General features: G+C 41.7%; 3 protein-coding genes, 1 long non-coding RNA gene and 1 other non-coding gene across 8 annotated transcripts; 1 reads left to right on the forward strand and 4 right to left on the reverse strand.

Moving 5' to 3' along the window:
• Positions 1-137609: 137609 nt before the first annotated feature.
• On the reverse strand, positions 137610-175873 carry LOC118891220. Its single transcript, XR_005018912.1, has 5 exons — positions 174667-175873; positions 174335-174483; positions 147690-148076; positions 140664-140746; positions 137610-138399 (listed from the first exon to the last, which is right to left on the reverse strand). It is a non-coding gene; the product is annotated as an uncharacterized LOC118891220 (long non-coding RNA).
• Positions 155036-156082, reverse strand: LOC118891218 (ornithine decarboxylase antizyme 2-like). Its single transcript, XM_036844922.1, is given in 2 exon segments — positions 155036-155917; positions 155919-156082. Coding segments are annotated over 2 exon segments (570 nt in total). The 5' UTR covers positions 156015-156082; the 3' UTR covers positions 155036-155443.
• Positions 175874-176216: 343 nt separating the features above from the next.
• On the forward strand, positions 176217-176323 carry LOC118891585. The gene has a single exon (XR_005019138.1). It is a non-coding gene; the product is annotated as a U6 spliceosomal RNA (small nuclear RNA).
• Positions 176324-181143: 4820 nt separating this feature from the next.
• On the reverse strand, positions 181144-192109 carry SKOR1 (SKI family transcriptional corepressor 1). Its single transcript, XM_036843576.1, has 9 exons — positions 192067-192109; positions 187537-189745; positions 186376-186466; positions 185377-185484; positions 184788-184859; positions 183318-183392; positions 183000-183074; positions 182422-182487; positions 181144-181912 (listed from the first exon to the last, which is right to left on the reverse strand). Exons 2-9 carry the CDS (start codon positions 189733-189735, stop codon positions 181818-181820), a joined length of 2781 nt encoding a protein of 926 aa, XP_036699471.1. The 5' UTR covers positions 189736-189745; positions 192067-192109; the 3' UTR covers positions 181144-181817.
• A 16547-nt stretch (positions 192110-208656) lies between these two features.
• Positions 208657-475403, reverse strand: MAP2K5 (mitogen-activated protein kinase kinase 5). Of its 4 annotated transcripts, none has more exons than XM_036843577.1 (22): positions 474663-475403; positions 468492-468540; positions 455273-455340; positions 439742-439811; positions 435184-435224; positions 434141-434208; positions 424780-424828; positions 417698-417762; positions 392354-392393; positions 380755-380823; positions 380581-380662; positions 367643-367704; positions 361802-361850; positions 320835-320908; positions 319822-319872; positions 309184-309255; positions 288511-288540; positions 269469-269495; positions 269125-269157; positions 247464-247525; positions 244429-244474; positions 208659-209114 (listed from the first exon to the last, which is right to left on the reverse strand). In XM_036843577.1, exons 1-22 carry the CDS (start codon positions 474795-474797, stop codon positions 209010-209012), a joined length of 1347 nt encoding a protein of 448 aa, XP_036699472.1. In that variant the 5' UTR covers positions 474798-475403; the 3' UTR covers positions 208659-209009. The 4 variants fall into 4 exon arrangements, with proteins under 4 accessions (XP_036699475.1, XP_036699473.1, XP_036699472.1 ...); XM_036843581.1 differs by lacking the exon at positions 208659-209114 and adding an exon at positions 236213-236438; XM_036843580.1 differs by lacking the exon at positions 288511-288540 and having other exon boundaries at positions 208657-209114.
• Between the last annotated feature and the right edge of the window lie 4791 nt (positions 475404-480194).

Here is a 480194-nt window from a genome sequence, read left to right on the forward strand (position 1 = left end):
GCTCAGATCCTCCTCGTGACGATGCGGTGAGGTAGGCAGGGAAGAGATTACAATTCCCGTGGCATATGTATTCAGTTACAAAAGCTCGGAGAGGAAAAGTGACTTGCCCAAGCTAGTACTTAAAAGAGGTTGCCTCTAAGACAAAATTCTGAAGACGTTTATTCATTAACTTATTTGTTTTAACAAATAATTATTTAGTGACTATGTACCGGCCCTGTTTCTAAGGGCTATATATACATTGGGAAATTAAATACAACAAAGTTCCTGCCTCCCTGTAGTTCTTTAAAGTGGGAAACAGACAATTGAACCAATAAAGATACAATTACAAATGGTGATGAGCACCAAAAACGAGCAAACGGTCCAGTGAGAGAAAAGGGGGTTGGGAGGAGATGTACTTAATCCTGGAAGGGCTTGCTCCACGAAATTGACATTTAAGTATTCGTGATGAAAGAATTATTTCACATCCTCCCCTCTCTACTAAAAACCTCCTCCCAAACCACTTTTTGCTGTTCAACTTTGTCTCACACCTGATGGAAAAGATATCAGATACGAACTCCTTGTCTTCTCACCACCAAAACTACTCTTATAGGCATAGTAACATTGGGGTTACTATGAATGAAGTTCCCCTGTGCCTATGAAGGCCTGTCCCTCCACCAGGGACCTGTTTTCTTTTTCCCTCCCACGTTCCTAAGGATTTTACTCTTACAATTACCCCTCCCTCCAACATCATTACATTCTCTCCCCGCCCCCATTAGATTATTTCTATCTGCATATAAACATACTGAAGTTCCTCCCATCTAAAACAAACCTTGACTCCAAATTCGCCTCCAGGACTGCCCAATTTCTCGGCTCTCTTCACTGCATAAATTCTCGGAAAGGTTTTTCAAGAGCTCTCTACAGTGCTTGTTCCCACTTCCTCACTTCACATTCACTCCTCAGCCTACTCTGATCCAGCTTTGACTTCCCTCATCAAGATCACTTATCAAGATTACTAATGATCCCCAGGTTTCCAAAGCCAACTGCCAATTCTCTATTCTTATCTAAATTGACCTCTCAGCAGAATTGCAAACAGTTGACAGCTTCCTTTCTTTTGAAACACTTTTTCCCCTGAACTTCTCTCCATATCTTATTCTCCTGATTTTCTTGTTCCCTCACTGAGCCTCATTTTCAGAATCCTTTGCTAATTTTTCCTCTTTGGCTCAATCTTTAAATGTTGCAGTGTTCCAGGGCTCAGTCCTTATACTCTTCTCTACTTTACTCTCCCCGGGTGATCTCCTTGACGCTAAGTCTACAAACTGATGACTCTCAGATTTCTGTCCAGCCCAGACCTTTCCACCAATACCCAGATTCACAAATCCAACTGGCTACTTAATATCTCTACTTCATGACTCATGGTCATCTCAGATCCATAGCAAAAGCCCTTGATTTTACCCGCAACCCTTCTTTCCCAGTATTCTCAGCGGATGGCACTATCATCCACCCAGTTGTTCAAGCCAAAAATGTAGAAATCATCCTTGGTTTCACTGTTTCATTAACCTCTCATATCCAATCCATTGGTCAATCCACCTGACTCTACCTCTAAAACATATCCCAAGCCTGCCCATTTCACTGTGTTTCTACTACCATCACCCTACTCCAGGCTGCCATCATTTCACAAATGGACAGCTGGGAAGGCTACTCAACTGACAGGACCACACTGACTTTTGTGGCCCCAGGCACTTTTGCATTCTAGGAACTGTGGTATATAACAGATATTATTTGACTTTGTCCCTGGTTCCTGGCACAGAGTTCCTAAAACCCTTATTTCCTGAGTGATAGGATTGTCTTTTGTTAATCATAACAAGCCCCTTTCCACCACACCTGAATTTATGTTAATGAGGTGACTCAGGGTGGGGCTCTTGCGTAGTTTAAGGATGGGAGCTGTTCAATAGAAAACCAAATGTGATTAAAGAGAGGTCAGTGAATAAACGGAAGTACTGGGAGGCATATCGGGAGGCAAGGTGGGGTGCCTGAAGAGGATGTGGAAGCTTCACATCCCCTCCCCCCCACACCCCGTACCTTACCCTATGCATCTCTTCCATTTGGCTGTTCCTGAGTTGTTTTATTTATAATAAACTGGTAAATGTAAGTAAAGTGTTTTCCTGAGTTCTGTGAGTCATTTCAGTGAATTATCAGAACTGAAGAGGGGACTGCAGGAATCCTCAAATGTGGTCAGTCAGAAACCGATGGAACTGGTGACTGGTAGCTGAAGTAGGTGCAGTCTTGTGGGACTGAGCACTAAACCTGTGGGGTCTGATCTTACTTCTGGAGTTAGTGTCAAAATTAAATTGTCAGATACCCAGTTGGTGTTGGAGAATTGATGTGGAAAGACTCCACATATTTGATGTCAGAAAGAACCTCAGAGGCTCTTTCTTCCATAAAAATTTTATATATTTTTTTTTCTTTTTTTTTTTCTGCACCACATGGGATCTTAGGATCTTAATTCCCTGACCAGGGATCAAACCTGTGCCCCCTGCAGTATAAGCATGTAGTCTTAACCACTGGCCCGCCAGGGAAGTCCTAAAAGTATATTTTACATCTGCATCAGTATAAAGACTAATGTAATCCAAACAGAGTGTACTTACTTTTTCTTCTGATTTTAAAGATTTAGAATATTTTTGTGAGACCCTAAAACTATTGTGGGTCTCACTCAACACTTAAAAATTAACCCCAAGAACCCTCTTGCATGGTTGGTGGGAATGTAAATTGATACAGCCACTATGGAGAACAGTATGGAGGTTCCTTAAAAAACTAAAAATAGAACTACCATATGACCCAGCAATCCCACCACTGGGCATATACCCTGAGAAAACCATAATTCAAAAAAGAGTCATGTACCACAATGTTCATTGCAGTACTATTTACAATATCCAGGACATGGAAGCAACCTAAGTGTCCACTGACAAATGAATGGATGAAGAAGATGCGGCACATACTACGGAGAACAGTATGGAGGTTACTTAGAAAACTAAAAATAGAACTACCATACAACCCAGCAATCCCACTCCTGGGCATATACCTTGAGAAAACCATAATTCAAAAAGAGTCATGTACCACAATGTTCATTGCAGCTCTATTTACAATAGTCAGGACATGGAAGCAACCTAAGTGTCCATCGACAGATGAATGGATAAAGAAGATGTGGCACATATATACAATGGAATATTACTCAGCCATAAAAAGAAACGAAATTGAGTTATTTGTAGTGAGGTGCATGGACCTAGAGACTGTAATACAGAGTGAAGCAAGTCAGAAAGAGAAAAACAAATACCGTATGCTAACACATGTATATGGAATCTAAAAAAAAAATGGTTCTGATGAACTTAGGGGCAGGACAGAAATAAAGACGCAGACTTAGAGAATGAACTTGAGGACATGGGGAGGGGGAAGGGTAAGCTGGGATGAAGTGAGAGAGTAGCACTGACATATATACACTACCAAATGTAAAATAGATAGCTAGTGGGAAGCAGCTGCATGGCACAGGGAGATCAGCTCGGTGCTTTGTGACCACTTAGAGGGGTGGGATAAGGAGGGTGGGAGGGAGATGCAAGAGGGAGGGGATATGGGGATATACGTATGCATAAAGCTGATTCACTTTGTTATACAGCAGAAGGTAACACAATGCTGTAAAGCAATTATACTCCAATAAAGATGTTAAAAAAAAAATTAACCCCAAATAAATCATAGACCTAAATATGAGTTAAAACTATAAAACTCTTAGATGAAAACTGTGGAGTAAATCTCAATGACCTTGGGTTAGGCATAGTTTCCTTAGATACGGATCACACATACATTGTTGATAGGAATAGTATAGCCACTTGGAATATAGTTTGGCAGTTCATTTGAAAACTAGAAATGTACTTACCATACAACTTAATTGTGTCCTTGGGCATTTTTCCCAGAGAAACGCAGGAAGTTGTACCAGAATTTTCATAGCAGCTTTATAAGAGCCCCAAACTGGAAACTATCCAAATATCCTTTAGTGAGTAAATGGCCAAATAAACTGATACATCCATACCATGGAATGCTGAAACTGCACACCTCAGGTGGGATTTGATCCCAGTCAAAACTCAGATTGGGACTTGAACCCATGGGCTGGGACTCGAACCCACTGTCTTTTAATTAAAATCATTCACCTGGTGTCAGGACCTATGGAAGCTCAGGTTCTTCATGTCTCAGCATAGAAGGAATTCAGTGAGAGGCAAAGTGATAGGCAAGAAGTAGATTTATTAATATAGGACACTTGTGAGGGATACAAGTGGGCAGGCAAGGGGGGGCTCTGCCCCAAGAACTAAGTGGGAATGCAGGTTTATTTAGGGACACACACATTCCATAGACAGACTGCAGTCAGTCTCAAAAGGCAAGAGCAGCCCCAAAATATGGCGGGTGGTTAGTTTTTATGGGCTGGGTAATTTCATAGGCTAAGGAGTGAGAGGATTATTCTAACTATTTTGGAGAAGGGGTGGAGATTTCTAGGAATTGGGCCACCGCCCACTTTTTGGTCTTTTATGGTTGGCCTCGGAACTGTCATGGCACTTGTGCATGTGTCATTTAGCATGCTAATGTATTACAATAAGCATATAATGAGGCTCAAGGGCTACTGGAAGTCGAATATTCCACCATCTTGGGCCTAGTAGGTTCTAACAAGTTTTTGTCATATTCACAACGCCTATGTCATTCTTTTAAAGGTTGTGCCCTGCCCCCTTCCTTCCTGTCTCAATACTACTCAGCAATTTAAAAAAAGATCAAACTATTGATACACACAGCAACTTGGATAAACTTCATGGAAATCATGCTGAGTGAGGAAAACAATTCCAAAAGAATTGCATGAATTATTGCATGATTCCATTTATGTAATATTAATGAAATAACATAATTACAGAGATGGAGAAGAGACTAGTGATTACCAGGGATTAGGGATAGAGGGAGAAAATGGTTCTTACCTGTGTCAACTTCCTGGTTTTGATATTGTACTGTACTTCCATAAGATGTTAACTTTGGGGGAGAATGGGAAAAGGATGCATGTAACTTTCCTGTACATTTTTTTTGCAATCTCCTGTTAATCTACAATTACTTGAAAATAAAAGTACATATATTTTTTCATATACGTTTGAAAAGTATATATATTTAAAAAGTATATATATATATATATATGTATTAATATATCAAAATTTGTGGAGAGAGGGACATCAACAAAATAGCAGAGTAAATAGCTCCAAATCCCATACCACAAAACACTGAAAAATTAACCAGAAGCTGTCAGACCAACTTTATCAGAACTCTGTCTGGAAAACAAAGGTTTACAGCAACCAAATGCTTAATTAAAAAAAAAAAAAAAAAAAAGGCAAGTTAAAAATGGTAAGAAAACTTTATGACATTTTTACTTGCCCCTGCCCTACTCCCTCCCTGATTCAGCAGCAGTCTTAAAGACAGAAGCCCACCTTCCCAGGATGGAACCCTGGTCCCTAGTAATCATTGTGTTTGTCTGTTCTAATCTGTCTGGGGGCTAGCTGAAGGACTAATTCAAGGCTCTTGTCTTCATTTTGCCAACTCTGGAACCCATAACAGAAAAGCAGTGGTCATTGCTTGAAAACACTGTAAGGTGAACAAATAACCTGCAACTGCCTGGGGCCAAAGATTACAGTTGGTACATACAACAGACCACCTAAAGCCTGGAAGTAAAAGCTGAGGAGATAAATTTGCTAGGAAATTAGGGCATTCAGATTCAAAAGTGCTTGTGCACACAGGGCATTTAGAAAGCTACACACATGCCTGAGACAGGATGCATGCTCAGGAAACACCTGAGAAGATCCTAAGACCTGAGAAGATCCTAAGACTCCACCACTGGCTGATTTATACGCTCAGTGCAACCAGGAAGTGAAGGCTGAGGAAGAATTTCAAATGGCCTGGCTAAGTGTTAAAGGAATACAATGCAAAGATTGGGAAAGGTATTTGTTTGTTTTAAGTTCTCATTGTTCAAGAATATACTGGCTGAACACAAGCTGAGGCTTCAACAATCAAGAACAGCAAAACCTGGGCAAGGGAGAGAGTTTGATTTCCATAGATAACCCATTATAATATTCAAATGTCCAGTTTTCAATGACAACAACAACAACAAAAATCACACAACGTACAAAGAAACAGGAAAAAATGGCCCATTCACTGAAAAAAGAAAACTGACAAAAACTATCCCTGAGGAAGCTCAGACACTGAACTTATGATATAAAGACTTTAAAACCACTGTCCTAAATGTTCTTCAAAAACTAAGGAAAACTGGACTTCCCTGGTGGCACAGTGGTTAAGAATCTGCCTGCCAATGCAGGGGACACGGGCTCGATCCCTGGTCCAGGAAGATCCCACGTGCCACTGAGCAACTAAGCCCATGTGCCACAACTAATGAGCCTGCACTCTAGAGCCTGCAAGCCACAACTACTGAACCCACACGCCACAAATACTGAAGCCCATGTGCCCTAGAGCCCATGAGATGCAACTACTGAGCCTGTGTGCTGCAACTACGGAAGCCCACGTGCCAAGATCCCATGCTCTGCAACAAGAGAAGCCACCTCAATGAGAAGCCTGCACACCACAACGAAGAGTAGCTCCCACTCACTGCAACTAGAGAAAGCCTGCGCGCAGCAACAAAGACCCAATGTCGCAAAAAAAAACACTAAGGGAAACCAGGAAAATGATGTATGAACAAAATGAGAATATCAATAAAAAGAAGGAAAATTTTTAAAGAAACCAGGTAGAAATTTTGGAGCTGAAAAATTTGATATCTAAAATGAAAAATTCACTAGAGGGGCTCAAGAGCAGATTTGAGCAGTCAGAAGAAAGAATCAATGATCTTGAAAATAAGACAATTGAAATTATCCAATCTGAGGAGCCAAAAGAAACAAAAGTAATAAAGAAAAGTGAACAGATTCTAAGGGACCTGTGGGATACCATCAACTGGACCAACACATATGTTATGGGACTTCCAGAAGGAAAAGAGAAAGAGAATATTTGAATAAATTATGATCAGAAATTTTCCAAATTTGATGAAATATATAAATCTACATATCCCAGGATTTCAATAAACTCCAAGCAGGATAAACTCAAAACAGAATACTACATAAAAATCAAGCCAAAAAAAATTTTTTAAGGCAGTAATGGAGGAATTGAGAAATAAAAAGTATATAAACCATACAGAAGATAGTTAAATGACAGAAGAAAGACTTTTCTTACCAATGATTACTTTAAATGTAAATGGTTAAGCTCTCCAATATGAATCCCTTGGTTAAACTTATTCCTAAGAATTTTATTCATTTTAGTATTATTATAAATGAAATAATTTTCTTAATTTCCTTTTAAAATTGTTTGTTGCTAGTGTATAGAAATACAACTAATTTTTGTGTGTTGATTTTGTATTTCACACTGTTGCTGAATTTGTTTAACTCTTAAGTGGTAGTTTGTGTCATATAATTTACCACAATAAAAAATTTAAAAAATAAATAAACTTAGAGGGAAATTTATAGCCATTTATGCGTATATTAGAAATTTTTAAGGTTGAAAATCAATTATATAAGTTTCCATCTCAGGCAGACATTAAGAGACGAGCAAATCAAACTCAAACTGGCAGTAAGCAAATAATGAAAATGAGAGCAGAAATAAAACTTAAAATAAATATAAAATAGAGAAGATCAACAAAGCCAAAAGTTGGCTATTTGAAAATTTTAATGAAATTGGTTACCCCCTAATAAAACTGATCAAGAAGAAAAAAAGAAAGAAATTATCATCTTCACGAATGAACAAAGGGTCACTACAGATCCTATAGACACTAGAAAAGATAATAAAAGAATACCATAAACAGCCTGATTCCAGTACAGCTGATGATTTAAATGAAATGAACAAATTCCATAAAACATACAACTTACCAAAACTGACTCATATCCAAGAACATGAGAACAGTCCTACATCTATTTAAAAAGTTGAATGGATTATTTATTCTTTTTTTTTTTTTTTTTTTAATTTATTTTTTTGGCTGTGTTGGTTGTGGCACACGAGCTTAGTTGCTCCGCGGCATGTGGGATCTTCCCGGACCAGGGCTCGAACCCGTGTCCCCTGCATTGGTAGGCGGATTCTCAACCACTGCGCCACCGGGGAAGCCCGAATGGATTATTTAAAACTCTGTTACAGAGAAAACTCCAGACACAGATGATTTCACCAGTGAATTTTCCAGACAATTAAGAAAGAAATAATAACCAATCTTAAAGTCTTCTCAAGAATAGAAAAAAGAGGGCTTCCCTGGCGGTGCAGTGGTTACGAATCCGCCTGTTAATGCAGGGGACATGGGTTCGAGCCCTGGTCCGGGAAGATCCCACATGCTACAGAGCAACTAAGCCCATGAGCCACAACTACTGAAGCCCACACGCCTAGAGCCCGTGCTCCACAACAAGAGATGCCACCACAATGAGAAGCCTGCTCACCCCAACAAAGAGTAGCCCCCGCTCGCCACAACTAGAGAAAGCCCACGCGCAGCAACAAAGACCCAATGCAACCAAAAAAAAAAAAAAAGAAGAATAGAAAAAGATATAACATACTCAACTCTTTATGAGGCCAGGACTGTAAGACGAAAACCTGACAAGGATATTACAAGAAAGGAAAAGTATAGACCACTCTCTTTCATTCCCATAGAGTGAAAATCTTAAGCAAAATATTAACAAATTGAATCCAGCAATATATATATATATATTATATATATATATATCCATTTTATATCTATATATAATGGAATATAACCAAGAGGAACTTATTCTAGGAACACAAAAAATTGTTTAACATTTGAAAACCAACCATTTTAATTTACCACATTAACAGAACCAAAAATAGAAAAATGATATGATCATATTGATAGATGCAGAAAAATCATTTAATAAAATTTAACACCTATTCATGATACTACTTCAATAAACCAGTAATAGGAGGAAACTCCTTTATATGATAAGTATCTACAAAAACCCACAGAAAACATAGTTAATGGTAAAACATTGGAAGTATTTCTTTTGATAATGGGAATGAGACAAAGATGATAAGGTAAGTAGAAGAAAAAATCAGGATTAGAAAGGAAGTAATAAAACTGTCATTCACAGAGAACATGATGGTGCATGGAGAAAATCTCAAAGAATTCTCAGAAAAACTATCAGATATTAGAATTTATTAATAAGTTAATTTCACTGGATGCAATGTGAGCTAACAAAAATCAATTACATTTCTATATATCAGCAATAAACAAATAGAAGATATAATTCAGAAAAAGATGACAATTACAGTTACATTTTAAAAATAGCAAAAAATATATTGGAACACATTTACAAAAAAGGCCTCTACATCGAAAACTATTAAATTTTTGCTGAAATTAAATAAAAAGAGGTATTATAGGGCTTCCCTGGTGGCGCAGTGGTTGAGAATCTGCCTGCCAATGCAGGGGACACGGGTTCGAGCCCTGGTCTGGGAAGATCCCACATGCCACGGAGCAACTAAGCCCGTGAGCCACAGCTACTGAGCCTGCGCGTCTGGAGCCCGTGCTCCGCAACAAGAGAGGCCGCGATAGTGAGAGGCCCGCGCACCGCGATGAGGAATGGCCCCCGCTCGCCGCAACTAGAGAAAGCCCTCGCACAGAAACGAAGACCCAACACAGCCAAAAATAGATAAATAAATAAATAAATAAAAAGAGAGATTATATTCTTCATAGATTTGAATACTCAATATTGTAAAGATGTCAGTTCTCCCCAAATTGATATGTATTTTATTGGAATATATTCAATGTAATTGTAATCAAAATCCTAGTAGATTTGTTACAGATACTAGTAAACTGATTCTAATATTGATAGAAATGCAATGATTTAGAAATAGCAAATATAGTCTCAAAGGGAAGAATCTAAGTGGAGGCCTCAGACTACCAGATATCAAGACATATTATAAACCTAGAGTGATTAAATCATTATAATATTGGCAGAAAGATAGACAGACCAAGGAACAGAAAAAAATAGTTCAGAGACACTTGGAAAAAGCATGTTCAATAAAGATACAGGTCAATCAGATATCATTTAGCAATAAATGATGCGTGACCCCTACCTCAAATCATACATTGAAAGCAATTACAGACAAATTATAAATCTATATATGAAATGTAAAGTAAAAAAATATTCTGTAAGTTAACGTAGAAGAATATCTTTACGGCCTTAAGACAGGCAGAGATTTCTTAAATGAGATGCAAAAAGTGCCAACCACAAAGTGGTAGAACCCACTCAGGGTTCTAGTTCACTTTCCAAGTCCACTTGTCCAGACTCCCTTTGATTCTAAGAGCTCCCAATTACCTTCTAACCTAAGTGGATCTGTTTGCTTACAATCAAGTATCCTGTCTGATGCATCTTTCTCTCGTTCATTTTCTTTCATTATAGTTATCACAGTGTACAATTACTTTATCTCTTTGTCTGCTTGGTGCTGACCCTTACCTAAGAGTAAGCTCCAGGAAGTCAGGGTTCATATCTGTCTTGTTTTCCACTGTACCCCCTATACTTAGAACAGGACCCGACATATAACAGGAACTCAATGAATGCTAGCTGAATGAATGAATGAATGGATGGATGAATGCCTCCTTTGCTTACTTCCCTGCTGTCTTGTCTGTTTCTTCACAGACAAGGGGTTTTCAGCAGCCATCCCCTCTGTAATGTTTAACTCAACATATTTTCTGTCAAGGCATTTTCATCCAATGATTAAGAAGCCTGCATTTAGGGAACCTAGCTTCAAGACAGACCTAGGATCTAATTTCAGGATGAAAGATTAGAAAGCTGCCTCATGTTGCTACTTCTCCAATATGCCCAGATATTTATATTAACCTTTTAGTTGCTAAACAACAGTTCACTTTTCTCTCTCACTAACATTCTTCCATTCCACAAAGTAGATCATCAAAACTTTATGAATATCCATCATCTTAGGGAAATAAACTAAGCCATTTTAAAACTTTGAACAGAAGCAAAACAAGACTTTTGTTTTGAATAAAAACAAATATTTTAAATTTCTCTGAATTGACCCTCTTGCAAAACACAGTAATAACCAGGGTTTTCAGTCTTTAATAGAATTGCAGAATGAAGTATCAGGTAAGGAAGAAGGATAGAATAAGGAGATATCCTAATTATAACTTATTCTGAGCAAGTGTGGTTTAGTGGAAGGAAGTCAGTCTTAAGGATTCAGTATTCTTATTCAGCTTTAAAGCAAAATTAAATTTTTTTGAAAGTGGGCTCAGAACATGGTGGCCCATCCTCAGAACCATAAAAATAGAGTAACAGAAGTCCTACTTGGAGTTAAAAAACTAGACCCAGTGACGTGGATAATGAGAGGTTGTTATTGTTACCTATAGTCTATTTCACTGCAATAAACCTGCAAAACAAAAATACCTGTGATAGCCGTTTGTGAGAGCCACTAATATCCAAGTGTTAGGAGAAGGAAGATGTGTCACTTCTAGGCAGAGCCATGCATCTGTGCCATATCCCCCCTCCCTGCTGTGATGATTGTAGAAGCATATGCTGAAGTGGACCTTCCATCAGCTAAGGCTCCTGGGTGACTTCAATGAACAGCTGGCCCTGCTGACCCACAATGGACATGTAGCATAGGCAAGAAATAAACTTTTATTGTTTTTAGTGATTGAGATTTGGGAGTTTGTTACTACAGCATAACCTACTTTATCCTGACCTGATCCCTAAATATGAGATGCTGCCAGAACAAAAACCTAAAATGTGTCATTGGCAGTGACAAGGATGATGAGTCATGTTACCCGATGGTGAAATATTTAGTAAAGCTGTTGCCTGAAGTTACTTGGAAGGTAGGTCACGTACCTAGTGAAGTTGTAGCTCTAGAAGAAGCAATTAAAAAACATAATGTTAACAGTATGATTTGGCTGTATTTGATAAGGTTTTACAGAGAGAGAGAGAGAGGTTGCATGGTTTGCAAGCAGCAATGAAAGGCAAAAGAAAGAATCCAGAAATTCAGAGATTTGCGGAGTTGGAAGACAGACTGCTTCTCATAACAAATAAAATAAGAGATCAAACAATGAAAACCCAGTCTTACAGCAAGAATCTAATTAAGGCTATTCCCTCATATCCACATTTAAAACCTCCGAATGGATTAATATGTGGGAATAACGGTCCAATCAGAATGGGACTTTAGGGTTGACTCCCTTCAAAAAGGGTGAGTGAGAATATTTGGATTGTGGGAAAGGCATTTGGTGGCTGAAATGTGGATTATAGTAGTCCTCATGGCTTTTCACAAACATTTTGGTTTCCTTCTCCTAAGCACATGGTAGGATTGTACTTCCCCTCTCCATCTGAAATTAATCCTGACCATGCGATTGAATTTGGTCAATAAAATGTGAAAGGAAATCATGGATGTTGTTTTGGGGCAGAAGCTTTTTTTGTTTTCTGGGGGTTTTTTTGGCTGCACCGCGCAGCATACAGGATCTTAGTCCCCCAACCAGAGATGGAACCCGTGCCCCCTGCAGTGGAAGAACGGACTCCCAACAACTGGACCGCCAGGGAATTCCCAGGGCAGAAGCTTTAAGAGCCAGTGCTGACTCATCACGTCCTCTTCCTCTTCTTCCCTCTGTGTTGGTGCCTGTAGAAGCACGTCTTGAGACACAACCTCCTTTAGCATGGGTTCCTGAGTGACCACAACTCATACAGCTTTCTGCCCACCCAACATGTAATGTAAGCAGAAATACTTTTATTGTTACTCCACTGAGATTTTAGAGCATTTTTTTCCTTCTTATCACAGCACCCCTAATCTATCCTGACCAATATAGTGACCAGTGTGTTTATCTCTGTAGGAGGAAAACATTAAGCAAAAAAGGAAATCCACAGCCATAAACTAAAAAAAAAAAAAAAAAAAAAAAGCTACATTGGACTATATACTAATTTTAACTTCTGTATGGTAAAAGACACTACAAAGAAATCATATGCTAGGAAAAACACTTGCAATACATATATAAAAGTTTAACATTAGCTATCTTCAAAGACCATCAATCAATTGATAATAAAACCACCCAACAGGAACAACAGGCAAACGATACAGGAAGTTGAGGTGGACATTTGTTGTTTCCTTCTCCAGCATTGTTTTTCCTTCTGCCAAAAGCACATAGATTTTCCTTTGGTGGAACTGCTCAACTTACATTCTCAGGCATGTGATTAGGTAGGTTTGACCACACCCTCAGTTCCAATGGGTCCCAGACTAGATTGAGTCACATGCCAAACTCTGAACCAATCATTGAGATCGGGAATGATTGGATAAATGTTGGCATTTCCATGAGATATTTCTGAACAGCTTTTTAAAAATGAGATTGCTCTAGTATGCTTACATGGAAACATGTGCATAATATATAGCTTAATGAAACAAGCAAGTTTCCAAGTAATGTGTATACTCTGACCACAATTTTTTCTAAATATAAAGGGGGGAAAGCCTATAGTACATGTGAATATATCTTTGTATGAGCACAGAGAAAAGCGTGTAACATACAGACAGTATCGTTAACACTGTGTGCTTGCTGTTAGACCATTGTTTCAGGCCCAGAAACCTTTCATTCTGCTTTGTGAAGCTAGGGCTGAGACTCCACAAACCACATTTCTGGTTTGCCAGCTGCTGTCTGTCACACTCTGTTAATACGGGGTGCTGGAGGGACTTCCTATTTGCCTCCTGAGGGCTTCCTGTTCCTGTCAGAGTAGCCCCAGTGATTTTTCACCCTGGCAGCAACGGGATTTTCCACATCCCCAGAATGAGCTTCTTGATGACCCTTTAGAGCACTGGCACTCCAGTGCCCGCTCCTCAGTGGTTTGGGTCCCATCTCCACAAGGCCCCTTCTCCAAGTTTCTGGGTTCAAACAACCTTGGCCAATTCCCTTTGTTCCCCAGCCCTAGGCGTGGGGAGCCACTTCCTGCAGCTTCTCTGTTATCTCAATGGCCCCCTTTTGCCTCCTTAGTCCTCTAGTACCTGTTAAGTCAATTGTACTAGTTTGCTATTGCTGCTCTAATAGGTTATCACAAACCTAGTGGCTTAAAACAACACACATGGGCTTCCCTGGTGGCGCAGTGGTTAAGAATCCACCTGCCAATGCAGGGGACACGGGTTCGAGCCCTGGTCCCAGAAGATCCCACATGCCGCAGAGCAACTAAGCCCGTGCACCACAGCTGCTGAACCTGAGCTCTAGAGCCTGCAGGCCACAACTACTGAGCCCACACGCCACAACTACTGAAGCCTGCGCGCCTAGAGCCTGTGCTCCGCAACAAGAGAAGGCACGACAATGAGAAGCCTGCGCACCACAACGAAGAGCAGCCCTCACTCACCGCAACTAGAGAAAGCCTGCGCACAGCAACGAAGACCCAACGCAGCCAAAAAATAAATAATTTATAAACAAACAACACACATTTATTATCTTACAGTTCTGGAGATCAGAAGTCCAAAATGCGTTTCATTGGGCTAAAATCAAGGTGTTAGCAAGCCTTCATTCCTTTCGGAGAGGCTAGAAAAGAATCTCTATCCTTGCATTTTCCAGCTTCTAGAAGCTGCCCGCATTTTTTGGTTCGTGGCCCCCCTCCTCCACCTTCAAAGACAGCAGCACAGGACCTTCAAATCTCTCTCTGACTCTCCTGCTTCCCTCTATTCCTTTAAAGGACCCTTGTGATTACACTGGACCCACATTAATAATCCATGATAATGAAATTTCCACATTTAATCATGCAGGAAAATATTAAAAATATATGAACATTTAATGGGACATTTGCCATATAATGGGACTATCCCATTATAAAACAATAGACACCCTACAATCCAATTTTCAAAAGGTGTATTTATACATGGAAAAACTATGGACAGGTATACTCTAACACATTAAACTGGTTATCTCAGAGTATGGGGTTTTGAGTAATTTTTTTTTTTTAATTAATTAATTTATTTATTTTTGGCTGTGTTGGGTCTTCGTTGCTGTGCGAGGGCTTTCTCTAGTTGTGGCAAGCAGGGGCCGCTCTTCATCGCGGTGTGCGGGCCTCTCACTATCGCGGCCTCTCTTGTTGCGGAGCACAGGCTCCAGACGCGCAGGCTCAGTCATTGTGGCTCACGGGCCTAGTTGCTCCGCGGCATGTGGGATCTTCCCAGACCAGGGCTCGAACCCGTGTCCCCCGCATTGGCAGGCGGATTCTCAACCACTGCACCACCAGGGAAGCCCCTTATTTAAAATTTTTATATCCTTGTATCTTTTAAGAGAAACGTTAGATGTGTCATATATACACACACACACACACACACACACACACACACACACATACATAGAGAGAGAGAGAGAGAGATTGAGAGAGAGAGAGAGAGAGAGAGAGAGATTGATTTATATATATCTTTGAGATACAACTTAGGGGCCCTACTGCTTTTTCACCTGTACCTCTTTAGCTACAGAGTAATATTACAATTCCTAAGTTACTGCTTTCCGGCATCCCATACAACAAAGTAAAACAAAGTAGCTCTAAGAACCAACAAGCAGTCCTGATCCCAGCAAGAACTGCCTAAGAACTAGCCAGCTATTCTTCAAAGCCTATGGCAAACAGCAATCTTTCCATCCATCCCCTCCTCCTTCCACTCCAGGTGAATGTCACTCCACCTCCTCTGCATGTCCTAGGTACTTCAGTGGCACCTCAGAGGCATTCATATAAAGAATCCTCCCACCTAGAATAGAAGCACCTTGCGGGCAGGACTCCCATTTTAGTTTGAGAATTAGTCTCAGTTCGTAATATGAGTGATAGCTTTGGGGTCATTAAGACCTACTTAATCTCCAGCAAGTGTCTTGAGTTCTTTGAGTCTCAGTGTTCTCATCTGCAATTTGGGATAATAAGGTCCACGTGACATGACCGTAGAGGTGTAACTGCTAAGAGTCAGGGCTTTGGAAAGGAACTGGGCTTCTTATCCAAGCTCTACCACTTGTGTGCTTTGTATCCTTAGGCAAGTCACTCTACCTCTGAGCCTGGATCTCCTCCTCTACATATGAAGAATCATTGTAATACCGATTTCAGAGGTTTGGTGGAGGGTAAATGAGAATGTAATCGTGATGACCTCACTGGTCCAAGGATCAGCATCACCTTTGCCCCAGCTGACGGCCTTGGCCTCCTCACGTCTCCATGCTTCTCCCTCCAGGCTCTGCTCAACACAACAGCCAGGGTGCTCCAGCTGAAGCTCCATTACATTCTGTCATTCCCTGCCAGTGGGCATCAGCAAACTATGACTTAACAGGCCAAATACAGCCCACAAGCTCAAAATGGTTTTCACATTTTCAAATGGTTGGGGAAAAAAAATCAAAAGAGGAATAATATTTTGTGACACATGAAAATTATACAAAATTCCAACCGTGTACATAAATCGAGTTTTCTTGGACCACAGCTACACTGGTTTGTTCACACAGCGTACCTCCATGGTAGATAGCAGCTTTTTGAGTAGTTGTGACAGAGACTATACCGCCAGCAAAAGCTAAAATATTTACTGTCGGGCCCTTTACGGAGAAAGTTACCAACCCCTGCTTTAAAACACAGATTAACAAAACAAAACAAACTAAAACACCCTGAGGGTTTCCATCACACTCAAACGGCACTTTCCCAGAGACACCACCTATTTAATATTCAATCCCCCTCTGTACCTCACTAATGTAGGCACTCTTGATCCACCCAACTCAGCTCTATTCTTTTCCACAGTAAACGTCATCTTCTAACACTCCACTTAATTTACTTATTTATTACCTCTGTGGGCCTGTCTCTCCCACCAGAATGAAATCTCTTCCAGGGCAGGGATTTTTGTCCACTGATGGCTCCCAGCACTTACACCTAAAACAAATGTGTTGAATAAATAAGTGAAGTAAAAGAAAACATAAAGCATTAAGCACTGTGCCTAGACCATAGCAAGTGCATCAAAGCACTTATTATTGTTTTTATTATTTTTGATTGATTAGTAGTATGTATACGAGTGCCTAACATAAAACAAACTCGTAGATTTTAATTTCCTTCCCTTCCTTTTATATCTTACAGCACTTGGAAAAGTATCTTATCCTTACTAAGCCCTCACTACTCTGATGACTTTTCACTCACCCCTGTGCCCGTCCCTATCAAGCCAAATACTGGGCCTCTAATCCTTGTCCTGTCCAGCTCCCAACATTCAGCTCTGTGGCTCTGTCACCAGGGGGAAAGTGTGCATGTGACTGAAGGGATGCTAGTGGCCCCATCTTACCAGATCTGCCTGAACTACTGTGGACGGTGCTGTAAAGAACTCTAGTTCTGGGCTTCCCTCGTGGCGCAGTGGTTGAGAATCTGCCTGCTAATGCAGGGGACACGGGTTCGAGCCCTGGTCTGGGAAGATCCCACATGCCGTAGAACAGCTAGGCCCGTGAGCCACAATTACTGAGCCTGCGCATCTGGAGCCTGTGCTCCGCAACAAGAGAGGCCGCAATAATGAGAGGCCCGCGCACCGCAATGAAGAGTGGCCCCCACTTGTCACAACTAGAGAAAGCCCTCGCACAGAAACGAAGACTCAACACAGCCATAAATAAATAAATAAATACAATTTAGAAAAAAAAAAAAAAGAACTCTAGTTCTGATACCAACCTCAGAAAGACCATTCAAAGGCAAAACACTTAGGAGGTATGGATGCTCGTACCTAAGATAAAACTGTTATAAAGTCTCCAGGGTTTGGAAAAAACCTGGCTGTGTAATCACCATGGCTTGGCTTTGTTTAAATAAGAGTGTTTGAGGAATGCGTTCAGGACTATTTAAACTCAGATCATTTAAATTCTAAAGAATTCAAAAAATAAGGGTAAACACTTAAATGATTTTAAAGATAAGCAAGATAGGAGACTATACAACTTATAGAGCTTCCACCCTGGGTTCTGAGGATCAAGTCATTTTATGTGGAATGTCTGGGGGAAATAAAGGTAGAGGGTGGGGGAGATGGAGTCCAGGTGTACAGTGAAGTCATACATCTTGGATTTTTCTGGGGGCACACTTAATATCAAATCTTGTGGCATTAGCAGACAGTGTATCTTGGACTTTTATTTCTGAGAATATGGCCATTTTAATCCATTTATATCATCTATTCCAACACCCTTATTTTACGAAGAAGAACATGAGGCCCAGAGAGGGATTCACAAATGCTAGGCATAGTTCCTGGCACATAGGTGCTAACTAAATATTTGCCAACTAACTAAAATTGGACCTATGACTTGCTCAAAATTAATAAGTTGAGGAGTTAGGACACTTCCTTAGGCCCTCTCAGCTAGAGACCATCAAGCCCGCCATGTGCAGCCTCAACTCCACACAGGTTCCAGGCCAGTATTGACCACCATAGAGAGAGCATTAGCCACCACAGGTCCTTCAGGCAGGTGGGTTTGGGATTAAGTGAGCTTCTGCACCCTTGTTGGGGCCTCTGGGCACCAGTTATATATTTCTCCAACGCCTATCTCACTGGTAGCACGTGATGCCATTTTTAAAAAATTAACAATGATTTCTTTTTTAATTTAATTAATTTATTTAATTTGTTATTTTTATTTTTTGGCTGCATTGGGTCTTCATTACTGCGTGCAGACTTTCTCTAGTTGCGGCGAGCGGGGGCTACTCTTCACTGAGGTACGTAGGCTTCTCATTATGGTGGCTTCTCTTGTTGCAGAGCACGGGCTCTAGGTGCACAGGCTTCAGTAGTTGTGGCTTGAAGGCTCTAGAGTGCAGGCCCAGTAGTTGCACATGGGCTTAGTTGCTCCGTGCCATGTAGGGTCTTCCCGGACCAGGGCTCAAACCCGTGTCACCTGCATTGGTAGGAGGATTCTTAACCACTGTGCCACCAGGGAAGCCCCAGTGACACCATTCTTACAGACCCTTTTGAGAAAGCTGTCTTGCTCTGAGTCAGGTAGCTCTGCAACCTATGCCCCCATCTGATTAGATAGAGGATAAGGCCCAGGTCAATGGTGGCCATCTTTATAGACTGGAAATACGGGAAGTCTGGAGGGTGTCAGGCATGAGACTCTGACAAACAGGCACCTTCTCCACAGCAGAGTGACTGGTGGACCCACCAGAACTACTCTTTAGGGCACAGTCAAACAGAAGATGTAGGGGATGTTGTGATGTGCCACTACATCCCCCCTTTAGGATTGAGGCACTCATTTTTCCCCACTGCAGGCATTACTGGCTATTCACAACCCACCCCTCTCCTAGACTTGCCCTCAGCCAAATTATACCCCTTCCCCAGGAGCAGCCAGCATCTAATGCCTTGTGAGAGTACAAAGGTCTGACCCCATTGTCTCAATCTGAAGCACCTTTGAAAGGCCATCCCAGCTCCAGAATTCCCCATGGCGTTGGCTGAGGCCTTTGTACTGACTGCATCAAAGTCCAACTTCTCCCTTGTCTCTTACTCCTCATAGGTATTGATCTTGAGAGTTCTTCGCAATAAACTTCCTGCAGACAAATAGCCACCTCAGAGTCTTTTCCTAGGGAATTCTAAGACAGAAGGGGAAGCAGACAGTGGAACAGAAGCCTAGACACATTCAGAGAAGACACTGAGCAAAAGGCATGAGGTAGCAGACACCATGTCCTCGCAGAAACCATTCAGAAGTCAGGAGCTACAGTTAAAAGGAGAGAAGAAAAGTTGAGAAAGCTCAAATCACTTTCCCAATGCATTGTTAAAATCAGTTGAAGTAACCTGAGTTGTCTCCTTTCCTTCTAACCAGAAAGAGCCTTAGGACCACACTCAGCTGGGCATCTGCCTCCTGTCCTTATTGTTTTTCCACTTCCTGCCTTGACTCTGGGACCACGTGACCAGGACACTCTGCCCACATTCGTCAGCCTCTCCCTTTGAGGAACTGGCCAGTATTCTCTAAACCCCCAACTTCTGGCTGCCGTCTTCTTCTGAATCAACTGATGACCCAGAACAAAAGTGCTTCCTCCTGTCTGACTGTGAGTACTGCATGTCCCTTTGGACACTGTCTTGGATTGCTGCCCCCCCTGGGGGCTAGTTTGATGGCAGGGTCATTTTCCCTAGCTCCACGCCCTCAGGCTCTGGCTCCCCTTCTCTCCCCATTATCCCATGATGTTGAGAGTACAGCCAAGTACACTCAGGTTCTATAATCTCCTTTTCATTTTTGGCTTTAGTTTCACCTCTAAGAAAATACAGACATGCCTTCTTACAATTTTAGTTTTGTTCCCCTCATTTCTTGCTCTCTTTGTCTGCATGTCTCATCTTTTAGCAAGAAACCTTCTTAAGTTTTAAAATTTCATTAGGTCAGAACTAAGGGTTATGGAGAACATCTAACTAGTAGAATAAAGTGTTCACAGTGAGTCTGAAATATTAGTTCAAATATTTTTTGTCATAATATAAAAGTTGATGGATCGTAAAAAGTTGCTTTAAAATGGATTTATTTACTTATTTTTTTAAATGTTAGTATGCAAAAGTTTAAACATACACAAAAGAAATCATATGATAATACTTCATGTACCCATCATCCAGCCTAATTTATCTAAAATGTACATATTTATTCTACTTTGTTCAGTTGAGTGAACGCAGTCAATAGATGATGAATCAACTAATTTACTTGCAGGTAACTCAAGGTCAACCTAAAATGACAACTAGTGATCACTTTGACTGACCTGCGCATTCCGTGACTCCCACATTGAATTGGTTGGCAAAAATGAATGATTCTTCTACACATCTCTTGACTTTATCCCCTTCTATCTCCACCCTACTTTTACAGTTTAGGGACCTCAGTCATCTCTTGACTGTATAACTAGATTTTATATCTTGAGATTTTAATATGTTGTCAGTTCCCATCCACCCCCATATTTGCTATTCTCTATTCCTCCCATTCAAGCAGAGGGTCAGCTCTGAACTCTGAAACCTTGAGAAAGATCTAATGCAGAGCAGAAGGCAGAAGCAGGCAAAGCTTTCTCACTTTTGTTTTCCCAAAACCCAAGGAGCTTGAGGGAAAATTAGAGGGTTTGCAAAGGAAGGAAAGGAAGAACGATATTTGCAGGTATAGATAGTGTCTAGGGGCAAAAACAGAGTTCCCTGGTGGGGGAGGTCCCTGCTCCACAGGGAGCCTGGTTCTGATTCCTGGGAGGCAGCAAGTCCCCAGGGCGGAATGGCTACTGGCTGCATCTAGGCTGGGTGACTATAAGCAGACTCACAATAGATGCCCAAATCCCCAGCGTGGCACAAAGATAATAGAGAATTGCTGGGCCTAAAGGGACCATGTGGGCAGGACTGATGGTTGTCTCAGTGGTACCACATGTCTGATGGGAGCACATTGCCACACACCCCCACCTCAGCACTGGGGGAGACTCTGGAGCTGTGTAGCACCGCCCCTGTCGGGGAAGCAGGGAAGAACTCAGTTCCAAGTCTCAGCGGGATGGCCAGTGGATCAGTTAAGTAACTTGCCCACGTTTATACAACTGCTAACGCATGGCAGAGCTGTTATTTAAGGCCAGGTCTCTCGGCTTTACCCCCCCAATTACCCTATAGAATTGCACAAATTCAGTGCCTTAACACCTCCATCAGCTTCCTGAGGAGTGACTGATACCCTTCTGTCCCAGAGGCATGAAGGTGTATCAGACACAATTTCAGGTGACCGCTCTCCTGAGGCAGCTGTGGGAGGTGAAGGAGCTCAGGCTGGCATAGCCTCAGACTCTCTAAGACTCACTGAGCCATGTGACGGTGCCTGGCCTCAGGCTCCTCATCTGTGAAATGGAGCTACAACACCTACATCATAGGGTTCCTGGTGAGCATGAGATAAGATAATGGAGATGAAATGTACTATAACAAATGCCTGGGTTTAGGAAAAATATCAGGAAGAACAATAACAACTAGCACTTTCATAGTAATAGTGACGCCCTGAGGCCTGCTGGACCTTCTAGGGCAGTTCAGTTCCTGGAGGCCGAGCTCTCTGGGATCTCAACCTCTGCATAGCCTGCTCCTTTTTCCTGGAACATCTTGCCCTGCCCTGCCCTGCCCTGCCCTCCCCTCCCTTTGCAAACTCCTATTAATCTGGTCTCACTGTAAAATGTCACTGCTTCTGAAGGCCCACCATGAACCATGTGTGACAAGCCCCTTCTCTGGGCAGCCCTACCTGCATGCATTGCCCCTTTAGCACTGAAATTTCCTCACTCACCAGCCCATCAGCACACTCCACTTCCCCTCAGCCTCCCCTCTCCAACTAAACTAGCAAGCTCCTGGAGAGTGGGGACTGTGTCTTGTTTATCGTTGTATTTCTAAGGTCTAGAAGAGGGCCTCACATATAATAGACACTCAGTATTGCAAAATCTGTTAAATGAAGGAAGGTACAAATATACCCTCTGAGTCATCAAACACAGATTCACTTATGGCCCCCAATAGTTTCAGTGCCAAGTATGTCTTACTATAATTGAATTTCCTAAAAATTGGTAATCCAAATACAGTTTAAATATAACATAGCTAGTCACCAACCACCCATAAGCAGAACATAAGTTGCTCCTTGAAGGGCTTGATAATTCTTTGGCTTACCTAAGAAAGTTCAAGAAACATTTGCTGAAAACATTCTCTGACATAAATCGTACCAATGTTTGTTAGGTCAGTCTCCCAAGGCAAGCTTACAAGCTTGCCTTGTGCACAGCAAAGGAAACCATAAACAAAACGAAAAGACAACCTAAGGAATGGGAGAAAATATCTGCAAACAATGCGACCAACAAGAGCTTAATTTCCAAAATATACAAATAGCTCATACAACTAAACAACAAAAAAAACCAAACGACCCAATTGAAAAATGGGCAGAAGACCTAAATACTGTAGACATTTCTCCAAAGAAGACATACAGATGGCCAATAGGCACATGAAAAGATGCTCAACATCACTAATAATTAGAGAAATGCAAATCAAAACTACAATGAGGTACCACCTCACACTGGTCAGAATGGCCATCATTAAAAAGCCTAAAAATAACAAATGCTGGAGAGGATGCGGAGGAAAGGGAACCCTCCTACACTGTTGGTAGGAATGTAAGTTGGTGCAGCCACTATGGAAAACAGTATAGAGGTTCTTCAAAAAACTGAAAATAGAATTACCATGTGATCTAGCAGTCCTATGCCTGGGCATATACCAAGACAAAACTATAATTCAAAAAGACTCATGTACCCCTATGTTCATAGCAACACTATTCACAATAGCCAAGACATGGAAACAACCTAAATGTCTATCAACAGATGAATGGATAAAGAAGATGTGGTACATATATACAATGGAATGCTATTCAGCCATAAAAAAGACCAAAATAATGCCATTTGCAGCAACTGAATGGAACTAGAGATTATCATACTAAGTGAAGTAAGTCAGAAAGAGAAAGACAAATACCATATGATATCACTTATATGTGGAATTGTTGAGCTGCACCCCACAGGCCTACAAGGCCTGTGCCTGCCCAGCCTCAAAACTGAAGAAAGAGTCCAGAGTCAGCAACAGAGACATCAGTGGTTTAATGGATGGGGGAGCTTACACAGCTGAAGCAAGGTCCTGGAGGGACACCCCACCGTGTGCCGCGGACCGTGGGCAGGACATCGTGGTGGTCTTTGCTCCTGAGGGGAAGGGGAGATTATCAGTTATAGGGGAACTGACGTCAGGTGGGCTCATTAGTTACCAGGGAAACCAGTAGAGGAGCAGGTCCCTCAGTGCCCCTTTGATAAGAACAATCACTAGCTCGGCCCTGGGGCAAGTATGTAGGAAGGTCAGTCATGTGTGTAAGATATAGGTGAAGCAGGCACTGGTCAGCCAGGGGACGTACAGAGAGCAAGAGAGCAGCCATCTTGAGTGGCCTGACCATACAGGAATCTAAAACATGACACAAATGAACCTATCTACAAAACAGAAACAGACTCACAGACATAGAGAACAGACTTGTGGTTGCCAAGGGCAGGCGGGATGGGGGTGGGGCAATGGACTGGGAGTTTGCGGTTAGCAGATGCAAACTATTATATATAGAATGGATAAACAGCAAGGTCCTACTGTATAACACGGGGAACTATATGCACTACCCTGAGATAAACCATAATGGAAAAGAATATTTTAAAAAATGTATGTATATGTATAACTGAATCACTTTGCTGTACAGCAGAAATGAACACAGCATTGTAAATCAACAATTAAAAAAGTTCTTGAACCTAAGGGAAAAAAAAGAAAGAAAAAAAGAAACATTTGCTGAGTAATTGTTCAACATAATATATCCTTCCTTGACCAGTGTGGGGACAGAATTCACTGCATAAATTCTTACTGCTCACCACAAGCTGAGATGTGTTCTGTGTTTCATAAATTATAGGAATTGGGAACAAGTCTTTTCCTCTTAAAAAAATATCAAAGTCTAGTATATTAAGGCCTGATGCCAGGAGCTATGAGATCGCTGGGGTAATCTAAAGTCTAGATTCTAGACAGTCCGGCCTTCAAGTTTTTACAGTCTAATACTGGAAGATAATAAAGAGTACACCATCCCCATCTTTTAAAGAGATTGGAGTTTATTTATTTATTTATTTATTTTCGGCTGTGTTGGGTCTTTGTTTCTGTGCGAGGGCTTTCTCTAGTTGTGGCAAGCGGGGGCCACTCTTCATCGCGGTGCGTGGGCCTCTCACTATCGCGGCCTCTCTTGTTGTGGAGCACAGGCTCCAGACGCGCAGGCTCAGTAGTTGTGGCACACGGGCTTAGTTGCTCCGCGGCACGTGGGATCTTCCCAGACCAGGGCTCGAACCCGTGTCCCCTGCATTGGCAGGCGGACTCTCAACCACTGTGCCACCAGGGAAGCCCCACCATTCCCATCTTAACCTTGGCTTCTGCTCAAGTCCACAGATGTGTGCTCCTGTCTTCTGTACCTGAACTGGTCAATGAGAAGTTAATGAACTAAGAAGTCAGCCAAGCCCTAAACCAACAACTGCCCTAAATATTGACTAGACTGAGCAGCCACAGACATTTCACAATGAATGATGGGGGAAAATTCAGTCTTACCGCAAACAGAACCAGATGAAAATGTCTCCCATAACACCACGGCAAGCAGCTAGGCCATTAAAGTCACAAACTGCCACTTAGTCTAACTTATTTTGTTTGCCTGATGCCCTCTGGAGCTGTTTATCTCTCTGCAGAGATGACACAGGTATGTGATATCCTGGTTTTATCTTAAGTTGGAGTGAGAACAATGAGGTCTTCTATAAAGTTTTGGATGGTTAGTCTCCGGAGAGCTGTCTTTTGCAACACCCAGTGAACTCAGAGTACAAATGATGCATTTACTCCTAAGGAAAAAAATGGACATAGAGTTACAGAGTTTTTTTCCCTGTCTGGCTTCCATATCTCCCTCAGCTTTGTCTTATAGAAGAAAAAACTTTTATGGGTCCAGGGCTGGGTATCTGGAGCAAGCTGAGCCAAGAATTGCCTTCCCTGGGAATCTAGAACCAAGACAAAGAGATTCCATTTTCAGTGGGACTGGTTTATAGACAGGACTTACAAACTCAGGATCTGGGAGTGGCGACTTCTGCCACATGGCCTGTAGAACAAAGAGAGCCAAAATGCAGTCAGAAAAAAGGAAAGAAGGAGAGGATGAAAAATGAGAGAGAAACTTCTGATAACATTCCATGTTCTTTTCTGAAACTTGGCTACTTATTGGGATTCCATGAGACTCTTCTGTATCCTCATAATAGATCCCTTTTTGCTTAAGTTGGCACAATTTGGTTTCTATTACTGATTTGTAATTACCAATTACATTTATTCCACTACCAATTTGGCTTAATCTATTGGTCAGAAGATTCAAAACTAATACACAGGCAATTTTGTGGTAAGTATAAACTGCAATAGGAATTTGAGCACATACAATACAATGGTGCTAGGTCGCTGTCAAGAAATTCTTGTGGAATGAATTGAGATTAGTGATTTGCTGGTAAATGCTTAACGGGCTTTGTTTGTGGGGAGGTGGGAGGGGTAAGCCCTAATTTGTAGCATTTGCCAATTTCCAAGGTGTAAATGTTCCATTCATGGCCAGTTTCAAGCTATCTATGTGAAGTCAGCACACACAGAGTTAGAGCAGCATACTATTATGTAGTATTTCTACAATACACATACAAAGGATGTAAATTACCTCAAGAGCATTGCTAATAGTAACATGTAGTAAAATAATTAGGAAGTGATGAGTATTGAATAAGTATTTATCACTTTTGTTTTAAACAGAATGTATTTAATGTATTCCAGTTTACGTGATTTAATTTTAATAATGGCTGTTTAATAACTGAAATTCCTGTAAATCTGACCATCTGCTTTTGCAAACTTGTACAAGCTGGCTCTAGCATACCACTGATTAAGATGAATGTTTGTTGGTCAAGTTCACATACAGGTTTAATACTGGGTTAATATAATAGCTAATACAGAGTAATCTCACCTAACTCTTTACTGCTAGTGCTTGACATGACACATACATTCTTTTGTTGTTGTTCTTTCTAAGTCAGAACTTTCTCATTCCCTTTGGAAGCTTCTAAATTTTTACCCATCCTTCTTTCAAAAGAAGTGATGCCCCACCCTTTCCAATCCCTCTTCCCCCAGCCCCAAGCTCAAGCTCCCAACCATCTCCTCTGGGACATCAGGTCATTAATTGCAGTTAGCACATCCAAAACCAAACTCATTATTTTCTGCCTGAACTTGCTCTTCCTCCCCCCTCTTCACCTATTTTACACCCTAACCACAAAGAACTATTTGTTTCCTGTCTCATTTAATACCATCCCAATTCACTCTGTTTACCAAGGTGGAACTCTGAGTGCAGTGGCTCCCAGCCTTGGCTACATTCAAAAATACCTGCACCTGAGTCCCACAGGCAGCAATTCAGACTTAATTGGTCTGAGGTGTGGCTTGGGCATTGGGGGCGGGGAGGCTTAAAAGATTGCCAAGTGATTCTGATGTTCAGCCAAGTTGCAAACCACTGCTTTAGTGTCAACCTTACTGACTCCCTCTTAGCATTTATTATTTTAAATTGGCTGCCAAAGACCAGTCAATTCTGCCTCCAAAACGTCTTTCAATTCCACTGCAAATCTCCATTTCTACTCTCCTTGCTCCGTCACTCCCTCACCTGGATTACCATAGTTGCTTCTTAACCGGTCCCCCCTAGTCAATCCGTCCTCCTCTAGAACCTCCTCTTGCACTTACCAGAGTGATCTTTCCCAAATACAGGTCTGGTCATGTCTTAACACACACTGAAAAGCCATTAGAGTGGCAAGCAGTTGCACCACAATATTTGGATGCAAGAAACATCGCATCTCGTTATCTTTCTCAATCAAACTAAATTGACTTTGAGCATCCATTTTCCAGAAGGGTGGCTTATTATTGACTATCTTCTTTCCTAGAATTATACAAGAATCCCAGGAGGCCCCAACAAGCCAGAAAGTGTGGTCCTCCTAGGTCCATCTTGGTCACTCACTGCTGACATGCTATTTACCCAGCTTATGAGCCAATTCCATCCCCTTTGAGTCAAGCAGGTCACAAAGATCTTTCACCCAGACTTCCAGGCCCCAGTGTCTAGGGTCTGGCTTTTCTGGGCCACCCTCAATCTGGGGTACTGTGTGCCAGTGGTTGCTCAGGAGTTCACCACCCATGAAACCCCTATTCCAGAACACTCTGTCCCTTGCCTGTCTTGGGGAAATTGATTGCCTCCTCAACCCTGGAAGACTTCCTTCTCCCAGAGAAACTAATTTCAGAGTTCAGCACAAAGTCCTGTTTGCTGAAGGGTACCTGGCCTGGCAGGATGAAGCAATCCACTTGGCATAGAGGAGAATCCTGGCCCTGGCCTGGTCTGAGCAGGTCACATACCTGGGCCCAGAAAGAATGTGGGGCTGGACTTTCCTGGTGGCGCAGTGGTTAAGAATCCGCCTGCCAATGCGGGGGACACGGGTTTGAGCCCTGGTCCGGGAAGATCCAACATGCTGCGGAGCAACTAAGCCTGTGTGCCACAACTACTGAGCCTGCACTCTAGAGCCCGTGAACCACAACTACTGAGCCCATGCGCCACAACTACTGAAGCCCATGCACCTAGAGACCGTGCTCCCCAACAAGAGAAGCCACCGCAATGAGAAGCCCGCGCACCACAACGCAGAGTAGCCCTCCCTCACTGCAACTAGAGAAAGTAACGAAGCAACGAAGCACACACAGCCAAAGCGCACAGCAGCGAAGACCCAACACAGCCAAAAATAAATAAATAAGTAAATTTATTAAAGAAAAAAAAAAAGAGTGTGGGACCAACACCACCAGGGCAGGAAGTTATGACTCTCCCTTTTCTAGGCTTTTGTTGTGCACTCACCCATTGTCTCATCAACACATATCTCTTTTACTTAACCCTGTGGAGTTGCAAAACAATAGAAGGAAGGAGTGGTTCATCAATGATTAACCAACCTATTGTTGGTCACATTCTTGCAGAATCTAGCATCAGCCCAAAAAGAGCTGGGAGTTTGGGAGGAGTGCCTCTACTCTATTCAACTGGTCCCTCAGCACCTTTTTGGCCACTTCCAGCCACTGTCCCTGGGTACAGCGGGAACGTAATGAGTTACCTGTAGTTCGCCAACCATGCACCCTCTTGTGGCCTCCATAACTTTGCTTATGCTGGTCTCTGCCTCTAATACCGCCCCTCCCCCTTTCTATACCTGATGAGCTCCTATTCTTAACTTAACACTCAGTTCTATGCCATCTTCTCTAAAAGTCTTCCAAAAGCATCTCACAAACACTTGATACATACCTCCATCTTAGGCCCCATCACGTTACTATCATTAACACTACACATGTTGCTTCACCTCCCAAGTACTCACAGTCAGGCCTTGTGCTAGTGAATATTTATGGACAGGTTTTCCTTCAGCGCCTTTCACAAGTCAGGCATATGTTAGATGGATTCTAAATTCCTAGAATTTTAGAGCTATAAGGAACCTTGGAGTGCATCTAACCAGTGGTTTTCGAACTCTATTTTAGTTCTGCAATCCCTCTTCAAACAAAATCTTACATGGAACTGATATTTAAATAGGTGAGAACAGAGAAGCTCTAGTTAAAGCAAAGGAGATGGTGGTGCCGAGAGAGAGAGAGAGAGAGAGAGAGAGAGAGAGAGAGAGAGAGAGAGAGAGAGAGGGAGAGAGAGAGAGACCCACGGACCCACCTCCTCAGGTCAAAATCAGAAACCCACAGGTCTTGCCCAATACCTTCATTTTGCTGATGAGACAACCACAGTCAGGGAACAATTCTATCTCATATAAACCTACTCCACCTTACATCTTTAGAAAGTTGTCACTTTACTCTCTCCAATCTTCTAGAATCATCACGGCCTCACAAGAAGAATCAATGGCCCATTTTTAAAGCCTCTGTGTGATAAACGATTTCCTTTGCCATGTATTATGCATCCTATTAACCAACTCTTCAAGGAAGGTGTTTATAGGCAAGTTATTACTGTGTCAGGATTGCAGAAACATGTACGGCAATTATTTGGGTTTTTTTTTTATTGCTTTAAAAAAAAATTTCCCCTATAATATTGTGTGGGTGTTTGTAAAATTAACAGGCTAGAGTCTGTGCCCCATAGCTCTGCCAGTGTGCCTCAGTGAGCAGTTCCAACCTGCAAAAAACACTTCCAGGCTGAAGATACTAAGGAAGTATCTTTAGTTTCTTTTGACAAGGTCCGGTTTGGGTTTTGTTGTTGTTGTTTAATTAATTAATTATATTTTATTTATTTATTTTTGGCTGTGTTGGGTCTTTGTTGCTGCATGTGGGCTTTCTCTAGTATTAGTGAGCAGGGGCTACTCTTCATTGCGGTGCGCAGGCTTCTCATTGCGGTGGCTCCTCTTGTTGAGGAGCACGGGCTCTAGGCGCGGGCCTCAGTAGTTGTGGCACGTGGGTTCAGTAGTTGTGGCTCACGGGCTCTAGAGCGCAGGCTGAGTAGTTGTGGTGCATGGGCTTAGTTGCTCCGCGGCATGTGGGATCTTCCCGGACCAGGGCTCAAACCCGTGTCCCCTGCATTGGCAGGCGGATTCTTAACCACTGCACCACCAGGGAAGCCCTTTGTTGTTTTTAAATAATCCAGGAAGTGGACCAAAGCACTCCCTTCCTTTATAAGCCACAATGCATTGAGATGTAACTTCGAGGGTGGAGGCATTTGCTTATTCTTAAGCAGGTCCTGGGTACTTTCAAATTATAAGGGAAGTCATTGGAAATTCTTAGGGTCAGATCACAATTGCCTCAGAAGTAAATGCATATTGTGAATTCCTGCAGAGAGGATATTGTCAATTCCATTACAGTCACAGCTCTTTAAATCGAACCTTTTCTCTCCTTTCCAACATCACCACCCTAAGTCAGGCCTCACCATCTCTTGTATGTACCATTGCTTTCGCCCTCTAACAAATTTCTCCGTCTTCAGTTTCAACCCCTCGGACCCAGCTTTTTGTTTTGTTTTGTTTTGTTGTTTGTTTGTTTTTTTTAACATCTTTATTGGAGTATAATTGCTTTACAATGGTGCGTTAGTTTCTGCTTTATAACAAAGTGAATCAGTTATACATATACATATGTCCCCATATCTCTTCCCTCTTGCGTCTCCCTCCCTATCCCACCCCTCTAGGTGGTCTCAAAGCACCGAGCTGATCTCCCTGTGCTATGTGGCTGTTTCTCACTAGCTATCTATTTTACATTTGGTAGTGTATATATGTCCATGCCACTCTCTCACTTTGTCCCAGCTTACCCTTCCCCCTCCCCATATCCTCAAGTCCCTTCTCTAGTAGGTCTGCGTCTTTATTCCCATCTTACCCCTAGGTTCTTCATGACCTTTTTTTTTTTTTTTTTTAGATTCCATATATATGTGTTAGCATACGGTATTTGTTTTTCTCTTTCTGACTTACTTCACTCTGTATGACAGACTCTAGGTCCAGCCACCTCACTACAAATAACTCAATTTCATTTCTTCTTATGGCTGAGTAATATTCCATTGTATATATGTGCCACATCTTCTTTATCCATTCATCTGTCGATGGACACTTAGGTTGCTTCCATGACGGACCCAGCTTTTGAGCTGCTGCTAGAGAGGACTTTTGCAAATGCACTTGAGTCCTTGCAAAGTGGTGGTGACCAAAAGGGTCTTCTGGGACGCTGATCTGGTTCTGTTTCTTGATTTGAGTTCTTGGTTACATGGATGTGTTTGCTCTGTGAAAAATTCATGAATCTGTACGTTAATGATTTGTATATGTTTCTGTCTTCGTCTGTCACTCTACTGTAGCTGGTTTATTTGTCCTGTTAGACTGTGATCCAGGGATGCTTCTTTCATCATCTTTGTATCCCAGTATCTAGCACACAGTGGTTATTCTACAAATTATTGTTGAATGTTATAGGCATAAATAATTAAATGAATAAATGGAATTGAAGACTCAGGTGGCAAGGGCTATAGGATTTTATCTAGGGCGAGATGATTAGATATACAAGAATGGAATTATGAAAAGTGGGGGAGTGGGTAGAGTAGAGGGCCGGTAGGAAGGTTATTTAGAAGTGTTGTGTTCAGACAGGAGGAAGACCAGAGTGAAGTGAGGCACTCATAGACCACCTGCCAGCACAAGCCACACTGGCATCCCCATACCCTGCCCCACTTCAGGCCAGCTCCCCTTCCTGACATCCCTATTCTGGGACTGGAATCCTCCCTGTCACAAAGGCACCAAAACTCCTCCTCTTTTCTCTCTCTTTTGTCCCCCTCCACCTTCCATTTGCTGCCAAACTAAATGTTTCTTTAATCAATCCTCCTTCCACTCCCATCACTGGCCCCCTTGTTAAGATTCTCCTGGATTCTTAGTCTAATTGTTCCAACCTGGTCTCCCTATTAGAACTTTTTGTGACATGGAAATGGACTGATTTTTTAGAAAAGAAAAGAAAAAAGACTGGAAGGGAAGATTCATTAAAAGATTACAGGGATGGGGCTTCCCTGGTGGCGCAGTGGTTAAGAATCCTGCCAATGCAGGGGACACAGGTTTGAGCCCTGGTCCGAGAAGATCCCACATGCCACGGAGCAACTAAGCCTGTGTGCCACAACTACTGAGCCTGCGTTCTAGAGCCCGCGAGCCACAACTACTGAACCCACGTGCCACAACTACTGAAGCCCGCGCCTAGAGCCCGTGCTCCACAACAAGAGAAGCCACCACAACGAGAAGCCCACTCACCGCAACGAAGAGTAGACCCCGCTTGCCACAACTAGAGAAAGCCCACGCACAGCAACGAAGACCCAACACAGCCAAAAATAAATAAATAAAATAAATAAATTTATATATATAAAAGAAAAGATTACAGGGATGACCTACGGAACCTCAAAAAAAAGAAAAAAAAAAAAAGAAAGCTAGAGTTAGGGACAAGAAAAGTCACCAAGGCTCGTTTGCTGCCACTTTCTGGGCACTTCTTGGTAATTTTAGTCTATGCATCTTTCTCCTGTTCCTCAGACCTCATGGTGGAAATCATGGCCATTGACCCACACACCGAAGTATTACATCAGCTTCCAAGAGACCACACCGGACAGGGATGAGAATCTTCCAGGCTCAATACCAAATTCCCATGCAAGGGACTCTGATTAGTCCCCTGGGTCAGACCTCTGCCCTGGAATCACTCAGTTGTGTTCTGGGGACAGCATCCAACTGCGACAAAGACTGTCCATGATCGAGTACCGTTGCCAAGAGGAAGAGGTGGGGCCATTACCAGAGAAGAGGAGCTGGACAAACAACCCAAGGATGAATTTACACCTTTGGCTTTGAATCTGCCTGGCAAGCCACCACAGTGCTATCCTTCCCAAAGGAGTGCTCTGATCAGGTCACTTTCACTCAGCAACTTGACCTCAGCTGCAGGGTCACCTCACCAGTGGTCATGCCCCAGGGCAGCCTATAGCTGCCCTACAGTGAGACCAAGTGAGGTGGTGGGTCCATAGTCCTGGCCATTAACCTGACCTGGGATAACGCTGCCAGGCACTGTTCCTGGCAGAATTCCCCACCCAGCTGGCTGAGGCTTTGCCAAGCTTGCATTGCAATTCCACTTCCTCCTCTGTCCTTCCTGCTTCCTCTCACTTCCTTCTATGGATGTTGACTCTAATGCACTCTGTCTCGGTGTCTGCTTCCAGAGGAGCCAAGCTTTGACAACTGCACGGATCCTTCTGCCCACCTAGGTTTCCCATTTCCTATCATCTCTTCCTGCCTCAATTCATCCTACCCTTCAGATGCCACCTCTTCTCAGAAGCTTTGCCTAGTTGCCCCAATCAGACGTATTCTCTCCATCCAGTAATCTCTGTCACCACCTCAGATGGTGTACCTTTTTTACTGAACTTGTCCGATTCTCCCCAGTATTGTAGCTATTTGTGAGCCTTTCCACCAACCCCCCAACCTCTCCATAATACACACTAATCAGTGAGCTCTTGGAGTGGAAGTCCAGTTTTGCTTTTTTTTTTTTTCCTCTTTCTCCAACGCTCTGCTAAGTATATGGTCAGTCCTCAGCGCGGGATTATTAATGTTCCCAAACACTTGGGAGAATCAGGCAGTAAACGAATATAAACCACCAAAGGTCTTTAAAAATTTTTTTTTTCCTTGAACAAGACAGGGCAGAAATAAATTTTAAAATACCGAATGTTTGCAAAAGTGTTTAATCTTCTCTACTAGTCTATAAGCTCCTAAACAACAGAGACTAAATCTTATCAATGTATTCATATCCCTCCTAAGCACAATTTTAGGTCAGTGTAAGACAGAGGCTAAACCCACCAGGTCTGCAGCTCACTAGGCCTGGGGTCACATCTTGACTCCGTCATTTACTTCCTGCACACACTTGATCAATTCACTTAATTCATTTAACCTTTAGTTTTTTACCTATAAAATGGGAAATACCTGTAAAATACCTGCCTCACAGGGTTGTTAAGGGACTAAATGAGATAACTGTATGAAGTATAGTGTCTGGGTCAAGTAAGAGTTTGATAACAATTAGTTAATTTTGTTTATTATTAAAGGGTGTTCTATAATGTTTACTAAATGAATGAGTGAATACAAAGAAAGGAGGAGGAAGAAAATAACTTGGAGAAAATCTACGTAGACATTTGCTGAAAGCAGAGACCAGGAGTTATAGGATGAGATGCCAAGTCCTGTGAATTTCATAACTCTGTCATCCTACTTATGAGTGTTTGCCCACAGTAGGCACTCAAAAAATGCAACTCTTCCAGAGACCAAAATGGGACAGGAGATAAAGGAAATAGATGTCTTAGACTAGGGCAACTGTTCTCAAATCATTTGGTCTTAGGATTGCTTTACCCTCTTAAAAATTATCAAGGATCCTAAGAACTTTTGTTTATGTGGGCTGTATCTGTCACTATCTACAGTATTAAAAATTAAAAATGAGGACATTTTAAAATATTGTTTTATTCTTTTGAAAATAACAATAACAAACTCATGTTACCTGTTGACATAAATAATATCGTTTATGAAAAATAGCTATATTTTCCACACAAAAAATGGTGAGAAGAGTGGCATTGCAAATTCCTTTGATGTTTGGCTAACAGAAGACAGCTGGATTCTCATATCTGCTTTTGCATTCAATCTGTGATATGTTGTTTTGGTTGAAGTACATGTAGAAAACCTAGCCTCACACAGATATGTAGATGGAGAAGGGAGGAGTACTTTAAAAGCCTTTTCAGATAATTGTGAATATTCCTTTTTGCTACCACTCTAAAACTCATTAAGTTTAACTTTATTAAATCAAATAAGTTTCTTAAAGGTCAGTTTCAATGTGGATTATGAAACCACATCATGAACATTTCCCACTCTGTTATATTAAAATCCATGCACTTTGAATGGATCATTTTACTTGTGTGTGATTTTGTAACATTATGTTTTGGTCATTTAGAAAGTATTGGCTCACTGAGTTATACAGAACTTCCAAATGTTGACATAGTTCATTGTATAATATAAAAAAAAAATCATGTTTGTTAATATTGCCACTAATCTCATCAGAAAAGTCTTTCAGTATTGGTAAGCTGTCAAGTTCTCAATGGCAAATACAGGTTTTCCAAACTTCTAGTTTTTGGTTAAAAACCTGAATTTTATCATTGGCAACAAGTGCTATCAGTTGCTTTCCTTAAGGTGACTGGCTTACTTTGTTTATATTTAAGAGAATGTCTACCAAATATTCAAGTTTCAATAACCACCCTTGTCAGTTTTTGTCAGTCTTCTTTAAGTAAAAACGGTGTTTCAGGAAAAAAACAGGGAATTCAGTTTGCATCTCAAAACAATTGCACTTCTCCTTGAGACAACCATTGTTCTTCAGTATCTAGTAGAAGTGCTTTACTTGTACTTTCCACTTCATCATACAGGATAGTATTAAAAAGACAGGTACTAAAGGGTCAAGATTTAATAAAAGTAATTCTTTTACTGCTTCATTAAGGACACTCTTGAGTGAATCCAGCTTTTCTTTTTTTTTTCAAACTGAGAGTGCAAAGTGGTGAAAAATGCAACGTCTACCAGTACACTTTGGTGCCACTGCCTTACTTCATGCTAGGGTGCCAGCAACTGTGCCCATCACTGCTTTTGTACCATCACATCATTGCTTTTGCACCATCAGTGCAAATGTTAACCTTGGGAAAAAAGCCAATTAACATCTTCATATTATTATGAAAATAGTTCTTGACAGACCCCCTGGAATGGTCTTGGGATCAACAAGGGTCCACGAACCACACTCTGTAACAGCTGGACTACAGAAAAGAAATTGAGAAAACAATAAGTCATAATTCAGGCTTCCCTAGTGGCGCAGCGGTTAAGAATCTGCCTGCCAATGCAGGGGACACCGGTTCGAGCCCTGGTCCGGGAAGATCCCACATGCTGCGGAGCAACTAAGCCCATGTGCCACAACTACTGAGCCTGCGTGCCACAACTACTGAAGCCCGCAGGCCTAGAGCCTGTGCTCTGCAACAAGAGAAGCCACCACAATGAGAAGCCCGCGCACCGCAACAAAGAGTAGCCCCCGCTCACCACAACTAGAAGAAAGCCCGCACGCAGCAACGAAGACCCAATGCAGCCAAACAAAAAAAAAAGTCATAACTCAAAGGATTACAGCCTAGAGGAGGGATTTGGGGAACTACAGGGAAATTTGAAGACAGAGTCCCTGGAAGGGACCATAGAAGACTCCTAGGGTTGGCAGATTTCATAACTGAAGTTTTGGTTATCTTTGTTTTTAAGTCCTCTAGGGAGACCCCACTCCTTTATTGCCTGTACCTGGGGAGAACTACTCCCAACACTAGTTCTTTTTTTTTTTAATTTAATTTAATTTATTTTTTATACAGCAGGTTCTTACTAGTTATCTATTTTATACATATTATTGTATATATGTCAATCCCAATCTCCCAATTCATCACACCTCCCCCCTTTCCCCCCCTTGGTGTCCATACATTTGTTCTCTGCATCTGTGTCTCTATTTCTGCCTTGCAAACCGGTTCATCTGTACCATTTTTCTAGATTCTACATATATGTGTTAATATACGATATTTCCAACACTAGTTCTTGTTACACCCCTGTTTTTTGTTTTCTGGCCGCACAGGGAGATCTTAGTTCCCCGCCCCTGCAGTGCAAATGCTGAGTCTTAACCACTGGACCACCGGGGAAGTCCCTACACCCGTTTTTACGAGACCCTGAAGGCCTGTGACCTGCCTGCAGTTCTCTACCCTCTACCTCATTTTTACTTTATTATTTTCTACTTTGGGGCACAAATGCATTTGGGGGGAGGTGACATTTGTTCTGTAATTCATCAATTCTGATATGTACATCATTTTCACATTATAACATCCCTGAAATTGAGACATCTATAGCAATCAATGGCATCTGGCTTTTGGCCAGTTAGGGGTCATGGCACAGTTGGCACCACCCATACATATGTGAACTTGGTTATTGTGACCTGAGTAGACTGCTTGTGACCTGAGTAGACTGCTGCAAACTGCCAATGTCTCTGTCAACAAACCATTTAGAAAACATGTGGGGAAGGACCATGAGTCCTGCTTGTTGTTTGAAAACCTCTGTTGACATCTTCTGGTAAGATCAACTAACAGAATGGAAGGCAGGGGTTTGTCAGAAACAATTACGGAGTACTCCTTGAGGATACGTTGCCTCACTAATGCTCTTGGTGGCAGAGAGGACAATATTGTGTCGAAACAGACTTCGAATACTCTCAGCTGAAAAGTGACCTAGGAGAGTTGGCCTTGGAATGTGAAGATATTTCAGGAATACCTTAGCCAATTTATTTGTCTATATTTCCCTTTTTGCACATGAATGCTATGTAATAAAAGCAAATGTCTAAATGAGTCTGAGAGAGTTCTTTCAATAAGTATAAAATGAGAAGTCTAATACAGATGGCCAATAGGCACATGAAAAGATGCTCAGCATCGTTAATTATTAGAGGAAGGCAAATCCAAACTGCAGTGAGGTACCATCTCACACCGGTCAGAATGGCCATCATCAAAAAGTCTACAAATAACAAATGCTGGAGAGAATGTGGAGAAAAGGGAACCCGCCTACACTGTTGGGGGGAATGTAAGTTGGTGCAGCCACTATGGAGAACAGTATGGAGGTTCCTCAAAAAACTAAAAATAGAGTTGCCATATGATCCAATAATTCCACCCCTGGGTGTATTTCCAGACAAAACTATAATTCAAAAAGACTCATGCACCCCTATGTTCATAGCAGCACTATTCACAGTAGTCAAGACACGGAAACAACCTAAATGTCCATCAGCAGATGAATGCATAAAGAAGATGTGGTACATATATACAATGGACTATTACTCAGCCATAAAAAGGAATGAAATTACGCCATTTGCAGCAACATGGATGGGCCTAAAGATTATCACACTAAGTGAAGTAAGTCAGACAGAGAAAGACAAATACCATATGATATCACTTATATGTGGAATCTAAAATATGACACATATGGAACCTCTCAGAACTCTGCTTTTTAAGGTAGGTCAGAGTTCTAAGGGTAAATTTCAACAGGCCAATTTATCATAATTTAAATTACTGAGTTAGAAAAAACAAAGGTTTAGTTTCTAGGCTAAAATAAAGAATTTCTCATTTTAGGATATCTAATTGAAAGCCACTGATAGAATTTAGCTATCAGAAATGTTAAAAGATTGGTTTATAATGGTCTATTTCTGATACATGAATACTTATAATAACCATGTACAAATGGAAGTCAAAAGTATACCATGCTTCTTAAATATTAGCAAACAGGGCCACGACTTGCAAATTTTAAAATGTGCAATTACTTCTAAACTACAAATATGTTCCCACCAAGTACCGATAAATACTTTTATAGTACCTGTTAAAGAAATGTTTCAATATGTATTAAACAAGCAGCCCTAAAAATATGCAACTGTTCGTACCTTATGGAAAAATTAAAGACAAACAACATATAAAATATGACACATATGAACTTATCTATGGAACGGAAACAGACTCACAGACATAGAAAACGGATTTGTGGTTGCCAAGGGACAGGGGGAGGGATGGATTGGGAGTTTGGGATTAGTAGATGCAAACTATTATATATAGAATGGATAAACAACAAGGTCCTGCTATATAGCACAGGGAACTATATTCAATATCCTGTGATAAACCCTAATGGAAAAGAATATGAAAAAGAATGTATATAACTGAATCATCTTGCTGTACAGTAGAAATTAACATTGTAAATCAACTATACTTCAGTAAAATAAAATAAAATGAAAAGTCTAAGTGATAAGAAAGTACTGTGTATTTATTTGGCAGCATTTTTTTGTTCATTCTTAGTGATACATAAAATGATGGTTGTATCTTATAACTGAGGTATTTTAGATTTGATGAATTATGGTGGTAATATTTGCATTTAGGTATATCTGAAGTTTTAAAACATGGCACTTGTGAGTGAAGAGACTCTAATATAGTTGTTCCTTGTTTGTTTCCTTATTGTTTTCTTCCCAATACAAACATTTGCATATACATCATGAAAGATAAAACCAATTTCGAAATGAAAGAGAAAGTCCCCCATCAACTTGGTCCCCAGACATACCACTGTAAACAGAACAGTGTATATTCTTTCAAAAATAAACTAAAATATACTTTTAAATAGATTAATTTATTTTTGAAGTATTTGATACTTATAAAAGAATATATGTAATGTATACGTTAAGTTATGAAGCATAAAAATAATAACCATGAACCCATCTCCCACTTTAAGAATTATAAATCCCGATAGCACTGAATCTTCTTGTATATGCCTTCCCAAGCCCATCCCCCAGTTTCCCCACCAGGGAAACTGATTTTGTTGTTGTTGTTGTTATTTCTCTTGTTTTCAGTATAATTTTACTATATATGTGTGAATTCTTATACAATGTATTCTGTTTGTTTTCTTTTTTTTTTTATAGAATTTTTTTTTTTAATTTTATTTATTTATGGCTGTGTTGGGTCCTCGTTTCCGCGCGAGGGCTTTCTCTAGTTGTGGCAAGCGGGGGCCACTCTTCATCGCAGCGCGCGGGCCTCTCACTATTGCGGCCTCTCTTGCCGCGGAGCACAGGCTCCAGACGCGCAGGCTCAGTAATTGTGGCTCACGGGCCCAGTTGCTCCGCGGCATGTGGGATCCTCCCAGACCAGGGCTCGAACCCGTGTGCCCTGCATTGGCAGGCAGACTCTCAACCACTGCACCACCAGGGAAGCCCCTTCTTTTTTTTTATACATTTATTTATTTATTTATTTTTGGCTGTGTTGGGTCTTCGTTTCTGTGTGAGGGCTTCCTCTAGTTGTGGCAAGCGGGGGCCACTGTTCATCGCGGTGCGCGGGCCTCTCACCATCGCGGCCTCTCTTGTGGCGGAGCACAGGCTCCAGACGCGCAGGCTCAGTAGTTGTGGCTCACGGGCCCAGCCGCTCCGCGGCATGTGGGATCTTCCCAGACCAGGGCTCGAACACGTGTCCCCTGCATTGGCAGGCAGATTCTCAACCACTGCGCCACCAGGGAAGCCCCTCTGTTTGTTTTCTTGCCTTTGAACTTTAAAAAAAATAGTATTATTCTGTATATATTCTTCTGCAACATGCTTTCTGCACTCAACATTGTATTTGTGAGATTCATCCATATTAATGCCTATAATTCAGGGTTTCTCAACCTTGACACTGTTGATATATTGGACTGGATAATTTTTTGTTGTGGGGGGCTGTCCAGTGCATGTTAGGGCCTGACACATAGTAGCTTCTCAATAAATGTTCTTTCTTTTTTAGCCAACTTGTACACCAAAGTGCTCAGTAATAATATTTGTTGAATGAATGAGTGAGTGAATGAATGAATGAATGAACTAAGCCTTTACTCTTCTGGGGCATCTTCTTAGGGCTTCTGCTGCCCTAGCTTATCACTCTTGGCTTGGTTCTTTCACTTAAGCTTTGAATTCTGACTGGATCTGAATTAAATGGTGTCCTTTCACCATAGCTCATCTCCCTGTGGGAAGCCAAAAGCAACCAGGAGAATACTTGACCCATTCAAAGAAGGTGGCTTCTGGTCAGTTCCATCTCAGTGTCAAAGGCCAGAATCTTCTGATTTTTCAAGAGAATCCCCAAATTCTGGATTTTATGGATATCTTCTGATATTTAAACATTTGCAAAGGATTCAATTTCTTTTTTTTTTTCACATCACATAGGACACATTAGAAATGCCTAAGCTTGGCTTTGGTCCTCAGGCAGCCAGTTGACAGCCTTTGTTTCAAGCCAGCCACCATGGTCCTCCTTTCATGTGACCATGGAGGTAATGGCTCTTGGCCTTGAGAATAGGACCTTCACATAGGGCCCTAGGACCCTTTCCACTGGAGCTTCTCCAGGCCAAAGACTAAGGGAAGGGGAAGAAAGCCAACATTTGTAGATGCACCCTGCACAAGATTCCCACTCTTTCCTTCAACTGCTGCAGCAGCCCTGTGAGATAGGTGTTATCATTATCCCCATTTTGACAGAAACAAAAGCTCAGAATTACAACATCACTTGCTAAAGTTACACTTTGCTACTAAATTACAGGCCTAGGATTTGAACCCAGGACTATCTGACCAGACTATAAACTCATTTAGAGAAGAGAGAAACCGTGCCCTATTCCCCTCTGTATTCTTCCAAACACAGGTCTGGGCACGTAGTCCATGCTCAGTAGGCATGGTTGATTGATGCTCAATTGATTGGCTGGAGAAAGACATGCTTACGGCTACATCTTCTCAACACTTAAACAAGAATTTGAGATTCAGTTTGTCCAGGCCCGATAGACAAACTCCTCTACCAAACAAGAAAAACAACACACATGTACAAATACATTGAATTATCTGAATTGAGTTCTTATCTGAATTGGCATCAAAGAGATACAGAAGAGATAGAAATATTTAAAAGAATAGAATTGTGATTACCTACCAGCTTTTCATAAGCTCTTTCCATTCTCCTTGCTTCGCATCCCCCTCAAAAGAACATTTTTGTCGGTAAAAAAAAAAGGCTCCAATTATTCTTTCATGAGCATATCCTGAAAAGGATTCCATACCCTAAATTAGTGTGAGTGGCTGGTGGTGATGACAATGATACCACAACTCTGAACAGTGATTAATATTTCTATGTCAGTATTTTACAATATGGAGCTCAAATTACAGACTTAATCCAATGAAAAAACACAAGAGGTATTCATAGTCAGAATACTTGTTGAAAGATTCCCCACCTATAGAAACATACAGGATAGCTCCAGGGACTATATCACCACTTTCCTAAAATTTTGGCAAGAAGCTGTTAGGAGTCCTGATACGGCTGGCAACATGGAAGAACATTTCCTCCTCTTGATGCCACCCAGCCAGCTTCTGACAGCCCTGTTGCAGCTTCCCAGAGCTACAAATGGCTTGGGGTGATTTTATCTTGACTTTATTTTCCTAACTCACAACCTATAGAAGTAATAAAAGAGGAAACACAACGGATGAAATATGAAGCAACAGCAATGAGCCGTGACCAATTTAAGATGAAGTTCAAAATGCATAACCAAGCAACAGACTTAATCCACATTCAAACAGTAGGTAGTAAGGTGGACAAGCCCCAAAGACGGGAGTGGCATTAGAAAACTATAAGGAAAAGAACTAAAATATTCCTTTGACTCCAAATGGGGCCAGAGAGGCAGAGATTCTTTTTCCTCCCCTCTTAGGAGGCTTGAAATGGAAGTCAGGGATGAGAAAAAATTATTTTCTATGTAGTATCATTTGTAGTATTATAAGAGACTGGCCCTAATTTATTTATGTGTTCATTTGAAAGATATGTTTCAAAAGATGCATGCACCCCAATGTTCAGAGCAGTATTATTTACAATAGCTGACATATGGAAGCAACCTAAGTGCCCATGAACAGATGAATGGATAAAAAAGCTGTGGTATATATATAATGGAATACTACTCAGCCAGAAAAATGAGTGAAATTATGCCATTTGCAACAACATGGATTAACTTGGAGGGTATTTTGCTTAGTGAAATAAGTCCAAGAAAGACAAATACTGTATGATATCACTTACATGTGGAATCTAAAAAATAAGACAAAGTACTGAATATAACAAAAAAGAAACAGACTCACAGATACAGAGAACAAACTAGTAGCTACCAGTGGGGAGAGAGAAGGGGGAGGGGCAAAAGAGGGGTAGGGGATTAAGAGGTACAAACTACTATGTATAAAATAAATAAGCTACAAGGATATATTGTATAGCACAGGGAATATAGCCAATATCTTATAATCACTATAAATGGAGTATAACCTTTAGAATTTGTGAATCACTATGTTGTACACCTGAAACATATACTGTTGTAAATCAACCATACCTCATTAAAAAAAAGAAAAACTCTGAAGGAAAAAAAAAAATGTTTTGACATCCACCCTATCGTATTTCTGCCTTCAAACAGTCCACAGAGGGGCTCAGTCATGAACAAATAGTTCCAAAATGAAATAAGTTACAGATCAAAAACAGTGGGAAGCACAGAGGAAGAAGCAGCGTGACTCCTCCCTTGAGGATGGAAATAGGGGTGAGGAACTGAGAATCTGGGGCCGGGGCAGGGAATTCCCCATCACAGATTGCTGAGCCCCCGAAACCAGAAGGTTGACCCAAGTCCAGGGTCCATGCAGAAAGCCGAAGTCCCAAGTTGGAATGAAAGTCCTGGCATGGACAAGGCAAAGGGCTCAGAGACAACTCAGTGTTGGAGCACAGAGCCCCAGATCTGGGAAAATAGGGGGGCCAGATTGACCACAATTGCCTGAGTACCCCCTGCTGCTCCTACATCCCTGTCCCTTCCCTGGGACCTCCCCATGATCCAGCAACCAACGGGTTCAGATGGCCCACCAGGGGCCCCCAGGACGGAGTTGTGTGATGGGCCTGCTTCTGTTTTGATGCCTTTTACATGCTTGCCAGGGGGGTGATATGCAGGTGGATCAGCCAAGTTTGATGGTTTAGGATGCGATGAAGGGAGTATCTTGCCCTTTTTGGGGGGGAAAGGGAGAAGTTTTCTCAGACACTTTGATAAAGAGGCAGGTATGGAGCTTCCCTGGTGGCGCAGTGGTTGAGAGTCTGCCTGCCAATGCAGGGGACACGGGCTCGAGCCCTGGTCTGGGAAGATCCCACATGCCGCGGAGCAGCTGGGCCCGTGAGCCACAACTACTGAGCCTGCGCGTCTGGAGCCTGTGCTCCGCAACAAGAGAGGCCGCGATAGTGAGAGGCCCGCGCACCGCGATGAAGAGTGGCCCCCGCTTGCCGCAACTAGAGAAAGCCCTCACACAGAAACGAAGACCCAACACGGCCAAAAATACATATAAATAAATTAAAAAAAAAAAAAAAAAAAGAGGCAGGTATGGAGCTGGTGGAAATGGGGCATGAGGGAGTGTGTGCGTAAAGGCAGAAAGCATGTAAAGGGCTGGGCTCTGAGCTCAAGGGGCCGTGGGTACCAATGAGCCTGAGCCACTGGGCTTGAGCCACGTTGGGGAGCCTTAGGTGAGGCTTCAGGCCTTAGACTTTATCCTCTAGCCAAAGAGGAAGACCTTCTTTCCAATTAAGAAGAGGTGGTTCTGAACCCAGGAGCTCTCATTGCCTTACTAGATGGGTCTGAATGCTGGTATGTTTTCTTCTGTGTCCCGGAGAACAAGCCACTAGGAAACAGACACAAGCTGTTTGCTGCTCTGTCACTGCCTATGTGCTGAGTAGGGCTGCAGATGTCCCAGTCACAGGAAAGCTTTGCTTGAGAGAATGCTCAGAGGTGTGCAGACATCAGCAGTACCCGGTGATCACACCCAGGGGGCCTCAGGTGGGTAAGCAGTCCCACTGCCCCAAGTCCTGAGACGCAGCCATTTCCCTGGGCCTTGACCTTTGGCCTCTCAGGCTCCCAAGGGCTGCAGAGTCTGTTTTCACAGGCCCAAGAGGTAGTTTTCACAGGCCCCTTGTGGCAAATCATACATCTTCTATAATGAAAGAATGCTATCTTACTAGAGACACAGCTCATTTGTCCCTGGTCTGTTCCTTGGGGAACTTTCTGTACAGAAAGTATAAACGTCATCTGAGCATCCAACAGACTTTCTTTCCTTCCCATCTGTGCGAAAATTTACCCGTAACACCACTTTATGCTGCTCAAATTTTCAGGGACTTGGAGGGACCATTTCAACCAGCATCGTGGCAGCTTGGTGAGGGAGGTGACATCACCCCCTCCTACAGGGGAGGAAACTGAGGCTCAGAGAGGGTAAGTTCCACCGTTTGTGAAGTTGAGATTCAAACCCAGACTTGTCAGAAGCCCCAGTCCATGCTCTTCCCACTGGCCCACATTCTCTCTCCTCCCAGGGAAGAGATGCTGATGCAAGGGCTGCTATTTCAAAGGGCCTGCAGTTCCTCTGAATGTTTGCTTATCAGTTTGGTTGAGTTTAATAAGACAAATCATTCTGACTGGGCCTTAAAGACAAACATCTCATGACGGTGAAAAGTGTGAGGAGGGACGGTTCATCATAATATTTTGCATTTATAGGACTCTATTTTCCCAAGCATTTTACAATTTCCGTTGCACTGAGTCACCCAACCCTCCTGTGAAGGAGCTGGAGCATTTATTACACTGGCTCCTTCTGAGGGTTAGGTCAGGCAGGCTACTCCAAATTTCAGCGGCTTCCCCTTTTGGGGATTACAGTTCTGCACGGTGTATTAGAAAAGAGGGGATTTGAATAGCAGGGACCCTCTATCACCATGTACTCCTCTCTCCTCACTGGGGCCTCCTGGGACCTTTTCATGGTCCCCTTTCCTTAAACCCCCCTTCCTCCTTTCAAGCTGCTTGCTCCAAATGGGAGGGGCAGGCCACTCTCACTCTCCTGCCCCCTCCCTTTATCCTTCACCGGCATCATCATATGAGGCTAAACTAGGAGGGTAGGGTAACTAGGGACAATCTCAATGTAGCAATGGAAAAAAATTTTAAGCATGCAAGCTAAATATGATTTCTTCCCCCATAGACTGAGAGAGAGTGCCAAGAAGTGAAACCAAGAAGTTTAGGGCCAAGAAGTCATCCCAGGTATGTCTGTGGGTACCACAGGCCTCCAGGGCTGCCACATTGCACAGCTCAGCCCCACCTGGGGCCTTGCCAGTCCCTAACCCTGTGCCCTAGCCTCACGTTTCTCTGAGAAAACTTCTTCTTTTTTACTTCTGCCTTGCAGATCTGACTTGCAAATCTCTCCACTCTGCCTCAAAAATCTGCTCCCACTTTTTAGGAAACCCCACCTTTAAATCCCAGGACTTGATCTCACTTTACAGCATTCCCTACCCCAGCAGTACAGTTCCTTAGGTATGAGTTATTCAGTCTGGAATGATAGCCAGAGTGCGGCAGGACAGACCACACAGGGTAGTGGCACTCTCTTCCACAAGATAGTCAGAGGTTGGGGAGGGTCTCACCAGTCTCCTCTAGAATCCACCCCCTGCCCCAGTCCCCACTACCACTACCCTGTGAGAATCAGGTAGGCTTCTTTATTTTTCTGATTAACCAGTTGGTAACTTTAGATCAGATATACACTCATCTCTAATGGACAGAGTTTTAGTCTAAAGCCCTAAAGCTAAATAAAGACTGCAAACATCTTCTATTTGGTGAGTGCTGTGTTTTCAAAAATGAGAATTTGAACTCCTTTAAGTAGGGCATGCCTTCTCAATTAGCCACAGTCCCCATTGTTCCCTAGTGTCCTACACCTAGGCTGATTCACTCATTTATATTATCTGTGTTGCCCCTATAGGCATCTGTGTTTGCCACTACTCTTCCAAACTCACAAGGAAGAAGAGAAACATTTTCCTAATTGTCCCCTAATTTGAAAACCTGCTTCTCTCTCAGTGGAGCTGGTACTGCACATTATTACTGCATCGTGCTTGATCTTTTCCTTAAACCCCCTTCCTCCTTTCAAACAAGCTTCCTTGGCTCCGTTGGCATTTTAAAATTTCATTACAGAATGGCCAAAAAGCACATGAAAAGTGCTCAACACCACTAATTATTAGAGAAATGCAAATCAAAACTACAATGAGGTACCACCTCACACCGGTCAGAATGCCCATCATCAAAAAATCTACAAACAATAAATGCTGGAGAGGGTGTGGAGAAGAGGGAACACTTCTACACTGTTGATGGGAATGTAAATTGGTACAGCCACTATGGAGAACAGTATGGAGATTCTTTAAAAAACTAAAAATAGAGCTACCATATGATCCAGCAATCCCACTCCTGGGCATATATCTAGAGAAAACCATAATTCAAAAATATATATGCACCCCAATGTTCATTGCAGCCCTGTTTACAATAGCCAGGACATGGAAGCAACCTAAGTGTCCATCAACAGAGGAATGGATAAAGAAGATGTGGTACATATATACAGTGGAATATTACTCAGCCATAAAAAGAGAATGAAATAATGCCATCTGCAGCAACATGGATGGACTTAGAGACTGTCATACTGAGTGAAGTAAGTCAGACAGAGAAAGACAAATGTCATATGATATCACTTATATGTGGAATCTGAAAAAAAAGGGTACAAATGAACTTATCTACAAAACAGAAATAGAGTTAGAGATGTAGAAAACAACTTATGGTTACCAGTGGGGGGGAAGGGAGGGAGGGATAAACTGGGAGATTGAGATTGACATATACACACTACTATATATAAAATAGGTAACTAATAAGGACCTACTGTACAGCACAGGGAACTCTACTCAGTACTCTGTAATGGCCCATATGGGAAAAGAACCTAAAAAAGAATGGATATATGTATATGTATAACTGATTCATTTTACGGTACACCTGAAACTAACACAACATTATAAATCAACTATACTCCAATAAAATTTTTTTTAAAAATTCCATTACTGAGCTGCTTGTCCCTTAAAGGTTGCTCCTGTAATTATACAAACACATGGCCAACGTTTTGAAATCATCTCTGGGGTTGGGGCAAGATGGTGGGGAAGCGTAGGCAACACCATATTCCTATCACAAACTGAGCGGGAGAGAGGTCCTGACCTGGCTCTGGGACTGCCCTTCAGGCTGTGGTGTTCTTTTCAGTGTGAGCAGGAAGAGCTTAGTGAATCAGTTCACTAAGACCTGGGAGAGCGAAGGGGCAGCCAAGAGCATCAATGGCAGTAGAAGATTCAGGTCAGGTTAACAGGAGGTCCCAAATGCTGCAATGTGAGCCACTCTCCATCCCACACACTCGTTCCCACAGCCTGGCAGACGCGATTAAACAATCGCAGCACTCTTTCCCACCAAGTGGACTACTCCCTCACAAGCCTTCTCTGTCCCTCACTCCAGGCAGCCACCACAGCCTGAGCAAAGCTGACAATTACGATGAAACCTATTTCCTATCCTTTGATTACACTGGATGGCTAATCTAAAGACCAGGACTCTGGTGTCAGCCCTGCCATTGACGCACTGGGCTATCTGGGGCTTGGGCAAGGCTGCTTACCTCTGCAGACCGGTTTCTTCATCTGTTAAATGAAGTGGCTGGGCAGTTGATTAATTGATTTCCAACCTGATGTCAAGGTTAAGTGAGTAGGATGATGATTTAGGTGAGGAGGGCTGGAAGAGTACAGAAAAGGAAGGGATCCCTGGGGGTCAGTTGTCCTGAGAGGGTCTCCGACTTAGTAGAATTTATGCAAAGCTGATGGCCACGTTTAGAGAAACAGGAGGGGGCTCCAAGCAGGCATCATGAGCAAAGGCATGGAGGTGACAATGTATTGAACAGGGAGGGGACCTGTAAATTGACAATAATCTCATAAATCCCTGTGTTAGGTGCATGCAATCACTCACTCAGTAAGCCTTTCCTCTGTCCTACCATGTGTTGGGCATTGTGCTAGGTGCTGAGGTCCTACTGTGAATAGAAGGCACATACAGAGCGACTGGTGCTGTATGCTGGCTCCTTACCCACACTGAAGCGTCAGTAGGACTGGATGCAGCTTGCCCTCTGGCCCTTCCAGACGGGCAAGGAGATACATTTTAATGGCTGAGTGAGTACAGCCAAGTCACCTAACTGCTCTCAGCACTTCTGCAGATAAGCGAGGCACTTCATGTAAAAGGCACTTCGTCAACTGCAAAATCCTCCAAGATGTTGTCTATAAATCTAAATTGTAATAATAACAACAGTTGAATGAGATGCGGATGGTAGAGTTTCAGGCAAGGGACCTCAAGTGGCAGAAAGCACTCAAAGCCCCTGGAAACCAACTCATCAGAGAAAAGCTGACTTTGACCCTTGCTCCCTGACCGTCCCAGCTTCAACGTTTTGACCCAGTTTAGGCTTCCTTTTAAAAGCTCATAGAAATATTTTCTCACTATAATTACAGGCAAGGCTCAGGATCTCTGTCGTAAGAAGAGCTGGTAGAAAAGTGACGATTAACCAAGGCACATAACTGAGGGGTAGATAAATATATCCGGTGGCAGATGAGGCCCCTTCCTATTGGATACTATTCCCAGTATCCAAGGGCAAAGATAGGAATGTGCTTCATTTAGACCAGAGGGTGCTGAGCACTTTATAATTAAAGGCTCCCGTCAAGAAGTGAGGTGCACGTGAATGTGGGTGATGGAGACTTCTGGGTGCCTCCTGCACGGACTGAGTCAACAAGCTCCCTTTCCTACCCAGGAGGCTTTCCGTGGCAGTGGCTCAATTTAAAAAGTCTGCTAATCATGAGAACGGAGGGCACGTTTGGAGTAGAGACAGTGTGACTCCTGTCACTGAGCAGAACAATGAAAAGTTCAAAAATAGTAGTATCTGCTGGTGGAAAACCAATAAGCATATAATTTCCAGGTAATTACTATCATATAATTAGCTCTCTGCTTTCATATGTCCCAGCAGAAATTGAGTTGGGGAGCAACTGTAACATAGCTTAATAATCGTGGTACATTCCACAGCAAAATGAAGACTTTTTTTTCTCCCAACAAAAACTAAGGGTCAAAGAGCACCAAGACTGGCTGAGCCTGGGCCCAATTCACATGGACTGGTGAGCCGGGTTCTTGGGTGACATAAAATGGGCTCTGAGCTCGGAATCTGAAGAGCTGGTTTTCATTCCAGCTCTACCTGATCCCCTCTTGTGACCGTTCCTCCAGCTCTTGGTGTCCTTCTAATCAGTAAAATGATGGTGTTGGACTAACTCACGCATTCTCATCACACTCAAGGGGGTGAACATTGGTTCTGGAGGCAAAACAGTCTTAGATATTACAATGGCTTGTGGCCCTCCAAAGCTCAACCCTATCTGGCAAAATCTTATTTCTTAGTGTTTAACTTATTTCTCTCATCAGGTTTTCTTTGTCATTATCATTAAGTTCGCGAAGGATACACAAAATGCATGCAAGATCAGTACTGCAAAACTACGGGGGATGGATTGGAGGACTTTCTCTTCATTCCTCGCTCCATCACAAAGTCCTATCACAAGAGGTGGCTCGTGTGTCCTATTGGCTGCCATTCACCGCCTCCTGGGTGTTGTTTATGTTTATTTCTCAGTGATTCTGTGTGTGACTTGGGCTTTGAGAATTAAATAAAAAGTTGTATTTTACTATTTCATTCCTCTAAGTTATTCAATCCATCAATAATTATGTCAAGTGCTGAAAAGAAAAAATGTCAACAATATCTGAAAGAATATCTAGACAAGTACACACACACACAGTGCATAAATGGATATACAATACATCTGTGATATTAAAATTTCATGGGAGCAGCGATTAGGGTAAAAAAAAAGGTCTGAAAACACTCTTGGGAAGGTAATAATAGGTTGAGAACACCGCACTAGATGATTCTAAGAGTCTTTCCAGCTATGAGATTCTGTCGGTCCGTGATTAAGAAGTGTCCTCTGAGTTGGTACCCACCCAGCACAGCAACGTCACTTACTGTCCTGTGAATTTGGGAAGGTTCCTTAACCCCTCTGAGCCTTGGATTTCTCATTGGGAAAGAGGACATGCATACATGCCTCAATACGTATCAGCATTTTTCTTCTAGGGGAAGAGGAATAGACCAGTTTGAGCAGGATCTTCATTTGTGTTCTCCTAAAATCAGAGCCTGAGACAAGGACTTGAGTGCAGGTAGGTTTGGGGAGATGATCCCAGGAAGCAGGATTGAGTGAATGGGGGGAGTGAGACAGGAAAGGGTAGAAAGTCAGTAAAGGGTGTGAGTTGGTTACTGCTGTGGGCAGGTGGGCCTCAATCCTGCTGGCAAATCTCTGAAGAATTATCTAGAAAGCATCTTAGAATTGTTCCTTTGAAGGATGGGAGGCTGGGGCATTCGAGCACTGATTTTCATCCTCCATGGCAGAGGGTTACCCCTGGGGATGTTGACTCCTCTGCACTTTGAGGCTGCCCTGCACTTAGGCTGAGTGAGTTTCTGCAGCTTTGAGAAAAGATTTGGGGCAGAACATGAAAAGATGCTCATCATCACTAATTATTAGAGAAATGCAAATCAAAACTACAATGAGGTACCACCTCACACCAGTCAGAATGGCCATCAATAAAAAGTCTACAAATAGCAACTGCTGGAAGAGGTGTGGAGAAAAGGGAACCCTCCTACACTGTTGGGGGGAATGTAAATTGGTGCAGCCACTATGGGGAACAGTGTGGAGGCGCCTCAAAAAAACTAAAAATAGAGTTGCCATATGATCCAGCAATCCCACTCCTGGGTGTATATCCAGACAAAACTATAATTCAAAAAAATACATGCACCCCTATGTTCACAGCAGCAATATTCACAATAGCCAGATGAATGGATAAAGAAGATGTGGTACATATATACAATGGAATACTACTCAACCATAAAAAAGAATGAAATAATGCCATCTGCAGCAACATGGATGGACCTAGAGATTATCACACTAAGTGAAATTAGCCAGAAAGAGAAAGACAAATACCATATGATATCACTTATATGTGGAATCTAAAATATGACACAAATAAACTTATCTACAAAACAGAAACAGACTCAGACATAGAGAACAGACTTGTGGGGAGGAGGGGTGGCGGAGGGATGGAGTGGGAGTTTGGGGTTAGCAGATGCAAACTATTACATATAGAATGGTTAAATAACAAGGTCCTACTGTATAGCACAGGGAACTATATTCAATATCCTGTGATAAACCATAATGGAAAAGAATATAAAAAAGAATGTATGTACATGTATAACTGAATCACTTTGCTGTACAGCAGTAATTAACACAACACTGTAAATAAACTATACTTCAATTTTTTAAAAAAAGAAGATTTGAGGCAGAAAAGGAGATAAAATGCCTGAGGTGGGACACTGTCAGTATGCTTGGAAATATCCATCATGGCCTCAGTGGTGGCCCAGAGCCTCTGCCCAACCACAAAAGAGTGTGTGTTAAGGGGTACTCCTGGCCATAGCACCATCCATCCGTCCATGCATCCCTCCAGACAGGATCCACGCACCATCCATTCATTCAAGCATCCAGGCATCCAACCATGCACGCATCTATCTATCCATTCATCATCCATTCATCATGCTCCTTCCTACTATGAAAAAGAATTTGAAGTGAGACACAAATATATGCTAATACCCTGGAAAAGTCATTCCCTGTTTTTGGGATTTCCTTCTTCTCTGAAAAAAAAAAAAAAGGTGGGGAGGGATTGGGATGCCTGGTCTTACAGCCCCCGGCCAGCTTTGGGGTTTAAAGTGTAGTAAGAACAAGAATTGAAAAGGCAAGTAGAGTGCGGATTGCCAGCAGCCCACCACAGCTGGAGAAACGAAGTACAGATGTGTTCTGGTGAGGCTGGCTCGTTGTCCAGAGAGGCGAAGCCCCGGTGCAGCCCCTCACTCCAGAATCTGGTCCTCCGCACCAGAGCTTTAGACACTTGGGTATAGAATCTGGATGTGACTGGGTTCTGGAAATGAAAGTAAAGGTGGTTGGGGATCTATAGAGTGGGTCCTGATTCAGAATTCCCAAGTTCATCAGATACACCAGAGGCCAATTTATTAACTTAGCATGAGCTATAACTGTCAAGAGAATCAGAACCCTTTGTGGGCTGATCAGCACATACAGAAGTCAAATGCTAAACACAGGCTGTTTGGGGAGTTTGATTCAGAACCTTGGGAGGGAGCAGGTGCTTTCATGGCAGGTGTCACGAAGCTATGACAGTCTGATGCATCCAACTCTCTTTGGAGGCAGGCTCACGGGGGCTGACAGTGAGCCCACCTTCTCCCCTGACAGTGTGGAGACACGTGGCCAAATTCTGTATTTTGAGTCCTCACCCAGCTGTCCATACTCCTATGGAGAGTTCTTACAACTCCCAGATTGGATACAATGCAATTGATTTTGATTCAAGTGCCTTAACTGAAATCACATTCCGGGTCTGCTTCCCAGGAATGAGTCTTGGGTGCACTCAAACCTTTCAGTCACCCACCGAGGGTTGCTTTAGAGTGGCTGATGGCATCCATGATGTGTAGATTTTTCTAGTTTGGCTCTCTGAGAGGGTACTGGGTAGCCTTCCCCTGCTCCCTGGCAACACACACACACCCTACCCAGAGCTATTCTCTGCTCTATTCCGTGCCCCAAAGTCTGCTTCTGTGGATGCACCCTTGGCCTCCTTTGCCAGTTCACTTGTGGTTGGCAGGAGACTGGGGACACAAAGAGATATGGGTCAGATCTTTTTCTTTCCCTCCGTCTCCCTGCTGTGATGGCCTGTTTTCGGCTGCCTCCCTCCAAGGCTATAGCTCCTGATGGGAAGTCCCTTATCTACTCTTCTTATCCCTTCAGACCTAAGGGTGGTAACAGCTTCCCTCCCTCTCTCAGATGCTGCTCTCTGAGTGCCCCAACATCCCTTGTTGGTTCCCTGAATTCTACTCATATTGCTGTATCTCCCTCTATCAAGTATCTTCATTTGAACCACCTTGGGGGGTGGGGGGTGAATCCTACTTCTTACTCTGACCCTGATCATTACAGAGGGTATCCTTATTCTCAAAGTCCTGGTAGGCTCCCATAATAGTTTCCCATATCATCACAAAAAGGGCTTCATGTTTTCATGTGACAACATGTGTTAGTGTAAGAGCGAAAGCAATTGACATTGACAGGTTTAGAAACCCTGGACAAGAATAAAGTGTTTCAAGAAATGTCTCAGCTGGACAATGGCACATTAAGGCGGAGATCATTATGACCCTCAGTGACCTTCTCAATGACACACCAAGGAGGGTGTGACTGTCCTGAAAGTAATCCCAGCACATTTCACTTTATGAGAAAATAGAGGTATCAGATTTAGAAATTAAATAGCTTATCAAATTTTAACTCTCAATCATAAGATATTAAGGTTATTAATTATTAAAGTTCTAATCATGCATTCAGATACTTTAAAAATACACTGAGCTTCTAACAAGTTAAATTTTACAAAAAGAACTTTGGTTGAAATGAACAGAAGTGAATTTCTCTGGGCCTCCCTTTCCTCTTTTGTTTGGCAGAACAATTTTTATTATCTTTCTTACTAGTTTAGGAAAGTCTAAGACTCCATGATCCGTGGAGATTCATTCTGCCCATCAATGTATTCATTCTACTCAGCCTTTCTTCAGCTTATTTGATCAACCTACACTGTTGCATAAAAAGTACTGTGGAGCCCACTAAGGGGAGGGCTTTAACCCACACCCACATCTACTTCAAGTCCCTAAATCTTCCTCTGACACTCCTGGCCATAAAATCTCACCCCCCTTTTCCACATCAACACTTGGAATTTGAACCACACAATTTGCCATCTGACTGCATATATTTTGTTCTCTGCTTGCTTCACATGTGTTGTTTCTTGTATTTTCAATGAAATTATAAATCATTCTGGACATAGAAAACAAACTTATGGTTACCTAAGAGGAAAGGGGGGGGATAAATTAGGAGTTTGGTATTAACATATACACACTCCTGTATATGAAACAGGTAACCGGTACTTCCCTGGCTATTCAGCGGTTAAGACTCCACACTTCCACCACAGGGGGCACAGGTTCAATCCCAGGTTGGGGAACTAAGATCCCTCGAGCCGCATGGTGTGACCAAAAAAAAAAAAAAAAAAGGTAACCAACAAGGACCTACCGTGTAGCATGAGGAACTAAACTCAATATTTTATAATACCTATAAGGGAAAAGAATTTGAAAAAGAATATATATATATATATTTTTATATATATATATACACAAACACACACATATAACTGAATCACTTTGCTGTACACCTGAAACTAACACAACATTGTAAATCAACTACACTTCAATTAAGAAAAAATCATTCTGGGATAGGCACACTGTCATACATCATTGTATGCCCCCTGCCACCCAGAACAAGGGCAGACTCATAGATATTACACATCCATTCAGCCAACATTTTTGAGCAGCTACTATGTGCCAGGCACAGTGTTAGGCTCTGGGCATAAAGATGATTAAGATAAAATCCAGATTCTCATGAAACGCAAAATCTGGAGAGGACAATAGACTTGTAAATATACAATTATAGTATGTCCTGGTAAGTGTTCAAATGAAGTCATGATCCCAAATACCAGGGAGAGCAAAGAAGGTGAGGTTTGATATAGATATTAAAGAATAAGAAGACTTTTCCAAGAAGTGCAATGATGGAAGAGATGCCAGTAATGGGGAATTAGGTGAAAAGAACTATGTCTGCAGAAGGGCAAGCAGTGGGATATTTGGGCACCCCTTGGAGGGGAGGGGACAACACGATGGTGGGAGATGAGGTGCTTCAGAGGCCCTTGGTGGCCTCCTGGAGCTGGAGTCCTAAGACATGGGTCTGAATTCTAGTTTTGCCTTTTTCTTCACATTAACCTTTGTGAGCCACCATTTCCCTATCTCTAAAACAGGAACAATAAGACCTTCTTCTTACTGCCTTTGCAAGGATTAAACAAGGTAATGAATGGAAGAGCACCAGTTTAATGCCCTGCCATACCACTTACTGGTTATGGGATATTAGGCAAGTTACTATATCATTCTGAGCCTCAGTTTCCTCATGGGACAATAATAACGATACTTAGATTAAATTATGTTTAGAATTTCATAGCAAGTCTTCTTCTTCTGCCTAAATGATATGCATCCTTCTTTTGAATAATTATGGAAGGAATTGTATTTTCCTTTTTTCTCCCTGGCTGCCAGGAAGCTCAGAAGCAAGTCTGATGCCCAATCCCAGAAAACATGTGACCCCTTTTGTGAATGTCTCTGCCATTTCCTCCTCCTGGACTGCATTCTCCATGATACTACTCTTACTTTAAGTCTATCCTTTGTTGTAAAGCTTTGACTGTTGGTTCTTTTTTTTCCCCCCACTTAGCCTGCTTCTTTTCCATGAAAGTATATACTCTTAGGAAACAGGAGTTTTAATGCTTGCAGAATATTCATATGAATTGAAGCAACTTTAACCAGTCCCTTGTTGCTAGAAGTTTAATGATTTCCCATCCTCATATTTAGACAGAAGATGGATAGGTAGACAGACACACAGATGGAGAAATAAAAATAAAGAGATATATAGGTGTCAAGACCCAAATTTATGGCAGTGCAGCACTAAATACCACCTGAACGTTTAATTTATTATTATTATTTAATATTTAACTATATAAATAATACATAGATACATTCTCCTTGTAAAAAATTGAACATTGCTGATAAGGCTAAAGTCTTTTTGGAGCCCCTGACTCCGGTACCCTTCCTGCCTCCCCAGAGGAAACCATTATTATCAGTTTGGTGTGTAAACTTCGCAGCCCTTTTCTATGGGAATATATACATTTCCATAGAAAATGGACTCATCTTTGTATTTTGACAGCTAATCTTCTGGGCTGTGCCTAGGCTTGCCCTTCATATTCATGATTACTTTTTAAGACAGGCCACATGTATATAAGTGTATGTAAGTGAAATAATTTATGAAACCTAAGAGAGAAAAGGTATCACATGGAAAATATCTCTAGAAACTCCACAGCCTTTAAGAAAATAGAGAGCTCATATTCTCCCAATAGCTTCCAGGTACTTTCTCTTTTCTGGGTTAGTTTCTGAGTACTGAGGGCTTTCAGGAGCTGCCAGGGCAATGGACACACTTTGTGCCCAAAGGGTAAATGTGTAAGAAGGAAAGATCCTTGGAGATCACTCCCAGCTCCCATTCTACAGATGGGGATATCAAGGTCCAGGAAGGAAGAAATGAACTTCCAAGGTCACACAATTGGGTAGCAGCAGGGCTGGGGTAGAAACCCAGGCTTCCCGATTCCCTGTCCAGTACCCTTTCCACACTCACATGTCCAGTTCCTGCTTTCCCTTTGGCAACTTGCCCACAGACCAACCTGTGTTCAGTCACTCAGAGGTGATAACACTCAGTCGATTCTTGTACACACATTGTGCACATTTTAGATGATGTGGGAAAACTGTGATATTGAAGGATATTGTATGGAGGTGCTCATTCATTCACTTATCCCGATGTTCACGGAGTGCCTTCTCTATGCCAGGACCTGTGATAGGTGACGTAGGGATTCAGGAATGCATCAGACCAGGTCCTGCCCTTTAGGAGCCTACAGCCTAACTGAGGATATATGACAAGTGCAATAATAGCCGCAGCGCCAAGTCTAAAGTGCCGAGTGCTATGCGAGAGGTAGAGAGTGCAGAGAGAGCCCAGACACCATTGCATCTAAGAGTGGGAAGTCAGAGAAGGCTTTTTGGAAGAGGTGGCATCTGAGTGAGCCTTTGAAGGATGATTAGGTTAGTTGAGGGGCAGTAAGTCAAGGGGACTCCAGGCATAGCAAAGTGCCAAGAAAGAAAAGCAAGAGGGTTTTAGAGAAAATGCAGAGCTCAGGTTGGTAGGCAATGAAGAGGCTTGTAAAGGATGTGGGGGCCAGGCTTAGCCCCCTTGACTTGGAATCTTGAGGCATGTATCTTGCTGCCTTCACTCGAGTGTATGCCCCCAGAGGAAAGACAGCTGGCCTCACCCCTCTGAATCCTCTTGATGCCTGGCAAAGTCATGCATACATTACATTATCATGGATTATATTATATTAATAACAATAATATGTAACATTATACTATAATGCATATATTATATGTGTGTGTATATCTATCTATCCATCCATATTATATATACACACTACAGATTATATATGCATATATTTAGAAGGGGGGGGAGATGTGAAGAGGGAAAGAAGGGAGTAAGTAAACAAACAGGCAAGGAGATTACTTCCTTCTGTCACCTACTCTTTACCCTTCCCTGGAGATATTGTGTTTCTTCATTCTAGGAGTCTAAATAGTCAGTTCAATCTTGTGTGGTAATGTGTTTGTGTCACAAATGATTTGACTGCATGCTCTAGTATGGTAATCACTATTTATTACTTCTTAGAAGTTATAAGCCGCTTTGCTATTCTCACCCCCAGGAAGAATGTATGACTGTCACAAATCCCCTCAGGAACAAACACAGAATCTATTCTTCTTAGGGAAAAAAAAATCCTCTCCAATGATTAAGGAAATGCCAAATTAAAACAATACAAAATATAATTCCCCTCTTTCCCCTCAAATTAGTAAAATTTTTAAATGAATGAGAACATGCATGAACAGGAGTGGGTTATTCCTATTCATATGAATCAAGTATGTATTAAGAATCTTAAAATGTTCATACTCCTGGACAGTAATGAACATTTCTATAGAGTTATCCGAAGGAAGGAATCTGAAATGTGGACAGAGTATTAAATATAATGATGTTCACATCAGTATTATTTATCATTGGGAAAAATGAGAAATAATAGGATGTCCAACATGAAGCTTATGATTAATAAATTACAGTGTACCCAGCCAGTGGAGTATTATGCAGGTCCTACAATGCATGTTTATGGAAGACTTTTTAATGGCATAAAAATATGTGCCTGTGTGTGCGCGCGTGTGTGTGTTGGTTTGTTTATCAATAAATACTCAGTGTGTTTTTTCTAAAAATAAAGACTCTTTTACATAACAAGAAGCAAAGAAAGTCAGGAAATTAATAATGATACGATCCCATCACTTAATCCACAGACAAACATTTCACCAGCGTCTCAGCAATGTTTTCTATAGCAAAAGGGGAAAAAAATGTTTCTTCTGGTTCAGGATACAAAATTGGATCACACGTTGCATTTAGTTGTCATGTGTCTTTAGTCTCCTTTAATCTGGAACAATGTCTCACTCCTTTTTGTCTTTCATGATTTTGGTAACTTTAAATAGCACAGGTCAGTAATTTTGTAGAATGTCCCTCAATTTGTGTTTATCTGATGTTTCCTCATGATTAGATTCTGGTTATGAATTTTTGTCAGAAACATGACAGAGGTGATGGTGTGTCCTTATCAAATCAAGAGGCATATGGTGTCATTTGGGAGATGGGGATTGACATATATACACGAATATGTATAAAACAGATAACTAAAAACAACCTGCTGTATAAAAAAAATAAAATAAAATTCAAAAAGAAAAAAGAATAAACTGGAAAAAAAAATTATTTGGCCAGCCAAAGAACCAAGAAATGTCTTCCTCCCCTACAATTTCATTTTACAGTTTTTCCATATTGTTGTTCATTTAATTTTTTCTGAGTATGTGAAAATTAACATGGTTCAAGACTTGTGGTTGCCAAAGGGGATGGGGGGGCGGTGGGAGAGGGAAGGATTGGGAGTTTGGGGTTAGCAGAAGCAAACTATTATATATAGGATGCATAAAAAACAAGGTCCTACTGTGTAGCACAGGGAACTATATTCAATATCTTGTGATAAACCACAATGGAAAAGAATTTGAAAAAGAATGTACATAGATGTATAACAGAATCACTTTGCTGTACAGTAGAAATGAACACAACATTGTAAATCAACTATATTTCAATAAAATAAATTTTAAAAAGAAAAAAAAATCAAGAAGCATATGGTGTCTCCTTGTCACATAACTGGTGATGTAATCACTCAATTAAGGTGGTGACTGTCAGGTTTCTCCACTGTAAATTTACTACTCTTCCCTTTATAAATAATAAGCATCTCATGGGGAGATACTCTGAGACTATGTAAATATCCTGTTTCCTGTTAAATTTTTACCCACTAGTTTTAGCATCTGTTGATGATACTTGTTCGAAACATTTCTTACTATGGTGGTTGCCAAGTGGCAATTTCCTGATTCCATCAGTCCTTTTTTACTAGTTGTAATTCTGCCCTAAGGAAGAACTTTCCCTTCTCCCCTATTTATATATTTATTCATTTTTTATCAGCATTGATTCTTATTTATTTTTATTTTATGGGTTATTATTTATTATATCATTATTTATTTTGATGCTTAAGTTGCCCCAGATTTGGCCAGTGGAAACCCCTTTGACTGACTCCTACATCCTTTTGATAGAACCCCATCATTTTTTCTGGCACTTCCATACTATCTGATGCAACTAGATAGTACTGGTAAGTTCCAGGCTTACCTTGTACTGTCCGTGCCTCAGTCCTAGAATCTGTCATTTCTCCAAAGAAGCCTTGGTTACTTTTAGCGCATAATAGTATTTAGAAACTAAGATTTGGACAATAAGTGTACTCTCTACTACTAAAGTATCACTGCCTCTGGGCCCTGTCAGCAGACACAGCTAGGAAATACACACACACACACACACAAGCATACGTTTATACTCACATATCTGAAAATATGTTTTTAACAAAATATTAAGTGGAAAAATACAGAATTACATATACATATATGGCAGACTGAGCCCACGCCCAGCCTTAGAAAAGATAGGGGGGACAAGATATAATTCAAAAACAAGTACAGGCTTTCTTTATGGTCCAACAGTGTGAAGGATCTCCATGAGACTGAAAGCAGGCAGGATTGGATTAAAGAGGAAATCAGCAGCAGCAATAGCTCAAGTGAGCCACCCCAAAGGAGGAAAGAACACCAAGGTGTTCCATGTCCAGAGGTGATGGGAGAAAAGTGAAAAAAAAAAAAAAATCGTGCCTATGGGGAAACTGATGGGGGGATTTTGGAGAACTGTAGCGGAGCAGCCAGGCCAATCGACCTCGTATTTCTCCACGTACCTTGCATGTAAGAGCTCTGGGGGTAAGTACTTGGATTAATGAGAAAGGGCCACGTACTGAGTGGCTGTCAAAGTCTGGAAGGAATGAAAAACATCCAAGCCCAGAAGACCAGCTGCCGAGCTTCCACCCAGCAGCAGGTCCTGCCCATCAAAGTGGTGTGGAGTACAAGTCCCAGCAGCTGTTTTGCCCTTCTCTATAAGCAAACTGCTCAACCAGAGACAGCTGTCAGCCTAACCAGACACTGCAACTGCAAAAATGCATACACAGTCAAGAATCGCCAATTGCTTGAGGTGTGCAATATTATAAAAAAGAGATCATAAATCTAACAGATAAATGCACATCTGAGAAAAGGGAGTTAATAGGGTAACCAGAACTAGACTTTAAAATAAATGTGGGCTTCCCTGGTGGCACAGTGGTTGAGAATCTGCCTGCTAATGCAGGGGGCACGGGTTCAAGCCCTGGTCTGGGAGGACCCCACATGCCGCGGAGCAACTAGGCCCGTGAGCCACAGCTACTGAGCCTGCGCGTCTGGAGCCTGTGCTCCGCAACAAGAGAGGCCGCGATAGTGAGAGGCCCGCGCACCGCGATGAAGAGTGGCCCCCGCTTGCCGCAACTAGAGAAAGCCCTTGCACAGAAACGAAGACCCAACACAGCCAAAAATAAAAAAAATAAATAAAATAAAATAAATGTAATGATAAATCCTAAGAGCGATAAGGAAGAGTACTTCATTTAAGAAAAAGAAAGAACTGGTTGTAAAAAAGAAACAATTAGAGATTTTTGTAATAAAAATATAATTATTGAAATTAAAAAATAGATGGGCTAATATCAGAATGAGCACATTTAAAGAGTGAACAAGGGAACTGGACGATGAGATCTAGGAATTCTTCTGGAATGCAGCACAAATAAAAGAGATGGGTGGTAAAAAGAAAACTTAAGGATACAGGGGATAGATTCAGAAGTGTTAATATTTATCTAATAAGAGTTTCAGAGACATAGGGCAAAGACAATAGAAAGGACGCACTATTTAAAGAAATAATAGCCAGAGATTACCAGAATTTTTTAAAAAGTAAGTCTTCCGATTGAAAGGGTCCACCATGTACCAATAAAAATTTTTAACCCACATTTGGATTCATCATAGTGAAATCTCAGAACATGAAGGCTAAAGTAGAAATTCTAAATTAAATGCTCATTTAAAAAGTCAGATTTACCAACTGCAAAAGAATGAAGTCAGGTTTCTTTTTGGCAACATCAGTTCAATATCTTCAAAATGCTAACCGTAGAGACATTTGAATTTATTATTTAATAGCCAAATTACTATTTAAATGTGAGGATAAAAGAGAGACATTTTCGGACATGAAGTACTCAGAAAGTTTACTCAGCTCTTCTCTCCACATCCCTTCTGAAAAGGAAATAAAATAAAACAAAAACCAATTAGAGGGACTTCGCCGGTGGTCCACTGGTAAAGAATCCGCCTTCCAAGGCAGGGGACGCGGGTTCGATCCCTGGTTGGGGAACTAAGATCCCACATGCTGCGGGGCAACTAAGCCTGAGTGCTGCAAACTACAGAGCCCATGCACTCTGGAGCCCGAGCACCATAACTAGAGAAAGAAAAACCCTCATGCCACAACTAGAGAGAAGCCTGCGCACCCCAGGCTTGAAAGATCCTGCATGCCTCAACAAAGATCCCATGTGCCACAATTAAGACCCAATGCAGGGCTTCCCTGGTGGCACAATGGTTAAGAATCCGCCTGCCAATGCAGAGGACATGGGTTCGAGCCCTGGTCGGGGAAGATCCCATATGCCGTGGAGCAATTAAGCCTGTGTGTCACAACTACTGAGCCTGTGCTCTAGAGCCCATGAGCCACAACTACCGAAGCCTGTATGCTCAGAGCCTGTGCCCCACAACAAGACAAGCCATTGCAATGAGAAGCCCACACACTGCAAGGAAGAATAGCCCCTGCTCGCCACTGCGAAGACTAACACAGCCAAAAATAAATAAATAAATAAACTTATTATAAAAGACCCAATGCAGCCAAAACAAAAACCAAAACGAACAAAAAGATCAATTAGATGTTGTGCTCCAGTTAAAGAAAAAAAATCCAAGAGGAAACTGTCATGCAAAGACCAGAGGAAAACAAGAATTTAAGAAATCATAATAACTTCCTGGAAAAGTTATAAAATAACCACCTGGAACTAAAATTTTAGGTATCAGCAAAGTCAACATATATAGAAATATCGCACAAAAAGTGAAGGAAAATAAAAAAGTTTCTTAATAGAATTTTGGCCTTGTCTGGGTGAGGACATAGATTCTAATGAATTCTTTAAAAAATATATTTGCATATGTGCATTAAAAATGAATGTTAATACAGAAGTTGGTTGCATTTCTTTATACTAACAAAGAAATATCAGAAAGGGAATGTAAACAATCACTTTTAAAATCACATCAAAAAATAAATACTTAGGAATAAACCTAACCAAGGGAGGTGGAAGAGTTATATGCTGAGAACTACAAAACATTAATAAAGGAAACTGAAGATGATTCAAAGAAATGGAAAGATATCCCATGCTCTTGGATTGGAAGAATTAATATTGTTAAAATGGCCATACTACCCAAAGCAACCTACAGATTTTTTTAAATAAATTTATTTGATTTATTTTATTTTTGGCTGTGTTGGGTCTTTGTTGCTGCGCTTGGGCTTTCTCTAGTTGCAGCGGGTGGGGCCTACTCTTCCTTGCGGTGCATGGGCTCTAGGCAAGTGGGCTTCAGTAGTTGTGGCACGCGGGCTTGGTAGTTGTGGTTTGCAGGCTCTAGAGCGCAGGCTCAGTAGTTGTGGTGCATGGACTTAGTTGTTCTGCGACATGTGGGATTTTCCTGGACCAGGGCTTGAACCCGTGTCCCCTGCGTTGGCAGGCGGATTCTTAACCACTGCACCACCAGGGAAGCCCCCAATCTACAGATTTAATGCAATCCCTATCAAATTACCAATGGTATTTTTCACAGAACTAGAACAAATAATCCTAAAATTTATATGGAACTATAAAAGACCCAGAATTGCCAAAGCAATCCTGAGAAAAAAGAACAAAGCAGGAGGCATAACCATCCCAGACTTCGGACAATACTGCAAAGCTAAATCAAAACAGCATGGTATTGACACAAAAAGACATATGGATCAATGCAACAGAATAGAGAGCCCAGAAGTAAACCCACACACCTATGGACAATTAATCTTCAACAAAGGAGGCAAGAATATACAAGTGGTATATTCAGCAAGTGGTATTGGGAAAGTTGGACAGCTGCATGTAAATCAATGAAGTTAGAACACACCCTCACACCATACACAAAAATAAACTCAAAATGGCTTAAAGACTTAAGTATAAGACAAGACACGATAAAACTAGAAGAGAACATAGGCAAAACACTCTCTGACATAAATCATACAAATGTTTTCTTAGGTCAGTCTCCCAAGGCACTAGAAATAAAAGCAAAAATAAACATATGAGACCTAATCAAACTTATAAGCCGTTGCACAGCAGAGGAAGCCATAAGCAAAACAAAAAGACAACCTACAGACCGGGAGAAAATATTTGCAGATGATGCAACCGACAAGGGTTTAATTTCCAAAATATACAAACAGCTCATACAACTCAATAACAAAGAAACAAGCAACCCAGTCAAAAAATGGGCAGAAGACCTAAACAGACATTTCTCCAAGGAAGACATACAGATGGCCAATAGGCACATGAAAAGATGCTCATTATGCTAATTATTAGAGAAATGCAAACCAAAACTACAATGAGGTACCACCTCATACTGGTCAGAATGGCCATCAATAAAAAGTCTACAAATAACAAATGCTGGAGAGGGTGTGGAAAAAAGGGAACCCTCTTACACTGTTGGTGGAAATGTAAATTAGTGCACCCACTGTGGAAAATAGTTTAAAGGTTCCTCAGAAAACTAAAAATAGAGTTGCCATATGATTCAGCAATCCCACTCCTGGGCATATATCCAGACAAAACTATAATTCAAAAAGATACACGCACCCTTATGTTCATAGCAGCACTATTCACAATAGCCAAGACATGGAAACAACCTAAATGTCCACAAACAGATGAATGGATAAAGAAGATGTGGTACATATATACAATGGAATACTACTCAGCCATAAAAAAGAACAAAATAATGCCATTTGCAGCAACTGAATGGAACTAGAGATTATCATACTAAGTGAAGTAAGTCAGAAAGAGATAAATACCATATGATATCACTTATAATATGGAATCTAAAATATGACACAAATGAACCTATCTATGAAACAGAAACCAAATCAAGGACATAGAGAATAAACTGGTGGTTGCGAAGGGGGAGGGAGGTGGGAGAGGGATGGATTGGGAGTTTGGGATTAGCAGATGCAAACTGGCATATACAGAATGGATAAGCAACAAGATCGTACTGTATAGCACAGGGAACTATATTCAATATCCTGTGATAAACCATAATGGAAAAGAATATGAAAAAGAATGTATATATATGTATAACTGAGTTGCTTTGCTGTACAGCAGTAATTAACACAACACTGTAAATCAACTATACTTCAATAAAAAAAAAGAATGAAATAATGCCATTTGCAGCAACATTGATGGACCTAAAGATTATCAAACTAAGCAAAGTAAGTCAGAAAGACAAACACCATGTGATATCACTTATATGTGGAATCTAAAATACAACACAAATGAACATATCTATGAAACAGAAACAGACTCACAGACATGGAGAACAGATCTGTGGTTGCCAAGGGGGAGGGGGTATGGGGGAGGGAAGGATTGGAAGTTTGGGATTAGCAGATGCAAACTGTTATCTATAGGATGAACAAACAACAAGGTACTACTGTACAGCACAGGGAACTGTATTCATTATCCTGTGATAAACCATAATGGAAAAGAATTTGAAAAAGAATATATATATGTATAGCTAAGTCACTTTGCTGTACAGCAGAAATTAATACAACATTGTAAATCAAATATACTTCAATAAAATTTTTAAAAAATGAGTATTAATAAGCACAGGAAAATGTACTCAACATCATTAGTCATTAGGGAAATGCAAATCAAAATTACGAGATACCACTTCACACCCAGTAGGATAACTATAATAAAAAAGATAGACAATAGTAAGTATTGGTGAGGATGTGGAGAAATTGGAACCCTCATACATTGCTGGTGGGATTCTAAAATGGTACAGCCACTTTGGAAAACAGTTTGGCAGTTCCTCAAAATGTTAAATATAGATGTACTATATAATCCACCAATTCTACTCCTGGTATATGCCCAGGGGAATTAAGAACATATGTCCACACAAAAACCTGTAAACAAATGTTCATAGAAGCAATATTCATAAGAGCAAAAGAGTGGAAACAGCTCAAATATTCATCAATTGATGAATGGATAAACAACATGTGGTATACTCACACAGTGGAATATCATTCAACCATAAAAAGAAATGAAATACTAACACATGATACAACACGAATAAACCTTGAAAACATTATGGTAAGTGAAAGAAATCACACACAAAAGGCCAAATATTGTATGATTCCATTTATATGAAGTGTCCAGAAGAGGCAAAACCATAGAGAGAGAAAGCAGATTCATGGTTGCTAGGGGCTAATGGTAGGGGAGAATGGGGAGTGACAGCTAATGGTTTTGGGTGTCTTTTTGGGGATGATGGAAATGTTCTGAAATCAGACAGTGATGATGGTTGGACAACTCTATAACTATACCCAAAACACTCAATTGTACACTTGACAAGGGTAACTTTTATGGTACGTGAATTATATCTCAATAAAGCTGTTATTAAAAAAATTAGCATCAGAATGTAATATTATTCAGACTAAAAGTAGGAAGGACATTCTGAAAAATGTTACAACATGGATGAACTTTGAAGACATTATGCTAAGTGAAATCAACCAGCCACAAAAGGATAAATAGTATATGATTCCATTTGTATGTGATACCTAGAGTAGTCAAATTCATAGAGACAGAAAGGAGAATGGTGGGTAGCAGGGGTTGGGGGAGGGGTGAATGGGGAGTTAGTGTCTAATGGGTACAGAGTTCCAGATGCGGAAGATGAAAAAGTTCTGGAGATGGATGGTGGTGATGGTTGTACAACAATGTGAATGTACTTAATGCCCCAGAACTGTACATTTTAAAATGGTTAAAATAGTAAACTTCATGTACATTTTACCACAGTAAAAAATGAATGTTAACCACTAGAAGTCTCAAATAGAATATGCAAGTTTCAAATCAGTAGACGAAAAAATTGAATTAATAAAATTTAATGATTCCAAAAAATCTAGGAGAATGGGGGGAGGGGGAGGAAGTTGGAGAAAGCATAGAAATGGTAATACAAATAAGATGGTCAAGAATAAGTGCAAGAAATGTGGTGTCCTGGATTCAGTCCTGGAACAGAAAATGGACATTTGTGGAAAAACTGGTAAAATTGAAAAAAGTCTGGGTTTTAGTTGACAGTAACCTACTAATATTGGGTTTTTTAGTTTTGACAAATATACCACAATAATGTAAGAAGATAACATCACAGGAAATGAAACTGGGTGTGCAGTATTTAGAAACTTCTGTACTATTGCAACTGCAACTTTTCTGTAAATATAAAAGTATTCCAAAATAAAAAGTTTATTAAAAAAAATAAGTGCAAGAATATCAATAATTACCAAAAATTGTGGTTAATTAAACTGACCCATTAATAGACAGTGTTTTCATTTTGGGGATTTTTCAAGAATATAGTTATATATTGTTTAGGTAGAAAATATACTTTTAAAAATTACAGAGGAAAGTTGAAAAAAAAAAACACCTGGAAAATAATTAGCAAAAATATTTTTCATAGTGACAAAAGGAATAATTTGCTAAGAACTTATAACACTTATGAGATTGTGTGTACCCAACAGCATACTATGAAATATACAGTAAGATTTTATAGAATTACTAAGAGAAATTTATAAATTGATATTTATATTGAGAGACTAACACACATCCCTCAGATTTGACTACTAGGTAAGACAAAAATTATAAAGGTATGTAGTATCTGAGAGCAAAAATGTTTATCAGTTTAGGTCACATTAGCATCTATAACAACAACAAAAAAAAACAAACCTTAAACATCAGGACCTTAAACCTTAAACAATAGAAGTTTATTTCTCTTTCATGTAAAATCCAATCTTAGGTCACGGGCTACTGAGGAAGGGTCTCTGCTCCAGAGAGTCAGTCAGGGATTCAAGCTGATAGATACTTTGCTAGCTTCAAAACGTGACTTCCACGGTCACCTAAGTGTTGTATCCTAGCAGACAGTCATGGTAAAAGAGAGAATGGAGACCCACACGTGAGCCAGTCCTGGAACTGACACATTATAAATTTTATTCACGTTCCATTGGCCAAAACTCAATCATATGGCCACATCTAATTGCTAGAGAGGCCATGAAATATAGCCTTGTTGTGTGCCCAGGAAGAAGGTGGAAACAGGTTTGTTTGTCAGTTAGCCAGTCTTTAACACAGTAATTAACAACCTATGAGGGACTCCCCCAGTGGTCCAGTGGTTAAGAATCCATCTTACAATGCAGGGGACGCCGGTTCGATCCCCGGTTGGGGGACTAAGATCCCACATGCCTTGGGGCAACTAAGCTGGTGCACCACAACTACAGAGCCCACGCACTCTGGAACCCAGGTGCCACCACTAGAGAGAAGGCTGCACGCCGCAATGAAAGATCCCGAGTGCAGCAACTAAGACCTGATGCAGCCAATAAATAAATAAATAAAACAAAAACTGATTTTAAAAAAAACAAAAAACAAAAAAGCCTGTGAACCTAATGGATACGTATAGAACTCTGAACCCAACAGAGAATGTATGTACATTCTTTTAAAAGACAAATGGAACATTTACAAAAATTGACTATTACGCTGCACAGTAAGTCTCCAAAATTTTTTTAATTGATGTAATATAAAACATTTATTGCCAACACAGAAATAAAATTAGATGTCAACAACAGTATAAAGATGACTAGAAACTTGTATACATCTGGAAACTTAAAAACACAGTTCTAAATAATTAATGGGATGAAGAAAAATCATAAGAGAATTAGAATTGAATGAAGTACTACTTTAGAATGCAAAGTAGTTTTCAGGGAAATATATAGACTTACAGGCACTTAAAAAACAAGAAAGATGAATGATGGATGAACTTAGCTTTTATATTAGAGATGCCATAACAAATTATCACAAACTAAGTGGCTTAAAACAACAGTTTATTGCTTCATAGTTCTAGAAGCTACATGACTGAAATAAACGTATTGGCAGGGCTATGTTCCCTCTGAAGGCTCAAGGGGAAGATACTTCCTTGTTTCTTGCTAGCTTTTGTTGATTGCATGCAATCCTTGGCACTCTTTGGCTTTAGACACATCTCTCCACTCTCTCCCTCTGTCATCACATGGTGTTCTCCCTGTGTCTGTCTTTGGTTCCAGAGAAAGATTTCTCTTTTCTTACAGGGACACCAGTCATATTGGATTTAGGGCTCATCCTAACCCAGTAAGACCTCATCTTAACTTGGGTACATGTGCTAAGACCCTATTTCCAAACAAGGTCACATTTATAGGTTATGGATGGACATCAGTTTTGGGAGACACCATTCAACCCAGTAGAGCTTCAAATAAAAAAATTAATTGAAAAAAAAAACCCTATGAAACATAAAGTATTTAGAATAAAGAAAAACAGCAAAGACTGCAGTAGAAAGCAATAAAATAGGAAAAAAAGTTAATAAATAACTAGTGATTCTTTGAAAAGTCTTAAAGAACTTGATCAATTGAAACAAAGGGAGGGCAAATTAACATTATATAGATTGACAAAATGGTCAAACTACCAACTACTGACTCAGAAGAGATTTTAAAATTATAAAAGACTACCAGACAACATTATGGGGATTTCCCTGGTGGCGCAGTGTTTAAGATTCTGCTTGCCAATGCAGGGGACACAGGTTCAAGCCCTGGTTCAGGAAGATCCCACATGCTGTGGAGCAACTAAGCCCATGAGCCACAACTACTGAGCCTGCGCTATAGAACCCACAAGCCACAACTACTGAGCCCGTGTGACACAACTACTGAAGCCCATACACCTAGAGCCTGTACTCCACAACAAGAGAAGCCACCACAATGAGAAGCCCATGCATCACAACGAAGAGTAGCCCCCACTCGCCACTACTAGAGAAAGCCCGCACACAGCAACAAAGACCCAACGCAGCCTAAATAAATAAACAAATAAACAAATAAACAAATAAATAAATAAATAAATAAATAAACCAACATTATGCAAAAAAATGAAACCCAGATGAAATGGAAACAGGAAAAATTAAATTATCAACCACAAAAGAAATTGAAATTATGGTCAAAGATCTATCCACTAAAAAGATACTGGTCCATGTGGTTCTATAGGAGAGTTTTACCAAACATTAAGGGGACCAATAATTCCTTTCTTATATTAACTCTTTCAGAGAAGAGAAAAAGAGGGAAAGCTACTCATCTTATTTTCTAGATGAATATTACATGTGAGCCTGAGAAAAATGTTTATTCTGCTGTTGTTGGATGAAGTAGTCTATAGATGTCAATTATACCCAGCTGATCGATGGTGCTGCTGAGTTCAGCTATGTCCTCACTGATTTTCTGCCTGATGAATCTGTCCATTTCTGACAGAGAAGTGTTGAAATCTCTAACTATGATAGTGGATTTATCGATTTCTCCTTGCAGTTCTGTCAGTTTTTGCCTCACGTAGTTTGACACTTTGTTGTTAGGCACATACATGTCAAGAATTGTTATGTCTTCGTGGAGAATTGACTCCTTTATTATTATGTATTGCCGTTCTTTATCTCTGATAATGCTCTTATTTTGAAGTTAGCTCTGTCTGAAATTAATATAGCTATTCCTGCTTTCTTTTGGTTAATGTCAGCATAGTATATTTTTCTCCATTTACTTTTAATCTATATGTGTCCTTTATATTTAAAGTGGGTTTCTTGTAAACAACACATAGTTGAATCATGTTTCTTCATCTACCTGGACAATATCTGTCTTTTAATTGGTACATTTAGACCAATGACATTCAAAGTGATTGTTGATAATAGTTGGATTAATATCTACCATATTTGTTACTGGTTTTCTACTTGTTGCCTTTGTTCTTTGTCCATCTTTTTGTCTTCCACTCTTTCTGCTGGTCGTGGTTTTAATTAAGCATTTTATATGATGTCATTTTCTCTCCTTTCTTAACAAACCAGTTATACTTCTTTTAGTGGTTTCCCTAAAGTTGCAATATACATTTGCAACTAATCTAAATCCACTTTCAAATAATCCTATACCACTTCACAGGTAGTGTGAGTACCTTATAGTAACAAAACATCCTAATTCCTTTATCCTGTCCCTTGTATCATTGCTGTTATCATTTCACTTATTATAAGCATATATATATATACACACACATAAGCAAAATAATTGAACACATTGTTGCTATTATTATTTTGAGCAAACTATTATCTAGTAAATCAATTAAGAATAAGAAAAATAAGTTTTATTTTACCTTCACTTATTCCTTCTTCAATGCTCTTTTTTTTTTTTAAATGTAGTTCTGAGTTTTTGACCTATACTTGCCCCTGCATATCCGTGAGTTCCACATCCGTGGAGTCAATTAACCTTGGATTGAATTTATTTGGAAAAAATCCAGAAAGTTTCAAAAAGCAATACTTGAATTTGCCATACCCTGGCAACTGTTTACATAGCATTTACATTGTATTTACAACTATCTACATAGCATTTACACTGTATTAGGTATTATAAGTAATCTAGAGATGATTTAAAGCAGTGGTCCCCAACCTTTTTGGCACCAGGGACCAGTTTCATGGAAGACAATTTTTCCTCGGAAGCGGGGAATGGTTCAGGCGGTAATGAGAGCGATGGGGGGCAGCAGATGAAGCTTTGCTCACTCACCTGCTGCTCACCTCCTGCTGTGCAGCCCAGGTCCTAACAGGCTGCGGAGGGGCTGGAGACCCCTGATTTAAAGTATATGGAAGGATATGCATAAGTTACATGCAAATACTGCGCCATTTTACATAAGGGACTTGAACGTCCATGGAGTTTGGTATCCATGGGAGGTCCTGGAACCAGTCCCCTGCAGATACCAAGGGACAACTGTATATTATTTTCCTTCTCTCTAAAGAACTTCTTTTAAAATTTCTTGCAAGGCAGGTCTACTGGCAACAAATTCCCTCAATTTTTGTTTATCTGAGAAAAAATTTTTAGTTCTCTTTCACTTTTGAAGGATAATTTTGCAGTGTACAGAATTCTACGTGGCTGGATATTTTCCTCTCAACACTTTAAATATTTTGCTTTACTCTCTTCTTTCTTGATTGGTTTCTGAGGAGAAGTTGGATGTAATTCTTATCATTTTTTTCCTCTATAGATAAGGTGTATTTTTCCTCTGGTTTCTTTCATTTTTTTTCTTTATCTTTACTTTTCCATAATTTAAAAATAATATGCTAAGACATTGTTTTTTAAATATTTATCTTGCTTGGTGTTCTCTGAGTTTCCTGAATCTGACATTAAATTGAGAAAATTCTGTCATTATTATTATAAATATTTCTTCTGCTCCTTCTCTCTTTCTTGAAGTATTCCCATTAAACATATGTCATACCTTATGTAGTTGCCCCACAGACCTCCGATATTCTGTTATATTTTTTTCAACCTTTGTTCTCTTTGCTTTTTGCATTTTGAGGATTCTATTGAGACATACTCAGGCTCAAAAATTCTTTCCGGGGCTTCCCTGGTGGCGCAGTGGTTAGGAATCTGCCTGCCAATGCAGGGGACATGGGTTCGAGCCCTGGTCTGGGAAGATCTCACATACCGCAGAGCAGCTGGGCCCGTGAGCCACAACTACTGAGCCTGCGCGTGTGGAGCCTGTGCTCCACAATAGGAAAGCCTGCGGCAGTGAGAGGCCCGCGCACCGCAATGAAGAGTGGCCCCCGCTCACCAGAACTGGAGAAAGCCCTAACACAGAAAGAAAGACCCAACACAATAAAAATAAATTAATTAATTAATTAAAAAAAAAAAAGAAAAACAGAAAAAAAATCCTAAAATTAAAAAAAAAAAAAAAAATTCTTTCCTCAGCTGTGTCCACTCTACTAATGAACCCATCAAAGGCATTCTTCTTTCTGTTACAGTGTGTTTTTTTAATCTCTTGCCTTTCTTTTTTGTTCTTTCTTAGGATTTCTATCTCTCTGCTTACATTGCCCATCTGTCCTTACATGCTGTCTACTTTTATCCATTAGAGCCCTTAGCATATTAACCAGACTTATTTTAAATTCCCAGTCTGATCATTCCAAAATCCCTGCCATGTCTGGTTCTGATGCTTGCTTTGTCTCTTCAATTTTTTTTTGTTGTTGTTTTCGTTTTTTGCCTTTTGGTATGACTTGTAATTTTTTCTTAACAGTCAGATATGATGTACCAGGTAAAAGGAATCGCTTTGTTAATCATTAAATAGAAGTTTTTAAATTACAATATAATATACTCTGTACAAGGAAAAAAGTATAGAAAAAAGACTGAAAGGAAATGTACAACAATGTTGAACAATGGCTGTACTGGGCAATGTGTTTATGGGTGATTTTGTTTTCTGCTTTTTTTTTTTTTTTTCCTGTACTTTACACATTTTCTGGAATACCATGTGTCACTTTATAATTAGCCATGAAAAATGTAAAATAAAAATAAAGAGCCTTTTAAAAACCCACTGTCAGATTCAATCTTTAAAGAGTAGTGTGTTTACTCCCCTTCCCCCTAAAGGAGGCCCTGACATTTAGAAACAATATAAAACACTCTGGAGCATCATTTAATCCTATTACTCTTCTGGACCTCTTATAAACCAGGGGATGATCCTTTTGGCTCTCTAAAATAAATCTCCCAAGGTCACCGGGCTTGTCTGTAACAGAGGGGGTTGAAATTCCCAGGCCAGTGCTCCTCCCCCTGCACCATCTGGCACCTCGGAATTTCATCAAAGACTGCTTGAGCGAGCCAGAGAGCCAAATGTTCAAATTTTTCTTCTTTCTAAGGGAATAGTACTCCCTCTTAGGATCATTCCACTAACAAGCCATTGCCCCCTTGCTGGGCCTCAGTTTCTTCGTCTGTAAAATGAGGGACTTGTGTTGTCCTGGCAGATCTGGAAATTCCAGGCTTCAAGACAACTTGTGCCCTTTTTTTTCTCCCTCTTACCTCAAGGATTCTGCTTTTTTCTGCTGGCTCTGTTAGGGTCCTGGGGAGGCCATGTCCCATCCTGGTTCTGCCACGAACTCATTTACTGGGTATCCTTGATCGAGTCAGTGACCATCTGGGGACCTCAGTTTTCCCATCTGTACTGTGAGGGTTTGGGCCCAGAACAGAGATTTTCACTTTCTGGGTGTTGCAACTCTAGAGTCCTGGCGACGGTGGATGGAGTGAGCAGCACCCTCTGTGTTTGGTTTGCACATTGGGGTTCTGGGTAAGATTTCCTTTGAAAAAAGGATCTGTTGCTACAAAACTGCTTGAAAACTATTGAGCCAGGAGACTCCGCAAACCTTTTTCCAGGGCTGACATTCTATTTCTCCACCAATCACAGAACACTGGGTACCAGGGTGAAAGAACAGGGTAGACTCCGCTTCCCTGTAGGGGCTAAGCTATTGGGAGAAGAAGTGGAGATGGGTGCTACTAGGTGGTGCTAAGATCTGAGATGCTCAGATCAACTCAGCCCACTCAGCCACTTCTCCTTCATTCCCCTACCCTTCCCTGTCACCTAGGCAACCAGGCAGGACACTGGGCCTGCGGTTCCTCCTTCCCCCTCCCTCCCCACCCACTCAAACTCCAGGCCGCTGCATTCCCACCCCTCTGTCTGTCCACAGCTTCTCTGCGTGGAAAGATGCAAATCCTACCTTTGGGGCTGTCTTTTTGTGAACATGAAACCCAGATTCCAAGCGGGGGGCCCCTAAGCCCTAAAATAATTTTGGCTTGCACGCGAATTTGCCTGTTTTCCTGGAAGGCATGCTGCAAGCAAAGGGTCTGACCTTGCCACTGCAGTGAGTGCAGAGCTCTGGGAGGCCTAAGGCCAGGGCTCTCTCACTGGAGACCAGGGTTGCCATCCAGCTGGGGGTAGGGGGGTCTGGGGGGCGGGGAGGGGGTGGACAGAAGCGGTGGATGCCACCAGCGGTTCTCTGTTACAGGTAGGAAGTTGTGGGTAAAGTGTCCTGGGGTTTCATGTTTTGAGAGTTATCTCTGCTACCAAGTGGCCAGAGCTGAGGGCCTGGGTCAGGGTAGGAATCCAGCTAGGCTCGTGATAATAGTTAAACGGAGGCAAACAGGAGGCAGAGACTGCGGAGTTGGAAGGGATGGACAGGGGGCTTTGTAGAGGGAACTCGCTGGAATTTGTGTCTGCATATTACACTGAAAAACTCCGGGTTCAATTCAGGGGGCGAGCTAGAGTGCTAAGCTGGGTGGTGGATGTCGGGCCATAAGAGGCAGTAGAACTGTGGGCGAGTCCCAGTTACTTGGTTTCTTCAACAATTAAATGGGGATGAAAGAAGGTGTGTGGACTAGAGCAAGGGTCACATATCAATAGCAACTAGAGCTAATAAACAAATTCAGCAAAGTTGCAGGGTACAAGACCAATATGGAAAAATCAGTTGTATTTCTATACACTAACAATTAACAACCAGAAAAGGAAAGGAAGAAAACAATTTCATTTATAATAGAATCAAAAAGAATAAAATATGAGGGTCTACCAGAACTCTCCTTACTTTTGGCTCATTTTTTCTGTAAAACTAAATGTCCCCCCAAAGTCCATTAATTTTTCAAAAATAATAAAATCCTTAGAATAAATTTAACCAAGAAGATGCAAGACTTACATTGAAAATATTGCTGAAAGAAAATAAGGAAGATCTAAATAAATGGAAAAACATTCTGGGTTCATGGATTCAAAGACTTAATATTGTTAAAATGGTAGTACTGTGCAAAGCGATCTACAGATTCAATGCCATCTCTATCAAAATCTGAAAGACTTTTTTGCAGAAATGGACAAGATGATCCTAAAATTCATATGGAATTACAAGGGACTTCAAATAGCCAAAACAATCTAGAAAAAGAATTAAGTTGGGGGACTCATTCTTCCTGATTTCAAAACTCACTTTGAAGCTACACTAATCAAAACAGTGTGGAACTGGTGTAAGAATAGAAATACAGATCAATGGAATAGAATTGAGAGTCTAGGAATAAACCTGTACATCTATAGTCAATTGATTTTTGAAGGGTGTGATGACCATTCAATGGGGAAAGAGTCTCTTCAACAAATTGTGGTGGGGAAACTGAATACTTCCATGGAAAAAATGAAGTCTGAATCCTACCTCACCCCATATTTAAAAATTAACTCAAAATGAATCAAAGACTTAAATGTAAGATCTAAAACCATAAAACTCTTAGGAGAACACATAGGGGGAGATCTCCATGACCTCAGATTTGGCAATTTTTGGCCCAAAACACAAGGAATAAAAGAAAAAAAATGGATGAATTGGACTTTATCAACATTAAAAACTATTGTGCATCAAAAGACACTATCAAAACAGTGCAATAACAACCCACAGAATGAGACAAAAAATTTGCAAATCATATATCTGACAAGAGACTTATTCCCTTATCAGAATATATTAAAAACTCCTACAACTCATCAACAAAAGACAACTGGATTGCAAAATGGGCAAAGGGCTTGAATAGATATTTCTCCAAAGAAAATATTCAATGGCCAATAAGAATATGAAAAGATGCTCAGTATCATTAGTCACTAGGGAAATGCAAATCAAAACCACAATAAGATACCATTTCACACCCACCAGAACAGCTATAACAAGTACTGGCAAGGATGTAAGAAAATCAAAACACTCACACATTGCTGGTACGAATGCAAAATGGTACAGGCACTATAGAAAACACTTTGGCAGTTCCTTAGTAACTTAAACATATGACCCAGATATTCCTTTCCTGGGTATATGCCCAAAAGAATTGAAAACAGGTGCTCAAACAAAGACTTGTACAAAACTGATCATAGCAGTATTATTCATAATAGACAAAAAGTGAAAACAATTCAAATGTCCCTCAACTGATAAATGGATAAACAAAATGTGGTATATACATACAATGGAATATTATTCAGTCATACAAAGGAATGAAGGGCTTCCCTGCTGGCACAGGGACACTGGGTTAAGTGTCCTGTGTTAAGGTTAAGAATCCGCCTGCCAATGCAGGGGACATGGGTTCGAGCTTTGGTCCAGGAAGATCCCACATGCCACGGAGCAATGATGCCTGTGTGCCAAAACTACTGAGCCTGCACTCTACAGCCCATGAGCCACAACTACTGAGCCCATGTGCCACAACTACTGAGCCCTCATGCCACAACTACTGAAGCCCGCGCACCTAGAGCCCGTGCTCCGCAACAAGAGAAGCCACCACAATGAGAAGCTCATGCACCGCAATGAAGAGTAGCCCCAGCTCTCTGCACTTAGAGAATGCTCGCGCACAGCAACGAAGACCTAATGCAGCCAAAAATAAATAAATAAATAGATAAATAAATAAATAAGTTAAAAAAAAAAAGGAATGAAGTACTGATACATGCTACATCATGGATGAACCTTGAAAACATTGTGGTATGTGAAAGAAGCCAGGCACAAAAGCCCATGCATTGTATGATTTCATTTATATGAAATATCCAGAATAGGCAAATCTATAGATGCAGAAAGTAGATTAGTGGTTGCCACGGGCTAGGGAGAGAGGTTAATGGAGAGTGATTACTTCATAGGTATGAGGTCTCCTGTTGGGGTGATGAAAATGTCCTGGGACGAGATAGTGGTGAATATTGTACAACATTGTGAAGGTTCTAACTGCTGCTAATGGTAAATTCTACATTATGTGTATTTTACCACAATAATAAAATGTTCAATGAATTTTTTTCCAAAAGAAAGAGAACCCCTTAAAATTTTTGCTCACCTCTCCATAAACAAACAAGCAAACTGGTTTCAACCGCAAAACTATTTTGTTCAAGTATGAGCTTATGCAGAAACTCCATATCTGAAACAGATAAAAGTGGAGGTCCTGGGACAGGGGGTGTCCATGACCATTTCGCCTCATATGAAAAGCCCTGAGCAACTGAATAGATTTTGAGATGCCTTCTAGCCCTGATCTCCTGAGTTTGAGATGCATAGTAAATCTGTGTTGAAGGACTGCTCGGCTGAGGCCACCAGAATTAAAGGGTCCTGGATTGGTGACCAGGCCGGAGCTCCAGCTCTAGTCCGTGTTCCCTGTGGAATTCTGGCCAGAGCCTGCCGAGCTCAGCACTGGGTGGCATTCTCTGAAAGATGACAAGATGAACTATAGCGAAGGGCCTGAGAATGTCTGGGGTAGGGAGGAGGTAGGTGTGGCGCTTAGGAGTTGGGAGCTCTGGACCCAGTCTGCCTGGCTTTGATTCCCGCATCCATACTTACTAGCTATTTCCTGGAGTTAAGTTCTCAAACCGTCTGTTCACCAGGGGTTAATAATACTGCATATGGCATGGTGGTGTCATGGGGATTCAATGCATTAATTGCAGTAAAGAGCTTAGAACAATACATGGCATATAGAAAGCCCTCAATAATTAATCTTATTTTTATTCTAGAATTACAGGGGTCCCTTTCATCGTATAACTCAATACAGTCAATCCTATGGTGACTGAGAATCTCTCTCTGAGGAGGGTCCAAGAGATGACCTTGGGCCCCAACTTGCCCTTCATCCTTGTTTCTCCTGTAGTACACATGGCTGTGGCAAACTGAGGTTTCCTCTCCAAAATGTCTGCATACTTTGGTTGTCTTGAGTGTATTTCAAACCACTGGTCTTAACCCATTGGTACTGAAATCAACTGAGTGGGTTGTGAGCAGTTACAAACATTTCAAAACATGAAAAACAAAAGAATAGAATGGAAAACAGAGTGCAGCGTAGGTAATTAGGGTAAATATTCAGTATTGTTTGTTGAAGCTTCTGTTTCAGTTTGTGTGTGTGTGTGTGCACACGCGCACATGCTAGCGAGCACATAGGTAATGGGTTGTGATATAACGTGTATTTCTTGCTGAGGGTTGCAGTAAAAGAAGTTTGAAGACCATGATCTGGTAACACCCAGGGGCTTCCCAAAGGTCCCTGAGCTGAGCTGAGGAGGGCTGTCTGCCCTAGGAAAGCAGATCTGATTTGGTGGGCAGGACTGACTGAATGAACTCAGGTAATTTGCCCATCCCCCAGCAAAGCTAGGACGGTGGCTTGCATTGGAGACTGGAGGCCAGGAGGAGGGAAGAATCCTCAGCTGGGAGGTGGGGAGATTCAAAGGGTGGGACAGGTGCCCTGATACTTGAATCAAGTCAATAGAACTTGGAAGACCCCCACTCCCTCCCCCCATACACATAAATACACACTAGGATCATTTAAGCAAAAACCAAGGACCTGTCTCAGGTGTTTGGCTGTCTCTTTCATAGTATTTTGTATTTTCCAGGCTACCTTATTCCCCAGGTTTGTGTTGTGGTTCCAGAAGTCCCCACCTTCCCCTGCCTTTTAGATGACCCATGCAGACTCATTTCAAAACTACTAGCTTTCCCACTCCCCTTAGCCCCTGCCTTCTCAGATGTCACTGGCTTCCCTGGGTTCAATTTCTCCTGGTAGCTTTGGCCCAACCCAGACTCCTCCTCCCTCCACCCCAGCAAGGAAGACTAGCACCCCCTCCCCTATATACAAACTTAGACTCACCGGAGGTCTGGAGTCATTGCCAAGGCCTGGGCAAGGGCTGCCAGCTTTGTGGAAGGGGGGCTTCTGGAGATTTCCCAGCTGGGGACTTATCCAGAAAAAGAAGAAGCAAGAGTCGGAAGTATTGGGCTTCCCTGGTGGCGCAGTGGTTGAGAATCTGCCTGCCAATGCAGGGGACACGGGTTCGAGCCCTGGTCTGGGAAGATCCCACATGCCGCAGAGCAACTAGGCCCGTGAGCCACAATTACTGAGCCTGCGCGTCTGGAGCCTGTGCTCCGCAACAAGAGAGGCCGCGATGGTGAGAGGCCCGTGCACCGCGATGAAGAGTGGCCCCCGCTTGCCGCAACTGGAGAAAGCCCTCACACAGAAACGAAGACCCAACACAGCCATAAATAAATAAATAAAATATTTAAAAAAAAAAAAAAAAGAGTCGGAAGTATTGTTGAAAATGTGTCCAGTGGACAAGCTGTTTGGTATTGCTTAATCCACGATCAAGTGGGTGGGAGGTAAAACTGCCTTCTAGTGTTTGGGGCTTCAAACCCCTACCCTCACTCACCCTCACTGGGTCTCCTGGGAGTATGGCAGTTCTCTGAAGTTGGGACATCAAAAGCCAAAAGGAGGGGGACTTCATCTCAGCTGGGGAAGTATACATTGAGACCCAGTTTTTAAGGACTATTCATGTCCTTTAAAGAGCGTTAATCACATTGAAGTCTTTAAATCTAGTCCTTATGACAACCTGGGTATCACCTATGTTGACCACACCTTTGCTTTGTAAGGATAAAAGAAACTAACATGTGAAAATATCCTAGTACAGTTCCTAAAGCAAGATAGACACGTCACAGATCAATCAGTTATCACAAGCATCCTTGCAATATCACATTTTACCATTGATATCACATTTTATAATTTGGTTGAAAATTAGTGAAAACACATAAAACAAAAACCACCCACAAGCCATCTTTTATGCTTAAAAAGAAAGAACTGTACAAAGACCTCACAAGACCCCACTTTCTACTTCCCAGATTAATAATTTGCTGTGTCTCTTTCTTTATTTTTTTCTTCAAGTTTAACTGGACCTACTTATTGGTCACTCCCTCTCTCTCCAGGCTTTTTTAAAAGATGGAAATTGAATCACGCAGTCTATCTAACTAACGTTTTAACTTGCTTTTTTCACTTAATGTATCATGAACAATGTATGAGTGCAGCCATTCCTTACTGGGTATTATCTGTCTTTTTAGTTTTTTTCCAATCTGATGGGCAAAAAATAGCATCTCATTGTTTCAGGTTGCAATTCTCTGATCAAGCATCATTTTATGTCTTCTGGAGGTTTGCATTTTCTCCTCTATGAATTGCCAGTTCAAACCCTAACCCACTTTTCTATTGGGCCTTTTCCATGTTTCTTATTAAACTGTACAGCACTCTTTGTATAGGAAAGACATTTACCTTTTGTCTTTTACATGTGTTGCAAATATTTTTCTTCCATTCTGTACTTTGCCTTCTGACTTTATTTATAGTATCTTTTGTTATTCAGAAATTTTTAGTATTTTATGTAGTCAAATGTGTTTATTTTTCCTTTATGGCATCTGGACCTCTTTTTGGGTTGTTTAGCAAGCCTTTCTTTTCTGGCTTTCCTGGACCTATTGCTATGTTCTCCATCCACTCCTGGGTGACAGCTGGCAACGAATGTCCTCACTGAGCCCTGCTCTGTCCCTCATGCCAGCACCTTGGGCTCCTTATCTATCAACACGGTGTAATCATTGTCTGGGGTTGGCAAGTATTACATTGTGTCAGAGAACACAGAGAGAGGCAAGGGTGGAGGAGCCAAGACAGTCAGAGAAGGCAGTGAAAGAAGTGGAGTGGCAGTTGGTAGAGCTGAAAGGTTGAGAAAGCAGAGAGGAGGAGGGAGAAGAATTTCATGACCTTGAATGGAGCGTCTAAAAGTCACGCTAGCTGATATTCTGAGTAGGAATTTTAAAGCCAACGGCATCTTGGAAAGGAATTTCGTTGAACTTTTTTCCAACTCATTTCATTCTTTACAAGCACTACATAGTGGCTGGTCCCCACACCTGGGAGGTAATATAAAAACCTCCTGCCAGACTCGAAGTGAAAGAAAAAGAAATTGGAAAATAGGACCTCAGCTCAAAAGTATGTCTCTTCTTGAGTAAATTATAATAGACATTCCAGGCTCCATAGATCAAATGCTTAAATTAAGAAAAAAAAAATCAAGAAAGTAATGGTACTTTGGTTAGAGTAAGTCTGAGTTCCTTACCTCTCCACAGTTCACCTTCCTAAATGAACAGACAAAAACAGCTCAGGTCACCACATACGCGGGAGCACCTACCCTGTACCAACTACCTCTCATGAAAACAGCCCTGGAGATAAACAGGACATGGTGTAGGGTCATCTGAGATCACTGCAGCGCTGATGGCTGGAGCATTGCCTAATGGTCCCTGGCATCCATTGCCCGTGACTCTGGCTCCAGAATTAGGCAACACAGTTACTCTCTGCCTCTGCAGTTATGGCCCCTACAGCCCTGGGGCTTCTGCTCACTGCCTTCTCTCTGCACCACTGACTTCTGCCTCCTTCCAGGCCTCCTTCGCATGGGATGCCCTCTTGAGACTCATACTCAAACTCTCCAAAAGACAGGGTCCGACTGGCTCTAGCTACTAGTGTCCTTTTGGGGTTGTCTCATTGGCAGCTGGTCAATCTACGGCCAACTCTTCTTGGGTTTGTTGCCCACCCCTGCTCCATGGTGGCAGGGTCACGTGGCCAGCTTTCCTCCAAAGGAGCTCCATATGGGCATTAAGGCCTCAAGAGTAAAATAAGCTGCTTTCCAATAATCACTCCTTCCAGCATCATGCCCACTGCAACAAGGTGTGACATCTGGCTACCCAGTTTATAGTAGATTAGAATGTTAAAGAAGGGAAACGGAAGATGAGAAAGCATTTACAATCATAGTCAAATATTATTCATTAACCACCATTTGTTAGCATTTCAACATTTATCACTTTCTAAGGAATAAGATATGGTTTCTTAAGGCCTACAGTGAGGAAATAGGCCATAAAGTATAATATAAAAAAGTATAATTGACATATAAGAACTCAAGAAGCTACCAAATGGGGCCATGCAGTGTCACAACAAGCCTTGCCTCCTTCTGTGATGCCAGTCTACCCCTATTTTACAGCACTGAAGAATACTTGAGATGCAGAATAATACTTGAACCGTGGAATTACTAAGCTGGGTTCTAAAGACTCTGTCTACTCAGTGGTTAAGAACAACTTAAGTTTGTGATTATTGATGTGTCATCACCCCTTCATTCCACTGACAACAGTCATCTGTAGGGCACCTTGCGGAATCTTAGTGCAGACACCAGGCAGAATACACACATTTGTCAGAGCACTCAACTTGGGATATTCTGAACAACCATTTCTTGAGATATTTCTAAACTCCCTCTTATATCGATTTGGACTCATGGCAATCTTTCAGATTATACCATTTTTTTAAAAAAATCCAGGATTATTATTAAAAACAGCCATAACTAACATTTCTACATCATTTCTAAGCTATATGTGTCACTCAGGATCCCTGCAGGGGATCTGTGTGATTTGAGGAGAGTTTATAAAGGGACTATTTACAAAAGTTTGAGGGCAGAGTTTAGGGAAACTACCACGGGACAGTGCAGCACCCTGGGGCTAGCACCCATGGGGAGCAGTTACCATCCCTAGGCTTAGAGGGGAGAGAGCATAGGAAGTGGTGACCAGGACCAGGACAGGGGATATGTATGGAGAGGGTCCCCTGACAGGAGCTGTAGCCCTAGCTAGAGGCACAAAGCCAAACCATGGTGACCTGGCAGAGAGGAAACCAAGGAAATATATCTCTCTCCTCACTTTCCTCTGGCCCTCCTATCTCCAGTATTTCCCATTTGCCAAACCCTACTGGAAGCCTGAGTGCAAGAGATATAGTCCACGGAGGTCAGTCTCCTAGGGCACAGAATAGAGTGGAAAAAGATGAGGGGTGGATATAGAGGGGCAAATAGAAGATGTCCAGTGCTTCTGCCATTAAGGACAACAATATTAATAACACCTTCCATATGAGCCCCTGCTTTATGCCCTTCACACCAGTTTGCTTTTTACAGGTAAGGGAAGGATGGTTCACAGGCTACTGTGTTCTTCAGTGCCACTGGTAGGACAGCAGTTGAGATTACCTTCTGAGAAGGAAATTCATAAGAATTAAAACAAAAAGCGATGATCGCAGTCATCTAGGGTATATTAGTTATCTGTCGCTGCTAACAAATTACCTCAAAACTTAGTAATAAAAAATAACAAACATTTATTATTTCACACAGTCTCTGTGGGTCAGGAGCAGCTTGGCTGGGTGGTTCTAGCTCAGGGTCTGTCATGAGGTTGTCAAGAGGTTGGCCAGGGCTGCCGTCCTCTGAAGGCTTGATTTGGGCTGAAGGATTCATTTCCTATGCAGCTCATTCACTGGCCTTGCAAGTAAGTGTTGGCTTTTGGCAGGAGGCCTCAGTTCTTCACCACATGGACCCCTCCACAGGACTGCTAGAGTGTCCTTGGGACATGGCAGTTGGCTTCTCCCAAAGTGAGTGATCCAAGAGAGCAAAGCAGGGAGGAACCACAGTGCCTTTTATGACCTAGTCTCACAAGATATACACTATCATCACTTCCACCATATGCTACTCATTAGAAGCAAGTCACAAAGCCCAACCCACTCTTGTGGGGGAGGGCAGGTACATGGCAGGGATTAAATGCCATCTCTTAATGAGATTAGGAAAGACTTTGTGAACATATTCTAAAACAACCACATATCACAATAACAATATCAAAGATAATGTGGTTATATGATTGAAGAACTTAGGGAAGACTTTAAACTACACTGAAACTTGACCATCACCAAGCATGGTGAAATCTCCCAAGCATACTGTGTTCTGTCTGAAGAAAGAGCAGGTTAACAGAAGAGGGCTAATTCCCGAGACATCTATGAAAAGATGGCCCAGAGGGGTAATACTGTGCAGAGAATTGTGAACCCAGTGGACACAAGTTATCTGATAAAAGGAGAGACATACTTGGTTTGGGGACAGGAATGGATCATGTCTGGATGAAATATCTGACAGGATTATCCATGTGCCCTGGGTGGGAGATGTCTTCTGGCAAGGTAGTGTCCTAGGCAGTAGGCATGAGGATTTCAGTAAATCTAAAGAATCACCTCCACTTAATATCATTTAATTGCTAATGTTGGATGCCCAGCAGTGTCTTATGAGTGTTGCTAATGTGACTTGGGCCTGAGCATTTCCAGACCTGCAAAGCTAAGGACTGGATAGACCCATGAACATAGAGGTTCCACCCTGCAGAGAAATCACCGCCTTGAGTGATGTCCTTATCTTGCCATGCCTTTTGTTATTGCAGAGCCCCTTCTATAAAAATTCATGTGCCTTTTGCCTCCTTGCACCCCTGAAAGTAAGCTGGGTCACTAGCAGTGTTACTAGAGCCACCTGGGAAAATTCAGCCAGGGTTCTCACTCTTGCTGTGTCTGCTCAAAACAACACGGTCTGATCTGGAAACATGGCCTCAATATGGGCCCCCAGTGTTTCTGTCAGTACACAGAGGATACAGTCTTCATCAAGTCAGGCTAAGTGATTTTCCTTGACTGGATCATCCAAGACACCTATCCAGTGAATAAACAACGCTCGTTCTTTGTACATAAAAATTTTTTAAAAACAACTTCAAAAAAAATTCATGTGATTTTATAACTAAATCACTTTGCTGTACATCTGAAACTAACACAACATTGTAAATCAACTATAATATAAAATAAAAATTTTTTAAAAACTAAAAAAAAATTCATGTGATAATAGGGCACTGTTTACAACACTAAAAATAGTGCAAAAAACCCAAATGTCCAGCAATATGGGACTGGTAGCATTAACTATGTTACAACCACACAGTTGAATACATTAGCTGTATTGATGAAAGTATTCTACTCTACCATGATGAAAGTGTTCTACTCTGTCCTGCTATGATGAAAGTATTCTACTCTGTCCAATACGGTAGCCTCTAGCCACATGTAGCTACTTAACACTTGAAATGGGGCTAGTTCAGCCAAGGTATTAAAATTTAATTTTATTAATTTTATTTTAAATAACCACATGTGGCCAGTAGGCTATCTTAATGGACCCTGCTCCTCAATACATTGGTATCATATGATCTCCAAGATAGATTGTGAAGTGAAAAACAAGATTCAGGAAGTGTAGACCAATGTATAGAGGATATTACTTTTTGTGAATAAAAGGGAGAGAAGTAAAAAGCATATTTGCATGAATTTGCACAAACCCAGTGAAAGGACAAATGAAAAAGTTTACCTCTTGGACAAGGGGAATAGGATGGATGGGGACGGAATGAAAGACTGCTTAGTGTGTATCTTTTTATATTAATTAGATTTTTTTAACCATACAGATGTATTGTCTACTTAATAAAATAGAATAAACGAAAATAAAAATGTAAAGATAATAAAGAAAAAAAATTCATGTGAGGATATACTCAGCATATGAATGTTAGGAATAGATCTTTCTCTCTTTGGGTTCTCACTGACTTCCTGCTATCAGATAAGGCAAGATATATAAATCACCATGTTTCTTTTTACCTTAGTTGCCTGTTAGGGCAGAGCAAAATGTAATGCTTAGTTACAGTATCTTCCATTTATCTAGATTTCTAGCGTATCACCTCCCTACAGTCCTACCCCTTACCTGGCTTTTTAAAATTTATCCTTCTTTTTTTCTTTTTTAAAGTTATTGTTTTTTTGTTTGTTTGTTTTTTGTTTTTTTAATTTATTTGGTTGCACTGGGTCTTAGTTGCGGCAGGCAGGCTCCTTAGTTGCAGCACATGGGCTCTTTACTTGTGGCTCCAGGGCTCCTTAGTTGCGGCTTGCCGGCTCCTTAGTTATGGCACGTGAACTCCTAGTTGTCGCATGCATGTGGGATCTAGTTCCCTGACCAGGGATCGAACCTGGGCCCCCTGCATTGGGAGCACAGAGTCTTATCCACTGCGCCACCAGGGAAGTCCCTTATCCTTCTTTCTGACTTTCATTGTAAGCCCTCTCTAATCCTTTCTGAGGCAAAATGGTCAAACAAGAAGGGAAAGAATAAACATAAAATACTTGATTTAAGAACATAAGAAAGTGGGTGCTCTTGCACATTTTGAAAGAAGTTTAAAATGATGCAATCTTTTAAGAATGTAATTTAGAAGTGTCTATTAATTTCCTAAATGTACATGGTATTTGATTCAACAGTCCTTCTAGGAGTTTGTCTTACTAAAATACTGGCAAAAGTGCATAAGATATAGTACAAAGGACATTCATTGTTCATTGTAAATAATAATGAAAATTATAACCAATCTAAATGTGCAACAGGGGCTTCCCTGGTGGTGCAGTGGTTGAGAATCTGCCTGCCAATACAGGGGACACGGGTTCGAGCCCTGGTCCGGGAAGATCCCACATGCCGCGGAGCAGCTAAGCCCGTGTGCCACAACTACTGAGCCTGTGCTCTAGAGCCTGAGAGCCACAACTACTGAGCCTGCGCGCCACAACTACTACTGAAGCCCGCATGCCTAGAGCCCGTGCTCTGCAACAAGAGAAGCCACCACAATGAAAAGCCCACGCACCGCAACGAAGAGTAGCCCCTGCTCGCTGCAACTAGAGAAAGCCCGCGAGCAGCAACGAAGACCCAACACAGCCATAAATAAATAAATAAATTTATAAAAAAGAAAACATGCAATAGTGAAAAAGGGTGCTCTAGACCTATGTTTACTGACATGTGATGATGATCAAGTATGAAACAATACATAGAGCAGCAGTTCTCAAATTATTTGGTCTCAGGACTCCTTTATACTCTTATCAATTAATTAGGATCCCAAAGAGCTTTTTTTATGTAGGTTATGTCTATTGGTATTTACCATATTAGAAAGTTAAACTAAGACATTTAAAAAATATACTTCTTAATTTATTTAAAGTAACAACAATGAACTCATTACAAGTTTACATAAGTTACATCCTTTTTATAAAAATGAACTATGTCAAAACACAATTTAATGAGAAGGCTGGCATTGCCTCACATTTCTGCAAGTGTATTTAATCTCTGGCTTAATAGAAGACAGCTGGATTCTCGTATCTGCTTCTGCATTCAATCTGTTGTGATATGGTGTTTTGGTTGAAGTACAGGAAGAAAATCCAGCCTCATACTCACATGTAGTCAGAAAAGGGAGGATAATTTAATAGCCTTTTCAGATCATTTTGGCTATTCTTCTTGGAGAGTTTACCAAAATTCAACAAGTGGTGGTTACTCAAAGGTTAGTTGCAATGTGGATTCTGAAACCATATCAATGAACATTTCTTACTCTGTTACTTTAAAATCCACCAGTCTGGGACTTCCCTGGCAGTCCAGTGGTAAGACTTTGCCTTCCACTGCAGGGGGTGTGGGTTCCATCCCTGGTTGGGGAGCTAAGATCCCACATGCCTCGCGGCCAAAAAAAAATCCAAAACATAAAACAGAAGCAGTATTGTAACAAATTCAATAAAGACTTTAAAAATGGTCCACATCAAAAAAAAAATCTTAAAAAAAAAATAAAATCCATTGGTCTATCTTCCACTTTGAATTTGAATGATTCTTTTACCCATGTATGACTCTGTAACATCATAATTGGTCATTTAAAAAAAATATTGGTTCACTGAGTTATATAGATGCTTTGTATATTGACACATTTTATTAACAATATCAAAAATCACATTCTTAAATATCACCACCAATCTCATCACTAAAGTCTTTAAGTGTTGGCAAGCTGTCAGCTCACAATGACAAATATAAGTCATAGAGCGCCCTTTGAGAACTGCTGTGTAGCTTATAATCCCCTTTCTGTTAAAAAAAAATCCTAATTTTTGCTTGAAAGTTTGAATTCCATCATTAGTAATAAACACTGCCGGTTTTCCTTGAAGTGACAGGCTTATTAATTTTTGAGAAAATGTCTGAAAAATGCCCAATTCTGACCCACCATAGTTTGCCTGTTAGTCATTATTTCAAGTAAAAATATTTCTCCATTAAAAAAAAAAACGAATTCAGTTTGCAAGTCAAACAATGGCACAAGTACTGCTCCATCACTGTACCTTGGAATGCATCTGAAGTGTTTGATGTGTTCTTTTCATCTCATTATACAGAATCTTAAAAAGACAAGTACTCCAGGGTTGAAATTTAATAAAATAAATCATCTTTACAGCTTCATCAAGGGCATTCTTAAGGAAACTGGCACTTCTGTTATTCTGAGAGTGTGCTGGTGAAGGATACAATGACCACTAGAACAGTTTGGTGCCACCACCTTGATCCAAGGCACCAGCAGTTTTACCCACTTTCGCTTTTTGTAACATCAGTGCAAATGTCAATACTGTGAAGAAAGCAAATAATGCCTCAGCATAATTATAAAAATAGCTTTGGCCTTGTGAACCCTCTGAAATGGTCTCAGGGACCTTCCAGAATTCATAAGACCACCCTTTGAGAACTGCTGATGTAGCCTATGATCCCTTTTTTGCTTAAAAATAAAGAGGCAAAAAACAAACAAACAAAAAAAGATACATACCGAAGTGCTAACAGTGGCTATCTCTAGCAGTAGAAAGTGATAAAGTGATGTTTACTTGGTACTTCACATACTTTACTCTTTTTTACATCCTTTACAATGAGTATGTATTTCTTAAGTAATTAAAAACACTAAAGAAAAGATTAAATTTAAATGATAAACACCAATTACAACACACTCAGAGAATGTAAAATGCCCCTTGGACCTAATTTCATACTGAAAATATGAAGAGATTAGATACATAAAGCAGGGAGCTTAAATTATTAAAAAACAAAACAAGACACAACAAAACCTCACCCTGAGAAATACCTCATTTCCCACAGGGCTGGAGGAAGGAAATGTCACGGTGCCTTACTGCTGAGGCATCCACCAGACCCAGGTAGCTTAAATGAATGACCCTGCTGATATCTTTACATGCAGTTTGAAAATAAATCTAAAACACATTCTCTCTAGAAGGCAACAGGATTAGACTCGAAGAGTGATTTGACACTTTAGAAAGCTCCCAGCTTCCTTCCCAGAGGAAAGAGAAAATCAGGCACAGGACCCAGGACTTACAAAGCAAGTATTAAGTTTCTCTTTGGTGCCTTAAGCCTCCTAGCTCTGTGCCTTCCTCCCTCTAGACTGAGCCTGTCACCTCTTGCCTTTGCAGGATCCGGTGCTCTTCTAAGCTTCTCTCCTCTGCCTCCCACCCCGCCCACCTAAACCTCTAGGTGTCAAAAACCATGATATCAGTCATCCATGCCTATCAGTCATCTACACCCTAGCATAAATGAGTTTCCATTACCACGCTCCCTCCCCCACTGCATTTGCCTGTTAGGCTGATCTCTGATGATGCACTAGAAGGCTGGGTGCTGAAAGAAGGCAGCTGAGGCATCAGCAGTAACTGCTGGCGAAGCCCCTGAAGTGGAAGTCTCTGAAATCATGGGGCTTCTGAAATCATGCTCTACGGGCGGCTACCTTCAGCAAAGCTTCTTTCTGCTGTGTGACATCAAAGAAGTTACTGCCCCTTTCTGGGCTCTGTAAACCAAGTGGGTTGGACTAGTGACCTCCTAGGTGGCCCCTGCTCTGGGTTTCTGTGACCGAGCTCCATCAATGTAAGGCAGTGCTAGCTCAGGAGGCCTTGGGAAACGGCATCTTGTTTTCAGTTCCTGAACTAAAAGAAGATTTGGAGGAAGCTCCCCACATGCTCCCTGCAGTTTGCCCCCTTCCCCCTTCTCTTCCTCATGACCTGTGTCTCCAGGGGGAAGATCAAACAAAGAGGTTGCAGAGGGTGGTGGAATGCTGTGTTTGCTTAAGTCCCAGGCTGGATGTGATTACAAAGTTCCTGTGACTGGGGAGACGCGGTGGGGAATGCGGTGGGAGGGGTTCTGAGCTCCGAGAATGCGCTCAGCCACACCCCACACACACCCTGCACACGCATGCGCACAGGACTCGCAACACAGTTGCGAGTTGCTGAAGTTTGTGCTCAAACCCCCCAGCCCCATCCCATGTGCGCCCACCGCCTCCTTAAGAGGTCTTGTTCCGGGTGTTTTCTTCCATAAGGGCGATCAGAAGACCAAACAACTTTCACAAATTAAAGCGACTTTTAAATAAATAAATAAGTGACTTTTCTAATATGGGTATGTCTCAATGTCTGTCTTCCTAAAAATGCATTGAATTCTCAAGGGCAAGGGTCACGGCCGACCACTCTCTTTATCCCCCCCACCCCGCCCCTTTCATCATGCCTAGCACATGTTCGATGCCTCCCCCAGTTTTGTCCCATGTACGAAGGAATGAATGAATGGAGAAATGACTGTTTCCACTAAGGTTCAAAAAAGTCTCTTTAAAGGTAATGGGTTATTCCCATCGAGTGTCACCATGTCACTCAACATGTCTTCTTGTCTCCATCTTCTTTACCATAATTCACAAAAGACTGGCCCTGGGAGAGAGCTCGTGGTAAATGAGGGAGAGCAAAATAAGGACGCTGTGCTGGCACTTCTAGCTTTGTGACCTTAAGAAAGTCACTCGCCTTCTCTAGACCTCAGTTTCAACTCAAAAATAGGGCTGAAAATACCTGCCTCTAACCTAGAAGGGCTATATGAGCCTATATGAGACTCCGGATGAGTGAACAAGATTTGTCAGGGCCACCCAGCGAGTTAGGGACAGTGCGACCCAGGCTAGCTGACAGTACACCCCCAGACTGTGCTCCCCACTTGGTGCCTGACTTCCTTACCCCCTTGAAGACTCACAGCAACATAAGAGAAGGGAGTGCTTTATCTTCATCTCCCACCAGCCCCTCAGAGCAGCTGGGACCATCAACTCAACGGGGTATTCTGGAACTGTTTGTAGGGAGACGGTTGTCTGGCTGGGAGGAGGCCAGAGTCACAGACTCAGGCTGTGCCCAACAGACGGTTTTGCTGCCTTCTGAGCCTGCTGCACCTGCAGACAGCCTGGGCTGGCAGTGAGGGAGTAGGGATGACAGCTTAGATGTCCCTCCAGCAGATGCTGTCAGTGCCCCACCTGGATCCCCAAGGCCCACGCTGGAGGTCACCTACAGATGTGGTGGACAGTCCCTGCATTCACAGGCTTTCCATGTCAAAGCCTGCTTCTCTCTGCTGAAGGGCTCTCTCTAGCAGCAGGAGCACAAGGAAGGACAAAGGTGTAGAAGATCAATGGCCCAAGATTTAAACCTCACCCAGTGAGGAACAGTTGTTGATAGATAACAGCTTCCTAGCCCCTTAGAGGACTGAGCCCCAGTTGCCCAGAGGAATAACCTGCTCATCAATACCTCTTAATAGGGCTTCCCTAGTGGCGCAGTGGTTAAGAATCCGCCTGCCAATGCAGGGGGCACGGGTTCGAGCCCTGGTCCAGGAAGATCCCACATGCCGCGGAGCAACTAAAGCCCGTGCACCACAACTACTGAGCCTACACTCTAGAGCCTGCGAGCCACAACTACTGAGCCCGTGTGCCTAGAGCCCGTGCTCTGCAACAAGAGAAGCCACCACAATGAGAAGCCCGCGGACCACAACAAAGAGAAAGCCCGCGCGCAGCAACGAAGACCCAATGCAGCCAAAAATAAATAAATGAAATAAATAAATTTTAAAAAAAAAACCTCTTAATAAAGCGGTGACTTTTCTACTTTCCCTGTCCCACATCCCCACTCCCTGACCTTGATTTGCTGGGATCATCTCCTAAATAAGTAATTGCCACCAAACTTGTCTCAGGGTCTGCTTTAGGGAGATCAACCTCCTCCAAGCTTTCCAACTAGCTGGGAGGGCAGAGCATCCTATCCACATACCCACCCGACAAATCCATTCACTGGGCAAACTTCCTTTGTGCAAGACCGCCTAACTGCAAAACAGGAGAACAACCTCCAGGTCCACTTGATCTTTGGTCTGTTTGTTCCTTCCTTCATCATACATTTTTTGAGAGCCAACTATGGGCAAGGCCTTGGGCTGGGGGCGCACATGCAGCGGTGAGAAACAGACGCAGTTCCTCCCCCTGCGGGGCATTTCATCAGCTCAGGCCTTTGAACAAGCTCTCTCCCCTTTCTGGGCTGAACTAGACCATCCCTAAGGCCTTTCCAGGCAGAGCATCCGTGCCTCTAGGACAGGCCCCTGCCCTCCAGCAGCAGAAACTCTAGTGGTTCCTCAAGGGCCTGAATTGTCCCCGTGGGACACTGGACGGCATAAAAGTGGTCAGTGTTACAATGCACAATGGAATTTTTTCCCTTAAAAGAAATATATAATGGAAAAGAAGTTTAAAGTTTTTTTTTAACTTGGCAATAAAGTAGCAGACTCTTGCTCTTCTGTGTAGAGGGTACCGTGATCATGGATCCCCAGCTGCCAGAGTCCCATGCTCGGGTCAGAGCGTTCAGGGCCTGGCTACAAGGGATGTCTGCCCCGGGGCCCTGAGCAGTGTTATCAGTCCCTGTTGCACAGGACGTCCCGGGGAAGCTGGGGGCAGGAGACAATAATCTTGCCACCAAAGGGACCTTGGCAAGGAGCAGTCACCACCTCAGACTCCAGCCCAGGAGTCAAGGCAGGGTGTCCTGAGGTCCCACCCTGTGCTGGTCCTGGATCCCTGGCCAGCAGTGTCAGGGGAAAGGCAGGAGCACCCGCAGGGTAGACAGTTCAGGTCAGGATGAGGTCATGAGGGTAGGTTTGGCCAGGGCCAGGCTGTGGAACCCAGGCACAGCCACTGTGCCATCAGCTTCTCTGTAACTGGTAACATTCTGTAGGACCCTTGATCAGATGTCGTGGGCAATGTAGCAGCCGCTGTTCCTCTTTGTAAAGACACTAGCAACAGAGTTGGTTTTGAACCCAGCCGTGGCCTGTGGGGTACTGGTGGTGGTGGGTTTCTCTGCTCCCTGCCCCATCCCTCTTGTCTATATGATGAGTAGGAGAGTGGAGGCTCAGATCCAGCTCTGTTTGTTCTCAAAGCCCACAGTCTCTCCCGCTACAGTACAGGGTTGGGGGCAAATTGTCTTCAAGACCCCTCCTCCTCTCTGGGCCTCTTTCCAGCAGCCCCAGCCCCAGGTGGCCAGGGTCCTCTGGGGAAGGAGAGGCTCCCCCTTAGGAGGAAGGCAGCAGACAATAAACTCATTTGGGCTGAAGTTTTGTGGATTTAATGAATACAATTTCAAAAGGGGAGATGAACAAGAACGATATTTAAGAAAAATGGCCTGATTAGCTATGTGGCCTTGGGTTATTTACCCAGCCTCACTGACCCAGTATCTTCATCTATACCATGGGAATAACACTGTTTTTGCCTTATGGATGTAATGATTAAATGTGGGAAATGCCCAGAACAGACTAGGAATCCATATATGTAGCATCTTAGACACAACAAGAGAGATATTTGGGGCTCCTTTACTGATTTCCTTCTCCATCATAAGACCCACCACACTGATTTTAAGCTTTCTGCATTTACCCATGGAAGAAGGGGCTCTCTTTCCTCTGAATACTTTTTAACAAGTTTGCCCATTTTTAACAAGGTAGCAATAATTAGGGCCTGGGAAAGATGTCAGGGACAGCAAGACTCTGCGAGCCTCCTACTTCTAGCTTAACCTGAAAAGGAATCTGAAGGTAGACAGAGGAGGGGACGTGGATTAGAACAGTCTGTGTAGTTTAATCAAAGCTCCCAACACCATTGGGCTGTGTTTCTCGAAATTTCCACCAAAGAACCATTTATAGCTGCAGAAAAGAATGTATACTGCCAAGAGGTTTAGATATGCATATGGAACTGGCTCTCTGCCCGTAGGAAATTTCTTAGAATACACTTGTGTTCGCACAAAAATTCCTGCAGATTCTTCTATTCTATGCCAAAATATACATGTACTTAATTTTAAAACAAAAAACCAAAAAAAACCCCAAACCAAAAAACGACAACCATGTCTCCCTACCCCCATAAAATCTTCAAACTGTCACTTCGAGGAGACACAGTGTGTTCAGCCTGTGGGTTCATGCTCCGCCTGTATCTGCCACAGGCCCCCTTCCGTGGCCGTGCAATCCCCATTTGACAGTGTGGCTCAGGACCCAAGATATGAATCCAGCTAACCCCACCATCTCCCTTAGCTCCTAACACTCGACCTGGCCTGCTCAGCCACTGCCCACATCCACAGCATAAATAAAACGCAGCAGGACCACACATATGCACACAGACTGAGAAGCCTGAACCATTGTCAGCGGAGGAAATGGGGCTTGAAAGACCTAGGTGGCATGGGTGCCGTATTACCTGGGGTCTTAGGCGGTAAGCAACAGAAATTGACTGGGGTTAACTTACCCAGAAAGAATTTTATTGGAAGATGTGAGGCAACAGAGAACTCAAGGAAAAGCTGAAGCCAGGAGGATAGGCAGGAGGGCAGTTCCAGGAATCTGGGAAGCAGACACCAGTGGGTAGTCGCCAGAACTAGCGTGAACTGGTCCCAAATATTTTCTGTTTTTGTATCATCTGCTCTCTTTTCCTAGGAGAGAGTATCTGATTGGCCTAACTTGGGTGGCATGGCCCGTCCCCTGGCCAGGGACGATGGGGTCCCTTGAGGGCCAGTCTCACCAAAACTGTATCAAATGAAAGACAGGTCAATTACTAAGGCAAAATTGTGGTGCTATCACCAGAAAGGTGGGCATTGAATGCTGGGCAGAAGCAGTTCACAGCTATCCACAACAATATTGCGCTTAGTGAAGTCAGACAGAGAAAGACAAATACTAAATGACATCACTCATATGTGCAATCTAAGAAAGAATACAAATGAATCTATGTACAAAACAGAAACAGATCCATATAGAAAACAAACTTGTGCTTACCAACAGGGAGAGGGAAGGGGGGAGGGACAAATTAGGGGTATGGGATTAACAAACTACTATATATGAAATAGCTAAGCAAAAAGGATTTACTGTATAGCACAGGGAATTATACCCATTCTCTTGTGATAACCTGTAATGGAATATAATCTGCAAAAATACTGAATTACTATGCTGTACACCTGAAACTAACACAATATTGTAAATCGACTACACTTCAAACGAACAAACAAACAAACAAATGAAAGTTATCCACAATGGATCCTACAACTTGTCTCCAAAGCCAGCCTGGCTCTCCCCAAGGGACTCACAGGTCCCCTCTAGGGAGAGCCTGCCATCACCAGATCACCAGTATCACCAGCTGCTGCTGAGTGTTCCTTTCTCAGGACACAGAGCCTTTCACCCCAAGCAAGAAGGTCCAGCATAAAGTGTAAAGCCCCCAGGGGAGAGGAAGCCCATCTGGAGACAACCTTGTCCTCAGTGGGATAACCCACAATCAGAATCATTTAAGGGAATGGGTGTCAGGGAGACAGGAAAGGGGACATGCCCACCAAGGGAGAACATAGACAGAGAGGCCTGGGCTCCTGTACGCAGCCCGACTACCTTCATAATTTGGCCAAAGGTAGGTGCTAGTCTAGAGGTCGTCACTCTGAGAAGTCTGGAGCCAGGCTTGGTTTGTCAGCCGGAGTCTTCTTCCTGCAATGCCCCAAAAAGAGATATAAGCAAGCAAAGAAACTCACAACAGCAACACTAGACATTGCAATACACACAGCACACATTATAAAACATTCAAGTAGCGCAGAGCTACGTAGAGGAAAAAATTAAAGTCTGTAGAATGACTCTTTCATTCCCCCAAACTCCCCAAACATGAGCCCCATTTTAAGGAATCTCCAAGTACCTGCTTCCCCCTTCTCAGTGGACCCCAAGAGGAGTCCCTAGAGTGAAGGGACAGAGGGGACAGAGTAGGGGAACTCCAAGTGCTGTTCCAGCTGAAACAGAGCAGAGGGGAAAGTAGGGCTGCCTCAGACACATGCTGCACCCGGGCACCCGGGCGATAGGGAGGCGGTGAAAAGAAGGGGAGGCGGGGGTCGGGGGAGAGAGGGAGAGAGAGAGAAAATTAAAGTCCCCGGTACTCCCCCATTCCACCCGTCTTACTTCCTCCCACAGGTAGCAACCATTACCACCTTTCCTTACTCACTCGAAGTGGCAGATAATCAGATGAGAAACTGGACGTTATTTTCCTGCAGGCATCTTATGAAAAAACAAGAGACCTATTTTGCTCCTCGTCCTCTCAAGTAGGCAAATCTGCTTGGAGCCCTGGAGGACCAGGGCTTACTTCCCCGTTGTCCTCCTCTGTAGAAAGGAAGCTCTACAGGGCAGGAGCTCTGTTTACTTTCTTTCTTTTTTTTTTAATAAGACATTTTTTTCCATGAGGAATTCTTTTTTTTTTTTTTTTAATAAATTTATTTATTTTTGGCTGCGTTGGGTCTTCGTTGCTGCACGCGGGCTTTCTCTAGTTGCTTGCAGCGGGGGCTACTCTTTGTTGCGGTGCGTGGGCTTCTTATTGCAGTGGCTTCTCTTGTTGCAGAGCATGGGCTCTAGGCGTGCGGGCTTCAGTAGTTGTGGCTCACGGGCTCTAGAGCGCAGGCTCAGTAGTCAAGGCGCACGGGCTTAGTTGCTCCGCGGCATATGGGATCTTCCCAGACCAGGGATCACGCCCTCTGCATTGGCAGGTTGATTCTTAACCATTGTGCCACCAGGGAAGCCCTCTGTTTACTTCCTTCTCATTTCTCCCACACTTAGAGCTTGGAATATAGTAAGCGCTCAGTAAATATTTTTGAGTGAATGAAATTTCTTGTCTCTCCTCAGATGGAGATTCCTTTCTTGCCACTCAACGATCCCCAGCTGGAGCCTGTGGTCTTGCTCATGCACGCTGAGATAGGGGAGCACGTGATGGAGCTGGAAAAACAAGGCTAACCTCGTTAGGTTTGGAGACAGAGAACCTATGTGTAAGTTCCTGCTCAGCCACTAGCTGTGGGCTGGAGAGAAGTGGTGGATATTGTGGTGAATCACCCAGAGCTCCTCTGCGGGGCTGAAACCGTGCTTCCCCCAGCAGCTGGTAGTGCTGAAAATCGATGGCTCTCAGCTGAGTCCCGTGGGGGAATTGCCCTTGGCTGAAAAGGACCACCTGTCTCAAGCCCAAGGACTGCCTCTATACAGGAGTACAAAGGCTCGGCCCCCTCTTGGCGGCAGGGACAACCCTGAAGAGCCACCCCAGCTCCAGAGCAACCTGTGGGACTGTCCAAGGCCTACGTGATGCATCACAGCCCAACCTCTCTCTCTGCCCAGTCCTGCCTTCTTCACTCCCTGTGGGGTGCCAATCCTGAGAGCACTTCCCAATCAGCTCCCTGCACGTCACTCCGCCACAGAGCCTGCTTCCCAGGGAACCCAAAATGCAGCAAGAGGCCACTTATTTTCTCTGTTCCCAGGCTCCTTAGCTATGCAACACAGGTATTAGAGAAGACAGGCTTTGAAGTCAGACAGATGTAGATTTTAATCCAAACCCACCAATTGCCAGCTCTGTGTTAACGGTCTGTTTATTTAACCTTTCTGATACTTAGTTGCCTCATCTGTAAAATGGGATAGAGCAGACACCTCTAGTGCCCTATGTCATATCCTCTCAACTTACCTGTGATACAGCTACGTAGAAGCTCAGACTCACCTGTGCAGGCAGTGTTCCACCATTTGTTGTTTTTTTTTTAATTTAATATTTATTTATTTAATTTATTTATTTTCCTTTTATTTTTTGGCTGCGTCGGGTCTTAGTTGCGGCACACTGGATCTTTGTTGAGGCACATGGGATCTTTTTCTTACGGTGCACGGTCTCTTCGTTGCGGCGCTCGGGCTTCTCTCTAGTTGTGGTGTGCGGGTTTTCTCTCTCTACTTGTGGCGCTCAGGCTCCAGAGTGCACGGGCTCTGTAGTTTGCAGCGCACAGGCTCTCTAGTTGAGGCACGCAAGCTCAATAGTTGTGGTGTGCAGGCTTAGTTGCCCCGCAGCATGTGGGATCTTAGCTCCCTGACCAGGGATCGAACCCGCATCCCCTGTATTGGAAGGCGGATTCTTTACCACTGGACCACCAGGGAAGTCCCCACCACTTGTTCTTTACATCCTCTACTTTGGAGGGGATGTCCCCAGGCCACTCGACCTCTATACGCTTCACTGATATGTCGGACCCTAAATCTCAGTAGGATTTATATCCTCCTCTCTAGATTAAATGCATCATACTTGTCAGTTCCTGCTTATTTGGTCTCATTAACGTGAGGTCATTGATACGGTGCATTAATGTGCTGCTCTATGGAGTGTCCAGATGGTCCAGGTCCCTTCAGACTCCATCATGATGGAAGGTGGGGGAGTTAACATAGCCCTGACGCAAGACACAAATGTATCCTGTCCTCTGCTCCATGTGTATTGCTTTGATTCTCCTTTCTGATAGGGATAGAAAAGAAAGCAATAAACAGGTCGATGGGCATGCACCATGTATTGGAGGCTGTGTTGATCTGCTCCAGCAAAGATACCCTACTTGGCAAAACAGCAACAACTGGGGCTCCTGCTTGGTTAGGTTTGTTGGTAGTTTAGTCTCATCAGCCATTTTATCCAGTTTTTGTAGGGGCCTGACGGGTGAGTTAAATGGGAATATGACAGAGACCACCATCCCTACATTCTTTCATCATTGAGGGTGGCATTAATTCCTGCCATTCCCCCTGGGATACAGTCTTGTATTTGATTTACCACCTTGGCCAGGGAGAGGGAGCATTTTAGAGACTTCAACTGGCCTTCCTTACTGTACCAGCTCTGATTCCATAGGCCAAGGAACCAATGTTGGGGTTCTACCAAGTATATGTATTCCAATACACACCCAGGAACAGATATATAACCACAGTGGACCTATGAACTCAATGTGAGCTGGAGCAAGGCCAGGACTCCATTATTCCCTGGCCCCCTCACTCTAATGGGGGGCATGATGGCACTTTGGGTCACCAGATACCAATGCCAATTCAGACCCTGTGGTCAAAAATTCTTCCACGTCTTTGCTATTCCTCCTCTCTCATGCTCAGTTACACAAGTAAATGGTCATGGATTCTTTTTGGAAAGGACTTGGTGGGAATACTACTGAGTACATTTGCCATGATGTTGCATGTCCTATAGTCAATGGCTCAGGTCCAGAAACGGGTTAAGGACTCATGACATTTTACTGGGAGTGGCTGCCTTCAGCCCCCTGATCATCCATCCTTGATTTCTTTTGATTGTCTAAATTAAGCAATATACCGTTGGCCACCCATCTATCTTGCCTTTAGGAACACTGTGTTCTGTTAACCATCTCCATAGCCCTCTGTGTGTCAGGCCCTCCTGACTGCCTCTCAGATTTTTTTTTTCTTTTTAACTTTTTAAAAAATATATTTTACTGGAGTATAATTGCTTTACACTGTTGTGTTAGTTTCTGCTGTATAACAAAGTGAATCAGCTATATGTATACATATATCCCCATATCCCCTCCCTCTTGCGTCTCCCTCCCACCCTCCCTATTCCACTCCTCTAGGTGGTCACAAAGCAGAGCTGGTCTCCCTGTGCTATGCAGCTGCTTCCCACTAGCTATCTATTTTACATTTGGTGGTGTATATATGTCCATGCCACTCTCTCACTTTGTCGCAGCTTACCCTTCCCCCTCCCCATATCCTCAAGTCCATTCTCTACATCTGCGTCTTTTTTCCTGTCCTGCCCCTAGGTTCCTCAGAACCTTCTTTTTTTTTTTTTTAGATTCCATGTATATGTGTTAGCATACTATATTTGTTTTTCTCTTTCTGATTTACTTCACTCTGTATGACAGTCTCTAGGTCCATCCACCTCACTACAAATAACTCAATTTCGTTTCTTTTTATGGCTGAGTAATATTCCATTGTATATAGGGGCCACATCTTCTTTATCCATTCATCTGTCGATGGACACTTAGGTTGCTTCCATGTCCTGACTATTGTAACTAGCGCTGCAATGAACATTGTGCTACATGACTCTTTTTGAATTGTGGTTTTCTCAGGGTATATGCCCAGTAGTAGGATTACTGGGTCATATGGTAGTTCTATTTTTAGTTTTCTAAGGAACCTCCATACTGTTCTCCATAGTGGCTGTCAATTTACATTCCCACCAACAGTGCAAGAGGGTTCCCTTTTCTCCACACCCTCTCCAGCATTTATTGTTTGTAGATTTTTTGACGATGGCCATTCTGACCAGTGTGAGGTGATACCACATTGTAGTTTTGATTTGCATTTCTCTACTGATTAGTGATGTTCAGCATCCTTTCATGTGTTTGTTGGCAATCTGTATATCTTCTTTGGAGAAATGTCTATTTAGGTCTTCTGCCCATTCTTGGATTGGGTTTTTTGTTTTTTTGATATTGAGCTGCATGAGCTGCTTGTATATTTTGGAGATTAATCCTTTGTCAGTTGCTTCTTTGGCAAATATCTTCTCCCATTCTGAGGGTTGTCTTTTTATCTTGTTTATGGTTTCCTTTGCTATGCAAAAGCTTTTAAGTTTCATTAGGTCCCATTTGTTTATTTTTGTTTTTATTTCCATTTCTCTAGGAGGTGGGTCAAAAAGGATCTTGCTGTGCTTTATGTCATAGAGTGTTCTGCCTACTTTTCTCTAAGAGTTTTATAGTGTCTGGCCTTACATTTAGGTCTTTAATCCATTCTGAGTTTATTTTTGTGTATGGTGTTAGGGAGTGTTCTAATTTCAGTCTTTTACATGTAGCTGTCCAGTTTTCCCAGCACCACTTATCGAAGAGGTTGTCTTTTCTCCATTGTATATTCTTGCCTCCTTTATGAAAGATAAGGTGACCATATGTGTGTGGGTTTATCTCTGGGCTTTCTATCCTGTTCCATGGATCTATATTTCTGTTTTTGTGCCAGTACCATACTGTCTTGATTACTGTAGCTTTGTAGTATAGTCTGAAGTCTGGGAGCCTGATTCCTCCAGCTCCGTTTTTCTTTTTCAAGATTGCTTTGGCTATTCGGGGTCTTTTGTGTTTCCATACAAACTGTGAAATTTTTTGTTCTAGTTCTGTGAAAAACGTCATTGGTAGTTTGATAGGGATTGCACTGAATCTGTAGATTGCTTTGGGTAGTAGAGTCATTTTCACAATGTTGATTCTTCCAATCCAAGAACATGGTACATCTCTCCATCTGTTTGTATCATCTTTAATTTCCTTCATCAGTGTCTTATAGTTTTCTGCATACAGGTCTTTTGTCTCCTTAGGTAGGTTTATTCCTAGGTATTTTGTTCTTTTTGTTGCAATGGTAAATGGGAGTGTTTCCTTAATTTTTCTTTCAGATTTTTCATCATTAGTGTATAGGAATGCAAGAGATTTCTGTGCATTAATTTTGTATCCTGCTACTTTACCAAATTCATTGATTAGCTCTAGTAGTTTTCTGGTAGCATCTTTAGGATCCTCTGTGTATAGTATCATGTCATCTGCAAACAGTGACAGTTTTACTTCTTCTTTTCTGATTTGGATTCCTTTTATTTCTTTTTCGTCTCTGATTGCTGTGGCTAAAACTTCCAAACCTATGTTGAATAATAGTGGTGAGAGTGGGCAACTTTGTCTTGTTCTTGATCTTAGTGGAAATGGTTTCAGTTTTTCACCATTGAGGACGATGTTGGCTGTGGGTTTGTCATATATGTCCTTTATTATGTTGAGGTAAGTTCCCTCTATGCCTACTTTCTGGAGAGATTTTATCACAAATGGTTGTTGAATTATGTCAAAAGCTTTTTCTGCATCTATTGAGATGATCATATGGTTTTTATCCTTCAGTTTGCTAATATGGTGTATCACATTGATTGATTTGCATATATTGAAGAATGCTTGCGTTCCTGGGATAAACCCCACTTGATCGTGGTGTATGATCCTTTTAATGTGCTGCTGGATTCTGTTTGCTAGTATTTTGTTGAGGATTTTTGCATCTATGTTCATCAGTGATGTTGGCCTGTAGTTTTCTTTTTTTGGCACATCTTTGTCTGGTTTTGGTATCAGGGTGATGGTGGCCTTGTAGAATTAGTTTGGGAGTGTTCCTCCCTCTGCTATATTTTGGAAGAGTTTGAGAAGGATGGGTGTTAGCTCTTCTCTAAATGTTTGATGGAATTCGCCTGTGAAGCCATCTGGTCCTGGGCTTTTGTTTGTTGGAAGGTTTTTAATCACAGTTTCAATTTCAGGGCTTGTGCCACTCAGATTTTGCTGCTCACTACAATCATTGCACCCACCTGGGTTCTAAAGGCTAAGCACTGCCACCTGACCTCTGTTATGTTGGCATCCTCTAATCCCCATGGGTATCAGAGAGCCCAGTTCTGTAATAGTGTCTCCTACTGTGCCCTCCCCCCCACCAGCTCCTTCCTTACTGCCTCCCACAGAACAGAGTTGGCTGGTGGGTTTTCTGGCCTCATGTACCACAAACACTCTGACATGCCCACTCCTCTGGGCCTTTTGTTCTGCTCCTCCACCATCTGCCACGGCAGCTCTGACATTTCTACTTCACTTGTGTGCACCATGGCTTTGCCTATGCTTCTAAAATCCATCTTTAAAGTGTATTAGCACCACCTCCTGGGTTCCCGGCCAGGCTGTTAAATCCTGTACCATGGTAGAGTACTTCCGTATCAACATCTGCTCTTATCCAACTTCACCTTCCTCCCCTCTTGATCCGGCCCCCTCAGGATTCAGTTCTGTGCACACTTCCTGCCTGAGTGTGTGAGCCGGATTCAGCATATAATCACTCTCCTCCCTAGCAGGCCCGGCCACAGCTGGGACCTGACTCTTGTCCATCAGATAGATAAAGAGGAGGAGGAGGTAGGCTACGAGAAAGACAAGCTTTATCTTGTAGGGCACCTGCCCCATTTGAAACGGAGTGCGATCTTCCTAGAAGGGGGACCACTATTTGCCAAGAAGAAGTGGGTCACTGGGACTTCCCTGGCAGTCTAGTGGTTAAGACTTCACCTTCCAAGGCAGGGGGTGTGGGTTCAATCCCTGGTCAGGGAGCTAAGATCCCACATGCCTCAGGGCCAAAAAACCAAAACATCAAACATCAAACAAAAACCATAAGTCTTTAGTGAAATAAATTCACTAAAGACTTTAAAAATGGTCCACATCAAAAAAAAAAAAAAAAAAAAAAAAAGAAGTGGGTTACCTCTCCAGGCCCAGTGGGTTCAGAAGAATCTGAGAGGTCAAGGTTCTCAACTGCATTTATTCATTTATGTCCAACCCCGGCCTCAGGTTCCCACCCCTTTCCTAACAGGGCTCTGACCTTGGCACACAAGGCCTGAGCACACAGGAAGATTCCATCTTCTCTGGAGCTCTGCTACTCTTCCCAGTAAGTCTTAAGCCTGGTCCTCCCTCTGCAGGCAGGATTTCCTCAAATGTTGCCCAGGAGGTCCTCTGGCTTTTGCCTTTTGCCTTTTGCCTAGGTGATTTTTCACTGAAAGTGTCATTAACCCTTGTGAGCAAATCAATGGGCTCAGCAAAGGCATTCATTTCTGTAGTCCTTACACTCACTACTTCCCTCGATCACTAAAGACATTGCACCAGTCAGTGTGACCCCTTCCACCCATATCCCAGCCCAGTTCACAACAGTGAGTGGGTTTTAACAATCACGAGGTTACGGCATGCCAGGGACTAAACTTACTTCTATACCAGTTATGGGGTCTTCACTGATACCTGGCTGGCAAATGGTCCCTCTCCAAATTCCCATTTCTGCTTCCCAGGACCACTTCTGGCCCAAACTGTCTTGGTTTGGGTTCCCTGAAAGCAGACTCTGAGATGGAGAATTGTCTGCAGAAGGTTTATCAGACAGTGCTCTTGGGAGATACACCTGTGAGAGAACAGGATTGGAAAGAGGGAGAAGCCGATCCCAATGTGGTTGCAACCGGGGCCTCAGCTGATCCTACAGGGAGCTCTGAGCTGGGATGGCCCTTCAGAGGGTCCCGGAATGAGGCAAGGAGGCCAGGGCATGACATTCCCACATCAACCAGTCACTGGCTGCGGACTGCCCCATACGGGGACTGGGCCTCACCTTGGTGGAGGCAACAACTTGTAGCCAGGACAAGTCCCAGGGAGGGAAGGAGCAGTGAGACACCAGTAGCCAGTATTCCCAGCAGCTGGGAATGGGTTTGTGGGCCCTGAAGGGGGGCCCAGGAGGAACACTGCTACAGCCTATCGTACCATCTCAGCAAGTTCTTGTGAGAACTGAATGAGAGAAAATGTGATAAGAGCTTAGCAATATGCCAGGCACATAATTTTTTTTGAAGGTACCTATTATTGTTTTTATGCATAATAATAATTATAGTTATAGTTTATACAATAATATTCAGCTGAACCATGTAAGTTGTCGACATTTAACCACATCTGACCTTTAAATATAGAGATTTCATATGGCTCATCCTGTTAATTAATAAGAACAATTAATCTAATATCTGTCCTACTTATCTTATAGGATTATTTGAAGATCACCTAGAGATGGGCATATGTAAAAATGCTTTGTAAAGTGAAAAACCCCGGGAATTCCCTGGTGGTCCAGTGGTTAGGACTCCACGCTTTCACTGATGTGGGCCTGGGTTCAATCCCTGGGTTCCTCAGGGAACTAAGATCCCGCAAGCTGTGCATGTGGAAAAAAAAAAAAAAGTTCTAATAAAATGTTGACACACTAGTTTATATTATCAACTTTTACTACTACAACATCTAAGAGAATGGCTCTGTTCAGGCTTCCCCAGCCAGTGATGATAAGCTGTCTTATCTCCTTTAAATACTCAAATTACAATTTACTTTGAACCCTACTGTCCCTCATGGGAACCCAGCCCCTGCAGAGTGTTCCAAGCTGTCTTGGAGAGCCCCTCAGTGCTGGGTTACACCAGCCCGAGCTCGCCCTTTCTGTTCCTCCCCTCCAGCTTCTTCAGTGGCCCCCACACCCTCTGTGAGCTCCCACCCAGCTGGGCATGGCCATCCTCTGTGGGTGGCTACCGCCACTGAGCCCGCCACTGGCCTCCTCGTAGCCACTTAGCCCCAAGCGTGGCCGGGGCTCTTTTCTCAACGCATCATACTTATCAGAAACCAGGCACAGCTTCTAGAAGGAGCTGACAAAATTTAGGGGGCCATGCAAGAAGAGTAAAACAAAGAGAAGTACTCACAACCTTGATCGATATGGTTTTTCTCAGAGCCCACAGATCCCAGGCTGGTACCCAGATAATGTCACAGGGCCACCTACCTGGCCAGCCCTGGCTTGCTCCGCATGGCAGGGCCCAGCCCAGCACCACCGCCAAGGTTTGCTTGGACCATGTCTTCCATCACAGGGCAGATGCAACTTTCTTAAAACAGGGAGAAGAGGAGGAGAGAGACAGAGACAGAAACAGAGACAGAGAGAGAGATAGAGAGAAAGAGAGAGAAACTTCTGCATCATTCCCAGGGCCCCGTCTTGAGTCCTCAATTTCTGCCCCAGGACAGTCTTCCTCCCAGGATGACTGGTAGTGGGTATTTTCCTTTAATGGCATTTACCCCCCTCCTAAGGCCGTGGCCTTGCTCTTTGCAAACAGCAGGACGGTTGCAGGAATACAGAAAGTCCAAGATCAGGACAATTCAGGATATTGTGTATATATCATGTGTGTCCAGCCCAGCCTGGTCCAGGCGCTTTTCACAGTTTCTGTTCCAGGGGACAATCAGGTTCAAATGTGCTTTCTGCGGTCCTCTGGATTGGAGTTCCCCCAATCTTCCAAAACATCCATTCAAAGCACCCACAGTTCCATAAAGAACAAGCAACAGTTGATGGCCCAGTGCCCTCTTGATCAAGACAGAACCAAGAAACTCTTCTCCACCCTCCACGCGCCCCAAAGAGCACAGTAACAGCCGAGTGCCAGGTACATGCCGCGCACACACAAGACCCCTGCTCACGGTAGCTTCCCCACCAGCAGAGGTAAAAGACATTAACCCGTCAGCCTATCCTCAGAGCCCCGGTTAAAGGGACAAGGGCCCATCCTTATGACGGAAGGCTGGGACAGACCGAGCATGCTTTTTATTATGTGCTGCGAGAGAAGCGTGGTTGGCAGCTTCTGAAATAGTTCCCAGTGATCCCAGCCTCCCGGGATTTACACCCTTGTGTGATCCCCTCCTTGCGTGTGTGGAGGGGTGTGGTGGTTGGAGGGCGGGTGGAGAACAGTCAGACCTAACGCCTTCTTCCAACAACTAGAATACAGCAAAGGCAAAGGAGGTCACTCGGAGATTGGGCTCTAAAAGCCTGGGACCTCTAGCTTGCTCACTCTCTTCCTTCTCAGGGCACTCCCCTTGATGATGTAAGCTGCCGCGTCGGAGAGGCCATGTGGCCAGGACCCGAGAGGGACTAAGCCAAGGGTCCAGCAGCTTCCGAGGAACTGAATCCTACCAACAACCCCATGAGTGAACTCGGCATCTGATTCCATTCAACACCTTGATGGCAGCCTGGGAGCGGCCTTGAGCAGAAGACCCAAGTGTGCAGTTGCGACCCACAGAAACTGAGATGTGAATGTTGTTGTCACAAGCCACTAAGTGTGGAAGTAGTTTGTTATGTAGCAAGATAATTAGGATGGGAATAATCTTCAAGATGTGTTCTTAAGTAGAAAAATCAAGGTGCTGAAAAGGTGCGTTACATGTTATTATTTGTATAAAAGGGAGAAATATTTCCATTATGTGTGTGTGTGATCCACATATATGTATATCCATATATATATTTGCTTCTATATGCATAAAATATCCCTGGAATGATATACATTAAATTCAGAATTTGGGTTGCTTCCAGGGAGAAGACCTAATGTTTGGGGGAGGGAGAATTTTCACTGCATACATTTTAGATCTTGATTTTGTATCATGTGAAACTGTTGACTCTTCAAAAAGTAAGCACGATATTTTTTTTAAAAGAATCAGTCAATAAACCACCCAGGAAAAACAAAATGAAGATAAAGTTTTTTAAAAAGCAATTAATCAAACTTCAAACTGAGGAGCTATTACTGATTTTGTACCTGCCTCTTATCCCCCATATCCAAGCACTGTCAACTCTCCTTTCAGAATATCTCAAATCTGTCCCACTTCTTTTTTTTTAATTTATTATTTTATTTTTAATACAATTTTTAAATGTCACACTCCATTTACAGTTATTACAAAATACTGGACATATTCCCCATGTTGTACAATACATCCTTGTAGCCTATCTTACACCCAATAGTTTGTACCTCCTAACCCCTCATCCCTATGTTGCCTCTCCCTCCCCTCTCGCCACTGGTAACCACTAGTTTGTTCTCTATATCTCTCAGTCTGTTTCTTTTTTCTTATATTCATTAGTTTGTTGTATTTTTTAGATTCCACATATAAGTGATATCATACAGTATTTGTCTCTTTCTGTCTGACTTGCTTCACTTAGCATAATGCCCTCCAAGTCCATCCACATTGCTGCAAATGGCAAAATTTCATTCTTTTTATGGCTGAGTAGTATTCCATTGTATATATATGTCACATCTTCTTTATCCATTCATCTGTTGATGGACACTTAGATTGCTTCCATATCTTGCCTATTGTAAACAATGCTGCTGTGAATATTGGGGTGCGTGTATCTTTTCAAATTAGCATTTTTTTTTCAGACACATACACAGGAGTGGGATTGCTGGATCATATGGTAGTTCTATTTTTAGCTTTTTGAGAAACCTCCGTACTGTTTTGCCACAGTGGCTGCACCAATTTACATTCCCACCAACAGTATATTAGGGTTCCCTTTTCTCCACATCCTCCCAACATTTGTTATTTGTGTTCTTTTTGATGACAGCCATTCTGACAGGTGCACCGTGATATCTCATTGTGTTTTTAATTCTGTCCCACTTCTCTCTTTCCATCTTCACTCCGACTACCCTGGACCAAGCCACAAGCATCTTTTCCCTGGCCTATTGCAATAGCTTCCTAACCATTCTCCCTGCTTCCTTCCCCACCTCCTTTCTTGATCACATTGCTCCCCTTCTTCATATTGGAGTTTTCAGGCCAAATTTTCACTTTCTCTTTTAAAGTGAATTTTGGTATAGGTGATAGCTACCAATTATAGAAATACTCCTGCAAAAACAAAGGGAGAAGGGAACTTATATGTACTAGGTGCTTATGTAAAGCAGACTCTACATATATTATGCTGTTTACTCTTCATAACAGCCCTATGGTGTGGGAATAATTACTGCCCCCATTTCACAGATGAAGAGAGTTGAGGCAAGGAGGCTGCAGTATGTGTCCACGGGGATTGTCTGCTCAGCATCCCCTTCTCCTGGGAATGATCTTTTCTTATCTCCATCCATCTGCTTATTGTAGGAGCTGCCATCATCTGCGATTATCCTGCCTCCAGGCCACAGCTGATTAGTTCAAGAGCAGGTATCTGACCCAGTCTGGGCAGCAGAGCACTCCTTGTCCTACAGGGATCCCTTCTCCAGCTGCTAACAGCTGCAGAAAGACCCAGTAATCCAGATCAGAGAGGAGCCTTTGATGCCCATCACCCTCAACTGAGAAGATGTTGAACTGTGGTGGTCAAAATTCCCTGGATTTGGACCAGGGAACCTGGCTACTACTCCACCTTCTGCCCTGATGTCGAGTTTGTCACTTTCTCTGCACTTTGGTACCGTGTTTGTAAAGTAACAGGGTGGGGACCAGCAGAGTGGTTCTGATTGGAGGGGATGATCTCCAAGGACCCTAACTCTTCTGTGTGACCTTAGGAACTGCGTTTCCCCACTCTGGGCCTCAGTTTCCTCAACTATAAAATGAGAGTTGGAGATGGCAGTGGGGGAGGAAGTGGGGAATGGATGAGACAATCTCTAGAAGGACTTTCCAGTTCAAAAAGTCACGGGGCCATCACATCAGAGGTAAGTGGCTGCCTTCTTCCTCAACAGGAGATGAGTCTTTCCCCCTAACTTTTGGCTGAGCCCCGCCAGGCCTCTTTAACAAGAGGATGGTGGACCCTCTAATCTGGGACTTCTGACTCGGAAGGGGCAGATCTCACCCAGAACAAATGAACCACAGAGACAAAATCCATCTGTGGTGTGGTGGAGACCCTGCCAGAGGCCCCTTAGCAGCCTGCCTCTCGCCAAGACCCCCAGCCCCAGCCCTCTTGGCAACCCCTGTCCCCCCAGATTTGATTAAATTTTACAGTTCCCGTCATGCACTTGGGCCTTCTGCTGGGAGGTTACTAGCTGCTCTTAAGAGTTCTTTATACAACTCCACTTGGGCTGCCAGCCACCAAATTCTTCCTGCTCATGCATTACTTAGATTAGCTAAGGATGTTGGCATTTAGAGCCAAACGCCGACATTTATCTCAAAGGCGGCCTCATGACAGCCACGGCTGTTCTTTCAGTACAGCACTCCTCTGCAGACTGTTCTTTGTAATGTAAGGTGTTACACAAGCTCTCACTATATCTATAATTCTGCATATTTTTACGATTAGCTGACTAGGAGTACATACATTCCACCGTTGGCCTCTGGCATATGAATTGGTCCAGGAGACAAGGTATCAGATTCCAACCACTTTTGTTCCCCAGCACCTTTTCAGATGACCCCACCTTGCCTCTCAGCTGAGATAGAGCAGGTCTAGTGCCCTCCACTGCCCAGGATGCTGAGAGGCCCTTACACTTGTATGACATTTGACAATGTATGAAACTTTCACTTACTCCTCATACTTCCGTGGTTGCTCTTTTACAGATGAGGAAGCGAGGTCTTGCAAAGGAAATCTTTGTCAATTATAATGCAAAGCACAAAATGTTAATTATTTTCATTAAGCAGCCAACTTTCTTAACTTTGAGTCTAGGGCTCTTCCCACTATACCACAAATGTCTATTGTTTATTGAAAGGAAGCCAACTTTGAGAAATGGATGCCCTACCCAAGATGGTCCATACCAGATGTTAGGGCAAGGCTCAGCGACTATCATAAAGAGATCTGATAAAACCACGGGTTAGGGGGCAAAAGAGTCTATTTTTCTCTCATGTAATAGTCTATGATGGCTGGCAGCTCAGCAGCACACAGTTTGTCAAGACCCAGCTTCCTTCCAAGTTCTTGCTCTGCCATCTCTGGAGCCCATTTATGAACTATTTGCATGACTGAAGCTGGTTTTGCAGCCACATCTGGGTTGCAGCTGGTGGGAAGGGAAAAGAGGAGGAAGCATGTCCATAATTTTAAGGCCTAAGCCCCCAAAAGCTACATAGCATTATCATTCACATTCCAGTGGAGAGAATTTGGTCACATGGCTACCCTTAACTAGAAGGGGGGAAGGAAAATATGATCTAGCTATGTGCCCAGGAAAGAAGGGAGATGGATTTGGTGGGGTGACTAGCAGAATCTCCCACACAAAGCATTGAAAGTCTCCAACTATTCTTCATACTTTCCTTGACCTCCTCCCAAGAAAATAACTCTCTCTCTCTCTCTCACTCACCTCCTTGTATCTAACAACCAACCATTTAAGGGCCACCTTTGCATTTTGAAGGCCCTTTGGTCTTCTAGCAATCATTTTTTTTCTTGGTGCCAATTTTAAGTACAGTTTTATTTAAGACATTGCATTTTCCACTTATAATACAGTGCTTATAAAGTGCAATGTTATTTCCTTTCCCTGTGCACATACCCATATTCAAGTATCAAGAATGCCCGGTTATTTACCATAGCAGCTCAACTTTAAAAGTGCCATGGAATTTGGGGTCCTTCAGTGTTTTGTGTGGAACAATGCTACATCTGTATGCTAGGTTGGCTTAATCAACCTCTTCAATGGTGGGCCCAGGAGAGGCACCACCGGATGGAGGAGCTCTGCCACCAGGGAAGCCCCCACACATGCCTCCTGCACTCTGGTACAGCTTGGTAATGATGGGGTTGCAGACTTTTTCCAGCTCCTTCTACTGTTCAAATTCTTCCTTCTCTGCATTCTGGTTCTTATCAAGCCAGTTAATTATTTCATTACAGTTATCAAAAATCTTCTGTTTGTCCTCATCATTGATCTTGCCTTGGAGTTTTTCATCTTCAACAGTAGCTTTCATGTTGAAAGCATAGGATTCAAGTGAATTCTGAGAAGACACCTTGTCCCGCTGAAGCTCATCTTCAGCTTTGTACTTCTCTGCTTCCTGGACCAGTAGCAATGATTATTTAAATATTTTTTCATTCTTTCAATTACCATCCATCCTCTATAATGAGCACCTAATAGTATCATCTTTAATCCTCAAAATACCCCATTAAGAGGGTGTCATTGTCCTCCTTTTTATATGGGAGCATCTTTTTTTCAGGCCTGTGCTGCAATTGCCATCCAGAAACTCCCCAGGGCTGTGACCCAGACTCTTCACATTAAAAATAGTTCTTTTTTAAAAAAAATATTTATTTATTTGGCTGCATCGGGTCTTAGTTGCGGCACATGGGATCTTCATTGCTGCGTCTGCGGGATCTTCAATGCCACGTGCAGGATCTTTTTTTTTTTTTCGTTGCGGCACGCAGGATCTTTTAGTTGCGGCATGAGAACTCTTGGTTGCGGCATGTGGGATCTAGTTCCCTGACCAGGGATTGAATCTGGGCTCCCTGCATTGGGAGCGTGGAGTCTTTGCCACTGGACCACCAGGGAAGTCCCTAAAAATAATTCTTAACAAACCCAAAGCACGTGTTTTGGTTCCAGATATTGTTTTACAGAAAAGACTAATCTAATAAGAAAAACTTTTTTCAAAATCTTGGAAAAGCCCACTTCTCTTATAACCCATGGACCAACATGACTTTCAGCCCATGTCCATTGTGGTTTTAGACAATCTTGTAATTAACTTCTAGGATGTTGATACTAGACCCAATGGCAAGGAGGAGGGACCGTGTGTTTAATGTCTTTGTGTGACAAACTTATTCTCTATCTGATCAGTCAGCATAGGCAAAGTCCCCAATTCCAAACTAGATGGAACATAAGGGTTATCTAGAATTAGGCCCATACAGGGCTGCCTTTTTTTCTTACTATATCCATCCCATCCTTGGACCCATTCACTCCCAAGTCACCACTGTACTTCTGGGCTGCTCCTGAAACCTCAACATTTTTCTTTCAACTCAACCGACATCTTTTTCTCGAAAACCTTCATCTGTTGGTCCTGGTGTTCCCTCTTGTATCATCTAAAGCAAATCTAATTCCCCTCCCATGTGACAACTCTTTACATATCTAAAGATATAGCCCTGTCTCCCAGAAGTTTCTCTTCCTTGAGTGAACATCCCAGCTCCTTTAACTTCTTCCTGGATAACAGCTCTTAGTTTCCTAATCCCACAAGCAGCCTGGTCCTCCCTCTGCAGAACGGATTTCCTTTTATGTTGCCTAGGAGGAAACCCATTTACCATTTTGTCCATCTCCCTTATATTGGTCAGGAATAGAAATCCAATTCAAATCAAAGTAAGACTAATAACAAATAAGGGAAAGGGGTTGAGAATTTATTGACTCACAAAGCTGACAATTCCAGGAACTAGATCTTTGCCTTCAGGCATGGCTGGATCCAGGGAATCAATGTTATCAGGACTCAGTGTCATTTTGCTCATCTCTTAATTCTGTTTTCTTCTGTGTTGCCTTCATTCTCAAACACAAACTTTCAATGCAGTAGGTCATAATAACTCAAGGCTAACATTCTCCCAGTTCTATAGCCTCAGTGGAGTGGCTGCATTTCTCCCCATGATTGCAACAAAAGTCCCAGCCCTGGGTCTTATTGGCAGGCCTGGGTTGCTTGTGTTTCCTAGAAGCCAGAGGATAAGATGGATCCCTCAGAACCACATAGACTGAGAGTGGGGAAGGGAGACTCCCCAAAGGAAAATCTCATTTCTATTATCAGAAAAAGCAGAATACAGAAGAGAGCATAGGCAAAACATTCTCTGACATAAATTGTACCAATGTTTTCTTAGGTCAGCCTCCCAAGGCAATAGAAATAAAAACAAAAATAAACAAATGGAACCTAATCAAACTTACAAGCTTTGCACAGCAAAGGAAATCATTTTTTAAAAAATGAAAAGACAACTACAGACTGGGAGAAAATATTTGCAAATGATGCACCCGAAAAGGGTTTAATCTCCAAAACAGACAAACAACTCATACAACTCAACAACAAGAACAAAAACAACCCAATCAAAAAATGTGCAGAAGACCTTAATAGACATTTCTCCAAAGAAGACATACAGATGGCCAGTAGGCACATGAAAAGATGCTCAACATTGCTAATTATTAGAGAAATGCAAATCAAAACTACAATGAGGTACCACTTCACACCAGTCAGAATGGCCATCATTAAAGAGTCTACAAATAACAAATGCTGGAGAGGGTGTGAAGAAAAGGGAACCCTCCTACCCAGTTGGTGGGAATGTAAGTTGGTGCAGCCACCATGGAAAACAGTATGGAAGTTCCTCAGAAAACTAAAAATAGAATTACCATGTGATCCAGCAATCCCACTCCTGGGCATATATCCAGACAAAACTGTAGTTCAAAAAGATACATGCACCCCTATGTTCATAGCAGCACTATTCACAATAGCCAAGACATGGAAACAACCTAAATGTCCATCAACAGAGGAATGGATAAAGAAGATGTGGTACATGTATACAATGGAATACTACTCAGCCATAGAAAAGAACTAAATAATGCCATTTGCAACAACATGGGTGGACCTAGAGATTATCATACTAAGTGAAGTAAGTCAGACAGAGAAAGACAAATACCATATGATATCACTTATATGTGGAATCTAAAATATGGCAAAATGAACCTATCTACAAAACAGAAACGGACTCACAGACACAGAGAATAGACTTGTGGTTGCCAAGGGGGGCAGGGGGAGGGAGAGGGATGGACTGGGAGTTTGGGGTTAGTAGATGTAAACTAATACATTTAGAATGGATAAACAACAAGGTTCTACTGTATAGCACAGGGAACTATATCCAATTTCCTGGGATAAACCAAACCATAATGGAAAAGAATATAAAAACAATGTATATATGTGTATAACTGAGTCTTTGCTGTACAGCAGAAATTAGCACAACATTGTAAATCAACTATACTTCAAAAAAAAAAAAAAAAGGAAAGAAAAAGGGGAGTAAATGATGGGTACAAAAACACCAGTGAAAACAGATATCCACTCCATCACTTTTACCCTCTCAGCTACATGGATTTCACTATCTTATCTTTCCATCCTCCAGAGTGTTCAGCACAGTGGGAGCTAAAAATTGCTTGCTGAATGTACAAATCATGCTCAGAGAAGAAGGCCAGCTCTTTGCAAAAAAAGGAAATTGCCCCAGCAGGAGGCAAGTTACTCAACAAATATTTATTGATACTTACTCTGTGCCCAGGCACTGCTCTAGATGAACAAGCAAAACAGACAGAGTTCTTGCCCCCAAGGACCTTACCTTCCAGTGGGGGGTGGGATGGGAGACAATAATGATCATAAGCAAATACACAAAAAAATAGACAAAATGCAGGTGATATGAAATTCTGACACATGCTACAACATATATGAACCTTGAAGAAATTACGCTAAGTGAAATAAGCCAGACACAAAAGAACAAACACTGTATGATTCTACTTATATGTGGTAACTAGAGCAGTCAAATTCACAGAAACAGAAAGGAGAATGGTGGGTAGCAGGGGTTGGGGGAGGGGTGAATGGGGAGTTAGTGTCTAATGGGTACAGAGTTTCAGATGGGGAAGATGAAAAAGTTCTGGAGATGGATGGTGGTGATGGTTTGACAGCAAAGTGAACGTACTTATTGCCACCGAACTGTACACTTTAAAATTGTTAAAATGGTAAATTTCCCATTAGGTACATTTTACCACACTTTTTTTAAAAAGGCGGGTGGTAATAAACAAAAGCAGGAAAAGGGAAATAGGAAATGCCCTGGAGAAGAAAATGTTATTTTAGATGAAGGGTCAGGAAAGCTCTTTCTGATGGGCTGGACATTGAAGTAGAGTCCTGAACGAGGCAGGGGGTGGCCCACTGACTATGGGGGGTGGGGGGTCAGGGGAGAATGTGCCAGGCAGAGCAACAGTAAATGCAATGGCCCTGAGGCAGAAGTTATGGGCTGCATAAGAACAGTGAGGAGGCGACTGCAGCTGCGACCCTGAGAACAGGGGAGAACAGCCAGAGCTGAGATCCAGGGGTATCTGGGGCCAGATCTCACAGGGCCTTAACAGCCACAATAAGAGCTTTGGGTTTTACTTTAAGGAGCTGGGAAGCCATAGAAAGAATAGCATAATATTACTCCCCTCTCCCCTTTTTAAAAAAATTTCAAACATATGTAAAAGTAGGGAAAGTAGGATAACACATACTAGTGAAATCGAGCAGGACCCTGTGGGGCTCCTGGGCACGGAAACCTTTCTGTCCCGTTTCTTATTTGTTGGGAACAGATTCCAGACTCCATGACCTTCACTGAGTCCCAAAGGGCAGATTCAAACAGTTGCTAATCAGGGGAGGGAGGGGATGCAGAGACAAGGAAGGAGCAGCCAAGAAATAATAGTGTAGCCTTGGGACAGGGTCCTGATTCACTTCAAGGGATACACATAACAATATCTTTTGAGCTCTTCATAGAACTAAAACCCTCAACAAATGGAAGGTGTTAGCACTCTTCATTCCAGAGAAGACCACCTGAGGCCAGATTAAAGGAGTGCAGGCCCTGCACACACCCTAATCTTATCAGCAACCCTGCCCTTGAACTAGAGCTATAAAACTCCTCACCAAAGCATCCCGGGTTTGGACACACAGATTTTCCAGGGCATGAGCCTGCTGTGTCCCCTTTTGCCTGGCAAAGAAATAAAGCTGTTCTTTTCTACTCCACTCAAAACTCTGTCTCCAAGATTTGATTCGGCACTGGTGAATCAAATCATAGAGGCAGAGGTTTTGGTATCACTACCACCTGGATTTAATAATTATTAACATTTTGCCATGTTTGCTTCATCCTTTTTTTCTTTTGCTGAGTTTTTAAAAGCAAATTTTCAGACGTTGTGACATTTCATCATAATTAAATACGCATCTCTAGAAAATGAAGACATTTCTTACATAACCATGATATAAGGCTATTCCTAACAAAATTAATGATTCTTTCATATCTGTATTCAAATCTCACCAATTTTCCCCAAATTGGCTTAACTCGGGATCAGACATTGCATTTGTTAGTGTGTTTCCTAAAATTTTAAAATCTAGGACAGTGTCTCACCCCATTCCCCACTCCCCTTTTTATCATGCTTTGACTATCAAGGAGGTTAGGGCAGTGCCCTATGGAATGTCCACATTCTGATATTGTGACTTACATGTTTAAAGGCCCCCTCTTGCTTCTGTGTCAATAACAGCCCATAAAGGGACAAAGGTGGAAGCCAAGAGACCAGTTGGGGGATGTCACTGCAGTAAGAACAAACTCTAGGCTCAGAAGGATAATAGTACAAGAATGGAAGCAATCGGGGGAAAGAGTTGTCAATATGTTAGGAGGGTGAAAAGCTGATAGAGGGATCCACTCTGTCTTATCAGGGTAGCAGAAGCCAACTCTTAAGAGATTGATGACACCATGAGAAGCAAGCCCATTCACCCTGTAGAAACCCAGAAAGGCTCCGTAACTGGGGGCACCAGGTAATACAGAAGGCTAAAAGCAAGAGGCTCAGTGGATAATGACACATAAGGGCTTCCTCCAAAAAATACTCTCCCTGCTCTCTTCCCTTCAGTGTGGCCCACCAGTTGATAACCCTCTCTATGAATACAGAACTTCCATAAAACTTTTCAGTGACCCACTCTTTAACAAAGATAGACAAAGTTTTCCAGTAAGTTGAAGAAAGCCTCCAACATTAAAGACAGAATAAAACAAACAGAATATAAGAACTTGGAGGAAACAAGGACAATGCAGAGAGCAGAATGAAATGAAAAGTCCCATCTGTACTTAATATCCTCAGAAGAGTAAGAGAAGATCCTGTGAATGTATAAAAAGAACATGATGCTATAAAGACAACAAAGAACAAGACAGAGCATTGAGAAATCAAAAGTATGGTAGCTAGAATAAAAACGATTTAAATAGAAGGACTGGAAGTTATAGTCTAGGAAATTCCTCCAAAAGTAAATTAAAAAGAAAAAGGCAGAAAATAGAAAAAAATGCGATTAAGGGATCAGCCCAAGAGGTCTAAAATCCAATGAACTGAAGCTTCAGAAAGAAAGAACAGAGAAAATGGAGAAAGGAAATTATGAAAGAAATATCACAAAGAAATTTCTCAAAACTAAAGGACATGAATGTTCAAATTGAAAGGGTCCACTGAGTGCCTGGCACAATGACTAGAAATTAGGCCTCACCAAGGTACATCATATGGAAATTGCAGAACATTAGGAATAAAGAGAAGAACATAAACACTTCTAGAGAAGAAAAAACAGACTGCATACAAAGAACTGAGTATCCAAAAGATATCAGACCTTTAACAATCTGTATGCTTTAAAATATTGAGGAAAAAATGATTTTCAGTCTAGAATTCTACACCTTGCAAAACTATCATTCAAGAGTGGTGATAGATTAAAGACATTTTCAGATATACCAAATTTCAAAATTTTACCTCCCATGTACCCTTTCTCAGGAAGCTACTAGAGGATGTGCTCCAGCAAAATGAGGAAGTAAGTCAGAGAAGTAGACATGGGATCTGGGAAAAAGAGATCCAACACAGAAAAGAAGTTAAGTGGATTTCTCCTTTTTCCTGGGAGAAAGGACATCCTAGGATAAGAGCTGAGCCCAAGCCCAGAGGGAGTACCCAGACCACATTGGAGCGGGAGGCTGAAGGGCTCTGGGATGGGCTCCAGTAAAACAATGGCACATGTGGGCGGGGGTGGGGGGTGGGGGGGAGAGACACTGATACACTCTCTGTTGAACCATGTAGAAAATTATCTGAGAGAGGCTGTTGAAGGTCAAAGAAATTATACAAATGAAAAAAAGAATGAAATAGTTATTAAGTCCAGGTAAAAACAAAAGCTGCCTGAGAAAGGAAATAGGAAATGTCACATAGTATACTACTTGACTCAGCAGAGAATAGTATTTACTCAGTCACAATAATGCAAACATTGAATATTGATTTAACTGATAATTATGCTATAACTCTATTAGGATGACTTGGGAGGATAAATAAATACAGAGAGGGTAAATAAGAAAGGTACAGTTTTATCTGCTCTAATAGAAAATTAATGGGCAATGCCTAAAATTACAAATTAAGAAAATTAAGAAATAGAAGTTTAAGCAATTAGAACAAGCTACAGCGCACAGACCAAATCTGTTTTTGTAAATAAATCTGTTTTTGGAAATATAGTTGTATTGGGACATATCTCTACCCACTCATTTACCTATATTTCCTAGCTGCTTTCTAGCTACAAGGAGAGTGGAGTAGCTGCAACAAAGACTGTATGGTCCACAAAGGTGAAAACATTTACTATGTAGCCCTTTACAGAAAAAGTTTGCCCTTTTACAGAAAAGTAAACTGCTGATTTCGAATAACGGAGATAAATACATAAAGAAGTAGCCAAAGGGGTTAAGGGGTTGTCCTGGGATGCGGTCTTCTTGCGATAAGTCTCCAAACACTAGTTGACTAGTTGACTTTTTAAATTATGTACATTACTGCTTTTGATAAAAATAAAAAATTGTTTTTAAAGAGTTGTCCTGATGCCCCTGGAGGGACAGAGAGGGAGACACTGACATCAGGGTTCACGCCTGAGCCTGAGCTTTGCCCTGCTGTCTGCTGCTCTTTGCCAGCTGTCCATCTAAATGGAGTTGAGTGAGTCAGAGCTGCCTGGCCAGAGTGTCACAGGAACTGGACACAGGACCATAGATATCAGACTTGGGAAGAACCACTTCAGCCTCCTGCCTCAAGCCATTATGAGCATTGTCAATATAATCAGTGAGTGGCAGTGTAGTGGCACAGTGGTCTAAGCAGCTATGAGCTCTACTGTTAGACTGCCTAGCTTCATAAAATGCAGGCTCTCCTCTAATTAGCTATGACAGGGGTAAGTCATTTAATTTCTCTATGCCTCAGTTTTGTCATTGATTAATGGGGCTAATAACGCCTCCTTATAGTGTTGTGGTGAACTTAATTCAACTAATACATGTTATGCTGAAAGCTCAGTATCTCTACACTAGTGCCAAATCAAATCTCAGAGATAGACTTTTGGGTAAAGTAGAAAAGAATAGGGACTTCCCTGGTGGTCCAGTGGTTAAGACTCCATGTTCCCAATGCAGGGGGCCCAGGTTCAATCCCTTGTCAGGGAACTAGCTCCCGCATGCCACAACTAAAAGATCCCGCATGCTGCAACTAATACCTGGTGTAGCCAAATAAATAAATAAATACTAAAAAAAAAAGAGAAAAGAATAGCTTTATTGCTTTGCCAGGCAAAGGGGGAAAGAGTTGGCTGGTGCCCCTTAAAAACTATGTTTCAACCCGGGAGGATTTGATGAGGAGTTTTATAGCAAACAATTCAAGGGTGGGGTTGCTGATAAGACTAGGGTATGGGCAGGGCCTGCACTCCTTTAATCTGGTCTCAGGTAATCTAATGAGTTTCTGTGGTTCCTTTAAGCTGGCCTCAGGTGGTCTTCTTGAAGAGCTTCTCTTGTTCCTTTAATCTGGAATGAAGAATGCTGACATCTTCCATTTGTTGGGGGTTTTAGTTCTATAAAGAGCTCAAAGATATTGTTATGTGTATCCCTTGAGCCCTGTCCCAAGGCTGCACTACTGTTTCTTGGCTCCTCCTCCCTTGTCTCTGCATCCCCTCCCTTCCCTGATTAGCAACTGTTTGAATCTGCCCTTTGGAACTCAGGGAAGGTCATGGAGGCTGGAGGCTGTTCCCTACAAACAAGAAATGGGGGACATGGAAAGGCTTCCATGCCCAGGAGCCCCACAGGGTCCTGCTCGGTTTCACATGTAATACATATAAGCCTAATGAATACCGGCCATTAGTATTCCCATTTTCCCAAGTGACATAAGCGAAGTCCAGAGAGGGAGAGTGGCATGCACAATGTCACACAGCAAATCAGAGGCAGAGCTAAGACTAGTGCCTGGGACTCTTGTCTCAGTGCAACACTCTCTCCTTGTACCACTCCAAGTTGCTTACAAAGACAGAAAGCATTTCTGGAAAGATACACAAGAAATGAACAGCCGTGGTTACCCATGGGCAGGTGGAGACTGGGAGGATGGAGGACAGAGTGGAAGGGAGACTTTATTTTCACTTGAAAATTTTCAAACCATGTGACTGTATTATTAACGCAAAACTAGGAAACAAATAGATGGATTAATTAAATAAATGAGCTTAATACCTTTCTCATGGTGGAGATCAAATAAGATAACAGAAGCAGAAGTCTTTTCTACACGAAAATGAGAGCCAGATGTACAGGGTTCTTACTAGTAATCACAGTGCTTTTTAGTAAAGGCAAACCTTGCTGTGGATTTGTAGAATGAACTGTAGGAAAGGGCATACATTTCAGGATGCCCATTAGCCAGGGTCTCCTCTTTGGACAGAACAGGTTTCCTTGGCCACAGGGGAAGCCATCTTGGAGTGCAATGGAAATTTCCACCTTGGCACCTTGCAAATGAAAGGCTTCTCCCACCCCCCCCCCACTGGCTCTCTGACACCCAGCACTTAGCATCTAGGCCCCCAGTTGGACAACTCTTCTGGAAAACGTGATTAAGGCTGCAGAAACTGGGGGTTTTATTGGGGATGACAGTGAGGGCCAGTTTGTTTTTCAAGGGAGGGAACCAAGTCCCAGAAATAGCTGAGCCCGAGCTGGCAGGCAGCTGGCAAAGAGGAGAAGGTTCCAGGGCAACGCTCCCAGGCCATGTTGACTTTGGACGGGCTGCCTGAGCATTGTAAACAAATGCAGAAATGATTTCCTACCCTGGCAAAAGTCTTGTTTGGACAAGGGGTCCCCCCCTTCCTTCTTTAAAAGGCAGTTTTATCATTTGTTTGCAAAAATGCTCAATCCCCTCTTTCTTTTCTTGTTCCCTCTGTGGCTCTGGTCTCCCCCAGAGCCAGATGAAAAATCTTTGTGTTTCTTTAATGTTAACCAAACCTCCACTCCTTTTTTAAACTGTTCCAGGTCTGTTGGACAAATACTCCCCAACAACAGGACTTACAAGGGTCTGTTAAAGATTTTGTTAGGCTGGAGTCTTTAGCCAGAGTGACTTAAAAAAATTTTTTTTTCTCCTTGTTTATTACATTTTAAACTCCTAGCACAATAAAATCTGAACACAAGGATTGGGAAAGCAATAAAAATGCAATTCATAATGTCTTGGCCTGAACCAGCAAATGCTCCATCTAGACACTGATGTAAGAGATTTGGTCTCACCCACCCTCCCGAGATGTCAGACTAGGAAATAAATGGGTTGCCTATAGGAAGAAAGCATAGGACAGAGTTGTGAGCTCTGTTGGGTTGCTGAGAGGCTGGGCAATGGGCTGCACACTCTGAAAACCAGCCAGAATACAGAGCAGTGCAGAAAGGAATACTGTATTCTTGACCACCCAGGGACGAGGGCAACCACAGACCAGATGAGCTTGATATGCTAACCTACATACTCGCCTGTCACCAGCTCCAAAAGGAGAAGAAGAAAGGAGGAAGAAGAAACAGAAGAGCGAGGGGCAGGAGTGAGGGATGGCAAAAGGGAAGGAGAGGGAGAGAAAGGGGACAGGAGGCTGGGCACATGAAAGGAAGAGGGGGCACTGGCTCTCAGGCATGGTGGTAAAAGAGCCCTCAAGCTGGATGAGGAAGGAGAGTTTAATGAAGGAATGATGGACGAAGTGTAGGCAAGAGTTGAGGGAAACCAAAGGGGAATGTGCTGCACCCCAGAGTCTGCAACATCAGGGAAGCTGTTCCCAGGCCCCGGCTGGAAGGGTTTCCTCCAAAGACATCGCAGTAACATTCTTATCATTCATTCTATCGTCAGGAAATCTCTCTCTCTATTTGAAGGCATGATAAAAACAACCAAAAGATGAATTCAAATTAAGATCTTACAAACTGGACTTCCCTGGTGGTGCAGTGGTTAAGAATCCACCTGCCAATGCAGGGGATGCGGGTTCGAGCCCTGGTCCGGGAAGATTCCACATGCTGCGGAGCACCTAAGCCCATGAGCCACAACTACTGAGCCCATGTGCCACAACTACTGAAGCCCGAGCACCTAGAGCCCGTGCTCCGCAACAAGAGAAGCCACCGCAATGAGAAACCCGCGCACCACAACGAAGCGTAGCCCCCGCTCGCTCCAACTGGAGAAAAGCCCACACGCAGCTACGACCCAACACAGCCCAAAATAAATAAATTAATTAATTAATTAAAAAAAAAAAAAAAGATCTTACAAACTGCATCACTTGGCTGTACATCTGAAACTAACACAACATTGTAAATCAACTGTACTTCAATAAAAATGTTTTTTAAAATGCAAAAAAGAAAAAGAACTTAACGTAGAAGGAAATGAGGTATAAAAAGATTGGTGGTGGCCATTAAATCTATTTAAAGATATAAGTAAGCTTTTATAGCTGTAATGATTGTGTTTACCAGGAAGATAATACTATGCGTATAGTTACTGCGAACAACAACACAAAAAGGCCTACAGAATGTTGTTGTTGTTGATGATAAGTTATGGGGGGAAAGAATCTCAAAATTGTCATTTAACAATGACAGATGGGAGAGAATAGAAGGAAAAGAGATTGGTGTTTGTTTGTATTTTGGTGAAATAGACATAAATAAAATTTACCATTTTAACCATTTTAAAATGTACCATTCTGGGGCATTAAGTACATTCACATTGTTGTGCAACCATCACCATCAACCCATCTCCAGAACTTTTTCATCTTCCCAACTGTAACTTTGTACCAAATAAACACTAACTCCCCATCCCTCTTCCTCCAGCCCTTGGCAATCACCCACCTACTTTCTGTCTCTATGTACTTGACTGCTTTAGGAATCTTGTATAGAGGAAACATACAGTATTTGTCCTTTTGTGACTGGCTTCTTTCATTTAGCAAAATGTCTTCCAGGTTTGTCCATGTTGTACCATGTGTCAGAATTTCCTTCATTTTTAAGGCTGAATAATATTTGAATCCCACATTTTTATGTCCATTCACCTGTTGATGGACCCACAGGCTGCTTCCACTTTTTGGCTATCATGAATAATGCTGCTATGAACATGGGTGTACAAATATATGTTAGAGTTTCTGCTTTCACTTCTATACTCAGAAGTGAGATTGCTGGGTCATATGGTAATTCTTTGTTTAATTTTTTGAAGAACTGCCATACAGCTTTCCAAAGCAGCTGCAAGGAATATTGTTTAAATCACCAATGTCCTTATTTTTCTTAGGAGAGAATAAACGATATGGTTTCTTCTCTGAAGACAATAAATTGAAAAATATTGGTTAAACATATTATTTAAAATTACAAAGGTAACCACCAGTAGAACTAAAAACAGTCTGAATACCTTCCAAATTGCCAGAAAGCAACAAACAAAAAACAGACCACATAGAAGCATAAAAGCAGAGAACACAAAATATGACAGAAGTAGACTAAGCCGATCTGTTGCAGGAATGAATAAAACTAATATAAGCTCACTGTTTAAAAAAAAATGAAAGACAGTTGTATGTTATCAATGAGAGATATACCTAAAACAAAAAAAACCCAGGAAGGTTGGTATTAATGGAGAAACAAACATATTGTATGTAAATACAAACAAAAAGTAGGCAAGAATTCTGTTAATAGTAACAGGCTGAATTCAAGCTAAGGAACGCTATAACAAATAACAGCATTGAAAAACGTAAAGTAAAAATATAACAATTATAAGGATTAATTTACAGAGTATAATACTGAAATAAGTACAGAAATAAAAGTGTAATAAGGTGCTTTAACTCACCTTTCTCAGATATTGACAAATCAGACAGACAGAAAATAAGTTGTGATTCAGAGATTTTGAATAATATCTTTAATAAGATTGACGAGAGATAGCTAACTAGCAGGTTAGACAGCTAAATGTATATACGTACGTATATATCCTGAATATAGAGACCATATCTTATTTTCAAGCCCTCATGAGACTTTTACAAAATCTCATAGTACAACAGGCCATAAAGAAAATGATTTACAAAAAAACCAAATAGAATCAGTCATATTTTCTGACTATAGTGCATCAAAACTAACCAATGAATAATAAAAATAGAATAAAAATTAGAAAACAGTCTTCTAAATGCCTTCTGAGTCAAAGAGGAAATCAAAAACAGTAACTGCAGAAAATTCTGAAAACAAAGAAAACACATGTAAAAAAATCCATGACCTTGAAAACATGCTAAGTGACAGAAGCCAGACACAAAAGGCCTCCACGTTGTATGATTCCATTTACATGAAGTGCCCAGAATAGACAAATCCATAGAGACAGAAAGCAGATGAGTGGTTGCCATGTGCTGGGTGGAGAGGGGATGGTGAGTACCTGGTAAGAGATGTGGGGTTTCCTTCTGAGGTGATGAAAATGTTCTGGAACGAGGCAGTGGTGATGATTGAACAACACTGAAAATGTACGAAATGCCACTGAACTATACACATTAAAAATGGTTTAAATGATACATTTTAAGTTAATATGTATTTAATCACAATGAAAAAAAAATCTATGAAAAGAGAGATTTATGTTTCCATTAATGAATAGACTGTATTCACAGACCAAACTGAGGACAATCAGAAAATCTGGGCAGAATATGAAAAACATCTGATTGGAGGATTGAAGATCTAACAAGGCGATGAAAACTTAGAGGGTCAAAATCCAGAAAAAGAAAACCTAGAGAGGTAAGCTCAGGGTTTAGTGTTGCCTTTCCCCAGTGGGCATCAGATGAGTCCGGAAAAGGCATTTGAGAGGTTGAGAAGCTGGGCAGAGTATTTGTCAGCCTTTGGGGCAAGGGATAAATATCAGAGTCTCTTCTGACACCGACTGGTGCCCCGAGATGCAACTCTGACAATGACCACCTGGAGTTAGCAGCGAACGCTACAGGTGTAAGGGAACGGCCAGTTCCCAAAAAGACTGTCTCTCACTTCAGACACAAGCCACACCTGTTGTGGGGTTGTCCCCAGGCCACCTGCACTTCTGACCAACTGGCTACAAACTTGAGGGTCCCCATGATTCCCTCAGGTCCAATATTTCACTAGAATGACTCACAGAACTCAGGAAGGCACAATACTTATGACTGCAGTTTCATTATAAAGGAGCAGCCAAATGAAGAGAGAGACATAGGGTGAGGTTTGGGAAGTCCCCGCACATAGTGCTCTATGCCCTCTGCCCCTAGAATCAGGGCATATCGCTCTCCAGGTGCGCGGATGTGCTCAACAACCAGGAAGCTCCATGGAGCTCAGTGTCTCAGTTTTTGTTGGGGTGTCATTACACAGGCAAGCTTGATTAAATCACTGGCCACGTGACTGAACTCAATCTCCAGGCCCCATCCCCTCCCTGGAGGTTGAGAGGTCAGGCTAATATCACAGTCTCAACCAGTCCCTGACACGAGGCTATCTACAGGCTCACCCTGAGTCATCTCATTAGCATAAACTCAGATGTGATCCAACAGCTCATGAATTACAAAGACATTCTGATCTCTTGGGAAATTCCACGGGTTTTAGAAGCTCTGTGCCAGGAACGCTGGACAAAGACCAGACAAATTCTTTCTTATAAACACAGGCCACCCCCCACCCCTTCACCCCACCCTGCCCCATCTTTGGTTATGGTTCCCATATAACAAAACAATCAACCCTACCTAAGCATCTACATTTGGTGTAACATTTATACAACATATACAGCAACATTCCAACATGAATATGCCTAACATAAGGAAAAGTCAGTGCGGGATAGGGATAGGAGGCTTTTAACTCAATTTCCCAACACACTTGGCCATCAATATCATTAATATTATTATACTCTTACAAACAATACCGATGTTACATTATTATCACACTATAGTAGATGTAACCTGAAAAATAAGAGTAAAAAGATACTGGCACATTACTAGAGTCCCCTTCAGTTACTAATAATTAGTCTAGTTCATTATCATATCATATGACCAAAATGTGTCCCAGGGCAAGGTCACTCGGGTTTGTAGGTTTCTGTATGATCATGTCAAAAGCAGGAGTGGCCCCAGAAATACATGGCGTCACACTTTCAGGTATCTGGTATAAGCTAAGAGACAATATCATCTCTTGTTATTGAAACCAAGCAGGACCCTGTGGGCCTCCCAGGTACAAATCCTTTCTGTGTCCCCCATTTCTTGTTTGTAGGAAATAGGCTTCATTCAGCCTCCATGACCTTCCCTGAGTTCCAAAGGGCAGGTTCAAACAGTTGCTCACCAGGAAGTGAGGGAATGCAGAAACAAGGGAGAAGCAGTCAAGAAATAATAGTGCAGCCTTGGGGCAGGGTCCTAGTTCCTCCTCAAGGAATATACATAAAAGTATCTTTGAGTTCTTCTGCAGCAACTAAGGCCCCCACCCAGGTGGAGGGTAATAACTTCAGGCTGGGCACAAGATTCCTGGAACACCGTCCTGTTACCTCACAACCAACCAATCAGAAGATAGTCACACACCCTGCAGCCCTCATCCCAAATTTTGCTTATAAAACTTCTCCCCCAAAACCTTCAGGAATTTCGGGGTTTTTGAGCCTGAGCCACCCATTGTCCTTGCTTGTCCCTGCAATAAACCTTTCTCTGCTCCAAACTCCAACATTTCAGTTCGTTTGGCCTCACTGTGCATCGGGCACATGAACTTGTGTTCAATAACATTGTCTTTGTTCCGGTTCTTTTACAGTACCCTGAACATCTGCATCTACAGCTGGGTATGCAAAGCCCAGACCAGAGTAAGTGTTTGTTCTTGTCAGGACCCATTTGTAGCCTCCCAGTGCTACCAGTATCAGTCCCATTTGCCTTCCCCCCAAGGAATCTTCTCCATGTGAAATCGAGAAGGACCCTGTGAGGCTCCTGGGCATGGAAGTCTTTCTGTCCCCCATTTCTTGTTTGTAGGGAACAGACTCCAGACTCCATGATCTTCCCTGGGTTCCAAAGGGCAGATTTGAACAGTTGCTAATCAGGGAAGGGAGGGGATGCAGAGACAAGGGAGGAGCAGCCAAGAAACGACCTGAGTTAAGATTAAAGGAACCAGAGAAGCTCATCAAGATTAGGACACCACCTGAGATGAGATTAAAGAAGTGCAGGCCCTGCACACACCCTAATCTTACCACAACCCCACCCTTGAACTACTGCTATAAAACTCCTCACCAAAACCTCCGGGGTTGGGACACACAGTTTTGAGAGGCAGGAGCTCGCTGTGGCCCCCTTTGCCTGGCAAAGCAATAAAGCTATCCTTTTCTACTTCACCTAAAACTCTGTCTCCAAGATTCGACTCGGCACCGGTGCACAGAGGCCAAGTTTTTGGCATCACATAGGTATCTGCAGTCTCTGCCTCTCTTTTTAGTAGATAAAACAGTTCTTACTGGCATTTCATGCCTCAGAGGATGCAAGAGAAATATACCTAAATTCAGCCCATATCTGCATTTTTGCAGCTCCCATATCCACTTATTTCATGGACCTAGGTGGCCACCTCAAGTGAGCACACCAGGATATCTACGTGCTAGCTCCAATGACCTTCTGATCATGAAACTGTGTGTTCTTAGATTCTATATTTGTCTGTTTGGCATCCATTAATCACAGGGCCAAACTAACAGCCAAAGTTGTTTAAATCTCACCTGTGATCCAGAGTCCATACCCTGAATCACCTCTTTATCTCACTCTCACACACGAAACCAATATTTCCCCTGCCCTAAACCATCCCAGGGTCAGATACCAGACTACTAGAGACAGCCCCCATGCTCCAAAGCTTATTGGAACTTTTCAAACTAGCCAGTCCTAAGCTATTTATGTTGTCCTGCCTTGCATTTCCCACAGAAACCCCAATAAAAGTTGTGACCTATGCCTTCCCTTTGCTCCCTTCTGTCTCCTGACCAACACTAGTGCTTCTCCTGGTGGCCCTGTATGGCATAACAAGCCCCCTCCTCTCAGGAAATGTAAGTGATAAAAATCTCCTTTCAATGGCATTGATCTCTAAGTGTCATCACTCGGTCACCTTTATAAATGACAATCCAGGTGCAAATAAGATGGGCATCAGTATGTCCTATTTTAATGCAAATTCCCAAGATGACTCCCATAGAGCTGTGCCCCATATGGGTATCTCTTTCACAGGCCTGTTTTCCTTTGTCCTTCTGCCTAACCATAAGGCTGGGCCATTGACCACTGCCCATAAGTCAGTAAAAGCCCAAACATGGAGGCAAACAACATGCAATTCAGACCACTGAGCCAATTTGTTTTTACCCTTTTCAATCAGAGTAGCAGGCTTCCAAACAAGATGCTGCCTACTCATCTTGAAACTTCCATTCATAAACCAAGAAGTTATTTGTTGGTCATTAGAGAGCTGTTCACAGGGCACTGTCCACGTTCCAACAGATCCTCAGATGATTCCAAAGCCAGTCTTGGGGCAAGAGTCTACCTGCTTGAGAATGTACTAAGTAACTCTTTGCATTCCCTCAAAACTTCATCAAAGAACTAAACCATAAAAAAGGACAAAATAAAAATTCTAGATATGAAAAATACCATAACTGGCAAATAAAAACTTAATGTGTGGAATTAATGGCAGATTAGACAAACCTGAGGAGAGAATTAATGTACTTAAAAAATAGAACTGAAGAAATATCCAGATTGCATGAAGAGTCAAAAATAAATAAAATATAGAAGTGAAAGCAAGCAATACATTAAGAAGGCCTAACATATGTATAATGGAGTCCCATATGTAAAAGAGAGAGAAATGATGCAGAAACAATACTGGAAGAGATAATGGCTGAGAATTTTCCAAAACTGATTAAAGATATCAAGTCACAGATGCAAGAATTACTACCAACTCCCAAAGAGGATTTAAAAAAGAAAACCACACCTAGAAAAATCATAAACTCTAGCACAAAGAAAACCTTAGAAGAGAGAACAGACAGCTTTCCTTCAAAGAAGGAAAAATTATGACATATAAGATCTTAACAAAACAATGAAGTCTAAAATACAATGTGATAATACCATCAGAGTACTAAAATACTACACCCAGCAGAAACACTTCTCAAGATTGAAGATGAAATAAAAACATTTTCAGCAAAATAAAAATCAAGAGAATTCATCACAGATTTGATTCAAAGTAAACATTAAAGTGTTTTCATCAGGCAGATGGAAGAGGTATCAGACGGAAGTACAGAGATGCAGGAAGAAATGAAGAACAACAAAACAAACAGATACATAGAAAAATCTAATTGACTACCGATTGCCAAAAGGAATAATAATGTCTTGTGAGGTTTGAAATACATATGGAACTAAAATCCATTTTTAAAAAATCACATATAAGTTGGGAAAGATGATAAATGGAGTTAAAGTGTTCTAAATTTCCTACATTATCTGGGAAGAAGGTAAAACTACCTAGTAATATTAGACTTTGATAAATCAGAGGTTTATTTATAATCACTGGGGTAACCACTAATAGAATAATTTTAAAATATATAATTTTCAAGTTAATGGAAGATGGAAATAGAATGATAAAAATATATCAATCCTAACATAGACAAATAAACCAATAAACAGAATCCAATTCATACTTATTCACTCACATAATTTATAGAAAAAGTAACACTGCAGTACATTGAGGAAAGGAAACTCTTTTACTATATGGTCTTGGGCTATTGGATGTCCATATGGAAGAAAGAATTTTGGTCCCTATCTTACATTACACATGAAAAATAATTCCAACAGACTGCAGATCCAAATATGAACTTTTAAAAACAAAAGAGCTTTTAGAAGAAGACATAAGAGAACATTTTCACAACCTTGAGTATGCAAAGATTTGTCAAATAGGACCAAAATACTAGGCTAACTATATAAGGAAAATGATAAATTGGACTGTATTAAGAGTAAAAGTATTTGCTAGTTGAAAGAGAATAAAACGGCAAACTACAGTATGCAAGAAGATATTTTCAATAACAGAGGATGTATTCATATGGCCAGAATATATTTAAAATCCCTACAAATCAATAAGAAAATGGCACTTCACAATAAATTACATTCCAACAGCCAATAAACACAGAAAAGGTATTCAACTTCATTAGTCATGACAGAAATATAAATTAAAATCATCAGATATTCCACACTACCTCCAATTGACTAAAAAAAAATGGAAAAAAAAAACTCCAGGTAATATCAAGTGTTGACAAAGATGTAGAACAAACAGAACTCTCAGTAACCACCGGTAAGAGTGTAAATTAATGTATGGGAAAAGTGTTGGCAGTATCTAGTAAAGCTGAAAATAAGAATACTTAATGAACCCAGCAATTCTTAGGTATGTATCCAACAGAGATTTTAATGTTCATCCAAAAGACAGAATGTTCATAGAAACTCTATTCATAATAACCTCAAATTAGAGACTAAAAAGCCCATTAACAGTAGTATAGATAAATAAAACATAGTATATTCACACAAAGAATTTCTATACAGCAATAAAAATTAACAAACATGTAATAATATTGTTATGGACTAAATTGTGTTTCTCCCAAATTCATATTTTGAAACCCTAACTTTCAAAGTAACTTATTTGGACACAGGGATTTTAAGGAGGTAATTAAGGTTAAATGAAGTCATAAAGGTGGTGCCTTAATCCAATAGGACTGGTGTCCTTATAAGAGACAGAAACTCCAAGGATGCACATGAACTGAGAAAAGGCCCTGTGAGGACACAGGGAGAAAGCATCCATCTATAAAACAGAGAGGGCTTCCCTGGTGGCGCAGTGGTTGAGAATCCGCCTGCCAATGCAGGGGACATGGGTTCGAGCCCTAGTCTGGGAAAATCCCACATGCCACAGAGCAACTAAGCCTGTGTGCCACAATTTTAAAAAAAAAGACAAAGAGAGAGGCATCAGGAGAAATCAAAACTGCCAAACCTTGATCTTAGACTTCCAGCTTCCAGAACTGTGAGACAATAAATTTCTGTTGTTTAAGCCATCCAGTCTGGCAGCCCTAGCAGACGAACACAGTATGGATATACCACATTTGTTTTGCCATTTATCAGTTGGTGGCATTTGGGTTGTTTCCATTTGGGGGCAATTATGACTAATGCTGCTATGAACATTCGTGTACAAGTTTTTGTGTGAACATATGTTTCCATTTCTCTTGGGTACATTTAGAAGTGGAGTGCTGGGTCATATGGTAACTCTAAGTTTCAACGAATTATATTTTTTAAAGTATAAAGGAATCCATAAAGAGCAGAAATTAATGCAACAAAAACAAACTTACAATAAAAGATTGATCAAAGTCAAAAGACCATTCTGTGAAAACATTAGTAAAATGTAAAAGCCGCTAGGAAAATTGATAAAGAAAAAAAAGAAGGCATGAATTACCAATATTAGCAATGAAAAAGGACATTGTTACAGATCCTATAGACATTATAAAGTTACAACTTGATGTCTTCAAATAAATTAAAATTTCAAGGGAGTTGAGAAAGTTCTTAGAAAACTACAACTTATAAGAACCAACAAAAGAAGGAATAGAAAATCTGAATAATACTATATATATAAAGAAATTTAATTTACAATTTAAATCTTCCAACAAAGAAAACTCCAGTCCCAGATGGCTTCACTGGCAAATTCTAATAAATATTTAAGAAAGAAAAATACCACAATTACACATACACTTCTGAGAACAGAAAAGAGGAAACATACCCAAACTCGAATTCTGAGGCCAGCATAACCTTGTTACTAAAATCTAACAAGGATAATAAATGAAAGGAAAGGTGTAAGTCAATCTCACTAATGAACACAGGTGCAAAAAAACCCTAAACAAAATAACAGCAAAATGAATTCAACAATATATATGAAAGATAATATATCCTGAAAGTTTGTGTTATTCCAAGAATGCAAGGTTGGTATAAATTTGAAAATTAATGATTAAAACTTACCATATGAACAGGATAAAGAAGAATCATATAACCCTATGATAGATTTTCAATAGAAAAAGCAATAAAATTCAAAATCTATTGATGGTCATCCATCATTGCTCAGACTCTGATGCACATCCCTTAGTCTAATCCAATTTCCCACCCTTCTTACTTCCCCTATTCTTCCACTCTGACCCTGGAACTCATGGTTCACCCTTAGCAAAATGCCCTAAATCCTGGACTTCTTCTCCAAACATTCATTTCCCCTTCCTGCTTGCACTAAAATCTGGTTCTGCCTGGGGACATTGCTTTTCTTGCAACCCTCTCATGTAGCAGCTGATTTTTCCCCTACACAGGCCCAGAGGTAGGGTGGGGGTTTTCCCTGCTCTTCTTTACCTTTTCTAGACTAATTATCCTTCCTTTTTTCTACAAACCCCTTTTCCCTTGAAGTTTGTGTCCTTAGACTATACCACCACTATTCCTATTGAAGTCTTTCCCAGCCTCCTGACTACTCTGCCTCACTCCTTGAAGATTTAGGGCCTGGCTCTCAGCCTCTCTCTCCATCATTAAAACCTAACCATTCTTCAACCAACATCCATCAAAGACCCATACAACATCTTAGCTTTTCGGGTTCCACATTACTTATCTATTGTTGTGTAACAAAATTACCACAAAACTTCAAACAATGAGCATTTATTATCTCAGACAGTTTCTCTGGGTCAAGAATTCAGAAGCACCTTAGACCAGTGATTCTGGCTCAGAGTCTCTGAGGATGTGCAGTCTGTCTGCAGGAGCTGCCACAGTCATCGGAAGGCTTAACTGGGGCAGGAAACCTGGCTCCCAAGGTGGCCCACAAACATGCCTGGCAAGTTAGCATTGGTTGGTCCACACCACACGGGTACCATGGGTGGCTGGCTTCTCCCAAGAGAGAGGGGAGCAGAAGCCACAAGTCTTTCACAACCTAACCTTGGAAGTCATACACAGTCATTAGTTACACAGGTCAGCTCTATTGAATGTGAGAGGGACTACACAAGGGGTGTGAATACCACCAGGTGAGAATCCCTAGGGGGCAGGTGAGAGTCTGGTAATCCAGCTTCCTGATTCCTTCATCTCCAACTATCTTGTCCTCCATGCAACCTCCTCCTCCCACTGCCATGGTCATGCCCTTGACTGTCATCAACAACACTCACTACATTTAAAATTAGTTTCCAGCATCCCACTCTTTGGCCATTCCTTCCAATCTTTCCAGCTCGCTTATTCTTGTATCCTGACTCAAATTCTTCAACCCCAGGGAGACTCCCCAACACTTTCACTGCCCATCACTTTGCTCATCTCATTTTCTTCATTATCCCTTTCGATTCCACAGCCCATCACTTTACTCCTTGCCCCTCTCTTCCTCATCTTATTGTCCTGAAAAATGGTAAAAGCTAATTCCCTGCACCTCACACTCACGCCTGAGCACCCAGATGTGGCTGGAGGAAAACACAGTTGCACCCACTAATCTCTCTTTAAATTCATGACCACAAACCTCAAGTGGGTCATCCGCACTAATCCTCATAAATTCACATCTCCGCTTTGAGAGATAACTACTTCATTTCTTCTCATCTTTTAATAAACCTCCCATACCTGTCCCCACTCTACTCTCAGCTTCTCAGCTGACAACCTCACTCATTTACTGGAGATAAAAGAAGCAATCTAGGGAAATATCTCATCTTCCTGCCACCAAACAGCCTACCTGCCTCTGTACCTATGTCCCCTCTCCATGTTATAAAGGATGGACCATCTCATCACTAGTGCACTGGATCCCATTCCCTCTTCCAGAAAATGGGATCTCTGGCAGAATGATGTCAGCTCATCCTCGTTAGCTACTTGACTTGGGGGCAGAGATACAACGTCAGGGAAGGAACTTATGGCAGGTGTGTGCTTTTTAGTCAACCAAAACGCTGCGAAGACCAGAGCAGGCAGGCAGAGAGAAGCAGAGGAAGAGAATAACCTGAGTTCCTGGCTTTCTGCACTCTTTCCAGGTCTCATGAAGCCTGACTGGCTGCAATTCTGGGAGATAACCCTGAGTCCTCACAGCAAAATACTTGTTACATAAGTTAGCTTGAGTGGATCCTTGTTTTTACAACTAAAAGAGCCCATTTATTTATCCTATTTGGTTATAGAAAGATGTTCCAGAAGGGTGTTCCAATAAAAGTTAACAGTAGTTCTCTCTGGGAAGTTGGATTTCAGAGAATTTTAAATTGTTTCTTCTTTATACTTTCTTGAATTATTTGAATCATTTCAAATGAGCATAGGACTTCCCTGGTGGCACAGTGGTTAAGAATCCGCCTGCCAATGCAGGGGATACGGGTTCGAGCCCTGGTCCGGGAAGATCCCACATGCCACGGAGCAACTAAGCCGGTATGCCACAACTACTGAAGCCCGCGCGCCTAGAGCCCGTGCTCCGCAACAAGAGAAGCCACCGCAATGAGAAGCCCGCGCACTGCAACGAAGAGTAGCCCCAGCTCGCCACAACTAGAGAAAGCCCACACACAGCAACGAAGACCCAACACAGCCATAAATAAATAAATCTAAATAAATAAATTATATAAGCACATACCAGCTTCCTTCCTCTCCTTACCAGTCCAACTCATCAACATCTCTTCTCAATCTCAAATGGCTCAAATTGATCCAGCTCGCTCTCCATCGTCCACTCTAGCCAAATCGCCATTCTCTCTCTCTCTCTCTCTCTCTCTCTCTCTCTCACCTGGCTGACTGCAGAGTCGCTTCACTCGTCCCTCTGTTCCTTGCAAACCTGCACGCCACGTCCCACAGAGCAGCCAGCTGGATCTTGTTGCCATATCAACTCAGCTATGCTACTTCCTTGCTTAAGACCCTTCAATGGCTTCCCGTTGCACCTGGAATAAAACTCAAGCCTAAGTCTCCTCACCTGTAGAGTAAGTTGTTGGAAAGGTCGAACACAGTACCGCCTGAACAGCCCGGTATGGAGCCTGGTCCATAGCAGGTACACACAGAGTAGGTGCTCTTGTCCCAGGCTGCCCAGCCACTCTCAGGAGTTCTTTTAAGTTGGAGAGTTCTTAGAAACCGGTCCATTTCTACTCTGCAACTTCATCTCTAGTCATTTCCCCCTTGCTCCCTGAGCTCCTCCCACGCTGGCTTCTGACAGAATCAGACCACGCCCAAAACCCCCTTCTACCTCCACACCTTTGCTCGTTCTTGCGGCTATAATATCCCACACAACTCCTCATGTGGCTGGTTCCTCACCCCACAGTTTTCAGTGTTTCAAAGTCACCTCCTTCCAGGTGCCTTCCCCGACCACCTTAAGGCGTAGCCTCCACTACGCCCTCCTGTGTCCAACATGGCAGCCTGTATTTCCTTTGCGGCTTGTATCACAACCTGTCATTTGATCTCTCCCACCAGAACTCCCCACTGGTTTTATTTGCCTGTTTTTTATTTTTTATTTGGCTGTGCCGGGTCTTAGCTGCAGCATGAGGGATCTTTAGTTGTAGCATGAGGGATCTAGTTCCCTGACCAGGGATCAAACCCGGGCCCCCTGCACTGGGAGCATGGAGTCTTAACCGCTGGACCACAAGGGAAGCCCCTTATTTGCCTCTTTATTCATCCTGTGCTTGGGGCTGTGCCTGGTACAGATAAGCTCTTCTGGTGTTAAGGGAATGGATTTTAACATAAAGCCTTCCCTGGTATGCCCAGGTGGAAGTCATCACTGGGTCCCTTGAATTCTCACACTTCTTCATCTCCACTTTCTTAGGACACATCTTGCTTCGTATTTTGTATTGGAACTACATGTACAGAGAGGCAGAGTAGTGTGGTAGTCAGACCAGACCTCTGTTCAAATGCCAGCCCTGCCTTCTCCCAGCCCCAGAACAGTACCTGGCACAGAGAAAACAACATAAGGAATCAGTATTGCTCTGCTTTGCATTATCCCCCATGAGGAGCTGATTCAAAGTTCCTTGAAGGTAAGACCACACATGACTTAGTCTCTGAAAACTTCCACAGTGGCTAGCTCAGGACACATGGTAGGTGCGCAACAGATGATAAATTATAAGAGCCGAATTTTATTACGAGTTTATATGTACCGGGTTCTAAACTATTCTAAATACTTTGCATGTATCAGCTCATTTAATCCTCACCGTAAGTACAACTACTATTTCCATTTCACAGATTTCACCAAGTCCTAGGGAATTAAAAACTTGGCCCAGGTTCACTCAGTAAGTGGGGCATCTAGGATTTGAACACAGGACTCAGTCAGCCAAGCCTTAACCACAAGATATGGTGTAGACCAACTAGTTAGAACAGATTTATGAGACTAGAGACAACAATCTAGATGTTTAACAAAGGAGCTGGTTAAATAAACTGTGCTAGAAGTGTATGTAGCCATTAAAATGATGACAGACATCTATATTTATAATACCAAAAGCCATTCATAACATAACTTAGAAAAGCAAGCTAGAAAACAGTACAATAAACCCGCACATGAATATTTACAGGAGCCTATTTATAACTGCCAAAAACTGGAGGCAACCAAGATGTCCTTCCAGAGGTGAATGGATAAACAAACAGTGGTACGGTCATACAATGGAGTATTATTCAGCGATAAAAAGAAATGAGCTATTAATCTACGAAAAGACATGGAGGAAGCGTAAAAGAATATTGTTGAGTGAAAGAAGGCAGCCTGGAAAGGCTACTTACTGTGTGACTCCAACCATAAGGCGTTCTGGAAAATTCAAAACTAGAGAAACCGTAAAAAGATCAGTGGCCGCAAGGGGTCTTAGGGGGAGGGATGAATTGGTAGAGCACAGGGGATTTTTAGGGTAGTAAAACTATTCTGTATGCTACTGTAGTGGTGGACACATGACGCGTTATGCATTTATCAAAACTTTGAACTTTACAGCACAAAGAGTGAACCTTAATTAAGCTACGGGGCTTTAGTTAATAATAGTGTATCAATGTTGGTCCATCAATTGTAACAAAAGTACCACCCCAACGCAAGATGTTACTAATAGTGGAAAACTGTGAGGGTGGGAACAAGGGGATAGAGGGACCCTGCACTCTGTCCTCAATTTGTTGTAAACCTAAAACTGCTCCCAAACCTAAAGTCTGTTACTTTAAAAACAAACTATAGCAGCATGAGCCCTTTCACGTCAATATACAACTTGTGTTTTTGTGCATAGAACTGTCTGCAAGGACACAACCAAATTTAATCGCAGTTGTCTCAGAGTGGTAGGATGAATGGAGAGCTTTCTCCTAGTTCTACTTGTCCTTTTTTTTCTTTTAACAAAAGCATGCGTTAATTTCTTATAAAGAAGTAAAGTGAGGCAGGGGGCCCAGTGCGCCCCGGAGCCAGCTCTGCCCAGCGCTGGCGCCGCCGAGAACTCGGCTCCCGCTCGGCGCCCGCGGGGACCAGCGCCCTGCTCGGCATCTGCTCCGCCCACCGCGTCCCACGCCTTTTCAGTTTTGTGTCCCGGCGGTGAGGGAAGAGAAGGCAGAATTCCTCCGGTGCAATTGCGTCTGCACACTCGGCTGGCGCAGAAGCCGGGAGGGCGCCGGGCAGGGGCACCGCGGGGCTGGGCCGGGGCCGCAGACGTCCAGCTCAGCTCCGGGAGCCCGGCCGCCGCCCCGCCTGGCCTTCTGGGGGCTGGAATGTTCCCGCGGCCGAGTGTACTTTGTTCTGGGGATGGGGGAGGGTGGAGCGAGGGCAGGGCTCCAGGACTCCGGGGCTCCTGGGACTTGGAGGGCAGCCAGCTTTCCGTTCCCAGGGTGCCTTCCGGGGTGGAGTGGGGAGGGCAGGGAGAGGAGTTGTCTAGTTCCCGGGCTGGGCAGCTGACGGGGCACCCGGCGGAACCCCTGGATTCCAGTGCCAGGCCTGCCACGACTAGCTGCATGCTCCTGGCGTCCTGTCGCTTCACCTCTCTGGGCCTCAATTTCCTCATCTACAAAATGGGGATAAGAATAATGATAATGGCACATAGTTATTGCCACTGTGGTAAAGCCCTCTGCAAGCGCTTTTTCCTCATAATAACCCTTTGAGGTAGGTGCTGTTACTATAATAACGTAATTATCCTATTAGTATTCTAAAGTATCAGTATTCATAAGTATTCTATTAGTAGAAGAATATTCCCTCACTGCCAGGCCCTTTGGACAGCACAGATGCTCTGGCTGTAGAAAGCCTGGCCCAGCCTCCTTCCAGGTAGTGAAATGTGCACAATTATTATTATTATTTTTTAATGTGCACAATTACTATTTTCACTTGAAAGATGAGGAAAGAGAAACTCAGGGAGGTTAAGTAACTTGTCCAAGGGCACACAGCGCCTAAGTGGCCATCCTGGATGCAAACCAGGCCAAGACCCTCCACTCAACCTCTACAGATACTGCAACCCTACTGCCAGTCTTCAGGGAGCCCTTAAAATCTGTTTATTTGGACATATTGCAATCCATGCAACAATTCTGAGGAAGTATTGCTACTAATAATAATTAACTCTAAGTAATGATAACTATCACCAATTGAGGGCTGTGATTCTCAGAACACCCTATGAGGTAAGTACTACTATTATTATTCCCATTTTAGGCATGAAAGAATTGAGGCACCGGGAGGTCTCTCTGGTGCTAGGAGATGGAACTCATTCATAGTGAAGCCAAGAGCCCAATGACCTCTTAGCTGTAGTCTCCTTTTGTAGTATTTTATAGGGAGGCAGACTCCTCCAGAGTCTGATTATAGAGGCTAGCCTGGAAGGACAGTCCTTCCTTCTCTAAACATTGCCAGAGGCAACTTTGCCTGGTAATCTAAGGCACTCTGGAGAGTGTAATGAGTCTCAAGCAGTATTGAACACCTTCTGGGGAGCTGCTCCTAGTGTACCCCTTCCAGGAGCCCAGCAGCTTAGTACCCGTGGAAGCATCTCCACCCAGAATCTTTGCAGAGGGCAGGTCAGCTGCCCTAAGTTGTGAACAAAGGAGTGCTTGGTAGCAAAATCTCCCTGTCCCGTTTTCATTATGTTCCCTTCCCTCTACAACTCCTCCATCACACTGACTGGAAAGTCATTACTAGGCTCCCATCCGCCCCATTTGGGTTAAGAGACTGCTTCTTTCAAAAATGCAAATGTTGCTTCTTTCAAAAATGCAAATGTTGCTGTTGCTTCTATGCAATCTTCCACCGTGTACCTTCAACCTACCATCTCCTGGGAAAGGAAGAAACACTCTCATTCTTTGTAGTAGGTGTTAAAGGTTTGTCGAAGATGGCTTCGCAAATAGCCACATATTGCTGTCTTGTCATGCGGGGCACACAGTAGGCACTGAATAACTGTTCCCTCAGCCTGGAAGGCTCTTCCTCCAGTTACCTGCATGGCTCCCTCCCTCACCTCCTTCAGTTTTTACTCAAGACACCTTCCCTGTGGGGCCTTCCCTGACCACCAAATTGCAGTTACACCCTGACAACCGTCCTGATTCCTTTTCCCTGTTTTATTCTTTCCATAGCACTTGTCACTGTCCTATACACTTGATTATTTTTATTTATTTTGTTTATTGTCTGTCTTCCTCCACTAGAATGCAAGTTCCTTGAGGGTAGAGGCCTCTCTCTGTTTTCTTCCTCCCTGTATCCACCAGTGCCTGCAACTGGGAGGAAGGAAAGGAAGAGGAGGGAAAAGTAGCTTCCCTGGCCCTTCCAACCCTTGGTGACTACCAGCCTTTGGAGGAACACACATTTCTTATTCCTGCTATTTACTTGACATTTGGCACATCATATCCCCTTGGTGACACTGCTTGTAGCATTGTCCCATTCTGCTATTTGACTTCACCGTCGTGTATCTCATGTACCTGAGCAGACAGTAAATTTCCTACCGAGGAACAGAGGAAAAAGGGATCTGAATCTTTGTATCCCCCCAATACCAAGAACAGGGTAGAATTTCTACAGGTTCCAGAGCTCTTTTGATTTCAGAAAGAAAAATGTCACCCCTCCCTCCCTTCCTTCCCCGACCTTGTTCTCCTCCCCACACCCCCAGTTCAGCTCCATTATTATCAGACTTAACTGCTGAAGTTTGATTTGTCTGAAGTTTGATATTTAATGTTTTTAACCAAATAAGTTTATAGCGTCTTTGACAAGTAACATTTAATATTTCTTAATAGGGGTCAATATGTGAACTATCTTATTTCTTAACAACAGCTCTGTTTTCTCAGACACTAAATGAAACAGAAAATTTCATACCTTGACTATGTTCTTGCCATAATCTGCATCCTTGGTTTCCTCTTTATTGTTAAAGGGAATTTTTAAAAATTTGTTTAAATGACCTAAGTGAGAAAGAGAGGGAGAGAATGAGTTGCATTCCCCGGAGGTGAATGAAGCCCGCTGTCTCCCTTGGCAGTCAGCCACCTCACCCTAGACCTCAAAAATAGGGAATGCACAGCTAGGGATAGCCCTTAGTTTTATAGCATCACAGATGATTACAGCAAACACCGAATTTGTCCTTCTTCTCTTCCTACATTGCCCCAGGCTTGGCTGTGATCTGAGGTGGTGTCACATCTGACTCAGGGGAAGTGAGAGGTCAGGGGAAGTGGGAGGGACTGCTTGAAAAAGACTATCTAGTGAATATATAATTTTTATTATCTACAAAAATCTAAAAATGTGCACAAATAAGCATTTATCATGTGATCTGAATATGAAGTTTCATCATCCTATTGTAAGTGTATGATGATCTCCATACTTGGCATCTGTTAAAACTGTGGTAAAAGGTGCCATTCGGATTGACTTGAATCTGAGAAAAATACATCAGAATGGGTTCTGCATAACTCTCTACAAAGAATACCTGCAGGGTCCTCGTGAGCTATGTGGAAGGGAGTGATGACTGAATGGAGGATGAATGGGTGGATGGTAAATGAATTGATCTATGGATAAGTAGGTAAATGAATAAATGGGTGAATGGCTAGGGAGCTGCACAAATGGATAGATAGGGGAAGATAGGTAACTGGATCTGCTGGGCTCCAAAGTCCTTGACCTACCCCAGCACTGACCAATGCCTTCAAAGATAGTGGTTTATCCATTGGTCTTCCCCCACAAAATTTTGAGGTCCTCGAAGGCATGAAGTTAATTTTATCATTTTTTGTATCGTGGGCCCTTAGCCTCGTTGGAGCTAATGTCTGTCTCGTTCACAGACGTATTAGTTAGGATGTAAATCTGGCTGCTGTTACACACAGAATCTCATCTGCATGATGGAACACCACAAAGGCCAAAATGTAGCCAGCAGGAAGGGAAACAGAGGAAGGGGTAGGCACACGTGTCCCCTTCAAAGGCAGGACCTAGAAATTGGATGCATCATTTGGGCTCTCATCCCATAGGCCAGGACTTTGTCACATGGCCACACCTCACTACAAGGATGCTGGGCAGTCTCGTGTCCATCTAAAAATTAGTGGTTCTAAAAACAGCAGAAATGGATATTGGAAGAAGTCTCTGCCACATAAGTGACCAACACACTCTCATTTGTTAAATGAATAACTAAATAAATGAATCTAACTGACATTGAACATCTGTATCCTGAGGAGGCAAAGCATACTGAATCACATAGTTAAGTGAAAAAAACAAAGTAGGATCCATGGACATGGGATGCAATTATTCCACTTCCCAGGCTCCCTCCAAGTGGCCATGTGACATCACTGTGGCCAATGGGATATAAATGGAAGGCAGCTGAAGACCTCTGAGAATGTTTCTGCTTTTAATACACTTTTCCCTCTTTCTTCCTACTTCTTGATTAGTGAAATAGAGATGTGAGAGTGAAAGTGGAACAATCAACTTGTTACCATGAGACAATGAACAAGAAAGGAAGAAACACACATTAAGGCTGACTGAGCAGAAAGATGGAAAATAGCAGGACATTGATGATATCATGAGGACGCTGCCCACGCTTGACTGCCTGCCTGCAGACTTCTCGTTAATGAGAAACAGAAGCTCCTCCTTGGTTAAGCTGGGATAGTGGCCTTTCTGTTTCATCCAGCCTAACCGATATATAGAGCTTGAAAATTCATTGAGTACATAGAATATTTCTGGAGTGATACACAAGAAACTGTAGCCATAGCTACCTCTCCTGGGAGAAGTCATGATGATTGGAGGACAGGGATGGACAAGAGACTTACTTTTCATTTAGTCTTATAGTTTTGAACGTTGAATTGTTGGCATTTAGATATTCGACGAAAAAGTGTTGCAGTAACATCTTACAGTGAAGAAAGTCAAAAGAAACGGTTTCATTCATGAATTTGATGGCTCAAGAAATTCAGTGTCCAGCAGTTGTATTATTGTAACACCATGTTATGATATCATCAGAGGCAAAGTTGTCTCAAGAAACTAATCACAAGGGGTGGTTCAAAAACTGAATTTTGAAAATTATTTATTCGTAAAAATAAATTAGTAGATGGATGTGATACTTCATAAAAGTGGAGGGGTTTGGTTTGGGTTTTTGTTTGGTTTTGTTTTAAATCAGAAGGAGCTTTCATTGTCTCTCTAATGTTTTATCTCTTAAGCTAGGTGGAGAGTATACTGTTCTGATTGCTTGGAATATTTCCTAATTTGAAACTAATTAATTAGTTAACTGAAAACTCAGAGTGCATTTAAGTGTAATGACTCACTCTGCTTCCCTTGAATTATGACGCACCTTCTCATGGCTGCTACAGTGAGTTCCCCAAATTGCACATGACCCACAACTTATCTTATCTTGGCCTCAGTTGGTGGCAGTTACCCCTGACAGTGGCACCACAAATAGTTGTGGGGATTATGAACGATCCTGGTGCCTGTGAGTCATGATTCTTATACTTACTTTGATTTTCTTCTTAACTTTACCCATAGATAAATTCTTAATAGGGAAGGAGGCAGGGAAGATGAATCAAACACAAAGGCTAGGGGCTTCCCTGGTGGTGCAGTGGTTGAGAATCTGCCTGCTAATGTAGGGGACACGGGTTCGAGCCCTGGTCTGGGAGGATCCCACATGCCGCGGAGCAACTGGGCCCGTGAACCACAACTGCTGAGCCTGCGCGTCTGGAGCCTGTGCTCCGCAACAAGAGAGGCCGCGATAGTGAGAGGTCCGCGCACCGCGATGAAGAGTGGCCCCCACTTGCCGCAGCTAGAGAAAGCCCTAGCACAGAAACGAAGACCCAACATAGCAATCAATCAATCAATAAATAAATCTTTAAAAAAAAAAACAAAACACAAAGGTTACATCCACATCTAGAAGGCACAGGAGAGAGCCTGACAGGAGGATCATTTCTATTAGGAACCACGTGGCAATGACCAAATCAAACACAAACTGATGGTGCGAGGGCAATTTGTCATAATCATAATCACATCGATATAGATTTGAATTCTGTTATAATTTTAAATAGTAAAATAAAATGAGCTCATGTTTATTCTGCAACAGCACATATTTTTTCCTTTCCTGATATTATCTATGGTGTGAAGATGTGGGGAAAATAAAATTTATTAAAAGGTGCATTTTAATTTAAATGAAGCTGCATATTAAAAAAATTAAGTTGGTTATATTTATGCACTTTTCCTTATAAAATGACTAAGTTTTTAAAAGTTCTTTAAAGGGCTGACTTTACTACTCATTTGTTTATAAAATGCTTTTATAAATAGCATGCCAAAAAAAAAATTGAAGGGCTGTTTATTTTACTTGTCTATGAAATATTTGATATTCCTCAAAAATAGGTTATGCTCATGAAAATGTGCCTTGTATGTGAATTCATTATGTATGTCACTGGGGGTAAAAAAGGCTGAGAAACAAAAGAAAAATCACTACATTGTCAGTAGATTCTAATAAAACTAATAATAAGATCAGCTATGATTCAAAGGGGTCACTGAAGAAGATCAAAGCTGGACTTCTGAGTATCAGTGTGTGTGATAAATTACATAATTATTTTGTACCAAGTCCAAGACTCTTACCATGCTACCCCCTAAACCAAAAAAGGAGGGGGGTGTATGTGGAATCTGTAACATCTCACTTGGATGTGACATGCTAAGATACAAAGAAATATATTTCTTAGAGGGACACTGATATTTTTGTTAGGTTATATATTGCTGAATAGGCTTGATAATAAAGATGTGTGGGTCTCTTTGAAATAAAAAACAATACATTTTTGAAAACTTAAACCCTAGTGGAATTTAAAAATAGTATATCTATCTTCCAAATCACAGCAAGATAAAAGCAAACAAAACACAGTCCGCATAACAAACGACAGGAAAAAAATAAAGAGAATGATAAACAAGCATGAATCATAAGCAAGATTACCAAAAACAAAATACATAATCAAAACAATACATGTAAATGAGGTAAAGCCCCCTATTAGAAGACAAAGACACACCGTTTAGATGAAAAAGAAATCAATCATATGCCTCGTATAAGAGACACACTCAAAACAAAATTATGCAAAAAGGTTCAAAAGAACACAAAATGCAAAAATTTAACCTTAACTTCATGTGGGTTATAAACGTACTGTGGTACTTATTTACAATTTTGGAGTGGCGGTGATAAATGACTTCTAGTAGAATGCTAGAGTATAATGATTAGGTATGGACCCACCTGTATTAGCAAAACGTTCATGCTTATCTTATTCCTTCAAGACTTCCCTGCTCTCCTTTATGTGCCCAGGAATCCAGTGTGTGCTGTGTGTATATATGGTGGGGGAGGGAGGGAGTGGGAGACTTCTGCTCACTTCCATCTTTTGCACCACAGCCAAATAGAAGGTAGAGTACAGAGCAAATATCTTTAAGAATATGAAACTGAAAGTTGCACAGTCACCTCTACTCACATCCCACTGGTGAGAGCTCATTCACATGGTCACCCCAAGTAGCAAGGTGGGGCTGGGAAATGTAAGTTTCTAGCTGGGTTGCCCAGTGCCCAGGAAGGAGAGAACCGTTTATGGCAATAATCAATCCACCAAAATGATCATCAATTATCTGTGCAAGTCCCCTCACTTGTTCCATCCATTCATTCACTCACTCTTTTTTATAGCCATACCACACACCCTCCCATATACCTGGGCAATCAATCTATTGTATTTAAAGTACATACTTCTGTTTATATTTTTGAAAAATATGTAATTTTGTTTTGTGTGCATGTAATTTTTCCCTTTTCTGAGTCAATTTTATTGAAGTATAATTTACATTCAAGAGTAGCCAACAGGGCTTCCCTGGTGGCGCAGTGGTTGAGAATCCGCCTGCCAATGCAGGGGACACGGGTTCGAGCCCTGGTCTGGGAGGATCCCACATGCCGCGGAGCAACTGGGCCCATGAGCCACAATTACTGAGCCTGCGCATCTGGAGCCTGTGCTTCGCAACAGGAGAGGCCGCGATAGTGAGAGGCCCGCGCACCGCGATGAGGAGTGGCCCCCGCTTGCCACAACTGGAGAAAGCCCTCGCACAGAAACGGAGACCCAACACAGCCATAAATAAATAAATAAATAAATAAATATATATTTAAAAAAAAAATATCCTTTAAAAAAAAAAAAAAGAGTAGCCAACAGATCTTTGACAAAGGAGCAAAGACAATTCAGTGGAAAAAAGAATAGTCTTTTCAACAAATGGTGCTACAAAACTGGATGTCCATAGGCAAAAAAAAAAAGTCTAGACACAGACTTTACACCTTTCACAAAAACTAACTCAAAATAGATCGTAGACTGAAATGTAAAATGCAAAACTGTAAAACGTCTAGAGGACGACGGGAGAAAATCTAGGTAACTTAGATTAGCAGTGAATTTTTAGATATAACACCAAAAGCATGATTCATAAAAGAAAAAAAATGGAAAAGTTAGACTTTATGAAATGAAAACCTTCTGCTCTGTAAAAGATGCTGTTAAGAGAATGAAAAGGTCACAGCCCGAGAGAAAATATTTACAAAACACATATCTGATAAAGGACTTGTATCCAAAATATATAGAGAACTCTTAAAACTCAGCAGTAAAAAACCAAACAACCCAACTTAAAAATAGGTAAAAATTCAAGAAGGGAAGCGGGGGTCGGACAAACTGAGAGACTGGGATTGACATACATACCCCACTATGTATAAAATAGATAGTTAATGAGAATCTGCTGTATAGCACAGGGAACTCTACTCAGTGATCTGAGGTGACCTAAATGGGAAGGAAATCTAAAAAAGAGGGGATATATGTATACGTATAACCGATTCACTTTGCTGTACAGCAGAAACTAACACAACATTGTAAAGCAACTATACTCCAATAAAAAAAAATAAAGAATGATAAAAAAGGTAAAACTTCTGAATAGATACCTCACCAAAGAAGATAAACAGATGGCAAATAAGCTTATAAAAGATCCTCAACATCGTTTTTCATTAAGGAATTGCAAATTGAATGAATGAGATATATACATGTGTATATTTAACCTTATAAGAAATAGTATTCCAAAGTGAGGCACCATTCTGCATTCCACCAGCAATGTATAAGAGTTCCAGTTGTTCTGCATCCTCAACAGTAGTTGGTATTGTGAGATTTTTTAATGTGAGCAATTTGGTGATTTAGTAGTATGTCACTGTGGTGTTAATTTGCAATTGCTTGATGACTAATCGTATTGAGGATCTTTTTATGTGCCTATATGCCATCCATACATCTTATTTGGTAAAGTGTCTGTTTAAATCTTTTCTTCATTTTTTTAAGGAAATTTATTTATTTATTCATAAAAATATTTATTTATTTGGCCGGGCCAGGTCTTTGTTGCGGCATGCAGGATCTTTAGTTGTGGCATGTGGGATCTTTTAGTTGCAGCATGCGGAATCTTTTAGTTGCGGCATGTGGAATCTAGTTCCCTGACCAGGGATCGAACCCAGGCCCCCTGCATTGGGAGTGTGGAGTTTTAACTGCTGGACCACCAGGGAAGTCCCTTTTCTTCATTTTTTAAGCAGTTTGTGTGTTTTACTTGTTATTGTGTTTTGAGTTTTCTTTATATATTCTGGATATAAGTCAATATCCGTCAGGGTGCATTCAGGAGAATTATTAACAGGAGATTGGAGTAATGGAGAATTGACTGGTAGAAGTTAGAGAACTCTGGTGAATACAGGGATAGGAGCTACTGGCAGGGCTGAGATGGAGTGTCCAAGGAGAAGCTCCAGACCTTGTTGGAAAGAGCACAGTGTGGTTCCGTGGATGGTGGGGATGACACCTAGATGGCTTACCGGAGGATACTAGAAAAGGGCCCTTTGGGAGAATGGGGGATGTTGTCCACAGGGAGGTACCATACCTTGGAAGTTGCTGCAAAGTCAACTGAGGGATGCTCAAAGAAGCCGTTCACAGTCAGGTGCCTTGCCAGTGGCACGTCACTTTGAGAAAGTTCTGAGGGAAGCTTCTAGCAGCTGGGCTCTGCTGGTTGCCCTGAGCTACCAGAACTGGGCGCTGGGGAAGCTGCCCTCTGCAGGAGCCAGGCAACGGAGAAAGCTGCACCCTGTAGGAGGCCAGTGCAGGAGACCCTGCACCCTGCAGGACTCGGGAAACAGGAAGAGGAAATTCCTTCCTTTCTCACTGTCCTTCCAGCCTCCTCTACTGGCATTACATCATACCAAATGTCACAGGTGAAATATTTCCACAGCCCACCTCCATCATCACAGAGCAGGCAAAGAAGGATTTAGACCTGAGAAGAAGAAGAAAAAAAAAATTGATGACTGGCACAAAATTCTTTATCACACGTGTGTTTTGCAAATATTTCTCCCAGGCTGTGGCTTGCCCTCTTATTTTCTTAACAGTGTCTTTTGAAAAGCCAGTGTTTTCAATTTGGTCGTGTTCAATGTATCAATTTTTCTTTTGCCATTCATGCAATTTTTTATTCTAAAAAAATGTCTGCCTAACCCAAAATCAAAGATTTTCTCGTATGTGTTCTTCTAGAACTTATGTAGTTTTAGGTTTATGATCCATTTCAAGTTTTTTGTATATGCATTTTAAAATTTTATATTTATTTTTTAAATACTTTATTTTTCTTTGAGCAGTTTTAGGTTCACAGAAAAATTAAGAAAGTGCAGATATTTCCCATATACCCCCTGTTCCAACACATGCATAGCCTTCCCTATTTACAGCATCCCCACCAGAGGGTACACTTGTTACAACTGATGAATCAGCACTAACACATCAGAATCACCTAAAGCCCAGAGTTTACATTACGGTTCACTCTTGGTGTTTACATTCTGTGGGTTTGGACAAATGTATAATGACATGTAGCCATCATTATGGTATCATACAGAACATTTTCACTGTCCTAGAAATCCTCTGTGGTCCACCTATTCATTCCCTCCCTGCCCTTGGTATGCATTTTTCAAATTGATAAATGACATATATACAGTAAATTACAAAAATATGTGCATGTACTTTAATTGATAGGAATAGTATTGAGTTGTTTATCTCATTCTGCTTCTTACTTTTGCACTCAGCACTGTTTTTTTTTTTTCAGCACTGTTTTTAAGGTCCATTCATGTTGCTATGTATGCATCTAATCCCTTGCTTCTCTAACTGCTGCATAGTACTCTAACGTGTGCATCTTCCACATTTTACCCATCTCCTCCTCCGCAGATGGATGGACAACTGAATGTCTGTGATTGCCCACTATCAGAACTGACACAGCAGTAAACATTCTAATCCACATCCCCTAATGTACCTGTGTGATCATTTGTCTGGTATATCACCCAGGAGTGGATTTGCTGGGTCCTAGACTATGCATATATCTGTCTATGTAGTGCCAGACTGCTCTCCAGAAAGGTTGACTGTTTTGCATCCCCACCAGCAGCACATAAAAGAGCCTACATCTCCACATACCTGCTAACACTTGGCATTTCCCAGCTTTCCAATTTTTGCCAGTCTAATAAGTGGAAGGTGATATTTCATTGTTGTCTTAATTGCACTTCTCATTATTGATGGTTTTAATTCTTAATAATTCTCTTCACATGCCTGTTTGGGTTACCACTTTTACAAATTGCCTGTTGATAAATTTTGCCCATTATTCTATAGGACCTGCTACCTTTCACTTACTTTGGATTTAATTTGGTCTTCTTTTTCTAGTTTCCTGAGATGGAAGCTTAGATCATTGATTTTAGATCTTTCTTCTTTCCTAATACATGCATCGATGCACTGCTTTCACTGCATCACACAATTTTTGATTAATTGTATTTTCATTTTCATTTACTTCCAAATAGTTTAAAATTTCTCTTGAGGCTTCTTCTTTGACCCATGTGTCATTTAGAAGTGTCCTGTTTAATATTCAAGTATCTCAGGATTCTCCAGCTATCTTTGTTATTGATTTCTACTTTAACTCCATTGTGGTCTGAGAGCTGACATTGTATGATCTCTGTTTTAAGTTTGTTAAGGTGTGTTTTGTGGCCCAGAATATGGTCAATCCAGGTGAATGTTCTATCTTGGTGAATGTTCCATATGAGCTTGAGAAGAATTTGTATTCTGAAGTTGTTGGATGGACATCAATTATATCCACTTGATTGATGATGTTTTGTGTTCATGTATGTCCTTACTGATTTTCTGCCTGGTCAGGCTGTCTATTTCTGATAGAGGTGTTGAAGTCTCCAACTATGATAGTGGATCCATCTATTTCTTCTTGCAGTTCTATCAGTTTTGACTCAGATACAATGACAGTCTAATTGTTAGGTGCATACATGTTAAGGATTGTTGTGTCTTCTTGGAGAATTGATCCTCTTATTGTTATATAATGCCTCTCTTTATCCCTGATAACTTTTGCTGCTCTGTGGTCTTCTCTGTCCGAAATTAATAAAGCTTTCTCTTAATTGACGTTATCATGGTGTACCTTTCTCCATCCCTTTACTTTTAAACTATTTGTGTCTTTATATTATTTTCCTTTTTTTTGGTCGTGCGGCGTGGCTTGTGGGATCTTAGTTCCCTGACCAGGGATTGAATCCGTGTCCTCGGCAGTGAAAGTACAGAATTCTAACCACTGTACCACCAGGGAATTCCCTATTTGTGTCTTTATATTTAAAGTGTGTTTTTTATAGACAACATAATTGGGTCATTTTTTTAATCCACTCTGACACTCTTTGTCTTCTAGTTGGTATATTTAGACTGTTGACATTTAAAATGATCATTGAGGGACTTCCCTGGTGGCGCAGTGATTAAGAATCTGCCTGCCAATGCAGGGGACACAGGTTCGAGCCCTGGTTCCTGAAGATCCCACATGCCACAGAGCAACTAAGCCTGTGCGCCACAACTACTGAAGCTCACACTCCCTAGAGCCCATGCGCCACAACTATTGAGCCCACGTGCTGCAACTACTGAAGCATGTGCACCCTAGGGCCCATGTGCCACAACTACCGAGCCCACGTGCTGCAACTACTGAAGCCCGCGCGCCTAGAGCCCGTGCTCCACAACAAGAGAAGCTGCTGCACTGAGAAAACTGTGCACCGCAACAAAGAGTAGCTCCCGCTCGCCACAACTAGAGAAAGCCCGTGCACAGCAACGAAGACCCAACACAGCCACAAAAAAATAAATAAATAAAATGATCATTGACATAGTTGGATTAATATCTACTATATTTGTTACTGTTTTCTATATGTTACCCCAGTTTTCTGTTCCTATTTTTGTCCTCTAATTTTTTTCTTCCTTCTGTGGTTTTAATTGAGCATTTTATATGATTCCATTTTCTCTCTTTTCTTAGCATTATCTGTTATGCTTCTGATAACTTTTGATAAAAAAACTTTTTCAGAGGTTTCCCTAGAGTTTGCAATATACATTTACAACTAATCGAAGTCCATTTTCAAATAACACTGTACCACTTCATGGGTACTGCAAGTACTTTACAATAACCAAATATTCCTAATTCCTTCTTCCCATGCCTTGGATAATTGCTGTCATTAATTTCACTTATACATAAGCTATAATCATTGAATACATTGTTGCTGTTATTATTTTCTCTATTAAGAATAAGAATACTAAAAGTTTTTAATTTTACCTTCACTTATTCCTTCTCTAATGCTCTTCCTTTCTTTATGTAGGTCCAGGTTTCTGACCTATATCATCTCCTTCTCTCTGAGGAACCTCTTTTAACATTTCTTGCAGGACAGGTTTACTGGCAACAAATTCCCTCAATTTTTGTTTGCCTGAGAAAGTCTTTATTTCTCCTTCAGTTTGGAAGGATAATTCTCAGGATACAGAATTCTAAGTCGATGAGGTTTTTTTCTCTCAAGACGAAACATTTCACTACACACTCTTCTTACTTGCATGGTTTCTGAGAAGCAGTCAGATGTAATTTTGATCTTTGTTCCTCTGTAGGTAAGGTGATTTTCCCCCCTGGCTTCTTTCAGTATCTTTTCTTTATCTTTGATTTTCTGCAATTTGAAGATAATATGCTTAGGTATAGTAGGTTTGTTTTGTTGTTGTTGTTCTTGTTTTTATCCTGCTTAGTGTTCTCTGAGCTTCCTGGATCTGTGTTTTGGTGTCTGATATTAATTTCGGGAAATTCTCAGTCATTATTGCTTCAAATATTTCTTCTGTTCCTTTCTCTCATTCTTTAGTACTCCTATTATGTGTATGTTACACCTTTTGCAGTTCTCCACAGTCCTTGGATATCCTGTTCCACTTTTCTTTTCAGTCATTTTTCCCTTTGCTTTTCAGTTTTGGAAGCATCTATAGACATATCCTCAAGCTCAGGGATTCTTTCCTCAATCATGTCCAGTCTACTAATGAGTACATCAAAGGCATTCTTCATTTTTGTTATAGTGTTTTTGATCTCTAGCATTTCTTTTGGAGTCTTTCTTAGAATTTCCATCTCTCAGCATATATTGCCCATCTGTTCTTGCATGTTGTTTACTTTATCCATCTAAGTGCCCTTAACATAATAATCATAGTTATTTTAAAACCTAATCTGATAATTCCAACAGCTCTGCCAGATCTGAGTCTTGTTCTGGTGCTGCTCTGTCTCTTCAAACTGTGTTTTTTGCCTTTGAGTATGCATTGTAATTTTTTTGAAGGCCAGACATGATGTAAAGGAACTGCAGTAAATAGGCCTGTCGTCATGTGGTAGAGGGGGAAGTGAGGAGGGGAGTCCTATAGTCCTATGATTAGGGCCCAGTCTTTTTTTTTTTTTTTTTTTTAATTTATTTTATTTATTTATTTTTGGCTGCGTTGGGTCTTCCTTGCTGCGTGCGTGCTTTCTCTAGTTGCGGTGAGTGGGGGCTACTCTTCGTTGCGTTGCGTGGGCTTCTCATTGCGGTGGCTTCTCTTGTTGCAGAGCACGGGCTCTAGGCACGCGGGCTTCCATAGTTGTGGCTCACAGGCTCTAAAGCGCAGGCTCAGTAGTTGTGGCACACGGGCTTCGTTGCTCCGCAGCATGTGGGAATTTCCCAGACCAGGGCTTGAACCCTTGTCCCCTGCATTGGCAGGAGGATTCTTAACCACTGCACCACCAGGGAAGCCCAGGGCTCAGTCTTTTAGTGAGAATGTACCTCTGGATTGTGAACTTCACAAGTGCTTCTCAGTTTTTTTCACCCCCTTAAGTGGAACAGGACGGCTAGAGTTGGCTGGAGTTGGGGCTTTTCCTTCCCCCAGATTGTTTAGGCTCTGCTGAAATCCCAGCAGGTTAGGCTGAGGTAAAATAGTTTCTTCTGGGGGTGTTAAGAAGAATGGAACCCTCTGACATATTTCAAAATGGTTACTTTTTGTCTCCCCCTGCTGGAAGCATGACCCGATTTTTCTCTGACATTTGCTGTGAGAACCTGGTAGATCTCCTAGAGGTAAAACTCACAAAAGTTTGGGTGCCTCTATGAGACTGGGCCCCCCTGGAGTTTTTAAATCTCAAACTTGTCCACATGGAGCCTCCAGCAATTCACCAATCACAGTTGAGGTTTGCCTGCCCTACTGCTGGTTCCCAGGGAGGTTTCTGTCCATGGGTTTCTGCTTTGGTAGCTGTGAGTATCCACGTGTCTGTGTTTCCACTTTTTGGAGCAGTGGTTTGCCCTATGTCCTCAATTCTCTGACAGGTCTAAGAAGGGTTGTTTTTTCTCGGTTTTTTTTCAGCTTTTCACCTGTTAGGACAGAGTACAGACTTCCAAGCTCCTTACTTGCCCAACTGGAAACTGGAAGCCTCTCTGCTTTTTGGTTTGCATGAGTAACTTGTATATTCTATATAGTAATTCCTTATCATTTTTAGATTTACAAATATCTTCTCCCATTCTATCACCTATTGTCCATGGTATCCTCTTTTGAACAGATATCCTTAGTTTTGACATCATCAAATTAATCCATTTTTTTCCTTCTGGTTTGTGCTTTTGAGGTTTTGTATAAGGAGTTCCGTTCTCAACCCAGGTCCCAAAGGTACCCTCTTATATTTTCTTCCATTAACTTTAGAGTTTTACTTTTCACATTGAGGTCTTTTGTCATTTAGAGTGTACATTTCTATTCGGTGTCAGGCAGGAATCCTACTTTGTCTTTCTCCGTCTACTAAGCTGGTTTAATCTGCCCCTTCTTCATCGATGTGCGGTGCCTAACAACCATATACTCATGGTCTGACTCTGAGTTGTCTATTCTATTCCATGGTCTATTGGTCTGTTTTTGTGCAAAACAATCTTCTTGTTTTGCTTTGTCTGGCTTTTTACGTGGCTTTGTAGTGTGCTGCTCTTCACTCTTGTAAGGTTGACTTAATCCTGCTCATCCACATACATTTGAGAATGAGTATATCAAGTTCCTGGAAAATATACCTGGAATCTTTACTGGGATTTCATTGCATATAGAAATTAATTCATAAAGAACTGACTCCTGTGTAATATTAAGTAATTCCATCCAAGAGCATAAAATTTCCCTCAATTTCTTCAGGTTAATTTCTACGTCCTTTATTAGAGTTTTAAAGTTTTCTCCGTAGGCTTCTTTTCTTTTCTTTTACAACTTTAAATCAGTTTATTGACACAGTAACACAACACACTTGCCTCCCTGACACCCCCACCCCCTCGCCCAGTCTAGACCTCTCCCCCTTCCTCCCCCCTTAGAACAAGCGGTTCAGTGAAAACAGAAAAGGGCAGGCCACTTCTACGCCCGCAGTGCCACTGCCAAGCCCTGGGGAGCAGAGTCTCAGGCACTGCTCAGAACCTGTTAGAGAGGGGCGCAGCTAGCACTAGACTCAGCCAGGCAAAGGCATCCAGCCCCTCGGAGCAGATTCTCCCACAACCCCCAGGCCCTGAGCTGCTCTTCCTCTTCCCCTCTGCTGTCTGTGACCCTAGGAAGGACGTACCTTGGGCCTGCGGCCGAGAGCGAGAACTCCTGGCCGTAATCTGAGAATTGGAGTTTGGCTAGTGTTTTTTAAGGCCCAGGCACCCCAAAAAAAGCCCTGGTGGTGGGAGTGAACTTCAATGCCCTTATTTTAAATGCACTGATAACATGAAACAGATTAAGCCAGCTTAACCAAATGCCAGAATAACACGAAGCTGTAAAGGAGGGGTCAGACATGCTTTCTCCAGGCCAGACACAAATGCACAGAGAGAAGCCCAGGTGGAGTGTCAAAAAACAATTGAAGGACACTGCCCAGGGGCTGAAAAGCCTATACTCCCGAGTCCCCAGGGTGACAGGAAGCAAGGAAAGAAAATACACAAGTCTTAAAAACCAAAAAAGAAAGCCCAATAGCAGGGGAACCTCAGCCTGAGAGTGCTGTCCACCAGCTCTCCAGGCCTTGCCCCCGGACCCAGACAGTCCCTCCCCCTCTAGGCAATGTCCTCCCCTAGGCTAGATAGAGCACATCACACAGCGCAGTTTAAAAAGCTTCTAATGCCAGTTCATAAACATCTTCATTTACTATTGGTGATTACATGTGAATAATATGTTTATACTGTTCTTTATGGAAAACAATTTCAATGAGTCAATGCCAAGAACACAATAGGCAACCCTCACCCTGAGCCCCTAAGCGTCCTTCCCTAGACAGCAAGAAGCCCCCTCCTCTGTCCCAGGGCTGCCTAACTTCCCCTCTTCCCCCACTGTGGCTCTTGGGCAAAGCATCCTCTATGACCATTAGTCCTCATCGGACAAGTTCTGGTCCAGGGGGTAAACCATGAACATCACATCTGGTCGAGAGGGGACACAGGGATGGCCTGGACGCACAATCTCAAAGCCCAAGAAGCTGAAGGTCTTCAGGAGTGGAGCTCTGTCTTCCCGGCCCTTCCTGAAGCGGATGAAGACGTAGTTCACTTTCATCTTCTCTTCAGCAAACTCTAGCAGTGCTAACAACCCTTCTTTGCTCCCATCAGCTAATAATCCATCTGGGATTTCTACAAACAGGCTCTGGCTGGACAGGACTGCATCCCAGGAAGAGACCTTCACCTCGGTGACCTCATACTGGAAGTGGACGATGTGAGGTTTTCCATCGTTCACAGGGAGGTCCTGGGTCACAGTGCTCTTCTCGTCCTTATATATTAGAGCTGAGACAGAAGGATCCCTGCCGCCCCCTCGCCCACCGGGGAGCTTCGACAGTGGGTGAGGGGCATCAGGAGCACCACAGAGGCCCCGGAACAATGTGCCTGCAGCACTGGAGCTGGGGATAGTTACTCAAAGGCAAAATACTACTGTCCTGGGTGTTTATCATCGTCGGCGGCTCTGCTCAGGGTGGGAAGAGGCGGCGCAGGGAGTGGGTAGGTGGATGAGTGGGCGGGTGCGGGGTCGCGTGTGCGCACGCGCGGGGCCGAGCTCTGCGGGCTAAGTCCCTGTCGGGCCGCGGGCCCAGAGCGCTCCTCCTGCCTCAGCGAGCGCCTGCCTCCAGCTCCGTTTCTTTTATATTCTTGGTTAAGTTCATTCCTAGGCATTGTACACGCTTTTTTGCTTCTAATGTAACTAGAAGTTGGTTCAGAGAAATGTTACGGATTTATTTTTTTAGGTTAATATTGTATCTAGTGATTTTACTGAATTCTCTTAATAGTTTTAAGTCTATCTGTTGCTTCTCTTTGTTTTTACAAGGCAAATGAAAATGTTATTTCTACATGATGATGGTTTTTTAATAGAAGTATAGTTGATTTACACCTTTGCGTTAGTTTCTGGTGTACAGCAAAGTGGTTCGGTTTATACATGTATATTTTTTTCATATTCTTTCCATTACGGTTTATTACAGGCTCTCGAATATAGTTCCCTGTGCTATACAGTAGGACCTTGTTATCTATTTTATATATAGCAGTTTGTATCTGTTAATCTCAAACTCCTAATTTATCCCTCCCCCACCTCCTTTCTCCTTTGGTAACCATAGTTTGTTTCCTACGTCTATGAGTCTGTTTCTGTTTTGTAAATAAGTTCATTTGTATCATATTTAAAATTCCACATATAAGTGATATATGGTATTTTTCTTTCTCTTTCTGACTTACTTCACTTAGCATGATAATCTCCAGGTCCATCCATGTTGCTGCAAATGGCATTATTTCATTCATTTTTATGGCTGAGTAGTATTCCATTAAAGAAGATTATATATATATATATATATATATATATATATATCTCCATTCTTCTTTATCCATTCAACCTGATACTTTTATCTTTTCTCTTCTAATCCTTCTATCTCTTATTCTTTCTTCCTAATAGCTTTGTCTAGAACTTCTATTATTGTATGTTGAATGGTAGCAGTACAGCTGGATTCCTTATTTTTTTCCAGATTTTAAAAAGAATGCACTTAAAATCTCTTAAGTATGATTGCTTGAAGTTTTTGATATATCGCCTTTACCAAGTTAAAAATGTCTTTCCTATACCCAGTTTGCTAAGTTATTGAACCATAAATAGGTAATGAACTTTATCAAATGCTTTTTCTTCACCAATTGAGATACTTGTATGATTTTTGTCCTTTATTAATGAGGTGATTTCTGATGTTGAGCCAACCTGAAATTCCTAGGATAAACCCTACTTGATCAAAATAAATTTTTTTAAAATATAAAACTGGGTTATATGACTGGGTTAGTTAGCTGATATTTTATTTAGGATTTTTATATCTACATCATAGTTGAAACAAGCCTATCCTTTCATTTATTGCTTTGTCTTTACTGATTTTGGAACCAAGATTACATTGGTTTCATAAAATGATCTGGGCAGCTTTTGCCCTTTTCTAATTTTTTGGAAAAACTTATAGAAGACAGGAATTAACAGTTCCTTGAAAGTTTGGTATAACTCCAGAAGTTCATAAACTTTTTACTACCGTGACTCCTCCAGCCTCATTGTTTTCTACTGTTTACCACGTATTTTGAAAGATTTGGTTTAGATTAATAAGTGTACAAGTTTTTCTTTCCCTAGGTGGCTACATGCTGTGAAGTACACACAGCCCTTAAGAATGGTGCCACCGGGCTTCCCTGGTGGCGCAGTGGTTAAGAATCCACCTGCCAATGCAGGGGACACAGGTTCGTGCCCTGGTCCAGGAAGATCCCACATGCCGCGGAGCAACTAAGCCCGTGTGCCACAACTACTGAGCCCGCATGCTGCAACTACTGAAGCCCGCGCACCTAGAGCATGTGCTCCGCAACAAGAGAAGCCACCACAATGAGAAGCCTGCGCACCGCAATGGAGAGTAGCCCCCACTCGCCGCAACTAGAGAAAGCCACGCGCAGCAACAGAGAACAAAAGCAGCCAAAAGTAAACAAATTTATAAAAAAAAAAAAAAAGAACAGTGCCACCACAAACTCAAGGTCATCCACTTCAATTGGACTGTCAACACTTTTACTCCCTGGAAGTAAAAGGGTGGTGTCCCTCAGCCCTACCTCAAGTCTCCTCCTTAGCACTCACCTTTTACCTTGGAATAGATGACTCAGCCTCCTACTTTACTGAGCAAAGGGGACCCCTAGAGACTAGGTCTCCTGAATCTCACCTACCTACTTACAGTGACTGTACATCCACACCCAATCACACCTCTTTCCACCCATCTCAGAAAACGAGGTGTTCCTTCTTAAATCCAAGACAATTCCTCTAAGTGTGCTTCAAAACCCCATCCCTTTCTCCCAGGGACCTCACTCCTTTCTACATCCTCTCTCTCTCCTAAAATTTAAACCCTCCCTCCCTACAGGGCTCCTTCTCCTCAGACCAGCAACATAATCAAATCTCACCCATCGCCAAAAAATCCCTCCTTTGTGTGCTGTGGGACAGGCATTCTCACACTCGGCAGGTGGGAGTGTAAATTGGCAAGATCATTCTGGGAAGCAATTTGGTAACCTGAATCAAAAGCCTGAAAAATATTTGCACCCTTTGTCCCAGTAATCCTACCTCCAGAAATCCATCTAAGGAAGTAATCAGAAATGCTGACAAGGAGAGATGTTTAAAAATGTTAATCTCACTGTTATTTTAACAGCAAAAATTGGAAACAATCTAAAGGTTCAATGATCGGGGATCGGTTAAATAAACTGTACTTAAATATAATGAAATTTCATGCAGTCACTAAAAATATCATTTTTAAAGAAGAGTTGACATGGGGAACTGTTCATGAAGCAATGTTGTAAGTGAAAACAGCAGCATATAAAAAATATATACAGTACGGTACTGATTTTGTTATATATAAAAATGGCTAACGCTTCTGGAATGTTAGCTATTATATACACCCTCTCCCTCAATCTTCACAACATTCCTCTACAGTTAATACTGTTATTCACGTTTTGTAGAGAAAGAAACCAACTAGAAAGGAAAACATCAATATCTATGGGGAGGAAGATGGGTTACTGATGAATTTCATTTTCTTCATACCCTTTTGTACTTTCTAACTCTTTAACAAGGAGGTATTACTTTTTGTCCAACAGAAATACGGAATCATTCTTCTCCGTTCTGGTTTATATATGTGAGTAATGAACAATTTGAACAATCCAGAGAAAATGAAAACCCTCCTCCCACTACTGCTATTCCAACCACCAGAGACAGCCCACTGTGTACAGTCTGGCTGCTTTATATTTGCTTTTGTTGTTTGTTTTTTATTTTTATTTTTGGCTGCATTGGGTCTTTGTTGTTGCTCATGCGCTTCCTCTAGTTGCGGCGAGCAGGGGCTACTCTTCCTTGTGGTGCGTGGGCTTCTCCTTGCGGTGGCTTCTCTTGTTGTGGAGCACAGGCTCTAGGCGCAGGGGCTTCAGTAGTTGCAGCACATGGGCTCAGTAGTTGTGGCACACAGGGTCTAGGGCACGCAAGCTTCAGTAGTTGTGGTGTGCGGGCTCAGTAGTTGTGGCTCGTGGGCTCTAGATCCCAGGCTCAGTAGTTGTGGCACACAGGCTTAGTTGCTTTGTAGCATGTGGGATCTTCCCGGACCAGGGCTCGAACCCGTGTCCCCTGCATTGGCAGGTGGATTCTTAACCACTCCTCCACCAGGGAAGTCCCTATATTTGATTTTAATTTATATTTGGCTTTGGTATTTATATTTGCTTTTCAAATGTGCATGTAGACATATACACTTGAAAAAGCAAATGTGATCATCTCACCACATCAATACTTAAAACTCGACAATTTGAGTCCTCTCAATGGCTGTATTTTGGTTTCCACCCTGAAGGATGTCCAGGGCCCCTTTCTGTTGGAGCAGCCCATGTTTAATTTTGCCAAGTGGTGAACCATCTCTGTCTGTGTGTGCCTGGCCACCCCAAGGGCTCCTGGTTTGGGGTCTGGATAACCGAGTTCTTGTCCTATTTCTGCCATTTACTAGCTGTGCTACCAGAGGCTAATCCCTTTTTCTCTCTGGGAGCCTGTTTCCCCATCCTTCACACTGGGTAACAGCTCTTGCCTTGCCCACTTTAAGGAGACATTGTGATGCTTCAACTGGCTGATGGCAGTGACTGGTTAAGTGCTGCCCCCGAAGCAGTCCTCCTTGGACTCCTCCCTTCTGCCTCTCCTCCCCATTTCCCTGCAGCCTGAAGGATTCTTCAACTTGTCTTACATAGAGAAGGGGGCCAGAGGGCCGCAAGAAGGGAAGGGACATGGTCCCCAGACAAGCGCTAGAGGCCCAGAGGCTCGAGGCTGGCTTTTGGGCCCCCTCCAGCTCACTCAAGAGTCTTCTGACTGACATCGGCGGAGGAGGACTCTCCGGAGGTGGGAGCAAAAAAGAAATGCCTGGAGTGCAACGGCGTGTACCAGGGGAAAGCACTCGAGAGCTGAAAACACTACCTGGCTTCCACTTCCAAAGCGCATTTTAAAGGCTCTGCGGGAGCGAGCGGGTGCAGCGGCCAGGGCCTTCTTCCGCGGAGCCGCCGCCCTCTGGTGGCGGCATGCGAATATTACAGCTGCTGTATAGGCCCCGCCTCCCCGTGCAGAGGCTGAGTTGCCACTCACATCCTGAAAGTAAGGGGCCCTTAGGGAGCTCTCAACGAAGACTGAAACCTGGCAGAACGGGAAGCCAGGCCTGGGTGAACCAGGACTGGAACCTGGGACTCCAGATGCCCCACCCAATAGATGCTTACAACAGCTTCTAGTAATCGTTAAAGCAAAAGGCACCAGACAATGACAGAGATTTTATGCAGGCTATTGCAGTAGAGAGAAAGTTCATTAATGAGAACCCTCTCAAACAAAAGGAAGGGGCCTGAGGTTTTAGAGAGGCAGGTGAACCAGGGAGTCATCAACCAGTCTCGTGGGAATAGCAAGAAAGGATGTAGACGGGTTGTTTTCTTGGCATATGCGAGAGCAAGGTTGTCCTGTATCCCCAGAGCTTAAAGAGGTGGGAGAATTTTTTTCGTTCATTCGTTCTCCTATTACAGGATCTTTTTTATCGTTTCAAGTATTTATTTATTTATTTATTTATTTTTGGCTGCATTGGGTCTTCGTTGCGGTGTGCAATCTTCTCATTGAGGTGGCTTTTCTTGTTACAGAGCACGGGCTCTAGGCACGCGGGCTCAGTTGTTGTGGCTCACGGAATCTAGAGCGCAGGCTCAGTAGTTGTGGCACACGGGCTTAGTTGCTCTGCGGCATGTGGGATCTTCCCGGACCAGGGATCGAACCTGTGTCCCCTGCATTGGCAGGCGGATTCTTAAATGCTGCGCCACCAGGGAAGTCCCAGGAATTTCTTAATATAGCTGCCTTTTGGGAGCACAGGGTTCAGATGAAGTTCAACGCTGTCATAATGGAGCAGGCTGCAGGATGGCCATTTAAGAGGTGAGGATAGTGAGGCCCAGGTCACACATCTGTGGGTTTCAGTGGTTGACAAGATTCCAACCTGCACATACGAAGACAGCAAGGAGACCCCAACCTGAAGTTGAAAGTTCCCTCCAAGAGTAAAATCATAAGTCATCGTCCAAGGGAGCAGCCCAGCCAGCAGCAGAAATGGCCTGCTCGGTTGCGGCTTTCCGTTTGATGGAGCGTATCAGCGATGTGCTGGCATCACCTAGGAAAAGTGTTGGGATTTACCAACACTTTTGGTAAGGCAGGGTGGTGGCCCTGAAGATACTGTGAAGTCCCCTAGTCAAGTCTAGGGAAGGACCAGAAACAGGGAAGTTCTGGGATTCAGCTACCGTCTCTCTGTTAGCCAATCTGTCTGTCTGTCTGTCTCTATGGCCCCCACTCTGTTTCTCTTCCTACCCATCCTTCTTTCTCACCCACAATCTCTACTCCCCGGTAACTTCAGCTGGCACCTGGACACTTGCGGCCACCCCAGCCCCTGAGTCTACCCAACCTCCAGCCGTAGAGCCCACCACGAACTGCAGCTTCCTTTGGGTCTTTTAAGACCCCTCCCCAGAGCCAGCCTGTGTTTTCAAGCCAGGCCCCAAGTCACTGACTGCCCTGCCTGTGCCCTGCCAGGCCTCTGACAGGCAGCCCACTAGGGCGCCTCTGTTGCTCAGGGTTGGGTGGATGAGGTTACATGATCTGCTTCTTGCAGGGGCTTGGACAGGACAGCTGCCCTCAGAGGCGTCAGGAGTAGCTGCGTCCAGGTGGCCTGAGGCTACAGTTTGGGAAGCCAGGATGGAAGTGTCATCATCTTCAGGCACTTGAGCCCACTCATGGGTCCTGAGCTTCGCCTGCAGGAAGGTGCTGACTGAAGAGGGTGGTCTGAATGACCAGAGAGAAGAGGACGCCAGTGTGACAAGCCCAGGCTGTGGTCCCAGCAGTACCCCTGGCCAGCCCACCCCGTTGCACAGCCTCTTTGACAACCTTCTTCCTTCTTGGCATGAGGATTGCCCTTCTTGGCTAGGATCGCCCTAGCCCGATGCCACTAGCCGCAAAAATCACCGCTGGCACAGGGGCCTGCTCACCAAGAAGGTTCCAAGCATCCCTTTGTCAATCCATGTGCTTTTTCTCCAGGAAAAGGAGACACCAGCAATCATGACTTGAAAGGATGATCCAATGAGCAGTTGAATTTCTCCTGGTAAATGAATCAGTTGGCTTCCTGATCTACAAATCAGCCTCTCTGAGTCAGGTGAAGTGACCCTCTACTCAGTCTGACCAACTCGGAGACTGTGTCAGGCAGGGATCTTTCATTACAGGTGACAGGAACCCAATGTGGACAATCTAAAGGAAATGGGAACTAGATTAAGATGACCTGGCATGTGGCATGGAACCCCATGCTGGGCAGACAGCTGGATCGCAGGGATGCGTAGGGCCACCGCTCAGACCTCGCACAGCCTCTCCCCACTCGCCTGACACACCCTCTGCACATCACTGCTTCCACCCGCCCCAGGCTGCATCTTACACCATTAACCCTCGGGGAGAGATGATCTGACCCAAGTCCAAACATCTTGAAGAAAAATGGGCTCTGATTGGCATGTTCAGGTACCCACCCCCAACAACCAACTGCGCCCACTTCCCACTGAACAAAATGGCTTTCTGTAACTGGGGAAGGTGATGGCAGGGGCACTGGAGGTAGGGGACAGCAGCGCTAGAATGAGCGCTTCTCTGGTGTGTCTTTGTTACCCCTCTGCTCTGGCCTTTCTTCTGCCATGAATGCCCTTACCACTCCCTCACCCCCTTTACCAGGCTGGCTCTGCCCTCCTTTGAGACTCAAGTTGGCTGTCACCCCCTCCTGGAAGCACCTACCCCTGCCCCACGGGTGCCCCTCATTTGTGCTCCCACAGCGCCCTCCCTTCCTGCTTCCATTCCCGCCAGCTCATCCTAGCTCGTGACTGACTTGAAGACTCGGCCATGTCTTATCCTCAGGGCCTGGGACACAGAGGAAGTTCAGGAGATGTTTCCTGAATAAACTGATTCTGAGGGCTTGGATTCAGGAATGGGGGTGATTTTTCAGAAAGGCATCCCAGGATTTCCTTTCCAATTGTTTCTCACGTGATGCAGGGTATCACGTTCAATTCTTGAGTTTCAATTCCTGCTTCACCATGTGTTAGTTGGACAAGTTACCTAGCCTAAGTTTCCTGACTCCCTCAGTTCCTCATCTGTAGAATGGGAATACCAATAGCACCTACTTCAAAGGACTGTTGTGAGGGTTAAATTAGATACTGCTTAGCACAATTCCTGGGACAATATACATACTCATTATTTTATTATTGCTTTTACTATCATCGTATGCCCCCCTCACTCTCCAGCAGCGCGGAACCCTGTAGCTGTGCAGGGAATGGGATGCCCCTCTCTCCAGCCCCTCACAATCCATAAACAATCGTTACTCCATCAATAAAACAAAGGCTCAGACTGGAGCCTCACTGGACTTCTGTAACAAAGGTAGCATCATTCATATGTAAAATCTTTTGGAAAATATAGTAAGGAAAAGTATCAAGTAGTCTAATACATTACTTTGGTATACCTTTTCCAGTCTATTTTCTTATGAATGTTAAATGCAGTTTTAATCATACTGCATATATATATATATATATATATATTTGCTTTCTATTGTCCATAGTAGCATCATATCCAACAACAAAAAAAACAAACAACACAATCCAAAAATGGGCAGAAGACCTAAATAGACATTTCTCCAAAGAAGACATACAGATGGCCAAGAGGCACATGAAAAGATGCTCAGCATTGCTAATTATTAGAGAAATACAAATCAAAACTACAATGAGGTACCACCTAACACTGGTCAGAATGGCCAGCATTAAAAGTCTACAAATAACAAATGCTGGAGAGGGTGTGGAGAAAGGGAACCCTCCTACACTGTTGGTGGGAATGTAAACTGGTGCAGCCACTATGGAAAACAGTATGGAGGTTCCTCAAAAAACTAAAAATAGAGTTGCCATATGATCCAGCAATCCCATTCCTGGGCACATACCCAGACAAAAATTATAATTAGAAAAGTTACAGGCACCCCTGTGTTCATAACAGCACTAATCACAATAGCCAAGACATGGAAACAACCTAAATGTCCATCAACAGATGAATGGATAAAGAAGGTGTGGTATATATATATATATATATATATATATATATATATATACACACACATACGTACATACACACAATGGAATATTACTCAGCCATCAAAAAGAATTAAATAATGCCATTTGCAGCAACATGGATGGACCCAGAGATTATCAAACTAAGTGAAGTCAGAAAGAGAAAGACATAGTAGCATCATATCATGCCTGCTACATTGTTATAGATCATGCTGAATACACCATTTCCCAACTTTTCAAGAAAGATAATTTTTTTAAAGTTACAATCATGACTCTTATACAGAAACAAACTGAACACATTTAAAGATATTCTTTAACTCATTATTAACCAGGGACCCAGGAAGATGCTATAACCAATTCAAAGGCAAAAGTACAGAACAGGCACATTTATAGACACGTTTATAGGAATATTGAGATGAATGTGTAAATGGAGTCAAAACTGGCTTCTTGCACAGTGGGGAAGGAAGTCAATTGAACGCCCACTGGACTGAATTTCTGCAGGTCCCTAAACATGTCTGCTGCTGGCTGGACTCATTCATTGTACTGTGAAAGGTTGCGACCCAAGAAAATCCCACATAGTTGGATTGCTATTCAAGGATGAAGGCATCATACAATCTCAGATATGAATATACCAGATCTAGCTGGCCAGGCTGCTCATGACTGCCAGGAGGAGACACTCACAGATCACTTATAAAAGCGGGGTAGAAAGGGAATCCACGCCATCAAGCGAGCTAAAAAACAATATGGATGGTACAATCCCATTTTATAGTGATGCTAATATATGCTAAAATGTTTATAGAAAAATCTACAGGAATATATGCCAAAGTGTTAACAGTCTTTATCTCTGGAAGGTGGAGTGATGAAGGATTTTTCATTACCTATGGGTTTGGAGGTTTGTTTGGTTTTTTGCAATATTTGAATTATTTACAATGGACCTGTATTACTTTTACAATTTTTAAAATAAGATGGAAGATGGCAGTTTACACGCTACACATTAAGACTTTATGGATGCTTTCAGATATTCACTCATGCAATCTTCCTGAAAGAATTACTCAAATTACTTAAGTACAGATAGACTCCAACCCACTGAAACATAAGTCAAAATCAAGAATTTAAGGAAATGCAGTGTGGCTGATTATATTTCTCAAGTATGACCACACCAACATATGTATGTATGTAATGTGTATGTATATGTACATGTTTGTGTACATGTATGTATGTATGTGAGCATCCCACTTGCTCATCTTATGTAATGATATTGACATACTTCCATTCGATCTGGGTGGACCTTTATAACTGCCCCAACCAACAGGATGCAGCAGAAGTGACAACGAATCGTGTCCGAGATTAGGTCATCAAATTATCCATAGTACGGCTTCCACCTGGATCTCTCTCTTGGGGGATGCTTGCCCTTGGAACTCAGCCCCTGCATTTCGAAGAAGTGCAGGCTGCACAAGAGGCCGTGTGTGGCGTTCTGGTTACTAGCCCCAGCCAGGCCCCCAGCTGGGTGACAGCCAGCACCAACCATGGGTGGATGAACAAACCTTCAGATGATTCAGGCCAAGCTAGAGACTCAAGCCTCTGAGCCTTCCTGCTGAGGCCTCCAACATCATGGCGGAGAGACAGGCCGTCCCCGCCACACCCTGTCTAAGGTCCTGATGCACAGAGACTGCAAGAGATAGTAAATGATTACTGTTTTAAGCCATTAAGGTTTCGGGGAGCAATATATGCAGCCATAGTGACTGGAACATGCAGTATAAGCATAGAGAATTCAATATAAATATCATAAACACGGTTAAAATTTGAATGACGAATTCCCATTTTTGAAAAAAGAAGACCTATGTAGTTTTTAAAAAGAGAGATATGATAATTGAGCCTTTAATGGAGAGGCATGGAAGTAGGCAGCTGGGAAACTTCTCAGCTTACTTTGTAAGGGAGGAAAAAAATTATAGATTTTTCTTGAATTTGAGAGTTGGAGAAACATGGGTCCAAGAAAGTGTTTTATAATCTGGAAGGTGTTAACAGAATTAAAACAATAAGCTGTACACTTTCCAAATCACAGAAGATAAAAAACAAATCATACATATCATAGAAGGCAAAAAACAAGAGAAACACAAAAAAGAGAAAGCATAGACCAAAACACGAAAATAAAGCCCAAACATGAAAATAAGACCAAACATGCCAGAATAAATATAAATGCATTACGCTCCTCTACTAAAAGCCAAAGACCCTCCAACTGAGTTAATACAATTTCATTACTACAATGCACCCATATTACTGTATATAAGCTATAGCTAAATAAAGATACACCCTTTCCATCTGTGGCATCTGCACATTAGGCAAGCACGCCTTCCAGACAGACCTCTTGCCAGTTCCACTCAGCTCCCTGCCTCTTAAGTCTCCAGATGGATGTGGGCTAACGGTAGGGCCCAGGGCAGACAGAAGTGACCACCTCAGGAAGCCATACCTTCGTGAGAGGAGGAGCTGCCCAGTTTTCTGGCTGGAACAACCCCGAACAGGGAGTGAGGGTCAAACATTCCCCCTACATGCTTCCTGTCTGAAGGTTCTAGGCCAGATTAGAGGGCAAAGCATGCTCAGGCCACCAACCATGCCATCTTGCCCAGCCCACTGGCACATCATTAGGGAAAATTCCTCCCGGACTCCTGCCAATCATTTGCTACTTTTTCTGAAAGGTTCTGAGTTTTTATCTTTTCCTATGTCTTAATTAGCTTTCAAATTGGGAAGTTGGGAGATGGTCTATCTAGGAAGGTTGTTTAATGCCATCTTAAGTCTAACGTCTTATTATCTTAGGAGACGTTTTTTAAAAACTGTCAATGAAACATCAGGTGCTGTGCTACGTGCTCAGAGCACAGTAATGAATAAAGCCTGGCCCCAGCCCTGGAGAGGCGCTCACGGCCCGGGGAGGGGGGCAGGGAGCAAGCAAGTACACAGCTAATGGAAGGCACAAGGAAATAAGTGCTAAATATCGGTGCCGCATGGCAAGACAGGGAGGAGGGAGCACTTAACGCTGATGGAGGAACGGAGGAGGCTTTATGGCAAGTCTGCAGGGCCTCCCTCTGAGCCCACAACAGTTAACTATAAACGGAGGAAAGTCTCCACACGCCCAAAGCGCCGTCAGCATTCAGAGCCTGGTCTTCCTGGGGCAGCTAGCCACTTGGAGGGGAAGGCCCCCTCCCCTGGGGCAGGGAGGCTGTGACCCTCAGGAGGGGCGAGGGGAGAGGGCAGATGAAACGGGTCACATTGGGTTCAGGGGAAAACAGTGGCCCAGGATGAGGCGTCGTCATGCAGGAGACCCCAGCCCCGAGGACTTCAAGGTTTCTGACCTTACCTAAGGTGAAATGTTGCTAACGGTCAGGGGGTGAGTTGTGGGCATTTTCTCAGTCCCAGCTTGGAGGGGAGGCAGAAACGAGACAGGGGGCTGGTGGAGTCCAGCCCCAGGAAACATGAGTGGGGGTCTCAGCTAAAAGGGGGGGAAGGGGATCAGCATTTATTAGGTCCCTCCTCGGGGCCAGGCACTACAGAGCATTAGCTTATCTAATCTTTGTAACTCTGCAAATACTTACTGAGCACCTACTCTGTGCCAAACACTGTTCTAGGCACTGGGGATACAGTGGTAAACAAAAATCAAGCTCTTCGTGAACAAATAAACAAATATTTGACATAATTTCAGTGATAAATACCTATCACCAGTATTAAGTATTATGAAGAAAAATAAAGGGGAAAAGAATAAAAGGAGGTGCCATTGTCAAGAAGTGGTCAGGGAGGCCTCCTGGAGAAGGTAACATCTGAGCAGCGACCCGACTTAGCAAGAGAAAGAGCCTTACAGCATTCAGGGAGGTTTCCCCAGTCCAGAGATGAAGAAACAAACCTCAGAGAAATGCAGTGGCTTTCCCTAGCTTACAAAGCTCCTAAGACTCCTCTAGGGGAAGGTATGAGATTCTAGGCTCAGGTGATGTACTGAGAGCCAGCACCTGACCCTCAGACCCTCCATTCACAGACAGTTGTGGTTACAGACCCTTAGACCAACACACTTGGTAAGAAGTCAGCCCTTGGTTTCTTTCACTTTATTTCTTCCCCTTCCCCTTCTCTCCCTCTTTCTCCCCCTCCTCCCTCCTCCCTCCTCCCTCCTCCTCCTCCACTTCCTTCTCCTTCTTGCTTTTACAACATTTTATTATAAATAAACATTGGGAAGTTTATTATAAATAAACACACAAAGGTTCAATTCAATGACTAATTATAGGAAGAACACCTGAGTAACCAGCGCCCAAGTGAATAAAATATTTAGTTGCCATCCCAGAAGCCTTCATGTGTTCCTTTCCATTTTCTTGTCATTCATGGTAACCCCTTCCTTGCTTTCCTTATCATTTTTTACAATCTATTTTTGCGTCCCTAAACAATAGTTTAGTTTTGCCTAATTTTGAAATTTATAGAAATGGTAAATTTTGTATATATTCTTTTTGTCTTCTTTCACTCAATATCATGTTTATAAGATTCATCCATGTGGCCGAGTATATGTGTTTGCTAGAGCTGCCATACCAAAGAAACACAGACTGGCTGGCTTAAACAAAAGAAATTTATTTTCTCACAGTTCTAGAGGCTAGAAGTCCAAGATCAAGGTGTCAGCAGGGTTGGTTCGTTCTGAGGGCTATGAGGTTCGTTCTGAGCAGACCTGAGGGCTCTGCTTCAGGTCTCCTTGGCTTGTCGATAGATGGCTGTCTTCTCCCTGATTCTTCATATTATCTTCCCTCTGTATGTGTCTGTGTCCAAATTTCCTCTTCCTATAAGGACATCAGCTATATTGGATGAGGGCCCACCTATATGACCTCATTTTAATTAATTACCTATGTAATTAAACATGGTCACACTCTGAAGTATAGGGGTTAGGGCTTCAACATTTGAATTTGGTAGGGTAGGGGAGCTACAGTTGAGCCTAACACTGGATGTAACTGTGGTTCACTCATTTTCATCATTGCGTGGTCATCTATTGCATGAATACACCACAATGTATTTATCCATTCTGCTGTTGATGGGTACTTGAGTTGTTTCCAGTTTGGGGGCCATTACAAATAATGATGCTTTGAATATTCTTTTATGTGTAACTTGGTGCAAGTGTGCATGAGTTTCTTTAGGGTTTACAACTAGAAATGGATCAACTGACTCATAGGGTAAGTTTATCTTCAATTTTAGAAGGTATGTGGACAATTTTCCAAAGTGGCTGCACCAGTTTCTTCTTAGCCCAGCCATACAGCCTCACATCTCATTGCTCTACTCCTCACCAGCACTTGGTATCATCAGACCTGCCAGGGTTAATTGTGGGGTGGTTACTTTGCATTTCCCTGATGACCGATGGGGTTAAGTACATTTTCACACTGGCCATCTCTAGCTGCCATTCTGTGAAGTGCCTGTTCAAGTCTTTCGCCAGTTTTTCTATTATCTTTTTAATTTTTGAATCTCTTCACTTTCTGCACTCATGGCAATTTTATTTTATTATCGTTTATTTTAAGGGCATAGTATTAACTTTCCTGTCACTTGACCTTGGTCAGTACAATCTGATTCACCCTGAAATTTTTTGATAACTTTTATCTCAGAAAACAAGTGTTAGAGGTTTAATCTCTTTCTTCCCAGAAGCCCCTGGGCTTCCTATGCAAACATTCCAACTCTCCCCCTTCAACTTTCTACCTCCAAATGTGGATAGAGTCTCACCCCAAGTCACAACATCTTCTCCTGCCTGACCTGCTGCTATGCCACCCACACAGGACATGATAATTGAAGGAGATCATGTGCAACGTCCAGCGTGATCCCTGGAACTCTGTATGCTGTTAGTGACTATTACTTTCCATCCCCTTCTTGATGCTCTGCAGAAAGGAAAAGCACCAGCTAAGAATAACAATTACTGACTGCCACCTGATTGCCAGGTCATTATGTCAAGGACTGCTATCTGCCCATTCATTGCCATTCTCTTCCTCTTTCTTATTTACAGATTTTATTCAGGGAAGTAACATGCACCCTTTGCCTTTGCTGCCTTCTTGACACCTGGAACTTGGAGCTCCTGCAGCCATCTTGGACCATGAGTTGTTGCCTTAAAGGATAAAAGATCTTGCCTGGCTCTGTGACAAAGTGGAGCCATCAGACCAGACTTTGAAAGACAATTTGTTTCATGCAAGAGAGAAATTAGCCTCTGTCATCTTAAAGTCACTGTTATTTGGTTTTCTATTATATGAGGCACAACCTAATCCTGATACTTAGGGAAAACACATGTTTTCAGTTAATTATAAACATCTGTTTGCTGGAGCTAAGTTTTCCTGCTTCCATTAAAATCATTTTTCTGATCGGTAAATTCTAACATATTTAAATATCCACACTCAAATTTATATTTTTCAAATAGCCCACTGGATAAGTATTTCATACTGATATGAGTAACTGAGATACAGTGTCTTAAATAGCTATCAAATTAGGTACTCCCTATGATAGGAACTATTCCTTACTCCCCAAGAAGTTGTCTTGTTTATGACAGCTACATGTAGGTAAATGTCAGGATACTCAGGAGGCAGTGAATTCATTCTTTTTGAATGGAATTAGCAGCTAGCATTCACAGAGAACTTCCTGTGCAAGTCAGCCAGACTGCATCCTGTTCAAAGTGAGGCTCTCAAGTCTTGCTCCGTGACTGGAACGTGATAAAGATATGGGTCACTGTCAGACAGCAGGTTAATGTGTTTGGTCATGGAACCATTATTAAAATGGGGAGTGGTGTACACACCCACACACACAGCCCTACACAATAAGGAGGAGGCTGCGTGGGACGTAGGAGAGAACACTTCGGGTTCCGACTTTAAGGCCTTATATGGTTCACTTTTTCTGAGCCTCAGTTCCCTCATCTGAAAACGGGGGCTTATCACATGGGTGTATTGTGAGGATTAAATGAGAAAACACATATAAAATGCTGGCATAAAGGAAGCACTCAATAAATGTTAAATAAAGTGGGTTTGTTTTTATTTTGAATCTGTCAAGGGGCTAAGTGGGGTCAAAGACCACTCTGTCGGGGCTTCCCTGGTGGCGCAGTGGTTGGGAGTCCGCCTGCCAATGCAGGGGACACGGGTTCGAGCCCTGGTCCGGGAAGATCCCACATGCCGTGGAGCAGCTGAGCCCGTGCGCCACAACTACTGAGCCTGCGCTCTAGAGCCCATGAGCCACAACTACTGAGCCCATGTGCCACAACCACTGAAGCCAGCGTGCCTAGAGCCCGTGCTCCGCAACAAGAGAAACCACCGCGATGAAAAGCCCGCGCACCGCAACGAAGAGTAGCCCCCGCTCACTGCAACTAGAGAAAAGCCCGCACGCAGCAACGAAGACCCAACGCAGCCAAAAAAAAAAAAAAAAAAAAACCAATCTGTCACTTCAGTAGAAGGCCTTACTCCCAACTCCAGCCATGCAAGTCACCCTCCACCCAGGCCCCAGGGCAAGAGGCTGCTGAAGCTGTAACCCTGACAGCCCCGGGGTGGGTTCCAGGGCCCCTCAGCTCCCAAAGGCAACAGCACTCCGCATCACCAAATCCTAGAAGAGCTGGGTGTAAGTACAGATTAAGTTTCCATTTTTACTTAAAGATCCTAACTTCTGGATGTTTATTTTGGGGATGACAGTGGTGGATTAAGCTACTTTAAGATGTTATAAGTTGAAGTCTTTCCTTCCCTTGGCTGCTAAAGTTTAATTCAGTCTAATTATTTCATATGGCATCAACTATAATAGTTTCATAATTTCTAGTATATTAAGCACTTAATATGTTGTGTCATTTGAAATCACATATTAAATTCAGCAAAGTACATTTTAATGAGAGTTAAGTGGTGTGAAAATATTAATACAATGTGATGGTTCATCTTGGTGCTCATATTTTGTAGGTCTGTTCCTGATGCACAAATGCCTCGCTCACCAGGTAAGGGAAGCACTTAACTGCCTGGGGCTCAGATGGGTGTCTGACCAGAAAATATTCCTATCTTTTGCTGTACAGCACTTTACAGTGGGATTTCTCATTGGGCCTCACGACCCTGTAGAGCAAGCAGGGAAATCCTTACTTCCATTTTAGAGATGAGGAAACTGAGGCTCATTCCCGGGACATCACACGACTCTTCTTGGCTCAAAGCCATTGCAGTTTTTCCCCTGCTCCACAGCTGCTGTCAGAGTAACCTGGGGGGTGAGTGATGTCTGGACTCTGGTGCAGCAAGGATTTGGAAGGGGTATCACACTTCTCCAACCCTGTAACCCCACATAGAGAAACTGACAGAGCCACAGAGAAGCTGGTCAGCTCTGTACTTGGACTTGGCAATTCTTTTTGACCACTCTTTCAGCGTGTACGAAAATCACAGTGAAGCCTTAAGATAGCAACAACTCAAAAAAATATGAATTTAAGGCAGCAAAGAGAGAGATTTGAGAGAGAGCTTCCTAGAACCCTTCAAACTGTATTCCCATATTCCTTCTGGGTACAAAGTTAGCACTTGGAGTCAGAGAGATCCGAGAGCAAATTCCAGTGTCACTGACTAGCTTTACCTCTCTAGCCTTAGGTTTTCCCCATCAACAAATCAGGAATAATAAACTCCCTTGTGCTTATCTCTCAGAGACATTAAAATGAAACAGTACATCATAAGATCCTGTGTTGATCTTAAAGGGCAGGGACTCATGCTAAGCTGAGTAAACAGGAGTTAGTCTATGTGGTGTCCCTTCCCAGCAAGGTAACTGCAATTTTTTTTTAAATTTTATTTATTTTTGGCTGCATTGGGTCTTCGTTGCTGCGCGCGGGCTTTCTCTAGTTACGGCGAGCGGGGGCTACTCTTCTCTGTGGTGCGCAGGCTTCTCATTGAGGTGGCTTCTCTTGCTGCGGAGCGCAGGCTCAGTAGTTGTGGCGCACGGGTGTAGTTGCTCCGCGGCATGTGGGATCTTCCCGGACCAGGGCTCGAACCGTGTCCCCTGCATTGGCAGGCAGATTCTTAACCACTACATTACCAGGGAAGTCCGTAACTGCAATTTTAACCAGGGCCTCCGGTAACTCAAACCCAAACGACTGGAAACAGTGCCCATAGTAGCTCAGTAAAGGAGGAAAAAAAAAAAAAGACCTGTGAAAAACATTCCATTGTAGCTAAAACAGTCCCCGTAGTAGCTAAAAAGGAAACGGAGCCGTCTCATGCCCCCACCCCCACTCCTCCTTCTTGCTGGGCCTTCAGGGCTCAGGAGAAGGCAGTGTATGGTTCAGCAGGTCCTAGACCCTAGGTCCACAACAGCCCCTGTGGACTGTTCCTGGGATCCTCTATGCCCCAAGGATGACCACCATGCTGTACTCTTCTAAAGCAGAAAACAAAAGCAGTGTTGAATTTTAACATCTTGCTAATTATAGTCTTGAAAAAGTTCTTCATTTACCCAGTTACAAAAATCACAGCCAGTCAAAGCTGACAGAAATGTTAAAGATCGTCAGTAGGGCACTTTCCTCACTTGGCAGAAGATAAAACAGGACCAGAGAGGTCCAGGGAGTTGGTCAAGGTCACAAACACAGGTGCAGGGAGGAATGGGAACTAAAATTCAGATCTCTCACCTCTATACCACAACTGCTCAATAAGAAGAAACAAACAGAACAAAAACCCACCTGGTTCAAAATAACACAAGCTCAAGTAGCCAGAAACAGCAAACAACCTGGTCCATCTCCTGCTGGTTTCCGCAGTAAGGCAGTTATGAACCCACAAGATGTACCTGTCACCATGACGTGTGCGCATCGACTGTGTCGAAAAGGCTCTCCTAAACAAATGAAGAAAAACGTGGATGCTAATTGAAGATTAGCATCATCTCCCATCAACGCTAATACGCTTTTTGGTTATTTGCAATTCCCTTTTGTAAATCTGAGGGAAACATCATTGCCCAAATTAGCTCTTTTCACTCAATAAAGGCCATATTAGCATTCTGAGGTTTGTGTTTGCTTACCGCTTATTTAGAGAGAAGTCAGATGAGAAGTTGGGCTGCCTGCACCTGATTTCCATTTCACTGAAGACAGGTGAGGGGAGGAGCTCCAAAGTCCCCAAAGGCCAGGCCAGGTGCTCCCTGGCTGGAGCTGAGATGGGTTCACAGTATGGAGCCAGACCTCAGCCTGGAGCACCAACTACCTCCACAGCGTCCCCTCCCCTGAAGGACTGGCCCAGATGGGTGAAGCTGACTCACGTGACTCCAAGGTCTTCCTCTGCCTGAAACTCTCTGTCCTGTCCTCTCAGGGCTGCATCCCTATCATCAAGTGACAACTCAACTGTCCCCTCCCTCCTGTCTACCCACTGAAGTGGGCTTCATTACCCAGCCATGCTCTATACCGCATGTTCTTTCTACTCTGTCTCAGCACTGAGAATGCTCTCCCCCCTTGCTGGAATGGAAGCTCCATGACCCCTGCTGCCCCAGCGCTCACGTCATAGGTGCTCTACAGCTGTTGAAGAAATGAAAGCAGGAATGAAAGTTTGAGCTGATAAGACCTTGGGAGTATTGCTTAAGAGGAAAAGGGCAGACTACGCTCCTGGTCCCAAATCTTTTCTCTCTCGAGTTCCACTGTGAAGAGGAAAAGATCAGTCTTTGAAACCAGACTTGCATCCAAATCCCAACTTCTTTCACCACTGGCAGGATAATTTTGGCCTTGATAGTTTAACCAACTAGAGGCTCAGTTTTCTAACCTGCAAACTGGCGGGGGAGGGCACTGACCAGGTTAAGTGTCTGCCCCAGGACTGGATCAAAGGGTGGTGACCTTTCCCAGACCGCCACCACTCCCGAGTCACTCTATGCAAAGCCTGGCCCCCACAGAGGACACCCTCCCTCTTCCCCTTGGCTTCAAGTGGCAATGGTCCTGAGAGTCCCGGGGGAAGCAGCGGCAAGTCACTGCCGCTCCGGAGCTGGTGCCCACGGCCGCCCCAGCCCCGCCCCTTCCGGTTCACGGTCGGCTGCTCCAGCCCTCGCGGGGGTCACGGGTCTCAGCCCGACCATCGGTTCGCAAGCGTTTCGGGGTCCCGGACCGCACTCCTGTGGGGACCTCACTGGCACCACGGGCCCTCGTCCCAAAAAAGCATTCTCGCCCCGCACACGCCGTCACGCCTAGTTGGCGGACCACAGCGCTGCCACATTCCCCTCCGCCGCGCCGGGAAGACCCGAGGCAGACCCTTACGCACTCAGCCCGGCCGGCGCGGAAGAGGCGCGCTAGCACCGCGCACCACGTGACCGAGCGTGTCTCCCGGCGCCGTCCGCTAGGCGCGCACAGGTCGGGCGGGCCGAGGGCCAATTTCCCATGGTCCCTTTATTTGCATATAGAATGTAAGAAGGTTATGGAGACTATTAACTTTAACTTGGCCGTAATCACAAAGACATGAGAGTATGTGTGATACGAAAGGTCAAAACGTCTTGTATATTGTGAAATTTTTAAAAGAGGGCTACAGTGTAGTCACCATAACCGTAAAAGATTTTATATTCTTAGCTTTATAAACGTCGGAGAAGAGAGTACTGTTGTGCTCGCTTCGGCAGCACATATACTAAAATTGGAACGATACAGAGAAGATTAGCATGGCCCCTGCGCAAGGATGACACGCAAATTCGTGAAGCGTTCCATATTTTTGTCCCTGAGTTTACCAGGTGCACAGTTTGCACGTTCATGCAAACACTTTTCACATACAGGTTCTACTTTTTGTTTGACACAAAGGAAACTGTAGTCCCTGGAGATGGAGTAAAAGTGTGGGCAGTCAGATTTATCGCTTTGCTGTGCTTTTCACATCTGGCTCTCGGGCCCCAGTCTTCAACCTTTCAAATCTTGCTTCTGCTTCCCTCTGCATTATCCTGAGTTCTACTGTACCTTACACTTAAGGAAATGGCCTTGCCAAAGTTGATCCGTTTCACGTCCAAAACACAACAGGACCTTAGTGCTACCATAAACATACGTTGTACCATACCAGGAACTTGGAACAAGACTGACTCCTCATGCTGCCTCTGAATCTTAAAAAAATAAATAAAGTAATAATAATGCACATCTTATTGAACATCTATGGGCCAGGGCCTTCACCAGTATCTCATTTTAATATTCCTGACAGCCCTGCCTTGTGGGTATTACTGCCACCATTTCACAGGAGACACTGAGAGGTAAAGCCACCTGGGCATGATCGTGTAAGTAGCTGAAACAAGGCCTGATAAGACCTCTAGAGGCACAGACCCTGAAAAGACCCAGGTCCTGCCCCCAGGTAATTCAATTGCAAAAAGCAGTCCTAATGAGTAAGATGAGAAGGGAAAAAAGGCCAACAAAGTTCAGATTTCCTGTGATGTGTTCGTCAGTGTTTTTTGAGGTACCAATTTCTTTCCAGGAGAAAAATGTTGGTGCATATGCTTTGCTGGTGCCCGAGCACGCGCGTAGTCCGCCTGGCGGTCTCCGCAGCCGCTGCGAGCCGGGTTGGTCTGTCTCCAGCGGCCGCACCGCTCCCAGGCTCTGTGCTCTGCTCAGTCAAGGCACAAGGACAGTCTTGGAGCCCCAGGGCCTCGCCAGGTCAGCGGCGGGCCCTCTCCCGCCGGGTGCTCGGAGCTGCCGAGCAGCGTACCATCAAGGATCCATTTCTGTTCTCTTCAGTGGAGGTGAAATGATCCTTTCCAGGTAACAGCCAAGAATAGGGATCCGTGGGACCTCTCATTGCGCCTCCTCGGCTCACGGCCTCCAGTTCATGGAGTTAGAGGACAATCTTTGGCTTTCTTTTCTCCCCCCAAAAATGCCTGGTTCCTTGGAGGCCACCTGGGTAATTGGGTGAGTAGTTTTAAAGGTCACTTTCTGGGATGCCCAACAAGGAAATGACCAATGGTGGTTTGGCTCTCTCTCCTTCTAAAGAAACTCGTCATCCTTCGTCCCTCTTCTTGGCATAACCCTGGTCTCAGAGCAAAAACTACAAAAGACACAAGCAATTCCTAGTGCTGTAAAAGCCAAAGACCTAGCTGACTTTCAGGGCTCTGCACAGTTCTATGAAGTAGGTATCCTTTTCCCCCTCATGTTATAGATGAGGAAGCTGAGGCACAGAGAGATTCAACAACTTGCCCAACCAATGTCACATAACTAGTCAGTGTCAGAGAAGGGATTGAGACACAGGAAATCTGGCTGTAGAGTCTGTGCTCTTAACCAAACACTGTGCTCCCTGTGGGGGCATAGAGTGGGACATGAGGCTGTTTAGAATTAATGCAAAGAATATGCAGGTCCAGTTCTGCTTTTGTTGGTGGTCTAAATTCAAGGACAGGAGTCACATTTTTGTAAAGGATCAAGGCTAGACTTTAGATCAGGGTAGCTGGGAATGTGTGTGCCCAGTGACCTTGCAAAATTAGAGGGAGTGAAGGAGCACCCTCTTCGGGATGCAGTGGCAAGAGGAAGAAAGCTTTCCTGTTCTAGGTTGACAATCCCTCACCTGACACCTGACCCCCAAGACTAATCTTATTGATGAAGGATATTCTGAGCAGTAAGCCTGTGTTTAATTAACTATGCAAATGAGCTAAACTGCTTCCCGGTAGCTGCTGCCCAGAAGCACCTAGGGATTCCTTCCCTCAGAAATTTCCAGCACCCAGATGAACAACAAAGTTGGAACCTATTCATCTAGACATCTGTTGAGTACCTGCGATGCATTGGGCCCTGTGTTGGAGGTTACAAGGAAGGGCAAGATGTGGCCCCGATTGCCGAGGCACTTACAGCCTATGAGAAATGGAAACACCAAGGATAACTCAGGGAGGTGAGCACTCTATTACCTTCATTAACCAAGTGCCACAGGAACACAGAGGTTACTCCCAGGAATCCAGAGATCTTCCAGGTGTCTCTTGCCGATATGTTACGCTGAATTGCAGAGGAAACGAAGGTGGGGATCGACCTACTGGTTTCTCCCAGGGGAGTGAAAAAGCAAGCAGCTTGATGCTGTTTCCATCTGCTCCTCCAGCTTCGCTCAGTTTATCACCCTGGATTTGCTGGGACAGGTGAAGATAGACATCACCTGCCCCAACGAGCCTCCCCAGAGCCTTCCTCCGCTGAAAAAGGAGTGGGAGGTTGAAGAGGCATGTTTACCTCGTTCTTCACCCCCAGACCTCGGACTCCAGAGCCCGACCTCCTTGAGTACCACCGGGAGCCGAGGTGAGGAACAAACACCACGAAAGAACAGCCGGCTCCCCATTCCCCAAGCCCCACTTTTTCTCCCTAAGACAAGGCTCCCTAGTCTGGGGTCTTCGGACGCTGGCTGTAATGCCTAAAATGTGTCGCAAGGTGGCAACGTTGTGGCGAGGAAAAGACTTCAAAATTCCTGGGTTTTTTTTCAAAGCATATTTTCCCTATTAATGTTTCATTTAACTTAATTAGAATCTGGTAAACTAATTAAAGTAGCTACGAGCCCCGCAATCAGCAATAATTCGTATAATTATTGATAATTACATCCATACCAATCGTTTGGTTATTAACATTTGAGGGAAACAAACCACTTCTGAAGGGAATCGGAGCCCAGGAGGGTTTTTGCGAGAGCTTTCTGGGTCGCATCCGCCTACACTTCCAATCCAAAGAGATTCCGGTCCAGGTGGGGCGCCCTTTCCGCCTGGCCCCAACTGCCTACGGCTCTTTTCCCCACTTTGTGGAATTAGAAAAGGAAAGGTGAAAAGGAATGTTTGCCAGGTTCCTCTGTGTGGGCCGCAGCGACGCAGTAACTTCCTGCCTGGGTAGTAACTGTTGATCCCATTTTACAGAGAAAGTGCCGGTTCCTAAGAAGCGGTTCCGCCCAGGAGGCAAAGGCGCGTTTGCTCTCCCAACCCGCGCTCCCCGCCAGGTCCCAGCTCCGCTCGCCCCTGGCACTCCCTAGGGACGCATGTCTCTCTCTGGACCTCAGTTTCACCTTTGGTAAAGTGAAGGACTGATCTGGTTGGTTCCACCCATAGGAAAAGTTCCCGCTCCCTGGAGGGTCCCTGGAGGGAGATCGCGTGTCCCGAGGCGAGTTCATCCGTCAGCGACACCTCACAGTTTACCCGGCCATTCTCTCAGTCCCCTCTGGGTCTAGCCCTCGGAATAACCTGGGACACGAGGGCTCGGAGCCCCAGCGCAGGGTGCTCCGGGGCCTGGCTTCCTGCCTCGATCGCGCGGCGGGTCTCCCCGCCTGTGCCCCTTCCCGGAGGCCCAGAGCGCGCCCCTGCTCGCCAGCTCCGCCCCGGGCCCTCCGGACGACCCGCCACGAAACTTCCCCACCGGCGCAGCCGAGGGCTCCCGGGCCCCTGCTGCTCGCCCGGCGGCTGGGCACAGAACGCCCGCCTCCAGGGTCTCTGCCGGGCCGCCCGGGGACGCGCAGTGAGAGTCCTGGGGTGTCGGAGGGCAGGGTCGTCGGGGCGCGCGGGTCCAGGCTGCGGAGCGATGCCCTGCGCTTGCTTCCTCCCAGAGCGCGTCCACGAGCCGCCGGGGACGAAGGCCTGAATATTATTTTAGAGGCCGAGAGAAAGGCCTAGGAAGACTTAAGGGCAAGACACGGTACCTCTGCTAGTCAGGTAAGGAGGGGAAATTTGATACCAGGACCAAATGATTCCCGGGACCGTGCGCTTTCCCACACTCTCCTCCCCCTCCAAAAAGCGCGCTGCTGTTTCCTTCATTTATCTGTAGCCCAAGCAGCGGGTGCCCTGTGGAAACTGAGGCCGAAGGGGGAGGCCCGTGGAGAGGTAAGGCCTCGGCAACCGCGGCCGTCCCCCCCGGATTCCAGCGGGAGGCATATCTCACCTTCCTCCTTGGGCTCCTCGACGTCCTTAAACCCGCTGGGACTAAAATGCACGGAACTTCAAAAACCGCCAGGGCTCCCTCCGTTCAGCTAGCGGCGAGGCAGGCGGGAGCGCATCTGCGCACAAGCTGCGAGTCCCCCGCGTCCTTTCCAGGCCTGCCGGGCCCAGGCCCACCACTCTTACCTCGCCCCCGCCCCGCCCCAGAGCTCCAGGGCCTGGCGGACAGTACCCGCGCCTCCTGGCAGTGCTGGTTGAACCTGGGATTCCCGGCAGGGCCCGATTCGGTCTCTGAGCGCCCCGGAGGTGGCTTCTCCGGTGGGGCAGGCGTGGAAATGGGCACGAGTAAACTCTCGGCCCCTGCGAGCGCTGGAGGGAAGAGTCAGAGACCTTGCAGTAGTTCTCATTCTCCGCCGAGGCCCAAGGGAGGGTCCTAAACGTGGGGCGGGGGTGGCCTGTGGGGCAAGCTGGCGATGCCTAAAGGACTGGTGGAGAGGTCGGGATGCTCGCTGCTGCCCACCTGAGCAAATGCGGGTCTCAGCCCGAGCGCCCCAGAACCCGCGCTGTGCTCCCCACGCACCACCTGTTGCGCCCGTCTCCCCCCGCCCCTCCCCCCGCCGCCCTCCCACCTCCACAGCCCCGGGAAGTAACAGATTTTTTTTTTATTAAAAACAAAACAAAAGTCACGGATACAGGGTGGTCTCCCCAATCAGGCTCAAGGTGGTCTCCCTCTCGTGAGTCAGTTGTCGCCCTTTTTAAAGTGCTGTTACATCAAGAGGTTACAACAAAAAAATAGACCCAAAAAGCAAAACCCAAGAGGGAATGGAAAACGGGACCGGAAGTAGGTCCAGGAGAAGGAAGCAAATAACTTACAGCATAAATAAGTTAAAGTGAACCCAATACTGAACCGAGAGACTCACAGTACATTTATATCCATTGCACATAGCCACTTTGTCATTGGGAACAAGAGTTTCAGAAGTGGACGGGACGGGAAGCGCGGGGCCAGCGAAGTTCCTACATTGTATTCACAATTGGGGTTCCGAGGCTGTACAGGAGGGAGAGGCCCCCTCCCCTTTCTTACCCCCTTCGGTCCAGTTAACCCCATGAGGTCCGATGCCCAGGAGTTCAACCGTGGGGCGAGGTGGTATTTACAGTTGGAAACGGAGACGGGGCCCTGGGCGGGGGCGCCCGGGAGGGGGCGGGCAAGGCCGAGGCGCCCGGGAGGAGAGCGGGCGGGCGGGAGGCTGTATTTACATAGGTCCAGTCCGAATGGCTTGTATCTCGCCTTAGGCCGCCGCGGCCGCGGGTATTTACAAGAAGAGAGCAGCATGGCTTGAGGGCGCGTGGGCGCGGCCGGGCCGGCCCTAGGGCAACAGCGGGGGCTTGAAGGAGCAGTTGCCAGTGCAGTGCCGGGGCGTCAGCATCTTGCAGGAGAAGTGGTGCAGGGCGTCGTGGGCTTCTGGAGAGACAGTCGATTGGGCCATGTTGGGCGCCTCGCCAGGCCTGCGCGGTTCACGGGCTCCCTCGCTCCCCTGTCCGCCAGGGTCTCACCCACCCCCTTCAGGCTCAGGGGTTCTCAAGCGAGAGCATCAGAAGGTGAGAGGGTAGTAGAGAGATCCTGGTTATCCAGAACCACTGCTCTAGTTCAATTGGCCCATTTTACAGAAGAGGAAACTGAGGCACAGTAAGAGGGAGGTCGATCGGCCCCAAACCAGATTTGGACCCGGTGGCAGATTTCCCAATGCTCAGAGCTCAAGGGGCTCTTTCTCCCTATCCCACCGTTCTAGCATCATTTCTCCATTAAAATCAATTCCCATTTCCCTCTTCTCAGCTACTGATCTATGTAGACCTGGCCTTCCCCTCTCACTAGCACTGCCATTCATTCATTCATTCGTTCATTCATTCGTTCACTCATTCGCCTGCACAGCCAGCGCCTGGCACCCCTCCTTCTTTCCCCGGCTTCCGCACCTTTTAATTTCTGCTGGATGGCATAGCGCGCCTTCCTCTCTTGGTCAAGTTCGTTACACAGAGTATCTGGAAGACATAGGAAGTAGCCAGTGAGGAAATGAGACCACCTTAGGGCCCGCTGGGGTCACAGCCCGGCCCTCACCCTCTTCTCAGCGCTCAGCCCCTGGCAGAAACAAGTCCTGGAGACTGAGGGAGGGGGCGTCAAAGCTCCAAACTGCAGCTTGGCAGAGGGAGGAAATGGCCTGGGATGGCGCTTAAAGGCAGACGGATCTAACCAAAATTAAAGCAAACTTAGGCATTACTTCCCAGGTAATTTTACGCCTCGATTTTTAATTTAGAAACCATGGAAATTGCCGCGATAAGAAGTTCAATCACTCCATGTAATGATGCCTGCAAGCCGTTTGCTGGGCTCGCTTGCCATTCTGAGGCTAATCAGAGTATACAAAGGATATTAAATAAAAAAAATAATTGTTAAATTACCTTCAATTTAAATCCAAATGACTGAGCCAACATTGCGGCTCCTGCCAGACGAGAGGCAGTTACGGCCCGTGCACGCGCTCACCTGACTCCTGTCTTACCTCTGACAATTTGCAGCTGTTGCACCATTTCTTCTCGATAAGCCAATTCCCTCTTCATTTGATCCTGAAAATTATCTGTGCAAATTGATTAAGCGGGAGCTGTTACGCACAGCCCCCTCCCTCGGCCGCGTTTCTCCACTCCCCAGCCGCACCCCAACCCCTCCATCTTTGGCCTAGTGGGAAACCCCGGAAAAGGAGGGTTCTGTGGCCCCGGCCTCATGCGGAGCGGCAGCTGCTTGCACTGGGGTCCCGGGCTGAGCCCGGGGCTTGCGGGAAGAAGGCTCTGGTGATGAGGTGGGGCGGGTCTGGATGGGGTACCTTTGAGACTCTGAAATTCTCGCTCCAGCTTCTTGCGGAGCTCCATTTGCTCCAGGAGCAGTTTTTGCAATTCGTCTGTGAAGGGGCGAGAGTGGGAGGTAAAGGAAGAGGGTGGTGGGACTCAGGGGGCCCATAAGGTGCCCAGGTCCTCCCCTGGCCGGTTCCCCTGAGATGGGAGTAGGGGAGGATGGGACCGGATGGTAGAGGCCCTCAACACTCAGTTTTTCCATCTGCATCCAAAGGATTTGGGCAAGAAATGGGGTTAGGGGATTAGGCTGCCCAAGAGAATCAAATTCAGGATAGTAGAATGCATGTTGGACTTCTAGGCCCTGGCCCCAGGCGCTAACCAGCATGGTTTCTGCTTTAAGTTGTCCCTAACTGCCTAAGCTTAGAGGTTGGCCTAGGAAGACGCGGTTTACCCCTTCAATTGACAGACTTAACCCCTCCCTTCAATGATACAGACCAGAGAGAATCTGGTCAAAGCCTTGGACCTCTGCCCTGGAAAAATACATATATTCACAACAGTTTGTTTACAATTTCAAGAGGTCCCAAGACCCCAAATTCATGCTAAGAACATGCTCATATAAAGCACCAAGGATTTTGAAGGTAATCACATAGCCTGTGAAATCTGTAACTAGGAAGAGTGGACGACCACCAGTGCTTCTCTCCCTCCCCACACCAATTTCCAAGCCCAACCCTGGGCTGGGTGGGGGCAGGGAGAGGCAATTGGGTGTGGAAGGCCCCACTGGTGCCCTCAAAAGCAGCTCCAAAGGAGTGGCAGGGGGCTGCCCTGACCACGGAGCTATTGGTATCTGGTCCTCCACATGGGGAGCCTCTCTGAGAAATCCTCCCCTAGCAGGTGCTCAGAAAACACAAAAATGGGAGACAGAGAAGCAAAGTGGGTTAGAAGCTCCTTTCTCTGTGCCTGAAGTCACACTCTTCCTTTTGCAGTGGAGCAGCAACCCCAGGACCCCATTCCACAAACAAGGTCCATCCTCACCTTATTTAGGGTGGGGTGGAGTCGGTTATGCATTAATTCCATGAAAAAAAACAAAACAAAAACAAAAACACCTCTGAGACATTCCTAAAGTAAATGCGTCCTCAAAATCTTGCTATTCAGATGAGGTTGAGAGACCCTGATTGCCCTGTCTGATTGTCCACATGCATCAAGTTCTGAGGATCATTACTCATTTTTCTTTCTCACCGGGCTATTCAGACAGGCCCGGCCTTAGGAACTCGGGGTGGCTGGTTCCCTCCCCTTGCTCACTTCACCCTTCCACTCCCCGCCCCCCACCCCGACCTCTGTGCCAGGATAATGTGTCCAGGGAATTATCCCTTTGGCTCAATGAAGACTGATTCCCCAAGAGCCTTTTCTTCTCACACTCACTCCTACAGGAATAACACCCCTTTACAAGAAGGGCCCATCGCCCCCAAGCACAGTGTGCCCCCATTTCACAGATTTAACCTCACCTCTGGCCAGGTTCTCGATATCTTTCTCCACTAGTTGAGTTCCCGTGACATCTAGGGTGAGCCCATCTTCGCCTGGGATACAAGGGCAAGTAAGAGGGGTTTTGTCCTGGGAGAGGCCTTGGGAGGGGAGGGGTGAGCTTCCTGGGAACTGTGCTAAGTTGGAAACCTATTTCAGACGCTCTGCCTTTAGAGGAGACAGTTACAGGCATCCAGTACTACCCACCTTTCAAGTCATTATTTTAGGGGTACAGCCTTTATTTTAGAGAGTGACCCGCTGGAAGAGAGTGGACCCAAGGGAAACAGGCTATCTTAGGGCAGGAAGTGCCCTTTGACCTGTTTTATGTGGGTGATGGTGTTCCTCATATCCTAGTAAGCCTCCTTCCCTCACGGAAGAGCCCCAAACCCACCAAGGAGGTAAGCAACTCAGGAAACCTGGCCTGAACCTTGCCCACACTATTTAAATATTTATGTGCCAGCCGAGAGAGAGGAACGGCAGCCCCTTAGCCTTGCCGCTGGAGCAGGTGGAAACCTGGGCGACCTGGGGCCCAGCTCCCGGGTGGGGGTGGAGTGCGAAGGTCCTAGGGCTCACCTCTGTCTGTATTTGCGGGACTTGGCTGGGAGATACTCCTTTGGTCTGGATAGGATTTCCTTGTTTCCAAATCGTCGGCAGTCGAGTGATTGTCTTCCTTATCTGGCTCTTAAAGGCAATAAACCGAGTTTCAAGGAGACGCAAAGAAACCGTGACCCCGATACGGCCAGAGCTGCCGCGGTCGGGGCGCCCGAGCCCTAATTAAAAGCGTCGTGGCCGCCGCTGGTTCCCGGCTGTGCGCCTGGGCTCGCACCCTCAGGCTTTGGGCCGGGCACCCCCTCCCCCGCGCGCGATCTGCTCATCTCCGGCTCCACGCCCCCTCCCCAGCCCCTTGGAAAAGAGCAAAACGAGCAGCCGAGCCCACCAGGGACAAGCGACCTACATCGCGTGCAGATACTGGGGCACCGCGAGCGCGCGTGGCCGCCGGGTCTACCTGCGCCGAGAACGCGGCCCAGGCGGCGACCCTCGGGGTGGCAGCAGCGGGGGAGACATCTTCCCCGGCCTGGCCTGCCCGGATTTCCGAGGCTCTCAGTCCATTCTCTGAGAGCCACTGGGTCCCGCGCGCACGTGCTCCGCGTTGGGCTGCAGCTACCACGGCACTTCAGGGGTCCCCAAGGGGGTGGCTAAGCGTCCCCACCCCCTCCCGGATCCGTCCTGACCACAGGGGACCTCTCGGCCAAAACACTTGCTGAATAAATGAGAGGATCTGAAAAGGACGCCAGGCGTGGTTTGTAAAAGGTTTAACCCAGTGCCTGAGGTGTACGTGAGCGGTATCTATCTATGCGGTGGAGAGGGCGGATGTAAGTCGTTGGGAGTCCTCGCTTAGCTTCCTTTTTCTTTCACTGTTTTTCTTTCCCTCTCCCTCTTTCTCTCATTTTCTCTGCCTCTGTCTTTCCTCTTCTCGTCTTCCCTCGCAGGCCTCCTCTGGCCCCGGCCCTCTGCTCGCGGTCCCCCCATCACATTGGCCAGGGACCTCGGCAGGGGGGCTGGGGGCGTTACCGTGGGTCTCGGGGGTGCAGAGGTAGGAGGCCGCGGGCCCCAGCGCCGCCGCCGCGCTCTTCACGTGCTCCTCCCGCTCGGGCGCGTACACCTGCGGCGGCCGAGAAATGACAGACGGTTAGGGGGGGCGTTTGGCGGCGGCTCGCAGCAGCCCAGCCCTGCGCCGCGGCCAGGGGGGAACATGAGGGGGTGACGGAGGTGCGCTCGCCCGCTGGACCCGAGCGCCCCGGGCGGCCGTGACGCACGCGCCGCAGCCTTGCGCCCTCGGAGGCCGCATCACCGTTGTAGATTCCTGGTAATTATTAGCGCCCTCGAGAAAATTACCCGAAACACAAAGCGGCTCCTAAGCCAAGGGCAGCTGAAAGCCGCCCCCACCCTCTTCGCCTGTCTCAGCGTCTTCCCTCCCGCCCGCGCCCAGTCCCCGGTATAAACGACGCCTTTCGCATCCGGCTAATGATTCGTGTTTTAATGGACCGAATGGAAATGTACAGGTGTGCGCACCCACTTTCAAGTGCACACCCCCCACCCGAACCCCCGGCCCCGGCAACCAGAGAGCCCCTCTCCCGCCCCGCACACCTTCTCGACGACAGCTTCCCGCCAACGAACCCTGCGGTTCCTAGGGCAGGAATACGAAGAGACTCGGAAAACTACGAGTTCGTGTGGAGGAGGATTCCGGGGACCCGGTACTGCGGCTTGGTGGAGAGGCATCCCTCTCCTCTGTTTACCGGCTCGTCTTCCCCGGGGCTCAGATCCCCATCCGGGAGGGCGTGCTACCGGCCCGGCATGTTGAGCGCTTTTCTCTGGATTTTGGTCCCTTTCCATCAGACCCATTTTATTTCTACCTTTCTGTCTCTGTGTGACTGCCAGTCTCTGCCTGTCTCCTCCCCACTCCCATCAACAAAAACACAGCACACGCATTTTTCAGGCCTGCCCCCCACCCCCTGATCTTCCTAAACCCTCAGTCGGGGGTCCCAGCGAGCCCAGCTCCACAGAGCTCCCGAAGCTGGGCCTATCCAGAGCAGCCGGGGCCTACTGCTGGAACGCCCGCTGAGAACAAAATTCCCGTCCCCCCCCCCACCCCGGCCAGGGCCTGCCCCACATCCCAGAGCTGCCGAGGGGTAAGCAAAGAGGCGCCCCCAGCGGGGCGGGCGCGGGGCTCACCTTGGCCGGCGCGGGCCCCCCCAGCGGTCCGCAAGACTCTCGCAGCTCATAGCCGCCGCTTGGCGGGCTCCTCTCCGGTCTCCGCACCATGTCGTCGGCCGCCAGGTCCCCAAATGCGGACCGACTGGCTTGGGGTAGACCCGGGGGGCGCCGGGGACGAGGGCTGCCGCCGTCGGGAGAGTCTGTGGGGCCGTCGGCGCCCGATGAGGTGGTAGACAGGGGCCCTGCCTGCTGGTCGCCATCAGGGCCGTCTCCTGTGCTGGGCGCGCCGGGCGCGCCGGGCTCGGCCTCGTCCGGGGCTCCCTCGTCGTCGGGGAAGCGGTTGGACTCCACGTCCACCTCGGGCTCGTCCGCAGTGTCCACGTCGGGGGAGGCGGAGTGGTAGCTGGAGCTGCCCTCGCTGAGAAAGTCCGGGCTCACGTAGCCGCCGCCTGACCCTGTGCCTGGCCCGGGCCCACGGGCTGGCCCGCCGCCGTACGCGTCGCGGGCGCTACCGTAGAGCTTGGCGATGCTCTCGGCGTCCTTGACCACAGGCCGGAAGGCCGACACGTAGGAGCCTTTGCGTGCGGGCGGCGGGGGCGGCGGGGGCAGCGGGGCCAGCGGCGGCGGCAGCGCCTCGTCCGCGCCCTCCTCGTCCAGCGGCCCGCGGGACAGCGCGCTGGGGCAGCGCTCCTCTGCGACCAGGCCGCCCTCCTTGGTCGGCTCGGCACCGTCCAGGGGCTCGGGGCCGCCGCCACCGGCAGCAGCCGCCGCCGCCGCCGCTGCCGCCGCTACAGCTGCCGCCACGGCTTTGGCTTGGCTTTGCGCGGCTGGATAGGGCGGCACTGGGAGGCTGCCTGCCGCCGGCCAGAACATGGGAAACGTCGGGTACACGGTGGCTGCGGCAGCCGCCGCAGCCACGGCCGCTGCGTCCTTGGCTGCTCCGGGGGGCTGGTGACCCCAGAACATGGCGCCGCCGCCCGGGCCAGCCCCCGCCCCGGGGGGCAAGTGGCCGGTTCCTGGGCCGCCCGCGCCTGCGCCAGTGCCCGCGCCCCCGCCGCTGCCGGTGCCTGGGCCGCCCTTGGGTTCGCCCGCGCCTAGCACGGGGTCGTCCTTTTTGGGGCAGAGGCCGAAGGCCGTGGGGAAACCGTAGGGATGAGGGAAAAGCGGCGGGGGGAGCTTCTGCAAGAGGCCAAAGCCCTTGCTGGGCACTGGGATCACCGGGTAGCTGCGTACGCCGGCGCCGCCACCAGGCCCTCCAGGGCCCGCGGGGCCGCCAGCTCCTGCCGCCAGACCAAGTCCCCGCTGCGCGTGAGGAGGAGGCGGCCCGGGAGGCCCGGCGGCCTCTTCTTCGCCACAGCGCAGGCTTTTGTGGGGCGGCGGGCCTGGGGCCATCTCCGCGCCGCACCCCGGGCCGCCCCCGCCGCCGCCACCAGCACCACCCTTACCCTGCCCACCCGACCCGCCATTAGCGCCGCCGCCTCCTTGCAGCGAGAAGGTCCGCTTTCGAGTGCCACCATTGAACATGGCCTTGACGTCCTCCCAAGCGTGGCTCAGTTCGTCCGTGGCCGACTTGTCACTGAGTTTGAGGTGTCGGCGCCACGAGTTAAAGTTGGCTGCGTCGGGCTGCGTGTACTTGGCGTCGGGTGTTCGGTGCGAGTGGAAGATGAACTTGTTAGGCGAGAAGTACATGCTGCAGTAACCGCACTTGATACACTTGGCACGCGAGCTGTTGTAACGCGCGGGGATGAAGCTGCCACGCGAGCCCCAGGCGCACTCGTGCACCACATCGAAGGCGAAGTTCTCGGGCAGCTTGGGTGGCTTGTGCTCGCCCAGGAACGACTTGCAAAGGCGTTCGGCCTCGCGCTTGGTGATCATGCCGCAGCGGCGCGACGAGATGGGCATGGCCCCGGCCCGACGCAGAATCTCCAGCTGCACCGGTGTGCACTGCACGCACGTGATGCCCAGGGCCACGCGGCGGTTGTGGATCTCATTGTAGCTGTAGTTCTTGAGGAGGGTGTTGGAGATCTGCGCCAGGCATAGGCGCTCCTGGCCGTCGATGACCAGAGACACGATAGGCACCCCGTACAGCGACGTCTCGCCCACCTGGTTGGGTTTGAGAGCGCTGGAGCCCGAGTAGGGCTGCAGCTCCTGCTGCTTGGAGTTGGGCGAGGAGTTGCCCTCGCGCCCCGGCCCCAGCTGAGTGGTGAGAGCCTCCATGCCGCCGCTCCTGCGAAACAGAGAAAGCAGAGAGCCGATGAGCCATTTTCAGCGCCAACGCCGCTTGGGCCCGCCCAGCAGGGCGCGCCGAGTCGGGCGCGAGGGGAAACTTGGCAATGGGGAGTCCAAGCTCATTCGCCCCCTGGACGGGCGCCTTTTGTTATTCAGACGCGTGCTGGCGCTGGAACAAAAGCCCCCGGGGTTTGGAGGAGGAGTAGGGGTAATTGAGACCTCAGGAATGCCCCGGTAGCTAGGAACCTGATCCTCTTTTCGGACAGGGGAGGAAGTGGGGCCCAGAGACGGAGAGTGACTTGCCCAAGGCCACACAGCAAAGCCATTGCCGAACCCAGGCTTCCTGGCGCCCAGATCCGTGCGTCTTCGGCCACCCTCGCAGGCTGCCCTACCCGTCCGGGTCCTGAAGCCCTGACGTCGGGGACAGGCCGCCCCTCTGCTCAGTCGCGCATGCACGCGGGCGGGGGCAGCGCAGGGAGGAATAGGGAGGGGGGAGGGGCGGTCACTGCCCATCTCCAGACAGTAGGGGGCGGGGCGGGGCGGGGCGGGGGGGAGGTGGCAAGGAGAAGGAGGAGGGCCTAGAGGCCGTGAGGGAGGCGGGGAGAGACAGAGGCGACCGCTGTTCGTGGTGCTGAACCCGACTCTTTCCAAAGCACGCCGTGAGTGCCCAGCCCCAGGGTTGCCCCCACTGCACCCAGCTCCGCGCCAAGCCGGCTCCCCGGGATAACAGCACTGCTTTCCACAAACACGAGCTTTTCCTCTCACGCCCGGAGCCTCGCGTTCGTTGAGCAGAAAGATTCCGGCTGGAAATATAAACCGTTTTCTTTCCAGCCATCGGTGGGATCAGGGTCAAGCAATTCCTAACCACATTTTCTGCATTTTTAGCTGCGTTCCAGACCAAAGCTGGTTTCCCTCCGGGTCAGCATGTGGGACGGAGAGGTTCTCAAGGAAGTTTCTCAGAAGCCACTTCTCTTTTGCTTCTAGGTATCCACTCCCTAAGTTTTCCTCCTTCAGATATGCCTTTCCCACTCAGGCCAAATGCAGTCTCCGCAGGTTCTGAGCTTCCTCTTTTGGGGGCGTCTTTTTTTTGTTGTTGTTGAGTATCCTTCATGACGGGCTGTCCTGACTCATATGGGCTGAGAAGGATTCTGGCCGGTCTCTGAAGCCACCACAAGGCTCCAGGTCAAAAGTTACTGCTGGTCCCGAGCTTTGCTCTCTGGCCGAGGCAGGGAGGCAGCCGCGTCTGCGGACATCAGCAGCGGGAAGGACCCGGGGCTTGATGCCTGGGGCCCCCTAGGTGGCTGAGCCCAGCCACGTGTCCTCAGACACCGAAGGATCCCACCCGGCCCATGGCTGCAGGGGCTCCTGCGGCCCAGGCAGCCCAACCCCGAGGGCCCCTCCCCTAAACTCGGCAGAAAAGGCAAATCCATTTTTAAAGGGGGAAGCTCTAGCAGGACAGGGCATCCGAGCTCAAAAGCTTCATCAAGGAGACTGGGATCTTCTGTCGGTCTGTCTCTCTCCCTCCCTCTCTGTTTGTCTAGGTACCCCGCATCTGTCGATCTTATCTGTTCCTGAGCTGTCTGTCTCTCCTCGCTAGCTCCTCTTTCTCCCATCTGTCTTCATACCTTCTTCAAGTATCAAGCTATTTATCTGTTATCTGTTTCATCTTTATCTCCGTGGATCGAATTGAAACTAGCAGACCCTCCTTTTGCGTTGAAGTCCCTTGCAACATTTTAGGAGGCAAAAGCACTGTCCTAGCTCCTCGGCTGAGGGGTCAGCAAGAAAAGCCCCGCACCCCCCTTTTAAGGGTTCTCAGGCTAGGGAGGTGGCGAGGGCTCCACGGTTCTGGGAAATGATGATGTCTTCTCGGTTTCCCGAAATCGGAGAGTGTGCCTTGCCCGCATGCAGTGAAGGGAGCGTCCTGAGCCGAGCGCGTCCTCCCCAGGCTGACGGTCTGGAGTCCCCCCGGGGTTTTCCCTAATGGGGGAGGGGGCTCCGGACCCCGGAGCCAGGAGAAGGGGGACCCTAGGAAAGGAACCGAATTTCGAAAGCCAGAGTGGAAAGCCCGGGCAAAGGGCTGTGCGCAACGACAAGGAGCAGCGGCCAGGGCGGCTCAGGGAGCCCTCGCCGGCTGGTGGGGCTTGAGGGGTGAGCTTGGAGAGGGCGACGAAGCGGGAGGCAGGCAGCGCAGAGTGAGGCGATGGAGTCTTTAGGTATAATAATAAAAACAACCACAAGAACCCAAATCGGAAGAACTAAACGAAAAAAGCTGTAGAGACAGGGCGCGGGGGCAGCCGGCGACCGGGCGCGGGTACTCACCGTGCGGCGGCGGCTGGAGCCGGGCGAGCGGTGAACGGAGGTGCGCGGCGGGCGGAGCGGCGGGCGGGAGTCCGGGATCCGCCGGGCTCTCCGGGTGACGGCGCGGCCCCTCCCCGCGCGCGCGCACAGCCGCGCTCCCGGGCTCCCCGCGCTCACACTCGCGGTCCCGCTGGCCCCTCCCGCGCAGCGCCGTCTCTCAGCAGGCGCGGGGCTCCAGGGTCCCGGGCGGGGAGACGTGTGCCCTGTGCCTTTGCCCCTGATGCCCCGGACGAGCCCGGAGTGGAGGCCGAAGCCTGGAGCGCATGGCGCGGCGGCGGGCAAGGCGCGGTGACCGCCCGAGTGGTGAGGCCAGCGCGGGGCGGGCGCGTCTGACATCTGCGAGCCGGGGCGCCACACCCACCGCCCGCGCAGTCACTCGCGCCCTCCCGGGGTCCTCTAGCCCGCGGGCCACGCGCCGCGCCCTCCGCCTCCCCACAGCCCCCGGGCCTGGGCGCCCCAGGTAAGCGGCCACACACCTGCTCCCTGCGCCCCGCACCTGCGGCCCAAACTCATTAAGGGGACCAGGAGGGAGGTAGGGCCCGGGGCCACAAAGTTTGCCCCCAAGAACAAAGTGGGGAGGCCTCAGCGCTCCCGGCTAAGGGGCCAGGACCGAGACCACGGCCAGGTAATGGGGCTACGGAAGATTCAGAAGGAAAGGGAGAGGGGATGGGTACTGCACTTTCGGGCCAAGGCAGTGGCCTTGGGAAGCCAGTAGCGTGGGGAGCCGGAGCAGAGATCAGGGGGTGGGGTACCAGGGGATGGCAGCTGGAAAGGGGCAGAACCAACTGCCCCACGGCTTCAGACTTGGATGCGAGGTGTCAGGACAGCTCCAGCCTGGAGAGGGGCGACCTCCTGCCTCCTTCACTGAGCTGTGGACTCGGGAACTGGGTTTGGAGGTCCTAGGCCTTGACTCTCCCCCCACCAACACCAACCAGCCCAGGGCTGGAGCCAAGTCATCACTGGGAGATACCTGGGGTCAACTACTAGTTGACCACTAGACTACTCCCTAGCTCTCCTGTGAAATCAGTTTCCCCGTGGTGGGGTTCTAGCCCCTGATGCTGCAGACGCTCCCTGGCATCTTCTCTCTTCCCAGAGCTCCATTTCTCTCCACCCCTCTCTTTTCTCTGTCGGCTTCTGTCTTCACCATCCTTTTCCCCCACTATCCCAGTGGGTCTCATCTTCTCCCTCTCTCTCAATCTCCGTCTTTCCGTATTTGAGTTATCAGTCGCACTCCCTCCCTCTGTGCCCGCACCCGTACGCCCCCTCGCCCCCCACCCCTCCGTGGCATTAAGTGTCCTTAATGGACACGTTAATTAAACTGTAATTAATCATACTGTCCGGCCCAAGTTTGAACAATTACCCTAATCAAACAGAAGTTAATAATGGCAGGCATGGCCCGGGGCGCGGCGGGCCGCCAGGGCAGGGGGCGCAGCGGCCGTGGCGGCTACCGACGCGGGCAGCAGCGACGAGAGCAGCCCGTCCTTGGAACCCGGGCGGCGCCATAAATCTTCCGCGGCCAGAGGCGCCGGGTCGCCCTCGCCCCCGCCCCCTCGTTTTCCCTCTCGCTCTGGGTTACAGGCCCTCTCCCCTCCGGCACTCCGGCTCCTCTAGGGTTCGTCTCGCCCTTCTCCTCCACCTCTCTCCTCTGTTTCTCTCTTCTCTGCGGGGTCGCAGGGACCCTGGGACATGCCTTTGGGGGTGGGAGCGGATCGCCCAGGCCTACCCTCGGAGAGAGGGGGCGGCCAGGCCCTACGACTCGTTTGCCACCCCCTTCTCCCCTTGGCTAACGCGTTTCCCGAGGCCACGAAACTACCCTCCCCCCCAAGTTTGAGGGCTTAGTCTCTGCTGCGGGGTCTCTTCTAGAGGGGTTCTTGCTCTTTCACCTTCCAGAGTTCCCGTCTTTCTCTCCTGGATTTCCTTGTCTTTCTTTCTTTCCTCCCAGAGCCTGCTCAGCCCCTTTGCCCTCTCTGACTCTTGCCCCTCCACTGGCGCGTCTTTCCCAGGCTCTGCCTCTATCCCGTTCTAACTCTGCCGATCTCTACCTCCCTCCCGCCCCACTTCCCTCCAAGGAAAACAGGAACCTATTTTCCGTCCCGGTCCGAGAGCCGCCCCCAGCATCCACCTGCTCATCCCCCCTCCCTCGGCCGGCCTCCCCACCCCATAATTACAATCCCGTTCGGTAATTATTCTTAGTCTCCTAATGATTTTTTAAAAGGCATCTCAGAATTCGGCGTGGTGGTGACAACGGTCTCGGAGCCAGGACGCCCCCGGGGTGGTGGGGCTTGGGAGTGGGAAAAAGATGGGGAGGATTCCCCTGAGCAGGGCCTGCCTACCCTGCCTCTATTGGACTGCGAGGGCCAGCAACGGCTCTGGAGCCGGCCTCTAGAGAACTCCCGGCAGCCGGGCCGCGGGGCCCCGGGGACTTCTCAGACAAAAGTTCTCTTTGCGGGTTGCAACGCCAGGGGGGTGCAGGTTCACCCCTGCGTCTCCGGTCAGAACCAAACTGCGGACAGCTCCCTGCACCCGGTCCGGCTTCGCAGACCCACCCTGCTCTCTCACCCGGGTCTGGACTGGAGAAAGACTTAAAGGAGTTTGGAGAGAGGCTGAGGAGGCGGCACCGCTCACCTGAGGGGTAGTGATCTCCGGGGAGCGGGTCTTGGGGTCGGAGCTGGGCTCTGCTCTGGAGTAGCGTCCAATTGGTTAGTATCGCCGCAAAGAGCATTTTACAGTTTGCAGACAGCCCTTTCTCACAACAGCCCTGGAAACAGGTAGAGATCATTTATTCCCATTTTACAGGCAGGAAACCGAGGGTCAGGCAGTGGAAGCCAACTCACCCGGGTTCCTCGGTCAATAAGGGGTGCAGGCTGATCTCCCAGACCCCAAATGTCGTGCGTTGCACGCTGCCTGGAGGGCCTCGTTTAGTGAAGGAAGACAAGCGCTGCGCAGCTCATGAGGAGCTTTTAGGATCGCCCTCAAAACACTCCGTGAGGAGGAAACAGGCCTAGCAAAGCCAGGTCACTTGCTCAGATGCAGGCAGCCAGTGCGGGGCAGCGCTGGGACTTGAACTCAGGCTCAGACAGGGGAGGGTGGCACCCCTCTTGCTCAGACACGGCTCTGAGTCGTGCGGCCCTGTTCAGAGCCTGGGGAACCCGCGGGAGTCGGTGCCCTTGGCCTTCCTGACCCCCATCGGCGCTGAATCTTTTATCCACTGCCGTGTGCACCAGGGTCGGAGGGCCAGACTCTGGATCAGGGACGCGCCTGGCGTGCACCCGACCAGCCCCGGGTCCGTGCTGCCTCTGAGCCCCCGGCGTCGCGTGCACACAGCCGGGCGTCCCACGCCCATTCCGGCTCCCGCTTGGGCTGGGGCTGGGCGGCCGCGCCTCCTCCTCAAGCACATATTTTTTACCAGTTGAATTAACGGCAGTTTTCGTCAGTTAATTAGGTTTAATTTACATAATTAGTACAGTATAAAGAGGATTGGGGATAATCATGGGGTACGTAGCGCTTACTGTGTAAACACGTATTCTGAATTAAAAATCAGATGTAATTAAGGCGCGCAGGCCCTGTTTAGGCAGGGTTTTAATTGTAATGAATTTCTAATTAACACTCAATGATTGCCAAATGCAAAGGGCTGTAAAATTTTCTTGTAGTTTTGCTAATTTATTGTTTACTTAATATCTGGATATTAATCCGACGACCAGATAGACCCTAGCCCCACCCGGCGGCCCGGCCCGAGCAAACGAAGGTGGCTGGGCGGGGCCTGCTGGCCGCAGCTGAGAGCAGAGGTGAGGTCGCGGGGGAGGCGGGGGCCACAGAACCCGCACGAAGGTGCTCAGAGGTGCCCACCTCGCTCCGTGTACAGACGGGAAGACTGAAGCTCCAGGGAGGGGCCGGGGCTTGCTGGAGGCCATACACTCGGGGTTCCTGCCTCCCAGACCCGGCTCTTGGGGATCAGAGGCCAGGCCAGCGCTCCTGCCAACGAAGGACTTCTCCCTGGGGACATCAAAAGGAGGGAGAAAAATCTCAGCCTAGATCCAGTTCTACTGACCACTTGAGTAACCATGGATCTTGACTTGGCCTCAATATGTGCATCTGTAGGATGGGCACACTGGCACTTTGCAGGAGTGAAGGGTTGACTCAGAGGCCCAAGGGCACTGCAGATAAGCATCTTTCTTCTGGAGCCCTGAGGGGTTGGGGGATGGAGCTTGAGGGACACTGCTTGAGTGTAGGTCGCTTAAGCTTGGAGGAGGGGCAGAGCCTGGAGGATTTGAGAATGGTTTGAAGGTTGCAGAGCCTGGCTCTGCCCAATCTGGGGCTCTCTCTGCACTTGGGGATGCAAGTTAGGCTGGGAGGGACTGAGGAGGGAGCCCAGGACAGACTTATTTGCCCCAACCAGACATAGATATTCCCAAGGCCTGAACAGAGGTATTTGTGAAAGAGGGTGGGTGAGTATCTCAGCTGGCGCCAGGACTCCTCCCCACCCCAAAATCTCTAGTTTGGGTCCCAGTTGCCTCCCCTCCCCCGAGGGTTCACCTGCTGTCAGTCCCAGCTTAGCCCTAAGTCTCTTTCCAAGGTCTTTAGCACAGGGGAGACTCTGTGGGCACTTAGAAATTTCCTACCAACCCAAGGAACACACAGGAAGAAAATTCAATGGCCCTTAGAGGCTTCCGCCCCACAGAGCAGGCTACCTTCATTTCTCTCCTCAGTGCCTGCCTTTCAGAAGCCCCAGAGGACTCTCCTGGACACTACACTGACCCTCCTCTAAGCCTGTCTGCTTGCCCGGACCCCTCACTCCTGTCTGTCTGATGCTATCTTATTTTCTTCATTGGATTGTTCACTGGTTAATATTTCCTGATTTGTTTGTGCGTGTTTTCTGTCTCTCCCACTGGAATGTTTTGTTTGCTGCTGTATTCCCAGGGCTTAGAACAAGGTCTAGCACACAGTTGGTGCTCAACATGTTAGTTAAATGAATAAGTGAACAACATTTGAGTGGAAGGGCTGTGACCAGATTTGCTGGCCATAGTGATTGAACGGTGCCCTTGTTGCCTAGTGGCCAATCAGGTTCTTCAAGAGTTGTAGGTTCTATGCTTCCTGGTGATGTCTAGGAAGGTCTTGGGATTCTCAGCCTCCACACAGATTCAGGCAAGGCTACTCAGGCAGAGCCTCTGAAGGCTGAAGGCTGGTTCTCACAGGAGGGGGGGAATGGGCTCTGGCAGGCAGGTGGGGAGCAGCTGGCAGGCTCGCTGAGCGCTCCCTGGTAGCAAGGGCTTCCTTCCCAGGGCCTCCTCCACACAACATGGTGGGGGGAGGGGCTGGAAAGAGAACAGACTCTGGACTCAGCAAGGCTTGGGTTCAACTCCCAGTTCTGCTCTGTTTGAGTCTCCAAACTTGCATCTGTAAAATAGTTCCTGGCCTTACAGGGTCAGGGATATCCTGGGTCCCACAAGGATGTCATAAGGATTAAATAAGGTGCTGGGTGTATGGCACATAGCCAGGTCTGGGACTAGATTGAGTGCCTCGGGTGCACAATTTAAGCAGGGATTCACTCTCAGGCTCCTGAAAATTCTCCTCATAGTCCCAGCCTTGCACAAAGCAGATGGCACAGAGTAGGTACACAATATCTGTGAGTTCCTCTTCCCTGACGGCGTCAGATCAATTCTGGACAGCTGCCTGAACATCGGTGGAGTTCAGTCTGCTTGCTGGGACGGGTTGAGCTTTATTGAGATGTAATTCACATATTGAAAGTGCACAGTTCAATGGTTTTTCGTGTATTCAAAGAATTGTACACCATCACCACTATCAATTTTAGAATATTTTCATCACCCCAAAGAGAAACCCATACCCATTAGATATCACCCCATCTTCCCACCCTCCCCCAGACCCTGGCAACCATTAGTCTACTTCCTCTTTGCCTATTCTGGACTTCTCATATAATTGGAAATGTACAATATATGGTCTTTTGTGTCTGGCTTCTTTCACTGAGCATGTTTTTAAGGTTCATCCATGTAGTAGCATCTATCAGTACTTCATTCCTTTTTATTGACAAATAATATTCCATTGTATGGATATCCACATTTTGTTTTTTCATCCACTGATGAATATTTGGGTTGTGTCTACTTTTTGGCTATTTTGAATGAAGTTGCAATGAACATTAATGTACAAATTTTTGTGTGACTGTATGTTTTCATTTCCCTTGGGTACATACTAGGTGTAGAATTGTCACGTCACATGGTAACTCTATGTTTATCTTTTTTTAAGGAATTGCCAGACTGGTTTTCCAAAGCACTGCACCATTTTATATTCTCACCAGTAATGTATGAGGGCTCTGATTTCTCCACATCTTTGACAGCACTTTTTATTATTATTTTTTTTTATTATACCATTCTAGTGGGTGTGAAATGGTATCTCACTGTGGTTTTGGCTTGTATTTCTCTGCTGTGTAATGATTTTGAGCATCTTTTTCATGTGCTTATTAGCCATTTGTACATCTTTCGAGAAATGTTTATTCAGATCCTTTGGCCACTTTTTCAACTGGATTGTTTGTATTTTTATTATTAAATTGAAAGAGTTCTTTATATATTCTAGATACAAGTCCCTTATCAGATACGTAATTTGCAAATATCTTCTCCTGCCCTGTGAGTTGTCTTTTCACTTTCTAATGATGTCTTTTGTTTTTAATTTTGATGATGTCCAATTTCTCTCTTTTATTTTTTGCTGCTCGTGCTTTTGGTGTCAAAACTGAGAAGACTTTGCTGAACCCAAGGTCATAAGATTTACTGCTATGTTTTCTTCTAAGACCTTTATAGTTTTAGCTCCTACATTTAGGTCTCTGTTCCATTTACAGTTAATTTTTTGTGTCTGATAGGAGGTAGGGATCCAAATTTATTCTTTTGCATACAGATATGCAGTTGCCAGAGCACCATTTGTTGAAAATATTATCCTCTCCCCATTAAATTGTCTTGGCACCCCACTGGCTTTTCTGGTCTGGAGAAATGACCATCTTCCTTTCTCCAGGAGAGATGGGGCCTCCCCAGAGAGGGGGGCCCAGCCAGCCTCCTCCCTCTGCAGATGCAAATGGAAGCTCACTGCTCAGGAATCAGGAACCAGTCATTCCTCCGCAAATATTGTTGAGGTGTTCCCTCTTCCCCCACTGATAATTCTCTTCTTCCTCTGCCTCCTGATGTATGTGGCATGTGCCTTTCTTACGACACGGTCTGGGATGAAGTGACAATGGAGTGTTCCATGTCTCTTAGTGGAGCGACAGTTCTGAAAGAACCTAGTCTGCATCTTACAGGGAGACAGCTGTTGCTGAGGGACCAGCCTTCACCTCAGACAGATCTGGGTTTAAATCTTATGGCTACTACTTCCTGGCTGTGTGGCTTTGGGTGAATTGCTTCACCTCTCTGAACCTCAGCTTCCTCAATCATGAAATGGGCATGCTGGCATCACAGGAATGTTGGCAGAACTAAATGATATGAGGGGCCCCAGCCCAGAGCCTGGCACACAGTGGGGGCTCCAGTTTTCTTAGCTGCTATCAATGGAAATAGGAAAGTGACCCTCCTCCCAATACCACTGCTCCACCCCAGCCCTAATCCTGTCCCTCTCTATCCCTTTACCCTGCTTTATTATTTTATTTTTATTTTTATTTTTTGTAGTTGTACCTCCCCACACATCAGAGACTACAAGGAAATGAATGAATCACACCTAAAGACTAATACTTATAATAATAATAGCTATTACTTATTTTCTGTTATGTTATCTACTGTGCTAGACGTTTGTCATAAATGCATTTCTAATCTTCACAATAACCCTGCAAAGTAGATATTATTATCCCCAGTTTGCAGTTGAGGAAACTGAGGTTCCAGAGTGCAGGGACTAGTTTGCTTTGATCCCTACTGTGTCCCCAGCTCCTGGAACACAGGAGATGCTGAGGAAGGATCTGATGAATAAATACTGTCTTCAGAGTCTCTACTGGGCCCTGGGGGGAGTCCCTAGTCCTTGGTACTGAGATGACTGAGGCCCTACAAGGGTCAGCCTCCAGGGCTCAAGGAGGCTGAGTTCTGAGCCCTGTTGGGGAGGGAAATGGGGAGGGGAGTGGAGCTGGAGGAGGGAAACTGACTTCTGGAGAATGGGAGTTGGTGGTGCTGGGTGCATGGTGCTGGGAGAGGTAGGGGGAGGGAGGGAGAGAGAAGGAGAGCGGGCAAAGGCTGGTGAGTGGGGAGGGCAGCTGAGGATGGGGGCCTGGAATATGGGCTTTGTAAACTGTAAAGGGCTGTACGCAAGGAACAGCATATTCCAAAGGCATTTGGGACAGCCTGGGCTGGAAAATGAAGAGGAGACATTTAGTTTCCTATTGCTGCCGTAACTACCACAGTGTTTTAAAACAACACAAATGTATTGATATTATTCTATAATTCTGGAGGTCAGAAGTTAGAAATGGGTTTCACTGGGCTAAAATCAAGGCATTAGCGGGGCTGCATTCCTTCTGGAGGCTCTAGGGAGAATCCATTTCCTTACCCTTTCCAACTTCTAGAGGCCACTTGCATTCCTTGGCTCCTGGGTCCTTCTTCAAAGCCAGCAGTGTAGCATCTTCAAATCTCTCTGCCTGTGCTTCCCTCTTCATTTTTGCTGCACCTCACAGCAGGTAGAACTTCCCCCATCAGGGATCGAACCCGCGCCCCCTGCAGTGGAAGCGTGGAGTCTCAACCACTGGCCACCAGGGGAGCCCCATCCCTCTTCCACTTTAAAGGACCCTTATAATTACACTGGGCTGACCTGGATAATCCAGGAAAATCTTTTTTTTAAACTTAATTATTTTTGTTATTAATTAATTAATTTTTTGGCTGTGTTGGGTCTTCGTTGCTGTGTGTGGGCTTTCTCTAGTTGCGGCGAGCGGGGGCTACTCTTCGTTGCGGTGCGAGGGCTTCTCATTGCAGTGGCTTCTCTTGTTGTGGAGCACGGGCTCTAGGTGCACGGGCTCAGTAGTTGTAGCGCACGGGCTTAGTTGCTCTGCGGCATGTGGGATCTTCCCAGACCAGGGCTTGGACCCGTGTGCCCTGCATTGGCAGGCGGATTCTTAACCACTGCACCACCAGGGAAGTCCCAGGATAATCTTTAAAGTCAGGTGAATAAGAATGTTAATTCCCCTTTGCCCTGTAATATATGTATATATTGACAGATTCTGGGTGTCAGGATGTGACTATCTTTGGGGGGCTGTCATATTCTGCCTACTACAGTTGTCTCTCAAAAAAGAGGCCCTGGGAAGCTGGAGTGTATGCGGGAACTTGATGATTACAGCATATGGATGAGAGCATGTGTGCATCCAAGTGGGGGCACTTCTGTCCCCACCCTCAGCCTCCTGAGCTACTGCCTGGAATCCAGAGCTTTGCCCCCATTGGGCAAAGGCTGGCCCAATGTCTTGGGCTGAGCCTGGAGCTATTGCCCTGAGCTGCACAAACCTCCTGGGGAAGCCAAGGCAGGCCTGGGTGTGGGCTGAGGAACACACTGGTGGGGAGCACTGTGGTCACCCACAGGCACTGCCATTAGAGGCCAGAATGCCCATGCCAGGCCCTCACGCCAAATGTGCAGTGGCCCTCGCTGGCGGTGATGTGTCTTATCCTCATCATTTGTCCTTCTCCAGACCTGAAGGGCAGGGGGCAGATGAAAAAGTGGGGAGTCACAGGAATTGAGGAGTGGCTGTGTGGGTCTGTGTATATGTGGGGCAGGGGTGCCTGCAGGAGGAGGCGGGAGGAAACCAGCCCTTTGGAAGTGTTTCGTGCATGTCATGGTCAGCATGGAGGATGATTCAATAATGACACCAACAACCCATTAGGTGGACACTCTTGTTACCCCATTTTACCAATGAGGAAACAGGCCTTTCCAGAGAGGTTAGGCATCCTGCCCAGGGTCACACAGCGAGTCAGTGGAGGAACCAGGACTCGGGCCCAGGTCTGTGTGACTCCAAGCCCATGCCTTTCAATGCTACATTCTGCTGCCTCCCACACAGGATTGCCAAAAAGGGGTCCAGGAGGCCGTGGAGGGCGGGGGGAGGAGGAGAAGGGTTCCATTTGGGTGTCAGAAGAACTCACGTTGAATGCTGCCTCTCCCACTGCCTTGCTGACCAAGAGATTTAAAATACCTTTAAAACAAATTATTTTTATTATAAAAATAATACATTTGTTGCATTATATTAGGAAAATGCAGAACAATAGAGAGGAGATTGAAGAGCACCCACATTCCACAGCTGTGCAGTGTTAACTAGGGTCTTGTTCCTAGATGGGGGGATGATGGAGGCCGGGTCACTAAGTTCTCTGAAGCCCTACCAGCCCTGCCAGCCTCCCCTCCATTTATTTAATCACTAATTCTTAAGCATCTCCTGAATGCCAGGCAGTGCCCCAGCTCCTGCCTTCTTGGGGCTCTCACTTGAAAAAGGCAGACAGACGGTGCAAGAAAAGCAATGAGGACAAAACAGTGAGGTCGGGCGGTGACGGGGATCCAGGGTGGGTGGGTGTCAGAAAAGGCCTTCCCAGAGCATTTCAGCTGAGCCTTGGAAGATGAGTAGGAGTTGGGCAGGAGAAAAAGGGTGGCGGGGAAAGGTGTCCGGGGCTGAGGGAACAGCCTGTGCAATGGCTCACAGGCAGAAAGGGCTCAGCTCATTCAAGGAGTAGAGTATCACCCCCTGTGATGGGAACGTGGAGTAGGAGACAGAGGTGGGGCAACCATGCCCCTGCCTTTGCAGGGGTGCTGGGAGGAACAACCAAGGCGAGTGTGAAGGCAGTGTGCCATGCCCAGCTGATACTGCAAGACAGCACTATTTCTCCTCTTTCTCAGAACTAAAGTGATCTGGACACTGGAACTCCGGGGACCCTCCATGCTCTTTTCTCATCCTGCCACCCTCACTGCTTTTCTCAGTGTGCACCCCATTGCTCTCCCTACTACCCACCTCCCCAAATGGGGGAAAGATCAAAGGCAAATTTTGGGGAAGAACCAGCAATGCAGCCTGACTGGATGCTTTTAACTAAGTCTGAGGGCAGGAGAGACTTTTTATCCCTTGCAAGTTAACGCAAACTGTTAGGGGGATAAATAAATGACAGAGCTGCCGATGGACTGTTGGGCTCAAAGGAGGGAAATTTGTCTCACTTTAGAAGAAGGACCTGGAGGGCTCAGCCCCATCGACTTGTTCATTGTGTTGTTATCCGCCAGAGAGGTGGTGACACCACAGCAATTAAGACAGACTTTAGTCTATAAGTTCGTCCCTGCAATCTCGTGGCTTCAAAACAAGACAAATGATACCGCCAAGGGAGGAAACAAAGTCTTTTTCAGACTCTGTCCAAAGTTATGGCGAATATTTGTAGTTGTTCAGCAGAAAATTTGTCATCACGAGGCCTGGGCTCTGCCAGCTCCCCCCGCCCCACTTTACGATCCATCTTGGATTATAAAGTGTGCCAGCCCAGGCTGTCTCTGGGACTCCACCTGGCTGCCTCCTGCAGGGTCCCACCCATTGCCAGCCGCACCCACCTGCCTGTCTCTTAGGTTACGGGCATCTTGGGTGGATCAGGACACGGTTGCTGCCAACCGGAAAGGAGTCATGACAAAGCCAGGAAGTGCCATCAGAACCCAGCTCTGCCACCGAGGGCTGGTGACCTCCTCCCATCTCCCTTCTGCTCCCCCTCCCCTGCACCAGCAGCCAGCACCCACAAGCACCAGGCTTGGGGGCTGCGTCCTGGGCCATTTCCTGCTTCCACCTGCCTGGGCTCCCCACCCTTGTCCCGTATCACCACAGCTGTTGGCCTTCTCCACAAGCCCCTCACAACTGATCCTGGCCTCAGCCTCCCACTTGTGGTTGGATTGAGCCATTTCTGGCTGCTTGAAGGGAAAGCACCCCAGCCCCTCAATGAGGAGGTTGGGACCTGGACCCAGTACAGCCTTGGGAGCCCACCTGGCCTCGAGTGTGGAGTCAGGACCCCGCTGGCTGCCTGGGCTGCTGTGGGCTGTTGGCGCTGGCTCCCTTCTTGCCCTCCTGCTTCTGTTGTTTCATGCTCTTCTGCAGCCTTGCCTGGCACTGCCTCTCTCCCCACCCTCCCTGTACTCTATGAACACACGCTCCCAACCTAATAGGGCCCAGACTTAGCTACAGGACGAAGCTCCAGTGGGGAATTTGGGCAGCAGTCAGTGGGGATGGAAGACATCTTTGAGGCAGCATCATGACCCTCTCTGGGTTCCCCCAGCCCACGTGGAGGCAGCTGTCCATCCCCGTCTAACCACCCTGTGCGACAGAGGGGGTCTGCGGAGCTGCCTGCCTGGCACCATCCCAGGGCCTCACTTTGAGGTTATATTCTGGCCTTCAGCACTGAGTGTGCAGAGATCTGGAAGCATATGCCTTCCCCCCAAAGATTCAGGTCTGTTCAGCTCAAGTGCAAGGCCCCAGGTTCTTGGCCTGCAGGCAGGGCACCCATGGCTTCCTCAGCCGGGTTACGGCACCCAGCCCATCTTGCACTGGCCTGACAACCCCCAAATGGGCTGGGCTCAGCTCTGGGTCACACTGCTTTGGGCCACAAGGCCTTTGTCTGACCACACGTGGGGAACAAGGGTCCCACCCTTCCTCCCTGTCCCCATTGTCTTCTTGGAGCATCTCCAAAGCCCTGGGGTCCTGTAACCCATACTTCCCAGTTGGGAAAACCAAGGGCAGGACAAGGAAGGTCCAGCGGGCTGAGTGCTGAGGCCACTCCTTGCCTCCAAGCTCGGGTGGCACCCACCTCCCAGTGTGAACTGCGGGCTCCACGAGGACTGACCTGTCCCAGAAACACCCCCCTCCAGGCTTGAGGGTCTGAGGCCCGAGGCTGCATCCCGTGGGGGTCTGGTCTCCTGGATGTCCTGGTTAGCAGGCAAACGGGTGTCTCTGAGGGTTGGAGTGAGAGACCAGAACAGGATAGTGACAAGCCCTGGGGAGGGGCCTGCGGGCCTGACCCTTCCAGCCCTCCAGCCCTCCCACACTCAGAGCACCTGCCATGTGCCGCCCTGGCCAGGTCCTGCGGTGATGAGTCAGACCCTCAGGGGGCTCACATCTGTACCAGAGAAGCTTCCAAGAGGACGTGCTGTTTGAGAGGGGCCTCAAGGGAGGAGTGGGGGTTGGCTGCACGGGCAGGGTGACGGTGGGTGAGGTGTCACTCTGGGCAGAGGGGAGAGCTCATTCCTGTCCCTCCGTGTTCCAGGTCTCAGTCCTCCATGACCCCTCAGGGCAAGGGCGGCTTGGCCTTGGGGCTGTCAAGGGTGACTGGGGGGATGACCGAGCCTAAATAGGCCAAAGAGGGCCCTGCCTGTCAGCCAGAGGGCTCTTTGCAGGAGAACCCCTCAGGGGTCGCCCAGCTCCCCATCTTCCCAAGACTGAACCCAAAGGAAACTCAGACCTTGAGGGCCGCCCCAAAGCTGGGGCTCTAGACGTGGAGTCCACGAGTGAGTGGGTTCCAGGGCTCCATGAACCCTAAGTTGTGGACAAAACTGTGTGTGCGAGCGTGTGGGTGCACGTTATTCTGGGGTGAGGGTCTGTCACTTCTGTGGGACACTTGTGGAGGTCCATGGCCCCAAAAGGTGAGAACCCCTGTTCTGGAACATCAGGGCTGGGAGGAACTCCAGGACTCAGTGGGATCAACTCCTGCATTTACCAAAGAGGAAACTGAGGCTCAGATGGAGACATGCTTTGTCCAAGGTCATCCTGGAAGCTGGTCTCCAGGTCCAGGGCCTTGATGAGCCCTCCAGAGCAGTGCTTCTCAGTGCCAGTGGAGGGCGCTCTGCCTCTGTGTCCTGGGGGTGGCCACAGAGCAGACCCCTGGGCCCCACTCCAAAGGTACTGATATAGTATCTTTGCACACCAGAGTTCCTGAGGACAGGGTATGTGTGTGTGCGCTCACGTGTTACATATGTAGTGTTTGTGGAACTGACTTCTGGAGCCATGGTTAAGAGAACGGCTCTGAGTTCCAAACGGTACTTTGCTACTTACTTGCTGGGTGTCCTTGGGCAAGTCTCTTAGCCTCTCTGTGCTTTGGTTTCTCCATCTGTAAAACGGGCAGATTAAATAATACCTCCTACCTCATGTGATTGGTGCAGAGATTAAACAGGTAGATAAAGTAAGCCCTCAGCACAGTGCTTGCATGGGATGCCTGATCATCTTCCCTCCCTCCCCTGGTTTGGGATTTGGGGATAACAGGCTGGCTGGGTGAATCTTCTCAAATCAAGAATGAACTTCACGTCTGGGTGGTGGCTGGTTCATGTTCTGGGCTGGGGAGGCCCCTCTGGGGAGCGTCTCCTCCTCAAAAAGTCCACAACACATGCTCCGTGAAGCTCTCCCTGCCCTGGGCACTGACCTGGGGACCAGCAGCCTCAATGGCCCGGGCCTCATCTAATCCTGTGACCTCCCAGCCCCAGGGATGCGGCAGGTGCTCTGCCTCAGGCCCAGGGGCAGCTGGAGGCCTGTACCACCTTGCAAAGTGTTACCAAGAACATGACAACTCTGCCCCAGGAAACAAAAGGATGCCTCACATGGGCTGAGCCCTTCATGGGCAAAGGGCTGAGCAGTGCTGGGAACCACAGTCCAGCCAGTCTCCACTCAGGCCACATTTACTGGGCACCTACGATGCCAGGCTCTGTTCTTGGCACCGGAGGGGTGGATGCCACATGAAGAAAACAGACCAGAATCTCTGCCCTTGTGCAGCGTACATTCTAATGGGGAGGAGGGGAAGGGAGGAGATGGCAGATAAAATAAACGAGTACAATTAGTGGTTTGTAACAAATGCAATGGAGGACAGTGGTGCAGGCAAGGGGAACATGAGTCCCAGGGGGCAGGTGTGGGCGGGTTGTGATTTTAAATAGAGCAGTCACGTCAGGACTCACTGAGATGCCATATGAACAAAGTCCTGAATGGGACAGAAGTGAGTCATGTGGATACTTGGAGAAAGAACGTCCTGCACCTGGTATGAAGGCCTATGTTAGATGGCATAATACTAGCTGCCAGTAACATAAACGCAAAATAGTTTAGTTCCAGCTCATTTAACAGTCCAGTGCAGGGGTTCCCGGGGGCAGCATGTTCCTCCAACGGGTGATTCAAGGATTCAGGCTCCTTCCTTTTGGACTTCAGCCTCCCGCACCTCCCACTATAGTCATTTTTCCATTTAGCAGGAGGATGGAGAAACATGTAACACAGAAGGCACATCTGCATTTTAAGCTTCTTGGCCAGGAAGCAACCTACCATCTGCTTCAATTGATGAGAACTAGCCACAAGGCCCCTGTTAAATGCAAGGGGGATGGGGAGAGCTGGTCTGGGGCTGGGTAGCGGCTTCCCCACAGCCCTACACTATGGAGGGAGCATGAACCTTTGGGGGTCAGCTAGGTGTCTCTGCTGTGGCCCTGAGTGGGGGAGTGTCCCTGGATGTTCAAGGGTCAGTAAGGTGGTCAGGTAGCTGGAGTAGAGTGAGAGTTGGGGGTGATGGGAGTTGAGATCAGAGATAACGGGGGCAGACTGTATAGGGTCACACAGGCCATTGCTGGGTCTTTGTCTTGTTTTCTGAGTGAGCTGGAGCCCCTGGAGGTTCCAAGCGGGGAGGGCCAGGAGCTGCCTTGTTTTACCTGGCTCCCTCTAGTGGCCGTGGGAAGAATAGACTGCAGGGGCAGGTGCCTGGTAGGAGTCTGTTGCAGGGGTCCAGCGATGGTGCCTTGGATGAGGATGGGAAGTGGTGGAATCAATGCAGTTTGAAGGTAAAGACAGCAGGACTTCCAGGTAGGCTATATGTGCGGTGTGAAAGAGAAAGAAAGGAGGCAAGGCCAAGTCCCAGTATGTTGGAGTGGGCACCGGGAGGATGGAGACGGGAAAGTGGTGCAGGAGGTTCTGGATGCGTGCGTGGCATAGGAGTTTGCTTTTGGATGCGTCAGGACGCCACTTAGACCTCCAAGTGCAACCCGAGCCTCTCTGAGCCTTGGTTCCTCACCTGTAAAACGGGGGTAACACACTTACCTGGCGGTGATGGAGAGGATTGCCTAACAGGATGGCTGTGAATGGCCCGAGGTGAGCGAGGTTCCCTGGGTGTGGCGTCAAGGGCAGTGAGGGCCAGCTTGCTGTAGAGAGGAGCTGGTGGTGGGGTGTGGGGTGTGGGGTGGGAGGGAAGGAGGGCCTCTCAGAACCACCCCAGGCTTCTTCCCAGCTCTTGGTCTCCTTCCTCACCCACGGCCCCAGATCAGATCACTGTGTTGGAGCTGGAGCTGCTGCTGGGACTGCCTGGCCCTTGAGTGTGGGGACAAACTCCAGCCCAGCAAGGGGCACATGACGTGGGTCCTGAGATTTTAGCTCTAGTGCTGGCTTGGCCGCTTTTCGCCGTGGGACTTGGTTCAGGGACCTCCACGCCTCAGTTTTTTACCTGTCAAATGGGCCGGGCTGTGGGCCTTGTCACGGAACTGCAGGAAGCACTCCTGGGGGGCTGGCACTGCCACACATATCCCTGCGCCGCTCCCAGCCCTGGGCGGGCAACAGACCCTCTGCACAGCACAACCCTCCTGGCGGTGGGCAGTCACAAAGCAGTAATACTTTTATTCCCATCAGCGATACTGACGGGGCCTGACCCTTTACAAAGGAGAATGTCAGGAAAAAGGAAGAGGAGCAAGGGCGTAGGGGCCTCTCTTCTCGATGCCCCAACCCCTCTACCCACCCTGCCAGTCAGGCCTCCAGACCCAAGGGGGGGGCGAGGGCTTGCCCTGCAGGGGTTGGCCACCCTTGAGGGCTCCCTAGGCAAGGTCATCTGCCAGCGGAGTCGAAGGTGAGTCCAGCAAAGCTCTTCTGGTGCGGACAGCAAACGAAGGCCACAACAGGCACGTTTTCTCCTCGGTGACCAGTCCTGGGCTTTCAGCATCACACTGCAGCCTCAGGGGGGGCCCTGCTGGCTCCGCCTCTCCTCCAGTGCCCTGCACACCCACATGGACACCACGGTGGCATTTCCATCGTTGAACTGAACGATGAATGGGTGGCCCTGTGGGGAAGAGGAGGAAGCTGTGACAGGCATTCCCCAGACTCTGCACGTCATCACTTTCCAAGCCCTGTTCTCAGTCTTCCCCAACAGCCCTGTGAGGTGAGGGCAGCTTCAGCCCCATTTCACAGCCTAGATGACTGAGGCCCAAGGTGGAGCAATGACATGCCTGTCTAGCGCACTCGCTGCAAACTTCACATTCTGCCTGGTGCTTGGCTACCTTCTCCTGAAACTCCAACCAGCCTGAAAGATCCCCAAGGGTGTGAGCCTATCTTAACTCCACACTGCCTGGCCCTTCCTCAGCCCAGCATCACTCCAACAGCTGGCAGGCAAGGCCTGGCACCGGAGCTGCCAGCGTTCCTATCAAGTTGCTGCCCAGAGACCAGAGAATCATCTCATCAGGGGCTACGTCAACCCCCGTTTTCTTCTTTGTCTCCAGCCCTCCTATGAACAATCTGCAAGTGGAGGGAAGGCAAACGTGTCGGGGGAGGACGGATGTGCTGGTTCGTGGTGAGAAGCTGGGGGCTGGGGACCAGACTCTGGAGGGGCGCTACAGCCTCCATGTGGCCCCTCAGGCTCTAACCTACTTAGCTCACAGACAGGCCAGGTTATATTTAGTCAGCCCCCTCCCCAGCTGTCCTGAAGAGACAAGATTCCTCCTCACAATCTTAGGGCCTCCTTGGGAGTTCCCAGGAAAGGTCAGAAAAACGCAGGGGCAGCCATGGGATCACCCTGGCCACAGGTCAAAGGTGAAAGGAAAACTGGAAAGCATTCTCTTCCCTCCTCTTCGCCAAGTGCTTCTCTGCTAAGGGATGCGCACCTGGCAGCCTCCTCTCCTACCAAAAACTTTGTAGCCTGAGACTGAGGGAGCCATGCTGGGCAAGCAGAGGGCACGGGGGGGCTCACCGCTACCATCTCCCCAAGTCCCCTCTGCTCCTTCTCTCCCTCCCGCTTCAGCCATCCAGCTCCCAGAAGGGAGCTCCCGAATTCCCTGCTCCCTCCTGCTTTCTGAGCCCTTCTTGGGCCCCCTCTGCCTCCCCTCTGGCCAGGCGGGGCTTTCGAGGCAGCTTTCCTGATGAGCTCATCACAGAGCCAGGAGGGACGGGGCCAGGGCTCGGATGCCCAGACCCCACTGTGTGTGGGAGCAGTCAAGGACCAGGCTGGGGAGGGTGCGGGAGGTCAGGTCGGGCGGGTCCCGCAGGCAGCACAAGCCTGAGGGGGGGCTGAGGTGGGAGAGGCCCAAGAGGGACTCTATCTTGGCTTTCATATGTCCCCCACCCCGACACATATCATCTCACCTTATGTGTGCCTGCCTAAATCAGTGCCTAGATAGAGGGGATTCTTCTTGAAGTCAGTGAGCACATTTCCTTTTCAGGAGGCTCAGAGGAGGTGACCTTGTGCCCTTCTTAAGAACAAAGGGAGAAGCTGTGCTCAGGAGCCGAAGAACAAAGGGAGAAGCTGTGCTCAGGAGCCGATGGGCCCCTCCCCTGAAGCCTGGGGTGGCACAGTGTCACTTTCCCAGAATGCCCGGTGACTTTGGGGGCCATATGCTCCATCTCTGTTATCATCTGTTCAGGAAGAAGCAGAGCGGAACCACAGGAGGGGAGAGTGCAGCGTTCCTCCAGTTACAGGAAGGCTGCTGGCTACACTGCAGGAGGCATTTCGCCCAGGTGCACCGGGAGGCGGACGAGGAGAGGGTCAGCATCCACCGCTCTGGTGGCGACTCTGCCCCTTTCCTGTCCTCCCTGACTGGGAAGTGACCCCCATCTCCTGTGTACCCCTGATGCTTTACACCACCCTGCACGGGAGTGACCGAGACAAGTGGTTTTGTCCCCAGCCACTGTTGATGGGTTTGGGGGGGGGGAATGAGAAGGGAAATCACAGAGGGAGAAAGACAGGAGAGAGAGACAGAGACAGAGATGGAGGGGAGACGCCAGCCTCTCTAGGCATCCTGGCTGTGACAGGAGAATGTGGGAGCTGTAGGCTGCCTGGTCCCCCATCTGACTGGGCACGCAGAGAAAGCCAGTATGTGGGGAGTGAGAACATGGAGAGTTGTACAGAGGGAAACAGGAGCTGAGATGGCACTGGAGACCCCGGGGGCCATGACAGCCTGGCAGCATCTCTGCCTACAGTGTCCAGGCACACCTCACGGTCTGGGGTGGAGACACTAAGTCACGTAGGTGGGCACAATCATCTCCACTTTGCAGATGAGGAAACAGAGGTCACGGGTGACCTGCCCCATCTCCCAGAGCTGCGACTGGATCACAAGTCTCTATAACCCAAACCTACTGCCTGCGGCGCTCCCTGGGCTGAGCTGCAGTAGGCAGAGCCAGATTGCAATTCCCCCTTGCCTTATTTCTGCCATGGGATTCAGGCCTGCCTGGCCAGAGGGGGACTGAGATGGCAGGTCCTGACCCCTGGTCACCCCTGGGACATCCTGGGAGAGTGGTGTCAGGGTGGCAGATCACTCTTACTTGACTCTGCGCCCTCCCATCAGCCCTGGGTGGGAAGCAGGGAAAGTATACTGTCACCCCATTTTACAGAAAAGGAAACTGAGCACCGGGGAGGGGACGTGACTGGTTAAGTGCTGCAGCTTCTGGCTGCTACTCTGGTACGTTCTCAGGGCTTGACCGCATCCCCTGTGACCCTGACAGCACACGTGCTCCCTTTCCTCCCTGGAGTACAGTGGACACTCCTCCAGTCCCGTGACGCACACGATGCAGGCACTCCTCGTGAGTTTAATGAGCAAACGAAATCTGATGGACAGTTCTGGGAAAAGCATGAAGATCACTCGGCCACCCTGAGGTGCCTGAATTCCTAGGTGGCTCCTGACAGGCCCGAGCAGATGCCTGCAACAGCCAGATGCCTGGAGACCGATGGAAACTGCACACCGGATAATACCGAGTCCAGCACCATGGACTGAGTGCTGTGTGCCAGGCCCTTGCCAAGGGCTTTGTTCTCATTTTCCCACCGATCCCCACGCTCACTCTGGAGGCGCACACGGCCCCCTTGCAGATGAGGAGACAGACACTCAGGGACCTGTGTGAAGTCACGCAAGCGAGGGCTGGGCTGCAACCACAACGTGGGTCTCTTGACTCCAAATGCCACGCTCAGGACCACATGCTCTCCTGCACCTGCAACCGGAGAGCTGACCTCACAGCCCTTCTGGGGGTCTCTGTGTGGTCCGGAGAGGGCTGCAGCCCCCTGCAGCCAGACCCTCCTCTGCATCTGGGTAAATGCACATCTCCCCCTAGGCAGAGAAATCCAGATGTGGACAAACTCGCAGCCCCCTCAGGCTCCAAGGATCAGCGGGAGCATGGCGTGGCCCATCTCCTCGGAGCCAGGACACCCACATGCTGCTTGTCAAGAGCACCCTCCGCCCCAGATGACTGCCCCAGACACCCAGGACTCTGCCACCCACACGGAGGGTGTGTCAGCGGTCACTCCGCAGAGGCTGGCAGGGCGCGTGCAGGCTGGAGCCGCTGAATGATCTCACTGGCCTCGTCACCAGGCAGTGGGAGCCACTTTCATTTCCCGAATTCTCTCAGGGCCAATTGCAACAATTAAACCGGCGAGGGTTGAAGTATAATGGCCCACAAACTTCGCCACAGAAGGTGGAGACATAATGAAGGGAAAAGGATGGCACTGGAAGACGTAGGATGGATCCAAAAGGCGGGCACAGGGGAGAGTGAGAGAGATGAGTCAACAACAACCAAAGCCGGTGGCATCACCGGGTGCAGACCTCCCACCACGGGGCCGAGGGGCAGATCGTGCCCGTGCACTAACCTGTGAAGAGAAACTAGAGTGTTCAGTACACCCTCCTTCACTTGGGCACTAGCCTCCAGGGCTTCGCTAGAGTTTGGCCCTCTCCTTCTGTAATAACGTCCCTAACTTTTGCCCACCTGTGTCATCGTGATGAGGTGCCTTCCTGATGACTGATGGCAGGACCCTCCCCATGTGGACAGCGCTCCATGCTTCTGCCAAAGCGGGCAGGGAGAGGAGGGGTCCAGGGGCCCACGGTGTGGGCAGGAGGTGGACGCTCCGAGCCTGCTGCGGCGAAGTAAAGCCTGAGGTTGATGTGTCTGGTCTCCCAGGCCAGTGCTCGTTCACTGACACCTCACTCTCTGCCCTTAGTTGGGCTTCGAGTTTCTTCCCAAATAGGAATTTACCTATTTGGGGTCTCCATAGTTTCTTCTCCCGTATAACCTCCTACAGAACTTCCTGCATGTGAATCATGTAAGGACTTGCTGGCGTGGCTGCCCGCCCGCTGCAGCGCCTGGCAGGTCGCAGGCCCTCAGTTGGCCGTGGGCCTGAGGCAGGAAAAAGTGACCTGCCTGTCCTCTCTGTCTGCATCTATTCATCGAGCCCTTTTTGTGGGCCAGGCCCCGGCTGCCTTGCATGGCCCGGAACCCACCCATCACCCCCTTTACACACAAAGGAGACCGAGATGCCAATAAATGTGACCTGGGGCAAGGTCACAGAGCTAGAAAGTGGCAGGGTTAAGGGCTGAACCCAGCGGAGGACACCACACTACTCTGCTCACTGGGGGCGGGCACGGTGAGTTTTAAATTCCTACTTTTTAAAAGAATATATGGTACATTATTTTTAACTAGTAACTTTTAACTGGCAAACTGAAATGACAGTGGCAAAAAGGCAAACTGTGTCCTCCCCGCTCAAAGCTGTGTCAGGCACAATCCAGTAATTTATTTAATACTCAGCAAATCTATTAAGTATTATATTATGCCTGTTTTATAGATGAGGAAGCTAAAGCACAGAAAGATTAAGGAATCTGTCCAAGACCACGGCGCCTGAATGTGGTGCTGTCTCCAGAGCCCGAGCCTCAGCCATTATGCTGTCCTTCCTCGTCAGTGCCAGGGCTGGGGGATGGCGGCACCCACCCTGCAGGACAGCCTGCCCTCACAGCAGGCGCCAGGTGGCCTCTGTTCCTTCTCTTTGGGTCTAGATTCTAGAGGAGCAGGAAAATGAAGACCCAGGGCCTGGAAGAAATTTTCCAGGGCTATGGAGACCACACCCTAGACATAAGGGTGGAAATAATAAATAGGATGCCTGGCAGCAGACTGCACCCCAAACCTAAGATCTACTCTGTGGGGCCTTTCTTCACGTCTCCTCTCAAGAGGCGCCATCTCTCCCACAACAAGAGCACACCCTTGTTCTACTGTGTTTTATCGTCATTCGAGCCCACCTTATCCTAGCACAGACTGGAAGCCTCGAGGGCAGGGCAGTGCTAATCACATAGGAACTGCCGAGAAAAGTTAGCTGGATCGACAGGTGAGTTACACTGCTTCCCAGGAGCCTGATGCTAGGCTGAGAAGGGCCGCAGGTTGGGTGGGCAGGCCTGGGGAGAAGGCTTCACAAGCCGAGGCTGCTCTAGACTCTCTGGACCACAGGATTCCTCTCTCTCAGGATGAGCTCCAGGCCACCAGGCACCTCCTTTCCCGCCAAGGACGCCACACGGGACAGGTTGCCAAGGACCCACGAGCTGGTTCAAGTAAGCAAGCCCAGCCCAGGTACACTCCAGCTAAGTCCAAAACAAGAAGAGTCCAACACACGCTCAGGCGAGCCACAGGGCCAGTCGTGTCATGAGGCAGGTGCCTGTAAGAGGTGATCTGAGAGGCTGGAGGGGCCCCAAGGTCAACGCACTGCCCATCACTTCATCTTTCCGCACAGGGCCTGCCAGCCCTACTTGAAGGCTCTCTGCATGTCCTTTTAGGATCCAGCCCTCGTGGCAGGGGTAAAACACTTCAGTCCTTCTCGGCAATATGGAGGTGCGGTAGGATAGGATGGGACCTCAGAGACCAGCAGGGCTGTAGGGTGTGAGGTGTGCTGGGGCTTCCACATGTTTGATTCAAATCATTAAGATATTTTAAGCTGTATTTGTTAAAAAACTAATTAAAAAATAATATATACACTCAACTACGTTCAACTCTAAATGTTACCATGAATATTGGCAATGTGTTCCCCAGCACTGTGATGGTAACTGATTTTCTGCAGCTCTTAGGACAGGCAGTCTGCTTGTTAGATCTGTGCATATTACTGACTGCTCATACATGGGCCGACACCTAGGAAGGTTGTGGTGGTGCACTGGGCACCTAAAAGAACTCAGGGCTGTGACGTCCACTCACATTGTGTGTAGGTATAAAACTGTGTGAGCACCACACCAGAGCCAGTGCACTGAGCCCACGAAGCACATCTGCTCAGTGGCCCAGTGCACGATGCACAGACAGGGGTGTGGGTCAAGCCTGCTCTGAGTTTCCAGTGGCGTCAGCTCCTGCAAGCTTTGAGTCCCTCTTGTCTGACCTGTAGATTTACCGTAAGCAATTCATATGAACAGCTGCTAGCTACTGTCAGCAACTAAACTCTAAAATAAAACTTTTCTGCTATTCCTTTTTAAAGCTTCTATGTGGGCTTAAAAGATGCCTAAGCTGAGAGGGCAACTGGTGAGTCAGGATTTCCTTGATATGGGGCTCCTGAGACAGTATCAGAGATAAGTGGGACACTGATACAGATATTAGACTATAACCATCACCTATGACCCTGGCTCTCAGATTTTTGTGTCCTTCAAGAGAAGTCTAATGGACGCCTTTCTAAAGAAGTAAGTGTCTACAGTGAATACTTACTTACACATTCATGCTAAAAAAAACCACTACTTTTTTCCTATATTAGTATTGAGATCCTGCATTAATTTTACATAATAAAAAGCATTCCACTGCTACAGATTCAAAACTAGCAATCTAATCTCTACTTACTCTGGAGATAACTTAGATTAGAGAAGTTAAATAATTTTTGGAAAAATGCACATATGTCCAGTGTCTCTGCTAAACGGCTGACAAGTGCCAGGGCAGTGGGCAGCCTTTATAATATTAATTACATGAGATAATAACCCATGATCATCCCTGGGGTCAACGCTTCCTTCCAGGCTGGGTGTGCCCGAGCTAATCAACAGGGGGAGTCAGGGAAGGAGGTGGCTGGGATTGTGGCTGCAGGGGAGCCCCCAGGCACAACTCGGCAGGGAGAAGCTGAGGCACGGCCACAGCAATTCTTCCGTCTGTCCCTGTGTGGGGTAAGGCAAGGAGCCCTGGACTGACAGTCAACAAGCCTTCTCTCGCCAGCCCAGGAGTCGTGAGAGCTTGGGAAGGGCCACAGTGGCCTCACCTATACAAGAGAAACCATTCCAGGGGAACCTCCATTCCCCTGGCTTCATCCTTCCACACGGAGGGACCTGTGTTGTTGTCACACCCCTCAGCCGTGTCCCCAGGGGGAGGCGTGGCAATGTTGGGAGGAAGTACGGAGCAGGTCCGGCTCAGGGGTCTCCTGCCCACAGGGAGGCTGCATTCTGGCCTGCCCTCTCCTGGTGAGCTTCCAGGCAGGCTGTTCACCTCTGACTGGGCTCTGCGGTAAATTCTCAGGGGGGCCCTCGGGCCACCCACGTAAGCACGCCCTTCAACTCAGATTTTACACAAGTAGGGTGATGCTTCCTTTCTGTCATTTCCTGAGTCTTATTTCTCAGCTGGTGTTGAACACAGGGAGGCTGCTGGCTGGCCTCGTCACCCAACCAAATACCCCAGCCCTCCCTGCCTCTGGGGTTGGGTGGGAGATAGCTTGTCTGCAGACAGGGATTCACAGATACACGCTGGGCAGCGTGAGGGGAGGTTACTATCCCCCCAGGTAGAATGCATGCCGGGGAGCGGCAGTAAGATGAGGGTGTGAGCCTTGCCTATCAGCTAGTGTGGAATCTGCCTGTCTGCCCAGCCCAGCCTACCTGGGCCAACGCCCCGGCTGCGGAACTTTCCGAGGTAAGGCGTTTGTTCTGAGACTGTGCTTTCTCAGCCTCTGATTCCTAAAGCTTTTCCACGGCTGGGGTTGGGGGGGGTCCCTTCTAGCCCTTCATTTTCTTTTAAGACCTCAGAAATGATTTGCAGCTGTGATATGCCATTTCAATCAACCTTCCTGAGTTTATCTTCACAACTGCTACAGAAATAGATGTTTCTTCCCAAATATTCAATTATTAGCAGCAAATTGCTTACCTCCAGACATCCTAGACTGTACACAGGCATCTAAGGGGGCTCAAGGCACTGTCCACCTTTCACCTGAGCAGATCTATGTGTTCCTACACAAAGTAATTGGTCAGAAAATGGCCAATCGAGAGAGCAAGATGTTTCCAGAGGTCTCCGCAAGTCATTCTAGGGCCTGTCCTCACAGGGCAGCCACAGGACTCGAGCAGTGTGGTATGGGAGGGGCCACAGGACGACTGCAGTGGGCCACCGTGAGGGGTAAACACGCGGATGCCGGCACTCATGAGTTTGTGTCGGAGGAAGCTGACCCATTTGGGTGGCAGAATGGTGCCACTGGCCCATTTAGGGGGGGCTGTGGTGGCTGCCCTGCAGGAAACTCAGACAGGACTCGGGGGAACAGCAGGGAGCGTGCTGGCTCCCCCTCGCAGTCTCGGGCTGAGCAGGTACCTAGAGAAGTCAGGACCTGAGGGTGCCAGAGGGAGAGGGGGGCCTCGCTCCAACAATGCTGAGGACTCTTGTCTGAGAGGCTGAGTCTGCAGGTCCAAGCCTGCCACTTACAGGCATCTGGACGTTCAAGGTTCGTCTTTCGGTGTGATGGCTGTGTGGTGGGGGGGATTTAAAGACACAATGCTCAGAAGGATGGATTCTTTCCAGCCCTCTTTTTTTCTTACCTCTTGAGATTTGATGTTTAAACTCTGAGACCTTGGCTCTGTGTTTGTGTGTGTGTGTGTGTGTGTACATGCATATGTGGGCATGTGAGCGTGCAGAAGGGGAAGAAAGAATGAGACCCAGTACGATTTCTGGCACAGAGCAGGCAGCTCAGTAAGCTTGTTGAACAAAACAGAACAAAGTTATTCGACAGTGAGTGAATGAAGCGATGGGGAGAGACTAAGCCTAAAAGCCCTCCCTCTACAAATTCCCAGCCATGCCAGATAAAATGGAACATTTTCCAAAAAGCATACTAGATGAACTTGTAAAAAAGAAGGAAATCTGCAAGTGCCAAAAATGAAGAGGGAACTGAAAACCAGAATTATAAGTGTGTGCATGGAGGTCTTGTAGCCCTAAGGGAGGCTCTCAGTTCTAGGAATGTAGGACCTGGAAAGTGTGAAGGACTAAGTGGACACAGGAGACAAGGTCCACCTGGGGAGCTGGCCTGAGACCCTGAGCAAAACTGGGACTGCAGAAAGGGTGAGCCAGAAAAAGTCTGCCCATCAGCAAAGGGGATGCTGTGTGAGGTGGCTCTGAGCCTCGTGCACTTTGGGGTTCAATGTACCACTGCTGTGGTCTCAGAACACAAGGCTGCTCATAAACTAATGTAACATTGATATTGATCGAGCAATACTCTGGAGTATCTCTCAGGAGCATGAAAAAACATTCTGGGGAAATACTTCTGGAATTCAGTAATTTCCACAGTAATAAGCCCCATTCAGTATGAGCTTACAATAAAACTTCCAAAACGTGTGAGGAAACAATTATCCATGGACAAGAGTCAGCAGACACAACACACAGGAAGATTAGAGCTCTCAGAACCAAGGTGACAGAAAAATAATTGGAAAGAAAATGTAAAATGATGTACAGTTGAAAAGACTGAAAACATAAAAGAAGAAATTGAAACACTAAGAACAAGATATTATAAAAAAGAGAAGAGAGATTTGAAAAAGAATCAAATATAACTTACAGAAATAACACATATAGTGACTGGAAAAAAACAAAAGAAATTCTCCATAGATGAGCCAGATAGCAAGCTGCATATAGCAAGGATAGATTTAGTAAGCTGGAAGAATGGTCTGAGAAAATTACCCAGAGCTCTAGTCAGTAACGAGAGAGAAACAAAAAATAATTTTTTTTAATGTGGAAGAGAAAGACCCAGAGGAAAGAATGAGAAGAGACGAGACACTGTGGGGTAGGGTCAATATCCAAAGAGACAACAGCTGAAAATTTTGAGAACTGATGAAAGATATGAATTTTCAGATTCAAAAATCATAATGATCTCCAAGTAGAATAACTATAACAAAACCTATACCTAGACATATTGTAGGGAAACTGAAGGGTACCAGGAAAAGAGATGTTAAAAGCAACGAGAGAGACAGGCATATCTCTCACAAAGGGCAGCAGCTGAGCAGCTGGCAGATTCTCACCAGCAAGTGTAGAAACCAGAGGACAACACAGTATCTTCAATGCCCTGGGAAAAACCGTCAATCTAAACTTCTAAATCCAATTTAACTAACAACCAAGAGTTAGGGCGGGACTTCCCTGGCAGTCCAGTGGTTAGGACTCTGTGCTCTCACTGCCGAGGGTCTGGGTTCAATCCCTGGTTGGGGAACTAAGACCCCACAAGCCACGCAGCGCAGCCAAAAGAAAAATGAGGGCAAAGTGAAGACAATCCTAGAACAAAAACTCAGTTTTACCCTCACTGACAGAACTCTTAATATACTTCCAAAAGGAAGAGAAACCTCAGAAGGAGGAAGTAGGATGCAACAGGAATAAGGAACACATAACTGCTAAACACATGGATAAATCTCAACAAGTACTGATTATACAAAATGACAACAAGAATAATGACTAATTGTGAGGATCTAAAAACAAGATGACAATGATATCCTGGACATGAAAGAAGGGACTGATCAGAAACTCTTAGGGTCCTTATGTCTGGGGGAGAGAGGCTGTGGCAGAGGCTGCTAGCTGCCTCTCAATAAACATTCCCCTTTCTTCCTTAGTGATACAAATCCTGATTTTAATAAGGAACAGTGTCACCCAGCAAAGCAGCTGCATGTCCAGACTCCCCTGCAGCTAGTTTTGGCCAATGCCATGTGAGCACATATGCTGTGTGCCAATCCCCAGAACTGTCCTTAAATGAAGGGGTATTTCTACTGCCTTTCCTCATTCCTGTTGGCTGGAGCTCAAATGCCCCTTGACTGGAAAGATGGAAGGAACTGCCAGCTAGTCTGGGCACCCTACTTCCTGCCTTCCTTTATATGTATGGGGAATACCCTGCTGTCTTACTTAAGCTGCTGTTCGTTTTAATCATGTGCAGCTAAAGCCAATTCTACCTAATATAAAGATGAGATTGAACCTAAGGCTGAGTATTGTTGGGAAGGGGGGTATATTTAGTGATTAACCTTAGGCTTTGCTAAATTAAGTCAGAAACTCAGGGATAATAAGAGGCTAGAAATAGAATATAATATGTAAACTACTGGAAAGAATAAAAAGGAAGAAAAAATTAACCTAATAGAGTGAAAAAAGGAGAAAAAAGAAGTCAAAAAAGCATTGTAGAGAAGAAAGTACAAAACAGGATAGTAGAAAAAAAAATTCAGGTGTATCAATATGCAATAAGTATAAATGATTAAACTAATCAATTAAAAGAGAGTCCCAGATAAAATTAAAAACATCAACAGCAAAATGCAGAGATTCATTTAAAACAAAAGAACACAGAAATGATGAAAACAAAGGGATAGGAAAACATATAGCAGACAAATACTAAACAAAAGAAGACAGCATAGGTATGTTAATATCAGACAAAAATAAAATTTCAAGCAAAATATATTAGAGGTAATGAGGGTCACTACATAAAGATAAAAGAAACATTTTAAAATGAAGATACAGCATTTTGACATAGGCATCTAACATCATCGCCTTAAAGCAAATACTGACAAAAGTGCAAGGAGAAACAGACAAAGCCACACTAATAGTCAAAGATTTTAACACAGCTCTCTCAGTAATTGATAAATAAAGCAGGTAGAAAATCAGTAGGGCCTCAAAATATTTAAGTAATGCAATTAACAAATTTGACCTAAAGGATGTAAATAGGACACCGAATTCAACACCTAGAGAATCACATTCCTTTCAAGCAAAGAGAGAACACTGAAAAAAAAAAAAAAAAAAAACCAGTGTAGTAAGGGCGTTTCAACAAATAACAAAGATCTGATACTATACCAACCATGTTCTCTGACCACAGTGCATGAAAAGCAGACAACAATCACAAGATAACAAAACACCACTATTTGCAAACAAAAAAATACTTCTAAATAATTCGTTGGTCAAAAAAGAAACCCTAATTGAAATTGGAAGTTACTTAGAACTGAATGACAACAAAAACACTACATATAAATGTTTGTGGGATGCAGCTAAAGTAATACTTAAAAGGCAATTGATAGCTTTATATGGATATATTAAGGAAAAGAAGATTGCAAATTTATAAGCTAAGTGTCCAATTCAATAAATTATACACAGAACAAAAAGTAAATCCAAAGGAAACATAAAACAGCAAATAATAAAGAACGCAAAGGAATTAGATATCAAAGAGATGATCAAATCAATAAAATACTGGTTCTTTAAAAAGATTAATAAAGCAGACTAACCTCTGACAAAAATGGTAAAGAGAGGACACAAGGAAACATCATTAGGAATGAAAAAAGGGCACATAACCACAAATCTGGGAAAAATTTTAAAATAATAAGGGCATACATATCATATGACTGATATGAGGCCAACATAGCTGAAAATGCAGTGTGATGACTCATCAGGAGAGAGAGAAAGAAAGAGAGAGAGAGAGAGGGAGAGAATGTGTGTGTGAGTGATGGTAGGGGCAGTGGGAAGGGTGATAATGGTGGTGACTGGGAGGTGCCAACGAAAAGTGACAAATAACCACCCTGGCAGGTGAGTCACAGGTTTCGAGCCCTGGCATCACACTTTTAACTTTTCAAAACACTTCATATCCGTTGTCTCATCTTATTTCAAGAAGCATCCAATCAAGTAAAGGCTGCTACTTCTTAAAATCTATCTTAGTAACAGCTTTTCTAGTTTCTTAATAAGGAAAAACAACCATTCACACAAAGACTGAAGCTCAGGTGGAGATTTTTTGATGTTACCAAATCAATAAAAAACATAGAGGAAAAATTGCTAAGGATACCAGATGTCGAACTTTTGGGTAAATAACTTTAACTGAAGTGCCATCTTGTTTTTTTTTTTTTTTTTTTTTTACTGTTTCCGGCTATGATGCTCCCGTTTTCTGAGCCTCAGTCTATTTAGTAGACAGGGTTACTTACTGGTGGGGTGAGTGCGAGGGAACCAAGGGGGTGGGCTCGGGCAGCCCTTTTGGAAAATTTGAAATAAAAGCATAACAAAGGTCAAAGCTACCAGACCTAGTCTATAAAATACAGGATTGAAAATTACCAGTTACTCTAGAGTTTCTGCTATCAGCAATCATTTTCCATTTGAATCTGTCCCCTCCTTTTTTTTTTTCCTAAGGAAATCCACAAACAGGAAGCAAACCATTTGAAAATTCTGATCATTTTGTGTCCCAGCAGCAAATAAAAATCATCAATAGAACCCACTTTTAGCCTTGAGCAATATTTTCTAAAACAAAACACAAAGAACCTGTGGTACTTAACTACTCTGTTATTGATTTACTGTGGTTTGCAAGGTAATGTTGAAGAAAATTAAATGTACGGAAAGCTGAAATGCGTTTTCTGTGGCAGCGAGCGGTGTGGCCCGTGTTTTCTGAGGCGGCGTCGCTGGCCGTGTGCAGAAGGAACGAGAAAGGGGGTGCACTTCATCTGGCTACAGATAAGCTGGTGAAGGCCTTCCCTGCAGAGCTGTATGAAACCAAGTCTGTTTTCACTGTTAAGAAGGACAAAGTTATTTAGGTGCAAACTTGCTTCTTCTGGTAGTTAATGCTCCAGTTTACACGGAGACCTCAAGTCAATCAAATCCAGTATGGATGGATTGAGAGGCTTCTGTGTGTCTGGCTCTAAACCTGGTTTTTAGAGTCAAAAGACTCCCCCTGGCACATTCATGCCGTATTTGATCCCCTCAGAAAAGTAAAAAAAAACTTCAACAAGTAATAATTCAAAATAATTTTACGCTAATTATTGATTCAAGAGCAAACTGGTCATATTGTTTCAAACTTGGGCATTTGCATGCAACGTTATCAAGCGGTATATTTCCTATATAGTGAAATGGTCTGTTTTCAAATCTAGAGGCACTTTACATACCTACACGCCACTGTAAATTTGATTCTCTTACTTAAGACTAAGAATCTGAAAGTTACACTAAAACTCGAACACTTTACTTTTAGCTAGTCCCTCAAGCCTTTATTCTAGTCCATTTTTTTGTAGTTTAGACTAGTGCTAACACACTATCTGGTTTCCCAATCTAAAGCACAAAATAGAAGAGGAAGAGGGGAGGGCTGTTAGAAAGGGGAACAAGGGCAGGAGTACTAAGTGACATCTATTAGCAACACTGCACAACAAAAACAAAACGAAAGAACCAGCTTGGGGTCAACCAGTGCAGGGACAAATGGCCCTCCACGTGGTAACATCAGGAGACACTAGGACAGCAGAACGCAGCAAACAGACTGTTCATGATGATGGTCTAAAGAACATTTTCTAAAAAGCCAAACCCTGATGCATGTAATCCGTTTAAAAGGATAGGGAAGTGTATAATACATTTAAAACCTCTTGCCTATAATCCTTTTAAAAAGTTTTGGTTTTATAAGGAATAAGTCTCAGTTATCTGAATAAATATCCTTCCTTGGAAGTAGCTCATTTACTGAAGGTGGTGAATAGAAGACTTGCTGCTCTTTGAGTTTTGGAAGGTCAATATTAAACAGGAGAAAGCTCACACTCCGTCTGGCCGCCTTTCAGCAGCACCGTGCGATGTCACCTGGCAGACAAGCCTTCAGAGCCTCTGAACTCAGTAAAGACATATGGGGCCACTTAGGGCCCAAGTTTATCTTGGCTTCCTTTGGAGAGAGTTTGATTACTTCTAAGATTTATGGTCAAAGCAGAAGGAGAAAAGAAATACCTCACAGAGCAGATTTATAACCTCATCTTGTTATAATCACATTAGGGATGACATCCTATGACAGAATCTTGGAATGACTACAGGGCAACTTGGAAACTCGGTGGGAAGTTTTATATTTTGGGGTTTGGAGCATTTTGTACTTGCAAAGGTCAGGGAGGAAAGGACCAGGGAAATGAGCCAGGGGACAGTCAGAGAGTGAGTGTCAGCTGGTCTAATTTTCTGTGTCAACTCTGAAAATTAGATAAACAATGACAAACCAGGCTTTTAAAATGAACATGTCACTTCTGGTTCTCTTGATACAAGGTAGCATTTTTCAAGTCCTGGTAGCCCTAAAGACAGACTTAACCCCTGAGAGGTTTATGTAAGTGTTCTAAAGTCCCCATATCTAAACAAAAGGTTTAGTCCGACCCTATCACCCTTAAAAGAAAAACTAATCATCCTTGAAACTTAAATACGCTTCTCCTAACAATTAAGGGAACGTTGCCTAGAGCCAAAGGTCCAGTCTTCTGCAGGACAGTCTCAGCAACTTGATTTTTTCTTTCTGTCATCTCGTTGGCTCTCCAGACCAGCTCAGCCCTTCAACATGGTCCCTTGATCTTTCAACCACTGTTCTCAGCAGGTACTGGTTCTCCTCGCACCAACTCAGGGGAGCACAGACTCTGTCCTGGGTCCACCCCGCTCCTCTGCGGTTATGAAGACATGGGGTAGAAGAACCACTCTGGCCTACAATTTGGCTGCGACAAGCTCCCTGGTGGGGAGGGGGACAGATCAGTGAATCTTTCTAATAGCTGCCCTTAGTGGCTTTGCTCTAAGGATATTTATTCAGTTTGAATACGTTGATTTGGAGAGAAAAATACATATATGTATTTACCAGCAGCTGAGTAGAGTTTTTCATTCCACAAAGTGCTTTCAACCTCATCATCTAATTCAAGTGTCACAGTAATCCCACGAAGTATCAGGATGGCATTACTGTCACTACCTATTTGTGGATTCGAAAACTAGGTTCAGAGAAGTGATTTGGCTAAGGTAGGATTGGGATCTGAACTGGACATCAGCTCTAAAGCCTGTGCCTTTTGTTACAATATGTTTTTGTTTTGTTTGTTAATATGTTATGTTTTGTTATATTATTACATATAATAACAGCAATATAATAGCCAACAGTTGTGAGCACCTAACCGTGCCAGATACTAATTAGGTGTTTTCATTTACAGCATTTCATATGATCCCCAGCCCTGTCAGAAGTAGATGTGAGCCTATTTTACAAGCAAAGACATTGATGCCCCTGGGTGGTAAGGACTGCACTTCAGGCTGAAGTCTCAACACTGGGCTTGAACCCGGGTTCTTGGACCTCACGTGTCACTCTTTCCCCATACTCTACAACTGGCAGAAACAACCCCCCACCCCCCAACAAAGCACAAATGCCATAGTCTGCCCTGGATCAAAGTATAAAATAGGTCTTTTAAGGTCCTCTGACCCCAGTCTTTGCCTCATCCCTACATTCAAATGCCTTTTTCCTTTCTGATGTAGAAGAGTCTCCTTTTCCAAAGTGTTCCAAGCTTCAAAACTACCTCTGCCGCCAGCTCACTGTTGAGAAGAAAACCATCTGATTAAATCAACTCACAGGATGGTATGAATAACCACAGGCAGGTAATTCACCTGTGGTTCCTAGGCGCCTGTGGATTCCATTCTCTACAGTGCAGCTCTTTCCCCCCTCGCTCTGGGAACTCTGTGCTCTGTAAAACAAGGAGAACAGGACCAACTGCACAGGAAGGCTGTGTGTATGAAATTCCTAGCACATAGGCTATCCTGGAAACAGCTCTATAGTCATGACTATCAGTGGCTTAGACTTGGCAGTTCTTATCATGCTTCTTTTCTAAGGAAATTTTTGTAATACCTGACATGTGTTCAGTGCTAAATCTGGAAGACACTAGACCAGCTCCCCTGATAGCTGCACACAGTATGGGTGGACGGGCAGAGGAGAATGAGGGGTCTTGCTCTCCATGTATTAAAGACTCTCACCACTCACTGAGCAGCCCCTCCCCTGGGCCTCAGGCCTAAAGACCTAACTCACTCCTCCATTTAAAACAGGAATGAGCAGACTTCCCTGAGTTCAGAATTCCATGTAACTAAAAACACAAAATAGAAAAAAGGAAACCCAACTGTTGCACTCGTGCACAGCCTATAGACAAGACGGCAGTGCCCTCAGACAGCATTTCAAATACAGTTTATTAGTGTGTGATACGAAAAGGGTATTTTTATTGCATGATATAATGCAATGGGACCTTGGGCGCTCTGTGGAAAGACCTCACACTCAGAAGTGTAATGAACCCGTAGTCCCCAAAACATTATACTGTACATTAACCTATCATTAATGGCACATTAGGGCTAGGGGCATTGCACGCTTGCTGGTCAGGGCTCCATCAGGACAGCGTTGAGAAAACCACACAGTCTTCCCAGGCTTAAAACAAATAGAGAAAATAAATATTCCTGATGTCTACAGGCAGCTTTAATGGAAGTTCAATCCCAGCTCTGCCCTGTAATTTCCAAGCCTGCTTTTTTAAGAGAGGAAGACACACAACTGAACAAGAGAAGAAAACGAGCCTCTTGCAGTTCACCCACAGCTACTGGCCCTGCAGCTCAACACCGGCTCAGCAAGGTCACGAGCAGACCGGGCACCTCTGGTAGTAGCGTAAAAGCTGCCTGCAGGACATCCAGGCCTGGACTGTAGCCTACAGAGGTAGAAGGGGTCTTGGAGATTGTGCGCCTACCTGCCTCACTCTCTAGATGGGGAAATCAAGGTTCAAAAAGATGAAGGAAGAAACAACCTATCCAAAAGAAAAATGGGCAAAGTATGTGAAAAAAATACAAATGGCCAAAAAACACATAGCAAAGATCGGGAAATGGCCAAAATGTTCTATGGCAGGGTCCTGGTTAAATAAATATGGACCATCTATATAATGGAACACCATGCAGTATTAAAAAGAACAAGACAGACTTTCATGTGATATAGAAAGATCTTAAAGAGAAAAAGTAAGGTACAGAACAATAAAATTAAAATTCTAGAAGGACACAAGTTACTGTTAACAGTGCTTAACTCTAGAGAGTGGGGCTGGGAGCTTATTGTATATCCTTCTGTACTACTTGAATTTTTAAACATAATTTTAACACTAGTTTTAGAAAGTCAATGATGAGAGCAGGAGCAAACGTTTTGGGGAGCTTCGTATTTCCTAACTTCTATGCTAAGTGCTTTCTGTGCTTTTTCTTGTCTGGATTTTCACAAGAACAGAAACTGTAAGTTGGTCACTATTATCCCCTTTCCATGAAGTGGGAACTGAAGTTTCGAGGGGTGAAATAATTTATTCAAGGTGACCCTCTTACCCATCTACTTTCTATAAGGAAACAGAGTATTTGTAAAATAGAGAAAAATCTTTCCAGACTCTGACGCAGCCCAGGACCACCTTCCTGGAGACAGCTCGCCAACCCCAGCAGAGATCGAGGAGGTAGGCTAGACAAAAGGCCGCTGACTCTGACTGCAATTGAATCAAATTTCTGGAACTATCTAGTCTCCACATCACAAAAGGGGATGGGGCCTAGGGACCCCAGGCTACATACACTGTTCAAGTAAACAATGCTTGGCAACCGGGGTTCAAACACATGAAGGGAAGTGTTCCCCTAATTAAGCACGAATCAACTTCAAAGGAAACCCAGATGCTGCTCTATGAAGAGGTAGCTGTCTCAGACCAGCAGAATCACAAGGTGAGAGTGGGGGTCAGGAAGGATGGGGCAGCCGCACACCTTAGGACTATCTGTGCCAAGTTTCAACGTTGCTGCAGCAAGTTTGCTCTGTTTTCTCATTCCTTCATTCTTCCCAATAAAAGAGTCTTGTTATTTTTGGGTAACAGACTTTACAGCAAAATTTTAAAACGTTAGATTTTATTTGTCCTAGGGTCTGCCAGCACATGCTGTAATTAAAATGTTGATTAGTAAACAGTTTAAATATATGACAGACAATGCAGTTAGAGCCTACAGTTAGGTCAATATGTGATTTAGATTTGCCATTTAAAAAATCTCATTTAAATTTTGCATACATTAATCACTACCATACTTCAAGGTTCTGATATCCACCTGACTACAATATTAAAATAAAACTTGCTGCCCCAGGGAAATCCTACTTATTCTTAATTGTTTCGAGGCTTTGATGGGCTTTTAATCTAAGATTAATTTATGCAATTTTAAATAACTCTTCTTATGATTAATAAGCTTGAAAATTAAAAGGAGTCTAAAGCAATTATAATGAGCATTTGGTCATAACCTCATTAGAAGAAGGAGTGAAGGATACAGCTCTGGAATTCTTACAAGACTACAATTTAAGGTTACTTTTAGAGAAGTCAAACGTAGTTCCTGAAATTGCAAAGGCAGGTTAGCAAAGGTCAGTGTTAAAATGACGGCTAGCTAGATTAGCATACTAATGATTTTCCCTGATAGTGACAGAAAGGACACTGAAAAGAAGATGCAGAGAGAGAGACAAATGACATGCTGCCAAGAAGCTACAGGCTCTGAACTTGGCTTCCTATTCTTTTGGCTGGAGACCTTCATAGAATTTCAGAAAGAGCCAGGGGGTTAGGACATCCCTATTTATAAATCAGTTCCAGCCACAGATTCTGGTCCACGTGGAGCAAGCAGAGATCAGTCCTGTGTGGCCTGTTTGCCTGTTGTGGTTGGGCCACTGCCCTGCTTAAGAACAAATGGCAGCTTCCTGCAGCCACACTCCTCACCGGTGTGCAAAGCCCTTCCAGAGCTGGCTCGATGCTGAGCCACCACTTTCTAATTTCCATATTCAGACAAATCCTTACAGCTCTGGCTGGAGCTGAGATGCCTCCTCTGACCACCCTCGGCCACCCTGTCCTGAGTCCTCACACCGTGCAAGTCAGCAGCACACAACTCATCCTGCCTTCTCTAAATGTCTCCTATGGATGTGTCCAGTCTGCTCCTTGAAGATCTGGATGGTTCTTAAATTCCTTTTTGAACCCATCACAGTACCTCAAAGATGCAGACAGCAAATTGTTATTAACTGTTTCATAATAATTCCCTCCAACAAGATGTTCATAATACTGATACTAGAGGACTGACATGAAAAGTTAAGACTTCCTAATGCCTGGGGAAGAGTAACTCACAGAGGTCTGTCTATCCTTAAAAAATTACCAATTCATTAGACACTAGCTACAAATGCCCAACGTATGTATATTTAAGTTGCATTAAGCTCCACTAAACATATTTGTCTTTCAAGAAGCTACTGGTCAGACATGCCCAGGAACATTAGATGAGACAAGTCATGACCCAAAGAGGCTGATTTAGTGTCCCCACATATGTCTAGCACTTTACAGTTTACAAACACTTTCACAAACCCTATTTTAATAGGAAAAAAACCCCACCCTTCAAGACTGGTATCACTACCCCCCCCATTTTATAGATGAAGAAGCTGAGGCTCAGGTAAGCTAAGTAACTGTTGATTGGAATTCCCTGGCGGTCCAGTGGATAGGACTCCGAGCTTCCACTGCAGGGGGCACGGGTTCGATCCCTGGTCTGGGAACTAAGATCCTGCAAGCTGTACGGCATGGCCAAAATAAGTAAGTTTTAAAAGAAATTTTTAAAAAGTAACTGTTGATTACCCAGAAGAGGCAGAGGCTGTACTTGAAAGTTTATCTTCTGATAACCCAGATCAATGTTCTTTCCAATTCACCATGTCGCTTCTTGTCTCTTGTTCACGACAGACTCACTTGCAAGATCTAGAGCCCATCTTCAGCCTCTGCAGACTTCACATTCAGAGGACAAAGTACGTCCTGCCAGTTGTCAGCCACACACCTTTCCAGTCCTACGACCACGGTTACAGAAATGAGCGGGGTCATGACTCCACGCCTGCGCTTTTGCTCTTCTGATTCCTCTCATGCCTGTGCCGGCCTGGACACTTGCAGGCTTAGTCTCCCGTCTGCCTTCCTGACGGACTCTGATCACTGTCTAGCTCCCTATTCTGTGTGACCTGGCTACTTTGTTCACATGTCTCTTAAGGCACTCATCAGTTTGGCATCTATATCATTTAGTTCTCTCTTCCCCTCTAGTCTTACTGAGATATAACTGACATACAGCACTGTGTAAGTTTTAGGTGTACACCATGATTTGAGTTTACATATACTGTGACATGATTACCACAATAAGTTTAGTTAACATCCATCATCTTACACACATACAAAAGAATGTTTTTTTCTTCCTTGTGATGAGAACTCAGGATTTACTCTCAACAACTTTCAAATATATCATATAGCAGTGTTAACTACAGTCATCATGTTGTGTATTACATCCCTAGTACTTATTTATCTTATAACTGGAAGTTTGTACCTTTTGACTACCTTTATCCAATTCTGCCTTCCCTACCTCTAGTAACCACAAATCTTTTTTCTATGAAATTTTTTAAAAGATTCCACATATACGTGAGATAATACAGCATTTGTCTTTCTCTGACTTATTTCACTCACCATAATGCCCTAAAGGTTCGTCCATGTTGTCGCTAATGGCAGAATTTCCTTTTTTATGGCTGGATAATATTCCATTGTGCATTATCTATCGATCTCACAACTTCTTTATTTATTCATCTGTTGATGGACGCTTAGGTTGTTTCCATGTGTTGGCTATTGTAAGTAATGCTGCTATGAACATGGGGGTACAGATTTCTCTTTGATATAGTGTTTTTGTTTCCTTCAGATATAGTCCCAGAAATGGAAATCCTGGATCATATGGTAGTCCTATTTTCAATTTTTTGAGGAACCTCCATATTGTTTTCCATAGTGGCCTTACCAGTCCTACCAACAGTGCACAAGGGTTCCCTTTTCTCCACATCCTCACCAACACTTGTTATCTCTTGTCGTTTTGATGACAGCCATGTAACAGGCATATGGTGATATGTCATTGTGGTTTTGATTTACATTTCCCTTATAATTAGTGATGTACCTGTTGGTCATTCGTATATCTTCTTTGGGAAAGCATCTATTCAGGTCCTTTGCCCATTTTAAAATTGGTTTGTTTTTCTTGCTATTGAGTTGTATGAGTTCTTTGTATATTTTGGATATTAACCCCTTAACAGATATGTAGTTTATAATTTTTTTTCCCATTCTGAAGATTGCCTTTTATTTAGTTCTTTTTGATCATCTATTCAACAGAGATCATTGAACAGCCACTTTCTGCCTTGTATCGTGCCAGCTGCAGAGGATGCAATGGTTTCCTCACCACACCATAAGCTCCTGGAGGGCAAGATTAGTGTTTCATCAGCCTCTGTATTTCTTACAGCTGTCCAACTCAAGTAATGGTCTGGGAGCCCTTTGCTACTAGTTCGCCAGAACATAAGGAACTATGCCACAAAGTAAATCAGCACACAGCTTCCTCACTGAGGAAGTTTTGCAACAAAAAAATGTCAGGTGAGTTAAACAGAAGACTTTGAGACACGCTTGACATATTCTGGTACAAACTCCTCATCGTGTGTTCAAGAAACAGTTCAGATACCACCACTAGCATACTGTCCATATATATATATTTTTTAAGTACAGTTACCTTTTTAAAAAATTTTTATTATTTATTTTTGGTCTTCGTTGCTGCGCGCGGGCTTTCTCTAGTTGTGGTGAGCGGGGGCTGCTCTTCCTTGCGGTGCGCAGGCTTCTCATTGTGGTGGCTTCTCTTGTGGAGCACGGGCTCTAGGCGCATGGGCTGCAGTAGTTGTGGCATGTGGGCTCAGTAGTTGTGGTGCATGGGCTTAGGTGCTCCGCGGCATGTGGGATCTTCCCAGACCAGGGCTCGAACCCGTGTCCCCTGCATTGGCAGGAGGATTCTTGACCACTGAGCCACCAGGGAAGCCCCCACTGTCCATATTTGAGTAGCACTGAACTATAGCACCTAGCAATACATTCTGCATATAGAATGTGCTCAGTAAGGTTTGCTGAGTTAAAAGAAATTTCTCCCAAACTCAAAGAGTAATATCTCTTAGAAGCCACTCACTTCTATAATCGCGATGGTAGAACTAAAAATGAGAGAAGGTTTTGTGACCAGATAAATTGCAGAACGTACTACACTTTCAGTTTTTGCTACAGGTTGACAAAACCAAAAAGCAGTAATAGCTCACAAATTTTCACAGCTTCCCTTCAGAGTACCAACTAACAGACAGGTGCAAACTGCTGGTGATTACTTTCTCTCTTCCTATTTGGTTTGTTCGCACTGAGGTTCAGGCCTCAGCCAGGCCCCGGCCGCTGTGTCCAGATACAAGTTCTCTGATTCGACCACAGCCCTGCAGATTCCGGACGAGGCCAAGGCGGAGGGGACTATAAGGAGTGAGTTGAGTAAGCATTCTAGAAGGGCATTTTTGGTCTCACAAGCACAAACTGCTGAAATTCTACACATTTCTTTGTGGGGCGTTTGTATTAGTTTTGTTCTGGATTTCTAGAAATGGCCTGACTTAGCTGAAATTCCCACAACCACAGTAACAACCCCCTGTCCACTATGCATCAATAGATATTAGCTTTGATGTAGTACAGAACAGTCCTGTATTCTTCCTGGCTGTGTCACTCTAGGCAAGTCAATTAACCTCTCTGAGCCCCAGTTTAATGCATCAGTAAAATGGGAGTAAGAATAATCTTTACAGTGTTTGTGTGAAGGTCAGATGAGATAGTGTATATGAAAGAACTCTGTAAATGCATGTTTTTAAAAATGTTATCTGTTTAGCTTAATTTCTCTCTCTAAAATAAATCTTTTCTTTCTTTAAGGTTAAAAATCAGAAGCCTTTCTGAATTTATCTGCAGCCCCAAGTTGTACACAATTGTTGCTCCAATTTCTTTCAAGTAATTTCAGAGGAAATAAGGTGTAGTACGGATTCTGACCGGTACGGATATTGGATCTAAGCTGTGTTTCACATGTGTGCAGAAAGTAATACACTCACATAAATACCCCAATGTCCTGCAAGGTCTGGCTCATTTGTCACCCCATTCACAAAGCCTCCCCAGATACTCATGGCTGGAAGAAATCTTGCCTTCCCCAGAACTCACTGTACCTGTTAAATTCATATCATTTCAATTCGTAACTATTTATTGAGCGTTCAACTCGGGGCTAGGGATTGGGCTAGATGCTGAGGATACAAAATAAAGAAGACATGATCTCTTCCTCTTGTTTATGGGCTGTTAAGTTACCACCACAAAGTGTGAAAAGTGCACTGATACAGGTACTTGCCAGAAAGAAGGGTGACATACAACAGAAAGCCAGCAACCTTACTGAAGCAGGCCGGAGAAAGCTTCACAGAGGCTGTGCCAGTTGAGTCTTGGGGGCTGAGTAGGAGTTCACCACGTGGACGTGAGGAAAGGGCATTCTTGCCGAAGAAACAGCACAGGCAAAGACATGGCCATGTGAGGCTCATGCATTAGGGGACTGTTGGAGTGCAGGCTGCGTGTACAGGAGTGCCATGAAGTGGAGGGGCAGCTGAAGGCGGGCCGGAGCAGGTGGGGGAGGGCCTTTGGCGAGTCTAACAATCTATCCTGTGCTTGGCTGTTCATATCCTCATCTTCCTTGCTAGACTGTAAGCTGGTTGAGGGCAGGACTCAGGGCTGACTGCTTCCTCGGCATCAGGCTGGATGCTCTACCCAGAGCAGATACTCAGCAAAGAAAAACGGTGAGTGCGTACTGAGACGCACAGGTCTGACATTGTCTCCCTGTCGCACAAGGGCAGAAAAGGCTGCTGAAATACGAATCTGCACTAGATGTGCAATGGGTTACAATTCAGCCAGCCCCCGAAAAGCTAGCCTTACGCCTTCCTTTGGTACTTAACCCACTTTCCAGATGATGCGCACTGCTGCCTGCACCGGAGAGCTGGAAAGGGGGCCATTTCTGAAGGCAGGAAGCTGAGCTGCCCAGCCAAAGCTCTGCTGACCTCCCCGACAGGGGAAGGAAAAGCTCGTTTTGGAGAAAGAATTTTCCAGCCCTGGAGCTGGTGCCTCAGGCCCTGCAAAAGCCAGCATTCCAGGGTTGCCGATTTGCCTTCCCCAGAGTTAGAGCGAGAGTATTGCAGAGGCAAGCCTGTGGCTTAAAAAAAAAAAAAAATCATGTTTAATTTAAAAATTAGAAACTGGAGCAGGCTGTGAGCACAGGGGTTGATTGAAACAAAATTTAAATTCCTGTCAAGCCCATTTAAACATGGGGGCCCTTCATAGACAATTAGCTGCTCCCTGTGAATGCCGAATAAACTCAGGCCTGGTCACTGCGAGAAGAGAGGCACCTACTGTGAGGCGCTGAAAAAAAAATTAACTAAAATCAGGCTGTATGAAATATTTAGCCTTCCAGTATATCACAGGGGTTTGAAAGTGTAAACAAGACAAAAATCGATTCCTTGGTGCCCTCAAATCAATCCCCTAAAATGGTTAGGGCATCTGTTTCTGCTAAATTTTGTTTACATCGGCAGATTTGCCTTAATTGCAGTTGTTTATCTCTCATTGTCCCTGGGGCCCTAATCTCCCGATTACTAATACTTAACACTCATTTCACATCTAAAGCTACTTCTAATCCTCAACAGGTTTTGGGGGCTCTTAAAATTATTGAAACCGCAGAGGCGGGAGACACAGCCTCTTTGTGAAAGGAACATTTTCTTATCTACTACCAGCTGGGCCCAATCATCACCAGGGATGGCTACAACAAAGGTGCTAAAAGGCTCTTCTACAATGACTGCTGCTCCGCTGGGGATTCAGAGGATAAAAAAGAGCTTTGATGGAAAAATCTGAACAAGAGGCTAAAGCAGTCCAGCCAAATAAAGTTACTGTCATAATCAAATGCTGTCAATCACCATGAAAATCCAATTAAAAATGTCTCAGCACAGCCCTCTTAAGTGGAAAAATGTACCCTATTTATACAAATTTTTGTCAACTCCACAACAATCCCACAATTAGAAAGTCCTGCTATTAATTGAACCCCCCCCCCCCAAGTTTAAAAAGAGATGCAGGCCATTCAGAAGTCTTCTGAGGGAGCTGAGACACACAGAGGCTATTGGTATACAATTAAGAGTTAATCGGGTTACATTTGAAAATTCCATTTTTATTTGTAGCAAGGGAATCTTTGCACGAATAAATGAATGGTACCTATTCTCCTACTTCAGAATCAGTGACCATTTATATTACGAGAACAGAGAAATGGTAAACCAGGATACTGGGAAGAAACTAGTCCACACTCTGGCAAATGTCTCTCGGTAGACCACGGCCTAATGTTTAATTCTAATCTTGAAAATCGAATAGAGGACAGAAGGCCCAAATGTCTCCACTGCCTTTCTGCAGTCTCTAAACGGCCAAGTGAACCTCAAGTTATCTGCAGGCAGATGTGGCCCCCAAATAGCCGTGTATCTACAAAAGGCCTCACTGAAACCACCGGACTCGCAGTCCCCAAAGGTCTCTCTCGAAACTGCTACAAATTAAAAAGCAAACAACCCATTAAACAAATCCAGCTGGTTACAACTGTAAATAGGAGGCTTCTAATATTTTTCCAGCCCTTGAAATTCCTGGTTAGACTCATTAATTATTGATAAGAATTGCATCTATTTATTGGCGTGTACTCACAGGAAAACAAGTTGGCTGCTTTCAACGGCGATTCCCAAATCACAGAGACTGGGCTTCAGGATCCTTTTGTATTTCCCCCACAAGTGGCTGTCTCCAGATTTTTCAACCTAATCCATTATCCCCGAGAGCTGGGGGGCACGGGGTGGCCCACATCTGATATGCTGATAAAGACCTTGGGGTCCTCTGCCATCAATCTAACCCGGCAAAGACGGTGCTGCCCAGGTGGTCTCCTCTAAGTCTTGACTCTCTAGTGACCTCTTGATTTGGATTTAATTGTCAAAGGTGAATTCCCAAGTGGTCAGAACACACGCCAAAGATCACAGGTGCCACTGAGCAAGGCCTGCTTTACACTTTCTTGCTCTTCCAGTACTTCCAGGGTGTACAGCCAAACCCTAGTGCCTGTTCTGATTGGTCTGGCTATACTGGTTGTTAAAAGCTTTGAATGGTATCCCTGCAAACACTGCAACGTCCTAGAAATTCTATTATTTTGGCGCCAAGTGATTTTACCCACATGACCTCTCATAGCAGGAAGTCAAACAAAAACCTCTGATCAGACCATGTAGTTCTAATATGGCCATCCTAACTTATACTGAATATCACAGAGTCCAGGGATGGCTTGTTCTTGGGTGAGTTTCCTCAACTTTACTCTGAGTTCCTGGAGAACAAGGGACATGTCTTGTTTGTCTTTATGTCTAGTACAGTGTTTTACTGAAACGGATTAGAACACAAATGGCACATGCAAAGAATAATCGATAGTGGTTTCTCTTCTTTTAATCAGAACAGAGAACTTGCCTGAATGACAGCAGCATAGGACCGAGCTAGGAACTGAATTAAAGATCATGCTCCTCCTTCAAGGCACTTACAATCTAGTTGGAGAAAAAAGGTATCAAACCAGTGAGTTTCACCTGGAGAGCTTTTAAAAACAACAAAAAACCCCAGTACCTGCTCCCTGGCCCAAATGTCAGAGATTCTTTGATCTGGGTTGAGATCCAGGCATTTTTTTTTTTTTTAAGCCCACTAAGATGGTTCTGATGAGTTGCCCGAGTTAGGAATCACCATACTGTATGAACCAATCTGTGAATCTACCATGAATATACAATTTATGTAATTAATCGCTGTTTCAAGTTAGAGGCAATAAATGGGGGAGGGCTTCCGAGAAGGGAGCAAGCACTGTGAAGGGGAAGAGTAGGGAAAGCTGCAGGAAGGAGGATGGAGAAGCTCAAGGACACCAGAGAGGAGAGAATCCTAAGCTGAGGCCATCACCCAAATAACAGAAACTCCCTGTGAGTTGAGTAGCATCAAAGGGGGAAGGAATGTACAACATACTCTAAAGAGCCAGCTTAGCCGCTGTCAATGTGGCAGAACACTGAAAAGCGGCCCCACTGATCCACTTTACGGCATCCAAGGTAACCAAACGGTTCCTGTGGTCTATGCAGCTTATTGTGCCTTGAAATGTGATGCTGGGAAGATGACAGTCAGTCCAGTAAAACAAGAAAGAAGCCTTGCAGCCAGGAGTTCAAAAAACCGCAATCTTAAACAGGCAAATCATCGCCGTATTAAGAGATCTGACTTGACTGATGGAGGAAAAAAGTTATCCTAAACTGGGAAATTAAAACTGTCAGATCGCCATGATCAAGGAATGACAGATTTTATCTATCTGGATCTCTCTTGCTATGCGCATGTATATAAATACACACACACTTAACACACATGTATTTATCTGCTAAAGTCTTGTGAAGAGATTAAGCAGTCACGTCTATGGAAAAACAAAGCTTGTTTTCTGGGGTTATAATCTCTCTGTTCTTGCTGAAGTGCTAACGTGTCATCAAAAATTCAAATTAAAGCTGTCTGATTGTGATCTCAAGCATCCAGACAGTGATTCTGCCGTTGTAATTATGTGCAATTAAAAGCTAAAATCAACTTCTTACTAGTGGATTCCTATTTATAAGCAGACACAAACAGATGATTTTAATGGCCTTTAGAACTTGAAAAAAAAAAAAAAATCATTACATGGTTGTCAACTGGCCCCCAGGCTTCTGTGATGCCTTTTGTGCTTGAAGAAAATATTTAGTTGAAGTTTCAATCCTATCCAGGGTTTCCCCCTGCAAATTTGGGGTGCCTTGGTCAATAAACTGATGTGCACCTCCAAATGAATAACCAAAAGCAAAACTGATGTCTGCAAGAACTGGAAGCCAGACACACACGTAAGTCTGGCCCTAACGGTCTATTTTAAAACATGCTCCATATGAGGCAACAAACTAGCTAAAGGTACTAAACTACCACCAAGTTCAGAATTGCTTATTAAACCATCATTTGTATCTTTTTTAAAATTTATCTTATATGATATTTATTTATTTTAAAAAACTTTCTATTGGAGTATAGTTGCTTTACAATATTGTGTTTCTACTGTACAGCAAAGTGAATAAGCTATACGTATACATATATCCCCTCTTTTTTTGGATTTCCTTCCCACTTAAATCACCACAGAACATTGAGTAGAGTTCCCTGTGCTATACAGTAGGTTCTCGTTAGTTATCTATTTTATACATAGTATTAATAGTGTATATATGTCAATCCCAATCTCCCAATTCATCCTACCCACCCCCCTCCCCCCTTGGTATAAACCATCATTAGTATCTTAAAAAGCTTAGATTGCAAGCACGTGGTCCGTGAGCACTATGCAAGGGGGCTGCGGAAATGTGCCTTTCCTCATATTTGTACTTAGGACACCTGTAAGCCCTGGATCAAAATAAACCGGAACTCATCTTTGATCCAGTTAGTAGAATGAGGTGATAATGCTGAACTTTATCTGAGCCCTGCACTCCCAGAAAGGAGTAACAGGTGAGGAATCTCCCTACTCTCTTGTTAGCTACAAAGGACCATCCTGCTCACACAGAGATAAGACCCCTTTCCGTCCTTCCTCATGACTTCCATAAGACTGGCGGATGACTCCCTTGTTTACCTGCCTCTATAATCTTGGCCCCCTCCAGTTGCTTTGAGACATTCCTCATTAATAAACATTCTCCCTATTGCAAGTGCCTGAATAAAATCATCTCCTTAATCATCCCATGCATTTTGTGGGGTTGGGTCCCACAATGGTGAACAAAGCCATTTGGTCTAAACCCAGAAGTCACACCGGAATTTGAGTGCTGGAGAGAAAAATCCTAATGTGGTGGTTCTTCCGATTTTAAAAGGGACCATGCAGATGCCCAATTTATCACATACCTTGATTAACTTAGAGAATAACCCACCAATCTATCTGAAAATGTAATTACAATCAGGTTTGGATAAGCAGAAAAGCTACCAGTGACAATTTAATTTAGAGGAATTAAACAAGTTAACATCTCTTTGCAAGTAATTAAATGTTTAAACAGATTTTTCTGGAGCAGTTTGGTGTTTATTAGCCCCCAAACAATACCACCTTCAATACATAAAGCCTTCTCTGAGAAATGAGATGCCTTCAAGTTTGCAGCTGCTGGGATTTAGACGAAGGAAAAAAAAATCTAAAAGCACTATTTTGATTATAACTGACACCCCTCCCTCAAGATCCACACCTGCTTCTCTTGTATTTCCAGTCCCACTATTTACTTGCTTTCTAAGCAAAATGTCAAATTTCAATTGCAAACTGCACTCTGTGTTTCTTCTCAGGTGCCTGGATAGAAAACCAAAGCTGAGGAAATGCTAAACGAGGACGCCCTGCTCTGGAATGTACAAGGAAAGACACAAAATAACAGGCATTATTAGAACCTAAGGAGAAAAGCCATGTTTTTCAACAATTACTAAAGCAGTATAGTTATAGCATAAAGACAATTTCTGCGCCAGCTTGTTTCTCTGAAATTCTCTCTGCCACTGAACAGCTAGAACAGATAATAACTATTAGTAAATCAAACTCCTCTGCAATATCCAGCTGTGCCTCATACATTTACATACAGATAGAATGGGTATATGTTTTTAATATGTATGTGATACGTACTTTTACCACAGTCAAAGTGCATGGGACAAAGGAGGAGGAGAATGGCAATCGGATCAGCATGAGATAATAAAGTGGCCTAGCTAAAGTATTAGCCAGCGATTGATCTCAAACCGGGATGCTGCTTCTTCGGACCTGATTACTTACTATGCATAGATTCCATTAAATAGAGCTTAGACATGGAAAGCTTTTGGAAACACTCTAAATGCATAGAAGGATCTACAGCGCTCTGAATCCAAATTGTAACTGCATAGGAGCCCATGGCCCACACCTTCGCTGCTTGAGTCAAGGTCCACATTCAGGATAGGCTGAGAGGTTAAAGGGCCGCCTGAGAGCTGGTGAGAAGCCCTGCCGCGTCCCACAGGGAGGGCCCTTCCCTTTCCTTCCCCCAGGCGAGCGTTTCACCCTCCAAATGATGCCTCCCTCCTCAGAGGCTTGTCCTGTCCTGGCTGCAGAGCTCTAACTATCAGAGTGGGAAGGTAGTGAGAGAGCAGAACAATCACTTAGGGTCACGGTCCCCTTTGAAAAACTGATGACAGCCATGAATTCTTCTTTAAAAAAATGCAAATCCCCACATACATAGACAATTTTGGATGTAATTTCAGGGGCTCTGACAGACTTCCTGAAGTCACAGACCCTAGTTCAAGGATTGCTGATCTGGTCCATCCCCTTCATTTTGCAGATGAAGACACAGAAGTGGGGAGGGATTGGAGAGCTGCTGACAAGGGAAAGAAAGCTTCCCTGCTAAATCCACCTGACCTTCGTTACAACAGAACCCGAAAGGAAGATTAATTCGGCAGAAGGAATTCTCTGTGGTTTACACAAGCAAATGGTCTATAGAGTAAGGTTGCTCACCTGTCCCTTTTACTTAAAACTATGTAAACATATAATTTGAATAGCCAAGCCAGCCACGCACCTCTCCATCTCTGTGCCTTCACCTCAGGTTGTCTCTGTCCCTGAGTGCAGGGGTATGATTCTTACTTTTTTGCTTCCCTCAATCTGATGACTGACACTTTGGGAAACTTCCCCTACCGCCTTCGCATCACCGTCCTCTCCCCTCTTGCTGCAATCCCATCAATCCTTTCTGACTGGCAGAAGCTGCCCTTTTCCCACATAAGCTGTGACATGTTTGCTTGGTTGTCTGAAGCCTCTGAACACCGTCTGCCACCTCCTCAGAGTTTCTACAGCCTGGAAACTTTTTTCTAAGTTTGATGGTCTTAAGTCACAGAGCTGGGGCAACACTGATATAGGTCTTTCCTGTGCTTTACATCAGAGTGATTTAAAAGTGGGTTCTTTAATTACGGAATCATCGTCACAGGAACAGAAAGAGTGTATGTGGGGTTCCTATCTGTCTTGCTGTGTCAGCATGCCAAATGCTCCTGGGCTGCCTGCGTGGCTTGTTTTCCTTTGCTGGGTTTAAAGCTGACTCCTGATGCATGCAATAACTCTTAAAGAACTGGAGAAAGGTCAGATCTTCCCCAAGGATGAAGGACTTCCCTATAACTGAATAGAGTCCACGCAAAAGAATTAACTCAAGAAAAAAGGTACTTATGGGTGGGTGTGCTGCTTCTATGTCAAGTCAAAGTTTTCAGACCTGGGTACTAGGGTTCCTTCTATTAGAAGTGGAATTTCTTAACAGATTGCCCAGCTGGTGGTGAATATATTGCCTATTTGAACTCTACCTTTGTGGGTTTGTGACTCCATGAGGCCAATGTCAATGGAATTTCTGTTCCAGCAAACACTAGAGGTTTCACATTGCTCTGAAAAGGTTTGGGGACTCGACACACTCATGCTTTGCCCATCCTTTCCTCTGCCTGGAATGACCCCTTGCAAACTCTCTATTAAAATTCAATCCATCCTCCAAAGGCCCTTTGCAAATGCTACCTTCTCGATATAGCTTTTCCCCATTTCCCCATATGGATCCCCACAGAACTCTGCAATTCTTTTATAGTACTTAGTTTATTCTAATTATTTGTACACTTGCCCTACCCCCTGCAACACTGTATGTGTGAAGCTTACCCTGCATCTTCTGCTGAGTCTAGCACAGGACTTTGCACATAATGGTCTATAAATATCTACTGAATCAGTTGTCTGCCTGGTTCTGAGATCTCCCAAGATGATGTGGATGCCGATGATGAGACTTCTGAGTTAATTCTTTATGTAGCTTAAGGGCTACGTGCCAGAAAACGGTACCGGTTCATGTGGACCCTGGCTTCCCCCAAATGTGAGCATTAAGGGAAGTTCTTGGTCCAATTTTAAAACATTTCCACTTAGAACAGAAAAACTGTAGCCATCTTAGGAACAACCACGCAAAGCAGAGAGAATTAAACAGCTAAACAACTAAATGAGTTCTAACATTGGGATTTTAATAGCCTCTAGTGTCTAAACTTGAGTTTTACATGTCATCTTTAAGAATGATATGGTCAAAAATTGCAAAGATGATGATTTTTAAGACTTGGGTATTCTGGTGTATAAGGTGACTCCACCAAATAAAACTACAAAAACCACTTGAGTGCCTGCTAAGTGCAAGGCCCAGGCCCAGAGATGAGGGTGTTTGGGCACACCTCTCCCTGCATTCTGATTTACTTAGGCTGGAACTTGCTGTGTTCACTGGTGGTCAGGGTCACACCCAAGTTCATGTAAGAGTTCCGTGATGGCAAATCTGTAACTTTCAATATTTCCACCCGACTTCACCTCTGATGCTCTCCCTTTGATTTGCAAAATGCAGGCACATAGGGAAACCTCAACAATCCTGCAGACCTCACAGCTGATGTGGCCCAAGCTGTGCAGACCATGTTGGTACCCTGCTGGCTGGAGTCACCACGCTTGGGAGATACACCGCTCTTTTTGTGAAAGGCAGCCCCCCCCCGACACCCCCACCCCAGTGACAAATGGGCTCTACAGTTCATGCATTCCAGAGGATGCTCTCAGCTTCCAGATGGGAGCACCACCAAACAGGTTGTAGATGGAGAGGGAAAAGGAAAAATTAAAGCTATTAATATGCTGGAAGGAATAAAGAGACTGGTTTCTTAAGGGGGTCCCTAGGATGTGACTCAGGTTCCTCAAACCAGGGACAGCCCACCTTCTTTCCTATCCCCTTCTGGGCCCAATATTTTGGCCAAAGGAGGGCAGGGCTCAACCCCCGTGACCACAGGAGCCTCATACACATTCCATTGTTTCCTGCCCCCTCACTGAGCCTGTACTAAGCCAGGGGGTGCCTCACTATTGCTATACCTAGGGGAATAAACTCATTTAAATCAAACTGTGAGCAGTACTAGAAATAATGTTAAATTAAGTATAGGATGGTGCTTCCTGTGACAATTTTTCATTGTATTTTATTGATTTATTGATATTTATTAATTAAAAATATGGGACGGCACACACCAGGGTGTATAGTTGTAAACAGATATATCGAAATATGTATTCCTCATCTCTCTCCCCACACAGACAGCCACGTATGCTTGCTTTCAAGGCACTGAAAGGACTCACCCTTCAGCCTTATCTTTACAACTTGCCACCCTGGAGTCGTGTTCCCTACCAACACATACATCCGGATGCATTTATGAGTGTATGTATGATCTGCAGATGTTTTATTTATAAGTGGCCAACTCACTGCAGCATTGAAACATGCATTTACAAATAGATATCTGTTTTATGAAACCCTATTCCTTTGTTTTAATAGCTGAGCTATCCAGCCATAGCATGATAATGTACAAGGTAAATGGGTCTCCATCTCTAGAACCTGTTCCAAGTTTCCTCAAATGTGACTAACTGCATGAATTTCCCAACCATCAGAGATCCCCCCCCCCATCAAAAAAAAGAAAAAAAAAGACCAGTTTATTCTACACATGAAACCTGCACAGTTATAAATTGCAGGGGTTTTAGGGGTGAACTTTAACTTGAAACTACCCTGAAAACTGAGATTTTGCTCCAGGGGTAACATGAAGAAGAAAACTACCTTCCTGGAAAGCACTTATGATATAAAAGGGAAACATACGGCTATTTTATATTTGGGGATGAAATCTGTATTATACAGAAGTTTGGGTGCTTAGAGTATTTATAAGGATGAAATACAAAGGCTACAAACCTTTGAACCGATATCTTTAAAATGATTATTATTTAAAGTGATGAGAGAAAACTAGTCAGAATTTGTCCTGATTGCAATAATGTAAAGACAGGGAATGGTATGCAAAACATTAGAAAGAGTAGACTATAATTATTATTTATTAATGCTTGATGCTAACGTTATTCTAACAGCTTGTGCGTTGTCAGATCAACAATCTGCACTAAATAAATGACCATTTGGGAATTGTTAGGGAACGTCTCTGTTCCTCTCCCTGCTTGACTAAAAACTGTCATTTGCAATCAAAGAAAGCGGCCTTGGAGCTGAGAACACAGCACTTGCAGCCTTGTAGTTGTCTCTTTCTGAGGAAAGACCAAAGATTCACATTAACTTGATCTTTTGCAGCCAATCTAATTTCATTCTACATGAATCCAAGAGGACTCCACGCCACATTCAGAATTTCCTGTAGGACTGTACTAAAAACTTAATATGCTGACTATCTTCTCTGTTACCAATCCTCTGAATTCTGAGAGGCTATAATAGCAAATGAGGACAAGGAGTAACCTAGATTAACTTGTGACCCTTGAGTGTGAGGCAAAGGAAAAGAATTCTGCATTAAGTTTCAAATTGGTGATGGGTTTTTAAGAAGTGAAAACTACTATCTGAGGATGTGAGCTTCAAAAGCACCCACTGAAATGAAGTAAATAATATTGGCTTTGCTGAGTCTGTGGATGCTTTAAATCCCATTCTGGTCCTTTTAACAGAATGTTAAGCACAGATATGTAACTGGAGAATTCTAATGTAACTAAAAAAATCTACTTACCATCAATTCCTCAGGTGCTGGCCTTTCTTTTGGTTGTTTTCTCATGCTGTAAGAGAAAAACTCATATTATCTATATCACTTGTAAATTTGTGCTATAATTTCCACCATGGACTATTTCTCCTGGAATTTGAATGTTTTCAAAATTCATCATGTTCAATTCTTGGCCAAATCATTAGCATGTATTCCCTTTCTTTTATTTTGGCCTTCAATTAATCAGATTTTGGGGGAACCTCATGAATCAAAAACACAAAGATTTTTTGGGGGGAGTTACTCTTGCAATACAGATAAAGAATGAATTTAAATTTATCCTAATTCTACTTCTGAAACTAATGTGAAAAAAAAAGCAGCAATGTTCGTTTCCTGACTCAGTTATCAATTCATTTCAAACAAATTTAGGGAACAATATACTTCTTTTTTGGTAACTGGGATAAGACAATAAGAAAAGAAACATGACTATCAGGTCAAATGAGAAAACATCTCATTCCTTCGTTATTACTCCAAATGACAAGTAATATATAAAAGAGGTCAGGTATCTAGATAATGCTACAAAACTACAAATGGGTTATTACATTATCTCAACTTTCGTTTATTTTGGCTACCATGCAAGTTGATAATTCATTAAACAGCTGTGGGAAAGTTATGTTTGTCTAAGCTGCTTAAAGAATCACATTCCTCCTGCAAAGTATTTCATCTTATGTGCAATAGTCATAATTAGTAGCTATAGCATGTACTTAGCTACGTGATGAAGCACCCAGTCATGGGACTGAGGTAACTGTGGGTAAGCTGCCTACTTGATGGCCGACTTATACTGAACTCAGAGTATCTGTGGGATGAAGTCATGAAAAGAGATTGCTGCTTCTATTACTTGGAAAATCACACAGACACTTTTTTTTATATAAGGCAATCTCAAACAAGCAAGAAAAAAAAAAACCCTTCATACAATCTCTGCATTTACTGACAGTATTTTTTTTTTTTAAGTACAGAGATCTAATGATCATTTGGTAAACAAGAACCGTAGTTATGAACCATTAATGACATTGAGGACATTTGCCTTCCCTATAAATAACCATATGCACCTCTCAAATACTGCATCCATTAGCAAGTAATTCAAGCTGTCTCGCCAGTGGAGTTGGTAACAGTCTTAATCTGACATGCCAAAGTAGCTGTATCTCTTGGGAAAACAAGGCTATTACCCACTATCATTTCTGTTTTGGCTTGATATCTGTGGAAATTTCAACACAGGTTATCCCTCCCTCTGTCTCCATAAAACTTTTATATAACAACTGATTAATTTTTTGGACAGAAGGCAGGCAAAGCCCTATCTGCTTTTCTCCCTCTCTGCTCAGAAAGGGCCCCACCCCCAGGTTGGTCTCAGACCACATAGTGGGATAAGCACGGTAGTCACGGCACAAATCCAACATCTCGGAGCGGGTGATGCCAAAACCTGGAGCTCCAGGCAGCTTGGGAGTTGCACGGTTTATTTTTCAATTTCTGCATTTCAAAATGGGATATTCCCATCATGTACTTCTGTTTCTAGGAATTTCATGTAAAGGAAATTAAGAGAGACTGATACATATTTCTAGATAATGGCTCTAATATTAATGAGCTTAGGATTCTAGTGTTTAACCAATACGTACCCTTTTTTCCAACATGGCATATTTTGGAAATAAAATGTTTGCAGAGTGAAAACAGTTTTTACAAGCTACGGAATATTATGTAAGTATTTTACATAAACAGAAATAGTGTTAATAAAAATTTTAGAAGTTGGGGGTTAAAATTCTTTTCCCCACATATTCTCCTATGGAATATAAACTACACGAGACATTTTTATTAAGAGGTAACATATTACATTTAGTCAAAAAGGTGATAAAGCTTGACATTTATATTAAGGAATATTTCTTGGTTTCACTTTAGCGGCATCATCAGATGGATCATGGTGGGGGGAGGGGGAGGGGACAGCGTACAATCATTTCGGTTTAGCAAGGAATCCTGAATGCACCATTTTGTGGCACCACAGGAATGAAGGGCTCATTTTCCACTAGTGGACGCAACTCTGAAGGGGTGATGAAATAAGGACTTTGACTGAAGGAGGGAAAGAGAAGTAAAGGTACTTATGAAGGAGTTCCAGAATGTCCAGAACAGTTGCTAGTTAGTCCTGTCGCCTGCTTTGGGGTGGTCATCTCTCTGCCCCCAATTTCCTTCTCTCTCTCTCTCTCTCTCCATGCTGGGGTGAGGGAGAGGGCAGAAGGATGGCAGAGGAGCAACTAGGCCTTCCAAGACCACATGGGTCCTTCTGAATAGGGGAGAGGTGGATAATGTGAAAGGGGTAATAAAAGAAAACTTCATTCTATGGGAAGGAAAAAGGCAGAAGGCTGGAAAAGAACCCTTGGCAGAAAAATGCCTGTTTCCTCAGGTGTAAAATGACAAGGGATTGCCTAGAGACTCTAAGGGCCCCTTTGATCTAAATCCTGTGGCTCCTCTCAGTTCTTATAACGGTTAAAGTGGGCCTAGTGGGAACTGTGTTTTCATAGTCTCTCAAACATCAAAATTCATTGAAATGGGACACCACTATTTTGTCTAAAATATAACCAAAGATAAAAGTTATTTACTGAAAATCCAATGAATTAATAAACTATGCTGCTTCCACTAAGTGATAGACACTTTTATGGGTAACTTGAGGTTACATTAATAAAAATAAGCTTCATATGTCTGTTCAATAGGGGCTATAAAATTATGTATTTCTTAAAAAAAAAAATTGGATAGCACCAGTACCTGTGCTCAAAGAAGGAGCCTGATTCTCAGCAGTTTATTAAAACAGGAAAAAGCCTCTAAAGTACGTTTATGACCCTTTGTGTAAATAACGTTTACATAATTTAAACAATTTCTTCAGCTTTGCTGCCCCATCTGCCCAAGGCCCCGAAGTCCCTCCCGTCTCCAAAAGGAAGCAGGGAGAGCCATAAGGTCTCACGGAGCCGCAGAGTTAATGGCATGTATCATTTACATTGAGGGCATGGCATGTTTGCAAACGGGCTCACCACTGAGTGATGAAATGTACAAATGGCTCGGAGAACTCTCCAACCGGAAGGACGGGTGAATCCTGGGATGGAGGAAAAACAAGTCACCAAAAGTCACAACAATTCCTTTCCTTTCTTTATACCCTCCACCCCCAATCCCAAAGGAGCATATAAAGATGAATATATATAACAAGGATTCACCACCATGTGGAAAGGAAAATAAGGCCTCATCCAATTAAAAAAACAGTCTACACTCTCTTCCACATGTTTATGTAAAAATGCCAAATTTAAAGCCACACACATTTTACCATGGTGAGAAACAAGAGAGCAAAGAGGGAAGGGAGGTGAAAAAAGGACAATGATAGCCACAGGGTAGGAAAGAAGGTAGGAAAGTGTAAATGAGAAATTAATGATTACTTAAGTAACACACAAATGGTCTTGTAATTAACAAAGAGCTGTGAAATTATTCTTGTGTTGACCTTTGTTTCTTTTACTGGGTTTGCTATTTACACTTTCCTTTTTATTTACATTTATTAGTAGATACAGCTGCTCTTAACTGCTTGCCCCTAACTGAATCATGTGGGTCAGAGTTGGTTTTTTGGTTTTTTTTTTCCCACTTTAATAGAAAAGCTTTTCATAGGGGAAACCGTTTCCTGAAAAGGAATTTCAGCCTATTTGCCAGTATAGGCAAACTCATCATATGAGAAAGCCAGTGAATTAAGGACACAATGAAATATGCCCACCTTGCCCACAAACAGAACTAGGGTGGAGGTGGCAGTCACTCAAGAGAGCAGAAAACTACACAGCAACAAACGACAACTACCATGTAACACAGGGAGCAAACCCCATTACCATTTGCAAAGGAAGGCTTTAAGAATTTAGGAGTTTTTTCAAGAATGACAGAGAGCGCCACTGTGTTTATAGTGTAACGGCTCAGAATGTAATGAAATTACACTGCAGAGTACTTTAACAGTCATCTCATTAGACCTACAGTTGGAACAAGAGAGCCACATAAAGTAGGCAGCTGCAAATGACTCCATTCTCATCTATTCTCATTTGCTATTAAAAATACCTTTCGGCGGCTTTTTTCCTCCCTGACATCCCTACACAAAGTGCCCTGCAAAGTATGATACATGCACCTATTTAAATTAACAAAGGAATGACTTATTTTAATCTCACTGTGCTTTGGAGTGCTTTGGCCATTTGGATGAGCAATATATCATTACATACAACCTTCCAGCGCTGCAGGCAAGAAACTCAGAGCATGCAGCATTTGGTGGGAGCCAAACAATTTCTCTAGCACACAACTGTGTCAAATGCATGCATGTATTCATTATTGAGAACGAGAGGAAATAGCTTTGATGTAGTGGAAAAAAGAAGATGATAAAAGCACCTCTGCAATATGCGTGTCATTATCAATGGTGGCAGATAAGATACAACTGCACAGCCTCCTATGTGATTAGTAAATATACATATAATTGCTGTGACCAATTATCAGAAAAATGAGATCGGTAATTACAAGACAGAAAATTAACTAGAACTCTTATTAAGGCTTTGTTTCCAAATCAAACAATTGGAAACTACCGGAAAATACAATTAAATCAAAGGGAACTGAGAGGGTCAAAGGAGCCAAAAAAAAAAAAAAAAAAAAAAAAATTCCCGAAGTTAAAAAAAAAAGGAATGTGAACCAAATGTTTCTTAGTTTTTGCATATCTATCCTCTTTGAATTGACATTATTTGTCCAGAAGAGGGGAAGGTTAGTAATTGTAAACTTAAAATTCTCATCAATAGAGAATGGCTTCCAAGAGGAAAGGAAAACAAAGGAAAATGGGAGTGAAATAAAATCTTGCCAAGTTCAAAGGATTACATGCAGGCATTACATAGAGAGGACGTGAAAGAGGGTGGGGGCGATGAAATAGTCTGCTCAAAAGAAACAAGGCACGCAGTTAACATGACAAGTCCTCGATAAAGGTACTATAAAATGGTCACAGAAGTCCTATCAGTTTGAAGAGCAAAAATAAAACATGGTATCAATTTCAGCCCAGTCTGTTTTAGGAAAGCCATATATATCACCAAGTCTGCAAGATTCTACAAGGCCCAGTTCAAGAGATGACATTTTACTGTCTCAAACACTATTAGTAAAAAGACAGTTCAAAGTCTGAGGTACAAAAATTACGGACTCTGATCAGGTAGGTAGTTTTCTAAGTCATTCCTTTCTGAAATTTTTTGGGAGGCTGTAGTACTGGAAGTGTCTGAGTAGTAGCTGCTTTAAAATGAATGTTTAGGAAAATAAAAGCCTACTGTCTTAATGTGGCTGAATATTTACCAAGATGGTTAAAATTCTAGACTGGTTTTATACAAAGATCCTGGTATAAAACGTGATGCTAATGTGGGCCTCATTTCAAAGTATGATACCAAGAGTAAATTAATGAATTATAGACTAGGCAACTTGATGAAGATGTCATTTTAACGTGGATGAGAAACAAAACGAGGAAACTGTGACATCTTTGCATGGGTAGTTAATTTTATTTAAGACCTGATATTGTAGCCTGTTAAGTTCCTCATAATATAAAACTAAGGAACCCTGGGTGGTACCCATGAATAATTTATTTCACTTGTGAAAATGCCAGCCCAAGTCGACTTTGCAGAACCACAGAGAGTGGATTCTCATCTCAGTGGTGCCTGGAAAGAATCAGTCATCAAAGATGCGGGGGGAAATTCTAATCTCACAAGCATAATGCCAGATATTTCTTTTCATTAAAATCCACGTCTCCTGTGTATCTCAGAGGAGAATTTTCTGAGATACAGAAGACTGACTAGTGGGGGGCGGGTTCAGAATGCCACACGCAAACACGGGGTGGGGGAGTCCTCTGAGAGCCTCCAACTCCACAGAAGCACGCAGGCTGTCAACAATCCAAAGAAGGCAAACGAACAGACCTGACAGTATTCCCCATGCTGGAGGATTTTTAAGTATACTTTTCTCACTTTTAAGCAAGTAAAATTAGAAGTTAGTTTAGATCAGGATGTAAAAAATCTCCGAGAACCTGTCTATTTCGTTATCTAATTCCAACCTGTGAGAAGGAGGGAGGGAGGCTCGCAGTAAAGCCACTCCAGCATCGCCGTGGCACCCAGGGAGGGAAAGTAGCCAGTCACTGTGGGGTTAGAGCGAGACAGAACCATGCCCAGGGGTTCGGAGGATCTGGTAAAGTCACTGCTGCTACTTATCAAAAATGTTCTCTGTGGAACACGGGTTCAGGCAAGATGAAGAAAAAATACATTTCAAAAATGTAAACACAAATTAGAGAAGCAGTTACACCAGCAACTCTCAGCACTGGCTGAAACGGACTCTAAATTGTTAATAAAAGTCACTCTCTTTAAGACCCTGGGTGCCATACTTCACCTTGAGGGCTTTTGGGGGGATACTTTTCTGTTGAACTTCTAAGCATGGAGGTATAGAACGAAACAGTGGACACAACCTTAACCAAAAGCCTTGACCTGAGATTCCGGTCCTGAATCAACTTTAGCGTCCTGCTAAGGGAAACAGGCCGAATCCTGTTATGGAGCAGGCAACTGTTATATACAAACAGCTGCTGCAGCCATTTCAGTAAGCAATTCTGGTCACCACGGAAGACAGTCTCCAAGTCTCAGAGGCTTTGGGAACTACCTGGTCAGCCCCTCCTGCTAAACAACTGGAACACAAGCAGGCAGCACGCTAGAGAACAGCGAAGGACGAGAAGAAAGTTTGAGTGATGCCTTTGCCTTGTGAATAATGAACAGTTCAGGAAGGTCAACCCATTACAACAGAAGCTGTTTAATTATTAATTATGTGCAATCTATGAGCAAAAGGACAAGTTCAGAATGTTTAATGTATGCTAACTTCAACTGGACTCTCTCTGGGTATTTTGTTATTAGCACTTGTCAGCAAGGTACTCAAGCATAAAAAAAGGTAAGCAGCAGAAAATCCGAGAGTGTATGTGTGTGTGTGTGTACCTGCAACGAGGTGGGGGAGGGGAGAAGGAGGTTCAACTCCAACCACAACTGCTGCTGGTTCACCTGCAGAGTAAGTGTGCCAAAAAGTACACTTTGTGATCTTGAGAGTAGGCAAGTAAGTTGGATACTCCAAATAAAGAAAACATAAATGAGAAAAATGCTTTTGAAATGACTTACTTAAAAGGGAAATCATTATTTTAAAGGCATAGTATTTTTTTTTTAAACCTTGTTGTTTCTTGGCTTTAAAGAATCCGTGTCATTAATGTTCACGCACATGCTAGCATGCACACACGCACACACACACACACAAAGTGCATGTAAAACTGGTAGAATCTGAATAAATTCAGTGGATGGTATCATGTCAATTTCCTGGTTGTGATATTGTACTATACTTACAAACTGTTACCATTGGGGGAAACTGGGTGAAGGGTACATAGGATCTCTCCATATTATTTCTCACAACTGCATGTTAATCTAAAATGATGTCAAGGGCTTCCCTGGTGGCACAGTGGTTAAGAATCTGCCTACCAATGCAGGGGACACAGGTTCGAGCCCTGGCCTGGGACGATCCCACATGCTGTGGAGCAACTAAGCCCATGTGCCACAACTACTGAGCCTGAGCGCTAGAGCCCGTGAGCCACAACTACTGAGCCCACGTGCCACAACTAGTGAAGCCTGCGTGCCTAGAGCCTGTGCTCCACAACAAGAGAAAGCCACGACAATGAGAAGCCCGCGCACCGCAACGAAGAGTAGCCCCCGCTCACCGCAACTAGAGAAAGCCCGCGCACAGCAACGAACACCCAACACAGCCAAAAATAAATAAATAAATAAAATAAAATGATGTCAAAATAGGAAGTTTAAAAGCAAAAGGGTAAGGAGCTATTTTTGTTTAAACTCATGAGGTCTAGATTTTTAGCAGAGCTCTGCTTTGAATAATGGAGAAGCCTGGCATAACTATTTAACTGGAAAAAAGTTGAGGGATCTTTGCTTTACTAATATACCTGAGGATTTAATTTTTGCCTTTAATTCATAATTAAATATGACAATGGAACCTGACAATGATGTGGTGGTTAATTCAGACACTGATAGGGCATAGACACAAAATGTTGTATAAAAATGATACAATCATTCATTACTTATTTATTGCTTCACTCATTCAACAATTTTCTTGACCATCTACCACGTCAAAGGCACTGGGCTGGCATTGTGGGATGACTGATACTTGATCCATAGCCTGGAAGAATTTGTGTGTTGTTCAGAGGGATAAGATGTGCACCCCTAAGAGTGATGGGGAAGAAACTTATTGTGAGAGTCTGGAGGGCTGCGCATACCGTTTTTGCTCTCCCACTTTCTTCCTTCCTCACTTCCAGAGAGCACCTGGGGGTGAAGGGACCTTGAACATCTTAATCTGTGTCATGTTCCCTTCTCTTGTGCAAAACAGACATTCCTCCAAACCAAGATTTTATACGTATTGGCAGTAAAACGTAAAGAAGATAGAAGGACAACTTCTCAAAAGTCTCAAGGTGTTGGCCACACTGGTGAATTCTGAGGTCAGCTGTGCTGTGGTTAGATTAAACCAGGCAAATTAAGTGAAACGTGGCAATCCTTTTTAACAGTTTTTAACAGCCTATTTCTAGACTTCTTGGTGTCAAGCCATCAAGCCAACACGTTAATTAACATTAGAGAATCACCTACAGTCTGACCAGTACTGAGAGTTATAGTCTAACATTTTAAAAATAAATCTTTTAATTCAAGCCTAATGTTCCCTTGGCCTGGCCCAACACTTTCTGGTCCTACACACTGGGGTTCACACTAACTGGCACAGCTCTCCTAGATCACTCCACATCTATCTGCAATGCTGGGATTGAAGGTTGTTTGTGATTCCAGTGGCTTCACATCAGGCAGGACAGCATTTTGCCTTATCAGATCCCAAATTGTTTTTTGATCCTCCACTGTTCACTGCCTTAAAATAGCATCTTTGTGAGACACCTGGCAGAATCCACAGGACAAATCTGCTCTTGACCGGGGAGGGAACCTCATTTATTTGGGGAGGACACAAAAAACAAAAAAACTGGACTCTCACCTTTAAAGATCTCCACAGAAGAAATCCCCAAAATCTACCTATCCAAAGTGTAATGCAATGGTAGACTCTGGGAAATGAGCTCAGTTTTAATATTTTGAAGGTCCTCAATGTTCACATCTGTAAGTTTTTGCTATAGTAGACTGTAGCCAGGGAAAAAAGGCAGTCACATCTCATCAGAGAGAGAAAGGTGGGAATGGATAGACAAATGCTCAGAGAATGACTCAGCCCAGTTAAGATATTAGTAAACCAAAATTCCACACCGGACTTGTACAAATTCAGTCAACGCCTGTTCAAAACACCTAGTTTACTTAAAAATATGGTCACCCTGTCAGGAAACAATCAGTATTTTGACCCTAAGTGTATTTTTGATTTCACAGTGCGGATGGAACTGACCTAATCTGCAGGGTGCTATGAGGGACAGCGCTGGGGTGAGAAAGAGGCTTTGAGTTTAGGAAGGCTTGCAGATGGATGTCATCAGAAAAGGAAGTCTCTGACCCTCTTCAGCTGGAGACCAGAGAGCCCTCATCTTCCTCATCCCACACCACATCAAGCCTTGAGCAGAGAAAGTGAAAGATGATTCAATTTCCACACTGGGTCACCCCATGCTCTGGGTTGCCAGACGTGACAAATTACATGTGTGGGCATTTTGGTGTGAAGTTCTATCCACTGGGTTCCGGCTAACAGTAGCTGTTCATTTAACTTGTCTCAGATGGACCTGGAATCAGGGGCAAAAGGCCTGAATTTTCGCCACTGAAACACCCAACTTACCCATAAACCTTTAAAACATGGGAGAACCAGCTATTAGCCAAGTACAACCAGATGGCTTATAAAAAACACAAAATGTAAATTAACAGGTCTAAAGGAATCTCTGAAATTTGAGATTATACAGATTTTTTCCTATTTTCTTTTTCTCCTAAATGTTTTGGCAGTTCTTCAGTACTGTGATAAAAGAGAAGAGAAACAAACTTTGTCATTTATGTCAAAACTAACCCTTCATTTTTTTGTCATTTAAAAGACTTACATTTACTCAGAGATATTCTAAACATATGGCAAAGATCTTGGTGTTTCATAAAATTCCTTGAAAACAGGTAGGTGGAGAAATGGAAAATGAATTAATCTCTTAAACCATATTTGCAATTGCTTGCTTTCCAAAGCCAATGAACATCTTTTTTCTTTTTATTTTAGGTCTCTCGTTGGTCATAAGCTATAGTGTACAGTATTATTTAGAGGTGCCTATCTGAATGGTACACACACACACACCTGCAACTAACATCCACATACACCTCCCTTTTCAATGGCTTAGGCAGAGCAGCAAAAAACATGCTTGTCTCATACCAAAGGGATTTCATTTACAAAAGTAAAACCTGTTATTGTCCCCTCTCTCTATCTCTGTAGCCTCCCAAAGCATTTCTATTGCTTTTTCATAAAACACTGCTGCAAGTAATCAAGCATGACCACTGACATCCACAAGATTGAGTTTTAGGAACCATTAAATGAGTTCACCCTCGTGGGAAGCCTCCTGCTCAGGCTAGTCTAAAGGTAATTATTCAGCAATTCCTACCTGTGGTTTTACCTTGTCCCTATATAGTGTTTGAATTTTGTACACTGGTAAGGTCAGTTTTTTTTCCTCAGGAAAAGTCCAGCTACACATGTTTGATCCAGGACCTAAATTATAATGTTAATATACACACTGCCATTTCACCAGGTTCTATGTGTAGAAATGCTGATTAAAAGCAATCTTAAAGGTAGATCACAAACTATATTAAACAAAAATGAAAGGAAAATCCAGGAGTGGAAAAGAACCCTTAACAGGCTCCTAAATGAAAGGAATCATTTCTCTTTTCATAGGTAAAGCATTAACATTGAAACAGCTGAACTACATCCACATACCATTCAAGGGCAAGAACCTGGCAGGTCCATGTCCTGAAAAATCAACAAGCCATAACACTATCCAGGTAGACTCAGGGAACTTGCTGAAATCCAAAGTCCACATCGCCACACTGTGTGTCCTCCTGAATGTTCACTCGACTGTTAGTTAAAATAATTACTGCCATTTGCCACCTGCACTGCCAGCTATGGATACGCGGAAAACAGAACTTCCAGTGGCTGCATGGTGTAGGAGTGTCAGCAGTATTTGCTTACACATTTTTATAAACAAATTCAAAGGCTATGTTGGCTGTGACTCGGAGGCTGAGAATTATACGTGAAATTGTGCCATACCTGGTTCCATACAATAAACAGAGAGAAGGGAATTTAAAGCTGGTTAAACTGATGAGATACCACATCAGTTTAAAATTAGTCAATAGGAGAGGAACAAAGAGAGGAACAGGGAGGGAGGAGGGGAGGGGAAGTGAAAAAAACATAGAACCACATACTGTGAAATGAACAAGTTCAGTTAGAACGTTCATCAGGATTTGGAAAATCATAATGCCATCTGCTACTCTGGACCTCAGAACATCAGGGATCTCGTGGGCCCAGACGCTTTCATTTCCAGGAGGAAGGAAGGAACTTACACTCCCTGGAATGCTGCCTCCATCCTGGAATGAAGGCAACACTCCAGCCGACCAGTTTGGAATCTCTTTTGAGAACATTTGCACTGTTCACAGCCGTGTTTTCCCTGGTTTAGGGAAAATTAACGGCAGGCAAAGTGATTACAGCAGCTAGGCAGTGAGGCAGAGCAGTGCCCCAGCCCGAGCTGCTGGGTAACTGACCCTAGCATCCAACTTCGGCTCAGGGTGTGTAGGTCCCATCATGGTGGATTAAACGAGCATTGTCCTACGGCTGGATGAGACTTCACAATAGAGCAACACATGTTAAATGACAGCAGCCAAAACTGGCCCCACCAGGCAACTGCCCATTCACAGAAAGCTATTCACAGGCCTTCACCACCAAGAAATTAATTCATTAATAATACATCACGCTTCATGGACAATTCAAAGAAAACAACACAAAGCTACTTGTCCAATGACTGTCTAAAGATGCAGAATCTTCCCTGGTTTAAAAAAAAACCCAAATCTAATTGACTTACTGAGATCAAAATCATAGGGATGTTTATGCTAATATTTTGATTAGGAAAAAAGAAGAAATGGAAAAAGTCTATCCACTGAATTCATTCAGTGCCACTAGGAAATAATAAAAATATAGATTTTTTTTCAGCAGTAGCTAATAAAATCTGACTTTATGTAACTGTATTTATTATTTTTTTGTAACTGTATTTAAAAAATTATTTTTTCCCACTTTAAGTGACTTTATACATTCTTCAGACCGTCAGGAAAATTTCTGCTTTTAACTTGTTTCTTCTGTTACATTTTTAAAACTTCCTTCTTTCTTTCTCCTTCCTCCCGACAGCTCATAAATATGAATTCAATATAATTATAAATGAACAGACATTAACTTTTGGATTACTGCTGTGTTTTGGTAGAATCTTAATGTCATTTCTAAAGAAACAGTTATTACCAATAGAAAAAGTAATTACTAAAGGAATCATGGCCTTAATGCTAACCTATTTTCAATTTTCAAACCAGTCAAACTGCATTAATTTAAACATACTGGACTTTTCAAAGGCGGTATTAGATTTCTAAAGGTTGCCTTACATAAAAGGAGAATATCGGTTTTCAGGATCCCAATTATACATTCCTCACACTATGAGACAGAGGGTCTAGTTAACCATATCGCTGCAGGACACGGCTATTGTATATCTACTTGTATTAACTTACCAAGTTTCTAATGCCTCCCAGTCATTAACTCATACAAGTTACAAATAACATGAAATCCCACATCATCAATACCCATTTATGCAAGTGGTTAGAGTGTCAGTCACTGTGGTGGGAAGCTCTAGGCATGCACGGGTCACGTCAGACAGCTCAGGCCATCTAGTCTTGTCTCACTTTAAGCTACCTGCAGTTAGGTGCTGTGAAAGAAAGAGGCCATCCTAGGATGCTGGGAGCAGGAGGGATGGGGGATGTTCCTTTTGTTTTTTTGCTAACTTCGGAAGCCAGAATTATGGCGAAGTCCCTCAGGCAAAAAATGAATAGATATTATTCCCTCTGGAGCTGGTTAATACCACTTTTTGAATTCCAGGGGGGTATTATTAGACAGCCATTTTCCACACCCTCAACTCCCCCACCCCCACCCCCAGAAAGCACCTGCTACGTTCACAGCCCAGCAGCTTCTCGGTTAACCAGCCCTCAGTTAACCTGTCCAAGAATGAGTGATTCTGCACAAATGAATTTGTAAAAGATAACAGTGGTTTAAGAGCCAAACCTTTTGTGTACATAAATCTTTCTAAAAGGAGTCAATCTCCTCCCTGCCAACATAAACAGAATATGCAGAAGGGAATTCAATTATTTCTTAAAGACACAGAGTCATTCTTACAGACAGCGAAACTGAACTGTGTTGCAATATACTTCTGCCCTTGGGGCATGTCTGCAATGCTTTCTAAGTTGTCTGCTTTTACAGTTTAAAAAAATAATCTCTTCCTTTGATGCCACAAAGTTCAGCTGTCACTTTTTGCTTCCATCAAGGTCAATTATAGTATAGTAAAAAGAGTCCCATCCTTTGTCCTTCAGTTTCCTCATCTGTAAAACACAGTGCTGTGGGAAAGCAACATGACATTGGGGAACACTGGGGAAACATTTTATCAACCATTAGGGTTAAGGCCAGACTTCTGAATTTTGATAAAGGACTGTATTTATTAGCTAAATATCTCCTTGTCATATACTATTACTTTTTGGATTGTTTGTTCTGAGGTCTTAAAAAAAAGAAGTAGTAAGTTCTTATAATTACGCATAAATTTCATTCAACAAATATTTATAAGTGACTACTGTACATCAATTAGGTGCAGTACTAGGAAGATAGAAATAAAAAGCCTGGGAACTTAGAGTCTAGTTGATAAACTTCTTATAACTGGGTCTGAAACAGGAATTGATATAGTTCTGAACGAGGTGCTTGGTGCTGCCCTACGAACTGAATGCTAATTATCTTCTTCCCACGAAGTGTGCGTGTGCCCCAGCTCAGTGACAGTTTGACTGACCAAGCCAAATGCTTCTTCTCTGACCCTACCTCCCCACTCTCCTACATCCAATTACTCACCAAATTCAGTTTATTCCATCTCCTGAATACTCTTCAAACATGCTAAGGCTGTCTTAATGGAAAGCCCACATAATTTCTGGTCAGGCCTATAAGCACAGTAAGTTCCTAACTGTCCTTCCCCATCCACTTTCCACAACCCCATCAGAGTGATTTTTCTGAAACACAAATCTGGTTCTGTTGATCCCCTGCTTAAAACTCTGTCACCTCCCTCCCCTCCATCCCTGCAAATGCCTTCAGGCACAATGTGTAAAGATCCTTCTAAATGTAGCCATTGCCTCATCTCTTTTAATACTTTGCCAAGCACTGCAGCCATACTGAACTCCGCACGGGCCTCAAGTTATCTCTGAGGCTAACTCCTACTGGCCCTTTGGGCTTCCCTTCTCTGTGGAGCTCTCTGGTATATTATCACCTCCTTCATTCTCTCTCCTCTCTGTGTTTCCCCAGCACCTTGTCCACACTTTTAGTATATGTAGAATTTATATGACTGCAAACATTATTAAATGCCTTGTCATAAATACCCTTTTATGTGAGGGGGTTAAAACAACAGTCACTGTGCTCCTTTGAGAGCTCATTAAGTCTCATGCCACGTATACTGCCTGCAGTTTAGTTTAATATTTATTTATTGTTTACTTATTTATTTATTTTGGCTGTGCCGGGTCTTAGTTGCGACATGCGAACTCTCAGTTGCAGCATGTGAGATCTGTTCCCCCACCAGGGATTGAACCCGGGCCCCCTGCATTGGGAGCTCGGAGTCTTACCCACTAGACCACCAGGGAAGTCCCTTCCTGCAGTTTAGTTTAAAGTTATCTACTCATACATGACGTTTACTAGCCTGTGTCCCTGACTAGAGTAGAAACTCTTTAATGGTGGCAACTGTATCTTACTCATTCCCTATTCCCAGTACCTAGCTTTGGGATTAATACAGGTTTACAGAATGATTGTTTGGGCTATAATTGGTGGTTTTCAAATTATAATCTATGGAACTCTAAGGACTTTTATGTGGGTGCCATGAGTGGGACAGGGACAGGGTAGAGATCTAAGCTTCCTATCCTTTGATCAAACCAGAAAGGCTTCGAAGTCCAAAAAAAATTTTGTTTAACTTTTGTGTGTCAAAGGACACCATCAAGAAAGTTAAAGTCAATCCACAGAATGGGAGAAAAAATGTAGAGTCTAGTATCCAGAATACATAAAGAACTCTAGGCACTTCCCTAGCGGTCCAGTGGTTAAGAGTCCACCTTCCAATGCAGGGGACACGGGTTTGATCCCTGGTCGGGGAACTAAGATCCCACATGCCATGGGGCAACTAAGCCTGTGCTCTGGAGTCCGCGCCACAACTAGAGAGAAGCCCTTGTGCCGCAATGAAAGATCCTGCGTGCTGCAACGAAGACACGACGCAGACAAATAATAAATTAATTAATTAATTTAAAAAGAACTCTAACAACTCAAAACTAATAATTAAAAAGGAAAAACCAATTTAAAAATAGAAAATGCATTTGAATAGAATTTAAAAGAAAATATTCAAATGACCAATAAACACATGAAAATACGCTCAACATCATTAATCATAAGGGAAATGCAAATCAAAACCACAATGAGAGACTACTTTACATCCATTAGGATGACTACAATTCAAAGGAAAAAAACCCCCAGAAAATAACAAGTGTTGGCAAGTATGTGGAGAAATCTGAAATCTCATAAATTACTGATGGGAATGTAACATGGTGCAGTTGCTGTGAAATACAGTTTGAAAGTTCATCAAAAAGTTAAACACTTTTGTGTGTTTTTGGGCTTCCCTGGTGGCGCAGTGGTTAAGAATCCGCCTGCCAGTGCAGGGGACACGGGTTCGAGCCCTGATCAGGGAAGATCCCACATGCCGCAATTAGGCCCGTGCGCCACAAATACTGAGCCTGTGCTCTAGAGCCCATGAGCCACAACTAATGAGCCCACGTGTCACAACTGCTGAAGCCTGCATGCCTAGAGCCCATGCTCCACAACATGAGAGGCCACTGCAATGAGAAGCCCGCGCACCGCAACAAAGAGTAGCCCCCGCTCACTGCAGCTAGAGAAAGCCCACGTGCAGCAACGAAGACCCGACGCAGCCAAAAATAAATAAATTTATTTAAAAAAAGAAAATTGAACACAGAATTTTCATATGACCCAGCAATTCCACTACTAGGTATACATATCCAAGAGAATTGAAAACAAAACATATATCCATATAAAAACTAGTACACAGGGCTTCCCTGGTGGCGCAGTGGTTGAGAATCTGCCTGCCAATGCAGGGGACGCGGGTTCGAGCCCTGGTCTGGGAGGATCCCACATGCCGCGGAGCAACTGGGCCCGTGAGCCACAACTACTGAGCCTGCGCGTCTGGAGCCTGTGCTCCGCAACAAGAGAGGCCGCGATAGTGAGAGGCCCGCGCACCGCGATGAAGAGTGGCCCCCGCTCGCCACAACTAGAGAGAGCCCTCGCACAGAAACTAAGATCCAACACAGCCATAAATAAATAAATTAAAAAAAAAACAACAAAAAAAACTAGTACACAAATGTTCACAGCAACATTTTTCATAATAGTCAAAAAGTGGAAGGTCCGGGCTTCCCTGGTGGCGCAGTGGTTGGGAGTCTGCCTACCAATGCAGGGGACGCGGGTTCGAGCCCTGGTCTGGGAGGATCCCACATGCCGCGGAGCAACTAGACCCGTGAGCCACAACTACTGAGCCTGCGCGACTGGAGCCTGTGCTCCGCAACAAGAGAGGCCACGATAGTGAGAGGCCCGCACACCGCGATGAAGAGTGGCCCCCGCTTGCTACAACTAGAGAAAGCCCTCGCACAGAAACGAAGACCCAACACAGCCAAAAATAAATAAATAAATAAATAAAACCTCCCCCCAAAAAAAGTGGAAACACCCCAAATGTTAATCAACTGATGAACAGATAAACAAAAATGTGGTATATCCATACAATGGAATATTATTTGACCATAAATATATATGAAGTACTGATAAATACTACAACATGGATGTACCTTGGAAACATTATGCTAAATGAAAGAAACAAAACACCAGATATTGCATGGTCCAATTTATATGAAATGTCCACAATAGGGAAATCCATAGAGACAGAAAGTAGATTAGCTAGTGGTTGCCAGGATTGGAGGGGAGAGAGGAACTAGGAGTTACTGTTAACAGGCACTGGGTTTCTTTACGAAGTGATGGAAATGTTCTGGAACTGAGCTGTATACTTTATAAGAGTGAATTTTATGTTATGTAAACTATACTTAAATAAAAATGTCAAAGTAAAAATAGAAAACAGAAATAAGTTTCTCTGTGATGATCTCTGAACTTAGCAGTCCTTTTCAGCTGGATAGAATGGGCCTCAGTAGAAGAAAAGACAAACTTAGATCACATGCTATTTTCTGTAGGACTAGTCCTGCTAGAAAAAAATTCCTATTTTAATTTACTTCAAGGAGCTTCTGCTTGAGCCATGATCTCTACTAGGTGTGGGGATAAATCCCTGTGCTGGATGACTTCATGATACAGCGGGAGACAAACTCACAAAGTAAATTTGATTCCGTCTGATTAACAATAATAAACCTTTGTAAACATGCTATGCTGAATTATGCCTAGCACTGGGTGGGCATGGGGCAGGATGGAAGAAATGGGAAGGTAACAGAGACAGCTTCAAAGAGGACATCACATTTGAGCTGAGCCTTGGAGAACACTTAGGCATTTACAAAGTAAAAAACGGAAGGCCGTTCCAAGCAGAGTGAGGAACACACCCCTAAGTAGGAAAAGTGTGGGGCAACCATCAAGACTAATGATGGACCCAAAGTGAGGCTGAAAAAAACATGGGTGTGAATCTCAAATGCTGTGCTAAGCGGTTCAGACATTACCCTATAGGCAGGGTTTGGCAGGTTGAGATCTGTATTGTTTAAAAGATAATCCTGTGGAGGTAGGGTGGTAGGAGAAACAAGGCAGAGAGAAAAGCTTAGAAGCTTGTTATGGTTATATGTGGTTATAAAGCAGACTCTTCTCTTCATTTTCTTCTCCCTTCCCAGTCCTCTCTTTTCTCACCCCCTTCTTCGGGTATCACCCTCTTCTAGAACAGAGACGTCAGCCGCCTCTCAGTTTGCCCAGCTCATGTGGAAGTGTCTAGCTGTGTGATTAACCTCCATCCTCTTCTTTACTAAGCTGCCAGGTGGGGGTTAGCATCAAACACTGCTTCCTTCCAGCACTGGACATGTTTGCTGGCATTGCTAGAAAACATCAGAGGAGTCAGGTCTAAGTGAAGAGTCCACATGAAGCCTCTTGTGAGCTCAGGAGTTTCGTGGCGTGGATGATTGTCCCCATTCGTGCCTCTTTTTAGTACCACTGTAATGATGTGCATATGCCAGCCAGGCAGATAAGTAAATAGTGGAGGCTCTCTTATGTCTCAATTAAATTTTATGATTAAATAGAGTCATAAAAACTCACAGAAGACAAAGCCTTTTATAAATGGAATTTTGTAATGATGGGCTATTAAATATGTTTTGGACCAAGAGAGTCTGTTCCCATCTTCAGCAAGCCCACTTTACTCCTCCTCATCACTGAGGACCCAAGGCCAGGTCCCACAGCAACACCCCCCTAGCCCCCTCGCCCCAACCTCTTCTTGCCCATCACTCAGCTGACCACTTCCTTTCCCTCGTCCTCTCCCCTATCCCCACTGTGGCCTTCCTGTCAATCCTTTTCAAGCTACACACCTTACAGGGAAAGCCATCATCTCCCCTACCTTCCAGACTGGGGCACAAAGGTCCTCCTCTTAAAGCCGTGATTTGCCCTGGCTCTAGCTGTCTATTGGCCTGGAACCCTGGCATTGTTACAGTGATTCCATTATCCTGATGGTGTCATATCCAAGAAACTGTTACTTAATCTGAGGTCACAGATTTATACCAATATTTCCTTTTAAGAGTTTCAGTCTTAGCTGTGAAACACTTACATTTAGGTCTTTGATCCAATTTGAGTTAGTTTTTGTATATGATGTGAAAAAAATTCATTATTTTGCATGTGGATCTCCAACTGTTCCAGCATCATTTGTTGAAAAGACTATACTTTCACCATTAAAGGGTCTTGGCATCCTCATCAGAAAACAACTGACCATGGACATACGGGTTTATTTCTGGACTCTCAACTCCATTTCACATGTCTATCCTTATGTCAGAACCACACTATCTTGATTACTGTAACTTTGTAATACGTTCTGAAATCAGGAAACCTGAATCCTCTTTGTTCTTTTTTCCCCAAGATTGTTTTGGCTACTCTGACTCCTTTGCATTTCCATATGAATTTTGGGATCAACTCATCCATTTCTGCAAAAGAGCCCACTGGGATTGTGACAGGGATTGCACTGAATCTGTAGATCAATTTGGGGAGCACTGCCATCTTAACAATATTAAGTCTTCCATTCCATGAATGTGGAATGTCTTTCTATTTATTTAAGTCTTTAATTTCTTTCAAAGATAATTTATAATTTGTAATTTTCAGTGTATAAGTTTTCCACTTCGTTTGTTAGACTTATTCCTAAGTATTTTATTCTTTTTGATGCTAACTATAACTTGAAGTGTTTTCTTAATGTCACTTTTTTTTTTTTATTAATTTATTTATTTTTGGCTGTGTTGGGTCTTCGTTTCTGTGCGAGGGCTTTCTCTAGTTGCGGCAAGCGGGGGCCACTCTTCATTGCAGTGCGCGGGCCTCTCACTATCATGGCCTCTCTTGTTGCGGAGCACAGGCTCCAGACACGCAGGCTCAGTAGTTGTGGCTCATGGGCCTAGTTGCTCCGCGGCATGTGGGATCTTCCCAGACCAGGGCTCGAACCTGTGTCCCCTGCATTAGCAGGCAGATTCTCAACCACTGTGCCACCAGGGAAGCCCTTAATTTCACTTTTGAATTGTTCATTTTGGGTTACTAATATATAGAATTACAACTGATTTTGTGTTTTGATTTTATATCCTATCATTTAGAAGATACTTCTGATCAGGTATAAAACATGACTTATAGGAATTCACTTTTTACTGGTAAAAGGAATAAATAAACAGATGTATAAACCAGGGATTTGTTAATTGTCCTGCTGAGCACCTACAGATGTTAGATAGAAATTTATTTTTAGCTATAATATGCTTGAAACACACACACACACACACACAGAGTAATAATCCTTTTTTCTGGCTGTCATATTTTAGATAACCTGAACATTCTGAAACACATCTGTGAAGTCAAAAATGATTTGCAAGAAACTTTCAAGCCCTTCTGTCTGACATTTATTTTTTTCCTTTTTTGACCTTGCAAACTTCTTCTCATCCTGTAAGACCTAGCTTAAATGTCATTATCTCCTGATCTACCCCCAGAACAAACCCTCTTCTGGCAGAACAAACCCTCCTGTTTCTGGGTTGTATAGTATGCATCCTGTAACGAAGCATAATTAGTCATTTCCATACTCTTATCTTTTCCAAGTCTGTGGCCTTCTTGGGGGCAGGCTCAAGGGGGAAGTCCCCACTTCAGTCTTTGCAATTCACGGTACCTCAATCCACTGATGTCCTGGCTGGCTCCAGCTAGCCTGGGATTTGGTGACTCAGAATCTATCACTGCTCTGTTCCCACCTGCCACATCACCAATGTGGCCAGCCCTTTGTTGCCAGCCAAACTGGGAGCCCAGGCACTGGGGAGAGCATTAGATGGCCACATAGCCTCCTGAGTCCCAGCACACTGTATTGGCCCAGGATTTGGGACTATGCCTCTGCCTTTCTACCCTGACTCACAAATCTAATCTGCAGTTGACCTGGGAGACTTGCCTGGAAGAACAGTCCTCTCTAGGCTTGGAGGCTGCCCTGAGCATGGCCTGGTCAACTTGGGCTGGCATACAGTGGGCACTTTTGAGGACTATCTGCTGAATGAATGAACACAAGCCCACTCATTTTACTTCATCAGCCTCAATCTCTCTTCTCAGAGGAGTGGTTTGACCTTACACATACCACTTGGGTATCTGATTTCATTTGATACCTTTAATTTTGCTAGGGTCACCGTCAGGAGTGCAAAGACTGAGACAAGATGATCAGATAACTGGGGCAGCCAGTAGTCACTGACAAGAATGAGGAGTGACCGTAGAAAACAGAGGTGATCACAAGAGAGAACACAAGAAAAGCACCAAGCAGAGCAGCACACCCATGTAGGGGTCATTTAGTTTGGGAGCAAATGGCTCTCTACACCTCAAAAAGCCCAAGCATATCACTGAGTGCCAAGGCCAAACACACAAGCAAAATGGCTGGTAAAATTCAATGAAAGAACAAGGCAAGATCCCCACAATTCTACAGCCCTATAGGGCATCAATACATCAAAGTTTAGTTCAGTACCATGTTCAAAACAGGCACCTGAGTCATCAAGAAAAGGTTATGATACCTTTTATAAAACCTTTATTATCAATGAAATGATATTCACTATACTTTATCAACAGGCTGCCAAGAGCAAATACATTTTAGAAACATTCTTTCTAAAAAATGCAAATTTTCTCACTGATGTCAGAGCTTAAAGTAGTATCAGTTAGCTAGACAGCAAGGGCCACCTCATTCCCCAATGATATCAGATGGCTAAGGCATCATGGCACGCATAGACACACATCACTTACAATGAACCAAAGTACTTTACAACTCAGGTATTCAGGGACTTGGAGAGGGCCTGATTATGAGTTTTACAGTAAGAAGTTCTATTGAGAGAAGCAACTTTGAGGCAAAGATGGTATCTCTAAGACAGCACTCATATCCTGAGTTAGCCAGGTCCAAACCAGACAAGCTCCACCCCCTAAAATTAAACTAAATTTCCCAGATTTCTCTTTGGAGCCTGATTCTCTTGGTACCTTGGCTACTCATCCAGTTCCTGTTCTGTGGTTCAAATTTCATGTTCATGATTCTTACTACTCTGTTTAACTTTTGGTGTCTTTATTTGGATGTGTGGTGGCTGACTCTGGCTTTGTCCCACGATTCCACCTCCTGACTCTCAACTCCTGACATTCACCCCTGGCTACTCTAGCGCTGGCTCCTATCCACTTGATCTACTACTTCTTTGTTCTTTGCCAGGCCATGCTAGGAGGTCAAGGTACATCCACATAATAATAAATAAAGTACGTTACACTGGGCTTTGCTTAGCTATTTTGTACATGACTCCAAATATATCCATCTTGTTTGAATTAGATTCCCTTGGGGTGATACTTTTTGATTTGACTTTTCCCGAAGAGAAACAGCATATACTGTCATTGGATAGCCATTTCATAATGAGGTATATCCCATGCCCAAAGAGTAAGATGGTTCAAATCCTGGCTGGTTATATTCATTCAGAAATAGAAGCCCTAAATGTCAGATGTAAATGAAGATAGACAGTTAACTGTCCTCTGGGATCTAAAAGGGCAGACTTAGCCATTACGGAAGAGGTTCTCAAACTTTCATGTGCAAAGAGTTGGGAAGCTAGTAAAATGTAGATTCCTGGGCTCTACCCCTAGAAAGTCTAATTCAGAGATCTGGGTCCAAGAATCTGCATTTTAAACAAGAGTCTTAGGTAATCCTGATGTAGTTAGTCCTTGGACTACCCTTTGAGAAACACTATATCACAGCAATGAGAAATCTGACAAACATGGGGCAAGCACAGTAATTAAAAGATCCCACCAATCCTTCCTTTCTTAGAAGCTATGATGCACCTTGCCTCAGGCAGGTCACCTGGCCAACTCTTTCCTAATACTCTTATTCCCAATCATCAGCTTGGTTCCAAGATCAACTTAATGTTTGTTTTAAAAATATATGTGAATTTCCCAAGTTTCCATAAAAAAGATATTTGAATGTTTTTAGAGTAAATGGGAATAGATGTCTAAGTTATAGTTTTCTCTCAACTGAGGAAGAAGTGCTATAAAGAAAAATATACGATTTAAGCTACAAGCTATTGTCCTTCATCACACATACTTCTCTTCTTAGAACATCTCCCTATGATGATTTCAAAAGCCTCAAGATTTTACCCAAATCAAACAAGTAAAATATATTAAATTTAACAGCAATCACTGCTACTTTAAATAAAGAATGAAAACATCCATCTGATCCAGAAAACCTTCAAGTGAGCTCTCCAGCAATACCTATATTACTGGTGAAGGTATCTGTACCTGAACATTCTGATGCCCAGGAGCCTGGCAGACCAAGAACAGCAGAGCCCAGGAAAGACGGCAGTCTGTGCACTTGACTGGGTAGGCCATTTCCCTGGGCACGTCCCTAAGCAATCCTGAAGGGGGAGCTCAGGAAAATCAGTTTAATTGGGAGGATCCTGATGGCCATAGGATGCTTTTGGAATCTAAGATGACAGAAGATATTGATGAGCTATTAGATCCAGGAGGCCTGTCTGATATTTGAGATAATGGGGCCTCCATTTGTTTCAGGACGATGCCTTCATTTTTGCACTAACATGGTTTATGGCTTGCAAGGGATATGTGGACTGACTGATGCAGACATTAAGGATGTTGGAGCTCCATTCTTACTATTATTGTGATATGTGTATGTGTTTGTTTTTTTCCTAGGAGGATCTTTATTTTTTTCTCCCAAATCTCATAACTGGTTATACAGACGTTTAATTGAGAGGAATAATTATGAATTACGATATTTTTTCTTTCAAACTTTCCTATCTGAATCATTTATTGCTGACATTACAAGCATTTTAAATATTGTAAAATTAAAGTTTAAAAAATAAACATTGCTAGCAGGCAAGCTCAAGCCCAGAAAAACTCAGTTTTTAAAAAACATTAATGTTTCTTAATCGGAGTCTTGTATAAGACTGTTAATTTACAGGAAAAAAAGGAATTTAAAGTCAGCAACAAAAGTAGTTGATTGAGAATGAAATTCAGGTAGCTTAACTCCATGAAGGCAAAGGGACAGTGAAACTCGATGGATAAGGATGATCAGAGGTAGGATGACTTAACATGTGAGAATACTAGTTAAAAGCACAAAAAGTTAGGAGTATGTTCTGGGGAAAATGCCTAATTAGGAAATTAAAGCTGAACTGTTGACCTAGAGCTTCTGAACACTTTTATCACTCTGCTATGCTTTCGGTAAATAAAGCAAGGAGGACAAATTTTATCCAGCTCATGTTTGCTGTTCAACTCTAACTCTTGTCTACTGAATGACTTTAAATATGTGTTACGGAAAAAATGATACCACTTTAATTTCCGGCTCCATCCCCATCTGGCCAGAGAGAGGATAAATTAATATTATTGTGTTTTGTCTTTAGGGCTTCTGATGCCCCCAAGGACCAGCCTGTGGGACAGTCTGTTTTGGCAGAGAGTCTCGGCTGGAATCAGAAGAGCAGGATTCAGGACAAGGCCAGTTCACGTAACACAGCTCAGAGCCACACAACACAACTTGCTCCGAGGATGTTGGGCATTGTGCTTCATTAGGAAACAAAATATAAGCTTTCCACACCATTAGGAATGACTTTAGGAGTGAAAGCACATAAGACGATGCCTCACCTCATCAACAATGCACTGCAGAAGCTGGAGAGGCTGCAATGGGAAAGAAGAAAGGAAAAAGTATTAGCCTCTATGCAATATCTTTACAGTGGAGTGGAAAGAAAAAATCATTAATGCAATAAAATATAGCAAGATTAATCAACAACAGCAAACTCTTATAAAAACATTGATGTTCAGGATGTTCTATTATTTCTAATGGTACCTAATCTAATACAGGCAGTTAAAGGTTTGCATTTTCTTCAAAATGCAATTTGCTAAGTTTAAAACAAGGCATTCAAGCATGCAAAGGAAGCAGCCATCAGGAAAAAGAAAAGTGAATTTTTTTCTGAACTCATAAAGCTTACCATTAAAGATCCCTGGTTTTTCTGAATCTGAAAAAAGGCAATATGTAATTAGCATGTCATAATCAAAATGACTCACTTGGACACATTATGATCACTGAGAGAAAATTATTGCATTGCTGGTGGCAATTTGTGGGCATGTGTTAACACAATTTACATAATGAAAATACACAAATGTTAATAGCTCGCTTCTCATTTATAGGCGAAAGTCAGCAGAATGTTAATTTCACACAACACTTTTTAGTACCCTCCAGGTTGTATTAGAATAGGGAGAAAAACCATAATCCATTTCAAAAGGCTGTTTACGATTCAGATATAAATAATGTTTTATATTGCTAGATTGTGAACACTGGGCTTAATGTTGCAATCATTGCTAATGTTATGAAGCTCACTCTTTTTAAATTAAAAACCGATTTATTTAAAATTGAAATTAAATCATAGTCAGAAATTAGAATTTTGGATTCCTGCCAGTGTCTGCTCACAATCCCCTATTTTGTGAAGAAAACTTTAATTATGTGGTTGAAGTATTTGCCTCTGACTCAGGAGTGGGTAAAGACTCCACCTTTTCCAAAGTTCCTTCAGCAGGGCAGCAATGCTTTCTGGGAAAATCAAATTCATGCAAGTTTAACACTGGTTTTGAGGGGATAAGAGCAGAGTCAAAGAAGATGCCTGTTCTGGAGGCAGCTGCTCACACAGCTGACACCGATAAACCACATCTCTTAGAGAGTTACTAAAATGTGACACCAAATTAATAAAACATCCACTTAGTAGTTAAAGTATTAAACACTTCAATGTGCTCCCCCCAACCAAAAAAAAAAAAAAAAATGCCTGCAGTTATTACAAACTCAATGAAAATGGAGTCCCAGGTACTAAATTTCCTAAGGAGGAAAATTTCAGGAACCAAATGTAACTATTGAGGAGTCAGTTGTTTGCTGTGATAACTGTGCTTCAACCAGCTGGTAAAATATAGGTAAACTAGTTAATAGTCCCTTATATGCTTTTAATGGAGCTTTTAAAAGTTCTTTCACATACACGTTCTCATTAGATCTCACAACCACCCTGAGCTTGGCGGGGATGGTCATCTCTAGTCTATGATGGGAAAAACCGGGCCTCCCAGAGGTGGGGCAGGCCCAAGGCCACAGGAGCAGGCTGTGGTTGTGCTGGGGCCTCTCCCGTGCTCCTTTCTCCCCAGCATCATATCTGCCTACAATCACAGCACTCCTTAAAAACAACTGGATTTGCATGCGTTTATACTTGGCATGGTAAAGTTGATAAATTATCAGTTTTGGCATGTGGGTTCTTCTCAACGAGACTCTTAAGCTCCTCAAGGGCAGAAGCCATGTTTTTGCACTTCTTTTGCATCCCTATGGCTGATCAGCAGACCCTTCCACCGAGTGCTAGATGTTTTAAAAAGTGCTTTCCCAGGTATTATCTCAACTGAACATGGTCCCCACTCGTTCCTGCTCTTGGCTCCTCATCATGCCCTCCCCAATCACCACTCCCTGAAACTTCCACCTCAGGTTGATTGGCTCTTAGTCTACTTTGATAGTTCCTACTGAATGTTGTCCTGAGGCGCTTCTTGTCCCTCTAGCCAATGAGTACTTCTGCGTAAGGGTCTGCGGGGTGGGGGGGGGGGGGAAGATTTACATTAAAAAGGAAGACAGAGCTGTTAACTACCACCTTGGAGTGGTTAGGGTTTTAGTAACAAGCTACAGCACCTTTAAAAAATCATGAAAAAACCCAGGTAAATTCTCCTATGAGATATCTTTGGTGTTTGCTTTTACAGTTGGCCCTTGATCAACATGGGTTTGAACTGTGCAGGTCCACTTACATGTGGGGCTAGTTTTCATTAGTAAATACTACAGTACTAAATGGTCCATGGTTGGTTGAATCCATGGATGTGAAGGAACCTCAGATACTCGGAAATTGGGGGCCGACTAAATTATATGCAGATTAACCCCCTCGTTGTTCAAGGGTCAACTGTATTTTTTTAAAGTACCCACACATAAGCACCGCCTCCCCCAAACATTCTCAGTAAGATATATCTACTTCAACAGGAGAGTTACTTTTTCTAATGTACACAGAATTAGAAAGCTGTTTTTGACATCAAAGAGAATGTTTTTCATAAATTTCCAATAGTCAGGGGGATTACAAATTCTCTGAGGAAAACATGTAGCAAACATTTTAAGTGATATGTTTCAAAATGAATTCAGGAATGGATTGTGAGACACTGTTCCCAGTAACGTGAGTTGCGTGTACTAAATGAAAATTTCCTCATAAACTGAGACCTTAGAAAAAGTTTCCACCCTGCCCTAATCTGTGGGTTAAAAGCATGGTTTAAGACAGCTTAAAATTGTACTGTTTTAACACTTGCTCCTTACTACAAGAAAAGGAGAAACAGCAATATCAAAGTCTGTTTTATGATCTTATAACCATATTGTTATACTGTTTTGCCCAGGTTTTTAAAGGCAGACGCTGTTAACAGGTTTTATCACACAGTTTTGATAGCAACATACTACATGAAATCATCTTCATAAATTTTGTATTAAGGTAGCAGTGCCAGTACCTGAAATTGATTCAAAATGCTTAAGATACTCACGTACTTTTTAACAGTTACACAATGCAGTGACATACCTTCTATTTCGCAAGAATCTGATGATGCAACATCACTGTAATTGATTCATTTCTCAATTAAATAAAGCTACTGTGCTTTTCTTTATATGAATGCCACATAGACCATAGAGTTAGATGTATTATCTCCTTTCTCTGTCTCAGATACATGGCCTTAAGTGCTATATTCTGTTCCTCTGTTAATTCCACCAGAAAATTTAATGTCACGGTCATATTTTTCAAATTCTGAACTGCCATAAACTCAACTGTATTTATATTAGGCATATTTTTCACTATTAAACTCTTTGTTGTTTACCTTTTTCAAGATCACATTACTATACAGGTGCAGCACTCATAAAACAGAGCCAAACAACGTCAACCTCCAGTCGTGGCCTCTGCTTTTGCACACAGTTCATGAAAAAGTGAAGCCCCTAGTTTTAAAGCACATTAAAAGTGGTACTAAGGGTCCTCAATATAAAATGTTAGCTTCGTGAATGCCTCTCTTGCAAATGCTTAGCTGTGAGAGCAGAGTTCAGAGGGACACAATAACATTGTTAGGGCTCACGTACTGCCTGCACCTCCCAACATATGAGATGCTTTTTATAACTAACTTGTCCAAGTCCACCTTCCTGCCTGTACGTTTTGCTTGCGTTGAGTTTTCTATGTCTAACTGATACTTGGGGACAAAGAACAGAACGATAATTGCTCCAGTCATAGGCTTTGCTAATCAGTCTCTAGAACTAGTAGCATTTTGAAACACTGTTTAGACAAACCTCTTCCCTCTTCTGGGCATAGCTTTTTTTTTTTTTTTTTTTTCTTTCATCAGCCGTTAGGTTCAAGATTTTAAGCCACGCTAACAGGGGATAGTTATGCCTCATTCTAATATAAGACAGACCCTTATGTGTTTAAATGGGGAAGAATGACTTCACAACAGGCAAGCCGAAAAATCAGTTAGGTCTGATATTTAGGGTATTACTGCAGTCATATTTACCTTGTATTTCCTTGCAAGGGCCATACAGTTGAGTTGGCAATTAAAAAGCTCCCATAATATGACTTGTGACTTTGGAAAACGAACCTGGAAAGGAAACTGCCAATGCAAAAGTTTGCTCATGGGGCCTCAGCTATTTAATCAATGACTCTGGTGATAAAAATCAACTTTGAAAGGCTCACATTACGCTTCTATCTCTATAGAGGTACTTTTTACACACACAGTGGTAAAGCAGACCTTGCTACCAGCACTTTTATATTATATTCAGAAGCACAATCAGAAAACTGAAATGAATCCACCTATGTAACTCAGAGAAGACACCAGCTATAGCTTTCATTTTCTCTTTTACTCTCTGAAATTATGGCCTGCCCTGCAGCTCTTGTCTGAGAGATTTATGTGTGACCTGGGTCAGATCTTCCAATATCAGTTGACAAATTTTCTCTTTACATATTTACTGCTTTTCAAGCTTGTGTTATTTTCTCTTAAACAGAAAAAAGAAATATAAAATTAAATTATATGGTTGGAATTTTAAAAGAATATCGTTTTTATTTGTTGTGCTCCTGGCATCACATTCTAGCTTTCAATGTTGAACTCTATTCTCTTTTTAAACTTCAAATTTTAGAAACTGTAGTTATTTTGCAAGGACTCTTTTTTTGGGGGGAGGGTTCCTTTTTTGGCTGCGCCATGCGGCATGTGGGATCTTTGTTCCCCGACCAGGGATCAAACCCGTGCCCCCTGCATTGGAAGTACGGAGTCTTAACCATTGGACCTCCAGGGAAGTCCCAAGGACTCTCTTTTCAAATCAGATTCATTAAGCTATAACTCTGGCTAAATACAAACAGGGATTATGGCAAACTGAGATTTTATATTCAAAATGAAGAATAATGACCTAATTTGTTTTTTGGAGATGGAAGGGACCTCCAATATCTACTCATTTTGCTGTCAGGGAAACTGACGCTCAGAAGGGAACAGTGCCCAAGGCCACAGATAGAACCCGGCTTAGAACTGACTGCTGACTCACAAGGCTTCCTAGTATGGGGACAAATGCATAAACTTTGGAGTCAGAAAGATCCCTGGAATTCCAGTCAGATTCCCATGGCTTCAGAAGCTCCCTCCCTTCATTAGGCTTAGGGCTCTTGTCTAGAAAGTAAAGGATGAGCTAGAGGGGCCCAAAGACCCCCCAACCCCCCAAGCTGCCCATTCAAGCACCATGATTCTTTTTCCTACCTGAAGGAGAACTGACACTGGCACTCAATCTGATTGTATCTGGCACTGTGCTGGGTGATAAAACTTAGGGTCACATCACCTCCAATCCATCATAACTTGCAAAAACAAAGTGCCCAAATCTCAAAAAGCCCTCAGTGAGAGAAAAAAACCACTTCCACATGACCACAAACTGAATACATACTGCTTACTAACACTAACTTAAAATAACAGTACCTAAACAAAGGACTGCTTTTTTGAAAAGGAACAGAACGAAACTTACCCAGGTTAACTACAAATGGGAATTTTGGCAAACTGATATTTTTAGACACTGAATGTATTATGAGACAAAATAAATGAATAATATATATTATTTCTAATAATATAAATGAACAAAAACAATTCACTTGTGCTATCCTATCTCCCCTGTTCATCAGCCTCTGTCCTTGTTCAAGTTCTTATCATGCCTGTGAATCCATTAGCATAGCTTGTATAGGACAAAACAAAACAGAAACAAAAAATAACTCATATCACTTATTTAAACACAAATCAATCACTTAAAAATAAGTGATAAGAGGATTTAGAAAGGGGCTACTCAATAAGGTGTAAGAAGGTCACTATGATTCCCACATTCTAAGATCCACTCACTGGCACCTTCTCCCTGCCCCACACCCCAAACTCAGGCTGGGGTGCTGCATTCAGGAGTGACCAGTTTTAAAAAGTTAAAAATAGATATCCCTGAATTTAACAAACAGCTGGGCGGGCTAGAAAGGCTCCAAGATGCCTAGAGGAGGGCACAGCTCAGATGGGACCAGGCAGAAAATCACTGCAGCCATAAATTAGGTCACTTGGCTCTTACTGCTTCCCGAGTATCAAGGACAATGCATTGTCACACAACACACAACAGCTGGAGCACCAAGGTACGGTGCAACATCATTCATGTGCTGGGTCTGCCAGTCAGTGAGCAGGAAAAAAAGGACCTGATTGCCAGTCTATACTCTTTTATCCCTTGTGTATGTAAAATTGACATAGCTCAGGTCCTCCCCCACACAGGTGTACAAGAGCCAGCGTTAAATCATCTCCCCGGCAAGTAAATGAGAATTGTAATATTTAGACCTAAATTCTGTGAGAAAAGCAGGGGCTTAGGATCACAATTGAAAACGACCAATGTGAATTACAAAACTGACCTTTTCCCTAATGGTACAAGGTCTGGTCAAGGAGTCCATTAAGCACTAGCTTTTCAAAGAAGATTTTAGACATCTGCTGTATCAAACTTTTCTCTTTTCTTTGCTCCAAAAAATGTGTGGGCTTATTTCAGAATCTAGGAAGAATATCTGTTCTTTGTGTATGGGAGAGGGGTGAGAGGGGGAGGTGTTGCTTTTTCTGAGAAAGGCCTGTTGATCATTCTACTCCTTATGGTCAAATAAATCTGCCATAGCAAAAGTTATTTTAGTGTGTCAAAATGTCTGAAAGGTTTTTTCTGGAGCTATCAGTTAGTTTGCATCTCTATTAGCTTAAATCCTCCACATGCCACAGAGTCCAGAACGATGTTCAAGGTCAAGTAGTCCAATTCCTTGTTCCATGTAGAAATTCGCTTTATAATATTCCTGACAGGGACTTCCCTGGTGGTCCAGTGGTAAAGAATCCGCCTTCCAATGCAGGGGACGTGGGTTTGATCCCTGGTCAGGGAACTAAGTTCCCACGTGCCGCGGGGCAACTAAGTCCACGTGCCTCAACTAGAGAGCCCTCCTGTCGCAAACTAGAGAGCCCATGCACCCTGGAGTCCAGGCGCCTCAACTAAAGAGAGAAAACCTGCATGCCACAACTAGAGAGAAGCCTGCACACCGCAACAAAGAGCCCACGCACCTCAACGAAAGATCCTGCGTGCCACAACTACGACCCAATGCAGCCAAGAATAATTAAAAAAAAAAAAAAAAAGAGTGGGGGAACCAATGAAAAACAAATATTCCTGACAGACAGCTATCCTGTCTTTGCTGGAAGACTTGCAGTGATGGGATTCCAACAATTCTATCTTGGGTAGCTTGAATTGTTAGGAAGTTCATTCTTATTTTGAGTCCAAATATGTCTTCCTATAAGATGTGCCCATGGTCTGGAGCTGTAGTGATTAAGTCTAATGACAGCTCTTCACATATCTGAGGATAGCTGTCATGCCTCCACAATGTTTTCTTTCCTGAACAAACATCCTATTGATATTTTCTTCCTAGGATCATTTGCTATGTTTGGTTGCCCTCTATCCTTCTCCCTTCCATTAGTAATGACACTCTAACAGCATTCCCCCGCCCCTAAGCAGCCCATGTGCTTCGTGGGAAGAAGACTTCGCCCCCAGCTTTAGAGATGGCGCATGTGGTTCAGGCTTAAACTAGTTGGCATCACCTAAATGCCCTGGGTGCAGGGAGTTAAACTGGTCCAATCAAACTGAAGCCCAGAGCCTCTGGTTGCTTGTGGGGGAAAAGAGACCTGTTCTTTCCTTCTAAACTGGGAAGCAGGTCACCCCAGGAACTCCACAGCCATTCTTGGTCTGTGAAGGGAGAAGCCTAATAAGAATAGAGCTCAAAGTGGCTTACCGGCTAAAGTTCTACCTAAAACCAGCAATACTTAGATTTTCGGTCACGCAATTCAATAAATTTCCCTTATGATTGAGGCAACTTTGAGTTGGGTTTTCTGTGACCTGAACCAGAAAGCTGCCTAGAAGGACCCAAGCATGATTTCACATTCTCCTTTGAGGTTACCTTTCTCTGAGTGTGGTGCCGTATGTGTACGTTCCTCATAAAGTGTGATATCCACGCCTGAACACATACCTTGCACTGGCTTAGATCACCTTGCTTTGGACACTATACACTGTTAAGTAGACTGTCATAGAGGCTACAAGTGCATTCACATTTTTGATAGCCACGTCACATAGTTGGCTCAGTGGAGAGAAACAGAGAAGTCTGTAAGTCTTGGGCTGAAAAAGAATTACTTCTTTCCTGTACTCTTCTATTTCTTATGTGTTTCATACTGACAGAGTATTTGAGAGTCAAAATGAGTGGATCATTAAACCAATTACAGAATCTAGACAAGTCTGATGAAGTTTCTACCTGTTGTCTTTCCCCTGTAACTGACAGAAAATGCATCAACCTTTTATTTGTTTGGCTGAGGAGAGGCTTGCCCAAAACTGAAGCAGACTCATAGACTTGGTGTCTGAAAGCACCTGAAAGGTTTTGTAATCTGACCTAGCTTCCGCCCCATCTGACCCTTGAATCCATCCTTTACGCCCCTGCTGACCGGACTTCTGTCTGAATACATACAGTAATGCGGAGCTTGCGTTTTCTGATTGTCCATTCTACCTCCTGTTCCAGTTCTACCCTAATAGTACAAATCCACATCCTTTCTTACAGGGAATCCTCAAATATCTGAAGACAACTATCACATCTCCTTGGAAGCTTTTATTCTTCAGGTATTAATGCTGGCAGGGTAGAGTGGAAATACAGACATGGAAGAAAAGGGGATGAAATTATTAATTTAAAGCCTAAGGATGTGTATTGATTCTTAGTTCCTGCTGATTCTAAAACATGCTATTGCCAACATGTAAAAAAAGTAAAATTAAACTAAATTATCAATTCATCAATTCATATATGTTTATGAAGTACTTACTCTGTGCCAGCCACTGTACTAGACTCTAGGACTCAGATGATGGATAAGATATAATTGCTGGTCCACAAAAACAAAGTGACTTATTAAGTTCCCTGAAATTTAGTGGCAGAGCTGAGACTTAAGCACAGGGCTTGCACGCTCCTCTAAATGTCACTGAATATTTGTATAAAATATAGTTCGCTGGATTCAGGATGCTGTCAATTTCTAAGACAGCTTCCCCACGCCTCCCAAAACAAGTTATATTTTTAGGCATTGCAAGGAAGGTTTTCTTTGTGAGCTAAGACTCCACATATCGCTCCTTTTTTTTTTTTTTTTAACTGCGATATATCTGACAACATTTTTTGGCCTGCTGAGATTCTGAGATAAGCTGTAACTGCAGCCAATACATGGTTCATACAGGATTAGGAAAGAAAAAAAATCTTGAAATACAGTCACATATAACCATGTTAATTAACATGTGTCTTACTGGCTAGACTGTAAATTCAAAATAGGTTTAAAGAGAAGAAGTCATGGATCTAGAATGAACCGAAGAAAGTCTGACTTCTGTTTCAGAGTTTCGGTTCACACCTCTCATATTTTGATATAAGTAAAATAAGGTTTCAATAAACTCTAAGGGAGGACATGGGGAGACGGTGTTGAGTAAGGTGGCTGAAGGTATGGAAAAGAGGAGGAAACTGTTCATACAAGATGAAAGGAGACCACAGAAGTATCTAGTCCAGCATTTTTCAGTCTTTGTTTACCAAATAACTCTTGGTTCATACAAGATATTACTTAGACACATTTTGAAAATTAACAGATAATGTGTTCGTGTGTGCATGCATGTGTGTATGTGTCAGGGAGTGGATGCCCACCTACTGTATTTGGCACGTGACTGACCTAGGCCACCTCCATCAGTTTCCAGATGAGGAAACTGAGGTCTGAAAAGAAATAAGGTCAAACAACTAATAGGAACAGCCAGGACCAGAACTCAGGTTAGCTCTGTGTGTGTGGCTGGGCGGAAACCATATACTGATAATGATTCAATTTGTCACTTGTTGGGTGTGTCACTTGCTGTACCCCAGTTGCCTCTGCCCTGAGTCACTGAGCATTTCCAGCTGCCTGGCTACCAAGGAGGCATAGGGCTGACCAAAGAGCAGGGGCTGGAGGGAGGCCTTTAGCCGGGAACATTCTTTTGTTTACTGTATTTTACCAAACTAGAGCTAGGACTGGGGTCGAGGTCTCCTCATGCCCAGAATGGTGCTCTCTGAAACCTGTTTCTGAACAGAAAACAAGACAAGCTCCATCACCCTCTTTGGTCTTTCTTTCCCCAGACTTCCTTTCCTTCCCCTCATGGTGTCACCACCTATAGACCTTGACAGTGTACAGCACAACAGAGTCTATACTTGGTTCTAATTGCTTTCCTCAGTTTCCCACAATTCTTTGGGGACGACACCTTGGCTCTGAGCGTAAACAGACAACTGCCTCCTTTCTTAGCTCCTAGCAGTCCCTGGCACCCTCCTTCCACCTGGTGTGTCCTGGGCAATCTCCAGTCTTAAATCGAATCAGCTCTTTGCTCCTTTTAGGCAACTCACTGATTTTTCAATGAACTTAGCTTGTCTGTTTTATTGGCACTAAAGAGGGTTGGGTTCTTAGCATCATTAACATTTTAGTTGAGGAAGAATTCCCAAACTCCCCAGGCATTAATCCAGAACTGTTAAATATTTAAAAAGTAATCTGTACTCAAACAAAGCTTGGCCAGGTCTGCCCCCTTTTTAACTTGGATGCCAATGAGCCCCTAGCCCCAAATCTACCCAAGTTTTCTATACTGAATGGTGATAAGTAAAACACTGGAGTACAATAAAGTTGATGTCTTTGTCTGTTGTTGCTGCTGCTACTACTGCTGTTGAAGACCACTTCCCCCCAGGGATCCATATCCATCAGCAATTACCTGGCAGGCATGGAGCATCCTACGACAGTAACTTCCATCTCTGTAGACACACCAGTTGGAGGCAGTACTTGAGTGGATGGGTGTGTAAAATAAGGATAGCTATTTGGGCTCAAAGCCTCTGGGTGCCTTCTCTCACTTTCTCCCCCTGCCCCATCCCTCTAGAGTGGGAGACAGTCTGATCCTGTTGCCAAATAACTGGTAATCATCAGTGAGTCATTTAATGGCTATGGACCCCCCTTTCCTCCTCTGTAAAATAAATGAGTTGGACTAGACCATTGTAAGATCTCCTCACATCCTGAAATTCTATGATTCCATGAGGTAGTACCAATGAAACCAAAGGGGGAAAAATGGAAGGCCTTCCAGACCACAAAGTCTAAGAGGGAAAGAAGAGAGCGAAGTCACCCCTAAAAGCCAGACTGGGCACCAAGTTCATTACTTCAAACTTCAATTCTATTTCTGGGCTAAACTGATTATTTAAAAATTGTAAAAGAATCATGGTCCCCAGTTACTGAATTAAAAATGACTAGATTCTGCATATAATTCTATATATTAATGATTGTGATTGTGAATGATAAATTATAACACAAAAAAGAAAGACTGTAAAGGAAGGCTCTTATGGGATCAGAAAAGTAATTCATTTCAGTCCTAACTGGAGTGAGACATGGTCATATATTTTCAGAGTTACATAGGTAAATCCCTAAAGTACCTTCTGGAAATATAAATAATACTAATATTACCTTGCTCTTATTTACCACCTTATTTTTTTCAAAGTGGTCTCTTAGGTATTAGCTCATTTGATTATGACGACCAATCCTCCAGCAGTCTAGAAAATGTTCTACGATGTGCCAAGTTAAATTCATAAAGGGTGGCAGGGAACCCCTCAGAGGCATGTGCCAACTGACCTTAGGGTAGAAATCTGAAAATGCAGTGATTTCCAACCTCAGACTGGCTCTCAGTCATCTCAAAGGGATTCATGAAATTCTCAAGCTCAATTTCATCATCTGGTCTCTGCTACATGTGCCATCTCCATCCTGATACAGCACTTCTCTCCTCTATCATTCTACCAACCCTTTCTTACTTCCCTCCCAGTGTTGCTTTAGAAGCCATCTAAGGACATTCCCAAACTATTAGGGAGATGAATGTCACAGTAGCAGTAGTAACCTATTGAGCTGAAGTACTGCAAGGACACCAAATACAACATGCTGCTTTAGACCTTTATCTTTTACAAGATGACTCTCCTCTTGACTAGAATACCTGGAAAGTTCTTTTCCATCCTTCTAGCCTTACAGCCTCAGCTCAAGCATCATCTACCCTGTGAAACCACAGTTTCCTAAAGTGAGCTGACCTCTTACTCTTGCGGCCAGAGCATAGTACCTCCTGTAGGGCTCCTTTTATATCAACTGTCATTTGCTTATGTTTTTCTTCCCACTGCATTGGACTCTTTGACAGCAGGGACCACATCTGTTTCATTTCTGTACTCCCAGTGCTTCGCACAGTGCCAGGACAGAGTAGATGCTCAATGACAAATACATGTTCAATTAAACTGAGATGTATGTCATAAAATAGTTTAGAAGGTGCTATAAAACCAAACCAACATTGGGTTAGTGCTTTTTAAAAAAACAGAAACAATCACTAACCTAGCTGGCTAACTACATATACCTCAATTGAGGTATTAACAAGTAATCTATCTTTAATGGGAAGTTTCACATTTCTAAGCTACCCACATTTGGGGGATGATTTCTCTTCCATTTCTGCTCCATTTTAAAGATATAGTGGGAACCCACCTCCTGTCTTCAGCATAGACTAAGCAAATAAAATTATGAGACCTCTTGATAAGTATGAAATAGACATTGGGAGAAAAATTTGACATAGACAATTAAAAAATTCCTGGGAAGAAGCAAATGTGTATCAGTGAACATCTTCATATCACCTAAATTTCACCTCTGCATTTTATGGAACATAAAATCTGATTTTATGGCTTGAAATAGCAGTATATTTTAACTGTCTATATCCTCAATAGTGAGGATGAAAATAAACAATGAATTAAAACATGTAGGCTAGAAATGTTTGGAAAAATAAAACTGTACACATATCACTCTTTTGGACTCTTGCCAATTAAAGGTTAGAACCTGAAGTTGGGGTAATAACCCACTGCTGTTTTTTTCTTTGCCCAGAGATCTCACACAAAATCTGGATACTTACAGTTTACTAAAATCCTTGATGTTCATATTTCAAAAAGTTCATGCAACAAAGGATAGATTCCAAATACCTCTTTTCAAAGAAGGCAAACTTTTTAGGTTTAATTTTGCAATACTAGGTTGGTCTAGGCATAATTAGTACATTAATACATAAATAAGACAGTGATATCTATAGTGTGAATTTAATACTGAATATAAAACCATATTAAATTGTCAAAATTAGGATTAATAATAATATACTCAAAGGATTTTAAAACATGAATAAAATTAGGTGTAAATACTCTAGTATTTTGACATTGACTTTTGAAAAATGTTTAATATTTTAAAATAGTTTTAAGAACATATGCTTTCTACTTTATTACAAGACAAATACTCTATCCAGAGCACAATTTATTACTACAAAATAAACGTATGTTTAAAAGACAGTCTGTCAATTGAAAAAAAAACCTCACACACATTAAAATAGCAGGTTTCCAGGGCAAGTTAAACAAAATATTTTCTACTTGACAAGCTGCTTACATTTAAATGAAAACAGGGCAATTGTGGTCAATAATATGGATTGCATATAATAAAAAGGACCTTAGATCATGTTAATACAAGGATCAGAATGCAGTAACTTCAATTAAAACCACCCAATTATTTAGCAAACTTTCAGATACAGCAAATAAATTAATCTGTTTTAAATGAAAGTGCTCAGATAAGTAGCTTTTTGACCTATGAGTAAGTCTCACTAGCAGCAATCACAGCAAAGCAAGGATCTGCTGAAGCAAGGCAAAGCCCCCAAATCAAACAAATGGTATCAGTAATCAAAAAGCATTTGCAAAACATATTTCCTTGGTTAGTAGCAGGGGGTTCTGAGCAAATGCCGCCTACAGCTTCCTTCATACTTTGATATACAGTGTACGGGGGGTGAACACATGTTTCTCTTACCCATGAACAAGTGGGGTACTTTGCTTTTTAACAACAGGATATTTTCATTTCTGTACTATCTTGTGAAAAAGGCCAGTCATTATACTATTAAGAATACATGTCTTTCACTTAAAATCCTCTATTATCCACTTATGTTTAACTTGTATTGGGATTTAAGAATGCGTCCTTATTGAGACAAGTAATATGTCATCATTTTGTTCAGCTAACAGGCCTGACAGACCCTGTCTCCTTGAGTTAAGAACAGCAGATCTCTATTTCGTACATTGGTGGCAAAAGGTGGCAGAGTAAATGAGAAATGCCAATTGGTAGTAAAGATTTTTAATCCCAAAGATGCAGACTTTCCTTTTGCCTTGGTCTTAATTACTCTATTTGGCCAGATGATGGTATGTTTTTTCAATAAAAATGATCTCTGTATATTGCAATAATTTATTTGAATGCCATTGTTATGTATTTTAACAAATAACATCACTATTCACTATATCTCATATTTTTGATCCTTTTTACTACTTATCATCTTCTTTATTTGAAACAGATTTTTAACAGATAATCTTGATCATTACAACAATATCTTGCTTGCATTTTATTCAAATAATTCTTAAAAACAGCTTAAAAAGCCGTTTGGAATAACATCAAGCTTGCCATCAATCAAACGAAAAAATTCCGCTGGCGGTTGTATAAACATCAGATCAAGTCTGATGTCTTCAAGGATTTCAGAGTGAACCATAAAAAACTCCATTAACTTCTGACAAAGAATGCAAATTAATCACAACATGGGGTGAAATGAAATTAAAGGCTCTTTTCTAATCAATGACAAGGCAGGATGAAATATTTGTTACTCTCTCTGCACTCAGACTGCCTAGGATGTTTGCACTTCCCTCGCAAAGCCCCAAATGTAAGGTGTGAGTACAGATTCACCCAGTTGCTGTTTAGCCCTCCCCCCAACACCCCGCCCCCCGGAACCCCAGAGCTATCTGCTTACAAGTCGTGGAGATTCACAAAACACACTAATCATCTGAATCTCAGGTGCATCCAATTTGTTATTCACACTCTCCCATGCCAGTGAAAAGCCTGGCGCAGACAGATGCACCAGGAACCCTAAATGACAGTTTTGGCCTCCGGAAGTACAATCACTACAGCAAAATCTAGTACAGCCTCCAGGTGAAATGTCTGGAGCTCCATATGGAGCAGGGAAAATTAACAACAAGATGAAAATCACTGCAGCAGCAGGGAGTCGGAATTTTTGAAAAAAAAAAAAAAATGAAATTTAAAGATGAAGAAAGAGAAGTAATAAATTAATGGGGTGTGAAAACATTCAAAGCTTTACAATACCAGGGGCACTATTTGCTCAGATTTTTTTTCTTTTTTTAACTTCAGGTCATTTTGATGTAACTTATTAACCAAGATCGGGAAATGTAGCCAAAAGAAGAAGAACATTTTTACACATGCAAAAGTACCTGAAATACATTTGTATCTATATTATCTTCACTTTCCTGTGGCATCTTGCTTACCAAATTTCCAAATGCCAGAGCTGGCACATCCCCTGAGAAGTCTCCTTAATGGATTTACTATCATCCTAATGCAGGGTACTGTTGTAAAGTCTGAATGAAGGATGACAATTTTTAGCAGGCAATCTTTTTCATTTCTCCTAAATTATGGTGCCATTAAACAAACCATTGCCCACCATCATGTTTTTTAAGTCAACTGGACTTGGATCTACGTGATTAACTATACACAGCTCTAGTCCTTGTCCGGACTTGCACATTTTTCCCGATGACTATTAAAGCTAAATTGTTCAAGAAATTGAGATACTATCTGTTTACCAGATGTTTAAAAACACAAGTTTTCATTATGCTGTTGTGGAATATCCTTCACAGGCACCCAGAGTTTAATGGCACTGGGGTCAGTGAGAGCTCTGGGTCCCTCCAGATCCATCACTCTGCTAAACACATGGTAAGCAAAGCAAAAGCGCTCTAGGGAATGGTCTTGTCATCATCTTCCATGGACCAACCCTTCTCATCTACACAGGAGGCCTCCCGAGGGCAGAGAAGGAGAGCCAGGAGAAGGGCTTGGTGGGGCTGAGCAGGAAGGAGGGCAGTGGTTCGAACAGCCAACCAAAATCAGAGTTCACAGAGCCAGTCATTTGGTTTAGTCGCCTGCAAGTCCTCGCTCTAACTGTACCCATTCATCCCCAAGGCAAGGCGCCTCATCTCTCTGAGACTCAGTCTGCTCACCTGGAGGCTGGAAATAACAGTCCCTGCAGGTGGGATACACAGCCCGAGTCAGATAACAGCAAGTGCTTTGGAGCTGGTTGTCGGAAAGGTGCGAGGTGAATCTGACACCGTTGTTCCTCTATTATAAGCTGTAGTAATAAGACTGTGTATTTATAATGGCTCCTAACCTTTCTTTCCATAGAGCCCTAAACTGCATGCCAGTGAGGCTACGCAACTTTAAGGCCTAAAGGAAACTAAAATAGACAGTGTTTTCAAATAACAGATAAAAACCCAACCCCCCCAAACAATGAGATTCATGGAGAATGATTATCTCAACAAAAAATCCAGTCCTTTAACCTTTATGTTGGTCCCAGGCTACTGACTCTCCCTGCTATCTTCCCAACACCCCTCCCTCGTCTGCATCCCCACCAGATACACACTGTGTCACCGGCAGGAAGAGGCGCTGCTAACGACGCTGTCAGCAGCACTGACGCTGGGCTGGGGGAAGGACGAGTCTGGACGCTGGCCTCGCCTCCCCTCTTTCCCTTCTGCTCATTTTACACTCTGCTCCAGCGGCAGCTGGCAGTTTGCGAGTGCATCCTCTTGCAACCTTTGGTTGAGGATTAGAAATTCATATCCATAATCTTATTTGATCTGCATACTTCTAATCAGATAGGAAAGGTAGGTATCAGGATGCTCATTTTAGAGATGAGGAAACAGGCCAAAGCCAAGAATTAAGGCCTGCAGTGACCGGAGCTTGTTAGAGCTGGGTTCTAATCCTAATCTTCTGGCTCCTGGTCTAGAGTTCTTTCAAACAGGCCAGTCTCCTCAGCTTGCCACTAGTGAAGGCAGCTGAGAGCTGGTTCCCTGATTTGACTTTGAGTACCCAGCCCTGGGTACAGAAGGGATGCAAAACTGTGAGATCTTAAGGATATATGAAAATCTTTCATGTGTTCAAGGGCCAGACCAGTGGGTAATAATTAAGATGAGGCAGTCCTCAGCCCGGTAAATAAAGCTTTGAGTCTATGGCTGCTTTGTAAACTAGTGAGTTACCTATCACTGGAGGTGTTCAACTTTGCTTTTCAGAGATATTGTAGAGAGGTTTGATTCAATGTTGTCTGAGATCACTTTCCACTCCTGAGAGTATGTGATTCACTCCTACCTATTCCACTTGGGATTCAATGGCCCCAAACCACCTACAGTACAACAATGGGCAAATCAGCCATCCTGTTTGTCCAGTTTATGAGGGGAGGCTATCACACAGAGTGGTCAGGGGTTCAAATGAGATAATATGGGCCAAAGAGAAGGTATTATTTCATAATCCAGTCCCTGTGATACTATAAAAATAAACATTTTTCTTCATGTGCTTTATTTGAAGGCAAAAGGGTAGAAAAGGAATCTATAAAGTAACCTTTTCCAATCTTCAGTCTATAGTACAAAGCCTGTAAAATAAATGCCAACTCCATCAAAAGTCATTACTGATTCCAGCAAGGAAGTGCACAAACTTCTGTTGAAAGACCTGGGAAATAGGCCTGATGGCATCAAAGCTGCTTCTATTATTTGAAATGAAAGTCCCAATTTGGTGACAATATTCTATCACGATTCAAGGAATACAGTTTTCCCCTTACTCTGGCATAACAGTGATTGCTACCTAGGGAGTTCAGCGCATTAGAATTGTCCAACTTCCACTCGACTGATCAAGTAAACATATACTTAAACATTCCAGAAAACAATACTGCAAAGGTAGACAGCCTCTTTCTAAATTCTACCAGAGCCTTCAAAAGCTTCATTTGTCAAATGCAATCGTTTCTTAGACTTATCACTTATCAAATCTCACTGATTAAATACTCTAGGCATTAGGAATCTCAAGAATACAGCTACATTCCCAATCTTTGTTTTTTTTTTTTCTTAGATGGCTTATACAAGTTTTCTATTAAGATTTGTTTGAGAGAAGTTATATAGTGCCTCTTCTCTTCATTTACAAAATCTGAGGGGATTGCATACATTGGCCAAACAGTGAATTGTTTAAAAATTACTGACAGAATAACAGGCTTACCAAGATAAATATTCTAATGAGCTATAAATCCTGAAAATGTGATTTTAATTTGATGGGCTACCTAGAGCTAAGCAGCAAGGCTGTATACAGTAAAATCTCACTAAATGCGAGCATGCATGCCAAGTGATTACATTTTGGATCTTCTCTTTAAGGAAAAGATTATGTTTAAGCAAAGAATCCTACAAATTTGAAAAGTGAACCTAACAACTTGGATGATTTCTCCTCCACTTATCTGATGGCTTTAACTATAAAAGAAAAAGGATACAAAAGAGACATTTCAGCGTGTGAAGGGGCTTTAAATGTCCACATGGGTACCAGGACAATTTGCTTAAAACTGCTTATAAAGATGGTAGAGAGAATGAGCCCCATCCTATTATTCAATAACCATGTTTGTGATGCATCTGCATAATCTAACCATGCATAAATTAGTATGTGTAATACAACACTTATTTGCATAATAATAGCAAGTTAATAGATGCTTAAAGAGCAGAGACCAACACCACCTTTAAATCAGACATGCCTCCAGGCACTTTGGCCTGTACAGACCAAGATGCCAGAAAAACAGGGAGCATCAACCAACAGTCAAACCATTCATTTTTCATCCCTCTAGACATTTCACTTATTTCCCCCCACACACTGGGGAATCATTTTCAAACCACAAAATAGCTTTATATTTTAAGTGCTAGCACCCTTCTATAACAAAAATCTTAAAGAAATTACTATAGAGATTATTATCAGCAATGGTAACACAATGGACATTTTATTTTCCTAGAAATGTAAATAGGAAGGGCAAATTTTTTAAAAAGAAAATGTTCGAAATCACAGCCACATAAAATTGGGGGCACATCTATTTGCTTAGCAAAAAATAATGACCTAGATTAGATATTTTCACCCTTCACCTCAATCCTTTAATTCAAATAACTAATTGAATCCAAAAACGCAAATAGTGTATCAAGAAAAGGCTGTGCCCCTCTTCCAACCTCAGTAAGAGCACATGGTACTGGGTTGGGATGAGGAAAAACATTACCAGTGTCACACAAAGGAAGAGCACAATGATGGCTTTCAACCTTTAACAAAGAGGAAAAAAATCTGGAGTATAAAAAAATCAAAAATCAATAGAGACTCCTAAATGACTCCTTTAAGATATCACTTTTCAATTTAACAGGACAGATTTATTTGTATGTGGCTCAAATGTTCACAATTGCTCCCTGCACTTCATACATAGGAATGAATGTCACAGTGGAAAACGGCAGTAATGAACAATCTTACCTGAGGATATGGAAACCTCCCAAGAGCAAGCTGAGAAAGGAAATAATATTTGTCTAGTTATAGATTTGCATGCAGGGCAGATCTTAAGACAGACAAGTACTAAATTTCAGAATTACATCCAGCAAATATAAAAAGCTCACAACCTTAAATGCACAAACTAAATTATTGCTGTAATTACATTGAAAGCTATATATAGAATGAACATTCACATTGGACAATGTTGTATCCCTGATAAAATATTCTATTTTTAACAACTAAACACTACCCTTACATAGTTTCTCTTAGGAATATTGTCAGCTGTACGGGCATTATTCACATTTACAAGTGTACGACAGTTTCTTCTAGACAGAGATGTAAAACCATAGGATATTGTCGGATTTTCCTCTTGTAAAAATGGAAACACTTAATTGCTCCTAGCCCACAGCTCTGTAGAATTTTCAGTTATAAGTATTATAGGAAGAGTTGTAGGAAATGGGGAGTGGGCCATGTGAAATAGAAAATTTTGCCATTATTTTCATTCATTTGTTAGTTTTTTTCATCCATTCATATTTAGAAGAAAAGAGCTACTACTAGTGGGAAAGTGGCATTTCAAGACTGTGAAGTTGGAACTATAGGTCTGAAATTGGCTAAGCGAATCCTTACAGCTTCCAATTTTATTTAATTTGTAAACTGCGATGTGTTTCTAGGCCACTCACTTAATTTTGGTCTTTGGATTCTCACCTGTGAAAACGAAATGATTCAACCAGGAATAGGATTGATATGAAGTGATAAGATCAAATTTACCAAACATACCATAATTTATTTAAAGAAAACAGTGGCTAAATTTTGCAACTTCATAATGTGGCCCATCGTCAGGTCTGAAATCCTTTATAGGTATTTGTAAATATTTTCAAAGTAGAATCACTACATCAGGGAACTTTGAAGCTAGAATGGATCCAAGGAAACATCAATCTATTTTACCGATTAGAACCCCAGAGTCCCATTGAAGATGTTTCCACACAGTTAATCAGTAGAAGCCTGGGGACTGACCCCAAGACTTGCAACTTAATCCAGGATTCTTTCCAGCATATTACATTGCTTTTCTAGATCTTGAGAAGTTGTGCACTTATCTCAAAGACACTGACACTGCTCAAACATTTTTGAACTCCTCTTTTGGAACTGTGTTTAGAATCATTTCAAGTCACAGAAGAACAACTACTTCACTTTATCAGAACTGCATCTTATCTTGAGCTTAAAATTATACCCCTCTGCTTTTTGATCATGTAAATTATTTGTTGACTCAGGTCTGAATGGCCTATGGGTATTACCAAAACCCAAAGCCAACTTCAAAGAATAAATATTTTGCTCCTTAATAAGGATAGACATGAAGATGCTGAGGTTAATTTTTAAAGTTCTAAAACCAGTTTGAGCAACAGCAATGTAATAGGAATAAACCATATGACCATGTAAGGTGACTACTTGGAAAGGGCCAACACTCATTTGGATGTGTGTGTGTGTGTATATATGTGTGTGTGTATATATATACATATATGAATACTTGGTAAGATTTGTTACCTTGTACTCATTTCTTGTATACTCAGAGTTCTCAGATTTTCTAGACATGAAGTTATACTATCATTGTTTCATTTGGTGGACGTCATTAATCTGTTCAACTATAGAGTGAAGGAAAGAGAGTGTGGATGTTAATCAAACTCCCTTTCACAGTTTTGTGTGATTATGTCTGTTGTCTATATGCTGCTATTAATTAGGAAGGGGAGGGACTCAGCTCTCCACTGCCTCCACTCCACCCTCACCCAATATAGGCTATTGATTTGACTTACATTCTGTAAATACAGTGTGTCTCTGGCCAATGAGAATGTGCACATTGATTCAGAAGGAGCCACTATGGTCTTTTGTGGCAGTAATGGGTGGGCTAGGCATTTGCACAATTCTGTACTGGACTGACAGGCAGTGACTGCTCACCAAAAGCTGTCACCTATCATCACACCCATCTGCAGATTATGAGTTTTGCACATTCTTTCATTTGGAAAAAGTAGCAAGAGGAGGGTCTCTCGTCTGAAAAAGCTGACAGCTTAACAACTACTAGAAAACGTTTAGAACAGCCTATCTGAAGTCCTTCTACAGGTGCTGCACCATTCACTCTGGTACATGTTGAACATGTCATTAGGGCCTACGGAAGAATTCTGTCCACGTAGCTTACCAGCAGAAGAAACTTGCCCACCATATATACAGTTAAGGTCTAAACTAGCTGGCCAGTGCCAACACTGGCCATTGGTTCTTATAGATTAAAGAACTAAGCAATGATAAAAGGAAGACTTTTTAAAAAAAAAAGAGTGGGATGAGGTGAAAAATATGAACTTTTTCCACTTCAACACAAAGCCTCAAATTCTCAAGTCATCACCGTTCTATGGAGAGGCAAAGCTACAGCAGACTTGGGAATGTGCACTCATCTACTTGGCCCCCTCTCACAACTGGTAAAAGGTAATTAGGCTGGCTGATGATATTCATTTACTCTGTAAGAGACCTCCATCAAGAGAACAGAGAGAAAATTCAGCAGGGAGCCTCTCTGTACCAGCCTGCTTGGGAACAGGTGGCAATGCTTGAACTAGTGACCTCAACATTCTTGGAACTGCCTTTACTTATGTGCACTTTCCTGATATCCTGTGGAAGCTCAGTCTTACTTGTCAACTACATTCTTGCGAGGACTGTTTCTAAGGCATCTTGCAGGTCTGACCTCTTTTCAATCTGAGGGCAGAGAATGGTTCCCTGCTCTTGACCAGAGACGCGCAACAATCATTGCCTCTCCCACAGTGTCACCACTGGGCTGCTCCAGTGGCAAGCCAAGGATTCCTCCAATTCTGCACTAGTGAAAACTGGCAGCGGTACTATAAGGCTGGCACCACAAGCAGTCATTTTAAGGCCCTGGGAGGGGGAGCTGCCTTCCATATATGTCTCTGCCCTTTTAGGTTTAATGCAGCTGCAATGTTTATGTTCTACACTATTTGTCTTGTGGCAAAATAGAAGGAAATATATAGCTAAGCCCTAGAACCTTTTTATCAAGTTCAATTAGGAGAAGGTAAAAAAGGAAAAGGGCTCTTAGCAGATAGGGCTGAGGCTGTCAAAAGTCAAAATAAACACTGAACCCTTATGGGGAAGAGGGAGCACATATGCTATGAGTGAATATTTCAGAGACAGACGGACCTGGGGCCATTCTGTATCTTTTACCCTTACTGGTCTATTAATCTACTTGCATTTCCCCAGTTTTTATTGTCAAGGTATTATAAATTAGGAAACTTACAAAAGAGAGTATGTAATCTTCTCTGAAATGGCCTGCAGATATGTCACTGTACTAAATGTGTTTCAGATTTAATGAAGCTTTAATGTCCTTTTTAATTTTGCCTGTTTCTGTATCACCAGGGGTCGGGCAAGGCAATCAGCACTCAAGAGGGTGGTTTGGTTTAAAACTAGGAAAAAACTCATTTGCTTATGAGTTGCACTGTATTTTCTTAATTAAATTTACTGAGTAAAATGGTTTAAGTTCAGCCAACCAATGACCTTTGTATGTAGATTTAGATTTATAAATAGGTTAAAGAAGAAAAAAAAAAAGAATCACAACAAAGCAAACAGATTAGGGCTAAGCCAATGGAAGTCTTTGCCCTCTTTATCATCTTTACAAAAGAAGCGTTTAAATTTAGGCAGCTTAAGTCCAGTTAAAAAAAAGTATATTGAAAAATGTGGACGCACAGAAGCGCCAGCAATTCATCAAATGACTCCAACATCCTTTTCATTCCCAGCAGGGGAGCGGCTCACATTGTAAAAGATTTGGAAAAGCTTTATTTATTTTGGGGAAGCGGAGGTAGAGATGAGGGAGGGAGAGGATTCTATTTAATGTTAAATAAAAAAGTGCATTTTAATTCTAAATACATAAGATTCAGCAAAGTGCTAAATACTCTGTTCGTTGTGGGAGATTTACTATTCAAAAGGCAGAAAAAGAATGCTCTAAAAACATTTACCAGTTGGGAATACACTTAAATGACAGCAAACCACTAACCTCTCACTGTAAAACTAGGACTGCTCCTTAGTGTTATCTTATTGATCTTTGATTTGTCCAACCATAATCTATGAAATACTCTTGAGTTAGCAGTTTCTGAATATGTTGGATTTTATAATTTAAATAACCAATATATGTGTGGGTGTGATTATAACAATTGCCAAATACATAACAAATGCATGATAGAAACATTTGTATCTTAACAAAAAGGGTAGAAGATATTTATTTACAAAGCAACAAAAATGGCTTCTGTTGACAATGAGAATAATTATTGTCATTAAGTCATAAATGATAAAGAGAAAACATACATTGTAACCAGAAAGCAAGTGCAGGACACAAACTCAGGATATGTTCTTGGTGATCAACTGACCAACTTAGAATATCAACAGTGTGGGGAGTAGCTTTAAATTTACAGTTATACTGAAGAGCACTGGATTTTATAAATTCTTAATTTAGACATATTCTATGTTTCTCAGCAAAACTGCAAATTGAAAATAAGCATTTTCAATATAGCCAGTGATCTAGTTGAAGGAGGACTTTATAGTCTGAAATGTTCTAAAATTTGTTCTTAATTACCCTTGTGCACATTTTACACAATTAAATTTCCATTGAAGGATTTTGCATTTAGATTGTGCACTGCAGTTAAACCTTTATTTTATAGAAATGCAGGAGCCACTTTGGGACATTCAGACACAGGGAAACTTTAAAAAATCAGACTTAACTACTGGATTACATAAAATTCCCTAGGTGAGATTTCATCCCAAGACCAATTTACACAGTCCTAGAGAGAGAGTTTAAATCATCTGAAACTATGCTAGCGAAGGACCGTAATAAATACTAAATACCTCAAAATCTACCCTAAGATTTTACTTTTCTTCCCGTGTATCAATTTCACTGTCCTCTTACTGTATGGTTTAAAAAAATCCAAAGGATATAACAGCAATTTACCAGTGTTAAAGTGCTTCAGAGGTTAAATTGACAACAAAGAACACAGAAACACAAAGCATTTTGAAGTAGGGTTTCAATTAAATGTGGAGGATTTAGTAATGCAGTACCAAAAAAAAAAGAGTTACAAATTAATTTAATCTTCTGCCTATAGTTTGCAGCTGCACTCCGAAGTGTCTAGGGCTTAAGAACAAAGCCTTGAAAGGCCTCGGAGTGAGGAAAGCTTCAATTTTTAATGTATAACGCCATTAGCTGATAACTTGTGGAATGCGCAACCCCTGCGGAGGGGCATAAGTGCGAGTAACAGAGACGGATGAAGTGACATATTTGTTCATGTCTAGAACTATGAGGAAGAGGGTTATTACTAACACCATCAGGCCCAACAGAAATATGCCCTAATAACCTTTGGGACCCTCCACATTATCAGTTTTCACTACATCAAATATATTAAAATCAAAACCTAATTCACTTTAATTAAAGACAATTAGTTTGTTTTACTATTATTGTTTTAACTTGTGTGACATTATAATACATTGCAAATTAAAGACGGAATATTAAATATAACGAAAGCATCAAACTGTGTACACCTTCCCACCCATGCTTGGTGAAATCAGCTTATCACCGGTGTCTATTTAAGGAAATTCAAGAACAACCATCATTAAAAGTAGTGCAGAAACATTTAACCCTAAAAAGAATACAGTGGAACCATGCATATGTTTTCCCTATTCAATTTATACTTCTTTTCACATAATGCTTTCCTATAACTCCAAGGATTTCTTTAACACAAACAGAATTATGGCCCAATGGAGGCACAAGAAGCTTAATTAATTTGCCCAAGGTCATACTGTAGGTTGGTGGCAAAGCTTGTTAAATTACTGGTAACTCTGGGCTCTACAGATGTTTTGGCAATGGCAAAGGCCCCTGTCTGCAAAGGCCCCAGAGACTTCTAGTGCAGAGGGTGAATGAACCACGGCAAATAACTCACGACGCCTGTTCAAAAGGTGCCAAGTGCTCTGGAGAGCTCACAACATTTTCTTTGTGTAGAAAGAGCCTAAATGTGAGTTTCCCACCAGGAGTGCTTCTTAACAGGTCCCAATATTTTAAAAAGAACTATTCATCCTCACCAGAGTCCATTAATAAAAAGTAAATTTATTTTAACTTAAAGATCCCAAGCTCAGTAGCACAAAGAAATAAATCAAACATTTATCCATCATTCAGAAGGTCCTGCATTCTATCCCACAGATTACTAATAATAATGGAGAAAAGACAGCATCACAAATAAATGTTTCTAATACAGTGGGTTTTTTTTTCTCTTTTTAAATTAGAAATGGGTTTATTACAGTGGACACTTAAATGGGGCCAGGGCAACAGTAATTCACAAGTACAATATCCTAATGCTGTTCCTTTAATTGCTTTATTTGTTTTACTGTTAAAAATGATTGCTTGCTGTAGTCTAACCATGAATGCTGAAAAGCATGATACATTGAGGTCTCAACCTGGGCAAACTGTACCTAAACTTACACTTTATTGCAGCTTAGTTCACAATCTTCACCTAATATAGGGTTATATCCCAGCGCAGCAGGAGGATAAATCATCCTGGAATATTACTCTGGTAAAGTTTAGCTGTGACTGGAGCATATGTGCTTTCGAGCCACTGAAGCAAAGGCCCATAAAATACACTAATTACTGGAAGTTATGGTCACTGAGTGATTGATAGCGCTCTGCAAGGCAACTTCCTCATTTTCAGCTCTTCTGACGGGGCTCATCCGCCACATAGCAATTATTAATTCATGACCCACCCCTCAGGCATTAGTACCTTTACTTCTAATTCTCCTGCTACCAAACTACTGCTACAGCTGGACACTGTCTTTCTTCATTCTGATGGCTGGGTAAGGATGATAAAAAGTAGATTTCACGCTAAATGCTATTGTTTTGAATCTTTAAATGTTGCTTGGTCTTTCTAACCCTTCTGTCCTAAAAAACATAATTCTCCTTCCTCTCCCATAATGCTATTTCACTTGCATCATTTTCTATTTTCTCTTTAAAAAAGAATTTGTGTGTGTTTATGCATATATATGTATATGTATGCATATATGTGTATATATGTGTGTGCGTGTGTTTGTATATGTGTGTGTGTATATATCAATCTGTCTGTCTATACTGTATTAGATCAAAAACTCTGAATAATTTTTTAGTGGAACACTGTGGTTTAAATGCAATATATAACTTCAACTAGGCCATAGTAAATATGAGGCAGCTAACTGATTAAAAAAAAAAAAAAAAAGGCAACCCCCCCTAACCCTCCATTTAAATAGACCCACTTTTGTAGCTTTGAAGACATTCTAATTGTTTCAAGTTGATTTCCATCAGTAGCTTCACTCAGAGCAATGCTAATTAAATAATATCTGGGTATATAACTGAATTTCTAAAAGTCACTTAGAAACAACTGCAAAGGTTTCTTTTGATGGTGTTCTGTGCCTTGAGAGGAAATTCAGTGAGAGACTCTGAATTAAGGAGAGATAAAGTTCAGTCATGATGGATGAAAGCAGACATTTTACTTTTCTAATCGAAAAATAAATGTTCTTCAAATTTTGAACAACTCAAAATGCAATACTAAGGGTGGTTTTCCTAGGTGGAATCTGAGATAGTGTAACGGATGAATAGATGACTCCAAGCTACCTATCCTTTCAGTTTGTTTCATATTATTCCTCCTCTTCTGTTGGGAGTTAGTCCCAGAAAACAATTTTGAGGACAAATTCCATACCCTCCCTGTTCATACCATTCACTGGGCAGTGTATCACGTCCCACCTGGTAACTATCTTCCTGTATCTCTAATGCCTGGTAAATTCCACTTGTTTAAGGGCAAACTCTAAGTCATAAACTTTCATATGCTCTCCGTGACACCAGAAATAGTATTTTGCAGTAGGCTGCCCATGAGCATTTGTTGATTATGATATATGCCCTGATGGTGATGTCTCCTAGAGCTTGGTCAACTTGGTGCTGCATGGCTTGGTTGCTTTACTATTAAAGCTACAACACTTTAGTAAACATAGTATACAAACTTTTCAGTATTAGGGGCTGATAGTTTTAACTGGCAAGGCCCTCTTACACATACTTCACTGCTTAGAATAATCACTTTCACATACTTCAGCATTATGATTAATTTAGATGGCTTATTTCTTGTTAAAGACTGAAGGGGTACAAGAAGGGAAAAGATTAGAGTTAACTGCCCCCAAATCCATCTCATGTGCTTAATGCAATAACCATTTTAATCTTCACAGTAAGAATTAAGAAATGACACTCTTTCAATATGTTTGTACAACGCTGACCTGTGTGCTCTAACAGTGGGTGGCTTTAATCCTGATAACAGCCCCTAGAGACCTAGCTTGGTGGGGTGTCCTCCATTTCTAAACTGCTCACTGGAGTCATGTAGCTACAGGTACCTGAGAAAACATCAGTGCTGGGGTATAGTCTATCGAGCGCAGTCTAAGCCACACTTGTATTTCCAGACATTTCAAAGTCAAGAGAGTCATAATCAGGTAATATGCTCACACGTCTGGCCTCTCTGTGTGTTGCTGCTCCTGAGAGAGGGGGGAGGGAAGAAAGGAAGGGAGAGGTATGGAGTGGCCATCCCCACACCAAGACTCCATGCACGCAGGTCAAGTCATCTTGGATTTCCCTTCTTAACCACCATCTGACTACACCCTCACCACCCACAGAATCCTGAGAAGAAAATAAATCGTTGTTACTTTAAGCTATTAATGTTGGGTAATTTATTAAGAGTAATAGATAACTGAAATGCTATCCTTGACACTGATGTCAGCCCTCCCACTCATCTGCCCAGTCCTATGTGCTTTTCCACTGCACTTTTACTTATCTTTCTCCCTTCTAGTCAAGGAGCTCCCGAGGGCAAAGTTTGTATCCCTACTGCCAACACAAGGCAGCACTACATAAATGTTTACTGATTAGATGGAACTCTCATCTACCTGCTTCCATTTTATTATAGCAGACATACTGGAGATGAGGTTAATTTTTGTGTTTCTTAAAAAAAATAAACTAGGTCTTGGCTTCTGAAAAACAACAGCAATTGTACATTTCAAAATACAGTAAAGCTGAACCAACTATAGGGATAGTGTAGGTAGCAATCCTGTGAAAAGCAGTGTTGACTATGAGCAGAGTCACAATAAACCAGTCTTTCCCTTTATCTGATTTCCTGCTCATTTACAGTTACCATTTCTCTCTCCTTTTTTCAAACTACTGATCTACTTCTTTTCTACAGCATAGTGGAAGAAGCAGACTTTCATCCAGAGTCAGACACTTAACTGCGGCTCCCTGGTCTAGTCACCTAACCTTTCTGGAAAAGTCCTTTAATTTCTCTGGATCTCAGTTTCCTTATTTGCAAAATGGGAACTTTGATGCTTATAGATCAAAGTTGGTGGAATAACCTTGGGTACCTTAAATTACTGATTTTTTGGTCATTTCCATCACAGTGGGGAGAAGCTTGAATGCGATAATGAATATCAAATGGCTCTGTAAAGTGTTTTGTACACATAAAGTGTTGTCACCCTTCTAGAATGACACTGAGCAAGAAGATGTCAACAGCAAGGAATAGAGGAAAGCACACTCCACTTCACATCAGAGGTCCCAGCTGCCAGTCCTCGTCTGCACGGTCCCAGCTTATGCTGCACCTGTGGGCACAGTCCTTCCCTTCTCTGGACCCAAGCTTCCTCACTAGTAGGAGGAGGGATCTGATTTAACAAGTTCTAATGTCTCTCTTCTAGTTAAAAAACACTCTAGTCTCTAAATACAAGATAAGGAGTGCAAAAGATTTTTCTAATTAAGTGCTAAAAAAATGTTAAAATTATTATTATTCGGTTCAGAACCAAAGTATGGAAAATAGTCTGTAGGATCTTTGAGAGGATTTTTAAAGCCAATTTCAGGTCACTGGATTTGAGTATTGATAGAACCCTATGAGCAGTGGTTTTTATTGCTCAGTATCTCAAAGGTAGCAGCAGCGGTTCCTCAAATTATCACACTCAGAATTTTAGAGTTGACAGATGTCACTAGAACACTGGCCCCTTTTATCTTTTAGATCTCAACTCAAAAGTTAACCCGACACCACTCAGTTACTCCTATCATACGGTGCTGTTTATTTCTGTCTAAAAAGTTATTATTGTCAAGCACCCTTCTTTATAATGTAGGCTCCATTAAAGCAGGGATTTTGTCACTTTCATTCCTAGCAATGCCCCCAGTGACTAGCACAGTGCCTGCCACATAATGGGCACTCAACAAAAGTCTGCTAAGTGACTAAATGAATAAATGACTGCATCTTGTCTAACCTTATACCTGTCTCTTCTACAAAGTATTTCTTAAAAAAAAACAAACCTGAGACAAGTATTCAGTCACTACTTAAAGGCCCCTAGGGATGGGGGCGTTTTTTTACCTCTAAAAGGATGACTGCATTGTTGAGTAGGAAGGGTGCAGGGATCGATCCATTAGAAAACCCTTCTTCATACTGAATAGAAAACCATGGGCTTTTTGTTTTCGTTTTCTCGTTAGCTTCAGAAAGTTCAGCCCGCCAGTCATAAAGTAGCAGCTTGCCTCTCCACTGACAATCCTTCAAACACTGGAATATGGGTTGTCAAATGCCTGCTTTGTCTTTCTTCTCTTTATTTCTTTATTCTTCACATCAAGACTTTGTTGATTTAATGTTTTTTTTCTTTTTTTTTAAAGTCCAAATTTTGTGTGTTTGTGTGTATACACGATTTGGACATGTGCTCTTGGAAAAACTTTAAAATCAGTCTGAAATCCATCAAAATAATAAAATGCTTAGCTGGGACTGCTAGCACCTGTTCCATCTTGTTTTGTCAATCTCATGGTTGTTCAGGATAGCTCTGAGCACAAAGCAAGCTCAACAATGCCTCATTCAGTGGGAAACACTTCACTTTGTCTGCCAGTTTCACATTCACTACAATCACTGACAACCCTGGAAAATGCACATTTAGGCATGGTAATCTGAGACAGCTGGATCCCTTCACAGACCTTGCAAAAGGCTGAACTAGTCGATCCATCATCTGCCAAAGGTCATTTTAACAGCTCCTTTTTGCAATAAGTTATATAAAATTTTAGACAAAAAAATGACAATAGAAAAAAATCAAGTTAAGACAGAATTACAGAAAGGGGAGTGTGAACAGAGGAATGAGTGACAGGAACTGTTACATGCTCTTTTCCTCAATATTCTTCAATGGAAGGGAAGGAGGCCCACGACAAGGATTCCAGAACCAACCACATTTCTACCCACTTTCCTATACAATCTTCCGCTGAAATTTCCTTTGTCTTTGGACACTTCAGCTTTAATTCTTCTGCCATCTGATAGTTTTCAGCAGAAACTTCTGATCAACAGGTAAGATATTTCACTAGATGGAGCAGCAGATAACATATTATAATAAGATTCAATGTCCACTCGTGTTCTTGACAATAGTTATAAAAAGGAAGAGGAGAAAAAAATCAATATTTGAGTGGTGCACACCAAATGCCAAGTTTTTATGGTCGAGAGAAGCTGACAGCAGCTGCTTAGAGGGCATCCAGAGCCATCCGTCACCCCTCAGACCAGGTTCATAATCACCAGGGGCTAGAAAGGCAAACAAAGCTGCAGCTGTAGACTCACTAGAGACAGTTGTGTCTCTGGAAACTTTTTTTTTTTTGTAGGGAGAGCGGGGAATAGGTTCTTCTGTATATTTAGAAGCAGGAACCAAGTCTAGGTAATGCTCCATAATTCTTTTCACCTGGTGAACATCCAGTACCTAGATGTTATTTCAAAGAGAAGCTTACTTCTCAAAGTAATTTAATTGGGTTGTTACTGTTAGATGAAAGTATTTATTAAAAAGCCTAGAATACTGAAATTGCCTTCTCTCAAAAAAATAAGTGTTTACTATTATTGTTTATCATCTGCCTCCTTCATTATATTGTAGGTTCAACAAGGAAAGGGAACATACCTATTTTATTTACCAATGTGTCCCCAGCACCTAGTAAAGTATTTGGCACATAAAAAGTGTTCAATAAATATTTGAGGAATGACTTCTAATGTTACCTTTGCTCCACAGCTAAGAGGCTGACACTTAGAGTGGCAAAATGACTTGGCCAAGATAACACTGATTTTAAGAGGTGGCGTCAACATTTCTGGTTAACGCAAAATGTGAGCTCTTTAACAGTTCAAGGATTAGGATGATAGCCTTAATACCTGAAAATACATCATAGAAAGAAAATGACATACTCTTCACCACACTTCTCCAGAAACTTCTGTCAAAGGTACTGGGCTGGGTGATCCATGTCACTTTTTCAATACTTTTATTTTCATTTTACACAGCTCACTATACTTTATGTGTTTGCTTGTAAATGTAGAAAATCACGCTGCATTTTCTTGATATCTAATGAGTCTTATCTGATATCCATTAAACTGTATGTATAAAGGTAAAATCAAAAAAATTAGATGTGTTAACAGCTTTTCACAGTTCTGTAAGACAAGGTAGTTACATCCAACTATTTGTACATTTTACCCTAAATTTTCCTTGGGACAATTCTATTACATATGTCTACAGAGAATTCAATAATTTTCTATTCTCCTACAAAAACCCACTTTCTCTGGGCAAAAGCACTGACATACGTCATTTAGAAAAAAGTTAGGGCTTTTCTTTTTCTTCTGTAGAAATACTAAGAAGAAGGCCATCTGAAATGACATACAAATATTTCTCTCATGTTATAAAATTAAAATTAAAACATTTCTATTGATGATTTCCTCCCCTTTGTTTTCTCTGTTCTTTCTTCCTGAAACTTGTTTTTCACGTTAGACTTCCTAACCTGGTTCTCTAATTTTTTTTTTTTTTGGCTGCGTTGGGTCTTTGTTGCTGTGCGCGGGCTTTCTCTAGTTGAGGTGAGTGGGGGCCACTCTTTGTTGCGGTGCGCGGGCTTCTCATTGTGGTGGCTGCTCTTCATGTTGCGGAGCACGGGCTCCAGGCGCGTGGGCTTCAGTAGTTGTGGCTCGCGGGCTCTAGAGTGCAGGCTCAGTAGTTGTGGTGCATGGGCTTATTAGTTGCTTGGTGGCATGTGGGATCTTCCTGGACCAGGGATCAAACCCGTGTCCCCTGCATTGGCAGGCGGATTCTTAACCACTGCGCCACCTGGGAAGTCCCTGGTTCTCTAATTTTTAATTCTCTATTTGTTGTTGTCATCTGAAAGTTCCTTTGTTACAGCAGCCTGTTCTTGTTTCCTAGATGCAACATTTTCTCCTATCCCTCTGAGAATATTATAGTTCATTTGAATTTTTCTCCCCTGCATAGTGTCCAAGCCCTCCAAATTGCTTTCTTTTTCAGTTATTTTAGGTCTCTGTTCTTACCTTAAAAGCCTTCCTCAAATGTTTTGCTAAGAGTAAGGCACTACAAATCTGACTAGTAACTCTGTGCTTGTGAGTGGAGCCTGTAGGCTGAGGTAACGCGATCTAGCTGGACTGTTTCCCTGGAAAACTCCCAATGCCTAGATCTTTAAGGCCTCTTGGACACATTTTCCTAAAGAAAGTCTCCTCCAGTATCCTTCCTGAGAAGTAATCTTGGCTGCTAGTGTCCCAGGAACAGGGTGTGGTAAGACAGCTGGGAGTCTCCACATTTAGAATCTAAACTTTCACTTAATGCCTCTGTGCTCAGTAATGGCACCCAGCCTTCTACACTGCCAGGTATCACTTATTTTATTCTCAGAGAAACTCCTCTACTCAGTCTTGTGTTAGGGCTGGGGAGGGGTGACTGTCTGCTCATGCTGAGTTAGGCAAAGAAGCTGTGGGTCAAACAGCTTAACTGTTTCTCAGACATCTTTAAGACAATTCTCTTCTCTGGCCCCACCTCTACTCCTAAGTTCCAGATACCTGGGACCACCAATTCCTGAGCCTTCTGGGTAGTTTAAAGGAAATCAGGTGCTTCTTTCTTCCTCTACTGCTGGCTTAGGATTTCAACACTCACGGTTCTGCTAAGTCGTGTACCGTTGTCCATCTGCTTTCCCACATTCAAAATTTGATTGCTGTTGTCTCCTTTCGTTTTTTAATAAAATTTTTAAAATTTTTTGGCCATACCATGCGGCATGTGGGATCCTAGCTCCCCGACCACGGATCGAATCTGTGCCCCCTGCATTGGAAGCGCAGAGTCTTAACCACTGGACCGCCAGGGAAGTCCCTCTTTTCCCTTTCTTTATGGTAATAAGCCTTAAAAAAAAAAAATCCCTTCACGGTAATTTTTAGTGGAGTTTGAGGTGAGAGTGGAAGATAACGCATGCATTCCATGCTTTAACCAAATTAGTAGGCTTTTTGAACCATATGTAAACATTTCAAAAAGTAATTCCTCTGAAAGAGAGGGGATAATGGCTTAATTTTCTCATTGTGCCCTTTCCAGAAGCTCTGAAACAGAGCTCCCATCTAAAGGCCCCGAGAGATTAAGTGATTTATCCAACGATCTATAGTGTATGCTGGCTGAAGTGGAATTTGAATCTAGGTCTGATACTCTGGCAAACAGAAAACTCCTCTTCACATGCAAAACATTTGTGATCTATTCAGCAAATGTTTGTGAGCACTTATGGTAAAGGCTTTGTCAAACTTGAACTCTGATCTTTATTGTCAGAAACTGCTTTAAAACCATTACAGAAGTATGAAAAAATTGAGCCCCAAAGATTTCTTGAGTACTCACTAGGGCAGTGAAATTGTGCTAGAGAGTGTAGGAGATTATGAGAGAATCAGATTTAAATCCTGTCATAAGGAACTATGACATAGCTATAAATTAATATAATACAAAGTGGAAAACGCACATGCCACAAGGAAGATGTAGATGAAGGTCAGAAGGAGAAATTACTTTCAGCTGGAGAGATCAGAGCTGGTGTTATAAAGTATGTGTATTTAAATTGTATCTTGGGGAGAAGAAGAAAATGATATTCCATGTAGAGTGAACAGCATAGTATTCCTTGAATATTTTTAACTTGGTAAAGGTAATTTTGAAGCTCACAAGAATAACTCTGTCAAAACAACAGAACCCATCAAATCTTTAGAAGATGGTGCTACTTTGATGACAATGACCTTGTGTGACTCTCTGAATGTGTTCTTCACCTATCTAGACACATTTTTCTAAACCATGGACCTTGCTTTCATCATTTAACACATCATTCAAACGACTTCAGTAAAACAGTGATCACGCTGAAGAGGGGTCTCAGAGGACTAGATGACACTCCAATTAACCAAGCGCATCGAGCCAGATTGTTCTATGCTTTGGACTCAAGAGACTGGTGGAGAGAGGAGGCAAACAAAGGCAGAAAGAGCGAGGACCCAAGTGAAAAGAGCAAAATGCATGCGCTAAAGACAGGGCTTTCAGTCTGACTCCTGTGGAAAAAGCCTGTCAGATTATTCACCACCGACCTTAATAAGGTTTACAATAGCCCGCCAAAGAGAATCACAAACCAGAACATGTACTTGGAGAGCTCATACTCAGTGAGAACAAGAACACTGCAAGACTGACCTGGTGCCTTTTTAGATGTGTGTGCGTCCTCCTGAGCGCTGCAAACACAAGGCTAGAGGAGGGCGTGTGCTGACTTCTTTTTTGACCCAATTAGGACCAACTTAAAAATCCAGCTTTTCCAAATATGACTGCTTACTTCCCTCCCACAGATTTGTGTTGTGACTTGAATGACACAAGAATATGAATGGATTAACTAATTAGTAAGAAGCAACAGTGGGACTTTCTCCTCAAGCCATTCGTTCTATGGGAGAAGAGAGAAGCAATGTACAGCCTGTGTCTGCCCTAAAATGTTTTAGGTACTCCTTACCCCTAGAAATTAAAATCATCAAACTTAGTAAGACAAGCCCTTACTATGGACACACTCATTTTCATTTTAAAGTTTAGCCCTGAAGTCTTGAATAGCAGCAGCCAGGGTGAATAGTCCTAAAAATCACCCAGTCCACTGAATCAGCGCGAGCTTTCTCCAAGAGTCAAACAAATATTCTGGGGCAGGATTAATCTTCCCAGTTTGTCCTAGCTCAGAAATTTTGTACTCTTGTTAGTGGTTCTCGCTTCTTTTTTCTTCTCTTCTTTTTTGCCTTTTCACACTGATTCTTGTCATGAAGGCTCAAGGAAGAAGTGCAATTAATTCCACGTGGGTTTTGACCTTTACTTCATTCTATAACTAATCCACATGAGGAGAACTACAACACATTTAAGGATCTGAAAACCATAAACAAAAAACACAGAAAGGGGCCAAAATCTTTACATCTAGTAAAACTGCTGTGCTCTAGTCAAGTTGAATAATCGCATTTTTTTCCCTTCTTAAGGGTATTTCCATCTTTATGTAACTTCTCCCAACTCCAAATGCTATATACAGCTGACAAAATCCTGGAAAAGAAGCACTTTATGCAGAATTGAGAGGAGATGGGGGCAGTTCTGTCCCTGGATAAGGAGATAGTCTGATATTAAAGATTCTTTGCTTAAGGCACAAATGTACCTGTGACTTTTTTAATGGCACATTTTAGCTGCACGCCGCATCATCTTTTATGAAAGAGAGTGGCGATAGGCCTTGTTATGAGTCCCCAAGGGGACTGTGACAGCACATTAACAAGGGAAGGGGCAGTACGATGAAGGCAAGCAAGGGTGAACCTTGTATTTTAAGAGTTTAAAGCAAGGAAGGCAGCCTTCTAACTCTTGCATCACCAAACCTCAGGGATTTTATGGAATTTATGGAATTTGGTGGGGGGAGTGCTAGGTAGAGGTAGAAGGGATAGAAAACTCTGGTTCCCATTTTGTCTCTATTTGATTCTTGTGTAATTTCAGGAAACTTCCTTTGCTCGGTTTCCTATATTTTTATCCCATTTGTTTTTTTACCACCCGGTACCCTAGGGGAATAAACTGATTGACTCAAAACACTTTGAGGAAGGTATCCGCACAAATAGGTAGACCTTGCATACCTAGACATTTGCTCTCTCCTGAAGGGTTTACAAAGATCCACCTTAGAGTGTGCTGGGGGGTGGGAGGGGCTCCTCCATCTTTCCTTTCTCTCTCCCAGGGGCAACTCCCTTCAAGACAACCCAGCTCAACCATCAACTCCTTTGAGAAACCTGCCGCCCTCCCAACCTTTGTGGCTGAGAGTACTTCATAAACATCTTCACTAACAACGCTGTCACACTGCTCTGGGCTTTAGGTGTCTGTCTTCTCTATCAGAGGCAGTCTTTTCTCAGCTTTGTGTGCTCCACTCTCCAAGGCTTAGCACATGGTAAGTGCTTAAATAGTAATTACTGAATGAATGAAAGTTTCTACTCTTTGGAGTGTGTACCTAGAAAGGGAACCTTTCACTTTTAAAAGTGAGGATAAACAGAAGAGAAGCAATTCTTCTGTGAAGATGGTGACTATGTTTCAGAACACAATTTGTTACTCAGAATTTTAAAATGCTATTGAGATTCACACTTCTCTCAATCTACAGTGATTTTAAACAGGATTTATCACATCTATTCCAAGAACACTGTGGTGAAAACAAAGAAGAAACTGGCTCTTCAGTACTTTTTTGGACCAACTTCCCACTCTCTTCAGGTAATGGTCTCATCACATCTGCTCCTAAAAAAAAAGAACCTTGGGGTTCTCTTCATTATTGAATCACACACAATTTCTTATCTATGGGCTCAAAACCTCCGACTCCCATTCCCTATCACATATTTTTTGTTACCTTGTACCCCAAATGAATCTGGTATATAACACATTCCGGGGCCTTTCTCTCCTGTCTAAAGACCTACTCCACCACCTGTGTTTGGCCAACTGTTCTCACCTGCCTGTCTGGTGGAGCATAAGCTCCCAGAATACAGAGACTATGATCACACAGTTCCTTTCAAAAGCATTTAGTTAAGCATCGCACACAAAGAGGTGCTCAACAACCCTTTCTGATGATCATAATCAGACTGCACTTTACATCCTCTAAGGCTGTCTCCTCCTCCTTCTGATCTAACATCTGGCTCCTCACCAACCATTTTAAAATGCACTGACCAGGGAAACACCTAACCCTTCTTGGCCCTCACTCCTGACCAGTGGTCCTTCTCTACTCTCCACTTTACTACATGAGCCAACACGCTCCTTCTGGCATTCAGGTGTCTCACACTCAATGATGACACTTTTTCACACTGTTCCTTACACCTTAATCCTCCTCAATCTTACAGTGTCAATGAGTCTGTTTTCTCCAGTCTTCTGAAGACCGTTCAATAGTTTACCTCCAGGATAAATGAACACGATCAACAAAACCCAAATACATCAATGGCAATCTCGCTCCCTAAATGACAGAGTCTCTTTTTATTACTCTTTGTATCCCTAGCACCCAGCAAAATACTGGCAGACATATATGTCAATACGCAACATAAATATGTGCTATTTATTAAGCATCTATCTATCTATCCATCTACTCATATACCTACCTACCTACCTATCTTAACTGATCTCCCTGTTTCCATGACTGCCCCTCTATATTCTGTGCTCCACAGAGCACCCCATCCTCCTCTGAAAATATAACTCAGATCATTTACTCTCAGAGTAACATCTAAAGTCCCTACCATGGCCTACAAGGCTGCATATGATCTGGCCCCCGGCTACCTCTCTGACTGTATTTTTTCCCATTTTTCCCTTTCTAACTCCACTCTAGTCACCTGGGTCTCTCTGCTTTCCTTAAACATGCCAAACACACTCGAGCTTAGCACCTTTGTATCTGCTGTTGCCTGATGGCCCCCTCACCATTCCAGTCTCTGCTCAAAGGCTGTTTTATCAGAAAGGACTACTCCACTTCATTTTTTCCCTTAGGACTTACCACCGCCTGACAAATTATATATTTAGTTTTCCTTCTGTTTTTTGTACTTAATGCCCCACCCCTCGCCAAATGCAACTCCATTAGAATCAAGAATGGAGTGTCCGTCATTACTATATCCCCACTGCCTATCTAGTAGATATAGCAGGAGCTCAATACATGGATGAAGAAACAAATGTGGAAGGAAGGAATGGTGAATATGTACGCGTGCTCTAAATCTTAAATCTATTAGTTACACTGTCTGACAGTATTGCTATGCCTCTGCATATTGTTAATTCACACAATTCTAGAGTTGTTGCAGAAAGCTGAAGAAAGACAAGAACAGACTGCTTAGAGTCACAGAATGTTAGTCTGGAAAGGGGCTTAGAGATCACTATTTTACAGATGAAGAAACTGAGACCCACAGTGAGGGACAGTGGCCTGCACAGGGCCACCTAGAAAAGCAGTAGCAAAGCTGGACCTGCAATCCAGGTCTTTCATTCCCAGTCTACGAGTCTTATCTTTACACCACGTTAACTTCTCAAATGTTCTACGCTTTATCTGGTCTTTTACCAAATACATTCAATGACGATGATTTAAAATATGCAAAAGGAAATTATATAATAGCAAGAGCTGAGCTCCACAGATCAAAAGTACTAGTTTTCTCTGAAACAGGCTAATTGGACAAGCCCTTCAGGATTCTGTTGGGAAACTTAGTTCTGAGCATCTGTCCACCAGTATTGCTAACCTGTCAGCTGATGCATACATATTGTATTTCCTCTTAGATTCTCTTTCATGAAGAAGCAGAAGAATATGGTTTAATAAACATTGAATACTTTATTTTTGCTTTCTTTCTATAGTGCAAGTGAATTGAGTCTGAAGATATCTCCTTAGAAATTCAACTGCATTCATGCATTACAAAAATCACAGAAAAAGTATTTGACCAAAAGAAAAAAAGTTGATGAAATTGTGACTGCAACTCATCCATGATCTTGTTTAAGTAGTTCTTTCTACTTTTTAAAGAGTCCTCCTTTATCTGAATCAATGCACATAAGATACAATTCTTGAAGCACTGGTGAATATCCAGACTTTATACTACTGTAATTCACCCTGAGCCAGATGTCCTTCTAATATAAATCCTATGCATTTCCTTATTGATCAAAGATCATTGTACAGAAATCTTAGCACAGACCTCTAGTGGAGCTACATGTAGCATACCAAGATAAAGTCCACTCTAAATACAGCTATAAAGAGTAAAGACATTAAAACTGTGCTAAATGCATACACCTAACCTCCTCCAAATCGTATCACACCCTGTCACCCAACACATGATATGATCCTACTGGAACAAGGTGTTTTTCTTTTTCTTTCTAAACAAACATATAGAAGTTATACATCCAAATGAGTAGGGCTGTACTTGTTAATAAAGTAATCACCTCTGGAAGTTATATATGCATTCCAACAAGGCTACTATCACACATAATTTTTCTGGAATTTCTCTTTCAAAACACAGGTTCTCCACATTTAGTGTGCATAAGGATCACACTGGGAACATGTTAATAATGCTGATTCTTAGAAATGTGAATTGAATTGGTTTTAGATGGAGTCTAGGAACCTGTATTTTTAAGAAGCACTCCAGATAAGTTTTACACAGGTGATCTGTGAGAAATAACACTTTAGAATAGTCAGCTCACAAGCCATGCAAGGGTATCAAAATAAGGACTATTGAGTTAAACTCTGTTTACATAACACACTGGAGGTTTCATTTTTTTTCAAAATCTTCATTCTTCCTGATAGAACATATTAGTACAGATATACACAGAAGCATCTATTTCCAAACAACATACCTCCATAAAAGAGATTCCTAAGCTCCAGACATCAGAATGGATTCCATATTGCTCCCCTGAAATTCTTTCAGGCTGTAAGAAAACAGAAGGGAGCTTGTGAGTTGATGTAAGCTACTCCAGGAAACACATACGCTAACGTGAGCTCAGTTAAGGCAGAGAGCCATCAATATCTGCACAGCACATTATGAAAAGAAAAACAATTTTATATGTATGTGTTTTATATAGATAATACATAGAAACTGTATAGGTAATATAGGTATATTAGATATAATCTCATTGAATCCTCACAAAGACCCTGTGAGGGAAACTTTGTTATAAAGAAAATGAAGGCTCATATTAGTGAAATAATTTAGGCAAGTCTTAACCTAGTAAATGAGCTGAGACTTCAACTCAGACCAAATCCAGTGAGTGGTCTTAGCTGTGGAGTGACAAATTACAGCACAGTATATAATATTATCACTTATTTGCATTTTGAGAGATGGGTCTGAATCACTAGGAATTCCGTTATTTTAAATTTTTTATTTGGAAATAATATTAAACTTATAGGAATGTTGGAAGATTAAGACTAGTACAAAGAACATCCATATTTCCTTTGCCCAGATTCACCTACTACTCAACATTTCATCCCATTTATCAGGGTTTCTTTTTGATATAAACCAAGGAACAGTTCAAATGGTCCATTTGGGACTCTTGGTCCTCCATTCAAGATATGTAGAAAATACTTGGTCTAACAATTACCTGCACACTCTCTACTTCAGCAGGAATAATTGCATACTGAAGTGGGTGCTGCCTGGTCTCTCTATCCCTCCAGGATTTGGCATTCAGAAACGTACTTCACAGAAGTCTTTTGAATGAACACAGGAACAAATGAACAAGAGAAACTGAGGTTTTGCTGAGATGGAATGGTTGCTCAAGGTTACACAGCTAGTCATGGCAGGGCTAGGATCATGACCCACACCCCTTGGCCCCCAGTGCAGTATTCTCTTCTTTGCACCATCCCTGGACTTCTTGGAAGCCACCACAGCCATCATCCTTCAAAAGTTTCCATGAGGGCCCTTACAAGTAACTGGGGTCAGGGTCAGCCTGGTCCACTGCAGACAGAAGAAATGGACATCCACCACTCACCAGCAGGGGATATACCATGAGTGTAGAAGATGTGCGCCAGATACTCTCAGGTGAGCTGGCACAGTCCTACATCTTGGGGAGTCGGCTTAGTTGGGACCCAGAACTTTGTAACCTACTTCCCACTCCCACCTGCGAGGCTATCTCAATGTATTTAATGCCTTCTTCCCCACTTTTCATAAAATTACATAAAGCCCTACCCTGAGGTAGCAGACTGGATTGTCTTATTTCCCTTCCTTTATTTCTTTAATTTGTAAAACCCCTTTCCTACCAAGAATAATTCTTCCCAAGTGTCATGTGACCATTTCTCCCAGCTGCTAACAGATATGGTCATTCCAATCCCCTAATACTTTTTCTTTTATCTTCTAATCCCCCATACCATCACTTTTCAAGGTCCTTGCTCATACCTGAATGAACCCATTATCCATTTCTAGTTAGATCAATACATAATAGGATGCGTTCATATGCAACTGGCCAGCCAGTTACAGGAATAATGCCATCGTCATAATATCAACAACGACATCATCACTCTGTGCATTTATTGAAGAATTTCCATGTGCCAGGCACTGTTCTAAGTGCTTTTCATGCATATTTCACTTCAGACTCATAAACACCCATACTAGACTGGTACTATTATCATCCGCATTTAACAGATAAGGAATATGAGGCACAGAGAGATTTAATTTGTACTCCCTAGAAAAGGATAATAATAGCTATCATTTAATGATCACCTAGTTTGTCCCAGACACTGGGCTAGATACTTCACGTCCTCTACACTTCATAACAATCTTACAAATATTATTATTTTAAATTTATTTTATTTATTTATTTTTGGCTGTGTTGGGTCTTCGTTGCTGTGCACGGGCTTTCTCTAGTTGCAGCGAGTGGGGGCTACTCTTCGTTGCGGTGCGTGGGCTTCTCATTGCGGTGGCTTCTCTTGTTGCGGAGCACGGACTCTAGGCGCGCGGGCTTCAGTAGTTGTGGCTCGCGGGCTCTAGAGCACAGGCTTAGTAGTTGTGGCACACGGGCTTAGTTGCTCCGCGGCATGTGGGATCTTCCCAGACCAGGGATTGAACCCGTGACCCATGCATTGGCAGGCAGATTCTTAACCACTGCACTACCAGGGAAGTCCTCTTACAAATATCATTGCCCTAATTTTACAGATGTAAAAACTGAGGCTTAGTAAGATTAGATGACTTGCCAAAGTCTAGTGCTACGGCATTAAGTGTATTATTTAGGTACACAGCCAGGATTCAAATCCAGGTACGACTAACTGCAAAATCAGGGTTCTTTCCTGTGTGGCAAACTGCCCCCAGAACTAGAAGTCAGAAGAGCCACACACTAGTCTCGATCTGTCAGTATTTCTCAAAATGCAGCCTTGGACTCGTCATTAGAGAACTGTCTGAGGTGCTTATTGCAAATGAACTTCCAGTATCAGAATCTCTGGGGGTGGCTCTGGGGATCTTCATTTTAAAAAGTAATTTCTCTGGGTGAATCTTTGGTAAACTCAGCTCTAGTCACTAAACACATCAATGTTTCCTGCAGACGCGATGATCTACCTTCCTCTTCTCTGCTTAGTGAATGTTTCTCCTATGGGCCCTGTTCAACGGCCACCATTTTTTGATGAAAACTTCCTCCACTCTTCAGGCAGAATTATGAATTCCTGCCTCTGTACTTCTTTAAAATGTCATTCATATCTTTCATATTAATTTATCGCACTGTGTTGTAATCATCCATTTGCTAGTCTGTTTCTCCTAAGAGGCAAAGAGAGTATCTTACTCATCTTGTACCCAGTACCATGCCTGGCACATAGCTGGTGTGCCATCAATGCATGCTGACTGAAGGGATGCAATACATGTTTACTGCACATTTGGTTTTAAGCATGAACTAATCATTAAGTTCCCTGGAGTGTTCTATTAATGTAACTTCCCTGCAATTATTGTTGTTCATGTCCATCAAGAACTTCTAGGGACTTCCCTGGTGGCTCAGTGGTTAAGAATCCACCTGTCAATGCAGGGGACACGGGTTCAATCCCTGGTCCGGGAAGATCCCACATGCCGCGGAGCAACTAAGCCCGTGCGCCACAACTACTGAGCCTGCACTCTAGAGCCCGTGTGCCACAACTACCGAGCCCACAAGCCGCATCTACTGAAGCCTGCGTGCTCTAGAGCCTGTGTTCCGTGACAAGAGAACCACCGTAATGAGAAGCCTGCGCAATGCAGTGAAGAGTAGCCCCGCTCGCTGCAACTAGAGAAAGCCAGCATGCAGCAACGAAGACACAATGCAGCCAAAAAGTAAGAACTTAAAAAAATAGTTAAAAAACAATGTCTTAAAAAAAAAAAAAAGAACTTCTAGCAAACATGAAAATCCTAAAATCCTCTAGAATTGTTAAAGAAATGACCAAATGTTGCTTTCCTCCTTCTGTCCTCTCTCCCTTTCTTCATCCACTAACTGACAGTTATCAATATACAGCACTTCATCTAGAAGTGCAGGACCAACAATAAGGTTAAATATAATCATCACATTTGCCCACTGAACTACTAAAACAAATGTAAACTCTAATGTGAAAATAAAGCACAGAAAAATTAAATTTAAAAAGAAAAATTAGCAAAAATGATAATGGTCACACATCAGAAGGCAAATAGGAGAACTCCTTAAGGACGAGAGTCTAACAACTTCTCATTAGAGAAATTACTCTTACAGTAAGCTAACAGAATGAGATTACTGTTGTGATGCAGTGCTCAAGCACGAATGCTGAGTGAAAGGTGGGCAGCCAGCTCTACAGGTGTATCCTCAAGAATTCGTAGGGACCGGGAAACATGTCCAGGTTGCTGAAACTGACACAGGTACAAGATAAGTCCCAATACATTCTGAATGTATAGAGTCAGGACTTGATGGCCTAAGGCTGCACAATTCAAATCTGTTCTCACACTTGAGGCCAAAGTGGCCTGCTCTGTCCTCTCCCCTCTAAAACCAAACCAAACTGAACCAAACCAAACCAAAGCAAACCAATGGCCAGGTATGATACTACTGAGAGAAGATCTGTGATGAACATTTTTCCGTTAAAAAGCAAAAGCTGAGTTACTTTCTGACATGACATTTGTCACTAGTGTGGAAAGCTTAATAAACGGAAAACCATGACTCTTGTCTAAAGCACCTGTAGTGGAGTTAAAGTGTAGGGGAAAAACCCTGGTCTGTTCTTAATGAGAACAGTAAGGAGTGGTGAAGATATAAGAAGCAGAGGATTCTAAAAGAGCAGTGGCTCTAAGATGGCATGCACACTCCACCCCTCCACTTACCGCTGTGACTGGGCATTTACCCAGGACCCATATTTAGTTAACTCATTCCAGAATTGTCTCTATTTATAACACAGTACCCTAGGGTTTACTTGTCAAAAGCAGGACGATACCAAGGTACATCCCTTACCTCTTCCCATAAAGGAACTTCTGCTCAGTGTTAGGCTACTCAGAAAATTAACAAAGTATGCACAAATACTTTAGGTTAGTATGTAGTCAAAAAGTATATATCATAAACAATGGGGATTTTTTTAAAAAGCCAGCAAGATCACTGTGTGGGTAGTAGAGTACACTGGTTAAACAAGGATTCTGGAGTCACACTGCTCTAACTCAATCTATTTTCCAGTTCACTAATTTTCTCTTCTGCTCCATTCAATATGCTACCAAACAGTGAGTTTTTCATTTTTATCTAGTAGTTTTGTTTGGGACTTTCTCAAATCAAGTATGTCACTTCAAAAATTTTTGATCTAAAGTCTGCTTGCAACTGTTGTTCCTTCATGTTGCTCCATTTCCTTGTGTGACTAGTTTTCTTTGGCTGCTTGTTAGTTTTTGTTCTTCAAAAAAATTTTTGGAAAGGTTCTCTGAGGCCTAAAGTGGATGTGCCCACCTCAAACAATATTCTCAGCATGAAGCTCCTTTTCTAACTCAAGTCACATATACAAACATCCAGGGTGCAAATCTGTGCCAGAGTTAAGTCTATGGCCACAACTTTCTCCCTTTTCCTTTTTCTCCTTCTGGTCTGCTTGGCTCTGAGAAGCCTGCTCTTTTGTTTCCTGGGATGGGGGAGGAAGAGCAGCTTTAACTCTGGTTTGCTTTTATACTGGGGTGGGGCCTCTTCAGGTTTCCAGCATGATATGGGGAAGATCTTCTCCAAGACCCTCTGCCTTAAGGGAGCCCCCATATCATTCACAGCTGTAGTAGTACAGGCAAATGTCCTCAGGAATAAGTAGCTTTGGTGCTCTGACATTCTGCTTTCCCTTCTGTTTCAGGTTTCCATCTGAAAACCGTCCTGGGAGTTCCCTGTTGTCGTTTTAGGTCTTCAGTGCACCTGAGATGGTTTTTTTTTTTAGAATTTCACTTTTATTTATTTATTTATTTATTTATTTTGGCTGTGTTGGGTCTTCGTTTCTGTGCGAGGGCTCCCTCCAGCTGAGGCAAGCGGGGGCCACCCTTCACCACGGCGCGCGGGCCCCTCACCACCGTGGCCTCCCCCATTGCGGAGCACAGGCTCCAGACGCGCAGGCCCAGCAGCCGTGGCTCACGGGCCCAGCCCCTCCGCGGCATGCGGGATCCTCCCAGACCAGGGCCCGAACCCACGTCCCCTGCACTGGCAGGCAGACCCCCAACCACTGCGCCACCAGGGAAGCCCGAGATGGTTTTTAAAGTATTTTAATTAGCCTTTTTCAAAAGAAGAGTTGGTCCAAATAACCTAATGTGCTACTACCAGCAACTAGAAGCTGGTGTCCTAATTAAATCTTGACTGTCACTACTTGCCAGCTGAGAATCTGGGCTAAAGTTACTTCACCTTTGGTTTCTTCATCTGTAAAATGAAGACAATAATAACAATATGTATGCTTAATGGAGTTGCCTAAAGATTAAATAAATCCATGTAATATGCTCAATTCAGTAGATGCCACATGGGGATGCTCAGTAAATGTTGGCCTCCTTCCAATCATCACCATCACCAGTACGATCACTGCATGAGCATGGCCAACTGAGTTGTATCACGTAATCTGTATAGGTTATAATCTGGGTAAAGGTAATTTCTAAAACAGGAATAGTCCAGGTAGAAAAGAATGTTCAGGAGATAAGAATAGTTATTTAGATTGACTTTCTGATACCAAAGGACAAGTATCTGCATAAGATTTCTTAATTTCAAAACTTCAGGTATTCATAACAATAATGTCAAACTTTTATATTTGATTTTTAAAAATTGTAATAGGACTTCCCTGGCGGTCCAGTGGTTGGGACTCCGTGCACTGCAGGGGGAGTGGGTTCAATCCCTGGTTGGGGAGCTAGGATCTCTCATGCCGCATGGTGCAGCCAAAAAAAAAAAAATATATATATATATATAATACATCACAATGACTGAATAGTGGGTTAAAGTTTCAGGGACTTCTATCTTTATTATTAATTTTTTTAATAGCTTCTTTTTTAATATAAATTTATTTATTTTATTTACTTATTTATTTTTGGCTGTGTTGGGTCTTTGTTGCTGCGCACGGGATTTCTCTAGTTGCGGCGAGCGGGGGCTACTCTTTATTGCGGTGTGCGGGCTTCTCATTGCAGTGGCTTCTTTTGTTTCAGAGCATGGGCTCTAGGCGTGCGGGCTTCAGTAGTTGTGGCACTCGGGCTCAGCAGTTGTGGCTCGTGGGCTCTAGAATGCAGGCTCAGTAGTTATGGCACACGGGCTTAGTTGCTCCGTGGCATGTGGGATCTTCCCAGACCAGGACTCAAACCTGTGTCCCCTGAATTGGCAGGCGGATTCATAACCACTGCACCACCAGGTAAGTCCCCTTCTATCTTTAAAATAGAGTAAAAGTTCTAATAATCAGAATTTCCAAGAAATGATTTAATTTAATACAAGCCACCAAAGCCTTTGGACCCCTTTTGTAATCCTTCTGGATGAAATCCTTTTAAAATATAGTTGAAAATATTTCTTGCTTTGGATTAAAATGTCCATTAAACCTAATTACCTGCCCTTAAGATGTAACGTGTCCTTGAACACGCCACTTCAGTTTTTGGGTCTCAGTATCCTCATTGGTCAACGAGGAAGTGGGACCAGATGACTTTCCAAGTCTCCTACAAGACCCACTGTTTAACGTGTCCCTAAATTGTTACTGTTTTTTTGTTTGTTTTCATGACCTAACGATGTTAGAAAAGCCTCCCTATCTTTATCCTGATTACCATTTTTTTATACCTTACATTTCAGATTGTAGGAGAAGTAAGACTGTTCACACATGCAGGGCTATTTCTTGGATTTATTTTCTTTTCAATATTTGAGCAGTCTAGTTGGTTATATTTGAGTCATCTGGGGGTCTTCTATACTTTATCACGCAAGTAAGATACCAAAAAGTTAAATGCTCTGCTTATAATTAGTGAACAAGTCATTTTTGAAATGCAACTTTCATGAACTGATTCATTCATTTAGCACCATGTGAAGGACTGGATATAGAGAATGAGTAGAATAAACCCTGCCCTGTGAAAGTCCTAATCTAGATTTGGAGAGACACATAAATAATTTGGATAGAGTGAGAGGTACAGCAGTTAAAAGTTCAGTCTCTGGAGGCTGATTATGTAGGTTTCACTCCTCACTCTGCCACTTATTAGCTGTATGAACCTGGGTAAGTCACTTAACTTCTCTATCCCTTGGTGCCTTCATCTGTAAAAGGACAATAATATTACCTACCTCATAGGGTTGTTGTGAGGATTTAAAGAGATAATACATGTAAAGGTTTAAAAGAGTGACTGGCACACAGTTCTAATTAAGTGTTGGCTATTATTATCATTGTTACTATCACTGTACAGAAACAGGTATGAATATAAAGTGAGAGAAATGGATATAAAACGAGGGCATTACATCAGATGACCTCAAATTGTATATTCTCACAATCTATTACTGTCCTCTACCTCAGCAGTCCCCAACCTTTTTGGCACCAGGGACCGGTTTCGTGGAAGACAATTTTTCCACGGACAGGGGTGGGATGGGATGGTTCAGGCGGTAACGGGAGCGATGGGGAGCAGCGGATGAAGCTTCACTCACTCGCCCACCGCTCACCTCCTGCCGTGTGGCCTGGTTCCCAGCAGGCCATGGACCGATACTGGTCTGCGGCCCGGGGGTTGGGGACCCTTGCTGTACCCTGTATGTCCCCGCCCCCACCCATGTCACACCACCCTCTATTTCTGAGTCTTTGCTCATCCTCCCACAGTGATCTCTCTCTTTTATAAGTGCCCTTTTCACATACGGTTTGAATCATCAAATTCATATATCATATGCCTTCTTATTCTCTAACGGTACGCTTGGTACAACTTATGTCACACATGACATGGCCACATATAATGCCATGTTTCCTATTTTGCCCACGTCTTATGTGGATTACAGAGTGGCGCCACTGTACCTAGCCAACTGCATGGAAGGCGCTCAGTAAATACAGGTTGATTAATTGAAAGTACTCAGTTTCAGAAAGAGCCTTCACTGGCATAGACCAGAAGTTGGCAAACTTTTTGTATGAACGGCCAGATAGTAAATATTTTTCACTTTGTCGGCCATATGGTCTCTGGTACAACTGTCACAACTACTCCACTCTGCCACTATAGCACTAAAGCAGTCATAGACGATATATAAATAAATGGGTATGGCCATGTTCCAACAAATCTTTCCTTTTTTTTTAAATTTAATTTTTTACTTTGAAATACTTATTAATTAACAAGAAGTTGAAAAGCATATATACAGGGAGGTTTTGTGCACCCTTCACCCAGTTCCCCCAGTGGTGGTACTATAATACAATATCACGATACCTCAGGCAGGGATTAAAACCTGTAACAGAATAATAAATGTTATTTCCACCTTCCCCAACTCCCAACCTCTGATCTCACACCAGTTAGGTAAGTCATGGCCAACGAGAGCCTGCTGAATTGAGCCAAGCTCACTATCAGGCTATCACACTCTTTGCTTCCTAGGTAGCTTATGGTTTTTACAGCTTGAACTATAAAGTTGATGACTAGAATATACTCACCCAAGAAGCAAAGCAATTTTAGCTCTGCCAATCTGAGCTAACGTTTCATAATTTTAATCCCCACATTTTCAATTAAGAGATGGACGCATCACATTCATCCATAAACAAAAAGGAAAAAAAGTAATTTCTTTAATGTACACCTGGGAAAGACAACTGTAATCTGGAGTTGTACATTCAAACATATTGCAATTTAATTATTAGAGCAATTTAGAGCTACTATGAACTTGATGGGGAGTGGAAAAGTTGTTTCATTTTTTGTTTGTTTTAAATCACAGTGTTCCATATGTTTTCAAAGACTGAAATCATGGCATTTGGCACAGTTTTGTTAATTATAAAGGTGGCTCACCAATCTCAGATAACCTAGTGGAGCCAAGAAGCCAAGAAGGTGATTAAGTTTTGTAAAAATAGGTATGATGACTTCAGAGATTAATTTTTTGTCACATTACCTAGAAAAATGAGAAAGAATGAATTTTCTTTAAAAACAACGCAAGGCAAAAATTAACTGTTCTGGTATCTCAATTAAAAAATGCTTTGTATTGTTCTGAGAATAAGATCCAGGGTTCCATCCATATTAACATTTTTTTACCAAGATAATATATGAACAAAGAATATTGAGAAAAAGATCCAGGGTTCTACCCATACTTAGTTTAATTCATATAAAGACTACTAGAAGCGAAATGGACTACCTGAATAAATCTAGAACCCTCATCAAAAAACTAAATTTAAGATGTTAAAGTAAAACTTTGCTCCAAAAATACTAAATAAGTTTCCTGCTTGTCTCCTCCCAGCAATGAAGACCCAACACAGCCAAAAAAAAAAAAAAAAGCAATTTTATGGACACAAATAACTTCCCCTACTTAAAAGGAAAAAGAAACAGGTCAAAGCCAAGTCCACACTGGTATCTGAAACAGTTCTATGCTTCTACTTTTTATTCCTGGTAAATTTATTTCAGAGGGACCAAGTAAGTTGTCTTATAATAGGTATGAACCCAAGTAAACAGAATATAGATATACAAGTTCGACAGAGAATTGTCTGCTAAATCTTTACATTCAGAGGATCAGATCATAAGTAATAATTTAATTTTTAATTAATAATTTAATTTTGAGCTGCTGTCAATGCATGCTTATTCCTGGAAAAAACAGTTGATCTTATTGACCGACATTTTGGTATACTTTAGGGATAATTAAATTAGCAATGAGGCAAAGTAGCCAATGTGCTATAAGATACAATTTTTCTATAGGATTATACTTCAAAATGATTTTATACTCAAACCAACCAGTTAAGTGAATAAAGTCAGAGAAGTTTGTAGCTCCTGTATAAACCCTAACATCTTTTAGGAAGATTTAAAAATCCAATCATGACTGGATTGACTTTGTAATTTATGACCTGTTAGGCAAAAGCTGTGGAATTAATTCAAGAATTATACATTACCAAGTACATAAAGATGTTGGTTTTAAATGTTATTTTTGCATAAGTTTACTTACCGCCATATAAGCATTTGTTCCAACATACGTCTTGGCTATAGAATTCACCAGCTATGAGACAAAACAGTCTGTCAGAACAATATAAAGATAATGTGGAAATAAAACGGGCAATTATTCCTCATTTAACTTACAATCATCATTTCTATAAATCAACTAAAAATTATGTAAAAAGAAACAAATTTATCTACAAAGGCATTAAAAATGATTAAATCTCTTTTCTGTTGAATGTGATTTCCAACTTAAACAAGCATAGCATTACAGTTTATAGCAGATAACCTTAAACAATTCACTTAAGCAGGATGCTTATCACTTTAGTACCCCAAACCCGCCTGATATAAAAAGTCAATTTGAAGTAGAATTTGAACACACTCATTTTTTAGTCAGATGGTCAAGATGTGAATGAAGCCTCATGCATTACTAGAATGAAATGAACACTAAATACGCTGGAGGGATAACAGACTTTGACAACTCATAATACAATGATGACCTTCGCTTTGGTCTTCGTGTTTGGCTGGGAGTAAAGGTGGCTGCAATTCAAATCAACATCACAGCACGCTCATGGGTCACTATCACCAGGATTCTCAGGGGAGGCCCAAAATGGAAATTAATTAAAATTTGTGCTGCACATTGTAATGGCCCTCCACCATTGTTGCTCCCAATATTAATTTTTATTGTGGGCCAGTTGGGCTCCCCAGGCACAGCTCCCACTCTGCCCTCCCTTTTGTCTGGCCAAAACGCTTTCATATCAAAGCTGCATATCAATGAAGTTTGCTATTCGTAAGTAGTAATTACAATATCAGCAGTTTTTACTGTCATTAAACAATGAACAATCATATTCTGATGAAGAAAACTCGCTCAGAGATTAAAAATGAATAACACAATCCCAGCCAATGAGAAGATGCACAGTTCTGTTTGTCTGGCAGCTAGGTGATTTTTCAATCCAGAGAGTAGAATGAAAATAGAAAGTGGATGTTACAGAGAAGAGAGCAGATCGGGAGGAAAAAGAGACCTACCTGAGTGCTAACCCCAAAATCACACAGCTTGACTTGTCCTCTTGTGTTTACTAGCATATTAGAGGGCTTCACATCTAAAAAGGGACCAGAAAAATCCATATCACTAATTCCATATCTACAGTGCTTGTTCTAAAAAAAGCACACATGCACACCATACCATATTGCAGAACTGCCATCATCTGTTCAACCTAGAATTCTAACCACAAATTTAACGCAAAGCATTTTATCTGGAGGCAAAATGTAAGGTCCTAACTCCCTCACTTCCAACCATTTCTGGTTTCTATAGAAGCAAGCATTTATTTACTTCACATGAAAGTCAAATAAAATCTTGGCTTCCAGCAACAGTAAATACACCCAATATCCTACTCCAGCTTTCAGGAAAAGTAGATAAGAAAATGTAACCTTCCTGCAAAGAATTTGTACAGAAAGGCTTAGTTCTGCTCTCAAAGTGAAACTGCTCCTCCCAGCTAAGGAGCAGTAAGGGCAAAGGGAAGCCAGCAAGGAAAAAAATCATTCATATGTTTGCTGGTAACAGGTTATATCTGGTTGAAACAATGAGAACATGAATGCAGTTCTGCTATTTCCTGGTTTTACCTGCTACTTCAGATAATCCTCAGAAATTGATCTAAAAGATGTGTAAATGTGTGTGCATGCGTGCACTTATCAGTCTTTGTTTCATTTATCCTTCTCTTCCTTTACATCATTTCGACTGTTGTTAGAGTTAACAAAAGAACTGGCACAGCTTTTGCCAAGGCAGTCCGCTAAATAATGACACAAAGCGTTTCTGTGAAGCATCGTCAGTGACAACAATGGGCCTTTTCAGGAATTCAAGGAGCCCACAAAAACCATCCAAGCAGGATAAGAGCACACCACTTTTGATGGTACAGAACAGCACCTGCTTCAGTGCTTCATCTTCAGCGGCGAAAGTGGTCAAGAACAGACAACTTGTTATATTTAATACAGCATATAACCTTAATTACCCCAAAACTAAAGACTCATAATTTTTATGTAACATCTAAAAAAAATTTGTGAGTTAATCTCACTCCGTCCCTCCACCCTGCAAAAAAGTATCTTGCCAAAAGTAGGTACTTAACTCAAACTTCAAGTTCAAACTCAGTAACCAACGATTACTGAACCCTACCTACCATATGACAGGCAACATGACAGGCATTTTCTCATACATGTGCTCATTTGGTGTTGCCTGACGGACACTAGAATGTAAACTCCACGAAGGCAGGGACTTTGTCTCTTTTATTGACTACTATATCCCCGTCCCTGAAGAGTGCCAGGCATACGGTATACGTTTAGTAAGTATTTGTTGAATAGATGAGAATAAATTAATGGAAACCATGAACACATAGTATTATTTTGTTAATGATTCTGTTGTGATTGCGGGTTAGCTGTAGACCACGTCTCTGTAGCATGCCCTTTCAGGTAAAACACACTATATACTTCCTTTAGGGGGGCTTTCTCTTTGAATACAGGTCAGTATGCCCAGGCAGGTGTAAGCTTTTTCAACCAACTGGTCTCTCTGCCTCCAGTTTTCCCCAATTTCAATATAAACCTTATACCACCATCATATTAAATATACTTTCACTCTATCACTTCTCTCCTTGAGGAGGAAGTAAAATATTCCCTGACCTCCCCCGCCAACCCCAATGTGAACTCCTTAAGAATAGGGTTGTGCTTTCAAATATGCCTCAATAGTTTGCACAAAAAATATACATCATAGACAGCCACAGTAGACACTCAATAAATGTTTGCCAAACTGACAGAAATGTTAGGCTCTACAAAGCCTGGTCTTATTTTCCAAACCTAATTCTCATTATAAGCCCTCAACTTTGAATATTTTTCTTTTGGACAATCTTCTCTTTTATATACTGATACCCTTAAACCATTCTTAAGCCATACATCAGATGGAGACAGATAAAGAACAAATATTCTGAGCTCCTGGAAGAAGGAGCTACATGGAAATCACAAGGTATGGTAAAATGAACAAATCCTTAGCTTTAATCAGACACACATTTGACTTAAGTGGATCAACAGAGAGAGAAAGAATAAAACAACAAAATTTCTAGATTATATTCTAAAAGGCAAGGTGTAAATAAGAACTTTATGGCATTTTCAGCTCTCCAACATCTTTTTTTACTTACATGTAATCCTACTGCATGACTTTGCACATTCACCTTTCAGCCTAGCTTTCAGGAATACTTTGTGTATGAAACCAGTAGACATACAGCCATCCTCAGAACAACTTTTGTATTCCAACTAGATTGTTTTAGTCATTGTCTCAAAGGAAAGAAACAAATCCAAAACACCCCATTACTAAGCCTTTGTTCATGCTGTGTCCCTGACCCCAAACCACCTGGGTTTAGAAACCCTTCCTTGATATTTTTTGACTGAACCCTGCTCATCCTTCAACTCAAGTACCCCATCTCCCTGTTGCCGTACCTACTCAGGCCATCAAAATCGCTGCTTCCTTTGAACTGCTAAAGCATTTACTGTCTGTACCATTTGGAACTGAGCATGTGACATTTTTTTACTAGTAATTACCACATTTACTGTTACAGGTATCACCAAGTAATAAGTTCACAGGGTAGGAATATGCCTTATACATTTTTGTATGTATCCTGTTTGAGCATATTATCTTGCTCACTGGTAGATGGCTTTCTAAACAATATACTAAATTTGCTAATATAAGTGTTCCAAATCCAGCAATATCATTTGAACATAAAAGACCCCTTTAAACAAAATCAGTGGATTCAGGCTAGAAGACAGAAGACTTGGATTTTAGTCTTTTGGGTCCTGCCACAAATTTGGCATATGACTTTGGACTAGGCATGTGACATTTTAGTTTTCACCTCTGTAGGGAGATAATAAAAGTTACCGTATCAATCTTTAAAAATTGTGGGGATTAGATGAGATAATGAATGTAAAATAGCTTTTAAACTGTCAAACACTCTATAAATATAAGATATTATTATTATCCACTGGCAATCAACCAAGCAACGAAAAGTGTTATATTTTGTTATGTTTAGAAAATAATTTCTGTGCTACTGCAATAAATTTAGGCTGTATTTGGGTAAAATACTAGTTAAAGGAAAATAATTTCAAAAGTCCAGTAAGTAGAATGATAAAACCAATTCAATGTTTATGAGGGGGCATATTTGCCAGACTGTATGTACTCATTCACCGACAAGGCCACTGAACTGGTCTCCTTATTTTTACACTTGCTCTACTAGAGTCTGTCTTGAACACAGCAGCTAAAGTGCCCCCTTTAAAACCTAAATCAAACCATGTCATTTCTCTGCCTAAAACCTCCAAGGGCCTCCCAACTCAATGCAAAATGCATCCCTCATGAAGGTTTCTAAGGCCTTCTCTGAACTGCCCCCCTACTACCTCTGTACTCTCATCCTTCCTACTCCTCTCCCTGCCCACTCTGCTACATCTCACTGGCCTTCTTGCCAAGCATGCTCCCTGCTTTGTGGTTCCACATAACTGGAATACTCTGCACCCATATATACATGCATGGCCTGCTCCTTTACTTGTTTTTAGGTTTCTGCTCAAATGTTACCCTTTTAAGAGAAGCCTTCCTCAACCACCCACTATGAACAGCAGTATCTTCCCACCCCCGATATTCCCTTTCCCTCTTCCCTGTTTCAATGCTCCTTGTAACACTTAGCACCATTGACACCCTATATTTGTACACGTAACTCTGCTCCCTCTCAGTCCTCCCCTTTTGAAGGAAAGCTCCATGAATGCAGAGACGTGATCTGTCGTGTTCACTCCTATATCTAGAAGAGTGCCTGGTATGGACTAGAAATGGTATCTGTTGAACAAATGATGGTGATTGAATATTTCCACTAAATAGATGGGCAAACATGTGCACCTGGAGAAGCATGAATTTGGTCTGAGAAGGAGCTCCATCTTTTCCCACTCAATGGCATATACTTCAGAATAAATACATTTCACTATTAATGAATATATTTGTGAATGATATTCTTCATTCTGAGAGGATCTATGGGCATTCAAAAATACTCATTCAACAAATATTTACTGACGCCTTAGCATGAGCCAGATATGATAGTAGGTGCTGTGGAGAGAAGCATGAGTAAGACCCACCTCTGCCCTTCAGGAGAGTGTAGACCAAGGAACTGCTGGTATATATTTTGATGAAAAATAGTGCACATGAGATTTCAGGATAATAACATTGCTTATGTACAATCTAAATGGGATTTGCTTCCTATAATAAAAACAATGAGAGTTATATAACTAAATAGCTCCCAAGCCTGGCCGTGCATTTAAAAACAAAAACAAAAACCTTTTTTGGTTCCACCTCAGATCTGCTGATTCAGAAACCAATCTAAAACAGTCAGGTCTTCAGGTCAGCACTTAGAAAAGACCAACATAACAGGCTGTATTTCCCTCTGATTTAACTGCTGGCAAGTTCAGAATATCTGAAGAGAAATTTCATCTATTGTTTAACTTTACTTTTTAAAATCAATTTTATTGCAGTCATTTTGAATATATAGTTTAGTGACTTTGACAAACATATACATCCATATACCCACACCACAATCAAGATATGAAACATTTATATCACCCCAAAAGGTTCCCTGTGCCCCTTTATAGTCAACTACACCCTGACATTTGGCAACTACTGATTGGTTTCTGTTATTTTTAGACGATTTTTGCCTTTTCTACATACATCATAAACCCCGTAATATGTTGTTATAATTTTTGCTTTAAAAAGTCTGATGATTAGTGTTTGGATGGTACCTCTCTGTCACTAATATTTAAAAAGGATATTTTGCAGACAGTACACAGCTGGGTCTTACTTTTTCAACCAGTCTGACAATTTGTGCTCTTCACTGCAGTATTTAGACCATTCACATTTAATGTAATTAGTGATATGGTTGAGTTCAACTCTACCATCCTACTATTTGTCCCATCTCTTCTTAGTTCCTTTCTTCTTTTATTGCCTTCTTTTGGATTAGATGGGCTCTTTTTAGCATTCCATTGATCTTTACTATTGACTTCTAAGCCAGAAGTTGGCAAACTTTTTCTGTAAAGGACCATATTTCAGGTGTTGAGGGTCACATGGTTTTTGTTTTAACTACTCAATTTTGCCACTGTAGTGCAGAAGCAATCATAGGCAATGTGGAAATAAATGGCATGGCTGTGTTCCAATAATCTTTGTTTTCCAAAACAGGTAATGAGCCAAATTTGACCGGTGGGCTAAAATCTGCCAGCCCATTTGAAAGTTGTTGTTGTTTTTTTTTTTAACGGCTGTTCTAGGATTTACAGTATGTTTCTTTAATGTTTCACTGTCTACTTTCAAATAATATTAGGGTATTTAATTTATAATGTAAGAACCTCAGAACAGTATGCTTCCATTTTCTTCCCTCCCATCCTCTGTGCTACTGTTATACATCTTTCCTCTACATATGTTATAATTGCCACAATATGGTGTCTTTATTTTTGCTTTAAATAATCATTAAAAAAATTTTTTAAAATATATTTTATTGAAGTATAGTTGATTTACACTGTTAATTTCTGCTGTATGGCAAAATGATTCAGTTATACATATATATACACACATTCTTTTTCATATTCTTTTCCATTATGGTTTATCACAGGATATTGAATATAGTTCCCTGTGCTACACAGTAGGACCTTGTTGTTTATCCAGTCTATATATAATAGTTGACATCTGCTAATCCCAAACTCCCAACCTATCCCTCCCCCACCCCCCTCCTCCTTGGCAACCACAAGTCTGTTGGCGAGGGTCAATTCTTGATTTCCACACATTTCTGTCATTCCTGACTTCTGGCCATATGCTGGCCTGAGAGCTACAGTGCTCAGAAGGGTATGTGACATCCTTGGGACCCCAGGACACAATGAAGGACTCTGAGCCCCTTATGAGAGGTAGCATGGCAAGGCTGATGCCAGTGTCAGCACTACATGCCCCACAAACCTGTCTACTCCAGCACTTCCTGGGGAATGTGGGGTTGGGAGCAATGGCTTTGGAGCTAGAGCAAGTGTGTCAGCTGTAGTAGTGAGTGAGTCGGTATATGAATGAGGTTCAGATCAGCGCTCAGTGAATGAAAAATTTTTAAAAGGTCTTTTATATATCCACATGTATACACTATTCCTGGTGCTATTTATTCCTTTGTGTAGATCTAACAATCTATCTGGTATCATTTTCCTTCTGTCTAAACAACTTCCTTAACACTTTTTATAATGCTGGTCTATTGGCAATAAATTCTCTCTGCTTTGTTTGCCTTAAAAAGTCTTTATTTAGCTGTTATTTTGGAAAAGTATATTTACTGGACCTAGAATTCTGGATTTAAAGGTTTTTTGTTTTTTTCAACATTTTAACAATGTCTTCCCGTTATCTTCTGGTTTGCATAGCTTCTGACAAGAAGTCCGCTGTCATTCTTATTTTTGTTCCTCTCTATTTAATGTATTATGTTTATTCTGAATATTTTAAAGATTTAGAAAATCACTGGCTTTACATTTTTAATTTTGATGTACTTTGGTATGGTTTTGTGTATATCCTGGTTAGTTTGTTAGGCCTCCTAGATCTCTGGGTTTATGGGTTTCATCAAATTTGGAAAGTTTGGGAGCATTATTTCTTCAAATTATTTTTTGTTCCCTTTTCTTTCTCCTTTCCTTCTGAGACTCCAGTTACATATATATCCTAGACTTCTTGATACTGTCTCAAAGGTCACTGAGGCTGTGCTCATCTTTTTAGTCTTCTTTCTTTACAGTAATTTTAGATAATTTCTGTATCTCTAACATCAAGATCACAAATCATTTCTTCTGCAGTGTCTAATCTACTGTTAATTCCATCAAGTGAAATTTTTACTTCAGATATTTTATTTTTCATATCTAGAAGTTCCACTTGGTTCTTTTTTCTGTCTTCTAGCTCTCTCCTCATAATGCTCATGTTTTCCATTAAATCCTTGAGTATATTTATCATAACTGTTCTAAAGTCCTTGTCTGCTAACGGGAGAGTCCCATTTCTATTGACTGATTGTTCTCCTGGTTATGGTCTTTCATCCATTATCAGAAGAAAAAAATTTTTTTCACATACTGATTTTTATTTAGATGCCAGGTATTCTGAATCTTATGTTGCTGAGCGAATTTGTTGTAATCCTTTAAAGAGTGCTAAACTTGATACTGGCAGGTAGTTAACTTACTTGCAGATAGCCAGATCAATTTCAGGCTTATTTTCGAATTTTTATTTATGGAAAGTCAGAGAAATCCCTACTCTAGGGCTAGTTTAGCCCCTCTATTAAAACATGACCCTTCTAAAGTCTCTCCTGAATGCTCCAATGTATTCAAAAAGGTCTCTCTACTCTGGTTGGTTAGAATTTTTTAAATTCCCAACCTTGTGTAAGCTTTAGGAATTGTTTAGCTTACAGATCCCCAGAAATTTTCATTCCCAGACTAGCTTTGTAAGATTTCACCCTACAAAAGCAGAGGTTGATACTCGGCCAAAAATTCAAGGAGAGTCCCACACAAGTTCTTGAGCTCTTTCTTTTTGCATAGTTCCTGCATCTCTAGGACTCTGCTCTGTAAATTTTAGCCATTTTGGCCTTCTTGATAGCCAAACTCTGTCTCTTCAGCTCAGTAAGATCTTTGGGCTCTGATTGGTTTCCCCTTCCTTATGCTGCAGTCTGGAAATTGTCTCCAGGCTTAAAACTTGGGTGATCATAGGGCTCCCCTCACCTGTTTCCCTTCTCTTCAGGATCACAGTCCTGCACTGCTTGTTATCTAATACGTGAAAACAGATGTTTCATAAATTTTGTCTAGCTTTCTAGTTCTTTTTGGGGGAGGTTCCACAGCAGTGTTTCCTTCCTGGGTAGAACTGGAACTATCCCTTTATTTTAAAATTCTTGTTTTTTTGTCTTTTGTTCACTGTTTACACCTCATATTGTAAGCTGCCTCAAATCCTTTTTTGAAATAAATAGGATATAATAATTAAGACTTTAGTTAGGCTAAATCTGAATTCATGTGACAGAATTTGCAGCAAATGGAATCCTTTTAAATGTTGGCATGAGGATAGTTCCTCTGATTTAAGTATCACTTTATCTGAATAAAATACTCCACCTTATATCTGAGTTATCAACAGTCCTAGTATATAGCCACCGAACTTATCACTTCCATGTTTTCATTTAAAACATGGAAATTCTATAACTCTCAAGAACAGCTCCAGGAATACTAAAATGATTTTTGTTGTTGTTGGTTTTTTTTTTTTTTTTGGTTTGGTTTCAACTTCATTCCAAGCCAGAAACAAGAGAACAACAGATTAGGCAAGAAAGATTACTTTTAAGGAGACTTATATCTATGCTTATTTTAATGCAATCTCAAGTTATGGAAAACAAACAGCAACTGAGAGCATACAGCTTTTCATTCAGCTCACTTAAAAACATCATAGCCATTCTTCTGTAAGCAAAGCACAGAAAAGATGAGTCATTAAAGTGACTGATTATAAATGGCAATCATCAGGGCAGATGTAAGTCATTTTGGTTTAATCAGGCCATTAATTATTAGGGTTTATCAATTAGTTTTATTGAAGGCAAGGGGGCTTAAACGAATAGCAGGGCATTGATTTTAACTGAGACATTTTCTAAAAGAAAATACAAATGAGGTGTGTAGAATGTGAAATTACATACAGGTCCTCTTCATACCACTAAAAGGAAATAAGGTTCATCTAATGTAAACCATAAGCCTTTAGTGAAAAACCAAATTGACTCTAATCCCTTTGCATTATACATAAAATAACATGTTTTAGTGTTCCCTTATTTGAGGTTTCCTTTGTCCTGGCCAAGAGGTCAATATCATGTTGGAGAAAGTGAAATGAAGGTGCAATGTAAAGTGACCCATTTTTAATATCAGGTATTTCCTATCCTCTTTCATTAAAAAAAAAATTTAGTCATTTTATACAGATAGGATTTTATAGGAGTCAGTATAGATTCCCGTTGGCCACATCCTCTCGGAAAAAGCAGAGGTGACATGGAAAGTGCGTGTGTATGCACACATGGGTGCATGTGTGTGAAAGAGAGAGTGTATGTGTAAGTGTATGATATATAAGATTAAGGGTGATATCTGATCTTCCTACACTGACAAAAGTTGTCAAGAAAATCAACTGAGACTGTGTGCTTAGCAGTGCCTGTCAAAGAGATAGTGCTCAATGAATTGTTGAATAAATAAAATAAATGGGAGAAACATTTCCTAAACTTGAATACACTATATATACTGGAAGCTACTGCTTTGTAGAATCAGTAATGACAATGACCTTGCCTTAGAAAGTCAGGATGTGAATCATCTAAAATATTAGACCAGACCCAAATTTCATTATATGAGCTCTACCTGAAGGCAGGCTTCTTCCAGGAAGGCAAGTGCTGTTCACAGAAGAGGTAACAATTATCCAGTCACATGTATCTCCTGTCACAGTATTTTCCCACTCCTTCAGTGAGATTTCACAGTAAGGTGGGCTTTTTAATGATATGTAATGAATATGTGACTTGTAGCAGTGACAGCCCATGTAGATAATAGGTAGTTATGATGCAGTTCTGTTTAATAATTTGAAGTGCTTAGAGGATTATTCGAAAAATATTAGGAAGCTGGAAAAAGGGAAGAACTTACAAGTGGGATATCAGTGTCATGCAGAAGATAATGGTAGGTGGTTTCTATAGGAGACTGTAACTAAATAAAAATCAACCCCTAAGTGTCTTTAAAAATTAAATGTAAACTTACCATGCAATCCTGGTGGTCACTTTCCTATTCTAACTTTAATAAAGTATGAAATATCAGTTAATTACTGATACTAATCATATACTATGTATCAATGGTAAATGGTTATTTCTTCTCAAAACTGATGTGTACTAGATGACTTGATTCACTGTGATTAAAATATCTAAAGAAAGATACATACCACCCCCAGTTATCTACTCAAGAGAAATGAAAACAGAGAACCAAATAAAGACTTGTGTATAAAAGGAGTATTATTCTTAACAGCCCCAAACTGGATAAATCCAAATATCCCTCTACTAGTAAATGGATAAACAAAATGTGATATATCCATTCAATGGAATATTATTCAGCAATAAAAGGAAATAGAAAAACGGTAGTAATAAACAAAGAAGCCTTACATGTTGATAAACGGGTCAAGCAACAAGAAGATATAATACTTATAAATATTTATGTACCCAACATAGGAGCACCTATATATATACAGCAGATGTTAACAGACCAAAAAAGGGAGAAATAAACAGCAATATAATAACAGTACGGGACTTTAAATGACATGTTAGATCTGATGAACTTAACAAATATCCAACCTAAAGCAAAAGAATACACATTCTTCTCAAGTGCACATTGAACATTCTCCAGGAGAGATCATATGTTAGTCCACAAAACAAATCTTAACAAATTTAAGAAGATTAAGACAATAACAAGCATATTTTCATACCACAATGGTAAGAAAATAGAAATCAATTACAAGAAGGAAACTGGAAAATTAGTGGAGACTAAAGAACATGCTACTGAACAAACAATGGTCAATAAAGAAATCAAAAGTGGAATAAAAAAATCTTGAGACAAAGAAAAACGGAAACACAACATACCAAACCTGCAGAAAAGCAGCTTTAAGAGGCAAAGATTAACAGTGATAAATGCCTACTTCAAGAAACAATAAAAAGCTCAAATAAACAACCTAACTTTACACCTCAAAGAACTAGAAGAAGAACAACAAACAAAGCCCAAAGTTAAAAGAAGGAAGCAAGCAACAAAGATCAGAACAGAAATAAATGAAACTAAAAAGACAATAGAAAAAAAATCAATGAAATAAAAAGTTGGTTCTTTGAAAGATAAACCAAACTGACAAATCTTTAGCTAGACTCACCAAGAATAAAAGGGATTGGGCTCGTAAAATCAGAAATGACAGAGAGAGACCTTCAAGACAGCAGAGAAGTAAGATGTGGAGATCACCTTCCTCCCCACAAATACATCAGAAATACATCTACATGTGGAACAACTCCTACAGAACACCTACTGAATGCTGGCAGAAGACCTCAGACCTCCCAAAAGGCAAGAAACTCCCCACGTACCTGGGTAGGGCAAAAGAAAAAAGAAACAACAGAGACAAAAGAATAGGGACGGGACCTGCACCTTGGGGAGGGAGCTGTGAAGGAGGAAAAGTTTCCACATACTAGGAAGTCCCTTGACTGGTGGAGACGGGGGGGTGGGAAGCTTCGGAGCCACGGAGGAGAGCGCAGCAATAGCAGTGCAGAGGGCAAAGAGGAGATATTCCCACACAGAGGATCGGTGCCGACCAGCCCTCACCAGCCTGAGACGCTTGTCTGCTCACCTGCCGGGATGGGTGGGGGCTGGGAGCTGAGGCTTGGGCTTCGGAGGTCAGACCCCAGGGAGAGGACTGGGGTTGGCTGTGTGAACACAGCCTGAAAGGGGCTAGTGCGCCACAGCTAGCTGGGAGGGAGTCCAGGAAAAAGTCTGGAACTGCCTAAGAGGCAAGAGACCATTGCTTCGGGGTGTGCTAGGAGAGGGGATTCAGAGCACCACCTAAGTAAGCTCCAGAGACGGGCATGAGCCGTGGCTATCAGCGCGGACACCAGAGATGGGCATGAGACGCTAAGGCTGCTGCTGACGCCACCAAGAAGCCTGTGTGCAAGCACAGGTCACTATCTACACTTCCCCTCCTGGGAGTCTGTGCAGCCCGCCACTGCCAGGGTCCCGTGATCCAGGGACAACTTTCCCAGGAGAACACATGGCGCGCCTCACGCTGTTGCAACGTCACGCTGTCCTCTGCCACCGCAGGCTCGCCCCGCATTCCGTACCCCTCCCTCCCCCTGGCCTGAGTGAGCCAGAGCGCCCTAATCAGCTGCTCCTTTAACCCCATCCTGTCTGGGCGGGAAAAGACGCCCTCAGGCGGCCTACACGCAGAGGCGGGGCCAATTCCAAAGCTGAACCCCAGGAGCTGTGTGAACAAAGAAGAGAAAGGGAAATTTCTCCCAGCAGCCTCAGGAGCAGCGGATTAAATCTCCACAATCAACCTGATGTACCCTGCATCTGTGGAATACCTGAATAGACAACGAATCATCCCAAATTGAGGCGGTGGACTTTGGGAGCAACTGTTGACTTGGGGTTTGCTGTATATGACTGACTGGTTTCTGGTTTTATGTTTACCTTAGTTTAGTATTTAGAGTTTATTATCATTGGTAGATTTGTTTATTGATTTAGTTGCTCTCTTTTTTTTTACATAGATATATATATTTTTTTCCTTTTGCTCTTTTTGTGACTGTGTATGTGTATGCTTCTTTGTGTGATTTTGTCTGTATAGCTTTGCTTTTACCATTTGTCCTAAGGTTCTGTCTCTCCATTTTGTTGTTGTTGTTGTTGCTGTTGTTGTTTTCGTTTTTAGCATAGTTTTTAGTGCTTGTTATCATTGGTGGATTGGCTTTTTGGTTTGCTTGCTCTCATCTTTGTTTCTTTTTTCTTTTTTTATTACTTTTTAATTTTTTTATTTTTAATAATTTAAAAAAATTTTTATTTTAATAACTTTATTTCTTTTTCTTTCTTTCTTTCCTTCTTTCTCTTTTTCTCCCTTTTCTTCTGAGCCGTGTGCCTGACAGGGTCTTAGTGCTCCGGCCAGGTGTCACGCCTGTGCCTCTGAGGTGGCAGAGCCGAGTTCAGGACATTGGTCCACAAGAGACTTCCCAGCTCCATGTAATATCAAATGGCAAAAGTTCTCCCAGAGATCTCCATCTCAATGCTACGACCCAGCTCCACTCAATGACCAGCAAGCTACAGTGCTGGACACTGTATGCCAAACAACTACCAAGACAGGAACACAACGACACCCATTAGAACAGAGGCTGCCTAAAATCATAACAAGGTCACAGACACCCCAAAACACACCACCGGAAGCAGTCCTGCCCACCAGAGAGACAAGTTCCAGCCTCATCCACCAGAAAACAGGCACTAGTCCCCTCCACCAGGAAGCCTACACAACCCACTGAACCAACCTTAGCCACTGGGGGCAGACACCAAAAACAACGGGAACTACGAACCTGCAGCCTGCGAAAAGGAGGCCCCAAACACAGTAAGTTAAGCAAAATGAGAAGACAGAGAAACACACAGCAGATGAAGGAGCAAAGTAAAAACCCACCAGACCAAACAAATGAAGAGGAAATAGGCAGTCTACCTGAAAAAGAATTCAGAGTAATGATAGTAAAGATGATACAAAATCTTGGAAATAGAATGGAGAAAATACAAGAAACGTTTAACAAGGACCTAGAAGAACTAAAGAGCAAACAAACAGTGATGACTAACACAATATATGAAATTAAAAGTTCTCTAGAAGGAATCAATAGCAGAACAACTGAGGCAGAAGAACAGATAAGTGACCTGGAAGATAAAATAGTGGAAATAACTACCGCAGAGCAGAATGAAGAAAAAAGAATGAAAAGAACTGAGGACAGTCTCAGAGACCTCTGGGACAACATTAAACGCACCAACATTCGAATTATAGGGGTCCCAGAAGAAGAAGAAAAAAGAAAGGGACTGAGAAAATATTTGAAGAGATTATAGTTGAAAATTTCCCTAATATGGGAAAGGAAATATAGTTAATCAAGTCCAGGAAGCACAGAGAGTCCCATACAGGATAAATCCAAGGAGAAACATGCCAAGACATATATTAATCAAACTATCAAAAATTAAATACAAAGAACAAATATTAAAAGCAGCAAGGGAAAAACGACAAATAACATACAAGGGAATCCCCATAAGGTTAACAGCTGATCTTTCAGCAGAAACTCTGCAAGCCAGAAGGGAGTGGCAGGACATATTTAAAGTGATGAAAGGGAAAAACCTACAACCGAGATTACTCCACCCAGCAAGGATCTCATTCAGATTTGACGGAGAAATTAAAACCTTTACAGACAAGCGAAAGCTAAGAGAATTCAGCACCACCAAACAAGCTTTACAACAAACGCTAAATAAACTTCCCTAGGCAGGAAAAACAAGAGAAGGAAAAGACCTACAATAACAAACCCAAAACAATAAGAAAATGGTAATAGGAACAAACATATAAATAATTACTTTAAATGTAAATGGATTAAATGCCCCAACCAAAAGACATAGACTGGCTGAATGGATACAAAAACAAGACCCATATATATGCTGTCTACAAGAGACCCACTTCAGACCTAGGGACACATACAGACTGAAAGTGAGGGGATGGAAAAAGATATTCCATGCAAATGGAAATCAAAAGAAAGCTGGAGTAGCAATTCTCGTATCAGACAAAATAGACTTTAAAACAAAGACTATTACAAGAGACAAAGAAGGACACTACATAATGATCAAGGGATTGATCCAAGAAACAGATATAACAATTGTAAATATTTATGCACCCAACACAGGAGCACCTCAACACATAAGGCAAATACTAACAGCCATAAAAGGGAAAATCGACAGTAACACAATCATAGTAGGTGACTTTAACACCCCACTTTCACCAATGGACAGATCATCCAAAATGAAAATAAATAAGGAAACACAAGCTTTAAATGATACATTAAACAAGATGGACTTAATTGATATTTATAGGACATTCCATCCAAAAACAACAGAATACACTTTCTTCTCAAGTGCTCATGGAACATTCTCCAGGATAGATCATATCTTGGGTCACAAATCAAGCCTTGGTAAATTTAAGAAAACTGAAATCGTATCAAGTGTCTTTTCCGACCACAACGCTATGAGACTAGATCTCAATTACAGGAAAAAATCTGTAAAAAATACGAACACATGGAGGTTAAACAATACACTACTTAATAACCAAGAGATCACTGAAAAAATCAAAGAGGAAATCAAAAAATACCTAGAAACAGATGACAATGAAAACACAACGACCCAAAACCTATGGGATGCAGCAAAAGCACTTCTAAGAGGGTAGTTTACAGCAATACAATCTTACCTCAAGAAACAAGAAACATCTCAAATAAACAACCTAACCTTACACCTAAAGCAATTAGAGAAAGAAGAACAAAAAATCCCTAGAGTTAGCAGAAGGAAAGAAATCATAAAGATCAGATCAGAAATAAATGAAAAAGAAATGAAGGAAACAGTAGCAAAGATCAATAAAACTAAAAGCTGGTTCTTTGAGAAGATAAACAAAATTGATAAACCACTAGCCAGACTCATCAAGAAAAAAAGGGAGAAGACTCAAATCAAGAGAATTAGAAATGAAAAAGGAGAAGTAATAACTGACGCTGCAGAAATACGAAGGATCATGAGAGATTACTACAAGCAACTATATGCCAATAAAGTGGACAACCTGGAAGAAATGGACAAATTCTTAGAAAAGCACAACCTTCCGAGACTGAACCAGGAAGAAACAGAAAATATGAACAGACCAATCACAAGCACTGAAATTGAGACTGTGATTAAAAAGCTTCCAACAAACAGAAGCCCAGGACCACACGGCTTCACAGGCGAATTCTATCAAACATTTAGAGAAGAGCTAATACCTATCCTTCTCAAACTCTTCCAAAATATAGCAGAGGGAAGAACACTCCCAAACTCATTCTACGAGGCCACCATCACCCTGATACCAAAACCAGACAAAGATGTCACAAAGAAAGAAAACTACAGGCCAATATCACTGATGAACACAGATGCAAAAATCCTCAACAAAATACTAGCAAACAGCATCCAACAGCACATTTAAAGGATCATACACCATGATCAAATGGGGTTTATCCCAAGAATGCAAGGATTCAATATATGCAAATTAATCAATGTGATAAACCATATTAACAAATTGAAGGAGAAAAACCATATGATCATCTCAATAGATGCAGAAAAAGCTTTTGACAAAATTCAACACCCATTTATGATAAAAACCCTCCAGAAGGTAGCCATAGAGGGAACTTACCTCAACGTAATAAAGGCCATATAGGACAAACCCACAGCCAACATCATCCTCAATGGTGAAAAACTGAAACCATTTCCACTAAGATCAGGAAGAAGACAAGGTTGCCCACTCTCACCACTATTATTCAACACAGTTTTGGAAGTTTTAGCTACAGCAATCAGAGAAGAAAAAGAAATAAAAGAATCCAATCAGAAAAGAAGTAAAGCTGTCACTGTTTGCAGATGACATGATACTATACATAGAGAATCCTAAAGATGCTACCAGAAAACTATTAGAGCTAATTAATGAATTTGGTAAAGTTGCAGGAAACAAAATTAATGCACAGAAATCTCCTGCTTTCCTATACACTAATGATGAAAAATCTGAAAGAGAAATTTAGGAAACACTCCCATTTACCACTGCAACGAAAAGAATAAAATACCTAGGAATAAACCTACTTAAGGAGACAAAAGACCTGTATACAGAAAACTATAAGACAGTGATGAAAGAAATTAAAGATGATACAAACACATGGAGAGATATACCATGTTCTTGGATTGGAAGAATCAACATTGTGAAAATGACTCTACTACCCAAAATCATCTACAGATTCAGTGCAATCCCTATCAAACTACCAATGGCATTTTTCACAGAACTAGAACAAAAAATCTCACAATTTGTATGGAAACACAAAAGACCCCAAATAGCCAAAGCAATCTTGAGAAAGAAAAACAGAGCTGGAGGAATCAGGCTCCCAGACTTCAGACTATACTACAAAGCTACAGTAATCAAGACTGTATGGTACTGGCACAAAAACAGAAATACAGATCAATGGAACAGGACAGAAAGCCCAGAGATAAACCCACGCACATATGGTCACCTTATTTTTGAGAAAGGAGGCAAGAGTATGCAATGGAGAAAAAGACAGCCTCCTCAATAAGTGGTGCTGGGAAAACTGGACAGCTACATGTAAAAGAATGAAATTAGAACACTCCCTAACACCATACACAAAAATAAACTCAAAATGGATTAAAGACCTAAATGTAAGGCCAGACACTATAAACTCTTAGAGGAAAACATAGGCAGAACACTCTATGACATAAATCACAGCAAGATCCTTTTTGACTCACCTACTAGAAAAATGGAAGTAAAAACAAAAAAAAACAAATGGACCTAATGAAACTTAAAAGCTTTTGCCCAGCAAAGGAAACCATAAACAAGATGAAAAGACAACCCTCAGAATGGGAGAAAATATTTGCAAATGAAGCAACTGACAAAGGATTCATCTGCAAAATTTACAAGCAGCTCATGCAGCTCAATATCCGAAAAACAAACAACCCAATCCAAAAATGGGCAGAAGACCTAAAAAGACATTTCTCCAAAGAAGATATACAGATTGCCAACAAATACATGAAAGGATGCTCAACATCACTAATCATTAGAGAAATGCAAATCAAAACTACAATGAGGTATCACCTCACACCAGTCAGAATGGCCATCATGAAAAAAATCTACAAACAGTAAATGCTGGAGAGGGTGTGGAGAAAAGAGAACCCTCTTGCACTGTTGGTGGGAATGTAAATTGATACAGCCACTATGGAGAACACTATGGAGGTTCCTTAAAAAACTAAAAATATAACTACCATACGACCCAGCAATCCCACTACAGGGTGTATACCCTGAGAAAACCATAATTCAAAAAGAGTCATGTACCAGAATGTTCATTGCAGCTCTATTTACAATAGTCAGGACATGGAAGCAACCTGTCCATCGACAGATGAAAGGATAAAGAAGATGTGGCACATACATACAATGGAATATTACTCAGTCATAAAAAGAAACGAATTTGAGTTATTTATAGTGAGGTGGATGGACCTAGAGACTGTCATACAGAGTGCAGTAAGTCAGAAAGAGGAAAATAAATACCATATGCTAACACATATATATGGAATCTAAAAAAAAAAAAAAGGGTCTGAAGAACCTACGGGCAGGACAGGAATAAAGACGCAGATGTAGAGAATGGACCTGAGGACATGGGGAGGGGGAAGGGTAAGCTGGGACGAAGTGAGAGAGTGGCATGGACATATATACACTACCAAGTGTAAAATAGATAGCTAGTGGGAAGCAGCCGCATAGCACAGGGAGATCAGCTGGGTGCTTTGTGATTACCTAGAGGGGTGGGATAGGGAGGGTGGGAGGGAGGGAGACACAAGAGGGAGGAGATATGGGGATATATGTATATGTATAGCTGATTCACTTTTTTTTTTTTAATTAATTAATTAATTTATTTTTGGCTGTGTTGGGTCTTCGTTTCTGTGCGAGGGCTTCCTCTAGTTGCGGCAAGTGGGGGCCACTCTTCATCGCGGTGCGCGGGTCTCTCACTATCGCGGCCTCTCTTGTTGCGGAGCACAGGCTCCAGACGCGCAGGCTCAGTAATTGCGGCTTACGGGCCTAGTTGCTCCGCGGCATGTGGGATCTTCCCAGACCAGGGCTTGAACCCATTTCCCCTGCATTGGCAGGCAGATTCTCAACCACTGCGCCACCAGGGAAACCCTGATTCACTTTTTTATGTAGGAGAAACTAACAGACCATTGTAAACCAATGATACTCCAATAAAGATGTTAAAAAAAAAAAAGAAATGACAGAAGAGGTGTTATAGCTGACACCACAGAAATACAAAGGATCATAAGAAACTACTATGAACAATTATACACCAACAAATTAGATGACCTAGAAGAAATGGATAAATTCCTAGAAACCTACAAACTTCCAAGACTGAATCATGAAGAAACAGAAAATCTAAAGAGACCAATTACTAGGAAGGAGATTGAATCAGTAATTTTAAAACTGCCTTCAAACAAAAAACCAGGACCAGATAGCTTCACTAGTGAATTCTACCAAGCATTCAAAGAAAAATTAATACCAATTCTTCTCAAACTCTTCCAAAAAATAGAAGAGGAGGTAACATTTCCAAACTCATTTTACGAGGCCAGCATTACCCTGATGCCAAAACCAGACAAAAATACCACAGAAAAAGAAAATTAGAGGCCAATATCCCTGATGAACACAAATGACAAAATTCTTAACAAAATTTTAGCAAACTGAACTCAACAGCACATTAAAAGAATCCTATACCATGATGAAGTGGGATTTATTACAGGGATGCAAGGATGGTTCAACATATACAAATCAATCAACATGATACACAACATTAACAAAATAAAGGATGAAAATTCTACAATCATCTCAATAGATGCAGTAAAAGCATTTGACAAAAATTCAACATCCTTTTATGATAAAGACTCTCAACAAAGTGGGTACAGAGGGAACATACCTCCACATAATAAAGGCCATATAAGACAAGCCCACAGCTAACATCACACTCAATGGTGAAAAGCTAAAAGCTTTTCTTCTAAGGTAAAGAAGAAGACAAGGATACACACTTTTGTCACTTTTATTCAACATAGTATAGGCAGTCCTAGCCAGAACAATTAGGTAAGAAAAAGAAATAAAAGCCATCCAAATTGGAAAGGAAAAAGTAAAATTGTCATTATTTGCAGATATCATGATAGTATATATAAAAAACCCTAAATACCCCCACCAAAAAACTGTTAGAACTAATAAGTAAATCCAGTAAACTTGCAGGATACAAAATCAATACACAGAAATCTGTTGTTTTGCTTACACCAATAATGAACTATCAGGAAGAGAAATGAGGAAAACAATCCCCTTTACAACTGTATCAAAATGAATAAAATATCTAGGGAATAAATTTAAGCAAGGAGGTGAAAGACCTGTACATTGAAAATTGTAAGACCCAGATGAAAGAAACTGAAGAAGACACCAAAAATGGAAAGATATTCTATACTCATGGATTGGAAGTATTAATATTATTAAAATGTCCATCTTACTCAAAGCAGTCTACAGATTTGATGCAATCCTTATCAAAATTCCAATGGCATTTTTCACAGAAATGGAACAAACAATTCTAAAATTTGTACAGAACCACAACAGACCCTGAATAGCCAAAGCAATCTTGAGAAAAAGAAAAACAAAGCTAGAGGCATCATGCTCCCTGATTTCAAACAATAACACAAAGTTAGAGTAATCAAAACAGTATGATATGGGCATAAAAAGACACACAGATCAATGAACAGAGAGCTCAGAAATAAACCCATGCTTATACAGTCAATTAACTGATGACAAAAAGCCAAGAATATATAATATACTGAAAAAAGGACAGTCTCTTAAATAAATGGTGTTGGAAAAAATGGACAGTGACATTTTAAAAAATGAAACTGGATCACTATCTTACAATACATAAAAATTCACTCGAAATGGATTAAAGACTTGCGTATAAGACCTGAAGCCATAAAACTCCTCAAAGAAAACATAGGGGGTAAGCTCCATGACATCAGTCTTGATAATGATTTTTTTGGATTTGACATCAAAAGCAAAGGCAACAAAAGCAAAATTAAACAAGTGGGACTACCTGAAACTAAAAAGCTTTACAGAGCAAAGGAAACCATCAACAAAATGGAAAGGCAACCAACTGAATGAGAGAAAATATTTGCAAATCATGTATCTGATAAAGGGTTAATATCTAAAATATATAAAGAACTCATAAAACTTAATAGCAAAAAAAGCCAATCTGATTTAAATAATGAACAGAGGATGTGAATAGACATTTTTCTAAACAAGACATACAGACAGCCAACAGGTACATGAAAAGGTGCTCCACATCAATAATTAATCATCAGGGAAATGCAAATCAAAACCACAATGAGCTATCACCTCACATCTATTCGAATGGCTATTATCAAAAAGACAAGAAATAACAAGTGTTAGCAAGGATGTGGAGAAAAGGGAACCCTGTGCACAGTTGATGGAAATATTAATTGGCATACCCACTATGGAAAAAAGTATGGAGGTTCCTTAAAATATTAAAAATAGAACTACCATAAGATCCAGCAACTCCACTTCTGGGTATTTATCCAAAGAAAACAAAAACACTAACTCCAAAAGATATATACACCCCCATGTTCACTCAGCATTATTTACAATAGCTGAATAGGGAAATAACCTAAATGTCCATCAACAAAGAAAATGTGGTATATATGTATATATATATATATATATACACACATACACACACACACACACATATATATATATATACAATGGGATATTTTTTGGCCATAAAAAACAATGAAATCTTGCCATTTGAGACAACATGGATGGATCTTGAGGGCATTATGCTAAGTGAGATAATCAGATAGAGAAAGACAAATACCATGTGATCTCACTTATAAGTGGAATCTAAAAACAACAACAACAACAAAACAAGCTCATAGATACAGAGAACAGATTGGTGTTTGCCAGAGGAGGGGGAGGGGGGTGTGGGCAAAATGGGTGAAAGGAGTCTTAAGGTACAAACTTCCGTTTTTAAAATAAGTATGTCACAGGGATGTAATGTACAATATGGCAACTACATTTAATAATACTGTATTATATATTTTAAAGTTGCTAAGAGAATAAATCATCAAAGTTCTCAAAACAAGAAAAAAATTCCTAACTATGTATGATAACATATGTTAACTAGGTTGATTGTGGTGATCACTTCATAATATATACAAACATCAAATCATTATGTTACACACCTGTAACTGATATAATGTTGTATGCCAATTATACCTCAATTTAAAAAAGATATTAGAAAAAAGGAATGGACTGCTGACACACCCATGCTACTAAATGGATAAACCACAAAAAGATTATGCTAAATGAAAGAAGTGAGATAGAAAAGACTTCCTGTTGTATTAATCTGTTTATATAAAATGTCTAAAAAAGGCAAATCTATAAATTCAGAAAATAGATTAGTGGTTCGCAGAAGCTGGGGCTAGGAGCAGGAACTGATGGCAAGTGGGCATGTGGATTCTTTTTTGGGGTGAAGGAAAATGTTCTCAGATGGATTATGGTTATGGTTACACAATTCTATAATTTATTAAAAATTCCTGAATCGCACACTTAAAACGGGTGAGCTTTATGATACATAAGTTATATAACAATAAAGTGGTTTTAAAAATCAGCCCAAAGCACAATTTTTTAACTCCTTTTTATTGATAATTTCTCCATAGTTTTTCAGGTCCTTTGTGATCTCTGTGGTCACCTTCTTACTCTATTTATAACAAAATATGAGGCATCAGTTATTTACACTGATCGTATACTACATATCAATGGTAAAATGGTCATCCCTCTCAAAAATGATATGTTCTAGAAAGCCTGATTGTGATTATAGATATTTTTTAAAAGATACTAAATTTTAAATGTTACTTCTGTGTATTTAAGATTATTTCTCAAAATGACTAAGGCTATGTATACAAAATGTGAAAACAAATGGTTCAAACATGAAAATTTTGATCAACCAACCATAGCTGCCTCAATAACCTCTAGTAACTCCTTTGACTGATTTTCAGGCTGGACTGACTTTTTTTTTTTCCTTCACTGAATTGACCAAATTGACTGTGGAAATTGGTATCATGTTGAGACAAACCCATGTTGCCACCAATAACAGCCTCAAGCAGGAAACTGTATCTTTACACATGCTGTATCAATTAGCCATTAAACAACCCACATGAACAGCATCAAGCTGAAGCTTGCTCATAAAGGCCCACAGAGCATGGGCTTTCTGCAGCTCTTCACAAAAGGCTCCTCTGCCTACTATCCAGCACCCACCCCCAACACAATCAGGGGTCAGAGTGGGAGGCGATCCCTGGTCAGGAAATGGCTGGGGACCGAGGGGGCTGCTCAAAACACATAAATAAAACCTCTTTCACAGAACTACAGCTGGAGTTATCCAACGTGCTTTACACAGGGCTCTACACATCAATTTCCTTTAAGTTTAGTCACAAAGAAAATCGTGACTTCCTACGCGCAATTCTATGCTTTCTCTTTTCAGAAAAGGAAATTCTTGAGAACTGAGGATTCCCTTTTTGCTGTGATCTATTCATATCAGGTGCTGGTGATATCTCCCACTTCTGCTCCCTTCTGGTCTCCATTTTGTCTTTTTTTTTTTTTTTAATTTTTACTGGAGTATAGTTGCTTTACAATGCTGTGTTAGCTTCTACTGCACAGCAAAATGAATCAGCCATACATATACATATATCCCCTTCCTTTTGGATTTCCCTCGCATTTAAGTCACCACAGTGCATTAAGTAGAGCTCCCCGTGCTATACAGTATGTTCCCATCAGTTGTCTATTTTATACATAGTATCAGTAGTGTATATGTGTCAATCCCAATCTCCCAGTTCCTCCCACCCCACCCCCTTCCCCCTTGGTAGCATATTTAAAATATTTAATTTGCTCTGCGCTTTCATGTGTAAGCCTCACTGAATGCTTTTAGAAATAAGCACGGTGCAGTCCTTAAGGAAACACGAGTTCAGTTTTAAAATACGGTATGTGGCTCTCCTGTGGGATGATAATGGAAGCAGAAATAAACTTCTCTTCAACTTTTTCCCCTCTATAAAGCAATTACACTATTTTGCTTGAATGCCAGGAAGCCAGTCTCAGTTTACCAGGAGCCAGAAGACACATTAGCAGGTCTTCATACCTAGTAAGCTCTCCTAGCACTATGCCAGGGCGCTTTTTTCATTATGTTTAATTGTCTTATGAAAAGACAACAACTAATATATTTATCTAGTTATTTCTTGGGGACTGCTTTCTACTGAATGAGAACAGCAGGTACAATTAAACATAGACTATGCTGACATTTCTACATTACAAATTCATCTGTGCACAACAGGAACACACTTAAGAGAAAACCACTATGCAATATAAAAGTTATTCTAATCATTCCATCACACAACAAAGGGTAGGTCATCCAAATATTCTTGCAAAAGCCTTAAATAAAATTAAGCAGCATAATTAGCCATCCTAAATGGCAGTTATTATCTAGAGTCTCATGATTCAGTTCTGAATGGAAGCAACAAACATGGTTTTCCCTCTTCATGTATGACAAATGCAGAAGACATGCAGCATTTACAAGGTTAATACCAGGGGCAAAAAAGGCCCAGGCTTCTCAATTCTGCCTTCCTTTCAGTAAGTAAAAGAGGTTTCCTTCTAATGTGGTGGATTTTAGATTCCTACCCAGCAACATCCTCTGTTTGATGTATGGGAAATACCGGGTGTGGAGGAACAGGTTCCTGGGGGTCGGAAGGGACCTATACTCTGCCCCAGTTCTGAACAACTTAATTCCCACAAGTCTAAGATACCACCAATTACAAGTTTTTCAGTGAAAAAGGAAAGAAAGCAATGGAATACAACACTGAACGCATAAATAAATTATAAGATACATTTTGATTGTAGAGTTGACTTGGAGTAGCATGTCCAGAAGACCAACTCTGGTAAATTGTTCTAAAGAAATAACAAAAATTAGAGATAACACTTCTTTGGCACTTGCTATATGCCAAACACTGGACTAAATGCATTATCCTCATACATATTATATCTCATTTAATTCTCATCATAACCCTTGAGATAGGTACTATTATTAACCCCATTTTATAGATGAGTAAATTGAGGCTGAAGTTAATGAAATTACTTGCTCAAGGTCACACAACTATAGACTACAATCCTAACTCTTAAGCCTTAACAAACCGTATTATGTTTATGAGATAAATCTCATCTCAATTTATGGGCTCGATTACTATCCCAGTTTTGACCTTGAATAGCTGGGCTGATCTTCATACATTTTATTTTAGATTTTTCCACTTCTCACATAAAGTAGATATAGGAGGGAAGTTTGGGGAAGGTTCTAACTATTCTTTCACTTAACCTCTTACTGCTTGTCTTGAGAAGCAGTTATTTGAACTATAACAATATCTATTATGTGCCAGACAAAGTGCTACAATCTCAAAGAGGTTAAGGAACTGATCCAAGGTCACATAGCTGAGTTGTATTAAGAAGAAGCAGAAGCAGAACTTAAATCTGGATCTGACCCTAAATATAGATCTATTCCATTAGGCTACCCACCAGTTATCACCTTCCTTATGACTAAGTTATTTATCCTTTTTAAGCTTTAGTTTCCTCGTCTGAAACACAGAAAGGCACTCAATGAATGATAATATTAATAACAATAATAACTGCACCCAATCCAGAAGGAACTGTATCCTCCAACAGCAAAAGAATGGATTTAATTTCCATGGTGCTGACCACCTTAAACCATGCCTTTGGAGAAAGGGACAGACATGGAGAGGTCTTCTAACTGCTAAACATTCTTGGCAGGATATTCTCTCTGAGGATAAATATCTTACTTTAATACTAAAGAGGAACAAAGGTCATCCAATTAAGCCACACTACAAAAAATTCCAGGAGAAAAATATTATTCCCAGAAAACTGTGATTCAATTTATTCATCTAACAAATATGGACTGGCACACAATCAGTGCCATAAATTAACTGTGGCCTCCAACCTCTACCAACAGAAATGACCCAGCATACAGCTGTTCTCCCTCGCCCTCTGATAAGATCCTAAAACTTCATAGTTTGCATGAGAGACAAAGCTGTGCTCAGGGCTTGGTGAATCAAACATCCATCAGACCACCGAGTGCATTGTGCTGGGTGGTTAGACAGGGGCTCATCATAAAGGTGAGGGGCATATATTCGGGTGCCATAAAGAACTGTGAGTCAAACCCACAATGATCACATAATCTACTTTAAATCCCAATCCCCAGCAAGGCAGAAGGATCTTAGGGGAGGTAACAGGAGGACTAAATACCCTCTCAGACTACTTGTATTCCTTCCCTCTATGGCACATCTTCTCTTCTCTTCCCTAAGGCTTCCACTGATACTCATTTTTAGAAAGGGAGGGGGAGGTGGCTTGCACGGTAATTCCCCTGGGTTCCTCACCCTTTTAGAGATGTCCTAAAAGGGATGACTCTGCCTATGATAAATCTTACCACAGACACGTGGATAAAAGAAAAACTAAGTCCAGGAAAACCCTCTCTGATGAAGTAGATCACCCAAATGCAGACAATCATAGAACAATCACATATTCTTTATTATTAAGCTCTTTATTTTGAGATAATTGTAGACTCACATGCAGTTGTAAAAAATAATAGACATCCTGTATACCCTCTACCCATTTCCTCCCAACAGTGACATCCTGAAAAACTGTTGTACAATATCACAAACAGGGCACTGACACTGATACAGTCAAGAGAGAGAATGTGTCCATCACCACATCCTTTTATAGCCACACCACTTCCCGCCTACCCCTGCATCCTCTCATTAGCCTCTGGAAACCACTAATTTACTCTCCATTTCTGTAATTTTGTCATTTCAAGAATCTTATAAAAATGGAATCACACAGTATGTAACCTTTTGTGACTGGCTTTTTTTACTTGGCATAATTCTCTGGAGATTCATCCAGGTTATATATATCAATAGTTCATCCCTTTTTATTACTGAGTAGTAGTATATGGTATGAATGTAGCACAGCTTGTTTAACCATTCACTCATTAAAGGACACTGGGGTTGTTTCCAGTTTTTGGTTATTATGAGCAAAGCTACTATAAACATTTGTGAACTCCTTTTTGTGTAAACGTAAGTCTTCATTTCTCTGGGATAAATGCCCAGGAGTGCAATTGCTGGGTCATGTGGTAGTTGCATGTTTAGATTTTCAAGAAATACCAAATTGTTTTCTGGGGGGGTCTGTATCATTTTACATTCCTATCAGCAATGTATTAGTGATCTAATTTCTCTGCATCCTTGCCGGCATTTAGTGTTATCACTATTTTAAAAATTTTAGCCATTCTGGTAGGTATGTAGTAATATCTCGCTGTGGTTTTAATTTGCATTGCCTTAACGGCTAATGATGCTGAAATCCTTTCCTGTGCTTATTTGCCATTTGTATATCCTCTTCAGTGGACTGTCTCTTCATGTCTTTTGCTCATTTTTTATTGGGATTGTTTGGGTTTTTTTGCTGTTGAATTTTGATAGTTTTTCATATACTCTAGACATGCATTCCTTAAAAGAACACTTTTAAGTAATGCAATACGGGGTTTCTTGTCTTGAGAATCATTACCACAAATACAGAAATCCCTAGTGATTACCCGAGGGAAAGAGAATGAATGACCAACGTGGGGAAGGAGGCTTAATTTTTAGAGATGTTCATTTGTGTGGAGAGTCAGAGCTGCAGAAAAACCAACAACCCAGAGTCATTAAATTAGTTTGTTTACCTCAGTTAATGGGCTAAGTCTTTTTCTTTCCACCAAAAACCCAAGTGTTCATAAGTTACAATCTACTACATCACTGGCATGTGATTAATATTTACATTTAAAGGACAATACTTAAACAATTTAAAAACAGGAGCCAAATGGACACATATACACTGCCAAATGTAAATAGATAGCTAGTGGGAAGCAGCTGCATAGCACAGGGAGATCAGCTCGGTGCTTTGTGACCACCTAGAGGGGTGGGATAGGGAGGGTGGAAGGGAGACGCAAGAAGGAGGAGATATGGGGATGTATGTATATGTATAGCTGATTCACTTAGTTATACAGCAGAAACTAACACACCATTGTAAAGCAATTATACTCCAATAAAGATGTTAAAATAAATAAATATATAAATAAAAATAAAAACAGGAGCCAAGATGTAACTGTGCTCCCACCATCAGCACTTGCTAAATGCCTCCCTCCAGACACATTTGGCTAAGCAGTCACAAAGCCTAGGGAAGGAGCCCACACACCCCAGTCCTCTCATCATCATGTATTACAACATAAAACCAACTGGGGATGATTCCTTTTAAAATGTCTTGGGTTGCTCAAACACTAACCAGTTCTTTTAAAACCTGTGTCTGGTCCTCCAGATAGCAAAAATAAAACTCACCTATGAGTAAGCACCAACTGTAAATATCTCTGCAAAAGAGGTTATGAAAGTTTGGGCATATTACATTTCTTCATACATTACCTAAAATTAATCAGGTTAGTTTTCCACTGATACTAATGTTTTCCAACAATCTGTTCCCTAAAGAATCACTAACCAGCAAATGATCATTCCCTAAGTTTCTTTCCACCACAATTCCCAACTTTTACATACACCAAGGTACTCTTTTAATACTACCACCTTGACATCAAAGTTCCTTTCCTAAGGAATTCAAAGGTTTTACTTCTACCATCTCATTCCTCTTTTCTCATTTAATAACTATAATAAAATAATTTGGAATATAATATATTCTTTTTTTAACATCTTTATTAGAGTATAATTGCTTTACAATGGTGTGTCAGTTTCTGCTTTATAACAAAGTGAATCAGTTATACATATACATATGTTCCCATAATATAAATATTCTTATAACATTTTTTAAGTCTTAAAATTTATGCTGATCTCATTTAAAAGGTATTAGCAAATGTATGTAACATTCACCTGTCTACACTCTTCTGGATTATTAGCCTCCAATTTTCTTCCAAATTCCTTCTTTAAAAACGATGCCCTTGGCGACAGTCTCACAGACCTCTGGGACAACATTAAACACACCAACATTCGAATTATAGGGGTCCCAGAAGAAGAAAAGAAAAAGAAAGGGACTGACAAAATATTTGAAGAGATTATAGTTGAAAACTCCCCTAATATGGGAAAGGAAATAGTTAATCAAGTACAGGAAGCACAGAGAGTCCCATACAGGATAAATCCAAGGAGAAACACGCCAAGACACATATTAATCAAACTATCAAAAATTAAATACAAAGAACAAATATTAAAAGCAGCAAGGGAAAAACAACAAATAACATACAAGGGAATCCCCATAAGGTTAACAGCTGATCTTTCAGCAGAAACTCTGCAAGCTAGAAGGGAGTGGCAGGACATACTTAAAGTGATGAAGGGGAAAAACCTACAACCGAGATTACTCTACCCAGCAAGGATCTCATTCAGATTTGACGGAGAAATTAAAACCTTTACAGACAAGCAAAAGCTAAGAGAATTCAGCACCACCAAACCAGCTTTACAACAAATGCTAAATAAACTTCTCTAGGCAGGAAAAACAAGAGAAGGAAAAGACCTACAATAACAAACCCAAAACAATTAAGAAAATGGTAATAGGAACATACATATTGATAATTACCTTAAATGTAAATGGATTAAATGCTCCAACCAAAAGACATAGACTGGCTGAATGGATACAAAAACAAGACCCATATATATGCTCTCTACAAGAGACCCACTTCAGACCTAGGGACACATACAGACTGAAAGTGAGGGGATGGAAAAAGATATTCCATGCAAATGGAAATCAAAAGAAAGCTGGAGTAGCAATTCTCGTATCAGACAAAATAGACTTTAAAATAAAGACTATTACAAGAGACAAAGAAGGACACTACATAATGATCAAGGGATTGATCCAAGAAACAGATATAACAATTGTAAATATTTATGCACCCAACACAGGAGCACCTCAATACATAAGGCAAATACTAACAGCCATAAAAGGGGAAATCGACAGGAACACAATCACAGCAGTGGACTTTAACACCTCACTTTCACCAACGGACAGATCATCCAAAATGAAAATAAATAAGGAAACACAAGCTTTAAATGATACATTAAACAAGATGGACTTAATTATTATTTATAGGACATTCCATCCAAAAACAACAGAATACACTTTCTTCTCAAGGGCTCATGGAACATTCTCCAGGATAGATCATATCTTCGGTCACAAATCAAGCCTTGGTAAATTTAAGAAAATTGAAATCGTATCAAGTGTCGTTTCCAAGCACAACACTATGAGACTACATATCAATTACAGGAAAAAAATCTGTAAAAAATACAAACACATGGAGGCTAAACAATACACTACTTAGTAACCAAGAGATCACTGAAGAAATCAAAGAAGAAATCAAAAAATACCTAGAAACAAATGACAATGAAAACACAACGACCCAAAACCTATGGGATGCAGCAAAAGCACTTCTAAGAGGGAAGTTTACAGCAATACAATCCTACCTCAAGAAACAAGAAACATCTCAAATAAACAACCTAACCTTACACCTAAAGCAATTAGAGAAAGAAGAACAAAAAAACCCAAAGTTAGCAGAAGGAAAGAAATCATAAAGAGCAGATCAGAAATAAATGAAAAAGAAATGAAGGAAACGATAGCAAAGATCAATAAAACTAAAAGCTGGTTCTTTGAGAAGATAAATAAAATTGATAAACCATTAGCCAGACTCATCAAGAAAAAAAGGGAGAAGACTCAAATCAATAGAAATAGAAAAAAAAGAAGTAACAACTGACACTAGAAATACAAAGGATCATGAGAGATTATTACAAGCAACTATATGCCAATAAAATGGACAACCTGGAAGAAATGGACAAATTCTTAGAAAAGCACAACCTTCCGAGACTGAACCAGGAAGAAACAGAAAATATGAACAGACCAATCACAAGCACTGAAACTGAAACTGTGTGAAAATCTTCCAACAAACAAAAGCCCAGGACCAGATGGCTTCACAGGCAAATTCTATCAAACATTTAGAGACGAGCTAACACCTATCCTTCTCAAACTCTTCCAAAATATAGCAGAGGGAGGAACACTCCCAAACTCATTCTACGAGGCCACCATCACCCTGATACCAAAACCAGACAAAGATGTCACAAAGAAAGAAAACTACAGGCCAATATCACTGATGAGCATAGATGCAAAAATCCTCAACAGAATACTAGCAAACAGAATCTAACAGCACATTAAAAGGATCATACACCATGATCAAGTGGGGTTTATTCCAGGAATGCAAGGATTCTTCAATATACGCAAATCAATCAATGTGATAAACCATATTAACAAATTGAAGGAGAAAAACCATATGATCATCTCAATAGATGCAGAAAAAGCTTTTGACAAAATTCAACACCCATTTATGATAAAAACCCTCCAGAAGGTAGCCATAGAGTGAACTTACCTCAACGTAACAAAGGCCATATAGGACAAACCCACAGCCAACATCATCCTCAATGGTGAAAAACTGAAACCATTTCCACTAAGATCAGGAAGAAGACAAGGTTGCCCACTCTCACCACTATTATTCAACACAGTTTTGGAAGTTTTAGCTACAGCAATCAGAGAAGAAAAAGAAATAAAAGGAATCCAAATCAGAAAAGAAGTAAAGCTGTCACTGTTTGCAGATGACATGATACTATACATAGAGAATCCTAAAGATGCTACCAGAAAACTACTAGAGCTAATCAATGAATTTGGTAAAGTAGCAGGATACAAAATTAATGCACAGAAATCTCTTGCATTCTATACATGAATGATAAAAAATCTGAAAGAGAAATTAAGAAAACACTCCCATTTACCATTGCAACAAAAAGAATAAAATATCTAGGAATAAACCTACCTAAGGAGACAAAAGACCTGTATGCAGAAAATTATAAGACACTGATGAAAGAAATTAAAGATGATACAAATAGATGGAGAGATATACCATGTTCTTGGATAGGAAGAATCAACATTGTGAAAATGACTCTACTACCCAAAGCAATCTACAGATTCAGCGCAATCCCTATCAAACTACCAATGGCATTTTTCACAGAACTAGAACAAAAAATTTCACAATTTGTATGGAAAAACAAAAGACCCTGAATAGCCAAGGCAATCTTGAGAAAGAAAAACGGAGCTGGAGGAATCAGGCTCCCGGACTTCAGACAATACTACAAAGCTACAGTAATCAAGACAGTATGGTACTGGCACAAAAACAGAAATATAGATGAATAGAACAGGATAGAAAGCCCAGAGATAAACCCACGTACATATGGTCATCTTATCTTTGATAAAGGAGGCAAGAATATACAGTGGAGAAAAGACAGCCTCTTCAATAAGTGGTGCTGGGAAAACTGGACAGCTACACATAAAAGAATGAAATTAGAACACTCCTTAACACCATACACAAAAATAAACTCAAAATGGATTAAAGACCTAAATGTAAGGCCAGACACTATCAAACTCTTAGAGGAAAACATAGGCAGAACACTCTATGACATAAATCAGAGCAAGATCCTTTTTGACCCACCTCCTAGAGAAATGGAAATAAAAACAAAAATAAACAAATGGGACCTAATGAAACTTCAAAGCTTTTGCACAGCAAAGGAAACCATAAACAAGACAAAAAGACAACCCTCAGAATGGGAGAACATATTTGCAAATGAAGCAACTGAGAAAGGATTAATCTCCAAAATTTACAAGCAGCTCATGCAGCTCAATATCAAAAAAACAAAAAACCCAATCCAAGAATGGGCAGAAGACCTAAATAGACATTTCTCCAAAGAAGATATACAGATTGCCAACAAACACATGAAAGAATGCTCAACATCACTAATCATTAGAGAAATGCAAATCAAAACTACAATGAGATATCGTCTCACACCAGTCAGAATGGCCATCATCCAAAAATCTACAAACAATAAATGCTGGAGAGGGTGTGGAGAAAAGGGAACCCTCCTGCACTGTTGGTGGGAATGTAAATTGATACAGCCACTATGGAGAACAGTATGGAGGTTCCTTAAAAAACTAAAAATAGAACTACCATACAACCCTTGCAATTCCACTACTGGACATATACCCTGAGAAAACCATAATTCAAAGAGAGTCATGTACCACAGTGTTCACTGCAGCTTTATTTACAATAGCCAGGATATGGAAGCCACCTAAGTGTCCATCGACAGATGAATGGATAAAGAAGATGTGGCACGTATATACAATGGAATATTACTCAGCCATAAAAAGAAACGAAATTGAGTTATTTGTAGTGATGTGGATGGACCTAGAGTCTGTCATACAGAGTGAAGTAAGTCAGAAAGAGAAAAACAAATACCGTATGCTAACACATATATATGGAATCTTAAAAAAAAAAAAATAAATAAGGTCATGAAGAACCTAGTGGCAAGACAGGAATAAAGATGCAGACCTACTAGAGAATGGACTTGAGGATACGGGGAGGGGGAAGGGTAAGCTGGGACAAAGTGAGAGAGTGGCATGGACATATATACACTACCAAATGTAAAACAGATAGCTAGCGGGAAGCAGCCGCATAGCACAGGGAGATCAGCTCGGTGCTTTGTGACCACCTAGAGGGGTGGGATAGGGAGGGTGGGAGGGAGGGAGATGCAAGGGGGAAGAGATATGGGGATATATGTATATGTATAACTCATTCACTTTGTTATAAAGCAGAAAGTAACACACCACTGTAAAGCAATTATACTCCAATAAAGATGTTAAAAAAAAAAAAAACGGATGCCCTTGCAGGTGAACTTCCTGTACATTTTGGGGGCAACTTCCTGTGGATCTACAATCATTTCAAAATAAAAAGATTTTTAAAAAAAGAATACCTTTGCTTTCCATCTAAGTTGTAACTTTGCATGTCCTTTTTATAACTCTTTGTTAATGATAATATTTTATTTTCAGTATACTTTATAGTTTAAAAACCCTTCCCCTTAAAGATGTCTTTTGTATTGATTATATCAGCTTGGTTTAGAAAGCAACATTATTCTTAGCTAAGCCACATTGCTTTGATTCTCAATTATTAATATTTGCTTGCATTTTAGCCTCTTTAGTTCTAAAATATTTCATATTTCCCAGAGTTCCCCATTTTGAAGGAACACAAAATAGTTTATACATGTTAAGCACTTAGAACAGGGTCTGGTACAGAGTAAGTGCCTAATTAATATTCATTATTATTACTATTACTACTATTTTCATAGCAAAATCTACTCGCAGGGATTCTCATTCGTTTTCTTTCTTCTCCGATATACCTGACTTACTTTGTACCTTGGTAATATGTCATACTTCTTTCAGTCACAAATCAAAGAATCCAGAATCCTGGTGCTTGAAGGAACTTGAGTGACCATCTAGCCATCCCTTCATTTTATATATGGGGAAACTGAGGCCCAGAGAGTAAGAGTCACCTGCCTTTCCAGGGTCACACAACGAGGCAGTCAGTCAGCGGGAGTGGGTTGGGACTTTAAATAAAACTTTATTCCTACTTAGAAACTGAGCTTTTTAAAAATTGTCCCAAGTTAGACCAAGTCAGTGCGGCACATCTACAGTTCTTAAATAATACCTGAGGAAAAAACAGGTTAATTAAGGAAAGAAAAATCTGTGCAATTTCCAGATGCTCCAAATTGCTGGCCAAGGATAACAGCAACTTTTAAGTTTCTCTCTTTCTCTCCCTTCCTCCTCCCATCCCTCCCTCTCTTTCTCCCTCTCTCTCTTTCTCTTTGTGACATTGCAGATATCCTTAAATGATGAAGGATTCTTTTTTTTTTTTTTTTCAAGCTAGTGAGTTGCTAGACCAAACCTAGGTAGGATTTTTCAGGAGCCACGAGATATGATAATGACAAACTCACCCAGACCCCTTGATAGAATGGTCTGTCTGTTTGGGCAGGGGAAACGTCTTTCTAAAGTAGAGCTTCCATGGGACTTCCCTAGTGTTCCAGTGGTAAAGAATTCACCTTCCAATGGAGGGGACATGGGTTTGATCCCTGGTTGGGGAACTAAGATCCCACATGCCGCAGGGCAACTAAGCCTGCACGCCACAACTAGAGAGAAGCCGGCATGCTGCAATGAAGATTCTGTGCACTGCAAAGATCCCGCATGTCACAATGAAGACCCAACGCAGCCAAAAAAAGAAAAAAAATAACAATAATAATAAAGTAGAGCTTCCACTGCACTGCTAAGAATTAAAAGAATGCCTCCTTTTTCTTCCTTCTTCTTTTTTTTTAAAGTCTGATTTACTGAGGTATAATTTACAGTAAAATTCATCCTATCTAGGTGTATAAGTCTAAGTGTTCTAACAAATGTGTACAGTCTGATAACCACCACCAAATTCAAGATATAGAATTTGCAACATCTCCCAAAATTCCCTCACAGCTTTATAGTCAACCCTTCCTCTACCCTTGGGCAACCACTGATGTATTTTCCATCCTTATTGCTTTGCCTTTTCCAGAATGTCATATACGTAGAGTGACACAATAGGTAGCCCTTTGAGTCTGGCTTCTTTCACTTAGCATAAGGAACTTACGGTGCATCTGTGTCACTGCATGAATCAGTAGTTTGTTCCCTATTATTGCTAAGTAGTATTGTATGTTTGGATGTACCACAGTTTGTTTATTCATTCACCGGTTGAAAGACAATGGAGTTGTTTCCAGTTTGGGGCTATTATGAATAAAGCCGCGTGGAGTACGATTGCCAAATCATTTTGTGGGACAGTACCAAACTGCTTTCCAAAGTGGCTGGACCATTTCATGTTCCCACCAGCAATGTATGAGAGTTCAGTTGCTCTGTATTCTTTGTCAGCACTTGATATTATCAGGTTTTTCTTTAATTTTAGTGAAGGTCTCTCTTTTAGCAGAAAAAAAAAATGTAGCAGGAAACATTTTTTATCACACTGAACTGCTGCTGAAAGTTGAAGCAAACTTGACTCCTCTCTTCCTCTAAAAATCCACAAGCAATCCATCAGGAAATTCTAACTCTATGTTTAAAATACATTCAGAATCTGACCACTTCTCCCCATCTTCATGACTGTCTCCCTGACCTGAGCTTCTATATAACTCACCTGGTTACTGTAACACTGCCTAACAGCTGATAATACCCTCACCCCTATCCTCAGCGTGACACACTGGCCTCCTTGCTGTTCCATGAACACGCCATGCACATCCCACCAGCATCGTCTGCTCTGCTGCCCCACACACCTTCCTGTCTAGCAACTCTCTTCCTTCAAGCCTTTGCTTCAATCTCATCTTCTCTATGAGGCCTACCTGATGAACCTGCCCTTTGCCTCCCCCTAAGCTTGAGCTACTTTTTCTTTTCTCCCTATTAATAACTACCCTCTAACACACTCCGTATTTTTTTTTTATTATGTTCATTACTTACGGACATTACTTTCCCAACCCTGCCCCACCCCAGCTAGAGTATAAGTTCCATGTGTGTCAGAATCTTTTGTTTTATACAAATCGATGTATCCCAACTACATAGACAACTGCCTGGAACACAGTAGGGATAAAAATAAATAGTTGCTCCGTGAACAAACTAAAAACATTGGCTTTGGCACCAACTGGAAAATATGTATGAGGCCAGATTTATAAAAAGTAGAGCCAGGGGTAGAAAATGAAATTTCTAACATGCCTATTGAAACCACAAGACTTACTTTCTCCAATCACAAATCTATTTGGGCAGCATTTGCCTTCAGAATAATACAAAAAAATTTTTTTAATACATATATATATAATATAAAATATAAAAAAGCTCTCCTGTTAGAGAAAATTGATGAAACCAACCAGGTTCATATATACAAAAATATCCTGGGACACCAACTATCTAGGTTTTTTTCTTTCTATAAACTTCTCCATCTGTGTTAAGACTGCCCCAGCCTGACTGCCAATTTTATTTTCTTAATCTAAGTTCTATTCTCATTACCCTTCCATTTCTATTTATTATCCTCAGGGAAAGAGAGAGCAGTTAATGCCAGGGCATTCTCACATCTTCCAAAGAAATGGCATAGGTGTTAATCTTGTATTTATGTTTGATGTGGGTAATGATGGCTGTGACTGGAGCTGTAGGTTTATTAATATGCAGGGCTCTCACCTCATTAGTGGCGATGTATGTTTTGAAGTTAAGCTGCAATGTTTGCTGTAATGTCGGATCTGGCCTAACAGACTTTCTCACTGTTCATTGTCTTTGTTTTTACTCAGTCAGTACATGCTATGCTCACAGGGCTCACACGAATGCTTTTTAATAAAGACAATTTTTCCACAGTAGTTTATCTTGGTGGAAGTTTCAAACAGTTTTAATAATTATTTCCTCATGTGATACCACATGTTTATCCTGAAGAAAAGATTTTCATAATTTTTCACCTAGTAATACAAAGTATAATAAACTCTCTCCCTGGCTTGATTTGGGAGTGAGGTATGCTTATTAACAGGATAAAGTGGTTAATTCTAATAACAGTTATTATATAATTAAAACATACCTGCATTACAAATATTTGATAGTTTATAAAGCACTTTCACATATATCATCTCAACCAGATCTTAAAAAGAACAAAATAAACAAAAGTAAAACCTGGTTGAATATAACATTTGATGATCCACTATGAATGGCAACTGATATACCTCAATTCCTAAAAAAATTTACAGTTTACATAATACACAAATAAACTAACCTGTACCAGACTAACAAGCTTCATGGGATGGATGGGTGGTCTGTCGCTGCTTGTTGCTCAGATTTCACTCTGCTCTACAGTCCTCATGGGGTTTGCACTATAGGAAAGACTCGATTTTCAACAGCTTGTCTGGAAGTCATTAACTATATTTTATAAATTCCACTATATATATATATATATATATATATATATATATATATATATATATATATACACACACACCTATATATACACATGTATATACCTATATATACACACATATACGTACATATATATACACATACACACACACGCACACACACACACACACACATATATTTACAGCTACAAATCCAGGACCACTGTACTTTAAGGAAGCCATTTAAATGTGAGAAACAGTTTATCCTCTTTTCTCATTAGATAACTGAATATATATCCATTTCTTAATATTTTAAAATTTGTGTTCATAAGTACAAGACCCTGGTCTTTAGGGGCGGCATTTGGTAGGGAAGAAAATGACAGTCAGAGGAGAACACAGGTACTTAGACCGAGACAAAGGAGAAGGAGGCTTAGATCACTCATTAGTGCTTCTCTTTCACCATCTTTTCACTCTGTCTTCTCACAGCACTTGTACCGGGCTCCCCCTCCCGCAGAAGGACCACTGTCTTTGATTTGACAACGTGACACATATTCACCTAGAACTCCCATCATCATTCAAGAAAGCAAAAATGAGGATATGTGCTTTTAAGAAGGTACAGCAATAAGCTTACATAGCAAAAGTCTATAAACAAGTATATTACCTATTTAATTGCCTTAGCTGAACTTAAAAGCTCCGATCTTTAATTGAACTGATCTAAAAAGGTACAATTTTTTAATCAAGGATAAAATTAGATAGCTTTTTGGTAAACAAAAAGGCACCTTTAATCTTATTTTTACGAAATCCAAGTTATTAAATATAGACAAAACCTCTAAAATATTAAGTTAACAACTACTCAATCTAGAGTAAATTTCTCATGACAAAGCTTTACAAAATTCTTCAGGGACACCTGGCTTCTTCTACTCTTCAATAAAAACACGTACTTTTAAATCTGGAAGGTAACAGTTTCCACAAATAACAAGGAAACTCAAAAGCTAAACATATATGTTTAATGAGGTATACTACCACAGCATACTATTTGTATAGCTGAGTACCCATAATTACTGGGGAATAACTGTTCATCTGCACTGTAATTCATTAGTCTTTCCATCTAGACAGATGCACATTCACTTACTGGTATTTATTTAAAACTGAACATATACACACTATTACATACAAAATAGATAACCAACAAGGACCTACTGTATAGCATAGGGAACTATACTGAATATTTTGTAATAACCTATAAGGGAAAAGAATCTGTATACATGTATAACTGAATCACTTTGCTGTACCTAACAACATTGTATACCTGAAACTAATACAACATTGTAAATCAATACTTTAATTAAATAAATAAATTTAAAAAACTGAAATCCCTTGAGAGGGTTAGCTGGCCCACTACCACTATCCCCACTCAGCCTCTCACAGATATCTTCATTCCATAACCAGTGGCATTTTATAGTGGTTACTCTCTGTGGGAACTGGACTGGCCAGCACAGACTAAAAAGAGAAGTACAGGCTTAGGATTCCTTTTTGAAACCTCTATGTCCAAAATCAGTCAAACCACTAAGGCCCTCATACGTCACTGATCAAAGAACCCTTCTTAGCCCAAACTGCAACCACAGCTGGGGAGAGGGACCTACCCACCTCTGAGAGGCTCTGGTAAACCACACTTGCCCACAGTGATTATAGGGTGGTTGCACAGGACTCTGACGAACACTTTAGACTTTATTTTTAGATCCAGACATAAATCCATTTGAAACATGTCCATCAAGATGCCATTTTGAATGAAAAATTCAATTATTCCTCCAGATGAAGAGTAAAACTAAAACCAATGATTTTAAAGAAGAAAAACAAAGATGACTGCAGAATAACTGAATAGTATTTTCCTATCTACTATAGTTCTTAGTGCTACTAAGAGTCCTCACAGAAAGTTATGGCTAGTGAGAATTCCTTATAAACCAGAATTATGCTGTGTGCCCACAGTAGAGGATGAGCCTAAGGATCTCTTTAATAATATTTGCAGGACTTCCCTGGTGGTCCAGTGGTTAAGAATCCGCCTGCCAATGCAGGGGACATGGGTTCGAGCCCTGGTCCAGGAAGATCCCACATGCTGTGGAGCAACTAAGCCCATGCGCCACAACTACTGAGCCTGCGCTCTAGAGCCCACGAGCCACAACTACTGAGCCCAGGTGCCACAACTACTGGACCCCACGCACCTAGAGCCCATGCTCCACAACAAGAGAAGCCACCACAGTGAGAAGCCCGCGCACCGCAACTAGAGAAAGCCCATACACAGCAACGAAGACCCAACGCAGCCAAAAATAAAAAAATAAATAATAAAAATAAATTAATTTAAAAAATAACATTTGCATTTCCATGGCAAGGTCCTTTTAATGAAGGCTTTGCTACTGAGCATTGATGACTTCCTTGAGTTCCTTTGTCAAATGGATAGCAGATGTCCATAAAAATCAATAAAGTGACAAGAATTGACCACGGTGTTAATTCCTACTAAAATGGCTATAACCACTTTATGGGTTGGTGAGTGTGGGGAGGTGGGAATACAGGGAAGCAATATAAGTCATATTATGTTAACGACCATTCTCTCTTAATCTTGGAGGAGAAAATGCTCCATTTTTTCTCACCCACCAGATGTATTCACATGCTTATTTATTCCCAGGAAGAATAATACACACTCAGCTCACTCTCCCTACATCTACATTGTATACCAACTATATACTCTAGAAATAGATGGACTGGCTTTAAAGAAAAACTTGGTTTATGATTCCATTTAATCAGCATAAACACCTTGAAGAACTGAATTGAAAGTTTTGCTTGTCAAAATCTACATACCCTTTTCAAAAGAGGAAGGAAGATTTAAGCACAAATTTGGAATCACTAGGATATTAAAACCACCACAACAAAAAAAAAACCCTTAGTGACAGATGTGATACTACAATTGAAGACATCAGTTGTTTTCTCTCTCTCATACCTCATACCTTAAAAAAAACACACAAAATTTTCCTTTCATCACATCTAATGTGTATGTTGCTGCATTCTCCAAATGTGCATAAAGCTAGGCTGAGCAGACGTGTAAAATTAAACAGTAGTTAGTAACATTAGGCCAACTTCCAAATGAATTCAGACATTTTGGGAATATTAAAAAATGCAAAGGGAGGTTCCTTTTGCAACATTCAACAGTTATCTGATTATTCTTCTCATGCATTCTGTTAATAGACTAGGAGACTAATTGCTGATGCACTTACCAATCCCTTATTTAAAGTTTCACTTTCAAGGTACGTAAAGCACTCTCTTAAGGAACAGTGCATGAGGATATTTGAAATGTTAATAAAAGGAAGGGATGCAATTGTATAGAAAGGGAAGGTTTTGCAATTAACTAGAGTTAAGAAAAATAAGATCCTGTCATTTCCAAATACTATGAAACACCGTTTTACATGTTTGGTAAACATTATTCACAAAAATACAATACCAAGTTTATAATCTAAATCAGAGTAGTTAAGGAAGAAAAAAATTTTTAAGTAACATTTATAAAGCAGCCATCTTACTGACTACCAAATATATCACCTGGCTTAAATATTAGATCATTTATTCACTTTAAAAATCAAGGTATAGGGAGAGCTCCCCACCCTACCCCAAATTAAGTCAGAGCTTGGAAGCTCAGTACATACCTCTATGTAAAATCTTTAAACTCCACAAATAAGTAAGGCCTTTAACGACCTAAATTGAGAAAGAGAAAACAGGACAATGATGGTTTTTATAAGGAACTTTCCACATTTAAACACATAATCATATCAGCCGTAATTTATTCCTTCCAAAGTCTGTTAACCAACACTCATTTACTGAACACCTCCCATTTCTGTGTCAGGCGCTGTGGGGACACCGAATGTATAAGCTACAGGTTCCTTCCTTTAATGAGCTCACAGTGTTCTGAAGATAAGGTACGATGAATGAAAGAAATGGATATGTGTGCACATAATATGACCTGGAAGTCCATTGACAAAGTTCTCAGTGGTGGTGTGGGCAGAAAGGAGAGGGACAGGAAAAAGGGACAAAGATTTTCACTTATTTTCTATACTTCTGTACATGAAAAAAAATTTTTTTTAAGTCATGACATTTATGACCAAGGAGAGACATTTTTTAAAAACTTAACTAATGAAGGCAATGGGTGGACTAAAGACTGCTTCCCCTGACAGTAGTCAGGAAGGCTTTACCAAAGTGCCAAGCCCTGAGTAACAGATTCAATTGATGTGAAGAAAAGTGAAAAAAGCATTCAAGCCAAGGTAAAAATATATGATCAGTGTTGGGGCGGTGTATTCTTCAAGAATATCAAGGTTGTGGAAGACAAACACTGAGACACTGTTCTAGATTAACAGAGACTAAACAGACATGACAACTAAATGCAACGTATAATCCAAGACTGGATGCTGGACTAGAAAATTTTTTTCTTTTGGTCTATAAAGGGTATTATTGGACAACTGGCAAAATCTGAATAAGGACTGTTGATTAGATAATAATGATGTATCAATGCTCATTTTCTGATTTTGATCCATATACAGTGATGATGTAAGAGAATGTCCTTGTTCTTAGGAAATACACACCTGGAGTAATTAGGAGTAAAGGGTCATGATATTTGCAACTTATTCTCAAATGTTTCAGGAAAAAAATCTGTACATATATATTTAACCAAATGTGGTTAATTGTTAACAATTGGGGAATCTGGGTGAAGCATCTTTGGGAATTCTTAGTATTACTCTCACCAGTTTTCTGGAAGTTTAAAATAATTTCAAAATAAAAAGTTTCCCTCAAATATTTTAAATGCTATTAGGGTAGGAAACAACAAAGTATATCAAGATGATGATCCTCACAAGCCAGTCTGACTGATGCAAGTATGTGTGGAATCATGTAGACAACATTGAAAGGGCAAGTAAAAGAAATAAAATGAGAAAATACAAACATCTGAGTTAGATTTTAGATTTTTTTTAATTTAACAGACTGAGTTAAGAGTAATTAGTCGAATAAGGTACTGAAGAGAAGATGTTTCCAAGACCCTAAGTACAGGGGTTGTAAGTGCTACCTTCTGTATGGGAAATTTAATCATTAAAAGCTTTAAAAATCTTTATATAGAAATTGCTGTAAAAGGAGATGCATATGTTTTTATTCATACCCACTGACCCTGTATGCACATGAGTGTGAACTTACCAATTTCAAGGTTGACTATTTATAATTAGGTATCAGATACAATGAACACACCACTATTATTAAAAATTTACTGTAAGAATTTTAAGGTACCCATCATTATAGAAATTTTTAGGTGAGTCAGTAATACAAGAAAAAGAAAAACTACCATTATGAGAAGTAACTGAGTAATTTACATATCTTGAGAATGATGAAAAGAGGGTTGGAGCTAAATATGCAAGGATTTTAGTTGATCAAAAAAGACCAAGGGCAATATTAAAAATAGAAATGCCAAGGGAAAAACCCAATTTCCAAATACTAAAGGTCTAGAAGAAGATAAAATCTATATCAACTAATGTTGAGCAGAAGTTAACATATTTTAATTGTTCTCACTGAGTGGAATGTACTCTTGAAAAATTTGCTAACACATTATAATCAATTCTGTGATATATTTTTCTATTTTAAGAGAACAGAATACATATCTATAGCAAATGATTTCTTCCAGGATTCAGACTAAGTGGCATTACTATAAAACATATGTACTCTGAACAGTAAGATAGTAAAAAAAGAAAATATGAAAATAGGAATAACTAACACAGAAGGAAGAAACAGGACAAAAATATTCCCTTAAATGCTTATGAAAATAACATCAATAATAAAAACAATTTTTTCTTCGAGTAGTAGGACAAGGTCATCTTATTTAGCTGGAAGTAATCACCCTCTGAGCTCTGGAAATAGGGTTAAAGTTCTCAACTTATAAGCTTAGTTGCATATTTTAAAGCTCTCCCATTAAAGATAACTCACCACTGAAAATTAGTCCCACAGAAAATGAATAATCAGAAAACACACAGGGGAAGGAAATCCACCATATTCAGATTATCAGGCAGAGAAAAAGTAAAACAAATACTGATTTTATGATACTTGCTAAATTTATAAGTTTTGTTGGAGATTCAAAAAGAAAATATTATTCTTCTAACTTTATCAAAATAGACTACATTTTCCTTTAGAAGAAGAATAAACCATGGGGAGCTAGAAATCTGTCCACTGAAAATCTAGAGGGTATTATTGGTATTCAGTAAGCTAGGTTTCACAATGACTTGACAACGCCTTGACACTAAAAGTACTTATAGCTGCTGTCAGTCACTCACTCCTTGACATGTCAAGTGCACAGCCTTTCAGGGACAACTTCAATCAACATTAGCACTCAAAATACAGTACACAGTGTCACTGCTTCAGAAATGAGAGGAAAAATAAAATGTGTTAGATGGCAGGGAAAGGCAGAAAGGCATTCCTCTTTATAGGAGACCAGATTCCAGTGGAAAGTAATAAAAATCACTGAGCAAGCTCTAAGGCTGAAATCAACCAGTTTATATGGATTTCTTTTTCTGGGAAAATATTCTCTTGCCATACATCCATCAAGAGAAAATTTGAACAACATACCATAAAGGCTGACAGGGGTCTATCCTGTAATGAATGTTGGATCTGTGGACCTGTATAGCACGCCAGACTATTAGAACCTGGAAAATAAAGTTACTTTGGGGAGGAAGAGATGCCTAGATGTGGTTCTAAGACATGAAAAGAATCTGAAGCAGTTGTATGTGTTACTCTAGTATTCTCTCATTCATACTTCTCTTTTTTACTTTTAAACCTCATTCTCCCTTTCATTTCTTCCTCTTCTTTTTTCTCATTTTCTTAGGAAAGCAGAGTGAAAAGGTATGGGGCCTGGAGTCAAACTGCCCTGGGTTCTAATTATTACTGACTAGCTACATGATATCTCTAGGCAAGCTGTTTAACTTTTCTACACCTCATCTTGCACTTGTATAAAATATGTACAACCATCTGTAGAGTTACTGTGAAGGGTAAATGACATAATATTTGTATATAAAACATTTATCAATGATTTTCATAAAGAAGTACTCAATATACACCTATTTCCCTCCTCTCTCCTGATTCTGTTCCTTCTGACTTGGCAAAAGAACCCATGTGCTTCCTTGGCCTCCCTGAGGGAACTCAAGGGAATGATGTTGATGCTGTCTTCAGAACACTAGAGGAGTGATGGTCAAGGATACTGGGAACCCAATCAGGCTGTGAGAACATTTACTTTACAAATCATGTCCTACAAACCATCAATCTGCTAGTCTTATTATTTTGATTGGTAGAACCCTTCCACTGGTGTTTGTTAGTTGCAGCAAAGGATTATCCAACTCTGTAGTCTACTAAAATTTCATTAAAAAAACACACTTTGGAAGTATTATACAAGCTTAGGCCCTAGCAGAGTTTATAAAAAGTAGCAGATGAAGAGTAAAATTATCAAAACCATTTTTTTTTTTTTTTACTCTGGCCACAGGCAATTTTCATTACTATGACCTGATAAGCCATAAAAGCTGGTGATATTGGACACATTTTAGAAAAAAAAAAAAAAGCCTCATTTTTTAAAATGTAAGGGTTAAATGCAAATAATGATTTGGGCTAGCACTTATTTCAAATGCCTTTCACTAAAATCACTGTCATATTTTCAATTAGGTAAGCCCTGCATTGAAGCTGGATTTTTTTTTTTTTTTTTTGCTGACTCCATTCACTTCACAGGCTTCCCACTCCAGTAGAATTGAAAAGACCGATGGCCTTGTGTGGCTGCCCTACACAAGAGGGAGGCAAGATTTATGAAGCCCAGGAAGAACAAGCTTCTCTACTGAAGAAGGCAGATTCCTATTTTAGCCAAGTTTGATAGATAATTGAGTATAGAACTCATACTTTTTGCTTTTTCAATTGGTATCCCTCCTTTTTTTTTTTGCCCTTTAATATACATGTTTTCAAACTTTAGAGCTAAGAACTGCCAAAAGCCACAAAGCATTCATTTCCCCCCCCCCGAGATTAAAAGAGGAAATGAAACATTTTTATTTTCATCTAAAATAGTGCTTTAAGTAGTCAAATTTCATACTCATCTACCTAAACATGTAGATTAGAAGCTACTTAGCAGCAATAGCATCAGGAAAAAAGTTCTCATCACCCTGCGCAGTTCTCACTAATAATTAGAAAGAAAAAAGGAAAGCTGTGGGCTTCCCTGGTGGCGCAGTGGTTGAGAATCTGCCTGCTAATGCAGGGGACACGGGTTCGAGCCCTGGTCTGGGAAGATCCCACATGCCACGGAGCAGCTGGGCCCGTGAGCCACAACTACTGAGCCTGCGCGTCTGGAGCCTGTGCCCCGCAACGGGAGGGGCCGCGATAGTGAAAGGCCCGCGCACCGCGATGAAGAGCGGTCCCCGCACCGCGATGAAGAGTGGCCCCCACTTGCCGTTAACTAGAGAAAGCCCTCGCACGAACCGAAGACCCAACACAGCCAAAAATAAATAAATAAATAAATAAAGTAGCTAAAAAAAAAAAAAAAAAAAAGGAAAGCTGTGAATTACAATGAACTAAGACTAAATAAGTGTCCACGTTGGATTAAAGGGTTTGTGTTGTCAGTTTGATGTATAATGCATGTGAAAATCAGCCATTTAATTAAATGGTACATGGCGTAATCACTTTGTTCTGCACTAAACTGCTTAAGTTATCAGAGCGCCTTTAGTTTAGCAACTGTTTACTATTACACCACCCACGACTTCTCTTAGACACTGTTTAGCCTATGTTATTCCAAATTTGAAATCTGGAGTTTATATAGTAATGTTAGTTTAGTTGATATAGTTCATCAGTTTAAATTAGTGAATATAGAAAAAAGGAAATCACAAAGGGTATAAACTCCAGATATACATGGTGAAAAAATTAAAAACCAAGTACATAAAAAGTCTGCAAAAATCTTTAAGACTAGTGTAGTATTTTCTTATGGATCGTTTCATTTTAATAATTTAGGCTTTAAAAGTATTTTCTAATCATATGCCTATAACTACAAAATGTCCCTAAAACAGCTTTCTTTCCGAAGATCGTGGAAATTTTACTGGTTAACAAGAGTAGTAAGGTCCCTGCAAACACATGAAACTAGAACAGGTCAGAATATGCAGGAAACTCCCTGGCAGTCCAGTGGTTAGGACCCGGCCCTTTCACTGACAGGGCCCAGGTTCGATCCCTGGTCAGGGAACTAAGATCCCGCAAGCCACACGGCGTGGCCAAAAAAAAGAATATCCATAAGCCTGAAAACTATCATGTGTCTATGTCATTATTGTAGGTTGGTCTATGAAAAGAAGAAAGGAAAAAAATGATAAGAGAGTTAAGAAGGCCCTGGCAGTCAGCATGGATTGAAGAAAAAGAAAAAAAAAAAATCCTGAGGATGTAAGGAGAATAATGTTTGACTATAGAGATTAAATCACCCAAATTTCATTGAGTTGAAGCCATATACTCACCGCCACTGCAATTCTTCCAAGGACATGCTCTGGAATTTTTCTATATACATCCAAAGATCCCCCTGTAGAAACAAACATGTTGTGTTACAACAAATGAAACTACTAGAAAAGTGCACTGGGCCCCTCCTCTGTGGATCCATTGTGAGACTTCTTTTTCTCTACTGACATCATGCATTGGATGTCTAGAGTAAAATTAGCTTTTTAGTCCAATTTTATCAATATTTATGACATAATCATACTTCCAGATGAAGCATAACTAGATACTTTCATTTTATTCTCAAGTGTATAATCACATACATGTAAAAACTGAAGGAACGTAGTGAAGGACAGGCTAAGAATCTGTACTTTATGTAAACTTAAATACATATGCAAAACTAAAGATCAATAGGACAATCATATCTAGGTATCTAGCTTGTGTTAACAGTTTTCTCAAAGGTAAACCAGGACCCTATCTTAGAATTTTCATATTAACCAAACAAAAGCTGGTGCGTATAAAGTTCAAAATACACATAAAAACTAATAAAGTAAAATAGTAATGTTAACATCTATCTAAATGAATGTTACCCTTCAAATTAGGTACCATGACAAGCAATCAACATATTCCAAAGATACTATCTTAGAACAAAATGGTTTTTTCTTTCTTGGAAATTCTCTTTGATACAATTTTGAAAACCACTTTATGAGGCTAAAAAAAAAACTCCTTATGTCATAACATTTTTTCACTAAAATGGTATTCACTAACATCCTTCACCTTTACCAAATTCAGCTTTTGGTGGTTTCCAAAAAACAAAATCACTAGATTGTGAACATGATAAAGGCAGGGGTCATGTTGTTTGTTTTTAATTTTCATCAACCTAGAAATCAGCACAACTAACAGAGAGTACATATTCAATAAATATCTGTCAGATGAATAAATAAATAAATTTAAATCGCCATGAATTTTACCAGCTAGGTTAAGTTGCTCTGAAAACAGTTTCAAAAGAAGGGACTGCAAACCATTTGCAGCAACAATAACATCATTAAAATAATGGCATAACTTCCCCAGGAAACTATTTCAAAGGAACCAGTATTCATTTGGAAGTATAAATTTGAGTATGTTTGTTAAATTTTTAATCTTGATTTTTAATCAAGTAGTATAAGAATTTCAGGAAGATATGCAAAGAACCACTACTTTACTCATATTAATGATATGATTATATGAGAACTATTTTAACCACATGTAATAACCTTTCTTTGAGTCAAGGTGAGGTGTACAGTCTTTCAGCTCCATAAAGGAATTATCCAATATATTTGAGAAACAATTTTTGTTTCTATCAGAGGCTAAAAATTCATATTTAACAGTTTTACCACTAGATGCTTTATAAGTATGCCTCGTAAGATGTTGACATGGAGCATATTATCCTTTTCAAATGCAGTTAAGTCTATTTTGCAAATATAAATATTTTTATGTCAAGTTTTCCTAAAGCTGAACAGAGAAAAAATTATTTTTCCCTATAAAAAATATTATACCAATATATATTCCATATATATAAAGATACTGGTTTTGTATTTATCTTGTTTAAAGCAGGAAAATGATCACTTCTTTCATTAACTTTGGCTTGTAGTTTCCAGATTCTGACAAGAAGCTGGAAAACCACAGTGTTAGTAAACCTTATGCTTTGGTTCTGGGTGCTACCAGGAAGAGAATGAAAAAAAGACACTTCTGCAATGAGGTGAGCCATCTTTATTTACTAAAATGGCATTTTTATTATAGATGCAAGAAAAGTGAAAACACGGTAGAAAAAACATTTCATGTTCTCATCGATCTTTCAGATGAACTGGCAGTTGCAAGGATGAACAATCTCAAGAAGATCAAGCTTTACATGGTGGTATTTGGAATCCTCAGAAATGTAGTTTAGTGGGCCAATCCCTTATGAAGTGAACAGCTTGAGTGGCTCAAAACTAGGAGGTGCAAATCTATTCACATACACTACTAAGAAGTGCTAAGAGAAGATTTATTTTTACATAGGCTATAAATCAGGGCTTAATTAGCTAAATGGATAGTAGTCAACAAGCTAAATCAAAAGACCAAAGATTACATTACTACCATTATTAGTGGAACAAGCCAAAAAAGAATCCCATTTTGAGGTAATTCACTGATTTTTCTAAATATCTATTTAATCTCAGTTATATCCCACTCTCCTTAGTTATCCATATGGGTAAATCTTCACATAGCTGGCTTTGTGTCATCACAGATTTATCCCGTCCTTGACATAATCATTAGAGAGAGATACTGTCGGAGGCAAAAAAAAATTGTGGCAGATCCACTTAGAATCAATAGTTCCTACTAAGCCGGATGAGTTCTCATGCAATTAAAATAACTCTTTATCAGGCTAAAAATGGCAGAGGGTTTTCAGTTGAATTTTTACTGAGTTTTACAATCATTTCTATCCTATAGGCCTAGGCAATCTTTAGACTCATCAAATCATCAAACATTAGTGCTGGAGGGACCTTAAAGATCAGCCCAATGACTTTATTTGACAGAGGAGGGAAACTGAGTCCAGAGAGGTGGGTGTTCTAGTCACAGCCACGAGTCAGTTGATACCAGAACTTGGAAAAGATCTGAACCTTTGAACTGCAAAGATCTAAAAGGTTTCCCCATAACATCACATAGCTTGAGAATCACACGTGAACTTTTTAGTCTCACTGCAATGTGATATTACTATGTGACACATACTCAGAGAGACAGTTTAATCTTAGCTGAGGCATTGGTATTCAAGGCATATAGATACTCATTTATCTGTTGAATGGTTGCTTTGAACCTTCTCCTCATGATTCCAAGGTCACTGGTTTACTCTCTGTGACCTGTCACTTCCTCGGGTTCCCTGGCCTCAGATCATCCCTAGCCAGTCATTTCCTTGCATGCCACTATCCACCACGGGAACCGGGAGGAAGAGTGCTAACAGAATAGCAAAAAATCCATGTCAACTGCCAAACAACTACACATTTCTGTTGATGAACTGGGGGTATCATCTTCATGTATTTAAGCCAAAAGAACTCATGGGGTAAGGTCTGTGCTTATCCTAATACAGGGCTACAATATAAAGTAGTGTCTTGCATGTGGGATAAACAGATATGTAGTAAATGAACAAGCAACATTAGTTTCATATTCATCCCAACATTTTCCTTAAAATGATCATGATTATTATTAATACTAACAAAATTGAAATCTGGAGCCACAAGCAAAAATTTCAGAAACTCTCTTAGTCTCTTCCAGTTGAAAAAAATAAAGAGCCATTTCTTTCTTTGCAACATGGGTTTTGGGGGAAACAACTTATTCCCATGATGGTAATCCAAATACATGTACACAGATTCTGAGATGCTATATTTGGGTATTTCTGAGTGAATTTAATTTTGACTTAATGAGAAGGCCTATCACATCACTCCCCTACTTGAAACCTTCCAATACATCCTAACAAATTCAGACTGAAACATAAATTCTTCACCATGACTTACAAGGCCTACACAATCTAGCTTCTGCCTATTTCTCTGGCCTCCTGTCTGGCCCCAGGTCCTCTCATCACTACTCTCAAGTCACCATGGCCTTCCTGTGGGGCCTGATTACACCAAGCTTGCTTCCCACCTTAGAGCATTTATACTTGATCCTCTGCCTTGAAGATCTTCCCCATGACCTTCCCTGAGCTGGCTCACCGACATTAAAGTCTCTGCTAAAATGCCACTCCCATAAAGAAGCCATCCCTTGGACTTAGAGACTGTCATACAGAGTGAAGTAAGTCAGAAAGAGAAAAACAAATATCGTATATTAACGCGCATATGTGGAATCTAGAAAAATGGTACAGATGGACCAGTTTGCAAGGCAGAAATAGAGACACAGATGAAGAGAACAAACCTATGAACCCCAAGGGGGGAAAGTGGTGGGGGGGGTGAGGGTGGCGGTGGTGGGATGAACTGGGAGATTGGGAGCGACATATATACACTAATATGTATAAAATAGGTAACTAATAAGAACCTGCTGTATAAAAAATAAATAAATAAAATAAAATTTTTTTAGTTAAAAAAAAAAAAAGAAGCCATCCCTGACCGTCCTATATAGCAGTGGTCCCCAAACTTTTTGGCACCAGGGACCAGTTTTGTGGAAGGCAATTTTTCCACGGACGGCGGGGTGTGGGGATGGTTCAGGTGGTAACGTGAGCAATGGGGAGTGGTGGGGAGCGGTGGGGAGCGATGGGGAGCGGCAGATGAAGCTTCGCTTGCTCACCTGCTGCTCACCTCCTGCTGTGAGGCCCGGTTCCTGACAGGCTGTGGACCAGCACTGGTCGATGGCCCGGAGGTTGGGGACCCCTGCAGTATAGCACCTCCTCTCCTTATTAGTCATCATCTACCCTGCTTTAGGTTCTAACTAGACTTATCCCTCTCTGAGAGTGTACTGTATGTTTCTTGTCTCCCCTTCTAGAATTTAAGCCCCATACCAACAGGGATTAAGTCTTGTTCACTGTTGTCCCCCAAGTTTAGAACAGTGTCTGAAAGAAAGTGCTCAATTACTACTTGGAAATAAACAACTAATATAAGATTAAAATAAATAATGAGAATTTACACTAACAGAACAGAACTAGGGTTGAGACAAAGTTGTCAAGAAGTTTAATTGAGATAGGAAGGGAAGAGAAGGAATGATAGAGGATGGCACATAGTTTTTGGTCCATGTATTTTTGAGGAATATTTTGTTTATTACAGAGAGAATGAAGGTCCAAAAGAGAGAGGGTGGTTAATGGAGAAACTCCACCATGGGGATGCACATGTAAAGGGACTGACTTTAAACAGCTTTTCATGTGAGAGGTGCATCAGGTGTGTGCAGTTGTTGCTAAGCTATAGGTGGAAAAGCAAGGAATTATGAGAGCTCATACCTGATGGTCTATGTTGTCTCTAAATGAGAAAGAGGTAGGTAAAATCTGGGGGAGGGTAATAAAGTTTTATAGGAGCTGATGTGGGAAATAGCAGAGAAGATGGGAATGGGGGAACAAAACTTAAGAAGCAGGAAATTTTACTGTTCAGGGACCAGTTAGGGTGGAGTAAAGGGAAGCTGCCAACAGCAGTAGAAGGGCTTCAGGCAGCTCAAGTCAAGAGAGTGAGGAGTCTCAAAAAAGAGGTTAAATGTAGGTTATAAAGTGAATATTTTAAGATAAGGACATAAAGTATTAAAATGTAACTAAAAGGTGACATCACTGAAAACAGCAGGGTAAGGTCCTCTGAAAGTTCTCTTCTCCACAAAAGCAATGAAAAAACAGATAAAAATTGTCAGAATCAACTTGTTCAGAACTCTTGAAATTAGCCAAAGGATTGTAGCACCCCAAAATTGTTTATTCAGGACAACGCTTGAATCTTGGTAAGAAAAGCAAGCTTTGTGGCATTTTTACTTGCCCTATTCCCACTGCCTGATCTCCAGCTTCAGTGCAGCCTTGAAAACCAGCAGCCTGCCATCACAGTAAACTCCAGCAGCCTGACAGCCACTGCACAGGCAGAACTGAGTTGGTGCTCCTTCATATCCACATTCTCATAAGAGTTTCACTTCTGACCTGTTTGGGGGTTCCCTGGAAGACCCCACTTGCAATGCTGTCTTTATTTACACCTTATACAAAAAACCTTTTCCTTAGGGGCATTTACTGGAAACAATTAGAAGCAATCAATTAACTCTGTAACTTACTGAGGTGGTGGATAACAGTTTAGGTAAACAATAGGCTAACCAAAAGTCTTAAAAGGAAAAGCTGGGGAATGAGATGTCAATAGAGGCTTTGAGGGACTTCCCTGGTGGTGCAGTGGTTAAGACTCTGCCTGCCAATGCAGGGGACACGGTTTCGAGCCCTGGTCTGGGAAGATCCCACATGCCGTGGAGCAACTAAGCCCGTGCGCCAAGGCTACTGAGCCTGCGCTCTAGAGCCCGCAAGCCACAACTACTGAGCCTGAGTGCCACAACTCCTGAAGCCCGCACGCCTAGAGCCCGTGCTTCAACAGAAGCCACTGCAACAACAGAAGCTACCGCAAGGAGAAGCCCGCGCGCTGCAACAAAGAGTAACCCCCGCTCGCCACAACTAGAGAAAGCCCGTGCGCAGTAACGAAGACCCAACGCAGCCAAAAATAAATAAATAAATAAATAGATTTATTGGAAAAAGAAAAAATAGAAGCTTTGAAAAGCTGCAACATATTCTTGGGAATCTAGGATGTATGCATGCACAAGGCCATGTGCATGCTCAGGAAGGCCTGGAGGAGGCTTTCAGCAGTCACCTTGGGCTGAACATGAGGCTCAGCACAAGCAGGAAGCAAAGACGAAGGCAGAGTTATCAACTGGTGGGAGAGTACTAGACTTATCCCTCTCTGAGAGTGGGAGAGTACTGAAGGTGTGCCCCAACACACTCAGAACCCTTCAGCAAAGACTGGGAGACTTATTAGCCCTAGGCATTTAAGGAAATCTCTGTCTAATCATTAGCTGACCAGTAAGCTAACTGAAAGAGGCTTCAGTGGCTATACACTGGAGACAGAAACACTACAGAATAGTTTACTATTCTGTAAACTATTCTGAAACGTCACTAAACAAACATATCCAACAAAAACAAACCCTGGGGATGAGGGAGAATCTGATTTCTAGAGTTAACACATTATATAATTTAAAATATCCAGTTTTCAACAATAAAAGAGACATGTAAAGAAACAAAAAGGTATGACCCATACACAGGAACAAAAGCAATTAACAGAAACTGTCCCTAAAAAAGCTCAGATGTTGGACTTACTGGAAAAAAAGTCTTTAATCAGCTATGTTAATATACATCCATATAACTAAAGGAAACCGTCTGTAAGGAACTAAAGTATGAGGATGATGTCTTCCCAAATACAGGCTATCAATAAAGAGGCAAATTACACACCCTCCCAAACATACACATATACATACATATACATATATATACACACATATATACAAATCCCTCTCTCACTATCTCTCTCTCTCTCTGTGCATATATATATATATACACACACACAGATATATAAAATAAAGTCTGGAGCAAAGCTTTTGTACGCTACTGAAAGGAAGTTGATATTAATCTGCTAAGTTGTTGATATTAATCTGAATAAGTTAAGATGATAACTGTAATCTCTAGGGAAACCAAACATACACCTTAAAAATACAGTAAAAGAAACCACAAGATAATTTAAACAGTACATTAGAAAATATCTATTTAATATAAAAGAAAGCAGTAATGAAGGACCAGAAGAACATAAAAGACTTAAAGAAAACAAGTAGTAAAATGGCAGATATAAATTCTAGCTTGTCATTAATTACATTAAATGTAAATGAATTAAACACTCTAACTGAATGAGAGACTGACAGAATGGATAAAAAAATTATCCAACTCTATGCTGCCCATAGGTAATGCACTTTAGATTCAAAGACCCAAATAGGTTGAAAATAAACAATGGCAAAAGACATAACAAGCAAACAGTAATCGATAGGGAACCGGAATGACTATACTAAATTAGACAAAATAGACTCTTAGGCAAATGCTGTGACTAGAGACAAAGAAACACATTTTATAATGATAAAACAGCCAATTCATCAAGATGATATAACAATTACAAACATACATGCACCTAACAACAGAATGCCAAAATATGTGATGCATAAACTGACAAAACTGAAGGGAGAAAGAGACAACCAAAAAAATACCCCATTTCAATACCCACTTTCAACAGTAGATAGAACAATTTGCACTAAAGATTAACAAAGAAATAAAATGCTTAACTCCATAAACCAACTAGTCCTGACAGACATCTCAAGAACACTCCACCCAGTGTCATGGACATACATACACTACCAAATATAAAATAGCTAGCTAGTGGGAAGCAGCCGCATAGCACAGGGAGATCAGCTCGGTGCTTTGTGACCACCTAGAGGGGTGGGATAGGGAGGGTGGGAGGGAGGGAGATCCAAGAGGGAAGAGATATGGGAACATATGTATATGTATAACTGATTCACTTTGTTATAAAGCAGAAACTAACACACCATTGTAAAGCAATTATACTTCAATAAAGATGTTTAAAAAAAAAAAAAAAAGAACACTCTACCCAACAACAGCAGAATACATTTTTCTCAGGTGCACATGGAACATGCTCCAGGACAGACAATATTTTAGGGCATAAAACAAATCTCAATAAATTTAAAAGGACTGAAATCATACAAAGCATGTTCTCTGACCTCTAAGGAATATTAGAAATCAGCAACAGAAAGACAAATTCAATGTGGAAAATGACACACTCCTAAATAAAAATGGGTCAAAAGAGAAATCACAGGGATTATCTTTGTGGGGAATTAGAAAACACTTTGAGATAAATGAAAATGAAAAAAACAACATATCAAAACTTCTAGAGTGCAGCTAAAGAGGTGCTTAGAGGGACATGTATACCTGCAAATGCCTACATTAAATAAGAAAGATCTCAAATCAATATCCTAACTTCACAGCTTAAAAATACAGAAAAAGAGGAGCAAACTAAAAACAGAGCTAGTAGAAATTAATAAGTATTAGACCAGAGATCTAACACAATAGAAAAACAAAAGAGAAACATCAAAGAAATCAAGAGTTGGTTTTTGAAAAAGACAAAGAAACTGATCAACTTTTAGCTACCCTGACCAAGAGAAAAAGGGATAAGACTCAAATTAATAAAATCTGGAATGAAAGAGAGAACATTAACACTGACTTTACCAAAATAAAAATGATTACAAAGGAATACTAGGAATAATTGTTTACCAACAAATTAGATAATCTAGATGAAATGAACAAACTTCTAGAAAGCCACAAAGTACCAAAACTGACTCAAGAAGAAATAGAAATTCTGAATAAACCTATAACTATAACTAATAAAGATACTGGTTGGTAATTTAAAAAACTACTCACAATATTACTCAATCTTAAAAAGAAAGTAAATTCTGACATATGCTACAACATGGGTAAATCTTGAGGACATTATGAAAAGTGAAACAAGCCAGTCCCAAAAAGACAAATACTGTGCAAGTTCACTTAGCTGAGGTATCCAGAGTAGCTCAACTCATACAGACAGAAAGTAGAATATTCGCTACCAGCGGTTGGGAGTAGGAGGCAAAGGAGAGTTATGGCTTAATGGGTATGGGGTTTCAGTTTCGCAAGCTGAAAAGAGTTCTGGAGATGGACGGTGGTGGTTGCATGGTAATGTGAATGCACTTAATGCTGCTGAACTACACACTTAAAAATGGCTAATATGGTAAATTATATATGTATTATACCACAGTTTTTGAAAAGCTTTTGGGAAAGACAGTCTTATGCACACAGTCTTGCTAATCCTACTTGGCCACATAAGAATGGGCCTTGGGGCTGGAACACTTGCTTACCAAGAGATAAAGAGGCCACACAACGTGTGCTGGGTTTATCTCCTTGTTTTGGAATATCTGTCCCTGTTTTAGGCTCAATGTGTACTCCTTTGTCCTGATTAAGCATGTGCATCAATGGACCTTAGGCATACCTCCAGCTTTCAGTATTTCTGACTCCAGGGGAGTAGGGCAGAGTGGGGGGTACTTTTGCTGCAACACAGATGGGTATGTGTAGGCCAACTGCCCTGCACAGACTGCCAGGAGGGACCTGCTGTTGGCCATTGGGAACTGACACCCACTACTAAAGCTGATCTTGCTCTCTTTTTTTTTTTATGTGAGTAAAGCACTGTTTAATCCAGTGCTTGATTGTACTCTGTTTTTCTTGGCAACTCCAATACCAAGATGCAGTGGGCAGCAGTGCTTGGACTTCTCCTAATGATAGACAACAAATGCCACCTGACCACAAAAACTACTCACAAAGAAAACCCCAGGACCAGATGGCTTCACCGGTGAATTATACCAAACGTTTTAAGAAGAATTAACATCAATCTTTCACAAACTCTTCCAAAAAAGCAGAAGAGGAGGGAACACTGTCCAACTCATTCTTTGAGGACAGAATTATCCTGATATCAAACTCACACAATGACATTACAAGAAAAGAAAACTACAAACCAATATCACTTAAGAATATGGATGTAAAAATCCTCAACAAAATACTAGCAAATTGAATCCAGCAACATATAAAAAGGATTATACAGGACTGATTCAATATGCAAAAATCTATTCATGTAATACACTGTAACTATGGAATAAAGGACAAAAAACCACATGATCATTTCAATAGACAAAAAAAGCACTTGACAAAATCTAATGCCAATTTATGATAAAAATACTCAACAATCTTGATAAATGACATCTACCAAAAACCCAGAGCTAACATCATACTTAATGGTGAAAGACGGAAAGCTTCCCTTCTAAGGAGCAAAAGAAGGATGTCTACTCTCACTTCTGTTCAACACTGTACTGAGGGACTTCCCTGGTGGTCCAGTGGTTAAGAATCCGTCTTGCAACACAGGGGACACCGGTGCAATCCCTGGTCAGGGAACTAAGATCTCACATGCCGTGGGGCAATTAAGCCTGCGCGCCACGACTAGAGAGCCCTTGCGCTGCAACTAATGACCCTGAACGCCACAACTAGAGAGAAGCCTGTGCACTGCAACAAAGAGCCCACGTGCCGCAACGAAGGATCCTGGGTGCTGCAACTAAGACCCAATGCAGCCAAAAAGTAAATAAATAAATAAATATTTTTTAAAAAAATTAAAAAAAAAACAAAACACAAAACCACTGACCTGAAAGTTTTAGCCAGGGTAATTAAGCAAGAAAAAGAAAAAAAGACATCCAAAATGGAAAAGAAGATGCAACACTACCTCTGTTTTCAAATGACATGATCTTCTATATGGAAAACCCTAAGGAGTCTATAAAAACCTATTAGAGTTTAAGGAATAAGTTTAGCAAACTGAATGCAAACTGGTGTAAAATGGAATGGAACAGTTTGGCAGTGTTAAACATAGAGCTACCATACGACCCAGCAATTCTACTCCTACTGACATACTCAAGAGAAGTGAAAACATATGTCCACAAAAAACTTGTACACAAAAGTACATAGCAGCATCATTCACAATAGCTAAAAAATGGAAACATCACAAATGCCCATCACTGATGAATGAGTAAAGAAAATGTGGTGATCTATACAATGGACTATTATGCAGTCATAAAAAGTAATGAAGTACTGATAAATTTTACAACATGGGTGAGCCTTGAGAACATTATGCTAAGTGAAAGAAGCCAGACACAAAGGCCACATACTGTATGATTCCACTTATCTGAAATGTCCAAAATAGGGAAATCCATAGAGACAGAAAGTAGATTAATGGTTGCCAGGGACTAGAGGGAAGAGGGTATAGGGAGTGACTACTAATGGGTAGGGAATTTGTTTCCAGGGTGATAAAAATGTTCTGGAATTAGTGGTGATGGTTACACAACCTTGTGAATATACTAAAAACCACTGAACTGTACACATTAGAAGGACAAATTTTATGGTATTTGAACATACCATCTTAATAAATACATTTTTTAATGTGACAAAAATTGAGGATTCAAAAAAGGATGATGAAAAGTCATAAAGTAATGACATGTACTGGCTCTATGAACCCACTTTTTCTAGTCAGTCTCCTTGAATACTAATTGTCATACTTCCCATATGTTTGTAAGACTTTTAATTCTTGACATCTACTATAACTAATTTAGAACACATTATTATAGTAACAAGGTATCAATGATGGCTCATTAAAAAGTCTTGTGGGGGGCTTCCCTGGTGGTGCAGTGGTTAAGAATCCGCCTGCCAATGCAGAGGACACGGGTTCGAGCCCTGGTCCGGGAAGATCCCACATTCTGCGGAGCAACTAAGCCCGTGTGCCACAACTACTGAAGCCCGCGCACCTAGAGCCCGTGAGCCACAACTACTGAAGCCAACGAGCCTAGAGCCCGTGCTCCGCAACAAGAGAAGCCACTGCAATGAGAAGCCCGCACACCGCAATGAAGAGTAGCCCCTGCTCACCGCAACTAGAGACAGCCCACGCACAGCCAAAAAAAAAAAACAAAGTCTTGTGGGGAATGAACTAATTGTATTATTAATATACTGAGAATCCCCCAAATGAACTAAGTATATTTTTTAAATGTTGAGGGTTTTTTTTTTTTTGCTGTACCGCTCGGCTTGCAGGATCTTAGTTCCCCAACCAGGGATTGAACCCGGGCCACGGCAATGAAAGCACTGAGTCTTAACCACTGAACCACCAGGGAACGCCCAAATGTTGAGTTTTAATGAGCTAGACATTAAAAAATTGAATATGTGAAATTTAAAGACTGCTTTGATTTCAAATAGGTAAACAATAACAATAATGACATCATTTTACTGCTAGGGTACCAAGAAATTTGCATTTTGCCAAAATATTCAGATCAAAAAAGATTTATCAAAATAGAAATGAATGAAAAATAAAGGAAGGAGGGAAAGGGCTAGAGTCCAAAGAAAACTAAACACGTCTTGGTTAAAAAGCTGTGTTGGAAAACAATTTCTTATCTTGCAATTAAGATCTGATTTCTTTCTAAAAGACACAGGACATTGCGTTAATAGATTTCTTTAAAAGAAAATCTGTTTTGGCTATTGAAACATTAAAAGAACAGAGCATCTGTTTTGCAAGTGAAGACAGATTGTATGGAAGAATCAAGTATCAAACCACCGATTAGACTAGTATTTAATCTGTTCTATTTAAATTTTCAATAAAAGTAAATGAAATTACATTCTTGAAATTATGGCTCGGCTATAAATATTTAACAACAGGAACCCTTAACACTAAGATGTTTTAGAGCATAAAGGAGGTAATTATTAGTATATTTTCATTATTTTTAATTCTACTTGATACCTACATCAAAACCAGGTTTTAAAGCACTCTACTCCCAAAATCACTTTTAAAGTATTATAAAAGGGAAAACTCACCATCCATGAATTCTGTACATATTGAAATTCTGTTTTCCACGAAAAATGCACCATAAAACCCTATGATATATGATGAATCACACTGTAACAAAAATAAGACAAAAGTAGTTAATAGCCTGCAAGCCAATACCACAGGCATACTTTATAAGGAAAAATGACCAAGAAAAAAATTACCTTATAAAGAATTTCCAATTCAGACATAATTTGCTTCTGAAGTTCCAGTGTAATATCTAGTAGTATGACCTAAATATATAAAGGAATCAACATTCACACATTTATTCACCTTTAAATTAAATAGTCATATTCACTGTGAAATATAAAAACTAAAAAATATGGTGTTTCTTCTATTCATTCCACCTCTCTCCTCCCCACCACAACCTCCAGTAATACAAACTGTGTCCACATCTGTCTAACACTTTGTATTGGGGGAGGTGGTATAGAAGTGATTGATGGGATCAAAGAAAAAGCCAGGTCTCAAAGGTCAGTATTAACAGCTTTAAAAGTCAGTTAAGTTATAACACCCTTAATTTATACACCCTATTTTGGTCACATTGGTTATTATGAGAAGAGGAAGATTGTAATGACCTTGAAACCATTAAAAAAATAATTGTCTTGTAATTCAGACACTGGGCAAAAGCAGAGAGAATAATGAGTAAAAATAACATTTAAAGTAGATTTTTAGTTATGAGAGAAATAAGGAGTTTTAAAAATACGTCAGGTTTTTATATTCTTCCAGGTGGGTAATCTTTCTTTGCCAAAACTGTTATAAAATGTTGGAGCTTGACGGAACCTCAGGAATGATTTCATCTAATTCCCTTCTTTTTTTAAAATTAATTAATTAATTAATTTTGGCTGCGTTGGGTCTTCGTTGCTGTGCGCGGGCTCTCTCTAGTTGTGGTGAGCGGGGGCTACTCTTCATTGCAGTGCATGTGCTTCTCATTGTGGTGGTTTCTTTTGTTGCGGAGCACGGGCTCTAGGCAAGCAGGCTTAAGCAGTTGCAGCACGTGGGCTCAGTAGTTGTGGCACGTGGGCTTAGCTGCTCTGCGGCATGTGGGATCTTCCCAGACCAGGGCTCAAAACCATGTCCCCTGCACTGGCAGGCGGATTCTTAACCACTGAGCCACTAGGGAAGTCCCTAATTCCCTTCTTTTAGAGGAAGAAACCAAGGTTCTGAGGAGTCATGAGGCCCAGCAATGTCAGGGCCCCTCCCTGATTCCAAGGACCATGCACTTTCCAGTATGCCCTGAGGCTTTATGGTTTTCCTTAAAATATCAACCACTAAGTCAAATTCATAACATAGAAATGTACAATAGTATATTTATAAACTTACCTAGAACAAATTCTAGTTTATTTCAAACACTTATTTTTTTAAGAAAGAAGACCGTCAACCATTCAAATTTTACTTAGCATTTCCTGTGAAGCCAATTCAAGGGAAATTGTTTTTTACTTAAAATAGACAGTGATGATAATAAATAACTGGAAGATAATTTCTAAGATTTGTGGCAGAGTTTCTGACTCTAGACATCTCGAGATAAAAACTTAACATTCAGGATTACCAATAACAGTCTAATTAAACACCATCCAACACTGAACCACATTTTGTATTACAATGGCAGAATATGTGTGTGTGTGTGTATAACACACACACACACACATATATATATAATCAATACTGGAGGAAAAAACATAAATTTTGAATTGCAAACTGCTGATAGAGCAAGGAAAGAAAAGGATAATCTCTAAAACACATATTTTATAGTCCTGACATCCATTGGGGGGAGGGTAAAATGAGTACAAAAAGGCATAGCAGTTTCTATCAAGAGTTTGCTTTAGGGTTATTTATAAAAGCTCTGACTAAAACTAGACTGTAAGTGTAATGCAAAACTGCCAAGAAGCATTTAAACATTTCTCCCAATCAATAGTCATTTGCCACAATATTCACTTACATTTTTGTTCCTGTATAAAATTTAGCAACAAAATTAATTCATCTAGTGTTGTTTTAATTCTATGCCATAAAATATTAGAGCTATTCACCCTACTATGTCAAGTACAGGGAATCTTTCAACCTGAAAAACTCTGCTAAAAGGAGTAAGGTATTATTTACCGTAAAGCAGTGGTTCTCAACCTCGGCCTCACGTTATAATTACCTTTATATCTAGGTGTTTATATAAATATATAAGGACACTTCTAACAAATCCTGATGCACAGGGCTTACTCCAGAATAAGGGAATCAGAATCTCTAGGGTTGGGCCCGCATCTCTGCATTTTTAAAAAATTTCCCAGATGATTTGTAACCCACAGTAAGGTTGAGAATCCCTTATTTAAGGTTTAAAAAATGCCGTTTATCCAGTGTTTAGCATGACTAACTACTAAGATATATTGCACCTCCAGGCCCCCAATCAAGAAACAACATGATTCCACAAGGCTAACCAAAACCCAGCTATGAACATGTTCTCTTCACAGAGAACCTTAATTGGGCTCCTATGGCCTCAAATAAAGTTAAAATTCTAGCACGACAGTCAAGGAATTCTTTCACAGTCTACCTCCAACTTGTTATTCTAGCTCCTTCTCCCACTACTCATTACCACAAACCCAATCTACACGTAAAACCAGATGATTTCTACCGGTCCACACACACGTCCTGTGCTTTCCCCCACGCTGTTCCCTCCACTTGAGGTGTCTTCCTTGCTCGTCACTGGCCATAAAACCTTTCCTATCCTTTAGATACAGCTTGAATGCCACCACCACCTCCACAAAGCCAGCCCCAAAGCCCTCCATCAGATCCTTTATCTTTTTCCTTATCACAAGATGCCTTTAGCATTCATGCCTCATCTCCTAAAAACAGAAGCCTAGAGAGAGTACAGAGTGGTTGTAAGCCCCAGAATGGCAACGATTAAGTCTTGTGCATTTTTCTCTGGTCCCCTCCCCCCATATCCAGCACCCAGCCCAGGGTCTTACTCAAGTGGTGCCCATTAAGTGATGTGGGACTTAAAGTACTCCTTACAAACATAATCCTACAAATAAGAAGCTATTTCTAGACAGGAAGGAAATGAATTGCCTGATTTCTATAACTGAATTTAAAACCAAAGACATAAACACCAAAATGAATAAAATTGCCACACTGGCCTAACATGTAGAAAGTAACACCATATTTGTGGGACCAATCCATTGCACCCTAACAGGTCTTGATCATTCTTGGAATTTGCTATAGTCCAGAATAGTGGAGATTCCATAATGGTAAAAAAGTGAAAATGTAATTTCTGGGAACTTGAGAGGGCAAGTAAAATCTACCCTAAAATGGAAAAATTGGAAAAAAAGCATGGTGAACACTAATTTTTTTTTCTGAAGAACAAGGAAAGCATGAACTCCTTAAGTCTCCATGATTATTTTTTTTTCTCCTTAGGAAGAGCTTAATTTTTCAAACTGGAAAGAATTTGAACATGAAGCATTTCCTGGAGAAAGGGTTAAGTGAGAAACTGAAATACCTGAGTGCATTTCCGCTGCTCTCCACTACACCTCCAGGACAAATAAGGATGAGTTGTCAAGTTAAATATAAGCAGTCAAGTGACTGAATTATAATTTACTCTGTGCTCAATTTAAATTAGTGTGAGGCTATTAAAATATACAGTATAAATACGGCAATTCATCACAAGCTGTCATGGATGACTTCATTTATTTGCTGGAGTGGCACACACTCCACTAAAGGGAAGGAGAGCAAAATCACAGGTCAAATTAAGCCGCTATTCTGTTTTAATTCGCTTATTTAATCTGTGGCGACATAATTGTCTTTTACAGTATGTACAACTCAGGAAGGAAATTTGGGAGGATTACAGTCAGTATACAAATGATTAATCAAATGGTCCATTTAAATGCTAGTTTAAAAGCAGCAGAAACCCAAAGCAGTCAAAGAATGATAATCAGCACATGCTACATACAAGGCTAAATTTCCTGGAAGATGGATTTTTCCCAATTAGAAAATATACAATACCGGGGAATCTATTAAGCTCTACTCTTTCAAAGATTTTATAGACTACATTAACAGTATAAAAAGGTTCTGTTTGCAAGATGGCTAACAGTATTTTTATTTGTTTTCTGCTCTACTTGTTTGCAATCGTCTTGCTTAACTACATTCCTCCCCCGCCACTCACCAAAAGCTAGTTAGAAACACATATTCATATTCAGTCATCGAATAGTTATCTTTGAAATAGCATTAGTATCATTTTCAAAGTACTCTCTTTGAGGCAAATTTTTTTCTAAACTCAATGATATAAAATAAAAATTCAAGATACTTCTATTCTTCCCATAATTCAACTTTCTTTTTATAATATCTGAAATGATATTTTCCCACGTTTGAAGTCTAAAGAGGTAAACACTAATATGCTTAGACATTGCAATATTCTTTAGACAAAAAAGTCTAGAAAATAAGAACATTTACAAGTACAAAAATTAGAAATATTTTGACTAGGAAGAGAAAAGTAACAGATTTTCAAGGACTCTCATCTAATTGTTCCCAAAGACATTCAAACTATGGGTCCAAATGACCATTTGACTTGGAAAATTAAATTTCCCTCATCATTCTATGCAGGCATCAGAGCCCTGCAGGTGATTCTGTTTAGACAAGGACTGTGATTTGCTGCTCTGCGCAATCCCTTTGTGACACCAGGCAGCCCCGTTTCACAGCTGAGGTCACTGAGAGGTTCAAGTGACATGCTTGAAGTCACACAAAAGTCAGGAGGGGGTCAGGAAAGGACCAAAGGCACTTCTAACTCTTAACCTTTCATTTCACCCTTTAATATAAAAAAAAAAGCTAAGAAATACTCTGGGGGAGAGCAATGGTCCATACAAAGAACACTATGGGATATTTTGTATGTGAGCTGAACCTACTTTCAGGATGTTACTTCAAAAGATGAACGAATGAATTAAAGAACAAACGACAGAATAAAATTTATTTATTCAGTTAGTCATTCAACTAATTATGTGTTGAACATCTAGTCATTACAAGATGTTCAGTGCTCTGTACTAGGCCCTGTATGCAAGATTCTACATGAATCAATGAGTAAGACAAGAAGCTAAATAAGATCTGTTCCCCACTTACAAAGAGATTTCAGTGTAATAGGGGAAATGTACATGTATACTAATAGCAAAATACAAGGCACTATGTGATACACCCTTAAGAGACACATACAGAGAATTCTAGGGAGGTTCAAAGGAGAAGGTGAATGAGTGATAGATATACCAGATGTGACAGGATTTATTCAAGTAAGTTCAATGGAAGAGCAAGCTTTGGAGCTGACCCTTGAAGGGTGTTAAGTATTTTGATAGGTGGAGACATGGGTGAAGGCATTCTAATTAGAAAGAAATACATGAGTAAAAGTGTTGAAGTGAGAAACTACATGGTTCAGATAAGGCAATGAGTTCAACTTAAAAGAAGCACAGGATTCAGACACATAAGATAATGCTTTAAAAGTAGGCTGATGACCTATTGTGGAAGATCTTGAGTTCCATTCCACAGAGCTTTTACTTGGGAAGTAATGTAGAGCCTTTGAAGACTTTTGAGAAGGGAAGAGATGTGACTAGAACTATGCTTTAAGAAGCTAAATCCAAGGGTAGCGAGCAGAAATACAGTACAGAGCATGGACTTGAGGCAAGACTTCCCTGAGTTCAAAGCCTGGTTCCATTACACATTAGTTGTGGGACTATGTTACTTAACTATGCTGTGCCTCAGCTTCTGTGTCTTAAAATGAGGATCCATAATGGTAGTAACTGCAAAAGGTCATTGTGAGCATTAAATGAGGAAAATGTATGTAGAGTGCTTAGCACAGTACAAATGATCAATAAATGGGAGCTTCTATTTTTGAGAGAATAATTTAAAAGCTGGTCAACATGTCTGACAAGAGACAAAAACAAGCATCTGGATTTGCATGGTAACAAGAAAGGAAGAGATACTAAAAATTAAATAACAACAACAAAAAAAAAAAACCAGAAAAAATCAACAGGCTTCTAGACATTAGATATCAGCTAAAATAGGACAGTGATCCCTAAAGATGGAAAACAAATAAGATGAGTCCTATTGACTGTTCAGCTTACTAACTAGACAAGAGTTTCCAGGCCCCTCCCTGCATGGAACCCCTGCATGGAACCCAGGGGGAGCTCAGCCACCTCCCTAAGCTGAGAGAACTGGGAGTCTGTGGAGGCCAAGGCAGCTAGAGTTCACTGGCAGAAGAGCAAAAGGAGGCAGCTCCAGAGAGCTGCAGACGGCCCCTGAAGTCTTCAGCTGAGTAACAACTAGCACGTGGATGTCAGGAAACTACCTGAGGCCAGGGAAAGAACCCCCAGAAAGAACCAGGAGAAACAATCTCCAAACCTCACACTAGGCAGAGTTTGTGTTCCCACCAGCCAGGATGGAAAACCTATATTTGCCAAGGCATTGGGGTAAAGTATTCAGAAGATTACTGCTTCAGCTGACTGGGGAAAATTAGTTCTAGACTAACCACTGGGATGGTCCCATCTCATAAAGCTTAAAAGCAAGTCTTGAAAGGATCAAACTGTTTCAGATTCACTAAACAGCATCTCAGAATAAAGCTCAAGAATATTTACAGGAATGAGCCTATGCCATACGACTGGCATCCAGTAAAAAATTATAAGGTATTAAAAAATACAACCCCAAATGGGGAGAAAAAGCAATCAGACAAAACTGACCCCCAAATGACACTTATCATAGAATTAATAGGCAAGACCATTAATTCAGTTATCATAACTATATTCCACATATGCAAGAAGGTAGAAGAAAGATGGAGCATGTTAAGTAGAGACATGGGAGATGTAAAAAAGACCCATGTAAACTTCCAGGGATAAAAAGTACAATGTCTGAAATGAAAAATATACTGAACAAAATTAATAACAGATTAGACAATGCAGATGAAAGAACAAAAACCTGAACATGTGACAACAGAAACTATCCAAAAGTGAAACGTTAGAGAGAAAAAAAAGCCTAGAATAAGCAAACAACAGAGTATCATTTTGCTATGGGACAACTTCAAGTGACCTAATATAAATGCAATTTAAGTTCCCAAAGGTTGCGGGGGCGGGGGGATACTTGAAGAAATAATGGCTAAAATTTTTCCAAATTTAATGAAAACTAAAAATCCACAAATTTCCATCTCAACAAATCCTAAGTACATGAATCATGAGGAAAATTACATAAAACCTCACCATAATCAAATTGCATAAGACTAGAGATAAAAAAAATCTTAAAAGCAGTCAGACATATACACACTACCAAATGTAAAATAGATAGCTAGTGGGAAGCAGCTGCAAAGCACAGGGAGATCAGCTCGGTGCTTTGTGACCACCTAGAGGGGTGGGATAGGGAGGGTGGGAGGGAGACACAAGAGGGAGGAGATATGGGGATATATGTATATGTATAGCTGATTCACTTTGTTATAAAGCAGAAACTAACACACCATTGTAAGGCAATTATACTCCAATAAAGATGTTAAAAAAAGAGAAAAGCAGTCAGAAAAGATGTCAGTTCTAATGTACAGAGGAATAAAGATTTTAAATGACAGTAAGAATGAATGCAAGCCAGAAAACAGTGAAACAAAATCTTTAAACTACTGAAAGAAAAGGACGATTAACCTAGAATTCTATGTCTGGCAAAAATGTCTTCCAAAATTTAAAGTCAAATATACACTTTTCAAGACATGCAAAAGCTGAAAGTATTCATTGCCAGGACACTCATGCACTATAAGAAATGTAAAAGATGGGAGTCCTTCAGACAGAAGGAAAATGATACCAGACAGAAATCTGGATCGACACAAGGGAATAAAGAGCACTGAAAAAATGTGAGTAAATATAAACATTTTCTTACATTTAAAATGCCTTTAAAAGACAACTGTCTAAAGCAAAAACAGTAACAATGTATTCTGGAGTTTATAACATGAGTAAGTAAAATGTACAATAACCAAGGTGAGGATAAGGGAAATGAAAGTATACCATTGTAAAGTTCTCACACTATAGGTAAAGTGGCACAATATTACTTGAAGGTAGGGCTTCTCTGGTGGCACAGTGGTTAAGAATCTGCCTGCCGATGCAGGGGACACGGGTTTGAGCCCTGGTCCAGGAAGATCCCACATGCCGCGGAGCAACTAAGCCTGTGTGCCACAACTACTGAAGCCCGTGTGCCTAGAGCCCATGCTCCGCAACAAGAGAAACCACCGTAATGATAAGCTCGCGCATGGCAAGAAGAGTAGCCCCGCTTGCCGCAACCAGAGAAAGCCCACGCGCAGCAACGAAGACCCAACATAGCCAAAAATATATACATAAAAAATAAATTAAAATTACTTGAAGGTAGACTATGATAAATTAAAGATGTATACTATAAACTCTAAAGCAGCTGCTTAAAAAAAGGACATACAGACAGAATAAATAGAAAACAAAGAGCAAACTGATACACTTAAATCTAACCATATCAGTAATCACATGCAATGTAAATGATCTAAATATCTCAATTGAAAAACAGAGATTATCAGACTGGATTAAAATACAAGACCCAACTATATGCTGCCTACAACAAATCCATCCCAAATATAAAGATACAACAGGTTAGAAGTAAAAGGCTATATCATGCTAACACTAGTCAAAGTAAAGCTGGAGTAGCTATATTAATATCAGACAATGTTGATTTCAGAGCAAAGAATATTACCATGGATAAAGAAGATCACTTCTTAATGATAAAGGGGCCAATTCATCAAGAGGACATAACAATCCTAAATAACCTAACAGATCTTCAAAAAATATGAAATAAAAAAATGATAGAACTTCAAGAAAAAATAGACAAATACACAATTGTTGCTGCAGATTTCAACACCCTTCTGTCTTGTTAATAGGACAAGTAGATAAAAAATAAGTAAAGATACAGAAATTTGGAACAACACTAACAGCCAACTTAATCTAATTGACATTTATCCTACATCCTATACAACAGACTATACATTCTTTTCATGTGCACAGAGAAGACTTACCAAGATAAGTCATATTCTGGGCCAAAAAATAAACATCAATAAACTTAAAATAATTCCAGTTATACAAAGTATGTTCCCTGACCACAATGGATTTAAATTAGAAACCAGTAACAGAAAGATATCTGGAAAACTCCCCAAATATTTGGAAACTAAATAACACTCCTAAGATTTAATTAAAAACTCTGCCTGTTTTAAAGAAATGATACATTTCTTTCTCTTAGAATATGACTATTATATAAGCAAAAATGGTTTTTGCCTTCACTGCCAAGAAGCTCAGGGCTAAACAAAAAGTTTAAACACAATAATCATATCTACTCAAATCATTCTTTCATTCAACTCAGTTTGAGCATCTAGTATGTGATTTTATAGAATCAAGGGATACAACACAATACAGTCCCTGCTCTGTAGCTCAGTTTTATTGGCAGGTCTAGTGAATAGTATATTTGTAAAGCCCTACTGTTTTCATTTATTGAAAGTCTCTACAACAGCTCTTTTTAAAATGTGTCCTTTCTTTAAAATTGCATTTAATCCTTTCCAGAAACAACTGTTAGCCACACCCAACTAAATAATCATGCAGAAGAATTTTAATATCAGCCTAGGTTAAACATAATTCAAAATGTATGAAATTATGAAAAATTATAATGCACTTGCAAGGCCAAATAGTAAGTTTTTGGGGGTGATTTATAGCAGTGCTCCCCTCTCCTGGAATAAATAACCTAAAGTTGACTGTCTTTAAATACACCACTGACAACCATCTAAAAGTTTTGACATTGGAGGAACAGACAGATAACTAGATAAGAAGGAAAACAGTGTTGGAGTTGGTGGAGGTGTCCTCTGAATGAAGAGGAGCTCAGAAGGTATAGCAAGAACAACCCAATGATGAGCTGGTACCACAGAGCTGTACTCAGTGAACTCAGGGGAAGACTGAGGTGGAACCTGGCCTCTACAGTACCTACCCTGGAAACTGTCTGGACTCCAGGGTCCTCCTCTTTAAAATGTGGACCATGACAGATGATCTCTAAGGTCTCTTTCAGTTCTACAATTTTGTGAACCTAGTTTGGCTGGAATATCAAAGAAAATATCCCAAGAAGGAGCTCTGTGGTAATGCCTCACCAAAAGCTATTTGAGTTGTTAAAACTAGACTTGATAATACTCGTAACACATTCTAGGTGCTGTATTAAGTGTGGTATTGAAGACCTGAGTCTCAGTTTTGGTTTAACTCTACTAAAAGGTACAACCAATTGCAATTTAAGTGTTCTGATTCTTAGTTTCCTAGATAAGATAAAAAGATACAGAAATATATACTATGCAAGTACTGGGGAAAGAGACTGAATTCTCACTATGGTTAGCTAAGAAGGAATCTTGGAGGAGATGGACCTTGAAAGGATAGATGGAAATCAAAGGGATGGGCAACGGTAATAACTTATATAAAGGCTACAGGGTATAGCAGAAGACATGTGCTTTGGAGGCAGATGGATTTTGTTTTAAATTTTGGCCTTGGCTCTTCCATCTGTGTGACCTTGGACAATTCAGTTTTCTGCGTCTCAGTGTCCTCAAATCTAAAATAATAGGCTTACTTTATAGTTTTAAGGATTAAAGATAATAGCAATATAGAGTCTAGCACAATATCTGGCATACAGTAGTCATTCAAAAAATAAAAGCTTTCATTATTAAGGGCCCAGAGACAGAAGATAATGGGCATAACAGAAAGCAACATGCAGGTAAAGCAGAGGATGTGGTTGTAAAGGTAGGCAGGGGTCTATCTGTAGAGTGCCTAACCAATTTGCGGGGGAGTAAGGAACAAAGCAAGCCTGACTAGTTTGTTAGCTAAGAGCCCAGTTTGGAAGTGGAGTTCTATGGAGTTAATTTGAGGTAGTAAAGGTTTCAGTCAGAGATGCAATTCAAGAGACTGCATTAGGGAAATCTGAGATAAAATGATGGGAAAATCAAGCACCAGCAGCCAATGCCAGAGATTAAATCCAAAGTAGCACGGGCAGGACTGGGATCTTGAAGTACGGCAGGGATGGGGTGTGACCATGAACACAACGGAAACAAGTAAGGAGCATCTAAGGTAGTTGCCTTGAAGATCCCTGAGTTACGTGCAGCTTCACTCTATTCGGGGTGTGGTGTGGTGTTAGGGTATCTCAGGATGCCGTAAAGATGTAAAGAAGCGAGGCAGACATCATAGGCTTTATGTTGTACACTATTGGGGCTGGGGGAAGAGGGGTGTCAGATCGGGGATTCACCTTCTCAACTCCAGTGGCAGAGTGAAAGGTACAGTGAGGAAATTATTATAAAAGTCCAGGTAGGAGGTATGTGGGCCTGATACAAGGCCAAAGCGATGAGAACAGAAAGAAAGTTACACTTGGACCCATTTCAGGGGAAATTTCTGACAGGATGTGGTGACTTACAGGATGTGGCAGATGAAGGAAAGAAAGCAGTGAATAACTACTAAGTTTTTGAACTGTAAGATGAGGAAGACAGTGATGCCACTGAGCCGGGAACACAGAAAGAAGTGTAGGTGACGATGATGAGAAGAATCACAATTTGAGGAGCTTACAACTGAGCATTCGGAGGCACCTGAAAGACGTGAACGTCACAACAGGGCCAGAGCTTCCATCACCCACCACCCAAACCTTAAAGCACTTCATTTCTTCTTTGACAATACCTGTGACTCAAGCTAAGGGGGCTTGGGGGCGGGGAGAGCATCAAAAATTTCATGAATTTCATAAAACTTATCCAGCACTTACCTTTACAGCTAATATTTTCCCACTTGGAACATGATATGCTCTACGGAAAGAAAAAAAATAATAAAATCACTTGGGATCACTAAACAACCTACCAAGTGCTTAAGGACATAAATGTAAATCTGAACACATCCTCAGCGAGGGGATATATGATACTTTCAAAGAACACTAATAACAGTAGTAATTTACATTTCTATTGAGCTTAATGGTTTACACAGTGATTCACTATGTAGTACCTTAAAATAACCCTCTGAGGTAATGCCGGTATTATTATACACTTTTTAGAGCCCAGAACTCTGAAGCATAGAGAAGTTAAGCAGTTCACCCAAAGGCACGAGTCAGTAAGAGGCAGAACTAGACATTAAACCCAAGTCTTCTGGCTCCAGATCCCTTACAACATACTGTCACTGTGTGTGCGTGGGTGTCTTCTACAGCTCTCTGCTAAGCATGGTACAGAGCCACATAAAACGGGAGGTTTCCCTTTTATCTCAGTTACATATACAGATAAACTACATCCCTACATTTCATCAAAATAATCTCAAAACACATGGCTTAAGATATAAATTCATGTACAAAGTCATAGAGTTACAGGCTCAAGTATGAGGTTCATCTTTTCCTAAAGCTGGCATCTCTCGATATTTTTTTAAAAAGCTACAGAACAGAGGCAAGCTCAAATGATCAGATATAGTGAAATAATTACAATTTAAATCAAGCAATATGAATACATTCATTTATGAAAAAGAGTAAGAGAATAATGTTTACAGAAATAAAATACCATTACATCTCATCAAGACCTTTTGTGTTGAAATGAAATGTGTATGCATGCACTGCAAGGAATGCACATTCTGACCAACTATCCAAGAACAATTTGCTTTATATAAAAATTTCAAAACAAACCAAATAACATAAACAAGCACTGTTATTACAAGTCCATATAAGTATAAAGAAACGAATTAGTTTGGAAGAACTAAAATCTTGCTCCAGAGAAGATTTTACATATTAGCCAAGATCCAACTGATCTTCCCCTCACCCAGTTAGTGTTAAGATGTAAGTGGGGTAGGGAAGATGTGAGGGAATGGAATTTAGCTTCTCAGGAATTCCCCATCCTTACATGCCAAGTTGCTAAATAAATTTACCGGGCTCCCAATTTTTACTGGGTAATGACCTAGTAGTAAACATTGTTCATTCCTTTTATTTTTTAATTGAGATATAACTGACATGTAATATTATATTAGTTTCAGGTGTACAACATAATGATTCAATATTTGAATATATTGTGAAATGATCACCACAATAAGTCTAGTTAACACCCATCACCACACAGTTACAAAAATTGCTTATTTCATAAAACAAAAACAAAACATATATTCCACTATTATCAAAATAAAAACATCATTTTCTGTTGTTTTGGCATAAATATTCATGTGGTTGCTCTGAAAATTTTTAACAGCTTTATTGAGGTATAATTATATATGGTAAAATTCACTTGTTTAAGTGTACACTTCAAGATTTTTAGAAAATTTACAGAGTTGTGCAATCATTGACAAGTGTTTTTAAAGTGACTGACTTATAGAAATCGTTCAGTTATTAAGAACCTACAAGTATTTGTAACTTTTCACATATAAAATGTTATAAATTCAGGTATGACTAAGAAAAAACATATATATCAACATTAATGTATATATCCATACATAGGACTGTTATAAAAAATTCATTCTGCTTCTCCTACTTGAGTGGACAAAGGTCAAGCCAATTATGGAAGGTAAACTTAGCCTTTATTTTATCAATTAATTGTAGAGAAATTCAGGTATATCTCCTTTAAAGGAAAGGCAAGCTTATAAAAATCAGCAATTGTTCACTTTACCAAAGAGTACTTTAATCTGTATAAGTGTCTAAAGACTTTCTCTAAACACCAACCTCCCTAGTATATATAAATACTATTAAATTATAAAACTTAAATTATTTAAAAATGTTTGTACTTTGTATAAAGTGATACACATTTTTAAAGTGGAACCCTTATATTATACTGGTTTTACAACAAATTACCAGTTACTTTATTACCTATGCTAACATCAGACTTTTAAAATGTAAAACTACATGTCATGATTTGATTCATGATATATCTGAACTCATGTAATAAATTAATATATAAAAACTTACATTGTATTTTTTCTCAGTGCATGACAGAGAAGTTTGTTGGACTCAGCCAATTTGAAGTATGACTTGTAGGAATTTAGTAACTTTATTCCAGGTAATATAATATGTAACATTTAATAATGACATATTATTTTTCCTCTTGAATTGTCATAGTCTCTTCCAATTTCAACATTTTAAAATACTAGATATTAGAATCACTAACTGAAGGCTGAAACGTAAAGATAAATAGTTGAATGCATACACAAGGATCCAGAAGTTGTAAAAAGAACAGTGATGTTACACTGGCCAATGAGCAACACCTGGACGTTTTAGACCAACAGGAGGGACAGGGAAACGATTAGCAAATAACCTAGTACATATACCATACTGGGCACTTTGGCAACTTAATTAGCTTGTCAAGAAAGCTGATCTCTTTTTCCAAAAGAAGGGTCTCCTATTTCCACGTGAATTAAAAGTGGAGGCTTGATGATTTAATTATGATGCATGCTAATTCATCCGTGGAAGTTTGGGTTCGATTTCGAGCAATAAAGATGCTGTGTGGTTTGGTTTACAGTGCAATGAGAGTACCAATTTAACACTTAATCATCAATGAGAAGTGGATGACAAAAGCAGTGCCAGGTATGAGTCCAGTGTGTCCCTTAACTTTGCAAATGGCATTCTACCCAGAGAAAAGGAATTTGTTTATTTTCAGTGGATACTGCATCTCAATTGCTTTGACCTCAACTGTCTTGATCTTCCTCAACACTGTAAAGTGATTAATGAAGTTTGAATGGAGGCTCTGGTTACACCAAAAGACAACTATACACCTCTGCACTGTTTTAATTAACTGTTAACACTTCAAATTAGTTTGTTGCCACAGTAATTACCTGTTACAATGAGTGCATGGAGGTAGTATTTTTATAAGTTATTTTTAGTGCTGAGTCCTTGAGCATTCCATTTTGTTCATGACCAGCACAGAGCTTCTGGGAAGAATCCCAGCCCTTAAAATTGAGCACACAATATAGGATTTAGGATTGTAAAAGCTTTAGGATTGTAAAAGCTAAGTAGCCTGGTATAAACTTTTTGAGTTTTTAAAATAACAAGGAGACCAGCAAAAGAGAACATCTATACTTTCCACACTTTCTTATTTTCTTTTTCTACTTGGAACCATAGGTTCTATGTGACTGGACAAAAAAGTTGATACCAACCTTTAACTTTGGTAGAGTACAAATTCAGATAATGTATTGAGCAAATAGGTAACATATAGAACTGTCTTATCTAATCCCTTCCTTTTGCAGTAGAAACATCTAAAAGCCAGGTTAAAAAACTTGTCCAAGCTTACACAGTTAGTCAATGGCAAAGACAAGACTGGAACTGAGGCAGAACATATATATTCTAGGACCTAAAAAAGTTATGTGGTAATGTTTAAGTGTTCTTAACTGCATTCTAGAACAGGGGAACTCATAATTCAAAACTTACAAAGGTGCTGACCTATTTCAATCAGGCTAAGACCATCACACTGAATCTTTCCAAGCAAGGAATCTTCTGCAATTACTGCCAATCTACCAGGGGAGGCAGAAGAGTGAGGGTTGTAATCTCTAAGTCACTGCCTGGGTTCTGATGCTAGCTCTGACACTTCTTCATGTGAACCTGGCCTGTTATTAAACCTCACCTTGTCTCAAGTGCCTCAAGTCTGAAAAGGGGAAATCAGTCCCTACATTATAAACTTGTGAGGTTCAGTGAGATAAGGAAAGCACGTAGGACAGGGCCTGGCACGTAGTAAGCGGGCATTACATGTTAGCTAGAAAGTTTTCAGGGTAGCTGGGTTTTTAAAAACCCACTAAAACAGGCTGAAAGGCAAGAGTTATCTCTGTGCTTTAAGACTCAGGCTATGTGCTCTACAAACGAAGGTTAATAAAGCTTTAACAATGAAGACTGGCAAAAAGCTGCAATATAGCACTTACTGTTAAGAAAAGCAAGTAGTGTTGCATCATGGTGAACCAACTTTGAAAACAAAGAATTAGTCATCTGAAATGCTATGGCTATACCATAATTCAAAGTCTAAAATTTCTTACCATGCTTATCTCCTGACCACTAATTAACTTAATTACACTCAGACAGGTGTGATAAGTGCCACATTCCAGGTATTCATCTTAGCAGAAACACCATTGGACAGTAACTGTTGCTAAATGAGAAGCCCAATTTTTTATTCTCCTTGGATTAATAGGAAAATATAAGCTACCTTAAAAAATCCACACAACTTCCTTTAATATACACCCTCATAGACTATAACATTTTGAGGCCTCTCCTAGTCTTCAGACTTTAGTATCTCTGTTATAACCCCCAGCACACTGCAGAAAAATTGTTTATATGTCTGTCTTCCATACTGGGCAGGGACACTACCGTGTCTTAATCACCTTTGCATTCTTTATGCTTTGCACAAGTCCTGGCCCATGATATAGGTACTCCAAACTTAACAGATGTTTGACAAATGATTATTACTTCTGGATGAAAAAAATTTATGTAATTGTTGAATAAAGCAGAAATGTATTTAATTAATTAATGCATTTAATTAATTGAATGCATGTAGACATTCTACATGCATTTAATTGATTAATTAATTCCATAATCTTATGAGTAGGAGCAGGAGTTATTCTTCCCTAGCTTTACTGTGATATAATTGACATACAACATGAGTAGAAGTTATTTATCATCCCCATTTTATGGGTAGATTTCTAAGCGCTGAATCAAAAGTCCTTACAAGGATTTCATGATCTGGCCCTTGATTACCTCACTAATTTCTGCTTCTGCCAATCTCCCTTATCCACAATACTCACTCTGCTCCACCAAACATCTTTCTGCCTCAGGCCCTTTGCACCTACACTCAGCCTGGACCACTCTTCCTCCAATATCCACTTGGCTTGCTCTATCACTTCCTTCAGGTTCAATGTTACTTCTTTGACTATCTTACATAAAACAGCCCATTTTCTCTTTCTTTATTTTTTATAGAATTCATCAACACTCTACACAATTTATTTATTGTTTGTCTCATACCACCAGAAAGCAAGCACTGTGAAAACAGGGACATTTTTTGTTGTTGTTCACTACTGTACCTCCAGTGCCTAACACTGTGCTGGGCACATTTTATAAACATTTGTTGAATGAATGAATAAATTTCCTGAACTGCTATAGGTCTTTTTATTTTTTTTTAATGACAGTTTTGTTTTTCTAGGAAATTGTCCATTTTCTGTTTTCAAATTTATTGTCATAAAGTTATTCATTATACCCTCTTATTTTTAAAGTCTCTGCTCTGCCTAGAATTATGTCTCCTTTTTAAATTCTATTATTTGTGTCTTCTCTCTGTTATACTTGAGCAATTTTTCCAAAAATCCCACTGTTGGTTTTCTTGAATTATTAATATTTCTTGAATTTTAATTTCATTAATTGTTTTCTTTAGTATTCCTTTCCTTCCACTTTCTTTGGGTTTAACCCCTTCCCTTTAAAAAAAATTATTGATTTAGATGTTAAACCTATTTATATCCAATTTTTTTCTGACATATATACAAAAAACTATCCTTTAAGTAAGACTTGGACTGCAGCTCATGAGTTTTCATATATGATATTTCTTTACTGTTCAGTTGTAAATATTTTTATCCCATTATGATGTGTTACATGACCAATAAATTATTCAGATGTGTGCATTTTAATTTCCAAATGAATGACAGGGTTAACATTATTATTAATTTCTAAACTAATTGTATAGTCAGAAAAAGTGACCTGTATGTTACAAATTTAATTGAGACTTGCTTTGTGCCCTAGTACATATCAGTTCTTAAATAAGTTTTCTGTACCTGAAAATAATGCATATCCTCAACATGACTGATAAAGAGTGCTCTATGATCATGTGATCAATTTGTTCACTATGATGCTAAAAATCTTCTATATCTTTAGTTAATTTTGGTCAGATTGATCTGTTGATTACTGAGACACATTCTACCACTATAACTGTGGATTTATCAAATTTTCCTTGTAATTCTGTCAAGTTTTTTGCTTTACATATTTTAAGGTTATGTTATTAGTTATATACAAGCTTAGGACTATTATGTATTCACAGTCTTTTTCTTCTGTCATCATATAGTAGTCCTTTCTATCTTCATCCCTAAAAAAACCCCCCAAAACAAAAAAACACAAAACTTTCTGCCTTAAAGTCTGCTTTGTCTTATGTTAATATAACCACAATAGCTTTCTACTGATCAGTTTTTACCTGGTATCTTTTCCCCAACCTTTTCCTTTCAACCTTTCTCTGTCTTTACATTTTAGGAATACATTCTAAAATAGTCAAAAATAGTAGATAGCTGTATTTTTTAAAGTTTCACTTGACCAATCTACTAACAGCCAACATCAGTTGACATATTTAATATACTTATTAATACAGATTTATTTCTACCACCTTATTCATTTACTTTACACCTCTCTCCCTCTACTATATTGGATTATCCCCCCTTTATTCCCTCTATTTGTTTCGAAGTTATACATTCCATTCATTATCTTTCAGTTGTTACCCATACGTTTGTTTTATTTTTATTTTTTTAAACATCTTTATTGAAGTATAATTGCCTTACAATGGTGTGTTAGCTTCTGCTTTATAACAAAGTGAATCAGTTATACATATACAATATGTTCCCATTTCTCTTCCCTCTTGCATCTCCCTCCCTCCCACCCTCCCCATCCCACCTCTCTAGGTGGTCACAAAGCACCGAGCTGATCTCCCTGTGCTACGCGGCTGCTTCCCACTAGTTATCTATTTTACATTTGGTAGTGTATATATGTCCATGACACTCTCTTAAGTCATATCTGACTTAACAAAATATAAAGTTAATTGCTTTCCCTATTCTTCTCTCAAACAATATAAAAATCTTAGAATGCTATAATTCCAATCAGCTCTTCTCATCTTGTATTATTTTGTCCAGTCTTTTTGTTTGACTTCATTTTGAAGTCCCTAAATTAATCACTACAACTGTTGTTTTGTAGTCACATTTACCTAAATAGTCACCATTCTTTCTTTCATTTTATTCCTTTCTGGATTCAATTGGATTCAGTTTCTTTCTACCTAAAGCATTTCCCTCAGTTATAAACTAACTCTCCCTCCTTCCCTATAAAACTATCTTTTTCTCACTCCCTCTGTCTATACATATAGACACATATATTCTTTTATATTAATTTCTGAAGATGTATTTATTTTGCCCTCACTCTTGAATGATAGTTTAACTGAGACAATCATTTCCTTTTCATCTTTTGAGGATACCATTGTCTTTCAGCTTTCATTACTATTGTTGTAAGTCTGCTGTCCTCAATTTGCTGGCCAATAAATGCCACTGAAGATTCTCGGACAGAAAAGTGATATGATCAAAATCCTTATTCTGGCTGCATATTACCACAATACTACTAGAAATGAGGAGAAACTAGAGAGAGCAAGGGGCACTTAGAAAGCTGTTACAGTAGTCTACATAAGAGGTGGTGATATGAACCTACATAGTATTCACAGATATGGAAAAGGGGAAATAGATACAAAAGATTTTGGCCAGAGATAATTTATGAAACATGGGGATTAGGAAGCTGAATCGAAAATTTCAAGCTAAGATCATAGGAGAATTATAGTGTTTATTAACAGAAATAGAAGAATCTTACCTAGTTAGCCTTAGACTACATAATCCTGCACTTTTAAGCTCCATGAGGGCAGAGATCACATCCACTTCATTCAACAATGTGTATAAAGCATCTAGAACAATACTTAGCACACAGTAGATACTCAGATATTTAGGAGTTAATAAATAAATGGGGCAGTCAGGAGAGAGGAGAAAGAAAAAAGGAAACAAGAGGAACTAACAATTCCTGAGAGTCCACAGAATTATTTTAATCTCTGTATGATGTATGTAACATAAGCCACATTTCACAGATAATAATAGAAACAGACTCAGGGATATTAAGGTAATAAGAATTCATGAATGGCAGATACAGGATTCAAATCCGGATCTTTTTCACTTCAACGCTTGCGTTCTTTCCAGTATAGACAGGGTATACACAAGTAATCATTTGAAATATGTTTACTTCAGAATATTGTGAACGTTGAAGGTGAAATTCAGAAAAAGAACGCACTAAAATTCCACCTACCATATTCCCTACCCTGTGGTTTATGTGGCTGAATTTCCATCGGCATCAACTACTCTGATGCTTTATATGTCACATGTTGCTGTTATTATTATTTTTCTTTAAAACTGTTATGTAACGTCACTAGTGTGTGCTTTAACTATACTGTAAACTCTAATTACCAAGCTATATTGCAAATTCTTAATATAGGGTCTGTGTCTTATCCTATTTTATAGTAAGTTTCAAGGTCAGAGTCAAGGTTCATTCTCTTCACTGCTGTGTCCCCAACTTCTACCATGGTATATGACGTACTCTCCTCTTAATTTATGTATCTAATAAATAATGCATGTCTCCAACTGCCAAGCACTATGGGGGGTACTGCGGCTGGAGTAGAGAACAAACCAGACAAGGTTTCTGCTTTCCTGGAGCTTACTGATGGGGGAAGAATGACAATGATCAAATAAATATATGTCAGGTAGTAGAAGTGCAACAAAAAAGACTAAAGGTAGGGATATAGAGAGTGATCAAGATTAGGGGCATTTTTTTAAATATTATGAGTGGGAGGAGTTAGGGAATGCCCCTCTCATTAGGTTATATTTGAGCAGTAAAGGAGCATACCCTTTAAAGAGCTGGAAAAAGAGGACTTCGGGCAGAGGAAATGTTAAATTCAAAGGCTCTAAGGGGCAAGTGTGTGTTTGACATGTGCGTGGAAGTGGAATAAGCAAGAGGGCTAGTTGTGGGAGACAAGGTCAGAAAGGTAATGGAAAGACAGACTGTGTAATACCATTTAGGCCATGGTGGGGACTTTGGCTATCATTTTGAATGATACAAAAAGCCATAGGGTCAGGGGGAGAGCTTATATTTTAGAAAGATCATTTTGGCTATCGGGTGGAGAGAACTCCTTGTAGGAAAGCAAGGACAGAAACTAGGAGACTAGTTGGGAGGCTACTGCAATAATCCTAGCAAGAGATAACAGAGGCTTAGAATATAGTGGTAAGTCAGAGGTGGTCAGCTTGTTGAAATAGTTTTGAGGAAAAGCCAACAAGATTTGTGGGTCAATACGATGGATGGTCTGAGAGAAAAAGAAGAAAGAAGAATGACTGGAAAGTTTTTGTCATGAGCAACTTGTAGAACAGAGTTTCCATTTACAGATTAGAAAAACTGTAGAAGGAACAGGTTTCAGAGGAAACCAAGAGTTCAGGTTTGGGTAACTGTGAAATGCCTAAAAGACATTCAACTGGTAATTAGATATGAGTCGGAAGTTCAGGACAGAGGACAGGACTGGAGATATACATTTGGGCTTCATCAGCATATAGATGATATACAAAGCCATGGAACTACAAAATCTCAGTTAGGAATTAAATTATATAGAGACGAGGTCTGAGGACTGAACCCGAACCACTCCAAATCCAGAAGTCAGGAAGATGAGAAGAAACGAGTAAAGGAGACGAGAAGGTACAGAAAGTAAGCCAGCAACAGAACCCAGAGAACAGTGCCCCTGAGGCCCTGAATGTTGGTGCTGCATCTCTCATACTGCCAAGTGCAGTACCTCGCCCAAAAGAACATGTGACTGATTTCAAAAGCAATATCTGGGGACAAATGCAATTAATCTTATTATTTTCTATTTGAAATTTTAAAGATGGGTCTAGTACAATACACACAAGGCTAGAGGTGTCCCTACCTTCATCTAAACCGTAATGAGAAGTTATTAAAAGATACATCAGTCCAAAAAATAAACTGAATTCCTGTAAGAATCTTTAAAAGTGAGTAAGGAAAAGAAAAATTTGAAAACAAAATGTTAAAAAGTCCTACATTCACCCAGGACATAAGGGAGAAGCAACCTGTGTTCACATTCTAACATCTGGATCCCCACACAAATTTATGTCATGCATAAGATCAACTGCATCTGTATTTTACAATGTTTACTGAAATTATTTATGCTTAGAATCTCAAATTCTAGGAGAACCTAAAAAATATGAATCAGCCCAGCTGACTCCTGTTCACAAAATAAATAACCTAGAGCTGATCATATATTTTCTGATAAAGCTTGTACAATCTCACATAATTAAAGTAGGCATCTAATTTCTACCGTGCTATTCTGCATATTAACTTCTGAATACATTCTAATCAAATTATTTTCAATTATGAGGAGAAAGAATTTATAATAGGGAATATCTATGCTTCTCTAGTGATTGTGATAATTTAAGAATGGGGGGCTGACCTATGACCCGACTGTAAATATTTCACACTTCAGTGTAACTGATAATATGATATATGATAAATGTCAATTTGTTAGTAAAATGGTCACCAAAATGAGAAGGGAAATACGACCCCCCCCCTCACACTTTTTTGCCTCTTGGAGCAAGGATCTCAAGAGTAATTGCATGTATGATGACTTTTAATCATGATGGCAAAATAAGAACACTGAAATAACAGCATTGCCGTTGCCCTGTGAAGGGGGCAGGGCAATTCTTTCATACACCATGTGGAATAAATGCCACTGACTTAAGTTCCACTTCTCACATAGCATACTTTATAAAAGGTTAGTGAAAAGAGGGACACAATTACTCTGTGAATTATTTATAGAGCACTATCAATTGTTGGAAGTTCTCCAAATGGATGGGAAACCTAACAAAACAATCCAGTCACTAAAATGGAGAAAGCAATAGTTAAGATTTGGCTTAAGAAATACATATATACACAAATAAAACAAAAATCTTTTGTTATTTTGTGAGATTTCTTAAAAACCCTGGATGTTATCTTTTAATGCAATGACATGCTTTCAGTAACCAAATGTAAACTAGCTGTGGTTTTGAAAATGAAAATTTTGTTTTATTGCTTGATCTTTTTAGAGATTTGTTCTCTTGGTAGGTTTCTTTGCAGGACGATTTTACCAATATGTCACATACTAAAATAGCCATCCACAGAAAAAAATTCAAATCGTTTGAGGGAAATCAACACTGACAGTTGTTGCCTTCCATAATAGATAAACACATTAGCCAGGCTCTAGCTGTTAAAATAGGAAATCCAAAGTAAACAGCAGTTATAAAAAGCTTTTACATAAACTGTACTCGTTCAAATAGCAGTCTATGCCAACCTTCCTTCTGTCTAAAAACCCATTACCGATGCTGACTACTGACTGTAAAATAATTTATGGTTAAGCAACAGGGCCCCGTAGACTGTTTAAGTATCAAATCAAACATGTCATTAGGTCACAGATATTAACAACTCTTTCAAGATGCTGATCATACGTAGGGCTCACCAATCAACCTGATGTATAATACGGGGAACATGGGAGGGTTAGAAAGAGTTTTCTAATCAGAGAAAAGCTACCATAACTCTACATCTTATGATTTCTTCTTCTTTCTATTTACCCTGGTTATACGCTCCTTTTTACTCCCACACCTGCCTCCAAGTTAACATGGTCATCACTGCCTCCATATTTCTTCCGTAAGTTGATACGGCCTGATTCAAGCCTTTAACATCAACTAATGTCTTTTAATATATGGCCTAAGTATCTTTGAGATCAAGGAAGCTACAGTCATAGTGATCTCTTGATCAAAGCTTCTGAAAGAATGTAATGGGCAAAACAGAGAGGCAAGAGAAAGCCTAACGATGAAACTGAAAAAAATGAGGCAATACATGTGGGGGAGAAACAGGAGTATCGTGAGGAATAACTAGCTAGGAAACTTCTCTCCTGAAATGGCTTGACTACAATATCATCTCTGCTCACAGTTTCTTGGTGGAAAGCTAACAATAAAGCACCTTCCAAAATCAGATACAAAAAAGGCTATTTCAGAAAACCCCCTTCTACTAGTAATTAACATTTGATTATGCTTTGTGGTTTATAAAAAGTTTTTTATATAAGGAAGCTATTTAATTTGCACAAAAAATTTTAAGGTAGATATTCTTATTATCCCCACTTTATAGATAAGGAAACCAGGGCTTGGTGAGGTTAACAACTGCTTCAAGATTCTTATCTCCTAAGCTCTGGAGTGGGATGTGGATTCAAGTCCTCTGAAGCCAAATCCAATGCATGTCCCAACAACCCTGTGTTATCATAAACTGATTGTTTCTAGATCCTCTAATTCCAGTTGTCTGCAAGGTTCTCTGGATATGGTCGTGCTGGTTTTTAAAAAGCAATAGGGAAAATCGATTGAATGACTCACTTTTCAGAGTTGCATTAACTTTTTCAGGCCACTGGGGTACAATTTACTAAATTACCTCTCCTAGAACACTAAATAGTACCCTAGTGGGTCAAAGAGTAAATGCACCTCTGAAAAGTGAGCCATTTATCCCCTTCTTCCCTGTAGTACCAGATGTAATATGTCCCCTATGACAGAAATATTAACCCATTTCCATTAAAAACTCAAGAAATTGTCCCACACTAGAGAAAATGAGTATGGGGAAGTGTCCCTGGGAGAGGAAAACAAAACAAACAAACAAAACTCTCTTCTATAATCCTGCCCACAATACTGGTGAAAAGTCATCATGTACTTATATGAAAATATTGGGTTTTCATTCACTGGAAATTGATTTTAATCAAGACCTTAAAACAGGATAAAAAAATATAAATTCAAAAGCTGATGGTTTTCAGCAGGGAGATGCACAGGACATCATGATGGCTGTACTGCAGTATTTAAAAAATAAAGCTCAAGCATTCATCTTGCTTATGTAATAAGATACATATCACAAACAGCTGTTCTTTCACACATCTCACTATACTAGAGGCTATCCCATTGATGGAAAAAAATTCTCTTGGCTAGCAAGTAAGCACATTATTACTTTTAACCTCTATAAAGGGCAAAAGCCTCTGAATACATTTCTGAGTTGCCACAGGAATAGCTATTGAGTGATTTAACAGTTGCCAGATACCTTAATAAAGCCAAACTTTAAGTTTTCAGCACTGTTAGTCCCTTACTCTTCTGGAAGATGGCTATGCAACAAAAATAAGACAACTTTAATTTAAGAATCATCCAGCTTCTAATTAAACTGCCATAGGCAGCTGGTTGGATAAGTTTTAATCAGTTTCAATCACCTATTGATTGGTATACTGAAGCCTAAAAAATTAAAAGTAAAAGATGATTGGGGAATTGTCCCATCTCTGAACAACAGTAGAGGCCTCTGTAAATAACTCCTCTTTTAACCATCAGCTAAATGAACACTTCAATACTGCAGTACAAAGTCTTCTGCAAAATTACTTTAACTAACAAGCAGAAATTTATCAGCTTCAGCCAAAATCAATGCTGAAATCAATTTGAACACTGGTTGTGTCTAAAGGGGCTCATTGGCAATTTAGGGAAATTACACCATGTAAATGCCTGTGCTTTAATTGAACAGTTTCATCAACTAGGCTGTGATTGCTGTCCATTCATTTATTTACTTTCACTGCAGCTACCAATTCTGCAAAGGAATGGCTTTTGTCAGGCTGGAGAGAGGCACTTTATCTTCATTTTGTGCACTTTTGTGTATAACAGACTTCATGAAACTGGCGTATCAGGACTAGGGTCAAAACAAACCAGGAGGAACTTTTTCCTTTAACATAAAAACTGAACGACACTCAAACTACCATCATACCTTCCACCATCCAGGGACAGTCATCTTTAAACTCAGTAAAAAGGAAAAATCTGTGCCTCTGTGTTTTGGACAACAGAAGAAAGTATTTGGATTCTAAACTCAATTCCACCATGGTCTTCTTTTTGAGATATCTGTAGTGTTAATCAGTTAATTCAAAGATTACAAATTCCAGGGAAGGAGAGAAGAAAGAAGACAGCTGTTTTTTCATATGGGTCATCTGTAAGGTACATGTGCCTGATGCAAAAAATAAAAATACAAAATGCAACTGTAGTATATTTGCTAGAAAATGCCATCAGAAATTCTTAGGCTTGCACGTAGTTTGCTTACCTTAGCTCCTCACAGAATCAAAATGTAATTATTTACTAGTAAGGGCACTGGGAAAGGACCAAGAAATACGAAAGCATGAGTTTCCGTGGTGGTTCTATACCTTGTCTTGCTTTGACTCCTCAGGGAAATCCCTTAATTTTGGTGTTTCAGTTTCATCATAGGTCAAATGAGGATGGTGATACCTACTCTACCCGGCTATATTCCAACGCTGCTGGGGATAACCCTTGGCATGCTATGGTGGCCCAGGTTGGAAACACAAACGCAGCCATATGATTCTGAGCAACCCTTGCATCTTGGGTGTATGAAGGAAGGGTCTTAAAACATTTTGCTAGGCTTCCAGGGAAGCAGGGAAACTTCTCATTTGCCTCTTCAGTCAGTTACCCCACTGTACTCTGCAACACTCACTAAGAATTACCTTTAAAAAAAAGTTAAAAGGAAGAAGAAACAAATGGTGTCCAGAAACTTAACTGAGTACACGTGTGTGTGGTAAAAATTCACTCTGTAAGTTTACCCCATGTACCATTTTCTCTACCACTATAAAGTTTCATTGGCTATATTTTTTGTTGCTGAGACAATGTAAAAATATATTTTATTCTTAGTTTTTAGATAACTTTTCAGAAAACTTAATTACGGTTTAATCAGAGCTTTATGTTTACTGACTAAGTATATTGTTACATTTTGCTGTTATAGTTAGCAGTCGTAATAGAATCAGTATGTTTGAGAACGTTTTACAATACATATTTTCCAAATACACTAAGCTTGTTAAAATGCTATATTGATTGTGCCCTAAAGCAAGTTCTAATTTTGTCTGAACATTTTTCATTTCATTATTTGAATTCACAAAACAAAAACCACGAACTCTGCTTTGAGCAATAATATTGTACATTCTTTTTCTTTCTTTCTTTTATAATACTGACTAGGAAAAGTATGGAAATTTTAGGGTCAAGAGGATAACATAATACAAAGTCACACTTAAAAATCCAAGTAATGTTTAAAAAAACTTGATGCCTAATACCCAGAGCCCATGTCGCTATTGCTATTTCCCCCTCTAATTTAGTAACCTGCTCCTCCAATTCAGTTTTATTTCACAAATCAGAACCTAAACTTATTTCACTCCAGTAAGACAGCAATTTAACAGGAACATGGTCTCTTATATCAAGGTAACCAACGACAGAGCAATGAAAAAAAATTGTGGCAGAAAGTTATACACAGTAAATGCCTTTTGGACTTTCCAGTGAATTATTTTCCAAAAAAAGCAATTTAAGTAAATACCCTAGATGCTATGGTATACAAATATTTGCTTGTGCTATATGCCAACCAAGAGCCTATAATTTTCTAACACATCAGATACTGTAAAATAGCTAAAAAAAAATTAATGTGTCTTATAAATCAAGAAATGCACCACCTCCACTAGCACAACCATACAATTAATCTAGGGATTCAATTATTAAATTCAAAGCTTTTGATAAGTAAAGACCCAAAGGATAGACCAAATAACAAGTTATGTTGCAATAATTCTGTCAGCCAAGTAATGGTTGCTTTAACATCTACTAAAAAGCCTCTAAAATTAACAACTAGAGGTGGTGCATCACTGACTTTCAGGATTATATATTAATTTACATCTCACATCCAAAAATAATTTGGGTTAAAAATTAGGAAACTTAAGAGTGTGAATGGCAAACAGGAAAACCCTGGCTTGAGAAGTAGGCCCAAGTACTGACCTAGGTGTCAGAACAAATTAAAGGTGCACAACTCGATGTTTTGATACTGAGTTTTAGTCTTTTTTAAAAAATTATTTTATTTTATTTTTATTTATTTATTTTTGGTTGCATTGGGTCTTTGTTGATGTGCGCAGGCTTCCTCTAGTTATGGCGAGCGGGGGGCTACTCTTCACTGCGGTGCGTGGGCTTCTCACTGCGGTGGCCTCTCCCGTTGAGGAACACGGGCTCTAGGTGCGCGGGCTTCAGTAGTTGTGGCACACTGGCTCAGTAGTTGTGGCTCGCGGGCTCCAGAGCACAGGCTCAGTAGTTGTGGCACACAGGCTTAGCTGCTCTGTGGTATGTGGGATCCTCCTGGACCAGGGATCAAACCCATGTCACCTGCACTGGCAGGCAGATTCTTTTTTTTTTTTTTTTATAAATTTATTTATTTTATTTATTTATTTTTGGCTGCGTTGGGTCTTCGTTGCTGCACATGGGCTTTCTCTAGTTGTGGAGAGCGGGGGCTACTCTTCGTTGCAGTGCACGGGTTTCTCATCACGGTGGCTTCTCTTGTTGCGGAGCACAGGCTCTAGGTGCGCGGGCTTCAGTAGTTGTGGCTCGCGGACTCAGTAGTTGTGGCTTGCAGGCGCCAGAGCGCAGGCTCAGTAGTTGTGGCGCATGGGCTTAGCTGCTCCGTGGCATGTGGGATCTTCCCGGACCAGGGCTCGAACCCGTGTCCCCTGAATTGGCAGGCGGATTCTTAACCACTGCGCCATCAGGGAAGCCCCCACAGGCAGATTCTTAACCATTGCACCACCAGGGAAGTCACCTGAGTTCTAGTCTTGATTTGACCGTGGGCATGCCACTTAACCCTTCCAAGCTTTTTTTTTTTAATTTTGGCCGTGCTGCGCGTCTTGCGGGATCTTAGTTCCCTGTCCAGGGATTGAACCCGGGGCCCTGGGAAGTGAAAGCGTGGAGTCCTAACCATGGACCGCCAGGGAATCCCCCAAGCTTTATTTTTCTCACTGGTAAAAAGAGGGTAAGCATACTGACCATGCCTTCTTGGCAGGGATTTAGCAAGGTCTCAAAAATCCTACATGATCAGGCCCCTGCCCATCTCTCCACTCTCCCCTGAGCTCGCTCCAATCACACTCCTAGACACAACACCTTCACACCCATCTCAGGGCATTTGCCAGAGCAGTTCCCTCTGCCTGGAAGGTTCTCCTCCCAGATTCTCCCATGACTGGCTCCTTCCTGTCCTTCAGGTCTCAGCTCAAATAGCCCCTCCTCAGACAAGCCTTGCTGAGCACCTATTTTACATTCTATACAGCACTTGCAAGGTCTGATATCATCTTACTTCAGTATTCATTTTCTCGATTACTGTCTGTCTGCCCCCCTAGCATGAGCTCCAGGAGTACCGGGAACTTGTCGGTCTTGTTCACTACTGGATGGCCTTGGTACAGAGTGACTCTTGTTCAATGAATATACAATAAGACAAAATTTAAAAGAACAAAACCAAGTGATACCTGACACTAAGATTTTTATGGTAGCTGAATGCTGAATTTCATTCTGGAATTTCAGACTCAGGAGTAACCTTTGCACTTATTTCATGTCCAGTCTAAGTGGGAATTGTTTTCTCAGAGATTCTGAACACTAAGCCATATCGTTCTGCTTAAGGTAGAAGCCAGAGCCACCCAGCAATGCACAACACTTTGTGTCCATCCTTAGGTTGTGAAGACTCTGCCTCTGCAGGTTAATTCCTAGAACACTAAGTACCTACAGTAGGTAAGGGGTGGTGCTGGGCCCTGGGAGAATACCCACTCAGATGACCTCTAGGCAGGACAGTCCAGTGGGAAGAACAGCAGGAAGAGTACATGGTTCACTCTAACCAAAGGCAGACTGTCACAGAGACATTCAAGACAAGCAGGGACTTCCCTGGTGGCGCAGTGGTTAAGAATCCGCCTGCCAACTCAGGGGACATGGGTTCGAGCCCTGGTCCTGGAAGATCCCACATGCCGCAGAGCAACTAAGCCCATGCGCCACAACTACTGAGCCAGGGCTCTAGAGCCCGCGAGCCACAAGTACTGAAGCCCATGCGCCTAGAGCCCGTGCTCCGCTGCAAGAGAAACCACTGCAGTGAGAAGCCTGCACACCGAAATGAAGAGTAGCCCCCGCTCGCTGCAACTAGAGAAAGCCCGCGCACAGCAATGAAGAACCAATGCAGCCAAAAATAGATTAAAAAAAAAAGACGAGCAATTTGAGGTGGGCCTTCAGAAGAACACAAAGCAAACCTTGTTCCTCTGTCTACACGAATGCCCTTCAGACTTTTTTATGTCAACTGTCATGGGACCCCTTAATTTTCTCTTCTTCAGATAAAAGTCAGCCAATTCCTCTGACCACTTCTCAACTCAGATAACAGTTCCTCCATGAGGCCCTTCCTGTTACCTCCTGAGGAAGGAGCTAAAAGTCGTCACTCCTTCCTTGGCCCCCCAGGGGCTGTGTGCCACACAGACAGACACACAGCCTGGACTGTGAGGCCCCGTACTTACCTGTGGACAGAGCTTCTCCCTCTATCTGGACACAGCTCCAGTGAGAGCCTGGCTGTCCCCAACAGCTGACACAGTGCCCTCCACACAGCACACGCTCAGAACACGCCCCACTAATGAATGAAGGAGGATTAGACAGGCAAATTCCCCAGACCCCTTGCTATTCTCTCCATGCTCCTCTGAGTGGTCTCTGAACTGTCCACATCTCTCTGTAAACGCAGTACCCAGAACTAGAGACAAAAATCCAAAAGTGGCACCCTGCAAGATGAAGTCAAACCCAAATGAGATACCCTCCTAATGCAGCCAAGAGAACAGATTTCAGTGGAAACTAGATCTCTTCCACCCTATAAAAATAGAAGTGTGCTGATGCTTATCTGTTCACAAAGACTTCTGCTGGGGACTTAAATTTCTTTATAAAGAAAGCACTTTTATTAAAATAAAATATTAGGAAGAAGTCTTGCTGCTTCAAAACTATTTTTCCCTGAAAGGAGATAGGGTTGAAATACTTAGATTCAGCAAATTCTTACTTGAAATATTACCATAATGTATTGATTTTTACCAGACTCAATTGACTGAAAAGTTGTTTGTGTAGCAATATTGGCCAAACCAATATACTAGAACAATTTTGTTACCCATAGTAATCAAGTGCATTTCTGAAGTATAATTATACTGTCATAAAAATAAAACCAAGATACCCTTTTCCAAGCAATAAAACAATAGGGGCTATAAAACAGGAAGAAGAAAAGGCTAAATAAATGAGATTTTTTAAAATGAAATTTAGTGTCTTTCAAAAACACCGCTGCCTCCTCTTCCTTCCCTTAAGCCAAGGTTAGCAGAAAATGATCAATACTTCAATCTCAATAAACTATTTCAATAATAGTTAATTCGGGTGGAAACAGAGTCTGAAAATCTCTGCTCAGCGACCTGTGACATCCTGTCATGTTGGCTGGACGCCAATAATCCATCATTGCCATAATGGATATGAGCATGTGTGAAGTTATGGGAACATGGAGACGGGGCAGCAAAGGTGGGAAAGGTGTAGAGAATCAGGAGCTCAGGTTCATTCTTCAGATTCTAATCAATACAATACACATTATTGTATGAAGCAAACCTATAACGGTGAATGCTGAGAGAGGGAGAGAGGGAAGCATACATAATTAATTTTATTTGACAAATACTCATTGATTTTCTGAAAATATTAATATCCTTGCTTGTCACATGATACTATAATACAATCCAGCTATATACAAGTTATTTAATTTTACATTAAGATGATATCTTGTTTGCTTGTTTAAAATATGATCTTGGCTGCAAGGAAAAGGCACTTCATTTGATTGGAAATTTAAAGTTAAAATAAATCAAACAATCACCCTAGCTCTTGGGTCAATATCAAAACCATTTAAAAACTACTCTTAATTTACAAGACGCACTTCAGGGAAAAAACATAAAGGAGTGGGGTCACTGATACAGTTGTCAGAGAAGCTGGGGTTAGGCCTACGGCTGTTTTGGTTTGGCACCTTCAGGTTGTTTGGTGAAAAGGGAAGTGAGAGTTTTTCTGGGTATTATGTGGTTCCCAATATTTTCATCAGGGAATCTCTTTGTTATGCTTTCCCCTCAGGGATCCTATGTTTTAAAATATTTTGTTTACTAAACAGCATTTAATTAGACAACAATTCATGTATTTTCTCATTTTATATAACTGACCACCACAGCTTTTAATTTTCATGAAATAAATCATATTAAGTGTAATGAGCTGATATAATTCCAGCCCCGAAACAAAAATGTAATGTTTTAGTTGGCCTGTACAGCCATATCATGAGGGCAGAATACAATTTAATAGCTCCTGTGATCTCAAGTACCATCTCCAAGGACCATCTTCACCCTATCGCCCAAAAATATTTCATAAAATTGGTAAGACAACAGAAATGAAGAGAGACCAACACCTTTGAGAATTATTATCCCCTCCCTCTTCTCTTGTCTCTAGATATGGTCAAATTCATTCTTAAATAATGGTATGTATCCAATCTTCAAAATGCCATGTAGTCAGCATATATGCTGCTGATTAAACCACTGAGAAAATTCTACCACAAACCCAGGTTAGACCCTTAACTGTACCGTAGGAAGCAGCTGGATTTAGAAAGTTCACTAGTGTTTTCCAACACCTAGAGATTAGAATACATGGCCAGAAAGCTGACAACTTGAGTCTTAGCCTGAATAATTTGCATTAAGGAAAAAGATAACGTAACAGATGATCCTTAAGTGCTTGCTGGCTAACTGACTTAGCACGACCTAAATCCTAAGAGTTAGATACTACTTCATTTCTGGACCCAAAGCTTATGTGACTCCATCAAACAATGCACTGAAGGAGCAAAGGACCTGAGTGACTGGCCTTCATTATCACAGGATGTTTCCAAAGTAACTGGGCCTATTAATTACTTTCCTTTCCACGTGACATACTATCCAAGAAAAATGGACAGTAACTAGAATGTTGGGTTAATGGATACCAAATACTCCAAGTTTTAACATTTGAAAGAAAATTAATCATTCAAACATATGCCCTTAGTTTAGAAATCCCTACTCTTCTCGGTGAATGTTCTAAAATAATTACACAGTCTCAAAATCATGCAGCCTCTAAAACTAGCTAGGTATGGGGAGGATCCAATTAAAGAGCTCTACTAAAACCTCCTTGGAAAAAACCTCCACCTGCCTCATTCTCATTCCAGCCAGCACATATAAAGCATCTATTCTAGCCTTAGGACAGTGCTGGGTACACTAGAAAATACAAGGAAACACAATGGACTCTGCTTGACCTTGAGAAACAACACTGCCTTGGGGAAAAACAGAGTGAAAGGAAGAGATGCTGTGTAGAGTGCTGGCTTTGCCACATGAATGTGAGCTCTAGCTTCTTCCAGTGGAAAAATGTGCTTACCATTATACCAGCTGTCCTATAGCAATTGAAATTAACTATGATAAAAGAGAATACAACTTGAAACTCTGAAAAGAATCATTCTATTTAAGTTAATATATAAGATATAATAATAAATCATGTTCATGAGGCAACTAGAGAATAAAAGGAAACAAAGAAGTGTATGATGTATCATAACATAATGTAGAACTTCTCAAAGTTAATTCAACACAACTCTAATTCTGTGAGATATTTATAGATGTTCCTCAAAAAAAGAATCCCATGGCCAAGTAAGCACAGGAAGCCCAGGGGTTAACGATTTGTCTATCACTGGTACTATCACGAACAGTAGCTAACATTTAGTAAGTGTCAGTTACAGTGCTAAGTCTTTTCTATGGAACATCTCATTTAACTTCACAGAAACTTTATAAGATAGGTATTATAGGTATTATTATCCCCATTTTACACATGGGGAAACTGAGGTAGAAGACGTTATGTAACTTTCCCAAGGTCACACAAGCTAGTTAGTGGCAGGTGCAGGATTCAAACTCAGAGCCTCCACATTTAACCGCAACACATACTGTTCTCTACTTCCCCGAAGTTTTCGAAATTTACTGTGAATCTACCAGAAGGGAATAGAACATGTGTGTTTCCTGATTTATTTTTGTGGAGCAACTTGTAGCACTCTGGGAAATGGAGCAATAATTAAAGTGCGTTCATTTCCTTTTCTTAAATTATTCTTCTTCCTAGGCTTGGGCTATACTTTAGTCTAGGGTATTTCCTTTATGATCTATTTCATCTGAACTAGTAATCCAACAGATACCACAATTTAAAATTACCTGCCTAGATCACTATCATAATAGTAGCGCAGCAGGGGACTACACACAGAATCCACATTTGGTTTAAATATCAGGGGCCAGAAATTCATATTGTATAACTGAGGAGAACATCTAGACTTTAAGGATGAAAATGTGATCAACTATTAAATAATATATATTGCAGTTACACAATATATCCCTTGAAACTCACAACATCCCATCAAGTAGAGCAAATAAGACTGAAATATTAAACTTTTGCTTTACATTTATTATTCTTTATAAGAAAAAAATTAAATAGGCCCATTAGGCAGTTCTGCTACCAATGAGTGGATTTTCCAATATCTTCTTCATCTAGTTTATGTAGCATAAACTGTAATGTAATCATTTTTGTTTGAAAAATCACAGTTTTTATAGTCAACACCATTAAGGTAAACTTAGTATAGGAGAAAGTCAATCATAACACACCAAACACTTAGTTTATATAGAGACTTCAGTAAAGTGGCTTTTCATTTCCTGATGATTATACAATTTCTTTGTGCTGAACTAAAAGTCAGGGATATAAGAATAACACAAATTGAAACCCAGACAGAAATGAAGACCAATGATCAATGATAAGTGGTTATGCAATTTGATATCTTCATGTCTTTCCCCTTAAGAATCACCTAGGCAATAAGTGAAATGTCTTCTTTTTTATAAGAAATCTATTACATAAAATAAAGTACTAAAATGATCATGATACTGCCACTCACCCTCCATAAACAACCACTGTCAAAAACATACTAAATCTTACAATACATACTGAGCATTAGCAATGGTAGCTAACTAAATGAACCCAGGATAAGTCGCTAATGTCACCGCAGCATCCTAGCAAACTGAAGAGCTCATGCTTAAGGACGTCCCCTTGGATACTGTGGCCCTAATAAAAAGAAAATGTCTAGCCATGCTTCTCAGCTAAAAACAACATAACCCAGGCGAATGGGGAGTTATTGTTGAATGGGTACAGGGTTTCAGATCTGCAAGCCAAAAAGAGTCCTGCAGATGGATGGTGGTGATGGTTACACAACAGTGTGAATGTACTTAATGCCACTGAACTGTAGACTTAAAAATGGTTGCGATTGTAATTTTTATGTTATGTGTTTCTACCACAATTAAGAATAATAGTTAAAGAAAAACAACACTAACACAATTTTATGTTGTAATTTTTCCTTGCTGGATGGGCATATTATTTCCACTTCCCTGTATCCCCTCTCCCCTTTTTTTATAAACCTGTTTTAAGATAAAAGGTTAAAATTTTAATATCTAGGATATTATTTCTAATAAAAATTATCTGCTGGGGTTTGGTGGTCTTATGCTTTCTCCCTTCTAGAATAAACCAGGACAGTAAATTCACAATAGGCCTTCAATTTAAAAATAAAAACATGCTTGAGAATCAAACATTTGGTGAAACAACACAAATAAGTAGGTTAGGAGTCTAAAGAAATGTTTTTGGATTCTATTCGACCAATAAAAGGAGTCGAAAGAGTTGCTAGACATCTTTTCTGTTTTATTACACCTGAACACCAGCATAAAAGCATTAAGAAAAAGAAAGGTTGAGACTTTGAAAATCGCTCCCTCCAGGGAACTCAAGAGAAGCAAATTGGAGTGTACATGTTCCTTCTTCTTATTTCTAAAGGTACCTGAACCCAAGAACCTTCAGGACAGGGTAAAAAGTCAAGTCAGATAAGAGTGAGGAAGAGAAGACTAGGACGAAGAGATGCTATTTATGCAGTACTGGGGGACTGCATGGGAAGGAATGCTAGTATGATCCACGGAAGGACAACAAACTTTTTAGACACGTGAGGCATCACATATTTTAAGGGCAAGACCCAAGAATTGTGAAAGAAATGTGTTATTATTTAATTCTCTGAATTATCATAGTGGAAGCACTTAACTTTCAGACCAACTATTCACCATAGTCAGATATCTATAGGAAAAAACAATCCAAATATGTAAGCATACGTTCTTAAAGGACTATGTTAAAGGACTTTAGGAGAAAGGACTCACATCCTGGCTCTATCTACAGAGAGGACTGAAGCCCTGGGTGGGGGACTGGATCAGATAACTTTGAAGGAGCTTCTAACCCTGAGAAATCTGATTCTATGCCAATGCTGCATCTGTGTGGAGGATGTTCTGGAATTTTAGGATGTGACCTTTCACATTCATGGGCAACAGGGTGATTTTGCAACAGGGCAAATTTTATCTGTATTCACGTCATTAGTAAGAACTTAAAATTCTAAGAAAATCAGTAACCAGTTAAAGATAAATTAAATAATTTACAACTTTGAAAATATATATTAATATCAATAGTAAAACATCTAAGGTAAAAACACAATCATAATGTGATGCAGGGTTAGTGTATATATGGAAAACAGCTCTCTGGAGGAAAGCTTTATTACTCCCTCAGGGCTTTCTTACAGAGTATGGATTTTTTAATTCCTAGTGGAATATTTTTCATACACCATTGCAGACTATTAAGTACCAGACATTACATTATGTAGTTTAAACTTTGCACTACTGCACGAGAAAGACTTCCCTGTTGAGAGAACTATTTTTTTACGGTTAGCATTTTTTAATATGAAAATGAACACTTCTTTAGGGTAAGATCACTGCAATTGGAATTTGGGAGAATTTTATAACTTAACATATTCATCAATGTGTAGAAATTCTCTCAGGGAGTAGGGTGAGGAGAGAAGGAAACACAACAGGAAGAAGGCTTTTTAATAACTGAGTGTTGACACAGGGCAAAGCAATGGTATTTATAAGGTTTGTCTTCCACTGGGCATAGCTGTACATACACAGGCAGGGGACTAGCATAGGGTGCTAGCAAGTTAAAAAAAAAATAAAAATAACGGTGTTAAAGAGCGAAGGAAAAAAATACATTAAACTTCAGGCCGGTTAAAGGTATACTTGCTAATGGTGGACTATTAAATGCTCACCCAGGAGAGATGCAGACTCAGAAATATTAAAAAGGCAATATAAATGCACTTTTCCAAGCAATTCCTGAGAAAATAGATTCCTTGCAGAATTTTGGAGTCAAATGTGGAAGTAAAATCTAAGCACTGGTGGTCATTTAAAAATCTTTGCCATGGAGAACTTGGATACCCACATTTGGCAAAAGTGGATAGAAAGTTTAAACAAAATTGACTACTCACTTGTAGACTGTGCCTCCGTTGCCATGACCAAGAGTGTCTCGATACCGTATGTCTTGTTCATTCATCTCCACAAGAAAGAAAGAAAAACAAAAAGGGTGTCATGCTGTGGATGGAAATGTCAAGGAAAAGCAACTCTGGGCCATAAACAACAAGCAGTCTGGGTCATTTCAAGTTCAGCTGCAAGAACGAGAAGATCAATACAACATTTGCTGTCCAATTTATAAAAGACGATACCAAGGGACAAAGTGATGGAAAGTTTAATGACAATTTGTTTGCCTGGGTCATTTCATTAAAGTTTGATAAAAGGTGTCAAAATGGAATGATATAACATAGCTCAAAAGGGTCAGGTCAGAGATACTGATAAGAACACAGTCTCCAGCACTACATAACCACTGCCAAACAGCACTGCACATAACCAAAGTCAAACTTGGCAAGAAAACACACACACACACACACACACACACACACTTCTAGTAATCCAATGCACAATTTGTAAATAAATCAGCCCCTGAAAACTCCTCAAGTGACCCTCTAATTAACATTAAACAAACTAACTGAATAATGTTAACGATTTTCCTAGAGTAGATATAGCCTTTTTTTGAAAATGATAAATTAGTACACAGCAATAGCTGGGTAGAAATCTTATGCTCATGGAAAAGTGCTAAATCAATGCACTTTAAAATGCACATATAGTCAAATATTATAATGCATAAAAGGAAAATAGATAGGCATGTGATTCATATAAAGTCATTTTTGTAATTTATTATGTAAAACAGTATGTGCATTTTCCCAGGTTCTGTAAAACTATTATACCACAAATACTACTCTCATTTGAATTGTGAATAGAAGTGAACTATTTTAGTACCCAAAAAATAATGTTTTAGAGTTTGAAAGAACTCCCTAAATAATTATTTATCAAATGACTTTAAGACTAGTCAGATTATATTTGAGGCATTCAGTAATTTTCTACACACTGGTCCAGTTGCTTAAAAATTAACTGCCAACTTTATTCACTAAGTGGATTCAATAAAGGTGTTATTTTCCATATAGCTAAAGCTCGGGAAAAGCCATAGTAAGCCCTGAAAAAAAATCAATTTCCAGGGAATTGCACTGCCTTGCATGGGCAGAAAATGGATGGAGTTTTTAATTCAATATCACCTGGAAAAAAATAGTTTGCTTTCAGACCATTATAGTAAAGCTTTAAATATTTTGCTCTACTCTGAACTTCCACCAATGGAATAAAGCAAGGTTCCATTCATCAAGGGAAATATTTTTGTCTATACATTTCTGAGGTTGAAGCTTCAGAGAGCTGTGATAATTAGGAACATAGTGCAGGTAACAGAAACAGCTTCCTTTCCAAGCCATTCTGCCAAACCCTAAAAGAATATTGACAGATTAATGTATAAAGGCCAATTCAGCACCCCATTTAATTGTAGTAAAACCTGACTGATGTAATTTGCAATTAGCTAGTTACTATATTTAGGGTCAGAGGCAAAATGACAGACAAGTCAGAAAAATTGGCAACAATTTTCCTATTTGAGGGAAATTCTGTTCTTCATTATATGTGGCATGAAGAAAGAAAAGAAAATCTCATTATTCTGGACCAAAAAACAAATTTTAAAACAGCATGAAGAAAAGTAGCACATCAAATTGAGATACTAAATAAACTAGCAGAGTTGCTACTGGGTTTAATTTGATCAAAGGGTATAAGAGATACATATGTAAATAGCAGTATCTATTGGCAGGTACAAATAGGCTAATTCCTTGAAAACATTCCTCAAGGTAGCCCAAACATGACTCTAACAACCTAATTTGTACTATTAACTTGCTTAACAAGCTGCACCCTCATCAGAGCCTGAAGTAAATTTCTAGGAGAAATTTTACTTACTCCACGTCTACAAATTCTGAATTGGTGGCACTGAAATTTAAGGGTAAGCAGGATGTAGCTATAGGATCCAGGCTCTGGAGAGGTCACAACCTGTGATTACACTCCCTCCACCTCCACCACTCCAGGTAAAAGGACCAGTAGTTTCCTCTTAGAAAAATATAAACATAAGACTCATTGATATTATACATTCCAATGATATACTGTGAGAGACCTAAGACTTCGGAGGGGGCTTGATTTTGTGGTATTTTGTTGGAGGCAGAAAAGGCAAAGGGGCAGGTCTCTGAGCAGCTTCAACCACTATAATCCCAACACCATAGTCTTTTTTAACTTTAATACCCACTAGGTTGAAAAGAGAAGTGGAGCAGCCACCCACCCAGCACTCCAACCTAACCAGGAGGGTAGATGTAAAAAAAAATAGGCAGGGGATAAGCTGAATGCTCCAGAGAGATGGGGGATGATGTTGTGGACGCCGTATGGGGCGTGGTGGGGGGTGTGTGTGCATGCACGTGCATGCGCACGCTAACACAATGTTTAGGCAAATTCAAGGGTGGAAATTTGGAATCCCTCAGATAATGAGAAAGATTTTAAGAGTCTCATAATAAAGATAAAAATGGTTTTAAAAAATAAGTTCTAGAACCACGTCACTCAAAAAGACAGTATCCATAAAAAATTGTTTCGACACTGTTTTAAAGTTTTATATAGACATTTGCCTGGCCTATAAAATGATTGATAGATTTTTCTATTTAAAAATATCAGATCTTTTTTCTTTTTGCTTATTTGAATCTTCCAATTTTCATAGAGTATTCAAATATTATTCACGTTAAAAAAGTTTTAAAAAGGAAAACTATTAGAGTCAAGCTTATAAACTGATCACAAACGAATTCTGAGAATTTTGTATATCTAATCAAAATGGATTACTTTAATTGATCTTAAATATTAAAAAATCATTAAAGGGATCAACAAGTAGCTAATAACATTTCTGCCTTTTTAGTTTAGAAGAGCATATTATTCAACTTTTCAAAATGAAGCATAGGAACAGTACTCATTATGATACAAAAGTGGAATTTATAAGGCTACAAAGTATAACATTTAAATATTACAGTTGGGATCAAGTATCATAAAAATCACACACTTTTACAACATTTTAAACATATAACCCAATTCGTTTGGGTCATATAACTAGTAAATAGCAACTAGCCAAGGTGAGAACTCAGTCTTTCAGGTTACTCTGCTCAGTGCTCTATCTTAGCAGCTGATCTCATGTGTAAGTACAGAGGGACATCCTCTCCATCAATGGTCCCTGGTCCATAGGAAGGAAAATAATCAAGTGAAGGGCACTCAAAAGTTAAAAGCGATTTCATCAACTACGATATTTGTTTTTAAGAAGAGAAATCACATAGCTCTTTAGATTAAAAAGAGGTAAAAGAAAGTTTTTATTCAATAAAGATACCAAATAATTTTTAAATACAAATCAGTTTCCTTGTTTTGACTAAAAAAAAAAAAAAAAAAAAGCAAATAAAAGGCAGAATAATAGATGTGAGGGAGGAGGGAGAAAAAACCCTAAGAGTTACAATGACGTGTCAACTGCCGCAACAGCAAATGACCTGGGAGAGATAATTGGCACTGGGCTCTGCTGCTGCTGCTGAAAGAGGTGGGGGCTGTGAAAGAACGTGGACGTGACACCCCAGGGGACGGAAAGGTTGTGTCTGTGCGGGGAGGGGAGGTGCCATGCAGTTTGGACTTACACAGTCTCATCTATGTTTAGGTCTTCGTATGGGATCTGAGACGAACCATAAGAATCTAAGAGTTTTATATACTGGTAATAGGACACTCTTTAAAGCTAACTTTACAGTTGAATACTATTTTTCTTCCTCCTCCTTTTTTTTTTTCTAAACACAGAAAGTTTTTTAAAGGCATCTGAAGTTCTCAAAATAACAGCCAAACATGAAGCAGGATTAGAATTATTTCTAGTTTTGTGACTTCACAGTACATTTATACTTGATTTATCAGAAACAGAAAAATACTGTCACCCTCTCCTACAAATTATAAAAAACAAACAGAGGAAAGACAACTTCAGAGATGCAAAGGTCAAAGTCATACATCCTTGGAGTGACTGCACTTTTTTAATCCTTTAAATTGACCCACTGGGCCATTTCTAATCAGTTTCAAATCAAGGGCCAATGTTAAACAGATGATACCGCACTACAACTGAAATGGGAAAAACACACCCAGAAACACATCAGTGGTACTGATTTATAGCTCTCAGTACAACTTGCCAAAAATACCTTATGATTTGTTTTTTTTTAAGCTGGAAAAAAGGAACCCTCCCTCACAAAGCGATTATAGAAGAACAATGTCTCCATTCCAAAGACTAAATGTTAAACTTTTTAAAGTGTTTAATATAATGTTAACGAAATTAATGGGGAAAATGAAATGGAATTCAATTATAGATCAGCAAAGAAAATATTCTTTGTTTATTGTCTGCCTGTGTTAAGAAGAATCAGTACCTATTGCTTATAAATCATTAAAATAAAAAAGCTCAATTAATCCTTATTTTATATGTAAAGGTCTGACAGAACTAGTCCTATCACCAGACCTTTGCTTCACAAATCGAAGCAATAATAGTTTCAAAAAGCAGTCACACTCTATGAGCAGACAATTGGAGAGATTTAGTAAATCCCACTTTATAGAGCAGAGACTAATCGGAAAACACAAGCCAGTCAAATGTTTCTTATGAACTGTTGACACTATATCAATGCTGAATCAATTGGTGGCATTTACTCTGAGTGACAGAAAAGAAATAAATATTTATATCACATAACCTATATCAATGAACCCAGGCAGAAAGCTATTTCTAACCTGTCAATATTTGATTATCTTGAAGAATCATGTCCCTTTCTTTTAATGATTAATATGAATTCCTTATTAAATCTAAGTGGAGGCTAGTGGAAAGGCAAATCATTATTAATGCTTGAGAGCATAAACCACTAAAATAAAAAACTATGCTCAAGTGTTAAAGTATCGTTAAATGTGACTTACATCTTCCATATCAAGTGGTGTCAGTGTTCAGCCCAGAAATTTATTGATGCCACAACTGTGCACATTACCTCACTGCAATGCAATCTCACTCACTCTTTAGTTACCTGATAGCACCAAGAACTGAGGAATTAAGAGGAGGAGGTATTTTGAAGACTTCCAAAGGTGGGAGTTCTTTGCTCTGTACTGTTCATTTTCGTGAATAAAAGTAAACATAACAATGGCTAATCCTTAAAAGAAAGGAAATGCCATACTGTTTAATGTGGGATTATCACATTTCCAAGGGAAAGCAATAAACAATCTTTAAGTGTCAAAAATCATTGCCATGACAATCTTCCACCAAAGAGAATCTCCTAACCAAGACCACTAAGATATTTATGGTACTAGGTTCAGAACACTAGGAATATTTCAGAATGTTTATTTTTCGCCCTGGAAATAAACTGTTTTTCATTTTTGAAAGAGGAATCTATGACAGGTTATTTTCCATTGCCTGGGTTGAACAAATGTAGTTAAAGCTTCTTAATTTATGTCAATTTTGAAATATATTTTCCAGCTGAAGAACACTAGTAACTCACACATAAATTGCAGTTAGTAACTAGGATGCAAACATGTTGGAGATACATAAATATCGTAGGCTCAATATTTCAGCTCTTAGTCACGTTAACGCCAAGTGCTGGAGACGTGTAAGAAATACACCTGCACAACCATGTATGCTTCCCTCTGGGGGGAGAAGAGGGAGAACAAGAGGACAATAATGGGTTTGGCAGTGACCAGAAGGAGAGAGAAGGGCAACCAGGTTTTGTTTCATGTTTCTGAAAACATGCAGGGCACTAGGGGAACATGTATGCGGACCTCAATCTAAACAAAACTTTGGCTGCTTAAAGTTAAAAGTACTATTAGATAAATATGAAATATGGGGACCATTAAGATTATACATACAACATACATACATATGTTGCATATACATACAACACCAGATTCTCCTTAGCCATATATTGGATAGTTAAGGACTAGAATTCACACACTCTAGATGATGATCAGATGTCAAAACCAGATCAACTTACTTTTTCTAACTGTATTCAAGGGATTACGGGCTAAACAAGTAAGGCTTCCAGAAGTACCACCATACAGTCCTTGTTTTAAGGCATGCACATCTATTAGGCCACAAAGTTACAGGTGATATTAAAGGACAAGCATGAGGACCCAGCTTTGTCTTCTTGACATGCTCCACTACAAGTACTTGATTCATGAAATGCCAATGAGGATTGGAGAGGTCAGCATGTGAAGGCACTGAGTAAGCATCTGAGATAATTAAGATTTCAGCCTTCGAAACATGGACGGGAAGTGAACAGCAGTTAAGAAAATCAATAAGAGTCTTTTATTTGCGGTGACACAGATGTCTCAGTCAATAGAGCCTAATAGGCAGGCTTGATCGCAATGGACAGGCGCCCTGCCTCCAAGGCTATCAAAGGGCTTCCTCTATAACAAACATTAAAACGCATTTATGTTGCTATTGAAGAATCGAGGACCCTGTAGGTAGCTTAATTTACCAGTGTATGTTTAAAAGCACTATACTATTTCAGATGTGTCCATTTACTTGAATCAAAATTAGTGAGAAATAACTGGGCTGCCGGCCTGTTTATCCCTCACTGGCTGGAGTAGGTCATTCTGCTTTAGATGACCAGTCAACTAGGCAAACTGAGGGTTCCTGAAGCCCAGGAATTTTAAATGCCAAAGGTCTGCTGTGACTCTGTTCCCCTAAAAAGCCAGTGTTAGTTTCAGGACAAAAGAAGGAACTAAGGTGAGAAAGTAACAGTTTCTCTTTTTCTCCCTAAAGATAAAGAAAGAAACAGTCACCTCAGGATGCAGGGCCATTTCAACAACCCATGGGTTGACACACTTGTTCCGAACTGATTAACTTTTTTTACACCGCGCTGGCAGCAGGGTGTGTGCATGGTACTTCAATCTGCTGGGAGTGAAACCCATTAGCACAGTTTGAAAAACGTGCTGCAAATTGTTCTGCCAATCAAATTAAGTGTGTAATTCATTTATGACAAGAAGAAATTTATAGACCCTTTATCTGTTTATTAAGTTTATGGATACAAAAACTAGACAGCACTAAGTTATTACTATAGTCTTAATACGTAATGACACCTACCTGGCCATTGGCTAATATTTTTTTCAGTTCAGCAGAAGACTTCTTCAAGCTAAAAAGAAAAGACATAGTTTTTAATGGCAAGTTCATCAGCACCTTTGAACACCACTGAAAATTCCAGACTAAAACACACTTTTGTTTTAGGTGTAGACATAGACTACACTACTCTTTACATCCTTCTCCCTACATAAAATATTTTCTAAAGTAACTGGCCAAATGGCAGTGGTATCGATAAGAGACTGAAACCCCGTTAGTAATCTAAAGCAATAAAAAAGCCTACTGTCATAATGAAGCTAGGCTATTGTATGGACTATTTCAGAGACCTCTTTTTGCTATTAGTTCTGCTGCCTCTGAGTAGCCTTACAGTGGTTATTTTACGTGGACTCTGTCATCTGCTAAATATCAAGTACTTAACAATGCACTCTTAGAATGTTCACAGCAAACAAAGACTACAGAACTTCAAAAGATAAAATAATTTAAGTCCTGATTTTTTACTATAGTTAAAATTTACAATTCAGCTTCCTGGGAAGCAAATGTGTAATAGAAATAAATCCTGGTACTCACTAGCTGTGTGCTCTGGAACAAGATACTTATCCTCTCTGAACCTCAATTTCCCCTTTCTATAAAATGGGGGAAATATCAACATTATAGTGTAACCAAGAAAATTAAATATTACAAAAAGCCCTAGCACCTGTTTCTTGCACATAGTAAGTGTTAAATCAATTTTAGCTGCCTTCTCTTTCCTTTCCTTTCCTGTAGGTATGAAACCCAGCTTCCATAGGTATGTAAGAAATATGGAAATCTTCTCCTCTGGACATTTATGACTATGTAAACATTTATGTGGATGAGTTTAGGGAAAGTGGCCAAAGGATGCTGTGAAGTCCTTCTAGCTTTATGATGAGTTATACCTGTACACATCCACCCAGTTAGCAGAGTGGTGCATAAAATAATACCTCCTCCCATCAATGTTCTAATTTGAAATTTAAAGCTTGTTAACTCTATCCTTAATCTATCTACTCTAACCCTCTACCCACCTGCCAAATTAACTCTCCTCCCTTTGGTAGTTATCTGTAGATACCTTTCTTCCCACCACACCCTCTCCCAAGACTGGAAGCTCCCTGAGAACAGATACCACATCTTACTCACCTCTCTATATATTCCATTTCCTTCCCACTCTTGAACCTAGCCCAATGACTTGGCACATACTAAGTGTCTGATAAATGATAGTCATTATTCTGGTTATTATATGGTAGTAACACACACACACACACACACTCATTTGGTACCTTTAATAAGTTATATTTGAGAAAACCTCAGACTTCAAGTTTGACCACACTCACCAATCCAAGTTATAATTATTTTTCTTAATAAATACTTCTTAAACTTCTGCTACGGTCAAATGCGAACTATGGAGCCCTAGCCTCTACTTTCCCCAGATTTCATAAAACATGCCTTCAGCCAATGATTCTAAACTTTAATAACATCCTCCCAAGTCTAAGAATTCATGTACTCAAGTGGCAATTAAGAATACTGCAGGGCTTCCCTGGTGGCGCAGTGGTTGAGAATCTGCCTGCCAATGCAGGGGATACGGGTTCGAGCCCTGGTCTGGGAAGATCCCACATGCCGCGGAGCAACTAGGCCCGTGAGCCACAACTACTGAGCCTGCGCATCTGGAGCCTGTGCTCTGCAACAAGAGAGGCCGCGATAGTGAGAGGCCCGCGCACCGCGATGAAGAGTGGCTCCCCCACTTGCCTCAACTAGAGAAAGCCCTCGCACAGAAACGAAGACCCAACACAGCCAAAAATTAAATAAATAAATAATAATTAAAAAAAAAAAAAAAAAGAATACTGCAGAATGGGACTAAAGCTGAAATACATCCCCTCCAAAATAAACAACTGCCTAAGATCAGTCCAGTTGAAAACAAAATATTAGCCTCTACCATTTCCTGAGTGATGACCATGTGCCACGCACTGTGCTAAATGCTATTACTTAGTATCCTGATCTAATCCTCACAGTAACTACCCCCTGTGGGTATACCCTGTGGGGGAAAGTTATTCCTGATACATAAAGAAAACTAAGGTACGGACCTTGTTGAAAGTCTGTCTGTCTTACACACATACTTTTTTTTTCTGGAAAACATTTGGATCCTGATATTGCCATAAATGGTCCCAATTTAATATTTGCAATTATTATAAAAACAGAAATGACCAAACAATGCTCAGGCAATGTTTCTCCACAGATATTCCATTATGTCATGCAACTTGAAATAATAACATTTTGATTCATTGCATTTACAAAACACCTTTCATCCAAGAAACAAAACGTGATTCCTTAAAACAACTTCATCAATCTTCTTAACACCAGAGGTAGATAGATGGAAAACTTAATCATCCTAATTTTATAGAAGGAGAAAGCCAGAATGTTTAGGAAAGGCTGTGCCTTGGCAGTGGGACGTGAATTCAGTAATTATGGTTTAGGAACACCATGTGGATTAGTAAGCTCAGTTTAATAAACATATCCACCTAAGGCAAAGACCAATTCATGCTTTGAGAGTAACAGAGGAAAAAACTGATTTTATTCATTATGTCAATATCTGGCTATGAACTTTGTCTGGTAAAAAATTATATTTACATATCCTGGCAATTCCTTTGTGCTCCAGTTTACTCAATGTTTTATTTTTATTTATTTATTTATTGGCTGCATTGGGTTTTTGTTGTTGCACACGGGCTCTCTCTAGTTGTGGCAAGCAGGGGCTACTCTTTGTTGCGGTGCGTGGGCTTCTCATTGCAGTGGTTTCTCTTGTTGCGGAGCACGGGCTTTATGCACGCAGGCTCAGTACTTGTGGCTCGTGGGCTCTAGATCGCAGGCTCAGTAGCTGTGGTGCACGGGCATAGTTGCTCCACGGCATGTGGGATCTTCCTGGACCAGGGCTCGAACCCACATCCCCTGCATTGGCAGGCGGATCCTTTTTTTTTTTTTTTTAAACATCTTTATTGGAGTATAATTGCTTTACAATGGTGTGTTAGTTTCTGCTTTATAACAAAGTGAATCAGCTATACATATACATATAACCCCATATCTCCTCCCTCTTGTGGCTCCCTCCCATCCTCCCTATCCCACACCTCTAGGTGGTCACAAAGCCCCGAGCTGATCTCCCTGTGCTATGCGGCTGCTTCCCACTCGCTACCTATTTTACATTTGGTAGTGTATATATGTCCATGCCACTCTCTCACTTCGTCCCAGCTTACCCTTCCCCCTCCCCGTGTCCTCAAGTCCATTCTCTACGTCTGCATCTTTATCCTGTCCTACCCTTAGGTTTTTCAGGGAAAAAAAAATTTTTTTTTGATTCCATATATATGTGTTAGCATACAGTATTTGTTTTTCTCTTTCTGACTTACTTCTCTCTATATGACAAGGTCCATCCACCTCACTACAAATAACTCAATTTTGTTTCTTTTTATGGCTGAGTAATATTCCATTGTATATCTGTGCCACATCTTCTTTATCCATTCATCTGTCAATGGGCACTTAGGTTGCTTCCATGTCCTGGCTATTGTAAATAGTGCTGCAATGAACATTGTGGTACATGACTCTTTTTGAATTATGGTTTTCTCAGGGTATAGGCCCAGTAGTGGGATTGCTGGGTCATAATGGTAGTTCTATTTTTACTTTTTTAAGGAAGCTCCATACTGTTCTCCAGTGGTTGTATCAATTTACATTCCCACCAACACTGCAAGAGGGTTCCCTTTTCTCCACACCCTCTCCAGCATTTATTGTTTGTAGATTTTTTGATGATGGCCATTCTGACTGGTGTGAGGTGATACCTCATTGTAGTTTTCATTTGCATTTCTCTAATGATTAGTGATGTTGAGCATCCTTTCATGTGTTTGTTGGCAATCTGTATATCTTCTTTGGAGAAATCTCTATTTAGGTCTTCTGACCATTTTTGGATTGGGTTGTTTGTTTTTTGATACTGAGCTGCATGAGCTGCTTGTAAATTTTGGAGATTAATCCTTTGTCAGTTGCTTCATTTGCAAATATATTCTCCCATTCTGAGGGTTGTCTTTTCATCTTGTTTATGGTTTCCTTTGCTGTGCAAAAGTTTTTAAGTTTCATTAGGTCCCATTTGTTTTTATTTCCATTTCTCTAGGAGGTGGGTCAAAAAGGATCTTGCTGTGATTTATGTCATAGAGTGTTCTGCCTATGTTTTCCTCTAAGAGTTTTATACTGTCTGGCCTTACATTTAGGTCTTTAATCCATTTTGAGTTTATTTTTGTGCATGGTGTTAGGGAGTTTTAATTTCATTCTTTTACATGTAGCTGTCCAGTTTTCCCAGCACCACTTATTGAAGAGGCTGTCTTTTCTCCATTGTGTATTCTTGCTTCCTTTATCAAAAATGAGGTTACCATATGTGCGTGGGTTTATCTCTGGGCTTTCTATCCTGTTCCATTCGTCTGTATTTCTGTTTTTGTGCCAGTACCATACAGTCTTGATTACTGTAGCTTTGTAGTATAGTCTGAAGTCTGGTAGCCTGATTCCTCCAGCTCCGTTTTTCTTTCTCAAGATTGCTTTGGCTATTTGGGGTCTTTTGTGTTTCCATACAAACTGTGAAATTTTTTGTTCTAGTTCTATGAAAAATGCCACTGGTAGTTTGATAGGGATTGCACTGAATCTGTAGATTGCTTTGGGTAGTAGAGTCATTTTCACAATGTTGATTCTTCCAATCCAAGAATGTGGTACATCTCTCCATCTGTTGTATCATCTTTAATTTCTTTCATCAGTGTCTTACAGTTTTCTGCATACAGGTCTTTTGTCTTCCTAGGTAGGTTTATTCCTAGGTATTTTATTCTTTTTGTTGCAATGGTAAATGGAAGTGTTTCCTTGATTTCTCTTTCAGATTTTTCATCACTAGTGTATAGGAATGCAAGAGATTTCTGTGCATTAATTTTGTATCCTGCTACTTTACCAAATTCATTGATTAGCTCTAGTAGTTTTCTGGTGGCATCTTTAGGATTTGGCAGGTGGATTCTTAACCACTGTGCCACCAGGGAAGTCCCTCAATGTTTTATTTATCTGCATGGTCACAGTGACTTGAGCTATCCAAAAATCACTTTTAAAAACACTTTAAAATTTAAATGTGATACAATTGTAATCTGGGAATGACATTTTAAGGGGACACTGAGATACCCAAAGAAGAGTAAAAGGGTGAGGGGACCAGAAATAATGTTGTATCAGAAAAGCTGAATGAGTTGGGAGAATGTAATTCAGAGACAAGATTTAAAAGGAATGTAAATTCATTTGTCCACTCATTTATTCAAGCATTACTGACTATCACCTATGTGCCAAGCATCGTGCTGGGAACTGGGGATTCAACAATGAATACATCTGAGTAGTATCCAATTGTATATATGTACCATATCTTCTTTATCCATTCAAAACCATAATGGAAAAAAATATGAAAAAGTATATATATGTATACATATATATATATAAAACTGAATCACTTTGCTGTACAACAGAAATTAACCTATTGTAAATCAACTATACTTCAATAAAATAAAACAAAAAAAAAGCAATGAATATGCTACAGTCACTGTCCTCAAGGAGTACCGAAGCTACTGGGGGACAGGGGTGATTATAATACAATGTGCTAACCACTATAGTAAAAGCAAGCACAGGGAGATACTGGGAATTCATAGAAGGAGTACCTGGCATAGACTGGGAGGTGGGCAATAATCAGGGACAATTTTCAGAAGAAGATAACATCTTTGTTCATCAAAGATGACGAAGGTTAGCCAGAATGAAGGCGAAGAAGGGAATGGATTAAAAGAAGAAAGCAGGAAAGAGGCAGCAGTGGATGTGAAGGCCCAGTAGTGAGAGGAAATGTGATCCATTAAGGGGACCATGTATTCATCAACAAAGCTGGACCATCAGTTGGAAGGGGGGAAGGCAGGCTAGGGGGCTAGAGTGAGCAGAGGACCCACGTGTGGCAGGCCATGGCTCACCTGCTGTGGAGGGTACAGTTTGTCCTGAAGGTTGTGAGGAGCAGTAAAGGGGGGAATGATGGGTTCAGAACATGCACTAGCAAGATCACTCTGGCTGCAGCGTAGAGGAGGGACTGCAATGGGGCAACACGGGAGGCTACTGCAGTAATCTAGGGAGCCTGATCTACCTTTGCAACAACAGAGATGCTGGCAAGTAGACAGACTCCACAGTGATTCAGAAGGTAGAACCTATAAATGTAGGGACTGACTGGATGTGGGGCTGAGGGAGACCCAGGAAGCAGTGAATGATGCCTGATGGGTCCCCTGGAGTTAGCATCTGGGTGGACGTGGGAATTTACTGAATTTACTGAGACAGGAAACCTAGGAGAAGTATGTTTGGAGGGAAGATGACTAGTAGAGCTATCACCTAGAAGAGGGAACAGCCCTGTTCTGAGGGCTAAACTCAATCTTTACGAGTGGGTGCTAAAGGGACACAAATCTCAGCTCACGAAAAGAACGTTCTGAGACATAGCTACATGAACATGGAACGGGTGCCTCAGCCAATAAAGTGCAATCCTGCCACAGGGCTGTTCAGGAAGAGCCTGGATGACCACCTGGCAAGGAGTGGGGAGTCGGGCACCTAAGGAGAGCAGGATTAGATGGGGGCGTCTCCTTCTCATGCTTCACACCACAGGCAAGAGTCTTCTATAAACACAGAGCTGGCCATGGCACTCTGCTGAAAGTCGTCTAACAGCTTGCCAATACGCTGAGGGGAAAACTCAAACACCAGGCCCCAGGAGCCAGCTCCTGTCACCTCCTTTTCTCCTATCACTCCTACTGTTCTCCCCGCCTTTCCATTCCTTCCCCCAGCCCAGCAACCCTCCCTGGGCTCCAGCCTAACTGGCCTCCTCCTGAACACATGGAGCTCCTTTTCCACCCAAGGGCCTTCACTTACACTCTCCCCACCTTCTGAAATGCTCTTCTCTGGCTCTTGATGTGGCTAGGTATTTCTCATCCTTCAGGCCGAAGTGGAATGCCACTCTCCCCCGATCACCCCATCCAAATCTAAACACAATCCTGCCCAGTATTCTCTCACTTCAAAATCTGCTTGTTTCCTTCATAACACTAATTATAAAGTATAATTATTTGTATACTGGGGGGAGGTGGTCTGTATGCCTATGAGACAGCAAGCTCCAGAGGATAAGGACCACATTGTATTCCTAGTGGGTAGGACAGCACTGAATAAATAGGAGGCACTCAATAAATACTTTTGATTAGTTATCAATATGGGGCACAGAACATGGCCAACCTAGGGTGGCATATTAAAATCACCTGTAGGTGGGCTTCCCTGGTGGCGCAATGGTTGGGAATCTGCCTGCCAATGCAGGGGACACGGGTTCGAGCCCTGGTCTGGGAAGATCCCACATGCCGCGGAGCAACTAGGCCCGTGAGCCACAACTACTGAGCCTGCGCGTCTGGAGCCTGTGCTCCGCAACAAGAGAGGCCGCGATAGTGAGAGGCCCGCGCACCGCGATGAAGAGTGGCCCCCACTTGCCACAACTAGAGAAAGCCCTCACATAAAAACGAAGACCCAACACAGCCATAAATAATAAATAAATTAATAAAATCACCTGTAGGACTTTTTCAAACTGCATTCCTCCCATAACAAAAATCACTTGTGGAGCAAACTACCATTACTGTTTGGGAGGCTGTCATATCCCTAAAGGAAGATGCTGCAACCAAGGGCTGAGAACCACTAGATCAGATAGTCTCTTTCCAGCCCAAAGATTTTATAATACTCTGTGAATATTAATGATAGCTTTTAAAAAGCCAAGCTAATTCACTTTGGTTTTGGTTAAAACCAAATCTGAGAGAGTTGAAAAGTTATCCTGCTGCTTCTCTGCCTTACTGTCTTTTTCAGCTCCATCCTGCTTTTTATACCATGATGAACTTTGACCTAAAACAGCAGGAAAAGTCCTTGTTTTCACTCAAGGCTAATAGTCAGTCTGTCTGAATAACATTTTTTCTAGAAGTAGTGGTAATAATTAAAGGCCCTGCCCTCTTCGAGCTGAATGTAACAAGTGACCCTCAGTCCCCATGCCTCTACTCGGTGGACATGGCTCTCATGCCCAACAAGCATGAAAAGAGAAGCCTCAGAGCATCGCCTGGCAGGGCCAAGCACTTGGATGAGGACTAAAAGACCTACCCCTCAGGACCACAAGACAGATGATCCACTGGTGAATAACCAGTGGATGTATTTTAACACAGAATAAATTGTTTAAGAAGGAAACACACTCTAAGAGTAGTGTGTTCATAGCAGGAAAGCTGTGGGTAAGATATACTGACACTACAATAAAGCAATCAAGGAAGTGACTTTTGGGGAGGGGACAGGAGAGTAGAGAGAGAGTCAGAAGGAGAGACTTTAAATTACCTGCAGTAAAGCCCAGTGGCAAAAGAACCAAGACGTTGGGTGGAGGGGGTAAGGAGGGGCATGGAAGGGAAAGTAGAAGCCTAAGCTACATCTCAGCAGATAAGGGCTGTGCAAACACTGACTACTGCCCTAAACCCAGAAAGACCTGGGCACACAATGGAAGGGTGATCCGGCTCAATGATGACTTTTCAGTCACCAGTGTGAATATATACACACAGAGCAATCACCTTCAAGTGTCATCTTCAAGTACAGTAATAAGATGTTAACCAGCTGAATAACTGAATATATAACAAATATGATCTAGAATTCTTTCAGCTTAAGCAGGTCCTTCTACTTGAGAACCTTAATCGTCTAGAAGTAAGTTCTCAGGCCTGTCAGAAGAACACTTTGAAGAGGCTCAAGTGTTTAGCATCCATCCCAGTATGGGACAATGTTAGCATGAATTAATGAAAGTTATCTTCCTTCTGTAATAGCTCAATCTCTTGTGCACCAAAGATACATAAATGGACAACTTGGCTGGTCAATTTAAATTTCACCACGTTACTCTTTCCTTGCCTCTTTCTGGGAAGGATGTCAGTGGAGCATGACACTGCCAAAAGATGGACAAGCAAGACAAAAAGAATAAGCAGTATACAAACCAGATCATCAAAGCATGAAAACAGTCAAAGGCACTGAATCTTCTGTTTCTGCATAATCTGGAGACTGAAGGAAAACCATTCCACAGACCAAAATAAATAGTTCAACATGTCTAATTTTATCTTTCTCTATGAGGCCTTTCTTTTCAGTCAATACATAGCTAGGGTTACTTAACTGGTCAGATTTCTTCTTAGCCACATACACACTTTTGAGGTCTTATAAAAAAAAGAGGTGTCATCCCACAAGCCTCTTCTCCACTCCCAACTATGTAGATATTCATGCTTAGAGGCACATGTCACTCGCTTGCTCTCACCTATTGCTTGGAAGTGAATCTGAGACTGCTGGGCTGCTGTGTTGAGAGGATCCAGCCCGGGTATTCACCTACAAGTAAAGAAAGGATCTTGATCAGTCTGTGTTCTGAGGACACAGTTCTAATTAACCTGTAATTTGCCACAAATTTCTCATTTCACTATGAAGGTTAATTAGCTTTTTACTAGACAGACCCATGGTTGGAGTCTATTCAGTATATAGGTTATAAAAACTGTACAACCTGTATATTACATAATACTTTGCTCCTGTCATTATTCAAATACTTAAATAGTGCTGAAAAAGGGAGAGGTAAACTGGGGACATTTTCAATTCACTGTCTAGAATTGAATTCAACTCTAGTGAAAAAATTCAGTTCACTGTTTCTTTTTGTTTTATATAAAAAACAGTATGTTCAAAAAAGTATATTAAGAATACATCCAAGGGTTAGTAGTGAACCTCACGATATCATACCCCTCCAGCTTTAAAACCAGGCAGAACATTGCAGAATGTTTCTTATTCACTGAAAAATGAGGTCCAAGTAATTAATTATAAAACGCTTGAGTCTAATACAATAGCCAGTTTTTCTTTTAAATGTAAAGCCTTAAGCAGAAATCCAGAATTCAAAATATGCAGAACAATGAAAGGACATTAAATAGATATATGTTTCTAGCACAAACATGTCAAAAGAAGAGGGGGGTATTCTGTGTGCAATATGCTTATGTGCTTAATTAATCACTGAAATGAAGTCTATATTTTTCCTCAAGTAAATCTTTGTGGAGACCAGTACCCAGGGTCATCCTGAAGAAACAGACCAACAAAAGAATTCCAAATAATAATAATTTTTTAAAAATACGGCATCAAAGCCTCAATATGTACACATATTGAACAAATACTAATGAATTCCCCTCCATATCCCATTTAAAAAAAAAAAAAAAAGGAACGCTTGTCAGAGCTTGAGAAAGTGCAGTTTTATTTGACATTTCAATAAGTGGAACACAGCATTACAAATCCATCTAACTTTACTGAAACAATTATTGAAATTCGTACCTTCAGGCCATGTATGTTCCGTTCCCCAGGAGGCTTGCAGGCTGAAACAGTAATTGACTAAATTGTAGAACACATCAGGGCCATTTACAAATTTGCTCAAAATGAATCGTTTAAAAAGAAATGAGGGTGACACCAAAATTAGCAGAGAGAAATGATTGAAAAGTGGCTCCCAAGACCCAAAGTGGGAATTATGAACCAGGGTTTTTAACTTGCAGGAGTGAGCATTTATAAATGCAAAGAGCTTTCTGACACCACCTCATATAAATTCCAATTTCTGCTTAAAACATATAAAAATCAAGTTAACTGAGCTAAAATGATTAGATTCCTTTCATAATTCAAATTTCTGCAATCATCTTTCCTCACTCTATTACACTGTATATCTGTTATCACTTAAGACTACAATGAAAATAGCTAGGGTTTTTGGAGGAGGGTCTTTTAATGCCAAAACAATTGCTAGAGATTCTAAGATGAAATATTTAAGTTTGAACATCAGTTTGCAAAGCAGTAAGCAGTCAAATTTGTTAGAATACAGATATATCATTAATTTCATGACATTTCTTGCAAATCTTGACATTTGCTAATATTTATGTCTAAACATAAAGCAGTACCAGGGAAAATAATATTAATTTCCTGACACCATCTTGAGTTACAGGTTAGTACTTTTCCAATTCAGCAAATGCTTCTTCATCAAATGTTAAAAAAAATAAAGTGCTTCCTGCCCATGTTATAGGCTGCTTCCATCTGAAAACTACAGTGTCCTACATATTATATGTTAAGGGGCCGTCAATTTTGATTGATTGTTCGGGAAAGGATGAATTTGATTTTTTTTTTTTTTTTTTTTGCTCCTTTCTCAGACGTACATGTATTTTCCTCTGTTTCTGACAAGAAATAGAGCTGTTTAATAAGAAGAAGATGTGGCTAATAATTACAAAGCACATCAGTTGCTTTAGTTTTGTGTATTTCAAATATATTCAAAGTTATTATGTTATTTTCCTTAAAAAAAAACTAAACCTCAATAAAGGATTTTTATTTGTTTTTCTAAAATACGTTAAAATTAAGACTCCAAATCCTCTTTCCTAAAGATGGAAATTAACTTTTTGAACAAAACAACAGTCACATACATCTGATGCTTGGTCCTTTAGGGACCATTAGTACTTCCTAAGACAACACTTCAGAGCATTTCCTCTGAAGTAGCCTGTGCATTATAAACTTCATTTAGTAAGAAAGTGGCTAACTAAGGAATTAGAGACAGGTATCAACTCTTATCTCCTACCTTAACATCTGCTTCGTTCCTCAATTGGCTTCTTAAATCTTTATGACTGGAAATCTAAACAGTACTCAAGGGACTTCCCTGGTGGCGCAGTGGTTAAGAATCCACCTGCCAATGCAGGGGACACGGATTCGAGCCCTAATCCTGGAAGATCCCAGATGCCGCGGAGCAGCTGAACCCGGGTGCCACAACTACTGAGCCTGCGCTCCAGAGCCCGCAAGCCACACTACTGAGCCTGCGTGCCACAACTACTAAAGCCCACGCACCTAGAGCCTGTGCTCCGCAACAAGAGAAGCCACCGCAATGAGAAGCCCGCGCACAGCAACAAAGAGTAGCCCCCACTCACCGCAACTAGAGAAAGCCCGCGCGCAGCAACGAAGACCCAATGCAGCCAAAAATTAATTAATTAATTAAAAAATAAAATAAAAAGTAAACAGTATTCAAAAAAACCCAGTAACCTCATATTTCCTAAAGTTGTGGAGTCAGAAGTTACTGTAAAGCTAGTGAATTTTCATACTTATTAATAGTTAACGTATCTTTTAACTACAAAGAGAACTTAGCCCTGAGCTGGGAGTTACTATCCAATGAGATTGTGCCACTTGGAATGAGAAGACCTGATGTTAGAAGAGAACTGTTTCCTCCTGTCCTCTGATTTGCTCAGTCTAGAGATTCTTCTTCACATGGGGCCTGATCACAGAATCTAAGGTCTAAGAGCCTCTAACCAACTCAGTAGATGCAGGCAATATACCCAATGTCTATACTCTAACTGTAAAAATCTGTATAACCTCTAAATTTATATAAATCTTACATAAAATTTTATATATATTTAGAGATGTATGTAAAATTATATGAAAAATAAAATTGCATAAAATCTACACTTTGTGTAGATAAATAAGCAAAAAGCAAAAAACTGTAGAAAACTAAAGACATATAACAGTATGCACAAAACCACACAGACAGGGAGACTGAGTCTCATATTTTAAAAAATTTAAATTTGGCGTGGAACAACTGTATTCAATAATTTATTGGAGACTAATAGGTTCTGTCCTAGGACTACATGTGACACTCACATGTCACATTTTCTTTTAAGAATCTCCTCCCTACAATATACTCTTCTCCACACTCCTACCAAGCCCTCCAAACTACCCCCATGCACACTCTACTATTTTAACCTACATTAAGAGCATATAGCCCTTCTACTCTAAGCAAATTACAACTTAAACACAATTCTTATTCAAAGGGTATATTAACCACTTAAAAATTGTGACTCTGAAGTTACTTAACGTCTCTGAACCTTAATATTCTCAAGTATAAAATGGAAGTAATAATAATAGGCATGACTGTTGGGAGAACTAGAAATGGTGACACACAAAGCAATATTAGTGTCTGAACAGCGAAGATGGCTAAAAATGGCTGTTATTTATCATGGGAGGGGCACAATGATATGGACAGGGACACTGACAGGGGCTGTTCACAAGATAAAAGAAAACAAACAGAACTTAGAAAGATTCTGGATGAACAGAAGTAAATACTTTTTGGGAAAAAAAAAAATGAAGGCCCTCAGCATTAGAATTATAATTCTCCAGGATACTTTCTGGAGTTTGCTACAAAAGAGCTATAAAGTCATCCAGTAGGAAAGCAATGAATGGAAATTTTCAGCTGGTAAAAAAAATATTCCTTGTGGAGAAACAATTTTGAAACTTGCCCAAATTCTCTGGTTATTGAAAATATTAAGAAATAATCTGCACCCTGTTCTTGGCTTAATACACAGAAATGGCAACATTTTCTTTTTTTTCTTTTCTTTTTTTTAGTTTTTAGTCTTCAGGTACAACTGAAGAACTGAAATAATCATAATCTTATTTCAGACACGCTATCAATGGCCCAACTTTATTTACTTACTTAGGTCTTTAATAAGTTATTATTAGTAATATACTAAATACTCCTAATCCCGCTGCCCATGTTAATGCTAGAAGAACAGCATTACTCTTGAACCCAGATCTTCTCATGGGCTGGAGACTATCAGTGCAAATAGGAGTCTACTGGTTAATTAAGCTATTCAAACTTCAGAGAGTTACAGGTAATGAAAGTCTAGAATGCTTAATTGGAAAACCCACACCATGATTATTTGTACAGTTATCAGTTAACGAAGGTAAGTTTAACTTTTAATTATTTCAATTAAATTATTTCTAGAAGACTTACTTAGAGAATTTTCTTATCTGTTCCATCAGTTAGAAAACATAGATTTCCAAGTGGGGCAATGTATAATGGGTGAAAGACTTAACGGTTTATATAATTAAACTGTTCTTTTTCACCATTATTCAAATTTTTTTTTCTTTTTTTTTTTAAATTAATTTTAATTTATTTATTTATGGCTGTGTTGGGTCCTCGTTTCTGTGTGAGGGCTTTCTCTAGTTGTGGCAAGCGGGGGCCACTCTTCATCGCGGTGCGCGGGCCTCTCACTATCGCGGCCTCTCCCGTTGCGGAGCACAGGCTCCGGACGCGCAGGCTCAGCAACTGTGGCTCACGGGCCCAGCTGCTCTGCGGCATGTGGGATCTTCCCAGACCAGGGCTCGAACCCGTGTCCCCTGCATTGGCAGGCAGACTCTCAACCACTGCACCACCAGGGAAGCCCCATTATTCAAATTTTGAGGGAACATTTATATACAGCTGAGCAATCATATCTGATACAAGGCTAGTACTATCAAACCTAAAGGGAAAAACAAATGATTTGACCAGGTGATTCACCAAGGGTCACTCTCATTAGCTCATATTTTTGGAAACTTAACAATCAAATTCCTATTTATGAGGATTTTCAATTATTTAGAAAATGTCTCCCCCCAAAATCAAGCACCAAACATTCCACCAAAATATCGCTCCTAAAACCCCCCAGTAAATCTTGGTTTCTGCACTAGCTGAAAGCTTTCTACTCAATAGCAGCTCTGGCTACCATCATGAGCCACAATTTATAAATATCCAAAATTAAAGTCATTCATTTGCCTTGGTTTAGAAACCATGTGGACCCCCAAAGAGTTCTTTAAGCGAATGTAAGTATGTACTTCAAAAACGAAAACCAATCTAGTTAGTTTAATTTACTCTAGTAAATTAGATATTCTATCTGCCATAACTATAATACAGCCTGCAATCCCCATGATAATGAATACTTCTTTTGTTCTTTCAAATTAAGAGCTAAACATCATGTTATGTGCATTTAAACCTTTGGAAAACATAACTGTTGATGAAACAGTTTACTGAAATAATCATTGTTGATTAGAATTTGTTCAACATTACCTCTTGGAAATATCTGCAGAGGCTCTATTAACTGTCCATTTACTTGCTGTTCCATTACTGTGGAATAATACTGCAAAGAGATTATAGAAAGAGATTACTCAGTAATGTATGAATACTGGAACAGACACTTATGGGTTGTTTAATTCATAGTACTTTTGTAAATTACTGGTATATACATATCAGCCTCGAGAATTCTTTTTCCCTATTTGCACATCAAAATGACTATAGTGAATACTCAGGACTAAAAGTCCAGTAATAGTGTTATCCTCCATATTGTCATTTATCTTTAAGAGTAAAAAATGTTGATTAAGATTTTACGTTAGTATCTGATCTCTAGAAATGTTCTGAAAATGACATATATTAAAAATGACACAAGAACTTCCCTGGCGGTCCAATGGTTAAGACTTCGCCTTCCAATGCAGGGGGTGCAGGTTCGATCCCTGGTTGGGGAGCTACGATCCCACATGCCTCATGGCCAAAAAACCAAAACATAAAACAAAAACGGTCCACATTAAAAAAAAAAAAAAAGAATCTTATTAAAAAAATGTAAAAATAGGGGCTTCCCTGGTGGCGCAGTGGTTGGGAGTCTGCCTGCAAATGCAGGGGACACGGGTTTGAGCCCTGGTCTGGGAGGATCCCACATGCCGCGGAGCAGCTAGCCCCGTGAGCCACAGCTGCTGAGCCTGCGCGTCTGGAGCCTGTGCTCTGCAGCAGGAGAGGCCGCGATGGTGAGAGGCCCGCGCACCGCGATGAAGAGTGGCCCCCACTTGCCGCAACTAGAGAAAGCCTTCACACAGAAACGAAGACCCAACACAGCCAAAAATAAATAAATAAATTAAAAAAAAAAAAATGTAAAAATAAATTAAAATGACACAAAAAGCATTTTAGTAGAAATTTCTCAAATTGCCTTTTGTTCTTTTTCCCTGGATTTTACAAAGCAAAATGGAGACGCCTCACATTTAGCTTGGACCTATATGCCAGTCAGTTAATCAAACATTATTCATATTTGTGTATAAAATGTACAGATAATGGAAGTCAAAATCACAGAGACTGTGGAACAAGGAAACAAGATATGATCCATCCAAAGATGACAGGATTAATATGATAAACAGGTAGTCCAGTTTCAAGCAAACATACCTTTCACGTTTTAGTCTTCTAAATACTTTAGTATAGATCAAATTTCACTTTAAAAATCTGGGCATGAAAAATTAAGTTCCAAGTTCAAAAAGCTTTCACACTCCATCATAAACGAGTTCATTCAGTAGGCTGTATTACAGTCTATCCCCATTTTCTTTAATATGCTAATTGGTGAGCATATGTCCACCTAACTTGCATGTGGCTTCTGTGCCCTTTTTTTTTTTTTTTTGGCTGCACCACGTGGCATGCGGGATCTTAGTTCCCTGACCAGGGATTGAACCCGCGCCCCCTGCATTGGAAGCACGGAGTCTTAACCACTGGACCGCCAGGGAAGTCCTTGCTCTAACTTTTTTTTAACACTTGACAAACAACAGTGATGTTCTTGGTGGAAAATATTAACGATGAAAACCACTGATTTTGTGTTGTGAGGGGCTGTCACAGAGCAGAATTTCCCTTTAATACTTGTTTCTATATTTTAAAACATAAGCACATTTTCTATTTAACTATCATATTTTCAGAAAATTCCTCCTTGATAATCATTATTTGCTGACATTCTTTAAAAGTTTCTTTCTAAAAAATATGTACATATATCTTTCTATTGCTTTTATGTAATAATTAAAATTACAAGATCAAGTTTATTTTTCCCTTATAAATAAAGGGGAGTTATAAAATTCTACATCATCTTTAGAATCACAAGTTAACAAGTCTAAGGCTCTTCGCCCTAAAAACGAAGTGAAAGTGTATTTTTGATGGCTATGGACTGATATAAGTATACCCTGCCTTCTGAGGACATTCAAACTGTATAGGAAACTGATCCTCTCCTTCTATAGATGTAAAAACTTATATACATAAAGCATAAACATGTGTGATACACTCTCTGGAATACATACTAAGGCAAATGTCTTTCAGGAAACTATATTCCTTAAAATCACAGAAATATAGTGCTCGCCATTACTCAAGCAGTGATGACAAGTAAATGAAATATCAATCACGTAGGCTGTCAACCTTTTGGGACAGCAATAACTGTTAACAAGTAGTCTGGAAAAATTGTCCGAAAATGACTTGTCCTCAGCACACAAGTATTTGAGGTTTCATGGAAAATTAAGATGCCAGTGGCTATTTGGAACATTGCTCAGGTATTCTTTTTAATGGGAAATTTGCCGGTTATTGATCCACAGCATGTACCCTCTTGCTTCTGGAAGGCTGCAAGCAACTTTCCAATCAGTGGCTGTCAAAAAAATTACTGCCTTTTTATACTGATACAAGACAACAGCAGTGGTGGTGTTCTCCTATAGTTAATGCTTTTCTTTAATTAACTGCTATGTACAATAGGTTAGTAATTTCAGTTACTACTTTACCACAATCCTAGAAATCAAAACAAATAAAATATCCTTATGCTTTATCTAACAAATTATTTACAGAGTTGTGTGAAACTGGTGCTTGGGGTCAAGTTTGAAAACAAATAACCTCAAATGTAAAGGGTCAGAACAGGTGCAAGGCATTTTTTTCCTACTATAAAACCTTGCATGCATGAAATTGACCTGTTTTCCAACTTTATTTATTTACCTCACAAAATATATAAATAAAAATGGTTTCCCTTTCATTTCAAATCAACTGGGGAACTATATATACGTTTATAATCATTGCAGGAATTTTTTAGCAATCTAAAAACATCTCTTTGTACAGTGATTAACACAGCCACGGTAATGATATTAAGTATGCCACTTGACAGTTTCTCCAAAGCAAGTAGTTATGATTTGTTTTTTGTTTTGTACAATTCTTCCAAATCCTAGAAACATTTTCTCCTGCTAAAATACTGGGTTTGATCTGTGTTCGTATTAACAGAGAATTTTGTGTTTCACACACCAAAGTAATTCACCATCAAGGACAAACTATAAAGGGTGGTAATTAAACCCATGGCATGGGCCCACTCTAGGCAACCGACCTCTCAGGAGCCGGCCTGGTGAGGGTCGGGGGGCCATCAAGGAGGCACTAGGCCTAGGAGCTCAGGCCACTGCTCACAAGGCATTCCCTAAGGAACAAGAATAAAACGTGGGCCATGTGCAATACCTCCTGGCACAGAGCAGTCCTGATGAGCCACAAGGCCTGTGCTGCCCAGTGAGATGAGCAAGGCACTTAGAGGAGTTACAGGCTCAAACCCTGGGGTCTCAGTACTGGCCACTTCTAGCTGATGATCTCAGTGAAGAAACGCTCACCTCACCTCAGTTTACTCAGCTGTAAAATGAAGGTGGTATGTACCCACAGGATTATTGTGAAACTCACATGAGAAAACATGAGAACACTTAATAAGCTGCAAAGCAAGTTCTTTTTTAGATCTTCATTCTCTCTCAGGGTTTTATATATTCTCCCTTTAAGGGGATATTTCCAATTTTGCTCTAAATAGTGATAAAACAAGCAATAATGACAAAGACAAGACTTCCACTAGATAAAAACAAAATGAAAAGACAACCAACCAAACCAAACAAAAATCTAAATCTTTTACGCCAATATACTTAATATGGCTTGGACAGAAAAGTAACAAAGTGACCGTGATAACATTAATGGAACCATAATTTGACGTTATCCAAAAAGCTTCTTAGCTTAATCTCTATAATCCTATCCTGGCTTTCATTACCCCTAACACAAATTCCTGCACATAGTAGGTGTTTGATAAATATTTACCGATTGAAATGGAGTCCAATCCCGATTCTGCCACTTATTAACCTGTATAGTCTTCAGGAAGTCATTTAACCTTATCACTGAACTTTAGGTTCCTCTGAATGAGAGTAAAGATACTTACTCTATTACATAGGGTTACTGTGAAGCTCAAAATTAAACTGCAGCAATAGAATTAGTGAAGGCATTTGTAAACTGTAATGATTAGTAGTTGAGGAATTTAAAAGTGAACCTCCTAGTAGTGAAACAATATTAAGCACAGCACTTTCTGAGTAGAAGTGTTATGGAATTTAAAAACACAAAAATGGTTATGTATAAAAAGTACAAACTGAACACGTTTGCACTCGAACTGAACACATCAGCAGCAGTTATAAAACATGTTTTCTCTGGTATCCCTAGTAGAATCCATTACATGCAGTAATTGCAGCAATAATCAATAAGCTAACTGAGTAAAAGATTAATCAGTTTTGTGATTGCTAATGGAATCTCCAGTACCAGACTCAGATTAGTTTCAGAGTCCCTCTGAGATGTTCTTCAAAATCCTTAAACAATTTTAATAAGGATGTGACAAAGTTTAGCATAGTTATCCAAATACCTAATTAATTTGAAACAGAGGGCCAGATTCAACAAGGGGATAGCAAGTACAATTTTTGGCTTTGTTCTGTTTGCAAGTTTATCATACAGTGTTCCTATTTGTTATGAACCTAATTTTAATTCTAACAGCACAACTCAATCAATAATTACATTTTTTTCTTCATGGAAATCTGCCATATAAAAACTTGAATTCCAAAACAGCACAGTTTAACTTTACAAGGCACAAGTTCTCTACTGAAAGGAGAGAAAACAGTGAGAGAGAGATACACAGAAGCAACTACCACTTATTGAATACCTACTGTGTGTTAGGCTCAACACTGAAACCGAGCCCCCCAAACCCCCTGCCAAGTTTATGATTAACGTCTCCATCCAAAATTTTATTCCCTTTCTTGTCCTGCCCCCATTCCCCTCAGGATTGAGGAGTATCAAAGAAAAGGAGGGATTGGAACCAAGCAGGACCCTTCGGGGCCCTCCTGGGTACAAAAGCCCCTCCACGTCCCCCGTTTCTTGTTTGTAGAAAAAGGCTTTAGTCTCCTAGGCTTCCCTCAGTTCCAAAGAGCAGACTCAAGCAGTTAACTATCAGGACAACAGAGTCACAGGCCTCCTAATGCCTCCTCAGGGCAGATAGATAACAATCTGATGCATATCTTTGAGTTGTTCTATAGAAACTAAGACTCTCACCCAGGTGGAGGGAGGATGGGACTACAAGCTGACCACAAGCACTAGACCCCAGACTGGTTGGAACCAGAAGGTTGTGATTCCTTAAACATCACCCTGTTGCCTCACCAACAAATCAGAAGAAGGTCCACGAGCTGATCAGCTTCCTACGACCCTCTCCCCTCACCCTGTGTTTAAAAACCCTTGCCTGAAAGCCATGGGGGAGATCGGGTCGTTGGAGCATGAGCTTCCCGTTCTCCTGGCTTGGGTCCCTGCAAATAAACCCTCACTTTGCTGCAAACCCCGCTGTCAGAGTTTGGCTTTCTGCACCTCAGGCACACGAGCCCTTGCTCAGTATCAATACTAGATATTTACATTTATTCATCTAGTTTCTCACAACCCTATCCTATTCTGGGAGTATCATCACCCCTGTTTCACAGATGTAGCAAACGGTTTATCAGTCAACCAAGAAAATCACTTCTTTCATTCTAGTACATGCACTCAGAACATAAAATGTATGTTTGCTATTTGAGAGTCAAAAGGTAAGTTATCTCCTATTTCTCGTACCTCAAAACCTTTAACTAAAGCAGGCTACTGGGTGGACTGCTGAGCTGGTGGAAAGCTTCTTCATTCATATCTTGTGTGGGTTAGGCCATGTCACCTGATCTTTCAGAGGCTGGGGAAGGCAGCATGGTGTGATGCAGGTAACTGTGCTGGCTGGTGACTTCTCCCTCTTTCTTCAGCAACTTCCCCCGCCTGTCCACATTTTCCTCCTACCTCTCTTACCACTCTACTCAGCTTCCTGTAAGTGGTTCTCTCCTCATCCCTTCTTTAAATGCTCACATTCCCCATGGTTTTTCATCAACCTTCTCTTTTTATTTTGTACTCTCCCGGAGTTAACTTCAGCCACTTCAAAGGTTTCAATTACCAGAGGAGTCACTGAGACTAATTAGGAGCTGATGAATCACAAACTTTTATTTCCAGCCCAGATTTCTCTCCTAAGATTCGGAACATACCCAACTGGTTGTCCAGAGGCCCCTCAAATTCAGTAGGTCCCTACCTCTCCCACCCCCACCTCATGCCCTAGGCCTGTCTTCCACCACATGGGTTCACTATCCGGATGAATGAGATCACCATGACCTAGCTTCCCAAACCAGTTATCTGGGAGTCGTCCAGACCATCTCTCTTTCCTTCTTCCCCACATCTCATCAATCACCAGTCTTATTAACTCTACATTTTCCCTACTTCTCAAATCCTCAAGCTAGGGCCCTCCACGATCTAGCCCACCTGCCTTCCCAACCTCATCTCATACCCTCCCCCCACTGTCCACGCCACACTCATCATGGGTAGCTCCTCCTGAATGCACCAGGCATCCTTTCACCTGGGCCTTTAAACACTGTTTTCTCTGCTCAAACACCCTTCCCAGTCCCCTTGTCCTCACCTACTCCACCTAGACACCACTCTCTCCAGGAAGCCTTCTCTGTCCCCAAAGCTAGATCAGGTGCTCCTTTTTTGTGCTCACAGAACACCTAATGTTTAGGCATATGACAGCATTTATCACTGTGCCTGGTAATTCTGAGTCTTTCTCGTCCTCCCACACCAAACACTGTTTCCTTTTTTGTTAACTTCCCTGACTGGAGCATGAGCTCCTTGAAAAAGTGAACTATATGCTCACTGCACCTCCACCAACTAGCACAGGGCTTGGCCAGAGAGTTGCCATCCCATAAATATTTAATGTGTGAAAAACTGGCTGTATGAATAAGTGAGCAAATCAGTGAATGATCTCAGGTCCCAGCTCTACATAGCTGTATGACCTTGAGAAAGGAATACAATTTGTTTGTGCCTCAGTATTCTCGGCTGTAAAAATGAGAAAAATAGCTGCCTTGCTCACCTCATAAAGGTGTTAGGAAGATCAAAATCACAGAAGCTGGTATATGGAAACTTTTTAATAAAGTACTTGAAAAACATCTTAAAATAGGGCACAGGGCTGTGAATCTCCCACTTCCAAGCAATAGTACATAGAAGAAAAATGGCCATAACGATAGGGTGACACAGAAACCACTAAACAAGAACACTGAAATGTTTAGACCAAGTACAGAGGCAGAATTTAACTAATTGTTTATCAAGGCTGAGTCAGTATCTCCTCCCCTTCCCTCAATTACTACAGTACTATAAGTAATAAAATAAGTAAAAGGGTACCATAAGGAACATTGTCTGTTTCTCTTTCTGGAAGTTCATCAAGGGCATGGACCATGTCTTGTGCATTTTATTATCCCTTATGGAAGAGGTATTAACCTGGGGTCTATACGGGCCTGGGAGATCCTTGAAATTCCTGAACTTCTAGGTGAAATGTTGCACTGTGTGAATTTTCTGGGAAAAGAATAAACAACTTTCCTCACATTTTCAAAAAGCCCCGTGTCCCCAAAAATCTAAGAAACTACTGCCGTAGAATGCCTAGCACCATGCCTTACACATAATGGCTGCTCCACAATGTTTAAGGGAAGGAGGCAAATAGGAATTAATACAGACGTGGTGACTAGGTACTCTCATTGGTTATACATTCTGACTTACTCAGTGGCAAGCCTTACATATCAACTCACATCAAATCAGGCTTATTTATTATTCTTCTATACATTTGTAACAGAAAGGTTTCTTAAATCTCTCCTTAGCATGTTTTCTAACAGACAACATAAACAGTACAGTATGAGGAATATACTTATAAAGAATGAGCATGCTGGCTTTTCCCTACTAATGATAAAATTTTCAAATTCTTGTTTTGTCAATATTGCAAGCATACCCCGTTATATGTAGCTCAGTCAGTAATTACAGCAATAATCAATAAACTAACCAACTATTTGCAGTCCATAGTTAACTTATTAGTTTTCCTAGTGAAGAACCCAACAATCTTAACTCTGTCAAATGGCTACAAATTCAATTACAGCACTACTCAGATGTGCCATCAGTTATACCTCCTTTCAATTACTTCTCATACTTTACATTAAGAGGCATCCCCTCTGTGACGCTGGTCTCTTAAGAAGCACACAACTGAAGCTAATATGAAGCTAATCTATTTTGAATACCAAATTAATAACTATATTTACTTACCTGGCTTCAGGTCCTCCCACTCCTCGATAACTCATTGCCCCTGCCTTGAGGTGACTACAGTGTGCACATGCTCTTCCTTAATGACTCTAGACCAAGGGTCCACATATGGTCATGGATTGATTAGATGATGAGACAGAAAATCACAATGAAAAGTCTTCCAGTGAAAAGGTCAGCAGGAAACAACTCTGAGGCCTCTTTATAGGTTAATGTTACTGTACTTATGTATTTACTAGTGATTTGAAAATGAAACAGACAGTGAGTTGGCCAAGTTTAATGATAACACTATTTGTTTTGGACAGTAAAACTGTAAAGGATGTTAGGGAGCTCCAGATGGTCTTAAAAGAATGGAGGTTTGGATAGCCAACAGCAGATGAAATTCAACTTGGCTAAGTTTAAGGTGACGTGCACTGGCAGAACGAGTTTAAATTTGTATTCAGCAATGGGTCCAAACCTTGCAGGATCCCCTCAGCTGAAGCTTTCACAGTCATCACCATCACCATGGTTAGCTTGAGGCACTGTCTACAGTGACCTTTCACCTGATTTCTAAGTTGTACCAATTCTGCCATACTTCCAAAGTAGGAGAAGTTTAAATAGCTTCAGGGAACCTACAACTTAAATAAAACAGGACCATCAGGTCATGTGGCCAGCAGGCCAAACGGAACATTCCCTTACAAATAAACTACTTTATTTGGCCAGTTCCAATAGTGTTCAATAAAGATCCAGCCTACTGCTCAAATGCTGTTAAAAAACAATTGAAAAGGTAGTGAGGAATGAGTAAAGAACATATATGTAACAGAGAAACATATATTAAGAGAGAAACAACTTGTTTTGAAATTTCCAATTACCTCAATTTACACCTTTTTGGACATATTATATTCCTAGGTTGATAATTTACCTGAATTCCTCTAACTTTACTGTATTATAGCAAATTTATATTCATCTTTCAGATATACGTAGAAAATACACCTCCTGTTTCCAGTAAAACTGGCCCTAAGAGAACAGGTTCATTAGGAGCTGCCAACAAGAGCCTAACACCTTGGTTATGCCCCACAGCAATCCTACTGCTAGAGGTCCATCATTCCCTCGCAGCCCGTCTCTCTCCGGAAGAGAAGCCCCTACCATAGCCACCAAGGGGCTAATTGATGTCCTACATTTTTCTGCCCCCTCATGCCAGCTGCCTCAACATAGGACCCCAGAGGGATCAACCTGTAGTCCACACTGAGCCCTCCACAGAGACGGAGCTGAACTGGGAGCACAGCCATGTTAATGACAAAATACTGGTGGTTCAAAGCACCCAGAATGCCCTGATGCCACCTGGCTGAGGTCTGCTTGTGCTGTCTCTTCGTTTGCTTCCATGAGCTGCATAATAAACTGATGCAAATTTCAGTCTGCTTCTGCTTCTTGCTAGCAAAGACGTCCCAAGGTATTTCACAAGAGGGGCTAAATAAGGGGCTACTACATTCTTATCACTATTTCAAGGGCATCCATATGACCCAGACAACACAGAGAAGAGAGTTAAAATAATCTGCCTGAAAAAAAGTTTCATTCTTTGACTAGGATGAGAAAACAGAACATAAACTTTACTTACAGCTTAGAGCACATCACTATTTGAGTAAAAAAAAAAAAAAAAACTGAATAATTTCCACAACTATTTATTTATTTCATTCAGTTTTCCTGTCTCACTCTTTTCACTGTTTCTCCACCCTGCCAGGAGAGTATCGAGTATTATCACTTGTTTAGATGGATCGTGTTGAATTAGGGGACTAATCACTCACTGAAGACCGAGATGACTATACCAAATACAAAGTTAAGTTCAAAGTAGGACCTACTTAAAATGGAGCATGTTTAAAAGCACCATGTGGAAAATGGGCTTCGAATCTCTGCTCTTTAAAGAAAACTTCCTAATAGTAAAGGCTCTGAGGCTATTAAATATTCAGCAACTAAGTGGGCAACAAATTCTGTGGTAAAATTCAGCCTTGTAGGAAGGACAAAATCTTGAAAACTTCAAAAGCCCACAGAGTATTTGTTTGCATTCCTTTTCAAACTCAGGTACACTAACATTCTAGTAAATAGCATTATTTTTTGCTACCAGGAAAACAGTAGTATTTGCAAAGCTTCTTCGGCAGGATCTCAATAAATGCCAAAACAAAAACATCACTTAAAACCACCAGGAGGGAAGACTGGACGTCCAAGACCTAGGTCTGTGTCCAAGCCTTCCCACTCATTAGCAATGTGACCGCAAACTGAATCTGAGCTCGTTGGGCCTCAGATTCCTTATCTGTAAAATGAGACAGTTGGACAAGACCTCTAATGTTCCCTTCCAACTCTCCTTGAGCAACTATGATTTTTGAGGCAGTCTCCAAGTTATGCATGCTAGGATAAAGCCAATCATATCCCAATTTACAAGGGGCTACAGAGGTCAAAAAGTATTTTCCCTCATGGTACCCAACATCTAACAAGGTACACTACCGTCAAGTATACCAAAGGGAATACTTACACTCCAATAAAACACAAGGTCCCTGCCATAATGGGAGGCATTACAGTTAAACTCATCCCATGCTCTTCCGGCAATGTGGAGAAACGGTATAAAGAGAGAGAACCGGCAAAATGAAGAAACTTATTCTTATTAATACTGTGCTCTACTCATATAAGCCTCTCAGTATTGAGAGAACTAGGTGTAATAAATCCTTTACTAGCCACAGGATTTAGCAAAAACAAATAGGAATCCATTTACAAAAGCAAGATGTACTGCTGAGTTTCTTGATGAAAGGTCACCTAAAAGCAGAGGTTAACATAAAAATAACCTCCTCCTATAACTGGGTCTCAGTGATAAATAAAGCTTATGATGAATCAATAAATAAGGCCCAGCACTGTTGTGCTTGATGCTATAAGGAAATGAGGCCAGCACTACCATACAACAATTACAAAAAGATGGAAGGAGAAAAGCAGTATACTATCTTCAGTCTTTCTGGAAAATGAGAGAAGACAAGAACAACAAAAAAATTTAAACTACTTTAAGGGAATATTTAACAGAGTCCTTTAAATAATTAGCAATGATCAGGTATTTAGTTTTCAGAATATGTAGGTTGGCTGTATTTTTTTCCTAGTAAAGCATTTCAAATTCTAATTAAAAAAATACTTTATGGAGAAATTAAAAAGATACAATAGCGTCAGAGGACAAGCCATGATCCCAGAAGTAGAATATTCTAACAACATAACTTACAAGAAACTACGCTATAAAAACAGATTGTTGATTAACACAAACTCATAACAAAATGCAGAGAGCGATCACAATGGTGCTGTAATAACACTTGGCTGCTGAATTCTCTCAATACATTAAATATCTCCTTGGGGACCAAATTACTTTACATTTTCTTAAAAGACAATTTATTATAGCTTTGTTTTCTTCTCATTATCTCTTAAAAATATATCTAATGAAGAAAAGAATACAACTTCTAAATAACTTACATAAAATGGTACTAATGTGTGACAACAGACTTTGGTTTACTATGTTGGTTATTATTTAACAGCACACAACAACCTATTGTCATGACAAATCCTTACCACAATGAGACATTCCATGTGTCACATGTATCAAAATCCACTGTATGCCATTATTATGGCACACATAAAATTAACAGCCTAAGGCTGCTAGCAATTTAAATAATTGATAAGTTTTCAATTAAAAAGGCAACATTTTCAGGTCTAATACAAAAATCTATTTAAATTACTGATAAAAACTTACGCTTCTGTTGGCCCAAAGCCAGAAAATGCTTACATCCAAGGGGAAAAAAAAAAGTAATTCTGCAAGTGTCAACTCAGACACTGTAGTTTTTTTAAAAGAATATTTAAAGGATTTATGGTAAAAGTATGCCTAGTTTTGCTTTCCCCATATGGTTTTTAAAGAAATACTAAGGTGACTACAAATTTATTGAATTCCACATGAAAAACATAGCTTTTTTTTTTTTTTAACAGTAAATACATGGTCATCTGTCAGTATCTTCCCTATCCCACCACCCAAATCCTGGAATCAAAAGTTTTCAGAGCCAAACTGAACCTAAAAAATAAAGGCCAATGCAGGTTTTTAATAATAGTTTGGCAACTGAGGACTAATAACCAAAATCTATTGTGAGGTTAAGTCCAAATTGTTCTCTTTACAGCAAAACTGTAACCCAAAGGAATTTCAACCAGAAGAACCAAGACAGATCAAAATGACAGCCAATCAATCTTGTTTGTGCTTTCTGAGACGGAGATTCCCTTACTCTTTACTTTTTAACTGTTTATTCAGAGCCTGACTCTACATAAACAAAGAGTATGTGATGGTAGCGGCTGCCTCAAGAGATAAGAGGAAAAGGAAATCCATTTAGGTTTTAAATAACTTAAAACTTATTATCTCTCTCAGGGATATTTTCATTTTCACTTTAAAATAATTTGATCCAACATTCACAATTAGGAGAGTGGAGCTCTACCTTGGGGCCTCAGGTTCTCATCTATAAATATTAAGTGAATTCATGAGAAAACTCAGACTTGACCATCTAGACCCCATTCTATGGACCACTGCCAATGCATAGAAAAAAGTTTTCACCAGCCATAGCAAATTAACAAAAATAAGAAAAATGTACTGAGTTTTACATAAAACTAAATTTATTCACTTTAATGATCATCTTTACTTTTGAGATTAGGTACTGCCCACTGTTTTAATTCTTAAATGACTACCACTATTTTTCCCTAATAAAATAATGGTTAACGGTAGATAATTTTTATTAGTTTATTTTATTAATGTTTTTATTTGGCAAAATTAAAGTTACCACGCCTACGTCTGTCCCTCAATCTAAAAGTGAAAAATTGATTATTTCATGAAATCCAAATACTTAGGGATCAATAAGCTAGATGAGCTCCCTTCAAACTAAAAGTCGCTCAAGAAATCTCAGGGACTTTTAAGTTTAAGGACAATTACAGAACTTGTACTACAACACAAAAATAAACACTGCATTTGAGAAAATAAGCGCAAGTCATAAGGAATATTTGGTATAGATATCTCGACTAAGGTATTATATAAATACAAATCATTCAGAATGTAATAATGGTGATGACATATGTTAAAAAAGAGACAACCGGCCCAAAATGGAGTCGCCTGTGCTAAGCCCAAGTCACCAAACTAAGACTTAAAGTACCTAACCTAATTACAGTTTCAGCCTCTCCCAGGAACATAATCTTAACGACTCAGTCTGGGATTTCCTGGTCAGCATTAGCCACATAATCCACCTGATAGACCCTGCTGTCCCCCAAAGGAAGGTGACCTTGCCTGAAACAATCAGCTCTTAGCTAAAATAACTTCCTTGCCCTGCCTCCTGCCTATAGAAGTCTTTAGAGTGTCTTTGTGTCTGCTGGATGGGATAGGCCAATCAGATCTTTAAAATTTACTCAGATGAATTTCGTTTTTTAACACACAAAAAGATCCCAGTACAAATGTGCAGGAAGGTGGATGGGAGAGAAACAGTATAAAACAGTGAAGGAGCATGGGCCTTGCACAAGGAGAAGCTGAACTTATATTCCATATTCACATTCATACTAGCTATAAGACCTTTAGCATGTCTCTTAACCATAGCTTCCTCATCTGAAAGATAGGGATGATAGTATCTACTTTACAGAGTGATTATTAAAACCAAAGAAAATTAAACACCTTAAGCATCTAGTGTATAGTGGCCACTTAGAAATGGAAATGATTATTACTATCACTGTGATCACATGCAGTAACATTTCTCAAAGAGCACCATTTGTTAGATCTTCCCGAAAGTACATTTTTGAAAATACACCTTTGTGTGTGGTTATGTCAGAGACATAATGAAAGTACACTGATGTCAGTAATGTACTCTCTGCAGTGGATGTATGTGAAAAAACTAGAACCCGTGTGTGTGTATGTCTGTTTTCTAAAAATAAGCATGTCACATTCTCAGGAGAGTTAGCCAATCTATTATTACTAGTGCTAGACCTTTCAGCAGACAATCCTACTCTGCCTTTCAAGGTACTGATGAGCCCTGCTCTAAATTCTCAGGGCACAAAGACTCTCAAATAAGTTAATGAGAAGTCAATGGGAAATTGACTTTTCCTACTCTGTGCTCGTCTGAATGCAACGCTCTGTTAATCATGCCATCCTTCTTGTTCTCTTTCCTCCTACCCTAAATTAAAACTATTGGCGGAAACCCATACAGATATTTCACAGTTTTCATTACGACGAAAAAATATCCTGGTTAAAGCTGAGGTCTATCAAAAACCTACAACCTAACCATTGGCTGAGATTAGAGTCTCACTGAAAAGCAAGGGCCCTGATTCCATCATTTCCACCATAATACCACTTTGCATTTGTATAGAACTTTTAACTTTTCAAAGGGCTTTCACATCTATTATCCCATTTGGTCATCACAATGACCCTGTGCAGTAGAAAGGACAAGTATCATTATCCACAATTGACAGATGAGGCAACTACAGCACAGAAAGGTTAAGTGTTTTGCCTAAGGCCAGGAAGCCAGAGGAGTGCAGCGGTCTCCTTACTTCCAGTCCAATGCTCTTTTCGCCAGACCACTAGAGAAGGTTTCGTACACAGACTGCAAACTCAGAAAAAATAAAATAAAATGAATAAGAGAAAATAAAATAAAAATAAGAGAAAAGAATGAATCAGGGCTCAGGGAAGCTATGTCTCTTCATTGTCATTGAATTATTCAAGCTTAGCATTAAAGTTTTAGAAATGTATCCTTTTTTCCTGTTTATCTACTTCTGTCCTGAGACAAATGTTAATGCAAATTTTCACTGAAATTTGAAACACAAAAGAAAAGTCATTTCGGGATATATTCAAATCACTTAGATTCAGTAAGTAACCCTGTAGTTCATTTTGGGGTGGGGTGGTTAGTGCATAAAATAACTGAGAGTACATCTTAAATCATGTATCCATATTAAGCCTGCAGCTACATTATAACTATAGTCTGTTTGTAAGGGTGAAAGAGATCTCCAGTTGAAAGTAGATTTTGAAAAATTTTTTAGAGCCCAGGGGTTCGTTTTTAATGAGCCGTTACTTTAAGTACTGCATAAAAAATACAGGAAATTGATAGTCCATTTAGTCTGCACCATACCTAATGCAAAAGTCATTAAGATGCATTATTCTTAATGTTCATGATATGATCAGTAAGTGTCTTTTGAAAAGAATGCCCTTAACTTTCACGTAAGGAAATCTTTAAAAATCTTATATATTATATAGAAAAATGTTATAGCAACTGTGATTTACTTTTATATCTTCACTATGCCAAGAAACAGCATCCTCAATTACATTAACATTTTAAAAATAGTCCTCATTTGTAATATACTTACATATGACAGCATTGCCTTCATTTCTTCATCACTTCTCACTGTAATTCGATCACCATCTTCATCTTCATCTGTTTAAAAAGCAATATAATACAAGTGATAAGATTTGCATTTTTTAATGTACAAAAACCATGTTATCTGGGAACATAATACAACTGGTTTGTACACTTGATACCCAAATTCTCAACACCATATTTTGTGGATGTTAAGGTTACTGGTTCGTGGTTTTGTTTTTCTGTTTAGAATACAACCAGAATCTCAATAAAGAACTAAAAGTTTTAGGAACAGCTGAAAATTAAAATATTGCTCGGGTCATTCAAGACATGTACCTAAGTTAAAGTAAATATAGGGACTTCCCTGGCGGTCCAGTGGTTAAGACTCCATGCTTCCACTGCAGGGGGCAAAGGTTCAATCCCTGGTAGGGAAAGTAAAATCCCTCATGCTGTGCGTGTGGCCAAATAAATAAATAAATAGAAATTTAAAAAATAAAGTCAATATAACTGGAGTATGACTGAACAGGTTTGGTTTGGAGAACTTTAAAATCCGAAGAAAGGCCAGTTTTATTTAACTATTAGTACTTTTTCCTTTCCCACACGGCACCCCATCCCTCTTTTCTCCATTCTTCCTCTCTCCCAAGCAATCTGTCATAATAGTATAATAAAAATGGCTGACATTTACTGAACACTACTGTACACAAGGCACTGTGATTTATGCTCCATACCCCCTTAAAAGCCTCACAATGATTCTATGATGTGGACAATATGACTTGATTACTATCATTCCCTTTTTACAGAACTGAGAGCCTAGTATAAGGTTAACTTGCAAAGCAACTCTAATAAAGTTCTCCTCATAACCCACTTGATCTTGTAGCTCTCTTTCTATTTCTGAACTGTTTCAATTGTACTGGGTACTCTCTGACCACAGTAAGCTTCAAATGGTGGTTCGTGCTATTGTTGAATAATTTAATGGTCTTAAAACTAGAGGATACAGACTTCCCTGGTGGCGCAGTGGTTAAGAATCCGCCTGCCAACGCAGGGGTCACGGGTTCAATCCCTGGTCCGGGAAGATCCCACATGCCGCAAAGCAACTAAGCCCGTGCGCCACAACTACTGAGCCTGCGCTCTAGAGCCCGTGAGCCACAACTATTGAGCCTGCGCTGTAGAGCCTGTGAGCCACAACTACTGAAGCCCGCACGCCTAGAGCCCGTGCTCCGCAACAAGAGAAGCCACCTCAAGGAGAAGCCCACACACCGCAACGAAGAGTAGCCCCCGCTCACTGCAACTAGAGAAAGCCCGTGGGCAGCAACGAAGACCCAACGCAACCAAAAATAAATAAATTAATTAATTAAATAAATTTCTTAAAAAAAAAACAAAACTAGAGGATCATAAGACTTCACAAAACACTTAACCAGAATGGATATATTTCAGTAAGTGGATCACCGAAGCAGCCACATCTAGAAACAATGTACTTACTTCATTGATCCTTCTCTTATTTAAAATAGTTTTGAAATATGTCTTCAAAACTGTTTTAATAACCTGAAGATAAACCAAGTGAAAATATCAGATCTCATTTTTAGCCCAAAATGGAACTGCCCATCTGATTACTCGCTCATCTATACTATCTGCCAGGCAGGACCCAGAATGACTTTCGGCTATTTCTAAATATTTACTTAGCTACTTCATCCTTCTAAAGATTAAGATCTGTCAACAGGATAACAGCATATGTGGCAGACTTTAAATGTACAGTTGAAAGAAAAATGCTAAGAACATGTTGAGCAATGCCAGCATTGCTGGAAGGCGTACACAGCCTCCCAGGGGGACAACTTGGAAGGGGCAGGTCCTCTCTCATTTGGATGCCTCAGCTCTGGTGCACTTGTTAAACTGAGTTATTATTTTTTTGGTCACTCTTGGGCATCTAATTGCTGATTTGGTCAGATGCAGAGAACCTGATCCCAGGCCTGGGGAACAAGACAAATCTCTCACCATAAAGAGAATAAGCTAGCATGACACGCTCTGGGGACTCTTACTGAGAACACTGGGGGAGTTCAGTTCAGCACCTGGATCTTAGCCCACCACACCTCAGCAGGCCCTCCCTCCTGTCCAGCCGCAGTTCTTAAGGTATCCCCGTTTGGTGACCACACCATGGGAACCCTAGAAGGGAGCTTGTATTCTCCCTAATTAGCCTATTTCAGAGCAAAATGCTACCTTCTTTTTCTCTCCCACAGCCAATAGCAATCTGACATCATGAGGGAAAGCAGCACTTGAGCCTGTCCAGCTCAGTGACCAAGCCAACAGCTCTCACTGGGGTTTTCTCTCCAAAGTAATTGTTCCTGGATCCTAGATACAGGTTCACTCCTGCAGTTTCCCAACTCTCTGAATATCTGCATAGCTAGGAGCTGTCACAGTCACCACTGGTATTATCTACCAAGAGCTGCCTATTTTCAGTATAAAAGGCACACAATGGTCACTATCAGTAACAAAGAAGGCACATTCCTAGGGAGGTTACATATATAAATAAAGGACTACAGAGAGATCTAGCATTTTCCTTCTCTCTTTTTTTTTTTTTTTATAGCTACAGACTATATAGAGCCAAATTGGGAGAGAAATGCCATTCTAATTTTGGAAACAGAGGGAGTTTCTATAGAGGTTCCAGAAACTAGTATTTTCAAGGTTAAGTCAAAAAGCTGTCACACAAATGCAGGAAACAAAGGGGAAAAACAGACATTGTATAAAGGAATATAATGTTACATATTACCACACATGAAAGCACTTTACATTTTTTGTTTTAAAACCAAGTCAAATCTCAGTTTGGATGTGTACTAAAATGATTTGTTCTATGAAGTCCTGAACTTGATAAAATTTCCAGTCTGAACAAAGTAGCTTTTTGTAAATCTCATTTCTACACTAGAGCTAGCTACAGAGATGGTGGCTACAAAGGGACAGATTATATTCGAATTTCAACATACACAAGATCTCAATAAGGTATTGTTCACATGGAATGAAGAAGTGCTTGGAGTTCAATAAAACAGGTGAAAAACCTTTTTATAATCTGTAAAGAGAAGGCACAGATTCCAGAAAAAAATCGTTTAAATCACATCTCTCTAAATCAGTAACAAGAACAACAACAACAAAAAGAATCCTCTAAGCTCTCAAAGTCAGGGCTTGAACCTTTAAGGCTACTTAAAACTAAAGATTCTCAAATTCTAAAATTCTATGAAATCTCTGAGGGATTATTTCAGTTACCTGAAATAATCTGGTAACTGTGAGGGAAGTCAGTTAGCAGACTAATCTCTTATGTAGCAGTTCCATAGAAAGCAGCTATGAAACACTAAAGGGCACTTTGCTTTAAGTGGACAGAAAACTGAGGACAAAAGGCCAGAATAGCTTTTGATGCAAACCTAAAGTGCTGGAGCTGTCCCATAAGGAGACAAGGTAAGTTGAAAGAGGCACTCTAATAAAGCCTGAGGATAAAATCAGGTTTATATGACACAGTGATTAATAGTTTTATGGATTAATAAGAGCCTCCATTTTATGTAGGTACTGCTCTCCTTTACAGATTGCTCTTTAGAGGACTCTGCTTCATTCTTTAATATCTGTAATTAGTAGTTTTAATGAAGACTCCTCGTTCTTGTCAGAAAGGAGACTGAGTTGGAAAAGTAATTACACATAAGAGAAGACTAATGATTCTGGCCCAGAGGCAAAATCCAAGCTATCAGATGCCCTCATGGCAACCCAAGAGCAAACCATTGGCCTTGACATTTAAAATGAGAATACACATCTCTCTAAACACAAGGAAGTCCAAGGAAGACATACAAATGGCCAACAGGTACAAGAAAAGGTGCTCCACATCTCTAATCATCAGGAAAATGCAAATGAAAACCACAATGAGGTACCACCTCACACCTGTTACATAGCTATCATCAAGAAGACAAGAGAGAAAAAGTGTTGGTGAGGATGTGGAGAAATGAAAATCTTTGTGTGCAGTAGGTGGGAATGTAAACTGATACAATCACCAAGGAAAACAGTATGTGATTCCTCAAAAAATTAAAACTACAACTACCATGTGATCCAGCAATCGTACTTCTAAGTCTATATCCAAAGGAATTGAAATCAGAATCTCACAGAGATATCTACACTCCAATATTCATTGCATCATTATTCACAATAGCCAAGATATGTAAACAACTCAAGTGTCCATCAATGATGAATAGATAAAGAAGATGTGTACACACACTCACCCAGGCACACACACACACCCACACACACACACCAAGGAATATTATTCAGCCATGAAAAAGATGGAATCCTTCCATTTGTGACAACACGGATGAACCTTGAGGGCATTATGCTAAGTGAAAAAAAGTTAGAGAAAGACAAATACTGTATGATAGCACTTATATGTGGAATCTAAAAAACCCAAACTCAGGGTTACCAGGGGCTGGAGGGTGGGGAAATGGGGAGATATTTGTCAAAGGGTATAAACTTCCAGTTACAAGATTAACAAAGTCTGGGGATCTAATGTACAGCATGGTGATTATAGCTAATAATACTGTATTACATACTTGAACGTTGCTAATAGATCTTGAATGTTCTCACCACAAAAAAGAAATGGTAATTATGCATCAGGATGGATATGTTAGCTAACACTATGGTGGTAATCATTTTGCAATATGTAATGATCAAATCAATGCGCTATACACCCTAAACTTATACAACGTTATGTGTCAATTATATCTCAGTAAAGCTGGAAAAAAAATTTAATAGACAATGAATTGAGAGGAATGAGAAGTTAGTGAAGGGTAAGAAAGTAGAAATACATACCAAGCAATTTAGTATGACAATAACTTAAAATACTTTTCTGAATAAAAAGTTGGATATACACAGCCAGCCCATCTAGCAAAGACCCTGGCTGGGCCTATCAAACCAGATTAGCTATAAAAAGTACACTAACTGGAAACATAAATCATAAAAAACTTACTAAAATGGCACAAAGAGTTTCAAAGGTATAAATATGTTGAAGAACACTAGAAAGCCATGGCATGAAGTAGAGAGAAGCAGAAAAAAATAATTTGAACTCTTTTTGTCTTACACATGGAGGTTCTTTGCCCTCTGACCAAAAAAGCATGACTAGATATGACCAAGAAGGCAGAGGAGGGGGAGCACTCTGATACACTGGTTCACAATGAGAATTCCAGGCTTCTCCAGTTGCCTGGAGCATAGTAATATGATTTTCCAGCACATTAGGGAAGCAAAAGTAGAATCAGAAAGTCTATGTACTGGCTGGATTTTGTTAATGTCACTTAAAATGGAGGCAAAAATCCTAGCAAGATACCAAATAGAGTGCAGCAGATGGTAAACAAATATTATGAAGCAATCTTCACAAAATCTGCAGTGTGTCACAAATATACAAAATGGCAGAGTTTGGGAAAAGACAATCATAACAGGCCATATGTTGTTAGCGATTTTATTTCAAGCAACGTGCAATCCAGAAGAGAAACCAAGAGGAGGAACATAAAGGTCCGAGAGCGGAGACGCAGCCTCAGGTAAGGGGCGGTCAGAATGGCAAGCAGAGTGCCTACTGAGTAAACAGCAAAAAAAATCAGACTCTGGGGAGCGCTCAGCCAAACGGCACCCAGTGCAGCGGCAGGGCTCAAGTGGGCTTTCGAGAAAAACAATTTAGCTTCTACCAAGGGCAACAGAACGTTAAGGCAATACTGTACTTTATATGTCATTTGTCATATTACTTCAGTGCCAGGTAAGAAGAGTCAATTAGAACTACAGCAAAGGCATTTTTCTAAGGCAAGAGGAAAGAAATGAAAACATAACTGTAGAGGTTAAAAAGGCATCAATAGGAAATTACCAGAAAAGCTGTCAAATTTAGAACACTTCTCAGGTGTGGAATCTAAGATCTGGTCAGGACCAGAGGCCATAGTTTCTAAGGCTAAATCTTCATATCCATGAATTTTAATTTAGCTCCATGCCTCCCACCTCCTGATTCCTTCTTTACTTCTTTGCTTCCTTTTTCTTTCCAAAAAATATTCAAGTGCCCACTATGTAGCAATGTTCTGGACACTGGGGTAATAACAGTGGAAAAAGGAAAACCCCTGTCCTCATGGAGTTTACACTCTACTTGAGAGAGACTGAAGGGTATGAGGGAGTGAATCATACAGATATCTGGGGAAAGAATGTTCCAGGCAGAGGGAACAGCTCATGCTAAGGCCCTGTGGCAGAAGAATACCTGGCATGCTTGAGAGACTGAAAGAAAGCCAGAGTAGCTGCAACAGATTGAGAATAAGATGGGGGAGAGAGACGAGTTCAGAGAAGTAATGGTGGGGCAGAGTTGGGGGAAGATGAGGAAGGGCAGGGCCTTGTAGGATATGTTAAGGACTTGGCTATCACTCCTGAGTGAGAAGGAAACCACTGGAGGGTCTTGACTGTAGTGATCTCACTTAACTTCTAAAAGGATCTCTTTGGCTGCTGTGTGGATAAGAGGCTATATGGAGGCAAAACAGAAACAAGGAGACGAGTTACAGGACCACTGTCCTAGTCTAGGTAAGAGATGATGGTGACCTAAACCAAATTGAGGTTTTGAGCAGTCATCACATGCTGGATATATTTGCTTGTCCTTATTACTTCATTCCTTCAACCATCCATGCATTCCAGAAACACAAATTGAGAGTCTACTATGTGCCAGGTACTATGCTGGGTTTCTAGCAATTCAAAAATGAGCAGCATTATCTACTGCCCTCAAGGAACTAGCCTGGTGCTTGGGTAAAGGACTTAAACTTCTTAATTCTCAGGTAAAACAGCCAGACTACTAACACCTACTACTACTAATAATAACTCATAAGACTACAAATACCTACTACTAATAATAATAACTACTCTCACGAGACTAAAAAAGATTAGGACTTTTTGCATCGATGATATTTCAAAACAAAATTTCAATAAATTAAAGCTCTCTTCAAATATTCTCAAATTCTAAGGATACACAATTAACTCTTACATGTTAATTTTTAGACTCAGTGTACATCTATTGTGAATTACAATTTTTCATTAACCTACCCAGTTTTTCTTATAAGCAACCAGTTATCTTTTACATATGCTATACTGTAAGAAAATAAAACTTCATTTTTCCCAGAATTTTTCCAGAAATTCATAAAACTGAAAAGGAATCTATTCAATGAAAAGTGAGTATAAAATGGTCACGGTTAAAGAAAAACAAATAAAATAAAGATTTATCCTATAGTCGCATTTTCTGAACCAAAACTCAGACACATGGTTTGACCAGTGTGAAGATCCTTACGAGGGCTACAGATCAGAATATGTGACGTCAGAGTATCACGGAAAAGTAGGCCCATATGGTATTTATAGGTATAAGTCAGTGTTTGTCTACATAGACTTAAAACATATCTTTCACATCAACAGTAAGATTTTACTTTCCAGCAACACCAGCCCAACAGTAATTTTACAGCAGTAACTTGTCTAGAGAAAATCCAGGGAGAGGTACACATGTAACAGATATGCACAGGAAACTCATTAGTGGGCACAGTTGATTTCCATCACCTCACATGTTGGTGTACTCATTAATCTGTTAATGAAATTGTGAAAATCAGCAGGGATCTTTGGGCCTATATGAATGTCAAGCTCCTACAGCATACGTAGGGCCCACACATGCAAACATTCAAGATTTTTTATGGTTATGGAATTTAGCTTCATCTCAGAAGTGTTCTCACATCTGGGAAAAGACAAATTATTCAATAACCAGTATGGAATCAACTGTCTATCTGCTTGAAAAATAAAGCTGGATCACCACCTGACTCCTCCTTTCACCAAAATAAACTGAAAGATGGTACCCAAAAAAAAAAAAAATCTTCTGCCTTTGCAATAAAAACACATGCTGTTTTACAAAAAAAAAAAAAATCCACACAAAAACACATACAAGCATACATTTTTATAAATGTGTGTGTATATTTAACCCCATTAAAGTAGGAAGAAAAAAGAATTTGAATTAATGTTTTTTCAACATCCTGGAATGTAGACCTTTCTAAGCATGGCATAAATCCAGAAGTCACAAAATATGACAAATCGGTTCTTGTAAAAACTTTAAACTTCTCTATGGAAAAAAAGAGGAAAAAAGGACCAAAACAAGCTTAAAGGAAAGCAATAAACTAAACAAAAATATTTATAACATCTAAGACAAAGGGGAATTTTCTTAATATTGGAAAGCTCTTAAATCAATCAGAAAAAGACAAATAACCTAATAGAAAAATGGGCAAAGGTGATAAATAGTTCACAGAAATTAAATACAAATGACCAAAATATAAATGAAAAGATGCTCAAGCTCATTTATAATTGAAGAAATACAAAATAAAAATAAAACAATAATACAATAATCTTTTTCACATATCAAATTGACATCAACTAAAAAGTTTATTGGACTCAAGAGCTGGTGAGGGTAGAGAGAAATGGGCATTCTCAAAAATTGCTGGTGGGAGTGCAAATTGGCTCCACCTTCTAAAGAACAACATGGAAATATCTATCAAAACGTAAAATACGGGTACTCTTTGTTTCAGTAGTTCCAAATCCTAGGAATTTATCCTACAAATACATTTCTACAAAGTGGAAAGCCATAAGAGACAATGCTGTTGACTGCAGCATTTTTTCTAATACTACTAAAAAACTGGTAACATCTTAAATTTAAAACTGGTCCATCAACAGGTTAAATTAAGTCATACCCATAAAATTAAGTATAATGTAATTATCTAAAAGAATGAAGTTGACTTGTACACACTGATGTTAGAAAGAGGCCCAACACATACTACTAAGTGGGGGCAGGGGAAACTAGTTGCAATCCAGTATATATTATATATGAGAAGATTTCTGGAAGGATACAGAAGAAACTGTTAACTAGGGAATTGGGGAGATGGGGACTTTTACTTGTTGCTTTATTTCGATACTGCTTGAATTTTTTTTAAAGATCATCTATACCTTCTTAATTAAAGAAAAAAAAATCAGACACTATTTATTGAAAGGTAGTACTTTCATTTGTGCTCTTATTGTTAAGGGAGAAAGGACCTAAAAGTGGTTAAAAAAAAAAACGAGGTTTAGGGCCATCAGTCCAAGAGGTAAGTTTGGCACACATGGGACTACCTCCCCTCATTCACTCCTAAATCCACTTGGAAACACCATCCCTGGGATAGAAATCAGAAAGAATATAACCACTATAGACCCTCTGCCCCCTTGGGACATAGGGCCCAGTCAAGTGTGGGAATTTGAATTTGGAGCCTGAATTGTCCACCACCAACCAATTACATCCCACGCCTGCGCAACTGCAAAAATAATCGAAAAAAAGCAAATTACTTACTAAGCTTTAGGTTACATGCATTTTACAGTTCTCTTTTGAATATGGACATATATAACATTCCATCTTATTCAACAAGGGTATTCCTACAAGGCACAAAGTACACTCGTCCCTCAATATCCACAGGGTATTGGTTCCAGGACCACTCCCCCCGACCCAGAGGATACCAAAATCTGTGGATGATCAAGTCCCTTATATAAAATGGCATTGTACAGTTTGCCCTCTGTATCCACAGGTTCCGCATCCACGAATTGGGCAGGTGTGGAATCCAAAGATACAAAGGGCCAACTGTACTAAGAAGAAAGCAAGAGTGAAATAAAACATGGTTTCTGTCACCAAGTCATTCAATATCTGGCACACAACCAACCGGAAGGGAGGCCCAATAGGTTATGTGCTCTAGTATAGTGCCCAGAGAGATTAACCACACCTGCGGGGATCGGAGGCTTCACCGAAGAGATGGCATTTCTTAGAACTGAATTATCAGTAAAAGAACCTAACCTTTCCCCTCTCTTCCACTTACTCAACTCTTTTACTCTATGTAAAACAGGTAAATTTGACACTGTCCTTTCTCTCGTTGCTTAATTCATATCACTAAATATAACACCTCTTTTGTATAAGTTAGTGTTGGGTATACTTTGCAGTATTAAATATATTACTATAAATATCTTAAAGTTTTATTTATTCAGGAGTTGTTCCATCATACCATAAACAACTGAAAGAGCTCAAAAATTTCAACAAATTAGCTTATAAACTACATCTTTCCAACTATTTCTTATACATAGATTTCATTTATTAGCGAAGATCCTTGGTACAGAAAATAAGGTCGCCCTAGAACAATCACAAAAAAAGCCAGCCTAGGATTTTAATTCTATAATGGAAAGTACACAATAATCTAAGCACAAAAAAACAAAGAACTATCATTATTTTGTCTCTGTGTATTTTTCTTCTTATTCTTTTCACCTAAAACTGATCCAGATGCAGATGGGTATAGAGCTTCTGCCCTTGTTGGGGGAAAAGAAGGAAAGTGATCTCTAAGAAGTTAAACCTAGAAATTTAAACATTTTTTCTGTTAGTGTTAAGTGTACTTTTCGTGTTAAATATATTACCATAAGTATTTCTTTGATCAAAGTTTTATTTATTCAAGAGTTGTTCCATCACACCCATAAACCATACTTAACACCCTTCACAGGCTTTCAACACACTTGGTTATAAAGAGTGCAAGTTTTATAGTCAAACAGAACTGCATTTGAATATGGGTTCCACCACTTCCTAGCTGATCACTTTCAACAATCTTTTCATGTCTCTGAGTTTCAATTTCCTCACAAATATAATTTTCCTACCTCACAGAGTTGTTGCAAAGATTAGCAACAATCCAGGTAAACCATCTAGTACACTGCCTAGCACAGAGCAGGCCATCAATAAATGATAGCTAAAATAATCAGCATTACCACTATGAACCCTAACTCTGAAAGCCAGTAAGGCACAGGTACATCGAGCCACTTGGAGGGACCCAGAAAGCAAGAAGTAGAAAGAACAAGGTAAGTTTCTTTTTTGCCACATTTAAAAACAATCAGAACATACAATATCAAGAATTCTGACAACTCTCAGAACAAGTCTCAACAGTGGTTGAGAATACACACATGAGAAGTTCCACTTTACCACTTACTAGCTGTGAGACTTGAACAAGTTGCCTACAGGAGATGTCCTTTCCTCAACTAGAACAGAGCTAATAACTGTCCTTCAAAGTACTTCATGGGGATCTTGTGAAGGTTAAATTAAATGAGATAAACCACAGAATGCTCTTAACAAGCATCTGGCAACAGTAAGTACCCCAAATGTTAACTACCAGACTGTCTGTGAAATCCCTGGCACCCCCAAGGAGTTACTCCAAGGAGTCTGAAGAGCTTGCAACACTAATATGTATTTCAGATATACATACTATTTTTCAGTAGTATATGGAGTCCAGTGTGGTTAATACAATACGAATTATTTTAAGAGTTCTCAAGTAGCTTTTAAAACCATGAAATGATTGTTGAAAAACATTCAATAGAGAAAGATATAAAGTAAAAAATTGTGCTCATTCGGCCAACTCTTCCCCCACTCCAACCCCAAGTCTACTTTCCAGGGGAAACCACTGGAAAGCACTGCAGTGGGCACCTCTTCAGACCTTCATCTCTCAATATATACATGAAGTTGGGAGGAGGAGGAGGGATTAAATATTTTACAAAATGAGATCATACCATACATATTTTATTTATTCAACAGTATATCATGAATATACTTCTATGTCAATGCTTAAAATTCTCATTCTTTTTAGCCACTGCTTAATGCTTCAGACTATGGATAAATAATTTATTAATCCATTATTCTAGGCATTTAGCTTACCTCTAAATTTTTTGCTATTAAAAATAATTCCAGGGACTTCCCTCTTGGTCCAGTGGTAAAGAATCCGCCTTCCAATGCAGGGGACGCAGGTTCAATCCCTGGTCAGGGAACTAAGATCCCACATGCCACAGGGCAACTAAGCCACAACTACTGAGCCCACCCTCCTCAACTAAAGAGCCCGCGTGCCGCAAACTACAGAACTCACGTGCTCTGAAGCCCACGCACCACAACTAGAGAAAACCCACATGCCACAATGAAAAGCCCACGCGCTGCAACAAAAGATCCCGCATGCCGCAGTGAAGATCCTGCGTGCCTCAACTAAGACCCCACGCAGTCAAAAATAAATAAATTTTAAAAATAATAATAATAATAATAATAATAATAATAATAATAATAATAATAACTCCAGGGGGTTCCCTGGTGGCCTAGTGGTTAGGATTCGGCGCTTTCACTGCCATGGCCCGGGTTCAATCCCTGGTCGGGGAACTGCAATCCCGCAAGCTGTGCGGCGCAGACAAAATTAAAAAAAAAAAAAAAAAAAAAATTCCACAAGGAACACTTTGTTTGAAGGGCATTCAACACATGTGTAGGTATTTCTGTTGGACAGCTTCCTAAAAGTGGATCTGCTGAGTCAAAGGTTTTGAACATTTTATATTTTGGTAAGTATTGCCAAATTGTCCCCCAAGAGAACATAAATAAAAGAGAGGACAATTGTACTCTCTGTAGTTAACCATCTCCTTAAAAAACAAGAACAAAAAGGAAAAAATCATGTGGAGAAAATGTACATCTTTGTACATGGAAAAGCAGACCACATCTTTGAGAAAAGATGGGACCACAGTTACAGATCCTTACTTTATCCTTCTTAACACCAGAGCCCCTGTGCTGACTAAACTCTCATCTCAACATTACTCAGCCCGTGACCTCCCTCTGGCTTATGTCAAAACCACTTTTCTAGTACACCCTGCCCCCACCCCAGTCCCCAAGCCAATTGTTTTGGGGGGGTGGGAAGGACTCAAGACCTGAAGCGTTGCTACCATCATCTAACAGCCGTGCCAAGCCCCAATAAAACAGAATTACTCCATGCAACGTTCACTTAAATGTTCTACTCTGTTGCTGTTTTAAAGCAGCAAAGGATTAAAATCTTTTAATCAATAATCACTGGCCTACAGGTAGTTTACACGTTTCATTTTGTCCCACAATATTATCACAGTGAGGAGCAAGAGCAGATAAAGGTCATGTTGGTAATTAAAGCTATAGTACAGAAATATGCACACCCAGGATATGATTAAATAAGAAAATATTACTTGGTTCAGTATCATCATTAAACTTGCATTAATTTATAAATATTTAAATGTACCATATGATGATCATAAATAATCTGTTTTTGTCAGTTTCTAAAGTAACGCAACCCATAAACCCTTTGAAAAATTACGGCAGAAAGAAACAGTCAAGAAAGTATACAAACCAGACTTACATTCAAATGCTGTGGTTGTTGCTTCAGGCAGAACCTGGCCTATCACATCCTAAACAAAGAAAGAATAAAGGAACACAATTAGCCATCTTCTTTATTGCTAACATGTGGCAAATCCTAGAGGAAACAGGAGAACCTGGAAAAGATTTTTGAAATGTTGGCATAAACTATAAAAACATTAGCTCATAATCACACTTAGCCCAGCAATCTAAGTGCAGAGTTTAAATCTCTATTCTGGAGCTAAAATCTCTATACTGGGGGAGGGGATCATTTAAAAAATCCTTTCCACTCTGTACTAATAACATAATTTTTTACTCTCGATTCAACAGCATAGACAATTACACTGTTGTGCGTTTATAAAAAAAAAAATAAGTTTCTTCTATGGGAGGCTATAGAAGGAATGTACTGTTAGTAGAAAAAGAGGTTTGGGGAGTCAAGACTGGCCTGGGTTTGAAGCTCAGCTCTGCACTAAACAAGCTGTGTGACTAGCAACAAATTACTCAACCTCTCTGAGCCTCAATTTGATTATCCTCCAATGTGGGTCTAGTAATGCTTACAGAGGTAATGTAAAAGGTATTAAATAATGTAATAAACATGAACATGAACTGGCCTAACACACTGTAGACCTTCAACAAATATAGCTCTGGATATATGACTACCAACACCTTTCCTTGCATTCATACTGGGAAGAGTTCAAAAAACAAGTTTCCATGATGATGATGTAAATCTACAATACTACAATACATTTAACACAAACAATTCTTATCAACCTTTACTCTTGAGCAACTAAAAAACATATTTAATGACACCAAAATAAAGTTAATCTAGCCTACAAAAGAAAAAGTGTATATAACCTGATATCAATGTTTAAATGAATCTATAAAGTTGAAAACACTTAAAAAATAGTCTACAGAGACTGCTTATTTAAAGAGGTACAGAACACCTTCAAGAAATAGTTATGGGAAAAGTGACCCTCCATTATGTCCAGTCCAACCCAAACGGTCTGCAAACCTCATTGTTCTCCGGGAGCTCTGCCACAACGTCCCTCCTGGGCTGTGCCACAAACAGCACCAGGCAGCCAGCTGACAAAGCCACTTGCAGTATTTCTCAGCAGGGAGCCCACAGCCCTTCCAAGCAGGGCACTTAGCAGGGTGGCGGCTGCAACTTCCTTCTAAAGGCAGTTCTTTAGAAGCTTTTGCTGCAGTGGCAATTTGCATAATAGCCTTGTTTCTACTGTGTGTGTGTGTGTGTGTGTGTGTGTGTGTGTGTGTGTGTGTTTTAAATAAATCTGTGCATATAAAATTGATCAAAGGGAACTATCTTAGGCAGCCCTCACTCACTAGAGCCAAAAGAGATTATTTTTTTCTTCTTACTCTAGTCTTAGCAAATGAAACAACTTTCTGTTGAAGTATTTGTAAAAGATTTTAGTGTTGAAAAAAATCCTTTCTACATACTTGTAGGTAAAAAGTATTTATTGACAGCTAAATGAAAACGGTTGAGCGAGTATAGAGTACACAAGCAGCCAGTGTAAAGCCTGAGAGTGTGGACAGGAGCCAAACTGCTAGGGTTGGACCTTGGCTCTGCCGTTCAGTCACTGAGTGACTGAACTCCTCTGTGCCTCCGTTTCCTTCTGTGTAAAAATGAGATCATAACTGTACCTATCTTGTAGGACTAGTGAGTTAATATTTATAAAGTGCTTACAAGAGTGTCTAACACATGGTAAGTGCAAGTATTAGTGTCTGTTAAATAAATAAAACAAGTCACTGATGACTGGAACATTACAAATCTTACCTCATAACGAAACCCTAAATTTCAGCACCTGACAATCAGTGGAGGATGGTCTTTGGTTCACTTACTTCATCCTTCCACAGCATTTACTGAGGACTAGCCAGTATTGGTTTAAAAAGGGTCGGGGGGGGGGGGACCCTCCACTGCCCCAACCCTCCAAGTCTAGGTTATCACTGCTTACTTCCAGACAACCAATCTTGAGATGTGAACCCTACAGTATTAGCAAACTAATTCAAGATCCTTCCTACTTATGAATAGCAGAACCTATCAAACAGCAAACTTCTAACAACCATCTGAAAACCCTGCTGAGAAGCAATGGCCTCCTTTGCCCATCAACATAAACAAGGAGCCACACAAACTTTACAACTAATGCGGGGGGGGGGGGGGAAGAGAAAGAAAAAGCAAACCTGCTTGAGAGAATCATGAGAATCACGTGAACACAACTGACCATCTTGTTCTGTTAAAGCAAATAAAGTGGGGCTATAATAATGACAAAGAGGTAAAAATCACTATCTCCTGGTCTTTTCTAAGCAGGCACATTTAATTTTATGTGTATTTTCCAGTTGTATTTTAAGTGACTTATTTCAAAATGACCCTGTCTTATTCTCAACATTTTACTCAACCTAAAGAAAGTTTCAAAAGAGCACATAAGTTCACCTATCTTGTTGGTGATCATTTCTTGATCCTTTTCTTCTCCTTCCTTTCAATAAATCAGTCAAACAAATAGCAAACCAAAAATATAAATGAGCATCTATAACATGCCAGGAGGATAAAGATTACAAAACTGTAGGCTACAGAAGAATAAAACTTGCTCCTTGACTTTAGGAAGATTATAATCTGTCACAAAGATAGAGACAAACCTAAAAGACTAACAAATCAGAGCACTTATAGTATGATAAAAGAGCCAAACAAAAGACATAAATTAGCAAACGGTAGGTGCTAACTCAGAAGGCAGGAAAAATCACAGTCTCAGTTAAGATAGAAGAAACTTCACAGATGAGGGGAAATCTGGGCTGGAACTTGGGAGAGAGCATTCAAACAGCAAGAGGAAAGGGGGAACATTCAGATCTCCTGCACAATTTTCCCCAAACTGGGGAGTGGATTGCCAAGGAAGAGGAGAAACACAGAAAGCTGAAAAACAGATAACCCACATGCCTCTGCCTATGAGGACCAGCTGGGCCTACTTCACAATGCACCAGTCCCTAACTATTCAGACGAAGCACAAAGGCCCCAGAGAGGCCCAGTGACTTGCCCACGGAGTCCCAGCCATTTGATGGAGCTGTGAATGGAGCCCTCAACTACTGACTGTGAGTCCAAAACACCCTCAGCTCCAGTTGACTCAGTGACTACAAATTGCTTCCGGCTTCCGTGTCTGGCTCTGCCACAAACCAGCTGTGTGGCTTTAGCATTTTCCCCATTTGGGGTTCATGCTTCCTCATTTGAAAACTGAAGTGAGGAGAGATATCAGATGAAAGGGAACATTCCAGGTTTCATCTGGCTTTAAATTTTAAGGTTCCAAGCCAAAGATGCTGACGTGACTGTTGGTTTTTTGCCTATTTCTCAATGAAGAGATAAGGTAAACCTGGAAAAGAGATCTAAGGAGTCCTCCAGGATTTGAGCTTGCAGTTCCAAGAACTTGATATACAGCACCCATTGTCACGAGCCCTTCATGAGGCCTTCCCAACATAACACGCTCCACCTGGGCGTACCTGAGCAAGCACGTGGCACACGGCACTCTGAGCTCTCAATGGTGGGACCGTTTGTGCAAAGTTTATTTTTAGGCCAGTCATCCTTGAGCCAACGTACAACTGAGAGATGCCCAGGCCCTATCCCTTCTGCTGCAATAACAACAACACTTAGAGAGCACTTACTATGCTCCAGATTGTTGTAAGTACTTTACACATACCAACTCCACTAGTCCTCAGAACTCTGTGAGGTAGGCACTACTTTTATTCCAACCCTATTTTTGCCTTTTTACAGATGAAGAAACTGAGATACAGAAGACACTTGCCCAAGTGAGTCTGGTAAGGCTGACAATGTAAACGCAGTCAGCCTGGCTCCAGTTTGTGTTTTTAACACTGTACCATTCTACTTAAAATAATACCTTCTGTTGTCTCAAATGAGTAAAGTGAAAGAAAGCTCTTGTCTTTCTCATCAGAGACACAATCTCACTTAATCTTTACAAGTCTTTGAGGCAGGTATCATTATCCCTAATTTACAAATAAAGAAACTGAGGCTCGGAGAGGTAGAGTGACGTGCCTAGTTAGTGGGATAGTTTACAATTAAACACGAATTTCTTGATTCAAAACCTAGTGTGCTGTCCACAAAACCATAACGGTGTGCATCCTCTTTGAAGCTCCCTCATTAAACAAATATTTCAGGGTCCTATGAAGCATCAGAAACAGAGAGGAAACAGAGGTGTCCGTCTCCTCCAGAAGTTTACCATCTCGTGGAGGAGACAGACAAAATTAGCACAAAACCCATATACTTTGCCAAAACAAAGTTGTGGAAACACAGAGGAGGGGCATGTGACCAAGACCAATGCAGAGGAAAAGTGAAGCTGGGCTTTGAAGGACAGGTGGGAGTTGGTGAGCTGAAGAAAGAGGCCCAGTGAAGCAAGCCTGGGCACCTGGGAGAACTCACGGTTAATTCTATATATCTGGAAGACAGGATGCTCGTGGGGGTGTAATGAGAGATGAAGCTGGTGCCAGGCAGGTACAAGCCAAGCAAGATGGGCCCAGAGGGGCTTCCCTGGTGGTGCACTGGTTAAGAATCCGTCTGCCAATGCAGGGGACACGGGTTCGAGCCCTGGTCCGGGAAGATCCCACATGCCACGGAGCAACTAAGCCTGTGCACCACAACTACTGAGCTGAGCCTGCGCTCTAGAGCCCGCGAGCCACAACTACTGAAGCTTGCACACCTAGACCCCGTGCTCCGCCACAAGAGAAGCCACCACAATGAGAAGCCCGCGCATCACAACGAAGTGTAGCCCCTACTCGCAGCAACTAGAGAAAGCCCACGTGCAGCAACAAAGATCCAACTCAGCCAAAAATAAATAAATAAATAAATTTATTTAAAATATATATATATATATGGGCCCAGAGGACCACGCCAAGGAGTTTGGGCCTTACCATGAAGGGAGATCCATGTGCATGTGAGCGTGTGGAGAACTCTGGATGCAAAGAGAAGGATGGCATATGTGTACAAGATCAGAGGCTGCTGGTTTACTCCAGCCTCTGCACTCCTTGCACAGACAACTGAAGATCTGTATGCTTTAGGTGGTCAGTAACATCCAGAAGTCAAAATGAAGGTACACAGATCAAATTTTGATTGAGTAACCTATGACAATCAAAAACCACATCCCAGATCTTCCTCTTCCCCCAAACCTCCACCCAGCCCCATCTTATCCTGCAGGTAAGTTCCACTATAGATCTGGTGCTTGCAACATGCTCCTTGGTATGTCAGCTCTGCCTTTGATAGCGCACTTATTCAAAATATAAAATGGGCACGATGTACTCTATCTCACATGAATACTAAAAGCTGAGAAGTAGTACTACAGCATGTGGAAATAAATACCAAGTAAAGTAAGGAAATCTGAGTTCTGGCACTGACTCTCCCACTCACAAGCAACATGGCTTTGGAAAAGCCATTTCACCTCACTGCTCCTCGGTAACTATCTGCAAAAAAGATCAGAGGGCTCAACAGGCCACCTCCAAGGTTATCCTCTGCTCTAACATTCCATGATTTTATTTGAAATATATTTTGAATATTTATTATGAAAGTAAGACTACGTCATTGACTCTAAGATGCACATTTTCCCCTCTATTTTAACATCTCTGAAATTGGGTTTTGTACATGTGTGGCATGTCACCGTTTAACAGGTCGCCATTTTTTTTCTTTCTTAGCGGTACATAAAAATAATATCTTAAAACTTATGACGTCTTAGGCTTGCTGAAACATGATTGGTTAGAGTTGCCTTGTTTCCCTTTCCCACTAGTTACCAAGTTTAGAGAACTCAGTAGAAAGACAGGCTGGAATCTGGCCAGGGACATTCCAAAAAATCCTTGAGAAAAACTCTCTTCTAGATTCAGCTTTTTGTATCCCAGTTGGTTGCTTCTGTGTGTGTGTCCCAGTCCAGGCTGTGAGTTCCTTGAGGGCAGGGGTCCAATCTGATTCATCTCTACTTCCCCAGGGACCTGCACACTTGTCAGATTTCAGTCTATACAATTAATCAATGCTTGTGGTGGAAGAAATAAAACTGCCCCCATACGAGGCCAGCAATGGCCACTAGCTCAGGCCACCAGGGTAAGATGTGGTGATCAAGGTGCTGACTGCCCTACAAATCCCTGCGCCCCCCTCGCTAGGGACACTGAGATTAGCACTCACCAGCACATCCCTGAAGAGAAGCTGCGGCCCAGAGTGCACTGTCCAGTCCACGGCTCCACTATTTGGAATCTTGATGCGAATCACCAGCACCTGGTTCTCCATGGCATGGAAGGGGCCAAGGGCCAGCCACAGCATTACAGGTTAAAGGGGCTCACATCCTGGTAGGGGGGAACCCCCTGGCTCCTGGTTAGGCGGGGGCTCGAAGAGGCGACAAGGGGACTGAGGGTCAGAGGACAGAGGGGGAGGGGGAGTGAAGAGAGGAGGTGGTCCGGAAGCAGCCCGCAGGCTCGGAGCCAGGCCCAGGCTGTATGGGGTTGAGGGATGTCTCCCTGTGAGCGTGGACGGGGCCAAGGGGCAGGAGCCAGTAGGAACTAGCGGAGTTCAGAAGGTTCTGGAGTTGGAAAACAGAGCAAACGGCATCTTGCAGTTCTCTGCCGTCTGTGTGGGTGTGAGGGGACAGCACAGAGAAGACGCCGGTTTAGAGAGATACGGCGGCAGGTGTCCACTCCTCCTTAAAGGAGCGGAGGGTCCCCGACTTGAGGGGACTCAGTCCGGGGCTGTTAGGAAGGAGCCCCAGGGCCGCCGGACCACAAGAAAGCCGAGAGGGCTCTCCGCGGGAGGGTCGGGGGCGAGTCCTCTGCCCCACCCCGAGCCAGAGTGCACGGCGCGCGCGACTCAGCCCCGGCAACCCGAGGCCGCGCGTCCCGGCGGCGGCAGCGGCAGGAGGGGGAAGGCGGCGGTAGGAGGGGGAAGACGGCGGCGAGGGCACTGTTACTCCGGAACCAAAACGCGCGGCGCCGGAACCCCGGGAGCCGGCGAGGGGACCCGCCTCCCGCGGCGCCATGTTGGAAGAGGGCAGCTCCTGGCCGGCCCCGCCCCCGCTCGCCGGCGGGCAGGACCCGAAGAGCAAGGGCTTGGCGTCGGGGACGGAGTGAGAGGACCGACTGGACTATTCAGTCGTGAGACCCCCACCTCCCCTGTCGCGAAGTGACCACACATGGCGACCGGGTGACAGCCCTTTCTTTTCCCGACCCTCATTAAACTCAGCGAGGTGAAAACATTTAACAAAAGAAGGAGGAAACTGAACTAGAGCAGGGGTCCGCCAAAAGCCGATTGATGGCTTAAAATGCGTACTGTTTCCCTGTTCAGAAGACTAGAAAAATAGAACTGCCCCTCTCTTTTATTCCTACTTTATCAGGCCCTGTACCTAAATATTCGTGGAGGTTTGTGCATCAAATGATCAAGAGCAAGGTTGTCTTTTTTTCATTTTTCCAAGTCACAGATCCGGAGGATCATCTTTCTCCCAAATGAGCAAAGCGAGTGTGGATTTTTCAGTAAGGTCCTTTACCCCCATGGTTACCTTAAAATAGCAAACAGCGCACTATTCAAAAGCAACAGTAAAGAAACTCAGTGAAGAGTTTAACTGCCTGGGTACAGTTGCAGTAGTGGCATCATCTTTTCTTATTAAACCTTTGAAAAAAAAATATTCTAGACAGTCCATAAATTTTCAACTAGATAGCAATGTTTACGCAGTGATATCACAGGGAGTAGCAATAACCCTTGGTTATTTTAAATGCCTTGTTAACCTCAGATTTTTAAATGCATAATTTTGTTCATCTATGATGCCTATACAGAAGTTTGTTTACAAATTGCAACGCGTAGTTTCGTCCTTTATCTCTAAGAAAAGTCCACATATCGCTTTACTTTGAGGGGCTGAATTTTGTATAAATTCGGTGGGAGAGGAGTGTCATCCCCCTCTATAACAGTCAAATAGTTGATGAATGCGAGAGAAAAAATAATTTAAATACTGGTCAGTTTTGGTATAATATCAATTTTTTACTGCATATTTTCTCTATCTGCATTCCTTTTTTTTTGTAATAGTATTTGTTTTATTTAGTTATTTATTTATTATTTATTTATTTATGGCTGCGTGGGTCTTCATTGCTGCGCCCAGGCTTTCTCTAGTGCCGCTCGTTGGGGTGTGCGGGCTTCTGCTCCGCGGCATGTAGGATCTTCCCCGACCAGGGCTCAAACCTGTGTCCCTGCATTGGCAGGTGGATTCTTAACCACTGCACCACCAGGGAAGTCCCTACATTCCTTTTATATTTAATTTGAAAGTCCATTGTAGAAGATAAATTATCTCTTTTCAGTTATTGTAAATGAATAGCTTAGGTAGAAATTCATTTAGTCAGATCCTCCAGGTAGTCAAAGAATTGCCCTTTTCCACCTGCACTTCAGTCTTGTGAAAAACAAACAATTTGTTCAAGGTCCCCATGCACTTTTTATTGAAAGTTCATTTCCTATTATTTGAGAAAATAGACCACAAAGCCAGAGATTTTCTATGAACTCATGATTTGTTAAAATGGTTTTTATTGATAGTACTATGGGCAAAACCAACTCAATTTGTACTTTCAGTTCTTTTGGATATATACCCACAAGTAGAATTGCTGGATCATATGATAATTCTATTTTTAATTTTTTGAGGAGCTGCCATGTTGCACAATGGCTGCACCATTTTACATTCCCACCAGTAGCCCAAGAGTTCCAGTTTCTCTACATCTTCACCAACACTTGTTATTTTCTACATTTTTGTTAGAAGCCATATTCTCATGGGTATGAGGTGATATCTCAAAGTGGTTTAGATTTGCATTTCCCTAGTGATTAGTGATGTTCATCTTTTCATATACTTGTTGGCCATTTGTATATCTTCTTTGGAGAATTGTCTATTCAAGTCCTTTGCCTGTTTTTAAATTGGCTTACTTATCTTTTTTGTTATAAAGTAATTTTTTAAATGAGGAAAATTAACATTTTACTACTATAAGTTCAGAGATGTTTTCTTTCATCTCTTTTTACATTGCTCCCAATCTCCAATCCTTAACCCAGAATCTGATCCCTTCCCACTGCTTCACAGATACTATCTCAGTCCAAACTACCATTATATTTATATTATATTTCTCTCTTAAACTTCTGTTTCCATTCTTGCCACTGCTACCGACGGTCTATGCTCAACCCAATTACCAGGGTTAGAATATGAAGTCACCCCTTTGGTTAAAACTATTCTGATGGCCTCCTAACTTGTACAGAATAAAAACTAAAGTCCTTTCCTTGACCTGCAAAACTCCACACAGTCTGCCCTCCATACCTTCTGGCCTTATGATCTCTCACACGTCATTCACACCAGCCTCCTTCTTACTTTTCCTTGAACATCTCAGGCATCCCACCTCAGGGTCTTTGCATTTGCCCTTTCCTCTCCCTGGATTGCTCTTATCCCGATATTCACATGGCTCACTTCCTCCTGCAGATCTTGACTTAAAAATCACCTTCGTGTTGAGGCCTTCCCTTAGCACAGTCTTGAAAACCAGCCCCAAACCCACCCCACCCACAGATGCGAGCACGCAGATGTGCACAATTCCTGGTCCCCTTCCCTGGTTTACTTTTCTCCTGGCCCTCATCACTATCTACCATGCCACATGTCTCAATCCTGTGTTTGTCTCCCCACTAAACTGTAACTTGGTGAGGGAGGGACGGGTATGTGTTTTATTCACTGCCATGTCCCTAGTACCTAAAATAGTACCTGACACACAGTGGGCACTTTAATAATATTTGTTAAATGAATGAGTGGATTTTGAAGGCAAAGTGGGTTGAGTAATAGGAATGCAACTACCATGTGCATCTCCTGCCTGTCTTGAGCCGCACTTGCTCCTTGGCCTTCCCACAACCACTGCCATCGTGGAGACAGAGACAACAACAATTATAGACTCCCACTGAACCACGAACTTTATAACAAATGTTGACTGCCTCCTGTGTTCCAAAATTCCACTTGTCTTCTTCAGTGCCGGGTGTGGGTCCCTACATACAACATTCAAATACTTGTTGATTTGGGGGTTTTGTTTTTGTTTTTTCTTTCTTTCTTTTTGGCCACACCACGTGGCTTGCGGGATCTTAGTCCCACAACCGGGGATCGAACCCGGGCCCCAGCAGTGAAAGTGCCAAGTCCTAACCACTGGACCACCAGGGAATTCCCAATACTTGTTGATTTTGATTTAAAGGAATACGATGAGAATAGAGGATGAAAACAGTAAGTTTCTAGTGGAGAAACAAACCTTGCAGACACCATCCTAACCAAGTGATCAAGGTTAACATCACCAGTGATGTCATGTTGATGTCATGTACTCTCTTATATGATGCAACAAGAAGGGCATTTGACCTGTGGGGTCTTCTTCCCCAAACCCATAACCCCAATCTAATCATGAGAAAACCATCAGACAAACCCAAATTGAGGGACAGTCTACAAAATACCTGACAAATACTCCTCAAAACTGCCAAGGTCATGGGCTTCCCTGGTGGCGCAGTGGTTGAGAATCTGCCTGCTAATGCAGGGGACACGGGTTCGAGCCCTGGTCTGGGAAGATCCCACATGCCACGGAGCAGCTGGGCCCGTGAGCCACAACTACTGAGCCTGCGCGTCTGGAGCCTGTGCCCCGCAACGGGAGGGGCCGCGATAGTGAAAGGCCCGCGCACTGCGATGAAGAGCGGTCCCCGCACCGCGATGAAGAGTGGCCCCCACTTGCCGTAACTGGAGAAAGCCCTCGCACGAACCGAAGACCCAACACAGCCAAAAATAAATAAATAAATAAATAAAGTAGTTATTAAAAACTGCCAAGGTCATAAAAAACAAAAAACAAAGAAACTGTCACAGACCTGAGGAGACTAAGGAGACATGACGATTAAATGTCTTGTGGGATCCTCAATGGAATCCTGGAACAGAAAAAGGACAGTAATGAAAAACCGGTGAAATCTGAATAAAGTCTGGAGTTTAGTTAGTAATAACGTACCAATGCTGACTTTTTAGTTTTGACATATGTGCAATGATTACGTAAAATGCTAACATTAGGGGAATCTGGGTGAGAGTATATGGGAACTCTCTGTACTATATTTGCAACTTTTCTGTAAATCTAAAGTTATTCCAAAATAAAAAGTTTTTTTAAAATAAGTTTCATTTCTACACACTTGTAATAATGTCTTAGAAATTTTAATTTAAAAAAGATATAATTTATTGGTATTACAATAACAATTGAAAAATAAACATAAGCATTTTCCTCATAGTGCTTAATATGCATTAGTTTAAAAAAAGAATATGAAGAAGCATGGGCAAAAGTGGTGGGACTTACCTGGTGGCGCCATGGTTAAGAATTGGCCTGCCAATGCAGGGGACAGGGGTTCGAGCCCTGATCCAGGAAAATCCCACATGCCGCGGAGCAACTAAGGCCGTGCGCCACAACTACTGAGCCTGCGCTCTAGAGCCCACGAGCCACAACTACTGAGCCCAAGTGCTGCAACTACTGAAGCCCACCCACCTAGAGCCCATCCTCTGCAACAAGAGAAGCCACTGCAATGAGAAGCCCGTGCACCGCAACGAAGAGTAGCCCCCGCTCGCCGCAACTAGAGAAAGCCCGCGTGCAGCAACGAAGACCCAACGCAGCCAAAAATAAATAGATAAAATAAATAAATTTTTAAAAAATTTTAAAAAAA

The sequence above is a fragment of the Balaenoptera musculus genome, chromosome 2 (assembly GCF_009873245.2).
Source record: "Balaenoptera musculus isolate JJ_BM4_2016_0621 chromosome 2, mBalMus1.pri.v3, whole genome shotgun sequence".
Classification (NCBI taxonomy): domain Eukaryota; kingdom Metazoa; phylum Chordata; class Mammalia; order Artiodactyla; family Balaenopteridae; genus Balaenoptera; species Balaenoptera musculus.

Coding starts and splice junctions, on each gene's coding strand:
- MAP2K5 (XM_036843577.1), bottom strand. CDS start 474,797: ATGCTGTGGCTGGCCCTTGGCCCCTTCCATGCCATGGAGAACCAGGTG. Junction 435,225..439,741: donor TCTGCAGATATTTCCAAGAG/GTAATGTTGAAC, acceptor TTACTGTTTCAG/CCTGCAAGCCTCCTGGGGAA. Junction 367,705..380,580: donor ATGTACAGAATTCATGGATG/GTGAGTTTTCCC, acceptor TTGTTTCTACAG/GGGGATCTTTGGATGTATAT.
- SKOR1 (XM_036843576.1), bottom strand. CDS start 189,735: ATGGAGGCTCTCACCACTCAGCTGGGGCCGGGGCGCGAGGGCAACTCC. Junction 186,467..187,536: donor GGGGGCCCGCGCCGGCCAAG/GTGAGCCCCGCG, acceptor CGGCCGCCGCAG/GTGTACGCGCCCGAGCGGGA. Junction 185,485..186,375: donor CTGCACCCCCGAGACCCACG/GTAACGCCCCCA, acceptor ATTGCCTTTAAG/AGCCAGATAAGGAAGACAAT.